This window comes from Antechinus flavipes, chromosome 1 (genome assembly GCF_016432865.1).
Source record: "Antechinus flavipes isolate AdamAnt ecotype Samford, QLD, Australia chromosome 1, AdamAnt_v2, whole genome shotgun sequence".
In the NCBI taxonomy this organism is placed as follows: Eukaryota; Metazoa; Chordata; class Mammalia; order Dasyuromorphia; family Dasyuridae; genus Antechinus; species Antechinus flavipes.
The window spans coordinates 322828813-323301921 of NC_067398.1; the positions used below are offsets into that span (position 1 = coordinate 322828813).

At 34.5% G+C, this 473109-nt stretch overlaps 1 protein-coding gene across 1 annotated transcript; it reads left to right on the forward strand.

The window, feature by feature from the left end:
* The first annotated feature begins 58404 nt into the window (after nucleotides 1-58404).
* Nucleotides 58405-453119, forward strand: LOC127541331 (guanine nucleotide-binding protein G(q) subunit alpha). Its single transcript, XM_051966618.1, has 7 exons — nucleotides 58405-58923; nucleotides 190344-190528; nucleotides 326525-326679; nucleotides 350946-351074; nucleotides 355778-355907; nucleotides 434989-435142; nucleotides 447708-453119. Exons 1-7 carry the CDS (start codon nucleotides 58788-58790, stop codon nucleotides 447896-447898), a joined length of 1080 nt encoding a protein of 359 aa, XP_051822578.1. The 5' UTR covers nucleotides 58405-58787; the 3' UTR covers nucleotides 447899-453119.
* The last annotated feature ends 19990 nt before the right edge of the window (nucleotides 453120-473109 follow it).

Below are 473109 nucleotides of genomic sequence, written 5' to 3' on the forward strand. Positions count from 1 at the left end.
CTGCAACTTTGCTAAAATTGTAAATTGTTTTGAGTATTTTTTGGATAATTCTCATGTGCAAAGAGTGATAACTTTATTTCTTCATTGCCTATTATAATTCCTCCTATTTCTTTTTCTTTTCTTCTTGCTAGAGCCAACATTTCTAATATTGAATAGTAGCAGTGATAATGGGCATCCTTGTTTCATCCATAATTTTATTGGAAATTTTTCTAGTTTTTCCACATTACAAAAGAGATACTGCTCTTTTTTTTTAAAGAAAGCTCCATTCCTATGATCTCTAGTGTTTTTAATAGAAATAAATGCTATATTTTGTTAAAAGCTTTTTCTATGTGTATTGAGATAATTATATGATTTCTGTTAATTTTGTTATTGATATGGTCAATTATGCCAATGGTTTTCCTGATATTGACAGTCCTGCATTCTTGTTATAAATCCCATTTGGTCATAATGTATTATTCTGCTGTTAAGTTGTTGTAATCTCTTTGCTAATATTTTATTTTAAAATGTTGCATCAGTATTCAAGAAGGGGATTGGTTCATGATTTTCTTTTTTTGTTTGGGATCCTCCTGATTTAGGTATCAGCATCATATTTGTGGCAGAACTCCTTTGCCTATTTTTTCCAAATAATTTATATAATGGTATAATTAATTATTCTGTAAATTTTTGATAGAATTCACTTGTAAATGCATTTGGCTAAGGAGTTTTTTTCCTTAGGGAGTTCATGAATGGCCCCTAAATTTCCTTTTTAAAAATTGGGTTATTAAAGTATTTTATTTGCTTTTCTGTTAATTTGGGTAATTTATATTTCTGCAAATTTCCATCTATTTAAATTAGATTGTCATATTTGTTGACATACAGTGGGGCAAAATAGTTTCTAATTATTGCTATTATTTCTTTTTCATTGGTGGTGAGTTCACTCATTTCATTTTTAATGCAAGTAATTTGTTTTTTTCCCTTTTCTAATCAAATTAATCAAAGGTTTGTCTATTTTTTGGATTTTTTTCATAAAACCAACTCTTAATTTTATTATCTCAATAGTTTCCTTATTTTCAATTTTATTAACTTCTTTTATTTTCAAAAAAATTAATTTGATATTTAATTGAGATTTTTAAAATTAGTTTTTTCCTAGCTATTTTAGTTGTACGCCCAATTCATTGACCTTCTCTTTCTCTATTTCATTCATGTAAGCAGCTAAAGATATAAAATTTCCTCTAAGAACTGCTTTGGCTGCATCCCATAAGTTCTTTCATATTGTCACATTATTACCATTTTCTTAGATAAAATTATTGATTGTTTCTACCACTTGTTGTTTGACCCACTCATTCTTTAGACTTAGGCTATTTAATTTATATTTGGTTTTTATTCAATCTTTGCCTAATCCTTTATTAAATGTAATTTTTATTGCATTGTGATCTGGGAAGGATGCATTTACTACCCTTTCTGACTTTTTGCATTTGATTGTGAGGTTTTATACTCTAATACATGGTCAATTTTTATGTTAGTGTCATATACCACTGAGAAAAATGTATATTCCTTTTTATCCCTATTTAATTTTCTTCAGTGGTCTATCATATCTAAATTTTCTCAGATTCTATTAACTTCCCTAATTTCTTTCTTGTATATTGTGTGGTTAAGTTTATCTAAATCTGAGAGGATGAGGTTGAAGGGTTGAAGTCCCCCTCTAGTATAGCTTTACTGTCTATTTCTTCCTATAACTGGCTTAACTTTTAAAAAAAAATTATAACTTTTTATTGACAGAACCTATGCCTGGGTAATTTTTTACAACATTATCCCTTGCACTCACTTCTGTTCTGACTTTTCCCCTCCCTTTCTCCACCCCCTCCCCCAGATGGCAAGCAGTCTTATACATGTTAAATATGTCACAGTATATCCTAGATACAATATATGTGTGCAGAACTGAACAGTTCTCTTGTTGCATAGGAAGAATTGGATTCAAATGATAAAAATAACCCGGGAAGAAAAACAAAAATGCAAAGAGTTTACATTCATTTCCCAGTGTTCTTTCTTTGGGTGTAACTGCTTCTGTTCATCATTGATCAATTGGAACTGTTACATCTTCTCTTTTTTGAAGAAATTCACTTCCATCAGAATATATCCTCATACAGTATCATTATTGCAGTATATAATAGTCTCCTGGTTCTGCTCATTTCACTTAGCATCAGTTCATGTAAGTCTCTCCAAGCCTCTCTGTATTCATCCTGCTGGTCATTTCTTACAGAACAATAATATTCCATAACATTCATACATCACAATTTACCCAACCATTCTCCAATTGATGGGCATCCATTCATTTCCCAGTTTCTAGCCACTACAAACAGGGATTCCACAAACATTTTGACACATACAGGTCCCTTTCCCTTCTTTAGTATCTCTTTGGGATATAAGTCCAGTAGTACTGGCTTAACTTTTCTAAGAATTTGGATGCTGTACCATTTGGTGCATAAATGTTTATTATCACTATTACTTCATTGTCTATTGGTTCCCTTTAATAAGATGTAGCTTCCTTTCTTATCTTTTCTAATTAGATCTATTTTTGCTTTTGCTTTGTATAAGATCAAAATCACTATCTCTGCTTTTTTTGCTTCAGCTGAAGCATAATATATTATGCTTCAACCTTTTACCCTTACTCTGTGTGTATCACTGTTTCAAATGTGTTTCTTGTAAACAACATACTATAAGATTCTGGTATTTTAGCCCATTCTGTTACCCATTTACATTTTATAGGAGAGTTCATCTCAATCACATTCAGTTATGATTACCAGTTGTGTATTTCCCTCCATCCTATTTTATTTCCTGTATATATTTTTGTTCTCTCTTTCCACCCTCCTTAGTAGTGTTTTATTTCTGACCATTCCCTCCTTCAAACTGCCTTCCCTTCTATTACCCTTCCTCCCTTCTTTTACCCTTTCTTCTTAGTGTTTCTGCCCCTCTATTCAGTCCCTCCCTTTTCTTTCTCCTTTCTCTTCCTATTTTCCTAGAGGAAAAGATAGATTTCTACACTTAATCGAGTGTGTAAATCATTCCATTTTTACAAGAAACTGATAAGATTAAGCTTCAGACAATGCTCATCCACTCTTCTTTCCTTCTATGACAATAGGTCTTTTGGGACTCTTTTAGTGCTTTAATTTATCCTATTTTATCTCCCCTTTCTTTTTCTTCCAGAACAATCCTTTTTTCCACCCTTTAATGGCTTTTACTTAAATATCATCACATCAGAGTCAATTTATACCTACACTCACTGTCTATGCCCCCTCTAACTTGCCTAATAAAAGATACAGTTCTCAGTAGTTATAACTATCATTTTCCCATGTAGAGATGTAAATAGTTTAATATTTAAATAATGTTTTTTTCTCTTTCCTGTTTACCTTCTTATATTTCTCTTGACTCCTGTGTTTGTAGATCAAATTATCTGTTTAGTTCAGGTTTTTTCAGTAAGAAATAATTGAAAGTCCCCTACATCATTTGAAGATATATTTCCTCCCCTGAAAGATAGTGCTTAGTGTTGCTGTTGATTCTTGATTGTAATCCAAGATCCTTTGCCTTTTGGAATATGTTATTCCAGGCCCTCTGATCCTTTATTATAGATGCTGCCAAATCCTAGGTAATCCTGACTTTGACTCCTCAATTGTTGATTTTTTCCCCTTGACAGCCTGCAGTATTTTTTTCCTTGAGATTATAACTTTGGTGTTTTGCAATGATATTTCTTGGACTTTTCCTTAAGGGATCTCTTTCCAAAGGTGTCCAGTGGATTCTTTCTTTCCATGACTATTTTGTCTTCTGGGTCTAGTGTATCAGGGCAGTTTTTCTTGATGGTCTCTTTAAGAATACTATCCAAGCTCTTTTTTTGTTTGTTGGTTTGTTTGTTTGTTTGTTTTGACATTCATGGACTTCAAGTAATCCAATGATTTTTAAATTGTCTCTCCTGGATCTGTTTTCCAGGTTATCTATTTTTCCAATGAAGTATTTTACTTTTTCTTCCAGTTTTTTATTCTTTTTAGTTTTTTTTTTTTTTTACTGATTTTTGATGTCTCATAGAATTATTAGCTTTCATTTGCTAAGTTCTAGTTTTTAATGTATCATTTTCTTCTGTTAGCTTATGTATCTCCTTTTCCATTTGATTAAATCTATTTTTAAAGATTTTTGGGGGGTGGGTTTTTTTTCTTTTGGCATTTGACTAATTGTATTTTTTAAAAGAGATTGTTTTCTTTAATTTTGTTGTTGACTCCCTCTTGCATACTTTTCATTTCCTTTCCCATTTTTTCTTCTGCCTCTTTTATTTGACTTTTAAAATCCTTTATGAGCTCTTCCAAGAAGGTTTTTTTGGGCTTAAGATCAATTCATGTCTCACTTTGACATTTCACATATAGGCATTTTGTCCTCTTCTGAGTTGATGTTTCAGTATTCCCTGTCACCATAATAGCTTTCTATGGTCAAAGTTCTTTTCTGTTTCTTATACATTTTCTTTATTTATTTTTCTTTCCCCCTATTTCATTACTTTTAAAGTGAGCTCTGCTCCTGGAACAAAGGGGACTCCACCCCAAGCTTCTTTGTGTGGCTTTGTGCCTTGACTTTGAGCACAAGAACTCCTTGTGTTTGGTATCTTCCTCACAGCATTTGGGGGAGGGAGGGTTAGCCTGACCTAGTGTGCCTGTTATTGCCTAGTTTACTGGACTGAAAATTTGCCTTCTGTGGTAGGACTGGAGGTTGCCCCAGGACTGGAGGCTTTCCCCTCCATCTATTCTGGTTCTGTTTTATTGAGCCAGGACTAAAGATCTCAGTTGTTGATCCATTGTGATTAAGACCCTTCCACTGGTTTTCCCAGACACCTGTCTGACCTGGGCTGAGCATCTCTTGTATTCCAGTGAGACTGACATTCTTGAAGTCATTCCAACTTATCTTGAACTGGAAATTGCTTCATTCCATCTCTTTGTAGGCTCTGTTATCCCAGACTCTGTTCAGAGGCTTGATTTCCTGCGGTTCTCAAGGGAAACTGGGAAAGCTCAAGCAGCTTCCTGGATTCATTGCATCTTTTTGAAACAAGACATTTTGAAAGGAAGAAATTCAAGCCATCAATAGTTATATGAAAAAAATCATCTAAATCACTAATAATTAGAGAAATACATATTAAATCAACTTTTAGATTTTATCTCATTCTTATTAGATTGACAAAGAGGAAAATAATAATAGTTAAAGGAGTTGTTTAAAAATAGCATTGTGGTGAATCTCTGAATTAACCTCTCTAGAAAGCAATTTGATAGTATGCTCAAAATGTTACAAAACCCACATATACACTTTGTCCTATCTATACCACTACTAGGCTTATATCTCAAAGAGACTTTTAAAAAATAAAAGAACTTTTGTATATAAAAGCATTTATAGTAGTTCTTTCCATAAAAATAGGAAATAAAAAGAAAATATTTTTTCAGAAAATGACTAAGCAAATTATGGTCTTATAAATATAGTAGAACATTATTATACTGTAAGAAATGATAAAATGCATAGTTTTGGAGGAAATTAGGAAATTTTATGAACTGACACAGAGTAAAATGAGCAGATCCAAGATAACAAGAATGACAACATTATAAATAAAATCAATTTTGAAAGATTTTACAACTTTGATCAATGCAATATTAAATACAAGTATCATTGATTTGATAGTTTTAACTCTGTTATTTCAATTTATAATTTTTGTTTAACAAAAAGGAAATATATTTTAAACTCAGTTATCTGAAACTAACATTGGCCAATAAATTTGACCTGAGAACAGACAAGTAGTACAGTAGAGAGAGTGCTAGCCTAGACTCATGAGATCTGAGTTCAAATTCAGCCTCAGACTCTTACTAATTATGTAATCCTGAACAAGTCACTTGATGCTATTTACCTCAGTTCCTCATGTATAAAATAAACTGGAGGAAAAAATAGTGAACTACTCCAGCATCTTTGTCATAAAAACCCCACTTGAGCTGTTGGATATGATGAATCAACTAAACAAGAACAACACCTTTGACCTAAACTCTTGTCTTCATTTGTACTTATTATATACATTCTTCTTTGATTTGATTTGGTTTTGATTCTGTTTTTTTTTCTTTTTTCATTTCACATAATTTATTCTTGAATTTTCAAAATACATTTCTCAAGGCAATATTGAGTTTAGAGGATTTGTATTCATTGAGAATGTGACTTTCAAAAACAAAGTCTATAATATTTTCAATATCTCTAACATTTTTCAATATTCATGTTTTCATATCAACTAGAATGTCATTTTCATATTTACATAAGAAAATGGATTTTAAACAACTTGATATTAGTGAGAATATGTATATGCCCTCAGGGAACTGCCCAAAGAGTTTGTTCCAAGTGAACTTTCTTTCATTCTTCTAATACTGTACACTTTCCAGAAATGACTGAACTCTAATTTTTAACATTTCTACAGAGTTTTGTCCCATTTTCATTGAAATAAATTATTTAAATACTGAGAAATTAAGCACTTGCACAGGGATTATTTATTCAAGGTAGAGAAATTATTTAATCAAAATATAACAATGAACCTCAAGTCAGAATCAGTTATTAGATCACTGTTGCATAATATGAAAATCATTTCTTTGAAAATTTCTAGAAGGACAATTGATAGACATCAAAAATTTCTAATATGCATTAATTAATATAAGAAAAGTTTTGGAAATAAATGGTTTAAATCCATTACTACAACCAGGGGAAGATTGCATTTTTAAATGATTTTGCAAGTCTTTGGGCATAAAAACCTCCAAAAATCAAACTACTAATTTTATTTTGAAAGATTGAAAAGAGAAAGAAATAAAAATGAACTTTCCTCTGAAAACATAGGAAAAGAAAGTGTCTGGGGATTCATTCTATTTTTTTTTTCATAGCAACTTTGGTTTTTAAACTACAAGGTAATTTTTTTTTCCTTTTGAAGATAGCACATAATTGGGGGCAGAGCCAAGATGGTGGAGAAGACATATACTCCTTTCAGAACTCTCCTACTACTCTCACACTAGTTACAAAATTCAGCCTCTGAAATGGTATTGGACTGGCAGAATCCACAAATATTGGGAATGTAGCAAATTACCAGCAGAAGATAATTTTGAAAATCACCAGAAAAGACCTGTTTTGATCGGGCATGGGCACAGGAGGAGGCCAGATACAGGCAGGGAGGCAGAGCATGGAGGCCAGTACACTCTGAGCAGACCGGGATGAGGTGCGGTCTTTGTGGAGTGGAAAATCTATGGGGAAAAACTCTACCACAGTGTTGGCTACTCTGCCCTGGTTGCAAGCCAGTATAACAGCAGAGAAGTTATTAAACATTCAACACAAACACAAAAGGTAAACAATGTATGCCAAAGTATCAGAATCTCATGGGACCTGACCACATCCACCCAGAACCAGGAGTGACTCAATATGATCCCAGCATGGCCATTGCTACTTCCAGGTGTCTGTTGAGGAAGCTTGGAACTTCCTTGCCCTAAAAGCAGATCCCAACTTTTTTTTTTAATGAGTAAAAAAGCAAAGCAAGCTCGAACTATAGACAGCTTCTATATTGATAGAGAAGGACAGATTTCAAACCTTAAGGAGAGTAAAAGCAGATTGTCTCCAGATGCCCCAAAGGATGATATAATCTGGTCTCCACCACACAAGGCTCTCCTAGAAGAAATTTAAAAGGATCTTTAAAAAGAACTAGAAGAAAATGGGGAAAGGAAAGGAAAACTCTGCAAGAGGGTTTGGAAAAGGCATATAACTCTTTAAAAGAAAGTTTTGATAAACTGAAAAAGAAAACAACTCCCTGAAATGTGAAATGGGAAAAGTAAAGAACTCCAAGGAAAACAGAATTTGTGAATTGGAAAAGAAAAATAACTCCTTAAAAAAAATTGTGAAATGGAAAAAAATTCCATAGAACAAAACAACTCATTTAAAAACTCAATTGGACAAATATGAAAAGAAATAAAAAAGCAAGTGAAGAAAATGATTCATTAAAAATCAGAACTGAACAAATGGAAATGAATGACTCGACATCAAAAATCAATCAAGCAAAACCAAAAAAAAAAAAAAAAAATAGAAAAAATGTTAAATCCCTACTTGGGAAAACAACAGACCTGGAAAGTAGATCTAGGAGAGATAATCTAAGGATTATTGGATTCCCTGAAAATCATGGTTAAAAAAAGAGCCTAAACACTATTTTTCAGGAAATCATTAAAGAGAACTGACCAGATGTCATAGAATCAAAAGATAAAATAGCCTTTCAAAGAATTCACTGATGACCTACTGAAAGAGATCCCAAAATTAAAACTCCAAGGAATATGGTGGCTAAATTTCAGAACTAGTGGACTAAGGAAAAAATGTTACAAACAGCCAGAAAAAAAAAAAAAACAATTCTAAATATCGAGGAACCACAATAAGGATTACTCAGGATCTTGCAGCTTCCATATTAAAGGATCAAAGGGCCTGGAATCTGATAATTCTGAAAGACAAAGAAACTTGGAATATAACCAAGAATAAACTACCCAGCTAAACTAAGCATTTTCTTCCAGGGAAGAAGATGGGCATTTAATGAAACAGGTGAATTCTATTTATTCCTGATGAAAAAACCAGAACTAAACAAAAAAAAAATTGACTTCCAAAGATAGAACTCAAGAGAAGCATAAAAAGGTAAAAAGAATTCTTGACAACTGTATTTCTGTTATGGATAGAGATAGAGAGTATATTAATAACTTGATTTTACTGTTATAATATAAAAGTACTGGCTAAGAAATAGACTAGTTGATCAGTGGAATAGGTCAGGTTCACAGGACAAAATAGTCAATAACTATAGCAATCTAGTGTTTGACAAACCCAAAGATCCCAGCTCTGGAAATAAGAATTCACTGTTTGACAAAAACTGCTGGGAAAACTGGAAATTAGTATGGTAGGAACTAGGCATTGACCCATACTTAAAACTGTGCATCAAGAATCAAATGGGTCAAAATGGGTTCATGATTTAGACATAAAAAATGAGATTATAAATAAATTAGAAGAACATAGGATAGTTTACCTCTCAGACCTGTGGAAGAAGAAGGAATTTGTGACCAAAGAAGAATTAGAGATCATTATTGAACACAAAATAGAAAATTTTTATTGTATTAAGTTTAAAAGTTTGTATATAAATAAACCTAATGCAGACAAGATTAAAAGGGAAGCAATAAATTGGGAAAACATTTTTACATTCAAAGATTCTGATAAAGGCCTCTTTTCCAAAATATATAGAGAATTGACTCTAATTTATAAGAAATCAAGCCATTTTCCAATTGATAAATGGTCAAAGGATATGCACAGGCAATTCTCAGATGAAGAAATTGAAACTATTTCTAGCCATATGAAAAGACGCTCCAAGTCATTATTAATCAGAGAAATGCAAATTAAGACAACTCTGAGATACTACTACACACCTGTCAGATTGTCTAGAATGACAGGGAAAGATAATGCGAAATGTTTGGAGGGATGTGGGAAAACTGGGATACTAATACAATGTTGGTGGAATTGTGAACACATCCAGCCATTCTGGAGAGCGATTTGGAACTATGCTCAAAAAGTTATCAAACTGTGCATATCCTTTGATCCAGCAGTGTTACTACTGGGCTTATATCCCAAAGAAATCTTAAAGAAGGAAAAGGGACCCACATGTGCAAAAATGTTTGTGGCAACCCTTTTTGTAGTGGCTAAAAACTGGAAATTGAATGAATGCCCAACAATTGGAGAATGGCTAAATAAATTGTGGTATATGAATTTTATGGAATATTATTGTTATGTCATTGGCAACCCTTTTTGTAGTGGCTAACAACTGGAAATTGAATGAATGCCCAACAATTGGAAAATGGCTAAATAAATTGTGGTATATGAATTTTATGGAATATTATTGTTATGTAAGAAATGACCAGCAGGATGATTTCAGGGAGGCCTGGAGAAACTTACATGAATTGATGCTAAGTGAAATGAGCAGAACCAGGAGATCATATACAAGGCAACAACAAGATTATATGATGGTCAACTCTGATGGATATGGCTCTCTTCAACAATGAGATTATTCAAACCAGTTCCAATTGTTCAGTAATGAAGAGAAACAGCTACACCCAGAGAGAGAACTATGGGAAATGAGTGTGGACCACAACATTGCATTTTCACTCTTCTGTTATTGTTTGCTTGCATTTTTGTTTTCCTTCTCAGGTTTTTTTCTTTCTTTCTAGATCTGATTTTTTCTTGTGCAGCAAGTGAACTGTATAAATAAGTATATATATATATATATATTGGATTTAACATATACTTTAACATGTTATAATGTTTTGGACTATCTGCCATCTAGGGGAAGGGGTAAGGGGAAGGAGGGGAAATTTTGGAACAGAAGATTTTGCAAGAGTCAATGTGGAAAAATTGTCCATGCATATGTTTAGTAAATAAAATGCTATAATAAAAAAGATAGCACATAATTCAAAATGTTTAATGTTTTAAATTATTTATCCTTCTTTCCACCTTGGAATAGTAAGCTCTTCAAAAAGCAAGAAAAATAAAAGATGCTTAGCCTTCAATTTTTGATTTAATGAAAATTCACTCTTCTTTACTGAGATGACTTTCATAAATGTACAAAAGATCACAAATGAAGCTTTCTTTTCCTTTAGTTTTCCAAATCATATAATGAGAAGATGTAGTGTGAAAGCACTGTCTATTGTCAAAGTTAAGCTTAAATTTTCCTAAACTATGAAAGATTTAAAATTTCTGTGGCTAAATCTAATTAAAGCCATTTGATGCACAAAATGAGCTTTTAAAATTATTATTTTGTCTAGATCTATAAAGGACACTAGTTTGATGTAGCATTGTTCTTATGGATTTATTTAGGTAGTTTTCTCCTCAAGGATTACTTTCTAATTATTTCATATTGACTTAACAATTTATTTAAAATTGTGTTCTGCCTTAGAATATAAACATCTTACTGTGTCCAAAGGGTCATAAAACTGTGCATGCCCTTTGACCTAGCAATGTCACTGCTGGATCTGCATTCAAAAGAAATTATAAAAATATGGAAAAGGACCCACATGTGGCCAAATGTTTTTAGCAGCTTTTTTTGTGGTGGAAAGGAATTGGAAATTGAGGGAATACCCATCAATTGGAGAATGGCTGAATAAGTTGTGATAGATGAATGTAATGGAATGCTTGTTCTATTAAAAAAAATAAGCAGGAGGATTTCATAAAAAACTTCAAAACAATTAATAAATTGATGCTGAAGTAAAGTGAGAAAGACTAGGAGAACATTGTACAAAGAGTCAGCAACATTGTATAATGATCACTATGATGGACAGCTCCTCTTGTCAATACAATGATCCCAAAACAATTCCAAGAGATAAGTGATGGAAAATGCTACCCACATCCAGAGAAATAACTATGGAAACTGAATGCAGATTGAAGCATGCCATTTTTGCTTTGTTTTTTTTTTTTCTTATGATTTTTCCCTTTTATTCTGATTTTTCTTTTACAATGGGACTAATGTGGAAATAGGTTTAAATGATTGTCCATGGGTAACCCATACCAGATTGCTTATTCCTTTGGGGAAGAAGAAGGGAGGGATGAAAAAAAATTGAATTCAAAATTATAGAAAAATAAATGTTGAAGGGACACTAATACATTGTTGGTGGAATTGTGAATACATCCAACCATTCTGGAAAGCAATTTGGAACTATGTTCAAAAAGCTATCAAACTGTGCATACCCTTTGATCCAGCAGTGTTACTACTGGGCTTATATCCCAAAGAGAAATTAAAGAAAGGAAAAGGTCCTGTATGTGCAAAAATATTTGTGGCAGCCCTCTTTGTAGTGGCCAGAAACTGGAAACTGAGTAGATGCCCATCAATTGGAGAATGGCTGAATAAATTGTGATATATGAATATTATGGAATATTATTGTTCGGTAAGAAATGACCAACAGGATGATTTCAGAAAGTCCTGGAGAGACTTACAAGAACTGATGCTGAGTGAAATGAGCAGGAGCAGGAGATCATTATATACTTCAACAACAATTCTATATGATGATCAATTCTGATGGACCTGGCCCTCTTCAGCAATGGGATGAACCAAATCAGTTCCAATGGAGCAATAATGAACTGACCCAGCTATACCCAGCGAAAGAACTCTGGGAGATGACTAAGAACCATTACATAGAATTCCCAATCCCTATATTTTTGCCTGCCTGCATTTTTGATTTCCTTCATAGGCTAATTGAACAATGTTTCAGAGTCAATTATTTTTGTACAGCAAAATAAATGTTTGATCATGTATACTTATTTTGTATTTAATTTATACTTTAACATATTTAACATGTATTGGCCATCCTACCATCTAGGGGAGGGAAAACTGGAATGAAAGGTTTGGCAATTGTCAATGCTGTAAAATTACCCATGCGTATAACTTGTAAATAAAAAGCTATAATAATAATTTAAAATAAATTAAAATTAAAAAAAGAAAAAGAAATGTTGAAAACTATCTTTATGTGTAATTGGAAGAGATAAAATATTATTAAGTAAAATAATTATTTTTTAAAGAAGAATATAAATTCTTTGAAGGAAGAGACAGTTTTTGCTTTCTATTGTAGCTCCAGCACATAACACAGTACTGGAATTTAGTAGATGCTTAATAAATGTTTTTTGATTGATTTGTATATGGAAAGAAATTAATGAATGGAATAATTGATTTTAACTTCCAAATTTTGCTTAATTAACAAAATCTGCCATTACAATCATGAATCATAAATTTAGAAATGGAAAGACCAAAGAGGTTAGCTAATTTCACTCTGTAATTTTACAGATGGATAAATTGAGTCCAGAAAAAAAACAGATTTGCCTAAGGTCACCCAGATTCAGAATTTGAAATTAGATTCTTTGACTCCAATTTAGGTGCTTATTCCACCACAGCAATAAATTCTGAACTGAGCCCAATGAATGTTTTATGCTTCAAGCCCATGTGGACTTACTGGGTTTTTCTGAGAAGTTACATTTTTCTTTATTTTTCATTTTCTTTTAAAAATCAAATATTAGTCTTTGAAAGAGGCAGCTTCTCTTCATATAAGGCAAATTTATGGTGAGGTTTGTGGGCATATATTTGAACATTTCCCCTCCAGTTGCCTAAAAAAATTGGCATCATAGTACAATACAAGGAAGTCTAGGGAAGTCTAGGAAAATTCTATACAGATGTTCTTTCACACACTACTTAAAACATAGATATGGACATTCATACCAACTTTTAAAAATTTTGCCTTAATTATTTTAAGCAGATAGAAAATGGACAATATACTGCCACTGAGAGTTACATATAGTAATTAATTTTTCTGGAGTTTATATCTATTTGCTTTAGCATAATATAAACTAAAGCAGATAAATTTTCAAAAATATTTATTATTCATTTTTTAATTACAATAATAAACCTATTATGTTGACATTAATGACATGTTTTATGAAAAATAACTAACTATATTTTCCAAATCAATTATAAAAGTGGCATTTGTTAACATATATTTGCAAAGTTTGTTCATGTCTGTTTTAATAGAAGACATTCTATTGGTTGCAAGGTATTATTCTAGTTGAAATATATGAAGAAAAAAATGGCCTCATACAGCTATGAGGTTGGAAAATGGAGGAATGTTTTAATGTGCAAATACAATCTTCAGAAAAGTCTTGGCCGACTTCTTGAAAAGATCCTGGGAACCCTCAGGAGCCTGTGTCATGAAAAGTTGTTCTACATTGAAAACAGTAAAAATAAGATTATATGTTGCTCACTATGAAAGTCTTAGCTCTTCTCAGCAATAAGATGATCCAAGACAATTGCAATAGACTTGGGATGGAAAATACCATCCACATCTTTTGTTTTTTCTTTCACAACATCACTATTAGAGAAATATATTAAAAATGATAGTGTGTATGCATACCTAATTATTTTAAATGTATTTAATGTATATATGTATATGTATATGTGTATGTGTATGTATATGTATGTATATATACATATACATACATATACATACACATACACATATACATACATATATATATATATATATATATATATATATATATATATATACACACAGAGAAAGAGAGAGAGAGAGAATTTGGCACTCAGAATATTTTAAAAGTGAATGTTGAAAACTATCTTTACATGTAATTAGAAAAAACAAAATGCTATTGGTGGAAAAATGATGTTCTAGGCAAATGTCTATTTCTATTTGTTATTCTGAAAAGATGAAATTAAAATTGTTGAGAATCCCATGTAATCTTCCCTATTTGAACATATCGGTTGCTTCAAAAATGTTTGTTAAATTCAGTTGAATTGAATTTCACTGATGTTCTCTGAAAACTTAAACCATGTACTCATTTTCTAATAATCTACTTCCTTTTGAAGGAAAACTTTGCTCTGCTTGGCTGAAAAAAATCACATAACTACCTGCCGATAAGACACACCTAGGTCTATGGCAGGCTATATGGTAGATGTTTTGTAAATATTTGTCTAATATCATTGTTGGAATGGACCTTAGAACTATTATCCAGGTACAGGATTCCTTGTTTTTAAAACATTTTATTTGTGCATTAAAAACAATAACAATTAATATTCCTTAATATCTCCAGTTGCCTTCAAGATTCAACTCATGTCTGGTACTACCAAAGGCTTTTTTTCCCTCAAAAGAATTTTGTTTTTCCAAATATATGTAAAGATCTTTTCAATATTCATTTTTTAAAGCTATTGTGTTCCATTTTTTCTCCTTCCCTCCTTTATTTCCCCCATCCACAAGACAGCAAGCAATCTAATATAGGTTATATATGTATGATATTTCTAAACCCATTTCCATATTTGTCATATTGTGCAAGAAAAGTAAGATTAAAAGGTTAAAGAACCATTAGAAAGAAAAAAACGAAGCAAACAAACAAAAGGTGAAAATACTATGCTTTGATCCACATTAAGTCCCCATCGTTGCTCTAATGTATAGTGACTTAGAGCATTTTTTTTTTAATATGGCTAGAAATAGCTTTAATTTCTTCATCTGAAAACTGTCTGCTCATATCCCTTCGATCATTTATCATTTGGGGAATGCTTTGTATTCTTATGAATCTAACTCTGTTCTCTATTTTTAAAATGAGGCCTTTATTTGTACTTTTGCAAAAATTCCCTGCCCTCCCCCCCATCTTTCTGCTTCCCTTCTAATCTTGGCTGCAAAACCAAAACATTGGTTTTGTTTGTGTAAAACCTATTTAATTTAGTGTAATTTAAATGATCCATTTTGAATTTCATAATGTTCTCTGCTTCTTTGATCATAAATTCCTTCCTTCTCCAAAGATCTGATAAGTAAACTATTCCTTATTTTCTTAATTTGCTTATAGCATCACCTTTTATGTCTAAATCATGAACCTAGTTTGACCTTATCTTGGTATATAGAGGATATGAGATATTGCTCTGGGCCTTGTTTCTGTCATACTCTAATATTCCGAGAAATTTTTATCAAATAGTGAGTTTTTATTCCAGAAGCTGGAGTTATTGGGTTTTATCAAACACTAGGTTACTGTAATCATTGACTATTGTGTCTTATATCTAACCTCTTCCACTGATTCTTTACTCTATGAGCCAGTATCAAAAGTTTTTGAAAACTGATGCTCTATAAAATAACTTTGGATCTAATACAGCTAGGCCACCTTTGCATTGTTTTTTCATTAATTCCTTTGATATTCTTGACTTTTTGTTCTTCCAGAAGAATTCTATTATTATTTTTTCTAACTCTATAAGGCAATTTTTTTGGCAGTTTGGTATGGCACTGAATAAATAGATTAATTTAGGGAGAATTGCCATTTTTATTATATTAGCTTGGTCTACCTATGAGCAACTGATATTTTTCCAGTTGTTAAAATGGAAGAAAAAAATGGAAGGAATTTAGAAAAGGTCTATCATACTTGGCCTGGAGTGAATGAATGGGATGTGGCCCAGCACAGGTGTGGCTTCAGGAATCTAGCAGGAGATACTTAGCCAAAGTACGGAGCAATGACTCCTCTATCCTGAGTCAGAAGGTCAGTGGCTCAGCAGGCCAGCTGTGAGACCTCCAACCTAAGCATAGAAGGCAAATTGTGACCAGGCAAGGCCAACTCAGTGTAGGGGAAAAGCTGGTAGCACCACAGGCCTCAGAGTGGAAAGTCAATGAGAGTCACCTGTACCCCTGCAAAAAAACAAAAACAAAAACAAAAAACCTGACTTTATCTGTGTGAAAAGTGTTTTATAATTGTGTTCATGTAATTCCTAGGTTTGTCTTGAAAAGTAGACTCCCAAAAATTTTATGTTATCTATAATTATTTTAAATGGAGTTTCTCTTTCTATCTCTTGTTGCTGGACTTTGTTGGTAACATAGAAATGCAGGATTTATGCATATTCATTTTATATCCTGCAACTTTGCAAAAGTTGTTAACTATGTCAAGCAATTTTTTAATTGATTCTTTAGGATTTTCTAAATATAATATTATGTCATTTGCAAAGAATGATAGCTTTGTTTGCCTATTCAAATTCCTTCAAATTCTTTTTCTTCTCTTTTTGCTAACGCTAATGTTTCTAGTACAACATTAAATAATAGTGATGAGGCAAATTTGTTTTACTCTTGATCTTATTGGGAATAGTTCTAGTTTAACCTCATAATATATGATACTTACTGGTAGTTTTAGATAGATGCTAATTATCATTTTAAGGAAAGCTCCACTTATTCTTATGCTCTTTAGTATTTTTATTAGGAATATGTATTTCATTTTTTCAAATTTTTTCTGTATCTATTGGGATAATTATATAATTTCTGTTAGTTTTGTTATTGATTTGGTCAATTATGCCAATAGTTTTCCAGATATTGAACAAGCCCTGCATTCCCTGATATAAATTCCACTTGGCCATAAGGTATTATCCTGGCCATTTATTGCATATAATTTTTATTGCATCATGATATAAAAAATGTTGCATTTACTATTTTATGCCTTTCTATATTTGATTGGAATTGTTATTTGAGATGCCCTAATATAGTCACTTTTTTGTGTTGGTGCCAAATATTGCTGAGAAAAAGATATATTCCTTTCAATTTCCATTCACTTTTTTCCTGAGGTCTACTATATGTATCTTTTCTAAAATTTCATTCACTTCCTTAACTTCTCTTTTTGACCTTAAGACCAGTTCATATACCCCTTAGAAATCTCACGTGTAGGTATCTTGCCATTGTACTCCTCTAAGTTTGTGTTCTGATCTTCCCTTTTACCAGATTAGCTTTCTATGATCAGGGCTCTTTTTGCTTTTTTTCTCATTTTAAAAGCTGAGTTCTGCTCCTTGGGCACAGGGGATATTATCCCAAGGTGTTTTTTTTTGTTTGTTTGTTTTTTTTACAGGGGTACAAGTGACTCTCATTGATTTTCCACTCTGAGGCCTGTGGTGCTACCAGCTTTTCCCCTACACTGAGTTGGCCTTGCCTGGTCACAATTTGCCTTCTATGCTTAGGTTGGAGGTCTCACAGCTGGCCTGCTGAGCCACTGGCCTTCTGACTCAGGATAGAGGAGTCATTGCTCCGTACTTTGGCTAAGAATCTCCTGCTAAATTCCTGAAGCCACACCTATGCTGGGCCACATCCCATTCATTCACTCCAGGCCAAGTATGATAGACCTTTCCTAAATTCCTTCCATTTTAAACTGGAAAATTATAATGTGCTTTCTAGAGCCCCCATTCTGGGCTGCCAAAATATACTATCCAGACTAGCTCTCTGGAGGATCTCAGGACCAGCCCGAGTCCTGGGTCTTAGTGGGAAAGTGATGAGGCTGGAACCCAGAGGATGGTCAAAGATGGCATCTGTTTATTTCAAGTCCTCTCAGCTCCTAAATACCTTAGTACAATTACATCACCACAGCACACTGCACAAGTGATAACTATAAGTATCCTACTATTAATATGTAAATGCCTCTTTACCCTAAGTATCCCTGCTTCAAGTAGAACACAGGTGGTCACACTTCCCCTGACTTCTCAGGAGGGGTAAGATGCCCCAAAGGGAGATGGGGAGCTGAACCAGACATCATCAGCCGGTTCCCTCTGGGCTGAAGGGTCTTATACCTCACTGAGGGTTCCCCCACTGTCTATGGCTATCAACAGAAAATTATTTCACTCAAAATGCTTGTGGGCTCTGCCACTTTAGAAACTATTCAGAGGCTTGATTTAGTGTTGATTCTGCAGGAAACTGGGAAGGGCTCAGGCAAGGACCTGGCTTCTCTTTGACTTCTTGACTCCAGAAGGTTTTTCTTGATTGCTCTAATGTTTAGTCCTCAGCCCTTCCTAAAATTACTATGCATTCAGTTTATTGTGAATATAGAATGGTTGATGACTTTCCTAATCACCTTGATTTGCTTTAGTTCCATTACTATCTAGAAGAGTCCAGATTCATCTGGGAATCAGATAACAATGTTTCTCAAGCATATCAGAAATTCCTTGCAGTATTTGCATATTGAAATTCCTTGTGTTATTAGCATACTGAACCCAGAACTTCCCCTGCTGTGCCAGATAATCAACTCAGACTGATTGATCTTGAGCTCAGTTCTTACTATAGTCCTATGTATACATATCCACCTTCTTAGGAGGAATAAATCCATGGATACAACTTATTTTGTCTTTCTTAGATAGAACTCTGGAAAAATGGTTGACATTATACATGGAGTATATGAGTATGGTAAACCAATTAGTGCTGGCCATTGTACCTGTACCTCAGGCTTTTTCTAGACTCTTTTCTGGGATGAAGCTGATTTGCTTACTCCATCTGTATCCATGCTGGCAGTTTGAGGTCATCCCCTAAATGAACAGTCATAAGGCTATAACTCACTTTCAGCATTCTGGGCGTAACTATGATATAGAAATATATCAATTTACTTTCAGGGTCTAAGACCTGATCAGTGTGCTTCTCATCATCATCATCTTCATCATATATATATACATATATATGTCATATTATCAATATTATTATCATTGTCATCATTATACTCATCATTATCACTGACATTTATATAATGTCTACTATGTACTAGACACTGTGCTAAGGGCTTTATAAATATTATCTCATTTAACATTAACAACAATCCTGGAAAGTATTTGCTATTACTGTTTCCATTTTATAGATGAGCAACTTGAGGCAAAAGTTTAAGTGACTTGCCCAAGATCACACAGCTAGGAAATATATATTAGACAGAACTGTACTCAAGTCTTTGTGACATCAGGCTCAGTGCTCTATGCTCTATACCACCTAGATATTTGATTTATACAAATAAATCATAGTAACACTACTAATTCTTTTATTTTTTAAATTAATAAGATGTTAATTTTCAGTTCCAAATTCTATCCTTCCTAACTGCCCCTTTTCTCCCACTTCTCACCGCACTGAAAAAACAAGGAAAATAAAACCTATTACAAACATATATAGCCAAACAAAAAAAATCTTCTACATTAACCATGTTAAAATATGCTTCAACCAGCAGTCTGAATTCATTACTTTTTTTATATGAAGCTGAGTAGCATGTTTCATTATTCATCCCCTGGAGTCACAATTGGTCCTTGTATTGATTAGAGTTATCAGAATTTCTAAGTCTTTTCATATTTGCTTTTATAGTATAGTTATTATATAATTGTTCTTCTAGATCTGCTCAATTCACTTTGTTTCACTTCATACAAATTGTCGTAGGTTTCTCTGAAACCATTCCCTTCAACATTCTTTATGGAACAATGGCATTCTATCATATATTCTAATTTTAAGTATTTTCTCAATTCATAGGCACTCTCACAATTTCCATTTCTTTGCCACTACAAAAAAAAAAAAAAAGCTGCTATAATTTTTTTTTTTTTTACATATAGGTTCATTTCCTATTTTATAACATTTTGGACAGAGTTGCAAATTGCTTTCTAGAATATCTGGATCAGTTTACAATTCTTCTAACAATGCATTAATGTATCTGTTTTCCCAAGCTTTCCAACAATTTGCCATTTTCCTTTTTTTTTTTTTTTTTTTGGTCAACTTTGCCAGTCTATTGAGTATGGATGAGGTACTTCAGATATATTTTAACTTGCATTTCTTTAACTGGTAGTAATTTAGAGCATTTTTTAAAAAATACAGTTATTGATAGAATTTTTTTTCCCTTAACGATTGCTTTTCATATTTCTTTACCTTTTCAGGAATAACTCTTAGCTTTTCAAAGTTGAATCAATTCCTTATCTGTCTTGGATATGGAACTTTTATCAGAAAAACTTACTCCAAAGATTATTTTTTTCCATTTGCTTTCCCATATAAGAAGTAATTTTTATGTCCCTGATTGACTGTGAAGCTATATCAACACAACCAGAGTACTTGAGGAGAAAAATGCATCAAGAAGGTACAATTTAAGCCTTACCTATTTCTAGGTCAATCAAGTGTGGTCTTTATTTCCTTTTAGGACTAACCCATATTGTGGAGTTGGGTGGGAAGAGGGAAAGAGGATCCTTAGTAATACATTGGTCCTATTGCCTACCATACCATGGTGGCAAGGTCCTAAGATCTTCTAGAGGACCTTTGACCATATAAATACTTTTGGGCTTTTCTGGGACAATTTTTCTTGCATAGGCAGAAGGGAAAAAAGAAAGAGAAAAAAAAAATACCACCCCATCAACCCGAATGAGTCATTATTTAAAAAAAAAAAAGAAGAAAAAAAATGTGGAGGACAACTCCCCCCACAAATGGTAGTCTTTTATCCTCTCCTTGGGAACCACCAAGTCTCTTATCTTAATGATGTGGCCCATATGATGTGTAATGCCAAATCTTTATAATTCACATTGAGTTTTCTACTACAAGAAGGTGGCAAAAACCAGGAGCAGCACCAAGAACCAGACCTTATCTACAGTTTCCATATCTATCTGTCTCCCTAAGACAGCTTAGGCTGGAAAAAATGACTCATTTGGATCTTTTCTTGAATTTCCCAATTAGAATTCAGTCTGATACATTTTCTAGATTTTTGTGGAAAAGATATGGTAAAGGAGCTGGGCTATGACTTCTTCCTTCTATTCCACCATGTTGATACCCATCATTAGCTCTTAAGCATAGAACATTTACTATATAAGAAAGAGAAAGCAAGAACAACCATAACATAATATAATTATTCAATAGAAGACCAAAATAAAAATACAACAATCCACCCATAAACCAGGTTCACTTCTACTAATGCACATAGTATGGGGGACTGGAGGAAAGTGAGCAAAAACTTATATTAACCTATGAATAAAATATACAAATAAGGAAACTTATATATGACTAAGTTGTGATCATACTAACAAAAGTAAAAGAAATATTTTTTAAAGGATAAACAAGGAAACTATGTTATGCTGAAAGGGACCATAAACAGCAAAATAATATCATTAATAAATTTATATATTCTAAATACTGTAACATCCAAATTCACAAAGGAAACATTATCTGAGTTCCCAGAAGACATAGACAGAAATCCACTAGTGGCAGGAGCCTTTAATAGCTCTATCAGTTTTGAATATGTTTAACAAAAAGATAAATAGAAAGGAAAATATGGAACTGAACAAATTGTTGGAGAAGCTAGGACTAAAAGATTTATGGAATCTTCTACATGTAAAAGTAATAAACATATTTCTCAGTACCATATGGAACTTTTACAAGAATTGACTATTTATTAGGGGCACAAGGATATTAGAAATAAATTTTAAAAGGCATACATCCTTTACATACCATAATTTAATTTAAAAATTGATTCAAGAACCATAAACAAAAATATTGACTCAAATGAAGAATTAACAATGAAATTCTAAAATTGAATAAAGAACATATTATAGAAATAATTAATTATTATGTAGAATGATAATGATGAAACAATATATCAAAATTTCTGGGATGCAACTAATAGTCCTGGGCGGAAAACCATATCTTTACAAATACACATTAACAAAATAGAAAAGGAGAGGATTAATGAATGAACTAACTATGCATATGAATCATTAGAAAATCAACAAATAATGAATCAAAAATAAGCACAAAAGGAAGATATTGAAAATTAGAGGGAAATATTAGAAATAAAAAAATATAAATAATAAAATTAAATGTAGTTATTTGAAAAGAAATTGATTTTAAAATATTGATAAACCTTTAACTAATCTGACTAAAAGAAAAAAAAAGTTCTTCATTAATAAACTTTGAAGTCTTAAAAACATTATATAACAATGCACTATAATGATTTTAAGTTAATACTTTTGCCTTTGAGGATCATGCTTTCATTCCCGTCTTCAATAACTTCATGTGTCTTTTGAAAAAAAGATACTTTAAGTTGAAGTATTGTTTGTTTCAGGTTTTCTCAGAATTATTTTCATTTCTTTTTAACTATATTTTTAATATTTAATGTAAAAGTTGCTTTTCCTACTTCTTTAATAAAATATCTGCATAAATTATATATGTATATGCGTGTATATAGTATATATTTGTATTCACTTATCTATATATATCTATTGTTCATTCTAAGAATGTAAGCTTCTTGAAGGAATGAACTGTTTCATTTTTTTGTTTTTATATCTCCAATGCCTAGCAAAATGTATGTCCTATAGTAGATACTCAATAATTTCTCACTGAATTGGAATAATTGTAATTTTAATGTTGACACTTCTTTCAACAAGTCAATTCCCAACCTATTCATGCCTCTGTATCCTATGTTATCACTGCACATGTTCTTTCAGTTTTTCTCAAAGAGCCCACCTAATATATAGTGAGATTTCTTTTTTGTAACTTTAAAAATTTTGCACTTAAATACAAGGTGAAAAAAGAATAAAACATTGCCATGTATATAGCAGACCATAAAAGAGATGAGTCAATAAAAATAACAAATTTTCATTTCAAGAATACCTATCTAATAAATACTACATGCTATTTTCAAAACTGCCCAGCTTTTTGTTGCTTTCTTGTTGATTTTCTTTTGTTATCTATTATGTACTTTTAATTTTATTTTTGCCCCTTTTTCCTTCTCTCACCCTACAGAAGGCTACAATTAAGCAAATGTATGTATATATGCACACACATATATATATGTATATGTGTACACATACATATGTGTACATATTTATGAACCTACATACAAATGGAAAATTGTACTATGCTTATTTCCTCCAATCATCTGTCTGAAGGTAGATAGCATCTTCTTCTAAATTTAAGTCTTTCCATATTTTTTTCTAAATCAAATAGCTCATCATTTTCTACACCCCATAAATATTCTTTTCTGGATTCACACATCATCTCCCTTTATAGGATCTTTGAGTTTAATTTTGGTATTTATAATAGAATGATTTGGTTGCTCATATTTGTTCTTAAAAGAATACTGCCATTAATGTATTACAGTGTTTTCTTCATTTAACTCATTTTGCTCTTTATTATTTTATGGAGGTCTCTCCATTTTTTTCTAAAATCACAGAGTTCATCATTTCTTATAGCAGAGGAATACAATGAGATTTAAGAGGGCTTAATATCTCAAGAATATAATTGAAGCACATGTGATGTCTATCATCATTGTCTATCATCATCCTTTATTCTTGTTATGTGTCTAGGCCATTTTTCATTCACCAATTTATTTGATGATGTTTTTTGAATCCATAAAAAATTGAAAACAATGTTAATTTCATATGCGAGGCACTTTTTTCTTTTTTATGTATTTTGTTATTTAAAACTTAAATACAAAATAGCAAAAACAAAAATCAAAATAATAAAAGAAAAAAGAAAAAACCATTGTCACATAGACAGCAAAACATAAGGATTCAAAATATGAAGCAATAGATTTCTATTTCCAAAAAGGTGTATATAATAAATAGTATACATTATATTCAGATCTGTCCACGTTTTCTTTGTAGGTTTTCTTTTATTCTCTGCTTGTACTTTATACCTTTTTTCCCCTTTCCTCTTCCCCTCAATTTTCCCCAAATAGGCCACATTTGAGCATGGATATATATTTTAAAATATGTGTGTATATGTAGGTATGTATATAAGTATGCATATATATATAATGAATACATATACATGCCTGCACACACATATGCTCACATATATTTCCCTCTTTAACTCATTGCCAATGTGAATAGGATTGCAGAATTACCAGTCCTCCTCACCCATCTAATTTTTCTATATCAGTATCACTACAGAGACAGTATCCTCATCTCTCATACCTCATTTATATTACAATTACTCTTTTACCTTTTTCTATATCTTTTTCCTTTTTAGAATCACATCACACATCATATTTAGCTCTTTCCCCAGTCTTTCTTTGAACTACTCAGTGACATCTTACTAATGACAATCTTAGACATAAGTTTTATATTTTCATATAGAAACAGTTTGTCCTTATTGAGTCCTTTGGAATTAATCTTTGATGTTTACTTGATATTTCTCTTATCTCTTGTATGTCAAATTTTCTATTAAGTTCAAGTCTTTTTGCAGCAAAATCCCGAAAGTCAGACAATTCTTTCAATATCTATTTTTTTCATTCAGTATTTTGTTTAATTTTGCTGGGTATGACATTTTTTGGTTACCACCTTACTTCTTTTGCTTTTTGATATATAGCATTCTAAGACCTGCAGTCTTTTAATGTAGCCAGCGCTAGGTCTTGTGTGATTCTAATTGTGGCTCTGTTGTATTTGAATTGTTTTGTTTTTTTTTTTCTTGTTGCTCATAAATTTTTCTCCTTGATCTTGGGGTTCAGAATTTAGCTATGATGTTTTTCATATATCCTCTTTCAGGTGGTGATTGGTGGACTTTTTCTATTTCTACTTTCCCTTCTTTAGCATAAATTTCTTTAATCATTTCTTATATTGTTACATCAAAATTCTTTTTCTTGGGTCATAGCTTTCAGGTAGTCCAATTATTTTTATGTTTTCTCTTTTTGATCTGTTCTCCAAATCTGTTTTTTTTTTTAATGAGATGTCTCAGACTTTTATTTTTTCATTCTTTATATTTCTTGCTTTATTTTTTGGTCTCATATAACTTTGCTAGTTTCTTCTTGCCCAATTCTACTTTTCAAGGTGTCATTTTCTTCTGTAAGATTCTGGATCTCCTTTTCCAGTTGTTGACTTTCTTTACATAATTTTTTTTTCTGGGATTCTTCTTTTTTTCAAAAAAGTTTTTTCCTCAATTTCTCTCATTTGATTTTTAAATTTTTTTTAAATTAAGTTCTTCGATGAATTCTTTATAGCTATGTGACCATTTGACATTACTCTTTGGGATAGGAGAGGTTTTTTAAAAATTTCAGTATCCTCCTCTGAAGATGAACCCCGGTCTTTCCTATTCTCATAGTAATTTTCTATGGTTGGGTCCTTCTTTGCCAGCTCATTTTGTAGCAGATTATTGATGTGATTACCTCTAGTCCTGGGGTATAGAGGATGGTACCTTTGTCCTCACATCTCCTCCAATCCATTCAAACCAACAACTGCATCCTTTTGCAAATTCCTGCAGCTAGTAGCATCTCTGCCCCCCCCCTTCTGCATTCACAGGCATTTGCCAGTTCCTTCTTCCTCAGGTTGTATCTCAGCAGCACAGCTGGGCCTGGTGTTCCTTATCAGCAGAGGTTCCCCCAATCTTCCTAGACTCAGCTGCCAGACTTCTCACACTGTCTGGGAAATGAAAGTTCCTGTAGCAAAGGCTACTTTTTGACCCAACTAGTTATAGGACTTCCTGCTTGTTGTTTCAGTGGAATTATCCTGAAGGTGTTTACACTTCACAGGGGCCAAACTTCTGTCCTACTAACTTTCTTCAGATCTTCTCTAATTGTCCCAGGAGGACCACTACTCTGCCCCAACTCTTATTTGTTTCAAGCCAGTCTACATTTTTCCTGAATTGCATTTTTATCTTGTTTGTGGAGGATATCTGGAGAACTTGAAATTTTTTGACCTCCATCTTCCCAGAATCCTCTACTAGGCACTTTTTTTAAGCTCTTAGAATAAAATTACAAACAATGAAGACAGTTCCTGTTTTCAAAGTGCTTGTCATAGAATAAAGAAATGTAACACAGACAGATAGAATTGAGAATGAAATTGAGTATGGAAAATACTGGAAAGTAGAATACTGACCAGGGTTATCTAAGTTGAAAGTTCTGCACCCAGAGCTCAGATTCTGAAAGAAAAAGAAGAATAGAACTACAGACAACATACTATAGAGATGGACATGTCTTTCTTAACTGCTTGTTTAAATTGTGTTGTAATTTACCCACACCTATCATACCTGCTCTTTGGGTGATCTTAACTTTACACCTTTGGAAACTAGTGTGTTCCATGATTCAGCCACACAATATAACTGGAAAAATAGTGTTTGTTTCTGGGGAAAGTTTGGAGTCACTAAAATAACTTTGTAGTTTCTCAAAGAAAATTTAGCCTATCCTACTTTTTCTGTGCAATTATGAAACCAACTAATTATCCAACCACACTGTCTATCCAAGATATAAATATATCTACGAATATAAGGCTATATAAAAATGTTATGATTTGAAATTGTTTGAACAACTTAAAAGTCATCAGTCTAGATAAATTAATAGGTAGAAATATAAATACTCAATTATGTATTTCTCTACCAAGCAAATAATACACTGATATCTGATATTTCTATCTTTCTATCTATCTATCATCTATCTATCTACCTATTTATCTATAGATCTATCCTATTCTATCCTATCCATTTATCTAAGCTCTTTTAGTTGGCCAAAAAGGAAATATCATAATTTAACAAACAAATATTCCTCATCTAGTTTATTTTTTTCTATGTAGACAGTTTGGCCAAACTCTTTGGAATGACTATTGATGATTTTTAAGAAGATCTGGAATAAACCAGGATTTAATGTATTCAGCTCAATATCATTTTACAAATAGGATCAGGTGGACCATCCATACCAAGTTCAGCTTCTACTTCAGTTCTTTGCTGAATATCTTTTATGACTGTGATAAATACCTTCTTTGAGAATATACTTTCCTGTTTTATGCTACTCTTGATATTTATAATAAGAGTTATTAAAGAAGGTGGTCTGTTTTATCTTTCAAAGAATTTGATATAATTTTGTCTCATGGAGGAAAGATACTTTGCTGGAAAGGGAGCCTTTAAAGCAGCATTTTCTTCTAATAAATCAAATCCTTGAGTACAATTATGAAACATATGTGCAATGGGATCTTGTATTTTCTACATCATTCAGTCACATGTAATGGTAAAGAAGTGGTCTATTTCATGCAAATCTGCATGTGTTTCTCATATTTTTGAAATATGTGTCTATTTTCCTCACCAAAAAAGAGTTTATAAATTGTGTTGTAGGAGAAACATTTGCTATGTAAGTTAGGCTAGTTTTTCTTAAGGAGGATTGCTCTGAGATTTAATTGGTTCAGGCTTGTATTACTGATATAACTTTCTGATGGTCTGAGACCAAAACTAGCCCACAAGAAGATAAGAGGGACTTCTCCTTCAGGATTGACCAGCATGTCAGGACAACTAACATAGATAAAAGGAATCTAAGCTCAGTAGAATCAAGACTGTATCCTTATTCATTACCTTTCTCATGGAATGGCTGTTAGATGGTCTTTAAATGCCATTTTCTTAAAATCATTTTGCCCTTTTCAGCTTCTTTTTGTCTTATGAAGCAATAATGCTGATTTTTAAAAAATGGCTCATATATGGTGAGAACTAAGAATAAATGATGGATAATATTTATATTGAACTAGTACCAAAATCAAGAGTAACCAAGGAAGTTCCTAAGCACATTGGATGTACCATTTATGAAAGTCTTAGAAAGAAGATATGAGATTGTCTCATGAGAAAGTCTCATGAGATTGGCAGATTGGGTTGCAATCCATATAGAGGAAGGTATCTTTACATCAATTAGATCACAGACCCATTGAAATAGTTAAGTAGTTCCTGTTATGATTGATAAAATACAAATACCCTTTAAAGTACTACTAAATAGTATCCATTTGTCATCATGTATTTTCTCCATCAATTGAAAGATACTAATAGCACCATTATCACAGCTCTGTTGGAGATAATCTTTATGATACTTGAAAAAAATTGAGACTCTTGTCTTCAAATGATTAAGACTTGAAGGATTTGAAGTCTTTAATTGTTTTTAGTGAAATTCAATTACGTAGGAATAATCAATATTGGAGGAAAAAACTGGTATACTAATGGATTATTGCTGGAGCTGTGAATTTGTTCAATCATTATAGAAAACAAGTTGGTTTATACTAAGAAAGTGATTAAAATATTTATAATTTTTGACTCTGAGAGCTTAATGTTAGGTATTATATATATATACACATATATATATATATATAATGTGTGTGTGTTTGTGTGTGTATACATATATATGTATATATAGACATATATTAAGCACATATATACTGAAAGTATCCATGTATACATATGTATATATATTCTTGTGTGTGTGTGTGTGTGTGTGTGTGTGTGTGTGTGTGTATTCCCTTTTTACACTAGCAAATGTTTTGTCCTGCTTTCTAGAGTCCCCAAGTTGGGGGGACAAAATGTGCCATTGCTTTCTAGAGCCCTGACACCGGAATGATTAAGATATCCCTTCCTAGTAGAGAAGAGATGAGGCAGGACTCCTGTGGATGGTGGAAAAATGGAGTCCGTTTATTTCAATGGCTTTCCTCTTTTGATAATGTAACAAAAACAACACTGAGCACATGGGACCACATGAACAACTTGCTATTGTATGTAGTTTGCCATCTGATATCACTCTGCCTCAATCTCAACACAGGTTGTCACTGCCCCCTGACTTCTCAGGAAGGCTGAGAGCTCTTAGGGGAAATAGGGAGCCGAACCAGACATTGTTAGCAGGCTTCCTCTAGCTGAAGGGTCTTATACCTCATCCAGAGTTTCCCCACCAACTGTGACCCTCTACAAGCAAAGAACTAAACAAAAGAAGATGCCTATCAATTAAGAAATAGTTTAAAAAGCTAAGATGCATTATTGTGATGGAAGATTACAATGACCATAAACATTGTTAAGAATCGTAGGAAGGCAAAAAAAGTAAAGTAAGGAGAACCAGGAAAAAATACACACACATGTATGTATAGATATATAGATATGTAAGTATGTAGAAAGAAAAATAAGTTTTATATATATATATATATACATACACACACACACACACACACACACACATTAAATTACTACAAATTAAAATACAGAAGAAACCAAAACATGTATAATGCCCAAGACTGGCTCTGAAGACGAAATGAGACAAATTTGTTTCTTCTTTTCTTTACAGATGGGGGGGCCTATTAATGCAAAATACTGTATATAATCTGAGATTCACTTGATATGTTGGTTTGTTTTGGTGAACTGCTTTTTTTTCCTTTTAAAAATTCCATGTATGAATGATTGAATCTCTGGCTAAGGGAGAAGAAAGGATATATTTAGAAATGAAAAGTTATGAAAACAAAATATATCAATAGAATTATAGGATAATACCCATTAAAAGATTTTTTTAAAAAAGAAAGTCAATTGCACCTTTCACATGTTTGTGATGAGTATATTTCACAATCTCATTTGGGTTTTTGTCACTTGATAACTACATATTTGATTCTGAAGAAACATTTTCTATTTTCATTTTGATGTCTTTCTCATCTTCCCAATATTGATGTCAGAAAATTATTATAATCCTGCTGGGGAAGTTTCATTTTAGAACCCACTGGTTAGAAAAATAAGCTTGAGGCAAAATCAAGTAGCCACCCCAATAGCTCGGAAATGTTCTAACCCTTCCTTACATGCCACTCCCTAAAATAACAACTTTTTTTCATTAACTATCACTGTTTCTTGCTGGAACAAATCTTTACAGTAAATGACACAATCAGCAGTTGAAACCGGTTCATAAGGGATTTTATATATTTGTTTATTAAACTACTATAATATTTTTGTTTTAAAGAGCTTAAAGTTATTTCACTCTTAAAAAGTTTCATGGTGGACCCTGACTACCTTCTCCTTGCTAAAATGACAGGAATTAGCATGATTTTGGGCACTGGCCAAGATGAATATATAAGATAGGAAGCCTGGGTTAGCAAACAGGTTGAAAACCCAAATATCCTTTCAAGGATAAATCAGTTTGTTTCAGAAGAAAAAGCAGAACTATGTCTTTTAGTGTTTTTTTTTAAAGCATTGAACCCTATTTGTATAAGAAAAAATTCAAATAAATATGATATAGATATATATTGATTTATGATGCTGAAGTTCATAGATGATTACTTTTTTTTGTCAAATGTTTTTCTTTTCTTAGGAATTAAGTATTCTTGGTTATTGTTGTAAGATATTTTGGGGAGATTTAATTAAATCACTAAATGCCTATAATTACAAAAAATTGAGAAGTTTTTCAGAAGGGGATTTTTTGGATAAATATTGTATCTTTTCTCTAGCTTTTTATTATACCTGCAATTTTGTCAGGAATAGGACCTTCCAGAAAGGAATTCTTTTTACCGGGACAGCCATCCCTTGTGACACTTGTTTTGCTACTTAGGGTGCTTTTTCAAAAAAATTGATTTTTCTAAAGATCTTTTATCTTTATTTTGTCTTCTGCTTCCTTTTTAATATTTCCCCTGAAGGATATAAAGGAAATCAATGAAAAAAATATATGAAGGAAGATAGTCTACCAATACCAGATTTCAAACTGTATTAAAGATGGCAATACCAGTTAAGACATACAGTGGTAAATCAATGAAACAGATTTGGTAAATAAAACACAGTATTAAATGACCATAGTAATCTAGTATTTGATAAGACCCAAGAAGAACTCACTACCTGAGAAAAACTGCAGGGAAATATGGAAAGAAGTCTGGTAGAAATGAGGCATAGACCAACTTCTCACACCATATACCAAAATAATGTCAATATAGATACATAACTTAGATATAAAGAACAATATGAGTAAAAAAGTATAATTTTTCAATAAATCTAATTCAGCAGTGCAAAAAAAAAATCCCTCCTCTGTTTCCCCATCAAAGAATTAGGGAGGGGGAGGCAGGAAACAGAGAGAGGGAAGGGGTGGGAGGAAGAAAGAGGGGGGGAAGGAGAGGAACAGATAGAAAGAGAGAGAGAGAGAGAGAGAGAGAGAGAGAGAGAGAGAGAGAGAGAGAGAGAGAGAGAGAGATTCTTTTTATTGATGACCTCCTTGGAGTATATGCCCAACAGTGGTATTTTGATCAAAAGACCATAGATTGTTGTTCCACATTGCTTTCCAGAATGGTTTCTTATCAATTGTCAGTTTTACCAAAACCCTCCAATTTTGACTATAGCCATCTCTTATCATTTTTTCCATGGATATGAAATGAAATCTCAGGATTGTTTTGATTTGCATAATTTCTTAATATTAGTAATTTGTGTCATTCTTTCATAGGCTATCACAACAGTCTTCAAACAACTTACACATTTGTTAATTAGCAATCAAAATATCTACTAAACATCTACTATATCTCATTGTACTGGACACTAGGTTATTCAATAATAAAAATAAAATAGTCCCTACTTTCAAGGATTTATGTTTTATACCCGGAGACATGTACACAAAGAAATACACAAAACCAAGTAAATAGGTATTATAGGGGGAAATACTAGCAGTAAGGGAGCAGAGGTGGGAATCAAAAAGAGCTTCCATGATTTTTCACTGAATGGCCAATAAGAGTTGAGTAACTTTTTGATGACTCAGAGTGAATGTAAATAGCAATTGTTTATTTTCTGGCCAAAAATTTGAGGATCTTCCCCTCTCTAATCTATTATTCTTTTGTAAAGGCAAAATAGAATATCTTTTACCTCAATTCTTACCTAGTCTTTAACTATTGAGTGGGAACTGGCCAATTCTAGTTTGGAAAGGGAAGCTCTTTCCTTCCTTCCTTCCTTCCTTCTTCCTCCTTTCCCTCCCACTTCTTTCTTTTCTTTTTTTATCTTCCTCCCTCCTCTGCCTTTCTCCATAAAGGGAATTATACCTTTACCTGTGGATACTCTGTTCAAAGGAGAATAAATTTTGATTGCTGAAACCTCCCAAAACATCATAAGGTTTATGGGCTAGATTTCTTTCCTAAAGATCATGTCTTAAACCCAAATCAATCTGGCTCTCAACCATAGGTCCCAGCCCAAGCCTCACTTGGTCATTGTTTGGGCTCTGAGGGCTCAGAATGAGTATAAATAACAATTGTTTCTGTTTTGGTCAGAAACTCTGAAGGTGTTCCAATCCCAGATTAACTGATTTGTTTTTGATGAAGTAAAAGAGGTCCTTCTATGCCTCATTTCTTAACTAACCATAATCATTGAATGGGCATTATCTCAATCAAACTGAGACCTGGGAAAAACCTTAACTTAAAAAGCCCAAGTTTTCCCACTGCATCCAGGTCACTTCCAATCATCCCGATCTTTCAGTGGCACTTTAGTGGCACTTTTTTGCCACTGGATCCACATAGCTCCAGAGAAGAAAATGAGGTTGGTGATTTTGTACAGCCCCTTCTCATTTAAATTCAGTTCACTTACATGCCATGGTATCACCTTCCTGATATCATGGTCTTCTTTGAGAAGGAAGGATAAACAATGAACAACAACAATCTAGGAAGAAGTGTTAGGAGGTAAGAGGGGAAGGAGAGGATTAAAAAACACTCTCCTGTAGGGGGGATGCCTTTTGATGTGAGTCCAGAACACTAAAAAGCTCAGTGTCATTTATCGTAGGAAGGATTTGAACCCATATTTATCTTGGCTCTGAAGTCAGTTCTCTGTCTATTCTACTATACCATTTCTCTTTCATTGTAACACCAAGTTACAAACTAGTCATGATTTATAAAATATCGGCACCCATAAGAATAAATTTTGGAAATTGATACAATGAGACAAGCATAGGATTTTGAGTTAAAAGATATCTGTTTGAAACCTGAATTTGACATTTATTAGTTTTGTGACTTTAGGCAAGCCAGAACCTTTCTGAGCTTCAGTTTACTCATCTTTAAAATGGGAATAGCAATACTTTTGCTATCTGAAAAGTTGTTCTGTAGAAAGTGTTCTGCAGAACGTAAAGCATTAGAAAATGTGTTGTGGTGGTGATAGTATCAGTTTTTATTCTTAGAATTGAATTTTGCATGCGCATGTTCAAAAGTAAGCAATATTGTTTCATGGAACAGACAAAAAATTCTGAATTTTTTGGGGGAACTTATTCAATCCAAATTTAGATATGGAAAAAATGACATAGTTACCTTGACTTTGAAGGAAAGTAGGAGTGTTGAAATTATAGTAGACTTCATAATCAGAAAACTCAAATATAGATGTCTTATAAAATGCCCAGTTTGGCACAGTCTTAGCTTCAGCTAAAATCTTGCACTTTATCAAGTTGACAAATATGGAGGTCAAGAATTAAAGTTATAATTCATTGGAAATGAGGCACTGAGGATGCACGAATCATTTCCTTAACTTATTTAACCACATCCTGTCTTCCACACACATGGAATCAGAGATGCCAGGCCTTCTTTACTGACCTGGTTTGACCAAGGATTAATTAAATCACTCATCACAAAGAAAGCAAAAGAAAGCTCCAAGAATCCTCAGATGACCTTTCATTATCTTACTTCACATTCATGATAAACCAGAAGCTGTGTTCTTGAAATTGAAGATTGATAAATTGGCTGAACTGCACCCATTCTATTTAGAAAGATACTCACTGAAATAAATACCTTGGGTAGTATTTCAAAGTTGAATGTAGGTATATTCATGATCTGTCACTTCATTGACATTCTGCCACATGCCTCACAATACTCCAGACCCTATTTAAAAATCTTGCAAGATGTGTAGTTGAGGTAAATTCTATAATTTAGGTGTATTTGAAAGCTTCCAGGCCTTCTGTCTGTCAGACACTGATCATATGACAGGATATAAAGACCAAATGAAATAGAATGATAACATAAAGATTTAAATGGTGAATAAGCTGAAAAGTTCCTAGGAATAATGTTTTACCATCATTCAGTTTGTCTCTTTGCTTCAAAAAATCATTTTAAAATTTATTTCTCTTGGAGACATTCCCTGTGTTCATGGTTGAAAGGCACAGCTTGCCTTTTTGCTTCCTTAGATAGATTGTCAGTAGGATTTAAGATCCTCCTAAGAATCTAAACTCTTCCCCCCCCCTCCCCCCAGTAATTAGACTTTTAGAAGTAATCTTCTCCCTAAAGATGTCCATCCAAAAATCTATTCTCTTAGTTAATCATAAAACTAAACAAAAACAAAACCAAATCTACAATCAATCATTTGTTTCAATTCTCTGAGCTTGAAAGTAGTAACTTGCCTTGGCCAATGAAATTAAGTTGCCTCAAGTAAACTATTTCTTTAAATATAAAAGATTAAAGGGGTTTACCAATTTTCTATTTTTCTGATCTGGTTCCCAATGAGATTCTATTTTCCATTTTCTCATCTAGCTGTACAGTGAAAAACAATCCTTTTTCTATAATATCTAGGAAAAATCATAACCAACTTGGGAAAAACACCTTCATGAAAGAATGTTTGTTCTGTTTTTTCCAACTCTTTGTGACCCCATTTGAGTTTATCTTAGAAAAATGCGGGAATGACTTGCCATTTCCTTCTCCATTTCATTTTACAGATGAGAAAACTAAGGCAGACAGATTTAAGTGACTTGCCCAGGATCACACAGCTAGTAAGTGTCTGAAGCCAGATTTAAATTCAGGAAGATGAGCTTCTTGATCCCAGGTCCGGAGCTCTATCCACTATGCCAATTAATTGCCTTTGACAGGTTTACCACCTGTTTACATGATTACATGGTTCAAAGAATAGTAAGCTTGAGGATCAGTGAAAGGTAAAAATAAATATCAGACAAACCCTCTGTAGACTTTTTGAGCCAAATAGAATTTTAAATTTTAAAATACATTTTGGTTATTCTGGACTTTGTACTGCTTTTCTTTATTTTGGTGAGTTTTAATGCCCTAGAACACAGTCCATATATATATGAGCAATACATATATTTCTTTCATGTTCCATTTAGAAAATACTAGAGTTCTATCATACCTAAGTTTTCTAAAATACTATTCAAATCCTTAACTTTTTTCTTGTATATCTTTTTGTTAGATTTGCCTGGGTCAGAAAATAGTATACTGAGCTGCCTCATTACTTTTATATTCTATTTCACTAAGTAATAGTGAATTTTTCCTAAAAATATTTAGATGCTAAATTTAATGTATTTCCACATCAAATTATTTTTATTGTGTGTGGGTGTATATGTGAAAGTGTGTTTAACCTTCTTTGTCTAGCTCAGATTAAAATAAAATTCATGTGACTCTCCCCTTGCTTCATGTTTGCTTCATCTCATGTACTCTTATTATGCAAGATAGCAACTTCTCTCCTTCCTCTTCCTTTTTCCTATTATATTTCTTTTTACCTCCCTTTTCTTTTAAAACTATTCAAACAGTGAAAAAAGCTACTCCAAGCCTTCTATTTGTCTTATTTGACTGCTTCTATGATACTGATTAGGACTATTATAAGACATTTCTTCTTCCTTATTAGAATTTAAGTTCTTCCTGATAATATAGACTTTCCAAATATTTGAGTACAGTGTTTCTCTTCCTAGTTTTATCTTGACTCTTGTGCTTGTATTTCAAAGTATCAACTTAGTTCTGGTCTTTTCAACAAGAAAAATTTAAAAGCCCCTAAACCACCAGAATCCCACTTTCCCACTTTAAAATCATACTCAGCATTTTTAGAGCAAATTATTTTTTTCTCTGAAATAATTTCACCTTCAAATTTCACAATATTTTATTCTAAGTTCTCCCTTTTTCTAGAGTGATAATTACCAATTTCATGTATTTCTAATTATAGTTTCTTATTATTTGAATTCTTTTTTCCTGCTGCTGAAAGTACTTTTTCTCTGATCTATAAGCTCTAGATTTTTGCTATCATGTACCTGGAATTTAGGATTAGGGTTAGAGTCGGGAGTGGGTTCTTTAACTTTCATCTCCCCCTGAAGTTCTACTAGATATAGATAATTGAATATGCTTCTTTAAATATGTTATATATTCTCTCCTCCCTGCTTTGTTCAAAAAAGCAAAGATTACTTTTCAGCCACAGGATGGATACCATGAAATGAACCTGGAGTGGGTAGGAGGAATAATTTTCTTTTTGTCTCTCCTTTTGAATCCCTGTGGAATGGTTAGAGATGTTTGCCTTTTCCTATTTTGTTTTGTCCTCATTTTCAGGTGACAACAATGGTCCTCACTTTCCCCAGGGACTGAAATCATGGTGATCTTTGAGCCAATTTTGCAGATAGGTTGGTGCAGCCAGCCAGGTCCAGCAATGAAGCTCTGAGAAGATACCATGCCCTGAGACTTGAACTTGAATAGGGTTTTAAATGATTGCAGTTTATAGGAACCGAGTTAAGCTATTTGTATATTTTGTTTTATATCTTAGAAGTAAATATTTCAGTGAACTAAAGATTAAATGGAATTAGCATAGAGGAGATGCCCTCCCCTTATATATGAAGAGGAACATCCTAAGTCAGTTGCATTGGTGGAAACACTGACTAAAGAAAAAAAAATTCTTCAGCTTTCTGCTTCCCTTCTAATCTTCGTTGCATTGATTTTGTTTGTGCAAAATCTTTTTAATTTAATGTAATTAAAGTTGCTTATTTTGCATTTCATAATGTTTGCTAATTCTTTTTTGGCCATACAAATTTCACCCTTCTCCAAAGATTTAATAGGCAAACTATTCCTTGCTCTCCTAATTTATTTATAGTATTCTATCCTAAACTTTTAATTATCTTTCCCATTCTTTCCTTCACAGCTCTCATTTAATTTAAAATTACATTTTGCATCTTCAGGTCCTCTTCTATTCCTGGCCAAGATACTTTTTTCCCCTACAAGTTTTACTTGGCCTGTGTGTGTGTGTGTGTGTGTGTGTGTGTGTGTATGCCCACGCACGCATGTGTGTACACATGCACTCTTACACAGCAATAGCAGTTTCTCTTTCTTAAAATTCACTTCTTGGATTTTTTTCAGTTTACAGTATTTCTTCCTTCTATTTGGTATGTTCTTCCATTTAATCATGCCTAAAGCCTTGGTTTTTAAATTGCAACTTGGTGCTTGAGTTTGAGCTGCTCCTTCCCATTCTCTTGGAAGGAGTTGGACAAGACCTGCTTGTAGTGGCTTAAACTAAGCTCCACCATCTGCTGAAAGCTCTGTGTTTTGGCTCCTGTCATGGTTTTGCTTTTTTTTTGCCTCTTTTCTTTCTCCTTCTTCTTGGTTAGTTTTTATCTGAAGTTGGTTTTGTCTTTTGGTGTGACCTCAGTCTTTACTTCCCAGATACTATTATGGACTTTTCCCCTGTTTATCTTTTAATGTGATGTATGCACAGCTTTCTGGATGCTAATCTGTTCAGGCACTTGACTTTGTCTTCATTTATGACTGAGGCATGGGCACTGCTCTGATCTGTCTTCTGCTTGATTCCAACTTGGACTGCCTTAGGGATCAACTTTGGAAGCTGATCTAACCTTTTCTTCTATTCAGATGTGTCTGTTTTCTGCTATGGCTCCTAATAGAGGACTTTCTAGGTGTGGCCCTGTTCCTGCTATGATTATAGACCACTGGTATACTGTGCCTTCTGCTTATTCTAAATTGTCTCTGTTCAGAGCCTCTGCATATTTCTGGAAGTTTTCTTGTATAGTCCCAGGCTAGATTAAGAATGTTGAGCTGCTTCCACTAAAATTTCTTTAAAATTCCTCTGCTTTGTATATTTTAATTTATTTTAAGTTTGTAACATTTTTATTTAAAGTTTTGAGTTCCAAATTCTATCCTTCTTTTCTCTCTTCCCCCTGTGCAATTATGTAAAACATTTTCATATAGTCATTTTGTGTAAGAAGACTCAAATAAAAGAAAAAAATGAAAGTGAAAATAGCATGTTTCAGTCTGTATTAAATATCAGTTCTTCTAGAGGTGGATAGTATGCTTCATCATTGGTTTTTTGGGATTGTCTTAGTTCATTGTTTTGTTGAGAATAACTAAGTCATTCACAATTCTTCATCAAATAATATTGCTATTACTATATAAAACATTCCCCTAATTCTGTTAACTTCACATTGCATCAATCTATGTAAGTTTTTCCAAGGTTTTTCAAAATTATCCTGCTTGTCATTTCTTTCAGTACACTAATATTGCATTACAATTACATACCCCAGCTTCTTTAGTCATTCCCAATTGATGGCCATTCTTTGATTTCCCATTCTTAGCTACCACAAAAAAAGCTGTTGTAAATATTTTTTGGCAAATAGTTTTTTTCCCATTTTTTTGGATGTCTTTGGGATATAGACCTTGCTGAATCAAGGGGTATGCACCGTTTTATAATCCTTTGGACATCATTTCAAACTGCTCTGAAGATTGGATGGGTCAATTCACAGCTCCAACAACAGTGCATCACTGCCCCACAGTTTCCTACATCCCTCCCCAGCATCCAACATTTTCCCTTTCTGTCATCTAGCCACTCTGATAAGTAAGACATAGTATCTCAGAGTTGTATGGATTTGTATTTCTCTAATCAACAATAATTTAGAGAATTTTTTTCAATGACTAGAGAGCTTTGATTTCCTTGTCTGAAAACTGCCCATTCATTTGGCAGTTGGCCACTTATCAATTGGAGAATAACTTGCATTTTTTACAAATTTGATTTTATATATTTGAGAAATGAGGCCTTTATTAGAAATACTTGTTGCAAAATCCCTCTTCCAGTTTTCTGTTTTCCTTATAATTTTGGTTGCATTGGTTTTGTTTGGGCAAAACATTTTAATTTTATATAATTAAAATTATCTATTTTCCATTTTGTAATGTTCTCTATATCTTCTTTGGTCCTAAATTCTTCTCTTATCTATAAATCTTACAGACAAACTATTCCATGCCCTCTGAATTTGCTTATGGCATCAGTCTTTATATGTAAATCACATACCCATTTTGACCTTATCCTAGTATATGTTGTGAGGTGTTGGTTTATACCTGATTTCTGCAATACTGTTTTCTAGTTTTCCTAGCAGTTTTTGTCAAATAATGATTTTTTGTTCCAAACTAGGATCTTTGGGTATGTTATGTACTAGATTACTATTTTTCTAATCTATCCCACTGATACACTATTCTATTTCTTAGCCAGTACCATATTATTTTAATAATTGCTGCTTTATAATAGAGGTTGAAATCTGGTATGCCTAGACTACCTTCTTTTGCATTTCCCCACTGAAGTCCCTTGATGCCCTTGAGCTTTTTTCCTTCCAGATGAATTTTATTATTTTTTTCTAGCTTTACAAAATAATTTTTGGTAATTTGATTAGTATGACACTGAATGAATAGATTGATTTAGGTAGAACTGTCATTTTTCTTATATTGGCTCAGACTAACCATAAACACTTGAAATTTTTCCAATTGTTTAGATCTGACTTTATATGTGTCAAATATAAAAACTATAAAAAATTATGTACAAATAGTTCCAGGGTTTATCTTGGCAGGCAAATTCCCAAATATTTTATATTGCATACAGTTTTTAAATGAAATTTCTCTTTGTATCTCTTGCTGTTGGACTTTGTTGATGATATATAGAAATGTCAATGAGTTATGTGGGTTTATTTTGCATCCTGCAACTTCACTAAAGTTATTAATAATTTCAAGTAGTTTTTTAGTTGATTCTTTAAGATTTTCTAAGTATAACATCATATTATCTTCTAAGAATGTTAGTTCTGTTTCCTCATTTCATATTTTAGTTCCTTTAATTTCTTTTTCTTCTTTTATCGCTATAGTTTACATGTCTAGCATATTACATTACAGAATTGAAAAAGTGTATCTTTGCTTCATCCTTGATAGTATTCAGAAGGCTTCTAGTTTATCCCCATTAGATATAGTTTATTGAGGATTTTAAATAAATATTACTTATCATTTAAAGGTAAGCTCCATTTATTCTCATGCACTCTAATAATTTGAATAGGAATAGGGGCTATATTTCATCAAAGGCTTTTTCTGCATCTATTGAGATAATCAAAAGATTTCTGTTAGTTTTGTTATTGATAGGGTCAATTATGTTAATAGTTCCCCTAATATTGAACCTGCCTTGAACCCCTGGTATAAATTTTACCTGCTCATAGTGTATGATTCTTATGACATATTGCTATAATCTCTTTGTTAGTATAGTATTTTATTTAAATTTTTTGCATTAGGGAAATTGGTTGACAATTTTATTTCTCTGTTTTGACTCTTCCTGGCTTATGGTCAACACCACGTCTGTGTCATAAAAGAAATCTAGTTGGACTCCTTTCTCTATTTTTTTCAAGTAGTTCATATAGTATTGAGATTAATTGTTCTTTAAATATGTGGTAGAATTTGTGTGTGAATCCATCTGGTCCTGGTGATTTTTTCTTAGGAAGTTCATTGACATCTTATTCAATTTCTTTTTCTAAGACTGGATATATTTTATTTCTTTTTCTATTATTCTGAGTAATTTATATTTTTGTAGAAATTCATCCAATTCAATCAGATTGTCAAATTTATTTGTATATAATTGGGCAAAATAGTTCCTAACAATTGTCTTAATTTCCTTTTCACTGAATGTGAGTTCATACCTTTCATTTCTTATATTAGTAATTTGTTTTTGTCTTTCCTTTTTTAAATAAAATTAATCAATGGTTTTTCTATTTTTTGTCTTTTCATAAAATCAACTTTTAGTTTTACTTATTAAGTCAAGGATTTTCCTACTTACAATTTTATTATCTCTCTTTTGATTTTCAGAATTTCCAATTTGGTATTTAATTGGGGATTTTTAATTTGTTCTTGCTACTCTTTTTGTTGTTGTTGTTGCACATCTAATTCATTGATCTTCCTTTCCTCTATTTCATTGATATAAGCAATCTGAGATATAAATTTTCCTCTGGTTCATTTAGAACTTTACAGGAATATTTATAGGGGATCTTGGCTCCTCTAAGTCCTTTCCTCATTTTAGTGCTAATTAACCTGCTAAATAGATTTTTTTTTGCAAGACCAACAAATTTATGAAAATATTTTTGATAGATTTACATGAGACTATTTTGAACAAAAACCAATGTTTCATATTTCAGTTTAAAAATTTTAAGAAACCAATAATAAGCTTTGCTTACTTCATGATATAAAATTCAGAAGAAAAGGCTTTTTGGCATAATGGATAAAGAAAGGGCTTGGCTTGGAGTTAGGAAGACATGAATTCTGGTCTTTTCTCTAATAAATGCTTTCTTGGTGAACATGAGAAATCAATTACCCTTCCTCATCCTTTAAATGACTATTTAAGGGTAAAAGCGACAAACAAGACTTATGAAGGGAATTTCCATAATAAGCAGCCCCTAGACTGATGAAACACATCCAGACAAAAAAGAAAAAAGAAAAAAACTTGTTCTACTAAGCTGAAAAAAATCTATAGGAATGACAATTTGATTTTGAATACTTAATATTCTTATGTTATACAATAATTTAATCAATCCATTTATTTATTTTTAGAATTTAACTTTCATTTTGAATTCCAAATTCTCTCTCCCTTTAGCTCCTTCCCCAACCATCAAGAATTCAAGCAATATGATTTCTGTATGAAAATGCAATTTCTATATTAGTCATGTTATTGCAACTATTTGAAGGAATTCTCCATCTATTTTGCAATGATACATGCTGTTTTATTAATTTTTTACAACTAGATCAATTAACAAGGGTGAATTCTTGTTATATAGTAATCTGCCAATGTATAGACATGCACATGTACAGATGATTGAAGTTGTATTAGGAAGACTATTTATACTCTCTATAAAGATAGGTGCGAGGAGTTAATTTTGCCTATCTACTCCTTGTTTTCTTTCTATGTACTAAAAATACACATTTTCCTAGTAGCTATTTGCTTATAACTAGAAAGCTTAGTTTTGCCCTCATTTCTTTGTGTTTCAGCTGCCTGGTTTTTCTGTGATTGTTATATCAGTCCTAGAGTACTGAAAGTATGGTACCAGGATAAATGGAATTCAGAGAAAGCCAAGCTTTTGTGGTCACCAGCTGGCCATGAAAATTAAAAAGTGAGGCAGTCTGCCATATAGTTACCATGGGACCATCTCATAAAAGAAATCTCAAACATCTGAATGTGATAAATCAAATGGGGATTTGATTTAAAAATCATGGAAAGAGGAAGGACCTGATTTCAAGTAGTTGAAGAGATAATTTCTCAAGGTGAATCCATTTCTATCTAGCTAAATGCTTTTTGTTTTACTATTTGCCCAGGTAGAGGCCCCGTTGGGTAGATGGTTCCAATAAACAGCAACTTTAAGGAGAGGAAGCAACTCTGGAATTCTTCCTAAGTCCTGAGGACCCTCCAGAGAGAAAAAGTTAATTTGCAGGCCTCCTTCTCAAAGATCCAGGTCACTATCTTGGGAGATTCCCTTGGGCTACCAGATTCTATGTCAGTAAGTATTCGTATAAGATCTTGCTTTGTGCAGAAAAAAAGAGAGAAAGAGGAAAAAACTCCTAAGACTATGTCAGTCTTCTAAATTGTGAGGCTTAGTGATAGATAGTCCACTATATCTCACAGTAAGGTCAGTCTTGCAAACATGAAACCTGTGTAAATGATACTCCTGATGATGATCACACTGCCTCGGAAGGTAATCAAATATTTACCTGAACAATTGTGCTGCTTCCCTCCCCCCGACACTCCCCTTCCTTTTATGGAGCTGAAAAGGAGAGCAGAATAGAACAGATATGAGATAGAATAATAGTATTTTAGAAGTAAGGGGGGAACTTTGGAGATCATCCCAGAACTGTGAAGCAAATTGCCCAAAGACACAGAGAAATAGGTAGTTGAACTGTGATTTGAATCCAGATTCTCAGTCTTCAGATTCTATGTATTTCTCACTACATTGTGACAGCCTCTAATAACTTACTAATCTAGAAACTTTGCTGAAGGACTGACAGCAGTCTCTATCTAATATTCAATATTTCTTTATCTACTGGCTCCTTTCCTGCTGCCTAGAAACATGCCCAGGTTTTCCCCAATCTTTAAAAAAAAAAAAAAAAAAACAACAACCCTTTATTTGAACCTGCCACTACCTGAAGCTATCATACTTGATCTTTTTTTACTCTTCTTAGTTAAGCTTCTAAAAAAATTCATTTTCAATTATGTCCTCCACCTCCCTTCCTTCTAGTCACTTCTAAAAATCTTGTTTTTGGTCTCAGTAGTCAATTGAATCTGACTCTCCAAGGTTTCAAATAATGCTCTACTGATGAAATTATGTGTTTGGGATAAGTACTACTAACTACACCCTGGCTAATCTTTCCCACAGTTGAAGGAATAGAGTGGAACACTACCTCATAGGTAGGGAGACAGGAATACCAGGATGTTTGAACAAGGATGTTTCTGGGAAGTTTGTTGCATGGGAACTGGCAAAAAGGTGGGAAGGGCATAAGTGGTAAAGTTCATTTAAGCCTAACATTTGGTGGCTTCCTATTTTGCCAATTCTTCTTTCAAATTAGGCTCACTGAAAGGACAGATTTCCTAACAATTAGAGCTGTCCAAAAGTGCAGTTGATTATCTTCAGAGGGAGTAACTTCCCTATCAATGGATGTCTTTGGGCAAAGGCTCTCTGACTACTTGTCATCCACATTGTAGAAAGGATTTTTTTAAGGTATTGATTAAATTAGATGGGTTTTGATATTCACTTTAATATTTAAATTCTGGGATTCTGTGAACTATAAAATCCATTGTTTCTATATTACTGAAAGGCTGTCAGTGACTTCTAAATTTGTCCCCTAAAATTCATCAACTTGGGGAAAGCTCTCATTGTTCTGCTTAGCTGTGGCTGTCTTGACTCTGAACTGTGTGTGCTCTTCAAGTTCTTCTGGTCCCTTTTCCTTCTTTACCCTCTTTATTTATAATGTTGTTAGTTCTCTATATGGATGATTTTAAATTTATATATCAGTCCTGCCTTACTAACTGCCTGATAAATATTTCCATCTTGATGTCTTAAAGGTCCTCAACATGTCCCAAATCTAACTCACTATTTCTCCCAAATTTCCTGAACTTCCTCATTTCTTCAAAAGTCCCTATTCCATTAAAAGTAATACCATCTTTCTTTAAGGATGTGTCATTTATGACATTTTTTGTGTCATTTATGGTCCCAAATTTGGAGTCCTTCTTAATATGTCTCTTTTCCTTAATTCTCTATAATCAGTCAACTGAAAAATCTCATTGGATCAACAGCCAAAATATCTCCCCCACTTCATTGCTTTTACTTCTTTACATATCTACCCTGTTCATATCCTCATTACCTTTCCCCTGAACTATTGCAATAGCCTCCTAAATGGAATCCTATCTACTAGTCTCCAATTGACCCTCCACTTAACTTCAAAAATAATTCTCCCAAAACACTGCTCTGTCATTGTCATTCCTTTTTTCAAAAATTTTTAGTGCTTCCTCTGCCTCCAGGATAAATACAAACTCCTTGGGTAGATGTTTAAAGACTGTCACAATCTGGCTCCAGTTTATCATTCCAAATGTTTTTCATGTCACTTCCCTTTGTACATACTGCTTACTCACCAGCCAAACTGACCTTCAAACTTGACTTTGCATCTCCCACTTCATTCTTTGTATAAGCTTTTCTACAGGTGTAGAATATAATCCTTTCTCATCTCTGTCTCTAAACACTCTGAATGTGTATCTTCTTACCTGGTCTTTTTCTAATTTTCATGTTGCTAGTATTTTCTTCTTTTATCAAATCTTGTATTTATTTTGCTTATACTTTCCAGAAGAGTATAATTTCATTGATGGCAGATGCTATCTTTAATTTCTGTCACTATATGTCTAAAATAGAGTATTGCTTAATGATGGAATCTGGAGTGTTCTCACTCTTTGCCTCTAACTCAGAATCACTGAATTCCTTCAAGATTCACCTCCAATATCACTTTCTATATGATTCTTTCCTCCATGGGAGCTCTTGTTACCTTCCCCTCTAAGGTTATTTTCTATCTGTTTTTAGTGTGTACCTAATGAAGTACATATCTCCCCATTAAAATATAAGGTCCTGTAGGGCAGGGACTATTCCTGCTTTTTCTTTATATCCCTCATCCTGGCAAGCACAGTGCCTGGCACACAATAAATTCTAATTGATTGATTCATTGATTGAAGTATTCTTGAATTAAATTGAATTGTGATCCAATCCAATCTAAACAAAAATTTGCCCAGGGACCCTATTAAGAAGTAAGGACACAATTAAAAAGAGAAACCTAAAAGAAAGAAGCAGCAAAGTGATGATGGTGGTGGTGGTAATGGTGGTGGTGGTGGTAATAGAAGAGGTGGTACCAGCTGAGAAGGGTGCAGTCTTTTCCCATAGAGTTGAAAACCAGCAAGGCAGCAGTTACAGAGTGGAGTGAACTTAGTCTAGTTTTTGCCTTCTGTAAAAGAAGGCATTTGGATGAATTAGGTACTCTGCCCTACAGCCCTGTAGTCAGAGGGGAGAGGAGGCTGAAGAAGGTGATATCATTCAAGGCTTGAATTAGCAATATGGTGACAGATTTATTCTGGGAGGTTAGAGGTGGAACAAGGCAGAGCAATAGATGCAAAGTCATGAGAATGACGTTGGTATTCTATCTTGTTTTAAGCATCATTTTGATCCCTATATGTATGAATGAGTCCTTGATTCCTTCACTGGGTTATATAAATAATGAAAATGAAAGTTAACATTTATATAACATTTATTATGTGATAGGTACTTTGCAATTATTACCTTACTTGATCCTTACAATAATCCTGGGAGGTAAGTAATATTATTATTCTCATTTTACAGATGAGAAAAGTGAAGTAAACAGAAGATAAATGACTTGCCAGGATTTAAAGCTAGATTTGAACGCAAATCTTCCTGACTTCAGGTCCTAAACTCTACCTACTGGTCCACCTAAATTAATGATGTCTGATGACTTACTTTGATGGCACTGTACTTAGAATTAGGTAGTATGATGTAATGGAAAGAACATTGACTGTACTTGAAGTCAGGAGACTTTAAGTTGGAGTCTGGTCATAGTACTTACTGATCAGGAGACCTTGGATAAGTATTTAATCTCTGAGTCTTAATTTCCATGTGTATAAAATGAGAGGCTTAGAGTAGATCACTTCTGAGGTCACTCTTAGCTCCAAATATATGATCCTCTGATCAATATTATTATGATACAAGTTGTTTTGTACAAAACATAACCCAAATATGGATTACTGCTTCTATCAAAATCTCCATCTATCAAAATCTCCATCTAGGTGGCGCCATTTACTATAAATGTCATGGAAAACATCTTTTTAAAATTAGCACCTCACCTTGCCCCATGGAAATTCTGGATGTTATAGTCCTTTTTTAGTTCTATTAGGAAATGTTCATATAATCATAAACATAGACTGCAATGGACCATGGAGATCTTTGAATCTAGCCCATCCCTCATTTTACAGATGCAATGGACCATGGAGATCTTTAAATCTAGACCATCCCTCTGAGTCCCAGAGAGGTTAAATGACTTATGATCACAAAAGTGGCAAATGGCTGAGCTGGGTATATGAACCTAGACCTCTATGTCCTAAATCCTTTCATCTTTCCACTGCATCACACTGCTACTGAACTGATTTATGGCTCCATTTTCGCATATCTTTGACCCCATGGTGTAGTAGTATAAAGGTGTAAAAAGCTCTTCGGAGACAAAAAAGCTGGGTACAAGTTCATGTCACTTAACCTCTCCTTGCTCTACGCAATTATATAATACTATAAGTTGCAGAGAAGGTGCCAATCCGAATTGATTGCAGAAGTAACTCACCAGGTTTCTACACTAATGGAATCATAGATTTCAGTCCATATTAATCATCCTGTGCCTACCTACTTTATGATATGATACAACTAAATAAAAATGTATTAAAATTCCTACCACATACCAGGCACTATGGTAAGCACTGGGATTGCAAATAAGAAGAAAGACAATTCTTGCCTTCAAGGAACTTACAAAAGGAGAAGATAATACACAAAGGGAAGATGAAAAGTGAAAGTTGGGTTTCACCGGAAGGTACCTGATTTGGTGGCATGATGTTATGAAATGGAAATCAAGTCAAGTATCTGGTGGGACATGAAGAATTTGGATAGAAATTCTCAGCCTTTTATAAAGACATACTTTGGAAGGAGATTTTTATTCTATCTCTTCCAGCTCTACAACTGGAGAAGCAGAGGTAACTGAAGGTACTGAGGCTATTCATCTACCAAAGCAATCTCCATGATCATGAAATCTCTGGAGATGAACTTATCTCCAGGAGGTGGGGTGAGGCAAGGAGTGGGAAGCATGAAGTAGGCCATGTAAAGGAATGTGTGGACATTGTATTATATATTACATTGCACAATTATTTTTTTCTTTTTTGTGCTATTATTTTTAATATACTTTCTTTCCCTCATCAGTTTATAAGCCTCTCTTTGATTCCTTTAGTATAATTCAACATATGCTTAATAAATATTTATAATACTTTTCATGCTATTTATCAGATCTTTGTTTTTCTCCTGTGTCCTGCCAGAACTCACTGTTTATAATAATGGAGGGTCTATTGCTAGTCTCCAGTATTTATCAGTTGTTTCATTTTGCTTCTGGCTGGCTTGTTTCATTTTTTGTATTTTTAACTTCAGCAGTAGTGCCTGATTGTAGGAGGCTGAAACTCCTAAAAGGCATGCTTGAATCAGACAGCCGAGTATTTAAAACTAATTACCTGTTTGATATGAGACAATGACTCTATTAGCATATGTTTGGATAAATGGCTCTTCTCACTGTTGGTGCTTGCTGAATGTTGGGTGTTAAGATAATCATAGGCAAGGATTGGAGGTTGGAATGACAGAGGCCAGGGTCACTTGGTGGCAGGATGAGGAGGAGAGAAGTTGGTGACTACAAACTCCTGATTTCAGTATTCTGCTTGCCTCCTGCCTCTTTCACTTCTCCCCCTAAAGACCAAGGACTTTGATTTCTCCTGATTCTGGCTGACCCTGAAACCCTCCAGAAATCTAGCTGGTACTTTACACCTGATGAATGACTTAATAAATGTTTGCTGTTGAACTGATAATTTGTTTTTAACATTTTAAAAAATTTTGAGTACTACCTTATCTCCCTCCTTCAGCCTTTCCCCAACTTACTGGGGAGACAAACAGTATAATATCAATTATACATATGAAGTCATGTAAAACATATTTCCAAATCAGTTATGTTGAAAAAAAAAAGTTTAAAAAGCTTGCTTCAATCTGCACTCAAAGTTCATTAGTTCCCTCTCTGGAAGTAGATAGTATTTTTCATTATGATTCCTTTGGAATCATTTTGAATCATTTTATTAAACAGAGCAGCTAAACCCTTCAAATTGATTATTGTACAATATTCTCTTGCTTCTACTCACTTCACTTTGCATCAATTCATATAAGTCTTTTTTAGGGTTTTCTGAAACCATCTGGCTTTTTAAATAGCATATTAGGATTACATCAAAATTATATATCACAACTTGTCCAGCCATTCTCCAACTGATGGATACTCCCTCAATTTCCAATTCTTTATCATTACAAAAAGCTTATTATTATTGTACATTTAGCCCCTTTCCCCTTTTCTTTGATCTCCTTGGGATATAGACCTAATAATGCTAATTCATAGGGCATGTACAGTTTTATAAACTTTTGGACATCGTTCCAAATTGCTTTAGAGTATGATTGAATCAGTCCATAAGTTCACCAAAATTGCATTAACATATCTATTTTTTTCTATATCTCCTCCAGCATTTGTCATTTTCTCTTCTGAATTGATGGATGATGGATTGATTACCTGGATATATTTCCAAGATGAGCTGGTCTCTGTCCTCATGAAACTTAACAATCTTATGTGTGTGTATGTATGTATATGTGTGTGTGTGTGTAAATTAATTGAGATAACTACAATAATCCAAATAATATAACTGTATTTAAGAGTTACAAAATGAAGTGCTGTGTGATTTTCAAGGAAGAATGTTGTTTCTTCTGGGCTTCTTTAAGTAAATAACTTTTGAATTGGGTGATAAGACACGGACAGAAATTTAACAGCTAAAGAGAGGGAAGGAGGACATTCCAAAAATAGGAAACAGCAGAAGCAAGGGCACAGAGCCAGGAAGTATAGGACACATTTGGGGTTTGGGGTAGAGAGTACAGTTATTTTATTTTATTTTTTTATTATTATAGCTTTTTTATCTTTATTGAACAATTAGAACTGGTTTGAATCATCTCATTGTTGAAGAGAGACACATCCATCAGAGTTGATCACTGTATAATGTTGTTTTTGCTATGTATGATGATCTCATGGTTCTGCTTATTTCATCAATTCATGTAAGTCTCTCCAGGCCTCCTGAAATCATCCTGTTGATCATTTCTTACAGAACAATAATATTCCATAATATTCATATACCACAATTTATTCAGCCATTCTCCAATTAATGAACATTCATTCAATTTCCAGTTTCTAGCCATTACAAAAAGGGCTGTCATAAACATTTTTGCACATGTGGGACGTTTTCCCTTCTTTAAGATCTCTTTGGGACGTAAGTCTAGTAGTAACACTACTGGATCAAAAGGTATGCACAGTTTGATAATTTTTTGAGCATAGTTCCAAATTGCTCTCCAGAATAGTTGGATTCATTCACAATTCCACTAATAATGTATTAGTGTGCCAGTTTTTCCACATCCCCTCCAACATTCGTCATTATCTTTTCCTGTCATTTTAGCCAATCTGAGAGGTATGTAGTGGTATCTCAGAGTTGTCTTAATTTGCATTTCTCTGATCAATAATGATTTGGAACACTCTTTCATATGACTAGAAATAGTTTCAATTTCTTCATCTGAAAATTGTCCATATCCTTTGACCATTGGAGAATGGCTTGATTTCTTATAAATTTGAGTCAATTCTCTCTGTATTTTGGAAATGAGGCCTTTATCAGAACCTTTGAATGTAAAAATATTTTCCCAGTTTATTGCTTCCCTTCTAATCTTGTCTGCATTAGTTTTGTTTATACAACAACTTTTAAACTTAATATAATTGAAATTTTCTATTTTGTGATCAATAACGATCTCTAATTCTTCTTTGATCACAAATTCCTTCCTCCTCCACAGGTTTGAGAGGTAAACTATCCTATGTTTTTAAAATTTATTTATAATCTCATTCTTTATGCCTAGATCATGAACCCATTTTGACCTTATCTTGGTATACAGTGTTAAGTATGGGTCAATGCTTAGTTTCTGCCATACTAGTTTCTAATTTTCCCAGCAATTTTTGTTAAATAGTGAATTCTTATCCCAAAAGTTGAGGTCTTTGAGTTTGTCAAACAGTAGATTGCTATAATTATTGACAGTCATTTTATTTTGCTGAAATAGAAACCTATTGAGAGAAATATTATGAGTTAAGGCTGGAAAGCATAGAATAACACTGGACTTTAGGGAGCCTTAAATTTTTCATAAGGTTGTGAAGACTGAGTTTTACTCAGTAGGTAATAAGGAGCCATTGAAAGTATTTGAACAGAGAAATGATCTGACTAGATCAGTGCATTAGAAAGATAAATCTGGCAGCAATATGAAGTTGAATTGGACTAGGAAGAAGCTGGATACAGGAAAACCTCTAAGACTCATCAGGTGCCAATAAAGACCTGTAATAGGGTGGTGGCAGCAACAAAAATAGGAGAGGAAAGGTAGATAAAAGAAATGTTATAAAGGTAAAACTGATAGAACTAAGTAAGAGGTTGGTGATGAAAAATATTATGTGACATTTTCCCTCCTATTTTATTTCATTTCCAATGCCAACTTATCTCTATCCCCTAGAGATTGAGAAAGCAAGAAAAACAAATTCCCTCATAAATAGTTATTCATGTAAAACAAGCTCTTGCATCAGGCATGTCAAAAAGAAATCAAGAAATAGGAATATGCTTCAAACTGCATTCTCCATTAGTGCTTTATCTGGATGTAGAGCAAATGTTTCATCACAGATCCTTTGGAATTGTAATTAATCATTGTCCTGATCAGAGTTTCTAAGTTTTGGAAGGTTGATTATTTTTAGAATATTGTGATTATTGCAAAAATTGTTCTCAGATTTTTCTATAGTCTTTCTTTTGGCCATTTCTTAGAGCACAATAGTATTCTGTCTTATTTATATATCCCACCTTGTTCAGGAATTTCCTAGGACATCTCTTCATGCTTTGTTGGGTCAAAGGTATGCATAATTTAATAACTTTTGGGGCATAGTTCCAAAATGCTTTACAAAATGGTTGGACCAATTCACAATTCTGCCAATAGTACATTAAAGTACCTGTTTTCCCATAGACCCTCTGACATTTGTAATTTTCCAATCTGATGGGTAGGAGATAGTATCTCAGAGTTGCTTTTAACTTATATTTCTCTAATATTGGTCCTACTGAATATTTTTTTTTCCTCACAGCCATTGATAATTTGTATTTCTCTCTCTGCAAACTACCTATTTATATTCTTTGACCATTTATCAATTGGGGTATGGCTCTTTTTTTTCTAAATTTGATTCAATTCCTTTTGTATCTTTGAAATGAGACTTTTATTAGAGAAATTTGTTGTAAAGATTCCTCAACATTCCTATTTTTCTTCTAATTTTAAACTTACTTGATTTTGTTTAATTTTACATAACCAAAATTTTCCATTTTACCACCTTTGAATCTCTTTATCTCTTGTTTGGTTATGAACTCTTGCCCTATCTATAGATCTGACAGGTTATTTCTTCCATGCTCTACTAATTTGTTTATGATATCATCTTTTGGGTCCATTTTGAGCTTTTTTTTTAACTACTGAGATTTTGAACTGGGGAGATTAGATGAAGAACTGTGAAGACTGAAGTAGTGAAGTCAGAAAAAGGAGCAGTTTTATAGAGAAAGATCTTAAAATAAAAGGAATAAACTTAGCTTTATTCTGATTGATTTTTCTTGATGTGTAAACTACATTTAGTTTATGGTGCTAAAGGAACATTCATCTGGAAATGTCCTGTAAGAAGTTGGTGATAATGGATTTGAAACTCAGTAGATATGTCAAGGTCTAAGTTACAGATTTTGGAATCACTGATAGGAGAGGTTATAGTTGAATACATAAGAGTTAAGGATGTTTCCCCAAGAGAAAATGTAGATAAAAGCAAAGGATGAAGAACAGATAGTTGGGGATTGTGCACCTTAAGGTACTGGAAAAAACTGAGAATTTGGTGACTACCAATGACTAGAGATAGGAAAACCAGAAGACTATGGTGTCTCTAAAGCCAAAGTAGAACATTCATTAGAAGAAGCTAGTCAATAGTATCAAATGCTACAGGGAATAGCACGGAAGATAAGGATTAAAAAAGGGACAGTGTTGAATGCAGCATAATTAGGAGGAAAGAACATCAGCTCTAGACAGTGACCCTAAATTAAAATTTTGTTTCTGATGTTTCTGATTGGTAAGTTACTTAACCTTCCTAAGTCAAAATCTATAAAGTGAGGGGAGGTAGACTGTATGGCTTCTGGGTTCCCTTCCAACTTTGTGTCTGAGTTTCTATGAGAGAGGATTGGGTGACTGTGGGAGACTATTAGGAACCAATTTCAGTGGTATGATTGGGGCTTCAGAAGCTGGGTTGGGGAAAGAGGAAGTACTGAGAATATACCACTTTTTCAAAGAGTTTTTCCAATGAAGAGAGATTCTGATAGCTAGATGCAATTAAAGGGTCATAAGAAAGCTTTAAAAAAAAGTTTAGGGTCATCTGAATATGTTTGCAGGCTGATGGGAAGGAGATAGTGGAATAGGGGAATTTATATTGATGGTCATCTTTTCCTACCTGCCATGTCCTTCTGCTTTGCCTCCTCTACTCTACAGAGCTGTGCTTAACCATTTTCTGCTTCAGACTCTTGGCTTTGGATTGTGTTGTCCTAATTATAACTGAATCCTAACAATTACTGTCCTAATTTGGGTTGTGTGGCTCACCAGATTTAGCTCATTTCAGTTAGGCACTTTATACCTTATCTTTATATCATCCACTTTTTAGGCTGCCTGCATATCCTCTCATCTTTAGTTGTCCAGTTCTAGAACCCTAAATATATCAATGCTGCTGAAGAAGGGACTCTGAAACTCTAAAATTCCTTGAAGGAGAAAATCTCTTTCAACTCTGCCTCAGTGAGGGACCTCACCTGAGGGAAACAAGACAAACAGTTTCATTCTGTTATCTAGGTAGCATTGATTCAGTCCTTAGCAAAAGAATTCCAACCCTATACAATTAAAGATCTTCTATTCTATTCAAATTCCAGCTCAAGCTGAAACCCAGCTTGTAGATGAGCCACCTTGGGATTCTATCCACTAGCCCCTTCAGCTTGTAGCCAAAGCTCCTATTATAAAAGAGCCAATCTAAGATCCTCTTTTTGCCATGGTTCTAAACATGCCATGCTAGGCTATGCCATGCTATGCCAAGGAAGCCTCTGCCCACTGGAATAATATTCTTTTCCAGTGCTATGCTCTCTTTACTTTCACCTATTTCCCTAATGAGACTTTATGCCTCTCTGTCAAGATTTCTAACCTTACTTCCCAATCCCTATAATAAACCTCTTTTATCAATCTAGGTTTTTGGGTCTGTAAATTCCTTTACAGAGAATCCCTGTGCCACCAGAAAGGGGTTCCCCAAAACTCCCTATCCTTGTGCCAAATCCCAAGGGGTGTAGGGGAGCCAAACCTCTCCATTTGGTTCCCTGAACTCCAAACCTGACATAGACCTTATCATTTAACTCCCTGACCACCAGAAATAGTAATCTCATTTTGGTTCCCTAAATCTAGACCTTATTATTTGGTTCCCTACAAAAGGGAATCACAAAACCTAAACCTCATCATATTTTTGGTTCCCCCAAAACTAGACTTCACCTCAACACTACCATGGCTACTGGAAAAAGGTGGGTCACTTTACTCACTATCTCCAAGACTTTCCAAATCAAAACACCTTTTTGTTTAGGTCCCTTTTATTAAAATGTAAGCTCCTTAAGGACTGGTACCATCTTACTTTTGTATTGATATTCCCAGTTATTAGTCCAATGTTTGGCACTGGGTAAACACTTAAGAAATACTTTTTCATTCATTCATGAAGATAATCACTGGAACAAGTTTCTGGAGGAAGTAGAAATGGGATAAAGGAAATAGGAAGAAGGTTAACTCTCCTATAATGAGAAGGAAGTGATTATATGTGAACATGCTGAAAATGTTTGAAAAATGGAGGAAGGGTACTAATACTAATTTTGGGTGGCCTCAATATATATATATATATAAAGCAATTCATTTCAGTAAACATTTATAAAGTGCCTACCACATGCCTGACATTATGCTAAGTGCTGGGAATACAAATAAGTAAAAGGAATACAGCCCTTGCCTGCCCTCAAGGAACTTATGTAAAATGGGTGAAGACAGTACACTAAATGGAAGGGGTAGGTAGGGTTGGGGAGGGAGATAAAGTTCTCTGAAGTTTAAACAAGTTGAACTGCTGATGGAAAATGAAAAGTTACCTAGAAAATTCTGAAAGTTCAAAGTCCTCTATTAAAAAAGGCTTTTAAAAGAATTTACTCAAGCCAATGTCCAGCCCTACAGTCAGAGGAAGAAGGTAACTGATGAAGTTCAAAATGATGAAACTGATGAAGTTGAATATCAAAAACCTGAGCCATCTGCATGATGATGATGAGATCAGATTTTTTTAGGGATAGAGAATGGGGGATGAAGTGTCATTGGGGGTGAGAAGAGAAGAAAAAGATTGCAACAATGCTGTGGGGAATGAGAGAGTCAATAATGGGAGAGCAGAATTATTGGTGTTGGTGACTATGTGCCTGAAGAAGGATGGAAAAGAAAGCTATTGTAATTGAAGAGGGTGAAGAATTGTTTAGTCTTGTTAACAGACCATGAACATATGCTTGTCACTGAGAAAAATAGGAACAGTACAGGGAAAGATCAGTAGATAATATTATGCCGATATCTCACATATAAAAGTAAAATTTAGTGTTTAAAAGACAAAAAGTCATTGAGGGAAGATTAGTAGACATATCTAGAAGCACAAGTGAAAAGAATCATGGACATTCTTCCTATCAGTCCTTTGAGACTGGAAAGTAGAAGGAATAGCTTCCTAAAGGAAAGGTTTAGAGGGATGTGTCCTTAGGGAAGTCAATTTTAAGTTAAAATGAAGAGATAGAAGAATGTTGTCAAATTCAAGAATATACAGCAATTTATTGAATTTTGAGTTCGGTGTAATGAGATTAGTCCTGAAGATGGTAGGTAGACAAAAGAAGTAAAATAATTGAAAGAGCTCTGCAAACTAAAGCACTAGACAAATTAAAAGCTATCATTATTAGGCTCAGACCTAGAATCTTTTCCCCATGGAGAGCTATTTCTTTCCCTATTTCCCCACCCCCAATTCATTTTTGTTCCCTTTTATCTTACTTTAATACTAAAGAACCATTTTCCTCCATCTCCATACTTCTAACACATAAAGGCAGTCTTCATCTTAATTTCAAATAGTTGTTAAACCTTGTCTACCGAATCCTGAAGTAATAATTCAATTTGCTTAATTCAGCCAAATAAAGTATCAGATTAGTCAAAGTGGATATCTTCATGCATTGGACGTTTTTGCAATAAGTCTCCAAGGGTCCTTGTTCCCTTAAATCACCAGTCATTGGTTTTTGTAGATTCTTGATCCTCATTTGATTTCCTAGTCTTTTAGATCTTTTTGAAATATATACATCTATCTATCTATCTATCTAAGTAGGTATATATAAAAAAATTAATAATTAAGTTCTTTCCCTGCAGACATTCTAAAATTCTGCATATTGAATTTGAATATTTAACTGCATTAGTCACTTAATTTTAAAATTTAATTATTTATCATGTCTAGTAGCTATTTATTAGGTCTTTATCAGTACAGAAAGAGAAATTTGCCTTCCTCATAGACAAGATAAATTTTTAATACTTCATTTGTTTGTGTCCTAAAAAAGGCAGTGCAGAGGGGCTGGGACATGGAATTAGATTTGAGAATCTGAACACCTGTCTGATTTCCTTCCTGGTTTTAGGTTCCAACATCTAAAGACATACAGATGATGCTGTTCCTGTCACTTCCTAGGATCTTTATGCAATTCCCCACCTATGGGAGATTTCAATGGTAGTACGGCAAGACACTCCAGGATTTGCAAGTTAAAACAGATAAATCTTCATGAAAAAAAGCTTAAAGGAAAAGGGAAAGCCTCAGGATATATATTATCCTTAAAACATTACATTCCAGTAAACAAGGAAGGAGTAGTTTCACTTCTAGAGGCGTGGGGTCATCTAAAACTTGAAATTCCCAGGAAGTCCCATCCCTATTATCTGTAGAATATCAGGACAAAGTAGCCAAACAACATCAAAACAAAAAGTATCAATCAAAACCAGAGAAATAATAAATTAGAAGGGGTTTGCTGGAATGATCATATTTATTGTGCTATTTATTTTTAATCATTGTTTATGTTAATCGGCACACAAAATCCTGCATTCTTAAAGAGCTGTGCTGTTTTAGATTCATTGTTGGGGGGGGGGGGGAAGAGGGAAAGGGAAAGGGGGATTACTTAATGATAAAATGTCGGGCACGTTTTCAAAAACAGAGAGGTAAGCTAGTTAAAAAAAAAAAAAAAAACACAAAACCCCAAAACAATGAATTTCATGGGCATGAAAAGTTATAAAAGCTGCTTCTAAAACTGTTGGAAACTTCGCCAGTTTCATTTCTCTGCTCAGGATTTAGATTTCAATCTGAAGTAATTTTGTGGAAGTTACCGCTTCCATCCTACCAGATGAGAATTAATCACAAATCAGTTTTCCCTTCAACCCCACCCCATAATTCACGTCTAAGTTTTCCAAGGATGGCCTAAAAAGCAGAGGTGGAGTAAGGTGGTTTATAATTCAATGGCATTTTTGAAAGTAGGATCTTTTTTAGAAAGTATTTTTTTAAAGCAGCCCCACAGGACAAAAAAGACACTGTTCCTCATGGCCATTGGGGGTGCGCCACGCTGGTTGTAGACTGGTGATGTTGCTGGGGAGTGGTATTTGCTTTGCAAGCCAGTTCAGTGGGTTTGGAGGTTTGAATCCCTGGGATTTCTAAGAGTGTGTGTAACTAGCTGAATTTGTGTCTTGTGGGCAGAGAGACACAGCGAAAGGCCGCCATATTTCTGCCTTACCACGCCCGGGAGGCTAAGGCTTTGAAAAGTCAGGTTAGCGATCGTAACTGCCAGGGTTGGATTCCGAGTACCTATAGGGGCAGCCTGCGGCAGCGGGTGCGGTGGCAGCAGCAGCAGCTGTAGCCTCAGCCTCCGGCCTTTTTACCGGTTCCTCTTTCTCCTCCCCCCTCCTCTCAGCCAGAGACAGCAGGAAAAGCAGGAACAGCCCCGACAACAGCTGCAGCCTTAAACCAGCAGAGGAGGTAGAAGGAGTAGGCAAAGTGAAACCCCAACAGGGAAGGGGTAGGAGAAGTGGAGAGACCGTGAGAGAGGCAGTCTCAAAGAGACGAGAACTATACGAATCACCACTACAATTTCAATAATAAAAGAGACCCTGGAGGAGGCTAGGAACACCACCTCTTCCAGCCTCCAGTTTCACTACCATCACAACCACCGCCGCCAACACCTCCTTCTCCTTCTCCTTCTCCTTCTCCTTCTCCTTCTCCTTTTCCTTCTCTTTCTCCTTCTCCTCCTCCTCCTCCTCTTCTCCCCCGCCGTCGCCGCTGCTGCCGCTTTCCTCCCGGATCTGTGCTCCAGTTGAGAGAGGAAAATGTGTGTGTGTGGCGAGGGGGAGGGAGAAAGCTGATCAGCCACTCATCAGGGCCAGGGGGTGGGTATCTGGCGGAGAGCAAAGGAGGAGGAAGGAGGAGGGGGAGAAGGGGGAGGAGGAGGGAAGGGAGGAGGGAGAGGAGGAAGGAGTGGGGTGTGTGTGTATGTGTGTGAGTGTGTTTGCGCGCGAGCCTGGGGTGGGTGGGAAAGGGATCCCGGCGGGTGTCATCTCGGATACAGGGGGGCACTGGGGGAGTAGTGTCAGGCGGAGAAGGGGAAAAGGGTGCGCTCTGGTGTCTGTGCCATCGCCGGCTGCTGCTTCTGCTTCTGCTGCCGCCGCCACCGCCGCAGCCGCGCCGCTGCCCTAGTGGATGTTTCTATGTTGCTCGGTGCATGATTTAAAAGAGGAGGAGTTGGATCTAGCTAGTGACAGAGGCAGGAGATAGAGGGGGTGGGGGGTGGGGGGGAGGTTGTTGTATTTTTTGAGGGGGGTGCGTGTTTGAGAGAGGCCAAGGGGAGCGGGCCTTTCCCCCTATCTTCCTTGCGCCTCTCCAACCTCCCTTCCACCCCGGGTGGAGAGCTCCGCTTCTGTGTCCGGGCCCCGCTGCCGGGATCAGGCTTCGCTGGGCGTGCAGTGGGTGGCTTCAGGAGTCTCCCACCTTCCCCTCCCCTTCCCACCCTACCTTACCCCAGGCCCCCCCCTCCCCTTCCCTTTCCCCCTCCCACCCCTAGTCCCTCTTCCCACACCCAGCCCAGGGGTTAGTAGCCGCCGCGGCCCGCGGCGGTGAGTGAGAAAGGAGCGCGCGCGCGCGTGTGTTTTCTGGGGGTACTGGGGGGTTGTGTCTGAAGCAGTTAGGAAGAATGACTCTGGAGTCCATCATGGCGTGCTGCCTGAGCGAAGAAGCCAAAGAAGCCCGGAGGATTAACGATGAAATCGAGAGGCAGCTCCGCCGGGACAAGCGGGACGCACGCCGGGAGCTCAAGCTGCTGCTGTTGGGTAAGTGGGAGAGCCGCCTCCCCTCGCTCCCCGACTACTTCCCTTCCTTTGCCCCATCCACCTCGGCTCCCTCCGCCTCTCTTCTCCTCCCCCTTCTTTCACCCTCGGGTCAACTGCCCTCAGCACCCCCAACTGCTGATGTGCTCACCAAGTACCCCTCCCCCAGCACCCAAAACACACACTCACATACACCACCACCACCACTACCACCACCACCACCACCACCACCACCACCACACCACACGCGCGCACACACGCACACACACACGCACATACACGCGCGCGCGCACGGTGCCCTTATGAAGCGTATCTTTCCATATGCATACCCTACGCCCCCCATGTCCCTTCACCCTCCACCTTAAAAGCTACCCTGGTGTATGTGCCAGTGCATATGCAAACACAAGGGCTATGCATTGTGTAAGCGTGTGTATCAGATGTGGACATAGTGCAAATGAAAGTCGTATCAAGGCAAGGGAGGGGGCAGGGCATGTGGATTTGGGGATGAGAGAGGGGGAGTGAGAAATAGGGAATCAACTCCCAGTTTCTTTGCTTGAGCTCCGTGGGAGCGTGCTATTTCCGTTAGGATAACTAGAGTCGGGAAAATGTGTGTTCGCGCACATATATCGCATATACTGTGGATCATGTTTTATGTAGCTTTCTATATATACATTGATGTACAGACATTACCTATGGATGATAGCACAGCTCTTTCTTGGATGCATGTATTAGGAATGTATTTTAGGGTGTAGGGTGAGAGAAACGGTGGACTTTAGAAGGTTTGATGTGGTGACATGGAGGAAGGGTGTTGGTGGTGGCTCTTGGAAGCTAGGGCAAAGGAGGCTTAAAGTGAGATGTGAAAAAGAGGCGGCAAATGTTGTAAAAGAAGTGAAATTCTGTTGCAACCTAGCGACTAGAGCAAGAGCAAGAAAGATGAGAGGAGCTTCTTAGAGAAGCTTTGGTGGCCAGCTTCCTCAGCTGAACTGCTCCTTCAAAAGGAAAGAAAGGCTTCGTTCGGATCGGGATGTTGGGGATTGTGGTGGTGAGAGTAGTAGAGATTGTAGATGTTAGGGGAGTTTTAGTTTCATGTGACAACCCACAAGAAGGTACTAGCTTAGGATCAAAAATCAACCACTCAGCTACATCTATGGAGCTGAATAGTGACCTATTGTGTGCCTGAAAATGACAGTGATTTAACACCTTTGGAACTGGCCCATTTGGGCCAGAAATAAAATGGGCAGAGTGTAGGACAATTTCCCATCAACCAGGGGAAAAAGTCAATCTTCAAATTTTGCTCTATTAGGAGGATTGTAAGAAAATGTCCTTTCTGAGATAGGAATCCATATTGATGCTTTCTTTGGACAGTTTTTTAAGGACTTTAAAAATCAGATCAGTTTTCACATATAGTAGTGTGGCATAATTAGTAATTACAGTGATAGGAAAAGTATAGGGCTTTGGAATAATAGGCCTGAAAAATGTCTGCCCTAGTGATATAGATACTTGTAATGTTGGAAATACATTACATAAAATTTTGTGTTGGACAAAGAATGATGTTATTCAAGAGTCTAAGAAACATACATATTCTTATCTCGAACATTCTATCTTTTGTTACAAGAAGCTATTTTGCTATTGTAGCTTTATTGTTTATCTGTTGGGTCAATTAAAGAGGAGGAACAAAATAGAATAATGGCAGAAAGATACAAATGGTTAGTTATACATGTTGTGAAGAAGCAAGCAGAACACGTGATTCACTTTGGAACACGATTAGACAGATTGGCACATGCTTAGAGGGAATGGAAGGCAGAGGAACTAAAGGAAAAGATGTTAATGTAATAAAATGATATGGTAATAAAATGGGTTGCAGAAACCAATACTCTATGATGAAGACTATAATGAGTTAAATCAAAGCCTACTTTTTTAATAGCTGAAATTGCACAAATGTGTAGATGAGATTTTCTTCACAATGAGGAAGAATGGGGAGAAAATGTCTCTTGTAGAGGGGCATAATTAGAAAGCATAAATATGTCATATTGAGCTCTTTTGTTTCAAAAAGTATATTTTTTCCCTGACCTGCATTCTTCCTTGAGCTGTTCTGTTTATGATTTGAACAGCAGGTTCCAAGGTTTCTAACCCTTACCCTACATAGTGCAACAAATGTTTCAGTGGTTGGGCTTCTTAGGAGTTTGGAGCTGAGAGAAGACTGTCAAATGGCCTCAGAAGCTGAATAAGATTTTGTTTACTTGTAAATATGTATTTTATATTTATTTGAATAAGCTTGTTTTATTTTTAAATGAAAATTAGTGGTGGCTTTCTAGGGGAGGCATAGGAACAATCCACATATACCGTAGTTTCCTGGGTTAGAGGATCTGGGGAACATCTTGCTGTTATTCTCTTGATCCCTCCTTTCCATCTCAAATAGTTCAGTTATTAGATTTCCCTTCCACTTATTAAAAATCTCCTCCTTCCAATTAAAACTAGTGGTATAACCTGAAATTAAAGTTTAATTTTTAAAATCAACCTAGCTTAAAGATTGCTGTATTGTGGACATAACCCTATAAAGTAGGAGAATTGTCAAGTGATTTTAGCTGCATATATCATTCATGATTTGTGTAACATAAACACCCTAAAATAGTATACTGCTTTGTTCTGTGTGATAAATGTGTATTTTTCATACTGACAAACCAATCCATAATGAGATTATTATGATTTTCAGGTTAAAGATGAAAATTTTGAGTCTGTCTTAGAGTTGCTAGGAGAGACTGGGGAAGTAGAGGGGTGTGTGTGTGTGTGTGTGTGTGTGTGTGTGTGTGTGTGTGTTGAGGGGGAGGGATAATGTGCTTTTGGTTTATGGAAAACCTGATGGGTTTTTCTATAAAATGAATGTTTATTCCCTCTTTCACTATTGGACATACGCTGGAGTATCTACTACATGCAGGACTCTCTTCTACTATTTGAGACTATAAGAAATTGTACATCACTGCTTAGATGTAAATGCTTATGGAGACTAATTTATACTATAAAGTGTTAAGAGATGGGAAAATATCCCATAGTATCAGAGTAAAAATGCTTTCTTAAAATAAATTCCTAAGTGGCATTAAAGATGAACATTTTACTTAAAGCCATGAGGCAATAGAGGGCTTGCTTTGTCTTTTCAAGGTGATTTTGTGGTTACTTGAAATTGTGTGGACTTACACCTTTTAAATTTTAACTATTGGTTTTAGGAGCTAATGATTAGAAATAACAAAAGGGAAATTGTGGTTACCTCTCTAATAAACCGGACTTGTAAAATTTGGGATATTTTGGCTCAAATTCAGCTTTACCATAAATGGGTCCTGGGTTGGATGATACTTGAGAAGTACTTCGAATACTTATTTTTTATTGTTTATTAAAATAATCCCACTAATCCCCCCACTTAATGATATAACATTTTAACTTTTATTCTTTTTTCTTTATTTTATATAACTCTGTGATTCCTCTTTTTTACCCCCCCTTTTTTTTTGATGATGCTGATATTTATTCTCCCCACCTTTTTATGAGAACTTTCTGTTTGTGTGCTGTATGAACCACAGAGAATGCTTTAATTTGCCCTTATTGTATGTTTTGGGGTATTTACTATATGTAAATTACATAATGTTTGCTTCTTTAATTATTCTCTCAAAGGAGGTATATTTTTATCTGACTGTACATGAGCCAATCCCTTTTGATGGTCCAAGGGTAAATTAAGAATACAACTTCAGATGCCTAAGTTAATAAATGATATTTACTCAGAAATCTGATTTAGTTATATTTCTGGTTTCTAAATGGAAATCTGGTCTTCATCTATTTTCTAATTCTTAAATCCTGATAGCTCCTATTCTTCAGATGCTGGATCATTGATAAAGACTGTGATTTGGCAAAACTTTTTTTTTTTTTTTTTTTTTTTTTTTAGTAATGGTCTTTTATTTTTAAATTTCTAACAAATGAAAAAATACAAAATTCTAAGATTCATGGCTTGTAAATCAGCCAATTTTAGGAAACCTAATATAGACCTTAATCTTCTCAGATAATTGAGATCTGATTGCAAGATCTAACATTTTAGAATGATGTGGATTTGTGACTTTCCCGTCATTGCAAACCAAAGAATGGATTATGATAAAACAACATTGTTATTTTCATCTGTGATATGTAAAATCTTGATTCCTTTTTTGTACTCTGCAATTGTTGCAAGCAATTTATTAGAAAAGCATGTCAAGATTATAAGTACTAATACAAAATAGTATATTACATTTGGAAAAGTGTACATTATCATGTTATGTTTTTTGGAAATGGTAACAGTCATGCTTAAGATATAAACATTACAAGGAAATAATAAGCCTTTGACATTTCCTGATTATTTATATCTTGCAATTAAATAACTAAAACTTATTTCTTTTTTGATGGCTCTTTTTTCTGTCCCATTATAATAATACAATATAGTATACAAAAATTATACTGATAATATAAAGATAAAAATAAGGAGATAAAAATTCTCCTTAATGGTCACAAATAAAATTGTTCTCTGGTAGTCAACCAGAAAAAGATAAAAAAAACAAAACAACTAGAATGTATAGATACAAATTTTGGGCAATTGTTAATAGTAAAACAACAATAACAACAATCACAACTACAACCACAACCATCATCACAACAATCTATAATTCAAGATGTTTTTATATGGCTATTTAGTGAGATATCAATTTAATTCATTTCAGTTCAGCATGTTCAACAAACATTAATGTCTATTATATGCTAGTCACTGTGCTCCATACTGAAATGTATTCCACTCTGGAGAAGCAATGTGCATATACAGATAAATAGAAAAATACGTATAAATCGAATACCAAGTAATCTCAGGTACATGCAACAAAGGCATAGCCCTGATAGATGTCAGAATAAAAAGGTATATTTAGACATGGTTAAATAATTTTAGACTCATTTATCAAAATAAATAAGTCAAGAATGGATGGGAGTTTTTTGGTTTATTTTATCTAGATGGTGTAATTTTTATCTAATTAAAAGTATAGAAATAACCATCAGACAAATCCAGTGTGAAACCCCTGTTGCCACAACAATGTGGTGTTAATGAGGTACCATTGGAGACCCAATCCTCAAAAATCTAATGGTGGCGGTTTTTTTTGTTTTGTTTTATTTTGGTTTTGGCAAAAAACCCAACAACTTCAACTTGTAAAATGTAGACGTATCTCTAAAAATTAGAGTTTTATTCTGAATAAATTTCCTCTTTTCTGTAATACAATGTTTATAACTGGCTATAAATAAATTAAAAGAAATTTAAGTATCCCTCATAAAAATAAAAGCTGGAACTCTACAGAGCCATTGTTGTGAAGTTTTGTATTAAAACATATAGACACATTGTCTACATTACTTCTGTCAGATAACTGTTCTTCCATTCCCATTTTACAGTTGTTCTGTCATATGGGTTCTTCTACACAAATTAAATCCTTATTGAACAGTCCCTCGTGCCCCTAAATAAAATGTTTTGAGGTGAATTGGCATTACAAATTAGAATAAGAATAGTTCAGTACTACACAATTTAATATAAAGCAGTTCTCTAGTTTTTTTTCCTTAGACACACCACTGTTTTCCCTAAGAACATTGTTCACTTTTTAAAGGTGAGATGTCTACAGTCTATGTATGATGACAAATATTTTCTGAGTTGAAAATCAGGACACCTGGTATGATAAATGAGATTCTTTTAGCTAAGTCTAGTCCAAAAGATACTTTTCTTAAAATTGGCACTGTCCTAGAAAACCAGGGATGTATAGTTGCCATAAGTACTACTTGGGCTCTGATTTTTATTGTAATGTCAATTTTTTTTTTTTCCTGTGGCTCAGAAAGTAATCATCTCATTTATGAGTAGATGGGCAGCACTTTGTTAGGGAAAATGGGGAACATTTTTTTTTCCCATGATGATCTAAGTTTTAATCCTGTTAAATTCCTTTCATATGTTGCCAAAGAAAGTTTTTTTTTTTTTTTTTTCCTTATTGGAGCATTCATATTCTTCTCTTAGCATGTGGTTGGGCCCTTCCCATTCATCTTAATAAGGTCCAGAGGTATTTTATGTAGAGATCAAAATGGACATCTTAGAGGAAAGGTGAGAAATCATTTTAAGAAGATTAAGACAGAGACACAAAGCTTGTAGCAACAGTTTGTTGCCATTGGGCTCTCCACCCACAAGATGAATCCTATCACAGAATTTTTAACAAGCTAAAGGTCTCGTTTCCTAGCAGATGGGGGAGGGCAGTGACAATTTTGTGGATGAAAACTATAATGGCTCTTAAGCAAATGAGATCTCTGCAAAATACATCCTAGAAAAGTGTGAAATGGTGTTATAAGGTAAAATGTGTGATTGCTGGTAATTAACTCTGCTGCAATAACCGAATACTGTAAACAGTGAATATTTTCTGTTACCCTGCTGAATGGAATAGCATTAGAGAAAGATCTATTCTCAGACTCAAACACTATTGCAAGTGAACAGCTGTTACAAATAAAATTATAGGAAGTTTTTAATCAGTCACCTTTTATTTGGTATACTGTTTATAATTAGGATACCTGCATGACAGGCCAATAAATAAAGACCAGTGTCCATCAGGAACTGCATAGAAAAAGAGAATTGAGTATATTTGTAGGAGATTAACAAATATCAAGCAGCCTTGTACATATATTTGCCCAACAATTTTATATGTGTGTGTGTGTGTGTGTGTGTGTGTATGTGTGTGTGTAGGTATGTATTCCAATTTCTTTAAGCTTGAGAATTGAGATATATTTCTTGTTCCTTGAGTTTTATTTTAGAAACTAATCCAAAATTCTGAAGCTTAAATTTTAGGGAAAGAATTTAGAACAAAATTAATGTTTATTAAACATGAATGTGAAGAGGTAGTGTAATATAATGGTTAAAGTTCTGGGCTTAGAGTCAAGAAGATCTAAATTCAAATCTGTTGGTAATTATTAGCTGTGTAATTCTGGACAGTCCCTTAACTCCTATCTATAGTAAGAAATACTCTAGGATTCATGTGGTGCAATAAGAAGATCTCAATTCTCAAATAGACCTAAGTTAAAATACATTCGCTACTATTTATTGATCTGTATGATCTTGGGCCTTAGTTTCTTCACATGAAAAATGAGATGAGAGAGTAGGTTATGTCTAAAAACCATTTTAGTTCTTCATCCTTTTCGGATCCTTTCCAGCCAGTCAGAGATAGATAGGGTGAAATCAAGTAGTGGGACAGGTGTAATTTATAGTTTGGGGAAAGTTGAAGCTCATAAGAATTTCAACTTCCCATAACTGTGGTGCTTCCTGCCTGGGCCACTCATTCAATACTTAGCAGCTTGAATTGTTTGATTAAAACAAAAAGTCATATTCTGTTTCACTAACTAAATTGTCATTTTATGGCAAGTTTGCCTGCTGGTTTTTTGAATCTTTCCTCCCTTTCCATGCTCCCCCCACTATACTTACCATAGCAGATATCTGCCTAATACATATTTATTGATTGATAAGAGTCCAAAAAAGATTTTCAATGTCAGCAACTGTGATAAAAGATCATTTTTTGGTGTTGATCACAAGCCCTGACTCCCTCTGCTAGTAATAATTCTCAGATAAAGTGATTGTAAACCTTTAATTTAAAAGTTTTGCTTTCTACTATTTACTTGCCATCTTTAAGGGTGACTTTTGGCTGATGATGTTGAAAAATTATATTTCTTTTTATTTTCTGATTATTTTTTTTTCACATTGAAGGTTTTTTCCTTCCCCATAAGTTGGTTTTGGGGTTGACTCTGCCAATTTGAGTAATGTTTGAAAAAGACAACATTTCTGTGGTCCAGTGTTTGCTTGTGATTCATTCTCTATTGAGAATGGAATTCATTTGAATATTTGTGTTGTTGTTGGTTTAAAAACTAAAAAGCATTTTGGTCATCCGGATGAATGTAAAGCCTCTCTTTCTCAATGTCGCTCTGTCGCTTTCTGTCTCTGTCAGTTTTTTTTCTTACACACATGTACAAACACATAGAATACTCTGTAGAAGAGAATTCCATGCACCTTTATTACAGGATTAATCTCAGATTGTAAATAATTTGAAAGGGAACAATTGTTTCAAGGAAGTGTGTAGCGGGTAGTGCAGTTGGGAGCAAAAGTGTTATTAATGTCATTATATTCAAGATATTTCACAGAAGGGAACAATAATTGAATCACAAATTAAAGAAAAAGAGCTACAGTGAGACTTTTTGATTCTCATGTGGAAAATGAACACTGATGCTTAGTAGTGTATTCATAAATACTTATAGGAGGTGGCCTTGCACATTTTTTTCCTTAGAAAACTGAAATTCTGATGAATAATTTCACTTCTCCTACTTTTAACTACTTCTGATAATCTTTACTGTTCAAATTCAATTCATTATAGTTCTGCAAACATACATTCAGTGCTTAGTATAGTCTAGGTACTATTTTAGGTCCTTTAGGATATAAAGACAAAACACAAGATTCCCTGAACTCAAGAAGCTCTGTGTGTGTGTGTGTGTGTGTGTGTGTGTGTGTGTGTGTGTGTGTGTGTGTGTGTTTTGGAGGGAGAGCAAAAAGGGAAGGTATGAATAAAACAGGTATAGGTAAATGATAAATATATAAAAAGCTATATAATGTAATTTTAATAGAATGCTAAAAATCAGTGTTATAAAAATTACTTAATCAAAAGTTGTATAGAATTACAATTTTTAAAAATTTCCTTTCTTAACATTTTCTAACTTAAACCAATTTAAAATGTAAAAAAAAAAAAAAAGATTTTTTTCTTACCTTTTAATTCTGTTAGTAGAATAAGAGGTTGTCATTGTGTAATTTTGTTTTTATTGTTCCCCCCCTTCCCCTTTTTAATCTCTAATACTCAGCACAAGGTTTGGTACATAGTAAGCATTTAATAAATACTTATTGACAGGAGAACATTGGACACAATAACAGCAGTACTGTGCAATCAATGATCAGCTATGATAAACATAGCTCTTCTCAGAAATGCAGTGATTCAAAGCAGTTCCAAAAAATTCGTGATAGAAAATGCTATCCATGTTTAGAGAGAACTATGGAGTCTGAATAATATTATTTTCACTTTTAAAAAATTTGGTTTTTATTTCTCATGGTTTTTCCCATTTGTTCTGAGTCTTTTCACAACATGACTAATAAGGAAATGTATTTAACATGATTGTATATGTATAAAGGATATTGGCTTGCTTGCTATCTAGGGGAGGGAAGGGAAGAGAGGAGGGAGAGAGAAAAATTCCGAACTCAAAAATCTTACAAAAATGAATGTTGAAAACTATCTTTACATGTAATTGAAAAAAGTAAATGAAAAAAAAAAAAAAAAAGCTTGTTGATTGAGGGACTGTCACTATGTGAATGAAGTAAAGATTGAAATAAAGTGTCATTTTAATCCCTAGAGCTGCTGAAGGGTTTTTTATGAACCACAAAACTTTATTCTTTTTCTTTTTTAACCAGAACAAAAGTTGATGGTGCCCTTTCCTGGGAATCCCACCCATGAAATACTTTCATTGTATTATAATGTATTTAAATGACTAGATTAGTTATGACCACAAGACTTAAGCAAGTGTTTAGTGACATTTTTAAGACTTTCTAATTCCTATATTTTCTAAGTATTTAGGGAACTTCCAAATTGATATTGTTGTCAAGTATCATGTGATTATGATTTTGTAAGAAGGGAAGTAGGGTGATTAAATATATTAAAAGAAAGGGACTTGTGATATGTGTTTAGGTACTTATATTAATAGAACCAAAGCCTACATAAAACAATCCCAATGTATGTTTTTTATTCTCTTTATTAATATAAGCTTACCTCATCTAAATGTTCTTAATTTTTTTCAGATAAATATGTTAAATGAAGCAATGGGACAGTTGTTTTCATAGACAGTTGATTAAAAACATAGAGGATTTTCATGTTCTTAAGGTAGAGTTTAGTTATACTGTATTAAGGATGTTATTGTAAAATAGCATTGAACAGTTTCTGGGAATTTCTGTTTACAATAATTAAACCCTTTCATAGAAAAATTGTACAGTACAGTGTACAGTGGTTTATTCTAGAAGACATCAATCTCCTTTACTACTCTGGTTGGCAGTAGACAGAGTAGTTGAGTTGGATCAATCTTTAATAAGATAATCTGCAAATGGAGCTTAGTATCATAAGGTTATATCTATAAGCTTTTCTCTTCTCCTCCCTTTGCCTTCGACCACTTTATCCCCTTTCACTTTTTTGTGTGTGAAATGATATATTTTAATTTTTATAAACGTAATTGTTGTATTCTAAAATTGGGGAACACCAAACACAGATATTTCACTAAACAAGAGCATTATATATGTAACTATAAAGCCTTATTATGTCCATTTGTATTTTTAAAAGAATATTATAAATCCAATAGTTAGTTAAAAACTAGTCTAGTTGTTTATCTTCCTTATGACTTCATTTTGTTTTTTACTATGTATTTAAAAATTTTCTTCAAGGGCACTCTTTAAAAAAATTACTATTATTTGTTATTAAGGTCATTATGCTTCTTCTATTCCTCAATTGTCTCAACTCCTATTACGTAAAAATTCCTAACTGAGAATGAATAAATAAACATAGTCAAGCAAAATATATCTACACATGGCCATGCCTGAAAATGTATATCTCATTTTGTGCTTCTGTTACATCCCTTTTTCTATCATAAATCAAGCTTTATCATTGATGTTTAGGAATCATAATGATTTCATTGATCCAAAAAAAGTTTTTCTTCACAGTGTTATAATAGTCATATACATTTTCTTCCTGATTTTGCTTTCCTCATTCTAGATTGTAAGTTTTCCCAAGTTTCTCTGAATTTGTTATATTCATATAACATTTTTTTTTTTTTTTGGTTCAGCCATTCCCTATGTATGAGTATTCCTTTAGTTTCCAGTTCTTAGTCACCACACAAAACCATTTTTCTGTATCTCCTAAAGAGATATCCTAAAGATATATGCTTAAAGAATGTGCGATGATCAACTATGAAAGACTTGGTTCTTCTCAGTGGTTCAGTGCTCCAAAGTAATCCCAATAGACTTTGGACAGAAAGTGCCATCTGCATCTAGAAAAAAGAACTAAGGAGGCTGAATGTAAATCAACACATGCTATGTTCGCTACTTTTTTCTTTTTTCTTTTTTTTTTTTTTAATCTCTCCCATAGTTTTTCCCTTTTGCTTTGCTTTTTTTCTCCCAACATGATTCATAAAGTAATGTGTATTAAAAATAAATAAATTTACTATCTGGGATAAAAAGTATGTGCAGTTAAGTGGCTTTTTGTTTATTACAAATTGATTGAACCAGTCCAGAATTGGCTGGACCAATTATAGTTTCTTCAATACTCCATTAGTGTGCTTGTTCTCTCACTTCTCTTCCAACAATTGTAATTTTTCAGTTTTTGCAATTATTGCCTATTTGATTGGTGTCAATTGGAACATCAGAGTTTATAAGATTTGCATTTCTTTTATTAATAGTAATTTGCCACATTTTTCATGTAGCTTAATAGCAACATGAATAGCTTCACTTTCCCCTCTTCACTTCCTGTTTGTATACTATTTGGGCAATGACTTAAGTTCTTATATATTTGAATCATTCAGATATCGCAGCTTTATGAAAGAAACTTACTTTAAAGGTTTCTCTCCCCACCCCACTCCCCACACTTTTTCCTAGTAAACTATTTATTTCCCTTCTATTTCCAATTGTCTTGATTTTGTTTATGCTAATTTTTTCAATTTTATATAGTCAAAATTTTATTTCCTCCCTCTCTTCTTCCCTCCCTCTCTTCTTTCCTTCCTTCTTTCATCACATTTTTGATCCAGGATTTTCTCTTTGTGTTCATGGTTTTAAAAGCTAGGTCCTTTCTGATTTTTCATATTTGTTTATCTAGAATCTGTGTCTATTTGGAGCTTATTATGTTATATGGCATGAGTTGTTTGTGTAAACCTAATTTCTAATAGATTTGCTTTTTAATTCTTCCAGTATTTTTTTAAGATCAAAAAGTGAGTTTTTACTTCTTTATTCACACATAGTAGTGCGTGTTTGTGAGGAGGGTGGTGGTTGTATTTTTGGATTTGTTAAATACTATACTATTATGTTTCCTTGCTTTTGTGTGTTCACACCTAATCTGTTCTACTGGTCAACTTTTCTATTTTTTAACCAAATACCAAATAGTTTGTAGTATAGTTTGAAATACAATATGGAGAGACTCCTTCCTCTACATTAAAATACACACACACACACACACACACACACACACACACACATTTATTTCCCTTTAGATGCTTGATAGTCTGTTCTTCTAGATTAAGTTTTAAATTTTTTTCTAGGTTTATGAAGTAATGCTGTTAGTTTGATTGGTATGGCACTAAATAAGTAAATTTATTTGGGTAGTTTTGTAATTTTTAATAATATTGATATATCGCAATTATTTAGGTTTTTTTTTTTTAATTTCCATAAAGTGTTTTGTAGTTGTAATCATGTAATCATTTATTGCTTTGGTAGATAGATTTACAAATATTTTATGCATTTCTTTTTCTTTCTGCTGCTTTTAGTGATAATATATAGAAGAGGTGATGATTTATGTGGGTCAACTTTATATCCTGCTACACTCCTGAAATTATTGTTTAATATTATTTCTTAGTTGAATCTTCAGACTTCTTTATAATTCTATAATTTATCATATAATGTACAAAATACAATAATTTTATTTCTTTTATGCTATTCCTTCAGTTTCTTTTTCTTGACTTATTATGGCTAGCATGTTCAGAATTATATCTAATAATAATGATGGCTTTAACCCTGATCTTATGGGAAAGGTCCCTGGCATTTATCCTTTACAGATTGCTAACTCGATTTTCAGTAGCTGCTATTTACCATTTTTTGGAAAGTTCCATTTATTCCTATTATTTTTGGTGTTTTTAATAATAAAGGGTATTGCATATTATCAAAAGCTTTTTCTTCATGTATTGATATCATCATGTTTTTTAAACTTATTATGAATGTGATCCATTATGTTAGTTAAAAAAATATATTGGACTAGGCCTGCATTTCTGATATAATTCACATCTGGTCATAGCACATAAACTTTTAAATATATTGCTATATGATGTCTTTATCAATGTTTTCTTCAAAATTTTTGTATCATTATTCTTTAGGGTTATTGCCCTATATTTTCCTTTCTCAGCTTTGTATCTACTTAACTTAGGTATTAATACTATCTATGTAGAAGAATTTGGTAAAATCCCCTCTTTTGCAGTTTTTGGATAATATTGGATTTGATTGTTTCTATGAATATTTGCTAGAATTCATTTATAAATCCCTCTGCTCCTTTTTACCCCCTCCCCCCCAATCATTTTTGGCTTATTCATTTTGTCTTCCCAGATTGCATTCCTCAAATGAGCTAGATTTTGTTCTTTTATTTGAGGCATTTTATATTTTTACTGGTCAATTTTGTTGGCATTATTATTGGGCAAATGAGTTTCAAACAATTTTCTTTTTTGGGGGGCTGTAATTTTTTTTCATTTTTTATTTTGGCAATGTAGTTTTCCTGCTTAAAAATGACATTAGCTAATAGCTCAGTAGTCCCATTTGCTTTATTTATATTTATATATTATTTTATATATTATAAAACTCCAAGCCCTTATCTTATGTATCAGTTAATTTGTCCAATTCATTTTGTTTTGTTCTGTTTTCATTTGTTTTTGCTATCAGTTTTATTAATCTATTTTAATTTTTTCAAATTTCTATTTCAGTGTTTAGTTGATGTTTTAAAATTTGTTGTTTTTCCATTTAATAATAATATTACGTAATAATATAATATCATAATGATAAAAATTATAATTCTATTTAATCCATACCTTATTCATTGATTTGTTCTTTCTCTCTTATGTTGATGAAAAATTTTGGAGATAAATGTTTTTCCTTAAAAACTGTTTTGGCTATATGTTTTGATATATTGTCAGGTAGTTGCCATTATTTTGATGAAATTATCTAATTTTCTATGATTTGAGCCACCTGTTCTTTAGGATTAAATTATTTAACCCTCATTTAAATTTGAATTCTTCTTCAAAGATTCTTTATTAATTCTACTTTTTATTTCATTGTCAGCAAAGGATGTCATTAATACTCCTAATTTTTGCATTTTTAATTCTTTTTTAGGGGGAGGTGAGTCTGAGTATATGTTAAGATGAGTACATCTGTTAAGATGCCTTGTAATAATGAATAATATGTATATTCCTTTTCTATTCAGTAATTGTCGATATCCATCAACTCTAATTTTTCTAAAATTCCATTATAGTTCTTGTTCTCTTGCGGGGAGGGGTAGATTGATCTAGGTCTGAAATGGCTTCTTTGAATACTCCAACTATTATAATTTTGATATCATTTCTCTCTGTAATTCAATTAAAAGTACCTAAAAGCTATATCATTTGGTGTGTAAATATCTACATCTCTATACAATTATTCATGTTATTTTATAGTCTATGATATCATTAAGCATAGATAATTTGTTTTTAAATTTCTTTTAAACATTTAAATCATGACTGTTTTTATTGTTACCTTGTCTAAACTCATGATTCCAGCACTGCTTTTTAAAAAAGCTTATTTGAACCATAAGCAATTATGCTCCAATTCCTTTTTAAATGCTGTGAGTCTTTATATTTGTATTTTATCTTTTTTTTTCCTTTGTAGGCAATTAGGGTTAAGTGACATGTCCAAGGTCATACAACTAGTCTGTGTCTGAGGCTATATTTGAATTCAGGTTCTTCTCCAGGGTTAGTGTTCTATTCTTTGCACCACTCGACTGTCCTGAATCTTTAGGTTTTTAAAATCTTTCTTATAAATAATATGTTAGACTCTACTTTCTAATCCACTTTATTATACTTTTCCATTTTGTTGTTGAGTCCATCTCATTTGCATTAATGGTTATGATTTTTAATTGTGTATTTATCTCCATCATATGCTTTAATAGCTTTTTCCTCCCTTGTCCCATCCCCATCTCTATCATGACTCTTTATAAATAAGAAGGTGAAGAAGGAATATAATAAACATTAGTGATCTGTAATTGAAGTGATCTGCTTCTACATCATTTTCTCTCCATTATTTCTCCCTTTCAGGTACCAAACATTGGGTCTTTTAATTTCTTCTTTTTAATCCTTTCTTTATAATCTACTCTCTGAAACTGAAGTATGTTTTGTTTGTGACTTCCCTCCCAGACTTTTACTTCCTAAACAAGCCTTTCTTTCTCACTTTTTTTGGTCCTTATTTTTCTGTTGAATTTAATATATTCTAAACTAAACTTGTCTCTATGTGTGCATGTATGTGTATGTGTTTGCACAAGCATATGTATTCCATCCCATTTTGTCTGGTTTAGCTGAGTGAGTTTCATATAATGCCTACCCTTCTATTCTCTATATTTGTATATTTTTTCTTCTCACATTTCAATATTCTGAGAAATTTCATTCCTTATTTCTTATTTATTCCCCATTCATGCCTTTATTGTGTCATTTCTTAGTGTAATTATTTTCTCTTCTATAAATTCTTTCTTTCTGTCTGCTTGCAATATTTTTTCCTTTGTCCTAGAAACTCAGGATTTTGACTGTTGCAGTCCAGGATGTTATCACCTTTCAGATGTGACCAGTGGATTATTTCTATTTCATCATTTGGTTGTACTAGATGTAGGCACTTTTTGTTTGCAATTTCTTGAATTACAGCATCCAGGTTTTTTGTATCTTCATTATTTCCAGTGATTTTGAAGATTTTTAAAGTTATTTGTCCTTGATCTTTTAGCAGGTAAATTATTTTTGAGAGAAAATATCTTATATTTTCTTAATTTATTTCAGTCTTGTTCCTATTATCATCTCATGGAGTATTTGATCATTATTTGATTTCTAAATTCCATTCTAATGAATTTTTCTATATACTATTATGAACTGTTTATTCTTTCCTCAGCGCTTATTTTATTTATCCCTTCCTTCATTTCTTTCAGATACACTCACAGTCCTTGGGATTACGTCATGCTTTTTTCTTTCAATTCTTTGTACTTGTTGTGGAAGTCTCTTTTTCTGGATTAGGCAATTTTAGTTCTAGAATATTTATTAATAACTGGCTTTTCCTTTTTGCTAATATCCCAAACTTTACCCTTGATGTCTAACTTTGTGGTTGGGCCAGGCTCCACTTCCTCACACATTCTTGCATGGGGTGGTCCTATGTATTCCTGACCAGTATTATCTGAGCTCCTCCCACTTTTACTATCCCTAGAATATCTACTCAGCATGTGGCCCTTTTCCAAGATCACCTCGATTATCCAGATTCAAAGTGCTATTTTCGTTTGGTGGAGCTTCTCAGGTCAGATTTCTGTAGACCTTAAGTCCCTTTGGTTAGATTGTTACCAGTCCCATTTCCACATCTATGGACAGAGCATTATGGGTTTCTGATTCTATTAAGGTTTTCCTTTTCAAACTCTATGGGTCATGGAAGTTGTTTTAAATATATGCTATAGCATTTCATTTTTCTTCTTTCTTCTAATTGATATTAATTTTGATCTTTACTCTGAAAAGCCATTTGGTCATTGATATAAAGACCATGTCTCAAAAATTGTTAATCAAACATTTACTCCTTCTGACCTACAGATTCAGAACTTATAGGTTCTTAGTGTTTCTTGATCCTTAGGAGTAAATCAGGTCAGACTGCTGCAGACTTTTAGCCTTTCTTTGGGAATTGCTTTCTTTCTCTTCTTTTTGGCTCTAGGTCCACAATCAGAGATATGTGGGTTTCCAGAACTCTTGGGACTTCCTTATCTGCTCACTCTGATTTTCTACCCTTCAAAAGCTATAGAACACTGTGGACCAGAGCTGGAACATCTATGTTCTAACACTGGCTGACGTCTAGTTTGTCCATCTGCAATTGAACTGATTTCTTTGGTGAATGAGTCCTGCAACTTCTGATGGTCCTTTAGGTGGTCCTAATCCACTCCATATCCAATATATTTATTGGATAAAGCCACTTACTGTAGTTTTTGTTTGAATTTTTTGATTAGTTAAGTCTGATAATATTTGTATTTTGGGGCTTATGTATAGGAAAGTTGGGCTCTGTGACCTTCCATGAGCCATCTTTTCCCAAAGCCAAAGTGATATCCCTTTTTACTTTCTAATGAAACAAATAGTCAGCTGGGAAGACAGATCTGATGAGGGGTAGTGGCAGAAGGAGAGATAAACTTGCTTGTTACTGGCTTATCTTTTTGGAGAAGGAAACTTCTGATAGACAATAGATGCAAAAGAAGATGCTGAATTTTTCAGGGAACATATGCCATGTAGAAGGAATTTCAGATTGTGTTAAACTCCTTCATATATCTATCCCTTATTTCTCTATGGATCCATCTTTCTTTCAACATTGTAAAGGTATATTGCTCAGCTTCCTGGTACATATGTATAATCCTAGCTAATCAGGGAGGATCTTAGGAGTTCTTAAGTTGCAGTGGGCTAAGTATTTCATATATCTGTACTAAGTTTGTTGTTAATATAGTGAACCTCTGGGTTTGGGAAGAGGTTAACTAGGTTGCTTATAGAGGGGCAAATCAGTTCAGGTCAGAAATAGAACAGATCATATCTCCCATGCCAGGTAAGTATGGCATCGAGCCTATAAGTGACTCCCTTACACTTCCAGCTTGGGTGAGATAGACTTAGTTTTTTAAAAAAAAAATTATATGTAATAATGTTTCATTGCTTAGTGGATCGATTTTTTTCAGGCCATATATATTTTTTTAAGATAACTGATTATGTGAAATATATAGGGTGGTTTCCTTTTGCCTTTGCCCCCACCATCTGGCATAACCTTGAACTTTTGAGTTGGAAGAGAGAAGATGTTATTACCTTTAAAAATATTATATAGTGTTATATCTTGTAAAAAAAAACTAATTTAATCTTTTGTAGTTTGAATTTTGGTCACCCACTAATATATTCACATTTATAACATTGTTTCCTTAGAACTAAGTGCTCCTGTAATGTTGTTTCATCTAACATATTTTCACAGAAACAATTAGTGAGGTTAGGTGGGATATTCCTGTAACAGATTTTTCTTATTTTGTTTTCCAAAACAGAATACATTGTTGTTAACCAAAATTTGGTGTACTTGACTCTTTTACAAGGGACTGGTGTTATGTTTATAATTATCAGGAAAGAGATAGTGAGCCCATATTAGATATATTTTTTTAACATCTTCTGGTGTTCAAATTAGAATGTTATAAATGATTGGATAATAAGAAAGCTATTCTCTCTATATCTATGACATATATGTACATATGCATGTATAAGATCTGCCCTTACCAGTTACTGATAGCTCTCTTATTTAATATATAGATGCCATTTTCTAAGTGATTTGAATTTTCTCTAAACTGATCTTTTTCTCATCATACTTAGATATAGTCAGAGAGTAAGGCAGCCTCCAATTCCTGCTACTGAGATAGATTAGCAGATTGAAAAGCATTTTTTCTGTGATACTATAAATACACAATACTGTTTTTCTTTCCTGTGAATTAATATTTAAGAGTTCCTTCATTATATGTCAAGTTAATTGTACAGATTTTAAATTTAATTTACCAACTCTGCCCTGTAGAGTTTCTTGTTATTTGTTCTAATAATGGCATGGTTTAGATTCTCATTCACTGGACTCTTCACCCTTGAAAGAAAACTACAATACTTTAATAAAAGAACATCAGCTTTATCCATTTACAACTTTCAGGATAAAAATGCATATCAATGAATAGTTAGAAATATTACCCCAACAAGAATAGAACATTAGCTTATTATCAATTTATATAGACAATGTCTCCTTTGCCCTTCCCCCAAATATAAACAAATAACTCATTTCTTCTTTGATCTGTACTATGTTACAATAAACAATGGAGGAATCTTCATGTCTCTAGTAGCATGAGAGTCTAAAATCTTTTACCCTTTCCTGCTTCCTCAATTAGAGTTTCTACATCTCCTTCCCTCATTCCCAAATACTTTATCAAGCCTGGAAGTCTTGATCCCTTTGCCATATACAGTATAGAGCACATTGTGTTCAAATGGGCATTTCCATTGTGGTGATGTTAGGGATAGTGTAACTGACCTCCAGAAGAGTGTACTTTCTAATACCACCATACTAAACTCCCTATTGCTTGTACCCTGCATGTCAGCACAAGTTACTCTAGAAAAATGACAAATCTTTGGAAAATACATTATTAAGTTTGACTTGGGGAGTTTTTGTGATGCTGCCTGGTAAAGTACTCATAGTTTCTTTTTCTTTTTTTCATTATCACAGGGAAAAATGTATACTATACACACTCATACATATGTATGCACACATACACACTTGCGCACATAAATGTATACAACCTATCATAACAACAGTGGCTCTCTTGCATCTTCCATAAAGGATTATGTACTGAGGAGTTGATATGACTTAGGGTAGAGGTTTTCATTTTTTTTCTCTCCCATAGTCATGAAAGTACTTCCATTGACATACTATTTATTTACAACAGAAGTATCTTACATTGGCAAGAAATTGTTTGCTACTGTGACTTGATTCTTTACAAAGAAGGGTCCTGCTTAGTAACACATGGATTCTTTGGACAAATAATTCCAATTAGTTTTCCATGTTTTTAAATTATTGATGGAATGAAGCAGTATATTATAAAAATACTCTCTTCTGTGTTTTAAAGAAATTGTCAGATGAGAAAGCTTTCTTTTGTTATCTAAATTCTTTGTCATCATCATGACTATCTGAATTTGAAGATGAACATTTAGGTAATTCAACTTTCTGTTCCATTATTCCACTGTCAAATTGGTCCAGGAGAATTAACTCATTTGAAAATTCAGGCTAAGGAAAAACCACTGAATGATTTAGAATCATAATTAGAGGGTTTTTGAAACCAATAATCAATTATAAAGGTTTGTATAGTCCAATTTTCTCCTCCAATTTCATCACTAATTCTTTCTTAATGGCACAAGAAAATGACAATTGCCATGCTATATAAGACCAATTATCCATCCCGTCTATTGTTGTCTCTGATAGTGATACCACAGTACATGTGGAAAACATGATTGCTAGCTAGTCAAGAGATATAACAAATATTCTGATTCTTTCATTTGTTCAAAGTTTACCTCTGTTTTGAGGGATATACTCTAGTTATGGCATATCAGTATTTTATGAACAAATCTGAGTTGTTTTATTCAAGCTATTCATGGCAAGTATTTTTGCTTTATAATAATTGTTAATTAATATTTTCTTTATAATACATACATGGTAATTATAATAATTTATTTAGTTTCATTCAATTCAATTAAACTTTTTTTTTTTTTTAAGTACTTACAATGTGAAGGCATGGTGTTATGTACCATCAAGAACCTTACACTTGAAAACACTACATGCAGACAGATGAATAAATACACTCAAATTTGAGTAATGGGGAAAACTACTAGAAGAAATGAGGAAAGATTTCATGTAAGAGGTAGCAATTTCATTGACCCTTGAATAAGATAAAGAATTCTAACAGGCAGAGGTAAAAAGAAAATACATCCTAAATTTATAGAATCCTGATATAACTACTTTAGAGAAATCATCCCCAAACATACTTTGATATATTTGTGATCTCATCAGTTTGGAGACTCTATGTTGTTTCAGATTGCAATACATCATCATATGATTTGTGTCTATATCTTTTCATAAATCCTCCATAGAGGATTTGCCCTATGGTTTAGAGGATTTATTATAGGTATTTTATTGCTTTGTGGATGTCACTACAATTTCTGTTCTCAATCTCTTACCATCATTCTATGGTTAACACAACTCTTTTTCTAATCATATAATCATATGCTTTGTCAAGATGTTTTTTAAGGCACTTCATATGTACAAGTTATCATTGATAGCAGGATAGAATTTATTATACAAGTTTGTAAAGATCTAGGGTTTTTGATGAAGTACACACAGGATATAAGACAAGAAGTAATAAAAGAATTAATGCAATTTCGAACTGCATTTGAAGCATAGGTTTCAGGAATCAGGAGATGATAATCCTGCTTTGGTCAGACCACATCCGAAGTATTATGTTCTGTTTTGGATTCCACCGTATAGGGAACATTCAGAGGAAGGCAGCCAGGATGAAGAAAGACTTAGAGTTTCTACCATATGTGGATCATTAACTAAGAATGTTTAACCTGGAGAAGAGAAGGCTCAGGAGATCATGATCAACAACCTTAAATATTTGTAGTACTATTATAGGGCATAGGAATTGAACTGTTTGGTTTCAGAAAGAAGAATCTTTTATCAATAGATAAAAGGTGAAGTTCAAATGGTATGATAGAAGGAGCACTGTTTCTGAAACATTATCTCAGTGACCTAAGCAAGTCCCTCATAATAAATCAAGGATTACAGTGGATATCATTTGATGTTTTCAGCTCAAGATCTGTGATTCTATGAAATCACAAAGACATACTTAGGCTCTATTTCAGAAAAGACAACTTAATAAAATTAAAGCTGTCCCACCTGTCTTGGGAATTTTTCAGTTTTCCTTCAACCTCCTTCAAACAGAGGAATGAATATCTTCCCAGGTTTTTTGTTTTTTGTTTTTTTTTAACTAAGTAAAAAAAATGACCTCTTTTGCTTCAATTATTATCTAACCTTTAATCACTAAATGGGTGTTGCCTCAGAAAAACAGACTTAGGAAAGACATTATCCTAAAAAGGCCAGGGTCTCCCACTGCATCTGTGGCTATCTCTAGTCTTTCTGGCCAGTATCTTGCCACTGGACTTTGATAATCCTAGAAGAGAAAGAGGCTGGTGACTTTGCATTGTCTTGCCTCATTTAAATCCAATTTACTTGAAAGGCAAGACTTCACCTTCCTGATGTCATTGGTCTTCTTTAAGAATGAAGGACAAACAACAATAAGTATCCTCTAAAATATTCCTACTGATAGATTGATTTAACAAACTGTGCCTCCAAATGGATGCCATACTTTTAGCAAAATGTGCCTGATATATAGTAAATCCTTAACAAATGTTTTGTTGATTGATTTGTTTTTTCATCCTCTTTTTTCCTCCTTCCAAGTAGCATAATGGGCCAATATCTTTTAAATGACTGTGAATCTTATTGAGGAGAACCAGAGCTCATTCTAATCAGTTAATTGTCATCTGCCAACAGGAGAGCATCATCCAGAGAACATTTTTTCCCACTTTCTTTGAAATAAAACATGCTTTATGATAATGGTGAAAACTTTTGTTAAGGTTACTTGATGTTGATAATTATAGAAATATAAAAGATGAAATAAATAATTTTAACATATAATAATAATAATAATAATTGATGTATTCTCAGATCCCCATCTTTGTATTAGTATTGTCAGCATTTTTTACCTCTCTTTAGTTATCTTGAGAACTTGAGTGCCTTTAAAATTATGTCATTTTCAGTAAAAATTTCCCCCCTTTTAAAAAAACATTATTTTTGTTGTTATTATATCTTGTTTCTCTCCTGAACTTGATTTTGTTGAGTGCATTTTTGATTACAAGAATAAATTAAGTGGTCTCATTGTTTTCATTATTGAAGAAAAATGGCATAGAAATATTTGCAGATTTGTTTTATTTCATGGCATTATGTCTTACTATCTATAAACAGTATTCAAATCACTTGGCTTTGTTGCATCATTTGCTAAACTTTCTGAAGACTTTTTCACTCCTTTACTTTTTTTGATTGTGTGTGTGTGTGTGTGTGTGTGTGTGTGTGTGTGTGTGTGTGTGTGTGTAGTATAAAGAAAGGGGAGGAGAAAGAGAGAGAGAGAGAGAGAGAGAGAGAGAGAGAGAGAGAGAGAGAGAGAGAAAGAGTGAGTGTCCCATTTATAATCTTCCTTGATTTTTTGCAAAGGATTCGCGTACTCTAAGTGACACTCTACTTGGCAAGGAAATTAAGCATTTGTTTGTTAAAGACCTTTCAGATCCATTTTGTCCGTATGTGGTAGATATTTTACATTAAGGCATCTTCTTTAAGGTAGAGGAATATTCAGAGTTAATGTCTTTACCTTTATAATTTTTTTTTCATAGTCAGTAGCTCATTTTAATAGGTTGGGTTGAAGCTGTTGTGTGTTGGGTCCTCTCATCTTTATTCTATCTTTTAATTTGATGTTAATTTTGATCCTTAGTCTAACCAGTTGATGCTCTAATTTCACACAGTATTTTATTTTGAAATAACCACCATATTGATGATTAGTTGTTTCCTATCTGTTTAGTTCTACTTAATTTTTATTTTTTGTGTTGTTGTTTTGGGCTCATTATGTCTGTGGAAAGGTACAAATATGCTGGAAAGTAAGGAATGGGAACAAGACCTGAAAGAGGCAAAGGAGATAGATTATACAGAAGCTTTATGCCATATATCTTGAATACTGAATTCAAAGAAATAAGTGGAAGTTTTACTAAAAATATTTTTAAAATGAAATTTATCAACTATATTGGGTCAGAAACAGATTTTCTTGTGGAATTTTCCCCTAAGACCATAATATTCATTATGGAGTTGCAAGCTCTTCTCTAGGGTTTTTCAAAATCCCTAGAGTCCATTTAGTAGTTACTAATCAAAGTGCAATTCTTTATTTCTAAGAATTAATTACTGTACTGTGCATCCCCAGCACTGATTCACTGGGTCAGAGATAACGCTGTATTTTCTTGACTTCAGAAAAGACATTTGTGTATGTGTACTTTTAAAATTATTATATAACACATCTCCTGGCAAGGTATTTTTATCTGCATTTATATCTTGTATTCCTTTTTCTGTTTTTAAAATGAAGAATAAAATAAAATTTTTCACTTGACTTAGAACTGCCTTTAGAATATTTAAATTAAAAAAATACTTGTCAAGTAGAACAAACCATTAAATTTAATGTTGTTCTATGTCTGAAAAAGCAAAAAAACCACAAACCAAATATCTATTCTCCATTTTCCAGGTGCATTTTTTCCCCTACAGACCAAAAAAAAAAAAAAAAAAAAAAAAAAAAAAAAAAAAAACCCAGTCAAAAAACTATGGGCTATTTCTCTTCTTTTCTGACAAAGTGTTACATAGGGAATTTCAGATTTGTATAACTAAACATGATTTCTCTTCGAATATATTTTCAAGATTTTAGAACTCTGAATGACCAACTATCATTCCAGACGACTGATAGATGGTGAAGTAAAAGTGCAGAAATAGAAATTCATTTTTGTACATGGCAAACATGCATATCTGTTTTTCTTGATTGTGCTTGTTACAAAGATTGTGTTTTTCATTTTTTATTGAGGAGTGGAATTGGAAGGGAGAATATATCTAGCAATTGGATTGATAAAATATAAAAGGAAGAAAAGAGTCATTGAAGTTCTTTTTTTTTTTTTTAATGCACAGAAGAGAACTGAAGGAAGTTTAGAAAGAAACATAGGCAGGACAATTGTGAATGGAATATGTTGAATTTACTATATATTTTTTAAAAAGCAGATTGTGCATAGTAGTTTTCACATGTAATCTTTTTCTGTTCTACTCTGTATTTGAGGGATACTTTAAAATCCAGAATTTTTTTAAATGTTGAAAAATAAATCTTTTCAATTGTCCTATGGTGGGTCTTGTAAAATGTAGAGTGTATTCCATATTAACATTTAACTCTTATCTTAATTTATGCAATATAGGCAATCGATATTTGTAGTGCACATTTAGAACAGGGACTGGTTTGGATGAGCCCAAGGACGTGTTCTTAAATACTGCCTTGGGATTGTAGATAGGTTAAGGACCACAAGTCCTAAAATGTTTTTAGAATGTAGAAAGAATACCTTTCTTCTCTGAAGTCCTCTTCCTTTTATCTAAAGTGTCTGATTATGTTGTATTAAATTTGAGATAATAAAAAAATTATCTCAAATTTTCTTATATGGGTTCCAGGTTTACCATACTGCCATTTTTTTAACCCCTTAATTGCCTAAATGCCAACTGGGATGTTGACATATCGCATTGTATTCTTGTTGTGCCCCCTTGCTCAAAATAGCCTTGTACATTAAATAAATATTAATTTTTATCATTAACTATTATCAGGTCTTTCCCTTCTCTTAGGGTACCTATGTATTCTTTCACAGCCTATATTTATTTTTCATTCTTAAACATCTGTCCCTATGGATTATCATGATATAGAGAGTAGGAGTTTAAATTCTAGACTCCAACAAACATTAATAGTGGAAGCTTAGGAAAATCACTTAACCTAAATGAGGTTCTGTTTTCTCATCAGTAAAATGGGGATAATGGTTTTCTTGCCTTCCTCAGGAATTGTATATGGCTCACAGGAGATGATGTATATAAAGTGCTTTCTAAATGCAAGCAAAGCATAATTTAATTTAATCTATTATTATGATAATTTTAATTTTAATTTCTGTCTAATAGAGACTTAATACTGCCTAAAATAATCTCCATGGAAAAAATGATGAGCATATTTATAATTCTTTTGTAGAGGATACCAAAAATACTTTTCAATTAAAATGCTATCTCCTCTAAAAATAAAAAGACTAATAACATTTTATAGCATTTATAGCATATATATGCATATATATGTATATATATGCATATATATACTACAAAATAGTTTTCTCCCTTTTTTCCTTCCCTTTTACCCCAATTTCTCTCTCATTTTCTCCCCAGTTTTCTTACTTTATGAAGCCTCACCTTTTATCCACCAACTTAGAAGTGCTGCCTTCTTTTTCTAGACTCCTTTGAAATCTCTTTTACTAAACTTGGACATTCTAACTTATATGTGTCCAATTCTCCCTATTAAGCACTATGTTTTATGAGAGAGAGAGAACCTATGTGTTAGGTTCTTCTTTCTCTCTCTCCAAATACCTACTTAATAAAGGGCTTCACACATGGGTAGGTGCTTAAGGTAATAAAGATTTGTTGAATGAATAAATAATAAATAAAATCAATACCAAAACTGATAATTTAGGTGGCATCATTCAGTATATTCCTGCCAAATTAATGGCAGACTCTATAATTTAGATGTGGTCTTCAAACCACTTGTTCACTCATAATAATATTAAGACCAAGGCCATGCAGTCAGTTTTACCACTGAGCTTCTAATATTAGAAGAAACAAATTTTACTGAAATGAAGATATACTACACATATTGTTTCCCTTTTTTTCTGTGTACTCTGGGTTAGAGTACGATAAAGTCAATTCAGAACTAGTTGAATGATCAAAGAAATATAGTTGTAATTAATGAATTGATTTCATTCTGGAGAGAGATCTATAATAAAGTGCTGCTCTGTAACTGTTCTTGAACCTATTCATACAATATTTATAAAAGTGACTAATAATCTCTTTTAATAGTCAACTAATAGTTGATATATTTATCAAATTTGCAAGTGATATGAAGCTACATTTATCCCTTCCACATTGTAACTTTCCCTTCTGCATTTTTGATATATCCCAGGTTGACATAAGAAATTAAATGAGAATTTTGAGGCAGATGACATAGAAACTCAGAAAAACAGAAAATATGTGTATAGTATTGTATAACATCAATTTAAAATTTTATAAGGTACTGCAAACACCCTGTAAAAGAAAAAAAAAATCAGACTTCTTTGGCACAAAGATGGGGTCAAAAATTTTAGGTGGATTTTCCAGATTATGAGGGGCACCACACCTCTAATTCTGGTGATGTGGAAATAATAACTGTAGTTAGAATTCTTAACTTTATGATAATTCTGGAAAACAAAAAGATATCAGTAGTCAAGAATGATGAGACAAATCTATTGGGAAAAAATGAATTTTAATGAGCATGCTGATTTCAGAAAAGTGTGGATAAACTTACATGAACTGATACTAAATGAAGTGGGTAGAACCAAGAAAATTTTGTAGACAGCACCAACAAGATCATGTGATGGACTTGGCTCTTTTCAATAATGACATGATTCGAGACAGTTCCAATAGGTTTGTTATAGTATAGCCATCCACAATGAGAGAGAATTATGGAGACTGAATGTGGATTGTTAGCTTTCTTTCTCATATTTTCTTTTTTCTCTTTTGATATGACTTTTCTTGTGAAGCATGATGAATAATGGAAATATATTTAGAAGAATTGCACATGTTTAACCTATATTGGATTGCATGCTATCTAGAGGAAGGGGGGGGAAGAAAGAAGAGAGGGAGAAAAATTTTGAACACAAGGTTTTGCAAAGGTAAATTTGAAAACGATCTTTTTATGTATTTGGAAAAATAAAAAGTTATTATGAACAAAGAAATAAAATGAATTTAAGAAGCACAAAGTCCCTTATTTTCATTAGAAAATTTCATCTTAGAAATCAATAGGGAAGATGTGGTTACAGAGCAATTCATGTGAAAAAGACTTGTGGGTTTTACCAGAAATCAATATGAGCCAATAGTGTGGCAGTGACAATCAAAAAAAGCTCATTAACACTAGCTATTGCTTTACAGCCACCTTTGCCGGAACTTGTGTTATAAAATAAGGAGGACTTTTTACTGGATAACAGCACATTGAAACCCACTCTTATTTAAAGATTCTGGGACCAAGCTTATATCTATATTGTTACGGCAGCAAATAGCCAGTTTTAATGTGTACATTTTTTGATCCAGAAAATTGTCCAATGAATGGCTATTGTAATATATGTTGTTTGGAGGTGTTTTTTATTGTTTTTTTTTTTTTTTTAACATATAATGAGTTTTGATTCTTTCTTTTGAATTCCCAAAGGAATAAGTAGTATTTATCCTTGGTTCTAGAAGAGAGGAGAGCCTTCTTTTCTTGTCTCCAGCATTCTGGAGCTTCCATGGATGTGATTTTTGATGGGAAAATAACTATAGATCTTCCCAGTGGGTATACCAAAAGGTCATATACTGGGATATTTTATTTACAACAAAATCTGCCTCTTTCCTAGACCTTCTCCCTTCCACAACTTCAAAAAAGTGGAGGTTTTGTTTTATTTTGCCCATGGAGAAGAGAGCCATACATTTTCCTTCCTTTTTACAGCATAAAATTTGTGCACTGGGTCATCCATGTAGCATCCCTTAATAATAGTTCCCCCATCCTACTCCATCTTTACCTGACTCATAGGAGAAAGGAACTCATTGCATATAGTTGGTAGTAACATGGCATTTGTTTATTTTTTTGTTAATTTGGTCAATTACAGCACAGTACTTCCTTCTCAACCTGGCCATTATAATCCATAGTCAAAATTAATGCTGGCTGGAAATGTTTTTGAAGTGCCTGGAATAATTTTTGTTCCCTTGTGTAATGTTATTTTCTCTCACCCACAAAAATTATACTAAAAGAAATTTTGGCAATTCTACCCGAGGGCTAGGAATGCCTCTGCTTTCTGTATTTGGATTTATGGCACAGCAATATACCTCCCATTAACTAGCTGAGGTTTGCAACTTGGTTGTGGAGACTTTCTCTGACTCAGATATTTTAGACTTTGAGTTTGAAATCACATTTTAAAATGTGTACTCACTATGCTAATAGCTTAAATATGGCTGTATTCCCAGTGATGAATTCTAAGTTGTGGAGAGTCTAACGGGACAGAGATCTTATGGACCTCTAAGCCGACCTGACCTATGAAAGGTCTGTCTTAGCTGCTGAGCTCACTGTAAATGTGCTTCTTTCTTAGCTTTTCATTTTTCTTAATGCTTAAGATTTCTTTTAAGTAAATATGTGATTGCCTTGGCATTTGCTTTGAGCAGAATGAAACATGCCATATTAGGAGGAGTTGAATTTTTTAAAACATGGTTTATCTGCTTCCTTTGTATAATGTTTCACTCTATGTACTTGTCCTCAACATCTAGCATAATGCTTAACACAAAGTAGATGCTTAATAAATATTTATTGCTTGATTGCCTATACTTTTTTATTTTTACAAATACATGCAAATATAGTCTTCAGTATCCATCTCTGTAAAACATCATGTTCCAGATTTTTCTCTTTCCCTCTCTGCTTCTCAATACAGCAATCTAATATATGTTAAATATGTGCAATTCTTTTAAACTTATTTCCATATTTGCCTTGTTGAATTGCATATACTATTTAAAAAAAACAATTAAATTAAATATATAAAGGTCATTTAACATTTTTTCTTTCTTTTCTGGTGGGTAGCTTCCTTGGACAGAGGTTTAGCAAATAATGAAAACAGGTATTTAAATAATGCTTTATAAGGGGTTTTTTATGCATTGTCTCATTTGATACTCACCAGAAGTCTATGACTTAAGTAAAGTACTACTGAAATTATCTCCATTTTAATAGTTGAGAAAACTGAGGCTTAGTACCTTGTAAGAATCATAACAGCCACAAAGATATTACGTGTCTCAGGTCTGATTTAAACCCAAATCTTTTCAGAATTCATGTCCAGCAAGCTATTTTTTTACCCCTTGCTGCTGTTAATTTATTGTTCTGTATGTATAAGATCATATTTCTTTCTCCCTTAGTTGTTTATATTTTGTTTCATTATTTATTTATTTATTTTTGGTCTGTATCTGATAATTCATTCACATGGAAAATTTAGTACAGAAATTTTCTCTGTTGATATAAACTAGAAACTATATTCATCCACAGGTGCCAGAGGCACTGAGAAATTAAATGATTTGCCCATGGTTACAAAGCTAGTATATACCATACAACTAGTTCTTTGTGACTCCAGAAGTAAGCCTTCTATTTATCAGATAGAGCCAATGAGGTTGTATAATATAAAACTTATTGTACTGTGGATTGCCACCCCATATAGGGTCATGTAACTGAAAGTGGGAGGTAATTATGATTACTTATCAGTAAATGTTTGTTGGTATATACCTATATACTTGGGACTGCATAAAAATTTCTTGGATGAAAGGGGGTTGCTGGTGAAAAGGGGTCACAAGTGGAAAAAGTTTAGGATAACATGCCAGATTTGGAGTCTGGAAAACTTCAGTTCAATTCTTCCTCAGCCACTTAGCAGTATGACCCGAAGTAAGGTTGGTTACCTTTGCTCAGTTTTTGTTTCTTCATCTGTAAAATGGGGATAATAGCATCTATTTCAATAGTTTTTTGGAAGAAGGATTAATTGAGAGAATATATCTATAGCACATGGCATACCTTAAATCCTATATAAATATCAATGATTATTGTTGTTGTTGTAGAAGCAATATGAAATAGGGCATAGAGAACCAGTCTTAAAACCATTTGAGTCTCAAATTAAAAGTACTTCCTCCTCCTGACACATACTAGATATGTGACTCTCTTCATCAAGGCTTTAGGTAATTATTTTAAAATATAAGGACAGTAGGTACTAACCTATGGAGTTTCCTCATTTGGGAGTTCTTTTAGCAGTCATATCACAGGTCCAACTTCTATCCCTATTATTGTTATTATTATAGTTATGTTTGCTCTACACTAAAAGTTAAGATATCTTAAGTGAAATTCAGATATCCCTTGATATTTAATGTTGCACTCATTTTAGATATAGGGATTTCCCCTTCTAGTACTCAACTGTTCCCATTCTTTAATGTTTATAAAAACATTACTTATTTTGTATACCCTATACATGACTGTATCTTCATGGTCTTCTATTCTAGCTAAAATGAAAAGAAAAGGGAACATTTTAGAGTTATTTTCTTGATGTGGTTTTTCTTATGGGGTTCACCTCCTTCTTAATCACCTCCTTTTTAAACCTTGCCTGAGGAATAATTGAGAGACAAGGCTAATTTTCATTCAGTTTATGCTAAAAAAATCACAGGCTTTAAATAAACTTCTTTTTACCATCACAATGCAATCTGGCTACTAAAACTGACCTCAGGAACTGAAACAAGAGTGCTTTTTTAGAGCAAAATCAAGGCCAAACAAGTTGGTGAACCTTGTTTCATGTTTAAAAAATGCCAAGCTCTATATCTCATTTTCATGAAGAATAATGTCACACATAATATTAAATTCATCTTTAAAAGAAAAGATTTACTTTTGACAGGTCAGGAAATTTAGCTCTTCTCCTCATTTGATCTTTTACCTTATTGAACTGAGTCTATATCATAGTGTTTAAGAAAGCTGTGCAACCTATTGCCCTGTTTTATACACTTGGGTTAAAAAGAAAATTTCAAACCTAGATGTTTTTCTTAGTTTGAGCAAATTCTCTGAGACAAGAGAGGGTGAAATAGGAATAGGGTTGGAACAAAGTCATCCAGAATGACTGGAATATAAACCATGTGAAAAAAAAGTAGCATAGTGGATAGAGCAGTAGCCTTAAGTCAGGAAAACTTGACTTCAAATCTAAAGTCAGAGACTTAACTAGCTATGTGATTCTGGGCAAGTCACTTAAACTAGTTTGCTTTAATTTCTTCATCTGAAAAATGAGGATAATAAGAAAATCTACCTTCCAGAATAATTGTGAGCATCAATTAGGATGTTATTTATAAAGTGCTTTGCAAACCTTAAAGCTTTGCATTAAATGCTTGGGATGATGGTGATGATGATGATGATATGCAATGTGCCAGGTGCTGGCAATACAAAGACAAAAATGAAGCAGTTATTGCCCTGGAGGAGATTATATTCTATTGGGGAAGGAGATAGAATATGAACATATACATATAGTTTTAGAAGCAGTGAAGAAGCAAAGGAAAGATCAACTTATTCCAAAAATGTTTGAGGAAGGAGAGATGACTAACAATTTGAAAGACCAAGAAAGGCACCAAAAGGAAGGGGTATTAATTCTGAAAGGTAGAAATGAAAAAGGAAATGAAAAAGTTACATTCTAGGTAACGGAGGTAGTAGACATAAACTAGTAAGTAATAGTAAAAGTAGCAGTAGTAGTAGCAGCAGTGATAGCATTAGTAGTACTTACTGTTTAACTGGGAGGAGAGAAAAGTATAATAAGCCTGAAATGGCTGGATCAATTTCAACTTCTGAGATCTTTAACTATGTCAGGATAAGAAATTTGTATTCGATCATAGAGGCAATAGGGAGCCTTTAAAGATTTTTGAGCAGGTGAGTGGCTGGCTCAGAATTGGACTTGAAAAGGATTTTTTTGGTAATTGTGTGAAAGATAGTTTGGAAAGATGATACTACAGTTGGGGAGAATATTTAGGAGGCTGTAAAGGTGAGAAACATTTTGGAAATGGGATCAACATATCCTGGCAATAGATTGGACATTGGTAGAGAGGGAAAAGGAAGAAGCAAAGAGAACTCTAAATTTTAAAATCTTTGTAACTTTGAAGATGGTGCCATCTTTAGAAATAAAGAAGTTGAGGGAGGGACAGATTTAGTAGAGATGTTGCATTTCATTTTGAACATGTTGATTTTGACATGACAGGGTGATACCCAAGTAAAAGTACCTTACAGGAAGTTGAGGAGATGGAACTAAAACTCTGGAGAGAAGTTGAAGGTAGAAAGAGAGATTTTAAAATTATTTGCATAAAGATAATAACTAAAGTCATAGGAACAGATGACGTTACCAAGTGGAAAGGGTAGAAAGAAAAGAAAAGGAAGTCAAAGAATAGGGATCAAGGGTGTCACCTATCAATCATCAAACGAATTAAGTATTATCTCTAAATTTTTTTGTATTCAGTAGAACCTTTATTAAAATTATTATTCTAGTTCTGCATCTTTATAGAAAAAATAGGGGCCTACAATGTTGATATTTAGATAACAATTAAAGTCATTGAGTTTTAAAAATTGACATTCTTTATTCTAGAGCAAAAGGGCATGATTTCATGGTTATACTTACATGATATGTTTATTTACAAATCTCACAGTTCCCTAAAATTCTGTTAACAGGCTAAAACAAAGCATAGCAAATTTGGCTAGGACAAAATATTGACACCAATATTTTCATCTATTTAGTATTCATAATCAGTAATGAATATTTCATACCAACATCTACCTATCCCTTTGTCTCTGGAAGGGTGCTAAATTAAACATGCCTAGAGGACTGGAGCTCCAAGAATCTGTTTCTGAATTTGTCACAGGGTAGAGAATGTTTCAGTCTGACTCATACATAGTGAACCAAACCGGACATTTATGCATCAGCAGTCTATTCTGTTTATGGCAGCCACCGTGACACACCATGGTTACTACTCTGGAAATAGAGCTCTTCATTCATTAATTGAAAATGTATCATGTGCCTTTTGTATACAGAACATTATGCTAAATCTAGAGGACTACCCAAAGTTTAGAAAAGACTTGGCTCCTACCTTCCTGGAGCTTATAATCTAATGGTGCCAAAGAAATACCCTGAGAAAAACATAATACAAATTTGAATGTGATTAGGTACATTAGAAGAAGAAAACATATAATGACTTCAGATGAGAAAGAGAACTTTTAGCCAAGTGGGTTTTTGGAGGAATTGCTATATGAATCCTGAAGAATGTCAAGAAGGATGTCAAGAGGTAGAAATGGGGAATGATATTCCCAGTAGAGGGTTTGACATCAACAAAGAAAGAGGTGGGATATATTCAGAAAACTTTAGTTAACCAAGTTAAGTGAAGAGTATTTGAGAGGGAGTTATGAGATGAAACTGGTAAGGTAAAATGGAGTCAGACTGAAGTCTCAGACTGAGGTTTTCTTCAGTAGGGAATGGAGGCAAGGAAGATTTTAGCCAGAGGAGGATATTTTTTATGCATGTACATAAGGAAAACTAGAGGGAATTGGGGAAAAGGAAAGCTCAAATTAAAAGGTTATTGCAGTAGTAAGGACAAGGAAAGCTGAATGTGGCATACATATAGAATAAACCTTCCTTTAGGTTGGTCTGACAATTTCTACAAAATAGGTCTGGTTAATCCCCATGATACTAGGCTATTGGACAGAGTTTCTAGGGTAGGCTGCCCATTATATTTTTTTCTATGCTGGTATAAACCAGGAAAAAATAATGTTAGCATTTATATATAAATCTTATAATTTATAAAGTACTTTATTTAATTTTTTGATTTTAAACTTTCTAAACAATAAATAAAATAAGCATTTCCATATACAAAGAAAAACAGAAAAAGAATATTGTATATGAAGCTATGAGCCTCTTATCTACAGCATACTTTCAAGTATACAATAAGTTCAACATACAACTTTCAAGTTGTCTTGGTTTAAAACAAAGCATTTTATTCACATTAGTTCATTTGAAAAAATGTGTGCCATCTCACAGGTTGATGTACAGAAGCTGATTGCCTTTTCAGGTGATACATCCCTACTCTTGGTGAATGAGGTATTCTATAAGCAAAAAAATCATCTCCTCCACTTTGGGCTGGTGGGGCTGGTAATGGCAGGAAGAAATGAAAGTAAAGCTAAAGAGAAGAATAGAGTACTTAGGATCTGATGTAATGGACAAGAATATAAAATGATTTTAAAGGTATAAAATACATAGTAGCTTCACCACAGAAAGTGAAAAAAATAGCTTTGATAATCTAAATTTGAACTATACTCAGCCTTATTTGCCCCTTACTAGACAAGTATCATAGATAAGTCACTTAACTTTTTTTTTATTTGTAAAATGGAGATAATAATACTTGGATTACTGATTCCACAGCTTTATAATCTTGGTAACTACCTTTCTAAAGCACTATTCTAAATTAAATCCTTCATTTTATTTTTGCCTGTCACCCAATATCACACCTCAATACCTTAAAGTTTTCATGTATGCCTCTAGTGAATGTTTACTGTGTTCAGGCTTATGCTTTTGTGGGATATATAATAAGAGTATAAATCAAAAATGTGATTGCAATCTTCAAGGAGTTTGCAGTCTCATTGGAAGACAATTCAAATACATATGAAAGAACTCTAGAACATTTAATCACATATTCCATTTTTAAGTGCTTAGGAGTTCAGAGATGAGAGAGGTCACTGTAGGTTAGAAAAACCCAGGAAAAGCTTCATGGAGAACTTTTGAGTTACCCTATGAAAGGTGGATAGAATTTCTGTAAGGCGAAGAAGAGAAGGGGTAGATATTTCAGGTCCCAGACTGAGGCCCCAGAACTTAACCTCTAGGAACAGTTAGATGAATGATTTGATATGCAAAGTTCAAAAACTGATGTGAAAGTAAAGTAATTTTGTTACTAGCAATGTGAACCACACTAAACCTGAGATTAGTGGAATCCAACTCATAACTGAAAGCTGGCAATGAAAAAGGACATCATGTTTAAAGTTAATAGATTAAGTAGTAGATGTAAGTAGTATTGTATAAGAAGTTGCTATTTACTTGTGTGGAAACCCATGTGCCTAAAGATGAGAGGCAGGGTGGAGAACATTTGAGTGATGATCAAAGGAGGGAGAAACAATTGTGATATAATCGTGGGAGTATGGGGCCACCACATCCCTTGGATAATTTAGGTGATGAGTTAATGATAAAGAGCACAAAGGCATCAGAGAAAAGACATAATATAGGTATGATTGGGAACTTCTAGAGGCCTCTGTCTAATAAAAGTAAAACAACTGAAAAATTCTTTTCCCACCTTGTTCATAATTTCATCTTTTAGGTTGTAGAAGTAGGAAGATAAATTTTTATTCTTGAGCTGATTCTATCTAATAAGAATACAATATAGAATTCTATCCAATAAACTGGCTTAACTGCTGCTAAATAGAAATGACAAGAACCTTGGGAATTTTTGACAGATAAGGAAAGGAATGTGGAGTAGAGTTTAACATGTACCCTAGACTTCAGGAAGCAGAATATATATATATATATATATATATATATATATATATATATATATATATATATATATATATATATATATACTGAGAATGAAGGGATAGGATAAAAAGGATTCCATGATCTGACACTGAAAAAAAGGTGGGGAGAGGGAAGATGAGTTCAAGAGTAGTTGAGAAATAAAATTCTGGCAATTAATTATGATGAAGGACCAGGTAATAGATGAATATGAGTAAAGAGGGAGCTAGTTTTGAAATTCTGATTTTAAAAGAACATGACAGGATGAAGGAAGTATATTTTCATATCACCTCCCTCTTCTTCCCCAGCCTTTCCCTTAGGTAGGGAGGGTGTAATATTCTAAGTCATGACTAAACCCTTACATCATTGGGTTAAGTTGGAGAGAGGTTTTGCCTGAGAGGGTGTCATAAACTAGGGAGTGATGATAAAGAAAAAATAATAATATGAGCAAGCAGAGGTTCATAGTTCAGATACAGATATGCAACTCTAAAGGCCAGGAGGTGGCTCAGTGTTAATGTTATGTAGTTTAATGACCTATAGACGGTAGCAGGGAGGTCTAAAAATGATCAAAGCATTCAGAAATGTATGAGCTCTTAAAGGTCATTGAGAGCCACAGCTTCATTTGAATAACAATAATAATAACTAGCATTTACATAATTCTTTAAATTATGCAAACAGTGTTATCTCATTTGTTCCTTATACCACCCTAGCAGATTAGGGCTATTTTCAACTCTATTTGGCTAGGGAATAAACCAGGCAGACCAAGTTTAAGTGACTGGCCTAGAGTCACACAATAAGTGTCAGGGACCAGATTGAATTCAGGTTCCCAACTCCAGCACCACTGCTATATCTCCATTGTACCATCTTAACTGCCTTCTGTTAGGAAACTGAGACGGATTGCTTAATGGAGTTGCCCAAGGTCACAAAGGTCAAATATGGAGCAAAGTCCATCAGCCATACAGAAAGCAAGTGAGATTTGGGGTTCAGCAATCAGTGTCTTGTATCAGGTGAGCAGCAGTATTGATTTAGACAAGAGAATTCTAAATTATTACACTTATTATTTTATAGGCTTGTGTGAGCTTAAAACTCAAGCTTGTCTGGCTGGGCCAAGTTCTGTGTTTTTTTTTTTTTAATTCACCTCAGCTAGAAACCTCTTGCTGGTGTGCAGTTGCCCTCATTAACTTCCATGGCAACTGTGGATTCTTCCCAGTGGCTGACAGAAACTATGGCAGGTAACCTAAGACAAATATAACAGACCGAAAAGGTTCTTGGAGAGTAGTATAAGAAAGGCTTTTTTTGGTTTTGACTTTGTGTTCCCAATGTCTAGTACAATACTTTATACACAGTAGGGCTTTATTCATGTGGCCTGAATGCCAGTTGTACATTTACCTAAAAGACTTTTAATAGAGAACTCCCAGTACTCGTGGGGAGGTCAGAAGAAGCAGTATAAGGATGCTCTCAAGGTCTCTCTGAAGAACTTTACTATCGATTATGAAATATGGGAGATGCTGGCACAGGACTGCCTAGCATGGCTTGTCTGCATTAAGGAAGAAGCTGTGTCCTTTAAACAAAGTAGAATTGCAAGAGCACAAAGGAAACATGAGATGCACAAATCCAGAGCCGTCTCTATCCCGAATGTTGAAATCCACTATTTGTGCCTGACCTGTGGTAGAGTCTTACGAGCTCCTATTGGTCTGATCAGTCACAGTTGGACAGACTGTACCTTGAACTCAAGGTTACGATGTCATTGGTCCTCTTCAAGCATCAATAACAATAGAAAATTGTTGAATGAATGAAGAAATGAGAAGGCTAGAGCCCAAATAACTAATTCTAACAATAAAATGAACAACAACAACAAAAGGCTTTTATAGTCATATTGATGGGAAAAGGTGCCATGGTTGAGAGGAAGAATGGATCCTTTGGTGTGGATGAGATTGCTGTTGTTTATCCTGCTCAAAGACAGCCAGGACATTAGGAAGATGATGTCATGACATGTATTGGATTTGAGTGAGGGCAGGCTGTGCAGTCACCAGTCTCTTTTTTCTCCAGAACTATTTGGGTCCAGACACAAGATATAGGTCAGGATGACTGGAGATGGCCTTGGATGTAGTGGGAGACGACCTTTTTAAGCTAAGCTTTTTCTCAGTTTGATTGAAACAATGCCCAATCAGTGATGAAGGCTAGGGAAGAAATGAGGCAGAAAATGGCCTTTTATCTAGTCGGTATGAACGTATACATGTGTGTACCTCAGGGTTTCTGGCCAAAACAGAAACGACTGTTATTTATATTCACTCATAAGAGCCCTAAAACTGATCAACCACGGTTGGTCTGGTACCTATTGTTAGTCAATCAATGAGAGCTAGAGTGATTTGAGTTTAAGGTATGGTCCTTAGGAAAGAAATTTAGCTTATAAGCTCCAAGATATCTTGGGTTCAATGATAAACATTTTCATTTCTTTGAGTAGAACACCTGCAAGTAAAGGTGTGATACCCTGTGTGAACAGAGGAAGGGAGGGGAAAGAAAAAAGAAAAGGGGTAAGAAAGGAAAGAAAAAAAAGAAAAGGAGCTCCATTGCACAACTGAAATTGCCCCAGTGGGGCAGCTACTATCTCTCATAGATTGTTGTTTGTCTTTTGTCCTTGGAGAGAATTATGACATCAGAGAAGTGATACATGCACATGAATTGAATTTGAGTGAGAGAAGACTGTGCAAAGTCATCAGCATCACTCTCTCTCCTAGAGCCATCTATTTGTTTTTTTTCATATAACTAGAAATGGCTTTCATTTCTTTGTCTGAAAATTGTCTAATGATATGAATTGGGGAAGGACTTGTGAAAAATTTGATTTAAATGAGACAAGGTTGCACAAAGTTGTCAACTTCACTCCCTCTTTTAGAGTCACCAAAGTCCAGAGGCAACATACAAGTCAAGATGACTGGCAAGAGCCTGGGATGCAGTGGATGCAATGGACATTAAAGATGCTCTACCAACCTCTAAGTCCTCCACAGAACCTGCTTCAGCTGCCTTCATGGCCATTGGAACAAACATTGTTCTCATCCATCTATTCTGCTAGGGGAATTCTTCACCCGCTCACTGGGATAGACATTTTCTTAAATCATTGACAAGTTTGAATGCCCTTAGCATGGTTCAGCTAGTCTGCTAAGCGGTTTTACCAGACTAGGGTGTGTCTGCTGCACATGCTACAGCTTCTTGGAGTCACAGGTGAGAGTTGGGTGAAAGTGGCCACCAAAGGTAGGTGAGAAGTCCTGAAAAGACCTCAGCAAGCTCTTACACCAGAGGTGCCAGTCCTCCCTGAATGCCTTCACACCCCAGAGTTACCCAGCTAAGTGTTTGAGACTGGATTTGAACTGATTTCTTCCTGAGCCCAGGTGCTGGCACTCTATGCATTGCACCAAATAGCTGCCTCATCAAATGGAATATAAGTGAGTTGTGATCTTCATTCATTCATCCTTTAAGAACAAAACCACAGTATCAAAAAGCTAGAAAGAGTCCAGAGGCAGGTGTTCAAGGTGTCAAAGGGCCTTGAGATCATTCTGACATATGAATGGGTTGAAACAATTGAGGATGTTTATTCTAGAGAGAGAAAACTTCAATGGGAATATGCTAATTACCTTCAAGTATTTAAAGATCTGAAAGAATTATATTTGTTTTGCTTGGTTCAGGGGAATAGAATTAGGAGCAACGGGTAAAATGGAATGGTGAGATTTGGGTGTCAGTTGTAGAAACATATTTGGACTTGAATTTAGGTAATACTTTTCAACAATTATCGTTTTCTAAAAATGGAATGGTCTGGGATCTTCAGGTAGAGACCAAGTGACCACTTTGTTGTTGATGTAAAAGAGATCCTTGTTCAAGTATTGATTGAACTAGATGGTCTCCCAGGCCCATTCCAATTTTTAGAATTTATGTGATTTTGTGATTGACTAGATCCAAAGTGTTTTTGGTGAATGGATTGAAAGTCATCTTGAAAGAAAATCTCTAAAGGGGTGACTTAAGATTTTATTCTTGGCCCTATATTCTTCATTTGTTTTGATAACATGGATGAAAGCATATTACACATGTGATTCTGAAATTTGGGGATGGGAGGGAAAAGTAATGGTTTGGATGACATAATAAGGAACTGTGAACATCCTTATAGTATTTATCTGCTAAAGCTATAAGATTCATTGTAATAGGGATAAATAAAAATTGCTCAATTTGAATTAAAACCATCAGTTGATCATAGCAGGGAAGTCACAAGAACTGAAATAAGTTCATGTGAAAAAAAAGTCAGAGTTTGTATACTCAATAAACAGTTTGTTGTGACAGCTAAGAAAATTATTGTAAACTTGGGTTTCAGTAACCAAAGAATAGGGTTCAGATAGAGAGAGAAGTGATCATCTTTTTGTATTCTGAACTGATCAGATCATATTCAGAATATTGGCATTTCCGAATAATATATTTTATTTATAATAATAGACTTTTATTTTTTCAAAATATAGGCAAAGGTAGTTTCCAATATTCACACCCTTGCAAAATCTTGTATTCCAAAATTTTCTCCTTCTCTTCTTATCTCCCTCTCCCCTAGATAGTAAGTAATCCAATATAGGTTAAACATATGCCGTTCTTCTAAACATATTTTCACATTTATCATGCTGTACAAGAAAAATCAAACCAAAAGGGGAAAAATTGAGAAAGAAAAAAAAGCAAGCAAACAACAAAAAATGTGAAAATACTATGTTGTGATCCATATTCAATCGCCATAGTTTTCTCTCTGAAAGCAGATGGCTCTCTACATCACAAGACTATTAGAATTGCCCTGAATCACCTCATTGTTGAAAAGAGCCAAGTCCATCACAGTTGATCATCACATTTTCTGGCCAAAGCAGAAATGACTGCTATTTACTTTCAATCTGATTCAATCAAGACCCAAACAATGACCAAATGGGGCTTGGCCCAGGACCTATTGGTGGCCAATTAGAATCAGATTGGTTTTGGTTTAAGGCCTGGTCCTTAATAAAGAAAATTGGGCAGTAAACCAGAAACCCTGAGGGTCTTCCCCTCCCAGATTCATTCATTCATTCATTCATTTATTTAGATTTTTTTGCTACCTAGCCTTCATCCCTGAATGCAGCTTCAGTCAAATTAAGATCTGTTTAAGACCTAAGCTTAAAAAGGCTAAGTTATCTCATTTCATCCAGGGCCATCTCCAGCCATCTTGATCTATATTGCCCCTGGATCCAGATGGCTCTGAAGGGGAATGTGAGCCAGTTGGCCTTGCATAGCTCTCCCTCACTTTAATCCAATTCACTTGTGTGTCATGGCATCCCCTCCATCCTCTTTGGGTTTGAAGGACAAACAGTAACATCAAACCTCTTATCATCATGTAATCTTGTTGCTGTGTACCATGTCCTCTTGGTTCTACTCACTTCATTCAGCATCAGTTCCTGTAAATCTCTCCAGGTTTTTCTGAAATCAACCTGCTGATCATTTCTTTTCCAAGCTGTTGACTCTTTCATGAATACCTCTCATGTCCTTTTGTATTTTTTCTTCTTCTCTTTATTTGCCTTTTAAAGTCTTTTATGAGCACTCCAAGAAGCCTCTTTGGGCTTGAGACCAATTTATCTCACTCTTTGAGATTTCTTCTGTGGAAATTCTGTCCTCTCTGAGTTTGTATTTTGGTCTTCCCTGTCTGCATAGTATTTTTCTCTGGTCAAGGTTCTTTTCATTTTCTTGCTCATTTTCTTTCCTTTTCTTCTGGTATCTCTCCCCACCTCCCCACCCTTTTTTTTTTTTTTTTTTTTAACTTTTATGATTGAGCTCTGCTCCTGGAGCAAAGAGGGAGCTGTTCCAAGCCTTGGCTTTGAGTACAGTGGCCCCTTGTATTTGTAGGGGATAACTTTGCCTGCTCCTTTCAGCCTGGTTTCTCAGAGTTGGCCTTCTGTGCTGAGATTGGAGGCTGCCCCATTGTTCTACTCCTCTACTGAGCCAGAACTGGGAGTCTGAGTTGCTGATGTGCTATGATTAAGACCCTCTCCCTGGCTTTCCCAGAGTCTGTCTGACCTGGGCTATTCAACCCATTGAGATTGATCTTTCTTGAAGTTTTTTCAGTCTGTCTTGAGCTGGAGAGGGGTTTCATTCTATCAGACTGTACTCAGAGGCTTGGTTTCATGTGGTTTTAGGGAACTGGGAGAACTCAAGCAGCTTCCTGGCTTTACTATCTTGGCTCTACCCTCGAAATCCCTGATAATTTTTTATGGAACAACACTATTCCATTATATTCATATACAATAACTTATTCAGCCATTTCTCAACTGATGGGCATCCACTCAGTTTCCAGTTTCTTGCCACTACAAAAAGGGCTGCTACAAACATTTTTGTATATGTGGGTCCTTTTCCCCTTGGGATACAGACCCAGTAGAAACACTGCTGGGTCAAAGGGTGGGCACAGTTTGATAGTCCTTTGGGCACAGTTCCATATTGCTCTCCAGAATGGTTGGATCAGTTTACAACTTCACCAACAATGTATTATTAGTGCCCCAGTTTTCCCACATCTCCTCCATTATTTATCATTATCTTTTCCTGTCTGAATAATATATTTTAGAAAGGACTTTTACCCTCTGGAGAGGTTCCAGAATGGGGTGATCTGGATTGGGAAAAAAACTCAAATTTTTGCCATAAGAGCGTACTGAAACTATTAAATCTGGAATGGAAAAGAACTGGAGAGTGCCAGTTAGTTTACATATATTTGGAAAGGTCACCATATGGAAGATGAATTAGATTAGTTCTGTTTGAATTATGAGTGAAGACCTAGGATAAATAGATCAAAGTTACAGGAAAGCAGATTTTAGTTCAACACATGTATACATATATACATATATACACACATATATGTACCCATGTATATGCATAATTCATATTTAATAAAAAAAAGATGATCCTGACCAAGTATTCTATATTAATCCACTATTAAGGTTTTGTAACTTCCTGACCATATAACTAATACCACAGTACATGAGTTCTTAATTTGATAACATGTTTATGATTTGAAAAATAAAATAAGCTGTCAAGATCATAAGTGTCTTTGATGAATTTTTATCTTTCTACTTGAGTTTTTTCTGTCAAAGCAACATACTTTAAAATATTTTCTGCAGAGATAAATGATATTCTTGTAAATGTTATAGTTACTTTATTGAATTACATGGTTGGCTCTTTTTTTTGGGGGGGGGCTTGTTTTTCATTTGTGATATTGTGGTGATAGAAGTGATATTTGAATCTGTGATATTGTTGTGGGAAATTCTTGGTAAGGAAGCTCCCTCTACCAATGGAGATTATGGGACTTGTCTGTAATTTAAAGATTTAAAATGTTGCTTGGAGACCTTAGAGATGAAGTAATTTGTTCTTGCTAATAACACAGCTAACTTGTAACAAAGACATGATGATATCCAGTTTTCTTGACTTGAAGCCTGACCTGTATCCATTGCCTCTCATTATCAATTGTGTTATTGAATAATATAATATATAGTGTGCTTCCTAAAATTCATTGGTTTTTTTATTATAGCTTTATCCCCGTACATCTTGGAGCAACTATTTTCTGAAATATTCTTAGGTTTGTATTTATAGTACTGTTTTATCAGCCCACACTTGAGGACTAATTACTGGTGTATAATCATCACAAAATTAGTATGTCTATTAGTATAATCCATGACAGCCATTGTTATGGTGTGACTCTGGTGATGGGTTCAGTTCTTGGCAAGTTGCCCTCCATATTTTGCTTATTACATCAGACTAGGGCTTGTTTTTTTTATTATAGATATGTAATTTTTTTAATGACAAACTTCCTCCCCGATTTCATTCCGTATCACTAAACAACATGCCTCACTTTAGCCATAAACTAGATATTATCTGGACAAGATTTGGCACTGGATAGAAAGGTATGTTGCACTATTGATAGGACTACATATATCAATGATATCCCAGATCCAGGGAAGCTACATAAGTTGCTGTAGAAATCATCCTTATGTTGGACAATTCAAGAGAAATATGTATTTCTGTTGAAAGGTTGTCTGGTGTATGCAGTGGGCTAGATGCTGGAGAGATATGCAGATAAAATAAAGTAATCTAGCCAAGAAGTGCTGAGAGTCTCAACTAGAGTGGTAATTATGTACAAAGAGAGAAGGAAAAGGAGAGAAGATATGTTGTAGGAGTAGAAATGACAAGATTTGGTAACTGATCATATATGAATGGAAAAGTCAAAGAAGGAGGATTTGAAGATAAGTCCCAGATTGTTATTCTTGGGATCAGAAAATTCTGTCTTTTGAATGTATCCTCTGATACTAACTAGTTGTATGACTGTGGATAAGTTCTTTAACCTCTTCAAGCCTCAGTTTCCTCATCTATAAATTGAGTCTAGTAAAGCCAAACTTTAAGAGTTATTGTCAGGATCAAATGGGATAATGTATAAAAAGTGCTTTAAATGTGCTTTCACATTGAAGTGAAATATAAATGTCAACTATGATTATGATGTTAATTATTCCCTTCTGTCTCTTTTTTGGGTGGTAGAATGATCCCCTAAATTATAGCTTTTAGGTGATATGTACGATATATGTGCTATAAACAATGATGTACAATATTAAATGAATCATTAGTCAATACCACATCCTCTTTATTCTCCAAAATTTCTCTACACTGAGGCTAATTTTAAATATTTTCTCTTCATGTGAACTGAATAGTTTATGCAGCTTTTAAAATCTCTCATACTAACCAAAGGAAATTTGCATGAAGATAGAGTAGAATCAGTAATGGAGTTGAAGCCAGAAGATCTGAGTCTGGTTCTTCTAATTGTATTTAGAAGAGTTAAGGAATTTGGTGACCCTGACCAAATTCCTTAACCCTTTTAAATGCAATTTCTTATGTGTAGAATAGGTATTATGTCCTGTCCTTCCTCATAGAGTTGACGTGAAGATTAAATGAGCTAATATAGATAAACTTATAAAATATGTGATTATAAGCTCTAAAGTTCAGTTATGAAATATTGTATCATCCAATGCTGAAGGCATTGGTACAACACTTGTGAGTAGGGCACAACACTAGTGTACCATCTCTACCTTTCTCCTGAACTATTGCAGTGGTCTTCTAACTGGACTCTATGCTTCTAGTCTCTCATTCCTTCAATCCATCATCCATCTAGTTATCAATTGGATATTTTAAAAATACAGATTTGAACATATTATTTTTTTCTTAAAAAGTTTCAAGTGGGCTCTGTATTTCCCCCTTGAATAAATACATCCTCTTCATTGGATCATTTAAATCCCTGTGGTCTCATTTTGACATATCTTTCCAAACTAATCTCATATTAGTCGCTTTCAAATCAACTCCAAATTCTAGTTAGATTGGCCTATTTGCTGTGCTCTATACATGAAATTTCCTTTCCTGCCTCTCTATCTCTCCTGCTTCCTCCTGTGAGAATACCCAACTCTCTCCAAGGCTTGCCTCAGTGACCCCTCTTATTCAGGACCTTTCCTGATATTTTCCAGAGTGTTTCCCCTATATACCCCGTCCCTATTACTTTTCATTTCCTCATTTTAAAAAATAGGTTTTTATTGATATCTTGATATCTTTTGTTTTTAAATTTTCTAGATATTCTATTATATTCAGTCTCATCCTCTTTTCAGAGAGCTATTGCTTATAATAGACTTTTTTTTTTAAGAAGAAGTTGGTGGTGGTGGTGGGGGGAAATAAGTAATATTGATATTATATATAGCTGTTTGATACTCCATCACATCTCATCTTTGGGCCTAACTTGCAACATTTATTTTTTATTGCTTTGTGGTTATTCTTTCTATCAACATTCTTATAGTCACTGTGTAGGATTGTTTTCTTGGTTCCGCTCATTTTATTTTGAATCAGTTCATGCAAATCTTTCCATGATTCTCTATATCATATTTACCATTTCTTATAGCATTCATTTGTTTAATTTTTTGCTAGATTTTTATAAATATTTGTTAGAGTGCAGATTATATCTCTCAGATGGAATGTAAATTCTTTAAAAGGAGGGGTTTTTATTTCTGTATCCCCAGCATCTTGAACATTTTCTTTCACACAATAGGAACTTAACAAATGCTTATTGAATTTAATTGAATTGTTGAGTCATCCTCAAGATCATTATCATCAATTTAACTTTTTCCTCTAGAAACTACTATAGCAAGTTTTTCATCCTTTGTATTGTCTTGAATTTATTAATATCAAACTTCATCAGTATGCTGTCTCTTAAGTTCTGATAATTTTGAATATTTTGGAGATTATGTTTGAGAGTTGAAAGCATAACAATTTCTTTTGTTTTTTATTATTATGTCATGTGTATATAAGACCTTGTACTTAAGCAGCAGCTCTTAGATAAACAGCCTTTCTTATGTCATTTTTCAGTCAACAAGTGAGTGAAATTTTTGTACTGTTTTTGTCCCCAGAGGCCTGTTATTTAATTTGTATGTTGATTTACTTTGCTAGAAAATGGATTCTGTCAGTGCTGGCTTTGTTTTTCAGCTATGGATTTCTGTATGTCTTCCTTAGGTATTGGGCTTTGAAGAAGGGTTTAGAAAATGTTCAGGATTTAGATCTCCCTAAAACTAAAAGATTATAGAGCAGAAAAACAAGTAACAGATTAAAAAAAAAAAAAAAAAAACTTGTTTCAGAACTTTTAAAAGAATATTGTGCATCAATTCAGTTAATTTGAGGACTCATTTAGAATAGTGGAATTATAATTCCTATTGACCTAAGTACATTTTTTGCTTATTGTTAGATTCCTATTTATTATAGGAAGATGATTTTAGACATATTTAGGTAATACAGTTTGAAGCCATGTTGACAAATTGGAGGCCTTCTGGTCCTTCTATCACAAAATATTTTTAAGGATCTAAAACATAACTAATGTACATGTCTGGTGCAAAATGAATGATTTTTATAATCTTGGCCAGTGAATTCTTGAATGTCCTTGATATTTTGGTTAATTTCTTTGTCAGGGACCCTTTATTCTCTGATTTTGGTAAAGCTGATACTGAAGCTCACTGCATTCATCAGAGACTTGTAGAACATTTCTGCAGATGATAGTGATGTGTCTGTGTGTTTTTATACAACCTTGTATTCAGATTGATCCCTGGTACTTTTGTTCCAGTTACAATCGTGAAAGCTTTTGGTTTTACGCAGTGAGTATGTAGAGGAACTACAATGCTGTTTTTATTTCCTTATATAAAGAAAGAAACCTGGGATTTAGCAAGAACCAAAGTAGGATGCTCAGTGTGATGGGAGCATGCTATGGCTTTCCTTAAAAGCTATATTAGTTCTTGTCTAAGAAAGAATATTTGGAAAGGTATCACCAGAGAGAGCAGCTCCAAGCGTGTCTCAGTTTAATGTCCTCTCCAGCACCAGAACTTTGTATTCTTCATTTGTGGGCATGTCAGAGGCAAGACTCAACAGGAAGCAGAGTAGTTTGACTTCTCTAATCCTGCTTGATGAATGATGCTTAGTGTTATTAGGCCCTTTTAGGGCCTGGTTGTTTAGTTCCCACTTCTAGAGCATAGCCAGTGATCTTAGCCAAAAGGCTGAGAAGTGATAGCACCATGGCCAGTCTTTTTGGAATTTGGAATTCGATGAAATGCCAGACACTGCTGCCCTTCAGTGGCTGTCTAAGGTGATTATCAGGTGCTGACACAGCTTAGAATTTTGGACTTGGGCTTTGTTTAATCTCATTTGTTCCTCACAACAGCTCTGGGAGGTAAGTACCATTGTTTACCCCCATTTTACAATTGAGGAAACTGAGACAGAGTGGTTATGTGACTTTCCTAAGGTTACACAGCTAGTATCTGAGGCTACATTTAGATGCAGGTCTTGCTGGCTCCAGGTCCAGTGCTCTATTTACTATGTCACCTCACTGTGGAAAGGGAACTGGCCGTGGTATTACTGATACCTACTATTTCTATGACTGGGAAAGTCACTTAACCCCACTGGGCTTCCTTATCTATAATATAAGAAGGTTGGACTAAATGACCTTTGAGGTCCCTTCCAATTCCCAATCTTTAATTCTGTGACGTTAGGCCATGTATATAGCTTTGGCTTATGGAGACTCTTTCATCAGATCGTATATTTCTTGTAAATCTACTTGAGCCTTTCTACCTATTCCATGTATAAGTAGGGCTACTATGATGGGAATTGAAATCATGATCTCAATTACTAGGAAAGATACATTAAAAAATTCATTCTCAGCTTTGGTCTCCATTGATGCCCCTGGAATAATACTAGGATTATACACAGGTCTCTCAAGTACAAGTTAAGATCACCTGGTATCTCGGTTGTTGAGGACTCAGTCAAGCTATAGTGATCTGAACATATATTTAAAGGAGATAAGTAGTTTAAGAGCTAAATGAAAATCTATGAAGCCCAATCCAGCCTCTCATTTTGTAAATGAAACTAAATCCCAGAAAAATTTAAGTGTCTTCTATAGGATCATACAGATGATAAATAATAGGACCTATGTTTTAAATCTGCCCTTTTTGATCTACAATATAGTAGATTGTTATAGATCTCATGAAAGCTGTTAATCCTTTTAGCTTTGGAGAATACCAGTGGCTAGACTACAGATGCCCTGAAAGATGCCCATTTGTGTTTAGCATTATAAGCAAGAAGAAAGGTAAAATGAAGCATATAAAATGCCAGACTCATTTGAGAAGTGGAAGCTTTTTTTTTTTTTTAATAATGTACAATGTGGAAATTGTGTTGGTATGGAGCAATTGCAGCACTCTCATTTTTCAGCACAGATTCCAGAGATACCTATTTCCAGGGACTTGAATATGTCAAAATATACCCTTCAAATGAAAACAGACTGTGGTGTTCCTACCAAGTCTGGGTCTGTAATGAATTCTAGAAACTGACTTTTATTTTTCAGCAAGATCAACTCAAATTTTAACACCATAATGTTCGGTAAGGAAAACGGGCCCGGATTCTTTACCACCACACCCTTATTTTTATGTATATTGTGGATTTTCTGAAACCTTATAATCCATGCACACGTACTTCTTAAACGTTTCCTGTGTGCCAGGCACTGGGCCAGTGACTGAGGATGCAGAGAAAGGTGAAAGACGATCCGTACCCGCAGGGAGCTCAAATTCTGAGACAACATGTAACTAACTGCATTCATATAAAATATATAGAGAGTGGGTAGAAGGAGATCTCAGAGAGAAAGATATTAGCAGGAAAGGCTTTTTGGGATTTGAGCTGACTCTTGAAAGAAGTCAGGAAAGCTAAAAGGGAAGCATTCCAGGCATGGAGCCAGTGCATAGGCATGGAGAGTCCGGTGTGAGGAACAGTAAATAGGCCATAGAGTGTATGGAAGGGAAGAAGAAAGAAGCCGCATTATTCAGGGTTTAAAATGCCAACGAAGCATTTTATATATGATTCCGAAGGTACCAGGGAATCTTTGGACGTTCATGAGACGTGTGTTTTAGAAGAATCACTTCACTAGCAAAGTGAAGGTGGATGGGGGGGCTAATTTAGAAGGTTATTTCAGTGGTCCCAGCAAGAGGCAATATTGGTGACATTATGAATGAAGAGAAGAGGAAATAGACCCCAGTTACTGTTTAGATAGAAATAATGCAGTTTGGCCGAGGATTGGATAAATGTGTGAGTAAGAATTAATACTTAAGGATGACACTGAGCCAGGATGACTGAATATTTGAAGGTATCCTTTATATAATAGGGGATTTTGGCTGTAGAGAAGGCTTGATGGGAAGGATAGTGGATTCTGTTTGAGATGTTTATGGAACATCCAGTTTGAGATACCTGAAAATGTTAACTATTGACACAACAGATAGTGCTCTGGATTTGGGATGGGGAAAAGTTGGGTTCATATTTTAATCCAAACACTTACTTCTGTGACTTAATATCTCTGTGTTTCTTTATCTGTAAAATGAGATTAATAACGGCTCCAACCTTATAGGGTCACCGTGAGGGTCAAATGAGAGAAAACATACAGTGTTTTTGTAGTCCTTAAAATGCTATATAAGTGTAAGCTCTATAATTACTTTTCACATTAGTGCTTTTGTGTATAGCAGCAACCTAATTTCTACTTTTTTCTTTCTGTTTAATGTTTGCACATCCTTTTCCTGGACTTTGAATTTCTCTCTTCTGACCATGATGATCCAGATGAGGTTGTTGTTATTGCTCAGTCAATGATGACTTCATATAGATGCTGAGTTTTCTTTCATTTGGAAGAAGTCCCCATTGGCAGCATCAGAGGAAACAATGTTCACCTTTTCCTCCAGGGAATAACAAATAACATGGTTAGGAAAAAGCAAAGAAACCAACATGTGGTACTTCAAATTAAATGGTCAGACTGCCTACTAATGGAATAGATGGGAGGAAGGAAGTAGAATCCAGTCAGTCTATTACTATCACTCTGTCACTAATGAAAATTAGGCTAATTCTGAAGCCAGGAAAAGTATTATCATGATTAACTAGATAAGGAAATGTTCCAATCTCCCTCCTACCCAAATTGGTGGGCTATTTATTCCTAATAAGAATATTAAGGTATTTTCCTTCTGAAAAGGAAGCAAAACTCTGTTTCAGTCAAACCTCAGGCTGTATTTGAACTTGCATTTGTGAGTTGCTACACAATCAAATGTCTCCTGGACTTAGAAATTTTAGTGCTGGGGGCAAGCACCATAAAATGGGCCCCAAGGCAACCAGTGTTAAAGCTCTTATTAGCTCAAGTCTTCAAAACACAGTCATTTGTGGGGAAGGGAGACTTGATGAGAAACCTTGGACCTGAAGATGCTACAAGGCTGTTGCTGGGGAACCCACTTACTGGGTGGAAATAAAGCATCAGAGCCAAGCTGGGCAAAAGAGGACTCGGATTGGGCATAGTTAGCTGGCCAGAGTATAAGACATGGAAAAAAGAATTGGTTATAATGTACCAGATAGTATAACTCCCTCTTCTAACTAACTATTCTTGCTAAGTATTTATTGAACTAGTTGCTTCTTTTTGTTGAATGAATATAAATGCACTCTGGGGAAAAGCAATGGCTACCCCCCTCATTCCAATTCTGCTAAATATTATTCTGCATTTCCATTTTGCACAGTTTTGCATATAATGCAAAAGGAAAAAGAAAATTTAAATTCACTTCCATTTGAAAATGACTCAGGCTAGAAGGGAAAGGTGATAGTTAAGCCTAAAATAAAGATCTTGGTGGAATGTAATTGGTCACTTACTTATCTGTACAGTTATTATTTATCCTTAAGTGGGAGTAGTTGGAAATGAAGTCATCAGGACCTCAGGAAGTCAATAAGCAATCTTGAGGTAGATAAGATTTCAATCTGAGGTGATAAGGGTTAGGAGAAATACTGCCCCATGTTTTCTGTAGGTAAAATAACAGTTTCATTTAGGATTTGAGATTATTTTTGCTATTGTTTAATCATTTCAGTTGGGTCTGACTCTGTGATTCCCTTTAAGATTTCTTTAGCAAAGATACTGGAATAGTTTGCTATTTCCTTCTCCAGCTTTTTTACAGATAAGGAAACTGAGGCAAACAGAATCATGAAGCTATTTGAATCAAGTGTGTTTGGTTTCAGGTCTGTCTCTCCATTCACTGTCTATGCAAGCTGCCTTTTTAAAGATTTTATATGTCTGTGTAAATTATTTGTGTGTGTCTATGTATATATGTGCCATATATACATAGGTATATATGTGTATATATATGTATATAAAGAAAGGGCATTGAATCTCATGGTAAAAGGAACCTTTTTTATTTTATTTTATTTTATTTTATTTTTGGTAAAAGGAACCTTTAAAGGTCATTAACTTGCTTCTTGGAATGACTATAGCTTTACTTCACTGAAGAACTAATCCCGAAACTGGAGGGGAAAAAAATGAATAGATTTGTTGACTGAGAAATGAGGGGAAAACTGCAATGTGCTTCTTCACTTTACATAGAGATTCATCATCGAATTCCTTTTACAAGTTCTTTTAATACATCTACAATATAATTTGATTTTTAAAATTTCAGTTTCACACAAAACTTTTCAGAACTGTATCCATCATAATAAAGTATACCTTAGTCATTCACCAAATAAAATTGTTAGTCATTTTATTAAAGAATAACCAGAAGTCAGCTGCAGTGAGCGGTCCATGCCTATAATCCTAGATACTTTTAAGGCTTAGACTGTCTGCTGGAGCCAGCCCTTGGTGGCTATTAAATTTTCAGTGTGAACATTTGCACCTCAAAAATGGGCAAACTTACAAACCAGAGCTTGATTTATTGTTCTGTTGATTGCCTACACTTAAGGAAGTGATGGCGAAAATGTTAATAATGCAAGTTAAACTTACAAGGATGTCATGGGCACATTTTTTTCTTTTGTATAGCTGGTTGTTAAACATTTATCAGTACGCTGCTGCTGTCAGATCTCATGAGCTCAGGAATTCTGAGCTGCAGTGAGATAATAAGCCAGTGAAATTGTCTGCTTTAAGTTTGTCATTAATGTGATAAGCTCTTGTGGAGGGGCAAATGAAACCAGTGTGGAAATTGAGGTCAAAGCTCCCATGATGATTAGAGAATCAGTGCCTTAGTATAACATAGTAGCCTCTGTTTTTTCAACTTGAGCACTATAGTGAGACTCATTTTTTTTTAACTTAGTAATGACTCTAGTTTATTTTTATTTTTAATTTATTTTTATTTTTAATTTATGGAATAAAGCAAAACACTTCTATAACATAGTGTAATAAAAAGATGTTTGCACACGAAATTACAAATCTACTCTGTATAACTTATTATTCCTTTTAAATGTACAGTAATTATCATGTACATTTCTTTTTTTTTTCCCTATCCCTCTCTTCTCCTTACCCTAGAGATGGCCACTAATACATATACACATATATACACACTCAAATTTCTGTATATATTAATATATTTATATGTAGAATTATTCTATACATACTTTTATTTATCATTTCTTTCTCTGAAGGCCGATAGTGGCTTTCTTCATTTGTCCTTTATAGTTAGTCTGGGTTTTTATAGTAAACAAAATGACTTACTCGCTCATTCTTAAAACAATATTGCCTGGAATATTATTATTCTAAGAAATGATGAGCTGATTTCAGAAAAACTTGGAAAGACTTAATACGTGCAATGCTGAGTGAAGTGAGCAGAACCAGGAGAACACTGCATACAGTAACATGATTATGTGATGATCAACTGTGATGGACTTGACTCTTCTCAATAATGTGGTGATTTAAGGCAATTCCAATGGATTTGGGATGGAAAATGCCATCCTCATCCAGAGAGAGAACTATGGAGACTGAATATGGATCAAAGCATAATATTTTCATCTTTTTTCGCTGTTGTTGGTTTTTTCTTTCTTCTTTTTTTAGTTTGATTTTGAACAACATGACAAATGTGGAATTATGTTTAAAAGGATGGCATATGTTCAACCTATATCAGATTATTTCTTGTCTTGGGTGGGGACTAAAGGAGGGAAGGAGAAAGATTTGCAACACAAAGTCCAAAATGAAGATTGAAAACTATCTTTACATGTATTTGGGAAAAGTAAAATACTATTGAGGAAAAAAACATTTCACTCTTGATTATTTTGTGTAATCTTTCTAATTTTTTAAGGTCATCAAACTCATCATTTCTTTTACTTTATTTTTATAAAACTTTTTATTTTCAAAACATATACATGGATAATTTGATAACATTGACACTTGCATAGCCTTGTGTTTCACATTTTCTCCTACTCCCTCCCACCCCCTTCCCTAGATGGCAAGCAATCCAGTATATGTTAAACATGTCATAATATATGTTAAATCCAATATGTATAAACATATTTATGCAATTCTCTTGCTGCACAAGAAAAATCAGATCAATAAAGGAAGTAAATGAGTAAAAAAAATGTAAGTGAACAACAACAAAAAGAGTGAGAATGCTATGTTGTGATTCACATTTAGTCTCTACCATCCTCTCTCTGAGTATAGATAGCTTTCTTCATCACAAGATAATTGGAATTGAGATGATTGATATCACATAATCTTCTTATTTCCGTGAATAATGATCTCCTGGTTCTGCTCATTTCACTTAGTATCAGTTCATGTAAGTCTCTCCAAGCTTTTCTAAAATCATCCTGCTGGTCATTTCTTATAGAACAGTAATAGTCCATAACATTCATAAACCATAATTTAGTCAGCCATTCTCCAGCTGATGGGCATCCACTCAGCTTCTTGCCACTACAAAAAGGGCTGCCACAAACATTTTTGCCCAGAACTTATCATTTCTTATAGCATAATAGTAATCCATCACAATCATGTATCATAACTTGTCCAGCCGTCCGCTAGTGGATGGGCATCCCTGCAATTTCCAGTTCTTTGCCACCACAAAGACACCAAATCTTTAAAGGAAAAAAAGGAGTAATCAGAAAATCAATATTATATTATGAGCATAAAGATATTACAAATAGATAAATCAAGAGTTCAGTCGTAGTCTTTTTTTTTTTTTTTTTTTTTTTTTGCTGCCAGTGAGAGAAATGCTGGTATATCTGACACTGTATTCCTCTGTAATGTATTAATTTTGTTTGATTTTCTTTTTCTTAAACCATAGTTCCTATTGTACTTTTGTTGTGAAAGCAGCGTGGTACAGAAGGAGAACTGCCTCTGCAGTCAGAGACTGTGGGTTGAAATCCCACCTTTGATGCTTACTGCTTCTGAGATTTGGGGCCAGTCTCTGGGCTTCTGTTGTTATTTGTAAAATGACAGGTTGAACTTGATGGTCTCTCTGCTCCCTTCAAGCTTTAGGTCTCTATAAATTATAAGAGTCTATTGTTTCCTTGTAGAATAGACAGGAACAATTATATATACTGTGGTGCCATCAGGCCCCAGACCTGGCAAATAGAGAGCTACTGTCACTACAGCCAGGATCACTCTAAACTGTTCAGTAGTGACATGGGCTAGCCCAGCACTCAAGTAGTTTGCTCCATAAGCTTGGCCATCATTTCCCTTAACTTTCATAGATTCTTCATCACTCAGGATCTTGGGAGGATGGTGGCAAGGTAATACCAATTCACCAGATTTTTAGGTCTAAACACTAATGGGAAATCATGTATAGTGCTGGATGAAAGAATGAAAGGTTAAGGTTTTTCATATGGCAGGTTCTTATTACTTAATCCTTGTCCTAAACACGAATTAGTGGGAATTGGTTTACTTGTTCTAGATACCCATTTGTCCAATTTCCCATCTAATCATATCTTTGATATTTGTTCTCTCATTGTGCTCAGCTGCTTAGAATCTTAGCTTAGCAGAGGTCCAGGTAAGCCCTTCCATAAAATTAATTATTACTCTATGCGACTGGTCTTGGAACAAGGAGCTAGTACTTTTGTCTTGCCTACAGTGGATGATAAAATTTCATTTTTATCTGGAGCCCAAAGCCAGCTTGACCTTTAGACTAAACTTTTCATTTTTTCTTTGGGCATCACCATATTCTGGTCTGGGCAACTAGGTAGCCCAGTGGATAGAGTGCTGGGCCTGGAGTCATGAGGACCTGAGTTCAAATCCGTCCTTAGATGTTTACCAGCTGCATGAGATAGTTGAGCAAGTCACTTAACCTTTGTTTGCCTCAATTTCCTCAACTGTAAAATGGGAACCCTAGAGAAGGAAATGGCAAACCACTCCAGGATCTTTGCCAAGAAAACTCCCTTAAAAATGGGATCATAAAGAATATCATAAGTAATCTGGCCCCTAGAAAACCCTTTATCTCATCTTGAATGATCATTCCTTTCCTGATAAACTTGGCTGAAACAGAATTTTCATGCTGGATAATATTGTCTAACTTCATTTTTAATGATGAATTATATTTTCTACCTATAGGTATTTTGTGCCCTGTCACTTGGGCTATGTCAGGCTCAGCTTGGTTTCTTATGGCCCTGGTACTGTAATTTCTGATCTTAAAGCATTAAACATTAGATGTGACTGCACTTCCTGAAAATCTTGTCCTGGTAACTTATTCATTGGTTGGACTGACTTAAGAGCTATACCCTAAGGCCAATTGACTTCAAATAGCTTTGAGTATTCTCAGCTATGAGTTCTAGTTATGAGCCTTTCTCAGGGTGATGGGTCACTCTGGAGCACCCCACCAGTTGTTTTCATTCAATGTTTTTCTTTTTAAACCATAATTATAAATAAGAATATGTGGATTCTTAAGAAGATGTTTTTGTACTTAAGTCATTTTCCATAAAGGTGATAAAGAATAATGCATAAATGTTAACATATTCCTCTTTAAGAATCTGTTTTATGATTGTTTTTTCCTTTGGAATGCATGTCATACTACTCCAACTATATTTCTAATGCACCAATCACTGTAAACCCTTGAATTGTGAAAGGGGAAAAAGTAAAGAGGAAATGATGGCAATAAGAAGATTGAAAATAGTAAGAATTTTTTGAGTCAAGTAGGTAATAAATATGAGATGAATAATAGGCTGGTCTAAGGATCTATACTTCAACCTATCTTTTTTATAGCTGTTTAAAAAATATTTATACATGATGAGTGTTTCTGAATTCTGTTCAATAGATATTTGTAAAGTGCCTACTATGTGCATTTGAAAGATATTTAAGGCCATTTTGGTGAGGCTTTGATTAAAGATAAGATTTAATGGCAGATTCTTCTGTCCATCTACATCTCTTTTGTTAGCTGAACTTAACATTAAATCTCCTTTAGGAATTGCCAGTCATTCCTGAAAGTCATGTATAATCAACTGTTATAATTAAGTCCTTTCCATGGCACAATGAAATTATTCATTTTTAATGGATCTGTGATTTAACAACTGACAGATTCATGTGTTCACTTGCAAATAACAACATGTATTACAGTGCAAAATATCTGCAATTATGTTATTGGGACTCATTATCTCACCTCCTTCTATTGTGAGTATTTGAATGTAATTATTGCAACTTTGAGGGATTTGTAAGTTGCCTGCAAATTCAAAAGTAGAAGGACTCAATTAAACCAAGTTTAAAGGAAATCCGTTTGATCTCGTGATATATTACTCCAATACCAATTTGATTTGGTTTATATAGAAAGGTCAAAATAAGTTATGTAAGGAATGCATTCTTATGTCACGTGTAATCAAGTAAGCAGGAAGCAGACTCTGTGTGTGTGAACTGAAATGTTGGAAGCACTGTCTAGAGGTTAATATTAATTATTCTTCTTTTTTTACTAAACTATTTTGCAATAAGGCTGTCGTGTAACCAGTTAGGAAGGCAACAATTTATCTACTTCTGTGTTTTAGGTTGCTTTAGAAAAAGAAAGGTTTTGGATTTTTGTGTATTTTCTGCCTCCTTGGTTTGAAAACGGTTAGTGGTAGCTATCAGTTGTTTTGGAAGGGCATATTGAGCATCATTTCCATGACTACTAATCCGTTAGGTGAGATGCAGCATTATATCAAAATCAAATGGAAATGGGAGCCATTAAGTTACAGGTAAGGATCTCTACAATCCACAGATTTAGTTTTAAAGTGTATTATCTATGTATTATTGTATTTTTATTTATTTTGTTAAACATTTTCCAGTTACATTTTAATTTGGTTTGAGCCATATACTCAGTGTTGTGGATCACATTTAGTCCAGCAGCTTTGCATTTGACACTTCTGGGGTAGTGGATAGAAAGTCAGCCTGGAAGACTGTCAGTCAGTAGGAAGACTTGGCTGTGTGACTTCAGGCAAGTTACTTGATATCTAATACTGTGAAGCAGAGCAGATGCTAACCAGCATTGATGAGGGAAGTTTCTTTCCCTGGTTGTTCCCTCTATCAGTAAAGTCACAAATACAGTTCCTACCCCTAATTTTAAGTGGTTTGGATCTACCCATATATGTACACACACACATACTTGAGAAAAACCTGGTAAGCTATTACTCTGCACAATTGTAAGGTTATTTTTTGGAAGGGCCCAGAGGAGAGCTAGAGAAAGAATTATTGACAAAAACATTTAATAATAGGAAATTTTTGAACAGCTTGGTGGAAAGAATGATAGCTCAGAGGCTGCAATGAATCTTTCCTTCTCTATAAATATCATAAGACCATAAGCATATGTGAGCACAAATCCCACAGTTTTCTTCAACACAGAGTTTCCACTGAATTCTGCAGATTGAACAATTGCTAAATCAGTGCCTTGTAAGTTGAACATTGAAAAAAAAAACTAACTATAATTATTTTGTTGGATACTTAAAAATAGATATTTCCAAGAGAACAATTTCTATTTAATTTAAGATAATAACAGCAAATGAGAATGGGGGAAGGTATTTTTTATAAGATTGTGGAAAGTGAGATACAATTTATAAAAATAAATCTTTAGACGAAAATAATGGGAAAATGGAAAAAGCAGAATAAGAGTTTTTAAAAAATTGGATTCTTATACCAAAATATAACTTTTAGATTTCTTGGTTTCTGATTTAAAAAAAAAAAGTCTAATAGTAATAAAGTGATACATAAGGAAAGATTATATTTCCCTAAATTTTAGTGAAAATTTAGAAATTATTAAAAATTTGTGAAATGGTAATTTACCTAAGAATTCTTAAGAGGCAAATGAGATCTGAAGGGGCAAGGTTAGACTTGTACATGCTTCACCATTTACAATTCTGAAATCCCAAAGAGATGGTGGCTACTTATCTCCAAATTCCTCAAAACCACCCTTCATGTTTCCATGAAGTAATGAATACTTAAGCTTAAAAGGATCCCCGATCTAATGAAAGTAGGCACTTCCTTTTGTGGTGGAGATAGCAGTCTGTCCACATTTGCTCACCCTGTGTAATTCTTATTCATATATATCCCTTGGGAATCTTCCAGAGAGGATTCATTCAAAGTCCTGGAGGCCTTGTTTTAGGTAATGGAAAAGGCCAGTTGGACTGTGATTGGAATATTGCTTTTCTTAGACTTTCTTTTTGTAAAGACTCATTCTGACTTCTCTCCCATACAGACCAAAACCAATTGATTTTGATGCCTGGGCACTTACATTGTGACTTGAAAGAAACACTACATTTTTATTGAACCTAGCTTTGCTGAGCATAAATTTAAGCCTTCCACAAGTCTTACTCCTCTTTCATGGTTTCAGATTTGCATTTGGCAGGTTAAACTGTGAATCACCATCTCAAATAATTTACTTTATGTCTGTTTGACACTAAACTTGATGTAAAGTACAACCATGTTTTCTCCCAGATTTACTAGAATTAATTAAAGAAATGTTTGCTAAACATATGCAAAGGAAAGAACATATTAGAAAAATTTGTGTATATATACATTCATATATGTTTGTATACAAATACATATATATATATTTAGGAATGTATATATATATATATATATATACACACACATGTATACATTTATATTTAGAAATATAGGGAAAGAGAGGGAAGGTGGGGAAGAGAGAGAGAGAGAGAGAATTGTATAAGCAAAATGAGGTCTAGAATGGTTAATTACTTGCTCAGGATAATATACCTATGTCGAAAGTAGGATTTGAATCCACGTCTTCTCAGTTCCAAGTCCAGTGCCCTTTTTTCACTGCCACCCATATATAGCTTGCATATAAAATGATTAGGTTAGTCCTGCAAATGGAGTGAAAATATATTAACTTACCATTAATTTATCCATTACTTTCTTTACTTTTGAGAGTCACAGAACATTATCTATTTAGAGTAGACCCACATCTTTAAATTTCTGGTTTTAGAATGACCTTTGTACAACAATTTGAAAAGCAAAGACACATGTTAGATGATGCACAATATATGTAAGCAGAGATTGAAAAGACAGCAGAAAAATATTTTGGATTCCTTAGGAGATAGGGAAGAATCAAGAAAATGTATGAAATCTAAAGAGAAAGAAATGAGGCATAGAGGTTTGGATGGCAGAAGGGATCCATTGCTATCAAGTAAAAAAATTGGATCGCCAGAGTTATGACAGTCTGCTATCTTTTATACAATTCGGGGGAGGGGGGGGAAGATAAAGTGTGAATCTCCTTATGATCGACATTTCAAATAGTTCTGAAAAAATCTCCAGACCTTTGAAATTGTCACTGATTCTGCCCACGCTTTTGAATGTTATCATGACAATGGTTCCATGACAGCACTAGGAACTTAAAGTCACAAAAAGCTAATGTTAAGGATGCTATTTCTAATTTTTATTATTCATTCAATAACCATATCTCAAAAACATATTACACACAACACCTTTTGCTAGATTTATGTGATACTTTCATTTTTTAAATTATTATTAAAGCTTTTTATTTAAAAAGCGCGGGAGTGGGTAATTTTTCTAACATTGACCCTTGTGTAGTTTTTTGTTTCAAATTTTCCCTTCCTTCCTCTGATCTCCTCCCCAGCTAGCAGGTAGTCCAGTAGATGTAAAATATGTTGAAAAACATGTTAAATCCAATATATGTATACATATTTATACAGTTATCTTGTTGCACAAGAAAAATCGAATCAAGAAGGAAAAAAAAGAAAAACTGAGAAAGAAAACAAAATGCAAGCAAATAACAACAGAAAGACTGAGAATGCTGTTTTGTGTTCTACATTCTGTTCCGTTCTCTCTCTGGGTGAAAATGGCTCTCTTCATCACTGCACAAGTGGAACTGGTTTGAATCATCTCAATGTTCAAGAAAGCCACATCCATCAGATTTGAAATACTTTCATTTTTTACCCCTACTTCTTAACCTCACAGAGTTTAGAGGGTGTTAAGTTGGAGAATTAAAGCATGTTTATAAATAGGCAACTTATCTTAAAACAGTGCTTTGGTAAAGGGTGTTCCCTAATCTGGGAATTCCCTTTATCAGTAACAACACAGATCCTGCCCCTAACCCTATAAATAAGCACAGTGCACCAAACAATGTGATAGGGCAATTATTGGAGAGATGCAAAGTGCTTTGGAAATTGACATAAGAGAGACTTTACTTCTGACCAGGGAGAAGGAGTAAATGGTATCTTCTACTTTCTTTAAATCTTTGCCCACAGTCTTTCAGGCATCAAAACTACTGACCTTCATGAGCCAAGATGAAGCATGGTGATCTTTGATTACATAAAGGGAATTTTTCCAAGGTATTTCAGGAAATGCCTTCCAGACTGATAGCACTAAGAGAAGTTTTAGAGGAAGTAAAACACAAAATACCCCTTACAATATAATTTAACCGTTATAAAACTTATATGTTTTCAATAGACTTAAAATTATCATGAAAACTTTCAGGGATGGAAGGTCATTAAGATTTCCATTGTTTAGACAGAGAAATATGATCAACAGATTGCCTTACCAATCTCTTATACAGTTTTAGATTTGAAGGCTGGCCAAAGTTATGGTTTTACAGGCATAATTTTGTCTTATTAAAACAATCCGTTCCATAGGCTACATTTGTATGTTATTTTGCTCACTGATATGGATGGGATTATTAATTAATGGTTTCTAATGTTGAAGAGACCCTAACTGAAGTAAATAAACTCTTTCCTGCAGACTTTATGCTGGGAAGCAAATCCATTTCTAATCCATCCACATGAGTAAAATTGCAAACAAGGGAGGAGTTAGGGATGGTAAGAGGTGGGGGGGGGAGGGGGAGGAAAGGAATCAAGTCTAGATGAATTCAAGGAGATCTAGGCAAAGCCTGGTTTATCATCTGTCTAAAAGAGTCCAGGGAAATTGGATCTTTTCCAGCATAATTATAGGATTTCTAGAATAAGACTTAGACGGTTCTAAAACAGGAGTTCTTAACATAGGGTTTAAGAACTCTCTAAAGGTCTGTGGATAGATTTCAGGGGATCTGAGAACTTGGAGCATCTCCTGTATCTCTTTTTTGGAATCATGCTTGTTCTTTATATTTTTGTAACACCCAGGGATCATTTTCTGTACAGTATCAGATATAACATTTGAGGCAGGAAGTCAGAGGAGAAAGGTACATAATTTCTTTTTTTTTTTTTTAAATTAAAGCTTTTCATTTTCAAAATATATACAAGGATAATTTTCAACATTCACCCCTGCAAAACCCTGTGTTCTAATTTTTTTTCTTTCCCTTCCCTTACTCCCTCCCTCAGTTGGCAAGTGATCCAATATATGTTGAACATGTGCAATTCCTCTCTATATATTTCTACAAATATCATGCTGCACAAGAAAAATCAGATCAAAAAAGGAAAAAAATGAGAAAGAAAATAAAATGCAAGCAAACAACATAAAAAGAGTGAAAATACTATGTTGTGGTCCACATTCATTTTCCACTATTTTCTCTCTGAGTGCAGATGGCTTTCTTCATCACAAGATCATTGGAACTGGTCTGAGTCACCTCATTGTAAATGAGAGCCATGTCCATCAGAATTGATCATCATATAATCTTGCTGTTCCCTTATATAATGATCTCCTGGTTCTGCTCATTTCACTTAGCATCAGTTCATGTAAGTCTCTCCAGGCTTCTCTGAAATCATCCCGCTGATTATTTCTTGTAGAACAATATTCCATAACATGCATATACTATAAATTGTTCAGCCATTCTCCAACTGATGAGCATCCACTCAGTTTCTAGTTTTTTGTCACTATTAAAAGGGCTGCCACCAATATTTTTGCACATGTGGGTCCTTTTCCTCCTTTATGATCTCTTTGGGATGTAAATCCAGTAAAAACACTGCTGTATCAAAAGTTTTGCACAGTTTGATAGCTCTTTGGGCATAGTTCTAAATTGCTCTCCAGAATAGTTGATTCAGTTCACAACTCCACCAACAATGTATTAGTGTCCCAGTTTTCCCACCTCCCCTCCAACATTCATCACTATTTTCTTCTTAGTCAATCTGAGAAGTGTGTAGAGGTATTTCAGAGTTGTCTTAATTTGCATTTCTCTGATCAGTAATGATTTAGAACACCTTTTCATATGACTATAAATGGTTTTAATTTCTTCATCTGAAAATTGACTGTTCATATCCTTTGATCATTTATCAGTTGGAGAATGGAGAATTCAAGAATTTTTATAAGTTTGAGTCAATTCTCTATATATTTTAGAAATGAGGACTTTATCAGAAGCCTAGAATGTAAAAATTTTCCCCCCAGTTTATTGCTTCCCTTCTAATTTTGTCTGCATTGTTTTTGTTTGTACAAAACCTTTTTAATTTAATATAATCAGAATTATCCATTTTGCATTCAATAATGTTTTCAAGTTCATCATTGACTACAAATTCCTTCCTTCTCCACAAATCTGACAGATAAACTGTCCTTTGTTCTTCTAATTTGCTTGTAATATCACTCTTTATGTCTAAACCATGAGCCCATTTTGATATTATCTTGGTATAGATTGTTAGGTGGGTCAATACCTAGTTTCTGCCATACCAATTTTCAATTTTCCCAGTAGTTTTTGTGAAATAATGAGTTCTTATCCAAAAGCTGGGGTCTTTGGGTTTGTCAAACACTAGATTGCTATGGTCATTGACTATTTTGTCCTATGTACTTAAACCTATTCTACTGATCAACTATTCTCTTTCTTCCCAGTACCAAATGGTTTTGATGATCACTGCTTTATATTAGGTCTGGTACAGCTAGGAATGGCACATAATTTCTTAGGACTACTTAATGCCAGCTTGGAGTTAATCGTAACTGAACCATTCCTAATTAGACTTTGATGAGTAATGGTGATGATGGTGAAGGATGCGATTCAAATTGTAGATATGGAATGGGTGGTCATTCACATTCACCCTATTCTCCTCTAAAGCATGTAGGAATAGTCACAATTCAATACCTTTCTTGTTTATTTTTTCTATAGAAAGTCATGTGGTAAGCATTGGCAGTTTCTGAGACAAAAAATTTTTTTGGTTTCCCATTGCATATAAAAGTTATGCTTAAGTTATACTCAGGTCTGTTAAGTATACATTGGTATTGTGTCAAAAAAATGTACATAATTAAATAAAAATACTTAAAAGTACTAACCATCATCTGAGCTTTCAGCACATGATAATCTTTTTTGCTGATGGAAGGAATTGCCTTGATGTTGATAGCTGCTGACTGATTAGATTGGGGATTGCTAGAGTTTGAGATGACTGTGGCAATGTCTTAAAATAAGACCACAATGGACTTTGTCCCTTTGTTTGATTCTTCCTTTCACTTGAACACTTAGAGACCATTGAAGGGTTGTTAATTGGTCCAATTTCAATATTGTTGTGTCTCAGGAAATCGGGAAGCCTGAGGAAAGGAAAGGAAGGAAATAGGGAATAGCCAGTCAATGGAGCAATCAGAATACACACAACATTTATTGATTAAATTTGCCATCTTATGTGGTTGTGGTTCATGACACCTCAAAACAATTACAATAGTAACATCAAAGATCACCATAATAGATACAATAATATTGGAAAAGTTTGAAATGATATGAGAATTACCAAAATGTGACACACAGATACATGGCACTAAAAGACTTATTTGACTCAAAACCTCCAACTTAAAAAAAACACATTTATAGAACATAAAAAAAAAAAAATAAGATGGATTCCAGACCTGTCATGAAGTGTACTAGGTAAGTGAGTAAATGTGAAGGTTGGAAACTGAAGCAGATCCATTGATTTGGGAGTGCTGAAGATAACTCTTAGTGCCCTGACATTCCTCTTCACTATTTTAACTTCCACCTTTATGATAAGAACTTAAAATTTTAAAAACAATAAAGCTATAAAAATAATAAAGCTATTTTCTCAGAAAGCATGCTGTTAATAAAAATACACATATTATTATTATATAAACCAACCTAGATTCTAAGATAAAAAATATTTCTGTAAGGGCATTTGATGGAATAGACCTTTTCCCCAGGCCTCTCCTTGTGAATGTTTTCTGACATTGTGTCAGTTACTCAAAGAAATTGGGCATCATTATTTTTTGTACCATCCTTCCTGTCTCCCAGGCTTGTAACCTCAATATTTTCCTCAACTTCCCATTATCCCTTACCCAATATATCCACTCATCTGAAAAATCTTGCAGTTTCTACCTGCATAACATTTCTCATATCTGACTCTACTCTTTTTACACAAACCTATTTCCCCACTTTACTCAGTTGCCAAAGTGAATTTCCTTAAGTATCAATCTGATTATGTCACACTTCTACTCACTGGAGTTTACCCAGTGTTTCCCCTTTACCTCTAGGATCAAATTAGGCTCAAAATTGATTTTAATTTTCTTTACAACTTGAACCTCAGCCTATCTTTTTCATCATGTTTAAAATTCCTTCTTTCCTTTCTTCCTCCTCCTTCCCTCCCTTCTTCCCTTCCTTCCTTTTTTCCCTCATAGAATCTCTCTTTTTCTTTACAATGTGGTTCAAGTATTATTTTCTTTATTATGTCTTTCCTAATCCCTGCAACATTCAATATCCTTCTTCTATGGTATATCTTGTCTCTTCCAAATAATTAAACTCCCAGAGAGTCAGGATAGTTTTATTTTTTTGTCCTTCCATCTGGATACCTAGCAAAGGGAAAGTGCCTAATATCTGTCAATTGTTTGGTTGAATTGTAAATGCTTGCCTAGAGCGGTTTGAGGTATTGTCTTTCCTTTGACCCCCTTTCCAGCAGCCCTGTTTGGGCCTACTTACCATTTAATTGCTTTAACTGATCTTCCCATCTTGAGTTTACCAAGGCAGAAACAAGAAAAGGAAAATTTTATACAATAAGACTACCCCAGTCCATCTCTTCCTTCACAATATCATGTATTTTCCATTACTTTTGTCACTTCACTGCTTTTTTTCCCTTTTGGAAAAATTATGAGGCATTAGATAATTTATTCAAGAAAGTTTTATGAAAAACAGTCTTTTCAAAGTGGATTAATTATGAATTTTTGGTAATTACAGGAAGATGAATGTGGCATTATTTTCTCCCCTCCCTTTTAAAATATTTTTAATAATCCTGCTTCTTGTCTCATATATTTCTCCTTATATGTTTCTAACCCCTTAATAAGGTAACTTTCTCTTAGAAGATTGCCATAGGCTTTTAGTAGTTCCTTTTCTAGTCTTCATTTTCTATAAATTCCTCTTTAGTCTTCCACTTCATAAATGTCACCTTCTTCAGTGAAAGAAGCATGCTGTTTTACATCTTGCCAACATTAATGATCAGAAACCAAAGTCTTTTTATAAATTGTACTGCCTAGCTAAAAATTATTGTGTAGAAAAAGATATCACATTAGCTGCCCAAAACAAAAATATTGGCCAAAAAAGGAATGGGGGTGTAAACATACATATACATACACATTAAAAAAAAATTAAAACCAGGGTATATATAAATTACTGAATAGTTTTAAAATAATAATTAGGCATAGGAGTGATATAATCCATCTTTAAAATTTTTTTAATTTGTCATCAATAGAATAGATCCTTTTTTGTTTGGGACAGTTTTGTTGTGTCCTTGGAAGATAATACGACTGTCTCTTGTGTTCCTCATCCCTTCCATAATAAATTACCTCTGTCTACCAGTAGGCATTAAATTAAATTCCTCACATTTAAAATAATTCCTTGGAAATAAAGACATGGAATTATAGCAGAGGAGTCAATAGAAAGAAAGCTTAATTTCTGCATGCATTTTATCTCAGTGATAGAGAAAAGAAGTTCCAGAAATACTAACTCCATCAAGTCAGCAAGACAGTATTCCTTATTTTAATAGCCGTGGGTTATTAAAATAATTTATGAGCTATGTAAAATAACCACAAAGTAAGAAAAAGGGGATGGGAAGAATAGTATAGGGAAATTCACATCCCATGAAGCTATCATCATCAGTAAATGTGAATACAAGATAGAAAAATGAAAAAATGGAATGAAGAACCAGCCATAATTCTACCTCACAAATGTTATATCTAAGGGTGTCACCTTCATGGGCTGAGTGATAGATGTTTTCATTTGATTTCATTTCATTTTCCCTATTCTCTTTTCCTCTGAGGATAAAGGACAGATAGATGGAGTCAGTTTTTATACACCCATCATTTTTATTCTGTTTTGACTGATTTCTTTTAAAGAACTATTATTATACAAGAGTACTAGTCATGGGTAGAAGTCCAAAGCAGATATCCATGTTTATTATCCATTTCATGGGTATATAGATTATAAGCTAGTTATATAACTAAAGGACATGCTTGCTTATCACAGTGCCTATTAATGCAATATCACATTTCAATGAATAAATATATTTGAGCAACTAAATGTTGCCTCAAACTTAATACATATCTGATTTTTTCCCCTGGTTTGTTTCTTTTAAGGAACTATGAATGTACTATAGCATCTCAGAACATTTACTAGGTTTTGATGAAGTAAAAGGACCTATCTAGCATAATCTAGCAAAAAAAATGTACATGATCTTTTGTGGTATATTAGAAAAGAATAGCAAGTTGTCCTTAATAGATTTTCAGTTTCATGTGCAATCATCCATCTTCTTTATTGTGTTATGATATAGAAATGTGTTTATTTCATAAATTTAAAATATCTTGGGGCAGCTAGGTGATATAGTGGATAGAGCACTAGCCCTGAAGTCAGGAGGACCTGAGTTCAAATGTGACCTCAGACATTTAACACTTCCTAGCTGTGTGTCCCCAGGCAAGTCACTTAACCCTAATTGCATCAGCAAAAAAATAAAATAAAAATTTAAAACTGTGAGAAGATAATAATTCTAGTTTATTTATAAACTATCTATACCAAATATAAGCCATTTGGAATTGAAATTGACACATAACCTTACCTGTGGGGGAAAAAATATAGATTAAGGATCAATAAAAGGTAATTAAGTTTCATAGTAAAAAGTAAGACACAGGATTTTGCCACTGTTATTGATCAGTTAATACTAATATAGTAGGGTACCTTCTATATTAATTTATCAATATAGGGAGCTCTTGGTGTTGAAACTCTGTCAGCTAATGAAAATCAGTAAATTTGTCAAGTGCTGCTTGGAGACATTAAAAGGCTCAGTGTCTTGCCCATCAGCTCTTTAGAGGCAAAATTTGAACTCAGGTCTTCCTGAATGCAAGTCTGGGTCCCTCTTCCTGCCTTTCATGAATCTAATATTTGTGTAAAAATGGCAGTAGAATCCATTTTCTTAACATGTTAGAGTTGAGTTCTTATTTCCTAGTCAGTATTAAGATGTGATTCAAATAAGGTTTCCTTTCCCCTCCCATAATAAGAAAAGAACAACAATCTTATCTTTTTCTAAGGAGATCTGATGTTTAAAATTCTTGTGAAATTGCTGCTATAATAATAATCCTTCCTTATTTTCTACTTTTCCATTATTGTTAAGGGCAGCAATCATCTTCTCAATTATCCACACTTGCGACATTGGGGTCAGCCCTCACCCCTGACTTGCACTTAAGCCACATATCCAAGCTGTTACTATATTTTGTCATTTCTAACTTCATGGTATCTTTTGTATACAGGATATCCCAAAATTCTTCATTTCTTTCAGTTGTAGAGAAAAGAAACTGCAGGAATACCAACTCCTTTAGGCTCATTTGGTAAGGCAGCATTTTTTTTTTTTTTTTTTACTGTAATTGCTTGATTTATGGGATATGTAAAATGACCACAAAGTAGGAGGAAGGAGATGGTAAGAAGCATTGGAAGATCCTTGTCTCATGAAGCTCTCAGTAAGTGTGAATACAAGGCAGAAAATTAGAAAGATGAAGGATTTAAGCCTTAATAACCTACTTCTATTCTAAGACTTTTGTAATAGCCTGTGTTTCCCCTTTCCTCCATTCATACAGATTCCATTCTAATACAGGTCTTCATCGTCTCTCACTGGTGGAATAGCCTTGTAATTGGTCTGCCTGTCTTAACTCCCTTCTCACTCTAGTCTGTTCAACGTAGAGACACCAAAGTAATTTATTTACTTATTCATTCTCTATATCTATTTTAAATAGTATTTTATTTTTCTAAATACATGCAAAATAGTTTTCCCCATTTATCTTTGCAAAATCTTGTGTTCCAAATTTTTCTCCCTCTCTCACCCCTCTCCCTCCCCAAAACATCATGCAATCCAATATAGGTTAAACATGTGCAGTTTTTCTAAACATATTTCCATATTCACCATGCTGCACAGTTAAAATCAGATTAAAAGAGAAAAAAATGAGAGGAAAAAAACAAGCAACAACAACAAAAAGGTATTTTGATGTACATTCAGTCTCCATAGTCCTTTCTCTAAATATAGATGGCACTCTCCATCACAAGTCTATTGCAATTGCTTTGAATCACTTCATTTCTGAAAAGAACCAAGTCCATCATAGCTGATCATCATGAAATCTTATTGTTACTGTGTACAATGTTCAAAATAATTTTATTAGGGAACAGATCTAACTACTTTTCCCTCCCGTATTCAAAAAAGCCCAGTGGCTCTCTGTTACCTCTAGGATCAAAAAAGAAATCCTCCATTTGACTTTTAAAGCCATTCCCCACTATCTTTAAATTCTTTGTATAGCTTATTCCTTCCATGTTGCATAGAGAGACAGAGACACACAGACACAGAGATATATACAGAGATGAGAGAGAGACAGAGAAAGACAAAGACAGAGAGACAAAGAGAGAGAGACAGAGAGACAGAGACAGAGAGACACAGAGACAGAGAGTGAGACAGAGACAGAGACAGAGAGTGAGACAGAGAGACAGAGAAAGAGAGAGGTGGAGATAGGGAGAGGGAGAGGCCTACTTGTTGTACCTCACCTATGACACTACATCTCTCAATATTGTGTCCTGGCATTGGTTGGTCCATAGTCTGGGACTGCTATCCCTCTTCACTCCATAGCTTGGCTTTCCTGCTTTTCTCTAAGACATATCAAATTTTATCATCTGCAGAAGACTTTTCCCAAGCTCTCCCCCACTTTTGACATTACCTTCTTTGTGCCCTTCTACAGATTGTATGTAAATAATTTTATTAGGGAACAGATCTAACTACTTTTCCCTCCCGTACTCAAAAAAGCCCAGTGGCTCTCTCTCCCCCCAATAAAATGGGAGTTCCTTGGGGTGATGGATGACATTTTTTTCCCTTTCTTTTAAATCCTCCTTGCTTAGAACAGAGCCTGGAATTTAGGACCTCCTAAATTAAATGTTTGTTGACTGACTTATTGATAGCCATAATATATTTTACTTATAAGAAAATCTTAAAATACATCTATCTGGTTTTGCTTTTTAATCATAGAAAGAGAATTTTTTTGTTCCCTTGAGGATCTAATTATAAATGTGTCCTATAGAAACATTATCCTTGACCCAATTTTTGCTTAGCGATGTGCCTGAGGGTGCTTTTGTCCATGCTTATGTACATTTATTTTATTTAAAAAAACCAAACCTTTTTAAAATATTGCCAAAATGTCAAAAAAAAATATTTTAAGATGGGATTCTATGATAAGTTGTTAAATGAACATCACTAGAGTTTTCCTTTAAGAATGAATTTAGAATTTGGATTTGTAGTATGTAGGTCGGTTCAAATTCTTACTCTTACTAATAGTGAATACTTGAGCCAGTTATTTAATCTCCTTGTGTCTCAGTAAAGATCTCATGATTTTTTAAAGGCCTCTTCCACCTCTCAATCCTGATTTCTGTCTATTCCACTTTTAGACCTCAACATTAAATAACTAATGCAACTATTTTTCTTTTGTAAACAAAATCCAATATTTGCTTTTACTCTCTGAAAATTATACGTTGTAGCTTAATCTTCATGAATTACCTTCTTTCTCTCTTCTCTGTAATTCTACTGTGGATCTTTTTAGCCTGCCTTCAGACTTACTTGGGTATATTTTAATATTCAATTTCCAATAGCCTTTTCTGACTAGATTGTTAATAATGTATTCCCAAATTTCCTTTCCTCAGATGTGACTAAATGTCTCTTCACAGCTGTGTTTTTGGACTTTATACCTTCCTCAAATCTGACCTAATGTCTCTTTGCTGTTAATTTTTTTTTTTTGAGAACCTCATGATCATTGAGATATCAATCAACATTTATTAAGCACCTACTTATATCAAGCACTGTTCTAAACTTCAGGAATACATAAAGAAGCAAAAGATAATCTCTGCCCTCAAGAAGCTTACAATCTAATGAGGGAACCAATGCCCTTACTAATATATGCAAAGTAAACTATGTAGAGGATAAAAAGGAGATAATTAATTGAGGAAAGCCAGTGGAATGAAAAAGATTTCCTATAGAAGGTTGCATTTTTAGTTGGAATTTTAAGGAAGTCAGGGAGAGTCAAAAGAGGTCAGGGAGAGCAGGAGGGAGAGCATTCCAGACATGGGGGACAGCAAAGAGATAGAGTATCTTGTTGGTGGAACAACTTGCTAATATCATTGGACTGAAGAATATATATTGGGGAGTAAAGTATAAGAAGACCAGAAAGGTAGGAAGTGGCTAGGTTATAAAATACTTTGAATGCCAAATGGAGCATTTTATATTGATCCTGAATGCAATAGGGAGCCACTGGAGTTATTGAGTGGGAATAGGGGGAGGGTGATGTAATTGGGTCTACACTTTAGTAGAAAATCCACTTTAGTAGCTAAATAATGACGGATGGGGAGGGAATTGTGATTTCAGAAAGCTATTGAAATAATCCAGATTAGCTTGACTTGTTTTATGAATTGATTTCTCTTAATATATAAGCACTTTTATATCTTCAGGGTATTCTCTCCTTTATTTTACAGCATTTTCATTTATATAACTTAGGCACATGAGTATATAGATACCATTAGTTTTCTTTTATTTGTAACAAACTAGGTTAGGTATACAATAAAATTTAAACCAAAATGCTCCAAAATGGGGACAGGTGATTAAAAAAGAAAACATTAACTTGGACTTGAAAAATGAAAATGAAAGAGCTCCTTTAGCTAACTAGGCTCTGTGTGGTGTGTGTGTGTGTGTGTGTGTGTGTGTGTGTGTGAGAGAGAGAGAGAGAGAGAGAGAGAGAGAGAGAGAGAGACAGACACACACAGAGACAAACACACATACAGAGAGACAGAAACAGAGACGGAGAGAGAGACAACAACTATTTTGTACAAGTAAAAAAAAAAGGTTTCAGGTCCCATACTTAACAAATGATTTTCATAACTCACTAATTGTGCCCTTGTGATCTGAAAGTATTAATTCATCTCTCCAAGTTCAATTTTCATCTCTCCATTAAAGAAAGGATGAATATAGGAAAAATGTAATAATGATAGATTTTATTTTTGGTGTCATTTAATTTTTAACTTGTTTTATTTTTAAGTTTAGTTTTATCATTTTATTTGATGGGGTAGAGATGGAAAATAACCTGCAAATAAGTTTCTGTCTTGCTATTATTCTTTTTCTCTTTTTAATGTTCTGTGGACTATTGAACAGGTAGATAAAAAATGACCTTTTTAATTGAGTAAGAGTATTGCAATATAAATTCACGTTTTGTAGATTCACTGAAAGCATCTTTGGAGCAATGCCTGTATCTGAGAAACTGGCAGGGATGTTAGGTGGCTGGTCTTGTTTCCCTATGTTTTTATTTCTTCTTGTAAATCTCTATACTTTGAAAATCTCTGTATATTTCAGTACATATAGTTTGATTTTGAAACATAGGAGTATTTGGTATGGTACCTTTTATGAAAAACATTGATCTTAAATTTTTATGAGTTTCATCTCCAGATCAGGGGCTGAATTTTTGTCTGTAGGGATGCTTTGCTTTGGTTCTAATATTGCTTAAGTGTCAAATTCTCAAAGATATTTTGAATTTTGTGTTTTTAAAAGAAGATTTGTTGTCTGTTAGTGTATGAAAAAGAACAACCTTCTTGTATACGATTTTATCCACCTGATCATATTTGTCCAGGTTCTCAATAATTATTAAATTTTAAAATCTGCAGTGATATGTTTCATAGATTTCGTCACTTCCTTGCATAACCTATATAAATTAATACGCCATTTCCTGAAGGATATTTTTTCTATAACTTCTGTCAGCAATGACTTAGTCCTAAAATTGCCATTGATAACATTTCAATTTTAAAACATAAAATAGCACAATGACCATTTATTCAATATTTCTTAGTGAATAAATTATTCATTGAATTGCCTAAGGAGGGCCTTAGGATTCCATTCTTGCATCTTTATTATTTAATGGCCTCCATCTAAAGCGAAGCCATTTTTGGCTACATTCAAAAAATTCAGTGGTATATACCTGTTACCTATCTATCATTGTTCAGTGAAGTGAGAATTTATTCCAGGAATATTTTTATGTTTCAATTAATTTACCATATATTTTTTAAATGTTTATAAAATCTCTTGCTCCTTTTTGGCAGAGAAGTGCCATTCTTTTAATAGTTTCCTTAGGTTAGCGGACTCTGTCTTCATCTTCTCCCTTGATCATTGAAAAAGCAAGAAATACAAAACTCATTACAAATATGAAATCATGCAAAATGAATTTCTGCATTAGTCATGTTCTGAGGGAAAAAGAAAGACAAGAAATATGTTTCATTCTGCATTTTGAGTCTATTATTTCTTTATCTGGACATAGCATTTTTCATCATGAATCCTTTGGAATTATGATGAGTCATCGTGTTGATCAGAGTAGCTAAGTCTTTTAATAGTTAATTATGTTTACAGTATGGCTCTTGTTCTATAAATTGTTCTCCTGGTTCTGCTCACTTTTGTATCAGTGCGTACATTGCCTTTATAATTTTTTATAGCACAATAATATTCCATCTCATTCATATACCATAACTTGTTCAGCCACCTCTCAATTGATGAATAACCTTTTAGTTTCCAATTCTTTGCCATCACAGAGAGTAATATTACAACTATTTTTGTACTTTGGGTTCCTTTTCTTATTTCTTTAATATCTTCAAGGTATAAACTGAGTAGTGGTATTGTTGGACACTAATTTATTTTTTCAAATGAAAATGTGCCTTCTCTCCCTAGTACTACAACCCTACTCTTTATGCAAAATCAGAGAAGCCACCCTAAATGTTCATAGGGACTATTTGTGTCTAACCTGTGGCAGGGAATTTTGAGCTCTGTGGCTCACATCAGCCATAGTCAGACACACTGTCACTCGACTCTAAAATGGTAATGTCGTTTTGGTCCTCTTCAAGAACAAAGAACAACTACTAACCCCCACCCCACTACCTCCACTAAGAAAAAAAAAAGTAAGACTTGTTGCAAACAGTAGAGTCAAGCAAAACAAAAGTCCATGGTATGTCCAAAAGAAATTATGACTTAATCTTCATTTTGACTCCTTCACCTCTCTGTCAGGAAGTGGGTAACCTGTTTCATCATAAGACTTCTGGAGTCATGATTGGTCATTGTGACGATTCAGAGTTCTAAGTCTTTCAAATCTGATCATCTTTATGATATTGTTGTTATTGAATATATATTCTCCTGGTTCTTCTAACTTCACTTTGTATCATTTCATATAAATTTTCCCACGTTTTTCTGAAACCATTCCTTTTATCATTTTTTAAAATAGTACAACAGAATATTGTTTATATACCATGATGTTTATATATTATAAGTTGTCCATCCATTCCTTAACTGATGGACACCCCATTCACTTCCAGTTTATTGTCACAACAAACAGAGCTTCTATAAATATTTTTATATATGTAAGTCCTTTTTCTTTTTCTTTGATCTCTTCAGGGAATACACACAGTAGTGCTATCACTAGGTCACAGTTTAATAGCTTTTTAGGCATAATTCCAAATTTCTTTCTAGAATGGCTGAACCAGTTCAGAGCTCTACCAACAGTGCATTAATGGACTTTTCCCCTATAGCTCCTCCAACATTTATCATTTTTCTTTCTTGTTAAATTTCAATCTGGGGAGTTAATGTAGAGTTTTCATTAATATTATTTTATATCTGTTATGGTTCATTTTACAGTTCAGAAGGTATATTTTAAGGAAAGTGTTGCCTAGATGTTAATTTCTTTAATTATATTCTTTTCATTTAGATTTGTTTTCTTTATATCATAAGATCATATTTAGCTACAAGTTTTTTTGGGGAAGGTTATTGTTATGTTAGATTTGTTTTGTTTCAAGGACATCATTGCCATATTTGTAGATGTTACCTTCATCCATTGACTAATTGTGACCTTTGGATTCAAACTTGAAGCTTTCAGTCTCTATTTTGGCATATATTAAGAATTGTATATTTATAAAGTCTGAATGACATTTTGATAGCGTTGAAGAAAGATTCAAGAGAGCGAAAGTGATGTTTAATATAGATTTAGGTGGAGTTATATAACTTGTTGTTATCTGTGTACATGAGATCAATAAGTGATGAATAAGATGTTTTAGTTTAAGAGTAATAAAATATTTTGGATCAGAAGTGAGTTTTCAAGATACTCCAAGTCATTATTAATCAGAGAAATGCAAATTAATTTGCAATTCTGAGATACCACTACACACCTGTCAGATTGGCTAGGATGTCAGGAAAAGATAATGCTGAATGTTGGAGGGGATGTGGGAAAACTGGGACACTGATACATTGTTAGTGGAATTGTGAATATATCCAGCCATTCTGGAGAGCAATTTGGAACTATGCTCAAAACTGAATACCCTATGATCTAGCAATGATATGACTGGGCTTATACCCCAAAGAGATACTAAAGAAGGGAAAGGGACCTCTATGTGCAAGAATGTTGGTGGCAGCCCTCTTTCTAGTGGTTAGAAACTGGAAACTGAGTGGATGCCCATCAGTTGGAGAATAACTGAATAAATTGTATTATATGAATGTTATGGAATACTATTGTTCTGTAAGAAATGATCAGCAGGAGAATTTCAGAAAGGCCTGGAGAGACTTACATGAACTGATGTTGAGTGAAATGAGCAGGACCAGGAGATCATTATATACTTCTACAACAATACTATATGATGATCAATTCTGCTAGATGTGGCTCTTTATAACAATGAGATGAACCAAATCAGCTCCATTTGTTCAATAATGAATAGAACCAGCTACACCCAGTGAAAGAACTCTGGGAAATGAATGTGAACCACTACAAACCATTCCCAATCCCTCTATTTTTGTCCGCCTGCATTTTTGATTTCCTTCACAGGTTAATTGTACATTATTTCAAAGTCCGATTCTTCTTGTGCAGCAAAATAACTGTATGGCTATATATACACATATTGTATTTAACATATACTTTAACATATTAAACATGTATTGTCTAGCTGTCCTCTGGGGGAGGGATGGGAGGAAGGAGGGGAAAAATTGAAACAAAAGATTTTGTACCTGTCAGGGCTGAAAAATAACCTATGTGTATATCTTGTAAATAAAAAGCTATATATGAAAAAAAAGAAGAAGCAAGCTTTTACTATTTTGGTTCTTATAGGATATTATACTTTTTCTCTTTCCATATCATTTTGTATCAGTGTTGTTTTTGTGTGTCATCCTTTCCATCAGATCATTAGCTTCTTGAGGACAAGTTGTATATCTTATTTATTTCTTTCCTCCTTTTCCCCTAACAGACATTTACCTTATACATTTACTTTGCACTGTAAAATGTGGTTTAAATGGATAGATGAATTAATTTTGATTAAAAAGTGGTGATGTCATTTAGTGTATCAGAATGGTAGATGTGTATAATAGAAGAAAGATCATAATTCTCTGGCTATCTTATTGAATACTAGGTTTTAAGCAAGAGAGTCCAAGTTGAGGGAAGCTTTTCTTACTGGGAGAGGAAAAACTAATTGAATGTTTTCAGAAGCTACAGTCAAGAAGAAGAAACACATTTGTCTGTCATGATATATTGAAGACTGGTCAACTCTGAAGGAACTACCTGTTGGGAAAACGTTCCTTTTTGGGGCATTGAAAAACTGTCTAGAGCAACACCAGGAGCAACTATTTCCTAGAGGAGAGTTTTGTTTTGGCCATGTGAAGAGTGGTTTGTGTTTCTGGAAGGGCCATCAAAGCTTGGAATCTTTGGATTGCTCACTTTTAGTGAGAATGTTGCCCATTGAATAGGACTGAGACATTTAATCATCTAAATAAAGGTCCAACCACAAACTAAATATTTACTGGCATGGTATGATTAAATATTTAATGAGAATAGTTGATGGAATTGGGATGAAACTGTTAAGAATCTATGGAAATCAGTTGGGTGGAGAATAGTGCCTGGTGAATATAGTGTCCACTTCAACCTTTTATATGGCAGTGTTAGTTGTAATGGAATTGTCACTTAAAGCATTGTTATGTACTTTATGAATAAATTTGAAATCATTAGAATTAATTTGGAGGCAGTATGATATAATAAAGACTTGGTCTTGGGATCAGGAACGTTGGGATACAGTGTGTCTCTGACACACTGACACTGGCTTTGTGACACAGAGCATGCTAGTTAGTACCTTAGTATCCTAGCCAACTCTCTAAAACTGAAAATTGCAAAAAGGATTTTGAAGGAAGAGACTTACCAGGAGCTTCCTATGCCAAAAGTATCATACTCTGTTTGGCAGCCAGCAAAATTCCCAAATATGTCCTGAACCATATTAAATTATAATTGGGAAATGCTTAACTGAAGAAAAAAAATACAGTACAATATAAATAACATTAATTTGTGACTTTCTAAGACATTTTTGAGTTTGACAGCACTATCTTCTATTAATTAAATCATTGGCCGAGTCAGTAAAAGAGTTTCCTTTTCACAGTGAAAATTTATTTAAATGTCCCCATTTAAAACATTAGAGGAGAGTAGAACTGCAAAGCAGTCTTACATATTTTAATATTTGAATGACCCATGGTTTCATTATTATGAGTACTCTTTCCACTGATGTAGATTCTGTCCTCTCAAAACCTTAAGAAGAGAAGTTTTGTGAGATGCCCTATTCCTTCACCCTCTAAAGTCAATCACATCTGATTGATGATTTTTTTTTAACTTAGATGATTGACACACAAGTCAATCAAATCCAATTCAACAAACACTTATTAAGTCCTGTTGTGAGCAAGGCTATATCAAGACAAAAGTGAAACAGCCCCTGTTCTCAAGGAGCTGCTGTTTTATTGGGGGGAACAGGAGTGGGATTATACTTGAAGTTTTTCTGGTTTGTTAGAAAAGGTCAGAGTTAGGATGCGATAGCCTTTCAGGATCTAGGTCAATTTTGCATTTCACTGAGGCATTATTATGAGACTTTGGTAGAAGCACCATCATATATGTAATTTGTAGTCCAAAAGTGGGCAGTTAGGTTGAACAGGGGACTGAGCTTAGAACCAGGAAGTCTCCTCTTCGTGAGTTCAGATCTGGGCTCAAACACTTACCAGTTATGTGACCTTGAGCAACTCACCCCTGTGTGCCTCAGTTTCCTCATCTGTAAAATGAACTAGAGAAGGACATGGCAAACCACTCCAGTATCTTTGCCAAAAAATCCCCAAATGAAATCACAAAAAGTTAGACACAACTGAAATGACTCAACAACAACAACAAAAGTCCCAATCTATAGTATGTTGCAGATTTTCTTAGTTAACATGCATCTGTTTGGTGTTTACTACATACCAGGAACTATAATGTGGTCTAAGGATACACAAAAAAGGCAAAAAATTCCTGTCCATGAGGAACTTACATTCTAATGGGAAGACAACGTGGAAACAACTAGATATATATAAGAAAAATATGTGCAGAGCAAGTGAAAGGTCATCCCAGAGGGGAAGGAGCTGGAGGAGCTGGGAAAGACCTCCTGTAGAAGTGGGGACTTGAACTGTCTCAAAGGAAGCCAGGGAAGCTAAGCGGCAGGAGCAAAGATGCCAAGCATTCCAGGCTTGGAGGAAATCCAGTGCAAAGGCACATAGACAGGAGATGTGAGTGTCACGTGTGAGGAGCAGAAAATAGGCCAGAGTGGCTGAATACTAGAGTATGTGGAAGTGGATGAACTGTTGTTGTCGGTTTTTTTTTTTTTTTTTTTTTTTTTTAAGACTGGGAAAATAAAAAGGAGCCAGATTTTGAAGACCTTTGTGAAAAAAAAAGACACCATTAATATGGTAATGGTTAGACATGCCTTTGAGTTGCTTTTTCAAGCGTTTATGATGGATTTGTATCCATCAATCTATGGTGTTTCAAACATACCTACATACCCACACATGTATACAAATTTTTTTTCTGTCATCCCACTGCCAGATGGTCTGCAGGACAAATTTTAGGGATGGCTGCCGGAACAGATTTAGGCAGGCATTTTGTGAGTGAAACTAATTGTCCCAGACATAGATATAATGTATAACCTTAGCCTTGTTAGTACTGGACTTAATGATGATATGAATGTCTGGAAGCTTCCCTTGAGACAAAGGTGTCAGAAGCTATTAAGTTCCAGTCCCATCATTGCTGATTAGTGATGTTTAGTAACTCACTTCAGTACTCTGTTTTAAAACTGTTATTACAGTTATATATATATATATATATATATGTTTTATATAACAGTTATAAAAACCGTAAAATGGGGATAAGAATTTTCTCCCACCCACCATTCCTATTCCTTTCTGTTATAGAAAGGAACTAGATATGATCCATTCTTCCTAGGTGCTGAATCACCATTCAATTCAAACTGGTTTCAGAATATGGCAGTTACTGTGCCAAGAATAGGAATTGGGCTGATGATATGTATTATTTACTTGAATCCTATGAAAAAGTCAAGAAAGCATCATGTTGAACTATAAAACACTACCAATCTGGTGTGATTTTTTTTCAGATTTTTTTTTATGAAATCCAGATTTATTTTTCTAATCATATAAGAAAAGCCAACAATAATTATTCAGGCTTCTTACCCTGTAATATCTCAAGATAGGTCATTTGTTTATTCATCATGTTTTATATTTATTGGAATTCTTTCTTGATAAAGAAAGCCCAGAAGATTGCTTTCTACTGGTTTTCATCACTAATGAAGATTATGTGCTATGACAGCCTCACTTCTAGCAAAGAATGGAGCTGAAATATAGTGTACTTTTGAATCCTCCTTAATAAATTGTTCTTCCTGCTTCTCAACAGCTAATGGTATATTAGGGGCTCTGGCTTCCTACTGACTCTGTGATAGCAAAGAAAACAGAATATAAGAGGATCCATATTAAAAGATCCAAAGATTCATGTGCTCCTCGGTATGAGAATAACAGTTTAGGAGTATATATGTAAAATAGTTTTAGTCTGAATGCATCTAACAATATGAGGAAAACACAGCTTTACCCCAGGTGCAGTTCCATTTACATTTCTGGGTGTTTAATATGTGAAATAATCCTTGCTTCACATTGAAGGGAGGTTAGGACAACTGTTTATATATCTGATACCTCTGTCTTCTTTAATACCAATTCAAAATAAAGATAACTGGGACAGTAGAGAAAAAAAAATTCATGATTTAGGGGCAGGCTTAGGAACATAGAATAACAAAATTCCACATGTGCAATCTAAGGTTGAACCTATCTTTTCTTTTCTTTCCACACTCATTGCCAGAACTATAACTAGACATTTTAAGTTCTGGGAAAATTCAGTTGAATGGGACAACAGACTTTAGTACACAACTTACCCTATGTTGGAGACCCCAGAGAAAAAGAGACAGGGACTGCAGGCTTTTGTCTGTGAGGCAAAGGAATGACATGAGTCTCCCGGGAGAAGGGAGTAGCACGAGTCCCTTAGCCTAACATTTCAATTTCTGGGCTTAGGACAATTGATACTGGTCAGGTTATAGTAACCCTGGGAAAGAGGTTAGCTTTTTCCCCAACATGTCCAGCCTGTGAAATAGATAATGACTGAGCAAACTGATCAGGAGAGTGAAGGAAATGATAATGCATCAAGTTGGGGATATAGTTGTGGGGGGAAGGTGAACCATAGAAGAGGAGTGGAATAGATTTGGAACCATGGGATGGTGGCCAGGGGTTGTATGAGAGAGTGACATCAATCTTTGTACTGACACACATTGCATGTTGTTATCAGACCAGACATTCATAGTCTGCAGGAAAACATGCTTTGGGGTGGGGGAGAGACACCTGCTCTGAATAAACATAACCAGCTGTGCAGAGATATCCTTTCTAAAGACTGGGTGAAATGATTGAGCTCAAATCTCATGGTCAGAACTGGGTAAGATAGCATCAAGATCATTCAACTAGTATGTGTGTCCTAAAAGTTGCTAGATGCCTAGCATTGAGCTAAGTATTCTGGACCAGAAAGAAGAATATTATCTAAAGCCTATGTAGAAATGTCGGGTGCCAAACAATATTTTATAAAGATTTCTTGTGAGCAAAACAGTTGGAGCCAGCACACATTTTCCCTTCCAGCAATGCCTTTGTGTGAGTATAGGTGAAAGCAGTTGATATGTTTCTCTTCCCACTGCATACATCAGCTGTAACCCCTCAACAAGGCCATAATCTGTGTTTTTAAAGATATAATTTTCAAGGCTTTGTTGGCAGCCTAAGGGAAGGACTAATCCTTGCTGAAACCCTGACTTGTGGTTATGCCTTTCATTACTGCCTTGTGGAATGCTCTAAGTGCCTTTGCTATTGGCAAGTGTACTTGAAGAGTCTTTTGATAACCACACAGTGTATAAAAGTGTGGAAGAAAGGTCCTTTCAGGGTATTGATGCTACAGCTTGGCAGTTCATAACCAGGCACGGGATGGAATGGAGTGGAGTGGAGTGGAGTGGGGGCGGGCAGGTGTTGGCTTTCACAGTGCCCTACCCTGCCAAAATGCAATCCTTTAGCAAGCCAGCCATTTGTCAAATGTACAGTGCTGGGGGTAAAGGAGGAGTGTGTGTGTGTGTGTGTGTGTGTGTGTGAGAGAGAGAGAGAAAGAGAGAGAGAGAGAGAAAGAAAAAGAGAGAGAGTATGTGTGTGTGTCTCTGTGTGTGTGTGTGCATGCTGATTTCTTCCTTTTGTGGAAGCAGGACATATTCGATGCTGTAAGAAGACACCTGACAGCTTTGCAAATGATAGTGATATATGTCATGAGGCAAAATCCCACATTTGGAGACAGTTGCCTTAAGTGATTTGGCAGAGAGACTGATGGGCAAGAATTCAGCTGGTTTTCAGTGCTTTTTGTATTGCTCTCAAAGTAAATGCAAAAATTGTGCCACAGGAAAGAGCTTTTACCTTCCCTCCCCTCTTTTTTTTTTTTTTTTTAAAGCTTCATGGACCCCTTTGAGAGATTAATGTAGTCAATGGATTCCTTTTAAAAGTCATGTTTTAAATTGAATAACAAATCAATTATGTTAAAATAGTTATCAAAATATTTTTTTTTTTAAAGAAACAAGCTACCCCTCTCTCTGTCACAGGTTAAGAATTCCTAGATCTGCAGTGTAACCATTTGAACATAGTCCTGGTACCATTGTAAGAGATTTTTCCTTGCTTGCTCCATGTTCCTACTTTTCTCTTTTATTTCCAGGAAAACAGTGAACATTTTTGACATTGCCTTCCTATGGGGGCATCCATAATGGATGGCTATTTTGTGTTTTTCGTGCTTAGTTTTACACCTTAGTATTAGAATATGTTAAAAACCATTATTACATCAGGTATACTGAATAACAGGACAACTTCTCAAATCAATTGATCCTTGAGTTCAGAGAAGGCTTTTTTAGCAGTTGTGTTAACTTTTTAATGGGCAGAAATATTCATATTACTGGTTTGGGGTTTTGAAGAGTAAGGCACTAACAGAGAAATGTATGAGATCATTAGAGAGGACAAAAGAAATGACACTATGTACAGTTTATGGAGTCAGAAAATCTAGGTTTAGATCCTGCCTCTTATTCTTCTTACCTATGTGAACTTTTGGAAATCATTTAACCATTATGGGTCTCAATTAGCCATTAAAAGAGAGAGTTGGATTAAATGGCCTCTGAGGTCCTTTCTAGCTCTAGAGCTATAGTTTTCTTAAAATCTATTTCACATATTAGTCAATCAACAAACATTTATTAAGTATGTTGTATGTGCCAGGTACTGTGCTATGTGCTGGAGATACAAACAAACAAAACCAAAACAAAGCTCAGTCCCTGCCTTTAAGGAATTTCTATTCTGAGGCAGGAGAAGGCATATAAATGATGTATACAGAACACTCAATAGCAGTCAAGGAGAGCATTTGGTGGAATGAATTTCTTCTTCTTTGGCTAAAATTGGTATCTTAGTGATCTGAAAGAACTCATTGACTGTTCACAGTTTCCGTTTGGTATTTTGGTGTAACTGATTTACTGGGCATAACTAACTGCAACAGGGCTTGAGTTCACCAGAGTTCCCCAATGAAAAAGGAATAGTACCGTAGGGTATTTTGGAAATGCTCATACCAGAGTAAAACACATGTGTACCTCAAGCCACATCATCCTCGGAAAAGTGTGATGAAGAGATGTTGCACATGAGCTAGCTGTTTGTGCGTTTGGTTCATTCACCCACATTATTACCTCCTCCTCTTTCTGTAGGAGCATAAACCTTCAGTTATAAAATTTCCAATCCACCCACAGGTAGTGATTTCCCAGAAGACTCATGCTGTTAGTAAGTATCTCTCACAAAGCTGGTTCTGTTAATTTTCCTGATTCCTCGAGGTTTGGCTTAAAGAAGTTCTTACTCTTCTAAAGACTAACGTGTTGTCTTCTTAGTGTCTTTGCTTTGGCTATTATCATTCTTTTGCTTTTGGTACATTTACAAGGATTAATTTGGAATGAAATGTAATTGAAGGCCAATTATCATATCTGATGGGCAGATCTATTAGAGCATAACAGTGTTGCTGATTGGGAAATGGAAAGCACTTGAGTTAGTGTCTGAGAAAAACATTAAATACATTGAATATCATTGCCTTGCTTAATAACCCTTAATTTAAATTACTTCCCCCACACACACTATTGCATTAGACTGTTCCAAATAGATGACACAGTCTAAGAGAAAGGAAACTGTACAGCAGCAGAATACTAAAGAATCTTAATTGATATATCATTATACAAAGTCTTATAACATTAAAGAAAAAGGACTTGATTTTATTCCTTTTGGAAAAAATAAAAAGACTATATACTTGTAGGAGTTTAATGCCTAATTATTTTGATGGGTATTTTATTATATTTGCATCTGGCACTAGAGAGTAGCAAATGACTGTCCCATCATTTCCTAGGGAATTTATTCCCAAAAACAATGTCTTGTACAATATTGTATTCTTGTGGAACCAACTTGTCACATCAGGTAGAGAATACCTTTATTTTGCACATGGCATGTACAAATTTATCGTGTTGTCAAGTCGTGTCATCCCTGAATCTACATTTTACATACACACGCACATACACACACACACACACACACACACACACACACACACACACAATATCCCACCACCTTGCTTCAGGTCCTCATTACCGTATGCCTGAACTATTGTAAGAGTTACTTTTTTGATCTCCTTTCCACGAGTATCTCCTACTTCAGTGCATTCTCCCTATAGTGACCAGTGATTTTCTTACAAGTATGAATCTGATTATGTAACTCCTCCCTTCTTAGTCAAATATAGTGACTCTCTATTCTAAGATCAAGTGTAATTTTTTTTCTCTTTGATATTTAAAATTCCCTATAACAACCTCTTCCTGCCTTTCCAGTTTTCTTTCCTTTCTCCTCTCATCCTTGCCCTCTGTTATCCAGCCATATTGACTTGCTCACTATTTTGTATATTAAGACTTTTCAGTTCCCGTTTTTTTACCTGCCCATACTCGGCATGTATTCTCTGCTTATACCTACCTCTTGGAATTGTTGTAAATGAAAAAGTCTTCTTGATGTCCATCAACTGGGGTGTAGTTGAATAAGTTGTAATATATAATTGTGATAAAATATTTTTGTACTATAAGAAATGACAAGCAGGATGACTTCAGAAAAACCTGAGAAGACTTATATATGAACTGACACAAAGTGAAATGCACTTTGTAGATAGTAAGAGCAGTATTGTGACCATATTCACCTGTGAAAGATGATTTTTAAGATTCAGCTCAAGTTTTACCTTCTGCCTTTGCTGATCCTTCTAGCTGCTAGTGTCTTTATTCTGTGCATATTTTTTATCTCCTTATATACCTTCATATTCTGTCTAGGATATAAGTTCCTTGAAGGCTGAAACTTTTTCTTTGTAACTCCAACACTTAAGCACATTGCCTGGCATAGAGCAAATACTTAGTATATACTTGTTGATTGATACTGTAGTCTCCTCAGTAGAATGCTGGCTACTTAAAGTCAAAGGCTATTTTGTTTTCTTTGTACTCTCAGCACCTACCACAGTGTGGACATCACATTAGTGTTAATTAAAGTAGCACTGCTCTCTTTGGGAGGAGTCCTTAAAGAGAAGCCCTTCAGCAAATGAAGGTATCCTCTTTTTAGAAAAAAAGAAATTAATCTTTTATCTTAAATTTGCTAAGATATTTCAGATATTCTGAAGTTCTGAGTTCATTACTTCTGATGGCTTTGAATTATTTTGTATAGTAAAATTATAAGAAATACAAGAAGCATAAAAAACAATTAATGGAGTTATTTCCTCTGGCTAAAAACATCTAACTTTATTACTATATTTCAACTTCCATTTACTAGAATCCAGAGAAGACATTATGAATAAAAAATAACTTACTCACTTTATTCCTGTAATATTTGCCTTGCTAAAAAAGGGAATCAAATTTAAGGGAAAAAATTGAAAAGAGGGGGAAAATATGGGAGGAAAGAGAGAGTGGTTATTCCTGTTCTTTCATTTGAGCAGGACATTTCTGTTTCTACTTTGTATCTTATTCTCTCCTTAGTTTATATGGTGAACTCTGAAGTGAAATTTCAGTGAAAGCGAGGAGGCAGACAAGCAAACAACTGTAGAGTTGTTTTGAGAATTAGATTTGGCCAAGAAGAATGAATGGAAAAGGGACCAGAAAATGGGAATAAAAGGAGCTGAGAAAGAACATACAGGCTACAAAAGTAGTTAGTGTTGGACTGATTTCAAAGGCTTTGAAACTGAGGAAAACATTTGAACTCCATGCTGAACCCCTTCCATGGAAGTGAAAGATGAAATGAGACACGAATAAAGGATGGTTTTTTCAAGGCTGTTTTGGACTTAATGGAGAAAAGAAACAGTTCACAGAATATAAAAACTTGAGTTAGGACTGGAGGGATTGTTTAGTTTAACATGTAAATGAAAAAAGATATCTTCAATGCCCATCAATTCAATTGGACAATAACTAAAAAGGTTATGGTATATGTGGTGTAAGAAATATTATTGTGACGTGAGAAATGATGATCAGTATGATTTCAGAAAAACCTGGGAAGATTTGTATAGACTGATGCAAAGTAAAGATAATAGAAACAGGAGAACTTGATATACCATGGGGCAATATTGCAATGCTAATCATCTGGGAAAGGCTTATCTGCTCGGATCAATGTAATGATTCCTGACAATTCCAAAGAGTCATAGTGAAAATTGCCTCAAAAAACTGATGAAATCTGAGTGTAGATTGGAGCATATTTCCCTCTACTTTTTTTTTTTCTTTCTACAACATGGCTAAAATGGAAATATTTTTTATATGACTTTACATGTATAATGGATAACATTCTTGCCTTCTCAGTGAGTGGAGGAAGGACTGGAGGGAGACAGAATTTGGAACTCTAAAAAAATTTTTTTTTAATTTCAGAAAAAAAAAAAAGAAATAGGATCCCTTTTGCAGTATGTCTCAAATCTAAACAACCTATAGAACTCAAGTGAGGGCAAACCCACTCCCTCTTGATATAGCCCATTCCACATTGGGATAGTTCTAAATGTTAGGAAGTTTTTCCCTTTCTCTAACCTCAGTTTACCTCATTGTAACTTTCCTTCACTATTTCTGGTCTGGAGTTAAGTAGAACACATCTGATCCCTCTTTCACATTATAGGCCTTAAGTTCTTGAAGACTTTTGTGTCTCTTCTCCAAGGTCAATATTCTCAGTTGTTTAATAGTCATTCCAAAGGACATAAATTAATAATAAGTTAACATTAAAGCCAGAGTATAGTTTAAGTCTAAATGCCCCAAATCCAGGCTAAGGTTTTGACACTAGAAGTATAGAACAAGGTGATGGATTTATAGAAAAGGGCAGTGATTTAAAATGATACAGAAGTGCTACTTTAGGAATGAGATTAGATCAAGATTAGTTAAACATACATTGATGATACCACTGATTGGCATATGGGACAGTACTTGGTGGGGCTCTACAATGGTGGCAGAGCATGATTTGGTGGGGAGAGTAATAGATTCAAAGTTAGGAAATCTGGTTTAGTCTCAGCTCTGCCACTAATAGTGTGACTTTAGGCAAAATCATTTCATGTCTCCAGGCCAGTTTCCATATTTTTTACATGAAGAAGCTAGATACCTTCCAGCTCCAAAATTCTTTTCTTCAGGATTACTTCCATTATATTTATACTCTATTTTCCCTTTTTGTAAATAGTATTGAACCAGTAATATCTGGGTTAGAATTGTCCCCAAAACATTTATGAGCTTTGGTGCCATGGGTAAGTGACCTAATTTTTCTTTTTCTCAGTTTTCTTATCTGTAAAATGAAAAAAAAAAAAGAGTGCTTGAAGCTCAAATGATAAAATAGATATAAAGTGCTTTGTAAATCATAAAGCATTGTATGTTTCAATTATTTCATTTTCTCATGTCCTTATTTGTTTTTTATTTTCCCTCCCTCTTTCTCTTCTGTTTTTCATGGAATTTAAAACTAAGTGACCTTAATATTGATGGAGTAGATAGAGTGCTATTGAAATTAGGAAGCCCTGAGCTGAAGCTCCAGCTGAGTGACCCTATCCACAATGAACCTATTTCCTAATTTGTAAAACTAAGAGCACTTTTCTCACAGATTTGTTGTGAGGATCAAATTAAATCATGTATTTAATGTATTTTGCAACACTTAACAATATGATATTTTTAATTAGTTCAAATTTCTTTTTACAGATGAGGAAATTGTAGGTCAAAAGTGATTAAATGGCTTCTCCAGTGGACTTATTCCTTGCCTTTGATTTAGGCTTGGCAGTAGCATGCAGTAATATACAATTCCAGGGTAAGGAGTTGGTTACTTCCCTTTGATTTCAGTGGGATTCACATGCTTCAGGTAGTAACACTGTGAAGAGCATGTAAGAAAAATTGAAAGAGAAAAGCAGTACCTATAATAGAAAATCTATGGGGGATTTCCATGGCTAGAGAAAAGGGCAGCTATTAGGAAACAACCTCTAAAAGCTGTGGAGTGATCAGAGAGTTCTAAAAAAGGTCTTGAAGTGGACCATGTTATAGTGATTGAAAGAGTAGGGTATGTTTTACCTACAGATTTAAGGGAGTGAAGAGCAGATAGATTAGACGTGAAAACTGTTCACACACAAAAAAAGGTTGTCATATGGAAGAGGGATGAGGCTTTTTTCTCCTTGGATCCAGAGAGCAGAAGTAGGAACAATAGGTGGAAGTCACAGGGAATCATATTTTGGCTCAGAATAGGAAAAACTAACAATTAAGAGTTTCTCATGAATGGAATGGACTATTTTTTAAGGAATGGGAATTTGGGGGTGTGGTAGAAGATAGTGAGGTCACTGGAGGTCTTCATATGGACCATAAGTTGTCATATGTTGGGGTTGAGGGAGATGGGATTCTTGATTGGAGTAGATGGTGGATTAAGTAATCACTGAGCTACTTTCTGTGTGAAAAAACTATTACTTATATGACTAAAAAGTCCAGTGTGAAGAAGGATGGTAGAGAAGGGGAAGAAGGCAGGAGAGACAAGCATTTTTAGATAATTACCGAACCATTGTCAACTGCTTCAGGATAAGAAATGGATATGGTTTTTAATCAATATAGGCCAATATAAGGAGGTAGTCAGGTGGCTGAGCCTGGAGTCAGGAAAACCTCAGTTTAAATCTTGCCTCATACTTGTTACCTATGGAACCCTAAACAAGTCATATAATCTCTGTTTTCCTTAATTCACTAGAGAAGGAAATGGTAAACCATTCCAGTATCTTGATCAAGAAAATCCTATGGATGGTATGGTATATGGGATCATGAAGAATAGGATATGACTGAACAACAATAATATACTAGGACTGTGCTAAAAGATAATAATTCATTCAATCTTCACAACAACCCCATGACACAAACAATACCGTTATCTTCATTTTAGAGATAAGGAAACTGAGGCAAACAGAGGATTAAACGACTCACCCAGCTAGTAAAAGTCTGAAGTTTCATTTGAACTCAGGTCTTCTTAGTAACAGGCCAAATACTCAGTGTTGTTCTGTGGCAAATACTGTGGAAAAACTTAAATAATTTAATGTAGTTAGGAGCAGGATTGTGGGTGGAGAGTATAAGGAGGAAAGGCCTTTGAATTTTGATGACAGTCTCTAGAGACCATAACAAATATACATGGGGCAGAAGGGATAAACTCCAGCTTCTGGTTCTTGTTTTGAATGTCTGGGAACTGTGAAACCCAAATTTCAAAAAATCATCTTGGCAATCATGGTCTGAACAGCCTCAGTCCCCAAAAGCACATTAACTCTTCCCTATTATGGGTGTTTTAAGTTTGAATTTCCTGACTTTAGTCTGAGTAAATTTAATTTTAATGTCATATTAGTGTACTGTTTGCCTTCCTTTGGGTGGAGCCAGGAGCTGGCAATAGACCCAATATGTCTTCATAACAGAGAAGGCCTATTGTAGTAAAAAAAAAAAAATGCCTAAGGAAAATGAATTTAATTACTTTAAGACAACAGTCTTAAAAATTTTATCTCTAGGGTTTAAAATGTTTTCCTCTACATACAAGTCAGATTCTGTTCAAAACAAGAAATCTCTGTCTTACAAATATTCCACTTATTTCAAGTACTATCCAATAGAAAGGCAATCAACTAAAGCACTCTACACAGGCAATAATTTCTCCAAAATCATTGCATTTCTCAAACCTGAGATAATTTAGAATTAGTTTTTATTACATAGAATTAGTTAATATTTGGTTAGTTAGCACTATATATAGTTAGATTTGAGTGGTATGATACAAGGTTAGTTTTATATCACAGTACTGAAGTATCTAACATCTGTTCTCTTCCATTAAAATTTTGGGAAACAATATTTTGCCACAGAAAAGATAAATTTTTTCCTTTAAAGAGTTGGTTTTTAAAGTATGTGAGAATAAAATGGGGTTCCTTCCAACTCCAAAATTTGGGGTTAAAAGAATTCATTTGATTTTTCTTACAATCCTGTGTGCAATTTTCTTTTGATCCATTGCCATTTTATGGATGAGGACACAGAGACTTTGTGAAATTAAGTGGTTTATCCACAGTCACATATCCAATAAGTAACTGAGGAATAATTTGAATTGTGGTCTCCTAAATCCTAGCTCAACCCTCTTTTCTATTATGCCACATTGTTCATGTGATATGAACAAGAAATATTTTACAATGTAAATATATACTCCACATGTCAGCATTAATGAAAGACTGAACTGGTGTTGTAGCAGTGAGCATGGAAAGGAAAAACCAGGTGTGAGAGATCAAAGGGCATTAGAATCTTTATATTTCAGTAAAATCTTTATATTTCTCTCTTTCAATATAAATACATATGTTAAGTATGTATATATACATATTTTTAACATTGAGGTATTTCAGTGTGATTTTGACATAAGAAAAAATCATAAATTGAAAGTTAATGGTGGTAGAGAAATTACATAGTCTAATCCTGATTTATAGATAAGGAAATTAAACCTGAAAGATTAAGTTGATATATCAATAGTCACACAACTAACAAAGAGCTTATGATTGAAGAGGGAACAGAAATGTATATAAAAAAATCTAGTATAAACCAGAATATAACAAGTGCACAAGATGTACATAGAAATTGACATGAGATTCCTGAGATTAGGGATATCGTGGAAAGGAACATGGAAGTGGCAGCTTTTGAGTCAGGTCTTAGAGGATGGGTAAAATTTGGGCAGGTGGAAATGACTAAGGAGCTTTACATTTGGTGGCACAGGGAATTCACCAGGGTTTTCTTTTTTAAAAGTAGTAGAGATTAGATTTACGCATTACAAAGATAACCAAGTCATCCTGGCAAATAGTTTCCAAACAAAATTACCTTCTTCTGTTCATTTGACCAGATTTGGACAGAACTTTATATAGAAATAAACTTACTACCCGAACCAGGAAAGTTGTGATAGGTACTTTACCTCTTCCAACAAGTTCAGACGTTTCCAGCTAGTTCCCCAAGTTCAGGATATTACAGAGGTGACTCAGGAAAAGGGATGGCCTTCCACTATTTTGTATATATTTTATTTTTTCTTTTATGAGATGCACTTGTTGACCTCGATAGGATACAGGCTCCTTGAAGGCAGGGATTGTTTCATTTTTGTTTTTGCATTCTCAAAATCTAAGCATAGTTTAACAAATGCTTATTCACTGATTTATTCTGTAAAATTATGAGGTCTGCTTTCTTCTTTGTCTTTTCTGCAGAATTGATTTAATAAATAACTAACGAGGAGTACTGTGGTATGGGGGAAAGAATGCTGGTCTAATGCTTCCTGATCATGTTATTTAGACTTTCTGTACCTCAGTTTCTTCATCTGTAAAATGAGATAGTACTTGCTTTACCTGTCAACCTCTCGGAATTGTTTTGAGGTAAACTCTCTGTAATCTTTGAGGAATACTATATAATTGTAAGGAATATGGTAGCTTTTTAATCAGCTAAATGAAGATGGGCCTAGGAAGATTTAAAAAAAAATTACCAATCATAGGAAGAATGTATATACACTAATTAAGTGTATTAAGTGTAAAACTGATTAAGAAGTTTTAATATCACTTAATGCCATTTTCCTCCTTTCCCCTTTCTCCCCTGTATCAGTGAAGGGATGCCAGTCCTGAACCTTGATCCACAATCCAAGTGAAACTACTCACTCACTACCATCAATATCTGGTCTTGTTTGACTCAGAAGATGCCTTTAAAATCCACCTTGCTTCACCCATGTTGGATGCCTAAATCCATCCAGTACCTGGGATGCCTTTCTGTATCCATTCAACCTGATGCTTTCATTGTGTGGATATCTTTTCTCAAACAAAGCTTGTTTGCTTCCCATTTGTGGTTGAGCCTCACATGAGCTGTTATCCAGGAGAACAATTAGTTATTCAGCAGTTACATCTATAAATCAAGTTTTTGACTTAGAGACTATGGAAAGTAAGGGCTGATCAGGAATTTCAAGCTCCAACAGTAGGGCTTCCATTTATTCCTCAACATTAAGGCTGTAATTAAAGACCCTGACTCAGAATGACTGCCCATCAGGCTTCTTCCCCTGCTTTATATCTACAGTTAAGTTATTCAGCTGCACTAGGACTAGCTTTGTAATGAGGAATGAACTGTTATTTCTCAGTTGTTGAATAATGAGAAATAGAGAGTTGCAATTTTTAGTTTCTCAGAATAGTAGTATCATCATCTTTATTATTTGAAGGATGAAACCCTTTACTTCTAAGAATTACAACAAAAATATTGAACAAATTATAAGGTTTTTGTCAAGTTGTTCGATAATGTAAAGAATTTCCTTAGCTTGAGGAAAAATACACTTCTATTCAATAATTGAATAATTCAACAATTCTAACAATGTTTTTTTTTTCATTTTCTGGGTCAAGATGATACATATAAATCACCCAATGAACTTGCTGAATTTCCCCAAGAATTTTATTTGAAAAGTCATGGAGTTCTACAGAAAGAAGACTGAGAAAGGAGAGTGTAAATGAAATTGCATATTTTCAGCCTGGGGAAAAATTTTCCCTCTCTAGTAACAAACCAACATGTGATTTCTTCAATTTACTCTTAGAATTGACTCATTTTAATTCAACAAATTTTTGTTTAAGTACCTACTATGTTCTCAGTAATATGCCAGGCACATGGAATACAGAAAGGAATCAGTCACTATCCTCAAGGAACTTATAGTCTACTGATGAGGGATGGAGAATAGAATGGGAATGGTGATAAATTAATACAAAAAGTTATACAAATGATTTCAAAAGATAGAGAATAATAGGACAGCAAGGTGGTGCCATAATGCACAGAGCACCAAACTTGGAATCAGAAATATTCATTTTCATGAGTTCAAATTTGGTCACAGACACTTTCTGTCTGTATGATTCTGGATAAGTCACTTTAGCCTTTCTGCCTCAGTTTCCTCATGTATAAAATGAACAGGAGGAAAAAATGGCAAAACATTCCAGCGTCTCTGCTGAAAATCCCCAAATGTAGTCACAAGTATTTGGACACATTGAAACAACAAAGAGAATAATAACAATTAGAGAAAATAAAAGAAAAAGAGGAAAATGATTGTCTTGGCCTAATTTGGAACAATAAATTTTCAAAAAGGTGAGTTAATAGTTATGTGAAGGAAACTTATTTTAAACATAGTCAATGTGTTAAATGTCATATTTTATGTTAACTATAAGCACTAGATCTTTTTGATTTCTTCACGAAAAAATTACAGATAGTTTTTGATTCGAAAATAATCATGCAGAAAATTTGTTTGAAGTGTTCTTCCAATAAGATATTGATTGGTGGCTCTAATCTCCTGCCTTCTTCAAATCTTCATCGTAAGATTTTAAATACAATACTTTCAAACTTGGCATTATCTCTTGCTAGATATAAAAAAGACAACAGCCTAATACAAAGAAATTAGAAATATAGGTAGACAACAAAATGAGTAGAAACTGAATTTTGCAAGCTAAGTTTTCTTAGGATTGGAACAAACGAACAGCAAGAAAGAACATTAAATATAGAGTGACATTTGAAGAAATCTAAAGAACTGGGAGATTTTGGAGTGAAGAGATCTGAGCTTACATATATGATAAGGAAAAAGGGGGTGGAGAAAGGGATGTTTTGTGCAGGACCTGTCTGTTGTGAACAAGGGAGTCATCATTCTTGACATTTTATTCCCAAACCCCTTTAGGACCAGAACCAAGTAGGAAAATAATAAAAAAAAAATCAAAATAGTGAGGACAAAAGTGAATGAATACCTTTAGGGGGTAAGGATAAATAACTTGACTATTAAAAACTCACCCTTCAGCTCTGGAAATAGGTTAATTAACCAAAGACAACAACCAAAGGTAGTTGCTTACAAATATTTTTGCTAGCACATAACTTGTCTTTGGACAGTGTGGCATTGTGAATAAATCAAAGATTCAGTCAGGAAGATGGGATCAATGCCTGTCTTTGACACACTGGCTTTGTGAACTTGTCTATACCCCTTAATTTTTCAGTATCCCACTCAATTCTTTAAGATTATAACTTGGAGAGAACTGCCTGATGATAATCTGCTTTGGAGAGGGAGTTTTCTCATTGGATGTCTCTCCCTCACCCTATGCTTTCCTGCCACCTCTGCCAAGTTTTTGTTAACCCGGTCATTTCTTCAGTTGTGGATCCTATACCAATGGATTCATGATTAAAAAAAAAAGTTTTACAAAAAGCTGTAATTTAAAAACCACTAATTTTTATATAGTATATACTGAGGGTAGGAAAGAAGGAGCAGCATACTTATTTTCCTAATGACATTTGCCTTAGGATAATATAAATTTACATATTAATTGCCAATCTGCATATGATCATTGGACAAAGGATAATAGTAGGCATCATAGACTGTAAGAATTGGAAAACACTTTGTAGAAATTATTTTGGAAAACTACTTCATTAACAAATGCAGAAAGGACGCTAGAGGAAGGACAGATGGAGTGACTTGTTCAGGGTCATACAGCAGTTACAGAGTAGTTTAATCAGGTTTCCTCCAGGATTCCTCTTACCTTAATCACATAAGGATGAATGAGAGTGAACTGCATCAGCAAACTATACAGGGTTAATGTCTCAAATTTATAAGAAAGGTTTGTAGAACCATGTTTGTTAATTAAAAAAATTTTTTTTGTTAAATTTTTAAATTGTTAAATTAAAAAAAAATTAATTAAAATTTTTTTTTAAATTTTTAAATTTTACACAAAATTTCTCCGTCTTCCCAGACCTTTTATTCTTGTCTCTCCTTCTTCTGTCTTGACTCTGGAATCTATATAGCCAATGTCTTTGGATGGGACTAGATCTGTGATTTCATTGGCATAGGGAAAACTCCCGATGAAGAAACTCCCTCTACCAATGAGACATCTCCGTAACAAATAGTTCTTGTCTTAGTGCCACAGGTACTGAGAGGTTAAACAGCTTCTTCAGAGGTATAGAATTAGAAAGGGGCAGATATAGTATCTGAATTACCGGGACTTTTTGATGTGTAAGGTATATAGTTGCCAAAACTTACCTGGAAAATCTTGGCTCTGTTGGGAAAAGCAAGAGGTAAAAATACTGACATTTCTGTTTTTACTTTTTTAAATCAAAAACAAAAAGTAAAAAGACTGATTTTATCAGCAGACAGAGCTCTTTTTAAAAATGGATTTTTATTTATATGATTTACTAGAATTTTCATATTATTCCTTCTCCCCACTCTCCCAGAGAACTGTTTCTTAGAACAATTTTTTTTTTACAAAGAAGAGAAAAAAATAGAACCCCATTTTTACTACTTGTACTGCTTGATTCACCAAATTTCAATTAATCACTCCATATCCCTGAGATATGCCGGAACAGATTTGCTATATAACTAAAAATGACTCTTATGTCATAAAAATCAAAAAGTAATAAGTACATCTTTTACACCTACCTGATTGTTGCTATTCAATTGTGCTTGGCTCTTTGTGACTCCATGGACCATACTGGCCATGGAGTTTTCTTTGCAAAGATACTGGAGTGATTTATTAAATCAAGCAGAAGTATGATTGCCTGGAGTCACAGAGCTAGTAAGTGTTTGAATCTGGATTTGAACTCAGGTCTTCTTGACTTCAAGACCATCATTCTATTCACTGAGCCAGCTAAGTACATCTGCACCTAAATTGCAAAAGTGCTATTCATATTCCACTAAGCATTTTATTCAGCTTTCCTTAGGGATCATAGGACCATTGATAGAAAGTTGAGAGAGGCTTTAGAAGAAATCTAATTTAGCATCCTCCTTTTACAGATGTGAAAATAAAGCAATATACCTAAGATCTCTTAGGTAAAATCAGAAGCAGTATTTGAACCCATTTGCCTTTCAAAATGCAGAGATTCAATGTGGAGAAAGTTCTGTGGTAGAAAAAGTAATAAAGTTAGCATCTGTATGGCATTATAAAGGTTTGCAAAGCACTTTATAAAAATTATCTCATTTGATTCTTGAGACTACCATGGGAAGTAGGTACAGTTATTATCCACATTTATAGATGAGGAAACTGAAGCAAATAGAAGTAAAATAATTTTCTTAAGATTATAATCTTGTAACTCTCTTGGGCACATGGGAATGCAGATCTTTCTGTCTCCAGTTCTAGCCTTCTATCCACTCCGATAGCTAGCTCTTCAGCATATATCCATGGACTCCCTGTCACCCACCATTCATTCAATAGCTTCAGGTATGTACTTTAGATTAAAATAGCAGTTATTTGCATAAAATATGTGATGATTCATTATTATTTTAGTTGCATGACTTTTATATCTATTTAAAGTTGCATACTCTTAAGACAAGAATTTTTAACCTAGGCTTCATAAACTTTTGTTGTTTTAAATTGTGATAATTGTATTTCAGTATAATTGAATTTATTTGTAACCCTATGTATTTTATGCATTAAAAACACAATTCTGAAGGTTCATAGGTTTCAAAAGAAGTCTTTAATTTACTTATTTTAACTGAACCCTGCATCTTGAATCAGTATACTTAACTCTACACTTTCACTTAAGTGAAGATGTATACCTGGGTCTTATGAAAAAGGCTTCTTCAAACTGTGATTTCTCACTCAAAGGATTTCCTTTCAGGGGTAAAGGATTTCCTTTCCCTGACCCTTATTTTTAGAAGATTTGAACTCACAGTTGTTCATTCTTCACTCCCCGACCCTCCACCCCCTTTAATATGTTATTATTCTCCATGAACTTGAGGATATTTGGGTGCCATTAAGAGATCTGCAATCATTCAGTTTCAACCCAAGATAATTAAAATGGATGCCTCAGAAATTGATCCTCTCACAGGATGCATGGCTTCAGGGTTGGAAGACTAGAAACCAAAGGCTCTTTGTTCAAGGAAAGGGATCCAGCTTGTACTAAAAGGAAAATATTAACCTTCTGGAGCTTCAAACCATTTTCTCAGACCTTCCAGCATTCCAGTGACATGAGAAAGGAAATCATGTCTTTGTAGTGGGGGATAGTGTCATGGTAAGGTTAGCATACTATGATCAAGCCTGGGACTGCAAGGAATTTTCATTTCTAGAGGCTAGTCAAGAATTCTTTCTTCCAATGAGTACCTTCAATTTTTCCACAATCTTAATGTTAAATTATAAGCATTCCAAGTTATACCTATGTTAGATCTGCATAGAAAAACAAAATGTGGGATGATGAAATGAAAGGTCATTTGATAACGATCAAAGAATGAAGAAATACAGTATTACATATCTCACAATGAGTGGATATTCCCCTCTGCACCCAACTCTTAGTCTAGCCACAAATCCTAATTTGTTTTAATTGTAGTTAAATACCATTTAAGTGTCTTTTATTAAAGGTTAAGGGAAGAAAATGAGGTATTATTAAACACCTCTTATGTGCCAACCAGGTATTGTGTTAACTGTCTTACAAATATTATTTTATTTGATCCTCACAACAATTCTGTGAGGTAGGTGTTTTTATAATTCACATTTTAAAGTTGAAGAAAATGAGGAGACAAAGGATAAGTGATTTGCCCAGATTCACCCAACTGATAAATATTTGAGCCAAATTTTAGTAAACACACACATATACATATATCTCAATCTTTTTAATTGATGCTAGGCTATTGTATATAATCAGTTCCTTCCTGCCTACTCATGCTGTTACCACTGTAGTTCAGGTCTTCATCTGTAATGGGCTGAAGCTGAACAGATGCACTGAGGTCTGAGCACTTAAGGCTAATTACCAATTGGACAATACTCTATTAATATATGCTTGGAGAAAGAATGGCCCCACCCACTCTCTGTACAAGTTTGATTTGTTGTATAGGTGATTGGGTAGAAGTTTTGTTGGGTGGAGTGTGAGAGCCAGAGGCACTGCTAGCGGGATTCGTGTTGTGATTGCTCACATTTCTTAGCGCCATTCCCCTTCACCTTGACAAAGAATAAAGATCAAGGACTTTCGCTTATCCTGACTCCCACTGATTTTAAAGTACCCTAGGTGCTAAACGCGGTCATCACATTCATCATCTCTCATTAGATGCTTACAAAAATCTCTTACCTAGTTCCCCTTTAACTAGATTCTTTTCTTTTCTAATCTGTCTTGACAAAATAATCTTCACAATACACAGGACAAACCACATCTCTCGCTGCTCAAAATCTTCCGTAAACCCTGTTTTCTATTAGATGAAGTACAAATTTTTGGCTGCTTTGAAATCTGACTGTAGTCTGCCCTTTAGCTTTATATCTCTTATTCCCTTTCACAAATTCAAAGTTTATTTTTAGAAGACTTGAACTCATAGTTGTTCATTCTCCCTGCTCCTTCCTTTAGTATATTTGGAGATTATTCTTCACAAACATGATTGAATCCTGTATTCTCTTTCCTTCAAACCTTTTCATAGTGTGTCCCTCCATGCCTGTACAACATACAATCTTCATGTAAACCTGCTGCAATTCTTCTCTTCATTGAAGGCCCAGGTTAAGGGCAGTTTTTCTATGAAGTCTTCTAGTATCATTTTAACTGAAAGTAATCTTTCACTTCTTAACTTTCTCTGAAATATTTTGTCAGGTTTTCTACTATCATATTTTTTCTATAGCTTGTTCTCAACTCATTGTAAGTTCCTTGTTTTTCATTTTTGTTTCATAAGTACCTGGCATATTTTTATAAAATTTACTTAATTTTCAATTCAGGGAACAAAATAAGCATTTCTATAACACAAGGCAATAAAAAAAAAGATGATTACATGTGACACTGCAAATCTGTCATGTACAACTTGCTATTCCCTTCAGATATGCAACAGTTATCACATAACTGTTCCCCACATTGTAAATTTCTACATACAAAAGAGATATTTTATTTGTGTGTGTGTGTGTGTGTGTGTGTGTGTGTGTGTAAACTTATTCTAGTTTGGGGTCTTACTTCACATATCCTTTTTAAAAAAATCTGTGTACTTATAATAATTAAAATTATTATATTTTTGTATAGGAGGCACTTAATAAATGTTTACTGTTTGAGTGGAAAAAGTATTGATACTATAGGTTGATGGGCTAATGTTAGAAAGAAATTAAGCTTTTAGCATCGTAGTAATACTTGACTTGAAGAAACATCAAATTTTTCAGATTAAAAATATGAAATATATTCAGACCTATCTACATTATATGGTCATTATGAGGATAAAATGAGATAATATTTATAAAGCACTTAGTACTCTGACATATAGTTAAGTCTTTAATAAATGCTTGCTCCCTTCACTGTTCTCCTCAGTCAATCAGCAAGCATTTATTAGGTGCTTAGTACATGCAGAGTGCTGTGCTAAGCATTAGGGTTACACAGACAGATAAAAACAAAAACCATTCTGTACTCCCAAGGAGCTCACAGTTTAATGGGGAAGGCAACATGCAAATAACTTTGAACAAAGGAGATCTCCATGGGATAAATGGAGATGATCACAGAAGGAAGGCACTAGCATCAAGTTAAGGGGGATCAGGAAAGGCTGCTTTTAGAAGACGGGGTTTTAGCTAGTATTTAAAAAGATTGAAATATAGGGAAAGTCATTAAATAGTCTATTTAATTTGAAGTGAACTTTTCATATTTTCTTTTGTTAAACTTTTACTTCACGATTTGATTCATATAATTTTTTCTCCCATGCTTTCTATGAATATAAATACTTACAATTTATTAGTCGTCAAACCATATTTTATTTATTTTATTTATTTTTGTAGTATTTTATTTTCCTAAATACATGCAAAGATAGTTTTCAATATTCAATTTTTTAAACCATGTTTTCCCCTTTTGTATGAGAGGATTGGGGTTAAGTGAGTTTGCCCAGGATCCCACAGTTAGAAAATGTTAAGTATCTAAGACTAGATTTGAAATCAGGTTCTCTTGATTTTGGGGCCAACATTCACTTTTGCAAAATACAAATTTTTTTCTCCTCCTTATCCTCCTCTCCCCTAATGCAGCAAGCAATATGATAAAGATTAAATGTGCAATTCTTCTAAACATATCTCCATGTTCATCATGCTGTGCGAGAAAAATTAGATCAAAAGAGAAAAAAAATCATGAGAAAGAAAAAAAAGCAAGCAAACAAACAATAACAACAACAACAAAAAGGTGAAAATACTATGCTTTGATCTACTGTCAGTCATCATAGTTCTCTCTATGGAATGCAGATCATTCTTTCCATCACAATTCTGTTCTAATTGCCTTGAATCATCTTATTGACCAACCCATCACAGTTGATTAACATATAATTCAAGACATATTTTAATCATGATTATTTATGAAGTGCCCTTCACTATTGTATTTAGGATTAGAAGTAACATTGCTTCCAAAGAATAGCTTCAATATTGTACTGTATTTTCTGTTTTCTTACAGAAAGAAACCTATTCTTTTACAGGTCTCAGAAAGCTTTAGGTTTACTAACAGACACACCAAGTGCAGCAGAATTTGATCCTTCCCCATAGTGCTAGTGAACATACTGACTTTTGCTTCTGAAATACCTGCTTCTGTATATTTTAAAGTCTTTTATCTAGAGATCTTATGTTTACCTACAGTTAGAAGAAAATATAAAGTCTCATCTAACAGAAATAAAGCAATGGACAAAAATAATTTATAATAAAAATTGAGCATTGACTTGGAGCTCTGAGTATTACTATTTTAGCTATGTATTTATTTGTTCTTGTTAGGGTAGTTATTGTGAAATGGCTGTTGAAATATTATTAGACTGAAAAAGGGTAATGAAAAGAGTATTTACTAGACTGAGAATCAGAAATCTAGCTTCTCATCCTGTCTCTGTCGTTTTCCTCCTAGCTCCAGTTGAAAGGCATCATGGTAGGACAGGGATAGAGAAGGCTTTAATCTAAGTCCTTCATATGATACACAACTCTTAAAGACTGGGAATTATAGTGCAGGTGCCAATATCCATTGGGTAAGTCAGTTTTCTCATAAAAGTCCCTATACTAATGAAACCAGAGTGTGGAGCCTCAAAAGTGAGCTAGATGTATTTGGCAAATTATTAACTTCCCTGGGTGTCAGTTTGCTCATCTGTATAAAATGGAAGTGTTGTACTACATAATATTTAATATCTTTTCTAGCTCCAAAATTCTTTTGGAGACCTTTTGTAGTGATAATTGCTATCCCTAGATCATTTAAGCTAGTTTGTTGTTTTTGTTCGGTCCTTTTAGGTTTGGCTGCTATTTTGTGACCCCATTTGAGGTTTTCTTGGCAAAGATGTTGGAGGGGTTGGCCATTTCTTTCTCCAGCTCATTTTACATTTTACATATGAGGAAACTGAGTCAAACAGTAAAGTGACTTGCCCAGGATCACACAGCCAGTAAGCGTCTGGATTTAAATGCAAGAAGATGTCTTGGTCTGGCACTTCATCTACTGTTCCACCTAGCTATCCCTCAAATTAGTTTAACATACTGTAATTGGTGGGCATGCTATTGTTTGTTCGTTGTCTCTGTTTTCAGAATGCTAACAATCTAAGAAGGGGATCAAGATACTTCAACAAATATTTATTAAGTCCTACTATGTGTCGACTGAATGTGGGGTTGTGATATTATAATTTGTAATCAGCAAATGTTTGATTTATATATTATTTTATATACCCATATACCAGACTCAGGTAAAAATTTCTCAGAAGGGTTGCTAGTGGAAAAAGTTTAAGAAGCCTTGCCTGTGTTACACTCTACTAACTCAGCATCATTTCAGGGTGAATCTGATCCGTAAAGTCCTAATTATGCTTGTGATGTTTGTTTGTTCCATTTCTGTGCATTAGCCATCACGGCACTTTAGCAATTCAGGGAGAAAAAAAAATAATGACACATGTTGTTGCTGTAACTAGACTCACAACAATGCATTTGGCACATAATTTCTTTTCTTGGACATTTTTGTGGAAGGAAAGAGAGATGAGCTCCCATTGACTAGAAAGACACCAGGGTCCTCCAAACATTGCTTTGTGTGCAGTTTAGCTGCTAAAATTGTAAGGAAAAAAAAGGCAAAATGTTTGAGTGGATGAAAATCCAGTTATAAGCTTTCTCTTTTTAATGAAATCCAGCTGTCTCTCCCTCTTGGTGATGACATAAACATTTTCTGATATCAACACCAAAAAAAGGATGAAGCTAACTAGACTTTTCAAGATCTCTTAATAGGGGGCCAAGGAGATAAGGAAATGAAAACCGCTGTTTTGTGGTTTCCAAACAAAAATAGAAATATTGCTTTTATATCTTTTAATTAAATGGCATATCAAATCACTCATTTTCCATTTATTGCTATAACTTGAACATTAAGTAGTAGTAAATTCACTATGAGGCAAAGGTAGCATCCTGTGCAAGGAGGACTTGGTTTTTAATGAGTTGTGTCCTTTTTTGGGGAGATGAGGTCCACCGAGTAATAGTAAGTTTCAAAAGCTTATTGTGGCAGTGGCAAGGATCAGGTTAGTGTTCAAGTGTGTAAGGTGTCTTGTAATTATTATGTTGTGGTCCATTACTCTGTTACTGCTCCTGTCATCTGGGTTGACTTACTCCCTTTGATTTGATGACTGTAGGAAAGTACTGAGCAAAGTTTATTATCTCTTCAAATATAGGCAGATTAAATACTGTAAGAGGATTACTTTGCTTAATAAAACATTCACAGATGAACTGTCTATTCATGAGCTTTTTTTTTTTTTCTCTCTAAGAAATTAAAAAGATCAGCTGATGTGCTTGGGAGTATAGGCGTTGACTAGCAAAGGTTTCTGCAAATGATAATGCCTTCATATTGGGTCAGATTGGGAAAGGACTTTAAACCTCATTTCATTTAAATGCCTCATTTTACAGGGTGAAAGACAGGTCAATTACTTTCAATCATGCCATCATCCTGATATTGTATTAAAATTTCACTATCTTAAAAAGGAGATGGAGGAGTATAGACATATAAATAACAGAAAAGGAAAGAGAAGTATAACAAACTACTTTGGTACCTTCTAGTACAAGCCTCTATCTCTTGACAAACATCAAGACTTTAAGGTCCCTGGGGGCTAATATCATGTCTTAGTATTTTGTATCTGTGGCACATCTACGCTAACACATAACACATGTATAATACATATTTATTGAATAAAAATAAATGAATGAATGAATAAAAGTCTCTTTTCAAAGCATGCACATTTTTTCTGCAGATAAGAAAGCAAAATAAATATATATCTCCATTAGTAATTTTTATTTTATTTATTTATATAGTTTCAAAATTCATTTTACATTATTGTTATAGCTCAAGGAAAAATAACTTGGAGAGTGTAATTACTCATTTTGGAATCATTGTGACTGCATGTATAGTACCTTCTAAGCTTTCTCCTTTAGAGTTTTTATTATTGTTGATGTTGTGTCTTACCAGTCTAGTCTTTTAAGATGAGTCATTCCCATGAAATCTAATATTTTGCTAACATTCATAATTTATTGATAGACTTCTTAGATATTGCCTTCTGAATTATTAAGTAATTAAAAAAAAAACAGCTAACTAAACCATTGTGGAGAATGGTCAAATGATAAATATTCTGAGTTTGGAGATTGCATTTTCTGATAGAGTAGTCAGTGGTCATTTTAGCCAATGGAATATTTAGCCTAAGGAATGATATTAGTATTAACTACGTCAGTCTAAAGTGACGTTGCTGCCTTTTATATAAGTTCTTTTGAAGTTTTAATCTCAAAATGTTTTGTGAAACTAATGCTCATTGTTGATGTGAAACTAAAGTAATAAGTATGAAAGCCCTTAGGAAAAAGATCTTATAGAAATGAAACAGTATAATTATTCTTCCTTCTTAACATTTCTTCCTCTTAATTATTTATATTGTACTTGTTAGCTTGAATATGTGTGTAAAATTAATGTATATGAGAATTGTTCTTTTATGACTAATTATCTGTTGATTTGAAAACTGGTATATTACAAGCTCATAGATTTAGACCTGGAAGGGGGGACCTTAGAAGCCATTGGGTGCAATCCCTATTTTATAGAAGAGGAGATAAAGTCACAGAAAAATTAAGTAATTTGCCCAAGGGATATAATTAATAAATGTAAAAATAGGGTTTTGAACCTGGTCTTTATAATCTAAGTCCAGTGTCTGTAACAACACCCTGCAGTGGGACCATAGGAGGTAAAGAATTAGTAGAAATACCCAGTGGCCCAGAGTCATGGATTAGGATCAGAATGCAGTGTTGTATCCCACAGAGATAGTCTGGAGTCAAGAGACAAGAGCGCAAGGTGCCAAATGGCTTGGAGCAGATGCCATCACATATGGGGTGGGGTGAAATGAGTGAGCAGCTGAGAATGCAGATGAGACAAGCAGAGAGCTAGGACAGGGGCCAATAATCAAGAATGAGAGAATCAGTCAGGTATGTCCAAGATTCAGGTGGACGTGAGAAAAAACCTTTCACAAATGTATTCAGAGTCTACGGAACTTCTTTTAATTGTGAGTTATGGTGTCTTGACCATGATCCCTTTGCAACCTAAAGGTAACAGCTTATCCAGGAAGAAGCTAGCTACAGAAGGGAAAAATTCCTTTAGCCAAAAGTGCATTCTTTACGGTTAATGCATTCTCTTCTCAGATTTTCAGAATTGGATTCATTATTAGCCCTTTAATAGCTAGTAGCTATGCATGAAATAAAATTCTGATACAAATATGAAAACCATACCTTTCATACATTTTCTTACCTAAATTGATCCTAAATGTGAAATACCCTTCTTGGATATGGATAAATAAAATATGCAAATATGACAAAGTTTTCCCTCCATAACTTTTTAACAAATGGTAAAACGGACACACCAAAATTTTATCTACCTGTTGTCAACTTTGGGGTGGGGGATAACACGCAGATATATAGAATTACTAGAGTAATGGTGTGAAACAGTGCTTCTTAAATTTTTTACACTTGTAAACCCCCTTTCCCTTGAGAAGTTTTTACGTGACCCTGGGTAAATATAGGCATATAAAATAGATATATAAATAGAATATTTACTGATAATAAATCAATTTCCCATCCCTTCATATGGGGTCCAAACCACAGTTTGAGAAGCTGGTGTTTAGAGAATAATTTGAGCTAAGGGCGGGTTTTTCTGAAAGCTGAGTGTTGCTAAGGAGATCCATCTGCGAGAAGGGGAACCAAAGGCTGAGGGCAGCGTGTTCTGACCGGAGAGATCCAGGAAATGTTACTGGAAGCTGGAGCCAGAGTCAGACAGGGAGGAATTACCAGTAATATCTCTGAGATCACATAACCTCAGAGTTCTCATACCCAAGGTTCTGGGGCCTGCAACCTATTCTAATGAGCAGTCACTGCCTCTAATAATCAGTTGCACATGTGATGAAGATGGGGCTGTGATATTAGGCCAAACATATGTGTAATCAACCCAAATTTAATTGAGAGAGAAAGAGAGAGGGGAGAGAAGAGGAAAGAATAACATGAATAGCAAAGTATATCTAGATAAATTTGACCAGGTATAGAAAGAGTGTGATTAAATTCAATAGTTACATCCTGAGTTTATCTTTCAGAAATATATAGGGTGCTTTGAATTTCACAAAGTATTTGGTGAACTTTATTCTCTTTGTGCTCTGTAAGGTATATACAACACTGTTTGTTTGTTTTTTGATGCCCATTTTATGAGTCAGTAAAAAAAAAAAAAAAAGAAAAAAGAAGTGATTTGTCCATAGTCACATGGTTAGTATCAGAAATGAAATATGAACCCAGCTCTTCTAATTATCTATTTAGCATGCTATGCTACCTGTAGGTACTTGGTAAAACATATAAATTGACATTGAAATAATGAGGCTTTAAAAAATACACACACACACACACACACACACACACACACATATATTAAAACTCACACATCTAAGTAAGTTATCTCTTCAAAGAAAACACAGAAAAAAAAGTATATATATATATTATTCACTTTTGGAACTCTTAATTTGAGGGCATATTCTCTTTGACATTCTCTATAGAAGCAGATACTAATCATATCAAAATGTATTTTTTTTTAAAAACAGCTGAAGTTTAGTAGTAAACCTGGTAAGGTAGATTGCCTTTGGATACATTGTTTTAGGTCACAAAACTTGTTTTCCCGTGTGTCACTGGAGACACTTTTTTGGGGGGAAAGAACTTGTCAATCTTTTAGCCACTGTAGAATAATTGAAAATAACTTCTCCAAGTTCACTTGTTTAAAGGACAATTTTCATTTACATGTATAGTTCTGGTACATTTAAAAAAATTCAGTTACTATTTTATAGCATACTTTGTACAAATGCCCCAGAGTAGAAAGGTGAATTCTATAGGTATTTAATACCAACTCTGTCAAGGCAATTCAGCATTTCAAGATAACAAAATACTCAAAAAGTTAAATAGTTGAGCATAAAGACAGAAACTGGTACATGGCTATGCTTTTTATGATGAAATTTTTTACAAATGAGTTGCTTTTGGAACTAGTCTTTTATGGACTGGAAGGAGGACTCTATCTAGCTAAGGAAAAAATTGCTAGAGAAGACACAAAAACAAGTAAAGGAGTCAATATGGAAGCTGAGGGAGCAAGTAAAGCCTCCTATACAGGTTGCCATTTTCTCCCTCATTTTTTATCTAGCTTCAATCACTGATTGAGTATAACTTCAATCAAACTGAATCCTGGGAAAGACCTTAGCTTAAAAAGGCTGAGGTGTCTCATTACATCTAGGGTCATCTCTCATCCTGCTCTGTACCCAAATGGTCCTGGAGGAGAAAGTGAGGCAGGTGACCTTACACAGCCCTCTCTCATTTAAATCCAGTTCATTTGTATGACATGGCATTCTCTCTCAGATGTCATGGCCCGCTTCAAGAACAAAGATCAAACAACATATTAGACAACAAACATTTATTAAACATCTACATGTTCCAGACAGTAGACTAAGTGCTGGGGATACAAATACAAGAAGAAAAAAAAAAGATGTTCTCTGCCTCCAGGAGCTTACAATCCACTGGGAGAAGGCAACACACAGGAGGAGATTGTTTGAGATGTCTTTAATTAGAGGCCCTGCCTTCCAGCCAAAAGTCCAAAGTGGCAGAGGTTGAGTGCTAAGAAGATTCCATCTTGCAGCATGATGAGATTTTTCAGCTCCAAAGCTATGTATCTGGAGGAAAAAAGGAGAGAGTAGTGGGAAGTGAGAGGTTCATGATAAGAAAAGAAAAAGCTGTGGGACGCAGGGTATTGGCATTATAGTTAAAGTTTTTGAGCTGGTCAAGGAACTGATATAACCCCAGTGAGAGCATTCATGACTGACAAAAGAGAAACAAAATATTAGGAATGGAGTATGATTTGAAGAAAAGTCCAAAATACAATTAAGGGAGGGGAAAAAAAGATGACCTAATTAAGGGAAGTAAGTACCAAGAGTGGACAGAAAACATAGGAAATAAAGTCCAAGAAATAACTGTGGAATTATCATCCCAAAGTAGTGAGATTGAAGATTCCCAAGGACTGGAATTGAAAACTGGGTAGACTAATAAGCTATTGGACTTGGTCATGTGTATATGTAGATTTTTTTTTTTTTGTGGGGAGGAATAAAAGAAAGAGGAAAAGAAAGAGGGAAAATGACAGAGATCAGGGAAGCAGAGAGAAATATTAATACTGGTTTATATGTGAAGTTTCAGTCTTTTTTTAAATGAGGCTATCCATGATTGTACATTTATAATCTATATTGGATTACTTGCTGTCTTGAGGAAAGGGAAGGAAAAGGAGGGAAAAAAAAAATTTGGAACTCAAAATTTTACAAGAACGAGTGTTGAAAATTATCTTTATATGTAATTGTAATGTAAATATAATACTGAGTACAAAAAAAATAAGGTTATCAATTATGAAACACTGGAGATGAGAATAAGGATTCCAGTGGGGTTGAAAGTTTCAAAGAGATATGAGTTAAGATATATTTTTATTGGTTTAATATGATTTTCAACACTGCCTGTACTTCATTATAGAGAATTGCCTTCTGGACATGGGAAAGATGCCCATACTGGTGCCTTCCCTGTATAATTCAAGACTTTTTCTTAATTTTGTAGTATTAATGATTACCTTGTGGTGTAATTATGGACATTTTATTTTTTCTAGGAAAGGTAAGTTAAATTTTTTCTTTACAGGCTTTCCAAACTGTGAAAAACCATGGAATTTGTGTGTATAGGGTAGGAAGTGGAGATTTAAAAAAAAATTATTATTAAAAGACCTACAAGAAAGCAAAGATAGACATTCATTAATGTATAATCTCTTCAATTATATATGTTTTCTTAAAGTGGAAATTTATTGTTACATATTTTGAATCCTCCCTACTGTTCTGCTGGGCACGTGGCAATTTTTTTTCTTTTCTGGTCTTTTTTTTGTATTTTGTTTTTTTTTTTTAGTTATTGTATATTTATTTATTTATTTATTTTTGCCGGGGCAATTGGGGTTAAGTGACTTGCCCAGGGTCACACAGCTGGGAAGTGTTAAATGTCTGAGACTAGATTTGAACTCAGGTCCTCCTGACTTCAGGGCTAGTGCTTTATCCACTTCACCACCTAGCTGCCCCTGTAAATAATTTTAAACAAATAAATAAATAAAAGGAAAAAAAGACTATGCATGATACCAACAAACTATTGAACAGTGATTTAACAAATGCTATGAGAAAATATTAGAAATATGAAAACTACTAAAATCTTGTAAGTCTAGAATATCCTACTAGGTCTTTGTATTTTTAAGCTGTGAGTTGTAATATCCTATGTGCATCTTTTGGTTTGGTTGTCCATTATTGGGCCTTTTTGACTTTCTAATTCTCAGAGACACTTTTAATATCTGAATTTTTATGGTGATGAATGAAGAATATTAGTTATTTTGTAATATCCAACAGGTTTTCCTGAATCTGAACTTCAAAAATCTGATCAATATTACATCATTCTTCTTCTTTGGCTAGCACATACTCTTGCCTAGATATTCTTCTAAAGCCTTTGGAATCTTTAAAGATGTTTTACTTTCAAGTCATGGAGCTGATGTTCTTCCTCTTCTGCTTTTCCCTGTACATTAGAGTGAATTCTTCATTGACGATATCATGACAAAGTCTACTTCATTTAGTATTTTGAAAATAACAACAACCTACTCACCAGAGATATTCCAAAATTTTAGAGTATACTTAAGCTATGCTGTGCAAGTTTTCCTCTCCCTCTATTAGGTAGTAAAGACATTTTACCTACCTTATGATTCTATCGGTGTCTCTAGTTTTCTAGATAATCATTGTTTGTAAAAGGTTTTGTGATTTTATTTAATTTTTATTTTTACCTTCTCCTTAGTGTAATTTTGGATAACAGGATGGTCATTATCATCACCATTATGATCATAGCTAATATTTATATAGCAGATTTATATTTATCATTTATTTGTATTAATACACATATACAATATATTTATATTATTTATATATCTTATATATTTATATAACTATCTTAATTTTTATAGGTTTGCAAAATACTTTGCTTATGTTATCTTACTTGATCCTCACAATTATTATTATCTGTATTGTCTAGATGAAGAAACTGAGGCAATCAGAGGTTAGATATATTGCCCAAGATTACACAGCTGATATTGGAGGCAGGCTTTGGACTCGGATCTTCCAGAGTCAAAGCCTGGCACTCTATGCACTGTGCCATTGTTGTACCTTTCTTTTGAGAAAATCTTTAAGATTGCTAGCTTCTCTATTTTAATTAATGATCCAGTCCTCTGCTTGTTCTAGTTAAGTATTTTGTGTTGTTGATACAGATCAGATATGACAACTGTAGAAAGGATATAAATTTTTGAAATGGAATCACACTTATTGATTATAGAAATGAAAATTAAAACAATTCTGAGATATTACCTCATACCTATCAGATGGGCTAAGATGACACAAAAAGAATAAAATAAACATTAAATGGGATGTGGTGAAACTAACATACTATTTATTGGTGAAGTTGTGAACTGATCCAGCCATTCTGGAAAGCAAATTGGAACTATGCCCAAAGGGCGACCATACTTTGCATAGCATTTGATCCAGCAATATCACAACTATGTCTGTATTCGAAAGGGATCATAAAAATATCTGTAGCAGCTCTTTTTGTAGTATCAAGGAATTGGAAACTGAAGGGATGCATATCAATTGGGGAATGGCTGAACAAGTTGTAGTATATGAATATAATAGAATACTATTGTTTTATAAGAAATGATAAGTAGATGGATTTCAGAAAAACCTGGAAAGACTTGTATGAACAGATGTTGAATGAAGTGAGCAGAAACAGGAGAACATTGTATATAGTAAGAGCAATATTACACAATGGTCAATTATGGTAGACATAGCTGTTCTCAGCAATACAGTGATCCAAGACATTTCCAAGCTGGGCTAAACATACAAAAGGAGACAAAGGACAGTCTTTCAAGAAGCTTGCAATCAAATGGGGGAGATAATATTCAAATAAATGTATATAAAGCAAGCTATAAACTGAACAAAAAGGAAATAATTAATAGATTGAAGGCCCTGGAATTGAGACCTTAGAGCAGGCTACTTATAGAAAATGGGATTTTAGTTTGGATTTAAATGAAGTTGGTGGAGAGGTTTGCAGAAGTCAGAGTGGAGGGAAGAGAGTGTTGCAGGCATGGGGGTTAGCCAGCAAAAATTGCCAGGAGCCACGGGTGAAGTGTTTTATTGATGGAACAGCCAGGAGGCCAGTGTCAATGAAGCTAAGAGTATGTATTGCAGAGCAAGAGTATGTATAGAAAGCTAGAAAGGTGGGAAGGAGCTGGGTTAAGAAAGACTTTGAATGCCAAATAGATTATTTTATATCTGGAAGCAATAGGGAGCCAATGGAATTTATTGAAAGACAAAGACAGAAAGGGGGAGAGAGAGAGGGGAGGAGAGAGAGACAGAGAGAGAGAGAGAGAGAGAGAGAGAGAGAGAGAGAGAGAGAGAGTAAGAGAGTGTATGTTTTTGGGGGAGGATGAAGTGACATGATTGGTCCTGTATTTTAGGAAAATGTAATGGCTGAGTGGAGAATGAATTGGAGTAGGGAGAGACTTGAGCAGTCAGACAGGCAGAGCTACCAGCAGACTATTTCAGTAATCCAGGTGTGAAATGAGGGCCTGTTTTAGAATTGTGGCAGTATCACAGGAGACAAGGGGGCACATTCTGGAACTGAAAAGGTGAAATCAATAGTCATGGGTAAGAACTTGGATACTGAGGAGGCAGTGAAAGAAAGGAATCAAGCATGACTCTTAGGTTATGGGTTTTTATGCCTTTTATCTTATTTCTGTTTCACAGTTTATTATGAACTTTGTTGGATTGTGAGAAAAAATTTAATTAGAGCATCCCTGGAAATCCTAGGGCAGCCATTTTCTTTTCTTAAAGGGATCCAGTTTCCGTTTTACTTCCTTAAAATGCAGCTTACCTAACCTAGGTAATTAAACACTGCTATAAACCTCCCTTGGTATTGTGAACATTTTTTCTCTTTCTTAATAAATTTACGGTTCATTTTGAGTTTTCAAGAAAAGCCACATGGGGAACATTTGGAGGGCACCTTGACCTAGATTTCATATATAAAAATATCCAGATAAACAAACCCAGAGGGAGTAAGCAGAACCCAATGGTAAAAAATACAAGGTGGGATTAAAAAAACAAAAACAAAACCTGCCTTCGGTTTATTATAGAAAAAACACTATGGGGTCATGGAAAGAGCAGTAAATCTTTAACTAAAAGACCTGGGTTTGAATCTAGTTCTGCTGCTTATTAATTATGTGACTTTAGTTGGGCAATTTACTTTACCTCTCTGATACTCAGTGTTTTTCATCTGAAAAATGGAGTATATCTTTATTATTTATAGCATCATGAAAAATATGCTCTGTAAACCTTTATAGCACTACACAAGTACAGTGATTCATTGTTTCCATCTTTTTTGTTGTTGTTATTTGTTATAATGATATGCATTCTACCCTTTCCTTCTCAATTATTTTCTTTATTGGTTCAAGCCTTTATGCAGCCTGCATGATGCACAACTTTCATTAGATGCTGTTGCCTAGTCATTTCGCCTTTCTCTTTGAATATAAAGCCTTTTTGAGAAAAGCTTGTCCATAAACATAATTGCTATCATCATTCTCTTTATGCCAAAAATCTCTTTTGCCGACCAACATCCTTTTACTAGTGTGAGGCATGTGTGTGTTCACATTGGTATAGAAGTGTGCAAGTACTCAGATCAGTTAAGGAAGAATCCCTAGGGCTAATACTGTGACACTTCCATTTTGGGGTCCACTACAGTCACAAAGTCTCAGGTGTTACAAAGAATTTGAGAATTCTTAACAGGTTTTAGTGTTAGATTTGGTACCTCCCCTTTTATTTTTCTCTTTTGTTAGACCAATTCTATGGACCATTGAGCAAGACAAGAAGCTAGCTCTAAATTATAAGGGTAATTGATTTCAGTTCCTTTTTATCTGTTAAATGGTAGGAAATCATAACGTGTGCAACCAGGCCAAAAATAAAAAAAGCATCAATATGGCCTTGTACAGTTCCTTCTTTTACAGGAACAAATTTAGTACTAAAACTGGAGTTTTCCTCCCCACCCCCGGCCTTCCTCTCCACAGTTATGAATTTCTAGGTAGCATTCTTCAATGGAAAGAGTGTATCCTCTTTTCAGAAAGAAAGCAATATTTTCTTTCTTTTTGTTTTTTAGATTCTAAATTTATGTTGATATCATTTAAAAATAATTTCCGAATACAGTTTTCACTGTATTTATAATATGATGTGTTATTATATATAATACCACATAACATAACATAATATAATACAATACAAAAATATTATAATTTCCATTTTTCTAACCAATGAGCATTCTCTTGTCCTTCAGCAAAACTATCAATTATATAAACTGAATCTGAGTATTTGTGCAATGTCTGGGAAGATTGTCTTTTACCTTTCTGTATGTGTGTGCGTGTGTTGGGGTGGGGGGGCACATGTGCACACTCTTAGCACCCAGCACAGCGCCTGGCATAATAATAAATGTTAGTTGACTGATATAGTCTCCTGCTCTTGCAGAGAAAAGAGAGAGTTACATTTTCTCATTTCTTCGCTCAGACCAAACTTAGTCATAATTACACAACACTCCATTTGTTATGTTAGAAAGCAGTGTTTTCAGACATCACTTACCTGAAGAGTGTGTAAAAAAGAATCTTTTCTATTAAAATTTTATTCAGACTGATGTCTCGCTTTAACCATTAGAGTGCATCAAAAGTAGCTGGGAAGAAAGAGGAAGGAGAGAAAGGAAGAGATGTGATGGGGTATGTTATTATTCTTGTTACTGCTTGTCACACCTTTCAGTATGCTGGGAACACATGGAAATTAAGCAAAACAAATTGGAAGGACAGAGTTTAAATGAAAAAATAAGCCACAGTTGACATTTAAAGTGCTCAAGAATTGTTCATGTTATTATTTGATATTTCCAGGTAGGTTTTCCTTTTTTCTGTGTTAAATAGCAACTACTATATGTGAATTAATAAACTCTGCTGTAAGCTTCTGTCAGATCAGCCATAAAAAACTCAACTATTTTGTCTTTTCATTTATATAAATTTGTCTTTCTTAAGAGTTCCACTCTTACTGGTTCTCTGCAGCTTAAATTTTTCTCTTTTTGGGAAGTGAGAGCTAAATGATTTCCTAATGCCCTTCTCTCTAGGTTGTATGATAGTAGTGGTAAAAAATCTCCAGCAGAGAATTAGTAATATACTAGGATTTTAATATTCATTGGCATCATTTTTGCTTAGAAGTGGGAAAGAGGGTTTGTGTGTACAAATGGGTGTATGTGTTCAGTTCAGTGATTTTTTTCAATCAAATCTGACTCTTCATGACCCCATCTGAGGTTTTCTTGGCAGAGATACTGGAGTGGTTTGCCATTTCTTTCTCCAACTCATTTTACAAATGGGGAAACCGAAGCAAATAGGGCTAAATGATTTCCTCAGGATCACATAGCTAATAAGTGGGCGATATTGGATTTGAACTCAGAAAGATGATTCTTCCTGATTCCAGGCCAAGTTCTACTGCACCACGTGTGTGTGTGTGTGTGTGTATAGTTATACATATATAAACATAAATGGATATATACAGGTATATATGAATGTATATTTATATATTTATACTTATATTTACATATTTGTACATACATACATACACATATATAGACACATATGTGTGTATATATGTGTGTCTATATATGTGCATAGTCCCCACTCTTTTCTTTTGGAAAATTAGACTTATATCCAATTTGGATTTTATATTTAACTGTCCCAATACCTGATATGCAGATGACCTGTCCTTTAGATCTTTACATGTTGCATAGACAATAGGATTTTTAATGCCCTTCTAGATCAGCAGCCAAACATATTAAACAAAATTGGTCACCCTTTTTCTCCATAATATGTTCCTTCAGTTAAGTATCATTTTGTGCTTTCATTCTGACCAAACACAAAATCTCTAACTTTCCCCTTATCTTTATTTGTTAGAACGATACTTCTGGCATCATGTATGGAACCCATTGATTCGAAGGGTTAATTAGAACATTACTTTTTCTCTTGCTACAGCAGTTTAATTCCCTTATTGCTCCCCTATCAGTCCCTTTCAAAAGATAATTATTTTTAGGCAGTTCACAATAAAGAGTCAGAGCAGAAAAAAAAAGTTCTGACACATTAACCTTGAAAGGGAGATGACTTCAGTCATTTCTGTTAATATTTTAGCAAATAGTAAATAACAACTAAAGTATTTCTCTGCTTCATTAGAAGTTTGTTTACCCATGTTTTGCACTGGACAGTACTATAAGAATTTACCATTATATTAGTGAGTGCTCTCTCTACTAATGGGCAGCTAGTTTATACAGTGGATAGAATGCCAGACCTGGAATCTGGGAGATTCTTGTTCCTGAGTTCAAAGGTGACTTTAGATACTAGATATATGATCTTGGTCATGTCACTTAACCTTGTTTGCCTCAGTATTCTCATCTATAAAATGAGCTGGAAAAAGAAATGATAAATCACTCCAGTGTCTTTCCCAAAAAAATAGGATCACAAAGAGTCAGACATGACTGAAAAGGACTGAACAACAATCCTCTAATGATAATAGTTATCAACGTGCTTCATATATGCTGTCTCATTTGATCCTCACAGTGTTGTGAATTGGCTGCTCTTGTTATCCTGATTTTACAGAGGACACTAAAGCTAACAAAAAGTGAGTTACCTACTCAGGATCAGACAATAAATGATTGAGGCAGTTTTTTAATTGCAATTTGTCTTGACTCTAAGTTAAACATTCTACTTATTATGTTACTCTGCTACCTTTATTAGAAAAGATTATACCCTACCCACCCATACTTCTTATCCTGTGTGATTTCTGTCCATTATCCTCCCATGGAGGTTTTACATGGATACTCAAAACTTTGGAGGCTTTTCTCTAAGACTTTTACTATTCCATGGATATTGTTAGATGGGCAGTCCCTCTCCTTTCTTCTTGGCCCATGATTGTCTCTTTTTCTTTGCCATTTATCTATTTGCCTAGTTTGCAAATCAGGATTACACAAATTATAGTTTCCAAAGAATTAATAATAGTGATAATAATGTAAAAGCTATATTTATATGACTCTTTAAGGTACAAATTACTCTATATGTATCATTTGCTCCTCAGTGCTATTATCTCCATTTTATGGGTGAGGAAGCCAAAGCTGAGAGTAATTAAATGATTTGTTCATGTGACACAACAAGTCTGAAAGACCTGAATTTGAATTCTGCTGCAGTGTTCAATAATCTTCATCAGTGGAGAATTTTTTTCTTTTAATTGGTCCTGTAATTTTAATTATAGGGAGAATTCCTAGTGAAGAAACTATGTGATTCTTATGAAAGAATCATTGTTGATGTTATATGATGGAACTTATTTACCCACTCTGCCCCCCAATTCCCATAGATATTGCTGTTGCCTTTTGAGTTAATTGCAGTTGTGATTCTTGTGAAATGTTAATTTTGTGATCTGCAGTGATATGACATCACTGGGGAAAATTGATGTTAAAAAGTTTGGGTTTTTGTGGTGTGTGTGTGTACTGAGGATCTGATTAGGATCATTGAAAGTGTGTTCAGTTTCTTGAATGCAGTTCACTTTCATCTAAATATTCAATTATTGTTTCATCTTTATTATCTTTTTTAATTCCCATATAGGATACATGTACCAATGCATGTGGCTACCTTATGTACTGGATGCCATTATATATATGGGCAAAGTGCATTCTTTATCCACTTTGTTTTTCCTCTGTTATTTGCTAGGTTAGTCTTTTTTGAGTGACTGAAGATCTCATTGAGGAGTTCCTATAATGTTATCTATCTTCAACTAGGAATATTTGGAGAATTTTGGTAAACTATCCCATGACAATGGAAATCAACTGTGAGGAGAAGGCATTTTCTCTGAACTTTTCTTAATATTGAAGATGTATTGTTTTGGTTATCAAAAGTTCATATGCACAGATAAAATAACCTCTTGTCATATGTGGAAAATGGTATTTTGGGTCAATCTTTGTTGACTATTTTTCTTCTTGATTTGATTTGTAACCATCTATCAGGGAGTTTAATATAAGCCAGTTTCTATCCTGTGGTAGTATTGGTTAATATTAAGATTTTGAAAGGACTTTTAGAAAATGTAATTGTAAATTTTCCACCACCATATTTTTCAGTATGCAATTTTTCTGTGTGACCTAAAATTTGGATTTGAAATTGTGATATTCACACTCATAAATTCATTTAGAATACCTGAAGTGATAAACTAATGTAAGTAGAAGACTTAAAGTCTAAACAGTTTCCCATTCTTTCGAAATTTAGAGATTCATTATTATTAGTGTGATCATCAATATTTGAATTAAAATACTTTATTACAAATGTACATTTGAATTTGTGAAGTGCTTTAACATACATTATTTCACATGATCTTTATATTTATCCTGTGAGCTAGGAAAGGCAGTTTTGTTCACATTTTATAAAAAAGGAAGCTGATATTTATTAAGTGATTTGTTAAGCCATGTGACTAGGAAAGAGAAGAGCCATTGTTTTCTGGTTCTGGGTCTTGTGTAATTTATATTTCACTAAGCTATTCACTAAAGTAAAGGTATAAAGATAGCTTCATATCATGTAAAGAGTATTAGACTCTCAGTCAGGAAGACCTAGATTCATTTTCTTCCTCTAACAGAAGCAAGAGTACCCTGGGTAAACCATTTCACCTCTCTGTCTGAGGTTAGATCTTATAGTCTTCATATGCTTTAAAATTTCTCTACTAAAGTCATTTGTGTTCAGAAGGAATGGGTTGGTACACAGCGGCCTTTCTCATGCATATATATTGGTGGATAGAGGGTTGATGAAATCCCAGATCCTTTTATCCTAGAACTGTTCTTCACACGTTTATTTCTGTAGTTTCCAAACTCCACCAATGAAGGGACAAGAGGCATTATCCCTATTTTACAGATGGCATACTGAGGAACTCAGAGCTTCAAATCAAATTAACTAAAGGAAGATTTTCCTACTAGGAGTAAGATTAAGACTGAAATTTAAAAATAAAATCCTATTTTGATTCATCTCATAGAGTAGTGAATTCAGTAATGGCTTATATAGAGGATTTTTTTTAAAAGGTATTTGTTAAAGGGCAGAGATGGTTTCTTTTGTTTTATGTACATCTTTCTGTGCCTCTGATATACATACAATAGATGTTCATAAATCCCTTTTAAATAACTCATGACAAAAGTATTTAATGTTAAGTACCTACCTGATTATTTCATAAATTTTTTAAAATGTTGTTCTCACACTTGAATTTACACATTGAAATAAGAAACTAATAATCAAATTAGTATTAGACCTTTTAAAAATTCTATTTTTTTTATCTCAACCTTAAACTATCCCCAAGAGGAATTTATCCCTAGTTTCATCAGTTAGATCTGAGACAGAGCAGGTTGAAGTCCATATGTGATGGTAGGCAAGGAGAAAGTATAGAATTCTAGCATAGTAGTAGGTCAGATTAAATATTAACAGAAATTTCCTGAGAGAAAAAGCTAGAGGACTAAAGAACCATTTGAACTGGGGGAACAAAAATTTTTCAACATAAACTATTGACTTGCTTCAGTTCATTCCATTTTGAAGCATGCTAGAGAATAGGATAAGAGTGGGAAGAAGAAGAACAAAGCTCATTATGTGTTTGGTCAAATAATATTAATCGACTTCTATAGTCATAGTATTAAAAGTATGGGGTGGGGAGGAATGATTATCTTTAGATTTTTTAACCTAACATATTATCTAACATAATATCTTTGGATATTTTTTGTCTTATTAGAATCAATTATTATCTGATTTCAAAGATCAATTGGGGGAATGGTTGGTAATCTTATTTTGTTTCATAAGCACTTTTTTGGCATTCCAACAAAGCCTATGGACCCTTTCTCTTAGAATAATGAACTTTAAAAAAATCTATATTATAAAATACATGGAATTATAAAAGAAGCCAACTATATTGAAATATAAATATTGAAGTTGAAAACTAAATTTTCTCAAGACAAACTCTTACGTTAAAATCTTTTATGTAAAAGCAGCCTAGAACTAGGGATGAATTCCGCCTATGGTATCATTGTCAGATAGTCATTCAGACTATGAAAATCTTCAGTACTGAAGAACTTAGTATCTCCAGAAGCAGTCTATTTTACTCTTGTTAAATTGTAGCTTCTAGAAAGCTATTTTCATGTATGAATCAAAATTGCTTCTTTGTAATTTTTATCCAGATCATCTACTTTTGCCCTTGAAGAACAAAACAAATTCAATAATAATAAAGGTTTACAAAGCATTTTATAAATATTTTCCCCCCAAAGGTCTATAAAACTTAGATCCTTTGGTCCAGAATTGCTATCAGAAATTCTGTATTCCCCAAGAGAGCATAAAAAGAGGAAAGGACCCACACGTGCAAAAATATTTGCAGCAGCTCTTTTTGTGGTGACAAGGAATTGGAAATTGATGGGATGCCCATCAATTGGGGAGTGGCTGAACAAGTTGTGGGATTTGGATGTAATGGAATACTGTTGTCCTATAAGAAAAAATAAGTAGGAGGATTTCAGAAAAATCTGGAGAGATTTATATGAACTGATGCTGAGTGAAATGAGTAGAACCAGGAGAACATTATATATAATAACAGCAGCACTGGGTAATGATCAACTATCATAGACTTAACTCTTCTCAGAAACATAGTGATTCAAAACAATTCCAATAGACTTGAAATGGAAAATGCCATCCATATCTTAAGAAAGAACGATGGAGAGTGAATGCAAATCAAAATACCCTTTTTATTTTACTTTTTTTTTTGCTTTTTTCTTTCTTTTGTTTTTTTTCCTTTTGTTATTTTACTTTTATAACATCATTAATAAGAAAATATATTTAAAATGATTGTATATGTATACCTTATATTATAATGTTTGTTGTCTTAAGGAGAGGGGAAAAACGAAAAGGAGGGAGAAAAACAAAGAAAAAGGGCTGATATTATGAAGGACATGAAAGGGCTGAGAAAAAAAAGGAAAAAATATTTTTTCTTTTTGATTCTCACGATATCCCTGGGAAGTATGTGGTATTAGGATTTTCATTTACATATGAAGAAACTGAGGTAGAAAGGTTAAATGATTTGCCCGGTATTGCACAGCCATTAAGTATCTGGAGTAAGATTTGAAATTAGGTCTTTCTGAAACTAGGTCCACGATCTGATTCACTGTACAACCTGGCTGCTCATCTAGTTCCTTTTTCATATGATAATCCTTCAAATACTATTTGGTTGCCCTTAGTCTTGTCCAGTCTGAAATTTCCCATTCTTTCAGTTGATCTTCATGTGCCATATCAAAACCTATTTCTTTCCATTTGACCCAATATGGGAATTTGAATGCCAAATTGGTGATATCACAGTTATTTCCATGGTAGCACACTGTGATGTCCCAAACAAAGAATGGTGGCCTTTTTGTAGGGTATTGCAGAGAAAGCAGACTGCTTAGAGAAAAAAGAAAAACAGATTACTAAAAGCAGGTGATCTATGGAGTTTTATATACATTTTTTTTAAAGGTTTTTTGGAGTAGGGAAGAAAATTCCTGATTAAAATTTCCCTTTGTACTCAGTACAGGTGAAACTTGGGGGGAAATTAGATATAGTCCTGGATTTGGACTTTGGAATTGCTAAGAATTCATACTACAATTTTGCCATCTTTATTCTACTGGAATAAACTTAGTGAGCTTAATTAAAGTTCAGTATGTGATTTATAATCTTGATAGATTTTGTTCCTAACCTATTTTTAAACTGACATGCAATTTATTGTAATACTTCCAGGAGGTTTGAAGACTAAACTAGCTTTTGAGTCTATTACTGCTTGATGCTTCTATGGAAAGTGTCTTGGGAAACTTTTTTTCCTTTCTTTTTGCAAATTGGAGATATTAATAACATCAGTATTTTTCACAGTAAGCTAATAACATCAAGTGATTAAAAAAACAACAACAAACTAGCTTCATTTTTAAACCTGATATTTTGTTCTAATGAAAAAGTGATGAATAATGACTTATGTTTATGTAGCATTTTAAAGTTTTCAAAGGCTTTTCACATACATTTTCTTATCTGATTTTCATAACATTTCCTGCATCATTGTCCCCATTTTACAGATGAGGAAAGAGAGGCACTGAGAAATTGTGATTTTCCCAAAATCAGAGGCAAAAAAATGATTTGTCAGGATTATAACCTAGGTCTTCTTCATCCTATCCCAGATTCCTTTTTTCATTACATCATGTTTTACTGCTTTGTCCTGGGAAGATGAGTGGAAGAAAAAAACAAAGAATACAACTTCTTTCCAAAGCAGTTAGGTGCTTTAGATAGTTTCTCTCTAGATGAAGTGATTATTGTGTAGCATTATTACTAGGTGCTTCAATTAGGGTTGAATTAGAGAAGGCAGAGGTGTTAAACCTCAGAACTTGGAGATACATATGATTTCCCTGGGGAAAGCTATTTGCCTTGCTTTCCAAAGAAATTTGCCTAAAAGGATGCATTAGTTTTTATGGGACTTTCCCCGAGTGTGTGTTTGCTTTGCCTTTTAAAGTTATTTGACAATTTTATGGCAGAAATGTGCAACTTTGGAAACAAGGTGTGTTTCTTTCTCCATTTTATGTAAATTAGTTTGATCTATTTCATTTTCGCAAAGGCATGGGGAACATTAGTTTAATATTCCCTTTGTGGCTCTAGAGTTATTGGTGCCTTTCATTGCCCTTTGCTTTGAGAGATTAGACATAACCCGATCCACAAAACTTGCTACTAGTGGAAAGTTCTACTTTCTTTTGAAGATAAAGCATAATGGAAGTCTCATTAAACTTTGTATGTCAGCTGAGGAAACATAATTGGTTTTATCTGACATAGGAACTACTGCTTTTCATGTTGTGCTAAAGAATGTCTTCTGTTCAACATGAACAGATTGTAAAAATAAATGAAAATATTGTTCTGCTCAGTAAAAGAAAGATATACCGAAGCTAATTCACCAATTTCTAAAGTTGAACATATTTTTCTCCATGGTAGAAAAGATTGATTAGCAGAAAAAAGGGTGCTGAATTCTTCTACTTGCTTGGCATTTTCCATTCACCTGTAAAAACAATAATAAACATCTAGTATACTGTTGGGATTTAAGAAAAAAAAAAAGATATAAACCAAACAGTTGCCTATAAGAAACATTCATTTTATTAAAGAGAAAAAAATATATACATAGGTGAGTTTAAGTACCATCACAGTATATAAAGCACCCTTAGGGAGAGGTGGTATTACTAACAAATGGGAGCAAGACTTTTCCTAGGTGGTGGCACATGATTCGAACCTTGAAGGGAACTTGGGAGTCTAAAAGGCAGAAATGGAGGAGGGAAAGCAATCCAGCCATGTGGGATAATCTCTGCGGATAGGTGGCTCTAGAGGTCCTTTCATTTTTTTTTTTATTTGCTCCAACAAAATCTAAGTTTGATCAGGGGAAAGTTCAGTATAGTCAAAGTCAAGTTAAATAGGTCATGGGAAAAGTGTTAAGCTAGCAGATCCTTGAAAGAAACTTGCTTTTGAACTTAAAATATTAAACTATTGTTAAACTAGATTTGTTATGTTTTTAAGATTGCAAGGGGATGCCTGATAGATAGAATAGAAAATATCTGTGTATGCCTTTATTCTTTAGTAGTTGGGTTGCATTTGATAATCTGTAGGCAAGTTTCCATTGACTGCTTTTTATGTGTACAGCATTGAATTAAACATAGACGTCTAAGATAGAATTGATTCTCATTCTTTAGAAATCTTTTAAGATTTTATGATCTAGCTTTGAATAAAAGAATAATCTACATATTGGAGTAGTGAATTGTACAGGTCAGTACATAAAGAGGTTCTCAGAGACTTATATAATTTTATAGCTGGAAGATCGAATCCAACTGGGATCGAGTATTGAAGACTCCATGAGTCATTTACTTTGCTGTGACAAAATTATTGCTTCTTGCATCGATGGCTAAATGAAGTAGAACCTATATAGACCTCTGCCAAACTTTATATCATAGTTCTTTTATTTTAATAGCCCTGTAGTACACTGGGATCTTCTTTGCTGTTATTTCTCCCTTCCATTTCCTTCATTCTTTTCTTGAAAGATACATAATAACCCATGAAATTATATTTTTAAAAAAGCTAAACTAATGAAAAAATAGCCAAACTGTCATAGACACTCAAGTTGAAGAGATGGTAAAAATGAAATGAGAAAATTGACTATTTAGCAGATATGGGAAAGAAATACATAGAACTTAACCCCTACGATATTTTTAAGTCGAATACTTTAGTTTTCATGCTAGAAAACATTCATTAGCAGATAAAAGGAAGCTGAATTATTTTTCTTTTTCAATTCACCAATACAAACAATGCTTTAATTGGAGTGACAAAGGTGAAATAAACAAATGATTGAGGGATAAGGACTCTTTCAATGGTTATCCTAACTTCATGTATACACAAAAGTGTTTTCTCTTTAGGGCCCAAATTATGATAAATACTCTATAACTACAAGTGTTGTAGAAATTTTTAGATCAGGTTGTCCAGCACAGAGTCCAAATGAAAGAATTTCTTAGAAGGTGAGATTCTCCAGATATTCTTGATTACAAATGACGTTCTGCTACTTGTATCAAACTTGAGTACCATGTAGAGTTTTCTGAAGGTGAATTGTTTGAACTATTCTCAGATGAAAAACTAAGTGAAGGAATTTGTTAATCTAAATTCTGATGCATAGGAATATGGACAACCCATAGAACTGACTCTTAGGTACATATATTTTAGGGAGACAATGCAGATGGATAGTGCAGGCAGGGGTGGATTGATAAACCGTTAACCATCAGCTCTCTGAAAACATTCAAAACACACTTTTATGTTTAATCCATGTTATTAACTTTTTATCCATTATTTTCTTAAATCTAGACAATCAACAAAACATGAGGAAGAAGGAGGGAGTGGGAGGGAAGAGAACATCTTTTAGAAATTTCTTAAAATCTTAGACCAATCACACAAGCTTTGCAAAAAGTTTTTGTTTTGTTAGGACGCACAGCTTCTTGAAAACTAGATTCTGTCTAGTCTTTTTTTTTTTTTTTAAACCAAATAAACTCAATAATTGAATGGTTACTACTCTTACTAATATTATTTGAAAGATATGTAAAACACTAGGGATACAAAAAAAGCAAAAATAGTCCCTTCTCTCAAAGAGCTCCCACTCGAATGAGGGAGACAACCCACAAATAACTATGTACCTACAAAATACATACAGGATAAATTGGAGATAATGTTAGAGGGAAGGCACTAACATTAAAGGGGAATTAAGAAAGACTTACTCCAGAAAATGGAATTGTAGCTGAGACTTGAAGGAAGCCAGGAGATAGGAGGCTGGACAGAATTCTCAACTCCCATCTCCCATTTATGAAGGAAATATAGGCACACACTAAGAGAAGATTTTGTTTGTTTTGTTCTGGATGTGCGATTTTAGTGTGGGAATTCCATTCACTGATGTTAATAGACTCATAGAATATCCTTAGGCCTCAATTTGTCCATCATCATATGACCAGGGTATGTTGCAGGCAATACTTTCACATCACAGTGTCAATCCTCCAATGACTAGACACAAATTTTCATGAAAAGGAAGAGTAGATACAGTATATTCAATCCCTATTTCTTCCCTCCCTCCTTTCCTCTCCGTCCCTCCTTTCCTCCCTCCTTTCTTCTCCCTTCCTCCTTCCTTTCCTCCTTCCCTCCCTCCCTTCTTCCTTCCTTCCTTTCTCCCTTCCTTCTTCCTTCCTTCCTTTCTCCCTTCCTTCTTCCCTTCTTTCTTTCCTCCCTTCCTTCCTCCTTTCTTTTCTTTCCTCACTTCCTTCCTCTCTTCCTTCCCTCCTTTCATTTCCCTCCCTACTTCCCTCCCTCCTTTCTCCCTCCTTCCCTCCCCTCTTTCCCTCCTTCCCTTCCTTTCCTCCTTCTCCTTCCCTCCCTCTCTTCCTTCCTCCCCTTCCCTCTCTTCCTTCCTTCCTTCCTTCTTTCCTTTTTTCTTTTCTTTCTTTCCTCCTTTTTTCTTTTCTTTCTTTCCTCCTTTTTTCTTCTCTCTCTTTTTTCTTCCCTCCCTCCCTGCCTTCCTTCCCTTTTGTCCCCTATCCCTTCTCCCCATCTTTGATTTCATATCTAATTATTATTTAAATATAAGAGGAGCCAAGAAAAATTCCATTTTGCCTATTACTGTTATTTTGTTGAATGGCATGGAACTCAAACCTTGCTCAGGTAATACTGGCAGGAGGGATAATCATCCAATTCCCTTTCTTCAATCTCACAATGATGACAATGTATTAGAATTACTTTGGCTTTCATTATGGCAAAAATCTTATTGTGATTTGGATTTACTGATTGATTTTTCATATAGTGTTGGAACACCAAAGCCCTAGACTCTGTTTAAGGAAGATAATTTGAATGCCTTTTTACATATACTTAAAGGAAAGGGGCAGAGTAAGGGAAACACATGACAACAATAGAAATGATATCTGATTTTTATATAATGTTTTAAGGTTTTCATAGCATCTTATACATATTCTTTTGAAAAAAAACTTCATTGGAATGCCATTGTTACCCCAATTTATAGATTAAGAAACTGAGACTGAGAGAAGTTAGATGACTTAACCGTGGCCTACAGCTAATAAGTATCATATACTGGATTGAAATCCTGGTTTTTGTTGACTATAAGTACTATATTCAAATACACAGAGGAAGTGAAGATGCTTTTCTGTTAGTTTTCATAACTGGATCTCATTCATATGAGGAACACTCTACCCTTATTTCTATATCTCAGTTCCTCAACACTTTAAAAATACTTGTCTTGAATGCAATGTCCCATTTTAGATATGTGGAAGTTGAAACTAAAATCACTGAAAAAATTGTCCTTTTTTTCTATTACATGTAAAAAATTGGAATTATGAAATTAAAACATGATTTCCATATATTATCTGCCTCTAATTCTGTTAGTATTTAGTTAGATCCATATGCAAAACTGAGATGGTCATTTTCACATTATATGGTTGAATTAATTTTTTTTCAAGAAACTCTGAAATTCCCAGAGGAATGGTAATAGGAAAAAAAACCACAACAACATAATAAATAGTTGAATATAGCAATTTGAAACAGCCATCTTTCCTTTTCCTTTTTTGTACAAGAAATGGTGTGTTTGTTTAAACATCTGCAGTCACTTAAGAGGACTTAAACTCTTAATACTTATTTGACTTATTAGTTATTGTTTATAAAGATAGTAATGAAATCCAACCACCCAAAAAATAAAGCTGAAATTAGGACAAATGCTATGATTCTTTTCCTTCCCTTTTCCTCTCTTCTCTCCACCCTTTCTTGAAAATTTGAGGGAGGTGAAGAGAGGAAATTACAGTTAAGAGAACAGGGGTCATAAGGTCTTCCTGCACTTTCTGTTCCCTTCTCTGTGTTTAGAATCTCAATAGGTATTTTCACTTTTTTCACATTGTTTGTGGAAACAAAGCCATTTGTTGTTCATTAAACCTTGTGGAAAGTTAAAAGTAGGGGGAGGGGGAAAGAGAAAGCAAAGGAGGCAAATAAGAGTTTCTGCAGCTTTGAAAACCAATCCAGAGGCAGCTTCTGAAAAAGTCTTTTATTTCATGATCTGATCAGAATTTCTCTCCTCTGAAAAGGAGGGAATAGATAATGCTCAATGAATTTTAACACCTAATTATTTACACCAAGCATGTGATTGCTAATTGTGTTTTTAACTGTGACGGAAGATATCATGCTTAGAATCCAAATGGAAGGTGGTAAAGAGGTCCAGTTACTATTTGAATATGGCATTTTGCTTATTGCATCAAGCACCAAATACCAGAGATGTATCACTGAAGAAAGAAATCTTCAGTGAAATCCCTAGCCAAATCAAGAGACAAATGTAACAATCTAAATAGGAAAAACTAAATTAGTATTAAAATATATGTTGTTCATATGAATTTGGATGAGTAGTCTTTTGAGCCAATTCATTAATTGACATCTCTTATATACTGGAGATGGATAGTGAACTGGACAGGATTGAAAGAAAACTTTTTAAAAAGAGGATTGGTTTCATTTGGGAGATTGAATGGCATTTTCAATAACCCCAAGCTTCTCCCTGACAGAAAACCCCACTTTTAAATAATGATACTAGTTTTCTGGTAATGTGGTTTGCCTGCAAATCAAAGAACACAGCAATCTTTATTTTTCATATTCTATTCTTTTTTCATATTCTATTTCTTTTTTCAAATTCTATTTTTATTTTTTTAATAATAACTTTTTATTTCAAAAGATATGCAAAGATAGTTTTCAGTGTTTACCCTTTCAAAACCTTGTGTTCCTATATGTTTCCCTCTCCTTCCCCGTTCCCTCCCCTCCCCCATGGGTAATCTATTATAATGTTAAACATATGCAATTCTTATATACATATTTCCACAAATATCATTCTGCACAAGAAAAATCCTATCAAAAAGGAAAAAAAAATAAAGAAAACAAAAAGCAAACAAACAACAAAAATGAAAATGCCATGTTGTGATCCATATTCAGTCCCCCCACATTTCTCTTTCTGGATGCAGATGGCTCTCTCCATCACAAGTGTAAACAACTTATTGAATCAAAACCATAAGTTGAAAATTTTCACCAGGATAATTTGCATGCAAGAAATAGCATCAAGGTTGTTTTCTGGGAAATATATAATGAGAAAAGAAGTTGGACATGTTGATAAGTTGATGCTTAATACAATTTAATTATCTACTCTTTGTCAGGAACTATTCTAAGTTCTAGGACTACAAAAAAAGGCAAAAGACAGTTCTTTCTTTCAAGGAATTCAAAAATCTAATGGAGGAGACAGCATGTAAATGACAATGAGCAAACTGTATACAGAATAATTTAGAAATAATAAAAAGAGGGGACTAGCATTCAGAGGGACTGAGAAAGGCATCCTGTAGAAGTGAAGTGTTAGCTGGGAATTGGAGAAAGTTAAAGAAGCCAGGAGGTAGAGATAAGGAGAGAAGGAATTGTAGGCATGGGGAATGGCTATTGAAAAAAGGAAGATTAATTAGGAGAATATTACAATAGTCCAGGTGGGAGAAGCTAAAGGCTTGACCTTGAGGCAACTGTAGGAGTGGGGGTGGAGGATAGGGGAGGAGGAAAGGATGAATAGAAAAGATATTGAAAAGGCAGAACTAAACAGATTTGGCAACTGATTGAATATGGAAATGAGGAAGAAGAGGGAAGTGACAAGAATGATGACAAGGTTATGAACTTGAGTGATTGGGAAGATAGTGGTATTTTTCTACAGGCATGGCAAAATTTAATGGAACAGATGAGTTGGATGGAAAAGATGATAAATCAGTTCCACGTAACATTAAATTTGAACTGGTAATGAGACATGTCTAGTGAGCATTTAGTGATATAAAGGAATTATAGTTCTGGAGAGGTATCAAGGATGGATATGTAGATTTGAGAATGATAAGCACACAGATGATCATAGGGGATAAGAAGTATAGGAAAAGAGTATAAAAAGAGAAGAGTATATAGAATAGAGTCTTGGATAGTGTCTTATAGGTTAGGAGATAGATGATTATTTACTAAAGTAGTGTGAGAAAGAAGATTAACATGAATAGGAAGGGAAGCAGGAAACTCCAGTGTCATAGAAGCCAAAGGAGAAAATATCTAAAAAAAAAGATTAGTCAACAGTGATAAAAACTTTAGAACAGTCAAGAAAAAGGATTTTGAAAAGGCTGGTGGACTTAGCAATTGAGATTCGTGGTATCTTTTATGAATGCAGTGTCAATAGAGTAGCGATCTTAAAAGAGAGATTGTATAAGGATTTAAGAAGTGAGCCATGATGAATTAGAGGAATTACTAGATGTTCAGTAGGAAATGGAACAAAGGATTCCAAAATGTAGATATGATCAGGAAACATGTTCCAGGCATGAGGGACAGTCTGTGAAGCCATGGAGATGGGAAATAAAATGTAGTATAAGGGGAACAATGCCAGTGAAGGTCAGGGATGGTGGTACTAACTCCCCTTTTGTGATGACACAGAGAGATGGTGATGGGAATGTCCGTCCACCCATTGTAAGGAGCACCTGATACTTGTGAGGGACTTTGGTCAGGACTGTGACTGGTACAAAGGTAGCACTGGTATCAATGCTCTCACTCTCCAGGGCAGCAGCTTTTATGTTACTGACTAATAGACTGATAGAAGCCTGATTTTGCAGATAGTCATTGCAAGGATGTCTCTAATAATATCATTCCCTATGAGAAAAGAGGGCAGAACCAGAAGGATGATATCCTCAGTTCCATAAAATAATTCCTGAGTCCTTCCAATAATTTTTACCATGGATACTTTTTTTGATAGTAAATTTTACTGATATCTTATTTTTACATAACTTTCTTTCCTCGGTGTAACTTTTCCCTTCTCCCTCTCCTTTTATTTTCCAGAGCATCTTATAGCCAAGAATTTTTTAAATGGGGCAAGAAATAAGAAGTTCAATAAAACTAACCAAAATATGGGGAAAAGATAAAATTAATTAATTAAATGCAATGTTCCATATCTATATAGTCTCCTACTTTTGCAAAGAAGGTACATTCTCATATCCTTGGAGGTCAAGATCCCTTGATTAGTTAGGTCTTTGTGGAGTAATTCTAAGAGATCTGGTTTACTCCATCACAGGAAAAATTTTCCTTATGATTTGTGGTGAGATGCTTAGGAATTAAGAATGAGTCTTCATTCAAGAGCACTTCTTCTGGAGGTAGATGACCTCCTCAATGCATAATTCCTAATATTTGTGTGTCTTTGGGCGTTGTTTGATTCCACATACCTCAATTTTCTCCTCTGTAATATGAGGGGAATTGAAATAGATAACTTTTGGGGTACTTTTCAGCTCTGCATTTATGATCCTTTGATCTATCTGCCTTTTTTCACACCATCTCTCATGCCTGAAATAAATCCTTATGTTCTGTCCAAGTCTCTTCATTCTTTTAAAAAATGCCAACTCTGGTTCCACCTCCTCCATGAAGCATCCGATGGATGCTTACTTCCCCCATCTCTACTTGCTCAAGTTTCTGTTTGTTTTTCATATGTAATTTATTTTATTTTATTTATTGGGATTTGCATATTTCTGCTGAAATAACTTTTTAGAATCTAGGGATTAATTAGTTTACTAAAAGGAGGCCTTTAGCATAGGTTCTGGATCCAAATTCTGTCTTAATGGTCTAAATTATTTCAAATAATTTTTAGCTAATTTTTTTATTAAAGCTTTTTATTTACAAAGCATATGCATGGAATTTTTCCAACTTTGACCTTTGCATAACCTTTTGTTCCAAATTTTTCCCTCTTTTCCCCACCCTCTCCCTAGCTAGCAAGTAGTCCAATATATGTTAAATATGTTAAAATGCATGTTAGATCCAATATATGTATACATATTTATACAGTTATCTTGAGATAACAAGAAAAATCAGATCAAGAAGTAAGAAAAAGAAAAACTGAGAAAGAAAACAGAATGCAAGCAAATAACAACAGAGAGAGAGTGAGAATGCTATGCTGGGTTCCACACTCTCCCCCGGTTCTCTCTCTGGGTGTAGTTGCCTCTTTTCATCACTGTACAAGTGGAATGGGTTTGAATCATCTCAATGTTGAAGAGAGCCATGGCCATCAGAATTGATTGTCAAATAGTTTTCTTGTTGCCTTGTATAATGATCTCCTGGTTCTGCTCATTTCACTTAGCATCAGTTCATGTAGGCCTCCCAAAGTCTCTCTAAAATCATCCTGCTGTTTGTTTCTTACCGATCAAATAATTTACATAAGAAGGAAGACTTATTAAAATTTTGTTTTGTGGGAAGAGAACTAGTTTTACTTTGTTTCTTGAAAAATGTTACTGATAGTATTAATGGTTCTCAAACTTTTTTATACTAACTTCACAGAATTTATTTATTTACTTTTTGTTGCCATGAGGAACTGAGGCACACTGAACTTTTAAGTTGTCAACAAAAGGATTTTGTATAGTCCAACTTTGAGTCCAGGCCCCTTTTCATTGCTCTACTTTTTTTTCCTCTGCCTTTTATCATCTTCTCTTTCCTTATTCTTTCTTTTTTTCTTTCTTTCTTTCTTTCTTTCTTTCTTTCTTTCTTTCTTTCTTTCTTTCTTTCTTTCTTCTTTCTTTCTCTCTCTCTCTCTCTCTCTCTCTCTCTCTCTCTCTCTCTCTCTCTCTCTCTCTCTCTTTCTTCCTTCCTTCCTTCCTTCCTTCTTTCCTTCCTTCCTTCCTCCCTTTCTCCCTCCCTCCCTCTCTCCCTTTCTTTCTTTGGGGGGAGGAGGAAGGACATTCCAGGTTTAAGTGATAATTATTTTTGCATATATATTTTTTTAATAATGGAGAAGTCAGTGTCAAAGGGGAGGGTATTCCTGAAAATTTCTGTGTTGTAGAAAACAAAAAGCTTAGATAAAACAGTTTTTTAAAAGAAATTTATGATGTTGCACTCCAAAGAAGAGTTTTTGATATAGCTTTTGGCCTGTTTTGAGGAGATAATCTCTCATGAAATCAGATATCAAAAGCTCCCTATAGTTGCATTTTCATCTCCAATAGAAGTTATCCTTCTCTAATCTAAGTCTTTATTGTGTGGAAGGTTTTTTGTTACTGTTTTGTTGTTTGGGAGGGGTTCCTATCAAAGACTTTATTGTTGTAAATCACTCCTTCCTGCAATGCAAACTGGTAGCTACTCTAATTTGCTGCTTCAAATGCTGAGGCCATTACTTGTTCAAGGTCACAGTCAGTGTCAGTAGCATGATTTGAACCTGGATCTTAATGGCAAGACCAGTCCTCTCTGCACAATGCATGCATTGTGGCTTTAAAACCATACGATATTTTTTAGCTCACTATGACTTCTCTAAATTTGAGGAACCATGTCTTAGCACTCTAGTTTGATGAGCTATTGCTATTGCCTGTCTTTCAGGTACAGGAGAGAGTGGCAAAAGTACATTCATCAAGCAGATGAGAATTATCCATGGATCAGGTTACTCTGATGAAGACAAAAGAGGTTTCACAAAACTGGTGTATCAGAACATCTTTACAGCAATGCAGGCTATGATCAGAGCCATGGACACACTCAAAATCCCATACAAATACGAACACAATAAGGTAAGCTTTGCTATTTTTTTTTCACAATTCCCATGATAAAAACACTACTGCATTGCAAATGGTCCTTTGAATGCATCTGAAATAGAGTTTTTTGAGCTCTATCCAAAGAGAAAGATGTCCAGTGAACAGTGAGTTACCTCTAAGGGATATATTTTAATAGCATGATTATTTATTAATATTCATGTCACCAGGGAAAGCCAAATGTAAACATGTTATTGTAAATGAGATGGGCTTTTTTCTTTTAAAGGTTTTTTTTGTGGCATATTGAATGGATGTAAACTTAGTTTTCTAGCTTGTATAAAGCCCAAGTAAAGCTTAGCCAATGTAAAATTATGACAAAATGTCTAAAGCCAGGAAACTTCAAAAAGAAGCTGACTGTGTTGTCTTAGCTCCCACCCAGTACACTTCATTTACAAAGAAAGGAAAGCATCTTAGGGCCATTGTGCCTGGTTTAATTTTAAACTTCCTGATTTGCCTTTTGGAGGGCTGCAGCCTCAATTTTCTTTCAAAACAATCCAATCTCACATCTGTTTCTACCCAGATATACATGTCATCCTTCATCCATCCAGCACTCCCAGCTAAATACACTTGTGAAAGTCAATGACACCTTCTAAACTAACTTGAGGAATGGTTAGACAAGAAATACACATTTTTTGAGTTTTTTATTTTTAAACAATAAAAAATAACATTGCAAGTATATAGTAACATGTATATTAAGGAATAGAATTCTTTGTTTGTTTAGAAAGAAAGAAAAAAGTGGAGAAAAGACTATGATAGATTAGATCATACTGCAAGAAATTTTAGGAAAAAACTTAAAAGATATGATGATTAAGCAATGAGTTAGTTTAATAGTTTAATGAAGTGTGATGCATACAGGGCACAGAAAGTATTATAATTCAGATTTTTCTTATGGCATTTTGCCCTCTTTCTTGACACCTTTACTCCTTATTTTGTGGGATACTTATCTATGTACCTGTCACATTCTCCTGGGAGAATGAAAGCTCCTTGTTAATGGATATCAAAAACTTATCATCATTATGAGATTGTAATATCAGATGTTGTCATTGTTTATTCCATCAATTAGCTAATATTTATAAGTTATTATTCTGTATCAGACATTGCATACATCATGTAATACTCTAGGGAGATGAAGACCCCCTCTCCTACTCCCCCAAAAGTTGCTGCCCTCAAGGAGTATAGCTTCTATCTGGGAAGATCACTCCCTCTTTCCTTTTCCCTTCCTCCCTCCCTTTTTTCTCCCTCCCTCCCTCCCTCCCTCCCTTTCTCCCTTCCTTCCTACCTTCCTTCCAGAAATCAACATAATACTTAAGTATTATCAGAGCTTAATATCTCCTCAAAGCCTATGCCACAATTAGATACATCAACTTGATTCTACATAGTCAGCTTTACCCTATTCAGTATTTTCTGTGCATTTCAACTTCAAATCATCGGTATCGAAATAATTTATATTTATCCTTCCTTCCTTCCTTCCTTCCTTCCTTCCTTCCTTCCTTCCTTCCTTCCTTCCTTCCTTCCTTCCTTCCTTCCTTCCTTCCTTCCTCTCTTCCTCCCTTTATCCCTCCCATCTGTCTTTCTTCTTTCCTTCTCTCCCTCCCTTTCTTTCCCTTCCTTCTTCCCACTTTCCCTTCCTCCCTCTCTCTCTCTTCTTCCTTTCTTCCTCCCTTCATTACTTTCTTTCTGTCTTTTTTCTAGAGGCAATATGAGTCAACAAGACCTAAGTTCAAATCCTTTTTCTTAAATATACTAGTCGCATGATCCTGGGCAAAGCACTTAACCATTATCAGGTTATGAACTTTAGAAAACTGTTTGAAACTATAACTTTAATAACAGCTTGTTGAACTAATTTCTTGACTGGAATTGTCCTCACTGCAAATTCCCTACATCAAAAATGTCAGCAATTCGGACCAAAAAAAAATTCTCTAGCATCTAGAAGCTAGATGGCACAGTGGATAGAGTGTCAGCTCTAGAGTCAAATATGACCTCAAATACTAACTATATGACCTTGGGCAAATCACTTAACTCTATTAGCCTCAGCTTCTCATCTCTAAAATGAGTTGGAGAAGGAAATGACAAACAACTCTAGTGTCTTTGCCAAGAAAACCCAATTGGGCCTGGAAGGGAGAAAGGGTCCTCAGTGAGAGTTAAACATGACTAAAACTACTTAACAGCAATGACAAGCATCTAGGATAGACCCTTAATATAACTTCATACCGACATTTGGATTTAACTGTGGGGTTTGTTGCCATTGTAAATGCTTTGTATTGATCATCCTCATTCAAAGTCTGAGAATAAAGTGGATAGTGTATATGTACATGTTTCTAGATTTGAAAATGAATTCAAAGCAGCACAATTCAGCTTCTATAAAGGGCAGCAAAATAGATCATATCAACCCAAGAAAATAAAGGCTTGCCTTTGAGGCAGTTGTCTTTAAATAAAAAAAAAATAGGATGGTTTCTTTTAGTGAAAGTTCAGATGCTCTTTTGTATAGAGTAATCCTATGCTGACATCAGAGACAATCATTGAATTGATTCCTTGGTAGTTTTATGCTTGGCTGGAGTTTTCCATCTATAAGTTACAGAGAATGAATCACCTCTAATTAATAAGATATATTTTATTACTTAAGAGGTGTTTGAGTGTCATTGATCAAAGCATTAAATTTTGGAAAGCAGTGAGGAATGTATATGGTAATCTAAAGTTTAGGATTAAACTGTCTTTGACTTCTATTCAACTAGATGACCTCTGTGATTCTACAAACTTTATTCAGTCAGGAAAAGTGAAAAATATGTGAAGGTGTAATCCCCTGTTATGTGGTAGCATTTGTGATTCAATCCTGAAAGCAGAATTATAAGCAAAATAATGAAATTCCATTTATCTTGGGTTTAAATTACCACTCAAAAAGCATTTCACATCTGAACAACAGAAAATCGGAATTTTCCCCTTTTCTTTTTCGATTAACTATTTCCTCATGCACTGTGGCATCTTTCCATGTAAGCTTAATGCAGTGTGACTACTACCAAGCCTTATAGGAATACAGAGCTCATCTCAAGATTGCCTTGCTCATTAAAAAAAAAAAATGAAACAAACAAACAAACAAACAAAAACCCAAATCAACGAAATTCTAAGGGAAGAAAGTAAAAGCTAAAGATTTCTTTGGTATTTTAAAAGTCATATATTGTGGTACCTATTACTATATGTTTGTTTGACAAGGTATGCCAAAGAGGGCTGTTGAGGATGCTGAATATTTGGACTGTTACAGCAGACTAGAGTAGGCTACCCAGTTCTCTGGGAACCAAACATTTACAACTTAAGAATTAATTTTATAGTTATCATATTGAAATTCTCTATCATATTGAAATGTATAGTTTTGGCCTAGTCTTATATTGCAGTGATTGATTTTTTTTTTTTGTTCATTTAACAGCTGAAACAATACTGAAAGGTTTCATCTTTGATTAGTAATAAGAACTTCCACTTTTTAAAAACAGTGCTTGTAATACTGGATGCTCTGTGATTGTTACATTCTGACTAATTGAGAGACAATCAGATGAATCTATATAAAACAGAAAGTTATTAGAGAGGTATGAATCCTTGGTGTCAGCAACTTTACCTGTCATTTGCCTGGTTTTTATTAACCTAGAATATTTTATAGATAATTCTAAGAATTCAAGGAATTTGGTTTAAGTGATAAGCATCAGTGCTATTTGTCATATTTATTATTATTTTGGTATGGATCTGTAATTTCACAGTATGGGGAGATCTCTGGCTAATTCAGAATGACAACGATTTTACATCTTGGAGAGTTTCCTGGGGACTCTTAGAGGGTTCAAATTATTATATAAAAATTCATTTGGTTATATAGCATTTGCCAGGAAAGGCATAATCATCTATTGTTAAAATTTTCAAACATCTACATGTGGACCATGTTCCAAACTACTTTTTTGACTTGACCCAAAAAATAGTGATTCCCTGTTCTTTAAGTTGTTTGATTTTTGTTTGTGAAAGTACCTGGTCACTCAAGTTATGATTATTACTACCATGGTGTCCTACAATGTTCATGTGTATTTTGTGTTACCTATTAATCTACACATACCCTGCAAATCACAATCTTTCACTTTCTTAATAGATGATTGTTGCCAAAAAAGTAATCACTTTATGGACACTCTTTTGGTAATGAGTCTGTCTGAATTTAGCTAAGCTTTAAAGTTTAGCTAAAGTTCACTGAATAGCAAAGTCATGATCTCATTCTTAGGCTCATACTCAACCAAAGCTTTTCTAGCTTGTAGATCCCTCAGAGCATGAATTTTGGAGGGGGTATGACTTTTTGCATCTCTGGGAAATCTTCATGCCATGATGAAGCATCAGAATAGGAACTTAGTGAAAGACTTTTTGTTTTTAAAAACTGAAAATAAGACTAATAAAATGTTAATGAAGTTTAGAAAATAGCTGAATGTGAGGCTTTTAGGCTTAAATCTGTTGATCTGTTTAATTTAATTTAGGAAATTTTTGTTGATCTTACCATATCGTTAGCACTGTGCTAGTCACTTTGGGAGATACAAATATACTTTTAAGGAATTTATAATCTACCCTGTATCTACCATACTGACACCAAAAATTATATCTGAACTGAATAAAAATTCAGTTAAAAAACTTTTACTAAACACCAATCTGTATACAATGCACTATTCCCGTACTGGAGGATATAGACACAAAAGGAAGCCTAAACTTTAATAAGTATGATACTAGGCAAGTTGAGGAGAGAGAGAGAGAAAAATAACAAATAAGGAAATCCAGAAAGGTTTCATAAAGAAGGAGCCACCTGAGCTGAGCCTTGAAGGGAAAAAATGATCCTTAGAGAATGGAATGAAGAAAGGGAGATTATTTTATTTCAGTCACAGTGGACAGATTGTGCAGTTGGACAATCAGGTTTAAGGAATAGTTAATATTATAGTTTTGCTAGAAAATAAGAATTTGAAAAGGTTGGTGGCTACTAGAAGGCAGCATGTTTTAAATGACTCATGCTGAATGAGGTTTCTATATCTTATTCTAAACGCAATGGCCATCTACTAAAGCTTTTTGCACTTAAAGAGTGAAATGGTGAAATCAGAATTTTAGATTAGTGGAAGATGAACTGGAGAAAGGAGAGTTTCATAGAAGAGAAGACCAATTAAGATGCTCTTTAAAAAGTCCAAACTACTCTAAGATGATAAGAGTCTGAAATAGGATGGTGTTTATGTGAGTGAAGAGAAAGAACAGATACTGAAGATGTTTCAGTTGAGGAATCCACAAGACCTGCTTGAATGGGGGCATGCTAATCAAAATATAAGTTTGGAGGAGCGATTGATTTTGATGGGATGATACCTATAGATATGCTTAAAAAGATTTTGTAACATCCAAAAATACATGTCCAGTAGATAGTTTATGATGCATGATTGGAGTTCAGGAGAAAGATTAGGGATATCTATAAATCTATATACCTCTATCTTTTTATATCTTTCTATCCATCCATCTATCTATCGAGACAGAGACAGAGAGATATGTACATATGTACATATGTCAGTTAATATTTGCATATACATCTAAAATACAAATTGATGTATATATGTGTATGAATGGTAATTATGTAGAGATAACACAATTGCATCCTAATTGATAGTTTTTTATGTCATTCAATGCAATTTTCTTTTGACAATTACAACTGAGATGGAGTACTAATCAATTGTACAATTAAAAAAAACAGCTCAGTTCTAGTTAGCATGTAATAAGATAAATATAGTATCAGAAATAAAACTTTATAGTAGTATCATATATAGCAGGTACTTTAAAAAACTCTACTATTTACTTGTTGAATTCAATTTTTTATTGCTTCACCACCATATTCACTATGGGCTCAAAGGCAATGTTTTGCAAAACTGCCATAGCTTACATATTAAAATAACTATTTTCAAAGACCTCAGGGAATTAGTATTTATGTTTGCTGCAAAGTGATTTTAAGTTGTGAATGTGATGAGTCAAAAATATTGGCATTACTTTTGCTTCTGTTTGAGTATGAAATTAGCCATAGGAACCCAGAGGAAACAAAGGTAATGATAGTCATGGAATATAAAATAATTTATCTTTACTTTTCAGAAGTAAAGGCCTGTTCTTCCCCAACTTTGTATCAAAAATTGCATTCAATATTGCCTATAACTATATAAAGTTATGTTTTACATGGAAGATTTGAAAATGAAAAGATAAGGATTTTTTTTTTTTAATGAAAAGAGCAGATCTGTGCCTCTTTCACCTATTTCTTTTATTCCCCAGAACTTTGTTGCTTTATCTTGAATTTGCACTTATTCCCAATTCTTACTTAACATTTTCCCTTACCAGCCACTGGACAAATGGTTAAGTATTATGCACTTAGCCAAATCCAGTCAACAGATATCTATTAAGTACTTATTAGATATTTATGTGGTATAAAAGGTAGGTAGATAACACAATGGATATAGTGGATAGAGAGTTTGGCCTAGAGACAGGAAGACCTGAGTTCAAATATTGGCTCACATACACACAAGCTATGTGACCCTGGGCAAATCATTTAATTGCTATCTGCCTCAGTTTCCTTGACTAAAAAGTGAAAAAAAAATCTTCATTTATGGGAATAAAATTTTTAAAAAATTCTCTTTTATCCAAAAAGAGAATGACAACTCCAGTTGATGTATTTATGTGTCATTGATAATCAATGATATATTTATCCCAGTCTGGCACATTTTAGGTACTTAATATATGCTGGTTCCTTTTTTTGTATATACATGACCCTGGGCTTTGTTTGATTCAGGTCATTTTTTCAAAAGAAACCATCCTTAGTTATGACATTTTATGGTAACCTCTTTTGTCCTCATAAATTTTTCTGACTTATTCTTGCCTCACTGACTTTGCCACTTGCATCAACTGTTAATAAAAAGAGACATAAAATATCTGGAAGCTATCAACATGGTTATGTATCTGTCATTTACATCAACAACTTTGGAAAGATGATCTTATGGATTTGAACCTCTCTGTGCTCTTAGAGTATTTGTTGTTGGTATCACTCATATAGCAGTCATGATAAATTGCCTTTTCTGTTATCTTTTCATATGTATATGGTACCCTGCCTTCAATAGGATTGTTCAGGGGAACGTTCCTTGAGGACAAGGACCATGTCTTATAATCCCATGTATCCCATACAACACATAGGCTCAGTGACAAATATTAAGATGTCTTGGTTCATTTTGCCAATCCAGGAAAGAGAAAATATTACACTATTATTATTTAAAAAATAATAATATGTAGGTGCTTTCTCTGCCAGGGAATTCAAATAATCCACACACATCCTAAAAATCTGTTGTACGTCATTTTAAAAGGCTCAACTTTTCTTTTGTACTGTGCTAGTTTTTTATGCTTAGACACAAAAGCTGGGTTTATACCCCAGCTTCCTAGGCACCCAGAATGAGACTGTATTTGAAGTACATACTATCATGTTTGCTACCTGAGATTTCCCTTGAAGTACTTGTTATGCTTCTAATAGTACTTTGGAGAGCACATTGGCCAGCACATCTTAATGCTCTTGCCTTCTCTAGACCCTTTCTGGTAAAAGAGGACAACATAAAAAGAAGTATTCAAGCTAACATTATTTCTGACAAACCAAGGGGTTCCTGAAACTGTTATTCCATGTAGAAGGAAAAAAAAGAGAGAGAGAACTTTCCCCTAGTACATTTCAGAACAGCTATTAATTCATCATGCTTTTGAACTCTGTGCAAGAAATTACCATAACAATATTATATCAATCAGTACATTTTTTTCATTTTAAAGAAATGCTAAAAGACTTAATTCATTTTTTATACATCTACACTACATAATGGAGATAATGAAAGAAGCTTTACTAAACAAGTTCAACAAATACTTGATTGAATTTAATATTCTTACTGAGGGTGAGGATATCAGAGTAGTTTTTTTTTCTTACTTAGTAGTGGCTCATATTTTCTTCAAACTATAAATCTTGGATATGCTTTAGGAGGAATAAAAAGTACTTGATCCTTGGGCCCTTTGTCAATGCAGAAAAATTAAACTATAATTTTTCAAAACATCAATGACTTATTACACTGTGTGTATGGAAATGCTATCCACTAATTAAATCCATCTTTAATTTAGTAAATCACTCTTAAATAGTTGCCTATCAGTGACTCTCTTTAGCCCTTCCTCTATCTTTTCTTCTTCCCTCCCTTTTTCTGACTGTCTTTCTGTCTCTGTTTCTTCCATACTCTCTCACTCCTGTCATTTATGGAACTTTGCTAAGAAAAGTTCATAATCAATTTTCAAAATTAAGATAATATTAGCATGCTAAAATGGAAGGGACTGCTTCTTTAAAATGAGATGGGATTTGTTAAACCTTTTGTAAACCTCAATACAGTATGTAAATGGTTTAATTATTATTGATAATAATCAATACTATCACTTCAATATCCATTTTTGAGCTTTACTTTTCAATAGGGGCTTGCAGGGTTTAGAAGGAATTGAAGTGAGATTAATTAACCTAGAATTTTACAAGGACACAGTAAGTAGAAATGAATATCAAAACAAAACAATGACCTATCGTTCCTCATAGTCTTCTTGTTAGAAGCATGAGAGATTTAAGTTAGTTCCATGCCAAATTTAAGTTAGAAATTAAAAAACACTTTACTGAAAATGACAGGATTCATGTGTAGATAGGTTGTGAAACCTTCTTCTCTTCAATAGACTATTTTGTTTTTCATGTGAAATACTTTAAGGCTGTTCTCAGGGGTAGAAAGTATGGGTTACATTAATTTTAAGTTCATTTAAATTTTCTTCTGTGATTCAAAAAAGATTTACAAAAGATTATTAATATTGTAATTATATGGCAGAGGTTTTTAAATTTGACTTACTTTTGCATTTTTTAGAAGAATTATGTAATTTTCACTATGGGTGAAATTAAAATTATCTAAACATTTAGTGACTATAAATCCTGAACCCCCATTCCAAAGAAAATTTTCTTATCCTTGTCTTACTTTTCTGTATTGGTATAATATTTAATAAATGACCACTCATATTCCTCCCCTCCCCCAAATTCAAAACACCTACTTGAGTCTTATTCGACTGAAATGAGATGACTATCTTTATTTGCCGCCCCCCACCAAAAATAGAAAAATTCCAGTGTTGTGGACTTGTTTTCTGTAAAAATAATAAAAACAGTTTTTGAAATCTTCTTTAATGATGAAGCCCTCAAATAGGATATTTTTAAATTCTTTACACCAGTGATGTCAAACTCTACTAGAATTATTGGGCCACATACTGAGATAGATATGTTATATTAATATTATCTATGTTGTATCATCTTTTTATTTATTGTACTAAATATTTCTCAGTTACATTTTAATCTGGTTCTTTTTGTCTGCTCTTTTTCTAGAGTCACTTTTGATTTTTATAGGAGTAAATATTCTACTTCTATAAATCTTATAAAATAATTCTGGTTATTATAATAATTATTATATCATATAATTAATGCAATTAAAATACTAAATTAATTATTGTATAAAATCATGATTATAACAATAATTATTATAGTAGCATTTATATGGCATGTTAAGGTTTACAAAACACTTTACAAACATTACCTCATTTAAACTTCACAATAACCCAAAGAAATAGATACTATTTTTTTCTCCATTTGACACATGGGGTAACTGAGGAATATAGAGGAAAGGGATTTATGCAGGATAACATGGCTACTGAATGTCAGGCTAGATTCAGGCTAAGATCATGCTGATTCCAAGTTCAGTGCTCTATCCACGGTACCACCCAGCCATGTAGAGCTATCTGAAGGACCTTCCAGATGGTATATGGACTCATATCTTCATGGGTATGTCATCCCATTCTCTCTCCAATAGGTATCAAGAATTATTATCTCTTGTGGTAGCTATGTTTGCACAGTGGATAGAGCACCAGCCCTGAAGTCAGGAGGACCCGAGTTCAAATCTGGACTCAGACACTTGATACTTCCTAGATGTGTGATCCTGGGCAAGTCACTCACTTAACCCCAATTGCTTCAGCCAAAAAAAAAAAAAAAAAAAAGAATCATTATCTCATCAGTATTACTTCTATATTCTTTGTGCATTCAGGACTGCTTCTCCCCCAAATCATCATAAAATAGAATTTTTTTTCTCTTTGACTTTCTTTTCACTTGTTATCCCCAGCTCTGTAATCCTAAAATCTTAAGCTCCATTTCATGTATCCTGGATAAACTATATCAATAGATATTGTCTTGAGTGTTTATGAAGGATAATGAGCTTTAAGTATTAGGTATCCAGGTTGTGGCCCCCTGAGTTTATTGCCCTGCATTTTGTGCCCCATGGGAAAGAGAGCAGTGGGCTTTTATAGGTTTTCCTTTCCTGATGGGCAGGTTGCAGAAGCAATGTCTAATTGCTAACATTGTAATGTTTATTTCAAACATCTTCCCTCTCTCCCTGTGGCATAATTTTCTTTTTTCCTTAAGGTGGCTATGTTAGTCATAGAGCACCATAATAACACTTTAATTTTTCTCAATTTACTAATATGGCATTTTTATTACTGGTTACTCATTTAGGAATGGTCAGGGAGCTGCTCCATTGTTTTGTAATCACTCAGACTTAGGGTCATTTTCCTTCTTCATACTTTACATGGAACTCCCAAGGCCATCAGTGAGAGCTGGGCTGAGTGAAATGGAGCTCTACTAAGTTATTAAAGTAGTCAACCCCTGTTTGGGGGCTCCTGAATTCTGCATTAGAGGACTTGGTTTCAAAGGATTTTTCTTCTGTGATCTTCACAATCATTAGAGTATGGGAAGAATTGAGCAAGGTTATCTGAATTTTTATTTTCTCTTTGTTTTGTGCTTTCCAATTTGGTGAGAATCTATTGTCTAAAACATCAATATCCCAAACCAGATTAAAATGTCATTGAGAAATATTTAATAAAATAAATAAAAATATGATTCTACAGATAATATTAGTGTATCATTTTCTATCTCATCCGCATTAATTATATGTGAATTTGATACCATTGGTGCAAACAACTAAAAAATCCTCTATGTGAGGACTTTATCATTAAAGGAGATGTCAAAGACTGTTTTTATTATTTTTTACTGAAAACAATACCACCATAACACTGGGATTTCTCAGTGCAGAACAATACAATTCTATGGCATAAAATTTCATTTTTCTGTTTCTTTTGGGATAAAAGTAGTCATCTTATTTCAGTAGAACAGTCAAGTAAGTGTTTTGAGCATCTATCTCTATGTGGTTTTATATTTGTTGGTCTTTGCTTTAAAAGGGGCATTGCTAATGGTATTACTATGCATGTATTTAAGTGTGACTGATAAGACTGATGAAGACCAGCCATCCTTTTTGTGCTGCATATGTGATTTGACTGCTCAGTGACCTCTGCCTATAAGTACTATCTCCATAGTTTGTGTCATAGTAATTCTTCTTTCCTTTTAAAGACACCCTTCCCATCAGCTAGAGGATATGACCTCTATGTTCTTTTTTGTCTCACTTTGGACAGTTTAGAGCTCATGTACCTATCTTCAGTTAAACCACACTGCTTGAAGTTGAAGAAAAAAATGATAATAATAACAATAATGATGATAATATATATTAGTTACATTTAAAGATGAGTTTGTTCTAGATAAAATGAAGATGTTGCTGAATTATTCTTATCAGACCATGGGAGCTAAAAGACATAAAAATATAAGAGTAATTTTTCTATAGTTTTCCCAGTTGTGGCAATATTAAATTCATCTTCATTTTCTAGGCATTTCTTATGCTCAGTCAATTAATAGTCACTTATTAGGTACTTATCAGGAGAGGGTTACAAAGAAAAGTGAAATAGTCTTTGATGTAAATAAACTTTTAAAAATCAAGAATAACAATATATTTGTAAAATGCTGGGCTAAGGAAATACGTTTTCTTCTCTAAATGCTAAATGTTCTGAATAGAAATAGAAAGTAGCAGTGTTGATCCCACTTTTATGATGTACCACACCACTTAGTTAACCACACTAAGTGGGGTCATGACATTGGAAAAATCAGGGTTCTCCATCCTTTATTTGGTTGTTTGTTTTTTTGAATTGATGACATATTCCACTAATCCAGTCTATTCTGACCTTTAACTATGGATCAAAATATACCTGTATAGAAATTATCTAAAATCTTTACTTGATCTCTCTTTGACTCCTCTGAGCAAGAATCAACAAAGGCTTAGACCCTAGACCTCAGTTATATGTGATGTCTGTTCTTGTGAATAGTATGTTTGCTCCAAAAGATTGGAGCAAACAATTTTTTTTGGCATAAAACACAAGGATTAGATATGTCTGTGGTGTTTAAAAGGGACAGAATGTGGTTAATGAATGTTTCTTTAGTTGAATTAAAGTCCTTGCTTATTCTTCCAACACAGAAAAATATATCACAGTGTTAAATTCTATTATGGATCTAGACGGATAGCTAGAACTTGTTTCATCTCTCCTTTCCAAATATTTCCCAGTGGAAAAACCTATGGTCAGTAATAGATGCTACAGAAATGAGAGCAAAAGCAAAAACAACTCAAATTTTCTAATAATTTGTGAAATTTAATAAATACTTATTAAAGTAAATTGAAAGAAAACAATGACTGCTTTATTCCATGTGATATTTGTATAAGTTACAGTATTTTATGGGATACTGTTATATTATTGGTGGAGTTGTGAATACATCCAGCCACTCTGGAGAGCAATTTGGAACTATGCTCAAAAAGTTATCAAACTGTGCATACCCTTTGATCCAGCAGTGTTACTACTGGGCTTATATACCAGACAGATCTTAAAGAAAGGAAAGTAACCTGTATGTGCAAGAATGTTTGTGGCAGCCCTCTTTGTAATGGCCAGAAACTGGAAAGTGAGTGGATGTCCATCAATTGGAGAATGGCTGAATAAATTGTGGTATATAAATGTTATGGAATATTCTTGTTCTGTAAGAAATGACAAGCAGGATGATTTCAGAAAGGCCTGGAGAGACTTACATGAACTGATGTTGAGTGAAATGAGCAGGACCAGGAGATCATTATATACTTCAACAATAATACTATATGATGATCAATTTTGATGGATGTGGCTCTCTTCAACAATGAGATGAACCAGATCAGCTCCATTTGTTCAATAATGAATAGAACCAAGTACATCCAGTGAAAGAACTCTGGGAAATGAGTGTGAACCACTACAAAGCATTCCCAACTTTCTATTTTTGCCTGCCTGCATTTTTGATTTCCTTCACAGGTTGATTGTACATTATTTCTAAGTCTGATTCTTCTTGTGCAGCAGAACAACTATATGGACATGTATACATATATTGTATTTAATATATACTTTAACATATTTAACATGTATTGATCAACTTGCCATGTTGGGGAGGAATGGGGGGAAGGAGGGGAAAAATTGGAACCTATCACAAATCTGATTCTGTTTCAGTGAGGAGAAAGGTACCAAACAAACAAATAATTAAAAACCCCCACAAATGCAAAAGTCCTTGGACTTTTTCTGGAAACCCTCACTATCTTAAGGGGAGATGTGCAACATAAACAAATCTTGAACTTTTCTAACAGCCATGATGGCATTGGAAACTCAGAGTTCTCCTTCCTTTATTTGGTAGAGAAGAAGGCTGCAATGGACTCTTAAAACTAATGCCAGCAACTATAGGGCATATACAAGTCCAAGTCTAACTTAATTCAATAGAAAGTTGAAAAATTAATGACTTGAATGCTTCTGGTTAATTCCTGAAAGAGCATTTAAAAAAAACCATAATGTTACTCTCTTAGCTCTGAATTATGAACCGTTAAATTTTTTTTTGAAGTGATGATTTTGTTTTTAATTAGGGAGAAAAACTGAACTTAGTTAAAATTGAGTGAATGATGCACAGAAGGATATCTATGAGCCATTTGGGATACAAGGAATACCTGTATATGTTTTTACTTTTGTGTTCTCTTTATATTGCTAATATATATTATGAGGAATTTATAGATAGTATAAAGTACTTGTTTTTGTAAGAATTATATACTCCCTTTCCTCATTTTATCCATACTCTGATTTACATACATATAGTTATACTTACTTCATAATTATGCTTTTAAATTATATTTTAACATTTCTTATACATTTCACCCATATATAATTGTATTTGCAGAAATGGGTTAAAAAAAACTATGTATCAACAAATTGATATACTTTTAAAGTATATAAAGTAAAGTACATTTTTTGTCATATAGTATAATCATAAAAATTTCTTCATTAGAGACTTTAAAAGTCTAATTATATGTATATAAGGCTCATTTACATAAACACAATGTTTATTGTATCTTCCTGATTTTAATTTTCATATGTAAAGCTTTTAAGTATATTATTTCTATTACTGTTTAATTAATAAATCTAGATTCATATGCATTAGTTACATGTTTGTTTAATTGTTCTAAATCACTTACAGGAGTTGACATTACTATAATATATCAAAAAGCCTATCACTTTCCCTGAAATGCAGAGTATTATTAGACTGATAAGAATGCCATCACCTTGCATAATGCATACTTCCTTTGTAATTTGTAAAAACTGTAATGGTTTTGAGATATAAAAAAGACTTTGATAGACAATAGATACCTTTTTGTCTGGGAAGAGAATCATTATTTCATAGTCATTTTCCATTTATTTAGAAGATTATCTTTGTGTATTTTGGTTTAATTTCCTTTAATTACCTGTTATTCATTTTTTATTTTTTGCCATGTTGATGCATTTTGGTCACTTGACACCTTTTTTTGAGTGCTTACTGTCTACAGAGCATTATTAATAGCCCTCTTAGATAGGAGACAAGAATATATATGCCTGATCTTTGAGAATAACATCAATGGACCTGTTAAAGCCTTTTTAGGTTTAATCTAAAATTGAGTTTGTATACTCCAGCATGATTTTTCTAGCCCATATGGGAGAAGGTTCTTTCCCCAGGATGCTCTTTCTTTCTATACTTCTGTCTTGCCTTCTTTTCATAGTCTCCTACCTTCCAATATATAGAGAATAGTTAGGGTATTCTTGATTTGAATTAAATTGTTTTACCTTCTTTTCTTTCATCTCCATTGAGAATTGGAAGTTGGGGGGGAGTGGTAACAAAGTAGGGGAGATGCCCCTACTTGTTAACTTTCTTGGGTCGCTTGATAGGGAATATGAAGTTCTCTCATTCTCTGTCTTTGATTTTTTGGGGCAGTGAGCCATACATTTTCTTCCTTAGTGCAATTAAAAATAGATTTTTTTTTCTCTCTATTGCAAAGGTAGAGTGGTATAATGGGGTTAAGCAATGAGAATGCATGTCCTGCTTCTATGTATTGACCTATATGACCCCAGACAAGAATTGTTCTGTGTCTTTGAGCAATTTTATAGTTCAGTTTCTTCATTTGTAAAATGAGATGAGTGAAATACAATAATCTCTAAGAAGACTTCTAGGTCTGATGTTTTATAATTTATAATTCATAAGTGTTCTTACTGTTCTATAGTATAACAACTGGTCTGGTGTTTACAGATATTTTCAAAGTACTCAGCTTTGTTTTTAGTAGGGACCAATAAACCCAAAAAGGCTCTAACTTTAGGAGACACATAAGAGAGCTAGCATGGTAGTGGCCATGGAGGATGTTTTTAAAAATATAATATAGAATATTAAGAAAGCTTAAGGATAATGATAAGTATGGGTGCTGTTAATTAGACAAAACATATCCTTTGGCTGTAAATGATATTTTGATTACATAATAAGTCTGACAAATTTAAAAGATTGTCTGATTTGATTAGTGAAGGTTAGAAAATATTTTTTATTTTGGTCTTCTTAGACAGATTGCCATCACAGTCAAGCGAGGGAGAAATGGGAATTATGTCTATGTAATTGATGTGCTTGATTGTAGAGTCTGTTTATATCATTGCTATGATCCTTTGAAATTTGGCGGGGATGGTTTGAGTATGTGTTTATGTGTTTTATTTGAATATTATGGGTCAATACTCCATAAGAGTGAATGAATTAAAGACAAATTGTAGGTGGTGTGGAAATGCTAGGAGAGCTAGGATGTGAGGAATAAGAAAAATTCAGATGTATTACACAGTACTTCTTTCACAGCAACTTTGTGAAATAGGCAATATAAACAATATTGTTCCCAGTTATATAGATGATAATATCAAGGCTTATAAATGTGAAGAGAGAGACTTATGGTATCTGTGGCCACATGTTTAGCAAGTGTCAGATCTAAAACGGGTGTGTGTATCCTGTGGATGATTTCCCAACTATAATGTGATTAATGAGATAGTCATTGGAGAAGTCTCCTGATCAAGCTGTTCTGTAGAAAATTGAGGCAAATAAGCTAGCATTTATTAAACATTTACTATGTGCAAGGCACTATGCTAAGGAATGGGAATACAAAAAAGGGAAAAACAAGAGCCAGTATCTGTCCTCAGAGTTTAATGAAGAAGACAGCATGAAAGCAATTAAGTAAGTACAAACAAATACAAAGACAGGATAAATTGGAAATAATCTCAGAGGCAAGACACTATAATTTAGAACTTAGAACAACATGCTATAGTGAAAAAGACACACAAGCTCAAAAATGGAGCTATTATTGTTCATTTTGGGGGTTGGGGAAGAGGTGCTGCTTGAATGTAGTCATGTAAAAGGTCAATGATCAAGAGATGTGTGACCTCATTCAAAAGAACAGGGGATTCAACTTAATTTTTTTTTCCTTAAAAGCTTTCTTAAAATACTTTGTTTGCTATGGGTTTTTTTTTTTTTTGTTTGTTTGTTTTCTGATCATCTTGTTGATGTCTTTTGTCTATTTTATGAGTTTGTTTCTACAAAGAAAAGTTAACTAAAAGCATCTGAAACAATGAATATTACTTTAATGCTGCAGATAGTTTTCTATTTTAGTAGTCCCTCATCTCTCTGCCATTTTAGGAAAATGGCATCTTTCTCTGGGATCTTCATTGGTTTTTCAAGAACTTTTAGAGTTAGACTTTCTTTTAACATCCCTTTTCCCCCTCAATAGTGTTTCATTTTTCCAATTACATGTAAAGATAGTTTTCAACTTTCATTTTTATAAGATTTTGAGCCCCCAATTTTTCTACCTTCCTCCTTTACCTCTGCCATCCCCAAGATAAAAGCAATCTGATATAGGCTATACATGTACAATCATTTAAAATATATTTCCATATTTATCATGTTGCAAAAGAAAAATCAAAACAAAGGGGAAAAATTACAAGAAAGAAAAGGCAAACAACAAAAAAGGGAAAATATCGTACTTGATCTTCATTTCAGTCTCCATAGCTGTCTTTCTGGATGTGGATGGCAGTTTCCATTCTAACTTTTAATAAGATTGTTTTGGATCACTGCCTTGCTGAGAAGAGCTAAGTCTATTATAGTTGATCATCACATAATCTTGGTGTGTACGACGTTCTCTCAATTCTGCTCACTTTACTCAATATCAGTTCTTGTAAGTCTTTCTAGACTTTTCTGAAATCAGCCTGCTTATCATTTCTTGTTGAATAATACTATTCTATTACATTCATTTACCATAATTTATACAGCCATTCCCTCAGGGATCCACTCAATTTCTAATTGCTTGCCACTATAAAAAACAAAACAAAACAACTTCTACGAATATTTTTGCATATGTTTGTCCTTTTCCATCTTTTATGATCTTTTTGGGATACAAACCCAGTAGTGACAACTGCTCAATCAGAGTATGCACAGCTTTATAGCTCTTTGGGCCTATTTCCAAATTGCTTTCCAGAATGGCCAGATCAGTTTGCAACTCCACCAAAAATAGCATCCTTTTCAATAACATAGTTATAATCATTGTGTATGTTGTTGATTACTCTGTATCAGGTCATACAATTATTCCTTATATTTGTTATTGTTAAGTACATACTGATATTCATATTAACTTTGTTTTCATAAGAACAATCACAAACTTAAATAATATATGAAAATATGATACAATTGCTAAGAGTAAGAGGGACATAAATAAAAACGACTCCTAGTTTTGCACCAATCAAATTAACAAAAATGACTTATATGTATATGTGTATACGTGTAAACACACACACACACACACATACACACACACACTCTGTAATTTTTAGCCATTCCCAAATTGATGGGCTTCCACTTTGTTTTCACCTCTTTGCTATCTCAGTGTACATATTACTGTGAAATCATAACTTTGTCTCTGGCTTTGACTTCCTATGGGTATATGCCAAGAAATGGTGTCTCTCTGAGTGGAATGATATGGACAGTTTAATCACTTTTGTTGTATAATTCTCTTTTGAATTCCAGATTGATTCAACACATTTACAGTTACATCAAGGGTTCATTGCCATGACTGTCTTTTACAGCACTTCCAAAATTGTCAATACTCTTCCAGGCTTTGGTCATATTTTTTAGTTTTCTTGGTGCAAAACTGAAGAGCTGTTTTTTTTTTAAATTTTCATTTCTTACTCTTAGCAATTGGATCATATTTTCCTATGTTATTTAGGCTTGTAATTGTTCTTATGAAAGCTCTTTGTTTATATCCTTTGAGTACTTGTCTATTCGGGATTGGCTCGTGCTATTATCTGTTTGTATCAAGTCTTTCTATAGTTTAGATTTCAGATTTGAATTAGTGATATATCCAATCTGTCAAATCCCATTAAAAACATCTCTTGTCTATGTCCTTTTTTCTACTTGACAGTTACCTGGTTTTCAACATCTCACATCTGGATACTTGTGGTACTTTCTAATTGATCTCCTTGCATTGTCTCTTCCCCATTCCAGCCCATTCTCTTCTTAGTTATGTAAATGTTCTTCCTAAAGTCTGAATGTGTTACCCTCCTATTCGGTAAACTCCAACAGCTCCCTATTGCCTATAGGAGCAAATAGAAAATGCTCTATTTGTCCTTCAAATCCCTTTAAAACCCTGTCTCCTTCCACCTTGCCAGTCTTCTTACACCTTATTTTCATTCAAATGTTATTTTGATCCTTTGACATAGGTCTCCTTTGCTGAGGAGCGTTGTATTTCCTGACTGTGCCTTTTCATTGGGTGTTATTAATACCTCAAATTCTCTCTTATTTCTTCCTCCTGATTTTCTTAGCTTTGTTCAGATCTCAGCTAAAATACCATCTTCTGTAAGAGGCTTTCTCCCATCACCCTCAATACTACAATGTCTTCCTTCTATGGATTATCTCCAATCTACTCTCTAAATATCTTATTTGTATCCACAAAATTGTTTGTATTCTATATCCCTAGTTAGACAGTGAGCTCCTTGAGATAAGGGACTGGCTTTTATCTTTCTTTGTATCCCTGTGTTGGAGAAAAAGAGAGAGAGAGACAGAGAGAGAGAGAGAGAGAGAGAGAGAGAGAGAGAGAGAGAGAGAGAGAGAGAGAGAGAGGAAGAGAAAAGGAGGAAGGGAGAAAGAGAGAGAGAGAGGGAGGGAGGAGGCAGGGAGAAAGAGAGAGAGAGAGGGAGGGAGAAAGAGAGAGAAAGGGAGGGAGAAAGAAAGAGAGAGGGAGGGAGGAGGGAGAGAGGGAGGGGGAAAGAGAGAGGGAGGCAGGGAGGGAGGGAGAAAGAGAGAGAGAGAATAGTTCTTAATAGCAAAAAATAACAGACCTTTTTTGTTCAGTGAACCAATGGACTACTGCCATTACTGACACTAACTTATTTGGAAGAAGGATTTAAGTGCTTACTATGTGGCAGGTACTCTCAGGCACAAGAGAACAAACATAAGAAAGAAGCCATTTCTGACATCTAAGAGCTCCCCTTCCAATGGGAAGCTGCGTTGCTTTCCCCAATGGAAGGGAAACTCCTAGAGGTCAGGAATGGTTTCATTTATATACACACATACATATACATACATATTTTTTATGATATATATGTATATACATATATATATATACATATATATATATATATATATATATATATATATATATATATACCTAAGTATGTGTATGTAAGTATATATGAGTGTGTGTATTTGTGTGTTCATGTGTTATATGTGTGTATAAATATATATAAAATACATTCAAGATAATTAAGGATGGGAGTGGACAGTACATTAATTGCTGGGGAAATCAGGAAAGACTTCTTTCTTCTTGAGCAAAGTTTTGAAGAAAACAAGAGAGTATAAGAGAAGGAGATGAGGAGAGAGTCCATTGCAAAAATGGGGGACAACCAATACAAAGAAGTGTAAATAGGAGGTAGAGGGTAATATATGAGGAAGAGTATGAAGACCAGATTGTCTGGGTCATATGGTATAGTAAAGGCAATTATATATAATAAAATTGTAAAGGTAGGAGCCAAGTTGTAAAGGACTTTAGAAGTTAAGCCTAAGATCTTTGATCCTAGAGATGTAGAAAACTATTGGAGTTTATTGAAAAGGGGACTGATATGGTCAGACTTCAAGAAATGTCACTTTAGCAGATATGTATAGATTGGAGATTAGGAACTCAGCATTGTTTATCTGTCTATTCCATAGTTTTTGTTTGTTTGTTTTTTAGTACCTTGTATGTAGAGAGTTTACAAGTAGGGAAGTGTTAGACTATTAAGTAGAGAAAATCTCAGCTTTTGTCTGTGGACTCAAGCCAAAGCAAAAGAAGTGTTTTTGAATCCCCAGTGATTAACACAGTGCTTTTTACAGAGCACATTTTCAATATAAAATGCTTTTTGAATGAACAAATGAATTGAATGAATGAAAATGATCTCTTCCTCCACCTTGAAACTTCCACAAAGGTAATTCAACTTTTTGTGCTACAGGAACTTCTGCTATAAAGTTAAAATCTATTTAATATCTAAGTGTAAATGCTGTTCATGTAGAGAAGATAAGTGGAGCTTGTCTCTTCTAAGATTGTTAGCTGAGAAAAAATGTCAAGCAATGTAGCATCTTTAATATGTAACTTTTATAATTCCCTTTTGTTGCTTCTTTTGTTCAACTCTTAAGTTTTATTATTTATCCTTCCACTCTCTTACCTTTTCTCTTCCTACCCTGACTTCTGTTCTCTTTCTATGTCTTTCTTGTTTTAAAATGATTCAGTCAGCAAGTGGTTAATGAACATTTAACATTTACCTGGCACCAATGTGGATAATTTTAAAAATTTAAGACATAATCTCAAACCACAAAGAATTTATAGTCCTAGTGGTGATTCGAAACATGAACACCCAAAATAATCTGTGAAGAAATGTATACTTTATGCTAACAAATGCTTTAAGATCACTAATGAAGAGGTTCCCTGCCACATAAAGATTGTAACTCAATTATATTTTTCCATATTGTGCAACTGTTGTCCATGTCCTCCATAAGTTCATTGCAAGGAGCCATTCAATGTGCTGGAAACTTTCTTGGCATTAATTTGACTTAAGGAAGATGCTAGTGTAGCTCATGGGTTATTCAATTATTAGGTCTTTTGCCACATGAGCAGTCCATTTTCTTTTCCTATTCTGCATTTTTTTTGATGACATCCTTTTTTTAAAATGGGTTTTCTTTGTAGTTTCTTAAGTGTTATATATTACAGCCTATTCATACCCACTATGTTCCTTTCCATTGACCTTTTGGATAATGTTGCATATTTGTAAGTGTTCCTTTACTTGAAATTATCTGGTAGAATGTTGGTATTAAAAAAAAAAAAAGATGGGCCTTCATTTTAAGGAGCATTTTAGAATCAATAAAGGATCTCTGCAGTTTTCCATAAACACCAGGTTGTTTTGTTGTTTTGCTTTAAATCTGAGCTTAATTCTTTATCAATTTTTTACCTGTCCCAAGTATATGAGAAAGTAATACTATAGTAAATAGGAAACCATATCTTCTTCTTTTTGTCTCCTTCTTTCTTTGCTATAGTTATCCTTTTGTTCCCCCCTTGCCCTGCCCCATTTGCATTAAAGCTAATTCTTTCTGATGTTTTCCAATTTATCAAGTGTCAGAGTAATCCTGATGCATGTACATCTCTCAACCAAAAAAGCTATCATTCAGATAACTTTAAGAGTGCTAAACTTCCTAAACTTCCCTTTTTCTTCTAGAGAAAACAGAGTCATTGTTAACCACAGCTTACCCACCATTACACTTTTTTGTGTTCTGAAGGATAGAAAGTACAAGTAAAATGGCCTATATTTAATATAATTCCAATGCAAAATTTAACCATCTATCATAGGAGTAGCAGTAGAAGTTTTATAGTTCAGTTAAAAAATTGAAGATAAACAATAATAGTTGTGGTTCAAGGGAAAGAATATCAGATGTAGAATCACAGAACCTGGGATCCAGCCTGACTCTGCCATTTGTGTCCTGTGTGATCTTAGGCAAGTCCCTTAATTAATCTTAGGGCTCAAATTCCTCAATTATAAATAATATCTAGATGGCTTAGGAGGTCTCCTAACTCTAAAGCTGTGATTCAATAAGTATTCTATGTAGGGATGGGTGGATGGGGAGGAAATGAGTTTTGAATTTGTTTGGTATATATTGTTATAAAGTGGTTAGATTAATGATCACAATCTTTCAGTGTATTTTCATCTTCGATCTTCTTTGATTTCCTGAGAACACTAATTATCAAGACATAGTCATTCACAAAACTTATTCAATGTGTATTTGGAGAGACCTTAGAATTTTTGGTAGCATATTTTGAAAGTGGTTAGAATAGGTTTATTGATAATGACTTTTCCATTCACCTTGATCTAGGGAAGAACACTTTTTTGGATCCCCTGGGAACATTAATTTTCTATCAATAATATAATTATCTAACCTTCATGAAGTGATTTTATTTTTTACAAGGTTCATTTTAAACAGGGTCTACAGACTTAACCAGGCCTCTAATAACTTTCACACTTTTGGGGTTCAGTTAGTAATCTTGCCAACTGTATCAATAGCTTGCAAGTAAGGATAAGTAGACAAGTGCCCAGTGGCCCTTTGGATGTATTTCATTGAGTACATTGACAAGTATAAATTAATATAGAGGCTCTGTGCTTCCTTTACTAGCAAATGATTATAGGATTATTTTAGGTCTAAAGAGAATTCTCTTTAAAGCTAAGAGAACTAACTCTGGATTAAATCATTATGCAGAAGCAATAGTAATATCGTAGTGCTTTATATATTACCAGTCCACTTCCTCCATTAGTTAAGAATTAAAACTCTTAAGAGCTCAAGGCATCTTTAGTCACTTGTTCAAATTTATACCTCAGAGAGCATATTAAAAACTTGAATGAAAACCAAATTTTCTTGAAATTAAAAAGTAAATGAAACACAATTTTACAGCATTTAACCTGGCATAAAAAAAATTGGGGGGAATTATTTTTGTTTAGATCTAGTCTAGAACACTGTGGTAATACTCAGAAATTAAAAATATCCTCCTAATTCCGTTTCATAGTTTAATTAATATTACCTTTTGTATTTCATCAATCTGTGTGTTTATACTGAATGTGTGACACTTCCTAGTTCAAAAGGCATATGTAAAGAATCCAGTTGCATACAAGCACTTTACAAGTTACAAAGTTGTAATTGCATTACAAACATGGTGCTAAATGATTTAAGTGAGAGGAAAGGAAAAAAGAAAACCCACAAAATCTGTCCCATTTTTTGGATGTATTGGGGGACTAGTAAAAAAAAACATAAGGAGTTGTATACAAGTTTTCCCATAACCAACTTTTAATTAGGGGTCAGCCAAATAATGTAAGCTTTGTCTAAAGTTTTGTTATCTTATATGGCTTTTGTTTGTCTGTAAAACATAAGCAAGGATTAGTCTTCACCCATTATACTACCAGAATCTCTTTTGAAGTCTAGAAATTGATTCATTTTTCTATGTCCTCTATAGTCACCTAAACTAAAAGCAGAGTGTGGCAGAGTATTGTGAGTGACTGTTTTTGCAGCCCCATTAGAAGCAGAATGTCTCTTTATTCTTCTCTGAACTTGTTCCAGTGAAATTCCTATCCTAGCTGTCTAAAAAATTTGAATGTATCTAGGATCAACTGATGAATTTTTCTAGACTTATTAGAATGCCAAAATTTCTGGAATGTATCTCTCTTAATCTAGATGGAATATATTGGAAAACAAAAGGCTTCTAATCCCATCAGGACTGCCATACTTTATTTTCAAAATGCCATTTATATAAAGATCATTTGACATCTAGGTGCTATACTAACTTCTTTCCTTATTAGTGCCTGGGAACTAGTATCCCTGTATTTATGTATGAGGACACTCAACTCTGTTGTTGAAAATTATGCAGTACTGAGGTAGCTAGGTCAAGAGGACCTGAGTTCAAATTTGACCTCAACACTTAACACGTCCTAACTGTGTGACCCTGGGCAAGGCACTTAACCCCAACTGCCTCAGCAAAAAAAAAAAAAAAAAAACCAACAAGAAAGAAAATTATGCAGTACTGATCACTTATGCCCTAGATTTCAAAAGATCTGTGATCTTATCATAACATTATTGATGATAATCAATAATATCAATATTGTGAACATTGTGTATAGCCATGTAAATCACAACCCATTTAGCGCTAGTCATTCAATGTAACTCTTGTCCATTTTTGCCCAAAAATTTGCCACAAGAGGTCCACTGAAAGTGTTGAAAACTTCCTTCAATTCTCTGGTTATTACAAAGTCATCTCTGGAGCTAAAAACTAGAAAATCACGCCTTGCTCCAGAACTGCTAGTTTCCACTTGTAATTTAAATATATATCATAGAAACAAATATATTAATTTTTAAATGTACAGTATATAATATTGTTCACTGTTTGCATAAAAGACATGATTGTCAAATCTTAGACATTGAATTATAGGGCAATAATGTCACAAATAAGAAATAATAATGGCATAGTAAGGATTCATTTATTATGTTTTATCCTTCTGTGCAGTGATGTTGGCTAAACGGACCGTATGTATATCACATATCAGTATAGTTAAATGATATTTTCCAAAATATTATTGAATGGTCTCATTGCTTTTTATAAGAAAATTATTAGCTGGAAAAAGCAATGTCTGGAACTGTCCTTTTCTCCACACTTTCACTTCCATATTCCAATTAAATGTTTTTATTTGTCTTTGGCATTAACCTGAGATAATGAAGTCTTAAGATTTTAGGATTAGAATGGACCTCGAGGTTTTTTGGTCCAAACTTAGGTATAAATTCTTTCCATCTTAAAAATCATTGGTTCAGTTTCTGGTGCCGGGATATTCAGTATAGTAATGCCACTGATCTTGAAGAAATTTGTAAGAACCTTGGGAAGAATTCTTTTTGTGTGTGTGAAGAACATAGGGGCCATAGAAATATTTTTTGCTATGAGAGAAGGACCTGTGCCTTAGAAAGCAATGTGGTTCCATCGTAAATCTTGCTTCAACATGTATCCTCAACAAGACTTTTAAGTTGAACAACATGATCAGAAGCTAGTGATGCTTTTTGAGGCAAGCTGTTCCATTTTGGATGGTTCTCATTGTTAGGCAATTTTTTTTCTCACATTAAGCCAAAATATGGATTCTTGCCAATGTCTATCCATTTATTTTTTTCTGTTGGAATAGAATAAGTAGAATAAACCAAATCCCATTTCAACATAATAATTATTGAAAGGCAAGAATACTGGCTTTGTAGGCTTTGTGTATTCAAACCTTATCTGTGATATTTATTCCCTGTATGGATTTGGTCATATTGTTTAGCTTCTACAGCCATTAGTTTTCTCATCCTTTAAATGAGGGTTTGGGATTCTATGGCCTTTGAGGTAGTTTCTAGATGCAGACTAAAGGTGCCTAAACTTTTTTGTATCTTTGTGCCCTTTGGCATTCTGGTGAAGCCTATGAACCCTTTCTCAGTATATTGTTTTTAATTGAATAAAATAAAATACATAAGATTGTGAATGAACTCAATCATATAAAAATGATTTTCAAAATATTAACAACACAAGTTCATAAATCACAGTTCAAGAGCTCCTGAGCTAAATCTATATTCCTATGAGTTTAAAAATGCAAAAATAGCAACCATATCTCTTGGAAGTATGTTTTTCTTCAAATTAAAACATTCTAAATTTCTCTTTGTGTGATATGGCTTCAATCACCTTATTATCCTGGTTGTTCCTCTCTATATCCACCTCTGCTTTCTGCAATCTACAAGTTCAATAAATTATCTTTTATCTTTATCCATGGCATTGATGAACATACTGAAAAAACAAAACCAAATAATATACTGTATATTATAATATGCTAGTCAAGTAGATATTATAATAGCCAAATATATTATAAAATATAATAATCAACTAATACTTAAAATGAACAGTCTTAAAGATATTTTTTAATCATACAGTGATCTTCACAGGATTTATAAACAAATACTTAATGATAAGAAAATATACAGATATATAAAATTAAAATATACAAATAATCCACATACATAATAGGATGATAGAATAAAAATACAATAAAGCATTTCATTTTATCAATATTCTATAAATTTATAATTGCTTCTCTATAAATATTCTTCTCTAAAAGTTCATTTTCATCACAGGAAACCCAATGGCAACAGACAAGTAATATAGTATATTATGTAATATAGTAATATAATAGCTGAGTAATATACTTTGTCTTGTGGCAGCTAGATGGTTAGAGCACTGGGTTTAGAATCAGGAAGACTCATCTTCATAAGTTCAAATTCATCCTCAGATACTTACTACCTGTGTGATCTTGGGCAAGTCACTGGACCCTGTTTACAATAACAGCATAGGATTATTCATCATACATACAAACATACATACATGTACATATATAACATTTAGAGGCCTTCCCTTTGGGCTAACATAACCTAAGTGGATTATTGACCCTGGGCATCAAGTATCTTTGTAGCTCCTTTCATAAAAAGCCTCTATTTGATTTGCAGATGCTCCACATCCATTCCCTTGCTTGGAGTCTGACATTCTTCTACCTTTTGTTCCTCAACTCCTAACTGGGATCCTTATTTCCTTGACCCTCCATTCTCTGTGGCTCAGTATATTCTTATACCTCCTGACATTATCTGACCTCTGTGGACTGGCTTTTGTTAGTTAGCCCACCTTCCTGCCGAACCAAATCTTGTTTCTCTCCTGTACAGCCTCATTGCCACACCAGACTTCCAAAGTAATACACACTGAGTGCTCCGTGGTGTTTGATGGCAGCAACATTTTATTCCTTCTTCCTCTTTATTCACTAACAAATTGGTTGGACACTATGGGTGGGCATGAGACGAATTTGCAAAATTCATAAAATGGAAATTCTAAAGCTGCATTTATATGGGTTAAGTTAACTGAGTGAGAGCTGTGAAACTGAGCTGGCTTGGTCCATTTTACTTTATCTCTATAGTGAATGCTTCATGGCCTAAAGCCTACACTTCATTACTTGTTTGACATTAAGGATAGGCTGTGGCAAACCAAGATAACCAAATTTTATGTAATCTCACTTCCAGCTCACCAGAGTTGTACAGACATGCTTCCTTTCCAGTGGCCACAAGAAAAATGATTCCTCACAAATTCACCCCAGTTCCACAGAATTAATTGTATGCAAACCAGATGCACATAGTCCCATAAAAAGGTACAAGACATTCAGCCCTGCTGTCATTCTGAATTCCTTTAACCTGATCCGTATACTCTGGATGAACACCAGATTAATGGTCAGCTTAGGCAACTGGCAAAGTTCTAGGTGACTTACAGATATCTGTTGAGTTTTATTCAGAAAAAAAATTAAAGGAAGGTAGTTGCTCCAATGTAGGGTGAATTACATCTGCCTTTAAATACACTCTAGTAATGATTATATCTAATGAGGTTAAATAAGGGAATTGGTAGAAATTTGTCAAGCTCTTGGGTATTGAAGCAGGAAGCATGTTACAGAATGATGGAAAGAATACTGGATTTAAAATCATGGAATCTGAGACGAAATTATGTTTCTATCACTATCTCTTGTGTCCCTGGGAAAGTTAATTTCATCTCTGTAGATCTGTTTCCTTACTTGTAAATCGAGGAAGTTAAGCTAGATAACCTTAGCCACTAAGCTGTGTATTCCTTTTCCCTTCTGATTTAAAGGCCTAACTTTAACAAGTATCTATCATTATTTTAACGCAAAATAAATATATAGGAAAAGTAGAAAACATGATGTAAGATCAAAGGGAAAAGTACTTTATTTCTCTACCCAATGGTATAATTAGCAATGAAAGTAGCATCGTAATTGACATCTAGTTAATTGCCCAATTTAAAAAGTTCAGTTTTTCTTTTCCTTTCCTTTTTTTTTTTTGTTTCTCCCCTCTACCTCCCACTGTCTTTTTATTTTCCTAATGCTTAATGCTAAACATTGCTAAGTTGATTTGTCATGGTAGAGTCCCTAGTGTGACCATCTTTAGATACTCGTAACCCTCTGTGGTCTTCCTGCCAAATTTCCTGTGCAATGTATTGTTTCGATACCATATGAGTCAGCAATATGGGTGGTTCCAGGGTCAAACTAGTCCTAAAGCAGTAGCCAGCTCAGAACGTTTCATATCAGTTTTGTTGAGACTTGGGTAAGACCAGCAAATAAGAGATATCAATATTTACTATGGGGAAAAGGATTAGAGCTAATGGAAAGAGCAGTGTGGAAGGAAGCTGTTTAGTAATGTGTTGAGACATTTTTTAAACAACTGAAACTTAATGTGGTCTAATGCTAGAAGAGTTTTCTACTTTGTTCTGTGTGCCCCAGGTTACTAGTCACCCAGATGACTAACCACTGATTTATCTTTGATTCTTTTCTGTTTCACCTTTCATATCTGAATCGACAGGATCTCTTGTTTCTTTCCCCTTCTGTCCACTCAAGGTTAAATTCTCATTGCTACTCCCTTGAGTTATTATAATTTCCATTCACTCTTACCTGCTTTCACAGTTTCTTCCTTCTTCAGTCCATCTTTACCAAGGCTGTCAAAATAATCTGAACTAAGGTCTAAATCTGACCATGTTACTTACTTTAATGTTAAAAACAAAAACAAAAACAAAAACCTTTTATTGACTGTGTCTCTGGGATAAAATGAAAACTCTTCAGTTTGACTCCAGCCTACTTTTATACATTCCCCCACACATACACACAGACACATTGCTGCCTTTAACAGCCCCTGTATTTCAGCTAATTTGGATTCTTAGTTATTCCTCAATCTCAACATGCCTCCTTTTACCTCAATACATTCATTCACTACGTTGTGTACTTTTCCTTCACCACAATGCCTAAAATGAACCTTTTAAGTATGATGAAAGATCTGAGGGGAAAGAGTGTTACCAAGTAAGAGTCAAGGAAAATTTCATGGGGAATGTAGAATTTTAATTTAGAGAACAAATAAGAATTTACCAGGTAAAGAAGGCCTGGATCATTTTTTTTTAACCATTGTTATCATTTAAATAAGAATGGGTATGAATAAATAAAAATGGAATGACATTGAATAGGGGAAAAAATGACAGATTCCAAGATGATTCATTTTTTCCATCATGTACTTTGTTAATTGTTGGCTCTTGTAGCGTCCAACAACACAGATGCCATAATTGATTCAATTCATCCACAGGCACCTTTTGGGGAACATTTTATTTGCATAAAATACACTAAAAGTGTAAAGAACAGGTACAAAACAGCCTTAATGAAAATCCCAGGCAAAATTCTCTCAGGAAATAATGCCTTTGAGCCCACTGTCTAGCCTAATCAACGCTCAGAACCACAACCCAAAAGAATCATTTACTCATCAGACAGGACATGTTGATAAAGATAACATGAATGGAAGCAGAAAAATAGGACCATGTGATGATATGATGAAAAGTGAAAACATTTCAAAGATGTTTTGTCCCTGCTACTTCAGAGTCCAAGTTGGATTTTCTACTCAGATCTGACAAGGTCTCACTTTGTTGATCTCCATGCAGACATGACAATTCTCACTGAAAAAAGAGAAACCCATGTAATCCTCGGGTTTCAAGTCAGATAAGCAAAGATTTAATAATTAAAGTTTCATGTTCCAAAGGCTTCATTAGTCTTACAAAGCTTTTTGATGGAGTATCATCATAAATAATTAAAAATGAAGCTGCACTTAACAAAATGTATGAGCTGAACATATCCACGGATGCTTCAAGTTGATCTATCTATCTAACATCTTTATCTTTTTGCCTATCCACCTTTTTATCTATTTTGGTATCACAATCTTCTGCTTTTTTTTGATAATTTTCTAAACATGATGGCCTTTAGTAGGTGGTTTTCTTATTAGAGAGAATTAGTCAGGTTCTGCTATAGTATCACATTTTAATGGGGCATAGGGATGTGTTGGCCAAGCTTCCACCACTCCCTAAAATAGGATCTCAGTATGTCTTCCATCCTAATTAAGCACCATTGTAATAACAGATGTGGATAATCATAGTAATGTAGATAAATAGCTCCTGTAAAACACAGCAGAGCTTCTGGCATGGGGTGCTATATGTGGTTTTATTTTTTTATTATAATTATTTTTCCTTGAAAATATTAAATGTAAAACTTTTTAAGAGATGGGGGAAATTACTCACTACATTTTTATGTATGGTAAATATTGTTGAGCCGAGTAAAGTAACAATGGAGAAAAGCTTGCTGATGTTAAATAAGGGTATTTATTAGAAAATATTACTTACTATGCCCTTCCTCATCTAACCATAATACAAACCTTCTTTTAAAAACCAAAAGCACAGCTGGTTTGAACAATGTTTAGGTTTCCTCTTTTTATCTACTCTCCCATTCCCTTATTCCAGTCATAAAATGTATTGACAGAAAATGCATGGAAAGGAAAAAAAAGATAAAGAAAAGCAACCTTTTGACTCTTTGGTTCTATGATTTCATGTGTGGGGTCTCCTTCTACTCATACATATTGCAGCCCTCCAGACCTCATCCTTGTACCTAAGAACTCATGTAGAAAAACTTTCTTAAGAAATATTGATAGCAATGTGTATTTATATATATATATATATATATACATACATACATATATATATATATGTAAATATTGACAAAAAGATGTAAGTTAATCTCAAACCCATTTTGGATGGGTGAAACTTACATTGTCCCTTAAGAAAGTGCTTTTTGAGGATCCACACATGCAAAAACATTTGAAGCAGCCCTTTTTATAGTGAAAACTGAGTGGTTGCCCATCAAGTGGAGAATGGTAACCATCAAGTTATGGTATATGAATTTAATGGAGTAGTATTGTTCTATAAGAAATGATGAGCAGGCTGATTTTAGAAAAGCCTAGGAAGAGTTACATAAACTGATACTGAATGAAGTGAGCAGAATTGAGAGAATCTTATACATAGTAACAAGAAGATTATGTAATGATAAACTATTATGGATTTGGCTCTTCTCAACAATGAGGTAATACAAGCCAATTCCAATAAACTTGGGATAGAAAGCACTATCCACATCCAGAACTATGGAGACTGAATATGGATGAAAGGTTTATTTTTTTACCTTTTTGTTGTTGTTTTTTGTTTCCTTGTTGTTTTTTTCCTTTCTCATGTTTTTCCCTTTTGATCTGATTTTGATCTGTGTGTGCAACATCATAATATGGAAATATGTTTCGAAGAATTGCACATGTTTAACCGATATTGGATTACTTGCTATCTTGGGGAGGGGAAAGATGAGATGAGAGAAAAACAATTTGGAACATAAGGTTTTGCAAAGGTTATAACAATTAACTATCTTTGCATGTATTTGGAAAAATAAAATATTATTCTATTAGTAAAAAAAAAAGAATCAGGAAAAAAGAAAGTGTTTTCTGTATACTACCTGTTTTGACCCTCACAACAACCTTGTGAGATAGTTAAAATGGATATCATTATCTCCTTTTATACAGTTGAAAAAATAGATTTAGAGAAAGAAAGTGTGTGACTGACTTGTGACTACTTAGGATTAGAGGCAGAATATAAACTCGGCTCTCTCTCAGTCCTTTTCATTACACCACTTTGCAGCCTAAGTTTGTCCTTTTTCTGTGTCTCATACATACATTAAATATCAGAAGGAGCTGTTTGCTAGGCTTGTCTCTGGCACTGTGGCTTTTTCCTCTGACATCCTTCTTAACTCTTGGGCTTGGATCCAGATTTTTTGACTCCCAAGTGAGTATTTTTTTTTCCTTTGCCACCTTTATTTTTCTCTGAAGCCATTTTTAGGGGAATAATTTTCTATAAAATTCTTGCTCTGATGCTTTAAAATGATACAGATATGAACCTAGTTTCTCCAAATCTATAGCAGCAGAATGCAAGTCTGAGAAGCTTCTTCTTTTTATTTTATTTTAATAGTATTTGATTTTTTCCAAATGCATGCAAAGATAGTCTTCAACATCCACTTTTGCAAAACCTTGTGTTCTAAATTTCCATTCCTTCCTGCCTTCCCTTCCCCAAGATAGCAAGCATTCTGATATAGGTTAAACATGTGCAATTCTAAACATATCTATATTCATCATGCTGGGCAAAAAAAAAAAAAAAATCAGATCAAAAGGGGAAAAAAAAAAACAGGATAAAGGAAAAAAGCAAACAAACAACAATAACAACAAAAAGGTGAAAATAATATGCTTTGATCCACATTCAGTGTCTGTGAAGCTTCCAAGAATATATTGTCTTTACATATGAACCTTTCCTATCCAAGACTCCGCCTAGATGAACAAGGAGAGGATTATTACTAGTGGGTCATTTACTAGGTCAAAAAGTCAAGGAATCCATGAATATTTTTTAAAATAGAAAATCTATGGGGCATAATTTTTCTCTATCCTGGAGCTGGATCATCCTGCCACAAAATGCTAATGATGAGTATTATCGTAAACATTACTAGAAAGGCAGTTACCCCTTGTGTGACAGGATAAGGAGTTTAAAATCGTAATTAAAGAATGTGCTAATGCCCTCTAAATTAAATCAGCATGTAATTTAATGAGAATTGGTGTTGCATAATATAGAGAGGACTGATTTTTAAGTCCAGAGATCTGGGTTCCAGTCTTACTTCTGACAGCTACATAACCTTTGGCTTAACTTAACCTTCCCATGTTGTAGGGCTCCCTCAGATTACGCTCTGAAACAACAAGTTACAGACAGGTATTTTCCCATTTTTTGGTTTTCAGATTTCATATTTATATGCTTTTGGGAAGATTCAGCTTAATTGGGTCTCATGCCAAATGCTCTATAAATCTGATTTTGTCACCACTATTTTTTGACAATTAAAAACATCAATCACAGCAGTAATAACAACTGATTCTTTTATTTTTCTACTCTAAACAAGAGGCAGCATGGAGTAACGGGGAGGCAACAGAAATCCTATCTCTAACACATGCTAGCTGTAGGAGTCTGGGCAAGTAGCTTAATCTCTCAGTGTTCTAAGACTAAAGTTTACCTCCGTCACCATCTCCCTCCCTCTGCAAATGTCAACTTGGAAGTTACTTATTGCAGTGAAATCATGGTTCCAGTCCTCTTTCTATTCTAAAGCCCATTCTCCTTGACAGAAAAAACAGTAGAAAAGCACTGTTTTCTTTCATCATGTATTATGATTGTTCCACATCCATCTTTAACTACTATCTTTAAAAAATTTTATTTTTTTTATTAAAGCTTTTTATTTTCAAAACACATGCATGGACAATCTTTCAGCATTAACCCTTGCAAAACCTTCCCCCCCATCTCCTTCCTCAGATGGCAAGCAATCCAAAACATGCCAAACGTTAAAATATACAGGTTGAATCCAATATATGTAATACTTATACATTTATCCTATTGCACAAGAAAAATCATATCAAAAAGAAAAAAATGAAAAAGAAAACAAAGTTCAAGCAAACACCAACAAAAAGAGTGAAAATAACTTGTGATCCACACTCAGTTCCCACAGTCATCTATGGGTGCAGATGGCTCTCTCCATCACAAAATCATTTGAACAATTTTCTCATTGTTAAAAAGAGTCATGTCCATCAGAATTGATCATTGTATAATCTTGTTTAACTACTATTTTCTTTGGATAATCAGGAATTGACTCTACAGAAAGGCTTATTTAGAAGTTCTTTTTATGAAGTTTTCTTATATGCATTGTTCACACCATTAGGTCTTTTAAGTATGTCCTTAATTTTTCATGTTTCATTAAAGAAGTTTTTTTAAAATTATTTTAATAGCTGTTCCCTCAAAGGACACTTAATTGGAATTTTTGCTTTTTAACTGCACCATTAACTAGTTTCTAAATGGAGTTTATATAGAAAAGTTTTTAATTTACTTGTGAATTCATCTCTACAAATGTCCCTAAGTCAGACAAGTCAGCAATCAACAAACATTTATTAAGTGTTTATTTTGTGCCAGGGTGTGTACAAATGCAAGCAAAAAAGAAAAATGGTCTCTGCCCTCAAGGAGCCTACATTCTAATGGAAGAAGATAACGAATAGAAGGAAACTGAAAAGGGAGATGTGGGAAAACCAGGGAAGGTAACCTTTTATGGGGATGATGTAGAGAAAGTATGGAAATGTTGGGAAACAATCTGGAGAGAAGTCAAGACATGTTTGACCTGGACCCTTTTTAAAATGGAAGTTGCAGGAAGAATCCCTCAATCAGAGGTTCTACCATTTAGAAATTCAATAATATGTTTAACTTCAATTTCAGTAATGGTACAAAATTCCAATATGTGTGCCTCCTGTCCAAGGAACTGTCCAGGGAATTAATAGGGGTGTCTGCTAACTAAATCTTAGCTAAGTTTAAAAGCACTAAGCAGCGACACGGATGAATTCTTTGGTCATGTTCACTCATATAATAATGAACATTCATTAGCTTCCTTTGTTAACAAAATGGTCATTTCATTTTTCTAACACCATGTTATTTTATAATGAGTGTGTACTGTGATTATGACATTGTCCCTGTCTCAAGCCTATGCAGTTCAACTAGGCTTTGTGTGGTCAGAACCTAAAAGAAATCAGACTTTACCTGTGGAAAACAGATAGTGATTCTACAAGGAAGGAAAAGTAACATTCCTCCTCTTTCTGTTCCCTTACTATTCCCATTTCTGCTCTTGGAAATAGATTCTCCTGGGAAATGTGAAGCAGTAAAAAGAGGGAGGGAAGGTTAGTTATGGGTGCTGGGGGTGTTCGGGGGAATGGCATATAAATCATATGGGTTAGATAGTATTTGTATACCTAATAAGTTTTGGAAACTGTTTTAATTTGGAAACTCATTTAAATAGTGTCCAGGTCTCAAGAACCAATGAAAAAGGAAAAATGATAAAGAAGAGCAAGTAAACTAATAAGAAATGTAGTACAAAACATTAAAGATTGTCTCGTTTCTAGTTGGGGGAAGGGAAAGAGGAAGGGAAAGGTTTTCTCAATGCAATCTTTTTAAGAATTTTGGACTTTAAGAAAGATAGTGTTTGTTGAAATGAGTAATTAAAGGTATATTTTTCATCTTGCTTCATGCCTGGGGTGATGATCTGGCTTCAAAGCTCTCCTTTACTTCAAAGAAGGGACTTGTCCTTCAGAATCAATTGCTCAGAGTCTAAAATGTGCTAGGAAAAGAGTGAAGGAAATTTTTGGAGGACCTATAAAGAAAACCAGAAAAATATGTGGAATATCATCCAAAAGTGTATTTTGTTCTATTGTCTTGGGGATGATGAGTCAGAAGTACTTAAATGGGCATTTCTAAACACTGTTTGTGAGGCTTCAGTATTGCACACACACCCCCGCCCCTCCCCATGTAGCCAAACAAGAAATAGAAAGGATACTAACTTTTTTCATCTTCTTCTCTATTCCAGAGAATGAGATGAGATTTACATGCCCTACAATAACTGTCAGGGTCCTTGAAACTGAAATTTCAAAATATGAAGGAGATATATCCTCCGTCCACCAAGACAGAACCAAGTAATAGATATGATTTTTTTTTTTTGCAAAATTCACTTAACAAATATTAATTACAGCTAAAATATCCTTCCATAATTTTAAAGTAAAACAACCTCATTTAACATAAAAGTTAATAATTTAAGATTTTTTGGAAGCCTTTTTTTAGAATAAAAAATTTAAAACAAAACAAAATCACTCAAAATTTTTCTATAAGGGAAGAAACGTATAGAAATGAAGAAAACTTTAACTTTGGAAGAAAGAATAAGTATAATAACATACATGTAAAAGGTAATGCCAGTGTGTAGATAAAATAATTTATATAAATGGCATGGTAGAGGGTTGAAAAATTGATTCAGGGTTCATTGTAAAAATAAAAAGAACAAAAATAACAATATTTTCAGAAGTAATGCTTAATATTCATTTTAATTTGGAAAGTAAATGATTTTTATATAGTAGGAAGACAAGGAGACTTTATGAAATAATAACTAATAAGATAGGTAAGGGAATTCTTAAGTAGGCAAATGGAGAAAGGAAGCTATTATTTTTATATTATATTATGCTTTTGAATGAGGAGATTGCCCATTGAAAAATCTCTGGACAAATATTTTTTATTCATTGTGGTGCCAGCTTCTTGAAAAATGTAAAAAGGAATATTCTGATTATGTCTCTTCAGTAAAATTTTATTTGAATCTTTATTGCTATGGTAATATTCTTTGGCGACACATTTTCTCCTTCAGATGTTTCTGTGGCTGCTGTTTTCAAGGGTAGAGTAAGCATCTGGGAAGACTGCTAATTGTTCAGAGCATCCTCCCCAGGGATATAACCTAAACAACTCTAGAGGTTTCTGGGAAACTTCTGATACCAAATGTAGGCATAATAAACTGGCTTCTTGCACTCAAAATTCCATGTTCTAGATGGACCTGTCAGAGTAGCCAAGTGGCATTCTCTTACTGAAGACCTGCAGTGACAATGCTACTTTTTAAGACTGTTTATGTGAAAAACTTGAGTTAGGAACAGCTTATTCTTCATTCATCACCTATCTCCTTTTAATGTCAGTCACAACAACAATGATTATAGTCATTAAGATTGACCTGTTGCTTCATATAAAGGACTTTACATACATTACTTCATTTTAGCCCTATAACAGCCTCATGAGACGAGAACTATTGTCATCCCCATTTTACAGACGAGGTAGGAGAGAAATTAAAGTGACTTGGCCAGTATCTCACAGATAATAAGCATTTGAGGCTAGATTTTGAATTCAGGCTTTTCTGTCTCCACTTCCATCACTTGATACATTACACCATCTATACCTTCTTTTAGAACACAGCTCCAATATCATCTCTGAAACAAAGCTTTTCCCATTTTTCTCTCCCTACTCTTGCTCCTCCCAAAAATCATCTTGTGTTTAGGGTGGGTGTGTTGTAGATTAGGAGACTAAGAGAGCATAATTTTAGACTGTAAAGAGTAATGGTTCACATGAAGAAATCATGTCAGACATTTATCATGGGTCACTAAGATTTGCTATTTATTACATGACTCATGCATTTTACTAAATATGGCTAAGGCAGAGATCTTAGAAGATTAAGCAATATTTTTCCAGGGTTCAGGGACTTTGAAATCTCAGGGGAGAGGAGGAGCAAAGGCAGAGTCTGGGGAGTAAAGAAAAGAACCAGGGAGAAATTAGGAAGAGGCCAGGAGGTATCAAGGAGGATCCAGGTGGTCTCTACATGACTGACCAAGCCTGAGACTTGTCTGAAGATGGTGCTAATCAAGACAGTCTCAGAATTTGACCTGGCTCTTTGTCAATGGAGACAGGATGGATGGATTTAGTTATTGTTAATAGAGGCTGGATGAACTGATTAGAATTCTGTTCTCCATACCATACATGTACACACACACACATATACATATATAGACATACATTATGTACACAGATCATATAGATATATACACACATTAGTCTATAAATTCATATGTAATATAGATATGCACATGTACGTGTGTATATATATCTATATCTCTATATATTTATTTATTTTTGATCAATAAACCTTCCCAAGATATGTTGGGATTTACTGGCTAGATGTCTTTCTTTAGGACCATGCCTAAAACCCAAATCACTCTGATTCTCATTGATTGGCCAACAGTAGGTCCCTGGCCAAGTCCCAATTGGTCATATAAATAGCAGTCATTTCTACTGGACAGAAACCCTAAAGTTTTTTGTTTTTTTTTTAAAGATGATCAGATAGAGTTAGGTATTGTCTGTTATCTTTTCAGTTGTGATAAAATATGGGATGCAATGGCCTGTTAAAATCTTCATTTTAAATTGATGCAAATTGACTTTGAAACACCATCACACACCTAGAAAAAGGGCATCATGATTTCTGGCAAAGTTGTTAATGCTAACAATGGTAACAATGCCCTTGATTGAGTTCGTGTATATAATACAAGGATTAAGTTGAGTTTGACCCAATATTTCAGTTAGTATGAAGAGGATATTAAACAGTAGCCTATCAAAATCTATAAATGACAATAACTGCAAGTTGTTTTAGAGGAGAAGCAACAAAAAGAAGGACAACTAGACTCAGTGATTAGGAGTACTTAGATTAGGAAATAAAGTGTGTTTTAACTTGGTGAAGGCATGATAGCTAATCTAGCACATCTGGAAGAATCAGTAGAAACACAGATAATGAAGAAAGAAATGTGAGAATCATTACTATTAAGAGGTTTGACGGTAATCATGGAGAGTTAAATCAGAAAGTTCCAATGTAGTATGGGAAACAAAGTGACCAATATAAAGGATCAATATGAAGGGGGTAATGATTATTTCAGTACCCAAAGGTACTGAAATTTCTTGGAATATGAAACTTGGTATAAACATCTCATTTGGGTCAAAGGATATGAACAGACAATTTTCAGAGGATGAAATTGAAACTATTACCACTCATATGAAAGAGTGTTCCAAATCATTATTGATCAGAGAAATGCAAATTAAGACAACTCTGAGATACCACTATTACACACCTGTCAGATTGGCTAAGATGACAGGAAAAAATAATGATGAATGTTGGAGGGGATGCGGGAAAACTGGGACACTAATGCATTGTTGGTGGAGTTGTGAACGAATCCAACCATTCTGGAGAGCAATCTGGAATTATGCCCAAAAAATTATCAAATTGTGCATACCCTTTGATCCAGCAGTGTTTCTATTGGGCTTATATCCCAAAGAAATACTAAAGAAGGGAAAGGGACCTGTATGTGCCAAAATGTTTGTAGCAGCCCTGTTTGTAGTGGCTAGAAACTGGAAAATGAATGGATGCCCATCAATTGGAGAATGGCTGGGTAAATTGTGGTATATGAATGTTATGGAATATTATTGTTCTGTAAGAAATGACCAGCAGGATGAATACAGAGAGGACTGGCGAGACTTACATGAACTGATGCTAAGTGAAATGAGCAGAACCAGGAGATCATTATACACTTCGACAACGATATTGTATGAGGACATATTTTGATGGAAGTGGATTTCTTTGACAAAGAAACCTAACTGAGTTTCAATTGATAAATGACGGACAGAAGCAGCTACACCTAAAGAAAGGACACTGGGAAACGAATGTGAACTATCTGTATTTTTGTTTTTCTTCCCGGGTTATTTATACCTTCTGAATCCAATTCTCCCTGTGCAACAAGAGGACTGTTCAGTTCTGCAAACATATATTGTATCTAGGATATACTGCAACATATCCAACATATATAGGACTGCTTGCCATCTAGGGGAGGGGGTGGAGGGAGGGGGGGGAAAATCGGAACAGAAACGAGTGAAAGGGATAATGTTGTAAAAAAATTACCCTGGCATGGATTCTGTCAATATAAAGTAATTATTAAATAAAAATTAAAAAAAAATAAACATCTCATTTGTAGGAAGAAGGAAAATGAAGTGGCTGGAAAAATTCATGGAAGAATATAACCACACTGATTAAGGACTGGAGAAATTAACTTATGAGAATGCAGTTCTAAAATTAAATACATCTTGACCTAAGTAAACTAGGAGGATCAATGAGCTGTCAATTGATATAAAAATATATATAAATATTAAGGTATGATTTAATGTGGTATGAAATCATAAAGGGAGTACAAGGACACTAGTAGGTGATGTGGTGGGAAATCTTTGTAAATTCTTCCTAATTCAACATTACATGCTGGTTATTTGACATTTTTTTAATGTAACATCACTTCTCAAGAAACACCTATTCTCACATATTTTTCCTTTTTTTTTTTTTTTTTTTTTTTTTGGACAGTCAGTGATTACAGCATTGGTTAGAGTGGTCTTAGAATGGGTGCATAAAGAGCATTTTGCACTTAAGCAAGCAGAGTGGCTTAGCATCAGCATCTTGAGCTGTATTTAATCCTCATAGAGGATTAAAGCAAAATAATTAGCCACAGAATTACTCCTCTCATGAATGGAACTGGGATTTTCCTCTCACCCATAGCCTAAACCTGCCAAGGATTTCCTGTCATTGGTTTATATTATCCCAATCCCTAACCTGTGGTCTGGGGCTTAATTTGAGCTCAGATCTTCCTCTCCCAAGTCCAGCACCCTGTCCATGGTGCCACTGGTATATAATAGCTTACCAAGAGAACTCTACTCATCTACTTTGATTGGACCACCATTACAAATCTGGAATGCTTAGAATTGGAATTGTTGAGAGAACAAAAGATACTTTATGTTCATTATAAGAATTGGGATTAACCTCAGTAGTTAGGGGTTACTGACCAAGCAATTTGATGGATCTTTATTTCTTTAACAAATATACTGCTGAATTATCCAGTTATTAATATTTGGATGCTTGTAGGTTTTAGAAATGGAAAATGATGTGAAGTCTTTGGGAATTAAAAGGCATATTCCAGGATTTTAAGTATGTGTCCTAGATTGTAATGTAAATATTCTACTTTATCCCTGAATATGGTGAAAGTGAAGTTGTCCAGAATACTACTGTGCCTATTTCATATAGTCCAATAATATATCGAGTTCAAATGTCTCTACTGTCCTCTCACAGTTGCCCTTCTAAAAAGGCCTGGGAAAACTTGTCCCATTTACTTGTATATCTTCTTTGGTTCATATAACACAGAGCTACATATGGATCTAATTATCTTTTCAGTTAAAAATGTTAACTTGCTACTGAACAGGTGAAACTAGGAAGTGATTGATTAGACAAATAGGAAATAGAGATTTACATACAAGAGTAGCTGGAGCCAGTTCCTGTGATCTGGTTGTGAAATCTTTAGTGTAAGCATTCATGCCTGGAATAATTGGCAAACACTCAGCCTGGGGAATGATTTATTGTTATATTGATTGTCTAGACTTCAGAAAGGAGAGAATGCTAATAAAGCAGATTAAATGGTGTATATCCTCCCACCCCCTTTATTTGGAGAGCCAGTTGTTAAATATTTATCAGCCCATCCTTATGATATATTTAAATATAGACATCCCCTTATAGAGCATAGAAAACTCACTTTTTCTTTCTTTTTTAAAAGGTGAGAACAATTTAGCCCCTCCCTCCCTTTAGGTTGAAAAGCTTAGGCTCTGAGCTAAAAGACTGATTGCTTTTCGACACCTCAATGCTTGCAGAGTAGGCAGTTAACCCACATGCAGTTTTTTAGCAGCATAAGCTTGTCTGTCAGAGTATGTTGGACTCATTATGATTCATGTATTTGTTATGCGATCAATTGGAGCTCTCTCACTTAGCTCTTCCATACACGTGGGAGGTACCCATTCAACTTTTCCAGTCAGCTTTTTTTTTTTCTCCCCTGGGGGAAAAGAGGAGGAGGGAGAAAAGAAATTGATTGCTTTCTAGTGAAGTCTATTGGAGCTTTGCTTAAGGAAGGATCCAGTGGGCAAAAAGAAGATGATCTAATATTTGGAAGGCAGTAGCATGTTATATAGTCTCTTTTTTTTCTTAACAACCACAGACACTTTTTTTTTCAAAGTTCTATTCCATTTTAATTTTTCTTCCTAATATCAAATATTGTGAACATGAAGATTTCTTATCTCATTCCTTTTCTTTTGCAACCTATTCTCCCCTCAAAATTTTTGGTTTTGTTTTTTAAGTGGGCATTGAAAAGGTTGTCCATGTTTAGTAGCTCACTAGACCTGGATTCCATGTGCTTAGTAAATTTACTCTTAAAAATAAGCAATACTTTTATCAATTTTTTAAAAATCATTTTTTCATGAAGCAAAATAGTGACATTAGACATAATTTACTGTGTAATGTTTCTTTTGAAGGACAGCTTCACAGCAGCCATCTCAATGTTAAGAAATTGGTAAAAATACTTTTCTGACAGGTTTTCATAATAAATTTAGCCTTAAGAAAGAAAAATTACACTTGCTTTCTTATTAAATGTTTGAGACACTGTATGGTATTTTAATAGACCACTATCTTATTAAAGGCTTGAATCTTAAGGGGAAGTTTTTTGTGGTTCCTTTCAGCATCAGCAATTATTAAATTCACAAAAGGACCTCTTGAAAAAATGATAATGCTATTCTTTATGGGTACATTTTTTCCTCCTTTTTTAAAGTGAGTAAAACCATATCCTTTTATTTAAAACACACACACATCCCAAAGAAAGGAATGCTTCATAATTTTCTGCTTTTGCAGTTGGTCATTTTTAGCAATTTTTAAAGTTATTCCCTACCCTTTTTAAGGCGATGACTTTTCTTTTTGAAGAAAAGTACTTTTGGTGTTACAAAGACAGAGGATTGATGGCCTTTGAGAACCGGAAGAAAAAGTAGCATATTGGTGGTAGGGAAGTAAGAAGTTGATTTCCTACGTTCTCTGTCCCTTGGAGTTCTGTTAATAGAAGGCTGTGAGCAACGAAGAGATTTGTGCTAGAGAGTAAGAGAGAACAGCCTATTTTCTTTAATTTTTTTCTTCTGTCCCCCCACACTCCACCCACTACCCACCTCCGCTTCCATACCCAGACCAGGAAAGTAAAAAAAAAAAAAAGGTCTCAGAATTCTAGCTTGTTCCTTATGGTTATATTTGTTTTCCTCTTCATTCTCTTTTTTGCCATGTGCTTGGTTTTTCTTTGCATTTCTCATGCAATGGGATCATGCTTGGCAGCATAGTTATAAGAATATAATCTCTCTGTCGTTCAGTTGAATTTGATGTGTTTGTAGGGTGGAGCTGTGTAACATTCAGGAAGCTCACTTATTAGAGGAACTGACTAGCTGGGAATTTTGTGCCTTTGTGTATTTTTGATCTGAGGTGGATAGTGAGGAGAACAAGCAGGAATTAACTGTGGATGGTGAATTAAATTCTTTAAGGTACAAGAATAAAAGCCTTTAAGGCAATGTTTTGCTCTACCATAACATTTTTTAAAAATACTCAGCAATTAGCTTGGAATCTTGAAGTCTCTTTACCTTTCATTTCATTCATGTGATTGTAAAAATCTTTTTCTGCTATGGAAGATCATTTCTGTTTTCCTTCTTATATTTTAAAGAATACCTTTGATATGTGTTATTTCTTTTCATGATGATTTTGCCCAGATGAGATGAGATGAAAAAGTAAATGCATATTCATTGGTAGTCATTGATAATCTTTTAGTGCATTCTCTTGTATAGTATAGTATCAGTGATGTTTACCCCCATCATTTGGAACTTTGCTTTTTCCAGATATCTTGAGATGTGATCCTTCAATCCTCTCAAAATCATGCCAGTTCTGGTACAGATGTATTCTGCATGTACTTGGTCTGGTCTAGCTACCCTTCCTGTCTTTGTTTTGCTTACTGATATTTCCACTTCCTCATGAACCATATCGGGGAATGTGATCTTAGAGTTCAAATGTTGTAGTTCCTCTATCATTGATGGAGAAACAATTTGGTTCCCCAAAGCCAGGTGTCATAGTGGGGAGTGTGCTAACTTAGAGTCAGAAAGAATTTAGTTTGATCTTAGACATTTACAAGAAAGACACTCAAACTTTAGTTTCTTCATCTATAAAATGGGGGAAATTACAGTAACTACATCATTGAGAAGTTGTAAGGATCAAATGAGATTTTATATGTGTCTGTGTGTATGCATATATTCACACATGTATGTTTATATACTCATATACATATATGTAATTATATAAAGGGAAAGAAATCTTTGCAAACCTTAAAACCCTGTGTAAATATTAGTAATCATTATTGTCTTAATAGATATTTTTCATTGTTTGTCCCTTACACTTTCATTTTCCTTTTTTTTTCCAGCTTGAGTGTCCACACAACAAAAAAATTCAAATAGAAGAAAAATGCCTATTTTATTTTTATTGATATCTTCTCTTTTACATCACCTTGATTTCTGAATAAATTTCTCCCTGCTTTCCTTTCCAAAAGACCATTCCAAAACAAGGAAGAAAGAGAAAAAAAGTTATTTTGCAAAACTAAACAACACATTAACAGTTTGACAGTGTATGCAATGTTTCCCTCCTGTATGCTACTTTGCAAAGAAAGGAAGGAGATAAAGAAAGCTATGATAAGGAGCTTGATGGAACAAATCATATAACAGTTCTATCACTGTGTAGCTATTTGAATATGTATCTTTATCAATATATGCATGTATATATTTATATATTCTTGTGCATATGTATGTATATACTACAAAGCAAAAGGTGCACATACTGAGCTAAGACTAGAATTGAACTGAGTGAAAAGAGTGGCTTATATTACCTTTGGGAAATTGTACAAAGTTTTATTTTGAGACTTGAGTTTCATTATCTCACTTACTTTGAAAGTACAACATCCACCCATGAAACAAATACTAATACTAATTCAATATTAGTAATTTAAGGCTATTGTTGTATTGCTCAGTCATGTCCAATTCTTCATGAAAAGAGCTGCATCAGGCACTTGGAAGTTAAGGGTCACACAGCCAATATGTTTCTTTTATTTTTTTTTTTATTTTTTTTTTAGCCAATATGTTTCAAAGGGAGGCCCTGAACTCAAGTCTTCCAAGCTTCAGGATCAACTTTCTAGATACTTCATTTAGCTGCTTCTCTGTCTCTTTCATTAGGTAAAGGCATTGGATGATTAAGTGGGAAAGTAGTTATTTCTTCTCTCTTTTTAGCAAATAGCCACAATTTTAAAATACTTGTTCACTCCCATCAAAAATGACAATTATTTCTGTATAGTATTGAAATCCTAGTCCTTCCAAAGAGTGGTCTAAGCAAGAAATCTTGGCTGAAGTATTTGTAGATTTTCTTGACCTGATAAGCTCTCTCTTTCCCCCGCCTCTGTTTCTCAATATGTCTTTGTCTCTGTCTCTGTCTCTATCTCTCTGTCTCTCTGTCTCTCTCTCTCTGTGTCTCTGTTTCTCTCTCTCTCTCTTTCTGTCTCTCTCTCTCCCTCATTTCCTCCCTCCCCCTTTCTTTCTCCCCCCTGCCTCTCTTTCCCTCTTTCTCCTTCCCTTCCTCTCTCCCTCTCTTTCCCCTAGGAATACATACAATCTTCTTGTACAAATATAGAATGACTATATCATATAAGGTGGCAGAGAAGTGATGATATATTCTTTTTTGCCATCAATTTACAAGAAGATTTGGTCAAGGAGCAGGTCTTTTTACATTGATTCAGCAGTACAGTCCCAAACACATCTCAAACTCAATTTTGTCTAAAACAGAACTCTGTATCTTCTCCCAAACTCTTCCATCTTCTTGAGTTTCCTATTTCTGTTGAAAGTACCACTATCAGTCCATCACCCAAGTTTGCCACTTTAGACATCTTCACTCTTCCTTTCTTCTCCCATATTTAACTACTAAGGTTTTTCAGTTTCATTGCCACAATTTTAAACCTGTCCTGTTGCATTAGTGCTTCCATCTTCAGTTCATTCTCCAAGCAACTACCAAATTAATATTCCTAAAACACTCTTTATTCCTCTGCTTAAAAGTGTCATGAGCTTTCTCTTGCCATTAAGTTAAAATACAAACTCCTCTGACTTTTAAAACTCTTCAAAATCTGTCTTTAGCCTGCTTTTTCCTTAAAATACAAACTCCTCTGACTTTTAAAACTCTTCAAAATCTGTCTTTAGCCTGCTTTTTCCAGGCTTCATTGAACTCTTTACACACTTCATGCAGAGTAAGTCATCTTGCTGACCTTGAGTATGAAATTCCATTTCTCAACTCCATTGCTTTGCTCAGGTTATCTCTTGAATTTGGAGTGTTCAGATGCACTGGTGGTCTTCAAAGCTTAACTTCAGTGCCATTTTTAGAGTATAGATTCCTAATATAGAGGAGGTTGAACTTTGGAATGTTACTATTTCAGTATAATTGGCTTTCTTTGTCATCTTCTATATTTTTATGCATTTTAAAATATTCTGAGACTGGGAGGTATATAGTCTTCACCATAAGGTCAAAGAAATATATGAATTAAAAAGAGGTTAAAACTCTTGCTCTGTAGTAACCTTATCTTTCTCTACTAGCTAGTGCTCTCCTAAGTACCTTGAGGCAGTTAGGTGGTGCAGTGGTTAATATGTTAAATTACTTGAGGATGGAAATTATTTCATTTTTGTCTTTGAATTCTTATAACTAGTTCAGTACCTAGCATATAATCAGAGTGTAATAATTAAGTTTTTTCTCAGTGGTTTTGGCTACATCACTTTCTTTTAAAAAATGAACATTGTATTGATGCCTTCTGCTTTTTACATAAAGTTATTTTTCTCTCACCTCCCTTCCACTCTCTCTCAGTATCATAAGCCTTCTCCTAACAAAACAGTTAAGGAAAAAATCAACTACCCAATAAGCAAGCATATGCACTATTCTACACTCATAATTCACCACCTCTTCCCAAAAAGGATGGAGGTGCCTATCTTTGTCTCTTTCTGAACATAGGTTTGGCCAGTGCAGTTAATTTATTGTTAATCTTCACATTAGTATTTTTTCATTTATGTTATTATAGTCATGGTATATGTTGTTTTCTTCATTCTTTTTCTTTACCAAATTGTATAATCTTGCCATATTTTTTCTGAATTCCTCACATTTGTTGTTTTGTTTAATAGTAATTTTCTGTTCCACTCATACAACAATTTGTTCAGGCATTCTCCAATTGCTAGAAACCCACTTTATTCCCAGTTTTTTTTTTTTTTTAATTCTGTGACCAAAAACCAAAACATTGCTATGAATCTTTCAGTTTGTCAGATCTTTCTCTCTTTGATCTCCTTAGAATATAGTTCAAGCATGGCCACCTTTCTCTGATAAGAATGTTAGCTTTTGTAGTTCATACATTTCCACCAGAATTTTAGGGTGTAGGTTGGTAATAAAAACATAAGGGTGGCTGAAATGTCAGCTAAGTTAATTACATTCTACTTCTGCCTTTATGGGAGGAATGAACTTTGACAGGTAATATGATTAAATATATGAGTAAAACATGAAGTAGCAAAAAGAATGAACAAGAATTGAAAAAAACAACACTCTTTGGGTATGTGCCCTTATTATATACAAAAAGAACCTTGATCTTTAACTATTTAATTCAACTATTATAGGAAATTTGGCTATTTTAGTAGCTTATTTCTTTAATTTCTTTTCCTGTGTCTTAGTTAAGAATAGAAAAATTTTCTTCTTCAGCTAAGCCCCCCATCAGCTTTATAACAATTTCCCTTTTCTTTTCCTCTAAATATTTCAGAAGAGACAGAGTTGAGTAAAATGGCCAGCAGAGTGATGAGTGACAGCTGGTTCATAACAGTTTTAAAGGCAGCTTGCCTTGCAGACTGCGGGGGAGGAATGCTTTCCTCCCCCACAGGAACATACAGTATGCAAGAGCTAGAGAAGTCACCTACAAATCTCAATTGAAAGAATTTTTCCCCCATTAATGAATGAATCTGGTTGCTGTCATTAAAAATCTTGAGGTTTTTCATAGTTTTATTTCCAGTACTGACAGTCATCCATTAACTTGAGATAGTTCCTTGGCTATTAGTTCTTTTGAGTGTTCTAGAAAGAATTGTTTCTCATTTAAGGCATCATTCACTGGAATCTTTTCCTGATAATATTGGTGGTAGATGATAGATAGATAGATAGATGGATAGACAGATAACTTATTAAATATTATATGTCATTCTTTGTTCTAAGCACTGGCTTTTACAAATAGAAGCAATTAATTCATTCTTTTCCCTCAAGGAGTTTATATATTCTAACAGAGTTGACAGTAGATAAAGGGAATTGGAAGGTAAGGGGTGGTGGAGGTAAGGAATATGGCATTTTATTAGGCAAGCAATAGAAGTCCAGAGAATCCATTCATAAGTAGCTTAACTCCTCAAGTCTTTTCAAAATAGGACTTAAATATCAAAGACATAGTCCTACCTTATCATAAAGTTAAGTTTTTTGGAAAGACAAAAATCTGGAGGGGGAAGAATAAAATCTTGTTATTAACTATATAGCTTAGGTGATTATCAAATACTAAATTTTAAGAATTATGGTAGCACAACTTATTTTATCTTCTTTTTTTTGACAATTACCTGAATTGTTCAATCAGGGAATCAGTCTTATATTTCAAATAGTTATATCTAATATATAACTCTGTAATTAGAGCTAATTCATTGTGCCCAAACAAATAAAGTCTTCCTTAGATTTATGATAATTGGTAATCACTTGGGCAGAAATATTTTCACTTTTGTCTTTGTATCTGCAATGCTTCACGTAGCCATTAGGACATAATAAGTGCTTAATAAATACTTGTTAATTGTTGTATCTTTATGCTTTTTTCCAACTACTTTTGCGATCTAAGTACAAGCTCTATTCATTGATAATTCCTCTTTAATTTCCAACTTAATTGATATTGAAATTTATTCTCAAATAAATTAAAGCTATAAAGGTAGAAATGGGAACTAAATTCAAATACTGATCAACAATCTTAACCATAACCATCTGCTATTAAGATTAGTTATATTAAACATATGGAATGGTCAGATTGTGAAGAGGAAAAACAAGTTGATGTCTTTTCAGCAAATTCCATGGATGATTGCCACTCTTTTTCCATATACCAGTGAAAGTAGTCAAATATCCGAATGTGATTTGCCTTATAAGATGTATATTGTGTTCTTTGTGAGCATGGTATGTTTTTGTACTTCAATTACTTGCTATATTGCTCTAGGATATTTCCTTATTTGATGAAATTATTTGATGTTGTTGTTTGTGATTTTGCCTTTGATGAAAGGAAATATCTGTCAAATTGTCTGGAATGTTCCTTTCTATCCTACTTCAGAATAACTTGATACAAACCAAAAGCATTTTTAAAAACAGTAAAAATATGTTTTATTCAGACATATATCATTGTTAAGATGTAGAATCAAATGATTCCTAAATAAATACCAATGACAGCAAAGCATGATGTTTCTTTGGGACAAATTCCCATGAGAAGACCCATTATAAAGTCAGAAAAGAAAGAAACAGCAATTTTACCTACAGTCTGAGATTAATTCATTCCATCAATATCTCTTTATCAGAGATCTACTGTGCTAATAGTAGTAGAAATTTAGAATCATGTGATCATAATTCTAGAGCTGAGGCCATCTAATCTATCCCTTCATTTTATTGATGAGAAAATTGACGTTCAGACAAATTAAATGACTTGCCTGTGAACACTTAGATTGTAAAAAAAAAAAAAAAAAAAAGGCTTCAGTTTCTAAGTCTCCATTATTTTGTCCCTTATACCAAGTTCTCAACTGTTGTCACTAATCTGCGGTGAGTATTTTTTAAAGCATTCTTTATTGCAAAAGAAATTCTAGCTCCTGCGTTCAAGGAACTTAAGGAAGGCACAAAGCATTGAAATATAAAATTATTGATCCCTAAAATCAGTAGAGAAAAATTTAAATGGCACAAACTGATTAAATGGCACAATCCAAAAATAGAGAAAGGATAGGGTGTCTACTAAGAAAAAGATCAAAAAATGTTTTTTTTGGAGAATTTAAAGGGCACAGGCCTTTTCATATGAAGAGGGGAAGGCATCCTTGATGGAATGGCCAGAACAAAGGTACAGAAATGGGACTGGAAATGTACTTGCAGGGAAGAGAAGAATTAGCTTGACTGGAACAGAAAGTTCCTGTAGAAGAGGAAAGAGGAAGGAGATTGCTGAGACAAAAAAAAAAAAAAATTCTTAGTTCCCGAAGGTGCAGAAGGAGCTATTCAAAACATCATCCTAAGGAAATACTCCATTTTTTCTCCAATAAGATGGAGTCAGGATTCTTTACCTTATCCTGGAGGACTTTTTCTCCTTTCTTGGATTCCTTTTCACTAACTCAAACAATGAGAAATCATCAAGGTAAGTTGTCCAGTTGGTCCAGAAAGCTGATGGGACCTTACATGATAGAGGCTGTCCTGAGACACCAAAATAGTATTTGTGTTCACTATCTCCCCTGTCTGACCAAAGAGGTATGATTGAATGAAAATATGTTTGTTGAGACTTTCTTGGCTATTAACAAACTGATAATTTAAAACAGCTAATTGCTTTTGATTATTTAAGTGGTGGCCTACAGATAAAAAGGTCCCTCCCATATTTCCAATTACTGAACTAGACCAATCACTCAGATGTTTTATTTTTGTTATTAGGTACTTTCTACTCCTAAATACAAATCATCTCTAAGGCTATAAACCTGAATGTTTCTATTTTAGAGCTATGTCTTAGCTTTTACAAAACAATTTATTACAGACTGAAGTATACATTGCTTGGAGACAAAGGATTCAGAAAATCTGGGTTCAGGTTCTGGTTATGCCATTTACTGTGTGATCTTGATTAAGAAGCTTCTTTAAATCTCAGTTTCCTTATATGTAAAATGAGAGGGTTGAATTTTTTGTTATTCAGTTCCTTTTTGTGATTCTGTAACTTTTTTTTGATTAGACTTTTTATGTCATTAGTAGAGAGAATTCCCAGTAAAATTCCTGTAACTCCCATTACTGTGCAAATTGGCACTTTGGGTCTCTAGCATACTTTGGGATCAGATTCCCAAATGTGGCCAATATTCTTCTTCTTCCATAAGAGTATATTACATATGCATACATACATATATGAATGCTAAACATACATGTAATATTTACATATAATGAGTAAATGCTATGAGAATTGGTAGCATTTAATTATTTTTCATATATAATCACTTTTGACTTTATTCTTTTTATTATTATCTGCACAAATACAATTTTGCTTCTGCCTTATTTTTTCTAGTTTCATAGAGATAGAGATCATTTAGATGAAAGAGTCAGAAAATAGTGACTCCCTTCCTTCCTCTTTCTTTGTACTCGCAGTTTCATAAAACTGACATTCATGTCCCTAAGAAGGGGAAAAGGCCAACTGACTCCAAACACCAGAATTCATGGATAGTTGAATGAAAAGATCACATCTTCTCTTTGACATCCTAGTGTTTTGCTCCTTTGTGGATTTTCTGTAGCCTATTTGTTCTGTTCTACCGGTAGTTGGATCTTCCTGGCACATCAACTTCCTTTGATAATCTAATTTCTGACAAATTCAGTTCTAGTTCATGTGTCTCAGAATAAAAATTGTTTCCCCTCATTTTTTTTCACTACTGGTACATCCTCAGTCCTTGGATTAACTTTGTAGTTGTGTCTTTGAGGTAACTTTTTGTTGGCTCTCATCTGATCTATTCATCACGACAGAACCACCTAGACCATACTTTTAATGAAAATCAAAGAGAATCATTTCTCCTGCCCTCAGCCGATCATCTTCTTGTTTAAAATATCTATTAAAGTAGGAAGAAATGCAATCTTGGTAAAAATTAATGCTATAAAATTAAAGCAACTTCATACTGTAACAATGATTTCAAAGGATATCCTTTCATATAAACTTGTGGTGCTATGGATAATGCAGAAATTTCCATAGTGTCTTTCACCTTATGCTTTTGTCTTCAGGATCTACTTCTTTCTTTAGGTGCATTGATATAGAACAGAGTGTCCAAATTAAATAGAAGATTTGTTTATTGGGCCATTTCCCATAACAACTAAATAACAAGAGATGGGTCATATCCATCCATATTCATTTTTACAGCCCATCACCAGTGAGAAGAGATATGTATTGGCTTCGTAGGCAGTAAAAAAAAAGACCTTTTGAGTGATAGAATAAGTGGAGGAGGTGAAAGGAATTGGAAGAGTAAAGTAAAAAAAAGATGATGAGATTTTAATTCCTTTGTGTTGAGAGATCCCTGGAATCTGACATATGGAAGCATCACTGGGTCTGTTCTTGGGACCTAGATAGAGAATCTTAGAATTCTTGGTGCTTGTCACTTATTGCATTCATTTCCAAAGTCTCAGGCCCTGAAATGAGAACTTTTGCCTGGGGCCCTGACACTTTGACTTTATCACAGTTATTTTCTCTCAGAGTCACAGCATTTTTGTCACATCTGCTTGTTTATTAGAAGGGCTGACTGACGAATTGTTTCTAAATCCCACCAATTATAAGGTAATTTCTTATCACCTTTCCCCTTGGTGATAATCGATTCTTCAGGCTTCCTTAATGTGCTCTGGGGGCACTCCTGGGCATTAAATGAATTATAGAACTCTTCATTGTACATTGAAGAAAAATGTTAATCCATGCACAAACTAACTTGACTGGGATTGTCGCATTTAGTTGCTGGACCCTTTCAAATCCAGTTGCAAATTAGAGCCCTGTGAATAGAAACTATGATGAATGAAAGCAAACCATCAAGAATGACCAACAACTAGGCTAGGACTGAAAAATGTTAATTCTTTGCTGACTTGTTCATCAACTATTAGTAATTGTCCTGTCTTTCTCAAGTGATCAAGTGATCAAGAGTCTTTTGTGTCTGTGTATATGTTGTATCCCCCAAAGAAGCAATAAGCTTCTCCCAAGGGCCACGACTATATTTCATTTTATTTTTATCTTTCTAATGACTGATACAATCTCTTGATCATAGTAGGTACTTAATGCAGTTTGCTACTGTAGAGTTCGGGATTTGAAGCCAAAAAAACATGGTTTCAGATTCTGACTTTTTTCTCTGATTTATCTGTGTGACTTTGGGAAAATCCCCTTTAATATAAAAATCTTTAGAAAAGGTTTTTTAAGCTCTAAAGTGATGATTTTTTGGATTAAAAACCAAACAGATAACTTAATTGTTTTTGTTTAATTTTGTATCATCAAACTTCTATAAAGCTTGGGTGGTACAGTGAATGCCCTGGACTTGGAATCAGGAAGACCTGACTTCAAATGTGGTCTCAGGCACTTACTGGCTGTGTGACCCTAGGCAAATCACTTAACCCTGTTTATTCTAGTTTCCTCATCTGTAAAATGATTTGAAGAAAGAAATGGCAAACTACTTTAGCATCTTTGCCAAGAAAAACTGAAATGGGGTTACAGATATTACTGAAATGACTCACTGACAACAACTTATACCACTTATTATGCTCAGCACCAAGGCTACAAAGAATGGCAAACAACATAGCTTTTGCCCACAAGAGGCTCAGTCTTAATGAGGAAGACAGCAAACAATGATAAATACAATATACAATACCAAGTAAAGGGGGGATAATCTCAGGAAGAAGACACCAACAATGAGGAAGTTCTGGGATGGCCTTGTACATAAATTGAGATTTGAGCTTGGGACTTCAACTCTACAAGCCACAGTCATTCCCTGTGTTTGTGGGGAGAAAAAAGTATTTTGTTTATTCATTTATACACTTATTTTTATCCCTATGGCAACTAGTTTATATAATTCAGGAACAGCAACAACAATGACTTTGTAGTATACTTTCAAGTTTGTTCTCAATAAACTAAGCTTTCTTTCACAAATGTCTTGGGGGAAATGACTTGTAATAGGTCCTGCAATAATGATTGGACATGGAATCTTAAGGACAAATTGACCTTAGAGTGATTTGAATGTTGTCAAAATAGGGTGAGAAGAAGGATTTTTAGCATCTCTGTCAAAGTTACAATTCTCTATTATGATGCATAATAGTAATAATTTACTGAAGATACTCCTGTTGTGCATAGCAATGAACAAATGTGACTCCTCACATGATCTGGGTTTATTACAAGGTTTTAAAGCTGTTTTTATTTCTTTTAAAAGAAAAAAAATATAATGCATAATCTCCAAAGATATATTCTAGAAGAGAACGATTTTCACATTTTTCTGTTTCAAAGATGCATTGAGCACTATCAGATACTTGCCCTCAATTACTATTTAAGTTCCTATTAAACAGAAAGACACTTGCCTTCAGATACTATTTAAATTCCTACTAACCAAAAAAAGGGGGATTCTACACAATTTAAAAAAAAACTGAGTTATGATCTTTAAAATCAGAGGATCAGAAGTTTAGAATATTTTTATTCAAATTATTCAATATCTTTCCTTCCTTTGTATTGACATTTAAGTAATCAAAAATTGTAATGATTTATCTTTTTTCAGAAGACTTTCTGAATGGGAAAGTTGGACTATTCCTTTGGTAATTGCTGTAAATATGACCAGTATATACTGCCTAGTATTGATTATCCAGTCAGTCAATCTATTAACAAATAGTTATCTCTTTGGGATATAGGTGGTATGCTTGGGTCCAAAGATACATAAGTACAAGTTGGTATCTTTCTGGGCAGAGCTTGAAATTGCTTTACAGAATGGCTGGACCAACTCACAGCTCTGCTGACCATGCCTATTTTCCTGTTGCCACCTGAATATTTGTTATTTTCCATTTTTTGTCTTCTATGTCTGATAGATATGAGGTTGGACCTTAAAATTACTTTAATTTGCATTTCTCAATAATTAGTAAAATAGAACATTTCCCCCATGTGCTTGTTGTTAGCTTGAATGCTTTCCTTTGAGAATATCCTGTTCAGATTGCACATATTTAACTCATAACAGATTACTTGTTGTCTTGGGGAGGGCACAGGGAAGAGAGGAAAGTAGAAAATTTTAGAACACAAATTTGTACAAAAATGAATGTTGAAAACTATCTTTACACGTATTTGGAAAAATAAAATATTATTGATAAAAAATAAGGCAAACAGAGAATGGATCTGTTCGTATGGTTTAGCTATTTCTCTGTTGGGGAATGACTCAATTTTGTTTTTTATAAATTTAAATAAATTCCTTATATATTTTGCATAGTAAAACTTAACTAGGAAAACTTATTTAAAAAAACCTTTTTTTCCTAGCTACTTTTTCCCTTTTTAGTTTTAATTCTATTAGTTTGTTTATGCAAGAACTTTTAAATCTTATTTACCCCAAACACACAATTTTGTGTAATCCTTTCTAAAACATTTTTTGGGTCACAAACTCTTTTCCCCCCCAATGTGTAATCCAAAAGCTAATTTCTTCTGTGCTTCCTATTCAAGTATTTAAAGAGCTATAATTTTGAACAGGGATCATCAAACTTGTCATGTTTGACCCTAAAAGGCAGGATGAGGAGTAATCACAGAAAGTTTCAGAGGGGCAGATTTAGACATGTTGTAAAAATAAACGAGCTACTATCCAGAAGGAGCTACTTCAGAACGGTTTATCCGTCTCTCTCTCCTGTCCATCCCTCCCCTCTTCTTTCTGGAGGTCTTTAAGCAAAGACTGGATAATCATTTTTGAGTATGTTGTGTAGTAAATTTTTTCAGGTATGGATTAGGCCAGATTGCTTCTGGAGCCTCTTCCAACTCCAAGATTATGAAAAGTAAAAGGCAACAAAAACAATAGTAAAAAAAGCAAAACAAACCCCCCAAACCAATCCCTATTTTCAAGGAGTTCACAGTCTACTAGAGAGAGAAAGAAGGGAAACAATATATAAACATCTCTGTACAAAGAAGATATTCATGTGTTTTTATGTATGTATGTATGTATATGTGTGTATATATTTAATATATACATATATGTGTGTGTATGAGATAAATTGGAGATAATTAAAAGAGGGAAGACAGGAGTATTAAGGGGAAAACTGGAATGGTATCTTGTAGAAAGAAGATGGAGTTTTAGTTGAGATTTTAGGGAGTCTAAGGTCAAGAGATGGAGATGAGGAAAGAGAAAATTCCAGGCATGAGGGAAGGCCACTGAAAATTCATAGAGTTGAGAAATGGGATATCTTTATTTGGGAAAGACCAAGGACGCTAGTGTCACTGGGTCTTAGATTAGGAGAGAATAAGTAGAGTGTAAGAAGACAGGAGAGATGCAAGGGGTCCCGGCTTTGAATGCCAAATAGAGAATTTTATATTTAAATAACAGCCACACAGCAATTAAAGAACATGTAGATGTCATTATGAACAATAAATTCTTTGATAGGTAGAACTATGTGGTGAATTTAAAAAAAATCCTTAATGCCTAATAAAGTACATGGCACATACGAGGGGCTTAATAAATACTGGCTGAACTAAATTGAATTCCTTAGGTCCTAACAGTGAAGCAGGTATTTAGAGACAAGAAAACTTGTCTCTCAGAACTTATATTGGAGCTTGATTGATGAGTAAAATTTGGAAAGGCCAAGGAGAAGAAGGAGACCTAGTTGCATAAGGGGAATATCTTGTCTAAATTTCTTTTTCTGCATTAGATCATTTCCTGATTCTTCCTTTCCTCAGTAGAAATGGCTAACTAGTGATCATGAATGTCAGTTATAGTCTCTTAGTTAACTGAAATCTGGTTTAAAAGTGTATAATGAGATTGTGATAAACTTAGATTAAAAAAAATGAAATGTTCTGAGTTGAAAAAAAATTATTTCTCTGCCCTGAATCACTTTTTGAGCTGCCTTATTGTGACCATCCCACCCCCAAATTAATCTCGATTGAAGAAAAAACATTGACTACTGTAGCTTTGCACTTGATGTAGTCAGCCCAGTCAGAGGTGGCTATAATCCCCTAATTTGGAAGTTAAATTGAAGTGAAGCAGTTCCCCTCCAATTGTAGCAATAATAACAGCTCGCATTTATAAATATTTATTTATATTTATATTTAAAGGTTTACAAATCTCCTTACGTTATTTATCTCATTTAAGTCTTGCAACAACAATCCTGCAAGTTACAAATTTTATTATTCTCTTTTTGAAGAAGAAAAAACTGTAGATCTCATGGGTTTAGTGACTTGCCTGTGGTTCCACATCTGTTTAGTGTTTGAGATGGGATTTGGACTTGGAGCTTCCTGATTCCATATTTAGTCCTCTAACCACCATAGCAAGTTACTTATCTTATGTGCAGAATTGGTTGGAAATTGAATTAAGTATGTGTTGTCAGTTGTCAAGTTGAATGTAAATTTTAAGTACTCTTTGAAAATAATTATTTTTTAAAAGTCTCTTTGCTAGATCTCATTTCTTAGGATATTGGCACAAGGATTTCCATTAATGAGACAATGAGGAATAGTGTTTAAGGCACTAAGTAATATTTGTAACAATAATCATGAAAAAGTAACAATAAGCATAGCTCATTCCAGGAAATGGAGTGGGGAAGACAAACAGATTTTGGAAGATTGGAAACTCTTTGAATAGCTAGCAAAGTATATTTCCTAGAAACATTAGGTCTGGCATAATTTTTAGGGGCTTTAATCACTTTATAAAAATATCACTGAGAAACTTTACTACTAATGATTCATTAGTAGCTTGTGCTAAGGATCCTCGAGAGTCTTAGTATTAAAAATGGTCAATCACAGAAATCTTTATGCTTGTGAATTCTTAGTCCAGTGCACTTAGGAGAAGTTTAGTTAAAAGGATTTCTTATAAATAATTTTATTTAGTCTCTAATAGGTTTGAAAAATCTGTTTAAATTGATTTCCTGCAGCATTGTGCCATGCTGAATAGAGCAATGGAGTTTGATTATAGTAGACTTAAGTTACTACTGTATCTCAGATACTTACTAGTTGTATGATTAAGTATGACTGATCAAGTCACTTAATCTATCTCTGGTTCAGTTTCCTCATCTACTAAATAAGGGAGTTAGATTCTATGTTTCTTCTAAGATCTTTTCCCCATTTTTCCATGCGTATTTCCCACCTTTTAATCCATATGATGAATTTTAAAGTCAGGTTAAAAGGAGGTACCTGTTAGAAGTAGGAATATTGTTTCTTTTTCTTTCTCCCCCCCTTACTCCCAACTTTTCTTCTACATTTTCAGCCAATATTTTCTAATTTCTTCCTTAAAGTAAAGTCATATTAAATATAGCAAATGAGTTAAAAAGGAGAGATTGAGCAGGACATCAGCACTTTTATTCACATTTCAGTTTTTGCTATGATACTATGGCATGCATCATTTTGTGCTTGGTAGTTATTGTGGCCTGATTGGCCATCTCACTTTTAAAAGATTGGCTCATTCTTTTTTTTTTTTTTTTTTTTGGTCAAAGGGTAACACAGATTGCTTTGGTTTTTTTTTTTTTTTTCAATCCTTTCAGTTGTGTCTGACTCTATGTGACCCCATTTGGGGGTTTTCTTGGCAAAGGTGCTAGAGTGATTTGTCCTATCCTTCAGCTCACTTTGCAGATGAGGAAACTGAGCTGGTAAATGTCTGAGGCCATATTTGGACTCAGGAAGATGAGTCTTCTGAATTCCAAGCCTAGTGCCTATCCATTGAATCACCTAGTTGTCCCAGGTTAAAATTTAAATAACTTTCATAGTCTCTTTGAAATCAGTCTTTATTAGGAATTCAGAGGGAAGAAAGGAGGAGAAAACTGGATTTCAATATGTTGTGGGATCCACGATCTCATTCTTATGGATATCGTTTCTGCTGATATAGAACCCAATCGCTTCATGCCTCCTTATTTTGTATGGTTCTTTTCTATGATTCCTCAAAAATCTTGTATAGGTGATATAATAAGTCTATTGGAAGTCTTCTTGCTCTTTTAATATTTAGTCAATTAAAAAAAGTTTATTAAGTATCTGTTATATGCTCACAAAGGACACACACACATACTGAGAGACAGAGGGAGAAAGGGGGAGGGGGACAGAGAGAGAGAGAGAGAGAGAGAGAGAGAGAGAGAGAGAAGGAAAAGGGGAGGGAGAGGGAGATAGGGAGACAAAGAGAGAGACAGAAGGAGGGAGGGAGGGAATGTGGGAGACAGAGAGGAAGGGAACAAGGGAGACAGAGACAAAAATGGGAAAAGAGAGAGGGAGAGGGAGATGGAGATGGAGGCAGAGATGTGGAAGGAGGGAAGGAGACAGAGTCAGAGAGAAAGACAGGGAGAAAGAGAGGAAGAGAAAATAAGAATTCCCTGTCCTTGAGTAGCTTATATTCTCTTTGTTACTTATTCTTTAGGAAAACAGTGTACCATTTAGTAGTGTCTCTTCTCTCATTCTTATTGTATACATCATTTTCCTGACATATATGTCCTTGCTAATGTATTTTTCTTCATTCCTTCGGTGCACGTTGGCTTGGTTATATGCTTGTAGCCTACATAAGATCATCATATATTTCTCCATTGCCTCTTAATTTACTTGTTACTTTGATTCTTGGAAGTTGATGGTATTCCATCATATGAACCATTAGGCAATGATTAGTGTTAAAGAAATGGACTTTTCTTTCTGCAAGCACTTTGGAATCTTTGAAAGTGCTAGACAATTTTCAAATGCAATCTAGCCCAATCTCCTCCAACTCTTCAGTTCTGAGTTTAGTGCATTGTGTATCTTTAATATCTAATATATGTGTATTGATGGGCCATTTTAATTATCTGCTTATAGAGCCATATGTATTTTTCATTTACTTTGGTTTTTTTTAAAATGAATAATTAGATCAATCTTTTTTCCGCTACTATGGATTTTGCTAAAGATAATTATCAATATATTGGGCGTGATATTCTGAAATGTATAAAATCATAAAAATAAAGAATGGATTATTCGTCTTTTGACCAAAAAAATTTAATTTTTCAATAAACTAATGTATTTGTTTAGCAATTACTATATGAAAACATAGTGCTAAATTTGATGACTGAGGCAAAGTAAGAGATAGATAACACCTACCATTAAGACTTCCAATCTAGTTAGGGAATATTATATAATCACACACACAAAAAAGATATAATAATTGATAAAAACTAGATAGTAACCAAATAATGTGCTATAAAGTGCATTGGAGACCACGAAAGGATTCATTTAGTTTAGAAAGGCTTCATGGAGGAAAGGGAGAGGTTTCCATTACTCTTGAACAGTGGGTAGCATTTAAGAGGAATTCCTAAATATATTAAGAAGAAATTATGTTCAGTGAATAATAACCCAATTTTTCTAGAACAAATGGTTTGTGTTAGGATATAACAGGATGCACAATTGCATCTCATAACCAGAAATGTAGAGATAATAGTAATAGCTGATGTTGCTACTACATTGCTAAGATTTACAAAGCATTCAAGTAAATAAATAAATGTGAAATTTTTTCTGATCCTTTAAATAACACAAATAGCATTATCCCCACTTTTCAGATGGGTAGATTTGCCCATGTCACCCAAACTCAAGTGTCATATCTACAAAAAGCACACATTTTACTATGCCATATTATTTTTACCAAGTGTTTTGAATTATGTTTTCTTCCCATCATTGAAGAAAAACGGTTAGAAACTTAAGGAGAAAAGAAACATTATATTTCCCATCTATTGTTTATGTACTCCCCTCAAAATTGAATTTTTATTTTTCAACTAAAACTCAAGTGACTAATTTCATTTTAACAAATTCAGTATTATAATTAATATTAATAAAAATGGGCAAATCCAAGATAATTGCAAATAAATAGATATGAATTAAACCAGATAATATAATTTGTTTCTTTCAACATCTAGCAATTATGGTTTTATTGAGTTTTTGAACAATTTACAATCATTTGAGTAAGTAAGGTCATTTTGGAGGATACTCATGAGCAAGTTACTTCTCTATTAAATCTAAAGTTTCTACTAATCAATGTATGTCACATAGCATTAAGTAGGTCTTGGTCTGTGAAGTAGACGTGTGTGTGTGTGTGTGTGTGTGTAAACTGAATGACATTGTTGCATATAAGCAGGCATCTACTGATCATCAGTTGACAAATGAATAAATATGTTGTAGTTTATTTTATGATTCTTCTTTTGTCCTTTATGTCCATTACATCTGTCTCAGACCTATGACTATGCCATGCAATTATATGAATCATAGGATCAAAAAATAATTGTAGGATTTCAAACTAGAGAACCAAACCAGATTTTCAAAGAACAAGCTAAGTAGGAGTCAAGTCACTCTGTCCAGAACTTTCTGGGATTGTGCTTCTTTACAAAGATCATTTTGTGCATTTTCCCTCTGACTCTGAAAACTGTAATCCAATCAACACTTACATTGCTTCTGAAGAGGAAGTGTCAATTCATTGGTCTGTGGTTCCATTTACCCTCCCAGTGATTTTCCAGACCAAATTGGCTTCTTTAGCTTCTACTCCTGCATATTTGTCTTTTATTAGATTGTACTAAACAGGAAGCACTGTGCCTGGCACTTAGTAGGTCCTTAATAAGCCATTTTTAAAAATTAAAATTTTGCTTTTAAAAGATTAGAGTTGGCTCAGATGCTCTTATTTTCATATTTAGTACAAAGGACTGATCAGATAGTATGCTTAGTTGGTAACCATTTTACCAAGAAAGGGAAGTATAGAAAATAGTACATGCCAGAATAAATGTTATAAGATTAAACTTCTTGGAGGTTGAAGTTTATTTTGCCCTTAGAGTATTTTGTCACATAAAGTAAGACAAGTTTACAGCTTTGTGAATAATTCAAGGAAGCCTGAGGTTGTGATTCTTGCTCCTGTGACCAATTTAGAGTGAGAAGAGATGGTGACTAACATTCTTTTAGCTGGAATAAGATGGAAGGACAAGTTGGCCTGAAGCACCATAGCTTAAGGAGCCAATCTTCAACTTAAGAAAGTGACTGTGTTTGCTTCCAGCTTTAACTGATAGGAAAACAGTGAATATGGTTCACCTAAGGTTGTCTTAATAATGGCATATTTGCAGCAATATAAGCATTGCCAACTTCCTACCATTTGATGGTGATATACTAGTGGTACAGGTACAGCTGAGTGGTGCAGCAAAAAGAGCTGTGAGCCTGGAATTAGGAAGACCTAAATTCAAATCTAGTTACAGATATTTACTACCTGTATGATTCTAGGCAAGTCACTTAACCATGTTTGCCACAGTTTCCTCATCTGTAAAATGAGTTGAAGAAGAAAATGGCAAATCACTACTATATTTTTCCCAAGAAAACCCCAAGTGGAGTCATGAAGAGTTGAATATGACTGAAATGACCGAACAACAACAGATATATTAAAGAAAGTTGGATGAAAGAAATGTATTGGTTCTATTTGATTTTTCTGCATTCTTCTAAATATATTTTTGACAAAACATTGTAAGGAAAACAGAGATAGAGTGGTGCCTTGGTACTCATTATTAGCTGATTCCCAAAGGCATTCTGAGTGGCAAAAATGATGACTATCAAGGAATTTTTGCCATAAAAAGTATATCTTCAATTCACAGCCTGTCTCTCTCTACCCAAATCCCCCCAAAAGGTTTTTAGCTGCGGAAAAACAAGCTAGCCCAGCTATGCTCCTCCCTACTTGACCCCAACTCATTTTCTGAGAGGAAACTTGACCTTTATATTCTTCTCCCACTCCATGCCATCCAAGGTTCCTTGGGGAGGGAGGAGGAGTGTGGGTCCTGGATATGGAGGCAGAAGTTATAGTCTTGAGCCTTCTGGTGCCCAGGGCTGTGGCCATCATCTGAAGTTCAGGGCTATCAGGAGTGCCTGTACTCCCAACCACTGCTCCTGTTTTTCTTGCTTCTCCTTCTGTTGAGCATGTCAATTGCTCTGTGCCCCCCCTACCCATTTTACCAAGAAAGGGAAGCAAAGAAAACAGTGCATGCCAGAATAACTGTTACAAGATTAAACTTCTTGGAGGTTGAAGTTTATTTTGCCTTTAGAGTATTTTGTCACATAAAGTAAGACGAGTTTACAGCTTTGTGAATAATTCAAGGAAGCCAGAGGTTGTGATTCTTGCTCCTGTGATAATTTACAGTGAGAAGAGATGGTACTTGGGAGCCAGAGATGCTGCAGCCACATTATCCTGAAGAGATTATCCTATAACTGGCCAGCTGCACAACCTTAACTACCTGGGTTCCAACCTTACAGTCCTGTACACTGTTTCCTTTTTCACTGGGAAGGAGCTGCCCATGGCCAAGGGCAATAGCAATGGCATTGGAGGGTTGAGCAGTATACTTAGCCAATTTCATCTCTCTGCTGCTCAACAATATAACAAACAATTGCAACAAATGCCAAACAAATGTCAAGTACTTTTTTTCTTATCAAAATGCATTGAATATCAAATTCAACAAGTCCCTCCTTCCTTCCTTCCCTCCCTCATTTTCTCCCTCCTTCCTTCCTTCTTTCATTTCCTCCCTCCCTCCCTCTTTCCTTCTCTCCTTTCCTTCCTCCCCTTCCTTTTCTCTCTCATTCCCTCCTTTCTGCTTTCCTTCCCTCCTTCACTCCCTCCTTTCTTCCTTCCTTTTTTCCCTCCTCCTTCCTCCCTCCCCTTTTTCCTCCCTCCCTCTTTCCTCCTTCTCTCTCTTCTTCCCTCCTTTCCTCCCGATTCCTCCCATACTTCTCTGTCCATCCAATTTCAGTCTTCTCTAGCTAGTTTATCATTGTTCTGGAAGGAGATCCACATCTATAAGAAAGAACCAACCAGAGCCTGAGGATTCAGTTAAAAGAAATTAAGTAAAACACTCTTAGTAATTGTTAGATTAAAGCAATCTTCAAGAAAGTAAAAGCTCTCAAGAAGTAAAAACTCATAAGAAGTTTCATGAGGTCTCAGAGTTCTCCCATTTAATCCTTAGAGTGGTTCTTATATGCCTTTGCCCAAAGAGCTATGTTTCAGTCCAGTTCATCTGGGATAAAATTAATCCACAGTAACTTGCATCTAGCCCATAGTGTTGTAAGTCACAACAATTCTGGGATGGAGGAAATGGGGGGAAAGAAGCCCTTGTCTACACCACAGTATACTGGCTTATAACAACCTTTCAGGTAGAGGGTTCCTCAATTTGCCTACAGGCAGCACCACAGTGTGCTCATCCACATGACCCCTGGGTGTGGGTGTTTTTCAAGACTCATCACAGTTCCTCTCCCCTCTCGAATTCCCTTTCCCCTTTCCCATCCCCTTTCCTCAAAAAACCCTCACTTCATCTCTCCTTATAAGCTGTTATCCCATATCTCTCATCCTGTTTTTGTGGCTAAATTCCTTTCAAAGGCCGTCCATAAGTACCTCTATTTCCATTCTTCTCACTCTCTTCTTAACTCCTTATATTCAACATAATTTCTCTCTCTAAAATTAACCAATGATCTCTTAATTATGATCTCTTAATTACTAATTCTAATTTTTTTTCTCAGTCATTTTTCTTGACCTCTCTGTAGTCTATGACATGGTCAATCACCAGATTTTTCTCTTTGATACCTTCTTCTCCCTACATTGTCATGATTCTGTCCTTTCCTGGTTCTCCTTCTACTTGTCTGACCCATTCTTCTCAGTCTCTTTTGCTGAGTTTTCATCCATAACGTTTTTGATTTTACATTTTAACATTTCTCACATATACCCTTTTATCACTTCAAAACTGTATTGTTTCCATAACCTGCTTGTTAGTCTCCTTGCCACAAGTAATTCCACAGCCCAATTCATCTTCTAGTTAGCTTTTAAAGTGATTTCCCTAAAGTGTAGATCTAATCAGATTAAACAAAAATTTGTTTGGTATTCAAATCTCTTTATAATCTGTCCCTCCTCCCTCTTCCAGTGTTCTTTTACCTTATACTCCCTTACCTTATATTCTGGAATTCAGTGGCACTAGATCTCTTCCTGTATCTCAAATACGACATTATATTCCAACTTGGCATTTTCATTGACTTCCTCTATGTCTAAATACTCTCATTTCTGCCATCTATTTTCCCTGATTTCCATCAAGTTCCAGCTATAAAATCCCATGTTCTCCAGGAAGACTTTCCTGTTCCCATTTAATTGTAATGCCTTCCCTATGTTGATATTTCCAATTTATTCTGCATATTGCTTCTCTCTACATAATTGTTTATATGTTATGTCCTATCCTCACACCATTAGATTGTAAACCTCTTGAGAACTGGAGCTGTCTTTTGCTAGTCTTTTTATTTCTAGGACTTAACACAATGCCTGGAATATAATTAGGGCTTAATAAATGGCTGACACCCACATATCCTCAGTCCTGAATATTTGCCTCTGTTTCTACACTGTTAGTTGCCATGTCTTGACTGTACTACTTCTATAATTTCAACTATATAAGCCCCCTTTTTTCAACCCCTATCCTAGTTGAGGCCCTTACCATATCTCTCCTAAATCATTTTAATAGCTTTTTAATTGGTTTTCCTGCTTCCAGGCTTTCCCCTTTTTCAATACATTTGCCTCACAACTGCCAAAATAATCTTTATAAGGCATATGTCTGACCATATTATTTCCCTGATCACAATTGTTTCCTGTTGCCTCTGGGATAAAATAAAAACATCTCAACTTAGTATTTAATGCTGTATTTTTAGCTTTAATTCATATTCCCCTTTTTAAATAGTCTGAATTCTAAAGTGACTGTATTATTTGCCATCATTAGAATTTCCATCTATTGCCTCCATAAGCTTGCATAAATTGACTGCCAGACCTGGAATGCCCTCCCTGCTCCTTTACTTTGTAAGAATCCTTTTTTTTTCCCTTTTCTTCTTTTAGGCAAATCTCAAGAATTACCTCCTCCATGAAATCATATCTTATCTCCTCAGTTGTTAATAGTTTCTCCTGCTTAAGTAATATTATACTTATTTTTATATGTTCATGTTATATCCTTCTAGAATGTTAAGTCCTTCAATTAACCATTCAATAAATATTGATTATACATATGTTATGGACCAGGCACTTCACTAGGCACTAAGAATACAAATACAATGAATCAAGTAGTCTCTGCTTTCAAGTAGCTTAGGCCATTTACTTTTATTGCTTCCTTTCCCCAACATCTAGAGCAAGGCTTATCATAAAGTGTAGATTTAACAAATGTTTGTTGAATTGAACTGAAATGAACCAGCTTTGTGAACCTGGGCATGTCATTTTTCCTTATTATATAAAATATGATTAATAGTAATAATAACAACTAATATTTATGTAGCCCTTTAAGGTTTATAAAGCACTTTACAAATACGTTTTGTAAAAGAAAAATGAGTAAGTTGTTAATTTAAAAAAAAGGCCTTCCTATGGTCTTTCTAATTCAAAAAGTAGATTAAACCATCATGCCTCAGAGACTAATACAATAATGACAGTACATTAATTTAATACATTTCCCTCCTAAGGGTTCATTTTGATGATTGTTGTTTTTAACATTATTTCCTTTTCAATATAGAAAATGACATAATTTTTGCCACGTCACATAGCAAAGTGCTGAAACTGATAGGAACAAAAACTCTTTTAAAGTCCAACTATTTCTATTCACATTATCCATCATACCTTGCCCATCCAATGAATACTAAAGTCTTTTTGCCAGTCTTAAGTTGATTTTCCATGTTACTGTGATAGGGCATTTAAAAATCTTGTCTTGCCTTTAAAAAAATTGTTATACAGATCTGTCTTATTCTATAAACCAAACCAGAACTGAAGTTGTCCCGTACTTTTTCTTGAACCTTGGATCTTGTCATAAAACAAAGTTTTGTATAGCCCCAATGTTTGGTTGCTATGTTACAAAGAATCAACCATAACCTCTCTTATTTTAAAAAAAAAAGTTGTGTGCTAATCTGAAACAGGTAACAGTGAAAAATGATGTATGAAAAGCACATAAATAAGGTATTTTGAAAATGTGTTTACTTTATATTTGATCATTTTTATTCACCTTTTAACCTTTACATTTTGGCTAAACTAGAAATTCTCCAGTGAATGTATGGGACTCACTTCTTTTTCATCTTAAAAATTCTCATGACATTTTGACTGTTAAGAACAAGACAAGAAAATAAATGCATAAGCTTCCAATTGCATCACTGAAATAATTTAGTAAGAATCACAAGTATGTGACTTCTAGAATCTTAACCTTAAAGGTCATCAAATCCAGCCAATCCATTTTGCAGATGATGAAACTGAGACCCAGAGGAATGAAGTTACTTGTTATTTCAATTCTACATTTAAAAAATCTTTTGGTAGGATGGATAAGGGTTAGAGTAGATGGCTATTAAGGTCTCTTCCATATCAAATTCTTTGCTGCTGTAAAATAGTAAAAGCAAGCTGTAAAGTAATTGATAAACTGTTATTTTAAAATGATATTTTAAAAAATATAGTTTGGAGGTATGCCACTATTTCTTATTAGCCCCTGGATGTTGGCCTGAAGGATTATTGAGTTCCCAAGACATTACAAATAACTGAATTACTTTTCTTTGGACTGCAAAGTAGAATATTAATACAATGTGATACCTCATCCCCAAATAGCTAAATAACTTCTGATAAGGAAGTACCACAGTTAATGGTGTCTGAGGATTTGAGTTCAATAGAAGGATTGGCCTCTGTAGGCTTTAAAACATCCTCCTAAAAATACAACACTTCAATTAAAGAAGTGAGATAAGCCTTCCTTTATCAGAAATTATGTTCCCTCTGCCATTCAAACCTAAGGGGATCCTTGATAGACTTGTAGAATCAGAGAATGGAAGATATAAAGAGAACCTTAGAGTTCTGCCAATTTATTCCTTTTTGTTTTTCTGGGCTCTACTGAAACCTGTCAAGAATGGGACTGTTCCTAAGGAAATCTGTGGAATGAGCTATATTTTTCCAGGTAGGAGTGAGGAGGAAGCACATCATCTCCAAGCAGGAAATTTTTAATGATAATTGGAGTAGGTGGCTGCCTAGAGTTTGATTTGGGCAAAAGCTCCACCCACCTGCAACAAAAATTAAACCGTGTTAAAATATTGGATTCTAAAACATACTTTGAGAGAAATAAGACAGAGATTCTAAGTAAAAGTTGTTGAATGACTACATCATCATAGATGTGTTCTTCTAGTAGTAAGTAAACATTCTACTCCATAAAGGGTACCAAAACACAGGATATATAAGATATCTAGGGTTGGGGAGAGTGAAAATATAGACATATCACAGTTGCTTCCTCCGTCTTTCCCTGCCCCATCTGCCCCCCACTTTCCTACCCTGCAACTAGTAGCTTTCTTAGCAGGTAAGTACATTACACAGAAATGGCCAAGACAGAGATGTCCCTGCTGGGATATCCATACAGAATAACAATCTCTTTCCCTATTCTCTTCAAAGCTTATTTGGTTTAGCTCTGTTCATTGATCAGATAAATCTTGGTAAAGAAAATAGAATTGTGACCAGTTTCATCTACTAACAGTACTTACCACTCATCTTTCATTTTCCTCTGCTTTGGACCCTTCCATCCCAAATAATTGGGATATAGTTCAACTGTTTCACCTAGTTACAGTACCAATAGTTTACTGACCATGGTGTCTGAAATGTTGACCAAAGAAAAATCCTTATTTTGTGTAAAGAAATTATCTTTAGGTCTCTGCCTCCATTTAAAATGCACAAATATGTAACTATAATGGATAGCCATAAAAATATTAGCTTCTGTTTAACGAATTTTTATGGTCAAAAATTGGAAAGTGGGTCAAAAGTCCAGAGGAAGAGAATTAGACATAAGCCAAATACATTTTGGTGGCAAGAAGGGGGAAAAAAGGAGCAAAAAAAGGCGGATATAAAATGGCAGGGCTCAGTGGAGAGACCTTGAGTGGCTGAATAGCATATAAGGACCTTCATGAAATGGAAGAACAAAAGAACTTAAAATGATGTTTTAGGGATTTTTAAGTAATCTTTTCCAATTTCATAATTCTGTCTATAAATTTCCCTACTTGTCTTTCCCACTCCTACTCCTATTTCCATAAAAGATTAGACCATTGGTGACTTTGGGGTAAAGTCAACAAACATTTATTAAGTATATATTAAGTATATGCCAGGTACTATGCCAAACAATAGCTTGCAAATAAAGACAAAATAAAGTTCTTGTCCTCAAGGAACTAACAGTCTAATGGGGAGAAAACTTGCAAATAACTATATATAAACTCTGTGTGTGTATATGTGTGTGCACATGTATATGTTTGTATACATACATATAAACATATATTTGTGTGTATATATATGTTTGTATAAATTGAAGATAATCTTAAAAGATTGGGCACTGGCATTTAGTGGGACCTGAAAGGGTTTCTTACAGAAAGTGGAATTTTAGCTGAGTCTTGAAGAAAGCCAAACTAGAGAGGTGGTCTCAGAATTAAGGATGGAGAATATTTCAGGCATGGGAGGATAGCCAGAACAATTCCCAGAATTGAAAGAAGATGTGTTTTGGGAGTGTTCCCTAAGTCACTGAAATAATCAATATTTATTAAGACTCTGTTATGTGTCAAGCATTGTGCTAAGTACAGAATCACAGAGTATTGAAAGGAGAGAGCATTCCAGGCATGAGTGACAGCTAGTGAAATGCTTGAGTTGCAAGAAGAAGCCAAGAGTAACTGGTTACAGAATATGTGACCAGAGAGTAAGGGAGTAAGGTATAAGAAGACTGGAAGGGACCTGATAAATGAAGCAAAACTTTCCTGAAGTTTTTCTGTTATCTTAAACTAGAAACTTGTTTCACTCATATTTTTGTGAATTTTGTCACTCTAGAATTTAATTTAATGTTTCCAAGGGAAATTAGGGAGAGCTCAAGAAACTTCCTGGCCTCTTTTTCCACCATCTTGGCTCTCACTCCAGGATGAACTCATAAATAACTTAAAAAGGCAATCAGGGGATTTTTATTTTATCTGAGGAGCTGGTTTCAACAGAGTAGTGGGAGCTAAAATTAGTCCCAGGAGGTCATCACGATAGTGAAGTTAGGTGGTAAAAAGCAATAGAGAAAAGACAAAGTGATTGGAACTAACCTGATTTAAAGAAGCAGGGCCCTTTATGTTTGTGCCTTACCCACTGTCTTGGTTATAGGACATCTATATACTCTGGTACAGATCTTCTAGAGTAGGGATTCTTTTGTCATGGGTCCCTTTGGAAATCTGGTGAATCACTTGTACACCTCTTAAAAATAATATTGGTTGCCTACATTTCTAAGTGAATAAAACACTAAATTTTAGTAAGAAGTTAGTGAAAACAAAGATGCATTCTGCCTCCCAGCCCTCACCCCCACATCCAGTTTCAAGGACTCTTTGGAATTTATCCACGGACCCCACAGTCCACTGACCCAAGAATATAGAACTGAAATGCCATTGTTCTGCCTAGCAGTTGTAATGTTTTGATTCCATGAGTCAGCAAGAGTTTCAAGTAAAGTAACCCACTGCTTATCCTTAGAACTTATCCACTTGTTATAAGTGGGGCAATAGGAGAGTATCTGGTGACTTTCCTTGGAAAACAACCTGAAGACTCAGACCCATCCTACTTCTGAGGAAAATAGAAATGGCACAAGAAACAGCTGCCATCCTGCTTCTAGGGCTTGCTGTGATGCATGGACTCTTTGTAAATCAGAGGCTAGTACAAATAGAGTTGACAGCTCTGTTTAAAGAAGTTAAACATAACTTTGGGAAGTTTGTATAGAAGTAAAAAAAGCTTAGTGCTTTGTGAAATGTGTGCCATCATTGCAAACCTAGAAAAAAAAAAAAGCTTCATTGTTCTTTCAACATGATTTTCCCATAAAATTATTTTCATTGTTGGGGGTAGGGGGATGAGATATACATTTTAACAATGTCTAAAGGTCTTTCCTTTTCATTTCTGTGCATTAGAATCTGGCGAAGTCATTCTTTTCTCTAGATTTTCATTTTCCTCTGTCCATTTGGATTAGACGTCTAGGTATAACAAATATGATAGCTCTGGGACCTGCAGTGTATAAACAAACACTTAGATAAGCGATGTAACATAGTCACAAAGAGTATTTCAGAGAAATGTACACCGCTGATAGCACAAACCTATGTGACCCAGGTCCAGTTCTTTTTCCCTGAAGAATTGCACAATATAGAGTTCCATTATCAACAAAGATTAACCTAGTAAAGCAGGTCAGTCATAGGTAAATATTCAGCATAAAGAACCTTACAAAGAACTTGTACTTACGGAATGCTATCTACAAAAAGTAGATAGAATTCATGGAACTCCTTCTTTGGTAGAATACCAGTTTTTCTTCCTAACAGTTTTCAATATGCCTGATGATTTGCCCCTAACAGCACCTTCAACACACAATTGTTCATTAAAATAAATTCTGCATCATCATTCTCCACCCCAGAAAGCTCCACAAAGAAGCTAGCATTTTGGGCAATCTGATTCAGACCCCAGGCTGGAGTGAACCAATTATTCTCTCAACATTTCAGTTGTTTCTCTTCCAGAGACAGGGAAGTCTATATTGTCAGGATGTCTAGCTCTCTGATGATACACACACACACACACACACACACACACACACACATATATATATATATATATATATACTGATAGAAGGTGAAACAGACTAAATTTTAGAGATTACTAGATGGTGTTAGCATCTGTGATTTTTACAAAGAATGTTTGCTTGTTTATTTATTTATTTAGTAATTTATTCATTTAGTCATTCATTCATTTATTTGCTTATTTATTTATTTGTTTGTTTCTTTGTTTTGCTGAAATGATTGGGATCAAATGACTTGCTTAGGGTCATACAGCTAGGAAGTGTTAAGTATTTGAGGACAGATTTGAACTCAGTTCCTCCTGACTTCATGGCTGGTATTTAATCCACTGCATCATCTAGCTGCCTCTTCAAAAAGGATTTTTAAAAGAGATTTCAATAAAACATTGCTTTATTTATTGCATTTCCCTTCATTACCTTTGGAGGAGAAATGCTATGATTTCAAAGTAGATAGGTAGGTAGGAAAGTGATAATCTGCAGACTGAACAATCAAGCTTTGAATAATATATTAAGTTGAGATTCTAAAGGATAATACAAAAAATAGTGCAACAGCCAAAAGTTAAGTATCTGGAAAGAAAGCAAAGAAATCAGATAATCTGCAAATTGGATAACTGGAATTTGAATAATTTATAGGGCTAAGCTAATATAAGGCTGTCTGTAATTATGTAATGGGTGGAGAAAGTAGCTGAGATTGAGTAATCTTCAGACTTCAGAATTGTCATATGCTAAATTAATTGATTTCTTATTAATTACCCGACTGCCAAATAATCAGTCCTTCAAAAAAAAAAATGTTTATTTGCACTTAAATCAAAAGTCCTTGGAAAACAGGAGCATCTAAATAATTAGCAACCTCCCCAAAATTTATTCACATAAATTTTTCTTTCATAATCTTTCTTTTATCTCAGTCATGATGAAAGGTTTTTTGAGTTCATGCTTCTTTGAATTGGTAAGGGGTACATGTAGCAACAAGACCGATATAGGATCAATGTCAACAGAATGTTTCTTACCCAAAGAAAATAATTTAAAGATTTTAGATGTCACCCCTAATGTCACCTCTAATCCATTCAATATTATTTAGGTGGTTTACCAATTTTGTGATTCACCCGTAATAAATCTTATTTATAAATTTTCTTTACTTACATTGCTAGAAGGCCTCTGGATTACCCCAATTTCTATCCACATATCTAAACTAGATACATTTTTGCAACTGAAATTCTTAACTATTTCCCTAGCCAGGAAAATGATGAGAGGAGACAGCTTTAGGTCTTCTCAAATTAAGTTGATATTTTGTATCCGTGGGAAAGCTATTTATTCTTAATAGGAGGTGCTTTGCAGGGAGTCAGGGCAGGACAGGGTGTGGTGGTCACAGGATGGAGAATTTGGACAGCTTCCCAGTTCCTACAGAGATGTTTCCACGTTGTATCTTTATTTAAAAAGAAAAGGGGGAAAGTGAATTTTCATTTTTATATCTAAGAACAGGCAGGTCCTGCTTTTCACTACTTTGCATGTTGCTGCTTTGCTCAGTTGAGTGCTGACCTACATTTAATTACTTTACTTCCTGATTCTAACCTTCCATCTCCTTCCCATTTAATGTTATTTTTGTATTTTGTTTTTACCCAATAAAAACGTGGTCAGGATCTTACCTTACAGTTGACTGCCTTAAGACAGCAAACAACTCTTGAATTTATTGTATCTAAAAGTAGGGACTACATGGATCATGGTAGATTCTAAGAGGAAGTGAAAGTGATTATTTCCAGATTATCCATATTTATGCCCCCTTCCATTAATTTGAAGAGAGTAGAGGATACATAAATTAAAGGATGCATAAAGGGCAATATTGTAAAAACTGAATTAAAATACTTTTTTATGGTAAATGTAGTTTTAAAAGTGTTTTCCTTTATTGAAACAGGCAAAGGCAATTTTAGCAAATGACAAAAAAAAAAAAGTTCATTTGGTATCCATTTTGTTCCACTTTTACCAGGGGTGAATTCATGGACCTTCATTAGAAAATGAAAAATCAGTTGCCACTTTTGGCCTTTACTCAGCATTACAAAAAGCTTCCAGTAACGGGGATTTATATCTTGCTGTGTGTCTGAGCTGTTTGTCTTTCTGCATGTTTAGCTAAGGACTGATTGTTGTTATTGTTGTTCCTATGGTGCAACTTTTTGACATTTTTCTCCAGTCATATCTCATTTCAATACACAAGGGTAAAAATGGCCTGTATTAAACTATTTTTTTTAATATAAGAAACCATTTAATATGTAAGCATGACCAAAAAAAATGACCACAGAATTAGAAACTCTTAGAATTGCAAGAGATTTCAGAAGCCTTTTAGTTCATACCTGAACAAAAGCAAGGGGTCATCTAGCCTTTGTTTACAGATGAGTAAAGAGTCAAAAACTTAAGGTGGTGATTCCTGTAGTTGCTAAGGTGCAACATGATGCCTAAAGGCATCCTGGAGGAGAATGATCACTTTTTTGCAGAGTATATTTTAATTGGGTTTAACCATGTAAGTCATTTGTAAAATACTCTCTACATTTTTTTCTTACTTTACTTGCTTCTCCCACAATTATTTTTATACATTTTTTCTTTTTTCCTTTTATCTCAAGTCCCATATTTTAGCTTAATTTTTTTCTTATTTTCTATCTAAATCCCAAGATATACATTCCATCACCTTTTTATCAATTTTTCATCACCTTATTTCAGTTACTCTTAATGACCAAAGATAAATTCAACCCAAGTTTATTAAGGACTAGTATCTTCCAAGTACTGCATTAGGTTCTCAGTGCCAGACATTGTCCTGGGGTAGAGGAATAGTTATGCCTTCTACATAATGTCAAATGATTTTATTTTATAGAGCAAAAAAGTAGCATACTTAGTTAAAAGAATTTTTCTGTCCATGAAGTGCTTATTTTCCATTTGGGTAAAAGATTGCAAAACCTCTATATGCCATGAAATTGTACTTTTTTTTTTTTTTAAAGGCATCAGCACTCTATGTTAAAAGAAACAGATTAATGATAATAGCCCACAGTCATATAATTCTTAATTGTTTATGAAGTCCTTATCTCATACCTATGAAACTAGTAGTACAAGTATTATTATCCCTTCTTTATATCTGAGGAAAGCAAGACTCAGACTGGTTGATTGACACAGCCACAGCCACAGAATCAGGACAGAGCCTAAACCTAAAACTGTATTTTCTGAATCCATTGTTCTTTCCTCTGTGCCATGTCAATTCTTTAAACAAATCTTATATTAATTGTTTAAAACTTATTTTAAAGATAGTCACTTAGGCACATCAATATTCATTCCTCACAAGTGAGATAATATCTTTGCACCTTTTTTTTTTTTTCTTGCTATGTGGTAAATGTTGGATTACAATTAATGTTATATTTCCTAGGAAGTCAAGATGGATCCCATCATCTTAGAGAATATTTTGGTTACCAATTTTGGTCATTAATAATTAGATCTTTAAAGAATACATTAAGCCTCTGTAGAATGTATGTTAATGAGAGTGCAGTGGCTATAGGGGGGGAAGGTAGGGAAGAGTTAGGCTTCAATATTTCTCATTTCCTTAAGTTACAAAAAGCATTCAGAAATTTATGCATGAATGAGTAGGACAGCCCTGGGCAATGAAAACGGGGTATTTTAATATCTTGTTGATTTGTTTCTGGTCTCAAGGGCATACTTAAACTAAAAGAATAAGTTTGAAGTAGCCAAATCTGTAGCATTTAAAGGTGGATTTCGAGTTCTGCAAGTGTGTAAAGGACTGGCATTCATTTTTTTTGGTGGTTTGAGGTTCTAGGTTCCATCTGCTGAATTATTGTTGTTTGCTTTTGTTTTGAATATTTATTGTCTAAATTCTGAGTTTTGAAGTGCAGAACTATATTTCAAAATAAAAAACTTTGGAGTCACCTACAATTTTGAAGAATTTAGTAGGGACTAAACATCTCAATCCCTAGTTTCAGTTTACAAAATAGTTTATCCTTATCACATTTAGATGATTACAGAAAATTTGGACTCTTTGCCTAAATGAACTCTAAAACTAATTTAAATATTCTTTGTCATGACAACAAGGAAACAGAAATAAACATGTCAGAATGCAGAATATAAAAATCCAATAAATTTTCACTTTTTGAAAAGTTCTTATATGAAGATCCAAAATACTACCTTATTGGAAAGGAGCAATTGCCTATACCTATCGTGTCCTGTCTCTAGCTATGGAGAGCATGCCTTTCCAACCCTTCTTCCCAAAAGATCTCAGTTTATATCAGAATGATCTATGCTCTCAAGGAACTAAGGTTCTCTAAGTGAAGAGGACACTGTATATAAGAACATATGAAAAGAATATTAGGTAATTTGGGAATAATGACATTAGCACTTCAGGGCTTTTCCATTGCAAATTTTTTGAGCTTTCAAGGAAAGTAGGAATTCTAAAAACCGTTTATCCCATTTGTGGGGAAAATGGAGATATTGGACATTTTGTCTATGCAAAATCAAGAAGTGAAAAGTGGGAATATTATTCTATGTGAGAAATAGTAAGAAAGTCAGATTGGTAGTACTATATGAAGGGAAGTAATGAATAGTGAAGCTGAATGATAGATTAGAGTAGGTTTGCAACATTTTAAAAATGTCAAACAGAAGAGTTTGTATCTGACCACAGAGGAAATATAGAGCCACTGGCATTTGTTGAAGAGGGCTTACTTAACTTTTGCTTTAGCATTATCACTTCAGCATCTGTATTGAGGATATATGGGAGAGACTTGGGGCTAGATGATGAATTATGAGATCATTGCAATATATTCAGGCAAGAGGTGATGTTGACTTGATCTAGTATAGTGGCTCTGTAAGTGAAGAAAAAGAGAAAGGATAAAAAAGATGTTGAGAAATAGACTAGGTAAGATTTTGGAATATAGGAGGAAGGGGAAATGAGGAGATTAAGATTTGCTAAGGTTTCAAACTTGGGAGGGTAGGAAAAATGGTACCTTCAATAGAAATTGTAAAGTTAAGAAAAATGGTGGTTTTCATGGGAAAGATAAATTAATATGTTCTAATTTCTCAGTTTTGAAGTATAGAACTATTTTGGATATGCTTATGCCTATAGAATATCCTACTTGAAAAGTCAAATAAGCATGTGGTATTGTGAATCTGAAATTCAGGAGGGAAGACAGGGATAGATTTGTAGACCTCAAAGTGACTTGTAGAGAAGATAATCAAATCTGTGGGAGCGATACAAAAAGAGAATATAGAAAGAAAAGAAAGGAGAACCCTAAGCAGAGCTTCTTAGCCTTGAAGTACATCTACCATTTAGGGCTAAGATAAGGATAATGGTCCAGCAAAGAAAACTGAGGAAAGATCCGATAGGTGGAAACAAAAGACATAAGGATCAGAAAAGGCAGATTGGAAAAAGTATCTAAGAAGGAAAGGTAATCCATATTATCAAATGCAACAAAGATAGGTCATTAAGGATGAAGTTTAAGAAAAGGCTTTAGGGTTTAGTACATGCAAATAAAAAAAAAAGAGGGACAGAGGAAGCACAATTGGGTTTGTCCATAAGTACATATAGTCCCTAATCAGCATTCTGACTGAAGTTATCTGATTCTAGCTTCAATGTTCTTTACTCACAGAATTCATGTTAAAATTCATAAATTCATCTGTACTTATAAAGATCATACTTACTGAATGGACACATTATCGGGTAAACCACTATATGCCAGGCTGGGATGGATGCATGATTTAGACAATATCCCTACTTCCATAGAGCTAGCTTATAGTCTTGTTGCTATATACAAGTTACAGTGAGAGAGACATATACATGTTAAGTGGGTTCAAGAGATCCAAGTTGTATGTGAGTTCGGATGGGGAAAAAAGTTATGGATTATCTTTTGCTTTTTGTTGTTCATTCATTTCAGTAGTCTTCGATTCTTTGTGACCCCTTGGGGGGGGCAAAGATACTGGAGTGGTTTGTCATTTCCTTTCCAGCTCATTTTATAGATGAGGAAACTGAGGCAAGCAAAGTTAATTGACTTAACAAAGCTAGTTACATGGCTACATGCCTGAGGTTACATTTCTTGAACTCAGGTCTTCCCAACTCCAAGACTGGCATTTTCTCTATTTCGGCACTACCTGTTCTATTTTCTCAATTCTTTAATGAATTATGTAAGAAGAATTCAAAGTGCAATATTTTTTAAAAGTTTACCACAAATTGTTTTGCTTTTTCCTTTCTTGTGCTTGCTTTGATCCTATTTTTTTCTTCTTAAAATATCAAATTGCTTTTTCTAGTAAAGAGAAAAATATATGGGACAATCTGAAAGTACTTGATCTGCTTTTGGGTATCTGTAGTGCTTTCCTAGAGAGTAAATATTTTGCAGTATACCTCTACCAACTGAAACCAAGTGCACATAATGTGAAAAAAAAAAAACTATTAGTTTTGGTGAATTGCAAGGGGATATGGTTTGGAATGGCATCTCAAAAAGCTAAAGAAAATTATTAGCCTGCAATTTTTAAAAATACCAGACCTCTGATTTCATCTGTAGATATCTGTCCAGTTTCAGCAAAAATCCTATTTCAGGAAGTCTTTCTCAATCCCTTTAATTCTAGTGCTTTCCCTCTGAAATAAATTCCATTTATCCAGTATACAACCTTATATAATAAGTTGTTTGCAAACTGTCTTCCTCCATTGCTCTGTGAGTTCCTTGAGACTAGCATCATTTTGCCTTTCTTTCAATTGCCAATACTTATCTGTGTCTGTCACATAGTGGGCACTGAATAAATGCTTTTTAAAAATTTTACTGTAGGGATTAGAACTAGGAAGATGGACCGAAGTTGAAAGGAAAAAAAGTTAGGTTTGATTTTTTTTAAAAAAATCTTCTTAATTAAAGATCTATCCAAACTGTGATGGCCTACATTCAAAATTACTCATTTCTCCATCACTAGAGAGCCTTAAAAAGAGGTAAAATGACCATTTATCCAGGGATGCAGTAGAAAGCAGTTCCCGTTTTAATATAGATTGGAATAAATGGTCCCTGGGGTCTTTTCCAACTTAGATATTCTCTGGTTCTTTGTCTCAGTTTCTTTTTCTTTTTTAAAAATGAAAATAAAGTTAGATTTTTTTTCTATCATGCAACTGTTATGAGAACTAATTTGAAATTTATGCAAAATACTTTTTAGATCTTTAGATAAAGGTGTGTAATTATTTATTTAAAAACAACAACAACAACAAAGCAAAACCATGAATTACAGTCTGATAGTTGCCTTGTAAGCTATCAGTTGTATTTGAACCCTACTGTACTACACAAAAGCATTGTATTTACAAAATAAATGGTCAATTGAGTCCCTGCTTGCAAAGAGTTTGCTCTTAAATAGGAGAGACAGCATATATAGTTGAAATTACTGAAGAACTTTCAGAATCTCAAATCAGAAAGTACAAATTGTTATAGTACAAATTGACTTAGTGAAGAGGGGAATAACAAGGGAGAGTGAACAAAAATGATAGTGTGAGGTCTTGATTCTTACCCCAAGGAGGGGGAAATCTAGTTTGTTCTTTATTCTTTTTTTTAAAAAACCTTGGCTTGGAATGAAGTAGTGCTTTGAATGTTCTTTCTGCACTTGTTTGTGTTGAACATCAAAGTCCAATTATGGGGTATTTTCCAAGGTCAGGAAGGGCAGAGATGGGTTATGTGTTGCTATGGAGATTCTGCCTCAGCATCCTTTGGCTGGTCTTTCTTCTCTTATCACACCATTGCTTCTGGAGCCCAGTTTTGTATGAGCAGAAAATTCATGCATAACAGGGGTTTTCTCATGTTGCTAGAATGACCAAATTATGTTATGTGAATAACAACATTAATGAATCATCAATGGAATTTAATGCAGTGTTTTATCTTTACATCTATCAGGGAGCTAAGTGTGTACTTAACCTTATTTAAGGGAGCAGAACCAGGTGCATTCTTATTTGCATTATTCTTTGCTGTTGTTACAACTATTATTTAATTCTTTCCAACTAGGCATTTCCATTGTTTCATAAGACATGACTTCTCAAAAACCCTTTTTCAGTCCCTTTCCCCCATCCATTCCCAAGCCTCATTGTGAGTAATGATGGGCCACTTAGATTTTCATAGCCTCATTTTCTCCATAAATGAAAGAGATGATAATACTTCTTATTTTTATAACATTATTTGAGGGAAAACTCTTTTCAAATCTTAAAATCTGATAGAAATCTGCATTATAATTTTTATTATTGTTGTTATAACAAGCAGATACTAAGGAATAACTGAAAGCCATATCTATATAAAAGATCTGCTCAATACACAGACATCACAGGTATTTCACCTCTCTTTCTGGAAAACAACTCTGCTTTAAACAGCAATGACAATAATAATATAATACTAATAAATTTATTTGTGTCCAACTTTGTGATCCCATTTGGGGTTTTCTTGACAATGATACTAGAGGAGTTTACCATTTCATTTTGCAAATAAGGAAACTGAGACAAATAGATTAGATAACTTGCCTATGGTCACACAGCTAGTAAGTGTCTAGGATCAAACTTGAACTCAAGAATATGGGTCTACCTGATTCTAAGCCCCGTGATCTTTCCCCATGCCATCTAATTGCTCAATATTAATAAATAGCTAATGTTTATATAGTCCCTATGTGCCAGGCACTGGCCTAAGCAGTTTGCCATTATTATTTCATTTGATTTTCACAATACCCTGAGAGGTAGGACTATTATTAGCCACTCATCCATCCATTACAAATGAGAAAATATCTATATAGAGATTAAGCGACTTGTCCAGGATCAAAGAATTTCAATCACTTCATCCCACTCCCTTCTTTTTTTTTTTTTTTAAACTGTGGATTCTTGATTATCTGTCTATTGATAAACTAAACTGCAGATCATCTTCAGTAAAATCTTGCTTTCTATATCTTATTGACATTGGCAGTTGCCCTGTTTATTTAAGCACTTAGTTGATGAAAAACAGAACCTTTAGTTATTCTAGCCCAGAGCTAAAAGAGAAAGCTTTTGAGCCAAAATAATTACCTCTTTGGAAATGCCAACTTGGATGTAGATTGGCACTTTGTCTCAGGTTGAGAAGTGATAGATTAGGGAGTCATGGGGTTCTTATAATAAACTGGATGGGTGTGGGAGCATAAAGGTGGAGATATGGGAAACATATAGAATTAGCTCCTATAAATTTCTTATCACTCTATTGCACAGGAGTAGAGATATAGAAAGTTAACTTAAAAAATCTTAATCTTACAGGTCTATGTGAAAAATGCCTTATAAGTCTTAAACTATTAGATGATCCTGGTTTGTAATGGGGCAATCTTTTGAGCAAAGCACCTCATAATTGCTTATAAAGAACATGGGAAGGATTGAAGCATGCTTTGATTTCACTCATACTCATATATCCAAACAACATTGTCAAAAGCATCCTCTTTGATTAGAAGTAATAAGTGTATGTGTGTGTGTGTATGTGTATATGTGTGTCTGCTTGTGTGTATGTAAAAATTACTCTTTTGAAGTAGAATGTAAGATATTCAGCCCTGAAGTAGGAGAATATGGTATACAGGAAGATACTCAGGCCTCAGAATCTGGAAATCTGGGATGCTTAATATATGGCTTGTCAAAGTTTATGTAAGCTAGGTAACTTCTAGATATTTCCTTAATCATAGGAGAGAATGATAACGCCTGAGATCGATACAGAAAGGAGAACAATATGTCATTGTGGAAATTTTTGAATTAACAAAAGTCAAGGAAAAATATTTTTGATACATACTTTTCTTCCTATTGTATGTACACGTGTACTTTTATTTTTTGGACAACCCTGGGATTTTCATATGCTATTTTTGATAAGGAAACTTATTCTTCCCATGCAAAACTATATGTGCTTTGCAGTTTATAGTTTTAGAATGTGGTGAAGTAGCTTGCTCACGATAATATCACTATTATGCATCAGAAGTGGGACTTGAACTCCCGGGTTATTTTTGTACCCACCATGCTATGTACCTATATTTAGATCAAAATGGAATCTCTTTATTTTGGGATATTTAATATACTCTCTTAAAGAGTATATTAATAGTCGAAGAAAGGGATAAAGCACTGGCTTTGGAGTCAAGAAGGTCTGGGTTCAAAGTGTCTATTGATCCATGGTTGCTGTGTGATCATAGACAAGTCACCCAGTTCCCCCATTTGCCTCTACCAAAACTTTAAGTTATGGGTAACCTCCATGTGTTTCACATTGGATGGAATAGGGGCAATTACATATTAGGTAATACTCTCATTGATGAATTAACTGGTCTAGATTTACCTTGCATCCCTATCAAATGTAATATGCGTGAATATATACTGCTTCCAGATACCACTGAATTTCCCTTGGACCTTATCCTAATAACATACTGTGTGCTCTATAATCATAAACATATTGATATAATTGCATTGCATAAAAAAAGTCATCTAAAGCCTGCAGTTATGTGTAAACTTCCTGAAAGATGCCAGAAGAGTCAGATGCATTTGTGTAAAAGATAAAATGGTATTGAGATCTCAAAATTTATTATATTTTTTAAAAAAATATATTGATGGAATAAAAAAGAGATTGTGAAACTCTTTGTCTGTAGCCAAGAAAACTTGTTAGATTGTTTCCCCCCCTCACCTTAAAGGAAAATTATTCATTTTTAATTCTTTCAAAGTCTTGGGATGATGGTATCATAATTAAGTTCTATTCAATTCAGCATTCTCTCCAGTGAGGTATTATTCTCTTTTCTGTGAGGGCCTTAGGAGTAATCACTCTCTGCTCTGATTAAGTAACTAATGTCCTTTGCTGACTTATAGACTAAGAAGAGAACAGGATGAGTCATATGTTCTTCTTCACACTGTGTTGAGTAATATACTTTTTAAGCTAGTGCCTAATAACACATGCTGGCAGTTGTAGATATTGCCAGACTAGTTCCATTTTCCTCAATGGGGCGACTATCCAACTCACTATAGGTCTTTCTTCTTTTTGTAGTATGGAGTAACTCTCTGGGAAATTTTTGCCATATTTTCCCTCTTTTGCCCAAACTTGCCTTTCTATGATGTTCTCCATTACAATACATTGTGCACTAAAATTTCCATTTTATTAGCTGTAGTTGTTTTATTTTCAAGTGAAAGATCATGGGAAAGATCTGTTTTCAATTCCCTTCCAGCATTGCCCAAAGGGAAGCCAACAGCAATCTCCAGCATGTCTTAAGATGTGCGCTGTTTTGGCTTTGGCTGAGATGCCAATGCCACAGCCCTCAGATGGGCAAAGACTGAACTCCCCAGATAGACTGTTCCTTGTTCCCACAACACTAATTAATTGTCATCTCAGAGGGCAATGAGACCAATTGTTCCGGTATTACCACAGCCAAGCTAAGTCTGGAAGAGGTAGAAAGCTGCCAGACTTTCTATACTTTGGCGTAGAATATGAATCCCAGCAGTCAGCTGAGGAATTGAGCCAACTTCAGGTTTTAAGTACTGCCTCAAAGATGCCAGCAAGGGGAGGCTTGTTAATAGAGTTGCACTGTTAGACTCCAGCATAATGCCTTGATGATCAATGATGGTCATTTGGATAGAACAGCATAGAAAGATGGGATTGGCTAAGGAAGTAGGAACTGCCCTTAAAAAGGTCATTTAGTATTTTAGTGCTTAGCATATCAAAAAAAATTATATTTTCCTAGAACTTTCTCAATTTATATATAATTCTCAACTTTTGAGAGGAAAAGGTAGGATGTGGTATTGCTATAGGACAGTGGTTTTAAAGACTAGGCACTATATAAATCTAAGGGTATGATTTATATTGTGCCTATCTTTCAAAATGCTTTAATGTGTAATTTTATTAAATTTTGATCACTTAATCTTTCCAGGCTCCAGTTTCCCTATCTGAAAAAATGATCCGGAAGACCTTCAAGGTTTCTTCCACTCTAAATCTATGATTCTATGGTTCCTTCCCATAGCAGAGGCAAGCCAGTGACATTTCCATTGTCACAGAGAAACTGAAGGATATGGAACTTAAGTAATTTATCTAAGGTTATAAAATATGGAGCAAAGCTGGCACTGAAGCTGATGGCTCTTGATTTTTTTTTTTTTAAAAACAATGAGCAGCAGAGAATGGAAGGAAGCCCAGAAGAAAGTACAGAAACTTTAAAAGGACAGTGTTGAACATCCCATGTGAAATTTTTATAGATACTATGTGTTTTTAAAATACACAGCATATCATTATTATCATGTTATAATTATATTATGTATAATATATGTATGTGTATGTGTACATACACACATACATGTATTTATAAAAGGAAAAACAAGCTATATGTTATAGATATTCTCACTTTCATCTATAATATTTTCTTGTTCTATTTTGTATACATAAATGCTCATTTCATTTAGTTTTTAAGTTCCAAATTAAGAGGAAAAAATATATGGGTGATTTCTGACAAAATCTACTATGTCACCCCATTGCCTTATCTGGATCTGGATTTTTAGGAAGATCACAGAAACTCTTGTGAAGTCATCAATGGCCACAATTCTTTAACCTTTTAAAATAGGGGTTTATAATCTAGTGTCCATGAACCTTTTAAAAAAATATATTTGATAACTACATTTCAATGTAATTGATTTTCTTTATAACATTTTGTATTTATTTCAGGGATTTCAAAACATTGTGACTAATAGTTCATAGACATTACCAGACTTTCCAAGGGTTCCATGACACACAAAATAGTTTAAAACCCCTTATTTTGGTTCTCTGTCTTGACTCCCCCTTTCCTCAGCCAAAAAAAAGTGGGAAAGGGGAAAGTGTGGTAGCTTATTCAGTAAAGCACTAGCTTAAATATCCACTTTATACAAAATTAACAGCTTCAAAGTTTCTCTAGCCTTTTTTTTTCTCTCCTTAAAACTTAAACTACCCACCCTTCCTTTTTGATATCCTATTCTAGCAAATCATAAGCCAACACTGCCCACAGGATGAAGTCTTTAAAGAAGTCATTTCCTCTTCCATCTCCTTCTGCTTATTCCCATCATGTTTTTCGTGGCACAAGCAACAGGAAAGCCATTGAATAAGCAGTCCAGAAAAGGCATATCGTTGTTTATATTATTACTGAGTGTTCGCTTGCTAATAATTAGCGCTTCCGCTATTTTGCAGTCTATTTGCCAAAATATATGCAGGGTTTTCTTGAACAAATAAGGGACAGAACTAGGTAAAACTGGCCCCACTGCCTTCTGGGCCAGGCAATCCCTGGAGGTCAATATGGACTGGATTTTTAGAATGGTGTGTTCAGAGGAAGATAATCCTTGTTAGGAAAACCTAAAACCCCAAGATCACTCCATTTGGAGACACTTAGATAGCAACTCAGCAGGTCTTTGTAGCACTGGGTAATAGGATTCTGTTCTTTAATGGTAGTTTAGCCAATTAGAGGGGAAAAAGACACTCAATGGAAAGCCATATGCAATGGTTAAGTTAGTTACTTGACCTTATCCCTCATTATAGAATACTCATTTTTCAATATGGGGCAGTTGAGAAATTATGGACTCTAATGTCTGGGATCCTGGGTTCAAGTTCCACTTAAATGAATAACTCTGTAACTTTGGTCAAATTATTTTCTGGGAAATATTTAATAAATACTTACTTGTGTTGACTGACTGGGCTTCAGTAAAATGAGAGATTTGGATTAGAGTCTCCAAGGTCCCTTCTAGCTATAAATCTGTGGCTAGGTTATTGGAGGCCCCAGATGTGAATTCTTTCCATTATCCCTTCCTCTGCTGAATTCTCCACACTGATTTTGCTCTGCCTCAGATTAAGGGAGGAGAGCTCTTTTTCAATTTTAATCTTCCACGTACCTCTGACCTTATACATTCCTACCTACTTAAAGATCTCATCACTCCCATTTCTTCCCTCCCAGTCAACATCAGCCCCTTTCAATTAATTACCTCTTTTCTTCTCTTCTCTTGCAAAGTTAAATAAAGAAAAACTCCCCTGAAACCAGAGATCATACCCTGGAAGACTTAACTTTGTCAGCTCTGAAATTCCCACCTTTGGAGTGTATGCCTCACATAGCTCACTATATGTAGGGAGCAGGTAGCTGTTCACTTGGCTTTCATCATATTCCTCTTGGCACCTTCTACACTGTTTCACCTTTTTCCTTTCCCTCTTCCAGCCCTGGACTAATAACCAAATCATTACTTACTCATCTATAGTCTTATTCAACACCCTGTAACTTTCCAAACTATAATACCTTTTTCTGCTCACCATTACACCATCTGTGTTTTCTCCTCTTATTAGAATATATCCATTAGGGAATGTCTTTGCTTTTACAGTTGAATCCTCAGAACTCAGATATAGTGGTTGGCACATAGTTGTTAATAAATTTTGTTTTTTCCTGTTTATTAATTTCGGCCACTGGCCCTGTCATTTTTGGTGCTTTCCAGGATCACCAAATAGGCAAAAAGGATGGAGAGAGGAATGGAGAACATGCCTTATAAAGAGTGATTGAAGTTACTTAGAGTTATTTACCTGAACATGAGATTTTATGAATATTGGTAAAAGTGCATTCCCTATCTTTTTTTTTTTAATAATTATAACTTTTTATTGACAGAACCTATACCTGGGTAATTTTTTACAACATTATCCCTTGCACTCACTTCTGGTCCAACTTTTCCCCTCCCTTCCTTCATTCCCTGCCCCAGATGGCAAGCAGTCCTATATATGTTAAATAGTACATTCCCTATCTTTCACCTCCTTACATAAAAGGAAAAAAATAGAGTTGCTCTTCTTGACTTCAAAGAATAACAATTAGGAGTAATAGACAGAAGCTCCATAGGGACAGATTTCAGCTAGAATAATGGGAAATTTTCTAATAATTATAGCTGTTCAGAATAGATTGGGCTACTTCTGGAAATAGGGGGTTTCTCAATACTGAAGATCTTCATAAAGAAAGTGGAATATACACTTATGAAAGAGATTGCTACTCAGGCACTTGTTGGAATAAATTACCTCCAAGGTCCCTTCCCATTCTGAGTAAGCAATTGCATGACTTTTAATTTATAGTGTTTCTGGATTTTTCACATTTTCTCTGAAGACATGATAACCATAGGATTTCAGGAGGAATGCCAATGAAGTACTCCAGTAAACTAATTGTATTACTATTATGTGATTTGTTCATTTTTTAAATGATGGCTATACTAAGGGGAGAATAATAGGTTTCTCTATTTTGATTCCTTTTTCCTCACCTCCTTATCCCTTCTATATACCACTGTGCCTGAAAAGTAGATTTGTGTACCAAACGGGGTTATACAAAGATTTCCATTGTTATTGGGCTGTGTCTCAAAATTCTAATTGGCCTAAAGTCTCATTGAAAGACTTCAAGATTACCTCCTAATGGTGTCTCACAGAGATCTTCTTTATCTTGCATTATATACTTTACAATCTGTGCCAAGACAGCTAAAATGAATATCACCATGGTTTACAAATTATTGTTCTATTCAGTTCTTGAGCCCTATAATAATATGGTGAGGTTGAATTTTTTCACTTATAATGGATTTTTAGGTTCATGTAAGGACATGAACCCAACTCAGATTAAACTGCTTATTAAATAATGTCCCCAAATGAACTTAGTGTATTTTCTAGTTTTCCCAGCATGCATTACTAATGTAACCTATTTCCTTTATTCAGGCCAGATGAATTACATATGTATGAAATTTCCATTGCCCACCTGAAACATATAATTAAATAACAAATCGAAGATTGTGCCATGAAAGATTTTTAAGTTTAGAAAACACCCAGGGCAAATTAGAGCCACATCTTCCAAGTCATTTTTAGGTCCAACAATTGCTTCTGATAGTTAATGAGCCCTTATAATCACCACTCCCACATCCCTGCAAAAGAACTAAAATACATGGAACTCTCCTTTTTTTTTTTCTTTTCAGGGAGAAAAGAAATAAAGGGACTCTAGCAAAAACCAAACCAAAACAACAACACAAACTTCCCCTCCCCCAAAAAGGAAAAGAAACCTCCCAAAAAACAAATTTTCCCGTCAAATCTCAAATATACTGAGTTTTAATAAGGGACCTTTATATTCTATGTTTCTGTAACTTCCCAATTACTTCCTCAAATAAAACATTCCCTTGTAGCAGAAAATTCTACAGTTAAGAAAAACATATCAAGACAATGGCAGGCCCTCACAATGTACATCTCATTCCACACCAACACTACTACGCCTCTGTTGAGAAGAAAAAAAAAGGTACAATATGTTTCATCATTAGTCCATTGAAATCTGTTAGTTCTGATGATTTTCAGTACTGTATTCCTTTTAACAAAATACCACTGGCTAGGTATGGTCCCAAATTGCACAGGTTCATTCCCTTGATAAGCCTCCAAATTCTGTACATAGACTAATAGTCTTGAAAGGGATAAAATATAATAAGCCTTTTCAGGTTTTTATATCTAAATAAAAATGAAATTTTCAGATTTTTTCTGACAGCAGATTTTGATAATCAAGATTAGGTTATTAAACTATATAAGTGGATAGGGGTAGAATAGGGAAGAAAGGCAGAAAAACAAGAGACCCTAACACTTCTTTCACTGGTTTATAAGTTGGCTTGTCTCATTCCTAGACAGGAACAATATTCTTCAGAGGTGGTGGACTTAAAAATAAAAATTTATTGACATGTTAAAGTTTTTTCAGGTAATTTGGTTCACTGATATTTGATGTTACTCTGTAGAGGATTCTGGCCAGTATCTTAAGAACACTAAAAACTTCTGTTCCCTTTGCATTTGTTGTGTGTTGTTGTTGGGTTGTGGTTCTTCAGCCATGTTTGACTCTTGATGATCCCATTTGGAGTTTTCGTGGCAAAGATAACTGGAGTGGTTGTCATTTCCTGCTCTGGTTCATTTTATAAATAAGGAAACTGAGGCAAACAGTTAAGTGACAGTGAGAGTCATCTAGCTAAGACAAGTATGAATCTGAATTTGAACTCAGATCTTCTTGACTTTAGGTCCAGTGCTCTATCCACTATCATTAACTTTTCATTAACTGGACTTTGATGGCAGAGACCTCTACTTTAGGAATAGATTGGTAATAAATCTTCCCATAATTATGATCAAAATTGTGGATAGTGCTTGTTTTGAGCTCAATTTTCTGGAGGAACTTGAACCATTCAGAATCACTGGAGAGGTCTTGCCAAAAGGGCCCCCATTCTAAGATCTATCTGAATGTCAGAGCCAGCCAAGGCCCATTCATGAAATTCAGGGTTCAGCCAACTAACTATTACCTGCTGTCTCAGACATCATGCAAGCCTCTTGTCATCAGCTTTCATCTACAGATTCCTACCTCAGATTCCAGGCTAAACTAGCATAAGGCTATAAGGCCGCTTAGTCTTAAAGTATCTATTCTTATCTCCCAAAATCAGTTTCATCCATTAGCATGTTTAAACTTATATTGATATAAACCTGCCCTATTTTCTTAGCTATGGAATATTGATTGTAGAATCTATTACTGACTAGCTTAGGGATGTCACACAATAGATTGAATTCTTTCTTTCCTCACTTCCATGAGAGCAGGGAGGTCAGGGTAAATTAGCCATATTACCATAAGGTTTGGAAGATTTATAATGCTTGGGTAAGAACTGAAGGATGGTGTGAATGCTTCCTTGTCAAGCTGATTGAAACGGAAATGGAAACTAAAGCAAACTTTTGAGAAGCTTCTTTTCATATAACAACATAACTACATTTGAAATACTTTCTCTATGCGGGAAACATAGTACTGGAGTTCACAATGAATGTAATTTGGGGTAGAACAGTACTTCCCCTGAGGTGATCTGATTTTCGGAGAGGAGTTGCTGTAGCCAGTCATGAGATTATCGGTAAAATATATCACTCCAGATTGGTAGAGAAACCATTCCTCTTAACAATTCTCCCAATGTCCTACAAAATTTCCCAGCAAACACAACTAAAGATCTAGTTTGAGCAGTAGAGGGCACTCCCAAGCTTAAAACACCAAATAGAAAACCCTTTAGATCACTAAGAAACCAAAGGGATGAATTCCCTCAGGAAAAAAAAAAAATTAAAGGAGTGAAAAAGAACTTATTCCAAAGATGTACTTACATTGCAATTACTCTTGTGTTTGTTATATACCTTAACTTTTTTTCCCCCCTTGAAATGAACTTTCCAAGTTTTCCTAAATCTTTAAATTTTAAAAGAGTTCAAAGGGTAGGGCCCTAGTCTATATACTAACAAGTAATGAATAAGTCACCGGACTCTTCTTATCATATATTCACTGAAATAAAAGTAATATCATTTCTGTTGCTCTTGATTTGGCTACTTAATTGTGTACATGTGTTTTAACTACTTGTCATATGAATAGACTCCATCCTTGGAGTTCAGAAACAAATGAAAGGTGGGAATAACTTAGTCCTCATTTCAATAAAAATTATTGAGAGGTAACCAAGTTGGAGGTAACAAGAAAATGAGCATTAGAATAAAACATAATGTTAACTCAGAAAGATTCCCCAGAAGGAACATTTGTTCAAAATTGCAGTTATTTTGCCCAATTTATTGTGGGAAAATTGCAGAAAGATGATTGTTCAGTTGCCAATCATTCCTCTGTGGCCATGCTGTTTTAAATAGATGCTGAAAGCATTTTCCCCCTACCATTTGCCCTTGCTAGAAATGTCAATGCAAAATTTGACTTCAGGAGGAAGCTCTGGATAATTTTTTATTTAAATGCTTCCTGGGTATGTTTTTAACGCCGGTCTTTCACCACAAAGCTGTTAAGAAAAGGTTTTCTAATATATGTTGTGTGTAAAGAGATTTTTATAGGTCAATAAAATCTCCCATGGAGATTTGGGAGGGGGGGTGATGTTAAGAAATATTGAACTTTTTTTACTTCATTCTTTTGTGGTTAGACTGGCATATTTTCAGTGTGTATAAAGAAATGTTGGTGGACTTGTGAGTATGTAACAAGGATTGGGAATCTTGAATGGCAAGAGGATGTCATTCTAAGGCAAATATCTTAAGCCAACCCTCCTTAGGCTATTTGCTTTGTCATGGAGGGGTCAAAGGATCAGTGATCTAGCCATCAAATCCAACTCTCCCTTATTTTACAGTTAAGGGAACTGAGGCTGAAAGAGGTTAAGTTACTTTTTCAGTATTTCTTAGCTAGGCCATGTCCTAGGAATGATTTGAATGCAAGTCTTCCTGACTCAAGCCAGCACTTTACTAGATTCAGCAGTGACTACTATATGTTGGATCATCTACATGCCCCTAATGCCTCTAATCATCTTACCACTCCTCCCCAATGACCCCTGCCCCACCTTCAGTTCAGTGAGGTGCAGAGGAGAGTATGTATCATTAATAATAGGTGAACTAGTGCCCATCTTGGCATTCCTTGGATCTCACTTCAGATGAGACTATCAGCCAACTATACAAATGGTAGACTCTGTGAATAATGATTAAAATGGTTCCATTTATTTTTTTAAGAAGAGAATAGGGCACTTTTGGAGGAATATTAACTTTTTTTTCAGATTCTTAGGATTAAGTAAGGACCTTTAGAACAGAGGCGGAGTTCTAAATGGAGTCTGGAGATTTCAAGTGGTTTAAAATTATTACCTAGAAAATTAATAACCTCTATAATTCAATAAATGTTTACTGAGTGCCCAATATATTGAGAATGGCAAAAAGGAAGAGGAAATGTAGCATTTTCAAAAATGGAAAAACTGTACCACTTTCTAACCAGCTGCAGATAAGAATGCCTAAGTTTCTGGGGTGGGGAACAAATTATAGTTAAACTGCTGCTTCATTAGGAACGATTTCAGTCTTTGGCTATTTACAAAGAAAAGAAAACAATGGTCCACTCAGCAAGCTCATTAGAGAAAGGGGGGAGGGAGGAAGGAAGGAAGAGAGAGAGGGAAAGAAGAAAGAAAGGAACAAGGGAAGGAAAGAAGGAGGGAAGGAGGGGAGGCACTTCTCTGCTCTGAACTTCATCAAAATGCATCAACTATCAAATTTGACAAGAGGATCTGAATAGGAGAAAAGGAATCTAACAACAGGTGAAAGCTGTAAATTTGAGCAGATGGTCTTGCTGCAAGTGATAACGATCTTCATCATTGAGGTTGGCATTCATTTGAAAGTACTCTATACCTTGAGAGTCTGAGGCGGGGTAGGGAGAGAAGCAATGCAGAAAGAACTAGAATACACAAGAAATTTATTATCATGATATAAAAAGGCTCAAAAAGCTTATGAGCATGACTAGAACTAAAAAGAATGAAATACAGATATAATTTTATTATAATAAAATCTCTATAAAGCAAATAGACTTTAGAATTGTAAGCCCCAACAGATGGCTAAATAAAATCTTCAACAAAATAAGATTCCAATATACCAAAACAATTTGGAAAATTGCTTGGAATTTTGGTCTTTCCCATAGTCATTAATTTATCAAAGTTTAATGAAAATAGATTTTTCACATATTTTGCAAAGTTTTATTGGGTATACAAAGCGTGTGTGTGTGTGTGTGTGTGTGTGTGTGTGTGTATGTATATATATATACACATCATGAGATAATGATTTTTAAATTTGGAAGAGCATTCACAGATCATTTGCTTTAACCCTCTAATCTAATTAGGGGTAAATACGGCTTTCACAGAAGCTAAGATTTTGTTTTCCTTTCATATTTCATGTATGCTACTTAAAAGCCTCTTGGCTTCTCAAAATTTCAGATAAAAATTCCAGATATCCCAAAAATAATTTTCATACACTTAAAGTTCTTCTTAAATGTCTTGATATAGTGTGTTTCCAGGGCTTGTTTTTTTTTTTAATATATAAAAAAATCATAACAAATACACAGCATAAAGAATGATACTTCATTTTCTAAATATATTACAGCTTGAAAAGCATACACATACCTATCAGTTAGACAGGAAATTGCATTGGTAAACATGTGAAAGGGAAAAGAATCCAGCTTTTCCAGTTATAATGTTCCTCTATCTTCATATATTTGGCAAAGTATCTTGTATTCTCAATATGTCTATGCAAATAGTCTATTTATTGAATATAATGGAATAAAGACTTTCAGATTTAAGTTGAGTCATGATCTATTGAGGGGAGGGGAGGGGAGGGGAGGAGAGAGGAAAAGAGGGAAAAGGAGAAGAGAAGAGGGAGTGGATGAGAAAGAGAAGGATGGAAGATGGAGAGGAGGGGAGAGAATGAAAGATGCATAATGAGATTCCTTGATATTTTCAAACTTACATTCTATACTTGAACTCCCAAATTTAATCCTTTATATTCAGTTATGCCTTCTTGGCTGCCTTTTCTTTTCCTTTTCTTCAAAGTAGACTTCCATTTAGTAAATTCTTACCCATACATAGAATAATCAGATTCTGTTATTAATTATTCAAAGAAACCATAAAGATCAGGTTTTTAAGCCTCCATCAAGCCTCCAGGCAGCACCAATTCTTATTCTCCCCATTTTTTAATTTTTATGCCATCTTCTCCTTCCATTCTATTAAGCAATTATTATAGCTATCTGGTATCAGCAATTTCTTCCTTGAAAGTCTAGGTAAGTATGGCAGGACACATAACCATGAGATTTATCGAAATTATCCATTTTTTGTTATTTTTTTTAAATTACAATGAAATGGATAAAATGGATTTTATCTATGAAATGAATAAAAATTAAAAAGGATCGCTCTTCTTTCACTATGAAAATATTAGGATGACAGAAAAGGGGACCAAGATTGCAATAGATTTTAGAGAATAAGGTTACTGGGTTTTTTTCCCCCTTTGGTTCGATGAGGAAAACAATTGTATCCTCATTCATCTTAGCAAGGAGATTATATCAGAGGTTCTTAATTTGGATCTGAATTTTAAAAACATATATTTTGATAACTATTTCAACATAATTGTTTTCCTGTATAATCCTATATATTTTCTTTTATGCCTTTAAATGCATTATTCTGAGAGTTCTATTATGTAATATATGTATATCTGTGTGTGTATATATACTATGTATATGTAAACTACAAAGTAATATGGAGAAGGTAACAACTGAGGAATTTAGGAGACTCCTATTAAAAAAAAGGTAGCACTAGAGTTGAGCCTTGAAAAAAAGCATAAGAGGGAGCAAGAGATAATGACAAAGAGGGAAAGCATTTCAGGCATTGAGGACATCCAGGAAGAAGACAGAATGCTATATCCCAGGAATAGAAAGTAGGCCAGTTTTACTGGAACAAAAAGTGCAGGAGGGAAAGTAATAGTACCTGAGCTGACCCTTGAAAAAAGATAAGGATTCAGAGGTGTCAATTAGAAGAGAACACATTCCAACTATAGGGAATGTCATGAACAAATATACAGGGGAAGGAGATAGAATGTCAAGTTTGAAGAATAGTCAGTCCGATTTCAGTGGAGAACAAAAAACATAAAGAGGACTGATACAAAATTAGTCTAGAATGGTGTGATCTCTTCATCCCCTAGAAATGCTTAAATCTGTCAATCAGTCAAGATCTGATCAAAGCAGCATATACAGGGAACATTGCAGCCTTTTTCTTGGACCATATGTTGCTTAACTATTTATCTACATGAGCTTTTTTTGAGTGTTACATAATTGCTGATATTTGTACAGCATTTTCAAGTTTATAAGCTGTTTTACATGTATTATTTCATCTATACTTTTTCATTCATATTGTGTAATTGTATTGAGCTTGCTGTCTTTTTGTTTTCACATACACTTTTTTCTTACCCATATCTCCTTATTTACTTTTGACGTATTTTTTCAATGTAGTGAGGGACTTTATATTTGTACCTGTAATATTTCATCTTACCTGTTACTAACACTTAGTATGTCATTCTGTCTTGTTGAAAAATATTTAGATTCTGACTGTTTCATTTAGATCATTATCTTTTTCACTTTTGTGTCATTTAAGTCATCTGAGTCTATCTAAGCCACTGGACCCACAAATTTTAAACATCATAGGGCAAAGGACAAGTCAAGTCTAGAAGCAATTGTCAGGGAATTAAAATACAAGAGAAAAAGAAAAACTGTCTCTGACCTCAAGGAGCTTATATTCTAATGGAGGAGAACAACATATAAAAAGGGCCTAAAAAAGCTAGGGGACATATGGTGGTTACATACGTGGTGATAAAATCTACAGGGTCAGGAGTGGAGCTGCAAAAGAAGTAAAAGATGACTGGATGGGCTCAAAATAGAGATTCCAAGAGGAAATCACCAATGAAAGGAGGGGGAGGGGAAGGGGCAAGGACAAGGGCTATAAGATCTGGTAGACTTAGAAGGGTACAAGAAGAGGGGCACTAATCCTAGGGGCCCTTCACTAAGAGATCTCCCTTCATAATGATCCATTTGAAGGTTCAACAAGCTCAAAATCCATCAATCATTCAACACCTTTCCATCTTTTCCACAAAAGATAGCATAAGATAGCTAGAAACATTTTGATAAATTCTAGCATTCAGTGGAAAGGTTAAGAAATAAAAGTGTTTCAGGATCAAGAATTAAAGGAAACCCAGTATTTTTATGAATTATTTAGAAATCTAATGACTACCTGCCATTTTTCTTCAGAAAATAAATTTTGGATACGTAATGTATTGAACACCATATCGCACATGCACACAAAAAAGAATCACTTTTAATTTCAGTTAAGAAAGAACTGGTTATTAGTGTTCAAAATCAGAGTCTGCATTTAGATAATTGAACAACAAGAGCAAAAGTCTTTAAATCAATAACAAATTAGGAGGATAAAACTGAGAACACATTATATGTGGCTACAACAATGCTAATTGGTCTAAGATTTTTAACTTAGAAAAATGGTAAATGGTGGGGAGGAGACATTGATTCTACTACCAGTTTTTAGAGAAGTTTATTTCATGCAAAAGTCACCATAGTGAGGAGGCCAAGAAAAGCCCAGAAACTGTTTCAATCAACAAACATTGATCCCCATGTCAAATAGAAAGATAAAGCAACAAAGGTTCGCACTAGTTTAGAATGTATAGCTGTTCGGAAAATATTAAAAGAAGGATGATGTAATTTTTTAAAATATTAAGAGAACATTGATGTACAATTTTAAAGCAATTTTAGTATTGCTTCATAAAACATTGATATGCAAGCAAGGGTAAAAGAGTTCATTCCCTAAAAATAGCAGGTAAACAAAGTATTACTGTAGAAAAAATTAAAAGTAAATAAGCTTACTCTATGTAACTTGTGTCATGACACATTCGTCATAAGCAAAGAAGATAAAATGCTTATATGATTTGTCATTTTGCCTGATAGAGTATTCAGTGCTCAGTAAATATTAAATAACTACATTCGCCCTCTTAAAAATATATATTACATCTCTGTGGCAACCCTAGGTTGAGTGTGAATTTATTAATTTTATTTTTAAAAAATTAATAATTAATAATTTTCTCTCTCCCATCTACTCTCATTTTTTAAAGTGTAAAAATATACACAGTCAAGCAAAATAAACTATCACATTTCTTATCTTTACTATTTACTCTTAAGCAGAGCTTTATTATTTTCATCCCTCTTATGAGAGAGTAACGGAGACAAGCAGACTCAAATTCAGACAGACAGAGACTGGGTGAAGTGTGGAAGGGAAGAAGAAAAGTGGAAGGGAGAGAATAAGAACCTGAATTTAAAGATGTTTTGGGAAACAGATAGCAGACTATTTGGAAATACTTTTTTTGTTATCAGAAGGCAGCTAACTTTCATATATTTACAATCAGCTCTTTCCTTCAGTCTGCAACCATACCATGAATCAAAATGCTTACAACATTAAAAAGGAGGGCAACTTTGCTCTCCAAGCTACATTGTAATTCTTGTTCAAATAAGCAGAATTTGCAGAATTACAGTATATCTGGCCAAGAATATGGTACTCTGAAACATTTTTTTCTTCTCTCTTTTTTTTTACATATCTAAAATATGTACATAAATATACATTTAAGGGGAGCTCAAAAAGGAAACTGTGGCTTCTCCATTCCTGTGCTGAGAAGATATAAAGAAGTCTAAGGCATACCGTCTTTGCTCTCAAGGAGCCCATTCTAATTGACTAAACAAACTAACACATGTTAATTAGAGAACAATTAAACAATTAGACAATTAAATGCTTGTTTGAGGTTTGGAGAAGGATCAGGCATTAGTGTGGGCTCTCCCACTTCAGATTACCTTAGTTTTCTTCTCTGTAATCCCACAGTACAGATTTTATAAATCTTTGTGACAGATAGCTTCCTAGTCCCTAAGAAGTTAAGAATATATGATCAGCTACTTCAGAAAGGGACAACTAAGTAGCACAGTAGGTAGAGCACCAGTCCTGGAATCAAGAAGACCTGAGTTCAAATTCTGATTTAGGCTCTTATTAGTTGGGTCACCCCAGACTAGTCATTTAACCCTGTTTGTCTCAGTTTCCTCATCTGTAAAATGAGGTGAAGAAGGAAAAGGCAAACCACTTTAGTATTTTTGCCAAGATATGAGGCAAGACATGACTGAAACAACTAATAATAACAGTTTAGAAAGATGGGAATTAAAAGAACAATTCCACTCTTAAAGGGAAAAAGAGCCATTTTTGTTGAACCAGATCACAGTGCCTGGCACATAGTTGTAGATTGAAAATGGGTGGGAAATAAAGATTTTAGTTAACATTAAACAGGTATAAGACCTGGGTTTTAACTTGAACTCTGCCCAAAGAAGAGGCTATATTTTCTTCATATGTAAAATAGGAAGTTGGAGGAGATACATCCCCTTTAAGATCTCTGCCACCTTTAAAGCTTTGATCTCTTATGATCTTCTTGTATTATAATGCAAGTAAACAGTGTGAAGGTAATTTTTTTCATGAACTTCCAGTCTACTTTGGAAAAAACATATGGGTGTTATCTTTATTGATCATATTTTTTTCTCTTTTTCAAACACCTTATTGCCACAGACTCCCACACCAAGCACCTGTAGTACAAATCATTTGCCGGCTGTATCACATCGATTTATTCCCACCTCAGAGTACACAGACTTAACACAGAATCATTTGTTCTCTCTGTATTTCCAGTGCATAAAATGTGTTACTTTGTAAAACATCATGGTTTTACAAATCTAGTGATTGCGAAATAATTATGGCAAGAATTTTACTGTAGGAGATCTGAATTCAAGAAAAACAAAAACACTACATACTATAACTTCAAGTTTGATTCCATTTTTTTGTTCTTTCTCTACATTATTATGTTGTAATTAACACTCTTTAAGCCATTTTAATAAAGAAGGGGAACAACTCTAGATTCAATATGTCACAATTCAATGAGCATATTTAGCAGCTATTTTGTGCTAAAAAAAAAAAAGATAAATTAATTGCTAATTTCAAGAAGCTCACATTCTATTAGAATGGTGAGAAGATAACATACACCTATGTAAGTAAATGTTAAAATATATACAAAGTAATGGGGGAAGGGAAGGAAAAAAGTATAAGGCACAGGGCTAAGATGAAGGACTATCTATTTTTTTGATAATAAAAGAGGAGCTCCAAAGGGCATAAAGGAATAGTAGGCTATAGGGGGATAAGAACATTGGAGATATTAGTATTGATTTAGAGGCACATGGGGGGCATATATTGGGTTAAGTAGCTTCACCTAGGCAACTTAGTTAAGTGCCAGAATAGTAGATTATTATACATTTCATAGCAGCAAATGTGCTTCTGATTTCATTGTAAATCCTTAAAAGCTAGGAAGCAATACTTGAGATGATAATCAAATTGATCTGGGGTGCTCTTTGTTATTCTTATTATAACCCCTCCAGTTAAATATTTCCATCTAATAAAATCAAAATGGGGTACTTTGTAGTAAATTGAGTCATACCTCCAATTATGAATAGATACTATGTAGAGCTTATGAATGGAAATGAGACATTTATTTCTACAAACCATTGAATTCACTTCACATTTCTATGCCCCATATTGGAGAAATAAAAAAATAGCATAAGAGTCAGTAAAGGTGCTCTAACTGTTGCAGGAGATGTGGGATCCATTTAAATTTCTTTAAAGGATGTCTTTGACCTAAATGTGCTGTATCCTTAGAATTACCCAGAAATGAGGCACCTCAGGTCATGATATCATGTGACACTGAGCCAATAGGGAATTATAGTCACTAACTAATGAATTTAGGTGACACAAGCTTAGGAGGGCAATAACGAAGAAGTAGTTTAAGTCATATGAGATACTCTTAGGGAACTGAAGTTAGGCCAACCAAATTGTAAAAAAAAAAAAAAATCTTTAAAATGTGACTGTATGTGACATTGTTCCATTCATCTCTGTACACACCTTTTCTGGAAAGAGTAATGCATAAGAAGGATAGGAATGATGGCTTGGCAGTAATTTTACGTGTAAAATTGATGTTTCCTCATATAAAATATTTATTCCAAATATAACAGTGCTGTTATAGGAATAGGAAAGAAAAGTGAGAAGAAACATTTATTAAGCACCTCAAGTGTCCAAGGTACTGTGTTAAGTTCTTTGTAAATATTATTTAATTTGGTCCTTATAACACCCTGGCACAGTAGGTGATATTATCTTTTATTTCTGTTTACTGAAGCAAAGAGAAATTAAAGTGACTTCCCCAGAGTCACACAATTAGTGTCTCATGATAAATTTGAAGTCAATTCTAACTAAAACCAATACTCCGTCCACTGCCTCATTCAGTATTAGGACTGAATTCTAATAGAATGGGAAAATGATGTCTTCAACACATTGAAAGTGGGTGTCTTCTCAGAACAGTTACTGATAGTTTTACATCAAACTGTATTTAAAGTGAAGGTTTTAAAATGTGATGCTAATTAATAATTTCCCCACTTCTCAGTGATGATCGTTGTAATACCAGAACTAATTTTCAAACATAGAAAAGTGAAGGATCTTATGCTGCATCAATGAACATAAATGTTGTGCACTGTACATAACTAACACAGGACAGTTTTCTGAGCAAATGATCAGAAGTGGTTTTCCTTTAGCAATCATCATTAATTGCAACTCCACAGAGTATAAAGGAGAGATGAAAGAGAGATGTTGGAGTGGGGTGGAGAGAAGCAGAATAAGTTCTTGTCCTCAGGTAACTTTTACTAAAAGACTGTTTATTGGGGCAGCTAGGTGGCACAGGGGATAAAGCACCAGCCCTGAAGTCAGGAGGATCTGAGTTCAAATCTGGTCTCAGACACTTAACACTTCCTACTTGTGTGACCCTGGGCAAGTCATTTAACCCCAATAGCCCCAGCAATAAATAAATAAATGAAATTTTAAAAGACTGTTCATTGTTTCATCAAGTTTCTAGTCATTCATCTTGCTTTGCAACCTCAAATCATCTTCAACTGTTCACTTTTCCTCATCTCCTCTCCACAAACATTTCCCAAGTCTGTTGTCTTCTACTTTCACAGCATCTCTTATCCATTTCTACTTTTTTTACCCTCATGAAGCTGTCATCTTTGTGCAGACGCTCACTCCTCTCATCCAGACTCTTGCAATAGCCTTCTAATTCATGTTCCTGCCTCCAAATTCTCCAACATCTAATCCATATCCTATGGATCTGTCAAAATGTCAGCCCTAAAGAGCAGCTATGACCTATCATTACCCTGAATTACCTTTAAGTTAGTTATTAACGTTCTGCTTGAAATTTAAAGCTTTTCATGCTCTGACTCTAACTCATCTTTCTGGACTCTTTTTTTGGGGGGAGTGTTTTTCTGCTTTAATTTGTTTTATACTTCCATCCAATTGATTTCTTTGTTCACTTTATGTAACACTAGGTCTCCATTGCCTTTGCACAGGCCATTCCCCCTGCATAGAAATGCATCCCCTCCTAGTCTCTGCTTCTTAGAATACCTACCTTCCTTCAAAGCTTACTCCAATGGCCATCTTCTCCAAGTTATCTTTCCTTATCTTCTCCAACTACTATTGTCTCAAGAAAATCTTGTATACTTAGTAAATATTTTTGTCTATGTATACTTGTTTTTCTTTCCTATACAATGTACTTTTCTTGAGGGTGGGGGCTGTTTGGGAAGTTTTTATTTCTCGTGCCTATTACAGAAGCTTTTGTATGCATTAGAAACTTACTATGTATTTATTATCTGTTTGATTGATTAATTTAGTTGATAGAATAAAATGAAGGAATCCAAAAATCTAAATCTGGAAGAAATGTCTAATTTAATTAGTTAGGAGCATAGTGTAGTGAATGGAGCTGGTTTTGAAGCCAGAAACACCTGAGTACGTCTCACTAGATTACTTGGCAGATGATTGCCCTAAGCAGCTCCCTAAGACAATACTTATAGAGAAGGTCCTGTTCTGTATCAAAAGAGTTTGTTTCACCCTGTGAGTTCTTTGTGCCAATGAAATCACAAATCCAAACTCTGTCACCTAGACTGGAGGTGTCAAAAGGGCTGTGATTCACCAGGAAACTGCATACAGTAACCTGAAATGGATCAAAATGCAATGGGAAAATGTTTAACAAAATAAATAAAAATGCAACAAAAATAATGTTAATTTATGATTTTTTAAAGTAATACATTGTCTGCAAGGATCTTTATCCTATTGAGTTTAACACCACTGGCTTAGTAGAAAACATCTTAAATTGAGTTGTGATCTCATATAGGGTCATGCAATTGAATATGGGAGTCACGAAATCATGAATATCAGTATATGTTTGACTTGCATACCTATTTTATACACCTATATACCCAGGATTATGTAAAAATTTCTTGGGTAAAAAGGGGTAGTGAGTAAGAAAAGTTTCAAAAGTCTTGGCTTAGATCAACATTTCACAGATCAGGAAAGTGAGACTTAGAGAGGCTATGACTTGCCTTGCATAATAAGAAATATTTACTAAACATTTCTGGAATTTAATTTATTTGAATTGCCCTCGATCTCACCAGCAGTAGCAAGACTAGAACCAGAACCTGGTTTTTCTAACTATTGGAGAAAAAACTATTATAGTATAGACTGTTAAACCTTTAGGTTTAACCTTTAGGATTTAAACCTAACATATAATTATTTAGCAAACCTTCAAAAATTACTCCCTCAGTTCATTTCCAGGATGGCATTTCTATTTTTTCCCCTTCTCTTTTCTGTTCTGTAATTATGCTTATATGGGTCTTGAGGATGCTTTAGTAGATTAACTCCCAGATAATTTATGCTTTTTAGATTTGTGTTGAATAAGACCTTGCTTTCTATTATTTATTCCTATGTTTTGTTATTGCTACATGGAAATGCTGTTGATTTGGGGGGGAGTTTATTTTGTTATCTTCCTCTTTCTTCTAGTGTTGACTAAACCAGTGATAGTTCTTTATGTTGGAGATTGAGGGCAGGGCTTGTTTTGCAAGTTTTTATTTCCAGTACCTAGCACAAGAGGTTTTGTTTGCATTAGGAAGGCAGGCAATGCTAGAGTAGGTGTCAGAAAAACCTGATTTGTTATTCTTCCTAGACCATTCACTAGCTGTGTCACTCTGTGCACATTAGTGAACCTTGTGGACCTCAGTTTCATCACTTATACAATTGAAATTGTATGAGCATTTGCTTTTTAAGGTTGTTGGGAGGCTCAAATGAGATAATCTATGTAAAGCAGTTATAAATGTTAGCTATTATTGCTGTGCTGTTGTAAATGATACAACTTTTTCTCCACCTGCCCTTCTTCCAGTTAGAGTGTACCTGTCAGAGTGGGGGTCAGCTAATAATGTTAGATAGCAGAACCTAGGATTCAGAGACTCAACATGAAGCTCCACCCACAGGAAAATCTATGTTATGGACAGTCTGCTGAAGCTTATTGATTCTTTCTCAGGATCATGTTTTTAAATGCATAAAGGAAAATCTGTAGGATTATCCAGGAAGTCAATTATATTAGATAGAATACAGTCATCAAAAGGACAATGAGGTGGTACAGCAAATAGAATATAGGACTTAGGAAGACACATGTTTTTGAGTTTGAATCTTGCTTCATACATTTACCTGGGCAAGCCACTTAATCATTTTTGCCTTATTTCCTCAACTATAAAATGAGAAGGAAATAGCAAATCACTCCAACATCTTTGCCAAGAAAATCTCAAATGGGATCATGAAGATTTGGATTGAAAACAGTCATTAAAATATATTTTAAAAATATTTTTAAATATTTAAAATAATTTCAAAATCACATCTGTTAAAACAGACTCATGAACCCCAGGTTAAGAAGCTCTAATTTAGAGCAAGAAGGGACGTTATAAGCGGATTTGTCATTTTATAGTTGAGAACACTGAGGCTCAGGGAAGTTATATAGGTAATAAGATTCAAAGGTAGGATTTGAATTCATATCCACTGACTCCAGAGAAAACAGCAAGATGGCACAGTGTACACTGTCTTGAGCCTGGAGTCAGAGGACCTGAGTTCATATTTAATCTCAGGTACTTACTGGCACTGTGATCCTGGGCAATTTGTTTAATGGCTGTTTGCCATATTTTATTCAACTGTACAGTTGGGATATGTAATAACAACCTACCTTGCAGATATTGTGAAGATCAAAGGAGGCAATGTTTGTAAAGTACCTTGCACAGTACTTGGCAAAGAATAAGATAGATACTTATTCCTTTCCCTTTCAGAATGAGTGCAACTTAGTCACAGATCCGTTCAGACAGGTCAAGGAACAGAGATACTATTTGTGTTTTGATAGCATAATCTTGAGGTTTCAGTCAGCTGAACTGTGCTACTGTGATGAATCCCAGGATATGATGACCTATCTCAAGTTAACTCAGAGCTATTTATGCCTCCAAAGGATTGGGGTTGAGGGTGGAGGACAGGAAAGGCATCATCTAGTGAGTGGGTTGATGGGAATATCAGTTTCTATGCCAAATACTGGTACTTAAATGACTGAGCTTACAAAATGCACCATCAGATGATCAGATACTTTGAGGGAAAATTGACATATTTCTGACTCTAAGGTCTCATAGCTACAACTGCAAGTGTATCTATAGGAAAAGTTATAATTTTTATTGTCTTTAATGTTTAAGATGGCAATTCTGACTAAATTTTAAACTCTGGATGTGTCAGTCCTTACAGATTACATTTAGAATTTTATATTCAGTTGAGGGTGACACTACTGTAAGCAGGACATTGGCAAGCTGGGAAAGTGTTTGCCTGTATATGTGCTAGCACAATAAATTTTTTTTAAAGCAAGGATTAGATAATTTCTGACCTGAAGTAGTTTATAATTTGATTGGTAAAGAAAGACATATATGTATAAAACACAACACTGCAAACAAAATAATGTTGGATTTGGAACTGGATTGATATTTACTACTTTGGTTGGGCAGATCACTTAACCTTTCCAGTTAAAGAGTGTGTGTGTGTGTGTGTGTGTGTGTGTGTGGGTGTGTGTGTGTGTGGGTGTGTAGGTGTGTGTGTTGTATACATGTGAATATGTGTACTAGATCAGGGCTTCTTAAACTTTTTCCACTTGTTATCCTTTTTCATCTAAGAAATTTTTACATGGCCCCAAGTATATAGATATATAAAATAAGTATAAATACAAATCCAACATTTAGTAATAATAAATCATAATTTTGCAACCCCCACATTCAGTTACAAGACACTTATGGGTTCATGAACCCTGGTGACCTCTTAGGTCCTGTAATACTTTACACAGGTGTTATCGCTTTACAATAAGAACTGTTGCTGGGCCCATATAATGTGGAGCTTTTGGGGTATTTTCTCACTACATAAAGGCCCCCTTTTAACTTTGGGCCTTTGTATGTAGAACAGCTTTGATCTTTGGGAAGACTGATTACTACCATCACCACCCCCAAAAGGGCTAGACTCCTTTTCTTGTACTTTTGGAAACACTTACACTCTCCACCAGAACTTTGGGAATGTTACTTGAAGCTTAGGTTTTGGTACATATCTATGGTCTCCCCAAAAGGAGGGAAGCAAGGAGGTATTCAATGTATTATGTAGGTCAGGTGTAGAATAACTAGTTATTTCCTCTAAACAAAAAAAAATAATGAATAAAAGCAACTATATATTGACTGAAAAATAAAACTTTAAGAAAGAAGTAAAATAATATTAATGATACTACTGTTCCAGGAAATTGAGACTTGAAATTGATATATAGTCATTTACTATTTCACCTTGGCATTCTATAATCCAAATAAATTCATCTCATTCAAAACCTCATTCAATCAAATTACAGATGAATTATTCCATAAATTCTAGTTTTCATGTCAGTCAACAAGTATTTTTATGCAAAAATCATTTTCTTTGCTTTTTTTGAAAGATATTTTTAAACTTTGAGCTTTTCAAAAAAAATGTCCAATACACTTAGAAAGGAATATTGTATAAGAATATGTGAATTTTCATTATATGAAGTTTTTAAAAACATGTTTAACAAGGCAGTAATAAAATTACTCTATCTCCTCTTGTATATTTTGTTTTCCTTCTGTGTCAACAAGTATTTATGGAGCCTTTCTATATTCAAGGCACTGTGCTAAGTGCCAGGGATACAAAGCCATGTCTTTTGGCAAGCCAGGCCAAGTGTTGAGTTTATCCTGTCTGATAATCATTGCCTGCAAGATGTATTTTAGCAGATGTAGAGAGAGTATCTGCTGTCATGCAATTAACAGAGACTGAGGACCCAGTATCTCCCATCCTCTTGAATCACAAGGCTTACATGGAAATGGACAGGTACAGGATCTTTCTTCTGTCACTTATACTCAGAGGAGGAAACACAAAGTGGATATAACTCTGTTCTTGCTGGCATCATGCTACAAGGATGGGGGAAGAAAGTGTGACCTAATGGGAATTCTTTTGAGAGAGAGCGTATTTCCAGACAGAGGAGTTAAAGAAAGAGAACAAACTAAAAGCTTTCTCTTTAAAAAAAACAAAACTGATTTTGAACCTTACCTCTCTGCCACTGTCATAGGATTGAGCTTGAGAAGAATATAAAACCAAGAAACCACCAAGTCCTATAGTGCTGAGGTACACATGGCCCAGAATTTGCCTGGCCTATTCAAGCACATGCACTATAGTATAACCTCCACATGGGTTAAAGATCTATTATATCATTTTCCTGGTTGGAGGTGATGGGGTGGAGAGATCTAAAGACAAATGCAAGACACTATGTGACTAAGTCACAATCAGTAGGAGGCAGTGGGGACTAGAAGAGACCATATAGTAGGAAGAGCATTGTGAGCCAGAATGTTCAAAGTTCAAAGAATACCTAGTTACTTGAGCTGAACCTCAGAATTCTGAAAAGTATATAGCCGTTAATCTTTAGTTCCCACTGAGACACTGAGAAAGCAATTCAAATAAAAGAGGCTAATGAAAAGTTATCTTTCTGCTATAACTGAGTGGGAATGAAGATCAAAATGCTATCAAATATGATTTCTTGGCTTTAAATTATCCATCTTCTTCATATGGCTAACCTTGGTTAAAGTTTTTATATCAAAGAATAATCATATTAATATTCTACATTTTAGGTATAAGTCTACCAAAAATAATTTAATTTAGCATTATTCTAAATCCAAGTCATTTCTACATTAGAGAGAAAAACTGTCATAGTTCATCCATACCTACCCACAGGACATGGCTCCCTCCAGGTAACATTTATAGTTTTTTGATCTAGGAAATGATTGTAGGTTGAAATATAACCTTTCACCCTAACAGTCCTAACAATATTCACCACTTAATTCCTTCTTTGAGCCCTCTCTTCTAAGATTGAAAAGGGATTCTTTCTCATAATCTTATTAATTTTTTCTGAATAGAGAAGGGTGGGTTATAGTGCCACAGCTTCTAGTAATAGTTCAGTGTTTCAGTTTCCATAGCGTCCCACCCCTAATGACCCCATTTGGGGTTTTCTTGGCAAAGATGCCTTTTCCTTCTCTAACTATAGCCTCAGGGATTAGTTAAAGAAAGGACTTCCTAGTCATTTAGGAAGTAAGAAAGCAATATTTTTTACTAGACTGAGCTATTCTTTATTTATAAAATTTAGTTTCCACCCTTAATTAATTAACTTAAGAAAAGCTTTTTGTCTTTGACCTATTACCCACCTTATGGGATGGAAATGGGGAGCCTCTAGAAAGGGCTTTTAGAGAAGAGAAATATTATTTATTAATTTCTCCAGTTGAACTAAAGAAGAGTTTTTAAATTTAATTCCACATTTGTCTTTGCTTTTTATCAGCCCCTAGATAGGCTTCATTGACTGAATTTTTCCTTCTTATCAAGTTTGATTTTCTATCACTTTAATACTTGCACTGTTGTATCCTCTTTATATTTGTCAAAAAGATTTTAAAATTAAAGAGAAGTTTGAGTTCAGGGACTTGTTATTTTTCCCTTATATAATCTTGGATTTTTCTTGTTGTTTTTTTTAAGTGACTGACCCATTATTTCTTTTTTCCCCTATCACATTTCTTTTTCTACTGACTCCTCATGTTCCCCTACCTTTAATCCTGGGGTCAAAAGAGATTAATTTTCTGTCTTGTTTCAAACAAGAGAATTAGAACTATAGAATATTAAGCTCTTGCACTAGAGAGGTTGCTTTTCAGAGACACCAAGTACAAAGAGTTCTAAGATACTTAAGTTATATCCAAGCAGTGTCTACAAAACCTAGAAAAAGAAAGGAAGTAGTAATCTTATGTTGTCAAGTACTCTACTGCAAGTGCAGGCAGTTATTGAACAGGCATAGGAGAGATTAGTAAAAAGTTATCTGCTTTTTGCAAAGCAGTTTCTATAGATTGGTTTGGGTAAAGATCAGAATGTTATCAGACAGATGTTGTCAGCTTAGCTGACAAAGGAAGCGTTAACTATATGAGAGATTAAATGAAAACATTTCATTTTTTATAGCTTTTTATTTACAAGATATATGCATGGGTAATTTTTCAACATTGACAATTGCAAAACCTCTTGTTCCAATTTTTCCCCTTTTCCCCCCACTCCTTCCCCCATATGGCAGGCAGACCAATACATGTTAAATATGTTATAGTATATGTTAAATACAATATATGTATACATATCCATACAGTTATTTTACTGCACAAAAAGAATTGGACTTTGAAATAGTGTACAATTAATCTGTGAAGGAAATAAAAATGCAGGCGGACAAAAATAGAGGGATTAGGAATGCTATGTTCACACTCATTTCCCAAAGTTCTTCATGAAAACATTTCAAATACCATTAAAAGGGAATTATTTGTTCTTGAGCAACACTTCTAAATCTTACCTTTTCATTCTTTGTTTTGTTAAAAATTTACTGGAGGAAGAGAAGTTGATGCCTTATAAAATGACATGGAAATTTGTTAACTGCATGGCAAATGCAGTTCCATTTGTATGTCTAAGTAAATGTTAGCATGATAACCCCTTATTATAGTAATGACTGTATGTCGTATTCTGGATGGGATGGGGCCATTTTTAAACCTTATGAAGCATCTCTTTATTCCTTCTTTACACAAATATACATATTATAATTTCCATTAACAGTAAGTAGTTCATGTCACCCAGGCACCCAAAGTTTACATTACCCATAGATGCAGGGCAGAAATTTATAAGCCTAACATGAAGAAAAATCTACAAAGGATACTAGATCAGCTATTCTTTGGGGATATGTTCATGAAGAAGGGTATAACAAATTACCCTCAGATAAGAAGTCTCTCATCTGAAGTTTATATAGAGGTGCACAAAAACGATTCATAAAGACAAAGAATGGCAACACAAAGTTACCGACATTGGTCAAAATAATCTTTAGTTGTGGCCAGGATCACTTCTTGTCATTTTGGAAAGAATGTTAGACTATGAGTCTAATTGACTCATTCAGGTCCTGAATTCAAATCCTGCTACTGAGTCAATACATATGTGACTATGATCAAGTCAGTCAGATCTATCTGAACTTCAGCTTCACCATTCACAAAATGGAGATGAAAATAATCACTTTACATCATAGCACTATGTAAATGGCAGTTGCCAAATAAGTTTTATTCCTTTTGGAAATTACTGAGAATTCACAACATATTACACAGTTTTACAGTTTTGTTTTGGTTTGTTTTGATTTGGTTTTTAAAGCTTTCCTTGGTGTGGAATGAGTTATTTTATTCTCCCACAATTGTACCGTCACACTTATATACCTAACACAGAGAAAAGAGTGGATAAAGTATATGATTTGGAATCTGGAAACTTATACTTAAGTCCCAACTCTCCTATTTATTTCCTGAAACAAATAATTTAAAGCGTTTTAAATCAGCAAAAAGAGGAGGTGAGACTTAAATGACCACTCAGGTTCCCAATTTATAATCCTATGATTTCATTAATTGTTTCATTTGGGTAAGATGGATGTGCTCCTTTTCTTCAGCCTAATATTTTCAATGACTAAGAACATTTGGGTGGACTCCTCTAGTCATCTTATCACTTTCAAGTTATATTTAATAAGGCTATTGGGACACTGGAAATAAAATGGCCAACTCACAAGTGATGATGGCTGAAATTCACTTATACTGCCCTATGGAATTATTCTGAGCATGGATAGGTGGGAAAAAGGGGTTGCTTTTTTCCAATGTACTCTCTTTTCCCAAAAAGCCTTTATTTGGAACCTCTGCAAAGCTGGGGCCAGATTTATCTGTTTCTCTCATAAGTAACAAACTTTTGTCACACTAGTAATGTTCACAGAACTACAGTATTACAAGTATTATTATCCCTATTTTGCAGATGAATAAGCTAAGGCTCAGAAAAGTTCATTTATTCCCCTGGGTCTTTCATCTCCAAATCCAATATGCCTTCCTCTATATAATGTTGTCACCCAGATCAGATGAATGATTTTGAAAATGAAAACAATTTAGATTAGAATCAAAGCCTAGACTAGAGTGTTGAGACCTATAGTCTGCATTTGTTTTTGAATGGATTATGGTAGAAGCAGTAAATTTTTCATGTGGGATAAAGCTATTCAGAGATATAATCTTGTGATTCTCATTTTAAACTAAGTTTTATGAATCTTTTAAAGAATGATATCTATTTTCATAAGGCTATTTCTATTCTGGTATAATTCAGGAATCTGTCGGCTGAGGGGAAAGCAACTATTTGTGTTAGACTGACCCATTGTTTTCACCCCAAATTCCCTTGACTTCAAATATTTTTCCCCAAGACCAGAAATCCATTTCAAAATGAGAGGATTTTTCTCATGTTAAAAAAAATAAGTCTAAGAAGGGATGCATAATCATTGCCTAAACATTTGATTGGCTATCAATAAGAAAAAGCATCTTGATGTAGCTTCTTAAACTTTCATTCACAAATCCATAGGGGGTCTTGTAACTGAATATAAAGATTGTGAAATCATGATTTATTATTAGTAAATGTTTGATTTCTATACTTATTTTATATGCTTATAAACCCAAGGTCATGTAAAATTTTCTTGTGCCAAAAGGGGTTGCAAGTGGAAAAAGTTTAATAAGTCCTGATGTATTGAAAGCCTCTAATTAAGGAAAATCTGAATTCAAGTTCTGTCTCTGACACCTGATTTGATTTATCATTTTGCTCATTGTCTACAAATTTAAGAAAGTGATGAAGAAAATATTAGTAATGTAGATTAAACAAAAGTATGTTTGGGAGCTGGTTGTTAATCATTTACCAGCACACATCTGGGCCCTAGACAACTAATTTCACCTTCTCCTGGATGTGAGAGACAGTAGTCCAAGTCTGCAAATTGCAGGAAAGCTGTCACCAGTTTTGGTAGATGGGGGAACTTCCTTACTATGGAGTTCTTTATGCCAATGAAATCACTGGTCTTATTTGGGCCTTATTTGGACATAGTTCAGTTTCTCCCCTCATTCCCCATCGGCTGAAGTCATAACCCATCAGGAGAGCCTGATTACTCCACATGAGTGTGAGTTCCCATCCTTGATTGCATCTCATAGCATGTTTCTTGTTCTAATTTATGACTTCCCTCCATTAGTTTCCTTTGTTTCACATGAGCTTAAACTTAAGGGTTCTATTTCTTAGATTTCAATTTTATTTTTCTATTTTAAGTTTCATTTCTCTGCATTTCTCTAATTTAAATTCATAACTTTGTGGAAACTAAACCCTTATCCAATTTTCACACTAGTTTTTGTCTTCCTCTCTCTTCAAACCATCCTATACACATCTGTGAATATAATCTTGCTTAAGCACCTTGACTTTCCTTAAAATGTCTAATTTAATTGGGCTGTTCCTCTACTCATACTACTTCACTGACTTCCTATTAACCTCAAGATACAAAACAGAGTCCTCAATTGGTATATGTTGGACTATTTTCATATGCCTCCCTATCTTTACAAAGGCCATCTCAAGTCCTTGTCATGGATTCTTTCCTCACTCTTGTTTCCCAGAATACTTTGCTTCCTTCAAAGTTCAAATCAGGTGTCACCTCCTATGGTGTGCCTCTTTTAATATTCTTTGATGAAGCCAATTTTTTTTACTTTTTTGTTACTTCTAATCCTAGCCTACTGAAGCTATATGGAATAAATCTAATCCCTCTTCTATTATAACAACTTTTGAAATTGTTGGAGACATCCATAATGTCTCTCTACATTTCCTCTTTTCCAGGCTGGTTTTATCTCCTTCAATTACAGGATTATAGACTTAGAATAGGAAAAGACTTTCAAAGTCTAGTCTAATTCATTCTCTTTGTTTATTCAAAGATTAAAGAGATTAAATGAGTTGTCCAACATCCTGCAAGGCATTAGAGGACTAAATATGGACTTGAACTCAGGTCCTCCTGTATTCTAAATTTAGCATTCTTTCCATTTCAACACCATTCCAACCATTTTTTTGCTGTAAGTTCCAATAGCATTTTCTAAAACCTTTCATTGTTCATTTCTCTTCTATCTTGAATTATAGTTGTTAGTGTGCTTACCATTTTCTTCTCTCATGACTATGAGTGTCTCATTAGAAAAAATAATGATATGTTTATCTTTGTGTTTTCCATAGCATTTCACACAGTACTTTGTACACAGTAGTTAGTCAAACGTTTTTATTGGCTAAATATAACATGGTTCAAGGCCATTCCTCTTCCTGTTTTCTCTCATTTGGTGCTTTTTTCTACATTTGTTCTCCTTATTAACTGAACATAATATAGAATTGAATTTTTTATATTATCATACTTATGAACTAACATTAAAATATCTGTTCCTAACTGCAAAAATATATGGGTGAAATATTAAGTATTTTCACTTCTTAGCACATTGCCTGCCATATAGCATGTGCTTTAAAAATGCCTTTTGTTATTTCTTTCTTATCTCTTTAAGCCCACATATACAGATAAGTTAATTTTACTCATGTGACTTTTAAATAATGTTCAAAGGTCAGTGGCTTTTGATAGAAAAAAAAATTCCCCATACTGTTAACCATGAACATAATTTAATGTCTAGAACATATCAATCAGATGAAAAATAATTTCTATATGTGTATATAGATATAAATGCCCACATATACACATACATATGTGTTCATACACACACAATATACACATGTACATAATATATAGCTATATATAAACATGTGTTCATTGTGTGTTTATGTACAAATATGTATTGTGAATGTGTATATCCTCTTCATCACTTCAAAATAGCAATGAATGTGCCAAATAAAGTAAAAAAACAACAAAAAAGGATATGAGAAAATCACTTTAAATAAAGGGGAAACAAATAAGCAGAAAAGTTTAAAAACTATTTCCAAATCAAAAGACATTTGGGGGATAAAGGAAAATTATTAGAGAACTCCAAACAAGGGGGGGAAAGAATATAACAATAATAAGATAACCAGAAGTATAACTAAATCTTCTGTAAGAATCCTTAGTTTCTAATAAATGAAATAAAATATTATCTGTCTAATATAAAGAAATATTAGACCAAATCTAAGAAGATAAAATTCTGTAGGGGTAAATGTAAAGTCTTGCATGTAAATACAAAAACTCAATTCTTTGAATACAAAGAGAGAGAGACATGGTTTAACAGTGGCTATTCTGGTCAAAGGATATGAACAGACAATTTTCAGATGATGAAATTGAAACTATTACCACTCATATGAAAGAGTGTTCCAAATCACTATTGATCAGAGAAATGCAAATTAAGACTACTCTGAGATACCACTATACACCTGTCAGATTGGCTAAGATGACAGGAAAAAATAATGATGAATGTTGGAGAGGATGCGGGAAAACTGGGACACTGATGCATTGTTGGTGGAGTTGTGAACGAATCTAACCATTCTGGAGAACAATCTGGAATTATGCCCAAAAAGTTATCAAACTGTGCATACCCTTTGATCCAGCAGTGCTACTACTGGACTTATACCCCAAAGAGATACTAAAGAAAGGAAAGGGACCTATATGTGCCAAAATGTTTGTGGCAGCCCTGTTTGTAGTGGCTAGAAACTGGAAATTGAATGGATGCCCATCAATTGGGTTAGGTAAATTATGATATGTGAATGTTATGGAATATTATTGTTCTGTAAGAAATGACCGGAAGGATGAATACAGAGAGACTTGGAGAGACTTACATGAACTGATGCTGAGTGAAATGAGCAGAACCAGGAGATCATTATATATTTCAACAATGATACTGTATGAAGATGTATTTTGATGGAAGTGGATTTCTTTAACAAAGAGACCTAACTCAGTTTCAATTGATCAATGATGGAGAGAAGCAGCTACACCTAAAGAAAGAACACTGGGAAATGAATGTAAACTATTTGCATTTTTGATTTTCTTCCTGGGTTATTTTTACCTTTTGAATCCAATTCTCCCTGTGCAACAAGAGAACTTTTCGGTTCTACAAACATATTGTATCTAGGATATACTGTGACATATTTAACATATATAGGACTGCTTGCCATCTAAGTGAGGGGATGGAGGGAGGGAGGGGAAAAGTCGGAACAGAAGCGAGTGCAAGGGATAATGTTGTAAAAAAATTACCCTGGCATGGGTTCTGTCAATAAAAAGTTATTATAAAATAAATAAATTAAAAAGAAAAAAGAAAATGGAGAGAGAGAAAAAAAAAAAAAACAGTGGCTATTCTGACAAGAATCTAGGGGTTTTAGTGGACTGCACTCTCATTATGAGTTAGCAATGTTAAGTGTCAGCCAAAAAAAAAAAAAGCTCTTGTAATTCTGAGTTATATTAGGAGAGGCGTGGCTTCCAGAAATAGGGAGGTGATAATCCCACTGTAATCTGCCCTTGTCAGGCTTTACTTGGAGTACTGGGTTGAATTCTGGGCAGCACAGTCTAAGAATATTGATAAACTAGAAAACAGAATAGGGCAACCATCATAGTGAAAGGCTTTGAGTCATGACTTAGGAAGAATGAGTAAAGGAGCTGGCCTTATGTATAGCCTGTGGAAAAGAAGAATCAGGGAGGGTATGATAGCTATATTCAAATTCATAAAAGGCTATTTTATGGAGGATAGATTTTACTTGTTCTCTTTGACCTCCCCGAGGAAAGAATCAGGAATGGTGGCTAGAAGTTGAAAACTTCCTCACCATCAGAGCTGTCCAAGAGTGTTTAGTAGCTTGCTTGGAGATCTGATGAGTTGCTAATCCTTGGAGGTCTTCGTGTAGAAACTGAATTACCATTTGTTGGGTATGTTTAAAATACAGATTCTTTTGTATGTAAGTTGATCTAGATAGCTACTCAGGATGGAGGATAAACCAGATTTGGCAATTATGACTGCTTAAATCTCAACATGGTCACTCCTGGCTATACCTATACCCAAAAGTATCCCATTTGAAGACATTATATTAGTCATTGTAACTTCCTGCCTGGAACTGTGACCCTACAATCAATGTCATTTTCCTACCTGAGAGCAGAAATAAAGAGGATGCCTATACCAGCCTCAAACTATTAACACATGTCCTTCTACCCCCTGCAAAAACCATCGACTCTCAGTTTTTCTTGCAATAACAGTTTGCCTGCCAGAAAAAAATAGGCTAGAGAGAAGGAAAATGCTAAAGCTGTCTAGCCAAGTTGCTCAGGGCAAATGTATCCCAAATGTTAAGTCAGAGGCTTCAGCCAGAGGGACTTTTTGTCTTTAACCATGCCTCCTAAGTGTAGGACTTCCATCTGGGTATGTCTCAAAACTCCAAGCCACAGCTCTCACAGTTCAGGAAGATGCTGAGTTCTTAGAGATTTGTGTTGTGTTCTCTCATTACTCCTAACTTATGTGATGTCTCTACACTATGACGAATCTAACTACTCCACCTCATTCTGCTTCTTCCAATAAACAAAAACTTTGTCTTTCCATGAACTATGTATTGGGAAGATGGGAGGAAGTACTTCCCAATGATATCTAAAATCTTTATAATCTATGCCCAAAGGACTATAAAATCATGCAATACCCTATGACCTAATAATACCACTTGGAATAGGTATATATCTCAAAAGAGATTAAAAAAATAAAATGAAATTTTGTACAAAATTATTTATAGCACTTCTTTTCTCAGGGCAAAGAGATGGAAGTTGAAGAGATGCACATCAATTGGGGAATGGCTGAATGATTTGTGATGTGTGGTTACCATGGATGCCCTCAGAAAAGTCTGAGCTCATGCCCTAAAATCATGCAAAGTGAAATGCATTGTGTACAAAGTAATAGCAATATGGTGGGATGATCAGCTGTCCATGACTTTGCTATTCTCAAAAATACAATGATCCAAGACTACTTTGAAAGACTTATGGTGAAAAATGCTATCTATACCCAGAGAAAGAACTTGTGTCTGAATATAGACTGAAGCATACCTTTTTTTAAACTTCATTTTTCTTGAGAGTTTTTTTGAGGGGGAACCTATATTTTCTTTACCAAGATGACTTTTCTAGAAATGTTTTGCATAATTTCAAATAGGTAGGGGAGGGAGGAAGAGAATCTGGAACTTGAAGTTTTAAAAACAAATGTAAAAAATTGTTTTACATATATGTGGAGAAAAGATAATTTTTTAAAAAATCTTTATGTTTCAACAATTAAGAGCCAATCCCCTAGCAAGTAAATGGTCAAAAAATATTAACTGACAATTTTCAAAAGAAGAAATTCAGAAGGTCAACACCCATTTGAAAATGTTCAGAATCACCAAAAAAGAAGAAAAAAATGCAGGTGAAAACTGTGAATGTAGACTGCAAGCACTAGTCAGAGGAATTGGCATTAATCTTAATTCTGCATTAATCTTAATTAATTAAGCCACTTAACTCCCTGGGACCAGTTCCCTCCATTGTGTAAGGAGAGGATATTAGGATTAGGGAACTGGATTTGGAGTACAAGATGAAAAGGATTAGAGTTGATAAGGCTGTGGGAAAACAAATATGGTAATTCACTGCTGGTGGAAGTGTTGGTGCTATTGTTTCAACCAAAAGTGATTGATGTTCTTTATTCTCAAAGAGGACCAAAATGACATTATTATATTATAATCACATCATGGTATTTTTGACTGTGGATGATTAGACCAATATGAGGCAGAATGATCTACCATAGGCCAGGCACAAATAATCCATGTGAACATTTGGAATGGAATCTCTAAATCTGTGTATCTCACATTTGTTTTATGATACCTTAATTCTACCTTGCTCATAGACCACAGCTCTTTCTTTGATGAGGACATGCTATACTAGGCAGTCCTATGTCAGTGTCTTCCATGTCACACAATAAAATTTACAGTTCTTAAGAGAACTTAAGAGTTCTCACTTAAGAGAAAAAGTGAGGGTATCACTTTTTTCTGATCACCATACAAGTGTTTTCCCTGGTATCTTCTCCTGCTAGGTGATTTTCAGAATCCTCCTAAGACTATTCAAATGGAAGTAATTCAATTCCTGGCATGGCACTGGTATACTGTCCAGGTTTCACAGGTGTGCGACAATGAGGTCAGAACAATAGCTCTATTGAGCTTCAGTTTAGTAGTCAGTATACTACATCTCTTCTCCCACACTTTCCTTCAGAGCCTCCCATACATTGAGCTCTGACAATACATGTATTAGTTTCATTATAAATATATATATTCCTGGAAAGTACACTGCCAACTAAAGTGAATTTATCTATAGAATTCAAAACTTCTTCATTTGTTGTAACCACATATAGATGATGTGGTGCTGACCAGTAGTATCTGTATTTTTTGGTGTTAATTGTTATGCCAAAATTAGTACAAAATTAGTACAGCAGAGAATTGATTCACACTTTGTTGCATATCAGCTTTGTGGCTGCTTTGAGTATACAATCATCTGCAGACAAAAAAATCATGCATCAATCCTAACTCTATGTTAATCTTGGCTTGTAACCTTTCAGTTCTTCAAGTTGAAGAATTTACCATCAATGCAATAACTGACCTTGATGCTATGTTTGTACTCATTGAAAGCTTTAACAGGGCTGAAAACATGTTAACAAGCTTGGGAGCAAGCACACAGCTTTGTTTCACTCCACTGGTGACTGGGAAAGCATTAGAGTATCATTTATTACCCAGAATCCAGGCAAGCCTATTATGATTATTAACTTTTCTGGGCAACCAAATTTTGACATAATTTTCCATATGCCCTTGCTACTGACATTATCAAAGGCCTGGGTCAGATCTAAACATAGTGTGTGTAGATCTTTCTTCTTTTTCTGACATTTTTCCTAGAGTTTGGCAGCCAGCAAACATTATATTGACTGCTCCTCAACCTTTTCTGAAGCAACATTGCTCTCACGTATATGACTATCTTCCAGGTGAAGCATCAGCCTATTAAGGAGAACTCTTAGGGAAATGTAGGATTCTTGGCTCAGTGAGAAAGCAGATGAAATTCAGTTTTAGGCTTATATCAATATTGCAAAGTGCTTTTATGATATCCTGAAGACTACTTATGGGCTTAAGACATAAGATATATCAGTTACTCAATTCTGGTGGAACCACACTGATTAGTGTTAAGAATGTGATTCTAGAGAGATGGGATGAACACTTACTTAGTATTCTCAACACTTCATCATCAATCAATACTAAAGCCATTGACCATTTACCTCATCTGAAGTTAATCCCTCCCTAGCTGAAGTTCCAACTAAAGAAGTTTTGGATGCCATTAGACTCCTTTTGAGTAGCTGATTTTATTCTGCTTGAGACTTAGGGGAGTGGAGGGAGTGGAGAGAAAGTGGGGAGGGCAGTCCATTCTTCATACAAAAGCTAACTGAAATTTTCCTGGGTTATATGGCAAGAGGAGCTTATATCCCAGAAGTTCAAGAGCACCTCCATTGTCCATCTCTATAAAGATAAAGGGTACAGATTCACCTGTGACAATCACAGGGGTGGGGTGAGATCTCTCATAATCATTGTTGGCAAGTTATTGCCAGAGTCCTCCTTAATAAGCTGACTGTATAGTAAAGCAACATGAAATTATACAAGTAAAGTTCAATTGCATTCCTGTCCTCTCACTTACTGTGTTCCCACTATTAGGTGTATACCCTAAGAGGTCATTGACCAAAAGATAAGACCTATATATACAAAAATATTCAGTGACAAAAAAAAATGGAAACCAATTATGTGCCCAGCATTTTGGGAACAGCTAAATAAACTGTGGCATATGAAAGCAATAGACTATTGTTATACCATAAAAAATTACTTCTATGAATAATTCAAAGAAATATGGGGGAGATTTATATGATGCTAAGTGAAGAAAGCTAAGCCATAAGAAAAATATTTACACATTGACTACAATATGGAAAACAAAATTAGAAACAACAAATATTGTGCTTAGTGAGTAGGGTTGGCTTTGGTATTGTATTATTAAAACATACAGCCTTCTTTTCTCCTAACAAATCTGAAATAAATGAGTCTGGATACATGTACAGTTGTTTTCAGTCATTTTGTTTCATATTTTGCCTTGAAGTTTATCTGTTTTGTTAACTATATAGATATAATATGCATAGATATATGCATATATGTATGTATACATTCATGCATACATACTTGTGTATGCCAAAATATATTGCCTAGTTTTGTTGCTCTGCTATTTTGGCCCTGATTTTTTTAGTCTTTGCTATAACATGACTTGCTGACTAGGGGAAAGGGAAGAGATATTTTGAGGAAGAAAAGCGATGTTAAAAAAAAAAAACTTAATTGTTTTAAAAACAAAGAAAATAAGAATTTTTCAAAATCTCACAATGATAGCAAAACCTTGATCTTGGTAATATTTCTATACATAACACACACACACTCTCTCTCTATACACACACACACACACACACACACACACACACACATGTGTGTGTATGTATATGTATGTGTGTATATATATTTGTTTGTTTGTTTGTTTTTGCCCACTGTGTGCCCTCAGAGGCAGCCACCTGCTTCCAAAGCATTCCTAAAGCCAGTACTCCAGATTAAATCATCAAGGCCAAATTCTACTTTCATTTTAAAATGGAAGGAATTAGAGTTTTAAAATATGTTTACACATTTTAAACATATATCTGTTTTGCCTTTTCTTATCCTATCATTTTTTAATTAAAATAAAGGGTAAAAAAAAAAAACCACTTGTTAAAGGTTTGCTGTTTATTTTCTGACAGTGAGCTATTTTTTTTTATTATGGTTAGAAGTATAATTTGATTTTTAGAGTAGATCTCTGATTTAGGAGTGCCTGAATATTTTAGGTTGATATAATTTTTTTTTTAATTAACACTTTTAAGTCTATCAACTTTTTTCAGGGCAACATTCTCTCAAAAACACAATGGGAAATAAGGGGTTAGGTTCCTGCGACACCAAAAATGCATTTTTCTGCATATACTTCTATATAACAAAATTTAATTTTTATATACTTTTCCTAACATAATTGCCATGTAATAACCCATAAATTCAGGAGAGAGGAGAAGTAAAGCAAGATGGGACAGAGAGGGACAAGTAATATCAGAAGAATCCCAAAGTTAAAAAGGCAACTTTCCATCTTTAATCTTTCTGCTCAGCATTTGAACTCAGTTGTTCCCCTGAAAAGCACATGCCTCAGGATGAGTCTGCAACCCTGGTCAAAACTCAGAAATCTCACCCATTGTGACACCATGGGGCAAGTTGCCTTATTTTTTTCTGCTTTATAAGCCAAGGGGAGATAGGGATGCTTCCTTGGAGAACTCCAGAAAAAGAAGGAGGGGGGATGGTAACCACCATCTCATTTACCCACAAACTTAATCGCTTTTTCATTTTTTCCAATTCTTTCGCAATGCACTTAAGATATTACTTTAGAACTTTCCAGAATGGATTCACAAACACTTTTATGAATACTTTCTTCCTTTTTGTGGATATAAACTTGCATGTGACACTTCTCTTTTTTTTTTTTCCCTCTACTGTGTATAGCCACAAATGTACATGGTTGCCAACACAAAAATGAAAATGACACTAAGTCATGAAAGTTAAATGAGAGAATATTGAGCATTGACTGTACGTTATAATATGATGGTCAACTGAGGGACAAGGACAAGGCTTCCCATAGGAAGTAACAAATGAGGTAAAGTTAAAAAAAAAAAAAAAACTTAGACTTCTAAGAGAAGAAGGTAGGAAGGAGTTCATCCTGGGCTTAGGGTACAGCATGGTACAAGATCCAGTCCAGTCCAACAAACATTTATTAAGGACTTACTATGTGCCATTTACTGCGCATATACATGGAGATACAATTAATGAACAAAATAACAACCCCTCCCCTCAAGGACCTTATAGTCTAATGGGGGAAGAAACCACACAAAAGGAACAACAAAGGGGAGGACATCAGGAAGTTCCCAGTATGAAGACATCTTGTTCAGTGGAATTGGAAGAGTGATAGATACAGAATGGACTAAGTCAAAACAGTCCAGTTTTTACTTTCTATAAAGGATGGCATGAGGAGGAATTTGGCACTTGTGCCCCTTCATCCTTCTAATCAAAATGGAAGGGTGAGACTGAGAAAGATGGTGTCAATCAAGACTCAAGTTAGCACCCTGGTGATGAAATTAGAGATAATGCACTTAATTTGGCAGTGACATTTTATTCTGTGGCGTTGAAACCAGGAAGAGGAACCGATAAAAAAGTAAAATGAGAAAGATGCTTTATTTGGAAAGAAGTAGGGCAATTTGGGTAGAATGTAAAATATCTGAAGAGAAGTTAGATGCAATAAGCCTGGAAAGAAAGGTTGGGCCAGATTATAAAGATGGCTAGTTTCTAAATTATTCTAAATATATTCTAAATTATCTAAATGGCAAGCTAAGGAATTGGTATTTTATCTTTAACATAGGAAATCACTGAAGGTTCATAAAATGGGGAAATAAGTTGTCATCAAAATCAATACAAATCAGTCCAACAAAGCGTACTCCATTCTACTCACGTTTGAGGCATTGGTCAATGTTTTTCTCTTGACTGGAGTTCTCTTCCTCCTCCTTTCTACCTAGTCCAATCTTGTACATTGCCACATCTTTTGGGGCCAGTCTGACAACTCATCTTTTTCAGGAAGCCAGCCTTCAAACTAACCCACAATGGGTTTTTTCCCTCTTTAAAACTCCTCTAGTTCCAAAAACCTGCATGACTTATTCTATTATTCACTCATATAGTGCCTTGTCTTATCAGTTTTCTAATATGTATCTGTCTTATTTCCTTACCAAGACTAGAGATCCTTTATGCAGGGACTGCTTCTTTTATTCTTTTGTAATGAGCATATACATATGAACTGAGGGTAGTTAAATCCTGAAAGAAAATAAGGTTTCTAATAGGAGAGTTTAAGCTGGAGTTCATTCTGGGCATGGGGGACAACAACATGGTATTATCTTCTATCCTTGTTGCTATGAGCAATGTGAGTCATGTGATATGAACATAGTAAATACTTCAGCTCATAGATGTCAACTATCCCGGTCCCACCAGACAAAGAAAGGACCAAGGTAAGAGAAAGTTACTGTCCTAATATCATAGCTCATAAAATCTTAGAACTGGAATGTTGCCTAGTTGAATCTCATGGATCACACAAAAAAAGTGAGTGATCAATTCACTCATTAACCTGAAAATCTTACCCCACTCACTTTGTGAACTATAGGGTTCAACATTCAAATGAGATAGTAGATATAAAGTACTTTGCAAATCTTAGAGCACTATATAAATCTCCCTTGTTATTGTTAGTATTAGCCTATAGTCAAAATCTCCAGTATAGTGATGACTTCATTTGCTGAGCCTTCTGCTGTATTTCTGCTGAACTCAAGTAGTGTTTATAGAGCAATACAGGAGTGTGCTTGTAAATGTTTAACCACCTGGAGGAGGGGCAGTTATTCCACATTATTAACACTTTTTAAAGTCTGGGCAATTAACAAAACAATAAATGATGTAATTTAGCGATGATTGATTTGTAATGATTGCTGATTTCTGAGGTGTAAATACTCACACTGAAAATTTAATAATGGGCTCTCATGAACTGGTCCAAGCTGGCTTAGGCATTTACTAGCTCCCTCCTGTTAAATTAAATATAACCAAAGCATTTCTGACAGATTTATCACTCTGATATTTGTTGACAATGTTAATTTTACTGAAATGTTTTTAATATTGCTCACAGTAAAGATGAAAATAATAGCATGTTCCTCCTACTTCTTTTCCCCAGAGCACTCTAGCCAATAATTTGTTTCCCTCATATCTGCTTATATTGTTTATACTTATATGAATTGTTTATATTATGAGGCAGGTAGATGGCACGATGGATAGAGTGCTGAACATGAGTTAGAAAAACTTGAGGTCTTAATCCAGCCTCATATACTAGCCAGCTGTATGACTCTGGAAAAGTCACATATTCTCACTAAACCTCTTTTTCGTCCTCTGTAAAATGGGGATAAAAATAACATCTACTTCCCAGAGTTATTATGAGGATAAAATGTGATGATATTTTTCAAACACTTTGCTAACCTTAAAGGGATATGCAAGTACTTACTAATAATATTGTTATTGTTGTCATTGTTATAAACTCTCTCCCCAGCAGGAACCATTTCTATCTAACTCTGGGTTTGATTTATTGTCCCATGCCACACTGGTACTGTATATACATTTAAAAAGAATGAAAAGTGTATTATATGTCAAAACTGTTTTCTCTGACAGAAGGGAACTATGATCCAGATTCAGAAAGAATATGCCTTTCAAATGACACATTTGGCCTAATAGTAGATGTGAAATTTATTTTAGAATCATTACCTACACTAGCCTACATCACCATGTAGCTTTTACCCAGTTTAAAGACTACTCTCCTTCACTTGTCCCTATGGATAATAGGAAGTAGTTAATTCAATCTTATGATTGTACTATAGGATTATCAGCCATGCCTCAGTTAAACATGGGAAAAACATACTCTGGAATAACAGTATCCTTTAAAGATCTTTTTCTTTCATTAGAAAATCGAGGCAAATTTACTTTCAATTGGATGCTTTTAGCATATGACAATTCCTTTGAAAACTGATAGGTCTTAAAGAAAATATCAACAAAATAAGTGTGACTCCAGTCATTCTAATTTTGTAACATAATAAGAATAAGACTTGACCTTATCCAATTATATGTTCCAAAAATATAATAAAAGTAGTCTTATGATAAGTTGAATATATGTATTTAACGAGGGAACCACCGATACACTTAAACATTTTGATTTCTCTGTGACCCCATTAATATGAGTATTATTTCCAGTATTGTGCATCACAAACCATTCCATTCTGGTCTCATGTAAATCTTTCACAGGGATTCTCTCTAATATAAAAGTATTACTCTTGGCTTTACCATTGAAGAATTCAGACTATCTATATCACTCTTTTTCTATGACTGCCCCATCTACTGTACCACTTCATGTGTTTCTTTGATAGTATCTTTTATGCTACTCTTTGTGGACAAATTATCATTGCTGATTTCTGTAACCTCTTGACTACCAAGAGAAAACTGTTACAGAAAAGATATCGGATATTACTTAGTGTAGTATCATGTAACCACATGTTTTCCACATGATGGATCTAGCAATATTTTAGACTTGCATGTAACTCTTAAACTTTAACTATGAAAAATAAGAATATTAATTTAAGTTTTGTATTTTTCATTATCATTGTTTTATTTTGTTTTTGAGAACTAGATTTCCCTATCCCGTTCAGGCTAGAAGTACACTGACCATTCATAAGCCCATTTTCAAAGCTGTTCAGTACAGAAATTTTAATCTTCTCCATTTGCCCCTCCTTAAGCTTACTGGTGACCCTTTGCTCCCAAGGGTTCACTTTATTAGTTCTGGATTTGGTATGCCCCCTGGATTAGTTTTAGCCTACTGCAGCTCAGAATGCCAAAACTCAAGTGAACAACATTCCTCAGATTCTTTTGGTAACAGAACTTTGTGTTACTCCTTTGTTGTGGTTGTTGTCTTTTGTTCTCCAAGAGAACCAAAATGACATCACTGTTACAGTCAAATTATAGTGTGTCCAGCTGTACATTGTACTGAGCTCATATTGTTCTGATCAGTTACTCCTTAGCATATGTGTTTTTAAATAAGATGATCAGAGTAGATACCTTCCAACTCTAAAAATTTCCGAGTTCTATAAAAAGAACTATAGAAAGAAGATCACCAGAGTCTACACTTAATATTTTACTATCTATACTGGTCAGATAGGATCATTTAAACTCTGTATCTCAGTTATCTGTCTGTGTAGGAAGGGTAAAAATGATTATGTTGCCTGCTTTATGGGACCGTTATGAAGAAAAAGCTTCATGAAGCTTAAAACAATATCTATATTATAATACGTGAGTGGATCTGTGATCTCATCATTATAGGGACTCCCTCCAGTGAAAAAGATGGAAATTCATTCATACTTTCTCTCATCTCATGATGAGAGAAGTTCTCTCTCATGTATGTCCTCATATAAATTCTCCAGTGAAGGAACTGTGGACCTTCCTCTATGTATGTTAACATTATAAGATCAATCAGTATATGGATTGTCAATTTGTTGTTCATTCTCCCCACATGACCTTGCTTGTCATCTGTAATAATTCCATAAATATTATTTAAGTAATATATTTTGTGCCTGTTCTATACATCATTTGTAATAATTATATCCATCATACATCACTTTCCATTGCCATTTGTGTGCATTATAATTTTTATTCTTCAGAGATCATATTTCTCCATTATTTATAACTATATAGACTCTGGAAAAATATTAGTGTTAATGATAGCAGCCAGCATTTTTCATAACATTTAAAAGTTGTATTTTCTATTTAAGGGATCTTTGGCCTTTTAAAACCTTTAAAAGTACTGGACAATTTTCCAAATACAATGCAGCTTTCCCTCTTCCTCCTGTGTAAAGTTTTATGTCTGAGTCATAAATTTCCAGTGCCTGTCTAAAATATATGTACTAATGAACTTGCTTGATGGGACTCTGCATTTAAGGGCTTATTAGAGACTGGACAATTTCTACTTTTTTTCCCATGTGGATATTGTAAATGGTTTACTAACTTAAAAGGTTTTGGTGCCTAATGAATAAAGGACAACATCATTCACAAATAGAAGCAATTGGAGAAAGGTACCATTTATGAGGAGAATCTCTTTCACTCGGACTCTGTGCTAGATATATTCCATGAAAGTAGAAAACATTTTTTGAAGACTATGTCTTACTGGGTCTATATCTTAGCTTTGTTTTTGTTTTAAATTAATACTCTGATGTTTTTGTGTAGTGTTATCTTTGGTGTCTCATCTTAATGTACAGATGGGAAACACTTTGTTAGGGGGAAGAACCTTTAATTCTACATAGTTTCTTTTATTATCAACAAACAATTAAAAAATGAGATCTTGTTCTCTCTCCAACTTTGAGTCAATTATGTGGTTATAAAGATATGTTTTTTGGAAAGTCTTTCTTTTCCCTTTTCATATTTTCTTTCATAATGCCCTTGATACACATATAGATTATTCTGATAAGATTTTGTAGAGGTGAGAAAATAGGCATATGTTTCCATAGTTATTGATGATTATTCAATAGTCTTTTTTGGTAGTGATACCATATGTGTTTTTCCCCCAGTTGCTTTTGTTTTTGTTTTGTTTTTTCCATTTTCAGCTATCTTAAGACTAAGTTCTTTAATACTCTCAAAATTCTGTTGCCTGCAGCATGAATCTCTTCTCTATGTACTTGATCTGGTCCAGCTGCTATTCTTTTCTTTTTCTTTAGTGCCTTTTCTATATCTTCAGGCAGCACAGCAAGAATTCTGATGAATTTGAATATGATGGTTCAGTTGTCACTGATGAAGAAAATAGTTTGTTATAGAAATGTTGACAGCTGTTTTTCACTGTTCCTTTATTTGTTGTCTTCAAGTTTCAACTTTAAATGCATTTGGGATGATTTGGCATAATTGGGCATCAATCCAAGCATTTTACAGATTTGTTTTTTCCCTTTAACACTTCTCACTCTCTTATAACTTTGGATTTACTGCTCATAATCTTCTGTCATTCTCCTCTATAAAGATTTTGCAAATGAATTTCTATTCTAAACAGATGTTTCCCCCTCACTCCTCTTTCTTCCCCTCAACTTAGCAAAAAGATCAAGTGTTTTCTAGTCAAGGAAGTTTCTAGGAACTTTTGTCTCCCTCCTTGTGGCAATTGTTATATATTGATTAGACCTCTGTAGGAAATTATTTGTGTCAGTATCTGTTCCTTTATCTGTTTCCCCATTTTTGTCAATAGCTTGTTTAAATAAATAATGTTCATGTTATTTTAATTGTCTATTATTGCTTCTTATCCTTGTTTTCTTCTAATTTGATTGTGAATTTTTTTCCCCTAACACGTTAATGGGCTGATTGTATAAAAGATGTTGGTTTAGAAGTAACTTCCACATCAATAAATAATCATTTTCTATCTAAGAATCAAAATCATTTTTTATGATATTGTCTGGTGCTCACTGTACCCATTGCCTTCCTGTCTTCTTAGTCTCTTAAAAAAAAAAAAAGTACCATGATATATAAGCATGAGATTTCTGAGTAGTCTATAGACCTTTATCTTTATTTATCTTCATCCTGAGACATATTTTGATTAACACAGGGCAAAGAATGGGAAGGATGACCCTATACCCATTGATAAAATTAAAAATTAAAATGTGTGTGTGTGTGTGTGTGTGTGTGTGTGTGTATTGGAACTAGTCCTTTGATTTTATTGGTATAGAGAATTATGAGTAGGAAACCCTTTTTATCAGTATAGCTAAGTACATATGTACAATTTATACATTTAAGAAATTGTCCGGGATACTAAGAAGTAACAACTAAAGGTCACACAGCCGATGTGTACAAAGGATGGGACCTGAACTGAGATCTTCCAGATTTTCAGGCCAACTCTAGCCACTATGCCATCTTTCATTAAAATAAAATAATTTAATTTAGAGGGTCTTATCATTTGTATGTAATTTGGGCCAGGTAAATACAAACTTGAACATCTCAAGAATAGTAAGTACTCTCTTCCTATTTCAGTGATTATCTTAGGTTTAAAATCTCTATTTTCCATTTTTGTTTTATGCTTTCCTGTCCAAAGATCTTTTTTTGCAAAGAAAACAGTTTCAAAAGTTGAATTGAGTATCTCTTCAATTATCATCATCAAATGAAGGAGATATCCTATCCTCTTATGATTTATACAACCTTAAAAACAAACATACCTTAGTTTTTCTTAGTTTTAAAATCAATGTGAGCTATAGTATTAATGACACTATTAGAGGATTATATTATGTTATATACTCTTCTTCCACAATCTATTTACTATTGCTTCCATTTTCTGTACTATATTTAAAAAAACTGAGATAATTAACAAATTCCCCATATATCTACATCATCTCTTCAATAACTGTACTTTGTTCTTGTGGTCAGAATTGTTTCTCTTTTTGACTTTAGAATGTCATTTTTTAGAGGACTCCCTGTCTTTCCATGGCTGATTCTGCCAGCACATTACAATTTAAATTTTCTTAGTTCCTTGTGTCTAGGTTTATAGCCTCTTCTTACTTTCTATGCAGGTAGTATTTCCTTAAGCCCCCATTTTCTCAACTGAAAAATGAGGTGGCTGCGCTTAAGTAGTCTTTGATGTCCCTTCTACTTTTAGGTTTTCATGGAATTTCTTTACTTCTTCAAACTCTGCAATGAATACCGGTTATTAAAATAATTAATTATTATAATGTAATACAATAATTATAATTAATGTCAACTAATTATCTTCATCATAGTTATTGCTCCTTTTGAGAATTTCTAGGTGAGATAGCCAAATGTTTCACAAGGTATTTGTTGTTGATGGATACATGATAAAACAAAGCTTATTAACTCTTTAATTTTACTTTCAATGGAGAACTCGCTAATCATTTCTTCCATTTGGTTGTAATGTCACATGTTTGGACTCTTCTGAGATTTTTCCCTTTACTTCATTCCCTATCTCCAATTAATTAACAACTCCTGGACATTATATAAATCAATCAACCATTCCAAAAGCATTTATAAGTACCTGGTGTATCCTAAACAACATACATTTGTGGTACATAGAGAAAAAACACCAAAATATATAGAGAACTGACTCAAATTTATAAGAAATCAAGCCATTCTCCAATTGATAAATGGTCAAAGGATATGAACAGACAATTTTCAGAGGATGAGATTGAAACTATTACCACTCATATGAAAGAGTGTTCCAAATCATTATTGATCAGAGAAATGCAAATTAAGACAACTCTGAGATACCACTACACACCTGTCAGATTGGCTAAGATGACAGGAAAAAATAATGATGAATGTTGGAGGGGATGCGGGAAAACTGGGACACTAATGCATTGTTGGTGGAGTTGTGAACGAATCCAACCATTCTGGAGAGCAATCTGGAATTATGCCCAAAAAATTATCAAAATGTGCATACCCTTTGATCCAGCAGTGTTTCTATTGGGCTTATATCCCAAAGAAATACTAAAGAAGGGAAAGGGACCTGTATGTGCCAAAATGTTTGTAGCAGCCCTGTTTGTAGTGGCTAGAAACTGGAAAATGAATGGATGCCCATCAATTGGAGAATGGCTGGGTAAATTGTGGTATATGAATGTTATGGAATATTATTGTTCTGTAAGAAATGACCAGCAGGATGAATACAGAGAGGCTTGGAGAGACCTACATGAACTGATGCTAAGTGAAATGAGCAGAACCAGGAGATCATTATACACTTCGACAACGATATTGTATGAGGACATATTTTGATGGAAGTGGATTTCTTTGACAAAGAGACCTGAGTTTCAATTGATAAATGACGGACAAAAGCAGCTACACCCAAAGAAAGAACACTGGGAAACGAATGTGAACTATCTGCATTTTTGTTTTTCTTCCCGGATTATTTATACCTTCTGAGTCCAATTCTCCCTACGCAACAAGAGAACTGTTCGGTTCTGCAAACATATATTGTATCTAGGATATATTGCAACATATCCAACATATAAAGGACTGCTTGCCATCTAGGGGAAGGGGTGGAGGGAGGGAGGGGAAAAAAAATCGGAACAGAAATGAGTGTCAATATAATGTAATTATTAAATAAAAAATTAAAAAAAAAAACAAATAACTAACAATAATAAGTTATACTTGCAACAAGATTTAAGAGTTACAAAAGGATTAAAAATTTAAGCATTATTTTCTGGATGCAGCTAGCTGTTAGTAATCTGTCTCTTTTCAAATTATACCGAATCTATGTATTTACATGTATAATTACAAAAATTTATTGTAGACTATGAACCAATCACACATTTTTTTGGAGTACATACCATATTCTAGGCACTATATATGCTAGACACAGGAATGAAATAAATAAATAAATAAATAAATAAATAAATAAATAAATAAAAGAAAAAGAAAAAACAGAAAGTCTCTGTTCTCAAATAACTTAAAATCTAGCTAAAAGTATAATAGGTACACATACAGCTTTCTGCTTTATTAAGTATATGGTGATTTAATTGTACTAGCAACTAGGAAGATTAGAAAAGTTTTCATATTTAAAAATATTGTTTGAGCTGATCCTTAAAGGAAACTGGGGAGTCTAAGAGAATAGTTAAAAGACCACTTTGGAATGGAGTGTATTTAAAGGGGAATAATATGTAATAAGGCTGAAAAAGTAGCTTGAGACCAGGGTATAGAATGTTTTAAATGTCAATTAGAGGAAATTATAGTTAATACTTGAACTAGTAGGAAGCTGGTGAAATATCTTGAGTAGTCATATTCATATTTGTTCTTTTAAGAAAATTATTTTGTCAGTTATGGATTAGAATGGGGAGAAACTTCTGGGAGAAAAAATTCTACTGCAATTGAAATGATGAGGTTTGAATCTATTGACTTTGTGAGTGCAGAGACAGGGACAAGTGCAAGAGATATTAAGATAAAAATGACAAGATTCAGCATCTGATAGGAGATAAGTAGGATAAGAGAGTGAGAGATTCTTGATGATAGCTACATTGCAAATATGTAGAACTAGAAGATCTGAAATTTAAGAAAGATAAAGATCTAGAAGTCATCAATATAAAGATGACAGTTTAAATCCATGAGATCAAATGGCATCAAGAAGAGAATATAAAGAGAAAAGAGGACCTAGGATATAGCATTGGGGATATACCCACCAATCTCATAACTTCCCCATTCACTGCATTTGTGTGGCCATAATCCTAGTCCATACTTATACCATCATTCTTGTGGATTATCGTAATAATCTTCTTCCCAATCTCTCTGCCTCCATCCTTCTCCTCGATAATTTTTTTTTGAGACAGTCAGGATTAAGTGACTTACCCAGTAACACACAGTAGTAAGAGTCTAAGGTCCTCCTGACTCAGTCCTTCTGACTCCAGGTCTATTGTTCTATCCACTATGCAGCCTAACTGCCCTTCCAGTACATTCTTCACACCACCAAAATTTCTTTCCTATGGTATAGATTTGAACATCACTTTCTTGCTCAAAAATTTCAGTTTCTGCTCATTGTTTATAGGGTATAATATGTTCATCTTTGAATGTATAATCCAAATTGTTCTAAAATTGAGCATGAGGTAGGGGAATCAAAAGGACTTGCCTATCAGGTTTATAAAAGAGGGAGAGCTTTATTTGGAATTTGAAAAAAAAATTCCAAAATCAGAAATCTGAGTATTAGGGAAGATGGTAGTATCCCTAATATAAAAGAAGCACTGAGAGAAGAAGATGAGCTTGGGAGAGAGAATAAAATGTCCTGTTTTAAATATATTGAGTTTGTTACTATGCAGTAGTACAGTTGTTCCTTCCCCAACATGATTTTCCCCATCACAGTTTTGATATATTTTGGATTGGAGTAAGAAATTAAATGGAATTTTTTGGGAGTTTTGTGGAAGACCAGAAGATGACATACAAAATGTAGAAATTCTGAAATGCAAAAAATATATGTATAGTATTACATAATATCAACATATTTTATCTTTTGACACTATATTAATTCACACTTCTCTTATATGAGAGAAGGACCACAAAATTTTACAAATTGTGGGAGTGCTATACCACATACCTGTGATGTGGATGGAATAATTATATATTGGCCTGAGATTTCCAGATCCTAAAACTGAGGAAAGAAATAAAGCCTAGATATAAAGATTTGAGGAAAGGTTATAATTGAAATCATGGAAGTAATATGCTTGTATGTATATAAAAAGAAGACAACCCAGGACTGTTGAAGTACTAAAGTGCATGTAATAGAATGTTGCTGAACTATAAGACCAATCAGTGTCATTTCTGCATAATACCTTATCATTTCTTTTTTTTAGATTAATATTATCTTTATTTTTTACTTTTTTTAAATTTTTAAATGGCTATTTTATCCTCTGATTATAGTACATCAGAGCAGTTTTCTTTTATAATTTTTTGAAAGATGTTGTCTAGGTTCTTTTTTTCATCATGGTTTTCAGGTAGTCCAATAATTCTTAGATTGTCTCTTTTGGGTCTATTTTCTTCTATTTTTTTTTTTTTTGGTTCTGTTTTTGTTTGCCTTCTGTAATTTCACAATCTCACAGTTAGTCTGCTGATCCACTGGTTTCTGAACCAGGACAGAATAGCCAACGCTGCTGTATTTTGATTAAGAGCCTCCCAGTAGACTCTCCCAGTTTACAGAGGCCTCTTCTCCCTGGGCTGCCCTGGGTCTTCTTTCACTGTGTCTGCATTGGGCCACCTCCCTCCCCATCCCACCCCCCCCCCCTGCTTGAAATTTATCTTTCCTGAAGTTCTTCCAAAATATCTTCCCCTGGAATTTTGTTACATTCCAAATTGTTATTGATTCTGTCTCTCCAAAACAAGTTCAGAGGCTTAATCTGATATTGATCTGAGGAAATAAGAGCTCAAACAAAGACCTGTCTGCTCTCCACCATCTTGATTCTACTCCTCTCTCTTACTCCTTTTTAAAAGTCTTGGCTCACAGAGTAGATGGAAAATATATTCAGAAATAGATGTGATATAAAAAACAAAAGATAGCAATAAAAATTAATTAAAGATGAATATCCAGTAGTAAGCTATGTACTGTGCTTAGGGAAGTAGTTCTTAACTTTAGGTCTATGAATGATGTTAAAGAATCTGTGGACTTGGATGGGGTAGGGAAAGGGAACATTTATATCCTTATTTTCAGTAACCTTTATCTGATTTAGTATTTCCTTCAATATTTAGAAAATATTACTGAGAAAGGGTTCATGGATTTCACTAGACTGCCAAAGGGGTCCATGACAAACAAAAGGTTAAGAACTCCTGACTTAGGTGACAAAAGGAGAGAATATCTAAGAAATTGGGAGTGGTCACTAATATCATAAGCTGCAGAAAGATGTAAAAGGAAGAAATCTCAGAAAGTGCTATCAAATTTAGAAATTGAGAAAGATCATTTGTAACCATTCTATCATCCTATATCTGTCTTCCTTTTCACTGCCAAATTTCACACTGTATGTGAGGGGAGAGTTGATTATGCTTCCTGTTTCTATTTCTTCACATCCACTCATTTCTTAGCCTTTTGAAATCTCTTTTCCTACTTCTTCACTCCATGAAAGCTTAAAGGAATATAAAATTCTTTTAAGGATATGAGATAATGGAACCTTCATGAAGTCAGAAGGGGTAAGAGAGAGAGACATAGAGAAATGGACCATGTATGAAACAAAGGGAGCTCTTAAGAGATGGCCTTAATTTTTTAGAAAAGTAGGAGGTAAGATATTCTGTTCAAACAAAGAGGTTTGGGAGTAATTTGAGTATTTGAGGAGGTCTGGAACAGGTATCACAGGAGTTTTGTTATAATTTAATCAGGAGAAAATAAGAATTATTGTGGTGCCATGAGACTTCAGTTGAGAACTAAGTACCATGAATTTGTAGAACTTAACACAATTGCCTAACTTTCTCTAGGAATGTTCAACATCTCATGAGTAGGCATAGAGAAGGCAAATGGTGGAGGATCTATAGAGTTGGTGTACTGAGAATTGGTTTCCTACAATTAGCTAGTGTTTATATTGTGCTTTAAGGTTTTCAAGGCATTTTACATGAATTATCTCGTTTGCTCCTCATAGCCACTCTGGGAGATTTGTGTTATTATTACCATTCTACAGGTGAGGAATCTGAGTTTGAGAAAGGCTAAATGACTTGCCATACAGCTACTAAGCATCCGATTTAGCATTTGAACTCCTCTTCCTGGATCCATGTCCATCTAGCTGCTCAAATGGAATGGTGATAGCATTCAACATGGTTCTCATCCAAGCCACGTGATAACAAATTGCTAAGGAAGCACTAGAAGTTCAGAAAAGTCTGACAACTCAGCCAGGATCACATTGACATTGAGAGAGAAAGAGAGAGACAGGGAGAGACAGAAACAAGGGGAGACCGGGCAAGAGAGAGAGAGAGATGGAAGAAGTGTGGAGGTTGAGATGGGATTTGAGGCCAGGCCTTCCTAACTTCCAGCCCAGCTCTCTGTCTAACATGCCTGCTCTCAGAGGACTCCCAATCTAAGTGGGGATACAGCATACAAACCATAATTTATAACCAGGATATAGGCGAAATGAATTAAAAGTGATATCACAGGGAGGTCACTAAGATTAAGAAGGGCAAGGAAAGGTTTCAAATAGTAGGTGGGACTTTAGCTAAGTCTTGAAGGAATCCAGGGAAGCTAGGAGACAGAAATGAAGAGGGAGAGTGTTCCAAGCATGGTGGAAGCCAGTGAAAATGTTTGGGAGAAGAAATTAGAGTGTCATGTGTGAAGCACTGGAAGAATGCCACTGTTAATGGATTGTAGATTGTTTGGGGAGGATAAGGTATAAGAAGACCAGAAAGGGTGAAAGGGGCCAGGTTATGGGAGGCTTTAAAATCCAAACACAGGATCTTATACTTGAACCTAGAGGCAATAGGAACCACTAGAGTTTATTAAAAAGGAATTGATAAATCTGGTCAGATTTATGTTTTAGAAATATTAGTTTGACAGCTAAATGGAGGATGAGCTAAAAGAGGGAAGAGAATCCACCAGGCTATTGCAGTAATGCAAGTAAGAGGTGATTGAAGACCTTGACCAGGGTGATGGCAATATTAGAGGAAAGAAGAGAATATATAAGAGATGGTAGCGAGGTAGAAATGATAGGTTTAGCCACTACATGTGTCAAATGTTTGACTTGTTTGAAACGAGAGGTTTTTCTAATGTATAAGCTTTATTTTCAAAGTATTAATGCTATTAGAGTTATTATAGTCATGTATGTATTTTTATTTTAACATATTGGATGTAAAATCTTGATTAACAAGAGTGGTCAGCTTAGATTTTTTCTCCTAGACAATTGATATTTAATTAGATAATTATTTCTGTTTCAACACTATTAAAAATCCTTCTAAAATGTATCTATTTAAATACTCTTTTGCCTTAATATAGTATCATGAACATAACTGAATTTTTGTGTGTTGATTAAACACTTCACTCTCTCGACTCACACCTACTACCACCTTGTTCAAGCCCTTACCACCTCTCAATTGGGACTATTTTAACAGCCTTCTAATTGGTCTTTCTGTTCAAAATCTCTCTCCCTCCGATCTAACCTCCACACCTATACTGAAATAATCTTCCTAAAGCACAGGTCTGACAATGTCATTCTTCTGCTTTAAAATTTTCAAAATAACTCAAATCACAACTCCAAAATGCCTTTCCCTATTCCCCTTTCTCCCAGCATGACCCACTTAACTCAAGTCATCCCCTCTTCAGACCTGAGCTCCTCTAAGGACAAGTAATGTTTTGGTTTCCTTGTATCTTCAGCCCTTTGTTTAATATCTGCACCTAGCAGGTGCTTAATCAATGCTTGTTGACTATTCACCTCACTGGTCCTAGGGCAAAATACAGCAAGTCCTAAAAGTCAGTGCCACTTAAAGCTAGTTAAATAATTAGAGGTTAAAACTGAATTGTAGGTATTCCTTAGCCTACCATTTAAGATCCTTCACATCCATCTGTGGCCATCCTTTTCATCCATATCACATTTTAGTCCCTTTCAAATGCTCTGTATTCTAAGAAAAATATACTAATCATTTCTGCCTTTGGGATACCATAACTTTTATCTCTGGCCATTTACATAAACCATCCCTTTATTCCTGGAATGTCCACTCTCCTCATCTCAATGCTTACATAGTTCTCTCCCTTATCAAATTACTTTTGATTTATTACTTTCTGTTTTTATATGATTATAGATTTTGGAGCTCATGTAGCTCATTTGACAAATGAGAAAACAAACTCTCAGAGAAGTGAGGGTCTTACTTGCAGCCTCCCAAGTAGTGACAAGAGAGCTAGAATTCAAATCCAAAACTTTTCCACTGAACCATGTGACTTATTGCATCATGCCAAATGAGTTTAAACTCATTGAAGAAAAGATGTTTCATTTTTGTCCTCTATTGTCAACATGGAGATTAATTCTTTTCATATAGTAGTTTCTTAAATGTTCATCCAACTGAAACAGTAATAACAATGACTGATATTTATATAATGTTTAGTATGTGCAAAACACTTCTAAGTGCTTTACAATTTTCTTCACAACAACCCTGTAAGGTAGGTGCTATTGTTATTCCTGTTTCACTGGAAAGGAAACTGAGTTGAATTAAACTGAACTAAATTGATGATCTTATAATATCTCAGGGTAGATTCTCTGAAGACCATTGTTATTATAGAGTATTGTCAGCATAAAAGAAATGTTTTAGTATGTACTGACCCTACAATGTATCAACAAATTGTTGTGAATATTCCTTAACAAAAACAGACTTCAATATTTGACTTAACTAGATTTTTGTTGTTGTTGTTATTGTTTTATTTTTCCTGTCTTTTTAAAATTAGAATATGGCAAGGGACTGGAGAATTCTAGTTAACTGAATGGTTTGGTTAGTTGATACAGGTAGGAAAACATTAATATGAACCAATTAATAAAGTCTAAACTTATTTTCCACCTTTCCCCCTCTTCCCACTCCTTTCATAATATTAACTACACCAAGTTTGTGATACTTAAATGACAAGAGATTGGCATTTTGTTGAAGGTTTAAACATAACTTGGTCTTCAATTAACTTTAATCATGTCCATAGTATTCTCAAGGATTACTCTAAAAGAAAAACTGGAAACTGGATTTTCTCAAAACCCAACATTTCAAAAAAAAAAAAAAAGATTGGTCTATATAAAAGAATTTGGTTGATCATCATTTAAAAAAATTTATCTGTTTTATGAAAATAAATATAACAAGCATTACAAGTGAAAGATGATTACTTTTAGTTGACTAAAAGAGAAAATTAAAGTTGTTGTTTTCTTTTTTGGAAACAGGCCCATGCACAGTTAGTTCGAGAAGTTGATGTGGAGAAGGTGTCTGCTTTTGAGAATCCATATGTAGATGCAATAAAGAGTTTATGGAATGATCCTGGAATCCAAGAATGTTATGATAGAAGACGAGAATATCAATTATCTGACTCAACCAAATAGTGAGTAAATGTCATGAGGGCTCCTTGGCTATTTCTCCTCATTTCATTTAGATATTTGCTGAGACAACATATCTCTGTGCTAGAATGTAGAACTTCTATTATTAAGTGTTTTATTTGAGTCAAACTTCAAAATTGATTTTTGTGGACATAAAATTTCATACACATATAGTTCTGGACTACATTATGAAGGAGCTCATTGTGAGTAGAGATTCTTTCATTCATTTAATTTGTATCTCCATTGCTTAATACAATGCCTAGCATACAGGAGGCAACTTGTTGATTGATTCCAAAGTAACTGAGGAATGGAGGGATATGACTCAACCCTCCCTTCTCCTTCCCAAATTGCAAACCAGCTCTTCCCAAATACACATTCCATTGTGATGTTGAAATAGCATAATAATAATAATAATAATTTTCAGTAGAAATTTATTGTCTTGTTCCGATGCTACAAAACACCTACACACATTTGAAAACTGCAAACAAAAAATAAGCTTGATTCTATAGCTTCCTGAAAAAATTTCAAACTACCCTATCTTTGGCTGTTACATACAGAATCTACTGCTTTTTTTCCCCCAAAGGCAGCATCATTGTGATTGGCAGGTTTTCCTTTTCATGAGCATTGTGTGCGAGTCTAATTATACCTGCATTCCCAAATTATTTTGTGAGCTGTCAAAGAAAATAGTATGCACTGAGAATGATTTGCTTCCTAGAGAGATCTATTTGTTACTTCTTCTGTGTCTGCTTAGCAGAAAGGGAAGTGAAGACTTGGCAATTATATCTGGTTAATGTGATGAATGTAAACAACAATTCAATCAGGCCTTAAAATGGATTTCCCCCTTACTAGCCTGTTACTTAACCATATTTGGATCTTCACTGAACATCAAACCAATTATTTGTTGAATTTTCACTTGATCTGGATCTATATAGACAAAGGCAGAGTGGGAAATATTCTGTGGAATCTCAAATTAGTAGTTTGGTGCAGATTGTGCAGTACACTCAGAAAAATGGCAAATTGGCATTGAATCAGCAATGCCCTGGATACAATTGGTAGAGTTCCTATTTAAAAATTCGGTACTCTTTGTAATTTAATTCTTAATATCTCTATTACTTATTAAGTAATCTATAACAATTGACTAGTATTTAGCCCATTTTGTGGTTAAAATATTCTTTATCTTCCCTGGAATGCCTTTGTTGCTCATATCATTCATTTTTTAGCCTTTCTCCTTTTTCAACCTGTCTTTTCCCCCCATTTTCTTCCCCTCCTGACATCTTCAGCTGTTGCAGTACCTTTGCCTCTACAATTATTTGTTCAAGTTTCCATCTCCTCGTGGTCTTGTTTCCTTTCCTCTTTGGTCTTTCTCTGCTATCTCAGCTTCCAATAACTCCATCACATTCTATTACATTCCCTAATCATGATTCTGGACTCATGTTTCTTCTCTACCCATCACCCTACCAGCACTCTCACCTCTTGCAATATCAGTTCTACCTGCTACTCAACCTTTTAATATTACTTTCCTCTTTTCACTTTGTTCTGTTGGTGCCTGTTCTGGGATCATTTATTTCTTTCTCCTCTAACCCTCGTCTTTTCTCTCCTATACTTTTTACCCTTTTACGTATGTTTTATTTCTTCCCTGTGCTTCCTTTTCTAATCTTTGCCTATTCTTCCCTTCCTGATGGGGTTTTGCCTTCTGGGAATCAAATGACCATACCAGAAATGAAGTAAGTGCTCACCAGGATGAAGGCCTTCTCCCTAAGGAAGGGTGCATTTCCTGATTTGCACTCTTCCAGGAGATCCTTCATTGAGAACTTGGTGACCATCTTCACAATCTACTAGTTGTAGCTTTCCTGATGAGATCCTAGAGGTATTTATAGTGGTGATCTCTCAGTTATCCCAAGGATGCCCTGGGAGTGTGTCCATGGAATTGATTGAGATTAGTGGTTTTTGTCCCTCCTTATGTAAAGAAAGAAAAGTTCTATCAGGTAATATCCTTCTCATAGTAGGAAAGCCACCATCTGGGAAACATGCCAGTGCAGGATAAAGTGAGATAACTTAGCAAACATTCCTGGGTATAGCGTGTAGAGGGCCAACTGATGAGGAGTTAGGAAGGTCTTGATTTGATTCCAGGTGTCTGTACTTACTAGATAGATAGCCAAGAGCAAGACACTGAATTTCTCAGTAACCCCGGTAACTCTCTAAGAGTACATGTTGCAGAGGAGTTTTGTTTAAGTGAAAGGAGTTTCTATGCCATCAGTTTCCTACATGGGATTAAATGCTAGTATGAAAACCTACCTCAAAAATGCTACCTGGAATTTCTCCTCCCCTTACCCTTCCCACTCCCCCCAGTCTGTCCAGATTTTAGTAGTGTAGGTTGTAACTTCTGGTAAGGAAATCTCCATTGATAAAGATCAACTAGTATGCAATTAGGCAGCTAGATGCAATAAATAGAGCCCTGGACTCTAGTGACTTCCTGACTCCCCTCAGAAATCTGAATTCAAATCTGGCCTTAATTAGCTATGTGACCCTAGGAAGTCACTTAATCTCTGTCTAACTCAGTTTCCTTATTTGTAACATGAAGATAATAATACCTATTTCACAGGGTTGTTGTATTAAATATTAAAGGATTTGTAAAACCTTAAATTTCTGTGCATATATTATTACCATTGTTGTTATTATTTTTAAAAATAATCTCAGAGCATTGCCTAGGGCACTAAGCGGTTAAATTACAGATAAGACTTGAACTCAGGGCTTTCCTGGCTCTGAGACTAGCTCTCTGTCTACTGTACGACACTGTCTTTTCTAGACATACAGAAGCAAAATAGATATGTTTTCCCTATTGCCCCTATTATAACTCTGAGATGTTTAATTCTTCCTTTTCAGTGTTTTCACAAAAGAGGAAAGTGGAAAGCATGTTGCCTTTGCAAGCATACAGCTTGAGTCTGTGGTTTCTTGGATTCTTTCTTATGCAGCCGTGTTCCATGTGTTTCTGAAATGCTTTCACAGCAGATGCTGGAATAACTGACGTGGATAATGAGAACCAGGCTGCAGGTCATGTTTATTACAGATCATTCAAGCCCAAATATCAAGCAAATTTTTATATGAAAATGAGTCTCTTTGCATTCAGAAATTCTATTACTTTTTTTTTCTTTTTCATTTCTTTTTTTTTTTTTCATGCAAACTTGTAATATATCTCCTTCCAATTTTGTTTCACTTGGGGTTTCTTATTTAGATTTTTCAAAAAACAGAACCAAAAAGCCCAAATATCATAGTATCTGGGAACTAATTTCATGCAGAGTCCTTCCATAATCAGGGCCACCTTCTCTCAAGTATCATTCAGTAATCCTCAGGCAGGCAACCAGGTTCAAACAAGTGTAATGGAATCAAGCCAGGAACTGGTCACTGCCACATTTCATTTCTCTAGTCAGTGAGACTTATTGTGTGACAATATGAATTGGTTAATAGGATGGCTGAAAATCAAGTAAATTGGGTTGATTTTCCAAATACCAAATAATGTGATTAAATTACCATTCTGAATTTTTTGTTCTCAGGGAAGTCAGAGTTAAACCTCTCTTAGCTGACGTTCTACTTTGGATCATAGTGAATACAGATTATTTAATTAACAAACACAAAAGGAATGCACACATAGGCAGTTCTTTCACTTCTGAAACTATAGACAAGCTATATGATTTCAGGATGATGCAAATGACATTCTTGAAGAATCCATTTAACTTCCAAGGTTTGGCAGAGCTTTAAAGCCAGAGTATAAATTTCTATCTTCTCAAATCTTTCTGATCAGAACTTTTAGGGATCACTGAACATGTACTTGAAAATCATTATTCCTTATCTATCAAAGTTGTCTGTAGGGGCTTTTTATGCCCATGGGTTTTAAAAGGAAATTTTAACACTATAAATTTGAGGTAGGAGAGGAGTTAGAAAGCTTACAGTTAACAGCTTGAAAGTTGTATCCATATTTGGAGGGGTAAAATCAACAGATATTCCAGAAACTTCATTTGACCCATAGTTTCAGCTTTCTTCCTTGAAAAACCTTTCTCTGTGGTTATTTGTAAGAAAAAAAAAAGTAAACTGATTTGAGTTTCTCCTGTTCTTGATTATCCACTTTCTGATGGTAATAAAAGTGTGAAATGGTCCAAGAATAGGTGCAAGAAAATTGGCTAACTCATTAACTAGATAAGTGGTGCCATATAAAGTGGAGAATAGTATTAGCCTTGATTTGTTCTTGAAAACACATACACACACACACACACACCACATCTCTTTTGAAATTCTGGAAAGTTTCAAAGAATTCATTATTTCGTTTCTCAGTATTAACAAGAAGTCTAAGGACTTTAATTAATAAGAATTAAAAACAGGTACCCCTTGGTTTAAATTTTACTGGGATTCACCACCTGCTTTAATATACAAAGGAATCATTTCTAATGAGTTTACTGCTTACATCCACAAAAATACTGTAACATTAGCTAGGGAATACTCATATCAACCATACTATTAGGAGCCTTTATTTTTAGAAACCTTATAGTATAGTCATTTTTTTTAAAAATCCCCACTATGTAAAGAAGTACTTAGTTGATTCTTGTCTTAAGGTTACAAATTATCCAGATTCTTTTTTTTTTTTTTTTTTTTTTTTGACTCAAACACTTTGAATTGGATATATGGAAGAGAAGGATCTATGGCAGGAACCAACCAATTATCCATCATCTCTTAGCTACATCTTGGACCCTTTCAAGTGTCTATGGGTCAGCCATTCCAAACTCCATGGCAACAGAGATTGTATTATCTACTTCCAGATGGGACTCTAAAATTGTATATAGACTTCTAGTTAAACCAGAATTGAAAGAGTTTCTACATCAAATCTATCACTTAATATGTGTCAGACATTGTGCTAAGTCCTAGAAATGAAAAATAAAAACCCAAAAACATTGCTCCTTTCTTCAAAGAATTTGCATTCTAATAGACAATACAAAAGTAATTATGTATATATTATGAGATATATATCTTTAATAAGCTCTTAAGTACACCAAGACTTTTGGAACACCCTAAATGTATTGTGTAAATGTAAGATAAGCATGGTCAGAAAACACTACCAGTTAAAGGGACTAGGAAAGACCACCTGCAGATACTGGGATTTTTGCTGATTCTTGGAAGAAACCAAGAAAGGAGAAGCATCATTCCAGTCATATAACCTGTACAAAAACATAGAATCACAAGATAAAAGATTCATGTATGAGGAAGATTATGCAGTCTTTCTCAATGGCCTCTAGGAGGTCACTGTATGTAGATTATAGTGAAGCAGGAGTAAAATATAATAAGATTTGAAAGACAAAAAGGGGTCACGTTGTAAAGTGTTAAATGCCAGAAAGAGAATTTCACATTTCATCCAGGAGGTGATAGGGAATAAAAGAGTTTATGAATATAGGACTCATATGATTAAATCTGAGCTTTAAGAAAATTACTTTGACAGCTGAGTGGAGAATGAACTGAATAAGGAGAAACTTGAGGCAGGAAGACCAATTAGATGACTGTTGAAATAGTTTGGCCAAGAGATAGTGAAAAAGTGGTAGCTATATGAATTCAGATAAAAGACTGTGTACAAGAGATAGTGTAAAGATAGAAACCATATGATTGAGAACAGATTGAAACCGTCTATGAATGGGATCTTGTAAAGAAAAGCAAACAACCTTATAATTAGACTAAACTAACCAAGCTACAATAAAGCCATAGTGCAAAGAGTGATGACCAGAAGTTAGGAGGATTCTTCCTCCTGAGTTCCATTCTGGCCTCAGACACTTACAGCCTGACAACTAACCTTGTTTACCTTCTTTTCTCATCTGTAAAATAAACTGGAGAAGAAAATGGCAAACCTTTTCAATATTTTTGCCAAGAAAACCCCAAATATAACTAAACCAACTGAAGCACAGCATAGTAAATTAGTAGGGCTTACTTGAATATAAAGAAAGTAGCCAAGGTGAATTTATCTAAAGAAAATATCAATAATATAGAAAGAAAATATATAAAGAAAGTACCAATAATATATGAAACTTTTGCTTATTTTGACTATTTTTATCCATTGTCTGATATCTCATAGAAATTGTTTTCTAACAATCATTCTAGGTTTGTACTTATAAGACAGTCAAAAGTTTAGAATTGTACATTTGTCTTCCATGGAGAATTCAGATGCATACCAGTTGTGGTGTACTTATTCTTTCATTTTTAGTCTAGGTTACAATGTTTTTATTCTTAAATATGCTTTATCACTTTCTACCAGTCATTTTAGGAGAGCAAAGTGGTAGAGTTATCAAGCAATTTCATCTCACATTGTTAGAAAAGAATGGTCATAAGCAATATTGATAGGAATAGAGACTGGACATGTAATTTCACTGATGGAGGAAACTCCTAGTAGTATAAGTTGGTACCTTCTCAGCAACTTCTAGACTTAGAGAGATTCTTAAAGCACTAAGAGAGTAAGTGATTTACCAAGAGTCATGGCCATCATTTGTCAGAAGTGGGATTCAAATGAACTGGATATTTCTGATTTCAAACCTGCTTGTCTCTCTCTTTTACCTCATGCTGCCTCTCAACAACTCATTTTGATATATAGCATTTTAATGATTACAAAATACTTCTCACAACATCTGTTAAGTAGGTAGTAAAAAATATTTTGTTACCCACTTTATAACTGAGAAAAGTGAAATTAACTGTATGGCTTGTTTAGAATCACACAGCAAGTAACAAAAGCTAAGTCTTAAACCCAGATCGCCTGACTTCAAGGCCAGTGCCTTATATTATCCACTAACCTGGCTTCCCTGGAGGGGAAAAAGATAATGGCAAAACACTTGGATTTGCTTTTGTTCAATTGATTTGCCATATGCTTACAACTTGGCAGTATACTTGTGCCTCCATTCTTGGAGCATTATTGTAAGAACACAGCACACTGTGGCCAGCAAATTAATGTATGATTCTAATGCAGGGGACACAGTTGCCAGAGGTCTCCTAGGGAGAATATTCTTGGCTGGTTTTCTATTTTGTTTGGTTTTGTTTGTGACTGAATGAAATCAGATTATCTCATACTTCTAATCAGGATTTCCTTTTAAAGTAGCTTCATTATAACTATAGCAAATTATCTAATAATGACAGTCATTTCTTATCAGTGCACCTATTTACTCTTTTTTTTTTTTTTCTGACAATCGCAATTGCAAATACATGCTGAAGCTATTTTCTCCTAATGCTTCTCTTTGAAATGCTTATCTGGAGTTGGTAGAGATTGAGAGTAAACCAAAATATAAGACCCTGGAGCAGGGGGGAGGGGGGAACTTCCCTGGTCTTCTGAGATGTAAATTCCATTCTGTTATTTTATAATTGTCTCTAATTTTAATAAATCACAATGTTTCATTTGATTTTTTTTTTTAAAGAAAGAGGTCAATGTTTTTGCCCATTGGTCTCCTTTTTTTGTCTGGAATGTTCATCCTTTGAATCTCCTATTATTGAATCCTTTTCTTCCTTTAAGTTTATTAATGGCATAATGAAAACAATTCTGAGAAGGGGAAGTCAGAATACTTAAGTTTGAAATTAGGCAAGGCCTGAAACTTCTCTTGGCCTTTGTTTTCTTATGTGAAAAATTAGGAGATTGGGTTTGATGATCTCTAAGCTTCCTTGATCCTCTCAAATTCTATCAAATTCAATGTTCATTGTAAAGTCTTCTGTGGTCTCCCTTTTGGATGTAATCTCTCCCTCATTTTGAACTTTTATAAGCCTTCTCTGTAGCTCTCCTATGGCACATATAATTTTCTTTTTGTTATTTTACTTTTATTATTTCCTTACTCTCCTTGAAGGAGCCCTTTTGGGATAGTGAATAATTTTGGACTTCTCCAGTGACCTGGGTTCCAATTTTCATACGAATTTTAAGTAAAAATTTAGGTAAGTCACTAACCTTCTTCAAGCCTCATTTTCTTCATCTGCAAAATAGGGGTAAAATGCCACACATGATTGCATTTTGTGAAACTTAAAAGTTCTATAGAAATATGTTATTGTTAAATTATAAGAGCCTCAATTCCAAAGACTTGAGAGAGACCATTCTATGAAGAAAAGAGAACTAGCTTTAAAGTGAGAACATGTGTTCAAATCCTAGTTCTATCACCTCCTATTTTGTGTGACCATGAACAAATTGCTTCCTTTTCTGTCTCCAGTCATTCCCCTGAAAAGTGAGAGAATTAGATGACTCTGATTTAGACTGTCAGTTTTCAATCTATGATCTTGCTAGTCAGTAAACATTTATTAAGCACCCACTACGTGAGGATACAAAGAAAGGCTCCCTTTCCCCCCCAAAAAAAAAAATTTCTCTCTAAAGGAACATACAGGCTAATGGTGATAACGTGTAAATTACTATGTGCAAAGTGTAAGTAGGATAAATGGAAGGTAATAACAGAGGGAAGGGACTAGAATTTAGAAGGATCATGAGGGTCTGTTTTGTGGAAAGTGAAATTTTCACTGGGACTTTACAGAAACCAGAAAGCCTAAGAAGTAGAAATGAGGAGAGGGAGAATTCCAGCCATGAGAGGACAACCAAAGAAAACACTTGAGTTAGGAGATGAAGTATATTTATGTGGGGAAAAGCAAAGCCAATGCTACAAGATCCTAGAGTAAACATGTGGGGATTATTAAAGTGTAACAAGACTGAAAAAAGAGGGAGAGGCAAGATTATGATGAGCTTTAAATGTCAAACAAAGGATTTTATATTTTATACTGGAGGTGGTAGAAGCCATTGAAGTTTATTGAGTAGACAAGTGACATGGTCAGACCTGAGTTTTAAGAGCATTGATTTGACAGCTCATGAACGTTTGACTGCTGGAAAAGACTTGAGGCAGGATTTGAGATCAATCAAATGGCTATCAGAGTAGTTCAGAAATAAAGTTATAAAAGCCTGTATAAGGTTGTGATAGTGTCAGAAGAGGGAAGGGAGTGTGTTCAAGAGATGTCCATAAGGTAAAAATCAATGGAACCTGTCTATAAGTTGGATTTGGGGGTGGTGAGAGAGTGAGAGTAAAGGATGAAAAGTTGGGAGCCTGAATGCCTGGGTGTATAGTGGTGCTTTCAACTATAACAAGGAAGTTCAGAAGAGGAGAATGTATATTAGGAAAAATAATCAATTCAATTCTGAATATGTTAAGTTTAAGATGTTCATGGAATATCCGGTTTGACATATCCAGTAGCCAAATAAAGATACAAATCTACCCAAAGAGATACTAAAGAAGGGAAAGGGACCTGTATGTGCCAAAATGTTTGTGGCAGCCCTGTTTGTAGTGGCTAGAAGCTGGAAAATGAATGGATGCCCATCAATTGGAGAATGGTTGGGTAAATTGTGGTATATGAATGTTATGGAATATTATTGTTCTGTAAGAAATGACCAGCAGGATGAATACAGAGAGGCTTGGAAAGACTTACATGAACTGATGCTAAGTGAAATGAGCAGAACCAGGAGATCATTATATACCTCAACAACAATACCGTATGAGGATGTATTCTGATAGATGTGGATTTCTTCGACAAAGAGATCTAACTCAGTTTCAACTGATCAAGGATAGAAGCAGCTACACCCAAAGAAAGAACACTGGGAAATGAATATAAACTATTTGCATTTTTGTTTTTCTTCCCAGGTTATTTACACCTTTTGAATCCAATTCTCCCTGTGCAATAAGAGAACTGTTTGGTTCTGCAAACATATATTGTATCTAGGATATACTGCGACATATTTAACATATATAGGACTGCTTGCCATCTGGGGGAGGGGGTGGAGGGAGAGAGGGGAAAAATCGGAACAGAAGTGAGTGCAAGGGATAATGTTGTAAAAATTTACCCTGGCATGGGTTCTGTCAATAAAAAGTTATTATAATAAAATAATAATAATAATAATAATAATAAGATACATATCTAAAAATCTGCAGAAAGATTAGAGCAAGATAAGAGATTTGAGAATAATTAACATAGAGATGATAACTGAATCCTTGAAAATTGATCAGATCTAATGTAGAAGAGGGGGAAGAATAATAAACATTTATATAAAATCTGCTATGTGCCATAGACTCTGCCAAACCAATATTATCTTATTTGAACCTTGAAAAAATCCTGCCATGTGGATACCATTATTATCCTCACTTACAGTTGGGAAACTTAGGCAAACCAAGATTAAATAACTTATCCAGGATCATATAGTTGCTTATCTGAGGCTAAATTTGAACTCAGGTCCAGTGTTCTATCCAGTGCCTTTAGTGGGAAGAAAAAGAAAAAAAGAACCAGGATTGAACCTTGTGACACACCCACAGTTAGTGGGTATGATCTAAATAAAAATAAAAATTCAGGAAAGGAGACTAAGAAGTGTTCAGGAAGGTAGGGTAAAAGCTTCAAGTGAATGAAGCGAAGGTAAGGCAGTGTTTCAGAAATCTTAAAAGAAAACAGTATCAAGAAGAAAGTGATTGAGACTACCAAAGCTTACAAAGAGGTCAAAGATGAAGATTTTAGATTTATCAGCTAAGAGATCATTAGTATCTTTGGACAAAGCAGTTTCAGTGGAATGATGAATTTGGAAGCCAGAGTATATAGAGTTATGAAGAGAATGAGAAGAAAGGAAATGGAGACAATGGCTGTGGACACGGGTCTCGAGGAGTTTAACCACAAAAGAGAAGAGAGATGTGGGATAATAGCTAGTAGAGATGGATGACTCAAATGAGAAAAGTTTTTTGTTTTGTTTTGTTTTGTTTTGTTTTGTTTTTCATCTTTTCAAAGGGTAGAGGAGATGTGAGTATGTTTATGGCAACAGGGAAATAGCCAGTAAACACAAAAAGATTTAAGATAAGTAAGAGTAAAGATGATAGAGGGGGCAATTTGCTGGAGAAAATGGGATGGAATGGCATTCCTTGTGCATGAAGAGTGGTTAACTTTGGCAAGTAAAGTTACCTCTTTTGTGAGGTGGATGTGGAAGAGGAGATGGTAGCAGAAGGAATCTGGATGATTAGGTGAAAGGTAGAGGAGGAAATTCTCAGTGATGCTCTCAATTTTTTTTCCATGAAATATGAGGCAGGATTTTTCCATGAGAGAGTGAGGAGAAATGAACCAGGTTTGAGGGAAGAACTGTCCATGTTAATTGGTAGGGGATTTTAAAACTGACAACTTTAGTTCATGAGATTCTCTAAATTCTAATTAAATATTCCAGACAACTGAATTGCCATTTGGTTATTTTCCAATTCACACAAATCATTTCTCTTTTATGAGCCAGGAAAGGGTTAAGATGCCAGTTTTTACTGACAAGGCCCTCCTAAGTCTGACTCTTGATAACCCAAAAGCAGGCTGTTTGTTGCCAGAGTTTTAAAAGTAACAATAAACTGTTTTTCTGTTTTCCTAAAGTTCTCAAACTCTTAAATCTTTTGTTAACACTGTCAGTGCAAATGATTACAATTTACATATCCCTTTAGTGGGCTTTGATTAGGGTTCCTTTAAAACTGCTTTTGCTATTATATTTCAAATAACAAATTTCACTGAACTAAGTAGATTTTCTTTCTCTCCCTCTCACCCCTTCATCCATGTGTCCCTGCTACAGTCAGGGAAAGAGGAAAGGGGACAAAAAGGGAAAGAAATTCTTTTTCTTCTATGCATTATCCTCCTAGTCCTGGGGAGGCCTTAATTTGGTTGAATTTGTTTAATTTAGTTTACACACACACACACACACACACATCATTTATTTTAACACTGGAATTGTATGTTGGTCACATCTAAAAACCCATGTAAAGTTTATACAATTATATACAATAAAGCAGTACCATTCATATAGCATATGTTTTACACTAAGCACTTTTGCATTCATGTGATCTTCATAACAACAATATTATTATGTCTCTTTATAAATCAGAAAACTGGGCAGAGATAAAATAATTTGCCATAAATTACATAACTAATACAGAATAATGCATACTTAGAAATGAAACAGAGAATGATGGGCTTGCCAAATGTAGAGATTGGCTTTCTCACCTCACCCTGTCACGGGCACCTGGATTCCTCCCAAGCAGGTGCTGGACAAAGCTTGCTAAAGGGTAGGGTGATGTGCAAGGATTTCCCTTTGATAGTAGTTTCAGGCACCAGAATTCAGGTATTGCTGACCATGGGGCCTTTCCCCAACTCCATCCCCACCCTCTCAAGCTGGGTTGGGGAGGTATTTGGGCAAGTTTGTGTGGGGTCCTCACAGTTATTGCTACTTTCCCCATGTCTACAGGTGAGGCAGAATTTGAGTTTCCCTACAGTTCTTTAGCATTCTCTTTTCTTAATCTGATATGAGATGAGAGGGGTTAGCAAACAGAGGGGCTTGGGCTATGTCGATTTTGTTAGCAATCCCCATAACTGAGATAAACAGGACTCCTGGAAGTGGAGCTTGCTGAGTGATCAGAGTTGTGGAGAGGGTCCCTTCATACCTTCTGGGGTGCTTTCCAATGGAGCAGAAGGGGACTCCAGACAAGATATGAGTCAAGGAAGGGTTAGCAAAACATTGCTATTTAGATTTTTTTTTTCTTTTTCATTCCCTTTTTTCAGAATGGGGTAAATTCCTGGAATTATCCCCAATGTCTTAGGCATTTATTTTCATTTTTTTTTAAGTCAAAATTGTCTCTGTTTTCTTTTTTTTTTTTAATTTTTATTTAATAATTACTTTATATTGACAGAATCCATGCCAGGGTAATTTTTTTACAACATTATCCCTTGCACTCATTTCTGTTCTGATTTTTCCCCTCCCTCCCTCCACCCCCTCCCCTAGATGGCAAGCAGTCCTATATATGTTGGATATGTTGCAATATATCCTAGATACAATATATGTTTGCAGAACCGAACAGTTCTCTTGTTGCACAGGGAGAATTGGATTCAGAAGGTATAAATAACCCGGGAAGAAAAACAAAAATGCAGATAGTTCACATTCGTTTCCCAGTGTTCTTTCTTTGGGTGTAGCTGCTTCTGTCCGTCATTTATCAATTGAAACTCAGGTCTCTTTGTCAAAGAAATCCACTTCCATCAAAATATGTCCTCCTACAATATCGTTGTTGAAGTGTATAATGATCTCCTAGTTCTGCTCATTTCACTTAGCATCAGTTCATGTAAGTCTCGCCAAGCCTCTCTGTATTCATCCTGCTGGTCATTTCTTACAGAACAATAATATTCCATAACATTCATATACCACAATTTACCCAGCCATTCTCCAATTGATGGGCATCCATTCATTTTCCAGTTTCTAGCCACTACAAATAGGGCTGCTACAAACATTTTGGCACATACGGGTCCCTTTCCCTTCTTTAGTATTTCTTTGGGATATAAGCCCAAGAGAAACACTGCTGGGTCAAAGGGTATGCACAATTTGATAACTTTTTGGGCATAATTCCAGATTGCTCTCCAGAATGGTTGGATTCGTTCACAACTCCACCAACAATGCATTAGTGTCCCAGTTTTCCCGCATCCCCTCCAACATTCATCATTATTTTTTCCTGTCATCTTAGCCAATATGACAGGTGTGTAGTGGTATCTCAGAGTTGTCTTAATTTGCATTTCTCTGATCAATAATGATTTGGAACACTTTCATATGAGTGGTAATAGTTTCAATTTCATCCTCTGAAAATTGTCTGTTCATATCCTTTGACCATTTATCAATTGGAGAATGGTTTGATTTCTTATAAATTTGAGTCAGTTCTCTATATATTTTGGAAATGAGGCCTTTATCAGAACCTTTAACTGTGAAGATGTTTTCCCAGTTTGTTGCTTCCCTTCTAATCTTGTTTGCATTAGTTTTATTTGTACAAAGGCCTTTTAATTTGAAGTAATCAAAATTTTCTATTTTGTGATCAGTAATGGTCTCTAGTTCATCTTTGGTCACAAATTTCTTTCTCCTCCACAAGTCTGAGAGATAAACTATCCTGTGTTCCTCTAATTTATTTATAATCTCGTTCTTTATGCCTAGGTCATGGACCCATTTTGATCTTATCTTGGTATATGGTGTTAAGTGTGGGTCCATGTTAGGCATTTATTTTCTTGTAATTGTAAAATGACTAATTGCAGAATTCTTTAATCATTGCTCTCAAAACCTTGAGAATCTCCTAAGAGGTTATTTTAGCAGTTCTATAATTTTAATTACCTACCTTTATTTCTGAAGCCCTCAGCTTGGCCAGAGCTGGGGTCCACAAGAATAATTCAGACTTTTTTTCTCTTTTAAGGTGGGAATCAATAATGTTAAGAAATCTTTCCCAGCATTCTAATGATAGCATAGAAATGTTTTCTTGCTGGCTACATTTTAAATCTTTCTAGGTAACAAATCTAGCTCACAGAACAAACATGACACAGACATACTGCACAGAGACATAGACACAGACAAAAATGACATGGAAGAGGATTGTCCCATCTTTGCCAAAAGCCATAAAATTTCTTTGCCAAAAGCCATCTTATAGTACCTCATGTCCTCTGGCGTCCCAGAGGAGGTAGAAAGGTGGCAAAGATTCCCTAAGAACGTTGCCAAAAATTGTAAGAATTCCTAATCTGGGCATGCCTAGTCAAGGAAAATTTGCTGAATGTGGAACTCAGACTAGCCTTCTCTCAGTTGCTTAGGGTATCCTAGCTATAAGGACTGAGGGAGAAAAAAATGGGGAACTTAACTTGATAAGGAGGAGATGAAGCCAGGGGAGGTCAGATTTTCCCCATACAAGCCACCAAATGTTGAGGTTCAGAAAACTCCAAAATGTTGGGGCCACAGACTGGTGTCACAAGGTGTCTCAAAAGAATTTGCAGGCTTGAACTCCTCTCCAAATCAAGGGGCAAAGTTGATTGTAATTGAAATGCCACTTGAAGTGGGCTAAGTTCCAAAAGAATTTAGCAAATAACCAGGAGAAAGAAGTTGAATTTATAGGATAAAGAGAAACCAAAGCTTTTATTTGCTAATTTTATGGCTTGTAGATAGGTTTGAGGGGTGGTCTGTTCACTATTGTCTCAGAAACTTGGTTATCACTGACCAGCAGATGATCTGTCTTATAGTCAGCAATGTTGGTAGAGATATCCTAAGGCCAGAAGTCTTTAGAATCATTGACAGAGAGATTGTTGGAACAATAGCACTTTAAGGTCAGGGGATCTTAGGATCACTGTGGTATTTCCCTTAGAAGCTGTACCTCCTTCATGACCACATCACTCCCCATTCAAAAACCTCCAGTGCCCTCCCATTGCTTCTTCTGTTTAGAATTTCAACCCTTTTGTATCTTGCTCTAGCCAACCAAAAAGTGGATTTTGTAAATCCATGACTCCAGTGGCCCAGTTGCTGTTATAGTATTCATCTATGAAACTTCATTTTCTCTCTCCATGCCTTCGTACAGGCTTTCCCCATTCATAGAATACTTTCCCTCATCACCTTGGCAGCCTTGAATCCTAGCTTCAGGTGCCATCTTCTCTCTCTGACCTTTTCTGATCTCTCAGTAATGAATACCTTTCTAACTCCAAAATAATATGTAAATTTTGGAGATTTATATGTATCTGTTATTTCCCCAGATGGAATGTAAGTTACTTCATAGCTAGGGATGTCTTTGTATCACTAATACCTGGCTCATAATACAGTATATAGTGCCTGGCTCATAATAAAAGTATATTGATTAATTGAGTGATAAGATTTGATCCTTACAACAACCGTAAAAGACAGATGCTACTATTACTTCCATTTTATATTTGAGGAAACTGAAGCAAACAGAAGTATGGGACTTGCCCAAGATCTGAACCATTTCTGAATTAAAATCTTCCTAGTTTTAGGCTCAACACAATTCACTTTACCTCCTAGCTACACAAACAAAAGAATCAGAGTCCACTATTATGTTTGGGTTTTGTTGTTGCTGTTTTTAATTCCCACTTTTTTAATAAATGAAAACTATTTATGGCAAAAGTTAAAATCCTGCAATCATTTGGATACTTAGAATTGATAATCAAAACATTGTTTCACCTCCACAATGTATTTTCTCCTTGAATGAGATGAAAATAGATGTGTTGATTTACCTTTTTATGACTAACCAAGTAGATAAAAGGGTTATGTTGCCTCTCAGCAACAGGGATCACATCAAACAGGTGTGAAAGATTTGAAAACAGGCAATACACTTAGATGTGTAGTACATGAGGCAGGCAGGGAAGAAACTCTTTGAACTCTTCCTTTTCTAGTAGCAACTTTATTCCACTATTATGTTAATGGATTTTTAAAAACAATTATCTCCCTTTTTTTCCAAATGACCCCTTTTGGTTCTTCAGTCTCAACTATGTAAAGATAGTTTCTCAAAAATCACTGGATTTCTGCTCTCTCCTTGGCTTCCTTGCTTTTGATAATGACTCCTAAAGCCTAGAAGAGTGATCTAGCTTTTTAATTCCCTTAACAATATTACTATCACAATGAGGCCTCTTCTTAATTTTTTTAATAAAACAAACCTAGTTTCTGTAACCTTCTTTTCAATAATTAAAGTGTAAGAAGCTTGACAGAACTCTTAACTGTCCCATATCTTCAGCTTTATATCATATTAGTAATATGAGTAAAAAAGCTATACAATAATGGAGTTAACATCACTTCAGGAAACCTAGGTGCTGTAGAATTCCTCCATTTTTTTGGATTATGTTATTTCTCTAGTCTAAGAATCTGCTTTATTTATCTTTTTATGATGGATAGGCTTTGCACCAAATGTTATCAAAGATTCCTTTTTCCTCTTGCCACTCACCCACAGATATTTTTTCCTTTTTGGTTTCATGACTGAGGATTATATGCCTATTTTTTTTTCTGTTAGGTTTTTTTAAAATTCCAGCTGTAGTATAATGTATTTTACTTGCCAACTTTTGTCTTACATTTCCTAGTTTCTTCCCTCTTTAAAAAATTGCTTTTAAGAAGTCTGTGCTTCTTCTTTCTGTTTTTATTACCCTATCAATTCTTAGTTGGATACAGCCTTTGTGACTTAAGCCTTCCTTCAATTGTAAGGAAATCATTAATGGACAACACGGGTTGTCTATCATTCTACTTACATGGCAAACTTGCCTCCCTTTCTAGCGATCCCTCTTATGATTACCCTCTTTTTGTATAGCATTTACACAATTCTTCCTTGACAGTACATTACTACTTCCTCTCATAAACAGAATAAAGCGACACATGAAAAGCCATTGCACAGACAGGTATAAAATGGCCCTTTTGTAGTTGTCAATACTGAAGAAAGGGACCTACAAATTCTAATTCTTCCATGCCATGCTGCAATCAACCTTAGAAAGCATCTCATCCCACTCTTTGAATGATGAGCAACTATCACATTTCCCCAACTTTTTTTTTAAATAAAGAATTATGATTTTTAAAAAAAAAAAGCAGCATTAGATGACATTTTAGGCTGAAGAGATTTTTTTGGAGGGGGTAGTTATAAGACTTCTATATGCTGGCATTGATCATGAAGCTGTCAGTTATCTTAGTAATATGTTTCACCTGTGCCATGTTAGCCATTGCTTCCTGACGTCAGGAAAGAGCTTTTGCCAGCCATTTGTTACACATACATCGCCTTGGTAATGTACCTTGTGCCTGTCACCATAGCAACCCCCTGAGAATGACCTCAGCAGCCACTGGGAGTCATTTTTAAAAAACAAATTATAGCTATAATTAACTTTGTGAATTTACTCTGTGATATAAATTTGTTCAAACCTGGGTGATTTTTTTTTTTAAAAGGTTAAATGAATGGAATAATCTATGCCATCTCCCTTCCTTCTCTCCCACAGCAGCCTTTCTTTATTTTGTTCAGGGCTTACAAAACAATGAATGAGTACAATAAGGTTAAGAGATTGTAACTCTGTATCTTTCTCTGAATGTGACAAATGAAACAGATACACTTTCTCTCTCCTGTCTCTCCAGCAGAGTAGGATGTGTTGTATACATGAGCTACATACATTTTATCTCACTCCTGGAGAAATGGGCAATAAAGTTCATTCTATAAAACAGGAGTTCTCTATCTTTTTCAAAGGACATGCAAAACCACAGAGTGAAGAAAACACTCTGTGGGATGAAGAGTTGTTAACTCTAACCCTACCAGGACTGTCACTTAATTAGCCAGCATTTATTAAGCGCTTGCTGTGTACCCGGCATATAAAGATGGCTGGGAGGCACAGTGGACAGAGTACTGGGCCTGAAATCAGGAAGATCTGAGTAAAAATCCAACCTCAGACATTGGTTGTGTGACCCTTCACTCTGCCTCAGTTTCCTCATCTTTAAAATAATCTGGAGAGAAAAATGGTAAATCACTCCATCATCTTTGTCAAAAACTCCAAATGGGTAATAAATAGTCAGATATAGTTGAAACAACTTAGCAACAACAAATATACTAGGGATATGTTATAAAATGGAGAACTTCAACTTGTAGTAAGATCAGGAAATCAGCTCTTAATTAATTGTAGCTGTATTATTCAATTTGTGAATGACCAAAAAGCAAAATTTTTATCCTGGGTAGATTTTCATATCCTTCAATTAATTTTTTAAATGTATCAAGTATTTACCAAATATAAATACTAAAGCGAGATTTACCAAAATAAATACCAAAGCGAGATTGTCCTCATATCTCAGAAGCTAACATTTTGGAAGGCAACATGTATGGTGGAATGGTAGCTAGTGAGGGGAGTTTTTCATCTGGGGAGAATGAATTGGATTGTCATTCCTTTTACAGTGACAATTACTGTTTCCAAAGAGAAAGAAAAGGAAAGGGAGAAGCAGGGAGGTTAGTACACATATGGCAGGAGACTGGGGGTGAAATGCACAAGTGGGTCCTAACTGAATGGAATGTGAAACATGGTCTAGGGCAGTGGTTCTCAAACTTTTGTTTTCAGTATCTTTATCCTATTAAAAATTATTGAGGATATCTCCAAAGCATTTTTGTTTATCTGGGTTATATTTATAGACATTTACCATATTGGAAATAAAAACTATTTTTGAATTGGTAGACCCTCTAAAAGGGTTTCAGAGATCCCCAGGATTCTCTGCCAGGGGTCCTCAAACCTTTTAAATAGGGGGCCAGTTCACTGTCCCTCAGACTGTTGGAGGGCCAGACTATAGTAAAAACAAAAACTTTGTTTTGTGGGCCTTTAAATAAAGAAACTTCATAGCCCTGGGTGAGGGGGTTAAAGGTCCTCAGTTGCTGCATTTGGTCCACGGGCCGTAGTTTGAGGACCCCAACCCTAGACCATACTTTAAGAATCACTGGTCTAGGGCTTGGCTAGATAGAATGGGTTAGGTGAGTTTGTATTAACTCACCGATCAGAACACCTGATAATGGATTTCTAAATCCTTCTGTCACACTTCTAGATTGTTTTCATAACTACAAAGAAATCTTGTGATGAGGTATTGTGAATGGAACCCTCTGGATTCTAACTTTTTGCAGAAGACCATTATGTAATTAGAATGTGAAGATGTTCTCTTTTTACATATTAGACTGGAATCTAATTTTAAATACTAAATTTCTTTGCCTCTTTATGCACATATAATTGCACTATATATGAAAACACATAGGGTGATCATCCAGTTGGAAAAAAAAATGTTTTTGTCAGGAATCTGGGGACGTGCCCAAAGGCTTATAAAATGTACGACTACGTTACCAAACTAAAACAAAATATATTTTATTTGATCATTTGTTTTTTGGATTTACTTTATTAAAGACTAAGTATCTAGAGTATTATTTTGCCAACTGTCTGCAAATTTAGTTCTTAGAGGGATATTAAGTTTATATAACAGCACAGTGATTTGGTCTTGGAGTCTGAAAGATATTTGTCCCACCTATTAGCCTTGTGAATGTGGGCAAGCCATTTGAGCTCCACATGACTCCTTAGAATTAAACAACTAAGTTATAGAGGAACAATTGTCTTAGTGAAATAGTTCTTTCTTATACCAGGAGTTCCCTCCATTGACAAAATTATAGATCCTTCAAGTATTAAGTCAGAGATCTTTTGAAGGAGCTTAAGACTATAATCACAATTTACTATAATCACAATTTTTTTTTAGCATACTTCCCAAATACCAAAGCATTGTTAGAAGACCTAGAGTGTTGAACTTTTATCAAATTTGTAGGTTGTTCAGTATTTCATAGGTCAGACAGCTACTCTGCTATCCTACCGAGATGCAAGAGGAAAAAAAAAATAGGTTTCTTGCAAATTGGTCCTCTACATTTTGGAACATCTCAGACAGACAGATGACTTAAATCATGACTTCATATTTATAGATAGACATGATTTATTTTATTTTTATTTATTTATTTAAAGTCAGCAATTAAAATCAGGTACCATGTATAAATCCATCTAAGGTTCTTTCCTGTTCCTTAGGAATGCATTTTCTCTTACTGAACTGAGATTAAGATTGACCAAGATTCCCAGGTTTCACTGTGACAAAATGATGTCCCACTTAATGTGCTTTTCCTCTGTAAGTCCCATGCACAATTGAATATCAATGTTTATTAAAAGAGGAGTATCAAAGGGTAGTCTGTGGATTCACAAAATAGTAAAGTCTTTGTGAAACTGAGTCAGTGCATGAACACACAAGTTCATGAAGCAAAAGAATTATTTAACCAGTGACCAAAGAATATCAGGAAAAACAACATTGAAATATGCCAAGACCCCTCATTAGCGCAGTATTCAGTTTTGATTTCAAAAGATTAATAGCAAAACTTATTTCCCTTCTTTAAGCAGAAAAGTAGTGGACTCTACCTGCAAAATGAACTAGATATTGTCTGACGTGGTTGATGTATCAATTTGCTATATTTAACTATGCTTCTTTGTTATAAGAAAGGATTTTATTGAGGGCTTGGTGAGAAAGATAGGTAGAAATAGTCTTGGAGATGTGACAATGATGTTTTAAATAAAACAACAATAAAACATTTGTTTTTTTTAAGAAGAAATTTAATGTCAAGCTTTTTGCTAATCACAAAAAGAATTCTAGCTTTTCAAAAAACTCAGCATCCTGGATGTAATGGTAGTTACCAATGTAATAAGTTAAGTAGGTAATCATTGATTATCCATTGAAGCAAATAGATTCCAGTGTAAGCTTTCCAGTATAATTTCAAAGTTATTTAATTTCTGACAGTGTTGTTCTTTGTGCAATATGTAGCTGAATATATGCAATACAGGTTTCAAAATGGATTTTTGTTTTAGCTTTTCAAAATAAAATCAACACATGACAAACTGGAAAACTCAGATTTTGTAAATCTATTAATGCTGCAACTCATATTTTTGTCCAGTTTGCAAATGTAACATATAAGAAAAACCCCAGCTACTGAGACAAAGGAAGCATAGGAATTAGAAAAGAAAATCCTTTAGGACAGGGATTACTTTTGCCTCTTTTTGTATCCCCAGTATTTAGCACAATTCTTAAGGTACAGTATTTGCTTAATAGATGTTTATTAATTGATTGATTTTTGTGCTTAAAGGAAATCTATGTCACATACTTTGGCGAATCTTCAAAACTAAATACTATGTTCCAATTATACCTGTCAACACATAAAGACCACATTCTGAGACAGTGCTCATTGTTCCAAATCTAAAGTGTCACCTCTACCCTTACATTTCTTTCACCCTATTTCCTATCCTACCTCCCCATCTGGAATCTCCATTTGCTCTCATATTTAAAGGAATTAGACTGTTTCAAAATAATCAGAGGAGTACAAACTTCTATCTTAACAAACATTCACCTGTTCGAGGTTAGACCCAAAAGAATAATAATTAGTTGCCTGGAAGAAGTCATTGAATGATGTTGTAGAAGATTGGATCTATGATTTCAAAGAAACCTGGATCTGTCCCCATGAGGATCCTCTCTCTACAACTTCTCTATAACGTATATATTTAGAGAGTGCTGCCTCTGAATAATAGATTTCAAAAAGGGGATCTCATTGGAGCAGCTAGGTAGTGCAGTGGATAGAGCACCAGCCCTGGAAGGAGAACCTGAATTCAGATCCAGACATTTAATATTTCCTAGCTATGTGACCCTGGACAAGTCACTTAATTGCCTCACACAAATAAATGAATGAATAAAAACAAAAAGGATTATTTTCTTTCCCCTCTGTAGTTAGAGAAGCATCTGTATTATAGTGGCTAAAGAATTAGTCTGGGAACAAGGAAGACGCCAGTTTAAGTCCTACTGCTGACAGATACTATCATGTGATCCTGAGCAAATCATTTAACCTTTTAGTGCCTTTGGAACTTTATTAAGTTGCAGAGAAGTCTGAGTTAGTAGAGGAGTTTTCACATCTTGGATTTCTCTGTGGGAATGAAATCCAGGTCCAGTCTTATCATTTCATTAACAGGAACTCATTCTTTCCTATGAGGGACTGAAGTTGATTAGAAATTAAGTGGAATGCTTTAATGAAACACTTTAAAATCTTCTAAGCAAGTAAAACTATATATTAAGAATTTCCATGCTGCAAAAAGGATATGGTTCTTATTCCAAGAATGTCATTTAATATAGATTTCATTTGAGCAAGTTGCCTGATTTTTCTGGGCTTTTATTTTTCATCTATAAACTAAGTTGGACTTAGGGATTGCTAATGACCCCTTCCAAATCTAAGATCTAAAATCCTCTGATGAGGATGTCTTTTAAGGTCTCTTCAACTCCAGAATTCTGTGAGTTGACAGATTCTTAATGCTTCATGATATGATAGTGCAAAACAGAAGAGTATTTAAGGACATATCTCATTCCTCTACTCATTCCCAAACTATTTCATGAAAATGGGTGGGAGGGAGGAGAGGAAAGCAATGTGATAGGTATAAAAGCTATACTAAAACTATGTTTCTGTGTAGAGATTAAAATTTTTTTTATAAGACAGCTCAATTTCCATAGTATTTTCACTGGTGTTATTTATGTATTTTACTTCCATAACTTGAAAGGACTTATAGTTTTTTCTCTTCTAAATCTCAAATCACTAGGGTTTGTTTATTGGTTTTAGCTATTCTGTTTTTGGTTTAAGGCTTATTTGTGATTTTCTTTTTTAAAATAATAGGTTTTTTTTTTTTTTTACATTTCAAAATACTTGCTATGCAAAGATAGTTTTCAACATCCACCCTTGCAAAACCTTGTGTTCCAAATGTTTCTCCCTTCCTCCTCCCCCTCTCCTAGACAACAAGTAATCCAATATAGATTTTAAAATGTGCAATTCTTTTAAACACATTTCCTTATTTGTGATTTCCAAAGTAAGTTAAGTATTTTAACATTATGAATCTTAAAATTTAGAGCCCACATCCAGAAACTGTGGGGGAAAAGTGACCTATTCAAGAAGAAAAAAAAAAAAAAACACAATCTAAATGCATCATTCTGTTCTTCTTAGGTCTAAGAAAATTACATTAATTTTGGAGTCACTTAGGTACCTGTATTTTGTACCTCCTCAGAATACCTCCAGTTATAACAAGTGATATCCTTTAAAACTCCTAAATACTAACTTTCATTCATTTTAATTTAATAAATGCATATAATAGGGCACTTTGGAGTATATAGAGGAAACATGGAGGAGTCACAGAATCAAATGAATTTCAGTAGATGATGCTTCTGTCTCAAAAGGAGATTACTGATTCATTACAGTGCTATAAATATATTAGCTGCTATCTTAAGAGTTTCGTATCAACAGTGCATTTTCTTAAGTGTCCAGTTTTATATGAAGAGCAACTTTGACATTAGAACATATTGAATTAAGAATTTGTGTCCTTTTGGGGGATAATAAGGTTTATCTAAAGGAAATTACTTTAGTATCCTGCAGATAGACTAGCTAGTATTCATTCAGTTTTGTAAGCGTTGGTAATCAGTGGTGAAAATAACAATTATAGATGAAATCCACAAATAATCCAAAAAACACATTAGCTTTATCTTCTTCTGCATCCCAACCCCCTACCAGAGCTGCTAACTAGCAAAGAAGTGAGGTGATTTCATTTTAATTTCCTGTTTCCTCTCCTCCTTGAATCACATATGAATTTGTCCCAACAAGTAATAAAATAGTCCAAAGGTGACAAGAGGAAGGAGACAAAATATGAAAACTGGGTAATTACAAACTGTATATTTATCCTCCTAATAACTGAAAGTTTATTCTTTCCTTTATACCTCTCAGATATCCCTTCTTTCTTCTCAGCTCTCTCTTCCTTTTTTTCTTCCTCCCATCTTTGTCTTCCCACCATTTCTCTTAATGGAATTTGGTATTATGGTGTCACTGATATCACTATTGTTTCTTCCCACCTGTAGCTATCTTAACGACTTGGACCGCGTAGCAGATCCTGCCTATTTGCCTACTCAACAAGATGTCCTTAGAGTTCGAGTCCCCACTACAGGGATCATTGAATACCCCTTTGATTTACAAAGCGTCATTTTCAGGTAGTAATCTAGTCCCTAAAACCCATTTTTGAATTATGTCATGTGTAAAATGAAAATTTGTTATATGAAAATGAAAATGAAAGCTTGTGTAAGTGTAAGGAAACTATATGAGAAAAACTGATTAACTGTGAATTTATTTTAAACTGTCCTTTAATTATCATTATGATTCTGATAATTAAAAATAATCTTTCCTTTTTTTACTTTGCTTTATTAATCTGTCAACAGAGAAAATTTTGTTTATAAAGATTTTCATATGGCTTTCCTCTACTTAATTTCTATTACCAAATACAGGACTTTTGACAAAGATAGTCTTGATTAAATCAACCTCATAGTTGATTGAATACCCATGAAGGGAGAAATAGAAGAAAGTTTATGTTTGTAGGAAGTGGAATTAAACTCAAATGGATAAATATTGATTCTATTCTTATATAAATTCATATTAACTGTTGAGCAACTTGTCCATTATTGGAAGTATATAAGGTGTGTTTGATGCTTTTATGAGGCTATCAATAGGAAAAATTGTATGTTACAGAGATTTTCATATTGCCTTTCAATTAATTTCTACCACATGCAGGATTTTAAAATGCTAATCAAATAACTTTTTAAAAAACATTTATTTATAAAGTTGAATATTTTAAAATGCACATAACATTTGTTGACTGATAGGGTAATTAGTTGGCCTCATGTTACAGAGGAAATGAGAAATAAACTGCCCCCCCCCCATCAATGATTTTTGACCGATGATAATTTTAAAATAATATCATGTGGGTTTTTCCCAAAAATAAGGAGAAAATAAACTATGTAGATAAAGCTCTGTTTAATCTCTTCTTCTACAGTCATTTGGTTATACTCCTAATTAGAATCCAACTGTCATTATACTTTGAGAAATAAAGAGCTGTTATCTGTGGTAATTTGTCACCTTGAATATGTGTCTAAGCAAGAATATATAAAGTTCCCTATGGATGTATACTCTGCCAATGTATCTAAAAAGAAAATATAGGCTAATTAAACCCAGTCAGGTCTTTTATCATCCTATACCAGTTTAGGACCTGTTCTTTCTAAACTATTTTTTACCTTTTGTCTCATGGTTACCACTAGTTGCTAGAAGAGTCATGCCATAAAACAGTGACCAAGTGGAATAACTTCTTGGTCTTGAAGACACAGCATTTTAAAGATCTGTGTTTTAAGATTGACGTTTTAATTATTAGTTTATGTCACAAAAGATTTTGAGAAAAAAATTTGCAAAAAACAAATTTAAAAATGGAAATTTTGATCTTTAAGGCACTTGGCATATGTGACTGATTGATCATCAATCCAGATTATTCTTTATTTCATATTTAACAGATTCATCAATCAAAGCATTTTTAGTAACATGATTCTGCTCTAGAAAATGTAATGTGTAACAAGGACAATCAAATGCCACTAATAATAGTTTTTTTTGGTAGAATTAATCTGGAAATAAATTATGTGGGATGAAAAATCTACTCTGGTTCAGATATAAGCACTTAATAGCTGTTTTTTGGTTGGTTGGTTTTTTTCCCCAGGTTGAGATCATAGAGAAGTGTTTTTAACATTTACAGTGTTCTACATAGACCTAAAAATATTCTATTTTGATAACCTCCATTTATTATTCTCCTTAACTTTATTGTCCATCATCTTATATCCTTTCTTTCCTATTTTTAGAGGTATATTTATAGAGTTCTTTAAAGATTCCAAAACTCTTTCCTTCAAATGATCTTTTGAGATAAGTAACATAATAATTATTTAAATGATTAAATGAGGAAACTGAGATCTAGGGAGATGATGACCTTCCTAAGTTATATGGGTACTAATTGATAGAAACTGGCATTTAAATGCAGGTCTGTTTCTAAATTCAGTTATCTTTTTTCTATACCCTGCTCCTAGAATCAAAATTTGTGGAAGCATTCTTTAAATCTTTAATTTATATTCAGTTCTATCAACTAAAAGTCATTATACTAAAACAAATTCATCAAGAGTCTTACTTGCTAAGTTTTACATCTAATTTAATTTAGTAGAAGAACTTTAAGAATAGTTTTCGTTTGGTTATACATTCACATCCACATTTGAATTTGGTATCATTCATTAAAATGAAAACATATATCTAACCTATACCACAATTGTGAGGACCTTTGCCTTATGTCTAAATAATCAAATCACTGAATCATTCCACAGAATTTTCTGCTTCCTGACTATTTGCAGTAATGTGGAATCCAATCTGGATCCTACAAATTAAGATTGTGGCTCATTTGTTGACTGCAGTCCTTGTTACAGGACATCTAGCACATTTGTTTTCATGATAGTCTGCCTCCAATAATTTACTATCCTTAACTTTTCATCATTTCTACTTTATTCTTTCAGTTAAATACTGGGTATATATATACTTCTGCTATTCACATTTTATTCTAGATCGATATTCTGAGCACAGGAAGTTTAACATTTTTGATCTGATCATTATGATCACACCCTCATTTTTTTTTTTCAAATGTGGCTTGGGCCACTTTGCCTTTTTGTTCATTATCTTGCTGAATTTGGTGACTGAGGTGACTGGATTTTTGCTTCAGTATTCCACTGCTTTCTCAGTCTTTAAGACCATTAGCTTAGATACCCATAAAGCCCCTACAGATTTTCTTGGAATTCTAAGAGGTCAATTATTTTCTAATATAAGAAGGAAGGAAGAAAGGAATGCAGGAAGGAAGGAAGGAGAAAAAAGAGGGAGAAAGAGAGAGAAAGGAAGATAGACAGATAGATAAATATATATGTCTGAGGTATTTACCACCAATTATTATTTCTTTTCTTCCTCAGAGAAATGGAGTTCTGCCTCTAAGGTAGCCTTTAGGGAAAACAGATCTTGTTGGATGACTTTGTGGATCTTGATTTCACCCAGTTCTACATACAACTTTCTTGCTTTAGTTGTATCTAGCATTAATCTCCTCAACAAAAATCAATGTCTTCTGGATTTAGATTACTATCCTGTTATACATTTATTCCTACCATTTTCCCCAACAGAAGTTAATTTCCTCTTGTAGTTAATACAGACAAAATGTTCAGAGACTTTTTTTATTTTTGTGTTTTTATTGAAATTGTCAAATAGTATGTATAAATCAATAACTGAAAAAGGGTTGGCTGAAAAACTATATGTGTGTAACAAGTATTTTTCTCTAAATCCTTCTTATTATGTGGAATACTTTGATTCTTTGCTAAATTAGCATTTATTTCCTTAGCTCAGGGAAATTTAATATATTGACAGAGATTTATTTTTGTTTAACTTTATCACGATTTAGCATATTAGGTTAACAAATATGGTTGTTGTCTAATTAACTTTAGTATCAATTCCATGTCAGAAATTATTGCTCAGCCTCCTAATGGTAAGCTCCTGATATATATCTAAGGAATATTGAATGTTCAGGCAGTGAAAAAACTGCTACAACAGTAAGCTCCCTTTGCTCTTTCTTCTGCCCCAGACTAGGCTATCCTAGAAAAAGTGAGATTTCTGTCATACTATTATAAGAATGATAAATCAAACTGAATGCCTCATTGATAGGAGGACCAGTAACATCTTAAAAGTAAATAAAAGTACCAAAGTAACAACTTAAAAGTCAATAACTATTACATTAATTAATTGGCATAGTTAGAGTAGATCAGAATTTTTATGCCTGTGTTATAGGAGAGGAAGCTAAAGTTTAGCAATTTTTCTCCAGGATGTTCAACATGTGGTAAATCCAGGACTAAAACTTAGAAATTTCTGACATTCATTAAGAATCCATACTGTTTGACTTGACAGTAAATGTGAACTTTTTAAAAATTCAATTTTATTTTATTTTAAATTTCAAATTCTCTCCCCTTCCCTATCTATTGAGAGGTCAAGGAAAAGAAAAAATTATAAATATGTATAATCATGTAAAACAAATGTAGAACATTTTGCAAAAAAAAAAAAATCATTTGCAAGGAAATTTAAATTCATTTCTAAGTCACGTCCTTTATTCCTTAAGAAAGATATAAAATTGGACTATATACTTTTAATGAATAAACCTTTTCAGACTAGGGAAAAAACAGAATGTCATGTTTTATCATACATGATAATACTTTTGAATATTTGTGTTCAGAAGATATCTATGACATACAAGGTATTTCCTATTGTGTATGGCCAAAGACAAAATACTAAAGTTTTTTTTTCTTATTTCAGGTCAGGATCATGTACTTAAATGCATGATTATTGATGTCTAAGTTTTATTGAACTTTTAAAAGAATGAAACAATGACCTTCCCCTTCTTAACACATAACAAATTATTATTAAATAATATAGTTAATTCTGTTTTCTGGCATTCAATTGATTAGCAACTTTCATTAAGACTCTAATGGACTCTTTCACTTTGAAAGTATGGTGATCATTATTGTTTATAAAAATATCATTGTGGCCACCCTAAGGATAAGTACCTTTATATCATCAAAGAAATATTAAATTATCTGCTTTACAGTTTTAGAACTAATACTAATTGATTTAGTGTATTTTATCTTATTGGATTCATTCTTTTAAAACTGGTTGTCTATGCAACAAGTTGTTTCTTTTTTCAAATTACACCCCACTATTTGTGTTAGTGAACAAAATTCCCTAAGTAAACATGTATTGATTTTTCTTAAGTTTTCCTTACCTGAAATTGATCTGTAATTTTTCACCCATACAGAATGGTGGATGTTGGGGGCCAAAGATCAGAAAGAAGAAAATGGATACACTGCTTTGAAAATGTCACTTCTATTATGTTCCTAGTAGCCCTTAGTGAATATGATCAAGTTCTTGTGGAGTCAGACAATGAGGTAAGTGCACACTGGAAATGCTACTAATCGATCATATTCTTAGTACATAATAGAAGTGATGGTGATGGTGTGTATGTGATTGTGGGTATGAGAAAAGGAGAGGAAGAGAGAGTGAGAACAGAAAAAACAAATGCTCTCTCCTGATCTCTTGCTAGCTGACTTGGGAATCTATTTAATATGCAACAAAAAAACCCACTTACATGTCCAGTTTAGATGCCTATGTGTACTAAAACTTTTGAGAAACCATAGTGTGTATTTATTTATATACATAAATATGTCTCTATTTGCACATACATAGTATGTGTTTATTATAGAAACATATATATATAATTTGAACATATATATTTATATGTCCTAAATCAAGTCTGTTTTACCAGGATGTATGAACAGATATAGTTGCAATTTTAATTTTAACCCCTTGCACTCACTTCACTTCAACAAGCACTTAGTTCTTACCATGTGCCAGACAAATCGACAAATGACAATAACAGCCTTGTGAAGGTCAGTATAATGGCCTTCATATAATTTTTTAGAAGCTTCCTTTGAATAGTAGATCTGGGTATCTTATGGTATGGTAATTAACAAAAGATGTAATTAACCTGGGATTTTTGTTTGTTTTTTGGTTTTGTTTTTTTGTTTTTATCAGTGATGGACAGATAGTCCTGAAGAGAATCTGAAGCTTGATTTTTTTTTTTAGCTGAGGATGGCTCTGTAGCTAAGCCAATTTGAGGATATTATGAACTGCTTTGAGGATTTGGTTCTCTGCTTTTGTAGATTGTTCAGGAATTCTCTAGAATGTTGCCTCTGTGCTAAGTTTTTAGAGATTTGTTCTCATGTTTTGAATTTGGGAGCAAAAAGATGAAAACAAGTGATACACTACTATGAAGAATTATTTTGCAAATGTTTAAATTGTTTTGTGACTGTTTTTTCTGTACATGAAAAGATGTTAGTTAAAAATGTTTATATGGGATATGGGATAAGACTTTTAATCACTTAAGTCTGAGCCCTTGGCTGGTGCAATCTAGGAGATACTCCTGGTGAATGCTGAGATCTATTTCTGTCATATTAACTTAGCTGAATGAGAATTCATAAGTCAGAGGTTAGCAATAATTTGTGTGTGTGTGTGTGTGCATGAACAAAAATAAAAGATGCCAAGTGACAAATGCAACGTGGACTAAATGTAAAAGTTTCCTCTTTTGTTAACATAATTTAGGCATAGTTCCCTTATGCTTTGTAAGCTAATCAGGACTTTCAGGGTGAACTTATATGCAGGATGTCTAAAGATAATATCTGGTGGAATAGTTAATTTTGATTCAAAGGGGATTCTTGCTGAAAAGAAGAGGAAGCTCTTTGCCCTAAAGGGTTAGATTCAATTAGGAAAAGTTAGTCTGCTGTTTGCAAAAGTTCATCTGTTTCATATACATATTGAATTACCTTTAAAAAATTGGTATTGTATCTTCCAAGGTTAACTGAGATAAACCTTGTATATTTTCTGTGTTTGCTCTCAAGGAAATAGAATGTTTACAAGACATGCAGGAGCTGCTGGTCTCAGTTCATTTTAATTTTCTGTCTTTTTTGTTGTTGAAATGAACAAATATCCCATGTACAATATGCCAGCAATTCAGCATCACTTTGCCTTCTATAATACATCCTTGATAAGAATTATATGAGTATCCCTTATATAGATCTACATCCTGAACATATTTGAAAGTAAAATATCAGGTACTGACCACATGCTTAATGTATGATATCCTTTGCCTAAATTTTTCTGCCTTTAGATTTCAAAAGTTTTGTCATGGTTCTTAGAATAAGTATCTGGATCAAGGAAATGCTTCTTTCTAAGAATGTGGTTTGTTCAGTTGTCCAACTGCCAACTCTTTGGATAATTCTCCTCCCTCCCACTAATAGACTGCTCCTTAGCAATAAAGAAAAGCAGCTAAACAAAGCCAGCTCTGAACCTGTAGGCCACCTTTCTAACAAAAAAAAAGAACATGTACTTGGTTATCAGTTTGGATAATAAGCAAAATTGGACAATGTATTTGATCTGAATTCTGCTGTCTTTTAATATTGTTTTTCTTTATAACATTGTGATTGGTATAGATATTTTTCTTTGCTTCTACTTTCTTTGGTCATATAGCTTTGCATACATCTTTCCATGCTCATATGAATTTTTTTATTCATCTTTTGTTATACAGTACAGTAATATCACATAAATTAGTAGTTATATTCCACAATTTATTTAGCTATTCATTTCTCACTTGGTAAGTACTCACTTTGTTTCCATTTTTTTTTGTTACTCCAAAAATGCTGTTCTAAATATTTTGGTACATAATTAGGATAATATAAAATAGTATTTTTTATTTTATTTATTTCTATTTATTTATTTTTTTGCTGAGGCAACTGGGGGTTAAGTCTGAGACCAGATTTGAACTCAGCTCCTCCTGACTTCAGGGCTGGTGCTCTATCCACTGCGCCACTTAGTTTCCCCTAAAATATTATCTTTAAAAAAAAAAGTTCAATACTAAAAAAAATAAAATAAAATATTTTGATATATATGGGAGTTTTTTTTTTTCCTATCTCTCACCTCTTTGGAGCATATGCCCTAGTAGAAGAGTTATTGGATCAAATGGTATAAAACATTTAGTAAATTTTTTTAAGTGTATCATTCTAAATTATTTTCCAGGACATTTGGACCATTTTGACAGTATATTAATGAATTCTTTCAGCTTTGACTATTTCTACTTTTTGTCATCTTTGCCAGTTTTCTGCGTTTAATGTTAAATCTCAAGGTTGTTTCAATTTGCTTTTTTTTATTGTTATCCAACTTCCCTATGTTTACTACTCTGCAGCCTAATTTAAAACAAAGGAAATATCCATAACCACAGTTAAAAAAAAAAAAAAAGCTTACAGGAAGAATAAATTAACCTGAATAACTATTATCAAGTTTTAAATTAGATAGGTTCTTATATTTAATTTTTTGTTTGCCTTTTTTATTTGTAAATATAAGTTTTTTTTTCACTGTTTATACATTTTATAGTTGTGGAAATAAGATTGGCAAGATTATATAAGAAGGATGAGAGATGGGAAAGATTCTCGGATGACTGAGGTTACAAATCTGAGGTTATGATCAAATGAAATAATATTTGTAAAGTGCTTCATACAGTACGCAGTACATGGTGAATGTTTATTACATCCATCCATCTTCCAAGCCTGTCTGAAAAGATAGTGATATTTTTTACAGAATAATACTGGGTTTTACAGTGAGGATATTTTCATTTTGAACATGAGTATGATATGCCTGAAAGACATCCAGGAGATATTCCATGGGTAGCTGACTGTATATGAGTGAAATTCAAGAGAAATTCTGATTTAGGCATCATCTATGTAAAAATGATACTTAACCTGTAAAAATGGATTACAACTTTAAGAAACTGTATGTAAAGAGAGAAAGAAGAAGGCTTAAAACAGAACTCTGATGGTTACCTACACTAAGATGGTAGGAAAAGGATGATGATCTAAAAAAGAGAGATCAGACAAGCAAGGGAACCAGGAGACATCAATGTCAAGAAAACTAATGGAAGAGAGGGAAATGCTACTCATTGTTCTGATCATATCTACAAATTCATTCCTGGTAGCAATGTGAGAACACTTTCATAACCTTGTTTCTATTTGGGCATTTCTTTTGAATTCTCCTTATTTATAAAGTTCTACTTCTCACTATCCCCTCCCTAAATCATTTAAGGATACTCATAGCTAAGAAGTTCTATTTTTTTCCTAAGGCTTAAAAAATATATTCTGTGCATTGGTAGGGTAAAAATGAAAAGAAATTCCTGAAAGGTTATCCTTAGGTTTGAAAACTCATGTTCATCACTTTAATCTAAAGGAGATTTCTTTATTCCTCACCTTGTATATACTTACAAAAATGATCTGAGAAATGATAGACCTGTTCTTATCCTGGAAAGGTAGAGGTAAGTGAGAGCTGAAAGGGGAGAAAAAAAGGAGACTTTGGATTGTGTCTATGCTTTTGATTTAAAAAAAAAAATACTCTGAATACCTTATACTTTAACTTTTATATTGCTGTGCTTTTGTCTGTTCCAACTGAACAGACAAGTGGATTTTTCTGGAGCTTTTTGATATAAATTTCTGCATTTGCTCCATTCAGAAAGACTTCTCACTTGATCCATGTTTTCCCTCTAGCTATCATCTGCCCCATATTTCTCCTCTTTTTTTATGGCTTAATTTAAAATGTCATCTATATAATAGGTGCTTAGTGGCTTAACTTAAAACGGCAGATATATAATAGGAGCCTCCCCTTCCTCTCCTCTCACTTTTTTTTCCACTTTTTTTTGGGGGGGGTAGGGGGTAAGGCAGTTAGGTGACTTTCCCAGGGTCACGTGGCTAGTAAGTATTAAGTGTCTGAGACTGAATTTGAACTCAGGTCCTCCTTATTTCAGTGCTAATGTGCTCCTATTTTGCCATTTAGTTGGCCCCTTTCCTCTCTTAATTTTCAACAACGTAGTTTCTGACTTCCTCACTCAACCAAATCAGTTCTCTCCAAAGTTACTAGTAATCTCTCTGTAGCCTTGAATACTATGGATCACCCTCTTCTCCATAACTAAGTTTTTGTAGTCCTACCCATGGTTTTCCTCCTATCTATTAGACTGTTCTTAATGTCAGTTCCCAAAGATTTGATTGTTATCTCCAAGCTGAAAATTTTTAAATCTACTTATCCAACTCTAATTTCTCCATTGACCTCTAGTATCACATCTCCAATAGCTTATTGGAAATCTTAAACTATGTGTCCTTTAAATATCTTAAATTCAACACATCCAAAATTGAACAGTCTCTTTCCTTCCTTCCCTTGTAACTGTTGAGGGTACCATTGTCTGCCCAGTCACCTTGGTTCGCAATCTCAATTGTCATTCTTGACTCCTCACTCATACTCTCTACATCCAATATGTTGCTAATTTTTATCAATTTTACTTTCATAAGGTCAGTCATATATAACCCCTTTTCTCATGACGCTGACACTTCCCTGGTAGAAGTGTCTACCACCTCATTCTATGACTCTGTCTCATATTGCACAATTCATGTGCAAGTCAAGGTATACCTTCAGAAGTTATTGGTCCTCTCCAAATGAAGGACAAATAACAACAACTACAGCAGCTCTTTAGGTAGTCTCTCTGGCATGAGTCTCTCCTCAATATAGTCCATCTTCTACTCAGTCATTAATCTGGTCTTTCTAAAGCATAGGTTTAACCATGTCACTCTCCCTACTCAATAAATTCCAATTGCTCCCTTTTGCCTTCATTATTAAATATAAACTCTGGTTGGTATTCAGAGTCCCTCACAACTTGACCTCCTCCTCCTTTCCAGTCTTTTTATATCGTACATCCCACCCCTCCAAGTATTTTCTGGTTCAATGACACGACTCTCTTTGCTATTTCTTGGAGAAGACATTTCATCTCTCAACTCTGGGCATTTTCACTGGATGCTTTTTATCCATGGAATACTCTCTCTACATTTCTACCACTTGACTTCCTTGATTTCCTTCCACTCACAGCTAAAAATCCCACCTTTTATAAGAAAATTTTCTTGAACTCCCTCAATTATAGTACTTTTTCTCTATTGACTATGTCCAATTAATCTTGCATGTAGCTTATTTGTACATAAAAGCAATTGTTTTCATATATCTCACAAGTTTGACTATGGGTTTTTTAAGAGCAGGAACTGTTTTTGCTTTTCTTTATATCCCCAGCACTTAATACAGCAATAATAGCAACTTAAGAAATGTTTATCGACTGTCTGACCTCCTAAGAGTGCACTGAAATGATGAGGCACTAGCTCTCTTTTGGGATGCTGATATGGAAACTTTTTGTAATTTCCTTCATGGTGACTTCCAGGACAGTTACTTGTAGGGAGTAAGCTATAGTACCAGAAGTAAATTCATAGGGCCATCTACTTCAGGTATGATTACAGCAGTCAGCTATTTACATAAATATAGCTCAGTTTATCAGTGTATTTTTGATCAAGTATTTTTTTTTTTAATTCTTCACTGATTTCATTCAGATGTATGAACTCTGAGGGGAAGGGAGACATTTCCAGGATCACTGTACTTTCTTATTTACCACATGAGTTCACCGGTCAGCCTGATTACTCCTAACTGAATTTATATAACATTTTAAAGGATCTCAAAGCACTTTAGGCATTGTACAATAATCTTACTTGTGTGCTTTTTAAATAATGGGAATCTCTACAAATTACACTAGATAAATATTTGTGAATTTTATTGGCAAATGTTAGTTTTTTAAGAACTTAGATGAACATTTTAAAGACTCCTCAAGATACTGACTCTTGTTCCACCCATCCTCTCCCCAAATTGTGCAGCTAACCAGAAAAGGTTAAGTCAACCTAAGGTTGAAAAGGTAAAGTCCATGTGAAGTTATGCAAAACATAGGTCTCCTTCTCCCCCAGAAAAAAACTCTCAAGAAAAAAATGAAAGTTTAAAAAAGTATGCTTTGATTTGCATTCAGAGGCAATTAATTCTTTCTCTGAGTATGGATAGCGTTTTTCATAAGTCTTTCAGAGTAGTCTTGGATCATTGTATTGCTGAGAATAGCAGTCATTCCACAGCTGATCATCCCACACTTTTGCTATTATTAGCAAATGTACACAGTATATTTCACTTTGCTTAAGCTCTTGGAGGACTTCCCAAGTTTTTCTGATAGCATCCTGCTCATCATTTCTTATAGAACAATAATATTCTTTCATAATGCTATACCCCAATTTATTCAGCATTCCCCAATTGTTAGACATCTCCTCAATGTCCAATTCTTTGACCTGAGAAAAGAGCTGCTATAAATATTTTTATACATATAAGTTCTTTTTAAAAAATCTCTTTTAGATTTCATGCTTAGTAGTGGTATTGTTAGGTCAATGATTTTATAAGCATTTGGGATATAAATGATCTTTTGATCCTTTATCAATTGGGGAATGGCTCTTTTTTTAAATCAATTTAACTCAGTACCCTATACATTTGGGAAACGCTTCAAAATTCTTTTCATAATAACTGTTGTTAACTCTCCCACATTTATTGTATTCTCTCTTTCCTTTCACCCTGTACTTTATCAAAAGTGCTTTGGTCTGACCATTCCCTCCCCCTCTCTTCTGTAATACCCCTCTTCTCTTATCCCCTTTCCTTTCTACTTTCCTGCTGGGTAAGAGAGATTTCTATACTAATTTTGAGTGTGCATGTTATTTCCTCTTTGAGCCAATTCTAATGAGAGTAAGGTTCACTCACTTCTCTTTCTTCCCCCTCTTTCCCTCCATTGTAAAAAACTTTTTCTTGCTTTTCTATGGCATGTAATTTACACCATTCCACCTCTCCCTTTCCATTTCTCTCAAGACATTCCTCTCTCACCCCTTTATTTTTTTAAATATTATCTCTTCATATTCACCTCACCTCTGTGCCCTTTATCTATACATACTCCTTCTAGCTGCCATAAAAATGCAGTTCTCATAAGTTACAAAGATAATCTTCCCATTTAGGAATGTAAACAGATAAACCTTATGATTTCTCCTTCCTGATTGCCTTCTTACACTTCTCATGAGTTCTGTATTTGAAAATTAAATTTTCTGTTCATCTCTACTCTTGTCATCACAAATGGTTGAACATCCTCTATTTCATTGAATGGTCCACCTTTTCCCCTAAAGGTTTATACTTAGTTTTGCTGGGTAGGTGATTTTTAGTTGTAATTCTAGCCCCATTTTTCTCTGAAATATTATATTCTATTCCAAACCTTATGATCCTTTAATATAGAAGCTGCTAAATCATGCATTATTCTGACTGGCTATACTATACTTGTTTCATTCTGGCCGCATACAATATTTTCTACTTGACCTGGGAACTCTAGAATTTGGCCATAATATTCTAGGGAGTTTTCATTTTGGAGATCTCTTTCAGGAAGTAATCAATAGATTCTTTCAATTTCTGTTTTACCCTCTGGTTCTAGAATATCAGGACAGTTTTTCATAATTTCTTTAAAAAGAATGTCTAGGCCCTTCTTTCAAATGTACAGATTGAGCCCTTCCATCGGAATGAATCTTTCCATTGGGGCTAGTCTTAGGCATGACCTCCTTAAAAGCCTCCATAAAGGATATATCCACTCCACTGGAGATCACATGTACTTACTTTTTTGAGCTGGATGATTCCTTGGCCAACCCCATAATATTGAGAAGAAGAAGCTGAGATCCTAATAAGCTATACAGTTAGGGAATGGCAAAAACCTAAATTTGAACTCAGATCTCTTACTCTGTATCTAGAGATCTTTTTACATCCTTTAGGTCTGTTAATATATTGTGGGTATCAATGCCAAATTCAATATCTTTTGTCACTCAGTTTATTCATAATCAAACTTCTGATCTACATCTCATAAAGATTTAAAAGAGATGTTGGGTTCTTCAAAACTCAATGAATTAGAAGCTCTAAGAGGATCTTTGAATCTTCTGTTTTGGTGTTGGGAACAGACTGCTGCCTGAGGACAAGTAGAGCTAAATAGGAAGAGGCTCACTACCAGAAAGTTGGCCCCAAGTGATGCATTCTTTGGCCATAAGAATCCATGAAACACTTTGTTTTCTAATAAAAATAAATCATCACAGTGGGCATGAACAAATGCCAGCTGCTGGCAGAACACAGTCTGCATGTAAAACCCACAGGGGAGGATACAGGAATGAGGTGGAAAAGTGGCCTCTTTTTCCATGCTTCCAAGGGATAGGCAGTCAATGGAAATGGGGAGAGTGAAGAACAATATCTTTGCAAATCTTTACAGGCCCTTTAAAATTATAACCCATCTGTCAGCAAAGAACCACCCCCTCAAAGGAGTTGGAACATTGGGGATAGATACACTAAGCACAGTTCTTCCTCCAGTGCTGTTCTGTGAACTCAAATACCCGATATGGCACAATGTGCCAACCTTTACGAAATAGAGGTATTGTAAGAGCCAGTGTCCATAGGGTCCAACCAAGGGTGTTGTCCTTAAATAACATCCCTCTTCTGTGAAAGAGGCCCAAATAAAATGGTCTGTAGCTCTAGAATTCCAATATGATATGTATGTACTTTTTGATGTAACTAAATGAAGCAGAAGCTTCAGGAAAAGAAGATAATCTTAAAAGCACTAAGTGGACATGAAGCATGGGGAGACTGTTGGATGTAGTGAAGGCAGAAAAGGATTTGGAGGCGAGAAGCATACGTCCAGAATTTTTAAAGATGCAGAAGGGTCACCTGGGGACAAATACCAGAAGGATTTACTATCAAGAGAACCACTGATTTGTAGCAGTTGTATCTAAAAGTACAAATTATAAGACCTTAGAGCTTATTGAAATTTGAAAAAAAGAAACACAAGGCTATAAATTTTTTTAAAAAGTAACAACAATAAATTAGCAAGATTTTCTTGATTTTATCACTTCTATGTCAGCCCTAACTCTTTCCATGAACCATAAGATTTGGTATATTACCAAAATAATGGCATAAATAAAAAAATTTAAATGCCTGTCCAATATAGAGATAATAATAGAATTTTTTAAAACTGGGTCTTTCTTTCTCAAGTAAGTATGAAGACAACTTAAAGATCCTATCCTATAGGATTCTATATAAGAGCTTTACTCCTGTTTGATCTTATTATCCCATCTCTAGGCAGCCTGGTAGTTGGTTCCCTATTTCTGGGAATTCATTATATTGATGCTGGACTTAGTTTGGATGTCTGATCAGCTCAGCTCATTGCAGTTCAAAATTCCTGAGCTCAAGAAATCCACCAGGCTTAGCTTGTCTGGTAGAAGGATTCCATACCCAGCCTAATTATGGATTATTACTGGAAACTGGCATCATTTCATTATGTTACAATATAAGCTTCTGGAGGGCAGAATCTCTTTCACTTTTGGTTTTATATTGATATTATTCAAATTTTTTTCACAAACCTCCTTATGTTTTAGTTCCCATAGTTATAAAATGAGAATAATATAGTTCCAACTTTGTAGGTTTTTGTGTAAGGTTTGAGTTAGATAATATTTTAAAAGGCTAAAAAAATTTGAAAGTGCTATATAAATATTCATTCACTAATGGTGTTCAGACATTGCCAAGCTGGTCAGATATTGGCTGGATGTCACATTGATCCCGGTATTATTTGAGTAGGATAGAGAGGGTACTTTTTCCAGTATTCTGGGAATCTTTAAACTTTGCCTTTCCTCATCCATCCTTCACACCTGAATTTTTCTATCTTTTCCTAAACTGAAGAGAACTATAGAAATTCTTTCTTTTCTCCATTTGGAAGCATTTGGCACACAATACCTCTAATTTTAGAGAGCTAACATGATTTAGAGAGGCCATGTGAGTTGGGAGTCATGAAAATATAGGTTTAAATCTCAACTCAGACACTAAAAAACTATGTAAGCTGGGCAAGTCATTTAAATATTCTGTGTTTTTCCATCAATGGCTTCTAAAATCCCTGCTAGATCTAAATCTATGCTCTCCCAGAATATAGTGCACAGAAGCTGATAAATTCTACTTGTGTCTTGCTAAGTTTTATTAAAATAATTGTAGATATCTCTAGTCCTTACATCACCTTCATTTGTTTCTTTTTTCATCACCACTTTTTAAAAATATATCCCTCCCTACCTATCGGGTTGTCCCTCACAAAAAATAAAAATAAAAAAGGTGGGCAAAAACACTTCAGCAAAACTAACCTAGACCATCAACTTATTTTGATAGTATATGCAATGTTCCATGCTTATATTCTCTCACCTATGCAAAGAAAGGAAGAAGAGATGCCTTTGTTCTTCTCTTTTCCAAAGTCATTATAAATTTATATCATTTTGTTTTAGGCTTTTTTGATTATTCCATTTACATTTATTGTAATCATTGGATACATTACTTCATTTTTGAATCAGTTCATATATTTCTTTCCTTGCTTCTCTGAATTATTCATATTTATACTTTTATAAGACACAGGAATATTCCATTGTGTATCATAATTTGGTTGGCCATTCCCCAATCAATGTCACTTTCTGAGTCCTTGATCTGCATATATTCCATAAGTAGCATAATTTTGCTATGATTAGATTACTTCAAATAAGAATTTGCAATATTTCATTTCATATAGTCACAGAATCTTTATAGTCACAGTTGTGACAAACTGAGAATATGTTTTTAAGATAATTGTAGAACCTTAGAGTTGGATAGAACCTCACTAAACATTTATTTTGAACTACAGCACAAAAAAGAATTCCAGCATACTCAGCAAGTATAATGACTTTTTTTAAATTAAAAATAAATAATAGTACATGAATTGTGAATATAGTCTATTGTCAGCTAATAAAGAAAACTAAGGAATGGGAGTAAAACTGTGGGTCTTCCAACAAAGCAAGTTCTCATTTTCAGGCTCAGAATTTCAAAGGAATAAGGGAATAAACAATGTCTCTCTCTCTCAGCTGTCCAAAAATACTCATGTATTAACATTTTGCCAGTCTAAGCAACATTCCAAATGTCACTACTATATTAAATTAACATCTTAGACTCCTCCCCCCAAAAAACCTTGGTTCCTCAGGTGTTAATCCTAATCTCTGATGACCAACTTAAAGAATACTGAAAACTTTTTGAAAAACCACTTATTTTGCTAAAAGCAGAGAAAATAAATATAATTGTTCTTCTATAGGTATATTAACTAAAATAAAATGTAAATAGGAGTAAATATAGAGGGCTTAAAATGCCATGCTGAAGGAGTATTTTTTACTCTAGATAGAGTAGGGGTCCCCTGAAGATTTTTGAGCAAAGGAGTGTCATAGTCAGAACTGTATCACAGGAAAAATGCCTAAGAAACTTATGTGGAGAGAGGGAGGAGCCAAGATGGCAGAGTAAAGGCAGGGGCTCACTTGATTTCTCCCAAATTTGTCTTCAAACAACTTTAACATAACACTTCCAAACAAATTCTGGAGCAGCAGAATCAATTAAAGGACAGGGTGAAACAACATTTCAATCCAAGGCAACTTAGAAGATTGTTAGAAAAGGATATCTTGTTGGGGTGAGAATGAAGGATAGTTCAATACAGGCTGCTCACTTTAAGCCAGCAGCAAAAAGCACATTGGCAAACAGTAGGATGTGCCCAGCAAGCCAACAGTACTTAGCAAACCAACAACAGGATGAGCTGGCAAACCAACAGCATCTCAGCAAGCCAGCAGCAGATCTTGGGGGTGGGGGGGATTACCTTCTCAGCACACAAATGGTGAGAAGATGGGACAACTTGTCAGAAAGAGATTATTGAGCACACTTTGCTTGCACTGGGACTCAGGTCACAGGCCTGAGTCATAGTCTAAGGTGAAGAAGTCACAGCTACAGGAGAGTAGGGAGTCTGATCATAGTTCCAGGGTGGAAAAAAATAATGCTTGAGTTTGCTCACAAATCATATCATAGACCAAGAGAGCAGTGACCATGTCTCTTCTTAAAACATACTTGGAAGAACTTAAATTTTATAGACTCCAGGAACTAGCTCTGAAAATAGCTACACACACAAAAAAAAAAAAAAAAATTGAAGCTTGGGACAGTGCCCCTTCTACCTTGGGAAGAATTCCCATCTTTGACATAAAGTTAAAATTATGAAATGGGCTGATAAAATGAACAAGCAACAAAAACAGAAAAGAGCGTGATCATATAATGTTGCTATGGTGACAGCTAAGATAAAAAAACAAACTCAAGAGGAAAACAATGTCAAAATATATACATGCAAGTCTTCAAAGGAAATAAAAGTGAGGTGGAATCAGATCCAAAAAGATTTACTGGAAGAGCACAAAAAATTTTAGAAATCAAGTAAGAGAAGCAAAGAAAAATTGAAAAAGAAATGAGAATGATACAAGAGAATCATAAAAAAAAAAAAGATCTAACAACTTGGTAAAGGAAGCACAAAAAATGGAGAAAAGATGTATAAAAATTCACGGAAGAAAACAACTCCTTAAGAAACAAAATTTATCAAATGGAAAAGGAAGTATAAAAGCTCACAGAAGAAAATAACTCCTTAAAAAAGTATAATTGGCCAAACATCCAAAAACTTGCTAAAGAAGAATTAGAAATGAGCAGTGAAAGCTAATGATTCAATAAGGCATCAAAAAACAATAAAAAACCAAATCAAAAGAATAAAAAAAAAAAAAAATAGAAGGAAATGTTAAATATCCTATTGGGAAAACAACAGACCTGGAAGATAGATCCAAGAGAGAGAATTTTTAAAATACTGGATTATCTTATAGCCATGTTCACAAAAAGAACTTGAACATCATCTTTCAAGAAATTATCATTGGAAACTATCCTGATATTATAGAACCAGAGTGTAAGATAGAAATTGAAAGAATCCACCAATCCACCTTCTGAAAAAGATCCCAAGATGAAAATTCTCAGGAATACTATAACCAAATTCCAGATCTCACAGATCAAGGAAGAAATACTGCAAGCATCCAGAAAAAAAATTGAAATTCATGGAGCCACAGTCAGGATAGTACAGGATTTACCAGCTTAATTTACCATTAAAGGGTCAGAGGACTTGATATATAATATTTCGGAGGGCAAAGGAGCTAGAATTATAATTAAAAATCACTTGTCTAGAAAAACTAATGACTGTAATTCTTCAGAGGAAAAAATTGGATATTTAATGAAATACAAGACTTTAAAACATTCCTGAAGAGAAAAGATCAGAGCTGAACTGAAAATCTGACATTCATATACAAAACTCAAGAGAAGCATAAAATGATAAACAGGAAAAAGAAAACACAAGGGAGTCAATAAGGTTGAACTGTTTACATTCTTGCATGGGAAGATGATACTTGTAACTTGTAATTTTCTCATTATTAGGGAAGTTAAGAGCATACATAGAAAGCATAGGTGGGGTTGAATTGTCTAAAAATAAAATGAAGGGGGAGAAAAAATACATGGTGAAAGGGGAAAAGAGAGAGGTAGAATAAAAGAAGAACAAGAGAGCTTTTACAGTATGGGGGGAAAGGGGAAAGGTAGAAGGAAGTGCTTCACCTTTATTGTCATTGGAATTGGTTCAAAAAGTGAATAACATACATACATACTCAGTTGGGTATAGAAATCTATCTTATTCTACAGGGAAGTGGAAGAGAAAGGGAATATCAGAAAAGGAAGAGGTTGATAGAAGGAAGGGCATATAGAGAGAGAGAGTTGTCAGAATTAAAACACTTTTGAGGAGAGACAGAGTAAAAGGAGAGAGAGGAATAGGGTGGAGGGAAATACATTGTTAGTAATTATAATTGTGAATGTGAAACTTGCCTATAAAATGAAAGTGGATAGCAGAGTAAATTAAGAATCAAAATCATGTGATTTCAAAGAGGCCTGGAGAGACTTACATGAACTGATGCTATGTGAAGTGGATAGAAACAGATCATTGCAAACAGCAATGGCAAGATTACACTATGATGGATGTGGCTCTTTTCAACGAGAAGATTTAGACCAGTTCCATGGGTCTTGTGATAAAGAGAGCCATCTGCATCCAGAAGAGGATTGTGGGGACTGAGTGTAGGTCAGTACTATGTTGTGATCATCAACACAACATAGTACTCTCACTTTTTTCATTGTTATTTGCTTGCATTTTGTTTTCTTTCTCATTTTTTTTCCTTTTTGATCTGATTTTTCTTGTGTAGCATGATAATTATGGAAATATGTGTAGAAGAATTGCACACATTTAACATAATTAGATTATTTGCTGTCTAAGAGAGGTAAAGGAGGGAAAAAATTGGAATACAAGGTTTTTTACAAGGGTGAATGTTGAAAATTATCTATGCATATGTTTTGAAAATGAAAAAAATTAATAAAAAAGGAAAAAAGAATAAAAATTCTGCAATATGTTATTTACAAGAAACATGCATACAAAGTAAAGTTAAAGGGTTGGAACATAATATATTTAGCCTTCAATTGAAGTAAAAAAAAAAAAAAGAAGCACGGGTTAGTAATCATAATTTCAGTCAAAGCAAAAATAGATATAATAAAAAGAGATAGAAATTACACATTATTAAAGATACCAAAGACAATGAAGTAATATCAGTATTAAAATATATGTATTAAATGGTATAGGATCCAGTTTTTAAAGAAAGAGCTTCACAAATTGCAGGAAGAAATAGATAGTAAAATTATACTTGTAGGGGACTCAGCCTGTGAAGGAAATCAAAAATGCAAGTGGACAAAAACAGAGGGGTTGGAAATGCTATGTAGTGGTTCACACTCAATTCCCAAAGTTCTTTCACTGGGTGTAGCTGGTTCTATTCATTATTGAACAAATGGAACTGGTTTGGTTCATCTCATTTGTTGAAGAGAACCACATCCATCAGAATTGATCATCATACAGTATTGTTGTTGAAGTATATAATGGATTCCTAGTCCTGCTCATTTCACTCAGCATCAATTCATGTAAGTCTCTCCCTCTGGAAAATATTAAATGGGAATAAGAAAGAACATGCCTTTCTTTCAGTCTTAGATAGCATCCATGCAAAAATAGATCATGTATTAGAATATTAAAATGCAGAACCAAATGCAGAAAAGAAAAAAATATAACTGCATTCTTTTCACATCTTAAGATGATAAAAATTACACACAATAAAAGGTCATAGAAAAATAAATTAAGAATTAATTGGAAATTAAATAATCCAGTTCTTAAAAAATGAGAACAAAGAACAAATCAGTAAGTTCATTAATGAGAATGATTATGACATAGCATAACCAAAATGTATGGGATGTAATCAAATCAGTACTTTGGGGAAAATTTATTTCTCTCTATGCTTACATCAATAAGATAAAAAGAACAAATTTTAAATTCCCAATTAAGTACCAAATTGGAAATCTCAATAATCAAAAGAGGGATGAATAAAATCAAAAGTAAGAAAACTATTGAACTAATAAATAAAATAAGGAACTGGTTTTATGGGAGGGATAATAAAAATAAATAAACTATTGGTTAATTTGATATTTTTAAAAAGAAGGAAATCAAATTACCAGTATCAAAAAATGAAAAGAGCAAATTTATTACCAGTGAGGAGGAAATTAAAGCAATTATCAGAAACTCTTTTTTCCAATTATATGCCAATAAATCTGGCAACCTAAATGAAATGTATGAATGTTAGTGAGGAAATATTTGGTATGTGTTTTCTTTCATAACATGAATTATTTAAATGAAAATGTTTTATATGATTATGCACATGTAACATGTCAAATTGCTTTTCTTCTTAGGGAAAAGACAAAGGTGGAGAAGGACCAAATTTGGAACTCAAAATTTAAAAATGAAGATTAAAAATATTTTTACATGTAATGGGGGGGGGAGAGAATTTTTTAGAAAGAAGTTAAATAAGAAAGGGTAAGAGATGAGAGATGGAACTTAGAAAACCAAGTAGGAGGCTGTTGTAATAATCCAAGTAGGAAGTATTGAATTAGGATAGTGCTGTGCGAAAACAAGGGCATGACTTATTGCAATCTACCTTTCTCCAGCAATATGCTGATACCTTGTCTAATGTTCAAAAATTATATGCAAACTTTTCAGGGCATGGTTTCATTGCATTGACTCTATCTGTGATGTAAAAGTGCCTTTGTGCCAGTGCAGTCCTATGTGAAAAGGAGAGTGTGTGTCTTTATATGTGTATGTATGTGTATTTGTGTATCTGTATCTGTGTCTGTGTGTCAGTTGTGTATGTGAAGCATTAGGAGTACCATAGAAAAGAATATAATGCTATAAAAACTACAGTATCATGTTTAAATCTAAGTAGTGAAAGACAGAAATTTATGTTCCCCATTACTGATGACATCCCATTTCCTGAACTTGGAAGAATAATCTTTTAGTCTCAAATACAAACAAGGGCTTAATTGAGCTCACTTAATAAATTTTAAATGTTGTAATAATAATAGTCAGCAGACATTTATTTAATGCTTACTATGTGCCAATCACTGTGTTAAAGTTTGGAGACATAAAAAAAGGTAAAGAAGCTCACAACTAGTGAGGGAGTTAACATACAAACAATTATGTAGAAACAAGCTATATACTGGATAAATTTAATATAATCTATAGAGGAAAGGCACCAGATTGAGAGGGACAGGGAAAGACTTCTTATAGAAGATATGGTTTTAGCTGGGACTTGAAAAAATCAGGGAAATCAAGAGACAGAAATGTTTCCAGTCTCCCCTTTCCAGACTTTACTGAATATAGTCTGATCATTTACTATTCTGCTCAAAAAGTTATAATGACTCCCTATTGCTTCTGAGATAAAATGCAAATTCATCTAGTATTCAAGAGTCAGCTCTCAGAGCCTAGCATTTAATCAATACTTACTAAAATTAAAATTTAATAAGTTAAACAAAATTAAATTGGGCAGCTTGGTGGTATAGTGGACAGAGTGTTAGGCCTAGAGTCAGAAAGGCCTGATTTCAAATTCAATCTGAGACACTGATCATCTATGTGACAATAAGCAAGTCACTTAACTTCTGTGTCTCAGTTTCCTCATCTGTAAAATGGGGTAAGAATAGTACCACAGTAGTGAGGATCAAATGTGATGATATTTGTAAAATGCTTAGCACAGTTTCTCCTAGATAATAAGGTATATATAAATGCTAGCTATTATTATCACATGTTGTTTGAGTAAATTAATTGGATAACTATGTCTAGAGACAAAGAGAAGGATATTAAAGAGAATCTTAAACAGAGAATTTTAAAAATAAATTTATAAAACAGTTTTATAGAATTAGAACTTAAAGGGACCTTAGAGATCTTATCTAGAGGTTCTTAATCTTCTTTAATGTTTTGAATACTTCTAGCAATCTTGTGAAGCCTGTGGACCCCTTCTCAGAATAACATTTTGAAATACTTAACATAAAGCATTTGGATTACAAAGAAAACCCATTATATTGAAATACAATTATGAAAAAATATTTTAAACAAATTTATGAACCTGAGATTAAAATTTGGGCCAAAATGTTGGGGGGAGGGGGTTGGTTTTTTGTTTTTGATTTTTTCCCCACATAGTAGTAAGCAAGATCCAGCCTTTCTTGATTCCAAATCCGTATCTGTTTTACTACAATCCCTTTTGAAGAATCCCCCTCTAGCTAGGGAGCTTATGTAACTTGCAAGGCTTTTGTTTATTTGTTTTAAAAAGTACTCTTCCTTGGGATCTCTTCTCATTTCCCAGCAATTTCTTAGAAGAAAAAAGATGAAAGTACAAGTCTCTGTGAAAATAAGTACAAACTACTGATTGAAGAGACCACACAGCACAGCACATGATCAATATTTCTTATACTGAGCACTGATTCATTCATAACATGTCTGTAAAAATGAAGCCATTTTTAACTAGCCATAATAATGCAGCTGAAAGAGTACATTTAAATAAGGGAGAGATTTACTGAGGCCAGCCAGCTAGTCTCTCAGCACTGATTTCCTTGTCTCAAAAAAAAAAAATCTGAATGTTGAGATGGAAAAGTTTACATGAAATTTTAACCAACAATGTACAATCAAATGACAATATATCAGGCCCAGAGCCAGGGCCTATTCTTCCATTGGCCATTTTCAAAACCATGAATTTAACCAGCTTGAATTTTTTTTTCCTATGGACCATTAGATTATGCCTTTCTAAATGAAAGATTTACTTTTTAATGTATTTCCTCAAGATTTAACACTTTATCTTTAGTTAAATCTCCAAAGAAACTGATATTTTTATATACTATGATTACAATAGATAAATCAATAGAGAGATAAATAATAAGGGTGTATATAGTAAATGAATAGATTATAGATTTTTTCCTAACATCAGCCTGGAAGAAAGTAAGGGAACATGGAGACCAAATAAATTATCTCTAAGGTACTATTCTTCATCTTATGAGTATATGAACCTGTATTTCCAACTGGTAATCCATAACCTGCCTTAACAATCAGGAGCCCAGAATATTAACTATATATGTTTAGAATGGGTGATTGAAATAATAACAGCTATTTGTCAAAAGAGACAAGCTCTTGTTTGATTTTTGGCACTTGACATCCCGACTTAAATCAAAGAATAAATCTTAAAATAGTAGTGATAGAAGTGGTTTGAGGTTTTGACCTGTGGTTTTACTGGTGTAAGGAACTCCCAGTGGGGAAATTCTATCCTACAAATCTGGCAACTATTCTGAGGCTTAGTCTTAGAGAATTGCCTAAATCACTGACAAGTTGAGTAAGTGAGTAAGGTTACATAGTATCTTTAGGACTTTATCCCAGGTCTTCCCAATTATGAAGTCAGATTTCTGTCTACTAGATTATGCTGCTTTTTTGTGAAAGAAGAATTCTAATTTTTATTTCTAAAATAATAGCTAATCATTTCATCAGGTCAATAGATAATGTTGAAAAGAATGTTGGAGTCTCAAACTATAAATACTAGAAGTCATAGATAGAGTCAGTGTTTGGTTGATTTTTTTTGTGGGGGAGGGAGGGTGGGAGGAGAGAGAAGACATATTATTGAGTAAGTTTGGAAAAGTCCTGGTGTGAGAACTCCCTACAGTGATTCAGTTAAAATGTAAAAATATGTGAAGAAATGTTTAAAAGAATTGTAAACTTGTAGTATACATAAAGAAAAGTCCTGGAGAATGGGTCATTTATTCCAAATGTTTATGTAGAACTGAGGCAGGTCTTACTTCGGAAACATGCAACATTATCTCTAAAACATGAGCATGTCACTTTATCTTTCACTGCTCCAGGCCACTCTGACTTTAAGTCATTCAGTCTGCATCAGGGGAGGATGTTTCTCCATGAGAGTTTGCTATAACAATAAAATCACAGGTCCAGACCAGAAAGGGAGGGGAGAGGGAAGGAAGCCCTAGAAGATTTAACCATTTTATTTCCAGAATGCCTACTTCGGGTACCTATTATACTTACTAATGACCACTTTATGGTGATCACCCTATATAGACCTGTTCCTTCCATATTTTATTTCACTTCTTTTCAACTTCTCTGCAGCTACCTTGGTACCTTATGTATATCTTTGCAATTCATTGTTGTTTTTCAGTCATTTTAGTCATATCTGACATTTTGGGACCCATTTGGGGTTTTCTTGACAAAGATACTAGAGTGGTTTGCCATTTTCTTCTCCAGCTTATTTTAGAGATGAGGAAACTAAGGTAACAAGGGATAAGTGATTTGCACAAAGTCACATAGCTTGTGAGTGTGTGAGACCCCATATGAATTCATATCTTCCTAAATCCAGGCTCAATGCTTTATATCCACTATGCCTCCTAGTTGCCTTCCAATTCTGGAATCCTAATAAAATCAATACTGCCATTGTAAATAGAGAGGGCATGTCAATTTTGTCTTCTCTGACTCTATTCAGTATCATTATAACCTTCTAAATCAAAAATTCCCCATCTCCACTATTTCATTCTTTTATGTTTTATATCCTCCTTTTAGAATATAAGCTCAAGAGGTGAGACTACCTTTGCTTCTGTGTTTGTATCCCTAGTTGGCATGTAATAAGTATTTAACAAATGTTTTTTCATTAACCTATTCATTTACTATTTATTCATTCAGAAATAATAGTAGGATTTAGAAATCCAGAAGCCTGATTTTAATCCCACCTATAAAACTAATTAGCTATGTGGCGTTAAGCAAATAACTTTACCTCTGCTTTCTCATCTCTAAAATCAGACTGTTAAATTAGTTTAACAGTTCTCAAAGTATGCTTTGAGGATTCTTGGGGGTCCTCAAGATCCTTTCAAGGGAGTCTATGTGGTCAAAATTATTTTCATACTTTTCCAACATATGTGTATATAAAGCCAGATTTTCTTCATATGCTTAAGCCAAAAGAGCACATTTCAAAAGATTGAATGCAGAAACAGATATGAAAATCCAGATGTCTCCTATTAAGCCACATATTAAACATTACTAACATTCTCACTAATTCTTTTGGCAAATTTTTTCATGAAAATGTTATTCATGTGAACATGTTAGATAGATTTATGTTATTTTAAAATAAATTAATATTTTTAAATAATCTTAATTTCTGATACACTAAATATTGAGAGAGATAACCTATATAACAAAAATTCTTTTGAGTCTTCAATAATTTTTAAAAGCTGAGACCAAAAATTTTGAGAACTGCTGAGCTAGATGTCTAAAGTCCATTTCAGCTGTATGAGTAGAGTATCATCTGAAAGCAATAAGATTGCCATCAGTAGGAAATCTCTGTCCTGTATGAATTTTAATGCATCTTCTATTCCATTTGTGAACATCTTAAGGAATGTTATTACTCAATTAACATATGTTATTACTCAACAAGTAATTGAACCAAGTTATGTGCCTAGTTGTCAGCTAACATTGAATCTCCTGTTGTTTTAAACATTGATATATGTCAAAGATATCTTATTTAAACCCCTATTTTGTTCTTTTGAACCCACAGCTTCACCTCTACTCTCTCCACCCCCACCTTCAAATAAACAAATATGAGTGACAGAATCTTACATTTATTAGACTTTACAGTTTTCTGGTTTGCCCAGATCAAAGCCAACATAGGTCAGTGATTAGACACTTAACACTGGAGACAAAGAAACAAATTCTGTACCTTTGGACAAGAGGGGAAGGTCTGAATCAGGACAAATGGAAATCACAGGGCTGGATTAAGTCGGTTCCATAGTTTTTTGTTTTGATAAATTCTAATGGTATGCATAATTTGGGGCAAATTATTTCATTTTTTCCAACTTTATAAAATGAGGGAATCCCCAGTTTCTACATAAATAGCCATGACATCTCTATGTACATATGTGAGTACATATATGTATGTGTACATATATGTATATAAATCATGTGTTGTGCACATACATTTATGATATATACCTGTTTTATTTATGTATTGTGTGAATATACATATATGTATAGCCATACTTATGATAGTAAGTCAGCAGGTGTTTGTTTGCTTCTTAGACTGATAGCTTAAGATGGAAACTATGGAAATATTGACTATCATGGGTATAAAAGATTCTGCTTCTCCTGCAAAAGCTACCCTGAGCTCTGTGGCCAATTTTAAGCTGTTCCTTCATGCATTAGCTAGTGTTTTTCTCTCTTTCTCTGTCTCTTTTTCTCTCCCTCTGTCTCTCACTTTCTCTCTCTCCTTCCTTCCCTTCCTCTCCCCTCTCCATTCTATGTGTTATGTACACACATGCACACATGCGCACGCACACACACACACACAAAACCAAGAATATAGCCAAGTGCTAAATAAGTTTTTCTTGAATGAATGAATGATTTCATCAAATGAGATCAGATTTTAAAGCAATATAAAGTTTGCCTATTCTCTTTATTCTCAGTCCCTTCTTTCTCCTACCCTTCTTTCTTCTTTATCTGGCTCTTCCCTTCCTCCCCTCATTTATACCTTTCAATCCCTCCTTGAATAAAACTTTTCATGTGATTAGAAGTGAATGCAGAAATCTTTCTCCTTCCCCCCTCAGCTCACTTCATGGTGGGCACCTTTAACAAATCTCTCTCACTCCCAGGCTGAGATGGTGGTGACTAATCCACAGAAGTCAATATTTTGAATCAGGCCCATAATTAGAGATCTTTTAACATAAATATTCTTTTTCTACTTGGAAGTATGACCATGGTGCTACTTGGCTTTTACCTTGTGTGTTTAGTTTGCTCGCTCTGAAAATAAATCTGACATAAAATACATGTCTTTCTGGTTAATTTGTTTTTTGGGGTTTTTTTTGCTGAGGCAATTGGGATGAAGTGATTTGCCCAGGGTCACACAATTAGGAAGTATTAAGTGTCTGATGTCAAATTTGAACTCAGATCCTCCTGACTTCAGGGCTGGTTCTCTATTCATTGCACCACCTAGCTGCCCCTCTTTCTGATTAATTTGCCACATGTTGATATAGATTACAGTTAGCAGCTGATTTCCTGTTTCCTATCTCAGTGGGTGCCAGTCTTACTTTAGTGTGTAAACTGTATCAATTTTCTTTTTTTTTTTTTAATAATTTTTTATTGATAGAACGCATGCCAGGGTAATTTTTACAGCATTATCCCTTGCATTCATTTCTGTTCCGATTTTACCCCTCCCTTCCTCCACCCCTTCCCCGAGATGGCAAGAGTCCTTTACATGTTGAATGGGTTGCAGTATATCCTAGATACAATATATGTGTGCAGAACCAAACAGTTTTCTTGTTGCACAGGGAGAATTGGATTCAGAAGGTATAAATAACCCGGGAGGAAAAACATAAATGCAAGCAGTTTATATTCATTTCCAGTGTTCTTTTTCTGGGTGTAGCTGCTTCTGTCCATCTTTGATCAATTAAGGCTCTCTTTATCGAAGAGGTCCACTTCCATTAGAATACATCCTCAAACAGTATCGTTGTTGAGGTATATAATGCTCTCCTGGTTCTGCTCATTTCACTCAGCATCGGTTCATGTAAGTCTCGCCAGTCCTCTCTGTATTCATCCTGCTGGTCGTTCCTTACAGAACAATAATATTCTATAACGTTCATACACCACAATTTACTCAACCATTCTCCAGTTGATGGACATCCTTTCATTTTCCAGCTTCTAGCCACTACAAACAGGGCTGCCACAAACATTTTGGCACATACAGGTCCCTTTCCTTTCTTTAGTATCTCTTTGGGGTATAAGCCCAGTAGAAACACTGCTGGATCAAAGGGTATGCACAGCTTGATAACTTTTTGAGCATAGTTCCAAATTGCTCTCCAGAATGGCTGGATGTGTTCACAATTCCACCAACAATGTATCAGTGTCCCTGTTTTCCCACATCCCCTCCAACATTCCCCATCATCTTTCCCTGTCATTCTAGCCAATCTGACAGGTGTGTAGTGGTATCTCAGAGTTGTCTTAATTTGCATTTCTCTGATTAATAATGATTTGGAGCATATTTTCATATGTCTATAAATTAAACTATCAATTTTCAAGAAAATTCAAGAACTCAAAAATTCATTAAGGTTGTAACAAACCAAAATTCGCTGCTTAATGTATACCTTTGCTTCCCAATGGGATACAGACCATCAATTTACTGAAAGGGAAGAGACAACATTGAATTAGGAAGGGCTGGTATTCTGAATGTACGTTCATTAAACTGAGTTTCTAACACCCAGGGTTAATGACACATATATTTTCTTCTTTCCTTTCAGCTTTGCCCCTGACAAATTTAGTTAGCTATTTCCTTATTTGGGGTATTAATAATGAAAGAACTGTCATTTGTAGCCTACATAGCTGATTTTTTGTTTTTTGGTACTTCCATAACATATACACACACAAAAAAAAAACATTCAGAGTTTTATTCAACATGTTTTTGTTTATTAGATTTCTAAAATGCATGAAATTCTCTAAAAGCTCCCTGGGCACGTGTACAAAATGTTTATAAAATCATATATAATAAAAAAACATTCCAGAGGCAGCTTGGTGCCTAGAGAAATAACATAATTCAATTCCTTCCAGCCTGGGAAGGGTCTGCCAAAGAGGTTTCTCTCTGGGACTTGTCAGACCAAAAGGAAAGAAAACATCCTGTTTAGTGAAACACAGGTTGGAACTACAGGTGTTCATTTATCTGGGAGAGGCAGGATGAAGGGAAAGGAGTTACACATCTACTATTCTTTCATCTTAGTCAAGTCAGGAAAGGTACCCACAAGCCTTATAAAAAAGGCCAAAGATTTTGGAAGACCAGTTGAGACAGATTACCAATATTTCTATACAACTTGGATTTTAGCTCTTTAGAGAAAAACAAGGTTCTAGCAAGGCTGTATTATACTCTTTTTTTATACCAACAGTTCTTCATCTTTTGCTACGTGATAGACGTATCAAAAATAGATTAATCAAATCTATATACCCCTTCTCAGAATCATGTTTTTAGATAATTGAAAGAAAAGCTAGATTCTAGTTTGAGATAACTGAAAAGAAAGATTTTTTTTTAATTCAAGTTCAAAGACTTCCTGCAATCTGTCCATGAATTCAGTTTAAGTACCCATGCTATGTTATCTTGGGTCCTAATTCAGAGTTCACCCTCTTTCTTCAGGGTTGTAAGCCTTACTCCCATCCCCCTCCTCAGTGATTATCCTAATGCTTGGCACAAGTCAGGCTTCCCACCCCATCCCTAACTTCCACCTCAGATTGATTTCTTTGGACAGTACTGTTTAACTCATTAAACATAATGCCTGAAGTATTATGGGATCACAAGGACCCCAGGGAAGAGACTATAAATCTTAAATCTTAAAAATCTTAAAAGATTTGGCTGTTCTGTGAGGATAAAGTGTTACTTTGTGGAAATCAGACTTCTGACTTAGGCATCAGGTGGCTTTCCAGAACTAGTACAGCTTTTATGAATACTGGGCTGTTTGTCTTTGGACTTGTGTAATGCTGCTACAGTATTTCAGTGATTCACAAACTTGGCATTTTAAGATCTGCTGGACTGAGGGATGGTAGTTAATCTCAATGATATTATCATCTACTTCTGGAATCCTGCCCAGCATTTTGGATTGGTCTGAACTGTCCCCATAGCACCCAAGCCAGCACTCATCATTTGCCAAATTAAGAGAAATGCCTCTTTGAGAAGGAAGAGATGAAATTCCAACAATATGTAATAGACCAAAGAGGAATTTGTATGCACAGAACATTGAATATTGCAGTAGGGCATATCTCCCCATCCTCAGCAAGGGGCCTATTCCATTCAATTCAGTGAACATTTATTAAGTCCTACTGTGAGGGATGTAGAAGACCCTTACCCAAAATGATTACTCAGAGATCACTCAGTAGAAGGCAGAAAAGTTGTTTATTGAAAACCTCCGGAGGATGAGCCATCCTATCACGAGATAAGAAAGAGAAAGCTCATGGTAGGAGGGCTAAAGAAGCAGTAAAGATACATAGTTTTTATGCAAGAAATTACATCATAAGTAAGAGAGCATTGAGAAGGGGAGAGGGAGGCATCTAATTGGTTGTTGCTATTTGGGGAGATTGGAATGGAAGGTTTCTGTTTCCCTGAAATCTCCTGATTTCTAGGAAATAGAAAGTCAGGCCTTCAGGCTTAATCGAGCACACAGTGGTCCAGCTAATAGACTAAATATCGATAAATGTCAAATACCAATAAATGTCATCAGCTCAGGTTAAGTAACTATATTCCTAGCTGGCCAAGGCTCAAGTAAATATGAGCCTGCACATATTATACAGGTCATAGGGGAAACACAGAAATAATAAAATACAGAAAAAGAATTCATACAATATTGTAAGTTCTTCACCTTATCTCCATTCCCCACACTACTATGTATCAGGTACTGTGCTAAGTACAAATAAGAAAAAAAGACTGTCCCTGCTTTCAAAGAACTTTCAATCAAATGGGGCAAGAACACACCAAAAAAAGTTTGAAAGCAGAAGGGAAAGGGACTACTAGGCGTATCCAGCATAAGTACGATGACCCCTGGAGTGGAAACCAAGAAGATCCACTGGTAGAAAGTGAAAAATTCTGGCAGAATTCTGAATTCTCTATAAAGGAAAGCATTGGGAAAAGTTTGTTGCTCCATTCTCCAACCCTCCGATCAGAGGGCAGAAGCAACTTAGCAGAGGGAGCTGCCAAGGTGCTGAGTATCAAACTGCCTTCCCTTTCTCAGATTTGAAGGGTACTACCACCACTTTACATTTAGTTTCTCTGCAGGTTTCTCTCCTGCTGAAGCAACACAAGATTTTCCAGTAGATACCAGAGGCAGAAGAAATATTTAATAACCTAAAGACTTGATTCATCTTAATCTCTGTATTGATACCCAGATTCACAGAAACTCTTAATTGTATAAAGAGCTAGATTTGTAGTCACTGGACTGGTGTTCAGAATCTTAGATCTGACATTTTTTATTACAAGAACAAGTCACTTGTGTTTTCTGAACCTCATTTCCTTATATGTAGAGTGAGGAGTTTGGACTAAGTGACTTCCCTTTTAGCTCTGAATTTTAAGCTTCTGATCAATGACACAATCAGTATCAACCATCATGATGATCCTTTTTGCAGAGGTTATTTTGCACACCTCCATGTTCCTGCTTACATGTTCACTTTTCCTACAAGAACTATAAAATCTAAAGGAAAGAGCTCCTCATGGTAAAAGCCACATTTGAAGATTTCAACTTAATTGAATGGAGAAAAAAAAAACCCACAAAACCATCATCATAGTCATTTATATATTGACTTTAAACATCCAAAGCACCTTCAGGCTACCCAGCAAATCAATCAATGCCAGATCCCTTGAACATGATTTTCTCCCTAAGTTTTAATTTACTTAACAAGCTGTATATCCCTCCTGGGTAGAAGCAATGAGAAGTGCTCCTTCTCTTTCTTTCTTTTTAATTGAAGCTTTTTATTTTCAAAACATATGCAAGGATAATTTTTCACCACTGACTCTTGTAAAACTTGTGTTCCAATTTTACCCCTTCCTCCACTCTTTTCCCTAGATGGCAAGTAGTCAAATATATGTTAAATGTGGTAAATATATATTAAATCCAATATAGGTATATATATTTATAGTTATCTTGCTGCATAAGAAGAATCAGATTAAAAAGGAAAAAAATGAGAAAGAAAATAAAGTTCAAGCAAACAACAAAAGAAGTGAGAATGTTATGTTGTGAATCACACTCAGTTTTCACAGTCCTCTGTAGATGGTTCTCATCATTACAAGATTACTAGAATTGGCCTGAATCATCTCATTGTTGAGAAGAGCCACATCCATCAGAATTGATCATCATATAGTCTTGTTGTTGCCATGTATAATGATCTCCTGATCATTATTTCTCTTGTTGGTTAAGAATTTTAAAATATTTTAATGTAAAAAAAGTAATACTTGAAAGAACCTAGGAATTCTGAGAGAAAAAAAAGGTAAGAAGGGTATGTATTCTAGCCATGAGGCAAAGAAGGCAAAGATTTCAGGGGATGTTATTCTTGGGTATGAGAAACAGAAAAAAAGGCCAGTTTCTGGCTTGAATGTGGCTAGCATGAAAGGTAATAAAGTACAACCAGAAAAGAAAGGCAAGTTGTGACTAGGTTGTAAAGGGCATGAAATACCAAACCAAGGACTTTCTATTTGAACCTAGAGGTAGTGAAGAGCCACAAATGTGATCCCTCCCCCAAGTGATTGCTCAGATCACTAGCACATATCATTTGCAGGAATAAGATATAGTGGGAAGAGGAAAACTCTAGTTTGTACACACTTAGGATAAGGTTCCTTTTTCAATATAGGTCTTTCTTCTTTGCTTTGAGATTGTGGTTTTTGTTTCCTAGAATAAGAAGAAAAACAAGATAGATTACAGATAGATAGATAGATAACAGATCTCTGTGTGTCCAGAATTCAGTGTTATCAGTCAATAAACATTTATGAATACACTGGATGACTTTTAAATGAATGGATTAATCAATCTAGTCAACAAACTATGTCTACTATAAGTCAGACGCTATGCTAGTTATTAGGAATACAAATATAGGAATGCAGTAATCTCAGTTCTTAAGGATCTCACATTTTAATGGGAGAGAAGTACATATATAAATATATTCAGAATAAATAGAAAGTAATTAAATACAAGTTCATTTGGAATGGAGGGCTCTAGCTATATGGATGCCAGACATATAAATGTGATCATCAGTAAAGGCTTGATGGGAATAGTGGTGCTTGAGCTGATCTTGCAAGGAGAGAGAAAAGTGAGAAAAAAGTACATTCCAATGTACAAGAGATGGAGTTTCATGTGTAAGGAAGAGATAAGGCCATTTTGGCACAATAACAGTAACTGAGGAAGAATTAATATCCATGAAAGTTGGAGAGATTGAGGCCAGAGTGTAAATGGCTTTAAAAACTAACAAGAGTATTTTTTTTTTTTAATTGTAGAGGCAATAGGGAGCCACTAGCGTTTATTGATTAGGGTGCAGATCTGTGATTAAGGAAAAATCACTTTGGCAGCTGTGTTGAGGATGAATTGGAATGGAGAAAGACCTGAGGCAGGAAAAACAATTAGAAGGTTGTTACAATTATCTAAGTAGATCAGGACTTCTTAACCTTTTCACTCCCTTTTTGTCTGAGAAATTTTTATGTGACCATGGATATATAGTTATATAAAATAGGTATACAAATCAAACATTTACTGATAATGAATCATAATTTCACACCCTCCACATTCAGTTACAGATGTGGCCCACTGTTTAAGAAGCTGTGATCTAGGTGAGAGGTGATTAGGGTCTGAAGATGGTAGTGGTGTGTATAGAGAGGGGGAGATAGTGTGGGGGTAAAAACAACAAGATCTGAAAAATGATTTTCTATGAAGTTCAAACACTAGCAACGATTATAAATCTGAGAGACTGGAAAAAGCCTGAAATTTCCTTGTAACTAGTATATACTGTTACCCATCCTATTATTCTCTAAGTATACTTCTTTTATTTAGAAAATAGTAGGATGGATAACAGTATGTAATATTCTCCAAGTCAAAAAAGTATACCTCTTAAAAACTAAAGTTAACTTTAAATTTATTTAAATGCTATTTAAGTAGTATCACTTTAACATGAAACCATAGTTCCTTTATGTGCATCTAGAATTATTAATGTTGAATGTCCAGATGCTAAATATAAATTCTAAAATTAGCCAGAAATTGTTAAAAATCATTCATCTAGTCATTTCACTGACCATTTCACTGGTCAACTGACCAGATTACTTCCATGGATACACAATTGCCATTAAGATTCTGATTCTTGCCAAGTAATCAAAGGAAACAAGTGGGCTAATTGAATTTTTATCTTAGATTATTTTTGTGAATGTCATGAGTGTTTAAGAATTTCAATTGAGATAATAATGCTCAGTGATCAAGGAACAGATGAAAATTGCAAAATCTATGAATTCCTATCTAGACTTTTCCACTACAATAATTTTGAGGGATGGCATCTAGAGAGGGACAAATTCTCTCTTTCAATGCTCTCTTCTGTTTATTTTAAGAGGACAGATTCTTCCTCTCTACAGTTTTGTGGACATAACTAAGGATCCAAGTATGATTAGCTGATGTTCCCTCAGTAATGTCTGTCATGAGCACAACCAGTGTGTTGACCAATGACTATAGAGGGACCAGGATCCCTCTAAAATTTCAATAGTAAAGGGCTGATATTATTACCTAAAAGTGTTCTTTGTAACATTTTCAAATTAAGAATCTGGTCATATTCTAATCCTGGAGAGGGGGCAACTTTTTCTTAGAAAAACAGTTTTAAAATAACAGATCTATGCTGCCTCAAAGGAAAGATATATAATCATGTAAACTCCACTTCACTAAGGGGAGGTTTGTTTGCTTATTTCTTTGTTTTGGTCCAGATCTGTGGTTTCATCGGTGTGGGGAACTCTCAGGGTGGAAACTTGGTGCAGTTATGGATAGGTCAATTGGGAATAACAATGGAGAAATTCTGCTAAAGGATTTAAAAAAGGATTTCTACTTTTAAAAAAAACCAACCATTTGAAGGTTATATTAGCATGAAGAAATTCCAACCATTTAATATTTCAAGTAATGAAGTTGCAGGGAATTGGCTTAAAGCCCTTATATGGAAGTCATAGAAATCAATAATTTCAGGGACATTCAAGACTTTCTAGACCAACTGTTCACTTATAGAAGAGAAAGCATAGGTCTGTTGATCTGCCCTAACCATTCTGCTCACCTCCGTCTAATTTTACATTGCTTAACTGCATTCTAGACATTTCTCAAACTAGATATCCTGTAGATTACCTTAAACAAAACAAGTCCAAAATTGAACTCATTATTTAGAGATGATAGAATGGGTAACAGTATATAGTATTCTCTAAGTAAAAGAAGTATACCTCTTAAAAACTAAAGTTAACTTTAAATTGAAATTTAAATGCTATTTAAATAGTATCACTTTAACATGAAAGCATAGTTCTTTTATGTGCCCTCCACAATTCTTGTCTTTTCCTATTTTCCCTATTATTGATGAATGTAACACTATTCTCCTAATCACCCTGCCTTGCAATATGTGTTATAAATTCATTACTCTTGTTTAACCAATCATATCCAATTTGTCACTTTTACCTTAATGTTTCTCTTATATGTTTTCTTCTCTTCTCTGACAGTGACACCATCTTAGTGCAATCTGTCACCACCTCATGACTGTGTTATTGCAATAGTCAACTAATTTAGTCATTCTGCCACAAATGTATCCCAGTCCATCTTCTACTCAGCTGTTAAAGTGATCTTACTAAAAAGAGAGGCCTGTTCATGTCACCCCCTACTTAGTAAATTCCAGTGGCTCCCTATCACCTCTAAGATCAAATATAAAATCCTCTATGAGTTTCAAAATCTTCTTCCTCCTCCACCTTTCTAGTTTTCTTTTACCTTATATGTCTATAACTATTCTACAATCTAGTAACACTGGCATCTTTGCTATTACTTGAGCCAGAAACTCCATTTCCCAATTCTAGGAATTTTCAGTGGCTGTTGTTCATGTATGGAATGCTCTTCCTCCTCATCTTCACTTCTTAGCTTCACTGGCCACTTTTAAGTCCTTGTTAAAATCTTATCTTTCTTTATCCCCCTTAATTCTACTACCATCTCTCTTTTGATTATTTTTTATTTATTCTTCATATTTATTGTTTGTACAAAATTGTTTTAGATGTCATCTGTTCCCAAAAAATGTGAACGTCTTAAGACAAGGGACTGTCTTTTGCCTTCCTTTGCATTCCAGGTTCTTAACAAAATGTCTGCTATAATGGGACTTAATAAACATTTATTGATCACCTACTATTGCCAATGGACTTTTTTTTTTAGCAAATTTAATGAAGAACCACCTTGGAGCAAGCCTTATTCTTAATCCACAGTTTTTAATGATGTTATTTTTGAGAAATTTGTGCCCTTTTTTCAGTAAAATTCAAAAATACTAGTTTTGATTTTCTTTCCTACATGGTACTTGGAATGAATTTTCAGCCTTTTTGTTGTTGTTGTTGTTGTTAGCTCCATCAAAAGTAAAGGTTCAAGAGGCAGCCTTCTTTAGTTTTAGTGATTAATGCTAGACATAATCCGACTACACAAAAAATCCTGATAATTATATAGATTTTTTAAAAAACGTATCCCTCTGCAGGAGTGGTGCTAGAAAGTTCATACAAGGGGAGTCATTCTTCAGTCTAAATTGACATTGCTAAGTAGGTCAAGGTGAGTCCTCCTCATATACTCTAACATGGATAGCAAAACAATCCCGGTAAATCAGAAACTAGTACAGAATGGGGCCACATACTACATCGGGGATTTTTAGCCGTTTTCAATCTCTTTACTCCTTTTCAGTAAACCTCCCATCACCCCCTTTAAAATGAAAAGAAAATATGTTTTAGAGGTTGTTAGGTAAAGTCACAGAAGACATTAAAAGAGTAAATAAATTCACTAAGTTTTATATATATATGGTTATATATAATTATATAAACTAGTATAGTTATTTACCAATAATATCTTGATAAGCTTCTGATAGTCTTGTACTTCAGGATAAGAATACGAGAAATGAACCTAAGAGATTAAAAACTACATCCCAATTTAAGGTCTCTATTCTATTCTCAACTGAAAAAAGGCATTAAAGAATTCTTTATCACATCAAAGAATAGCCTTCTCCTAAATATTTTGATTTTCTCAAAGTGCAATGGAAAATTCTCACTTCCTGGTGTTCTTAGGGTCTGTACCACACATTTTAAGTTTTAATCATATCCTGCCTTGTATTAATCTCTAATTGTGTTATGGTATAGTACAAAGTGCATTGAACTAGGAAGCAAGAGAAATCTGGATTTGAAATCTACTTTCAATACATATCATATGACCATGAGCCAATCACCTGAAATTTAGTTTCATTATCTCTAAAATGGAGCTAGAAATGATAATGGTATTATAAAGATCAAATTAGACAATCTGATATAATATTAGCTTCTTGAGAGCAAAAGTTGTTTTAATATTTTTGTCTTAGTCATTCTAGAGACTAGTGCAATAGTAGATGCTTTGTCAATACTTATTGAATTGAATAATCAAAGAAAAGTACTTTACAAAGCTCAAAACCTTATATAAATGTTAAATAGTATTGCTATTGTTTTTCATTTTTATTGTTGTCCTATCATCTAAATGAAATTGACCCTATCAAAGAATTTCATGTGTCAATGGAGGTGGTAGATCACCCATAGGATATGATCTTAGGGGTACTTAGAAAATTCCCCCCCTCTCCCCCGCCCAAGAAAGCCTCTCTCCTTCCCCAGTTCACTGTATAACTAAAATTCTACCATTGGAGTTTAATTCCTTTATTTTTTGTATTTTTCCTCCATTTAAAATCATACCCCTTGAAGAAGTCTGTCATATTCTGTCATAGCATAAGCAGAACAGTCACATGTCCCTTATGGTGAATAAGTAGTTCAACAACAATATGACCTACAATTAATGTTAATGACCTGGTTTCAAATCCCATATTCCTTACTACCTATATGAACTTAAGGAGATTGCTTAACCATTTTGGGTCTTCCTCCCAAAAATGAGAGTATTAAACTTTAAAGCAGGGAAGGAATCTTTAAATTCCCTCCTAACCCTGGATCCTCTGTATAGATTTTAATAGGGAAAAAATATGCATTTATGGAGAAGATTGAGGAGAAGAATTAGTAAGGACAGATTGGAGCCACAAGAAAAACATTGCTGCTTCTTATTACTGACAGTGACAGACTTCGGCTCTTGGAAGTCAAGGATATTTGATTTTTTTTGGGGGGGGGGGGGAACCCTTCTGCACCTATCACAATGTTTGGCTTCTTGGAGATTCCTTGGACAAACTGATGTACCATATAATAGGCAGAGGTCCCAAAGTCCTTCTTATCTCTGCCATTCATACTAAAACAGGAGCAAAGGGCTTTTCCTAATTTCTTTACTCCCAAAGAGCTTCCTGGAGGCAGAGGTGAAAGACTCAGCTATAACGTTTTCACATATGCTATCTGATGGCTGAGTATAACATCAATACTGTGTGCACAGAGTATATGTATAGCTGTACCTCACTACAGAATTCTCTTCACCATTCCCGGGGCTCTGGTGTAAGTAAGAGGGTTTTAGCATGTCATTCACAATTGTTTTATTTTTTTCCCCTTTTGGATCAAAGTAAAAAAAAAAAATCTGAGGCAACCAGCTGTCTGATCAAATGTGTGTGATTTCTTGGTAGAAAGCAACCCCCTGCAGGTTGCTACACAAGGGAGAAAAGTGTTTGTTTTTCTTCTTTGTAAATACAGTATTTCTCTTCCTGTTGTTAAAGGCTTTTCATGGGTTGCCAATGGCAATTCACTTCTTGTATGCCTTTTATAGGCTTATGAGTTACATATAAGCTATGAAACTTATTTTGCTCAGTGTGAACCATAGAATATTAAAGCAGGCAGGGGCCTTGGATATCATTTAATCTGATTTTTCAAATGAGGAAACTAAAAGACAGGAATATCAAGAAATCTATCCAAAGGCATTCAGTTCAGTTGACATTAATAAAGCATGTGAAAGACTACCCTTTTTAAGACAAAGAAAACTTTTCTAGTAGGATGGCTTGTTCAGTCTCCATGAATTCGCCTCCCATTTATATGCATGTACATGTACAAACACACACATACACAAGGGTATGTGAGGGAGGAGAGGAGACAGAGAGAGACAGATAGGCAGAAAGAGAGAGAAGGAGAGAGAAGGGTGAAGAGGAGAGGGAGAGGAAGGAAGATCTTGTAGGAGATTTTTTTGTATGTTTTTTTAAGCAATTTTAATTCCAATGCTTTTATCCTAACCCAGCAAACTATGTACTCAGTAATCCTAGTCATAAAACTATGATTGATTCTCATCTTCTTAAGATGATTTATTTCTAACTCTTCCTGAAATCAGGGAGAACAGACTGTTAAGAGCGTTTGAAGTTTCTTCCAGAACTTCGATCTTGTGATAAACAGCAGCAGTCGGGTAGTTTCATGAACTTTATATGCTCCGCATTTATGGTGAATGAACTCAACTAAATGTCCACTAGGTGGTACTAGAGCTACAATCACAGCATTACATGTGAAAATTAACATACATTCCTAAACCTTCATAAACCTTATGAAAAAGAATCTATTGCTTCCGAAATATACATATTTATATGGATGTATCTGCAGTATTAAACACCCCGCCAAGCGCATAAAATCTTAAAAGTGGAAGGAACCTTAGAAATGAGCCAGCTTAATCTTTTGTCTCCCTTCTCTCCCTCTCCATTTCTAAAGGAGAAAACTGAAGGTAGCAGAAGTTGAGTGGATTGGTAGAATTTATACAACCAGTTAGTAACAGAGTCAGGATTATAACCCAGATCTCAATCACAGGTTCATGATCTTTTCACCATTCCAAATTTCTTCCTTAATATTGAAAACTCCTCTATGATATAGGATAGTATGGTATTATACATTGAGAGCTGGAAAGAACCCAGGAGGTTATCAAGTACAACCTTAATTTCATATAAAAGGAAACTCAAACCCAATGAGTTTAAGTGATTTGCCTATATAACTTTAAGGCAAACCAGTTGCCTTGTATTAAAACAGAAGACAAGCTTTATTAGTACGATGTGGCAGATAAGATGCAAGTTCTGGGGATGCAAAGAAAGACCAAAACTACACAAACATCTCTGTTCTCAAAGAATTCATAGTCTGGCTGAGAAGACTACGTGACTTATTTACCTAGTATGTGTTGTTTTGCTCCATCATCCCCCCAAAAACATAAATTCCTTGGGAATAAGGATGGTTTCATTTGTGATTTTTTTAATCCATAGATGTAAAAAATCTGAGACCTTCTCTACCCATTATGCAATGCTGTCTCTCGCAGTATAACATACCCTTCACAAAGGTATGCTGATTACTGTTTAACAACGAGCTCTCTAAAAGAGAGAAAAAATGCACCTTGGCATTTTAAAATCTAAATAATCAATGAAACAATAACTTGAGCTTCAATTTGAGGATGTAAATCCTCACACTTAAAATTTGTGCTGATACCAGCACACTCTTAAATATAGTATGATGTGGTATGATAGATTGCATCATATTTCACCATAGTTATATAATAATAGAATAGCATATAATAGTGTGTCATATAATAAAGCTGTTCTGTATGAGAATGGAAGAAAAGAAAAAAGAAGAGAAGAGAAAGATTAAAAGGGAGGAGAAATAGGTAAAACGTCATAGATGGAAGGTAAGCACCTCTTTTTCTTGTTATCTTTCAGTATAACCTTTGTATGTCCATTTCCTCAACTATACTGTTTGATAGTACTTTTTTTCTCTGAAAGTATCATGAATTTGTAGCTGTTTATTAGATTAAAAATTCACATTGTTTTTACACTTTTTTCTTTTTAGACACTTTTAGACAATTTAGACTACTTGATCTTTTACAGATTTACCTATCTTTTCCCTAAGCAAAAAGAATTGCTTATCCTCCTCCAGTGTGCTTTATTTCTCACTTGTCTTGTCTGTTTATATTATGAACTCAGCAGACAAGGACACTGTCTCATTCTGTGTTCTGTACAGTTCAATAAGTGTTGATGATCTTGTTCAGAACAACTACTTATGTTTGTCCTGATAATGAATGTAAAAGAGGTCTTTGCACATTTGAACTAACAGAATATCCTAATCTTAAAAACCTGCACAGAAAATGTGTTGCTTTTCTTTTTCCATTCTTTTCTCTTTGTTTGTTATATCTCCAATTAGTTTTAGGCATTCTTTGAAAGGAGACTAACTTAGATACAATCAGTCAGTCAACTAGCATTTATTACTTCTATGTGGCAGATACTGTGCCAACTTCTGGGGATACAAAGAAAGGCCAAAACAACAACAACAACAACAACTATCTTTGTTCTCAAGGAGTTTACTATCCTATGAAGGAGACTAGATACAAATATGTACAAGCAAGATAAATTGGGCATAGTCCTAGAAGTAAGACATTAGGATCGACGCAAACTAGGAAAGGGTTTTTTGTTTTTGTTTTTTAGTAGAAAGTGAGACTGGAAGGAAGCCAGAGAAGCTAGAAAGGAGACAGAGATGTTCCAGGCATAGGACAATCTGAGAAAACATGCAGAATCTGGAGATGGATGTAACATTAGATTTAAGGGAAAAAACACAAGAGATTTCTTTTAGTGTTTCATATAATGTGTTAGCCTCCTGTTGTTTTCCAATTATTAGCAGAACCACCACATACAAACCACATACTCGATGTAGAAAATATAAAGGTCTCAAGTTGCTCTAGATTTTTGAGACCTGAGAAATTTGTTCAATATATCATTTTGGGGATGGAATTGTAGGAACATAGGTCTAGAATTGGAAAGAAATCTCAAAGTTACCTGGTCTTACCAACCTCATTTCACAGATGAGGAAACTGAAAACTCAGAGAGACATTGGTCTTGCCATGGGTCATCAGCAACAAACCTCAGCCTACTCCACATTTCTTGATTAAAGGACAAGATTCTTTCTGTGCTTTGCTCTGTGATTGTTCTTCATTTCAATTTGTCTGAAATCAGTAAAATGATTTATGAAACATGTTAGACAGAATGCAAAGAAATAAACAATCCCTGGCCTCCTTGAGGGCAGTTTCTGTCAAAGAAGACAACACGTGCCCAAAGAAGTAAATACCTACAACCAATATAAAGAATTTGGGGGTGAGAGAGAAAACTAAAAACTCATGATGTTAGGAATTATTTCACTTAGGAGATCACATTTGAATTGCACTTTAAAGAGACACAGAAACCATGAAAATGGTAAACTGAAGAGAGAACATTTCACGTATGGGGAACATCAGTTCAAAGACAAATGCCATGTAGAGGGAACAGCAGGAAAGCCAGGTTGGCTAGAATGTACAATTCATTAAGAGGATTAATGTACAATTAGCCAGAAAGGGTAAATTGGAGTCAGAGTGAAAAGCTTTAAATGCCGAAAAGAGGAGTTTGGCAAGAGGAAACTACTATAGACTGTAGAATAGGGTAATAGAATGGTCAGACCTTTATTTGAGTAATACCAATTTGGCAGTGGGCTGGAAGATTGATGGGAAAGGAGAGAAAGGAGAGCCAGGATGGCTGACTAAAGAGGTTCTGATGGTCTAGTTGAGAGGTGATGAAAGCCTAAACCAGTATGATAGGCACTTGAGTGGAGGGAAAGGCTCAATGGATGTGAGAAACATTATGAAGGTTAACTGATTGGCTATGGGGATGAGGCTGAAATTGCCAATTCCAATAAAATATTATATCCTGTTACCATTCATCTGTGGAAGTTGAAACACTTTATATTTTATGGATAGGCTGGAGGCATGCCAAGGAAACATTTCTGGGAAGGCACTGTATGAATATTCAAATAGTTTCAAGCTCTGGATACACTGTTTAGAGCTTTTTTCTTAAACTGCTATGAAGAGGGCAAGTTGTTTTGAAACCTTACAGAGTTAAGCACTATTTAAATTAAATAATATTTAAATAAATGATATTTAAATGAATATTATTTGTTATTTATGTATTATTTAAATTACAATGCACAGTAGGATCTACATTTAGAATTAGAAAGGACATAATAGGTTGTTGAGTCTAAATCCATCATTTTACAGGTGAGGAAATTAAGACTGAGTGATGTTAAGAGATTTGTCCAGAGAGCACAGCTGGTAAAAGTCTGAGGGGAGATTTGAATTCAATTCTACTTGGTTTCAAGCTTCACATTCTTATCTATTGTTCCCTGGAAGCCTTAGTGCCCCACCTACTGGCTTCAATGAATAAGGAAGTATACATCTGAGCACAAGTTATATTCTTTTATTCTAATCTCTGAAGAGTTCTCTGAGGAACTCTATTATGCATCCACGGAAGTAGCAACCACACCAGTGAAGCTGTAGGTCATTCAGCTTCAGTCTTGTTTTAGGATGCTGTGTACCAAGTTGTTTGGGAATTTGCTAGTTAATTACTAACACTAATAAAGTGGAGGATAACGTAAAAAAAAAATCTCAACAACCCAAAACACCCCATATATCAGTGTGTATGTATATATATGTATATGTGTGTGTATATGTGTGTGTGTGTGTGTGTGTGTGTGTGTGTGTGTAAGGGGCAGTTAAGTGGTACAATAAGGACCAAAGTTCAAATCTAATATCAGATACTTACTAACTGTGCGACCTTGGGCAAGTTATAGCTCCTGCCTGCATAAAAAAAATGGAAGAAGGAAATGGCCAACCACTCTAGTATCTTTGTCAAGAAAACTCTATGGACAATATTTTAAAATGCTAAAAGTCATGGTATTAGAAGATGAGCCTCTCAGGTTGAAAGGACTTATATGGTATGCTCCATCAGATCATGAAGACTCAGATATGAGTGAACAACAATTATATGGTGTGTGTGTGGTGTGTGTGTGTGTGTGTGTGTGTGTGTGTGTGTGTGATTGGAAAGCTTTTTATTCAACCTTTGAAAACCTTGTGTTCCAATTTTTTTCTCCCTTTCTCCCCCTTACTCCCTCCCCTAGATGGAAAGTAATCCAATATATGTTAAACATATGCAATTATTCTGTACATATTTCCACAATTATCATGCTGAATAAGAAAAAGGAGAAAAAGTAACCAAAAGGGAAAAAAAAGAGAAAGAAAATTAATGCAAGGAAAACAACAACAATAAAAGTGAAAATACTATGTTCTGATCCACACTGAGTCCTCACAATCCTCTCTCCAGGTACACATAGTTCTCTCCATCACAAAACCATTAGAACTGGCCTAAATCACCTTACTGTTGAAAAGAGCCATATCCATCAAAATTGATCATTATATAATCTTGAAGAAGAATTCTCTGTATATGTGTGTGTCTGTGTGTGTGTCTGTCTGTGTGTGTGTGTGTGTGTGTGTGTGTGTGTTTATAATTTGCTTCACAGGAAAGGATAATTTATATTGGATAAAGAAGAAAGTTCCAGAGAGCATGAGAACATAAAACAAAATAGCCATGTCTGGCTTAGACTAAGGATAGTAAAATGATAAAATAAAATAATGACTGCCATTTACATAGTATTCTCAAATTTATATTACTTTGTTTGGGTCCTCATAACAATTCTTTGAGTTGTACACTGTAGAATTTATTGTTCCCATTTTAAGTATGAGAAAATTGAGGTCAAGAGAAGTGAAGTGTCCCATCCATGGTGACACCAAAAATAAAAACATAGTATTCAAACTCAGATGTCTCCTCACTCCAGGTTCTGTATGCTTTCCATCACTTTGTATTGACTTTCCTGAGACATATCTCACACACACATACACACACACACACACACACACACACACACACACACACACACAAAGTATGTCTTCAATCAGTTTAGCTCAAGATCTACAAATGAGAATTTCTAGCATTTTAACTGGACTAATTTCCATATTCCCCACCCAATACTCGAATGTATATTGAAACCAAAAAAAAATTACAAAGTTCAGGACACTTGTGTTTGCATTCATCAGGAGTCAACTTTATTTAAATTTCCAGTTTTGAAGTCAACTAGTTTCAAGAAGATTTAAAGCAATTAAAATGTGCATGAAATATATAGCTTTATGTGCCAGCACCAGCTGGTTTGAATGCAGTACATCGATAAATTTTTACATACTTTTTCATAAAATCCAAGTAATGAGTTCATCTAATCTGTTTAAGAAATGAATATTAGCATATTCCTTTGGTCACACCTGAATCAAATTCTTCTTAATTACAGGTCTCTGTTAGACATACACTGAAGCACATGACTATTATACTAAATTTGCTGTCAGTTATAAAATGTTTAACCTCATGCCCACCCTGTTCAGAAGATAACTTTGATGGCTTCACAGTTTAGTAGAAAGAGACCTGTACCTACAGTCTGGAAAGATCTGACTCATTTAAATTCTACCTCAAGCACTTAGCTTGAACAAGTCCTTAAGACTCTCAACTTCAGTTTCTTAGCTTTTAGATTGGGTATAAAGGTGTAGGCTAAGAATCCTGTAAGGCATCACTAGTTATCACTGAAGTTTGTGGTACTTTTAATAGTAATTACCTACTATATTTAAATTCACAGTTCTGAGACTCCACAAGTGTTTCTCTGTACCAGACTAAGCTATATGAATCATGAATTGAAAACAAATATATTTAATTAAAACAGAATAGCATGGCAATCACAAGAAAGTGAATAAAATATTAAATAGTTTTGACATTCATTCCCAAGTAGTTCCATCCTCCAAATATACCTCAGGAGAGCTAATCAATTCCCATTCACCTGTCAACAACATTGAGGACCATGTCAGTTCATTCCCCAGATGCCATCAGGACTGGGTTGATAGACTGTATTTTGACACTGAATATTACAAATGCCAAGAATTAAAACAATGTTAAAGAATTAAACATTCTTCAGGTAACCCAGTCATATTCTGTTTAAACAAACCAAAGTTCATAAAGATGAATTCCTTAGAGCTTTATTTTGATACTGTCTTAGGACCATATTCTAGCAGTATCCCAAAGAATAATTATTACTGGACTGTATGATAATTACATAGCAAAATAAGTTCAATAACAAATTTTAGTTCTGTTTTCCCGATGTCAGTCTTAGACTACCTAATAACCTCCTTAGTGTGATAAATGCAGGAATGTGGTAAAGTAGAACACTACATTTGGACCCAGTATACTCAGGTTATAAGCCTGGTGCTAACATTTCCTGGCTCTGTGAGCATCTGCAAAGCAAAGATAATATCTCCATGATAACTGCCCTGTGATGTAATCATTAGGAAAGCTTTTTGTAATCTCCAACAGATAAATCAATGTGAATTATAGTTATCTATTTCCTTTCAGCATATTCTTATTCAAATGCTTTCATAATGCCTTTTCTTTTCTCAGTTACTTTCACTGATATCCTGTTTTCTCCAAGTAAAGTATAAACTGCCCTTTTCAGTAACTATAAAGAATAATCTGGCTCCACTCCTACTTTTTTTCTACTATTCTCTGATACATTCTGCTGTCACTGTTTCCCATGCATACCTCATTTCTGCTTCCATGCTCTTGTTACTCTCCCTATCCATTTAGTAAGTACTCAATGCAATATGTTAAATATTTGCACTGCAGTGATTGACAGATATTTACTTGATAAATAAATGTGTGTCAAGTGAAAAAATATATTTCTTGAACGAATCCTCTCAATCTATACAAATTATATCCAGCTCAAGTAATAATTCAAAGCATAATCTAGAGGAGGAGGTGGGGAGAAGGAGGAGGAAATTGAAATACAAGGCTTTGCAAGGGTTACTGTTGAAAAATTATCCATGCATATCTTTTTAGAATTAAAAATATTTAATGAAAAAATATTAAAAAACATAATTCATAGCATACAGAACATTAGAATTTGAATAGACTACAGAATTATCTGTCTTTTCATCGTTTATGAGAAAACTTAGAAACGTATAGTCTATTGTCCAAGGTCTATGCATCTAATAAATAGCAGAGGTGGGATCAAACTTAAATCTATTGTTTCTTCTTCTTCACCATGTTGGATACATTTGTACCTCCCAAATCATCCCAGTACTAAGCTACCATATTTAAAAGCTGCACCATGTAATTTTTTTGTACTTGATTATAGACTGTCTTGTATTATTTGATAATTGTTTTAAATGTGTTAGCACTTTAGTCTTAGAAAGGAACTTGGAAATTATCTATTCAACTCCTTCATTTTACATATTATTTTAAAAAAATAGCAACTGAAACTGAGGTCCAGAAACATGAAGTGATATATCCTTATAGTGTCTCTCACAGTGCTAAATACATGATAGCTATTAAACAAATATATGTGCATTGATCACTAACATCAATCCATAAAATTCCATAATCACCAAACAATGAAATTTTATTTTTTTGAATATCTATTATATGTAAGTATCTCATGTATGGTAGCTATGGCTTGATGGAAGTTCATCTGACAGTAATGTAGGAGTTTTAGTGGACTGAAAATGCAAAATGACCACCAAGAAAGTCAATGCAATCTTAAAATACATTAAGAGTGGCTTAATGTCCAAGACTAAGTGATCTCACTATAATCAGATCAGGCTATATCTGAAGCATTGTATTCATCTCTATGCACCACATCTTAAGAAAGACTTGATCTGTTAAAGAGAGTCCAGAGAAGGGCATTCAGGATATGAAGATTCTAGAGTTCATATGGATCAGGTGAAAGAACTAATGATGGTTATCCTGGACAAGAGAAAATGCAATAGCTTTTTCCATGTATTTGAAGGTCCATCTATTAAAGAAGAATTAGATTTATTCTGTTTTTCTTCACATCAGAACTAGGAGCCACAGATAGAAGTTACAAAAACATAAATTTTGATTTGATATAAGAAATAACTTCCTGACAATTAGGGCTTTTCTGAAGTCAAATCAATTCTTTCTGAAGGTTGTGGTTTCCCTCATAATTGAAGCCTTTTATAATGAAAGGCTGCATGACCATTTGTTAGTATGTCATAGAGAGGATTCTTTTTCAAATTATACCAAATGGTCTTTGAGGTCCCTTCAAGATCTGACATTCTGTGATTCTATGGGAAAAACAAAATCATGTGAGACATGAACTCAAACACAATATATTGACTAGTATTTGTTAAGTACTTATTATGCATCAAGTTCCAAGTTACCCCTGGCATGGTCCAGTGAAAAATACAAACAATACAAAGTCATCAAGAGATATTATGTATATAAATGCTAAATGAGTGATGCAAACAAAATAATTTCTCTGACTTCAGGTAGTAAGGGAGATCATTTTGAATTAGAATATCATCTTGTAATAATAATAGTTCTTACTTATATAGCTCTTTATATTTTATGAAGTGCTTTCTTAACACAAACCCTGGAGGTAGGTGGTACAAATATTATTATTCTCATTTTGTAAATGAGGAAATTGCTCCTTGGAGCAATTATGAGACTTGACCAAGAGTGAATAAGAACTGGAATGAGTAATCAAATCCAGGGCTTCAGTGGCCCCCCTCCCTGCCTAACATTTGCCTCTATTCAAGATGGGTCTTCAAGAAAATAATTGTCATCCATCCCTCAAAAGAAAACAATCCCTCAAAGTTCTAATCTGGAACATTCCAAGATTAGTTCTTGTACTAATGTAATATATACTAAGATTTCTCAAGCTTTGCTACCACATGTGGAATTCCCTCCTTATCATAATTGGGATAGCACTATTGCCACGTTTTGTCCTATATAATATCAGCAACATTTTTTTTCAGTTGTGGATTTAATTCCTAAATTAGTATCCCAAGGGGAAAAAACAGATTTTGTTTTTAGAATAATGGTTGTATTTTTAATACTATTTCATTTAGGTTTTACCCTAAAGGCAAATATGTGCTTTTAAGGTTGTAGGTGTATATATTTATCAGTGCAATTCAACAGCATGGTATTACACAGTGTGAGAATAAGTTTTGAAATTTTATGTTTCATCTCAAATTAGAAGAATATTGCAGATACCCTAAATCAATAGAGTTAATTTCATAGTGGTAAGTACCACACACTTTTTTAATAAATTGATTCATATTGCTTTTGAAGGGATATATTATCCATTAATTTGACTCCTTCTATTATCAGAAAACAATGGCTTTAGTAATAATGCAATGTTCTGGTTAGCTTTCTGGAGGGCCTTCTGACCAGCCTTCATACTAGCAAAATAATAACCACGGGAATAGTCAGGGATAAAGTCCAAAGTCTTTATTATTTCCTTCCCAGAGGAAACCCTCTGTCAGTCAGCACCTTCTCCGAAACTTTTAATCTTAAGAAAGCTGCCTGAAGAGACTTACCAATAAATAACAGAGATGGAACTGAACTTGGGTCTTCTTGGCTCTCTTTACTCTGCCAAACTACCCTACTTGGGGTAATAAGATTTGCAAAGAGCTTTAGAAATAATATCTCATTTGATCTTTCCAACAACTCTGCGATGTAGGTGCTATTAGTATCCTCAGTTTACAGATGAGGAAACCCAGGCAAACAAGTTCAGTGTCTTTATTCAATGTCTCATCTAACTATGTGATTTAAAAAAAAAATCAATGAGTCTTCTTCACCTGAGGCCAAGCTAGCTTTCTGGAAGTCCTTTGGAATAGGTCTTGGTTTCAGTGGAAGGAGGCAGGAGAGCCACCAGGATGGTGGTCAAGTCTTCTCTTTCAAAGTGCAGGAGGCAGGTGAGCCACCACAAGGCTGATCAAAGATGGAATCTCTGTGGCTTTTTCCTCAGTTTAAATACTCTATTACAATTACATCAACTATAGAACTATTACATCACCATGCTAGGTACTAAGTATATTTAAACTGGATAACCATTGTCTTATCAATTCCATTGAATTAACACCTTGTTGTAAGAATCCTTGTTTCAAGTACATTTCTCCAGAGTTCTGGCCCATTACATAATAATATCTCACCTTCCCCCCCAATGAAGAAAATTAGGTAGCAAATTAATCTTTCAGATATTCTGTTTGGCTTTTTAAAAGTAGTTTTACTCATTGATTTTTTTTTTAAATCACATAAGTGAGACATTGAATAAAGACACTGAACTTGTTTGCCTGGGTTTCCTCATCTGTAAATTGAGGATACTAATAGCATCTACATCACAGAGTTGTTGGAAAGATCAAATGAGATAATATTTCTAAAGTTCTTTGCAAATCTTATTACCCCAAGTAGAGTAGTTTGGCAGAATAAAGAGAGCCAAGAAGACCCAAGTTCAATTCCATCTTTGTCACTTACTGGCAAGTCTCTTTAGGCAGCTTTCTTAAGATTGGAAGTTTCAGAGAAGGTGCTGACTGACAGGATTTCTTCCTCTGGGAGTTCACTCTGTCAATGAACTCAAAGTGCTTATCCCTAGACCTACTTCACCCAAATTATACTAGCCAACTGAGAATGATTTTTAAAAACAACCAACTTTTAAAAGCAGCAAATCAAAGTTTGCCTGATTAACATCTTAGTTTGATTTACTGTCAGAATGCTCTATGGAAAACTGATTTTCCTTCTTCAAAAACAAATTAATCTGTATCCTTATCATTCCAGAAAATATTCATGTGTTAACAGGAAACAATGAGAATAGCTATCTGTATTTTGGAAAGGTAATAGATACTACAGAGCATCTACTTGATTCAGTGGATAGAGTGCCAGATCTAGAGTCAGGAGAAGCTGAGTTCAAATACCACCTTAGATTTTTAGTAGCTATATGACTCTGGGCAAGTCATTTAACTCCATTTCCCTTAGTTTCCTCATCTTAAAAATAAGTTAGAAAAAGAAATGGTAAATCACTGCTGTATATTTGCCAAGAAAATCCCAGATGGAGTACAAGGAGTCAGAAATAATTGAAAAACAACTAAAAACAAAATAGATTATACTTAGCTCTCATTTGACTGCATAGATAAATAAATAATATAATTTATTATTACTATACTTATTACTATAAGTAATATAGTAATTATAAAGAAAATCTAATCTTAGAACAGACATAGGATCATGGTTTCATTAATCAGGGCTGAAAGAGATTTTAGAGGTCATCTAGTCCAACCTTGTCATTTTACAGGTCAAAAGAGTGTGATGTTTAAAAAGTTTGAGAAATGTAATTTCTGAGTAATTGATCATTCTATTAATAATGCCAGGATTAATAAGATGCCGGTGATATTCTCAAATGCCAAAGACCCTCATTATGGCAGGCTCATGGCTTTTATGCTCTTTGAGAATTGTTCCTGAGGATGGCAATCAGCGTTGATTGGTTAACATTAATGAAAAATGGACTTTACAAAGAGAAATGAGCTCACTCCGATGAGGAGTTTGAAGTGACATCATTTCACTCTTGGCCAGAGACACTATCCCTATACCTCAAATACCCTCAACCTTGAACAGTTTAGACAACGAATCTATATCCCCCATCCAAATATAAGCTAATTGGGTGAAGTAGCAATAACCAGAACAAAAAATGTTCTTTTCATTTTCCATAAACCCTGTCCTTGAGAGATTGGGCAGGGAAATAGGATGGGGGAAAAAAGCTTGGGTCTCTCCAATTTTAATTGGGTAATTGATTATTAATATAAGAAAAAAATCATTTCTCTCAAGAGTTTAGGTACCTCATCCAGGAGTTCCTTAGCATTGTCATTTAATGCACATATAATAATATTTGAGGGTCAGAGTTGGAGAGTATTTTAAAGTTCACTTAATCCAAACTTCTTATTTTATAGAGCATGAAACTTAGGTTTGAGAGGTAAAGTAACACACTAAAAGTGTCAACAAGAATGAGTGGCAGCAATCTGGAATTATGCCCAAAAAGTTACCAAACTGTGCATACCCTTTGATCCAGCAGTATTACTTCTGGAATTATATCCCAAAGAGATACTAAAAAAGGGAAAGGGACCTGTATGTGCCAAAATGTTTGTGGCAGCCCTATTTGGAGAGGCTAGAAACTGGAAAATGAATGGATGCCCATCAATTGGAGAATGGTTGGGTAAATTGAGATTTTTGAATGTTATGGAATATTATTGTTCTATAAGAAATGACCAGCAGGATGAATAGAGAGAGGCTTGGAGAGACTTACAAGAACTGATGCTAAGTGAAATGAGCAGAACCAGGAGATCATTATATACTTTAACAATGATACTGTATGAAGATGTATTCTGATGGAAGTGGATTTCTTTGACAAAGAGACATAACTCAGTTTCAGTTGATCAATGATAGACAGAAGCAAGCTACACCCAAAGAAAGAACACTGGGAAATGAATGTAAACTATTTGCATTTTTGTTTTTCTTCCCGGGTTATTTTTACCTTCTGAATCCAATTCTCCCTGTGCAACAAGAGAACTATTCGATTCTGCATACATATATTGTATCTAGGATATACTGCAACATATTTAACATATATAGGACTGCTTGCCATCTGGGAAGGAGATGGAGGGAAGGAGGGAGGGGAAAATGTAAAAAATTATCCTGGCATGGGTTCTATCAATAAAAAGTTATTATAAAAATAAATAAATAAAATAAAATAAAATGACACCACCAAAAAAAAAAAAAAATGAATGGCAGCACCATGTTTTTTAACTCCACAGCTAACTTTTTTTCTATTATATCATTGATTCTCAATTCATTAGTTCTGAGCATCACTATCAGCAACAACAAAAATAAAATGTTATGAACCACAGGATAATTTTAAATACTATTCATAATATTTCTTATCATTATTTGTTGCTTACAAATTCCCTTAAAGAATATTTAGACCAAATCCTTTGGACCATTGTTATAAATCTCTGAAGAGTCCACAAACTTCTAAATGGGAACCACTGTATCTGTGTCTGGTCTCTTGATTTAGGGAATTGTATTCAGATTCTTGATGCCTTTTACTTAAAGAACTATAAGTAAGAACAACTAAATTCTAATAAATTCCTTCCATATTTTGAGATTCACTTAAATTTAAAGTTAATTAGGAGGCAGTTAAATTAATCTTATACATGATTTAGCTTCACTGGACCCAATGAAATCCCAGAAATTAATTGGATATGAAAAGGAGAGAAAAGAAAATCATAAGAACAACATACACAATTGAATATTTGTAACAATGTGGACAATTGGAACAATATACATAATACAAGGATGTGAAACAAAGTAATACTAAAAGACAGTTCAATTCAGATTAATTACAATCACCAATTTAGTTCAATAGATCAGATGATGATATACCTCCTTTCTCTAAAGGGAGAAGAGAGGGATTACAGATTTGCAATGCTGAATACACCGACCACTATATTACTAGGTGTTCTTGACTATTTTTCCTCATTACAACGGGAATTTAGTGATGTGAATGTCAGGAAAGAATGACACAAAAACAAACAAAAAAAGTTAATAAGATTAGTTTAAAAAAAAACAAATATAACATTTACATTAGCATTTCTGGGATCATACATATATAGATATGAAGCCAAAATCTTTTCATTGAACTTCAGTCTCCTTTCACTAACTAACTTCTTGACATCTTAAACTCAATATGTGCAAAACAACTCATTATTCATCTTTCCATTTTCTCCCTAGCTCTCAACTTTCCTATTATTATTGAGGGCACTCCTATTCTAGTTGTTCAGACTTCTGACTTTGGTGTCATTCTCAACTTTTCACTAAGGCATATCTTACATAACCACTCTACTAGTAAGTCTTGTTGTTTCTACCTTCATAGTATGTCCTGTACATAATTCCTTTCTCTAGCCTGTTACAGATACTCAGCACCTCGTTACTTAACGTTTATAGTAGTTTGCTTTTCCATTCTCAAATCTCTCTCTACTCCAATCATCATCCACTTAGCTACCAGAATGATTTTCCTTAAAGCACAGGTCTGTACTTTCCATGGCAACCTCAATTCACTAAAACGTAAGTGACTTCCAGGTACTTCTAGGATCAAATATGAAATCTTGTTTGGCATTTAAAGCTCTTCACAATATGCCCCCTTCTTACATTTCCAATATCTCACAGTATTTCCTTGCCATATACATTTTGATCCATCTATAAGGACCTACTTTCTAGTCCTCCAACATGGCATTCCATTTACAGGCCTTTTTATATGGAGCTCACCAATGGGAGAAAAGCATTAATAAGAGAGAGGGAAGTTGCTGAGTAATAGATTCTTCCTTCCAGTATCTTTACTGTAACATAAAGATATAACAGATGTGTGTGTGTGTGGTGGTGGTCCAGTATCTTGTGATAAGTTAGAGATATTTGAAGTGTGTGCATGATGTTGCCCCTACCTTAAGGGAGCTTCTGTTTACTAGTAGAATATATTATTATTATAACATTGCATAGTACTTCTATAGCATTTGTAAAACATAGAGTTTGGAAGTCTAAGGAAAGCAATAGTCATCTTTGAAGGGGAAGAACAAGCAAGAGGGAGGAATTAAGAAAGTGGCATAAAATCAGGTCCTGGCTCTATTGCTTACTATATGAATAATATTAGGCACACTTCAGTTCTTGAAGGAAAGTGGGTTGCTTTATTTTCTATCTATATGAGAGAGTTCTAATATATGATCTCTAAGGACATTTCTAGATTTACAAATCCTATCTGTGATTCTATACACATCTTAGTTATGTTAGCAACACAATAGTAACTGTAGTCACCAGAGAGTCCTCATTCATATGCCACTTGAGTCGAGTAGTGATCCAGCTTCTAGTGTGCAAACATGAAAAAGGTATCAAAGAGTAAGGCATTTGGGAAGACTTTTTCTTTCCATTTTACAACTTTTTCATAAAGTAGAACATATACCAGGGTGATTTACTGACTTCAAGTGACAAATGTGGTCTTTTATTCACAAGCTTATAGACCATAGAGCGAGAACTGGAAGAGACCTCAGAGCCCATCTCTGTTCCAGCCTCTTATTTCTCTCTACTGTTTGTCCATGAGCATTAACCCATGTCATTTTGTCATTCAACCCAAAGAATATTTGTGATCTGACATGCAGGGTTGATGAAATTGGCTCTACAGTGGCTGTGTAAATTGAATTCATCATAATTCAAGCCAATGGCATATCTCATTCCAAATTCTTTTTTTTTTTTTTTTTTACATTTCCTTTGGCAGAGTAACAGTTCCTTTTGGAATTCATATAATAACTTTAGCAACCTGTTTTCTTGGAGGTCACTGTTCCTTGGCTCCCTTTCCTGGTTGCTATGACAACAGTCTGTCAACCTGAAACTGCAGGAAGTGAAAGGTCTTTCTTATTTATTACCAGAGAGAATGAAATCCTGCTGACTCAGATACAGATTGTAACCCTTGGTTACTATGGGGGGGAAGGAGGGAGTAGACTTGCTTTTAATGAGGTCAGCAGCCTCTTTTTCCTTTTCTCTGGGTTAAACCTGTTTCATCTTACCTATAATCCCTGCCACAGTTATTAACACCTGGAGTCCAGAAAACATACCCCTCAATCTTCAACAGTCACCTGTTGATTCCAGAATGTAAAAAACATAGGCTGCTTGTTCTTTGAAGTGAGTCACATTATTTTCTCTACTCTCACCTTTTAGAACTGTTTCTGGCAGTTGGGTTCAATTAGGGAAGTCCTTCAGGCAATATGGAATATTTCTACTCTCTTGGAAACACCTCCAGATGCAATGGATTAAAAAAAAATGAGCAGGTTCAACCATGTATGATAGTCAACCTTCATCAAAAAAAAAAAAAAAAAAAGGTTAGGTAAATTCCCATGATGCCAAGCTATGTAGCACTAGTTCCTGGGTATATAATGGGTTATTTTCCACCCCAAGAAATGTACTAAAATTTGATGCCTGATACTCTATATCTTTCCATGTGGGGACTTCCATTGACTCCATGGAAAGCAATTGCATTTGGACTTCATTGTAATGAATTGAGGAGGAATTGACACAAATTATCCAAAGGTATAGAAATAGCTACATTCATTAGAAATTTAATTTGACACTTATTTAAGTCTTGTAATGCTAATTTCATTTCCCTTAGGTTTATATCAATTTTTCTATGTTTATATTCTTGCTTAGTGATTGATTTCCCTGCCTAATTCTATGTTTCATAATATTGTGCCTTGAAAATGTTCAGTAAGTATTTATTAGTAGTATAGTCATGTTTAATTATATATGAAGGACTAAAAATAACATTTATTTATTTAAGTATATGCTTAATAGTTTGTTATTAGATACTTAGTAGATAATAGTAATAATGATAATAGCTAATGTTTATATACTCCTTACTATGTGCCAATCACTGTGGTTTACAATAATAATCTCATTTTATCCTCCTAACTCTAAGAGATTAGATGCTTTTATTATCCCCATTTTGCAGATGAGAACACTGAGGCAAACAGTTGTTAAGTGTTTTGCCCAAGGTCCTATGTCTAGTAAGCATCTGATGCTAGATTTGAATTCCATTCTCCCTAACTCCAAGCCCCACACACTATCTGCTGCACCATCTAGCTGACTGATAAACAATTCTTCCATTTATTATCTGTGTGACCTGGGCAAATTACTTAGCCTTACTTATCTTCACTCTGCCTCAGTATGTTTATTTATAAAATGTTGGAACTGATGATTTCTGAAGCCCCTTCCAGCTATAAGTCTCTAACCTACACTTCTGTGATGAAGTTCTTTCAGAAACAGTAAAATTAAAAAGAATATATTCGTTTTCTTATCTGGACTTGGTATTGCTATGGGAAAAATGCCGAAAAAATAGCTAAGAGTTTCAGATAAATTATTTCAACTTTCCCCACAAAATTAAAATTCATGGAAAAAGCAAACAAGAAAGAATAGAATGTATTAAGTTTCATTTTAGATTGATTCCCTGATTTCCTTGAGAAGACTATTATTTCTTTTAGGCCCTAGACATATGGGCTTTTGTCAGAAAAATCCCCAGGGTGTGGCAAATTAGACTTACCAGTCTCATTTAGCATGAGTTGATCATATTTACACAGGGGGTGGGGATGGAAGTAAGGACTGGCCTAAGCTCACAATGAGTCAATAGGTGTCATGGTAGCCAAAAAAAAAAAAAAAAAAAAAAAAGCTAATAGTATTCTAGTCAGGATCAAGGAAGACAGTGTTTGGGACAAAGAAGACCATTCCTCTTATTCTGTGTTCTGGTCAAACTATATCTGGGTTACTTAAATTCAATTCTGGGTATTACATTTTAGAAAAGGTAGATATAAGTGAATTGGAGTGTGTCCAAAAGAGGGAGTGGAGGTGCTGAAAAGGCTTCTGAACATGTCAGGATAATCATTTGAAGAAGTTAAAGATGCTTGGCCCAGAAATATGTTCCTATATGAAGGATTGTCATGTAAGACAAGGATTTCACTTCTTCTGAATGTCCCCACAGGGCAAAATATAAGAACAGTTTAGAATGGAAGTTACATGGAGGCAGATTGCAATAGAATGTATGGACAAATTTCTTAATTTTTATAGCTGTCCAGAAGTAGAATGGGTTCCCTTAGAAGATAATTGATTAGGGGCAGCTAGATGGTACAATGAATAGAGCATCTACTGAAGTGAGAAAGGATCTGAGTTCAAATTTGGCCTCACACATTTAACACTTACTAGCTGTGTGATCCTGAATAAGTTGTTTAACCCCAATTGCCTTGAAGAAAGGAAGAAAGAAAGAAAGAGGAAAGAAGGTAATTGATTTCCTCTTTTTGAATGTATTCAAGCAAAGAATGAATGACGACTTTATTGAGTACAATGTAAAAAAGGTTCTTACTCAGGCATGGGCTAAATTTGATAGTTTTTTGAAGTCCTATCTAGCACTCAGATTCTATAATCTCCTCTCTATGTAATATCTATCTTCTCTTGACTCCTGGTACACTGGTAGTTAGATCTTTACTTAAATGGTGCAACAAACTTAAATATAGCAGGAAGCACTGTATAAAATATTTAAAATCTTACATTCAGCCAACAAAAATCATGATCTCCAAGAAACAAAGGCTGGCTACTTAGCCGCTCAACTTCACCCTCTCACTTTCCATTATATTCCTTCGAATTGCATATTTGGTTCATACTAGATAGAGAATTGATTAAGCACTTATTCTTCATTTATATTTAGTAAGGCATTGTGATAAGGACCAGGGTAAAATATTCAGTCAAGACAATCTCTGTCCTTTCTCAAAGAATTAATATTTGAATAGAACAAAGGAGAACTGAGAGGAAAAGTAGAAATGGTGATAAAACATTGACACCTAGTTCTGGTCAATAAAACACTAAAGGTCTCCTATCAAACCCCAGAATCTTTCTAGGGGCATAATCTGAAGTTCTGGTGGATGAAAGATGAAGATCATGGTCAGAGACCAGTGAACATGATCTGGAAATGATAACACATATCTGTTCTTTTGAGGTATTCAATTTAATTCAGCTAGCTTTTATTAAGTATTTACTATTTTCAGGGTACTTTCCCAGGTCTAAAAATACAAAAACAGAAAGGAAATAATGTCTTCATGTTCTACTGGGACAATAACTGATGGAATTTATTGTTGTTGGTTTTTTGTTTTGTTTTGTTTTGTTTTTTTATGTGAGGAGCTCTTGTAAGCCTCAGTCAGTGCTGTGAAAACAGTATTCCAGGTAAAGTTATTCTCATTTAAAAATGAACTAAATGGCAGAGATGAGATTTGAATCCAAACCTTCCTCCCTAATTCTTCAGTCTAATATTTGATTTACTACTTAATTTGCAAAATAGTGTCAAGTCATTTTTGTCAGTTATTCCTTTTTATAATGCCCATTTCTGTTTTTATTTTATGGATTTAGAGGCAGCAAGAGAGAAGTCAGGGGAAATGTAACACCGAGAGCTTTAACAGTGGTCCCCAGTATTCACAAAATGATTCAGGAGTCAGCCCAGGATGAGACTTGAAGTTTAGATTTGCATTGGTCATTTCTCCTGATTTAGACCAGGCTTTAAGCCTACCTACTCTGTAATCAACCTCACCACTTCTTCCTAATAGGAGGCAATTACATCCAACATTTACTTTGCTGCTTACACAAGACTTCATGCTCTACAAAGTACTGTCATTTGTCCTTAAGTGCTACTGAAGTTAATTGGGGTGCCAAGAACATTTCCTTTTCACTGAACAGCAGCAATTCCTTTGATCTCTGCCAGCATTCTTCTAGTTTAGCTCAATCAGGTTTTACTAATATAATTTTATTGCCTAGGTTTGAGCTTTTCAGTTCCCTGAAACTGCTACATATAGTCTTTAAGGTCCAAGATTAAAGAAAGGATAGGAAAATTCAAGCAGGCAGAACAATAGACTCCAAAGTACAATGCCAGTGAGATAATAAAGTGTGTGTCAAACAAATGTGAAGCCATTTAAACATCACAACATCATGTATTTTTATTTTATCTACATGGATTCCACCAGTTTTTACTGTTGAGGCCACAGTTTGCAAGGAGACATTTTAAAAGACCATTTTGAATCATGGAGTTATAAAATGTCACACCTCAAAACTCACTTTCTAGCCCCTTCAATTGTTTCCTGCTCTTAAACAAAATTGCAATAGAGATTAAAGTCAGGCGTTCACTTCTCTCCTTGATTTCAACTCTACTTCCCTGTTCCTCAAAATCTAGTATCCTCATATTGTTCCCTAACTAACCCTACAAGACTTGGTGTCTGACAAGAAAATCCATATCCCATACTCTACTTTATCCTTGTAAGACTTCCCCATTTACATTTGCTTGTCCTACTTGGCTCCTTGATAAGCAAACAAACAAATACAAAGTATTCTTGACTAATAATGGCTTAATACTCCTATTTGCTTTTTTAAGAAAGACTCTTGGGAAGCTCTGTGATAGAACTATGGTTTAAGTTTTTATTTACACACACTCTGTGCACCATCGGAAGATTGAAGAAAAGATGTTTTTTTGACAAAATGGAATATCCTTAAAATACATCACCTTTCACTTAGCACTCTAGGAACTATGATTCTCCTACATTATTCTTACTTGTCTGATGATACACCCTTAATATGAGTTTCTATAGCAGTAGCCAGCCATATGTCACTTGGATTTATGCTTATAGTGATTCAATTTGTTTTGGAATTATCTTCTTCCTCAGATCAGGGGTTCTTAATCTTTTTGTATCATATGGACCACTTCTAAGAATAACATTTTTAGATGCATAAAGTAAAATATATAAGATTACAATAGAAATAAATTATATTGAAATACATTAAAATATTTTAATATATTGACATCCCATTGCTGTATTCTTTCTCTGGATCCAAGATTCAATCAATTAATCAATTAATTAATTAAAGCTTTTTTATTTATAAAGCATATGCATGGGTAATTTTTTCCAACATTGACCCTTGCAAAACCTTTTGTTCCAAATTTTCCCCTCCATTCCCCCACCCCCTTCCCTAGCTGGCAGGTAGTCCAATACATGTTAACTATGTTGAAATACATGTTAAATCCAATATATGTATACATATTTATACTGTTATCTTGCTGCACAAGAAAAATCAAATCAAGGGGGCAGCTAGATGGTACAGTGGTTAGAGCACCAGCCCTGAAATCAGGAAGACATGAGTTAAAATATAGCTTCAGACACTTAATACTTCCTAGCTATGTGATGCTTGGCAAGTCACTTAACCCCAATTGCCTCAGGAAAAAAAAAATCAGATCAAGAAGGAAGAAAAAGAGAAAGAAAACAAAATGCAAGCAAATAACAACAGAGAGAGTGAGAATGCTATGTTGGGTTCTACACTCTGTTCCCACAGTCCTCTCTGGGTGTAGATGGCTCTCTTCATCACTGAACAAGTGGAACTGGCTTGAATCATCTCATTGCTGAAGAGATCCATATCCATCAGAGTTGATCGTTGTATAGTTTTGTTGTTGCCGTGTATAATGATCTCCTGATTCTGCTCATTTCACTTAGCATTAGTTCATGTAGGTCTCTTCAGGTCTCTCTGAAATCATCCTGGTCATTTCTTACAGAACAATAGTATTTTATAGCATTCATATACCATAATTTATTCAGCCATTCTCCATTTGATGGGCATCCATTCAGTTTCCAGTTTCTTGCCACTACAAAGAGGGCTGCCAGAAACATTTTTTGCACATGTGGGTCCCTTTCCCTCCTTTAAGATCTCTTTGGGACATCAGCCCAGTAGAAACACTGCTGGATCAAATGGTATGCACAGTTTTGATAACTTTTTGAGCATAGTTCCAAACTGCTCTCCAGAATGGTTGGATCTGTTCACAGTTCCACTAACAATGTATCAGTTGGACCCAAGATTAAGGACTCTTTCCTTAAACTGTGAGCTTCAGGAGAAATTTTCTTTTGTATCACCCTTTGCTGTGTACAAAGCTGGATTCAATAAGTATTGCCTGGCCATATTGATGCGGGAAAGATTCCTTTCTTTGTGATTCCCAATCCCCCTAGTTAATGTAATTACTCTGTAACTCACAAATCCTGGTCCCTTTGTATTGCAATAGAAGATGTGGACCTGTCCCAGCCCCCATCCGGATCTGAGCCAACTCGGGGCTTTTGGGTGTAGCCTTTCTAGCTAAATCTCCCATTATAAAAGGGACACGCTGGGACCTCCTCTTTGCAGAGGTCCCAAACATGCTAGTCATGTCAGGACTTTCTGTCCACTGGACCCTCTGTCTGGTGTCCTTCTTATGTCTACCTTCGCCTATACTTTAACCTTGCTTCTAAACCCCATAATAAACCTTTTATCAATCTAGCTCTTCGGGACAATAAATGCCTTTACTGGGGACTCGTGCCACTATTAGACCTCATTTACCGTCGTATCCTTGCGCTGAATCCAATGGGGTTGCAAGGGAACTTTGCTTGACTTCCTGTACCCCAAACCTGTCACTAGACCTCAGCTAAACCCTAATTTCATTAGGTACCCCAAATCTAGACCTCATCAATATCACATGTGTTGTAAGCAAAGACAAAATGGTTTGTAAAGTCTCACAATCAAATTTCCTTTCAGAACAGTTAGCAAATAGCAAAGTAGCATCTCACTCTCTCCCTTTCTCTCTCTCTCTACCTCTCTCTCTTTCTCAATTTCTCTTGTCTCCCTGTCTCTGTCTCTGTCTCTCTGGTCTCGATTCCTCTATATACAAGTCTCCCTGTAATATTACCTGTAGAATCACTGAGAAAACAAAATAAAGGAGAATTCCATACCTACTTTAGGTATCTATGGAAGATAGAATTTAAAGAAACAGTGGGTAAATCTCCCTCTTCAAATGTAGGTATATCTGAGGCAGCTAGACAGCAGATAGACCACTGATCTTAGAGTTGAGTACCTGAGTTCTAATCTGTCCTCAGACAGTTAACTTGCTGTGTGATCCTGGGCAAATCATTTAACTCTGATTGCCTCCCTCCCCATCCCAAAAAATAAATTTAGTCAGAATGAATTGGCACAAAAGCCATGCTTCCCTTTCTCTGCCAATAGGGTTTGAATGCTGAATGAAGACATCTAAAAGGAAACTTTACACATGTGAAACATCTAGGTATATTCATGTATAGCTGTGTCACTGAAGATCTGATTTCATATATGTTCACCTCTCCTGCGCAATGGGAATAAAAGAAAGCTGATGATTTTCTTAAGGAAAAGGGGGAAGAGAATCTTAAAGGTCTACCACCCACTTGGGAACCATGAACATTGAAGGGAAGAAGACCAAGGCTGGGAATTAAGGAGAAATTTTTTTTGTTGTTCTGCTTGCAATCCAAATGATGAGAAACATAATTTTTATCATTACTTCAGGAAGTTAAAGTTGTATTAATATTTTCATACAATATGTTGCATTTATTTTTGTGTTCTTTATATAAATTTGGATAAATGTGTAAATATGCTTTTAAATTTTATGCATATAGATTTGGATAGGTTATTGACAACAATAATTCTCAAGTAAAATCAAAATAATCAAAGCTCAAATAGGAAAGGGGCAAAGTTATCTCTGGATCCAATCAAAGTATCCTGGGAATATTGGAAGAGAGAGGGAATACTCTAAAGTAAGATCAACAGGGAAGACATTGGGAAAGAGAAAGTACTTGGAATGAGCTTTAAAAAGAAAGACTCCAACAGGCAAAGTTGAGAAAGGAACATATTTCTGACAAAGGAATTGGCCTGCATTAGTCACATTAAAATTTATAGATTAAAGTGTACATAAGGATCTCTGCAGACCACATATTGACTTAGAAAACCACAAATTAGAATTATCTATATTTTATTGTATTTTGATTTTGTTAAACATTTCTCAATTACATTTTAATATAGTTCAGGCCACATTCAGGAGTGTTGTGGGTTGCATGTGCTGGACTACATGTTTAATACCTCTGACTTACATGACTACATGGAGCCAGGAGAGTAGAAAATAAGATATGGTAACATAGTTCAGCCCAGCTAGAAAACAGTGCATATAAGAAGATAATTTGAAAGTAAATTAAATATAAAAGTAGATTAAAATCATATCGCAGTGTACCTTAAATGCCAAGCTAAAAAATTTATACTTTTTCCATATTAGCAAGAGGGAACCATAATGGAGTTTTTGACTAGAGAATGACATTGTAAGTAGCAAACACTAGGAAAATTATTTTTTTAGAAGTCATTTTAAAAGTCTAGAGATATCATTTCTAGGTAATTAGTAATTTTATTAATAAGAGGAAATATTATTTGACTGTCTCTTGAACCAAAAATGAATCATGACAATGGGCTTACAGTTTATATACCCCTGAAAGAGTTAGGTGTTCCTAAGGGTGGCAATAAAATCTCATTGGTTAACAATTAATGAGAAAATGAATATAATAATGAGATTTGGGCTCATTCAACTTAGGGTTTTGGAGGTTATTGACTTGGATTATCCAACTCTTGGTCAGAGGAAATCCACTTCTACCCCAGGTCTGTGTGACCAAATAGGAATCCACTAATTCTGCTAGCCTGATTGGGTAAGTTTTTCCAAAATTTCTGGATAAAGAAGTGGACAAGGTGGGGAGGCAAAGCCAAGATGGTGGAGTAAGGCAAGAAGTGGAAAAGAGGAAGAAACTAGTTCTTAAATAGAAGAGAGAAACAATAATTTCTCTATAGGAATGTGAAAGATAAAGGAGAGCAGAAGTGATTAGAAGTTAGGAGGCCATTGCAATAATCCAGGGACAAATGAAAAGTGGGCAGAGAAAATAAAACAAAAATGAATTTTGCTCCTTGCTAACAACTTCAGATATAAAATTGAGTTAGAAATAGTTAAAGTTCTCAACTAAAATAAAGGTAAATATTATATGGATCATATTTATATATGCTAGTTTTATGTCCAATGAGTATGGCTGACAGAATTGGCTATTTTAGAAATACATTTTAAAAAATCATTTCCTTTAAATACCTTGAATAAAAGGAGGGAAGTTAGAAAATTGACAATCATTTTTCCAAATAAATTTTTTTAACTTCTAAAATAAAAGAAGATAGTAGATGGAAATAACAACTTAAAGGAGTATTAATAAACTGATTTCAAATATGTATCTGACAAAGTCATTTGAGAAACACACCTACAGTTTAAATGAGGAAGAAAAAAAAAACAACAATTAGCATTTACATAGTACCCACTATGTGTCAGACACCCTTCCAAACACTATAAAAATACTATCTCATTAGATCCTTACAAAAACTCTTAAGAGATAGATGCTATTATACATTTTACAACTGAAGAAATTGAAACAAAGAGGTTAGGTGACTTGCTCAATGTCATACAGCTAATATGTGGGTGAGAAGAGATTTTAATGTCTTCCTGATTCCTAGTGTAATGCTCTATCCCCTGCATCACCTAGCTTTCAACTCGGGGAGAGAGAAAGAATAACTAAAAAATATGGATTAAAAAATGAGCCTATCTCCAACTACATTCATTTTTTAAAGTCATTATCAACAATTTTATAAAGATCTCAGAACCTCAAATTCCATTCATAGTGAGGAAGGCCCTAAATTAATTAGAATTTGTCTTAGTATAAGAAAATTGAAAAAGTAGAAGGGATCAGATTTTGAAGAGATTTAAATGTCAAACAGAAAAGTTTATATTCAATCTTCCCTAGAGATAATAAGGAACCAGGAAGGGATTTTTATTGAATAGCAGACTAGACAGGAACTTGGAGTTTCTCGTTGTAAAGCAGCTTAAACTAAGAATGATTGGACAAATCCACACTGACCACACTTCCTAAACTAGGAAAGTGACTGTTTTCCAACCACAAAAGGGCAAAACTGAGAGATAAATGTAATAGCTTTTTGAGAACATCACAGATTGGTATTATCCTTGGGTAGTCCCTTGATACTGGGAGGAGAGTCTAATTCCTAGGGTAAATCCAAGTATCTGGTTTTCAATGTTGAAAGGAATCAGGTAACTAAATAAATTGTTTTCTGGTGGTATAAATATGGCTAATTCACTGTTTTTTCATTATAAAGCAACAAAGTTTAATTCAAATTATGTCTTAGTACTCTGTTGTTATTTCTTGTTTTCTCTGGAGCCCACTGATCTATTAGTGTTTCTCCCAGTATTAGGAGAAAGGAGCAAAGCCAAAAGAGTGGAAGGATTATTACTGGCTGCCAGCCTAACCTGTAAATTCCTCTCCACTGGCTCTTTTAAGTGGATGTCTATCTCTAATGGCTTAACTCAACAGTAATCTGTTAATGCAATGTTACTGAGGAACCTAGTCTTATAAGCAAACAGATTGGTTTTGTGCTTTTCATTTGGATGGCAACAGATGCAAACTCAGTGAAGTTCTGCCTCTGATCTTGACACATTTCCAGTGCGTTCCTTAGGGTTCTATATTTGATACCTTTCAACTATAGAATTAGTCATAATTTATAACCTTAGTTGTTTAACAAGCTCTGATAGGACTTAAAATACTGTAGGTTTTCATCTCCCCAAACCTGCTATTCTTCCTGACTTCCTTATATCTGTGAACTTTTGAATCAACTTTCAATCTGTCCTCAATTTCACCTCCCACATCCAATCAGTTGCCAGGTCTTTTCAATCTCTGTAATAGCTAGGCCCTGATTATGACTCCTGCGAAGTAGTTGTGCTATTTAAATTCACATTAATCAGCGTTATAATCATATGTAAAACAAGACAATTGGTTGCAGCCCTACAGAAATATTCAGTGAAAATTCAAATAATTATTTGCATCCTTTGGTACCCTCCCGTTTCCATTATCTCTATCTTTGAGGACATTTATTTACTCAGAGTCATTTAATGATGACACCCCCTCGCCATCACATCTTAACTATGACAGTTTGAAGCAAAATCGCTTAAAGAGGAGCTATTCTGCTTCTTCCTAAAAACTGATCTGCAAGTACAAAGCAAGTATGTCCCATTTCTTTCTTCTTTGAATATTTGGGTTTGGTTTTTGTTTGTTTCTTTGTTGTTTTCATTTTATTTTGGAAGAGGTGAAAGTTGAACTCTGAGGAAATAATGACTTCTGAATGCTGAGGATAAACTGGATAGTTTATTTCCTATCCTGTCTATCCTTCCATAGGAAGATATGCATGTACTTTTGATTAGTACAAACATCCCTTTGGTAGAGGAGAAGTTTCTTCCTAGAGAAAATGATGGATTTAGAATCCTTTTGTTTCTACTTTCACATTTCTCACATAGTCCTCTTGTCTTTACTCAGTCCCCACTGTATTTAAGATCTTAATCACCTCCTATCTGAACTGTCACAATAGTTCTAATTGATCTCCCTGCCTCAAGCATCTTTTTTTTCTCCAGTCTAATCACTCAAAATGATTTTCCTAAAGCATAGGATGGGCAACTAGGTGGCATAGTGATTAGGATGCCAGGTCTATGGTCAAGAAAATTTATCTTATTGGATTCAAATCTGGTCTCAGATGCTTACTAACTGTGTGACTGAACCCTAAAAGACTCAGTTTCTTTGTTTATAAAATAAACTGGAAAAGGAAATAGCAAATCATTCTAGTATCTTTGCCAAGAAAAAAGTTGTCTGGAAAGTCAAACTCTACAACCTGTCCCCTTCCTGCCTTTCTAAACTTCTAACACTTTCCCTACCTAAAAAAGGTCTACAATCCCTCTATGCTGACCTTGTTCTTCCTCTTGCACACTTGAATTCTTGTCTTCATGCCTTTTTATGTTTGTCTTCTGTAGACAGAATTCTCTTCTCCTTTTACCTCTGTCCTTTAGTTTCCCACAAAATTGTTTGCTCATTTTTTGTCTCTTTTTGAATCCCAGACCCTTAGAATCTAGCACATAGTAAATGCTTCATAAATATGAACTGATGGACTGAATCCAAATTCAAGAAGGCTTAAACCAAAAGGTCAGATCAAGTACGTGGTACCAGGGTTTATACAGAGCATAAATCCAGAGTTGAAGATGAAAGTAAGAAACTGATCCTAAGAATATATTCAAACTATAGTAAGTCAATACTGAAAGAAGAACAATATAGATGGTGATTATTGGAAGGATGCTTTGTTTGCCTCAATCTCTTCCCCCCCCCCAAATTTTATCCCGTTATTGGTGGCTGCATTCTACTACCACCTCTCTTCTGACTCAGATTCACCAGAGAGATCATGGGCTCTGATATTTCCTAACACAACTTCTACTGTTTGCTAATGGGAAAAATGATTGACTCAAAGAGATTTTAAATATAGAGAGTATCCATCAATATGATATTTAGCTTGGAAAAAATATAAATTGCATCAGTACAGGGATATTATCTGACCCATAAATATTCTGTAGAAGAGAAAGAAGTTATGATGAAAGTGACCTTGGGGCAATGGTTGACAGAAAATTAGATATGAGTTTGCAATGCGATATGACAATAAAAAAAGGCCAATGAATATGAGACATCACATCATAGAGCAGGGAGGTGATGATCCCTTTCTCTCAAGATTCTGGTAGCCCTATCCTGGAAAAACCAAACACACACACACACACACACACACACACACACACACATACACACACACACACAATTGTTGGCAAAAGGAGTTCAGAAAAACACCAGAATAAAAATAATTAAGGCATTTGAAAGATTAATGTAAGAAACATGAAAGGGATTCAGTTATATGGGGCTTGATTATGTAGCAAGTGAATGACAGTGGTCCTGATGTGAAGAAAGATTTGTTTATTTTTATTAAGAGGTTCAATTTGGATGATAGACATGAAATGAAATACAGAAGTGATAACTTTAGGTGGTGTTCAGTTGACCCTGCATTACAGCTGAACTTCAAGAAAAATGGTAAAGAAAACTGAAGGAGATAAAAAGAGGAAAGGACAAAGATAGGTCAACAACAGGGAGAGGTGCCTATCGTTGCCTAGACTAAAATATTGTGTGGAACAGACAAAGCCATACCCCAACATCAGTGATGGAGGCAGATGGCCAAAACAGACTGCAACCAGGAGGCATGGAACCAAAGGGAAAAAAAGTATCTTGGGATGCTTGGCTCATAATGGTTATTTTTCTTAATTTTGTTTAGCTGAGTTTGTTACTGAAGACTCAGTGTACTCAGTGCTGATGTGGATTATCTAACACCTTGGTAAGAGTAATTTATATACTACTACTAAGGTGATATGAGGGCAGCAAATGAGAATAATACTACCTTGAGAAATATGTGAGGATAAGGAGAAACCAAGTGCCAGGGATGATCCTGCTTGATATAACCATTTATGGTTTTCTTAATTAGATTAAATATATTGTAATGTGTTTTATACTTTGAATAGAACAAAATAAAACACCAATGGGGGCTCATGAGCTGTAGATATAGACCTAAATACCTTGGACATGGAGTGGCTTTTGGGTGACCCATGATTAGAAAGGGGGCAGAACAGACAACATGAGTAAGTTTAGGATGTTCCCCAGAGGATTCTTTTTGTACAGTGGAAAGAGAATATACTTAAAGTCCCAGGAGATGATTTTAGCTCAGCCACTTGCTACCAGTGTAATTTTAGAAAAGTCTTTTAAATCCCTTTGGGCTTGAGTTTCCTCTTCAATAAAATTAAGATGTTCTCAAGAGCCTTCCAGCTTTAGATCTTTGATCCTAATAGAGACCAAAAAGTTTTTGAAAACAAATTGCTCCCTGTTGACTTGCTTAAATTAAAACACCAGAAAAATATCGAATTTTCAATAGCATCTGACATCCAAAGAGAAGCTCAGCATATAGTGTCAGTCTATAATTCTTTCCTCTCTAGGAAGAAGGCAAAAAATAAGCATTTATTAATGGGTATCCATTTATTAAATGTCTACTGTGTATCAAGCACGATTGTGTTAAGTACTTTGCAAATATCACATTTGAACCTCATAACAATAGGGATAGGAATAAGGGGCTGTACTTATGATTTCATTGGTTAAAAAAAACAAAGGTAGGTGTTCTTATTATTCCCACTTGTCAAATGAGGAAACTGAGGTAGTCAGAGATTAACTGACTTACTTAGAATTCATAGGGCTAACAAATATCTGTGACAGGACTTATCTTCCTAATTCTAAGCCCAGCACTCTCTACTGTTCCACTTACATATCTCATCTACAACCTTCCTTTTATCTGGTCCTCTGCTTTCCCTTTTCTCTTTCCTATAGTCTCTCTATAAATTTTCCTTTCCTAATAGCACAACCTAAGCTAAAATGTGTTTCAAACTTCTTTCTCACTGAAGAGACTTCAACTAACGAGCTGGGGAAAGATCAAGAACCTTCCCACTTTTTCACAAAGCCTGGCTTGGAGGTGTAAACCAAATGTATTTCATTTTATTTCTTCAATAAACATCCGGTGTAAGAGCCTTACATGTATTCATATGCTGAAATTATAATATGTAAACCTTCTGGAGTCATCTTCATGCCAAAAGACTATGCCAAGTTTGATTTCAAATTATTACTGGCTCTCAACTAAGAAAAGCTTTAAGATAAGATTATTCAGCCTACATCTTGCTATCATTGCTATGCCCATTGACCAATCAGAATAATGGGAAAAGAATTGTTAGGAGGCAAAGTTAAATGTCATAATCCATCGACTTCATTAATATGTTCTATGTGTGTATGTGTGTTGGGACTGATGTCAATGTGTGGGAGAAGTGACACAGCGTTAAATCAAGAATTTCCCTTGCTAGTTCCTCTTCCTCTTCCTATGGCCTTAACATAAGCATTCCCTAATATTCTGTTCTTGGCTATCTTTTCTCTCTTCACCTTCTCATTTATTCAAACAGCTGCAACTCTTTCTGTGTGTCTTACCCCAGTCTCTGTTTTGGGCTTCCAATTCCCATCTGTGTATTATCTCTCCATGCTCCAGGAAGCTGTTTTAAGACCACAGGTCGCAGAGAAGTTACAAAACCTATATTAATATAGGAAATTTCCTTACCTGGGAGCTTTTTTGTTTCTTTGTTTTTTTTAACCAATGAAATCATAGGTACAGCCCCTTATCCCTATCCCTATATTACACCAGGGTCTAAATGTAGAACAATGCAAAAAAACAATGATTCTGGAGTCAGATGATTTGGTTTCAAATTTTACCTCTGAGATTACCTCTTGTGTGGACAAGGCACTTAATTTCCCTGGACCTCATTTCCATCATCTGTAAAATGAGAAATTTGGACCTGATGGTTCCCAAACTCCCTTCTGTTAGATTTAAGGGAACCCCAAAAATGTTGACGTTCCAGACCAGTATTTCAAAATAATATGTAGACTCAGACCCATCTCCAACTCAAGGGGAAAAGTTTACTATAATTGTAACTGATGTGCTATTTTTATAGCTTAGAGATGGAGTTGAGGAGTGGTGTGATTCTTCCTTTGTGCACAGATGGAGTACCTATAGTTCTTTGGGCAGAATTCACAGGGACCTTCCAGAGGTGTATTTTTAGGCCTGAAATGTCACGAGGTCAAGTGGCAGACACCCAGTTCTTTTCTTCACCTGTGTAACTTTAAGTACTTAATTATTGTTGCTCTTTAGTTTCGGAAACTGTTGTCACTGACCAACACACTGTTATCTGACAGCAATATTTGTAGGCTCAGCATCTTAATTATATAGAATAAACTGGGGCAGTATAACCTAGGAGAAGAAATATATAATTTCTAACTACATCACTCCCCAAACCAAGTAGCCTTGGGGCTATTGCTATATCCTTCCTAAGGGGTATACCACATCACTTCTACCTCTAACTCTATGATAAGTATGTAAATCCAAATTCATCTTTCCTCCAAAACCTGATCTTTCTAATGACCTTGTTTTTGTAAATGGAACCATTATCCTTCAAGTTACCGATTCTCTGCATCATCTTTTAGTTTTTCCTCTTCATCCTCCCTGAGATCTAATTATTTGCCAATTCTGACAATTCTCCTATAATATTGCTCACCTCTATCACCTTCATTCATTCATTTTCCCTGCTACCATACTAGTGCAGATTCTCATTATCTCTCACCTGGACTACTGCAATAGCTCTTTAATTCATCTTCCTGCCTCCCTCTTTTTCTTACTACAGTCCATTCTATGCAAGGCTGCCAAATTTATCTTTCTAGTGCACACAACTAATCATTTCACTCCAGTGCTTGAAAAATCTTCAATGGCTCCCCACTGTCTCCTGAATCAAGTCCAAACTTCTCTGTCTGACATTTAAACTGTGTATAGTCTAACTCCAGTCTACCTTATCGAGCTTTATTTTATACTTCCTTTTATATACTATACACTTCAACTTAAGTAAATTGTTTCTCATTCCCTCAACATGTTCTGTGCTTTGAGAATCTGCAGAGATGTTCAGACATTTTTGTCTGAAAAGGTTCTCTACCTATCCAAACCCCATCTTCTGAAATCCTAAAAATCCTTTAAAGGCCTAGCAAAATGATAACTCTTCCATTAAAAACTCTGATCCCTAGGATAAGAGTGATCTTTCCTCCTTTTTAATCCATAGCACTTTGTGCTTATCTTATGCATTTGTTCTATTTTAGCTTGAATTATAAGGTGTTTTTGTAAGTCTCATTCATACTAGATTTTTCAGATCCTTCAGGACATGAACTAAGTCTCATTTTTTCAATTTCCCTCAATACTTAACATAGTGTTTTGCATATGATAGAGATGTAATAATGTACATAGATGGAGAGATAGATGGATGAATGGATAATCGTAAGGTGAGAGAAAATATTCTAAATATTTGTAAAATATTTATAAAAATATTCCCCAGTGAGTGAAGTATCTGAAACCCAGATACTTTTCCAGCTGTATGTACTTTAAAAATGTGACTTCTGAAACACAGGCTTGGAGAAATTGGGAAAAAACTGACCAGCAAGAGGCAGTATGCTAAAATGAAAAGAATTCTATATCTGTATTGGAGTAAGTGTACCTGTGTTTGAGTGCCTAGTCTGCTATTTACTCTGTGAACTTAAAAAAAGTCATTTAACCTCTGGGGGGAAAAAAAAAGTTTTCTTACCTGAAAAAGAAGGGGATTAGACTAGCTGGCTTCCCAAGTTCCTTCCAACTCATTATATATAACATTCATATTTTGCAGCTAGACTGGAAATGTGAAGCAGAGCAGAGCAAAACAGCACCTTACAAACTAGCCTTCATAGAACTTTTGAAATCAACATTGTACTTGCCAAAAAGAAAAAAAATCCTACAGAGTATTCTCAGATAACAGATTTATGTCAATTTTTTTTCATTTTCTTTTCTCTCTCTGAGCAACAGGAACTTGGCATAAAATATGTTTTGCATTATTGTAGTGTTTACATCAGATAGGACACATAATGATGTGATCCTGAGGAGGATACAAAGTCAAACAAACAGTTTTATCCTGAATGATCAGGGAGGGGAAAAAAAAACATACAAATGACCCAACTTGCAAATTTCCCCCCCTAATGCTTTAGAATTGTCTCTGAGGATGTGGCATTTATTTATCCAGTAGCCATTTGAAAATAAAATAACTTCTTAAAAACACATAGGCTAAGCCCAGAATTCTTGTTAGTAACTTAGATTTCCAAATGGTTTGAGGACTTGGTAAATATAAATGATAATTCATTATGAATGGAATTTGCCTTGGCTGAAGAACATTAAATACAAAGGCAGGGTCAGCCAGCCTTGATCTTTTTTAAAAATAGACTCTTTAAAGATCCTAGTTGTAGGTTAGACTTTAATTAGGTAGAGATTGAAGACATGCAAAGCTTGCTACAGCAATTTAAAAAGTGAAGGGTAATGTCTAAAATGGGGTATTATTGAATTTACTCAGTTGGGATTCCTTTTCCCCAGTAATACCTTCGAGTTCTTTACTCAATCATAGAGATCAAAATTGCCACTTAAAATGCACTTTCTGAAATGAGAAAATGTACTTCTCTTTCTCTTCTTTGCAGAAGTGAGGGACTCTTGGTTTGGAACACTACATGTAATGACAGACTTAGTTAATATGTTGTTTAGCTTTGATGATTTGTGGTTTTTTTTTTCTTCTTTGTTTTTTCTGACCTTTATTTCAAAGGCTGGATAGCAAAAGAGGATAATAAACATGATTCCCATTTAGACTAGAAGCTTCATGAAAGCAAAGAGAGTTTCATTTTATTTTTGATATGCCCAATTTCTAGATGCACAGTAGGTACCCAATAAATGCAAGTTCATCGATTGATGTTTAATTAAAAAAACATTCTTTTAAAAATGTAAAATGTACCTTCTGTGTGCATTTTCACTTTGGAGATGTAAAGGAGTTTTAGCTGGGTATCAAAATGAACTGTGTAGGAGGTAGATGTTACCATACTGTCTAACTCAGAAGATCCATGTTAAAAAACATTGTAAAATGACACAGTGAATGTTTTCTTCTCTTGAGCAATCTTGCTGCTACAAAGCACTTCCCAGACATACTCATTAATCCTCTCCACTGGCTTGTTATCTGTCCTTTGCTTGTCTGAGTATAACTAATGATTTCATCTGGCTTTTCAGCAGAGGGTTCAGTGAAGTCTCCTGCTATTAATATTGCATCATTGCCAACTGTCCGCTTCTCATGAAGCAACGGAGGATGGAACACTGAGCTAAGAGTCGAGGCATTCCAGGATGTACTCACATTTACTGACCCTATAACTATCACTTAACTCTTCTGGTCCTCAGCTTCCCCATCCTTAAGAAATTGAAATAACAGCCTACTCCTTGCACTTCATAGATCATAGAACTATAGCAAGGATATCAAGAAAGGTAACTTAAGCAAAAGCTCTTTGAAGTCTAAAACCCTGGATAAATATCAGACATTTTATACATCTAAAAGTAGAATCAGCTTGTGCCACTTCATTTTTTTTTTCCTCACTTACTGGCAGAAAACTCCAGAATACTTGTGTGATCTCCAAGACTTGATGCCTGTCAATAAGAACATGGTTAATATCGGTTAAAAGAAGCTAATGTTTAACTGGAGAATTCTGAATGATAGCAGTCCATCAGTCAGCAAGCCTTTAAGTGTCAGGTACTATGGTAAACCCTGGTGACAAAGGCTGCAGATTCTATAGGCTTCCTATGAGAAATTAATGAATCTTAGGGTTAGGTACTTAGTGATTCACTTGTTACCTTCAGTGCTTATTTTTTCTGTTTTTAATTTGAGTGGTAGATTTGCATTTTGAGGATATGCAGAATTTATACAGCCATAGTTTACCAAAGTGAAAACTTCCTGACATTCAGCAGGGCTTTTTAAATAAAACATATTAACAAAGACATTTCAATAAGTCAATTCAACTAAGCAAACATTAATGTAACACATTAGTTAATATAACAATCTATATTTATTTTGTCCATTAAGATTTGCAAAATGCTTTCCTGCCAGTAACTTTGTAGAATAGAAGTATTATTAGTCCCTCTTTTTAGATGAGATGCAGTGTGGAGGGCCAGTTTGAGGCCAAAAAGACTATGGTATCTTGGGCAAGTACTTAAGCCCTCTGTGGCCCAAGCTTATTGTTGTTAGTTGTTTTTCAATCATGTCTGATTCTTCATGACCCTTTTTAGGGTTACTTTGGCAAAGATTCTGTAGTAATTTGCCATTTCCTTCTTTAGCTTATTTTACAAATGAGGAAACAGGGTTAAGTGACTTGACCTGGATCAAACAGCTAATAATTATCTGAGGCTAGATTTGAACCCAAGAATATGAGTCTTACTGACTCCAGTCCAAGAACTCTTTCCATTTTGCCATTTAGTTGCCCCATGCCCCAACCAACTTCTATCAAGACTCAAATATCAAAAATTGTAAAGCAGTTATTGATACTTGTTAGTTCAAGGGATTTTCCTCGTTGGAAAATCCTTATCCCCATCAAATCAAATGTATGGAACTGATAATCAGGGATAAGGTTACTTGTTCATGGTCATTCAAATTATATGTCAGACTAGGATTTGAAACCATGTTCTCCAAACCAGTAGTTTTTCACTCTACAACTGTGCTTTGCCTCTTAAAAAATTGAGGGTTCCTTGCTAGTGTGTTACTCTCTATATTGAAAAAAAGATAGTGCATTCTGAGGAATATATTTATTGCATTTGCACAAATTTATTTGAGACTAACTATAGAGCTGCAGAGTTTTCCTCAAAGGCATGCCATCAAGAAGCAATGAGAAGGTATGGTGGCAAAGACATTGGATCTGAAGTTAGGAAACCGTGGGTTCAAATCTCACCCAAGACCCTTGATCTGGATCACCCTTGAATTTTTGAATAAATTTCTTTGTAAAACCTTAAACTAAATCTAAATCTATGAGGGAGTACTGATTTCTTTAGCATTTTTGCTTGTGGTCACTTTTTCACCAATTTCTTTTAATTTAGAATTGCTTTTGCAAATAATTAAAGCCAAAACGAGGGCATTGTCCTTTAAGTTCAATTACTGAAATGGAGTATGTTAGCACCTTATTTTTTTTTTCAGGCAGCTAATTATCAAGCCTACCTATAATTTAGACCTCACCATTCATTATCAATTGAAGACAAAAAAAGTATTATTATTCAATATATTTTTAATGTCATTCATATAAATTGAATAAAATTCATCATCATCATCTGTATAATTCCAATGAAATTATTATTATTGCTGTTATTAAATGTGTGATTACATTTCACCTATACAATATAAGATTGGACTTCATATATGCTTCATAGATTGTTGCATTTTCTTGAGTTTTCCATCCTAATAAAGTTTATGTCAGGAAGAAATGCCACTCATTCCTAACAGGATGAATTTTCTTCCTTAATGAACAATGATAGTGATTCAGAAGAAAAGATGAAAGATTTTAGCCAGAACTTTCATGACTCTCTCATGTTGAAATTCTTCAGTGTCTTATTCCATCCTTCTATCATTTCAGCATTCACTTCTTTGTCTTCCTGGATTTACCTTAAGTACGAGATATCTTGAAGAAAAAATTTTACACTAAAACAGAATTAGTTGGGATCCCACAAAATGAAATGCAGAAGGGCAAAGAAATGGCCATATCAACTTATATTGAGGAGGAAGTGGTGGTTCCTGGAGCTGTGGTACTAGAAATCAGTTATGAGTTTTAGACCACAACTGGGCAGGGCCTCTGTGCATGGTTGATTGTGCACAGAAACTGTGTTTCTCATTGTTAGTAAAGCAATTACATTTCCCTCATCTGGATTTCATTTTCTTCATCTGAAACCAATTAACCAATGAGTGTTTATTGAGTACCTTTTTGTAAGTATTTCACAATTCTGGGCACTGTGGGGAACAAAAACACATAAGACACAATATCTGATCTCTCTGGCAATATTTGGGGAAAAGTAACATATGAGCTAATTAATAGTGTAAGGCGATATCACTTCAGCCAAATGAATGGCACAGATCCTCAGTGCTAAAAGAGTTCAGAGAAGGAAATAGTCCCCATCAGCTAGGATGGTCATTCACCTAGAAGTTGCTTAATAAATGATTGATTCATTGATTGATTGATCAAAGAAGTTTTTGCATAGAAGGTAAATGTAAGCCTTCCCCTTCCTTGTTGTTTGGGTTTGATGGCTCAGAGTATAAATAGCAATTGTTTCTATTCTGGTCAGAAACTCTGAGCAGTTTTTCCCTTCCCAGATAGATTCTTTTCTGAAGACAAACTAGTCCATCTTTTACCTTAATTCTTACATGGCCTTTAATTACTAATGGGTATTACCTCAGACAAATTGAGATTAGGGAAAGGCCTTACCTTAAAAAAAAAGTCTCGGTTCTCCCACTGCATCCTAGGCAGATCTTAACCTATCTCTTGCCACTGGATTCAGTGATTCTGAAGGAAAAAATGAGGCTAATGATTCTACATAATAATTCTGTATAGCTCTGTCTCACTTAAATCCAATTGACTTGCATGTCAAGACATCACTCTCCTGATGTTGATGGTCCTTTCTCTTTAAAAATGAATGATGGGCAGCACCAACCAAATGGAAGCCCCTTGAGGATGAGAACAATTTTATAATGTTGTTATTATAGCCTTACCACCTTAAGATGTGTGTTGTTGAGAAAGGCCTTGAGTTGGGCCTTATAGAGTGGGATTCAAAGAGGAAGAAAGGAAGGCAAGGGCAACTTAGAGGGAAGAATACATTAAGTGAGGGCAGTATCATAGAAACATACATTTAGAACTATAAAGGAGTTTAGAAGTCACTTAATCCCACCTCTGCAATTTGCAGGTAAGGACACTGGGACCAAGAGATGTCAAAAGTGTGACTAGACCAGTCTGATTGGAGCAAAGGGTTTGTGTAGAGTAGTTGAAGGTTAAGCTGTAAGGCTATGAAGGGAGGAACATGGTGAAGGACTTTGAATGTCAAACAAAGTAATTTGAACTGTCTCCCTTTGACAGAGGAGAATCAGTGAGGGTTTTGAACAAGCATGACATGACAAATGGGTTTTAGAAAGATGAATTTGTTTAGGGAGTTTTAAAAGACATATTAGTTTATTGTTTTTTACATCCTTGACAAAAGGTATGCTTTAATCTTGATCCTGCATTGTAGGATATTAGATTTAGAGGTAGAAGAGATAAAAAAATCCATTCCCCTTATTTTACAAATAAGGTCACATTCAGCCCTTAATACTCCCAAGTATTTTCCAAACTAAATTCAACTATAATTGGGAAATTTTTAGTGAAATAAATAAAAATACAATATAAATATTATTTTAAAACAAAGTAGTTATGTACAGTTTAGTCGTCTTCATTTCTTCTTGAGTTTGACACCGAATAATAGCCCCATACAGAACCATAACTATGGTAGTCCAAATGGAGCTTTGTCCCCATGGAACCTAAATTTGGAGTAAACTAATAGCACTTATAATCCTTCAACAGATAGAAACAATATATTGTGCCTATTTAAGAAGAATAACCTGTTGATATAGGACGTTTTTGAGATATATAGGTTATCAAAGTAGATAGAGAACTCACCTTGGTGTCAGACCTGAATTCAACTCAGCCTCTGACACATTCTGGTTATGATCCTAGGTAAAGCTCTTAACTTCTCATATGTCTCGGGCAACTCCATTAGGCTTTAATGTATTATGGATGTTGCATTGGTAGGGTAAATTTCCTTATCAAGAATTCCTTATTCTAATATTAGAAATAACTAAGCTGAGCCAAAAGGAAATTACCAGCTAACATGCTACCCTTCTTCCACTTCTTTTAAATGAACTCCTCCTTGTACTGTTTTCTCCCTTATTGGTGATCTCCTCAGATTTGACCTTGTGATATCTTGCAATCTTTACCCATAGGGACAATTTCCCAAGGAAATTCATCCATAACATTATGTATCCCAAAGTTTCAAGTTTTATTTCTAGTACTCTCTATTCAATACTCACCTCTCCATACTTTTGTCTTAAAAAATTAAAGTGGAGAACCAAGATGGTAGAATACAGAAAGAACTTAGCTGAGTTGTCTGAACATCCTCCTTCCAAACAATTTTAAAATGACGCCTGAAATTGAATTTTGAAGTTGCAGAGCCAACAAAAAGTCAGTGAGACATTCTTCCAGCCCAAAACTTAGGAAGTTGGAAAGAGATCTGTGATGACCGCATAGTTAAAATCAGCCGGAGTCAGGAATTCAGGTTAAGGGGAAAATCTTCAATCTTTATTTTTTTTGAGGTGAAGGAGGATTGCAATAGCAATATGGGCAGCTGCGACAGGAAGCCAGCCAGCAGAGGTGAAGGGGGATTGCAGGTGAAAGGGGAACTGGAGGTGAAGGGGGGATCGCGATAGCAATGTGAGCAGCTGTGACAAGATGCCAGCCAGAAGTCTCTCTTTCTGCTTCCCTTTTCACTCCCCTGCCTCCACTCACCAAAATCATTATTTCCTATACAACACATCAGGCCCTATACAAAGAGTGGTGGGGGCCATTCTTTCTCCAAGCATATATATTAATAGAGTATGGTCCAATTATTATTTAGTCTCACATGCTTGGGACCTCGGTACATCAACTCAAGCCTCAGCCCATTACAGAGCTCTGTGACATAAGGGTCAAGGCTAGCCCAGAGCCCATATAGATGAACACCACTTAGAACTAGAAGGGGGAGATAAAAGTAACAAAAGCAACTTCAGGAGCTCTCATATCAGGGGTGATAAAGGGTCTGGCAACTGGTGAGAAAGAGAATTCAAGGGAACTCTGCTAGCACCAAATGCACAACCAATGTTTGGTATTTCCATTGTCTATACTCACTTTTAGATCATTGCTTAAGGGCAAGTAGAAATATATTTGATGAAGAGGGAATGGGAGCCCTTCAAGGAATCATTGCTTTTGATCACAAGGAATCAGGGACCCCAAGGAAAAGTATCAAAATCCCAAGGGATCGGGTCCTTTCCTGGGTAGGGAACAGACCACATATCAGGAGAACAGTGACCACATCTCTTCTCAGACCATACCACCTGAAAGCACTAAAAGCTTCCAAACCCCAGAACTAACTTTGAAAATGGTTGTACAAAAAAAACTAAAACCTAAGAACATGTTCTTCCCACACACAGCCACCAAAAACAGAGCCCAACTTTAACATAAAATTCAAAATCAAGAAATAGGATGGATAAATTAACAAACCAACAAAAGGGAAAAAAAATAATCTGATCTTAACTATTGTAACAGGAAAAATCAAGACATAAAATCAGAAAACAAGAAAGTCAAAATAGTTGTGAGCAAAGCCTCAAAGAAAAATGTGAATTGTATACAAGTTCAACAAGAATTCCTGAAAGAGCAACAATCTATTTTCAAAATCAAAAGTTGTAGAGAAAAATTAATTAAGGAAATGAAAGCAAACTAAGAAAATTATGAAAAGATGATTGGCAGCTTGATGATAAAAGAGGTACAAAAAATACTGAAGAAAATAACACTTTAAAAGTAGATTTGGTTGGCCTGAGACATGCAGCACTTACTATCTGTGTGACCCTGGGAAAGTCATTTAATCCCAATTGCCTCAGGGAAAAAAATAGACTTGGCCAAATGGGGAAAAGAAGTATAAAAAAAAAAACTGAAGAAGCTAATTTCTTAAAAATTAGAATTGAACATGTAAAAGCTGACTCTATGGGACTTCATGTCAAATGAATAGGAAAAAAATAGAAGAAAATGGGAAATATCTCTTCAGAAAAACAACTTACCTAGAAAATAGATTAAGGAGAGATAATTTAAGAATTAGTGGACTACCTGAAAGTCATGATTAAAAAAGGATCCTAGCCATCATTTCAAAAGTTAATGTTAGGGTATCTGTTGTGGTTTCTACTCCAGAATCATTTTGTGGAATTTACTGTAGGATCCAGAATTGCTGATTATGGTTCTAGTCTTTTTTCTGGGTCAGAGGGAACATATATAGATAAATATTGAGAGAAAAGGCAAACCAATACACTCTTTTCAGTGAGGCAGTGAAAAAATTACATAAAATTAAAATTTTTAAATTCATTATGATAGTAGAATTTTTTACTATTAGAAATCACCAATATTCAGCCACAAATGTGGATTTGGATCCCCATTCCTCCATCATGTGGTAGTGTTCTTTTAAGAAACATATCTGCCTTCTTTATAGTACAAAGAATTTTCTTTGGGTTTGTGCATCTATAAATCTGTTATTAAGACTTCTGCTCTTCTCTAGTTTAAGCTTAACATTACAAAACTTTTTGACTCTTAAGCTAAGCACCCACTTCTCAGTGACTGAATTCTGAGGTTATAAACATTTGTGATTTGTTGGACTCTAGTAACCAGACAAGTTGATGTAGATTTGCATAGACACAGGTATGCTTTTTATAGACTAGTTTTTGCTGTTCAAGGTTTATAGGCATATAAATGTAATTTATGTCCATCTGAAGAAGTTTATCCAAAGAAATGAATCTCTTTAACAGGTATCAAGTGTATTTTTAATGGAACATTTTGCATACCCCATAGGTATTTAGTTGTTTAAAAACTATAGGCAAAAAGATAATGAGGGAAGGATTCTGTGAACAATTTACTTGAAGCATGGAGGCTGACAGCCAAGTGTGCTGTTTTGACTTCATCTTGCTTGGCACAATTTACAGAACAAAAATGAAAACATGCTAAGTGCCTAATAATCATGTTTGCTGAGCCTAGTTTCCTGGAGATTTCTTGGAACAGTGATCAGAAGGTTATGCAAACGGTTCTATTTTGCCTTCTAATTCACTGTCATGAATATTAGGGAAAGATGATTCTATGTTAGCAAGTCAAATAAGTTGACAATGTTACAAGCCTTACTTGCTGGTCACACATGGATTGTTCATCTACTTATATCATTCATTCATTCAACTAAATTTATAGAAATTTTTTGAAAAAAAATTCTTTAATGAAATAACAAGGGTATTCCACCCAGAAATTGATTAAAAGTGTCATCTGTAAAGGTCGTAAGGTGATAGTTCTAGTTGGTCATTTAGAAAACATTATTGTGTACCAAGCATTATGCTAAGTGATGGGGATACAAAGAAAGATAAAGAATTATCCTTCATTTTATACTTGAGGAGACAGGTTAGGTCAGTCAAGTGACTAGCCAAAAGTTGTACAGTTAATAAAATATCTGAATACACTTCCTTTCACTTTGTTGCTATTAATCTGTAACTATATAGCATAACTATGAATGGATTTGGGAAATGGTTTTAGGAGAGAATCTTTGACTCTGAAAGAGAATTGTCCAGGCTGTGTGGGGAAGGGAAAAAAGGTTCTTAGGATGACAAGTACAAATCTTAAGAATGAAAATTATTTGACTTGTACTTGATATTGATTAGCAACCAGATTGATCATTTTGAAGTCCAAACACATTTCTGACAAGAGCTGTAACAAAGACTGACTTTAGAGATCCAAGATTTTGGGGGCAGTAACTACAAGTAATTAATGTTTGCATATTTTTCAACAATTCTACATGAAAACCAGGAAAAATACTTTGAAAAATAGATAAATAAAAGGATCCTAGATTTTGAAGTAGAAGAAACTTCTGATGTCATTTAGACCAAGAACTTTATTTTATAGAAAAGTTGAAACTTTTCTGTAGATGAAGAGGTGAAAGGGGCAGAGATTAAAGGACTTGACCAACATTGCATAAATTAATGACAGATTAATTAGATTTGAACCTGTCTTTTGACTCCCTAATCTCCATGCTCTTTCCAGTATTATCACAGATGTTATACAAATAATAAAGATAGATATAGATGTAGATGTACATATATACATTTCTAACAAGTATCAAGTATATTTTAATGGAACATTTTGCATATCCCATAGGCATTTAGTTGTTTAAAAAACAATAGGCAAAAAGATAATAGACATAAATATATAAATATATATTACACATGTTTTTAAATGGGTGACTAGGTGGCTCAATGGATGAAATGCAGGAAGATTCATCTGCATGAGTTTAAATCTGCCCCCAAGCATTTACTAGTTGTGTGATCCTTAGCAAGTCACTTAACTGTTTTTGCCTCAGTTTCCTCATCTATATAATGACCTGAAGAAGGAAATGACAAACCATTGTAGTATTTTGCCTCCCTCAGAAAAAAAAAAAACCCACATGGCATCACCAAGAATATAAGACAACTGAAAACAACTGAACAACTGCATAAATTTAAATAGGAATATATAAATATATATGTAACAATAGAATATATGTAAAGTAAGAAATTTATTCACAGATGTGTATATATCTGTGTTATATACATTTTCATTTTCCTTTGTGTACATCAATAAAAATAAGCATTAATAAATATTTATAACATTCTCAATATGAATACACTCTGTGACAAAAACATTAAACCAGCCGGTGCTTTAGCAGTGCATAAACAATTAAGCTTAACGTCAAAACACATTCTAGGAAACTCAAAATGAAGCCTGATTTCTAGTTCTTAAATCAGTTTTCATGCTTTGATTTAGTATATATAATTTTTAGTGGTGTTATATGACTGTAAACTAGCCACATATATACTTCTGGGCTTTGATTAGTTTTTGTTACAATCATAAAGTTTTTTTTTAGCATGATTTTCTATTGTTATTATTGTTTCCTTCTGCATCATTAGCTTGAGAGTTTGCTTAAAGGAAACAGCCAAGACATCAAATGAATCACTTAACAAACAAATTCTGGTGGAAGCTATAAAAACTCTATGCTACATAAATTAGATTCAGGAGATAAAGTGGCTGGTCTTGCAGAATGAATAAAACCAGCAGCTTTGGTTACCACATCATTCACTTTTTGTTTCTCTGATTTTATTCCAGAACCGAATGGAGGAAAGCAAAGCACTATTTAGGACAATTATCACATATCCCTGGTTCCAGAACTCTTCCGTTATTCTATTTCTAAACAAGAAAGATCTTCTAGAGGAGAAAATTATGTATTCTCATCTAGTTGACTATTTCCCAGAATATGATGGTAAGTCTCTCTCCATTTTCAAAAGAGGTGGAACTCTAGCTGATAACATTTTTTTCCCAGAGCAATAGCTGATGCAAGAGCTGGTTTTCCCTGTTATTACATTACAATGCAGCCAGTACTGTCCTATCATTGCCTTTGGAAACCTGCACATCATGATGAATAGATTACCCATTAATGTTTTCCCTTTTGGTTATTCTTAATGATGTTAGAAAATTACTCTCTATAATGAAACGGAAGTTCTAGAAAAATGAACATTGTTAAGTAAGGGCTAATAAAGAAGAAAAAATAAGTCTAATAGGAAACTTAATTTTTATGAGTCTTTTTAGTGACTTTTATCAACACCATATCATCATAAGTCACCAGATGCTTGAAAGCCCATTCATTCATAGCATATAGTATACAAAGTGCCACAATGGATAGAGGATCAGGCCTGGAGTCACAAAGACTGGGTTCAAACCTGGTCTCAAATACTTACTAGTTGTATGACACTGGGCAAGTCACTTAACCCTCTTTGCCTTAATTTATTCATCTATAAAATGAACTGGAGAAGGAAATTGGCAAATCACTCTAATATTTCTGCCAAGACAACTCCAAAAGGGATCATAAAAAGTTAGACACAACTAAAAACTGACTAAACAACAAAATGTCTACAATTTGTGAATATAAAATACATGCAAAATAAACAGGAAAGAATTTGGGAGAAGGAAAATGGGAAGCAAAGCCAGAAAAAGCCCTATTCTTAAACACTATATATAATTATATAAAATCATATATATATACTTAATATACAATATTATATTATACAATATACAAATATATATATGTATATATATATATATATTTATGTATGTGTATGTATATATAGTACTATACAAGTCTGAATTATGTTATTTTTAGAATTTTTTGTTGCGCTGTATTGTTAATTATTCTAAGTGTATTAACCTCATTTCTCCCACTATATTACTGATTACAAAATATTGGAAGAGAGACAGTATGTTTGATCTTTCTTCTTATCTCGCCTCTTGTTCTCTCATTGACTTTTACATTGATAAACACATTATTTGTTACCTAAATCACTGGTTATCAATGATAATTTATTAAATCTCTCCTTTTGTGAGGCATTTTTCTGGGTATTAATAAAGTAAGTTAAGTTTTACTGCTTGTGTTGCAAAATAGACATTAAAACACATACATGTTATATATAGGAGCATATAATAATAATGCAGTGGTCAGAGAAAAAAAGATAATAGATACATTTTTATGTTTCATATATTGTGTATATAGCTAGTGAATAGAGTTCTAGACCTGGAATCAGGAAGAATCATCTTCCTGAATTCAAAACTAGTCTCAGACATTTTACTAGCTGTATGACCCTGAACAAATCACTTCTTCCTGTTTACCTCAGATTCCCATTGTAAGATGAACTGGAGAAGAAAATGGTAACCAACTTCAGTATCTTTGCTAAGAAGAATTGGGCAGAATTGAAACAACTGAATAACAACAACAAAAGAAAAATATATTATACACACAGACACACACAGATACACACACACACACACACACACACACACACACACAATTTGAGATGACTTGGCCTCAGAGTCATACTGTTACATTTTTACAATCTCAATTTTTAAAAATAATATTAGTTGTTTTTATAACTATGCACAAATTAATAAATACCCTTAAATATTTAAATTTTAATCTCTTCACAGACATTAAATAATATTATTTACATTATAACTGTATTCACTTACCAGAAGATTGTAAATTTAAGCATATGAAAAATTATAGAATTTTAGAAGTCACTTTAGAGAGTGATTACATGTTCCTTGTTTTACAATGAAAAAAGTGAGCCTTCAATCAAGATGCGTTCACTTACTGTGTACCAAGCCTTGTACTAATGCTGGGAAACTGAGACTAAGGGAAATAAAGTGCCCACAAGAGAATCACTACTCTGACTTAGCTTTCTAAGCTTCTAGACACATTTTTTTTCACTGTATTACACCGGATGTTCTCGGGTATTGAGATAGCTTTTTCCTTAAGTAAGAAATGGGGCTCATATTTCTCATAGGTACACTTTCCTTTATGTTTTGCTGTTCCTGTAAAAGCAAATTCTTCCCTAAGTATAATAGTCTTTCTCTTTATTGCTCTTAATTTACTGCTAGCCTTGAGCCATAAATTCCTGAGAGTGTATCTCTAGACAGTAAAAGCTATGGCAAGGAAGCAGTTCTCAGTGGGAGCAAAGGCACTTCTGCAGAACAAAAGACCGATTTTTTAGAAGTTAAACTTCAGAGAAATTGAAATTGTCAACTTGTATTTTTCTGCCTAGAAGGTTCTGAGCTGCTTCCCTATCTTCTAGAATTTTATGCAAATCAATTATAGGGCAGATCTTAAAATACTTTAAAGTGGCCATTCTTCATCCCTACTCACCCACTTCTCCACCACCTGGATTAAACATCTGCTTCTCCAACACAGGTTGGAATGTTAGTAACACTGAAGTAAGCAGAACTAAAATGGATAAGTCCATTTTGCATAATTTAAAACAAACTTAAGAGCAAGCTTTTTCATCTTAACCTAGAGCATCAAGTCATTTGCTTTTTAGTTATTCCAGTTGTGAAATATCAGTGAGGCATGGGAACTACCCTGTTTCTCCATCTCTTCCTAATTCCTTTCATTTGGCCTTTCTCTAATAACTGTCCCTAGCCATTAGTTTTGTCAATTCTCCTTGCTTGTCAATTCACCCCTATGATAGGTGCCATAAAAATAGTTTATTGATATCTTTAAATAAAATATGTTACTGTTACTGAACACCTCAACATTCATTCATTCATTCATTCATTCAGCAAATATTTATTAAGATCATAGTAGCCCATGAAGAACTTGATAAATGACTATTAACTTGGCCCGTCAATGACCTACTCAACTCTTTTAAAACTGGGAGTACCATAATGGTTGTGTATTTGCATTAATAGTTTTTTCATTGAAGAATTCACTCTGCTGATGAAATCACAAATATGCTTTATCACCACTACCACCCTTCAAAGAAAATGTGAAAGACAGTGTGTCTGTAGGTCCTATAGGAGATAAGATGACAAAGGCAATTTTCAGAACTGTGATGCCTATGATAATTTCATAAGAGATATGTACACAAATATATATTCAAAGAGTAGTAATTGCAAAAGAGAGACATGATATACTGTGGGAATTCACAAGCAAATACATACACACACATGTCTACTATAAATAAAATGTTTTAGTTTTTTTTTTTTTTTTCAAGTGAACCTAAATCTTGGTTAGGTGGGGAGAACGTCATAATTCTTATGAGATGAACTAAAACCAAGAAAAACCCAAGCCCATTCCATTGTGTTGTTTTTAATAACAAACATGAGTGTGTTTATATAAGTGAAATTATAAAATTCACTGTGTTTTTACAGTTATAACATCAAAATTATAGTGAATACCACTTTGATACTTATCTTTAGTAAGTAGAATTATCATTTCCATTGTACATTAGAAATTCATAAATTACCATACTGTCTGCATGTTTTAAGGCATGATTATCAAATTTCATTATAGATTAGATTTCATCAGACACCATGATTTATGCTCATAAACAGGAAGCACATCAAGAAACTTGAAATTGGTTTTTATGCTTAAACACTGGTTCTGCTACTATTTTAAGTTAGAAAATAATTCTTCCCTACAAAACTTGAATAACTCATCATTTTTTATAAGCAGTACTTTAGAACTAGTAAGTTACTTTTTTGAAAACCAATAATACAATGGTTAATGATTATACTTTTTTTTCAAAATTGTAATAATGTATTTGTGGAAATATGTGTAGAAGAATTGCACATGTTTAACATATATTGGATCACTTGCCAACTGAGGGATGGGGTAAGGGGGAAGAGAGGGAAAAAATTAAAATACAAGGTTTAGAGGGGTAAATGTCAAAAAGTATCCATGAATATATTTTGAAAATAAAAAGTTTTAATTTGGGGGCAGCAAGGTGGTGCAATGGATAAAGCACTAGCCCTGAAGTCAGGAGGACCTGAGTTTAAATCTGTCCTCAGACACTTAGCACTTCCTAGTGTGTTACCCTGGGCAAGCCACTTAAACCCAGCTGCCTGGGCAGGGAGAGGGGGAAAGAAAGCTTTAATTTTTAAAATTGCAAAAAAATAAGAATAAAAAAATAAAAAATAAAAGGACAAAATTATAATCATGGATTCTTAAAGGCTTTCAAAATTGTAAAATTATCTTTTTTTTTTTTTTTTTTTTTGGTAAGGCAATTGGAGTTAAGTGATTTGCCCAGGGTCACAAAGCTAGGAAGTGTTAAGTGTCTGAGGCAGGATTTGAACTCAGATCTTCCTGACTTCAGAGCTGGTGCTCTATCTACTGCACCATAGCTACCCTCTACTTTCTTAAAGACAGCAAACTATAAGCTTTGACGATTGTTTTGAGCTAGAAAGGGGTCAAGTACAGTATACCATCTGAGGACCCACATAGCTGATGATACCATGGATAGAATATTGACCAATAGTGGAGCAGACTTAAGTTTGAATTCTGCCCTTGTCATACTGGCCAAGTCACTTATTTTTGTCTGATTTAGTTTTCCCTATGTAAAATGGGGACAATAATGGCATCTACTTCCCATGATTGTTGCTAGAATCAAATAAGAAAATATTTGTAAAGTATCTTACAATGCTAAATAAATGCTAGCTGCTGCTTCTGTTGCTACTACTATTACTACCACCACTACTATTACTGTTATTAATAGACCCATCACTCTCATTTGTTTGCTAAGTAATAAATTTCTTGGTCATGGCAATCCAATGTCATTTAGTGATAATGGCTTTCTTCCTTATCTGAATCCATTTCCATTTGTTGTTTGGTTATTTCGGTTGTATTTAACTCTTCATAACCCCATTTGGGGTTTTCTTGGCAAAGATATTGAAGGTTGTTTGCCAATTCCTTCTCTAGTTCATTTTATATATGAGGAGATTGCGGTAAATAGAGTTAAATGATTTGCTTAGGTTCCCCAGTTAATAAATGTCTTAAGCTAGATTTAAACTAATGAAGATGAGTCTTCCTGACTCCAGACCCTACACTTTATCTACTAGCTGCCCTCAGTGGGACTTCAAGTAAAAATTCTAGGCGTAATCAATATGCAATAATTATACAATTTTGAAAAGGACTTTGCTCTCATGAGCCCTATATTCAAATGCTAGAAAGCATTCACAGCTTTGTTTGTAGGAAGAATCCTTGACTTAAGAAAGAGTTATAGGCAAGTTGTTGGTAAATCAAAATGTTCCTTTGAAAAAAATTAGTAGTCAATAAGCTTCCAGATCAGTTTTTTAGAACTTTTTAAATTCATTCTTTAATTGAATTTCAGTATCAATAGTTCTACAATGTGGTGTCATTACACATTAAAACCATAATGGGGAGTCAGGACTTTTAAAGTATAATATACTCCCAGAATGAAAATTCTCTTTTCAGATTCATCTTGGAAATTCATCCATAATTTGTCAACCTAGAAAGGTGCCTAGATCATTGGATTTGATCGCACAAAGCTAGTGTTTGAGGGCTCATCAGGCCTTCTTGCCCCCCAAGGCCAGCCCTTTTTTCACTACCTAATAACACTATATTACTATTAATCTCATAATATTCTATTAAAGTATTGAGATAATTAATCTTATTATTAATAAGCTTATTTATTATTATTAACAAATAATAATCTTATTATTAATAAATTGAGTGTATAAGAACTTCTTGTGAGGGACAATGAGATGGCCTTCATCAGTACTCTGGCAGGGCGACTTGGATTCAATTCCAGCATTTTACATGTCCTAGTTAGATGGTCATAGAAAAGTTATGTCATCTCTTAGTTCCCCATGTATCTATCTAAATGGTACAGAAGAATTATACTCTGCATCAATGAAGGGAGCCTCCATACTTAGAGTTCCTCATAGAGATAAAAAAAAAACCTAGAGCAAGAAAAGCAACTTGTTATATATTATTCATAAATTTTATATGTATACACACACATATATAATTTGTATATCTATGTGTATGCACATATATGGTATTTGTAAATTTTATATATTTGTGTGTATGTGGGTGGAAGAGAGCATTCATACATTAGGAGTCCAAGTCCTGGATTATAAGAACAAAATGGTACAAAATATAGGAGGAAGGAGGAAGTTTTCATTTCTTCAGTAAAGGTTTCATCTAGGACAAACAGTCTAAGAGAGTGAGGTGTAACTTTAGGCAATTGAATCTACCCTCCAGGCCTGGGATCAGATATATCAAAATGATCTTAGAGATCCCTTCTTAGCTCCATTATTCCATGATTCAGTTATATGCTCTGATCAAGAGCTGGCCGTCACTCATTCTTACAACCTCCTTGCAGTAGCCTTTTCTGTTTTTTGCAGCTTGTTTTCCTATATTTCTGAACCCACAGATAATCTCTATACTAAATGCAACAAGGGGCTATGGCAAGGAATTGGAGGTGAGATGGCACTGATTAGAAAAATAGAATTTGTGTTCCAAAGTTCTAGCCTATAAAGACTTTCTTCCATTTTTGATATCAAGAGGTGTGTCCTGACATTAATTTGTTAAGCATATCATGTCATTGCTGTGAGTCTGTTGACTCATTAATGAACTAATCTACGAAATCTTTAAGGTTTTTTCTTGTCCTAAATTCTATTTGTGTACACATTACTGTTTTATATTAAAATCATTAAAAACAAAAATAACAGAATCTAGAGCTGAAGGAAATCTTTCAGGTCATCTAGCCCAACTCTTTTACTGTATAGATGAGGAACTGAAGCCCAGGGAGATTAAGTAATTAAGCTTACAAATTAATAAACAAGAAGGGCCACAATGTGAACCCTAGTTTTCTAATCCCAAATCCAATCTACTTTCCACTACTGACATAGGTAATACCTAACAGTTTATTTCTGGGTAACTATGGGGGAAATTATTTCAAACTACATGATTTCTGAATAAAAATTCATATTCATCATTTAGATCTAAAACTTAGATTTGGTTTATACAATATCCTCCTGAAAAGAAAGGGGGAGAAAATGTTATCCTGTTCCTATGCTTATCCATCCTTATAATATTATCAAAACGCTTATTAAATGAGATACAATCTAGAGTATTAGGAAAAGCCTGCCCCCACAGCATTCTGGGCCTGCCATGATGATTGCGGGTGCTCCAAGTGGCCATCCAAAGCTCCCACCAGGAGCCATTATATTCAAGACTGCTCTGAAAAGACCTCTTGCTGCCTCCCCCAGCAACATGCCTATGATTAGACAAGGTTGACTATGAAGAAAGCATTTGTGAAAACAGATACTCAGAGGAGTAGCTAGATGGTACAGTGGATAGAGCACCAGCCCTGAAGTCAGGAGGACCTGAGTTTCAATCTGGAAAGAGAGAGAGAGAGAGAGAGAGAGAGAGAGAGAGAGAGAGAGAGAGAGAGGAGAGAGAGAGAGAGAGAGAGAGGGGGGGGAGGAAGGAAGGAAGGAAAGGGAAGGAAGGAAGGAAAGGGAAGGAAGGAAGGAAGGAAGAAAAGAAGGAAGGAAGGAAGGAAGGAAGGAAGGAAGGAAGAAAAGAAGGAAGGAAGAAAAGGAAGAAAAGGAAAGGGAAGGAAGGAAAGGGAAAGAAGGAAGAAGGAAGGAAGGAAGGAAGGAAGAAAAGGAAGGAAGGAAGGAAGAAAAGGAAGGAAGGAAGAAACCAACTTATAGATATCATTATGGTCAGGTCACTTCATATTCTCACATAACTGCAGAACACTTTAGAGATCTAGAATACTTATAATTTCATAGCATCTCTGTGTAATATCCTGGCCATATGTTCTGCATCTTAGTCTTACAGAGTTCTCTAGTTATCAAGAGGTTAAGTGGCTTGCTTAGAGTCACATGGCTAGCATGTGCCAGAAGTATTACTTTAACCTACTTTCTGACTACAGGATCAACTTTTTAATATCTTAATAATGTCTTCCAATCAATTTTTAAATATCATCCTTTGTTTATCATACTTCTTTGGCCTTCAATTTCCCAATCAGGAAAATGAAGAGGTTGAATTAAATGATATTTTAAATACCTTGAGCTCTAAATTCTATTATCTTAAATACCTAACGGTATATTATTGTTCTGATTATTACAAGAAAAAAAAGCTACCTTAGTGAAATCTTTGAACTTTAGGAATTTAAACTTGAAGATAAAGTGTATAAGACAAGAAAAATCAAAATGCAGTATGATACCTGAGTTATCCAGAGTCACCTTTTGGGTAGCTTTGTCTACACACAATACAGTCAAGAACCCAGAAGTAAGGGAGAATAAAGAGTCACTAAAATAGGTGTCACAAAGTGCATGCACTCAAACTCCTAGATGTTATTTATGTTCTCAGTCAGAGTCCATTTGTTCTCATTTTAGACACAGTTGGAAAAGTCTTGGTTATCTAGTTCCTTAGCCTTCATTAGATTAGAAGTAGACAATTAGGGAAAGGTAATAAGCCTCATGAAAGCAGCAAGGAAGAACAGAGAAAGATTTTAAAGGCAGACACAGCTCAAAGAAAGCACTGTAGTCTGATAATGACTCTAATTCACTAGGAAAAGGTTAAATTCTATATACTATATTCAGTTTGAAAAACTAGGGAAGTAATACAAGATTATTGTGATTTTATCTAGAAATGCATTTTGTGGGATGGCTTATTTCTAAAGAATGTTATAGAAATAAGTATTGATATATAAAAATAATAGATGAAAGGAAAATGAAGCTGATATTTCCTGTATTTAGGATAGTTTAGGATAGAATTAAAGGCAAAACTAAGTATATGCTTCCATATCTCAGTAAATCCATGAGCTCATCAATAACGGTATGCCCTCCAGGAGTTCTCCTTTCAATACTTTTTGCCTTTTAACTCTGTGCTGTTCCTGTCATGTCCTCCCATGAATCCTCCACAGAGAAGCTGTCTGACATCTATCTCATGGGTACTCCTTTGATGTATGGCATGTGGCCTGCACTGGTACCCATCTGTCATCCCCACTCTTGCTATATGACTAATCTACCTCCTTTTTCTGTTTATACAATTCACAGATGATTTCTTTTATGCCATTTTTTTGCTAAGCAAATGCCTCTTGGAAATATGCCTACTTGCAACCATCCTATATTTCTCGATTGCCCTTGACATCATCCACAATTTCAGTTCTTCTGTAACTGTCTTATTCAATGAGTCACAGTCATATAGCAGTACTGATGGGATATTAGTGTCATAAATATAGAGTTTCGTGTCAAGGAGCAACTCAGCTTAATAGAAAGGGATTCTCTTGCCTTTCAAATTCATTTCCTAAATACAATCTAGCCTACTGTCTTTTCCCTTACCCCCATTTAATTATGTTGCCCAGCTCATTGGCCCTCTGTCCTTCACTGAGAGAGATAGAGAGACACAGACAGAGAGAGAGAGAAGATAGATGATAGATGAATGGATGCTGATGGATTAACACAAACCTATCCAAATTCATGTCATATTCTGGGCAGTGAGTTTTCTATGATTTTCTAGATTGCTAGTCTGATCACTTTTGAATGATGATCTCATTGAAGAAGTTTGTAGCATTTTATATAATCATCACAGTATCAGCTGTAAGCAGAAATTCTGAAGGTTTTCACCGAGATTTAGAGTTAGAAAGGACCTTAAAATAATTTGATCCAATTTTCTCATTTACAGAAAATAAACCCTTTTAGATTCTGGGAAGAATCTCCTCTGTGACTCTGAACTTCTTTTACCTCAATTGATAATAAGAGGATTATTGAATAAAATTAACTTTGTGGATTGTATTTAACAAAAGATCTTAAATAAATCTTCATATGGATATGAAGATTATTGAAAGACAACCATTAAGGCTATCTAGTTAAGCCTTCCTTCCTTCCTTCTTTCCTTCTTTCCCTCCTTCTTTCTTCTTTCTGAATTAATAAACATTACATATAGCAAGACCCTTATTTCCTATGCCTCTTCATCAGTCCTATGATTACTGAAGGGCTTTCTAGTGTTAGATCATCCTTCAGAAGACTAACTGCTCTCTTTTCATATTTTTAATATTTCCATACCCTTTATATATATGTGTGTGTGTGTGTATATACATACACAATTGCTTCTTAAAAATGTTAGATTGTAAAGAAAACAAATATATGACTTAGTAGCTGATGATTTCTTCTCAGTTACATCTTTTGGTAATAATACCAGCCATGATTTGTTTCCAATTTCTGATATGTTAAAAGTAAAACTTCAGTGTTTTCAGAATGTATCCCCTTCAATAAAAATTTCTTCTATGTATACTTGAAGTGGTCAGCGGATTTTATCTTTTATCTTTAATGGGATGATTTATCTTTTAAGGGTCATTTTATTTGCATCATATAGCACTGTGAGCACTATGAATTTCTCTAAATGTGGTGCTTCCAAAGTCATCAGTAATGAGAACAAGTCACTATAGAAGAAAACAGCATATGTTTCATTTTCCAATTGTTTGTTGCCATCCTTCTAGTTTCATCTATATACCTGTACCTAATTTTTCTAGTTGGGTCTCACACTAAGCATAGTTATCACATAGTAATTTTTAATGCAATGTACCTTAGTAATCTACAAAGCAATCCTTACAGGAATATTATTAGATATGCTAGGATAACAGGCCTGATTTTAGAGGGGAATGCTATCCATTTGATGATATGTTCAAAATGGTATTGACAGAATTTACCCCTATAAAGGCTTTGTCCTTACATCTCAGATCAATTAGAAACTCTTCAGACTTGTATTTATGACCTCTTATCTATTGATTTTTTTTGGAGTCCCTTAGCACTAGTGATGCCTTCCTTCTATGATTGTCATTAATTTATCCTCTGTATAGATTTTTCTATGTAGATCATAGTTCTTTGTTTATTGTCTTTCCCATTGGATCATAGCTCCTTCAAGGAAAAAACTGCCTTTCTTTGTGATTAACACAATGATTGCCACATAGTAGGCGTTGAATAAATGCTTGTTAATTTTATTTTCCCATATCTCCTTGAATTTTTCTCTCCTTTTTGCTGTTACTTTTCATCTCTTTGCTAACTCACTCTACTGAATAATTTAGGACTATATCTTATTCATTCTTACCTCTGACTTTGCTCATAGACTTTCCCCAACCTAAAAGACCCTCCCAAATCAACATCATCAGTCAATGTTATTATTTCAAGATCTGTCACTTTTCAAAAAAGTGTTCCATGTTTAAGTTTACTCTAAGTGTGTAACTGGCCTGTCTCCTGGATGGAAATTAATCAAGAGGGTGACTCTATGAAATTCCATGTGTCATTCAGAGCAAATCAGTTAAATTTTCTGGGCATCCATTTCTTTCTTTTAAAAGAAACATATTCTCTCTCTCTCCCTTCACCCCCTCTTCCTCCTTCTCCCTTTTCTCCCATCCCCCATACTCTTCCTTCCCTCTCCCTCCTTTTTTCCCTCTTTCCCTTTCTTTCCCCCTTTCTGTATTTTATGTACTTTTTAATTTGCTTATATTCCATATTTTAGACTAATCTTTGTCTAGATGAAAGTTTCTTAAGTATAGTGAACATAATTTTTTCTATTTTATAGATAATGATAGATATGGATATGTCACGGGTCTTTTTAAAATGTAACTTTATTGATATTTTATATATAACTCTTATTTCGCAGTGTATGACTCTCCCTATTCTCCCACTCTTTTAATAAAGAAAGGGGAGAAAGCTCATCAAAACTAACCATCCAAAGAATCTGATATTATCTGCAAAGAAGGAAGAAAGCTGCCTTCTAATATTTTTTTGAGTCCAAGCATGATCACCAGATTTAAGTTCACTTGCTTTGCTCTTCTTGTTCCTTTCATTCATATATTTGTACTCATTGGGTATATTGTTTTCTTGCTTATTTTGCTCTGGATCAGTTCATATGGATTATTGTATAGCACAGATCTTAATAAATGCTTTTGAGTTATTGAATACATTGAAGACATAGGCATGAACAGATATAGATCCATGACAAGTATGGGACAAATGAAATTTTGATCCAGGCTGTATCATGGCAGAGAGATTGCTTCTTCCTCCAGGGAAGAGGGTATATGTCTTTTCTGGGAGGATGCACTTTCTTCCCATGACTCATCATTCCTTCTCCTTATTTCTGGTTCTTACGCCACGTTGCAGCACTGTAAGGTACAATCCCGGAAACATTGCCACAGAACCCCTCTCTCACTTCCATCATTCCAAATTCTATGAGGATAAGAGTCAGTCTGTACAGTCTCCAACATCTTCACCTGCGCCTATAGACAAAATATATATATTCCACTGCCCACTACTTTCCAGCTACTTCATTCCTCTACATTTTTCACTCTAGATAAAAGAGAAACCTCCTAATTATGGCTCTATTTAGATGGTACTACAGCTTTCAGAAGTTCCTTTCCCTTTCTTCCCCCAGGAAATCCTATATAAGACTTTTTTCAAAAGAATAAGGAATAGTATTCAGGTAAAATTAACTTCTCCCTTTCTTCTTTGACTCACAGGACCCCAGCGAGATGCACAAGCAGCACGAGAATTCATCTTGAAGATGTTCGTAGATCTGAACCCAGACAGTGACAAAATTATCTACTCACACTTCACATGCGCCACAGACACCGAAAACATCCGTTTTGTCTTTGCTGCCGTCAAGGACACCATCCTACAGTTAAATCTGAAGGAGTACAACTTGGTCTAGATGTGTGCCTCATAGACGTATCTAGACGTGCGTCTTTCCTCCCTTTCCTTTCTAAACCTTGAGGCCAATTGATGAATACAAGAGGGACTGTATTATCTGTGAAAAACAATTTGCATAATACTAATTTATTGCTGTCCTGGACTCTGTGCAAGCGTCCACAGAGTTTATAGTAAATATTATGATTTTATTTAAACTATGAGAAGGAAAAACAAAAGACGCTGAAGTACATTTCCAGCACATTTCCTCTCTCTTTTTTTTAGGCAAAACCTTGTGATTCAATGTATTTTAAATTCTCAATAATGCACTCACAAAGGATAGGGGTTTGGGTTTTTTCTTTTTTTATTTTATTTTATTTTTTTGATAATGAGTATAAAGAGTTTATTTCCCTCCCTTTCCTTGCCTGTTTCTCTCTTCATTTTTTTTTCTTGAGGTTACAATAGCCTTTTCTCAGTTGTATTCCTCAGTAAAGCTTTTTTTTTTCCTTGAGTGATATTGACAGGAAAAATGTCCTTCAAGCCATCATTCATGAACCTAATTTAACAGTATGTACTTTTTTCTGAAGGATCAGAAGTATTACTACTGTGCTTTTTAAACCATTGACCTGGGTATAAAATCCATATGGTTTTTGATACTGTCGTTTCTCATTTTGGGCCTGAATAATCCTCAAATGGTAAAGTGTCATTTCTTTGGAATTTTACCTTTATCCATACCTTAGTGATTCAGAGAAATGCACAGAAGACAGTAAGGTAATTGCAAAGATTTAAAAAAAAGTGACTCTCCTGTTAACTTGCTGTGTGCCATTTTTTTTTTTTTTGACTTTTTAAAATAAATTGCAGATGCCAAACAAATATGCCAACAGACACTACATTCCCTAGTGATTGTAGCCTGGAATTTTGTTAGTTAGGATAGTTGTTTTTCTTTTTTTTTTCCAATCCTATTTCAAACAACCCTCCCCCCTTTTTTTTGGTTTTGTTTTGTTTTGAGTGTGTTTACTTCACACTTTTAAGATACTTTCTTTTGGGAAATAAAAATTGTGTTGCCAAAACTGGCTTTTTTATAAAAATAAAATAAAAATAGAAATTCTAATATCATAAAATATAAAATATGACCAAGATTGAAAAGCTAAAATGAACTGGTTGAGAAAGAACCAGCTAAGACAACAGCCAGACAATAAATAACTCTAGATTCAGTTCTCATGGTCCACCATTTTCTTTGCCCTCATGGAAGTTCTCCATTTTTGATATCCAGAACAGCACTGCTTGAGCATGCTGTGAGGTGCACCATGAACTCTGCTTATGTTCTCTTTACTTGAAGACAGTCTTACTCTGCTCAGTTACTCCCTCTAAGGTAGAGTCAGGCAGCTGAGAACATATGTTTATAGTATTATAATGGCACCTTTTAATTGTAAGATTGGGAGTCACTGACTGCTTATCCAATTCAGAAATTTTTATTTAAGTGGTGACTAGTTCCGAGGATTTAGGGAAGCTAAATGGGTTTAACTCTAAAGTAGCCTCTCAGTGTTCTGTAGAAGATTTATTTATATAATTGAACTTGTTAAGAAGGAACTTGGGAACTCTAAATGTGCAATTAAAAAAAAAAAGGAAAAAGAAATCACATATCAATGAGCCTCTACGAAGTAGCTTCACTTGAAATGTGATTTAAAATGATAAATCATGAGACTAGTAAAGCTTACATTTAAGTCAGATGCTGGTCTGATTTGCTGAGATACTATTAGGACCTAGGATAGAAATGCCTGGAAATCATAGTTTGGGGCATCAGAGAGGAGAGGGGAAAAATTAATGATGTATTAGTTGAGTACCAAAGTTAATTAACATTAATGGAATGTTTTCATTCTTAACTCTCCCAACCCCAAGAAACAAAGGTTACTTATTTTTTGCTCCCTCAAAAGAAAAAATCTGTAATTTAAAATTTAAAACAAAAACTGGTTGTAGGTATAGTGCAATTATGAATGCTATAATCATTGTACATACATCTCTATATATATGGCAGCATCCATATTGGCTTTGTAATCATTAATTTTTTGGCAGATTGAATGTGCTATATTGATATGTATCTATATAATTGTATTGTCTGTCTTATAGCTAATTCACATTTTGAATAATGTTATTTTATTTACTTTTTTAAGAGAGGAGAATGTAAAGTTGTCAGTTTATTTCTGACTAAGGATTTTTTTTTTCCATTTAGAAAACAAACAAACAAACAAAAAAATCTTTTTATCATACAGAGCGGTACTAGCATTGTGCTGTCCAAGATCATTTGCACATTCATGAGCAGAGGTATTACCTATTTTAAGCCCCAAAGGCCATTTCACAGCAAAATGCCTAAGTTCTATTGGAGCTGTTGCAAACGTGGTCACCAACTAGACAGGATTTTCGCCCACTGATCCCTGATTGAAAGATTACCTTTTCTACAAATCAAATTGGCCAATTCGCAGCTTAGTTTAGCGTCGCCTCCCTGATGGCCTTTATTAGAAAGGGGGTTTTTAGAAACTGTTGGGATTTATTAAGGAAATTTTTGAATGGCCATACACCACTGCTTCCTTGCAAATGTGGTGATGAATTTCGTGCAATTTTATCGCACGCACTAACTCTCTGGAGGCACGTGGATACTTTCAGTGGGAAAAATCCAACCTCTTCACAAGTATTAGTTGTAGGGAATTGAGATACTCTATTTAATAAATAAAGCTAGATGTAGACAGTTATACACAATCCCAAAGCTCTACAAAATGAGCAAAGCTTGTTGCATTGGTCATTGTTGGGATGGAACTTGCTATGCACAACTGAGGCTGTGTTTTCACTGTTGATCTTAGGGTGCATGACAATATCCCTTCTCTTAATGAGGGAATAAATTGATCACCCTGGTTGCAGTGATTTATAATATAAACCGAACTGTATCCACACTAGTCAATGGAGTTGAAAGGATCTTCCTTTCTTTTGTTTTACTTTCAAAGGGACTGTGGGGGGAGGGAGGGGATTCTTTTCAGTTTTGTATAAAAAAAAAAAAGTTTACTTATGCTCAGTAGTTCTATTGTGATTGCGAGAGTCTAAGAGTGTGCCACTGGAATATTTCTATTGAAGCTGTAAGTAAATGGGGCCTGTGGCAAATGTTGAGATGACTTGGGAATGTTTTAGGAAAAAAAAAAAAAACCAACTATTTTTTTTTCTTCCGCATACCAAGACAAGCCACCATTTCATGACTCACTCAACACAACATCACAGTGTACCAGTTTACAAAGCATTTTTTCCCCTCTTGAGTGACACAGCAATTCCCACTCACAGTGAATTACTCGTTATTTGCAAATTGGTGGTTTCTACTATGCCTTACAGAGCTTATGTCCAGAAGTTTGTGCCTCAATTCAGAAACTGAGGGGAAACATACATACATACACATACACACAAACATACACACACACACTCGCAAACAACAACAAAAATAAGCCCCACAACTGTTGACTTTTTACTTTACCGTAACAAAGAACTCTTGTTGAATGTCATGAATAGAGTGAAAATATTTTTAAAAATCCTTCTCGGGAATCTGTATATTCTAGATATTCACTAGCACAAGGAATCTGTATTGCATACATACGTGTTTTAAGAAAAACCTTAACTTTTTCATGCCTTTACTGGACAAATTGGCTGGCACCGTCCTGATCTGTCGAGAAGATAATACAGCTAATGGGCAATTTACTTTTTATAACTCAGACGATCTTGATTGTCAAGGTGTATGAACTGTAACTTAAAAAAAATCTTACTGCCACATGATTGTAAATTTCAGTTGTTTTAAGTTTGGAAGTGGGGCAGGGATTTTTATGTTGGACCTCAGTCAGAACTGACTGCATGATTTGCAAAAACTTTAAATGGGGAGAAAGGGCTGAATTCTATGATACTGCAAGACTCCCAGCTACTGGTTGCAAATGACCTTCAAGTTACTCATCCTAATTACCTTCTGTTTTCAATCCTTCACAAAAAAAGAATAAAAAAAGATTAATTTTTTTTAAAAAACCCTAGCATAATGTTAACACACATACAAAATAAAGTCTACCCAAAAACTGTAATGTATATTGCTGCTATTCTTGAAACTAAGGATTACCAACCACTTGACTGATAATTAACAACCATCATGATGAATAAAACTAATATGGTATATACAGCATATGTTAAATTGGCCTTTCAAAGATCTGCCTTTGGTTTGAATCACATATGATTTCTAAAAAAAAAAAAAAAGAAAAAGAAAAAAGTTATAATGTTTGTCTATCTGTCTGTCTATATTGTCGGCATATGTAGCGTTAAATAGCTCTGTTCTGGTTATCTTTGTCTTTGCAATTTCCTTTTGATACATCAAACTAGGAAAAGAAAATGAAGCTTAGCTCTATGTGGTTAGCAAACAATCCTTTGGACATTCAGACATTTGCCATTTAATATATATGATCCTATGTGGCATACTGTCTAAACTTTGTTTTGTTTTTTTTTTCACAGGAAAACAAACTGCTCTATTGGTCCTCCCCAATTACTACTGTTAGTTCAGTAGAAAACACTTGTCTTACTAGTTTCTCAGGATTGTATGTTCAAAGGAGTAGATTTGTCCTCACCCCATATAATATATTCGCTCCTCCAAATGATTCAGTTATAGACAAAATAATATATTCAAAGGAAATGGCACATATCAGTAATTCAAACATCCATTCGGATAATCAGTGTCTTTCCTGGATAAAGGGAATTCCATAATTTCACATAACCCTTTGCTAGGGTGGGGAGGGTGGGAGAAGAAAGATTGCTGGAGGGGGCAGAGAGAAATGAGAGGTAAAGAGAGAGCATTGGAAACTGATTAGGGGGAAAGAGAAGGAAAGGGTGAGAGGTATTATGCAAAAATTAACCAGATAAATGGAAATGTAAGAAATGTTTTGTTAGATTTTCCCCCTCAAAGGACGGTCTAAAACACAAACTATTGATGGACTCCTCACCTGCCATTGTGATGGAAGCCCTTACTAGAGACATGTATATTTAGGGAGTTTTGTCAGAAACATTTTTAACTTGCAGTATTTAAAAGAATCATACTTGCTGTTCTTAAAATGTCATTCAAATGCATGTATTGTCTATTGTTCTGGGATGGGGAAATAGTTTTGGAAAAAAAAAAAAACTAATGTTGTATAATAATACCCCAAATGATCTTGCTGGTTAAAAATACAGTATTTTTGGCCATACTTTTTTGTACTACAGTATTCTTCATTCCTTGAATTCTGCTTCTTTCAAAATTCCCCAGTTTATTTGTCCTCCTAGAACGCTTTTTATGATGATGAGTATTGGAATAAATATTTTTATTCCTTAAATGATGTTTCATACTACTACATGCCTTTTCCTAAATAGAAACATTTAGAAAAAAATCCAGATCTTTGCTTCGATTGAGGTGGGAAATCCCTTCTACTAACTAAGGTAGGCTGGCATCTGATCTGTGTGGTGGCAGAAGGAATAGAGAGCTGACTGGTGACCCTGGAAAGCCTGAATTCATTGTCCTACCTCTAACACTTAACAGTCTTGTGACTAGTGAAATCACTTAACTTCTAAGAGAAGACAAACTCTCCACCCCAAAATTTTTTCTCCTAAAATTATATTCAGTAAGTATACATTTCTGAGTAGAAGCTCTCTTTCTATGATAACAAGATAAATTGCTTACTCTTCTCCCTAAAAAGATATGATTTCTCTCAGTTAATCTGATTCTAAAAATTGGTTTTTTTCTCCTCTGAAATAGTTGTTTAAGCAATTAGAGAAAGAGCTGTTTGCCTTCGGAGCAAAGTAGTTAGAATGAGGCAGCTTTGAAAAATAATTTCCCTCTGGTCTGCTGGGCTGACAATTAGTTTTAAAGTCTGTAGGTACAGTGTACTTTGCAAATTCTCTGATCATGCAGCAAGTATGGCAATGCCAGCATCCCCACATCTTAATTCTCCTTGGGGAAAATAAGGCTTCGTTGTGGTTACCCTATGAAAGGTGGTTGCTTAATAATTTTGACTTTTGAAGTCAGTAGAAATTGAACTCATATCTGTAGGGATTTTGTGGTTCTGGAGTGATGATGGTAAGGGCTTTCTCAAGAAAACTTGGATACTCATGATAAGCTAAACACAAAGCAAAGGATAAAATCGAACTGGCCTGACTTTGGGGTATGAAATGTATATATCAAAGGATTAATCATTCAATACATGGAACTGAACTAAACAGGACACCGCACTGTGGACACTGCCTTGAACAGTGGATGGAGTGAGCAGGGGGAGAGCAAGAAGGAAGATCTCATGTGTCTTCCATATCCATTGTGATCCTTAGCCATGACTTATGAATTCTGAGTACCTAAACCACTCAGTCCACTAGAACTCTCCCTCTGGTTTATTTAACATTTGAAGTACAAATTCACCACTCACACTTTCCATCTAATATCTTTAAAACTTGCTACATGACCAAGCAATGGCCAGGTCAAACCACCTCTTTCTCTGGTTCCATAGTTCCTTGGTGATGATGATGATGATGATGATGATGCATTTTACATTATTCTTTGCATGTACATTCTCACTAATAATATTCTACAGGTAACTTGCCCCTCCTGGACATTTCTCACTATTCTGTGAATGATGAATATCTGTTATATTGATTAATGCAAGACCTTATGTTCCTACACAGCAACTTTGGGAGAAAATTGGAATTAAGATGAGAGCATATAGTGATGTGGGAAAGTAAAAATTTGTTTGGATTTATGGGTTAAAAGATCTATATATCTCTATATACATAATCCGGGGTGGGGGGGGACCAGTCAAATAGTTTTTGGAAGGGTTCATTTTTGGTTTTTTTATGTTGCTGGATCCTTTAAAGTTGTAAGTATAAATTGAAATTGACCTGGTCTTCAGTGCAGGTCTCATAAATTCTAAGTAGGTAACTGCTTAGAAAACAGTGTTGTTAATCAACATACCTGATATCATGTCTAAGTGACCTCTATTATTCTCTATGTAGCATACCATGTGAGATAAAACTCAGTGGAAAGGGAAGACTGAAAAAAAAAATCTATTTAAAAGAAATTCCATGAAAAGTATTTCAGCTAGTTACTGTAAATTGATATACTAACACAAAAAAAATGTACCGAGAGAGGTCTCCCAATTAATTACCTTGGAAGTCTCTGCAATCAATACAATTTACATAAAGTAATTTTTTGTTGTTGTTGTTAATGATCTTTTTCTTCTTCTGCCTCCATTCTTCTCTTACATTGTGATTTCTCCCACCTGCTTTCTGATCATTTACAGAATGGTCTATCTCTGAGAGACCAGATATAATCCAAGGGTTAGCACATTAAGATCCAATGGCCAAATCCAGACTGCTGCCTGTTTGTTTTTTTGTTGTTTTTGATTGTTGTTTTTTGAGGCTGCATTTGATTTGCATTGATTTTGGAATAGGTTTTACATTTTTTAATGGTAGGATCTGAATTTAAATTTCCCTGACTCCAAGTCTAGTACTCTATCCATCACTATACCACCTAATTAACTTACAGATGAATTTATGGGTCCACCAAATTATTGTATAAATTCAGAGTTTAATAATAGCCCAAGGGCCAAATCTGACAATTTGTACAGTCTCAAACTAAGTGAATAAAGCACTGGACTTGGATTCAGGAAGTTTAGATCTTGCCTTAGATGTTAATTGTAATGTGATATGAATCAGTTAACTTTAAAACACTTAAATAAGGAGTTTGAACTCTGGCTTCCAAAGTCCCTTTAAGATCTAAACCTATATTGCTATGATCTCTGTGAGCCTTCATACATCTCAAAACATTCAAACTTTTGCATCTCATAAGATTGTCTTCCATAAATCCTCCATAGAGGTCCCTCCTGACATCCTTGAGGACTTTTGGTTCTATTTCCATCTGTAGGATATAAATGTAATAGCCTGTTCCTCCCTTGCTGCTCTTTCTTGATATATCAGTCAGTCTCCTATTCCAGTTAAACATATTCTTTATTATGTCTTTTACACTGTGTCTTGAGAGACACACTGTGACCTAGATATGCCTATCTTGCATCCTTCTATTCCTCATTAGGTTATTCATTTTGATTCTTCTGAGATCATGGTATTCATAAGGTATCACTTGAAGAATAGTGGAAATTTCCCAAAGGCAATTTACCCTGATTTGTTCTTCCTTCTTCCTTAATTCTAGCTTACCTTCAGAGTCTTTCCACATTTGAATATAAACTAATGCAAGTTTCTTATGCCATCAAATATTGTCATCTGAGTAAGGTAGTTTTCCCCTGCTTAGTATGGAAGGTTAGATCAATCTCTTGCTTTATTATGGATTTCCCTAAGACCAGTTTGGAGTTTTTGTTACCCTTAGGTCAGTGTCATGTATGAAAAGGACAATTTGTAGAATCAGCAGGGTAGCCACAAAAAGCTTCACTCATGGAATGGAGATAACCTGGAGGTTTCTTTCCACATTGGAGAGGCTGAAAATGTAAGTCTGAAGATAGCAGAGGGGACTGAGAGGAAAGTTCTATTTTAGTTTATTTTCGTTTGAGGTGCCTATGGAAGCATCTACTTTTAAATGACCAATAGGAATTGTCATGAAAGGCTGGCCTTCAGGAGATAAACTAGGGCTGGATATAGAAGATTTCTCAAAAGTCTTGGTGCTATTTTAAATTTTGAACATATAAAACTGTACTTAGGGGACACCCAGTATAGAGTCATATAACAGAGAGATGAAAATGAAACTTATATAATCTAAAAATGTCAATAAATATGGATGAAGAAACGAAGATTATCCAAGACAGAGCCTTGGAGTACAATCACAGAGGGTGAGATGTTGATGGACCCAGAAAGGAGGTGGTGAAAGAACAATCATATCTATGGCTATGGAAAGTAAGTAATTTTGAAAAGAAGAATTTCATTAGAAGCCAAATTGCAAAGGATTAAGAAGAGACTGAGGGAAAAGGAAATAGAGGTAATAAATATAGATCAATTTTTCAAAGTGTCTTCCTTAGAAAGGAAAGAGATAATTTTTTGAGATCACAGGAATTGATTTTATTTTTAAGATTGGGGGAGATGGACACATTTTGGGGCAGCAGGAAAGAATATATACATAAGGATAGATCAAAAATGAAGAGTGAGGGGGTAATTGTATGGATAATTTGATAGAGAAGGTGGGAGATTAGGGGTTAGCCTGGGCAATAAGCATCACATCTTCATCAGAGTTTGGAATAAAGTAGTTTCAAGTGGTTATGTAATGTCAAGGAATAGGAAGGAAACTCCATAAAGTCTGAATCCTATGAGATTAGAGGAGTACTAGTATGGAAAGATTAAGGTAAAAAGAAATTATTTGGAAAAGTCATTGTGGGAAGAGGGAATCAATTAGGAAGAGTAAAATTATTGCCTTTTTTGCATTGAGGCCCTTATTGAAAGGAAACAAGATAAATTTATAATGCACCCATGTGCATGGTTGAGTGACTTTCTCCAGTTCTATTGGTAGCAATAAGCTAGAACATAGAATGCAGATGATGGGAGTCATTCAGAATTGGAGCAAAGGAAATCAACAGCTAGAAGAGCCAGGGATGTGAGAGTAAAATGTAGATGACAAAGGGCAGCTGGATAATCCAATGGTTAGATGCTAAGGCTGGAGTTAGGAAGATTCATTCTCCAAAGTTCAAATGCAGCCTCAAACATTTATTAACTATGTTACCCTGGGTAAGTGATTTAACTCTGTTTGCCTCTGTTTCCTCATCTTTAAAATGAGGTGGAGATGGAAATGTTAAACCTCTCCGGTATCTTTGCCAAGAAAATCCCAAGTGGAGCTGGACTCCACTGAACTGAACTGAACACTGAAACAACTAAACAAGTAGATGCCAAACTATATAACTTAGTAAATAATAAAAATTAGAGACTTTCCAGCAGAGTTTTTGTGATTTGGCCAGCATCACAGAGCTAGTAAGTGTAAGATGTGGGGTATGAACTCAGGTCTTCTTAACTACTCTTAGTCTAGCATTCAATCCGTTATACCAGGACGCCTTTATATGCATTCTATCTTTCAATGATTCCCTTACCTCAGATTACCATGATTAATTAATTCTATCCCTAAGAATTAATTGGAATGTCATACAGTCATTATCAGGAAAAGCCCTAAGATAAAAGTTCAAGATTTTGCAAAAGAGCAGATGGAAGATTGTTCTAAAAGTAGGTTGAAGATCACTTTCTCCAGCAATTCCAGTGCCTTAAAATAAATATGGCAGCATAGTCCAATGGAAAGATATTGGTTCTAGAGGCAGAAGATCTAAATTCAAAACCTGATCTTTCACTTAGCACCTTAGAGGCCTTGCACAATCATATCATTTCTTTGGATTTCAGTTTTCTCACTTATGAAATAGGAAGCTTGGACTGAAGATTCTTCTATATCCAAACTTCAGTCTAGCATGTTTGCTTTCCCTTCTCTTGTGGCCTTCAAAGGAACAGAGAGAAGAGCCTCTCCCTGTTGCTCTATTGTCCTCTTATATACCTGTCATGATAGAACCATATTTTATACAGTCTTTGAATTCCTGGATTATACTTGAAGCCCCTTAAAGTGGGCCAGGATTCAAGAATCTAGAAAGGGCATTCATTGGAATGATGTGGTTTTATTGATTTTTTAAAAAAATAATAATTTACTTTCTCTTGCTTGCTTCTTCCTCTCTTCTTGGGAAATAAGAAAGAAGCAAAGAAAGAAGGAAGGAAGGAAGAAGAGAGAGGGGGGGGAAGGAGTGGGGAAAGAGGGAAGGAGAGGGGAAAGAGGGAAGGTAGGAGGGAAAGACAATGTGAGAGGGAGGGAAAGGAAGGAAGGAAGGAAAAATGGAAGGAAGGAAGCAAAGATGGAAGGAATAAAGGAAAGATAGAAGGAAGGAAGGGAGGAAGGAAGGAAGGAAGGAAAGAAGGGAGGGAGGGAGAGAGGAAAAAACAAAGGGATGGAGGGAGGGAAAAGAGAAGAAAAAAGTAAAGAATAATATACATAGTCAAGATTAATTCTGATATTAGATATGTCCAAAAATATGTTACATTCTCCGTATTTCATTTATCAACTCTCTGTCAAGAGATAACATTATTCATTATCAAAACTCTGAATGTATACTATTTGTAAAGGGTTTCGGGTCTTTGGGACTTTTTGTACATACCATTATGGTCCCTTTAGGAATATTCAAAGGCAGTGGACAGAGAGGTAAAGCCTAAAAGACCAAACTGATGTTCTGCTCAGGGTGTCCATCCATTTGCATGGAATCTGATGCAACTGCTAAGAGAAGCTTTGTAATAGATATAATCAAACCCTTGCCAATAGAGACACTGGGACCTATTGTCTATCAAGGGTAGAGCAGTAGTTATGTGGCATCATCCTGACAGAGGAGAACTCAACCATTATTAGTTTGAAAAATAGTAAGGGCAGCTAGATGGTACAGTGGACAGAGCATTGGGACTGAAGTCAACAAGACATCTCCTCCTGAGTTCAAATCTGATACTAGCTGTGTGATCCTGAGAAAGTCACTTAATCCTGTTTGCCTCAGTTTCCTCATCTGTAAAAAGATCTGGAGAAGGAAAGAGAAAACCATTCTCATTTTTTGCCAATAAATTCCAAATGGGGTCACAAAGAGTTGGACAGGACTGATGCACAACAAATTAATCTTCAGGAACAAAACCAACTTTCTTTTTTTTACTTATTGCCATCTTTAAAATACTTAAGAGTCATTGCAATATTGGCACTCCGACCTTACATGGAGGGAAAGTTAGGCTGATCGAAATGATAGTAAGAATATTCTCTTTGGCATCATTCTCCCTTTCATGTCCTCCTGAACATGGAGTCAGGAGGGACAAAAGATCATTCTTGTCGGGCCTTGATCAGAAAACAAAGAAGCTTTGTTAGAAAGATGAAATCCTACTGAAAAGGAATTCTCTTTGTTCGTGATGGAAGGCAGTCATAGGGATTTGTGTCCTAGAATTTTAGTCCTTCGGATCTTATGGATCTTAAATCACAGGATTGGAATGCAAATTCAGTGGTATTTTATGTTCAGCTTGGTGGATGTCTGTGTCATCAGTCTGCCAGAATCTTTGAGCTGATATCTTTTTTGGTGAATACAGAGAAAAAGGCTCTGGAGTAACGTACTCAGATGACTATATAGACTGAAATGCAGGATAACTAAACCCCTGTACGTGTGCCTAACATCTAATCCATTTCCAGCTACAGAAGAGCATCTAAAAATGGTCTTAGCTCACTAAAATTCTGAGAATGTACGTGTGTGCTGATAAACAGCTAATTCCCATGGAAAGGAAGAATGTTTGCATTGAGACTCATCTATAATAAATCATATCCTCAAGTCCTTACTAATCTAATTAAGCAGATGAGATATTAAAATCTATTATCATCAGTTATTTCTTCTGAGCTAGTCTCACAGCCAGATTCAAGTGCCACTTTTGACCTCTTCTGGCTATGTGACGCTAGGCAAGTCATCTACTTAAAGGGCAACAATTTACTTAAAGTTGGTGGAAGTTCTGCACTGATAAAAGGAATTTCTCATCTGGGAGTTTCCTGAACCAATTAAATCATAGGTCTGGTCCCTATCTCTCCCCCTCCCCCCCCATAGAAATCTATCTGTCCATCCAATGAAAGTGTAAGCTATGAAATAGTAAATTTAGAAAGTGGTCAGACTGAATTGGGCTAGTGCTTTGGTTATATTCTAGGACAAAAGATAACTAGGTCTATCTCTATTAGAATATAAGAAATATACATAGAGCGTGTGCAAGATCTGAATAGTGAATATTAATTTAAGCTACTCCCAAATCAGATATTCACAATGAGGTTTTGTGATCTCCCCTCCATCCCTAACCCCTGTTTAATGCCTATGAATTCCCAGGACCTGTACAGATCTAAAAACAAGGGCACATTCAAAAGCCCAGTACCATGACTTTTTGGATTGTGTGCCAATCTTTGGATTATCTACATATCTATTCACCAATAATACAAACCCAGATTTTTTCTGTTGTTTTGTTTTATGTTGTTGATGACAACCATAGGGATCTATCTCTTGGAATTTCAGCCTCCATAGATCTTAACCAGAGCTTTCTCTTTGGTTTCACAGGTAAGACATTTGAAGCTAAATTAGTTTCCACCTGACTTTGATTTTAAGCCTATTCTTTAGCAGATGGCAGCCTAAAACATAACCATCAATTTCATATGGATGATACATAAGTGTAAGATAAGTTTGACCTTATGACTAAAATAACAATCTTTCCTTGAAGCTACCTTTACCCCATAAAAAAGGAAAGAAATAGTCAGGGATTCACACACACACACACACACACACACACACACACACACACACACACAAATACCCACAAATATTGTTCTGACCATTTGAAATATTTATATTTAATTTTTGTTTGAAACCCTTCTTTAATTTCACTCAGTGAATACTTTGTATTTGATATTTCCCTTCAGGAATCAACTCATCAACTTTAAACACACTGTGTCCTGTAAGTAAGTCTTAAGAAGCAGCAGGGCTATAATGGGTAAAGCACCAGCTCTGAAGTCAGGAGGACCTGAATTCAAATGTGACCTCACACACTTAACACTTCCTGGCTGTGTGACCTGTGTAAGTCATTTAACCCTGATTGCCTCAAAAGAAAAGAAAAGAAGAGAAAAGAAAAGAAAAGAAAGAGAAAAGAAAAGAAAGGCATTTTAAAAAGAGATGAATCTACGATTTGAAGATATTTCAAATGCAAAGGATTATTAGCTAGAAGATATAAGGGAGGGAATACTTAGGTGTTAAAAAAAAATGAAGTCAGCTTCATAAAACCTAGATGACTCCTTAGTTGTATCCTTAAAAGACTAAAAAAAGAAAAAGAGGGAACCACTGTTTCTAGGTAATTGTCTAAGTCTCTAAAGTAATTTGAATTAAAAGGTATAATACCAGTATAATTATTTGTTATTATTTTGTTGTGTTCAAAGACATGCTTAAATTATATTTTGCTGTTTAATCACTTTATTAAATTTCTGCAGACCTTTGTAGAGATCTTCAATGAACAGGTTTCTAATTGGAGGCTATCTATGTTTATAGTCTTTTTTGGATCCCCAAGAATAAATACAATTCTGTCCAAACCCAAATCCTTATATCCAAACCAATTTTTTTAGATTTCAAATGATATGTACGACTTGTACCATTTAGTAGTAGACAGATTCCTCCCTTCCCGCCTCCTCCCCGCTGCCCCGGCTCAGTTCTATAGTGGAAGATTATAGGTTCACAGATCAAGAATCCAAAGGGATTCTTAGAAATTTAGTTTAACCCCCTCATTTAACTGATGAAAAATTTGAGGTACAAAATTAAGGAACTTTGAAGAGAGTTGAGGCAACATTCAAGCCCAATGCTCCATAGGACTGATGATGATATAGATAATACTTAATAGATCATTGGTCCTGGAGTTAGGAGAAGGGGATATTTTAAGGCAAAGGCAAGAACCTGTGGTCACTTCATAAATGTTAAGTAAAAAATAGCTCATATATTAAACATGTATGTGGCCATATACTCATAAGCCTAGAATTTAAAGGGGGGAAAAAAGAAGAAAATAAAATCAGCTAAGTTCAATTGAAATAAGCAATGAATACATGAAATCACTTTCTTGTTCTGAATAATATAACCAAGCGGTCCAAAAAAAGGTTGAATAAACTCTGCTTCTCTAATCTCTTTCTTTGACTCTTTCTCGAAATCTTACCCTTCCTTACCTTCCATTTTTCAGTTACTGAAATACACTTGAAATTCAATTAATCAGAGGTTAAATTATGGATAACTTTGGTCCTACATTTTTATCTTCTCTTGTTTTCCTCACTTTTGTCTTTATCAAGATTTATTAGCATATCCAAGAGCAGTAAAATGACAATGCATACACCAACAAGTATGGAGAGAGAAGTAGGGAAAATGCAATCCTTCAATTTGTTGAACATTACACATAGTAAGAATTTAAATAATTATTGAAAATTATCAGATTTTAATTATCTACCTCATCATCAAGGATCATTAATACTTGTTTATATGCTGCACTGAAGACTGATTTAATCTCTTTTTTGCCCCTTTTTGTACCACAATCATATCCCTTTATGCTTCTTCCTTCCACTGAACCCTCCTTTGTAATAAAGAAAATCAGTTAAGCAAAACTGACCAAAAAAGCAAAGAATTCTTTTATTCCTCCTAGAGATTAGGTACCCATCAATTGGGGGATGTGGCACCTGAGTGTAATATTATATACAAAGGAATGTAACACTGTCACACTGTGGAAAATGACAGAAGCAACTCAGACAAATAAACATTGATAACAATTTCTTCATTTCAAACTCTTTGCAATATAGCAGCCTTCCCTGATTGTTCCTGCTTTTTTCATGTTCTTCCTCCTCCCATACTCCCAAACATTATGATCTCTTTCCCTTTTTAATTCCTATTTTGTATCATATGCATGTGTAATAACCCCCAAGGTATGGAACCCCTTAAATTCCTTAAGAACAGAACCTGTTGGGGCAACTAGGTGACACAGAGAATATAGCACCAGCTCTGGAATCAAGAAGACCTGAGTTCAAATCTAGATATTCACTAGCTTGTAACCTTGGGCATGTCACTTAACCCCAATAACCTCCAAAAAAAAAAGAGAGTAGAACCTATCTGCCTTTCTGACAAAAGGCTTCTTAGAGAAAGGAAAAGGAATTTAGAAGGTTCTAAAGTGCAAAGATGAGGAGGGGATGCATCCCATGAGTGAGTGGACCCCAACTTGTGTGATGTACAGAAGGGGGAGATGCCATTCTTGAATTCAAGAACAACTGGGTTTAACTAAAATGTAGACCACCTGAAAGATAATAGGACACATATCTAGAAATGTAAATCAAATTTGGATTGCAGAGGGCATTAAATGAAGAGACCGATTCTATGTTTGTGTTCCTAGCACTCTGGTGTTTCTTTTTGAAATGGACACAGCTCAATTGGCTTAATATCATAATGGATAGATGGATGGATGGATGGATGGATAGAGGGATGGAGGGATGGATGGGTAGATGGAAGAAAGGAAGGAAGGAGAGAAAGAAAGAGAGAGAGAGAAAGGAAAGAAGGAAGGAAGAAAGAAAGAAAGGAAAGGAAGAAAGAAAGAAAGAAAGAAAGAAAGGAAAAAAGAAAGAAAGAAAGAAAGAAGGAAGGAAGGAAGGAAGAAGGAAGGAAGGAAGGAAGGAAGGAAGGAAAGAAAGAAAGAAAGAAGAAAAGAAAGAAAGAAAGAAAGAAAGAAAGAAAGAAAGAAAGAAAGAAAGAAAGAAGGAAAGGAAAGGAAAAAAAGGAAAGGAAAGGAAAGAAGGAAAGGAAAGGAAAGAAAAAAGGAAAGGAAAGGAAAGGAAGAAAGAAAGAAGAGAAGGAAGGAAGAAAAGAAAGGAGAGAGAGGAAGGAAGGAAGGAAGGAGTATTTATATAATGCCAGAAATTGTGTGTGGTTTTCAAATATTATTATTTCATCCTTACAATAGCTGCTGTGAGATAGGTGAAGTTATTATCATTGTGTTATAGATGAGGAAACTGAGGCAAATTGAGGTTGAGAGAATCACACAACACATAACTAGTATCTGAGGGCATATTTGAATTCCAATCTTTCTTACTCCAGGCCCAATGTTCCATCCCACTGCACCAACTAGAACAGTCCCAGACAAAGTTATTTAATAAAAGAAGAAAATCATTCCAGGATCTCTGATCAAAAGAAGTTGGATGCCAAAATTTGTGAGCCTTGTAGATTTTGATTTGAAATTTAAGCTTGTGATATGAGTGGAAGGAAGGCCTTGAATAACCAGGAGAACTGAGGAAGTCATACACTGGCTATAGGATGACATCTATAAGCCATATAGATGCCAAAACTGAAAAAAGAGTTAAAGGTGGGCATGGGAAAGACTCAGGATGAACATAAAATGGTTAAATGGTGCCATAAACTATTAATTGTTATTGTCAGGGACTTTAGGAAATGTGGGTAGAGAAGGCAGGAGATATAGATAAATGTTGAACAGCCTGGAGAAGTAGCATATGCACTCAAGGCACTTTAAAATTTAATCTGCATCATTAACACTTCCTTTAGTCTCTAGGCAATCAACAAAACAATAAATCAAGGCCTTATTAACAGCATTTTCTGATTTCCAAGGTGTAAATGGTGACACTAAAAATTTAACAATTAGCTGCAGCTAGTTCTACCTTTGGTAGAAAGTCTGTTCACAATTACCCTACATACAAAATTTCAACAGACTAGCAGTCCTATTTTCTAGCCCAAAAAACAGTTGGCAACAGCAAACACATGGTTTAGGATTGAAAATAACTGTCCCAACCATTCAGACAGGCTCTCTTAACAACTAATTGCTGTGGTAGCAAAAAGCTTTCTTGGAGGTGGCAAACTTACATAAACAGCCAGTTCTTCTAATATTTCTTCAGCCCCTGACTTGGACTGAATGAAATGGAGAAGGCCAGATGTGTTTTCAGGATAAGAGCCCAAAAGAGATGACTTTAAAAGCTTTTTTCCTCTGAAAAGGTCTTATGGAGCCAAGAAGTCTTTCAGTGGGAAAAATTTTACTGCTTCCTAGTCAGGTTAAATTAACTAGCTATTACCTAACAGCCACTGGGTTGGATGAGGAGAAATTTTAGTCATTAGTTCAGGTGTCCTGGATCTTGGATAATTTAGGACTTTAGAAAGCAGAAGTTGAGTCCTATAGAGAATCTTCAACAGATGGAGGTTCTCCAGAAGTCATAGTTTCTTATAAAAGGCTGGAAATCATGAAATCTCCAAGGGAAAGAAATGATACAGGCAACAAACTATGAGAAGCACATGCTTTAATCATTAAGGTATTTGAGCAGTTGTTGAATGCCAAAAAACAAAACAAAATAAAAGAAAAACCTTAGTCTGTACTAACCTCAATTTATTGGTTCCTGCTCTTGCCTTCAGATAAGGACTGGTCTTGTCTGTCTGGTCTTTCTAAGTCTTAGTTTTTGATTATTTATTAATGCCTCTAGAAGGAAGCAAACAGACAAGTAAGCCCACCCTTTCCTTAACCTATATATTTGGTTTCTATTGGGATTTCCCACTTGACAGTTGACATCAATGGTTCTATATCTCAAATTTTACTATGAATGCTACAAATACTACCATATTAGCTCTTTGGGAACCTGACCAAAATCATTCTGTGGTTACAAATGATGCAATCTGCATGTACTCCATATTTCATAAAGACAAATAAAATTAAATTACATTGAATATACGTATAAATATATAATATGTAAAATTATACAAAAGTTATATATCCGATTAATACAAACTGTGTCACTGTGACACGTAGCCCACACATATACATCTGCAACTCCAAAGGTTTGGTGAATTAGAAGTAGCCAACTCATCAGATTATCATCCATGCATTTGTTTAACAAATATCTTTTTTTCACTTAGCAGTATTTTATTTTTTCCAACTATGTAAAGATAGTTTTTAACATTCATTTTTGTAAGACTTTGAGTCCCAAATTTTTTTCTCCCTCCCTTCCTTCTTTCTCCCTTCCCCAAGACAGCAAGCAATCTGATATAGATTATACATGTACAGTAATTTTAAAACATATTTCCATATTACTCATGTTGTAAAAGAAAAATCAAAACAAAAAGAAAAAACCACAACAAAGAGAAAATAAAAAGGGGTAAATAGTTGTTTCAAACCACAGTCAGTCTCCATAGTTCTTTCTCTGGATGCGAATGGCATTTTCCATCCTAAGTCTATTGGAATTGTCTTGGATCACTATATTGCTGAGAAGGGCTAAATATATCATTGTTGTTCATTTCACAGTCTTGCTGTTATTGTGTACATGTTGTCCTGGTTCTACTCACTTCACTCAATATTAGTTTATGTACGTCTTTCCAGACTTTCTGTAATTAGCCTGTTTATCATTTCTTATAGAACAGTATTCCAATACATTCAAATACAACTTATTCAGCCATTCCTTAACTGATGGGCATCCACTTAATTTCCTCTTCCTTGCTACCACAAAAAGGGCTGCTACAAATATTTCTGCTCATGTGGGTCCTTTTCCCTCTCTTAAGATCTCTTTGGGATATAAGCCCAGTAGAAACACTGATGGATCAAAAGGTATGTATAGTTTTATAGCCCTTGGGGCATAGTTACACATTGCTCTCCAGAATAGCTGGATCAGTTCATAATGCATTAATGTCCTACCAACAATGCATTAATGTCCTAATTTTCCCACACCCCCTCCAATATTTATCATTATCTTTTTCCTGTCATCTTAGCCAATCTGATAGATATGAGGTGGTCAGAATTTAACAAAAAAATTTTAAGTACTTATTATATACAATATACTTTGCTAGGCATTGAGGGAAATACAATAAAAAATAAGGTGCAGTAGAATCCCTGCCCCAAAGGAGCTTACTCTAACCCTCAAAAAGTTATAGATTTAACCCAAACATAGTTGAATCTCTCTTAAGAAATTACTGTAAGTCATCTATGGCTGTATTCAAATGGTGTCTAACCTACGTGTGTGGGGGTATGTAGGTGGTCTAGTAGATAAAGTATTGGACTTAGAGTGAGGAAGAACCAAATTTAAATATTTTCTAAGACACTAACAGGGTATATGACTGTGGGCAAGTCATTTAACATCTCTGAGACTCAATTCTTCTGCTACAAAATGGAAGTAATAATAGTACCAGTGAAGAGGATTGTTATGCAGATCAAATGAAATAACACAAGTAAAATTCTTTGTAAACCTCGAAGCATCATACAAATGCTAACTACTATTTTATTTTCTATGTTACATTATAAGAAAGGAGAAAGAACATTATACAAGATAATTATATATAAGATATGAGTTTTACTTTGCTGATCCTGATACTTATGGGCTTTGTGATCTAGAGCAAATCAAATAACTTCTCTGAGCCTTAATTTGTTTGTAGAACCTGTTCCCCAGAGATCAAGAGAGAAAAGCATTTTGTAAACTGCAAGGTACTTTGCAAATGAAAAAGTTTTTGTTTTTGTTTTTGGCTTTTTGGCCAATGTAGACTACTATTGGATTCATTCTCCATCCTTGGGCAAATCACCTCTCTGGGACTTGGTTTCCTTTTATGTAATTTGAGGAAGCTGGATTAAGTGGCTTTCAAGGCTCCTCCCCTATTGCCAACTCTTAAGATCCTTTGATCCTTCTTCATGGTATGAATTTCATTTACTTTCTCCCAACTTATTCTTTCTCTAGCAATTGCTGGTATTTACCTAAGGCAGAAAGAATAAGATAATCAGAATATGAGAAAGTTCTGCTTTACTTGGCTTTGGAGGCAACACTTAAAAGTTAAGGTCATACTTGTAATGGAAAGTGCCCCATCCACACCCAGAGAAAGAACTATGGAGATTGAATATGGATCAAAGCATAGGATTTTCACCTTTTGTTGTTGTTTGCTTGCTTGCTTTTTCTCCTTTCTTCATGTTTTATTCTCTTTTGATCTGATTTTTCTTGCACAGCTTGACGAATGTGGAAGTGTGTTTAGAAGAATTACACATTTTTAACCTATATCAGATTGCTTGATGTTTTAGAGAGGGGTTTAGGGAGAGAAGAAGAAGAAAAATTTGGAACACAAGATTTTGCAGATGTGAATGTTGAAAACTATCTTTGCATGCATTAGGAAAAATAAAATACTATTTAAAAGTAAAAAAGCTAAGGCCACTTAGATACAATTCTCAATGTGTATTAGCTGCCTAATTGATTAGAGGTGTTTTTCATCTTTTGTTTTAAAGAGGACCAATGATATCATGAAGTGATACTTTGACTGTTAACATGAATTAGAGGCAGAACCAGCCTCACTTTCTCTTCCAGAATCACTGAAGTGTGATGGCACAAAAAAATCAAGCAACTGGTGATGGCTTGGGATTCAGTGGATGTCCTTAGCATCTTCAATGTCTATCCAGGCTTCATAGCACCTTCTTCAACTACCTTCATGGCTATTGTAAGAAATTGTTCTCATCCATCCATTCCACCAGGGGAAGATTTCCCCATAACCCCTCACTGAGTTTGATGTTTGTCAGTTAGTATAAACTATCTGCCCAGATGGTTTTACCATTTTGGAAGGAGAGGTGAGAGTTGATCGAAAGATGGACACCAAAGATGTATGAGTAGCCCTGAAAGAGGCTAGTTTTCCCTGAATGCTCCATGTATCCCATTTGTTTAAATATATTACTGGCTACAGTGAACCACTGGCCTATACAAAATGTCCTCTATGAAGGCAGAATGCATACATGTAGGAAAATGGACACTTAGAAGTCTGTTCAAGATCCCCTAGGTAGGCTTTCCATGATCATTTCACAAAGTTTTTTCTAGATTAAAGAGCAATTGGGCTATTCTTTTGCCCTGCATAGGAAACAACAAAAGCTATAGCTTTTCATTAATCTCCCAGAGACACATACGACCAGTAGCTAGGTGCCAGGAATGGTCATTAAATCCATCTGTAGTGCTCTCAAAAATGTCTTAGTCACAAAAGAAATTGCTGGGGAAATGATAAGGGAGAAGGATAAGGTATAAAAAAAATAAATCATCGTCTTGGAAATATGGAAACTAAGAGCCAAGAAACTGCCAAAAGCTTCAACACACAAATATCAAATAATTCAAATTGCCCCATCAAGCGCCTAGAGATAGAGATAATGTGAAAATGTTGCTTTATTTATTTATTTATTTTTGCTTTATTCAACCAACCAATCAATCAACATTTATTAAGTGTCTCCTATGTGCCAGGCACTGTGTTAAGTGCTATGGACAGAAAAAGAGGAAAAAGATAGTCCCTGCCCTCAAATTTATACAAAGAAAGATACATTCAGGATAAATAGAAAATAATTAACAGAGGGAAGGCACTAGAATTAGGAAGGACTGAGGAAGATTCCCTGCAAAAGATGTATTTTAGTTGAAACTTAAAGGAAACCAGGGAGATCTGTAGTCAGAACAGAGGAAGAGGAATGTTGCAGGAATGGGTGACAGAAAAAGAAAATGTCAAGAGCCAAGAGATAGAATGTCTTGTATTACTGAATGGAAGAGTATATGTAGGGGAGTAAGATGTGATAACACAGGAAAGGCAGAAGGTGACTAGGTTATGAAGAATTTGAAATGCCAAGCAAAAAAAATTGTATTTCATCCTTCAATAACTACCCTATCTCTTTCCCCTCTATGTGCCTTTCAAAGGTAGGCTTTATGTCCCAATATTGTGATGATTTCCCAAGTCTCTAGTTTCTGATGCAGATTTATCCAAAGTGATTCCATTGGACAGTGTATTTCTTGATCTAGAATCTCCCTCTATGGATGAATATTACAAATCAATCTAAAACATGTAGGCATGTAAAGGAAACAAGTAGAGAATTGCCCTAAAACATTAAGCCTTTTTTCACATCAGAAACAGTTCATGAATCCAAGTCTTTCCATAGAACATGCATTTACTTAAGGCAAGAACTGTTTTCACTGTGGTCTTTGTGGGCCAGTGGTTAGCATAGTTTCTGGCTCCTCTGGCTTCCTTCAAGTCCCAACTAAAAATCCTACCTTTTACAGAAAGGCTTTTCGATCCCTTCTTAATTCTAATGTCTTCCTTCAGTTATTTTTTCTTTTTATATGTTTGTACATATTTGGTTGCTCTTTCTCACATTAAACTGTGATCTGAATGAAGACGAGAACTGTCTATTGCTTCTTTTTGTCTCACTATTGCTTAGCAAAGTGCCTGGAATATGTAGATGCTTAATAAATGCTTATTGACTTTCACTAAAGTTGCTTAATTAATATCTGTTCATTTTAATTGAAACAAATTCCTGACTCCAAGACAAATCTTTTATCCATGATGCCATATTTTCTTGAACCAAAATCCAATCTAATCAGATAAAACTGAATTGTGAAAGACCAAATGGAATATTTTCGTTCTAATTTCCCATTGATCGATTGATCATAATTAATCCTGATCAATTTGTCTATCTTTCAAATGCTTTATTTAAGGTGTGTACATAGAAGAAATAGATTCTGGTACTATAGGAAGTCAGATGATGGGCTTAATTATTGCCCTGTTTTAATCTATTAAAAAAACAGGAAGGAAAACTTCAGGTCTTTTGGTAGTAGTTTTCCTTCCTTACACGTGCATTGTATCTGAAGCACAGAGAAGAATAAATGAAATATAAAATAGCTGTATGTTGCCAATTTTATATAATTGCAAAAAATGTAACAGAAATCAGTCTAATGAAGGGAAGCTATGAAGTTAAGGGGAAAAGGGGGAGAGGAACAAACAATAAAGAGTTCTTAAATTCCCTATATGGTACCTCTGACTGCTTTTAAAATCAATTCTCTGTTTTTAAAGCCAGAGACAGAGAGGGGAAGGGAAGAAAGATGGGCAGGGAGACGGACAAAGATGCAGGAAGGTGGGGGAGAGATGAAAGAAAAGAGATAAAGAAGCATTTTTATGTACATTGCAATGAACTAATTTTCAAAGGACTTGGTTTTGGAACAACAGAAAGGAAAAAAAAAAAAGGGTAAAGACTCTACAGAGACAAAAGCATAGATCATCTCCAGCTGGAAGAGGTTTTGCAAAGTCATTTAGTTAGAAATCTCCTGCCAGAAAGCTATGAAATCATGCAGAAGACATCACTCTCTACAATTTAATTCACTGACAAAGACTTTGGATCCCTAATGTGATAAACAAACATGGACCATTTTATCCTTTCTGTCTGGAGAAGCTGTCCAGTCATGCTGTTTCTCTCAAAAAGAGGAAGCTGTAGAGGTCCCCCTGGTGATTATTTGGTGACTTAGAGAAATGCAGCTGGGTCATAATATTGGAAAGCAGTTCTAGTAGCCCCATCCTTCATCTGTCTTTAGGGAGACCAGGGGCTAAGATTATTTGAGGTCAATCCTCCTCTCAGCAAACTGTCTAAAGAAAAAAAAAAGTGTTTTAAGCTATATCTCATTTAAATTCTAATGTTTAAAAAACCCACATTAACTATAAAATGACAAGGCAAAAATGTGTTTTCTTCAGTCATTTTCAATTCTTTGTGACCCCATTCTGGATTTTCTTGGAAAAGATATTGAAATGGTTTGTCATTTCCTTCTCCAAATAATTTTACAGATGAGGAAACTGGGGCAAATGGAGTTAAGCGACTTGCCCAGGTTCACAAACTAGTAAGTGTCTGAAGTTCTATTTGAACTCAGGAGTTCTTCCTCACTCCAGGCACAGTGGTCTTCACTGCACCACTTAGCTGCCCTCCAGATGTGTTTATTTATCTCCTAATTTACTCAGAATCCTTAGATATGTCATTGGATTGACTTTAGTTGAAAGGTATTTTTTGGAAGCAAACAAAAATTATGGGTTTGAGGGGTTTGGGGTTAGTTTAACTTAGTTTTACATAGAGGAACATACCTAAAAGACTTAGATTAGCACTAAACTCTAAATTCTTTCTTATTAATGTTTTCGGTTAATAAAAAGTGTTCAGTGAAAAAAAAGCTTTTTTCAGTTTATATTTGTTGATGTCTACTGTCAAAGTCAAATTTAAGAGATGATAGTCCCTTATATTCTGACACAGCCAATCTGTACCACACAATTTGAGCTGAGTTCAAATGCAGCCTCAGACACTTATTAGCTTGTGAGCCTGGGCATGTCACTTAACCATGTTTACCTCAGTTTCTTCATCTGCAAAATGAGTTGGAGAAGGAAAAGACAAATCTTTCTAGCATCTCTGCTAAGAAAACCTTAAATGGGGTCACAGACATTGGGCACAACTGAGAAATGACTAATGAACAAATAAAAAAGTTGCTTCTAAAAAGTAAAATGACTCACAGATTTTCTTCAGAGAAACAAATTAAGTATGGGAGGAGGAAATAGAGCACCATTCAGGATGGTTGACCCATGTCACATAAGGATAAACCAAAGGTAGATTTATCCTAGAGATGAGAAGTCTCACAGGGAACACAATGGCTGTCAAGTATATTTTTCAAGGTTGTCACTTGCAAGAATGGCTAATTTTGTTCTGTTTGGTCCCAAAGAACTGATCCAGGAGCAATGGGGGAAAGTGGCAAAAAGGCAAATTTAGGCTTGATGTCCTGATGATCTGAGCCAGTTTGAACTAGATAAGATCAAGAAAAAGACCTTATGACTGATATTCAATCTCTTATTC

What these genes read in the sequence shown, in the direction of transcription:
- LOC127541331 (XM_051966618.1), top strand. Translation starts at nt 58,788, where the DNA reads ATGACTCTGGAGTCCATCATGGCGTGCTGCCTGAGCGAAGAAGCCAAA. An exon ending in TTGTGGAGTCAGACAATGAG is followed by an intron (nt 355,908 to 434,988) that starts GTAAGTGCACAC and finishes ATTTTATTCCAG; the next exon opens with AACCGAATGGAGGAAAGCAA. An exon ending in CTATTTCCCAGAATATGATG is followed by an intron (nt 435,143 to 447,707) that starts GTAAGTCTCTCT and finishes TTTGACTCACAG; the next exon opens with GACCCCAGCGAGATGCACAA.